General features: G+C 46.7%; 3 protein-coding genes across 5 annotated transcripts; 2 read left to right on the top strand and 1 right to left on the bottom strand.

The window, feature by feature from the left end:
* Positions 1 to 73,671: 73,671 nt before the first annotated feature.
* On the bottom strand, positions 73,672 to 154,539 carry LOC146829727 (uncharacterized). Its single transcript, XM_085608448.1, has 6 exons — positions 154,401 to 154,539; positions 113,654 to 114,217; positions 94,992 to 95,090; positions 82,175 to 82,245; positions 80,875 to 81,005; positions 73,672 to 75,527 (listed from the first exon to the last, which is right to left on the bottom strand). Exons 2-6 carry the CDS (start codon positions 113,997 to 113,999, stop codon positions 75,287 to 75,289), a joined length of 888 nt encoding a protein of 295 aa, XP_085464574.1. The 5' UTR covers positions 114,000 to 114,217; positions 154,401 to 154,539; the 3' UTR covers positions 73,672 to 75,286.
* A 90-nt stretch (positions 154,540 to 154,629) lies between these two features.
* Positions 154,630 to 379,549, top strand: LOC146829728 (mitochondrial ornithine transporter 1-like). Of its 3 annotated transcripts, XM_085608447.1 has the most exons (8): positions 154,651 to 154,769; positions 170,538 to 170,667; positions 251,834 to 252,092; positions 288,126 to 288,266; positions 295,764 to 295,936; positions 296,569 to 296,727; positions 319,129 to 319,226; positions 378,946 to 379,549. In XM_085608447.1, the coding sequence occupies exons 2-7, from the start codon at positions 170,601 to 170,603 to the stop codon at positions 319,215 to 319,217; spliced, it is 888 nt and encodes a 295-aa protein (XP_085464573.1). In that variant the 5' UTR covers positions 154,651 to 154,769; positions 170,538 to 170,600; the 3' UTR covers positions 319,218 to 319,226; positions 378,946 to 379,549. The 3 variants fall into 3 exon arrangements, with proteins under 3 accessions (XP_085464571.1, XP_085464573.1, XP_085464572.1); XM_085608445.1 differs by lacking the exon at positions 319,129 to 319,226 and having other exon boundaries at positions 154,630 to 154,769; XM_085608446.1 differs by lacking the exons at positions 154,651 to 154,769; positions 319,129 to 319,226 and adding an exon at positions 154,772 to 154,974.
* Positions 379,550 to 489,977: 110,428 nt separating this feature from the next.
* LOC146829729 (cysteine and histidine-rich domain-containing protein 1-like) lies at positions 489,978 to 572,170 on the top strand. The gene is made up of 11 exons (XM_085608450.1): positions 489,978 to 490,626; positions 510,825 to 510,874; positions 532,775 to 532,831; positions 535,932 to 536,095; positions 549,947 to 550,050; positions 551,451 to 551,509; positions 552,600 to 552,670; positions 554,267 to 554,366; positions 557,781 to 557,900; positions 560,424 to 560,486; positions 571,128 to 572,170. The coding sequence occupies exons 1-11, from the start codon at positions 490,563 to 490,565 to the stop codon at positions 571,407 to 571,409; spliced, it is 1,134 nt and encodes a 377-aa protein (XP_085464576.1). The 5' UTR covers positions 489,978 to 490,562; the 3' UTR covers positions 571,410 to 572,170.
* The last annotated feature ends 4,546 nt before the right edge of the window (positions 572,171 to 576,716 follow it).

The raw sequence follows: 576,716 nt of genomic DNA on the forward strand, positions 1-576,716 counted from the left end.
CCCCTTGGGCAAGGGTCATTTCCAGGAGGCTGATGCACTGTGTATGTTTTTTCTGCCACCGCCCCCCCCCCCCCCCCGGGGGTGGATCGGCCTGTTTCTTTTGGCCTTTCTGCCGCCAAGGTGGGGGGGGGGGGGCAGGAAACTCCACTTGGCAGCAGGGATTTTGTTTTGTGTGTAATGGAAGCGACATGGTTGCTTCCAAGGGGGTAACATTTTTCTGCCCTCCTGGGGACAGAGCTGTCCCTGTTTTTGGCCTTTCTGCCCTAGGCGGGAGGAGGGAGGCAGAAAACCCTAGTAGGCACCAGGGATTTATTTCTTATGCAATGAGGGCACATTTCTGTCTGCTGTTTTCTGCCCCACCTGGGGGACAGATCGGCCTGGAAGACAACCTCACCCGATCCTTTGGGCAAGATCACCCCCCATTTTTCTCAACCCTATTTGAAGGCCCATCTGGCAGATTGACCATTTGGGTAGTGACATAGCGTGTTATAATATTAATTGATTTATTTCTTGTGAATTGCAATTGTAATGCTTTATTTCTCCCCTTTTGTTCTAGTTCAAGGCTTTTGCTTTTTAGACTGTTCCAGGTTGCGGTTTCGTTACTGGTGGTTCTGCTGTTTGTGTAGTTGCATGTGTTTGGTAAGAGACATATTTTTTTTTACAATGTAAATGAGTTTTATTTCCCTGCATGAATATGTTTTTTACAAATAGTGTAATAATAGCAGGTTGTTTGTCTTCTGTTTTTTGAGTGTCAAAATATTTTTGCATTTGTGCTCGATGTGTATTTTGTTGTCTTGTGAGTAGTTGGTTTTCTGTTGGGATATCGTTGGTTTTTACTATGTCCCTGTAGAGTAGGTAGGTGCTGGTGAGTGTAGCTGTCTCTTGCAAGTGAATCGCATAGTTTTTGAGTATATAGATCTTTGTGATAGAAGCACACATTTTTTTACTTACTTATTTTGCACTGTTGGTTGTTGTTGACTTGTTTGTGCATTCTCCTTTCTTAGTAAGGATAATGGCTGGCCGCAGGATTACTGCTCAGCAGATTGTTGGATTGCTTTTTGAGTCTTCCTCTGACCATGGTTCAGAGACTGACTCTGCATCTGAGGAGAGGAGGGAGTGGAAGATTCTGGCAGCGAGTTTTCTGTCCAAGAAGAATCATCGGATGATGAAGCTACTCTCAGTGCGGATGAAGCTACTCTTAGAGCGGATGAAGTGCCTGTTTTAGAGGAGGACATTGATGTGCCGATAGTGCAGCAAGAGGAATCTGGGCTGCAACCTGGGGTTGCAAGGCTTCCCGTTGGAAGTGCTGACCTCTGGGTTGCCCAGGCATGGACCAGCCGGCATTGCTAGACTTTACTGGTGTTCCGGGGTGTAGAGTGAATACTGAAATCTTTTTGCCGATACATTTCTTTCAGTTGTTTACAATGTATTTTTGGCAGAGATTGTTGAGCGGTCTAATTTGTATGCCAAACAGTTTTTGAGGCACAACAGTGTCAGCCTTAGGCCGCACTCTAGAGCTAGTCGGTGGACTCCCACAAATCTGGAAGAGGTGAAGAAGTTTGTGAGTTTAACTTTTTGGATGGGCTTGCTAAGGAAGCCATCAATGTATTCATATTGGTCTACTAGTCCCTTGAGGGCAACGGCTATATTTCTGGCAGTCATGAGTCGTGATCAGTATTTGCTTCTGCTTCGGATGCTGCATTTTGTCGATAATGGTTTAGCGTTGCCACGAGATCACCCTGATTGTGACAGTCTTTTTAGGATTCGGCCTGTCACTGATAACTTTGTAGATTAATTTTCTGACATCTATGCTCCAGGGAAAGAAATAGCTGGATGAGTCTTTGGTCTTGTTCAAGGGACGCTTGGTTTTTAGGCAATACATTCCTAGTAAGAGGGCATGCTATGGAAATAAGATGTATATGCTGTGTGACAGTAGGACTGGATATGTCTCTAATTTCAGGGTGTACACCGGGAAGGATTCCAGGATCAACCCCCCTGGTTGTCCGTCCACTTTTGGAGTGACTGAGAAAATTGTGTGGGAACATGGTAGAGGACTTTTTAACAAAGATCACCATTTATATGTAGATAACTTCTACACTGGTGTGCAGTTGTTCAGGGAATTGGCCAAAGTGGACACTGTTGCTTGTGGCACAATCCGCTCTAACCGTAAAAGTTTCCCAAAAGAACTTGTTTGTCAAAAGCTTGTGCGGGGACAGTGCAGTGCGTTGCGTTACGAGGAACTTCTAGCTGTGAAGTTTTCAGACAGGAGAGATGTCTACATGCTGACTGCCATCCATGATTTTTCTTTTTTTAACAACATTTTTATTGTTTTACAATATATAATTGTACAGGCATCTCCAAACTATACATGCAAAAATATGCATTTATAATGAAAAATTAGCAGAGTAATCATGTCCTTACTGGTGACATAACTGACATATACTTACGCGTTTGTTTCATTATTCATAACAAGGGAAATATCTATTAGAAAAAATATTCATAGAACGCACATGTTATTGGCATCCGAGGTTCTAATAGAACCCCATTTGTCTAATAGAACCACATTTTCACAGTGAAAACTGACCTTTTTTTGCAAAGTGACTAGCTGTAGATTTGAACCCTAGCTCTGCCGGCACCTAGGGAAACCTAGCAAACCTATACATTTTTGAAAACTAGACACCCAGTGGAATCCAGGATGGGGTGACTTGACTGGCTCTCACCAGGTTCTGTTACCAAGAATCCCTTGCAAACCTAAAAATGTGTCAAGTGATACCTCACTTGTGTGGGTGTTCAATGCAGAATTGGCTAAAATTAAATTTTTCAAAAAATGTAGCGCTTAGAATTATCGGTGCTATACTCTTAATCCCTATGTTTTGGGCTCTTCCCAGTCACAGGCCTTTGGCCCACCCACACAAGTGAGGTATCATTTTACTCAGGAGATCAAGGGGAACGCTGGGTGGAAGGACATTTGTGCCGGCACGGTGACCCATGCGAAAATGTATGTAAAAAGTGATTATTTACATCTAAATTTGAGGTTTGCAGGGGATTCTGGATAGGGAAACATTAGGGGATCCCTGCAAGCCATACCTCATTGGACTCCCCAGGGTGTCTAGTTTTCAAAAAGGTGTGGGTTTGCTAGGTTTCCCTAGATTGCGGCGAGCCCGGGGCAAAAAAAACAGGTGCCCCCCGCCCAAAACCAGGTAGTTTTGTTATAGGTAATTTTGAAGTCTCCACAGTACGATTTGGGCCATTTCCTGTTGCAGCCACTATACCTACCCACACAAGTGAGGTACCATTTTTATCGGGAGACCCGGGGAAACGCTGGGTGGGAGGAAATTTGTGTCTGCCCGGTGATCCTACAACTTTCCCACACAAATGTGTGAAACATTTGATGTCTTTCAACAAAATTTGAGCTTTGCAGGGGATTCTGGGTAGGGAAATGTTGGGGGACCCATGCAAACCATACCTCGCTGGACTACCCGGGTGTCTAGTTTTCAGAAATGTGTGGGGTTGGTAGGTTTCCCGAGATGGCCATCGAGCCCGGGGCCAAAAACTCGTGGGACCCCCCTTGCAAAACCAGGTTGTTTTGAGATAGGTAATTTTGTTGTCGCCTCAATAGGTTTTAGGCCCTTGCCTGTCGCGGGTACTTGACCCACCCACGAATGAGGTACCATTTTTATCGGGAGACCTGGGGGAACGCTGGGTGGTAAGAAATTTGTGGATCCACGCAGATTCCAAAACTTTCCCACACAGAAATTTGAGAAAAAAAATGATTTTTTCAGCTAAATTTGAGGTTTGCAGGGGATTCTGGGTAGGAAAATGTTGGGGGACCCACGCAAGGCATACCTTGCTGGACTCCCCCGGGTGTCTAGTTTTCAGAAATATGTGGGGTTGGTAGGTTTCCCGAGATGGCCGCCGGGGCCAAAAACTCATGGGACACCCTTGCAAAACCAGGTTGTTTTGTGAAAGGTAATTTTGATGTCGCCTCAATAGGTTTTGGGCCCTTGCCTTTCATGGGTACTTGACCCACCCACGTGAGTGAGGTACCATTTTTATCGGGAGACCTGGGGGAACGCTGGGTGGGAGGACATTTGTGTCAGCCTGGTGATCCTACAACTTTTCCACACAGAAATTTGGAAAACAAGTGATCTTTTCAGCAAAATTTGAGGTTTACAGTGGTTTCTGGGTAGGGAAATGTTGGGGGTCCATGCACACCATACCTCATTAGACTCCCCAGGGTGTCTAGTTTACACAAATGTGTGGGTTTGGTAAGTTTACCAAGATGGCTGCCGAGCACGGGCCAAAAACTCAGGTCCTTTCAAAATAGGTAATTTTGATGTCTCCACAATACGTTTTGGGCCCTTCCCTGCCACGCGTACTTGGCCCACCCACACAAGTGAGGTACCATTTCTATTGGGATACTTGGAGAAATGTTGGGTGGTAGGAAATTTGTTGTTTCTTTCTGAGGCGTGAAAATGTTGGCACAATAATGCAAGGAAAATGTGACAGTCACATTTTGAGGTTTGCAGGACATTGTGGGTAAGATAACTTGTTGAGATCCACAAGAGAGACATGGCCATTGTACTCCCATGGGTGTTTAGTTTACGACAATATCTACAGTTTGTTAGATGGATTGTAAACCTTGGCGGAGTGACAAAAAAGACAAATATTACTGCACAGCCATCTATTCCTCAAGCACATACAGATACTGGGTGGATTTGGCAAGTTCAGTATATAAAATTGGTTCAGTATATAAAATTTTATTAACAAGAGATTTCACCAAAATGAAATGCACTGTCAATAATTGAAAGGACAAAAAACTGAACCAGTGACTCACAGCTCGTGAGCTGTAAAGCCGCGTCAAGGCCCAAACTGCTTTACAGGCCATTCACACACCTTTCATACGTGATACACGCAAGACCATTCACACCACCAGTCACGAAATCAACTCATTATAACATTCACAAAAAGGGACAAGGTACACCCTGCTTGAGAAAGATAGAAAAGACAAATATTTCTGCACAACCATCTATTCCTCAAGCACACATACATACCGGTTGGATTTGGCACGAGGGTGAGAGATGGTTCAGTATATACAATTGTATTAACAAGAGATTTCACAAAAATTAAATGCACTGTTAATAATTGAAAGGACGAGAAAGTGAACCATTGACTCAGCTTGTGAGCTGTAAAGCCTCGACAAGGCACCAATCTCTTTACAGGCCCTTCATACACCTTTCATACGTGTGACACATACAAAACCATTCACACCGCCATCCGCTGGCCCATCACATTACAACACTCACACCAGCAGAAAGTGCAATTCAAGGGCCCATCACTTTCACACGCCCACATTCCTGACACAGCAACCACACCAACTGACGGATTGCATGGAGTGGTTTTTGGCTACCATTGTGTGTAGTGACCAGCAGCAAGTCACTACTCACACACCGCCAGCCAAGCACCAGTCCACGCACACCACCAGCCAAGTGCCAGTCCACGCACACCACCAGCCAAGCGCAAGTCCACGCACACCGCCAGCCAAGCACCAGTCCATGCACACTGCAAGCCAAGTGCCAGTCCATGCACACCACCAGCCAAGCGCCAGTCCACGCAGACCGCCAGCCGAGCATCAGTCCACAAACACTGCCAGCCGAGTGCCAGTCCACACACAGCACCAACCAAGCGCCAGTCCACACACATCGCCAGCCAAGTGCCAGTTCATGAACACCGCCAGCCAAGCGCCAGCCTACACACACCGCCATCACATTTAGGGTTTTTTAATACAAAAAAGAAAACACAAACAAATTGAAAATAGATACAAATCTACTAACACAAAATCTGAAACTAAATGCATAGCACAAATGTCAACCTTGAACGTGAACAAAAAATATAAAACAATAGAGACCAGGCAGTTCACATAACCACTCATGGATGCTCCCAAAAATTATTTTGCGTGTGGTACATTCTAAAACAAGCAGGCACACACAGCGCAGGGTTAGAAGTACACTCGGGGCAGTATATACGAGTCTCCTTCCACGTACCTCTTCGCCAACAGACTCTACATCTCCTACTGGGAAAGTCTTTTGAGGGTGTGGGAGGAACAATCCTTGAACACAACAAAAGCATTAAAGGTTGCCAAGTGGAAAAGATGGATAGCCAACTTCATATACCAAATGTAAGCCTTACGAAGAGCAGTGTAAGGTTCCAACCTCTGATCTACTCTGTCAACACCACCCATGTGCCTATAATAGTCTAAAATGCACACAGGTGTGCGCGCTTCAGCAACCTGACCCCAAACAGTCACAGGTGAAGTGCTTTCATCATGGATGGCAGTCAGCAACGAGAAAGCAATGGAGGCAGCAAGGGCTTGGGAAACAGTGGTGGTCCTTTTGAAAATCCCGGATACTGAGGTAGCTGATGACTCCAGGGCGAATGCCCCTGCTTAACTGAACTGATACTTGCCCCCTGTCCACTATACAGCATGATAAACAGGATTACTGAACCTGTGCATTCCCCTACGCTTGACATGGATAGATTTCCCTATACTAAACATTGACTAGTGTTGGGGACCTCACCTGTAGTAATGCTAGATAATGAGATGACTAAAGCTATATGTGGCACGGCGAGGGGGGGTGGGATAGACGGGAGGGAAGGGAGGGTTGATTAAGTGGGTCAGACAAATGGGGTTCTATTAGAACCTCGGATGCCAATAACATGTGCGTTCTATGATTATTTTTTCTAATAGATATTTCCCTTGTTATGAATAATGAAACAAACGCGTAAGTATATGTCAGTTATGTCACCAGCAAGGACATGATTACGCTGCTAATTTTTCATTATAAATGCATATTTTTGCATGTATAGTTTGGAGATGTCTGTACAATTATATATTGTAAAACAATAAAAATGTTGTTAAAAAAAGAAAAATCATGGATGGTAGTCAGCATGTAGACATCTCTCCTGTCTGAAAACTTCACAGCTAGAAGTTCCTCGCAACGCAACGCACTGCACTGTCTCCGCACAAGCTTTTGACAAACAAGTTCTTTTGGGAAACCTTTAGAGCGGATTGTGCCACAAGCAACAGTGTCCACTTTGGCCAATTCCCTGAACAACTGCACACCAGTGTAGAAGTTATCTACATATAAATGGTGATCTTTGTTAAAAAGTCCTCTACCATGTTCCCACACAATTTTCTCAGTCACTCCAAAAGTGGACGGACAACCATGGGGGTTAATCCTGGAATCCTTCCCGGTGTACACCCTGAAATTAGAGACATATCCAGTCCTACTGTCACACAGCATATACATCTTATTTCCATAGCGTGCCCTCTTACTAGGAATGTATTGCCTAAAAACCAAGCGTCCCTTGAACAAGACCAAAGACTCATCCAGTGCTATTTCTTTCCCTGGAGCATAGATGCCAGAAAATCCATCTACAAAGTAATCAATGACAGGCCAAATCTTAAAAAGACTGTCACAATCAGGGTGATCTTGTGGCAACACTAAACCATTATCGACAAAATGCAGCATCCGAAGCAGAAGCAAATACTGATCACGACTCATGACTGCCAGAAATATAGCTGTTGCCCTCAAGGGACTAGTAGACCAATATGAAGACATTGATGGCTTCCTTAGTAAGCCCATCCAAAAAGTTAAACTCACAAACTTCTTCACCTCTTCCAGATTTGTGGGAGTCCACCGGCTAGCTCTAGAGTGCGGCCTAAGGCTGACACTGTTGTGCCTCAAAAACTGTTTGGCATACAAATTAGACTGCTCAACAATCTCTGCCAAAAATACATTGTAAACAACTGAAAGAAATGTATCGGCAAAAAGATTTCAGTATTCACTCTACACCCTGGAACACCAGTAAAGTCTGGCAATGCCGGCTGGTCCATGCCTGGGCAACCCAGAGGTCAGCACTTCCAACAGGAAGCCTTGCAGCCCCAGGCTGCAGCCCAGATGCCTCTTGCTGCACTATCGGCACATCAATGTCCTCCTCTAAAACAGGCACTTCATCCGCACTGGAATGGAATGGAAAAGCATTTATAAAGCGCATGGCTACCCGGAGGCATCCCAGCGCTAGTACCAACAGCAGGCGGGGAACCAGAAACTAGGGAAAGAGCAAGGTTTTCATGTGTTTCCGAAAGGACATATGATCAAGGGTGGCGCGTAGATAGAGAGGAAGGGCATTCCAGAGTTTAGAAGCATTGTAGGAAAAGAGCCCACCACCACTTCTAGATCTCTTAATCCTAGGAACCTCAGTCAGGTAAAGATCATCTGACCTGAGTTTATGCTTAGCTTTGTATGGGCGAATCATGGTGGAGATTGAAGACGGGCCAAGTCCCTGCCTTATTTTATGCACTAAGCATAGGGACTTGAATTTAATTCGTTCCTGAACCGGCAGCCAGTGAAGGGAACAGAGGGCCAGTTCTGCTGACAGTCTATTAGGGACCCCCAATAGAAGTCTCGCTGCACTGTTCTGAACAGATTGAAGTTTATTAATAGCTGAGGGGGGGGCGCCCAGGTACAGGGCGTTCCCATAGTCTAATCTCGAGAGAACTAATGACTGAATCATTGCTTTCTTAGCTATGGAAGAGAGAAGAGGTAGGACCTTACGGGCCATTCTGAGCACGCCATAGCAGAGGGTTGCTGTTTTCCTAGCTTGCGTTCTGAGGCTTAGGTCCTGGTCCAGCAATACCCCCAAGCTCTTAATCTCTGTTTTAGGAGTAGGGGCTGGGCCCATACATGTTGGCCATAGCTGGTTGGGATTATAGTGAAGGGAGTTACCCAGGATCATAATCTCGGCTTTACCTCCATTGAGTCTAAGTTGGGAATCATCCATCCAGTTTGAAATATCTTTCAGGCAAGAGTGGATGGTATGCAATTCTTCATTGGTTTGGCTAAGTCCAACCACTAGCTGGGTATCATCAGCGTAAGTGATAATTCTGATTCCATAGGGTTCTATTTTGGCAGCCAGAGGAGACATATACACGTTAAATAACGTAGGGCTAAGAGAGGAAAACTGAGGAACCCCGTTCGGCAAATGTGTGGATTTGGAGGCCGTGTTATCATTGAAGACCTGAAAAGTTCTATCCTCTAAAAAGGAGGATAGCCATTGAAGTGCCGTGCCCCTGATACCAATATTCCTGAGCCGCTGGATCAAAGTCAGGTGGTTCACCGTATCAAAGGCGGCACTCAGGTCAAGGAGTATGATGGATGCTGATCCTCCGCAGTCCAGGATCTTTCTGCTTTCCTCCATCACTGCCAGAAGCGCCGTCTCAGTGCCTTGGCGGGGACGGAAGCCAGTCTGGGAGGGGTGGAGGAGGCCATATTTCTCCAGAAACCCTGATAGAGTTCCATTAACGTGTTTCTCGGTGATCTTGCTAATGGCTGGGAGAAGAGATATGGGGCGATAGTTGCCTGGGTCAGTCGGATCCAAGTTAAGTTTCTTAAGGAGAGCCTTTACCCTTGCCTCTTTCCACCTAAGAGGGACTGTTCCAGTGGTAAGTGAGGAATTAATCAGGCTTATTATGTACGGAGCTATAATGGGAGTAACTTATTTCAATATATTCATAGGGGCTGGATCAGCTGGGGAGCCGCTTTTTAGCGTGGTCCACAGGGGGTTGAAGGTTTCCAGTGTCACTAGAGGGAAATCTTCCAAAATAGGGTCTGTTTGAGGATCCACATGGGTTTTAGGGGGGGGGGAGTCTTCCTCAGTCTTAATTGGGAGAGATTCAACAATAAGATGCACTTTATTACTGAAATATTTGGCGAGTTTATTACACTGTTCGCCCGAGATATCAGGAGCTGCTCTGGGGGAGGGGGCTTTAAGGAGATTTTTAATAATATTAAAAGTTTCTCTGGAGGAGTTAGGTGCTGCCAGAATTCTGTTTTCATAGTATGAAGCTTGGGCTTTCCTTAATTCTTTTTTGTAAGCAAGGATAGAAGATCTATATTCCTGTTTTTTTAATGGTAGGAAATTTTTCCTCCAGTGTCTTTCTCTTACTTTACATTGTTGTATCAGGACTAGAAGATCTGGTGTAAACCATGGTGCGTCTCGTGTCCCTGCTGATGTCCTTATCCTAGTTTTAGGAAGGACCTTGTTAAGTGATTCCTCTATCCAACAGATGAAGTCCTCATTGGCCTGACCAGGACATTGGGATATAATAGGTTTATCCCTTTCTAGTTCCAGAGACCATTTGTCCACGGAAAGCTTATTCCAGCGGCGGCCACATGTCCAGGATGGTTGCATCTTGGGCCTAATTGTCTGAGGAGACCAAAGAAGTTTTATAAGAAAGTGGTCTGTCCAAGGTAACGGGGTGGGTTCAATTGCCTTCAAGTCAAGTAGATTAGAGAACACTTGGTCAAGCAAGTGTCCTCCTATGTGTGTCGGTTTATCAATTTTAGGGGGTAATTTAAGGGAAGAAAGATCATTTGTGAGCTCAGAGGCATTGGAGGCCTGTGGCTCATCAAAGTGGAGATTGAGGTCACCTAGAATAGTGAAATTGCCTGAGGCACTTGCTAATTTAATAGTAGCCTCCAACAAGGAGCTATTAAAGGATCCTATAGGTCCTGGGGGACGGTAGATTAAAATGCCTGTGAAGACAAGAAGTGGAGAAAATTCTATTGAGAAAAGGACGTTCTCACAGTCTTTAAGTGGATTGCCCAAAAGGCGACATACAAGCTGTTCTTTATAGGCAATGGCTATTCCACCTCCTCGGCCAGTGATCCGATCGACTCTTTGAAGCGTATAGCCCCGAGGAAGGGATTGCACGATATCGGGCTCTGAGTTGGGGGTGAGCCATGTTTCAGTAAGAAAAATCACATCGGGGTCTTGATCTCTGAGGAGTATCCCTATCTCAGTGGTATGCTTGGGGAGGGATTTACAGTTAAGAAGAAGTATTCTAAATTCAATTCTTTCCTGAGGGTTGTCATGCCTGTGTGGTGTAAGGTTCTGGCTAAAACAAAGATCCTTCTTGACCGGAGCAGGTGCTAAAGGCGGCCCATCTATTAGTGTAGAGGGGACTATTGTTGGACCTTGATGTAATCTCAATGGAGAATCAAAGCTCACAGGCAGAGTAGATTTCTCAGAATGAGGTACTTTTCGCGTCCTTAACTCCTAAAGTAAGCCTTTTTAAGGAATTCTATTGTGCGGAGATTTCCTTGGCAAGAAGTTTGACCATTGAGAACAAAACATTATGGATTGAGATCTTCAAAGCTTACTGAAGGGTCACGCGTTTCAGGGCGAGAGATACTTGAGCTGTTTGAGACCGGTGAACCAATGTGAGGAACAGTAGAATTCATAGCCAGTGGACTACCAGAATGTGTAAAATCACAAGACAAAATGTACACATACTTTTCACTATGAGTGGATAACATCTACCGTGAACACAAACACATCACTGTCTACAGACTCCATCGTCAATATACACAAATACCCAGGAGCCAGAGCCTCTCATAATAAAATATATTTACAACACAGTGACTGATACTCACTAGTCACTCCAGAATAGATGGGTCGAAAGTAGGTGCCTCCAAAACTTCCCGCTTGCAGCACCTCCTTCGGCGTCATATTTGGACGAAAGTTCGGAAAATCTGAAAATACATTGAACAGTTAGTTACAAGGAGATAATTTGGTTTCTGTGGCTGTTGCCAATGGGTCCAGCAGTCATTTGCCAGAGGCAAGATCTTCCTGAATGTGGAAAAAAAATCATCCATCGACCGTGGAGTCATCAGTTATGGAAGTCTTGACATGGGGACTATCTGTTGGCAGGATCCTATTAAAGTCTCTTTATGCTAACCTTTTTTTTTTTTTTTTTTTTACAATTTGCTTTTTATCTCATTTAAGCAACCCGAGTCTGCTGCTGATACTGCTGCCTCTAGGAAGGAAGTTCTGTTTGCCTCTGGTGCGGCTTCCCAAGAGTAGTCTTGTTTGCCCCTTAGTGTGGCTGTGAGAGGCACTGGGAATGGTTTGGGAGTGGGCTTGCCCTGTGCTCTGGGGCTGCTTCACAAGAGTAGTCTTGTTTGCCCCTTAGTGTGGCTGTGGGAGGCGCTGGGAATGGTTTGGGAGTGGACATGCCCTGGTTTCTGGTGCTGCTTCACAGGGTAGTCTTGTTTGTCCCTTAGTCTGGCTGTGGTAGGTCCTGGGAATAGTTTGGGGTGTGCATGCCCTGTCCTCGCGCTGCTTCTTAAGCGTGGTCTTGTTTGTTCCTTAGTGTGGCAGTTGGAGGCGCTGGGAATGGTTTGGGGTGGGCATGCCCTGTGCTCTGGGGCTGCTTCCCAAGGGTGGTCTTGTTTGTTCCTTAGTGTGGCAGTTGGAGACGCTGGGAATGGTTTGGGGTGTGCATGCCCTGTCCTCCGGCGCTGCTTCTTAAGCGTGGTCTTGTTTGTTCCTTAGTGTGGCATTTGTAGACGCTGGGAATGGTTTAGGGTGGGGATGCCCAGTCCTCTGGTGCTGCCTCTCATGGGTGGTCTTGTTTGTCAGTTAGTGTGGCTGTGGGGAGCGATGGGAATGGTTTGGCGTGGACCTGCCCTGTCCTTTGGTGCTGCTTCTCAAGAGTGGTCTTGTACGTCACTTACTGTGGCAGGTGCTCGGAATGGTTTGGGGCAGACATGCCCTGTCCTCCAGTGCTGCTTCTCAAGGGTAGTCTTGCTTGTCCCATAGTGTGGCTGTGGGAGGCTCTAGGAATGGATCGGAGGTGGGCAAGCCCGGTCCTCTGGTGCTGCCTTTCATGGGTGGTCTTGTTTGTTCCTTAGGGTGGCTGTGGGGAGCACTGGGAATGGTTTGGGGTGGGCATGCCCTGTTCTCTGGTGTTGCTTCTCAAGGGTGGTCTTGTTTGTTCCTTAGGGTGGCTGTGAGAGGCGCTAGGAATGGTTTGGGGTGGGCATGCCCTGTCCTCCGGTGCTGCTTCCCAAGGGTGGGCTTGTTGGTCACTTAGTGTGGCTGTGGGAGGCGCTGGGAATGGTTTGGGAGTGGGCATGCCCTGGCTTCTGGTGCTGCTTCGCAAGGGTAGCTCTGTCAATATTAACTCGATTTTATGTAATCAATGAGGCAACTCATAGATTTAGAGGACTCTAGCTATATAAAAAATGGGGTTCTTTGGCACAATAATGATTCTCTTACTAACGGTGGTACCTTTGGCCTTGCCCCCTACTTGTGGTCATTATATAGCGTCATGGGTCCGTATTAAAATCAGTCAAACATTAGTCACCGCCCAGGTACCAACTAATAATGGTCTAAAACAAGGGTGCGTACTTGCCCCTTTACTTTTTAATCTGTAAATAGCTGACCTGGGGAAAGCGCTGGAGGGGGCATGTTTACTGCCTCCAAGACTGGGGAATACGCGGCTTCAAAAACTCCAGTATGCAGACGACATCGTAATAATGGACCACACGAGAACCGGTTTACAAAAGGCCCTAAAAGCTTTGCACGGATATAATCAACAGAACAAACTCCCGGTGAACCAGGAGAAGACAAGGATACTTTTATTCAGGAAGTACCCACGTAAGAAGACCATACATTGGCGACTTGGGGCCCTGCAAATTAAAACAAGTATGAGCTACAACGATTTGGGCTTCTGGTTATCGGAAGGGGCAAAACCTACAGCCCACCTGAAACATCTGAGAAGGAAAGTGGCAGGCATCATTTTTTCTTTAAAAAGCCTTAACCAGCGACTTCACAGTCCAACTGCTGAACCCATTTTGAAAGTTCTTAAGGCAAAACTAGTGCCCTCTCCTAGTTATGGCCATTTCGTTTTTCCCGGTGCCTTCAATAAGTTCCTCGTGAACCATCACATTTTGGCTTATAAAAATGTCCTAGCTCTCCCTAGATAGGCCAGGAGAGCAAGAGTAAGGCTGGAGCTGGGTCTCACCAGTCCGGACATTACTTGCTCAGGTGACTTAATAAAATACTATATCAGGACTACGCAAGCACCAGAATTGTCATTAAAAAGACAAATTAAAACGCTCTTCGAAAGGGAGGGTTCCCCATGGCAGGTGCTCTTGGCAGCAGGCACTAGATTATTGGACATTAACGTCCAAAATCTGCACAACCCTGACATCCCAATAATAGCCTGGAGGAAAACAGTGAATACTCAGGCCAAGAGAATATCTTTTGTAAGGGACCTGGAAAGCCTGCATCACCAATTCAATCTTTCCTCACTGGATTCCTCATACACCATGGGAAAACCGCAGCCCTACCTTGAGCAAGCTCTGACAGTCCTGGCTTGGGGAAGAATCACCTACATGAGACTTCTCGCTCTGCCCATCACCGATTTTAACTCAAAAGGGCCCGGCAGGACAATTCAGTGGCTTGCCGACTCTGCAACTACCACCGTGAATCCTGGCTCCACCTGTTGTGCTGCTGCCCAAAGTTAGTCAGTGAGCGGCAACGCCTGGTTCTCCCCATATGTAGGTTGCTTGGCCTACAAAGTTGCAGGGAAGTTTCCGACCTGTGCTCCTCCGCTAAAACACCTCAAATTGCGGCCCGACTAGGGAAATTCACAGACGCAATCCGAGCCGCACTGAAACTGAAAACTGAATCATAACAGCATTCAGTCTGCCATCAAGCAAGAGAGACTATGATAAAACTTTTCCACAAGTCCAATGTACAACACCTTACAGCTAGACAGGACAATATTTCTAGTAATAGTCCTTTTGACTATGTTTAATCTTTTAAATGTCTTTTCATTCTTAACTAACTGTGTGAGATTTTAAACAAGCCTTTGTTTTATTGATAGAATATTGTAACAATTTTAATTAATTGAACAATAAAGACTCATTCATTATAGCGTCACGTTATTCGGTAAAATAATGGAGACATTCACGTACTAGAGTAAATTAACCAGTTGACAATAGAAATAAAAATGATTATGCGGAAGTCTACTCCATTTAATCCCACACTAACAAATGAGGGGGCGAATAGTAATATTGAGATTACAAAAAAACCCCGGCACTCTTCATCAAATTGAAAACAATCACATTTGTTTGAAATTAATCATATGAGCTGCACGCACCAAGTAATATAGAGAGGAAACCAATTGGTATAGAGAATGTCATGAAACGTACAAATGTGTGCTGTGAATTCAGTTTTAATGATTGTCAGACACAAAGCACTTCTACTAGCGTGTAACATCACATGTCAGATAAGACATCAGACAAAGAAGATTTTTTTGTTGGTATACACATCTCAGTTCTTGCAGTTCTTGTAAATGCAAGGGTTGACACGTGGAGCGTTCTATCTGAAACAGCCAACGCGCGTTTCGTCACCACCGTGACTTCCTCAAGGCTGTAAGGTAATAGTAGAACAAACATTGAAGTGTTCTGACATAAGTGCACAAGATACTTTAAATGTCCATTTCTAAAAAGTTTGTTTAGATACTACTAGAAAGATATATATCGGTGACAGAAGACCGCTTAAAAACGATTTCTATGTTTTAATATCACCCTAGAATCACGAGCCAAGAATAAGTAAAAAGACATACAGAGATTGAAGTGATGTGGGATGCGTGAAAAGACTCCAAGCACAGTAGAGACAGTCAAACAAAAGAATTCAAAGATCTGGCCAACTAAACAGGTGTTCGTAGTTATGAAAAGAAAACTGAAAACCAGTGAAGAGGATCTATAGCTCAATGTCCACTCCCAAGATTTAGTGAGAAAAAAACAGCTCCATTAATCTGAGAAAAGGATAAAAGAGTATTTTAACGAGAAGTAAAGTGAATATGAAGTGGTCCCCCTGTTGACCCCAAATATACCGAGTCATAGTGAGGAAATATGAATTTTGTGATCAGTTATGTCCCCTATCGTAGACCCCAACGGCTCCATGTGCATGCTATAAGTACATGTATGTTCCCTCCAGTTCCAGTTTTGAAGACGCAAATATATGTGCGTCCACCGTCAACATGTCCTCTTTCAGATCCGCCATGAATGGGTCAGATATTCCATTCCTAAGTATGAAAGGCCACCGACTTTATGTGGTTCACTTTCCACATTTTACAGATTCAGGCGAGTAGGCCCAGAATTCTGTCATCAAGCCTTTTCCTACCTTCTGCCTCTGAAAGCTCCAGTCTGAGCCTGCATCTGTATCCATGAACTTTGTCCTACTCCCTGCGCGGCTAACGGTGCCTGATCCAGCCTGTTGCCTGCCAAAAACTGTATTTCACCTTCAAGATTATCTGCTTCGCTCCTCATCCGATGCATTCCTGTCTAGTAGTTTAGGTAAACATTCCTCCAGCTACCGTGCAAAGGGCCAGGCCTCGCTGTCCTCATGCAAGTAATTCATAGCCCCTGTTACCATGGAATATTCCTACCCCCTCGCATCTCATGTAGACACTTAGACGCTTGTACACGCACTAACAGTCAGTATAGAATAGATTCTATCCTAGAGACCTTTCCTTTTGGATAACACAGTTCTTTAAACATAGGATATTAGATATGATTTGGGATTAGGTTGACATGACCCCCAGACTTCTGTCTCCACATGTAGAGCTAAATGTCAAGTCCCCTTCACCCTCTAGTTGCACGTCAATCACACGTCATGCGGCTGCGCACGCATCTCTGCCAACTATTTCTGCTGACATTGCAGGATTCTCTTATGGATCCACCCACTTGTGACATCATGTATAATGACGTTATCTTAGTTACGCCCATATGTCCGCCTCTTTAGTTACGTATGCACATTTTATCTGTATTATCAGCTGTTACGCCTCTTGCATCTGTTTCACTGTAATGCATTTCCTATAAAACTGATTATCTGTCAATAATGTATGCCCTTCCTTCCTGAACTTTCGTGGTGATGGAATAGAAGCCTGCAATTCGAATTGTATTTCCTTTGTCAAGGAATAAAGCCTTTTAGAACCTCTAATACCACGGATTCTGCCTCTTATATTTTACTGAGTTATTCTTACTAGACTTTACCGCATAAAAAATAGTACCGGTAATGAAATATTTACCACATAAATTGGCGCCCGAACAGGGACACTTTCTCATCTCACGCGCCGGCGGTGCGTTGCAGGCCCGGTCTCCTGCCACAGCTGAACGGACAAAAACGCGTACCTGCAGGATTTCCTGTATCTCCCTCCGGCCAAGCGGGGGCAACTGAGGCTTGTCTCTGGGCAAGAACCAGTACACAAAGGCTACTCGCTTATTAAATGATGAGTAAGGGATGAGGATCTTTTTCCCCTCACATTCATACAACCGGTCTCCTGCCACAGCTGAACGGACAAAAACGCGTACCTGCAGGATTTCCTGTATCTCCCTCCGGCCAAGCGGGGGCAACTGAGGCTGCGATCAACACCCAGACGAGGCGGTGAGAAGTGCGAAGTATCCCGACCAGAGCCTAGCTGAGAGAGCAAGATCCGAGGTATACAGAGGCCCGCCAGGTTCCGAAGTTCCGAGCCCAGTCGAGTCGAGTCCAGTCCGGTCCAGTTTCAGTTCCGTTCCGAGGCCTTCCGTTCCGAGCTACCCGGTGAGTACCATTACCGGGGAGGCATTTAATGTGCACATAGTCTGTGCCGGTCAAGACGGGTTTGGGTACACAAATCCGGTCTGCACTGTTTCAGCAGTGTATCTGTACTGTTTAGCAGTATATCTAGTATGTCTTGCATATAAATCAGTATTATCTAGTGTCAGTATTATGTCATTAACTAGTTTTCTATTAGTTATCATCGTTCGTAAAACTGTTAAGTGTTAAATGTTTTAATACGTTCTATATATTGTGGTGTGAATGATTGTTCATTATTGTGTTTACTGTATAAAGTGTGTTCTAGCAACCATCTAAAAATGCCGCTCTTTTCGAAATTAAGACAGATCAAAACTAGAAAAGGGGTACTCGAAGAAGCTGTTCCCATCCCACCTAGGGACACTCCAGGATATTTTATGTATCATAAGCATGGCCTAGATGCCGTCTTATTTCTTGGTTTATGGGTGGACTACACCAAGGATTTGCCAGAAAGTCAGAGATGGCCCGCAACGGGGACCTGGGATGCAGACTGCATCATGAGAGTAGAAGAAGAATTATGGAAAAAGAAAGCCAGACAGTCACAGAAAGATGCCATTGAATTATGGCGTAAAGAATCATATAGACGTACAGAAAAAGCACTCAGACAGGAAGAGAAAGGTAGAGAGAATTCAAATAAAACTCGAGAAAATCTATTACTTGAGGAAGGTATCCGAGTAAAATCAGAACAAGTAGATAGACAAAGAAACACTCTTATGAATGGTATGTATCCTCTTCTGGCCGAAGGGTTACCTAAGGCTACCCCGGAAATACCAAAAGACTTGACTCCTCCACTGCTCCCGATAAAAGCACATCCCAAAACACATCCCAAAACAGCAAAGGACGTTTTCCTTTCCTCCTATTTAGATGACGTAGCTCCCGAGTATGCTAATGCCATACCACACACACCGCTTGCCGATGGTGTTCAACACCAAGAGCATCCATCTGTACCCCAGCAACAACAAACTCCTACGCAAGTCCCAACAGGTCCGTCCGTTTCTACAGTTTTTCCCGCATCTACAATCTCTATCCTACGTCCAACGAATCCTTTCTTGCCCAGCACCTCAGATGGTGCTACAGGAGGTACGACAGACATGTTTGCCACACCGCCGCGAAATAAACAGACCCTTAGAGATTTAGCACTCCAACGTACACCCCAACTAGCGACATCCGACATGTTTAAAGAACAGCTTGTAGATTGTAGATACGACCCAGTACCAGGTAAACAGGACAAATTGCTCATATCATCACTACGTATACGACGAGCTACATTATATTTAATGACGATACCAGGAATGGTTGAACACCTAGACGATATATATCGCTTTGTCCAAACAGGGCGAGTATTAACGAAGCTATGGAGTACCAGAAAGTGGATGTACAGAGACAACTACTCCGTTTTTTCATAAATTGCGTAATTAGGAATCAAGACAGGCCTGGGGCAGATCACGATACCATGCAAAGACTTGCCAAATGGGGTCAGAACATATCAGAAGAGAAACATGATAGACAGGCGTGTATAATCGCCATGTATCGAAAGATCCGCAAGGAAGTAGAACGAATACATAAAGAAAGACGAGAAGCAGACAGAGTTGAATCAGAGGAAGAGGAGGAGCAAGAATCAGAACAATTAGACACGATAGCTTATGTAGGTAGAGGAAGACCCCATAATAATACTAGAGGCTTTAATGATCCGATACGTCCGATACGTCCAGAATGCAATAGACATTTTTCCAAACCCTATGTTAAATGCAAGATCCCCGGAACACCTATTTCAAGCCGCTGATAAATCACTACGAGATCGAAGGGGGTACCACATGCTCGATTCCATGGACGAACAAGAATTAGCCAGGTCAGCAGTACAATGGGCTGACAGTCCCAGCGAATACAATGATGATGTACTTGCACACACGTTTCTGAATCTTGACCCATACGAACAGCGTTTAGCTAGTATATACATGATTCAACACCTCCTTATATTATATAAAAGCCAACACTCCGATCCAGGACCCTTACCTGACATATTGACAGAACTACTCACGAATAAATGGAGAGGGTCAGGTACTGATTTGATTAAAGAAATTCTAGAATTTCGAAACCAATATTTAACTTTCGTATGCCCAGAACACGTTCCAGTTCCCATCATGGGAAGAAAAATGTATCACATAGATAGACAGAACCCGTTACGCGAAGTACACCCAATCAGAGGTGACGGTAATAACTTTACACGCGTGTTTGTGTACACGCCTATAACTAAAATGGAATTATTAGAAATGAAGAAAGTAGTACCCAGCCATGACAAGGATCCAGCAGGTTTCCACCGTGAGATAAAAGACATGTTACTCATGGGAGAGTATACCTACCCCGACATCATGAAAATATTAAAAGTCCTATTACCCGCCGGTGTTTATGAGAAACTCAAAGAAAAGGAATGGGAGGTAGGAGACCAAAAGATAGATTGGACAGCATTAGAAAACGAAGAAAGGGCCCGAGCTGCAGGAGCAGGGCTTGGGGAAAAGACTACAGCACTACCAGGATTACTAGTGCAGGTACTGCCACGTTTATTAACTACGAAAAAGGAAGACTGGGGTGCAATATCAGCCTGTAAACAAAAGCCAGATGAAGACACTAGTGATTTCTATTCCCGATTTGAAAAATGTTTTGGTATAAATAGTGGCATAAAAGCCAGTAGTGAGTCATATCCACATCTGTTTGTGACAAAATTAGTTGAAAATTCTCTGCTGCAAGTCAAGAATAGAGTATTGAAATTCGAAAGTACCTGGCAAGGTAATACCCCATCACAGATGTTACAGATGTTACAATATCACCACAATAGAATTAGAGAAGAACAAGAACATGAACAAAGACGTATGAAAGATACAAAAATGAAAATGCTTGTTGCCCAGTCAGTTCCAGCCGATGGTCATCAAAAGGGTGATTCCGCAGGTCCAACGAAAGGGACATGCAACTATTGTAAACAACAAGGTCATTATATACACGATTGTCCAGTCCTGAAACATAATATTGCCACAGGTAGAACCCAGGAAAGACCACGTCCACCTAGACAGGATCAGAATCAACAACAAATCCCTCAGCATGCACAACCTAGGTTAGCTCCGCAACAATTAGCTCCGCAACAGGCAGCTCCACAACAGATCGTAGCACCACCACAAGCGCAGCCTATTGCTGCAACACAAGCAACGACGCAACAGATGTATCAGTATGCACAAGCAGATTATCCCGATTATCAGCGATACACATGAAATAGCCTAGAGAGGGAAGTTGGCTTACCCCTTATCGAGGTTCCTGTAGACCAAGAGGGACCTTATGTACATAGTGAACTATTAGGGGAAGACAGAAAGTTTTTACTTGATACAGGGGCGAGCAGAACAACTATAAGACGCAGTGAAGTTCCAGGGGCACCCCTCTCAGGCTCACAAAATATTTCCCTTGGATTCTCAGGAAAACCTATAATCAATGACGTAACACAACCTCTTCCACTTACGGTCGGTCCATTGACACGTACTACAGATTTATTGCTTACTAAATCATGTCCAGAAAACTTGTTAGGTATAAAAACATTGAAAGCTCTAGGAGCCATAATATGTTGTTCTCCGGAAGGAGTACGACTATTTTAACGTGACTTTAAAGGTCACTACGTGTCCAGAGACATGGATCACCGGCTGCAGAATTTACCTACACATTTATGGGCACAAGGCCCCACTGATGTTGGTTGCATGAATATTACACCATATCGTGTCACACTAAAAACAGGAGTAGTACTACCACGAATGCGACAATACAAGTTACCACCAGATGCTGTTGTGGCTTTGCTGCAAATCATTGACGAGCTCATTGCACAAGGAGTGGTTGTCGAAACCGACTCCAATGTATGTAATTCCCCGATAATTCCGATTCTTAAAAGAACGGATCCAAAAGCACCACCAGTATATCGATTAGTTATTGATCTGCGCGAATTAAATAAATGTATTGTACCACAATACCCTGTGGTCCCAGATATCTCTTCATTACTCACAGCTATTGACTCAGAAGCAACGTTCTTCACTGTAATTGATCTCAAGAATGCTTTCTTTAGCGTCCCAATAGATCCGGAAAGTCAATATCTGTTCGGATTCAGTTTAAATGGACGAAGTTTTAAATTCACACGCGCACCTCAAGAATTTACAGAAAGCCCCAGCATCTATAGCCAAGCACTGAAACGAGAACTTGACAGTATCCACATGCCAGTTAACACTGCCTTGCTTCAATATGTCGATGATCTGCTGATCACCGCCCGAATCGAACCTGAATGTGAAAAAGCGTCACTGACGGTTTTAAGATTTCTGGCCGACAAAGGGCACAAGGTGTCCCCTTCTAAGCTGCAATTCTGTGTCCAGCGAGTTGTTTACCTTGGGCACTCGCTGTCCAAGGAGGGAAGGCAGCTTACACCTGATCGCATCCAGTTAATTGCTAACATGCCACCACCCAAGACACAAAAGGAGGTGCGGGCTTTTATAGGCCTCACTTCATACTGTAGGCAGTGGATCCCTCAATATGCATTTCTAGCAAAACCACTCATCCAGTTGACAACACAGGAGGCAGCCACATCGACTGTCCTCCCTTGGACTCCAGAACATACACACGCCTTTGAAAGCTTAAAGAAAGCTTTATGCCAAGCACCTGTTTTAGCAACACCATGTTACAGTAAACAGTTTACACTCTTTGTTACAGAACGCGACGGTACTGCCTTGTCAGTACTCACTCAGGAACAAGCAGGATCACACAAACCATGTGCTTATTTCTCTAGTACATTAGATCCAGTAGCTCAGGCTCTTCCTGCGTGCCTGAAATCGGTGGCAGCAACAGCTTTAGCAATCAGACAAAGCGATGCCATAGTGTTAGGACATCAATTGACAGTACAAGTAGCACACGCAGTAGAGGTTCTCTTGAACCGCACACAAACACAACACTTGACTATAGCGAGACTCACGGGTTACGAATTAACATTGTTTCAGCCACACATAGAAATCAGACGTTGTAATACGTTAAATCCTGCCACACTGTTGCCAGTAGGCGGAACAGATCCATTGGCACATGATTGTGTCGAAGTCATTACTATCACGACGAAACCCAGACAAGACTTGACAGATATCCCTTTGTCAGATTCAGACTTGACATTGTATGTAGATGGTTCATGTATGAGAACAAGTACAGGAGAGTTAGTGGCTGCTTACGCAGTTACAAAAGACACTGAAGTCATTGAAACAAATTGTATTAACACTTTGTCAGCTCAAGCAGCAGAGCTCATCGCTCTGACACAAGCCTGTATTCAAGCCAAAAATAAGAAAGTCAACATATACACAGATTCACGTTATGCATTCGGAGTCGTCCATGACTTCGGCGTACTGTGGCGAGAGAGAGGTTATTTAACTTCTCACGGTGCCCACATCCAACACGGACCCCTCATTCAAGCCCTATTAGACGCGATTCATCTGCCTACTACAATATCGATTATGAAATGCAAAGCCCATACAAAAGTTACCGATATCATTTCTCAGGGTAATGACCTAGCTGACAGAACAGCTAAACAGACTGCTCAGAATCAGACTCATACAACTGACGCGACAAAGACAATAGTTCCGACACCAACACATTGCATGACAGTTAAGGATCCCGCCCTTGATGTAATTGACATACAGACACATGCTACACCAGAAGAAATAAAGAAATGGACTGAATTAGGAGGGATCCAAACGGATCAAGGATGGATGACGAAGGAAAAATCTATATGGTTTCTTCCCGACTCCATGGTTCAAGTCATCATTAACACGATACATAGTCCAGCGCACCTAGGAGAAAAAGCTATGCTAGACAGCATTCAACACATCTGGTTTAACAAACATTTACGAGCCGCAGCTAAACAGAAAGTACGTACCTGTATGATATGTTGTCAGTTTAATCCAGGTAAAAGCATCCCCGTAGAGCAGGGTGGATTTCAACCTCCCGATCATGCTTTTGAAGTCCTCCAGATGGATTATATCCAGATGGAACGATGTCGAGGATTCAAATATGTTCTCGTAGTTGTCTGTGCTCTTTCCCGTTGGACAGAAGCCTACCCGGTTTCAGATTACACTGCCCCGACTACTGCCAAACAGTTAGTTCGAGAATTCTTCCCACGGTACGGTTTACCACGTGTTGTCTACTCAGATAACGGCCAGCCGTTCTCATCCGAACTAATGAAACACGTTTCCCTTTTGTTAGGCTACCAATGGAAATTCCACTGTGTCCGACATCCCGAGGCAGCAGGTCTCGTGGAACGCCATAATCAAACTCTGAAAATTAGATTGTCCAAAATATGTAGGGAAAAAGGTGTCGATTGGATAGTAGCCTTACCAGTTGCGCTCTTTTACATGAGAATGGTAGCACATTCTCGAACAGGGCTATCCCCGTAGGAGGTGATCTTCGGTAGACCACCAAATATGTGGGGGACGCCTATACCTCGCAAAATCACTGATGTTGACTGTAATATGCTGACAGATTACCTGGCTTCCTTGATGTCTGCACTACAATCTTGTCGTTCACAGGTAGCTGCAGCTTTTCCCGATAATACTGAGGTGAAGCCCCATGACGTGGTTCCTGGCGACCTGGTTCTGGTCTGGAATTTTGACCGGAAGACCCAACTGGAGCCTAGATGGAAATCGCCAAAATTGGTTCTACTAACTACAAGGACAGCCGTGAAGATCGAGGGACGTAAAGGGTGGTTGCACTCGAGTCATATCAAGAAATTTTATGGACTACCATCTAGTGTGAACGCTCAGCCCTGCATTCCCTCACAGACAGACTCAAAGCTCCCCTTGGTTGAACTAACAAACACTGAACTTTATAAACTGAAGTTAAGGTCTAGCAAGTCAGACAATTTGATTGTTTAAGTCCTCTCCAAGGTGAATCGGTTGAATTTGTCTCTGACATGTATCCTCTAGACCGGAATAGAGAAAGAAATCAACAGATGCATCTTAAAAAGCATGCGTATTGTAAATCACTTCGTAGTCACTGCACAGTAACATTATTAATTTTGTTTTTTCTAAGTCTTCTGATCATCATTTCCAGCATACTATTGCACATGTATTACCCTATTCTTAAGCGTGCTTACAATGTAACTGCAGAACATTCTTTTAGCGAATTACCTCCGCATGAGTTGTCTTATAGATTTGCGCTGCGCAACAACACGTTCATTAGTATGTTACATCATTCCCATTAGACCAGCAATGCCACAAATTGTTGGATATGTGGCCGACTCCCTCCCTATCAGAACTATAAGGGAGTTTTGCCCCTCTTTCCATATCCGTTCACTCACAATGGCTCCTGTGGAGCATGGTTTAGTTTGATTAATTCCCTAGATTCAAATTCCGCAGTTTATCAAGACAACTGGGTATGGGGGAACCTGAACCTAGTTTTGCTTAAAGTCTGCTACCCTAACAAGGAGGGACTTCCCAAAAGAACAGGAACTGATCTAGAAAATGAAGTATATGGATTAGGTAACTTTACACTTAACCTCATGATCCTGAACGTTGAATCTGAAGCTACACCAATCTTGCCCGCTATGTCAGTATTCCCAGTAAAAGGGGAATTATGTGTAAGAAAGAATGGCTCCATACACATGGGCCATTGTAAATGCACCACTGTAATAAAATTCAGTGATCAAGGCAAGTCTACATTTAGAGCTTCCCGTCATTCCTACTTCATATGTGGCCAGACCGCATATATACGTCTACCTCTAGATTGGGATGGTACCTGTTCCATAGCATTCCTTCTGCCACCTGTTTTCCTAGCTCCTCCTGATTATCATAGAAATACCCATTTAGTACACAATAGACAGCAGAGAGATCTCCCAATTGTCGATTACACTGAAACGGCATGGGAGCAATACACAGATTTCAATAAAGGTTTCTTTCCCTATATAGGTACAGTCACTAATAGTAAGCTGATACGTAGATTAACCAGAACCCTTGAAGCAGTAGTGAACGAAACTACTTCCGCCTTAGGCAATTTAACAGAAGAGCAGTCTGCTATGCGGATTGTTGTGCTTCAAAATCGTCTTGTCCTTGACGTCATCCTGGCCGATAGGGGCGGAGCCTGTAGGGTCATCGGATCAAGTTGCTGTGTTTTCATACCAGAAAATTCGCCGTCAGTATATAAAGCCATAACTCGCCTTCATAAGATTGTGAGCCAGATACACCAGAGTCCAGGCACCTGGACTTGGTCCGATTGGTTTTGGAGCGTGTTGTCAGCCTGGGGATGGAGAATCCTATCCTTCCTAGGTATTGGCTTCCTCATACTATTCAGTTGCTGCTTATGTCTACAATGTGGGCCAGCGATTTGTGGTCTGTGTGCCACATCGTGTATCCCACATCCAAGTTTTCGTTCAAGATCTCGGAAGAAGAAAGAAGAACAAATGATGCTATATGAACAGATCGATGGATTGATGAAGATCGATATCTCCTGAGGGTCCGTAGGGGACAAGGAGGGAATGAGGAAATATGAATTTTGTGATCAGTTATGTCCCCTATCGTAGACCCCAACGGCTCCATGTGCATGCTATAAGTACATGTATGTTCCCTCCAGTTCCAGTTTTGAAGACGCAAATATATGTGCGTCCACCGTCAACATGTCCTCTTTCAGATCCGCCATGAATGGGTCAGATATTCCATTCCTAAGTATGAAAGGCCACCGACTTTATGTGGTTCACTTTCCACATTTTACAGATTCAGGCGAGTAGGCCCAGAATTCTGTCATCAAGCCTTTTCCTACCTTCTGCCTCTGAAAGCTCCAGTCTGAGCCTGCATCTGTATCCATGAACTTTGTCCTACTCCCTGCGCGGCTAACGGTGCCTGATCCAGCCTGTTGCCTGCCAAAAACTGTATTTCACCTTCAAGATTATCTGCTTCGCTCCTCATCCGATGCATTCCTGTCTAGTAGTTTAGGTAAACATTCCTCCAGCTACCGTGCAAAGGGCCAGGCCTCGCTGTCCTCATGCAAGTAATTCATAGCCCCTGTTACCATGGAATATTCCTACCCCCTCGCATCTCATGTAGACACTTAGACGCTTGTACACGCACTAACAGTCAGTATAGAATAGATTCTATCCTAGAGACCTTTCCTTTTGGATAACACAGTTCTTTAAACATAGGATATTAGATATGATTTGGGATTAGGTTGACATGACCCCCAGACTTCTGTCTCCACATGTAGAGCTAAATGTCAAGTCCCCTTCACCCTCTAGTTGCACGTCAATCACACGTCATGCGGCTGCGCACGCATCTCTGCCAACTATTTCTGCTGACATTGCAGGATTCTCTTATGGATCCACCCACTTGTGACATCATGTATAATGACGTTATCTTAGTTACGCCCATATGTCCGCCTCTTTAGTTACGTATGCACATTTTATCTGTATTATCAGCTGTTACGCCTCTTGCATCTGTTTCACTGTAATGCATTTCCTATAAAACTGATTATCTGTCAATAATGTATGCCCTTCCTTCCTGAACTTTCGTGGTGATGGAATAGAAGCCTGCAATTCGAATTGTATTTCCTTTGTCAAGGAATAAAGCCTTTTAGAACCTCTAATACCACGGATTCTGCCTCTTATATTTTACTGAGTTATTCTTACTAGACTTTACCGCATAAAAAATAGTACCGGTAATTAAATATTTACCACAATAGGATAAGAATTGAAAAGTGTATATGGAAAAATTATGTAGTCCACATTCATTTAATTCACCTTCAATTCTGGTGTTTGCGAAAGACTTAGGGATGGCTGTAGTAGGCCTGATCCCCTAGGTTTCTCCGGAATCCCTAGAACTATCACGAGGACTCCGGATATCCACTGTCTCGTAAGGTTAGGAATATACCAAAGCTGGAAAAGGAGAAAAAGCGAACCAGTCATAGCAACATTACATAATCTGTTTGAGCAAAATGGTCAGAATGTTTTTTTGAACTTTAGAACCATGGTGGATTGGGTTTTTGCACTCCCTTCCTCTTTCTCTTCCTCTGAAACTCGACTTCTTGGTGATATTCTACGTCTATGCTATTATGCCAACGTAAATAAATCTAACTGATCTCCTGCACTACATTTACTCCATTTCTTCTGTTTTACCTTTCCAGCATCTTACGACTTAGAATACCGTTTTTAGGTGTGATTTAAACACATAGCTTCGGAATGTTCTAATTGAACTTATCCCTTCTTTTCCCATTCCAATATGGCGCTCATACTGATGAGCAATAGTCCGTTTTCCAACTTGCTTGCTTACTCGTGACATTGCAGGGAACACTTCCGGGGCATAATTGTTTTTTTAAAGCAGACCTCGGGCGGGTCTAGTTGATGCAGGAAAGCCACGGACGGGAGGATTCTTAGGACGTTACAATTTGCAGACTGAAGGTAAATGCGGTGGATAGTGAAGTGTGTGACGGGAGGATCTTGCTGGTGGTTGGCAGTGCCTATACTCGTAATCGGAAATAAATTGCTGTAACTGCCACGACTGGACAACCTAGCAAAGACGATGGCCGAATGCTTAGGATTCACTTTTTGTGGTGGGGGGAAGATAAGAGTCAAAAGAAAGAGTGCCCTTGACTTGGAGAATTGATCAGAATACACTATGGAGATAGTGGAGCATTTTATATATTCATTTGCTCGTATCTCTCGGGTTGTCATATTCTATGCTCCTCCCCACGATACAACTGCAACCGATACCAATGGTTCGGCTACAAATTAAATCAAATTGAATTATTCAAACTTGTAGTAACTAGTTATATCTTGGGTTTGACGCATTAGTGATATTTATTTTTATACCCTTGAATTTTAGGACCTTATCATGGTGCCTTAGAAACTTGAACTCACGAGATATTTGACGAAAGCGGAGCATATATAGCTTGCTGGCGATCTCGTAAGTGCTATTGAGCTAGATATAATCAATTCTCTTATTTTAGCTTTATTATTAACATGAGAAATCCAATACTCCAATTGAATAACTCTTCCTACTATGTACTGAATCTGCACATCTTCATTCTTTCCATAGACTTTTATGTATTTGGATAGATTGACACGGATATCCATTACTTCTGGATGTAAGACCCTGTGTCCTTAGACTGTAACGTGCTTTACGTAAGTCACGCTCATTTCATGTTTTTCACAAATAACAAGGCCTTGTAATTCTGACTTTTTTTGGGCTGCTTGAGATGAGGCCTTAAATGTCAGAAATTTTTTGAAAAGAATTTAAAAAAATATTTTGTATCTTCATTTCTTTTTTGTCTTATATTTAGTTTTTGCCAAATCGCACCAAATTACTCTGTATTTACTGGACTCCAACACTCTCCAGGACTTTGGAGGTTGTAGACGATCCTAGTGTAGGATAACCCTTTCTTTCACCCAAAAGAAGCCGAATAAGGTGAATGTCTAGCTGTCCGGTTATATGTGCAGACAATATAATGTGTTGGCTTAGGTCCTAGAATTACCAATATTTGCTCAAACGGATTATGTAATGTTGCTATGACTGGTTCGCTTTTTCTCCTTTTCCAGCTTTGGTATATTCCTAACCTTACGGGACAGTGGATATCCGGAGTCCTCGTGATAGTTCTAGGGATTCCGGAGAAACCTAGGGGATCAGGCCTACTACAGCCATCCCTAAGTCTTTCGCAAACACCAGAATTGAAGGTGAATTAAATGAATGTGGACTACATAATTTTTCCATATACACTTTTCAATTCTTATCCTATGACTCGGTATATTTGGGGTCAACAGGGGGACCACTTCAGATTCACTTTACTTATCGTTAAAATACTCTTTTATCCTTTTCTCAGATTAATGGAGCTGTTTTTTTCTCACTAAATCTTGGGAGTGGACATTGATCTATAGATCCTCTTCACTGTTTTTCAGTTTTCTTTTCATAACTACGAACACCTGTTTAGTTGGCCAGATCTTTGAATTCTTTTGTGTGACTGTCTCTACTGTGCTTGGAGTCTTTTCACGCTTCCCACATCACTTCAATCTCTGTATGTCTTTTTACTTATTCTTGGCTCGTGATTCTAGGATGATATTAAAACATAGAAATCGTTTTTAAGCGGTCTTCTGTCACCGATATATATCTTTCTAGTAGTATCTAAACAAACTTTTTAGAAATGGACATTTAAAGTATCTTGTGCACTTATGTCAGAACACTTCAATGTTTGTTCTACTATTACCTTACAGCCTTGAGGAAGTCACGGTGGTGACGAAACACGCGTTGGCTGTTTCAGATAGAACGCTCCACGTGTCAACCCTTGCATTTACAAGAACTGCAAGAATTGAGATGTGTATACCAACAAAAAAATCTTCTTTGTCTGATGTCTTATCTGACATGTGATGTTACACGCTAGATGAAGTGCTTTGTGTCTGACAATCATTAAAACTGAGTTCACAGCACACATTTGTACGTTTCATGACATTCTCTATACCAATTGGTTTCCTCTCTATATTACTTGGTGCGTGCAGCTCATATGATTAATTTCAAACAAATGTGATTGTTTTCAATTTGATGAAGAGTGCCGGGGTTTTTTTGTATGTTCATATTACGGGCCATGTTTGACCTGTTTAACCGATTTCCTTGGTAGTGGGGTATCTGACCTCGAGTCGGCACCTTCTTTACATGTGTCTCACAGTTGATTATATATACTGTATCAAACTGCCCCATCATCTGATTTAAATTGTTTATGTGATTGTGCGACTCACTATCCACCACTACCTTGTGTACTGATTAGAAGTAATATTGAGATATATCCCGGCTTAGTAAAGCATTGATTTCGGGTATTTTTATCCATTGCTGACATCATAACCATGCGGCCGCGGGCTTTAACGTGATAGAAACAGACGCTGTATGTGGCCGCGTATTTCCATCTGAGGGATGGCGAGTGAAGACACCGGGATATGCGATTCCTGCGAGACTTACAAGGTAGGAAGAGCACCTGATAGTTTAAATAATAACATGGAGCGCCATAGGAGACATTATTTGTCACCTATGTCTTGGTTTGTTTCCATGCCTGAGCAGAAAAGTCCATATATATGCACATTCACAAAGAAAACCCTTCTCTCCAGCTACAGCAAAATGTTCCGGTTGCCCTGCGGGTTGATACCACAATGAGTATCAGTAAACATTTTATCTTTAATTAAATTGTAGGTGGCGAATCTAGCGACTGTAAATATATGTCCAAAATGTGTTTTGGAATCGCTGCAGACATTTTTCATCAAATGGTGCATTTTGTGTTTACAGTTCCGGAGGGAAGTTACGGTTTTTACCGATCCCTGAATTGATACAACAATTTGATTACAAGAAAAGGTGAAAGCCATAATTAGATTTAAAAGCATATTATGAACAAGAAAGGGAAATCTCCTAAAATTAAAGTGAGCCTTTTCCATCAACAGGGCGAGATATAATTACATATACATGGAATATTGAACATTTCATGTTGCTAAAAAGACCCACAGGTAAAAAGATATTTATTTTAAGGGTATAATCTATTTGTGGCTAAGATTGCCAAATCGAGTCGATTATAATTGTTTTTTGACTCTCATATTTTTTATATTCATTTATAATTTTTTCAGTATCAATATGGAAGCATATTTATGCATCACTTACCTGATCTGGCAGCGACATCCCACTGTGTGTTTTAACATCGGTGAGTGTGTTAGTGAGAATTGAAACGAGGTTGACTGAGATGATGGAATTTCGTTTTTTTCGCCTGTTGATGGATCAGAGAACTGTGAGTGGACCTTTTGGTTATATTAACTTATCATTATAACATGTATGTATGGGTTGCGTATAGGTGAACGATGTGGGAATGAAGACATGGTTGTTTTTTCCGCATCTGCGATTGTGTAGCCTATTTTGAGTGTGTTATTGGTGACATTTTCGACAATATTTCTAAGTAGGGATGTGTTAGCACTTGTACATCATTTAAAAAGGACGTGTTAATCACTTAGAACTTTTTTTAAAGGATGTATTAGAATCTTTCTTGCTTTCTTTGATCTTTATTTCGACTTCGTGAAGTCATAAAAGAAATACAATACAAATGAGACCAAAACTTTACACAATAATTAACATCTAAAAAATCAAAAGAAATACATCATCTACAAAAATATTTGCCAGAAGTAAGGGCTTCGTGTAATAGAAATAAAATTTCATTTTGTCAGAAAAGTTCTTCTAATATTCCACACAGCAGCTAAATACTTGCTAACAGCAAAAAAGGTTAGAGGGGATAAATCAGATTTCAACAATCGATAGGCATCCAAATGGTGCCTAAAACCCCAGTTTCTGCAAATGGGAATAATCCACTTTTTCCTGGATTTCACATAAGATGGACAAAAAAACAGTAGATGAACTTCATTCTCCAGCTCATCAGTAAAAGCTGGACAATTTTTAGGAGTAGGTGGGTGCCAGCTGCTAGTAAGGGCTCTAATTGGCAAAGCATTATGTCTCCATTGGAGAAATAATTTCCTAAGGCCAATGGGGTTAATGTCATCCAGGACTGTCTCCAACTTATAATAGTCCTTCATTGTTAAAAAAAGTAGTAGACATTAGCCCCAGTGTATCACTTGCTAAGGAAGCAGTCAAATTACGGTCATAATACAAAGTAACCAAATCTTTGCGGGATATAGTACCACAGGCCTCTTGCGGATTTGTCCACAGGGCCGATAGACCCAACCCAGATAGTTCATCCTTTATATATTTGAACCATGGAATTTTCCGTAAAGCTGTATGTTGATATAATTCCATAAATTCACACCGGTAACTCGAGAGTTCGGGGGTTACCCAAAGTCGCCTCCAGAAAGTTAGGGGCTTCACACCTAATTCCTCCTTTACTGATCTTAATCCCAGATCAAGCCTGAGGGGGAGAAGTGGTGAGCTCAATGGTAGAGCGGCCAAGTTCCGTAGGAACTTATTTTCCGTAATAAGAATTTCAGGGGCACAATTGTTGCCCCACAATTCACCACCATAAGTTACTGCCCCACGCGCCTGCATTTTATAAATTTCAAGTGGCGAACCAATGGGATGTGTCATGGATTTATTCCATAAATTTATGATACCCCCCACCTTTTGTGTTAACTTTAAATTTGATTTTATCTGGTGATGCGACCATGTCAGCTTTTCATTCAAAGTCAATCCCAGATACTCGAAAGTGTGGACTCTCTCAAGACTGATACCATGAATAACCGGGTTGGGACGAGATGACCTAGGGGTTTAAAGATCATAAATTTTGTTTTAGCCGTGTTGATCTCTAGCCCCCGATCAGCACAGAAAGAGACAAAACCATCCAGGACTCGTTGGACGCCCATGGGAGTCTTGGCGAGTAACAGGGTATCGTCAGCAAACATAATGGCTGAGATCCCTGTGCCAGCGAGTCTTGGAGCGTCTCTATTTGGTACCTCGTTCAGATGGGAGATGAGTCCATTTACATAGAGGCAAAACAGGGTCGGTGCCAAGACACACCCCTGCCTTACCCCCCTTTCAACGGAAAAACTAGATGATAAACCTCCTTCACTCCCACATCTGACCCTTGCAAAATTATTAGTATGAAGGCGCACTATAATCTGCAAAAGAGGTGCTGGGAGGCCTAATTGCTGCAACACAGTCCAAAGTTTCATGCGTGGGACCAGATCAAAGGCCGCACGCAGGTCAACGAAAACAGTATAGAGAGAACCCCCCTCCACCTTGACTGTTTTCCAGAAGAGCATACTCAATCTGAAGATCTGATCAATTGTTGAAACGCTCTTTCTGAATCCCGCCTGATAGTGACTCAGAATCTCAGATTCCTCCATCCAGTCCAGAAGACGGTCTAGGATTAACCTTGAAAAGAGTTTCTGAGCAACATCTATCAGACTGATAGGCCTATAATTACCAGGCAGCAAAGGCGACTCCTTTTTAAAGATAGGGACAACTTCTGCGCCCAGCCATGTGGAGGGAACTGGCATACCCCCGGCAATTGCATTAAACAATGTTGTAAGGTAAGGTGCCCAGACTCTGGGTTCATGTTTATACAAATCACCAGAAACCCCGTCCAGCCCAGGTGCTTTGCCCGCGGGAAGCATAGATATAGCGCGTTGAACCTCGCTTAGGGCAAAGTTAACCTGCTCTAGACCCGCAGCATCGCACAGGAAAAACTCAGACAAAGGGGGGTCCAAGCAGGGATAATCCCCCCTATAGAGAGTACTGAAGTGTTCTTCCCATATTTCAGGGGCAATATTTGGTTTAACTGCTGCGTCAGGTTCAGCTGTGCCAGTAGACACGATGAGCCAGAATCTCCGCGAATCTCTAGCCTGAAGGGCAGATGTTAGCCCAACCCAGTTTTCTGTAGCCCACTCAAGCTTGGCATAATGTATTAAGTCCCGATAAATTTGTCTCTTGTGTTGGATTACATCCCTGCTAGCTTTCTTTTTTAGTGCATCCAACAAGTCACTCTTAGCCGATCTACATGCCCTGTTATACCATTGGGACCGTCTACATGTCCTTTTCGTACAGGGGACGATTGGATTGAATATATCAGCTAGGCTGGTGAATAATTCTTTATTAACATCAGCCAATTTTCCATAGAAATCAGGGAAAGAATACTGCTCCATAAAAATAAGTACATCATCCAGGGCTGGGCCAACCCTAGCATATACTTGAGAAAGTTCCCCTTGATTACCAGCCAATTTAGCCCATTTGACTCTACGTTTGTTGTTGGTCAAAATGGCTCTATTCGATGCCTCAGATTTAGATGGTGGCAAGGAATCACCAGGGCACAGACCTAGTAAGGAAACATCCAATATCAGGGGATCATGGTCACTCTCCCCCCTGGGTAGCACCTCAAAGTCAGATACTCTGTTCCACTCCTTGTACTGGACAAAAATATAGTCGAGTCTAGCCTCCCTTCCTGGCTTATTATACGTACGCCTTGAGGGATTGTCCGAGATTGTTCGACCATTAGCAGGCCCTAATCGAATGGGCCATCGTTAGGGAGGTAATTTGAACGGCCAGGGGGGCCCAAGACCTAACCATTGGGCCAACCACCTGTGGAATATGCCATATTTCATCCTCCTCTTGATTTATTTGGTCCACCAGCCCCAGGAGTGGTTCAAAATGAGAATTAAGATCACCAGCTATAACAAACATTATGCCCTCAGGGATCTTCGTTAGAACATTTGATAAGACATCAATGACCCCAGATTCCACACATAAATTCACGGGTCTAGAATACACATTAATCACTGCAAGCTTAGTGCCTTTCCGCCAATCCAATAACAGGCAAAGAACATCCTCAGACCCAGTTTCTAAAATCGTGGCACTGCAACCCAAATGGGTAGCAACCCAGATGGTTAAACCTCCCGAGGGGCGACCTTTACCTCCCCACGTGGCCGGAATAGAAAAGGAAGCAAACCCCATACGATGGTATTCTTGCCGTGCCCATGTTTCTTGGAAGCAACATATGTGGTGGAGGTCTATAAAAGAGCCCCACACAGGGCAGGTGAGTTTATTAGCAAGACCAGCTATATTCCACGAAAGGATTTTATATATAGATAAAGGATTTGCGGTAACATCAGATTTTTTACACGCAAGGGGTTCACTAGAATTCATCAAAACAGTTGGGAAGATATGAGGGAGGGCGAAACAGGGAGACTGTGGTTTGGGAGAGAACATAACCTCAATAGGGGGATTGGAAATACCATCCTCTTGACTCAGTCAGTCAACCTCTTCCAGACAGGCATACCTATTGGTACACGAGTAATCACCTTGAGTGGGCACATCAAGGCGAATGTGCCTCTGTCTTCCTCTAATTGAACTGGATCCGACCCTAGTCCAGTTTTCAGCATTCTCGGACTGGGTAAAGATATTTGTCGGAGGATAGAAAAAGGACAGTGGGAGGGATTTAATAGAGGTAGCTCCAATATTGCCCAGCCAGTTACAAATGTATAATACAGTCTGTGGGTTACTAAAATTCACCAAAATACTATCGCCCTTAATTTTCTTGATAGTACTTCCCAACCATGGAACCCTCCTAACCATTAAAACCTCAGAACTTATATTTGGGGGGAGAGGCCTATACGTGTTTAGCCAACTAATCACTTTGTTTTTAAGAGAGGCATAGCTTTCTGAGGCAGGATTATCGAGCTCTGGAACACCACTTAAAATTAGAACATAGGGCGATGCTTCCGGAGGAAGATTAATTACATTTTTTCATCTTGTGCTAGCCACTTCTCTATGGATACGATCACCTGAATCCCTAGAGGTTTCCCCTGCTTCTATTTGAATTGGTTTGGATACTCGAATAAGACTCCTTGACGAAGTGAATAGTTGGCTTTGGGCTGGTAGAGGGATAGGGGTGATAGGAAGAGAAGAGTTAAGTGTAGATGGTAATAATCTAGATGGAATAGGGTCAGTTGTAGCAAGGAGGTTTGTCATAGCTGCAGGTTTAGAAGAAGAAGAAGGGAGTTGAGAATCTCCCGTGTTCTTCACGGGTACGTTATGGGTTTTGCCTCTACTCCCCAGGGGATTAGCTGTAGCTGCTATGGCCCTTTCTATTTCTTTTAGCCTTAAATCGATAGTATCAAACCTTGCCATCAAGGGGGTGAAAAATCCCTTAAGAACTTTATTTAAAGTATTTATAAGACAAACATTCCCCCATTCAGACCCTTCTCCCAAATTTAAGGCAGGCAACAGAGGCTTTGATTGGGAACAGATTATCACTAGAGATAAATTAGATGTCACCCTAGTATCTAAAGCTGGACCGGTAACCGTTGCAGGTAAAGTGTTTAAAACATTATTATGAGAGCAGTCCAATCTCGCTTTTTTCCCACGTTTAGATTTCCCCTCTCGTTTTCTTTTAGGGACTGCACCCTGATGTAACAGTTGAGCACGACTCATCCTGAGATTGCTCTTTGGGTCAGATGATATTTCAGGCGTAGGAGGGGGTATACACTCGGGGATAGGTTGGAGTGTATCTCTACGTGAGGAAGTGCTAGACCTGAGATCTTGGAGAACCAAATCAATTGTTTGGTCGATACTATCCATAAGAGCTATATGTGAATCATCCAAATTAGAAGGGGACCTAACAGATGCTAGTAAACCCAATGAAGTGCTAGTAATCCTGTCAGATAGGCGCCTTTCTAGCATATTCAGTTCGCTTTCTACAACGGAGTTTGCCCTCATAATAAAACTGTCCAGAGTACCAGCAACCATAGGTTGTGCTTTTGTAGGTTTGCTTTGGTTGTCCATGATGACAGGCGTCTCACGTCACGACAGCAGTAAAGTAAAAAAGGTGAAAAGCCAAGAGAGGGGGCCCGATCCGGTCTTGTTCGTGCTTGAACGGGCTTCGCCCCGGTCTGCGCCCCGCACGCGTCCCGCTCACGCGAGACTGGGTGTGGCTAAAGTAGAAAGAAGGAGGAGTCAGGAAGAGGAACCAGGTGCAACAGGTGAGTAATCTGCAAGGCGCCCTGGTCCTCGCAGTCCCAAGGATTAAAAAAGCAATTTAAAAGTGTTGTTTTCCTCCTTAGCAGCCGAACAGGTCCTCCGTGGCAGCCCCAGTAAATAAAGAACAATGTCAGAGCCTACGAGCGGCTCCCGCGAAGCGGGGGCCGCGATGCGTTAAGTACTTGGCAGGGGAGGAGTCGGGAAGAGGAACCAGGTGCAACAGGTGAGTAATCCGCAAGGCGCCCTGGTCCTCGCAGTCCCAAGGATTAAAAAAGCAATTTAAAAGTGTTGTTTTCCTCCTTAGCCGCCGAACAGGTCCTCCGTGGCAGCCCCAGTAAATAAAGAACAATGTCAGAGCCTACGAGCGGCACCCATTCTCTGAATAAATGAATGTGTTTATCAATTGGAATGGCACCCTTTTTTTCTTTATATGTGTATACCTATTGTTGTTTCTTTTATATTAGGAATGTAAAGATTGGAAAGGATTAAAGAAAGCTTTTGTCCTGAAGAAGGTGGCCAAAATTGTGAAACGCCCACCGAAACGCGTCGACGCTAGTGGCTTGTTAAATTTGTTTTTTTAAGGAACCAGCAATGACACAGAGACAGAGAATTTTATTCTTTGCTGGTTGTTGTTTATTTTATTCAATTTAACTGTCAGATGACAAATGCTATTGTCTTTTTCTGATTGTTTTCTTTCCAGGGAGTTAACACTTATTTTTTGTATTCATTGTGGATTTCTGTGATATATTTTTTATATCCTTAGCTTAGGGATTTTTTAATGCAACCATTGTATTTCATGTTTTTAACAATTTCTGAATAATTCATAAAATGTTGTACTAGTGCTCTCACATTCCGAGTATAGCATTGATTTATGGATGTATGTGTGTGTACGTATGACTACAGGTGGTATACGGTGATATTGTATATATGAGGATCTCCAAAGGGAAGATATATTTTTAACTTTCAACATAGAGTATCCATCAACTGGAAGGGCCAGCGTACTCCCACATTTAAGCAATGGTGTAGGGATGTACAGGAGTGGACGATGGCAGAGGAAGTGCACATGAAACTGAATAGGCACGATGGAAAATTGGTGGACAACCTCTAGGTATTGAGGGATGTGTGTGATGTGTTCTTAGACCCACAGGCAGATGCGGCGTCTGCTGAAGGTGATATTACAGACGCAAGTGTGGATGAGGACTCTGAGTCGGACGAGGGACGGCTATTACGAACCGCCATGTATTGTGTATAGTACTGCCCATTCTGCTGTGTATTGTGTAAAACTGAAAACATAAAGGTTTCAAAAAATACATTTAAAAAACGGCTTCTTAATCATACCTTTAGCACATTCAACAATGCCATTTGACTCGGCTTTAAACAGGTTGCTGAATTGCAGACAAACTCCCGGAGCAGACATTGTAAGCCATGGAGTGAAGGGACTGTTATCTGAATGAAATGAATGCACATCCCCAATCGTTATCAGACACTGCCGTTCCTTTACTACTGCTGAAGCACTCTCATTTCTCTGTTGCAAACCCCATAGCAATCGAGAACATGATTTGATTGCCACCAATATGTACTTATATCGGTTGACTGACTGAAGTGGACTGATGTGATCAAAATAAATCACCCGGAAGAGGATGTTAGAGGCTGAGGAGTTGTCAAGGGTCTTTTGACAGTGGAGGGTTTAATCCGATGACAAATGTTGCATTATGTTACTGTAGCATTGCTATGGTTGCATTGGCCCCTGCATGAGCAGACGCTAATCCCTCATAAACTTTTGTGATAAATCTAATCTGGACAGATTATTAGGTATTATCCTGTCTCCCAATCTTGGTAGTGTGACTACAGGAATGTTGTTTGAATTAAGTTTGTAGGAGTATCTGAGAGGAAAGCCTGCAGGAGGTTTCCCACCTACCTTGGTTGTATTTATGGCTTTTAGGATATCTGTGTCGATATTTGTTTGAAATGTGGTTAGGACTGAAACTCTAACAGTCGAAATTTCAGCATTAGCAACTAAGTTGGTTGCACAGTTCCTGTTGGTGTGAATACCATTACTCTGATGGTCCAAAGGGTGTCTCGCGTGGACCAGTGGAAGCTTGTATTGTAAAATAGATACCTTTCCCCAAAGCTGTTTATTCTTTAGAGATTTTCCCTTTGAATCCTTGAATCCGTTCAAATGTCAATGTTGCAAGTCAACAGTGTAACCTTGCACACAGAGGGATAAGTTGGACACAATGAGTGTGGGAACTGACGAGTCAGCCTTTTGTAATGCAAGTAGCAGGGCATGTAGTTGTGCATGCTGTACATTGCTGTCACCTAGGAATTTATTGTGTGTACACTGCTGATGAAATTCACCATCTTTCACTACACCCTGCACTGCAGCCCAGGCTGCGGAGTACTTGTATTTTGTTCCTACTGCTGGTTGGGCAGAGCCATCGGTACAGAATACTCTCTGGTAAAACTCAATGGGTAAAGTGGTTGGAGTTGGAGCAATGTATTGTTCCTATTGGAGAAAAGCTTGTGTAGGAGGAGTAGGATCATATTGACACTTTATATCCGTTGCACTCAAAGAAGAGACCCATTGCACCAAAATCAGGTGTCGGGCGTGAGTACTGGTAATGCTTGCCTTGCTAGCTGCCTCTAGTGCCGTAGAAGCAACAATGTTTTCCCTGTGCTAAAGGGTGCTCCTTCAGGGTAGCTCTTTGCACAGCTGCAAATAATTTTTCAATGGAAGCAAAATGTGCTTCGGTCAAGGAATACAAGTGAGACTCAGGAGCTGTCTGTCCGGTGTTGTAGGTCACATAGGCATAACCATAGGGACTTGGTATGACTCTGATAACTTGGTTTGTCTAATTGTCCCTAGTCTGTAAATACTTAGTCTTGAGCATGTCTGCTTGTAGAGCACGCAAGATGTCAGTGTGCGCGTTTGTCCATTGTTTTGCTGAAAACGCAGGAGAAATCGGGTTATACTAGGACTTCACTTGCTCAGCATAGTGCGGCAAGTAAGTACATCCAAAGTTGAGGCATCCCAGAAGGAATTGCAACTTTTCCAGTATAGTAAGAGGCTACAAGGTAGCACACTTCTGAAGGACGCCTGGAGCTAGACCTTTGCCCTCGCTGGATAACTTGTATTGTAAGAAGGTCACCGTCAGGTAGGCAATCTTCAAATTCTTAAAACTAATTTTGTAACCATTTGATGTTAATATAGTCATGACTCTGTCCACCCTTCTTAGGTGTAGATCTAAATCGTCATCAGTTAAATAGGTATCAATGTACGACAATACCTCGGGATATGGTTGTAAGATCTCCATGATGCGTGCTGAGAATAAGCCAGGACTGTTCTTATAGCCCAAAAATAAGCTTTGAAATGAGAACTGCACCTGTCAGAACTAAAGGCACTTCGAAACTCCCTTTTAAGCACTATATTTTGACTGATAAACCAATTGGAGATGTCTAGGGTCATTTTGTATGTTTCCTCACAAGGGTTGTCATTAAACCTGTGCTATGTGCATTTTGCACAATGGAGATTCGAGTATGAAAGTTTTTATTACTATAGTCTAAAACTATTCTACAGGAGCCGTTTGGTTCCGAGATGGGGGGGAAAAAGGATGTGTTCACTGGCTACAAAAAAGATGCTATTATGCCCTGGTATTTCAACTAACCTATTGCTGCTTTTATTCTAAGTTTTGCTTCTGGCTTTCAAGGGTAAGGAATGTGCTTGAGGTTTGCTGTGTAAGGGAATGGTATGTGGAATAGTGTTTATCCTTCCCCACTTGGTTTCTGTAAAAGGCCAGAGCCTGTCTTACAGTCCATTCACTGCTGTAAAGTTCCCTGATGTCTTCAGGTACTATAGGAGAAAAGGCTTCCCTTATAATTTGCTCTACCTTGGGCGCTCCCCTAATAAAGACTGGAGGCAAGTCCTCTTCAGCTAGGATGATGTCATAATCATCAGACAATTGTGGCAAAAAGACTGCTTTAGTGGTAAGTGGTATATCCCCTTCAATTTGTATGTTTAAATTACAAACCCTATCGGGAGGAATTAAATGTTTATCTGGAGACTCAATTGTATAAAGTCTTCAGTTAGATGCATCTAGAAACCCCAGAAGCGTCTGGTACACTTTTGTGACTTCTGCTGGGCCGTCTAGAAGCACTCTTGCCCAACTCCTGTTTCGCAGGAGGACTTGCAATTGTATTGGCATGTTTTTTGAGAAAGTCCTGCTACTTTCTTCTTTATAGGAGTATCCTCCCTCTTTATGCTGCTGATGTCAGTCGTGCATCCTACTTCACTTTTCCTACTGTACTTCTCCTTTCTTCAGTACATGGATCGAGTCCCCCTCTCTGTTGTTTACCGTCAGTGTCCTGAAAAGAATGTGAAGAGTGGCTATCAGAATACTGATACCATTTAGGTTTTTACTTTTTTACTTTTTTTTCCGGTCACTTAACTTGTAACCACCCCTACTAGATTCACAGGATACAGGTGATCCAATCTGTCTTTTTTTCTCCCTCTGTTTCCATTTTCCTTCTGCTTTAGGTTTCTGTTTAGCGTAGCCCTCAGTGTCACTTTTAGGTTTTAAATATGGCTTAACGGGTCATGTACCAAAAGTGTTAGGACCCACAGAGGTATAAACATTTGCGATTAGTTTTAGTAGTTCTCCTTCATGATTATGAACTGAAACCATTTCCAGTCAGACATGTAGCCAGAACAGAAACTTCTCCCTTAATATTGATTAGGATGATAGAGGAAACTGTAGAAAAGTTCCCCATTAACTTTACTTCTAAGTGCAGAGCTAGTGCAGCTCCATACTCAGTCTGTACCTTTTTAAGTACATGAGGGAAAACTGCCAATGAGGGCGTGCTATGTGTGCTGGTGTAAATGTATGCAAATATGTTTCCCCAGGTGTTGCAACCACTAGGTGTGGCACCATCGTAAAAGGAAGACATATAATAACTATTCTATGTTTGCCTCGGGGTGTAGTGTATGGATTCACTGCTTCTAACTGGTTGGTCTTGCGAGCAATCCAGAAGACCATTTAGTGACGGTTCGTGTGCTTTTTTCCCATCATAGCATTAAAAGCTTGCAGACTAATGGTTTGTACTTGTGTAGGAACAGCTGGTCCTGCTGCAAGAGCTGGTCTGTAGCTCAAAGTACATTATACAAGCTTTATGAGTCTCCTGTATGGTTTAAAAGCCCAGTCACCTCTGCAGGTGCTAGGTTGTTGAGGTAAGGAACAGAGGTGTAAACAGCGAAGACTGGCCACGTAGCCCCTTCATTGTCTGATGCAAAAGACGGCAATTTCTGTGCATTTGTGGCAGTTGTTCAGCAAACCAGTTCTGCTGTTCCAGGTATGTCAAAGGGATTTCCAAATCTTGGTAAGCCCTATAGTGTTCCGGCTGGTCTACTGCTGTGTTTGCATGAAACTGCCCTGAGGAAGCATTAGTAGGCTGGAACTCCACCTATGAGTAAAATGTCTCAAAGGCATATGCGGCATGTGTGGCTATTACAAAAGTAACTGACCCCTTTCTTCAGGGACACCTCTAGCTTTGAGATCTTGAGTGACTGCTTCATTTTAATTGGCCGATCGCAATAAGAGACGCCATGGTGAATGGATTCAATAAAAATTGGGATCACAGAATTAGAATGCCCATAGAATGGGGATTAACCTTTTAAAAGTCAAACTTTACCAACCCACAGAAATAGGTGCATCCATATCCCAAGTTGGAGGCAACCGTGATTACTATGGATGCCTCCTTAGTGACATAAAATGATTCATGTGTTTGTGAAGAGTGAAAGAACTACTTAAGGCGTAACCGTAGGATATGAGCCCCATGTTGGGCATCAACTGTTGCTTAAGTACAACTTTGGCATAGTTCTACAAGATTTGCTTTCCCACCCACGGGTGACACAGGTAAACAAGTTATTGTAGCCCTGCAGAACCCCACCCAATATATAGTCTGAATAGAGTTTTTGCTTTTGGGATACTAAAAATCCCTGCAATGGAATCAGGTGCACCATGGTAAAAAAAGAAAAAAGCTATTTCGTTATTCATAATATCACACACATATTGCACTAAGAAGAATAGACACTTAACTAAAAGCGTTTATTATAACAGGACAAACCTGTGTCTCAGCATATAAAAAAAAACTACACAGGATATCAAAAAACTGCAAGAAGGCATGTTGTTAAGAAGAAAATGAACATTTTTAACATGGTTAAAATGTCATCTAAAACCTAACACCCTAAACCTCTACGTCTATGCCCCACACTAGGAGAGTATGGTGAGTGGAACAACTTGCAGGCTAGAGTTTCTTGGGAAGAACCACAGCGACCCCAACTCCACTATCCTACGTGACAACCTCGCCAGCATTGGACTTAAACAACATGTCAACACACCGACCCACAGAGCAGGACACACCGTCGACCCCATCTTCGCGGCAGGAAACAGCATCCAATTCAGCCATACAACGCAGCCGCCATAGACCCATCACCCCTGCATACACTTCGCCATCAACAAACCCTAGGCACCCAAACCAGCCCCACGCCCACCACGAAGGAACTGGAGCAAGGTTACCGATGAGCAACTTAACTCCAACCACACCTGGGCACCCGACTCAAACGACGCAGCCAGAGAACTCCACACCTGGATCTCCAACTGCGCAGGCGTGCTCGCGCCTCTACGCAACCCCGACAGACAACGCCCCAGGAAAGCCGCCTGGTTCACCACTGCTCTCCAAGAAGCCAGACGCAGCTGCAGACGCCTGGAGAAGAACTGGAGAGACACCAAGATAACCGAAAACAGAACCACCTACAAGGACGCCATGACAGACTACCTGAACCAGATCAGAGCCACCAAGAGGAACTTAATCCACAACAAACTCCTGGCCAACTCCACCAACTCCAAGGAACTTTTCAGTGTCATTCAAGAATTCACCAACCCAAGCAGCGAAGCCACAGACATCACACCATCCCAAGACCTCTGCGACAAGCTTGGAACCTATTTCCACCTCAAGATCAAAAACCTCTACGACAACTTCATCGACCATCCACCAGGCACCACAGACGCCCCCTGCCCCCCAGAAACACCAGCCAGCCCACCATCTCCAACTGGACACCGATCACGGCCGAAGACACCGCCTCGACCATGAAAAGCATCCACTCGGGGGCCCCCACCGACCTCTTCCCCCACACATCTACCACAGAGCCGCAGCCGCCATCGCACCCGAACTACAATGCACCATCAACACCACCTTCGAAACAGGCACCTTCCCAGACAACTGGAAGCGCGCAGAAGTCCGACCACTGCTCAAGAAGCTCACAGCTGACCCCACCGACCTCAAGAACTATCGGCCCATCTCGCTCCTCCCCTTCGCAGCCAAAGTTGCAGAGAGAACAGTCAGCAGGAAGCTGACACGATTCATTGAAGAGAACGCCGTCCTCGACCCGTCCCAATCCGGATTCTGAAGCAACCACAGCACAGAGACCGCCCTACTTGCTGCCGCAGACGACATCTGCACCCTCCTGGACCAAGGCCTTTCCGCAGCCCTCATCCTACTTGACCTATAGGCAGCCTTCGACACCGTCTCTCACTGCACACTAGTCACCAGACTACACGACGCAGGCATACAAGGAACAGCCCTGGACTGGATCCGATCTACCACCCTTCCTCTCCGACCCCACGAAAATAACCTGCGGAATCCCACAGTTTTCATTCCTTAGCTCCACCCTCTTCAACATCTACATGGCCCCCCTCGCAGCCATCGTCCGACAACACGGCCTCAAAATTATATCCTACGCCGACGACACCCAGCTCATCCTCTCCCTCACCAAAGACCCCACCACTGCCAAACTCAACTTCCAGAAAGGAATGCAAGACGTCGCAGTCTGGATGACCAACAGCTGCCTGAAGCTCAACGCCGAGAAGAGAGAAGTCCTCGTCCTCGGTACCACCCCTTCTGCATGGGACAGCACCTGGTGGCCGACTGTCCTCGGAAGCCCACCTACCCCCTCAGACCACGCCAAGAACCTCAGCATCGTACTCGACTCAACACTCACCATGAACTGACAGGTCAACGCCGTCACCTCCAGCTGCTTCAACACCCTCCGCAAGACTTTCAAGTGGATCCCCTCTGAGTCAAGGAAGACAGTCACCCACGCACTCATCACCAGCAGACTGGACTATGGAAACGCACTCTACGCCGGCATCAACAAGTCCCTACTCCGCAAACTCCCGATAATACAGAACGCCGTCGCCAGACTCGTCCTCGGCATCCCCCGACACAAACACATCAGCCAACACCTACGAAGTCTCCACTGGCTCCCCGTGGAGAAATGAGTCACTTTCAAAATCCACACTCATGCCTACAAATGCCTACACAACAACGGACCCAAATACCTCAGCGACAGAATCAACTTCCAGATACCCAAAAGAAACCTCCGGTCTTCCAACCTCACACTGGCCGAAACCCCGCGCATCCACAGAGCCAGAGCAGGCGGAAGATACCTCTCTCACATTGCAGCCAAGACCTGGAACGAGCTACCGGCAGACATCAGATGCGCCCCCTCCCTTAACAACTTCAGGAAGACCCTCAAGAATCTGGCTCTTTGGCTAAATAGATCTGCAGACCACCCCCTCAGCGCCTTGAGACCCTCATGGGTGAGCAGCGCGCTTACAATTCCCTGATTGATTGATTAGAGAGCACCTGTGGTGCCCCCCTAAACATCCCTGCAGCATGGTGCCTGTCACACGGTGCAGGGATGTTTGAAAACGTAAATATTTCTATTGTAGCTTGTGCTGTGGCCCCTTTCCGGCTGCCGCACAAGCTGCAATAGAAAAATAAATGTTTCCTACCACCCATAGGGCGGTCGCATCCTAATACTGCGGGTGGAACCGCCGACTAATAGTCAGGTAGATTCCATCCTACAATGGTGTAGGTCCGACCAACATTGTAATAGGGCCCATAGATATTTCTAACATTGATATTAACAACAGATATTTCTGCAAACGATATTAACGTAGATATTTTTGACATCGATATTACTTACCTTAGAAAATCTATATTCTTGTCAACGATATTCCTGCATCAGGATATTCATGGATCACAATATTAAAAACTCAATATTTCTGCATCTCCATATTTTTTACTCGATATTTTGTCCGAATACCCCATGACCATCTGCCTTCGAAATACAAAAGATCCTCATTAAGAAGAACTTGGGTGTATTGTATGGTGTGGTTGTGAAACCTTCATTGTGTAATACACTACCAACCCCTTAATGGCCAGTCTTGTTTAGTTTGTAAAACCCTTAGCTCAATCCTGGGTAGCAGTGGCTTTGAGCAGTCAGGGTTCAACAAAGGAACAAGTGTAAAGCGGTAGAGAGGTGTGGCTCACTGGTTAGAGGCGGCAGACCCGCATGCAGAGAATCGGCCAGGGACCAGGGTTCAATTCCCGACGCGGCAGGGTCGTGGACCAGGGTCAAAACGGACTCGATAATTCTCGCCTCGGTACCTACTCTAACCAGGAACACACTCGGCAACTCTGGGCATTAAGCTTGCCTCATCTCTACAACGGCCCCCCACAGACGCCGGGGATGCCTGGTTTCACCTTGGAGATACCCAGATAGGGACCATCTCACAGGGAAAGCCAGGACGGGTTCCCCAGCGGTCTTCAGCGCCGGGACACTTCCGTTGGAGGTAGCTGCGCGCTTTACAAGCTTCCATAACATAACATAACATAAAGCAGTTAAACAGCACCAAAAGAGTTGAAAACGTAAGAAAAACAGAACATCCCAAAAATCTGACACCAATTTATAAAAATAAATTATGTTTATGAATTTATGGACGACAATCAAAAAAGATCCACATGAAGCTTCCAGAGATCTAGATTTTTCAAGGAACAATAAATCAAGAATTTATGAACAAGCATTGGAAGATAAATAATTTTACATGAACATTTTTCAACAAAGCTTTGGGCAAAGTGGAATGTGGTTACTTAGTTAACTTTGGGCAACCAAATCCAGACTAACTCCAGCAGGAAGCCAATCAAGGGGGTCGGCAAGGTCAGAAGTAGCAGTTACCTCAACAAGAAACACTGTCTCAAATCCAATGCCAGTGTCAGTGGTTCCTGGACATCCCCTTCTATGGAGTGATCCTGATGCAAGGGATACAGGATGCTGAAGGTGTGGTCGACGGGGGGTCTGCCTGGTGTTACTTCATGGTTCCGGTGGGGTAATTTTGGCCACAGGGGTCGATGTCCTTCAAAGTACCCTTGTGTTCAGCAAAAGTTTAGCTGTCACTGGACTACAGGTCCCTGAGCCCAACTAACTTTCCTTGATGTGGCGATAACTTTCCTTCTGGGTGACCAAGCAGTACTCAGACTCTCCTAGATCCAGTAGACTTGGGTGCAACTTTTGAGCGTCAGGTTGCGGTCTCCTGGGCTGCACAGTAGCTAGGAGAGGCAATCCTGGGATGTGGGCTACCAACTTGCCCCAACAGGCTTCTTCAGCTTTTCTGGCCGTTTGCTGCAAACAAGAAGGCAGGCAACAGACTCTTGGAGTCTCTGCTTCTGACTGGCCTTGAGGTACGACTTCTCCATGAGCAGGACACAGCAGGCACAGCCCTTTCCTTCGCAAGCCCAGGAAGCAGCAGGTTTAGTCCAACTTCGGTACAGCCTCTTCTTTGAAGGTTCCAGGGTCAGCAGGGCAGTGCTTCCGTCCGCTTTTCCAGTTGAGTGAGATCTGAGTTCTGGATGCCAGGGGTTCTTCTTTTTTGCCCAGAAAGCGACCTCAGGGGAGGTCGCGGCTGCTAGTTTACCTCTTACCTAATCACAATATCTATCTATTCAAGAGTGCTCTATGTGGCCAGCATTCAAGAGTTGGGGCCCCTCCTGGTGTGTGGAGCTCAGTAGCTCACCCTAGAGGTGTGGCTACATGTGGGCTGCACACCCATGAAAAATGTTGCCCCCTCTCTGTCCATGATGCAAACCTGTTTACTCGCACAAAATAGCAGCTCTTTTGTTATGTTATGTTATATGCTTTTATATAGCGCACGGATGCCGCAGCAAAGTGGCGTCCCGGCGCTTATGGAGAATAGTAAACACAACACGACAAAAGATAAAAGAGATGGACCTAAATTGTGGTGAAAAGAAAAGTTTTAAGAGCCTTTCTAAAAAGAAGCAACTCAGGGATGGAGCGCAAAGGGGCAGGCAGAGAATTCCAAAGAGTGGCCGCCAAAACTGAGAAAGAGCGTCCACCCATCCTAGATTTTTGGAAGCGTGGCACGATGGCCAAATTAGCTCCAGCAGAGCGGAGAGCTCTGGCAGGAACATAGTGCTGGATAGTCTGTGCAAGGATGGGTGGGGAGGCTGCTTTGAGAATCTTAAAAGTTAAGCAGAGAGCTTTAAACTTAATTCTCTGCCCCACCGGCAACCAATGAAGATCCTGAATAGTCCGACGGGCCGATACAAATTTGGGAAGGCCAACAAGCATCCTAGCTGCCGCATTCTGAACTCTCTGAAGGCGAGATAACTCGGCTTGATTCAGACCCAGGAACAGGGATGTTCCTCTGTGTTCATCTTTTGCCCTTCAAAGGCGGCTTACCCTTTGAAGCCAACACCCTCCGTGGCCTCCTGCCAGGAGGAGGTAACATCTCCTCCGCTGACAGGGCTCTGTTATTACTTATCCTGGGAGATGATGACATGTCCCCCCTGGTGACTAGAATTGTGGGGAACAGAATAACAAGTTTCTAAAAGTTGCATGTGACAACAAGTTACTTGAATTCCGACTTGGGCTTAATGTAACAAGTTGTTTGATACCTTGAAGTGCCAACCTTGGTTGTCCCTTTCAGAAGTTAGCACAGATGAGGTGTCAGCGTGTGACTCTGTACTTGCCAATGGGGCTATCAGTCTCTCTCCCAGTAAAAATGACAGTTGTGAGTTTTCACTGCCAGAACATGTTAAACGCATGATCTGCTTTTTAATATGCTGCACCATGCCTTTAGACTTGATAGGTCTGCTGTAAGAGTGACCTACACACACTATAAAAGGGAGTTTGGGCTTTGCTATGGCAGAGGAGCGTCGCCCCTGTAGTGCTAGAGGTACTCCTTTGGTTTGACACCACATGATGACCTTTGACTACCATCATTTTAATTGACTTTGGTGTTTCATTTTACCATAGCATGAATGTACATCCTTCATATGCCTTGTTTCCCTTAAAGATTTCTTTTGTGTAATCTCGTAGTTTTAAAGTGGGAGCTGTCACAGAGTAGAACAGCTTGCCAATAAGAGAACGTGTGGGATGTGCATTTGAAAGCATGAGAGAGAGAGGTGTGGAATTTACTTTTTGGTCCCAAAGTGCTGTGTTAGGAGCAGTAGTGCTCAAATGTGCATTATGTAGTACACTGAGAGATAAAGTGTGTGATGCTATAGGCAGTGGTGCACAAATGTGCATTGTGTTGTACATTGGGAAGTATTATCAAGTTCTTACTATTGGCTTTGACATGCCCTCATGTCATCTTGAATTCTGACTTTGTCTTGAGTTTTTTGCACGTACAGGCCGGCCCCCAGATTGCTCAAGTTGTTTGGGTTAATCACGTTTAAGGTTGCCTTCTTTTTGGAGAGGAGATTGTTGAGTTCACTGTCAGAGACTTTCGTAAGGTTCGTTAAGATAAAGGCTGGAACATGTGAGACTGCAGAGGGAACGTGGGAACTCCTTTTGCCTTTTGAAGCAGGTGTCTCTGATTTAGTACTTGAATGGCTTGGATCATTTCTAGCAGGTCGCTCATTTCGGGTCGCTACACCTCCATTTGAGTCTAAACCCCATTTCATCGAGCAGGGAGTGCCTCAGGGGTCGGCACTTAGCCCCACGTTGTTCAATCTGTATGTGCAGCCGCTAGCTGCGGTCGCCAAGCGGTGGGGCCTGACAATGGTTTCTTATGCTGACGATACGCAGCTGGCGGTTGCACTCAGTGGGGACTCCGACTTTGAGGCCCCTAGGTTCAGGGAGGGTTTGACAGCAGTGGCAGGCTGGATGACTGCTAACTGCCTACAGCTCAATGCCAAGAAAACGGAGGTCCTTATTGTTGGTAAGCATAGCAACCTCTGGAGTGCTCAGTGGTGGCCTCCAGAGCTGGGTTCAGCTCCCATCCCGGTACCCGAGGTTAAAAACTTGGGTGTCTGGTTAGACCCCGCCCTCAGTTTCTGCGGACACACTAAAAAAATGGCTGCTACTTGTTTTGGTATTCTGCGTGGGCTCAGGCCAATCCTGAAATTTTTTGACGCCCCCACTAGACAGTTGATAATTCAGGCAACCATACTCTCGCGGATTGATTATGCGAGCTCGCTCCTGTTGGGGGCCAATCAGGCGGAAGTTATCCGGATGCAGCGCGTACAGAATGCGGCGGCCAGAGCCCTGGTGGGCCTACCTAGGTTCTGCTCTGCGAAGGAAATCATCCGGAAACTCCATTGGCTGCCATGGCTCAAAGGATTGAGTTTAATACTCTATGTCTTTCCTACAAGATTCTTAAACTGTCCTCTCCCCTGATCCTAGAGCATCTTCTCACCCCCTATGTCCCCTCTCGTTCTTCGAGGTCATTGGGTCAAAATCTGGCTACAGTTCCACGGTTCAAACGCTGCAGAGCGGGAGGGCGTTCCTTCCGCTATCTAGCGGCTAGGCTTTGGAACTCATTACCAGCTCACATTCGCGCCCTAGATGATTTGCTTATGTTCAGGAGGGCTATTAAAACCTATCTTTTCCCCCCTGGACCTTAATATACTGCATGGACCTTAATACACTGCCCCGTTGCTACTTTTTTCTGGTTTTTCCTCTGTTTTGTATGTATATTCCTTCTGCCAGTCAAAGCGCCGGGATGCCCCTTTGCTGCGGCAGCTGTGCGCTATAGAAGATGAGATAACATAACATAACATAACATAACATTTTGAGTGTTTGCATGGAAGGTGGCCCATTCCAGTAAGTTTCCTTGGCGCAGAGGGAAGGTCTCTCGAACCTTCTAGTGTGTTTTGAAACTATAAAGCTGAGGTTTGTTGACTTAGAGACCGGGATTTGGAATCCGAATGGAGATGGACGCATCTACTTCGGCAGAGCAGAACCCGGTTTCCTGAGGCTCTTAACCCCGGCTGTGAATCCCCCAGTCTGGAGTGGGCTAAGATGCAGAGTTTGCAACCGGTGAGGTGATTTGTTTTTGAGTATTGACTTTGTGATGTTGAAGTGAGTCAGAGTGCACATCCAAAGTAATCATCTGATGGATTTGGTGTATATATATTTCTGATTTCTTGCAGGACATCCAGTTATTATTATCATCTGCTTTTGTTTATTATTATCCATGCATTTAACAGTTGCATTTGCCAAGTGTGTTATTATTGTTTGCATCTATCTATCTATCTATCTATCTATCTATCTATCTATCTATCTATCTATCTATCTTCATTAGAATGTTGTTCATTTGACATGTGGGAAAGCCTTTCTGTTAGAGAGCCTCTTCAAAACAAGGGGGTTTACCCATTTAACCCCTTCCATGCTCATGACGGAACGGTTCCGTCATGAGCCACGGTTGAGCTGTGCTCATGACGGAACCGTTCCGTCATGAGCCCGCCCGCGCTCGAACCCTTCAGCACCGCGGCGGAATTCGCCCAGCGCTGAAGGGGTTAACCCTCTGGCATCTGGGTAAATAGACAAGATTATAAAATAAATAATGCCTTGGGATCAATACAAAATACAATTAAATGAAGAGGTAGTTTAGTTATCTCTTCCTATACGTATTATTTTCGTAGAAAAATCTATACTTGTGTTTAAATCCAAAGTCAAAAGAAAATCCAGCAATAAATGTATACTGACTAATATGTGTCACAAAAACTTTTTTGCTATTTATTAAATATTTTACATAACATATTTCTTCTTTGTATATAGACAAATTATACATATTTATACTTCAAATTTACATTTTACACTTTTCTCCTTGCCCTACTATTCAATAAGGATGCTTTCAACACTTTTTCATACCCGCATTCCTTTAAAACGAAGATCACTCTTCTCTAGAAACTCAAAGGTCTATTTATTCCACCATATACTTATTGAGTATTCTTTTATCTATTTCATCATATTTAAATTCATATGAGTGTCTTCAAATTATCTGTCGACAATTTATTTTATAATCTTTTCTGTTAGAGAGCATCACATATATAAAACCCCAAGCCTTATTCTGAAAACCAGTCTTTGATGTGCTCCATTTTATAAAGGGAAATTCCTCTCCAGGGGGTGTAGTGTAATGTTCATTGCTTTGTCGTGTTTAGTATGAAGCAAGACTTTTGGGCGTCACTTGCAGGATTTACGAAAATTCTATTTTAAAAGGGGAGGATGCTTTCTAAAATGTCCATGTGTTCAGTTGCAGATTCCCAGATGCCAACTGAGTTATTTGGGAGGGAAGTTGCCTCTAATGCATGTTTAACAGATGATGGGCAAGCACAGATATTAAAAACTTGTTCTTTTGAAAAAGGAAAACAACTTGGTATTTCAGAGAGAAAAAGTGGTGTCCTTTTGCATGCATTGAGCAGCATGTAACTAAAATGTTTACAGTTAGAAATAGAGCGTAATGAAAAACAAAGGGAGTTAGTTAAAGGCAAGGAAAATTCAGAACTTTTAATATGTGAAAATAAATAACTGAAAAGAGAGTTGGAACTGTACCAAGCACCGTTTATTTTGCCAGGCTGTTTAGATAGTCAGAGTGAGTCGCTCGTGAAGAATGTGCAGGATAATTTACAGCGCTCACAGGAGGTTTTGATTAATTCTATTGAGGACTTCCCTCAGCCAGAAATGAATAATATTTTGGTTGAATTAGAAGCTTCCGTAGTAACGTTTTTATTTTTTTAAATCTTTTTATTGAATTAACATTCTTACCAACTTTTTCTCCTAAACATCTTACAGAATCACATGTTTGCACTGTTACAAGTAATCTAATTTCCAGAGTGGTCCACTTCCTCCCCAGCCCCCACTTGGACAATACACATTTCGAGTTATACACTTTTATCACCACCTTCTACTAGGGCCATTTTTGTTCAGTGTCCTCTGTATGCCTGCCAGGGACCCCAAATCTTGTCCCATTTCTTGGGGCAAGCCCTGGCCTTATATATTACTTTATCTGCCCCGGCGCACCAATCCACGTCTTTTTGCCATTCCCTGACCTCTGGCAGTCTATTTACCCCCCATTTCCTTGCAATATTCCTTTTCACCACCATTGCAGCTATTTTGAGCCAAATGACCATATACTTTGGCCATTTTAGGTTGCCCATAACACACAGTAAGAGCCATCGTGTTTCTGTCGGAATCTCTGAGTCCGTGACCTCTGACATTATCTGAGTTACCTCCTTCCAGAAATTATGTATAATGCTACATTCCCAAATAACGTGGAAGGATACAATTTCTTCACAGCCTCTAATCCAGTACCCAGAAACACCATGACCTATTCGTTGAAGTATACCCTGTGTAGTATGCGTAGTTGTATGAGGGGAAATCAGGCTCTTGTCGCCATCTCTCTTGGGCTTTGTATCGCCTCTTCCCAGTCGTTTTCTAAGGGCTCTGTGTCCCTTTCCCAAGCTCCCTTTAGTGAATCTATTGGGTTAGGTGAATTGTAGATTATTTTCCTGTATGTTAAAAGGCAGCCTTTGTTAACGTGGGGTCCATTAGTTATCTGTCTTCCAGTGATGAGTAATCAGGCAGTGCCTCCCCCTCTCTTATATGTTTCCGCAAGGCGTGACTCAATTGAAAATATCTAAATCTTTTAGAGTCTGCTAGGTTGTATTCCAATTTGAGATTGTCGAATGAAATCTGTTTCTGTCCTCTACATACGTCCCCCACCGTATCAAGTCCCAGCTAATCCCAGCTCTTGAACCCCTTCAGGGCTCGACCTCCTTTAAATGATCACTGTTCCATAGTGGTGTTTTCCCCGTCAGGACGTCCCTCCCAGTCAGTGTGTCTTGAGGCTTCCCGCCATATCCTCACCACCGTCTGTGTGGGTTTTGGGAGCTGGTGTTCTTTGCTTCTTCGATATAAACTAGCCACATATCCCCCCCAATACCACTGCCCTGTGATCAGTCCTAAAGGCGGGATTGCTACGATCTGTGAATCCCCAATCGTTTACCACTATCAGCTTTGATGCCCAATACTACTTCTGAATATCTGGGACTGCTAGTACTCCCTCATACACTCCCCGCTGCAACTTGCTCAGGGCAATTCTGGGGCTGCCACCGTCCCATAGGAGTTTTCTCAGTTCGCTATTTATTCCCTGAAACACTGTTTTGAGTATCTTATATGGGGTGTTTTGCAGCACGTACAGCAATCTGGGCAATGTCATCATCTTAAAGAGCGCCACTCTACCCATCAGGGAGACTGGCAGTTTACTCCAATGCTCTCCGTCTTTTTTAAGTTGCATTATTTAAGGCTTGAGATCGTCCTCAAGGAAGTCTTTCCAGGGGCGTAACAAACACCTCCGCAGCGCAGGGAGGCAGTCTTCAGTATATTAAGGGGGCCCCCTCAGCTCATCTTTAGAGAGCTGTGAGGCTTGCTCTAAAGCAGCTGCATGTGCAGTCTGCTCTGAGCTCCTCGCGCTGAAGAGAAACAAAGTAACAAGTTACATTGTTTCTCTTCAGTCAGAGCCACCGGAACAAGGATGGGGGCCCTCAGTGAGAGCATTCTCCACAGGGCACTGCTCCGGACCCTGACCAGGGTGGGGGCCCTCAGAGAAAGCCTTCTACACAGGGCACTGCTCAGGACCCTGACCAGGGTGGGGGCCCTCAGACAGAGCATTCTCCACCGGACACTACTCAGGACCCTGACAAGGGTCGGGCCCCAGAGAGAGCATTCTCCACAGGGCACTGCTCAGGACCCTGATAAGGGTGGGGGCCCTCAGAGAGAGCATTCTCCAATGGACACACTGCTCATGTGAGAAGAGACGAGGCAGCACAGAGTTGACTGGGGCAGGAGAAGGTTTGCAGCTCCAGGAACAGGATCTGCTGGGACGCATTGGGAGGTAAACAAGCATTTGCAATGCAATTGGTCTTGCATTTCTGAGAGTTAGAGCTATTGACGTTGTAAAGGCCAATGTATTTTACCTATGCGTTTTCTGTTTGGAGTGGAGTGAATGTGTGTGATGTCAAGTGGACATATATGGTTTGGATTGGAATTGTTAGTTGTGGAATTGTTTTGTGTGGATTGGATGTGTAGTGAAATAATGTGACGTGGTGTGCAGTGTAATTATGTGGATAGTAATTGTGTGTTATTGAGTGTACTGGAATTATGTGGAGTGGGATTGTGTGTCATGGAGTAGGATTATGTGTCTTGGATTGAGATTATCTGGAATGGTATTTTGTGTTGTGGAGTAATATGTAGTGGAGTTTACTTATGTAGTGAGCTGTTAAATATTGTAGCATGATGTGGAATTTTGTGGTGTAGATTGGATGTATGTGGTGTGTTGTGTAATTGTGTTGTTGGTTTGAATTATGTAGTTTGTTGTTGAATTATGTGGTGTGGAATAGAAATGTGTAGCTTGGTCCAAATAGTTGGGCTGGTGTTGTCAACGAAACTTGGATCCCGTCGGGACCGCCATTGTCCACATCCTGAACTTCTTAGCCTCTTCAGAGGGTTTGGCCTACAGAACAGTCAACACCTTTCGTTCTTCAATATCGACGGGTCACCCTCCAATCGATGGGCTTCTGGTAGGTCAACACCCTCTGACACGAAAGTTCCTTGGAAGAATATGCCCCTTTATTTCCCCAGAACCAAAATATTTGTGCCTTTGGGATGCAAGTACCTGTCTAGAAAGCAATTATCTGCCAAACTGGCATCCCTCCTTTGCCTGGTCTCTAGTAGGTGGGTTTCCGATGTCGGGGCTTTAGACATCACTGGCAGTGTTTTTATTCCAGAGGGAGTCGCTTTTCATGTTTCAACACTGACAAAGACTAATTCCAGGGTGATCTCATACCCGACATTGCCCCCAAATGATGTGTTGTCAGATGCATTAAGGCTTAGGGGGCTATGACGGAGGATCTCCGTCCCTGTGGAGAACAGCAACTTCTTATTGCCCTCACAAAGCCGCATAAAGCAGTTTCATCCCCTACCATCGCTAGCTGGGTCAGATGGGCCATGCGAGAGGCAGGCATCAACAAGCAGACATTCGAAGCTCACTCACCAGGGGAGCTATGGCATCAAAGGCCTTCTCCTTGAGAGTCCGGTTCGAGGATCTCATGAACGCGGCTGACTGACCCACAGACTCCGTTTTCAAAAGTTTTTATTTGAAGCCGCTTCACAGCATGCCATCCTTGGTGGATAAGCATTAAACTAGCATAATCCTTGCCTCCGCTTCTGACAGTGTATATCGAATTTCCTAGCTTTTGTAAAGGAAAGTTTCAATTCTAATAAGGGCATTGAAGCGAGGATTATCCCACCTCGTGGACCTACCATAGTACCCCCCCATCCCCTGGCTATAAGTAATGCTTTGTAATGAACAGGAGTAAATCTTCTTAGTTTTGTATGTTTGCATTGCAATTGAAATTGGTTTTAACTGCTCGGTACCGCTTTTAGACAAATAGTTCATGCGGTGATAAATGGCGTATTTTACTTTTCAGGATAGGAGCTCAACATTTTTCTCTATCACAGGAAGTGATTCTGAGAAGCAGGACCAACGGTTGATTCCAGCTTTTCGTCCGTCGAAGGAGTAAGAAAGGAAACTTTTGTGGTACTAAAATGGCCTGGTGGTATCCTGCTTGGTTGACCTCTGCTGAACTCCAATGAACTTGATCCCTAATGTTCATGGGACTTGTGGTTTTTCAAATGTTTTTTACATGGCTGCTGTTTAGCAAAGCAAAGAAAAGAAAGAATAATTCTCGCCTGTGTCCTTAATAGAATCTAAACTTTCCTTTACAAAAGGGTGCTAAATTTGATATTGATTGGCTATACTCGTTTCTGGCCCTGAAGTACTTTGGATTTGATCTCATCTACGGAGCCTGGCTAGATCTCCTAAATTCAGCCCCTATAGCTATGGGAAAAGCAAACAGGATGCTTCCCTTTACTTCAAGCTAAGGAGAGACACGCTGCGCAAGTGTGCCCACTCTCACACCTATTTACTTTGACAGTTGAGCCTAGTCATCTGGGTTAGATCTACATCCCTGGTTAGAAGGTTTGAAATTGGAGACAATAGACCTTTGCTCTATGCAAATACCAATATTCTATATGCAGCAGACCCTCTCCAGAAGATTCTGAAACCGATTTATGTGACTATTCCTGGTACTAGTTTAATTGAACCAAATACACTCTCCTGATGTTAGATGAGTGATACAAGGAGGCTCTCCACACACAGAGCATCCAAACAATCACAGATGGATTCAAACATCTGGGAACAGAGGTGGCCAGGGGACCAAGGCGACCAGGGACAGAGATGGCCAGGGACAGAGGCACGCTTGTAGCCTGCAACCTGGAGGTTCTGTTATTTAGCGTCAGACTGGGCACTGACGGTATCTGGTTTATTGACTGACTTGTTGATGTACAATGTTGAGCAGATGTTGTCTTTTTTTACTTCTCTCACCAAGGAACTGTCTTAGAGGCATCACCCTCTTTACATCAATATCTCCTGTTGTGCTGTACATTAACTGCTGCTCGGGTGCTGTTCAATTAAGTACATGTATTTGCTTTTCCACTGTACTAACCGCTCACTTTCACATAACCACATCCTGTCTAAGACTTTGAAAGATGCAGAACACTTGATCGTTCTCCGCATACCGCAGAAAGGACACATTTTGAATGTTTGGTGTTCAGACAACCCTTGGCTCAGCTGATAGCTCGGTTAGCCCTGTTCCCTGCATGGATGCACATTTAGTTGTGGTTCTAGGATGGTGTGGACTGTTTCCTTGAATAGATTTGTTTTCTCACAATACTTAGGTTTGGTGGTTTCAAGATCTAACACACTGCAGAGCCTCGTTAACGTTTGCTTTTTGAAAATAGCATGGACGTCTAACGTGGTGTGCCAGAAATTAGCCTGTAAGCAACCTGTGGAGCAGTAGAATATAGAAATACCTCCTTGACCGTAAGAAAGGAAAATGCTACTTACCAGTATGCATCTGTTCTTGGCATGTAGAGCTGCAGAGTTGTACACTGTGCATAGAGCGCCATCTGGTGTTGGGCTTGGATGCTTGCACTTTGTTGTTGTCTTGGGAGAGTCTTTTGTAGTCACGAGATAGGGGACTCCTCCCTTGGACGATAGTGCGCATTGGCATCGACTTCATCCTCAGATTGTTTTTCGCTATGATGGGAAATGATGGAGTTAGTAAGAAATAACGAGATGTCCATGTGAATGTATCTAATTAAGATAGTACCGGAACAGATACAGGTTCCGGGGAGACGGGTGGGCGTGTACAACTCTGCAGCTCTACATGCCAAGAACAGATGCATACTGGTAAGTAGCATTTTCCGTTCTAGGCATATGAGCTGCAGACCACACACTTAGGATAGACTATATAGCAGTGTCTCCCCTAGCGGTGGTCACCTGTATCAGTTGCAGCAGTTTGAAATAACGTTTCAAGGACAGCCTGACCCACAGAAGCTTGTTGCTTTGCTTGCACGTCAACACAATAGTGTTTAGTGAAGGTGTGTGTTGTAGACCATGTGGCTGCCTTACATATATCTTCTAAGGGAATGTTTCCTAAGAATGCCATGGAAGCCCCTATTTTGCGTGTGGAATGCTCTCTAGGGGGAACTGTTAGTGTGCGTTTAGCCTTGTGGTAGCATATTTGGATACATTTAACTATGCATCTAGCTATCCCAGATTTGGAAATGGGGTTGCCTTTATGTGGTGGAGAGAACGCAACAAACAATTGTTTTGCGGAATGATTTGGTTCTGTCAATGTAGTAAAGAAGGGCTCTTTTAACGTCTAAGGTATGAAGAGCTCTTTCAGCTACCGAGTCTGGATTTGGGAAAAACACTGGTAGCTCTACTGATTGGTTAAGATGGAATGGAGATATGACTTTTGGAAGCAATTTCGGATTTGTTCTAAGAACCACTTTGTTGCGGTGTAATTGTAAGAATGGTTCTTGTATGGTTAAAGCCTGGATTTCACTTACCCTTCTGAGGGATGTGATAGCGATAAGGAAGGCCACTTTCCATGTGAGGAACTGTAGTTCGCATTTATGCAGAGGTTCAAATGGGGGACCCATGAGCCTTGTAAGAACAATGTTTAGATTCCACCCTGGAGAGGGTGGTAATCTGGGCGGAATAATACTTTTAAGTTCTTCCATGAAGGCTTTGATAGCAGGTACTCTAAATAGTGACAAGTGTTGTCGATTTACTAAGTAGGCTGCTAATGCTGCTAGGTGGAGACATATGGATGAGTATGCCAAATTACATCTTTGCAAGTGCAGTAAGTAGCAAATGATGTCTTGGATGGATGCATCCAACGGGTTTATATGATTGTTAGTGCAGTAAATGGCAAATCTCTTCCATTTTGCGGCATAGCATGCTCTAGTGGTAGGTCTTCTGGGCTCCTTTATAATATTCATGCAGTCTGTGGTAGGTTTAGGTAACCGAACTCTAGGACTTCAGGAGCCAGATCGCTAGATTCAATTGACCTGGATCTGGGCGTCTGATTTCTCCATGGTTCTGGGTTAATAAGGACGGGGAGAGGTGCAGTTTTTGGTGTGGAACTAGCGAGAGTTCCAGTAGTGTTGTGAACCACGGCTGGCGTGCCCATGTGGGAGCTACTAGGATCAGTTTGAGAGACTGTTGCCTGAGCTTGCGTACCACTAATGGAATGAGTGGGAGAGGCGGAAAAGCGTACGCAAATCTGCCTGACCAGTTTTTCCATATCGCATTGCCCTTTGACTCCGGGTGGGGGAACCTGGCGGCGAAGGTTAGGCATTTTGCGTTTTCGTGTGCAGCGAACAGATCTATGTCTGGTTGGCCCCATTGTTGGAAAAAGGGCAGTAGGACTTGGGGATGTAGTTCCCATTCGTGGATCTGTTGCGTTTCTCGACTTAACAGATCGGCAATTTGATTGTGAACCCCTGGAAGGTGTTCTGCAAGTAGGTATATGTTCTGGGGAATAGCCCATCTCCAAATGTTCTGTGCGAGCTGGGACAGCTGGAGAGAATGTGTGCCTCCTTGTTTTTGTATGTAATACATGGCTGTCATGTTGTCCGTCCGGATGAGGAGTTTTGTTCTGGAGATGTAGTTGGAATGATTTTAGTGCTAGGAACACTGCTAGCAGTTCCAGGTAATTGATATGGAGCCCTTTCTGTTGAGTGGTCCATTTGCCCTGAGTGATGTGTCCGAGGAGATGGGCTCCCCATCCTGTGAGGGATGCGTCCGTTGTCAGCACAATCTGTGGGAGAGGCTCTAGGAACGGCCGCCCTTTGGACAGGTTTTTTATGTTCCACCATTTGAGAGAGCGATGTGTGCGGCTGCCCACCAACACCAGATCTGCAAGTTGTCCGTGAACCTGGTTCCACTGACGTGCTAGACATTCTTGCAAGGGACACATTTGAAGTCTTGCATAAGGCACAAGGAAGATGCATGACGCCATCATGCCTATGAGTTGCATGAACACTCTTGCTGGAAGAGAGTGTTGGGTTTGAAATCTTGCGATAAGAGCTTGTATATTGGCTAACCTGGCTGGGCTGGGATATGCTAGGGCTTTGGAGGTGTTTATGGTGGCTCCTAGATACTGATGTATGTGAGAGGGTTGGAGATGAGATTTGGGATAGTTTATTGTGAATCCCAAGTTGTGTAAGATTTGGATGGTTTGGTGAGTGTGTAGAACACATTTGTTGAATGACTTGGCTTTTATTAGCCAGCCGTCTAGATACGGGAAGACATGAATTTGTTGTCTTCTGAGATGTGCTGCTACTACTGCTAGACATTTGGTGAATACTCTGGGCGCGGTTGTTACAAACTGGTAGTGTTGTCCGTCCGCTACAAACCTTAGGTACTTCCTGTGAGCAGGATGTATGGGAATGTGGAAGTAGGCGTCCTTGAGATCTAGTGTGGCAATGAAATCGCCTTGTTGTAGTAGTTGGAGCACTTGTTGAAGAGTGATCATATGGAAATGATCTGAGTTTATATACAGATTTAGGGGTCTGAGGTCGAGTATTGGTCTTAGAGTCCCGTCCTTTTTGGCGATTAGGAAGTATAGTGAGTATACCCCTGATGTTGTAAGGGAACTGGTTCTATTGCGTGTTTTTGAAGCAATGAGAGAACCTCTTGTTTGAGGAGCGCAAGATGGTCTGGTGACATGGAACGCTGATTGGGTGGTATATGTGGGGGGGGTAGTTGTGAGTTCCAGGCAGTAACCATACTGGATCATTTGTCTTACCCACTTGTCTGTTGTGATGGAGTTCCAGACAGGTAGGAACTGTTTGAGTCTCCCCCCGACTGGAGTGGAATGGTCTGGGGGGAGTGGAGGAAAGTCACTGTTTTGTGACAGGGGAGGTGCGAGTGTTGGTATTGCCTCGACCTCATCCCTTGTTGTTGTTTCCTCTATATCCTCCTCTAAAATACCCTCTACTGGGTGATGTTTGTGGAGCGGGTTTGAACATAGAGGCGGTGTCCGCTCCCATATTGTTGGAGGCTCCTCTGTAGAAGGAGCGTCGAAAGGAGCCACGTGGTTGTGGAGACGGGGTCTTTAAATACCTCTGGGGCGTGTTTTATGACTCCTTTAATCATAGGTAAAATTTGTAGACTTCTGTGACTGCTCAAAAGTATCTAATAGGAAGTCTCCCTCAGGTGCGTCGGAGTGCATGGTGACGCCATGGTAAAGCGCTGCTCTATGTAATCATTGGGCAAACCCCAGGTGGTCATCTGGAGGCGATGGTTTGGAGGGATATGGTTGAGGGTCAGGCATGTCTGGTACAGGGAATGCCCAATCATCTAGTGGTGCGGCGGAATAAAACAATCTAAGGATGGAGTTGATGCCCATGCGCACTGTAGTCCAAGGGAGGAGTCACCTATCTCGTGACCAAAGACTTCTTTCGAAGACAACAACAACCTGCAAGCATCCGAGCCCAACACCAGATGGCGATCTACTATCCTAAGTGTGTGGTCTGCAGCTCATATGCCTCGAACAAGTGTTTTAAGAACAGCTTGGCCTACAGAAGCCTGTTGCTTAGCCTGCACGTCCTCACAATAGTGTTTTTTGAAGGTGTGTGGTGTAGACCATGTTGCTGCTTTGCAGATGTCATGTTCCCTAAGAATGCCATGGAAGCCCCTAGTTTGCGTGTTGAGTGCGCCCTAGGGGGAATTGTTAATGTGCGTTTAGCCTTTTGGCAGCATATTTGAATGCATTTGACTATCCACCTAGCGATCCCAGCTTTGGAGATGGGGTTACCTTTATGAGGTGGTGAGAAGGCTACAAACAGTTGTTTTGTCTTTCTAAAGGGCTTAGTCCTGTCAATGTAATAAAGTAGGGATCTTTTGATGGCGAGTGTGGAAGCGCTCTCCACAGCTCCACTGTGCCTCATGACGAGCTGGGCTCGTCACGAGCACAGCGCCACCGCCGCCGCCCCCCCGCGCGCCGCGGGAGAATTACCCCCGCGTGGAAGGGGTTAAGGTGAAAAGCAGAGATTACTTTGGGAAGGAATTTTGGATTTGTTCTAAGAACCACCTTGTTACGATGTATTTGTAAGAAAGGTTCTAGTATCATTAAAGCCTGGATCTCACTGACCCTCCTGAGAGAGGTAATTGCTACAAAGAAAGCTACTTAAAGCTTCTTTCCATGTGAGGAACTGCAGTTCACATTTGTGTAGAGGTTAAAATGGAGGACCCATGAGCCTGGTAAGAACAATGTTTAAACTCTACACCAGAGAGGGTGGCAGTCTGGGGGGGAATCATCCTTTTAAGGCCCTCCATAAAGGCTTTAATTGGAGGTACTCTAAATAATGACAAGTGTTGTCGGTTTTGTAAATAAGCAGCAAGTGCTGCTAAATGTCATCTTATGGATGAATATGCTAGATTACACCTCTGTAAGTGTAGCAGATAGCAAATGATGTCCTGGATTGAGGCATCCAGCGGATTGATTTTATTGTTATTACAGTAGATGACAAATCTTTTCCATTTTGCTGCATAGCAAGCTCTAGTAGTAGGGCAGCAGGTTTCTTTAATGATGTTCAGTCCGGTGGGAGGTTAAGGTAACCAAACTCTAAGACTTTAGGAGCCAGATCGCTAGATTCAGTTGTTCTGGATCGGGGTGCCTTATCTTTCCATGGTTCTGCGTTAGCAACGTTGGGGAGAGACATAGTTTTTGGTGTGGAACTACTGAAAGTTCCAGGAGTGTTGTGACACACGGTTGCCGTGCCCATGTGGGAGCTACTAGGATCATCTTGAGAGACTGTTGTTTGAGCTTGCGTACTACTAGGGGAATCAGTGGGGGTGGCGGAAAAGCCTAAGCAAATCTGCCTGACCAGTTCATCCATATCGCATTGCCTTTGGACAACAGGTGTGGAAACCTGGCGGCTAAGGTTGGGCATTTTACATTCCCCACATTGGGAAAAGTGGTTGAAGAACTTGGGGATGAAGTTCCCATTCGTGTATCTGCGGTGTCTGTTGACTTTGCAGATCCGCAATCTGATTGTAAACTCCTGGAAGGTGTTCTGCAAGAAGGGAATATGCTACTTACCAGTATGCATCTGTTCTTGGCATGTAGAGCTGCAGATCTATACACTGTGCATAGATCGCCATCTGGTGTTGGGCCCGGATGTTTGCAGTTTGTTTTTCTTCTTGGACAGTCTTTGGAAGTCACGAGTTCGGTGACTCCTCCTTCGGTCCGTACTGCGCATGGGCTTCGGCTCCATCCTCAGATTGTTTTTCGCCAGCAGGGAAATGATGGAGCGTAGTGATAATAGTAAGAAACCCATGTGTGTTGTATCTAAATAAGATAGACTGGAACGGATACAGGTAGCCGGGGAGGCGGGTGGGCCTGTATAGATCTGCAGCTCTACATGCCAAGAACAGATGCATACTGGTATGTAGCATATTCCGTTCGAGGCATATGAGCTGCAGATTATACACTGTGCATAGATTATATAGCAGTACCCAACCCTAGCGGCGACCACCGGTATCCGTTGCAGTGGTTTGAAACAGTGTCTTTAGTACAGCCTGGCCCACACTAGCTTGTTGTTTGGAGTGCACGTCTACACAGTAATGTTTTGTGAAGGTGTGCGGTGTTGACCATGTGGCTGCTTTGCAGATGTCATCTAAGGGTATGTTCCCTAGAAAAGCCATAGAAGCCCCTATCTTTCTTGTAGAGTGGGCTTTAGGTGGAACAGATAATGTTCTTTTTGCTTTGTGATCGCAAATTTGTATGCACTTTAAAATCCACCTAGCTATCCCTGATTTCGAGATGGGGTTGCCTTTATGCGGTGGAGAGAAGGAGACAAACAACTGTTTAGTCTTTCTAAAAGGTTGCGTTCTTTGTATGTAGTACAGTAAAGCCCTTTTAACATCAAATGTATGTAGAGCCCTTTCCGCAACAGATTGAGGTTGCGAGAAAAAAAACGGTAATTCCACCGATTGATTAAGAAGGAAGGGGGAAATGACCTTGGGCAGAAATTTGGGATTTGTGCGAAGTATCACCTTGCTGTGATGTATCTGTAAAAAGGGTTCTTGTATAGTGAACGCTTGTATCTCACTAACCCTTCTAAGGGAAGTGATAGCTACGAGGAAAGCTGTTTTCCAAGTAAGGAACTGTAGCTCACATTTATGCATTGGTTCGAAAGGCGGACCCATTAGCTTTGTAAGAACTACGTTTAGATTCCACACAGGTGAGGGTGGTGCCCTGGGTGGAATTACTCTTTTAAGGCCTTCCATGAAGGCTTTAATAGCAGGTACTCTGAAAAGTCATAAATGCTGTCTGTTTTGCAGGTAAGCAGCAATTGCTGCTTGGTGTAGGCGGATGGATGAGTACGCCAGGTTACACCTTTGAAGATGGAGCAGATAGCATATGATGTGCTGTATGGAGACATCTAAAGGGTTGATTGTATTGTTACGGCAGTAAACAACAAATCTCTTCCACTTTGCGGCATAGCATGCTCGAGTGGTAGGACGTCTGGCTTCCTTGATAATGTTCATGCAATCAGGGGGAAGATTAAGGTATCCAAATTCTAAGATTTCAGGAGCCAGATCGCAAGGTTGAGCTGAGCTGGGTCCGGGTGCCTGACTTCTCCATGGTTCTGGGTTAGGAGGCATGGGGACAGGTGCAGTTTTTGATGTGGTACCACCGAGAGCTGTAGTAGTGTGGTGTACCACGGCTGCCTGGCCCATGTTGGGGCTACCAGGATGAGTGTGAGGGAGTGCTGTTGTAGCTTCCTTACCACTAATGGAATTAGCGGGAGAGGTGGAAAGGTGTATGCAAATTTGCCTGACCAGTTCATCCATATCGCATTGCCTTTGGACAATGGGTGTGGGTATCTGGCGGCGAAGTTTGGGCATTTTTTGTTTTCGTGGGTGGCGAAGAGGTCTATCTGAGGATGCCCCCACTTGTGAAAGAATGGGTGAAGAACTTGTGGATGCAGTTCCCATTCGTGCATCTGCTGCGTTTGTCTGCTGAGCAGATCTGCCATGGTGTTTTGTATGCCTGGGACGTGTTGTGCCAGGAGAAAGATTTTTTGTGGGATTGCCCATCTCCATATGCTCTGTGCTAAGCGAGAGAGCTGGGGAGAGTGTGTCCCCCCCTGTTTTTGAATGTAATACATCGCAGTCATATTGTCTGTGCGAATGAGGACTGCCTTGGCTGAGATTTGTTTATGAAACGATGTCAGGGCTAGAAAGATCGCCAATAACTCCAGATGATTGATGTGGAGTAACCTCTGTTGTGGCGTCTATACACCTTGCACTGTGAGGTGTAGTAGGTGCGCTCCCCAGCCGGAGAGCGATGCGTCTGTTTTTAGAATCACCTGAGGAACCGGGTCCAGGATCGGTCGCCGTTTGGAAAGGTTTGTGGTGTTCCACCACTGCAGAGAGCGATGGGTGCGACCGTCCACCAACACCAGATCCGTCAGCTGTCCCTGGGCCTGGTTCCACTGTCGTGCTAGGCACTCTTGGAGTGGACGCATGTGGAGTCTTGCATGAGGCACTATGAAGATGCAAGATGCCATCATCCCTATTAGTTTCATGAACACTCTTGCTGGGAGAGAGTGCTGAAGAAGGAATCTTTGGCGCAAGGCTTGTATGCTTGCGATTCTGGCTGAGTTGGGATAGGCTATGGCTCTTGAGGTGTCTATAGTGGCACCGAGGTATTGTTTTGTGTGGGACGGTATCAAGTGGGACTTTTGGTGGTTCACCGTGAAGCCTAGCTGGTGGAGTAGTTGAATGGTAGTGTTTGTATGTTGCACGCACTGGTGGTAGGACGCGGCTTTTATGAGCCAGTCGTTCAGATAGGGGAAGACGTGAATGTTCTGTCTTCTGAGGTGTGCCGCCACTACTGCCAGGCATTTGGTAAACACCCGTGGTGCGGTTGTGACTCCGAAGGGGAGAACCTTGAACTGATAATGTTGGCCGTCCACCACAAATCGGAGGTACTTTCTGTGAGCAGGGTGTATTGGAATATGAAAGTATGCGTCTTTCAAGTCCAGTGTAGTGAGAAAGTCGCCCTGACAGAGGAGTGGGAGAACTTGTTGGAGAGTTACCATGTGAAAATGGTCTGAATGGATATATGCATTTAGAGGCCGGAGGTCTAGAATGGGCCGTAGGGTCTCGTCTTTCTTTGGTATTAGAAAGTACAGAGAGTAGACCCCTAAATTTTGCTGATTGACGGGGACCTGCTCTATAGCTTGTTTTTGCAGGAGGGAGAGTACCTCTTGTTTCAGAAGTGGGGTATGTTCTTGTGACATCGCACGGTGTCTGGGTGGAATATTCGGGGGGGTAGAAGTTAGTTCGAGACAGTACCCTGACCGAATAATTTGAGTCACCCATTTGTCTGATGTTATGGTCTCCCAGGTTTGAAGGAAGTCTTGTAGTCTGCCCCCAACCGGAGTGGAATGGTCTGGGGGGAGCGGGGGAAAGTCATTGTGTGGGCGGTGTGGCCGAACGGGCGGTGTTGGTTTTGCCCCTGCCTTTATTATTGTTTCCTCGATATCCACCTCTTTGATAGCCCTTTGTGAAGGTATTTTGAGGAGGGGACTTATAGGATGTGGAGTCGTTATCGGAAGAGTAGCCTCTGCCAGAGCCTCGAAAGGAGGGACGGCGAAAGGAGCGTCTAGGGGTGTGTGATTGTAGTGCTCCCATAGACTTCGCCGTATCCGTATCCTTCTTCATTTTTTCCAATGCTTCGTCTACTTTTGGGTCAAATAAGTGTTGTTGGTCAAAAGGGTGGTTTAGTATAGACGCTTGGACCTCTGGTTTAAAGCCTGAGATCCTGAGCCAGGCGTGGCGGTGAAGCAGAACACTGGTATTTATAGCCCTGAAAGCTGTGTCTGCTGCGTCAAGGGCACATTTAATAGAGGTGTTGGTAATAATCTTTCCCTCTTGTATTAATTCATTAGCCTTATTTTTATATTTCTCTGGGAGGTGTTGCATAAGAGCCTCCAGCTCATCATAGTGCGCTCTGTCGTACCGCGCCAGTAACACTTGCGTGTTGGCGATGCGCCACATATTGGCAGCTTGCGAGGCAGTGCGTTTGCCTGACACGTCTAGGAGCTTGGACTCCTTATCGGGTGGCGGAGCTTCACCAGATGACTGGGAATTGGAGCGCTTCCTAGCTGTGGATACCACTAATGAGTCTAGGGGCGCAGGTCCTTTAATATAGGCAGGATCTGTGGGGGCTGCCTTGTATTTCTTTTCTATTCTGGGGTTTAAGACCCTAGCTCTGAGGGGGTCTTTGAAAACCTCAGTCGCATGTTTGGTCACCCCCTTAAGCATGGGTAATATAGCGGTAGATTTGTCTGCTATGTCAAACGTGTCAAGTAGGAAGTCTTCCTCAACTGGATCACTGTGTAACTCCACCCCATGGTAATGTGCCGCCCATTGTAAGAGGTGGTGGAACCCCAAGGAGTCCTCTGGTGGAGATGGCCTGGATGGATAAAGATCAACCTGAGGCACATCTGGATTGTGATAATCCTCCCATGGGTCAGGTGTTCCTGGAGGAGTGGGGTCCTGCGGGGCATCTATTGGATCATAAAAAGGATCCCCTTGGTCATCAGGGTCTGGAGACGGGGTTGGAGAGCGATGAGGCAAGGGTGGAGAAGGTGGGGGCGGAGATGGAGGGAGTGGAGGAGGTGGAGGTGGTGGGGAGGGTACTCTGAATGGGGATGTGGCAGAGTCCTTCCGTTTTGGTGGTGGAGGAGGAGCTGGCTTATCTAAATGTCTTTTCTTGGAAGACAAAGTTAAATGTCCAGTCTTTGGATCCTTAGTTAAAGTCTTTTGAAGAGGATCTGGCGTGAAAAGCTCCTCCGGAACCGATTCCTCTATCGGTGCCGATGTTTTTGGAACCGACGGCTTAGTTGGTTTATCCGTGCCATGCTTTCTCGGGGCCTCCGATTTTTTGTTCGGCGCCGAGACAGGTTTCGACACGGAAGCATCGGTGCCGAGGGACTTATGTTTGGTCGGCACCGAGAGGCCAGGTTTCGACACCGATGGCTTCGGAACGGAGCTGGTTTTCTTCGGTGCCGAAGGGTGTTTTTCGGCGCCGCTAGGAGGCTGGCTCGAGCCCGAGCCGCCAGGAGACTTGTGATGCTTTTTCACCGGGCTCGAAGGTGGGGTGATGGAAGCGGTATGCTTGGTTTTCCCTAGGCCCGGAGGCGAAGGGGTAACCGGAGTCTCTTTCGGAAAGGGCGCGGGAGAGGGAGGGGGTAGAGTACTCACGACCCTCTGCGCCGGTGTGATCTCCTCCACGTCGGAGTCGTCGGCTTTGGAAGCGCTGACGACGTCGTCCTCCTGTTCGGTGTGCTGCTGACCCGAAGCCCCTGTGTCTTCTCCGAAGATGTCAGGTGGAGCCGAGGTCGATGAGTGCGCCATGGTGCGTCGAGCTCGTCGATCTCGAATAGTCTTTTTCGATCGAAAAGACTTGCAGGCGGGGCAGTCTCGGGCCTCGTGTTCGGGAGAGAGGAAGAGGTTGCACACCTGATGGAGATCGGTGTGGGGAAATTTAGACCCACATTTTGGGCACTTCTTGAAGGGAGTCCTTTCCATCGGCCGAGACCGGAGTCGAGGTAGGCCCGAAGGCCGCTGCCTGGAATCGAGGAAGTGCCGAAGAGAGAGATGAAGAAGCCGATTTTCGTCTGAAGAATCTCGATGGTCGAGGATTTTTCGTCGAAGGTCGAACTGGAAAGGTTCGAAGCCGGAGCACGAAGTATAACATCCGAGCCCGATGGCGGAAAAAAACAATCTGAGGATGGAGCCGAAGCCCATGCGCAGTACGGACCGAAGGAGGAGTCACCGAACTTGTGACTTCCAAAGACTGTCCAAGAAGAAAAACAAACTGCAAACATCCGGGCCCAACACCAGAAGGCGATCTATGCACAGTGTATAATCTGCAGCTCATATGCCTCGAACATATATGTTTTGTGGGATGGCCCATCTCCATATGCTTTGTGCCAGCCGAGACAGTTGCAAAGAATGTGTGCCTCCTTGTTTTTGTATGTAATACATGGCTGTCACATTGTCCGTTGGGACTAGGACAGTCGTTGATGTAGATGTACTTGTAATGATTTTAATGTTAGAAATATTGCCAGTAATTGTAGGTGATTGATGTGGGCCACTTTTTGTTGAGTGGTCCACTTGCCTTGAATTGTGTGGTTTAGTAGATGGGCTCCCCAGCCGGTGAGTGATGCATCTGCTGTTAGCACTATCTGTGGAACCAGCTCTAGGAACGGTCGCCCTTTGGAAAGGTTTTTGGTGTTCCACCACTGCAGAGAGTGATGTGTGCGGCTGTCCACCAACACCACATCTGTAAGTTGTCCTTGAGCCTGGTTCCACTGACGTGCTAGGCATTCTTGTAAGGTGCGCATCTGAAGTCTTGCGTGAGGTACGATAAAAATGCAAGAGGCCATCATTCCTATGAGTTGCATGAATACCCTTGCTGGGAGGAAATGCTGGGGCTGAAATTTGATGATTAGGGTTTGTATACTGGTTATCCTGGCTGGATTGGAATATGCCAGAGCTCTGGAGGGGTCTAATGTGGCCCCTAGATACTGATGTATGTGGGAGGGCTGAAGATGCGACTTGGTGTAGTTTACTGTGAATCCCAAGTTGGGTAGTAGCTGGATGGTTTGATGAGTGTGCTGAGCACACTGGTTGAATGACTTGGCTTTTATCAGCCAGTCGTCGAGGTATGGAAAGACATGGATTTGTTGTCTTCTCAAGTGTGCTGCTACTACTGCAAGGCACTTTGTGAACACCCTGGGTGCGGTGGTCACGCCGAATGAAAGGACTTTGAACCGATAGTGCTGTCCGTCCACTATGAATCTTAGATATTTCCTGTGAGCAGGGTGTAAGGGAATGTGGAAGTAGGCATCCTTGAGATCTAGTGTGGCAAGGAAGTCGCCTTGTTGAAGAAGTGGGAGGACCTGTTGAAGAGTGATCATGTGAAAATGATCTGACTGTATGTAGAGGTTGAGGGGGTCTGAGGTCGAGTATTGGCCTTAGGGTGCCGTCCTTGGTGGGGATTGAGAAATACAGCGAGTACACCCCTGTTCCTTGATGCTGTAAGGGAACTGGCTCTATTGCCTGCTTTTGAAGCAGTGAGAGAACCTCCTGTTTTAAGAGCATGAGATGTTCCATGGACATTGGCCGCTGTTTTGGTGGTATGGTGGGTGGGGTTGCTGTAAGTTTCAGGCAGTAACCATACTGGATAATTTGTGTTACCCACTTGTCAGTGGTGATGCAAGTCCAGACAGGTAGGAACTGTGATAGTCTCCCTCTGACTGGGGTGGAATGGTCTGGAGGGAGTGGAGGGAAGTCACTGCTTATTAGTGGGGGAGGTGCGAGTGTTGTGGTTACCTCGGCCTCTCCCTTTGTTATTTCCCCTGTATCCGACTCTAAAATATCCTCTGTTGGGGGATGTTTGCGTGGTGTTTTTGTAGGAAGAAGAGGCGGTGTCTGTTCCGAAGTTTTTGGATTCTCCTCTATAGAAGGAGCGACGAAAGGAACCACGGGTGGATGGAGACTGTAATGCTCCCATGGATTTAGCAGTCTCTGTGTCTTTTATCATTTTTTCGAGAGTGGTGTCTACAGCCGGTCCGAAAAGTTGTTCTTGATTGAACGGCTGATTGGGGATAGTTGTTTGTACCTCCTGTTTGAAGCCAGAGATGCGTAGCTAGGCATGTCGTCTGAGCAACACGCTAGTGTTAATGGACCTAGAGGCTGTCAGCTGCGTCAAGGGCACATTTGATCGAAGCTTTGGTTATTCATTTGTCCTCTTGAATTAAAAAATTTGCCTTGGTCTTATATTGATCAGGTAAATGTTGCAATAGGGTTTCTAGTTGGTCATAGTGAGCCTTATCGTACCTAGCAAGTAATGCCTGTGTTATGGCTATCCGCCAGTAATTAGCTGCTTGGAAAACAACTCTCTTGCCGGAAGCATTTAACAACTTAGATTCTTTATCCGGAGGTGGCGCATCACCAGAGGTCTGAGAGTTTGCACGTTTCCTAGCATTGGTGAATCTAAAGGCAGGTGACCTTTGAGGTAGGTGGGATCATTGGGAGCGGGTTTATATTTTTTGTCAATCCTAGGATTGAGAATTCTAGCACTAAGAGGGTCTTTGAATATGTCTGGGGCATGTTTAATGACACCCTTTAACATTGGCAGGGTGTGTACAGTTTTTTGTGACTGTTCAAAGGTGTCTAGAAGAAAGTCCTCGTCTGCTGGGTCAGAATGCATCTGAACACCATGGTAGAGAGCAGCTCTATTTACAAGCTGCCCAAAGCCAATATTGTCATCTGGGGGAGATGGCTTTGTTTGATATGCATGGGGATCAGGGAGGTGTGGAGGATCTATTGGGTCATCATAATCGCCCTGTGGTACGTCTGTGCCATCATCAGGGTCAGTGAAAGGGTCATTGTTGCCTCCCCCATCCCCTAAATCATCATCATTGTGTGGTGGTGGTGATGAGTTTGGTGGATGTATAGGAGAGTGTGGAGAAGAGACAGGCTTAGGAGGAAGAACAGGAGAAGATGGTCTTATAGGTGAAGTACCACAGTCTTTTATTTTCACAAGCACTACAGGAATGCCTGGTGTGTCCAGTTTCCTCTCCTTGTGTGGAACAGCTGCCAGATGTTCAGTTTTGGGGTCTATGTGGAGAGGTTTTTGTTTTGAAACGATAGGATCCGGCCGAAAAAGTTCTTCCTCTTCGGGAACTGCTTTCGGCTCCGTTTTTTTCCAGGTCCGAGTGAGGTTTGGATTTCTGCTCCGAGGCCTTGGGAGGTGGTTTGGGGTCCTTCGGCTTGGCTGTGGAGGCGGAAATCTTTTTCAGTTCCGAATGGTTTGGTTTCGGATCCGATGTCTTTTCTTTCGGTGTCGAGGTGCTCGGTGCCGATGTCTTTTTTGGAGTAGGCTGCACTCCCGGCTTCGATGCCGATGGTGCCTGCGGAATACTGAGATGCGGTTTGCTCGGTCCCGAGCTACCGGAAGGCTTGTCCCTTATCTTCGGAGTGATGTGGTCGTCTGAGTCATCTGCTTCGGACACGATTTCCAGGTCCTCATAATCCTTCTCCGGGACATCGGGGCCTTCATCGAAGATGTCTACCGGTACAGGAGCTGCTCCCTGCGCCATGATGTGTCGTCGGGCCCGGCGATCACGGATGGTCTTTATAGATCTAAAAGAGGTACAGGCTTGGCAGTTGTTCCTGTCGTGCTCGGGCAATAGACACAGGTTACAGAACTTGTGGTGGTCGCAGTGTGGAAATTTAGCTCCACACTGGGGGCATTTTTTAAATGGAGTCCTTTCCATGAGCTGTAGGCCCGAACGGCGTCGATAGGCCCAGTGGCCCCGATCGATGAATGGAATCGAATAGTTGAGGTGCGCGTCAAAGATCACGCGATCGAAAACAATACCTTAGAGTTTTGGATAGTGTGCGCGTCGAAAAGGTTTGGAGAATATGGTGCGGAACCGGAGCGCAGAAGTTACATCCGAACCCAATGGCGGAAAAAAAACAATCTGAGGATGGAGTCGATGCCCATGCGCACTATCGTTCAAGGGAGGAGTCAACTATCTTGTGACTACAAAAGACTCTCCCAAGACAACAACAAAGTGCAAGCATCCGAGCCCAACACCAGATGGCGATCTATGCACAGTGAATAATCTGCTGCTCATATGCCTCGAACATATAGGTTCTCTCGGAACAGGCTATGAAAACCCTAAATTGATTTATCCTCCCAATCAGTCTCAGTCGCCTTGGTTTTCACACCTCGAGACTAATTGCTGGTGTGGCCACATACAGCAAGACTGCTGTACCTGTCACTAGAGCATGTTAGGGTGTAATTTGAGAGCTTGTATCTGGTCCACATGGTTTATCATAGATCACATCTCATGTTCCAGAATCATTCGGAGATCATATAGTGGCAGATTAGTATCATGTTGGCTTTTCAAGGCTTAAGTGCATGAAGCTCCGTACTAACTCCTATGACCCTGCTCGCCATGTTGATTCCACAAGTCCGAGACCTCTTCATGAAACATTATGTGCTATAGGAAGAAGAAACACACATATACATAAATGTACATAGGTAGTTTGGCATCTTGAGAAGTTGTCCTTCTATGTAGGTCTTTTATTACAATATAAAAACATCAATTCATATATCAATTACAAGTTTTAAAAGATTTTATGAAAAATCAGGGTAAGTCTTTCGATGAGTTGCAAAGATCGATTGACACGGAGGTAGATAAAGAATTCTAGTCCAATCTTGAGTCCGCACCCCCCAGCTGTTGTCATAACATCTACTGTATTTACTCTTCAGCTATTACTTTGCTCACAGAGTATGTAGCCTCCGCTGAGCCTGCTAAAGGAAGGTAAGGGACAGGGGGGATGTGAGGTACAGAGTAAATTCATCCCTACTTCCTACCACTCCTAAATCCAGAAAGAAAAATGCTACTACTCTACAAGTATCTGTTCGGAGCCTAAAATGCTGTAAATTCACATGCTTTGCATACTACTGCCATCTAGTGCTGGGGTCAGACACTACAGTTGTTTTTCTCTGAAGAATCTTAGTCACAGGATGTTGTGTGACTCATCCCTTAGTGTCCTAATGCGCATAGGCACTAAGTCACCCTTAGATAGTTTTTTGCTCAGATGGTGAAAGTTTGAGAGCTGTGAATATTGAGGATGCCTTGTGCTTTGTGTTGAAGAAGCTATATGGCTTTGTCAAAAAATGTTTTCTACCTATTCCAATGTCTGCACTGGAGACTGTGGAGTTGGTGCCCAATCGAATTGGAATACTAAGAGAGACGTCACACAACATCCTGTGACTCGTAGCTTCTCTGAAGATAAATGACTTGTAATGTTTGAGCCCAACATTAGATAACAGCAGTATTCAAAGAGACACATGCTACACACGTAAATATTTCCACATGCCGAACCCTGCGTCAACTCTGAGCACATGGGAATTGCTCCCTATAAACAGACTAATGCATATTCTTTGGCTAGTACCAATGAGCAAACGAAATATGAAAGTTTCATAGGGTAACTAGCCTTTGCCAATCATACAGGCTACTCTTGCAAGGTCAAGTCATTTGCACATAGAAAGGTAGCTGATGGGAGATACTATTATACTGAAGAACTAAAAAGATTCTACAAAAGATGATGCAAGCGACAAAGTTGAAAGAGGGAAGTAGCCTTCAGCCCTGCATATTACCATTACCCCCTTGCAAAATGGAGGAACCAGATGTGTTCAGAAGACCCCAAGGAAGAACATCTTTTAGAAAAAAGCACATATATATATATATATCATGATTTCACTTAATGTCAACTGTTTAGTTCCTAACAAATGTGTAAGAAAAAGCCATTTTAGGTGACACTTTGCAGCCTTCTGAGGTAGATGTGTGTCAGAATGCTACAACACACTGCCTGAAGGGAACGTGTGGCCTCACTGTATAGATACACAGTTGTATCCCCATGTGCAAGCGGATGTCAGACAGAAACAGAGACATGCCCTTTCAAAGAGAGTTAGACGTTACTCTATATCTTTGGCAGGACACAGACAGAGTTTGTGGAGCTAAACAAGAGAAATAAAGCATAGAGTGCAGGCAAATTCTGTGTTACTGTAGGGAAACATCCCACCCCATGTTTGCTTAATATTCTGCCTTTTTACTCCTCTTACAAAAGGGACCGGGGTGATGACTCCCTCTATTTCATCCTCTTCCTAGCTTTTTTGGCCCCCTGCTCATAGTCCTCAGGAGTCAAGCGGTAGCCCCAATGCTGGAGAGTCTGACGGACCACAGGAGACACCGTCTTGTTATCATATGCACAGCCAGACTGAACGATTTTGGAGATCAGATTTCCTCTCCATCTCCCAGTCTTGCCTGTGCAGCGGTCCCAGCGGCCAATCTGTCGTTGGTCATCCAAGGTGCGACGTCCTTGATAAAACCTGTAATAAAACCAAGAGACCTTCAGTGTAAGGAACACTAGTTTTACAACTCTGCTTTTTGTAGAAAAGATCATTGACTCTTGACTAATCAGGAGTCAAGACACGTCCAGATCGAGAGGGATCTTTATTAAGAAACACACATTAAATTTTAGCAAGGAACACTCCACCATGCACAGCAACCAACCAACTCCGCCTCCCTCCGGCATTAAACCAACTGCAAGACCCCACAAACTATCACATACAGAACCTTCATCGGACCTAGCACGCACAAGCTAAGCAGAGCCCGAAAAGAAGCACAGACAAGGAGCAGTACAATCCATCTCTCTTCATTTAAGGTGGTTACAAAAAAAGGTTCCCAGATAACAGACTCTTAATTAATTCAGCACCCACGCTAAATCACAACTAAATCCACAGAAAACCATAAACTTTCTAGCACAAGATAGCCTACAACCCCCTAATGCCTGCGTGTTCCAAGCACAGTGCAATACTACCCCTTTCCATAAAGGTCAAAATACTTATATGGCTTCCAACCCAGGGCATAGGGAAAAAGTAAAACCACTGCTGTCCACCCAAGCACAAACACTACTCGTTATTATCTCTTCTTACTCAGTGCACCTGCTCTCCCCATTCAGGCCACGTGGCCAACACAACATATTCCCAACTAAGGCACTGTCTCACTTCCACCCAGATCTAAACATGGCACAGGGTAAATGGCACTCATCTCCTGCTCTCCCACCACATCACTGCCAACTTCTTCTCATCCCTGTAACACAGCCAGGGACCTCCTTCTCTTACACAGCCCAAAGAGACACCTTCAAAATAAGTATGTACGAGAATAGGTTGCTGGTCACCAAACGAAATTCTGCATTTGTATAGTTCGATATGCTGTGCTAAAACCCTGTATGGGAGTGAGGTATGGGGCTTCAGAAACACCTCTTTGATACAAACGGAGGAAAATAAGTTCCTCAGAAGGATTTTGCAAGTGCCCCAAAGCACGCCTGCTTATATCGTCCACGAGGAGTTAGGCCTCCCTTATATTAGTGATAGGTTAAGTATTAAATCAATCATGTGTTGGATCAAAATCTGGACCAACCCCGAGGCTAGCCTAAGTAGACAAATGCTCGAGGACTGTATTAACCGAGATAAAGGTTATCGGATACCCTGGATTAAATATGTAAAGGACACCCTGAAATGGTTGGGATTTGTAAACTATTTTGATGAGCCCTTGACACGGACGCCCCGAGTTAAGGGGGTCATAAAGTCCGAATGCCTTCGGCGTTTAGCTTGTGCAAGGGAAGACAGTGAATTATTGAAAGTTTCAGTGAGAGGCCACATGTTAACGAAGTCCTCATCGGGCTTAGAACCCTACCTGGCGTATATTTATAACAAAAATGATAGATTTTTAATGACTAGATTCAGATTGGATCTTTTGCACCATATTTTATCTGTTCCCGCAGGGTACACAACAGATGTTGAAACAAAGGGTCCTTGCGGCTGCGATCTTGGATCTCTACAGGATACCCTTCATTTTGTCTTTTTTTGCCCCTTCTACGAGTACCCGAGGGTATTATTTTTAAAAACCATTTTAAGAAAGAAAACATTTACCCAGGTTAGGGTGGCACTCTTGTTCTTGAAACTTTCTTCTGACCCTCTCACGTTGTTCTGTACTGTGAATTCTTTTAAGATTAGCCGCAAAATTAAGGAAGAATAGAAATGAGGTGTAGATACCTTTGTCTTAGAGGGTAGGGATGGTCGGGCCTCATAAATGTAGTTGTTTTTATGCAGTTTCTTTGGGTTTTTTTCTTAAAATTGACCTAGCCAAGGATTCACCCACATTATGTATGGACTGGCATATTGTTTTTAGGGCGTGTCATGATGTTTACAAAGATTTGGTCCATGTTGTAGCACTCTGTTTTAAATTTGCCAAAATCCTGCACTTTATAATATCATACTTTGCTGCTATTTTAGGGGTATTTGTCAACAAAGCGACCTACGTTTTTCATGTTTTAATGCTGTTGCTTTGGCCAATTTCTGTTGATATGAAATATTTTAAATGTTTTATCTATGTATAATTTGTTTTAATGATGAAATATTTGATCTTGTTAAATGTCATGTTCTTTTGTGGATATTTTTATACCCGAATAAAGATTAATTGACGAGTGAAGTATGCAATGGGGCGGGGGTACTAGAGAGCTAGAATACAAGATGGCTGCAAACTGAAGCGGCCGGACGCATAATCACACAGACTTTTCTGGGGAAATGTGACGAAGATGCAGAATCCCAATACATCTGTGTTCTGACACAAACAGCAGCAAAGGATTTTATTGATAGGCCTTGCGGTGCATGAACCGACCCTAATCAGGGATTGCGGCCTGTTGAGTAAAGCATACTACTGGGGCCTCTACCTTTCGCTACTGCGGCAGACCAGGGCAAGGCATGCGTGGGGAAGCAGGAGGCTGGGACTCTGGGGACTGGAGCAGAATGAGTGAGGGATCTGAACTGCACAGAGTTTGAGAGGTGGCCGCTGGCGAATAAGTGTGACTGCTACCCTTGTAGGTGGCATTGGATGGCCCAAGTAGAGTAGAAGCCGCAGAGACTTGGCGGTGATGAGTGGCGGCCGTGTGTTGCCCCAGCTTGCAGGTGGATGCATGCCACTGTGGTTGTTTACCCCAGCTTAGCTGAATGCTGAAAGGGCGGGAGCATCATATAAGCTACTAGTGTGATGCTTCAGAGAGAGTAAAACCACCATTGACAAACACCATGGGACCGGACTGTGCCTGAGGGAAAGGCGGTGGTGGCTGAGGATGTTGCTTGGCGAGCAATGGCAGACATAACAGACTGTCCATAATTGCTGTACCCTATTATAAGAGTGTAGGAACCACAGGACCACAATGCTATCACTGACCCAGTCAGCTCATCTCCTCAGTCTCCCTTCTAGTGACTTTCCTGGTATTGCTGGTCACAGGACCTGCCCTCAGTGTCCCATTCAAGAGTAGCATAGGTCATTTAGTAATTGCTATGTTTGCATTCTGTACAATATATTAATATTGTTAATTGTTCATTTTTTTGGTAATTTGTATTTTATGTATTAATGAAATATTGTTATTGCTAATACAATAGTTGTTATGAATCTTTTATGGCCAAATTGAGACAAATATAGAATTAATTGATTGAGTGGCAGAGGTGAACATAAGGGAGCCACAAGGTTAGTGCTCCAGGGCCAATGCTAGTTCAGAACCGGACTTCAATTTTCCCTATTTTCTATCTTTTTACAATTGGTGTTTGTTAAAGCTCTTCCTGTAACCCTTACAGTCGAAATAGCAGATAATAAGTATAGTGTGAAAAAAAGATTCCCGAGGCCAGAGGAGCAGTTGGTATTTCTCCTACCTGTCAGTCATCGTAAGGCATTCTTCCTCTGGAACTCATGCTAACCTTTCCGATCAATCTCTAGCTGCCTCTGGTATAGCAGCACCCCTATAGCGTGTTTAAGAACCTTTTACTGATCCGTGTGAACGCCCCTATGTTGAACCCGCTGAGTGCCTCCTGCTCTAGATCCATTCGACCCTACTCAGGTTATACAGAACCCAGGCAACACAAGTTTACACTGAGCATCTTACTTAGAACGACTAACAAAGGAACCAAAACAGAATCCCATCAATGTGTCTAATCAGTCCGCTCTCCTCAAGGCAGCAGTTCCTTACAACGGACCTCTCCGTAACCAAACATATCAACATCGGAAGAAAAACGAATCTCAACACCTTACCTAATCTATGCCTATCATTTCTCCCACCTCCCCTTTGTGCCATCCTCACCAGGCTTCAGAAAGTTCAGCCTGAAGGTCCTACATAATTTACACCCAGTCGTCTCATGTTCCAGCGGCAAACAGTGTACAAATCGCCAATGACTGTCATTGCTAGACAGCTTCCGCAAACAGAGCAGTATATAAAGAGGCTGCTCCACACAGTCACCCAATCCTTACCCAATCCACAACAAACCGTACTAAGATATGAAGTCTAATCTCTACTACAAATCAAACTCCACCACTTACCAGAGCACAGATCTGCAAACAGAGCAGTGTATAAAGAGGCTGCTCCACACAGTCACCCAATCCCTACCCAATCCACAACAAACCGTACAAAGATATGAAGTCTAATCTCTACTACAAATCACACTCCACCACTTACCAGAGCACAGATCTGCAAACAGAGCAGTGTATAAAGAGGCTGCTCCACACAGTCACCCAATCCTTACCCAATCCACAACAAACCGTACAACGATATGAAGTCTAATCTCTACTACAAATCAAACTCCACCACTTACCAGAGCACAGATCTGCAAACAGAGCAGTGTATAAAGAGGGTGCTCCACACAGTCACCCAATCCCTACCCAATCCACAACAAACCGTACAAAGATATGAAGTCTAATCTCTACTACAAATCAAACTCCACCACTTACCAGAGCACAGATCTGCAAACAGAGCAGTGTATAAAGAGGCTGCTCCACACAGTCACCCAATCCTTACCCAATCCCAACAAACCGTACGTACAAAGATATGAAGTCTAATCTCTACTACAAATCAAACTCCACCACTTACCAGAGCACAGATCTGCAAACAGAGCAGTGTATAAAGAGGCTGCTCCACACAGTCACCCAATCCTTACCCAATCCACAACAAACCGTACAAAGATATGAAGTCTAATCTCTACTACAAATCAAACTCCACCACTTACCAGAGCACAGATCTGCAAACAGAGCAGTGTATAAAGAGGCTGCTCCACACAGTCACCCAATCCTTACCCAATCCCAACAAACCGTACAAAGATATGAAGTCTAATCTCTACTACAAATCAAACTCCACCACTTACCAGAGCACAGATCTGCGAACAGAGCAGTGTATAAAGAGGCTGCTCCACACAGTCACCCAATCCTTACCCAATCCACAACAAACCGTACAAAGATATGAAGTCTAATCTCTACTACAAATCAAACTCCACCACTTACCAGAGCACAGATCTGCAAACAGAGCAGTGTATAAAGAGGCTGCTCCACACAGTCACCCAATCCTTACCCAATCCCAACAAACCGTACAAAGATATGAAGTCTAATCTCTACTACAAATCAAACTCCACCACTTACCAGAGCACAGATCTGCAAAAAGAATTACAGTAAAACACATCAGAAATGCATTTTAAAGAAAAATAAAATGCTACACAGGTTCATTCTGGTCCGTAGAGGAAGAAAACAAAAATAAGAGGAAGGTGGTCGGATCACAACTATTTCACAGACTATTCCAGATGTTTGCAAATTAAAGAAAAAAAAAATCATGATTTGGGCATCTCACATTACCTGCAGTACCACTGGAACCAGCCATAGGGGTCTTGAGGTGTGATCCAGCCGTGGCTCTCCCACATGTCTAAGCTGCCCCCACACTTCACCTTGTAGGTATTGACCTCTTCTCTGTACACTGTGGATGCCACCTTTAAGGGAGAGTAGAGTGAGGACACAAGAGAAGAGGGATGATAGGCTCCACTAGTTGTTTATTTTGACACCATTGCCTACACAAGGAGGGTGGAATTGTAACACTCAAGGAACTGAAAGCATGTTGTATCACTAGTTAAGGTGCACTCAGTACAGGACGGGGAAACAGCCTTTACAACGAGGTTTTTTAAACGTTGTTACTTAACCACACATTTTTAAGCACACGTCTTTATAACATGCATGTTTTTACAATAGATGCCTTTACCACACATTTAAGGTAAGTTGGGAAGTACGAGGGGGTCTACCTCCACAAACACATTGTTCTTAAATAAATAAACAATACGTGGTAATGGCGTCCGTTGTAAAAACATTCACGTTGTAAAACAATGCGTGATAAGAAAATGTGTGGTTAAGGCTTGTGACATTTGCCAGCGTTGTTCCGACGTGCAACCCAGGACGGGTATTGTTTTAGAGTTCTGGTTATTTTTTTCTGAGGTCACAGGGTTCACACAGAGGAATCACACCCATCACTCATAGTTCCTGCAGTCTTGTGGGATGGACTCGGCTCTGAAGAAGCTCACTGAATCAGAGTAGGGTAGAGAGTAGGAGTCCAGGTTACTCTTAGAGAACCCGTTGCTATTTTCTTTGGGTACACGGGCCTCTTTGACCAGAGGAGAAGTGTATAGGTGACGACAACATACTGATGCCTACTCCATCTCAACCTCCGCCTATCCAAGTATCCCTCTCTACTTCACCACACCCCTTTACTTCCCTCCTCTCGTCCTCTCCCCACCTTCTACTCTTGAACACCCTGTGCGCCACCTACCTTGGTCTCTCCCATTTGTGCTCTTTTTGCATCCTGTCTCCTGACACTCTCCCTTTCAATGCTCTCTCGACCTTTCATTTATTGTTAATTTTATTAATGAGTGCAATCTCACTAGCTAGTTCCTTCAACCTTCTTGTCTTCCTCCTACTGTTTCTCTGTCTTGCGTGCCCCATAACACTGATAATTAAGGGATATATATTTGATCACTGGTTCTCTTACACATAAATGCCCTCCTTCAGACTCATACCCGAGTCTCTTCACACTTCCCTAATAATTCCCTCATGTGCATAATATACCCCATACATACTCTGAAACACTCTCTCCCTTCCATACCCCTCTTACCTGTTTAGGGATATCCAATCCCTCCAGCCAGTCCTTTGGGAGATCCCGCCACACGTCCTTGTAGTTTTGTTCTGTGAACAGAGGAATTGTTAAAAATTGCGTAGCAGAGATTGTTAGACCTCGCTCCTCTTGCGAGCTAAGTAACCTCCCCCCAACTCCCTGCCGTAAGCAACTCCACCGTGTCAGTCAACTCACTGGGGCAGTATACCAATAAGACTGAAGATACTACATTGGTATGACAAGTACAAGAATTATTGCTCCATAATTACAGAAGGGTGGGTGTTTAGACTGACCACAGAACATCTCTTTATTGCCACAACGCCATCACATCAATAGAGTACTGCATCAACAAATCGGCTCGTGGAAGAACCATCACATTCACAGGAGCAACTTAGATTTAGAAAATATTTAAAGGAACGTAAAAAAAAAACTAAATTATCATTTTAAACTTTATCAAATTTACAATATTTCTTGAAACATGTACCATTAACTCTGATTGAAAAATTAATGTAAATTGACAATATTTGCTTTAAAATACAAATTAAAAGTACACTATTTAAAGATACCTCAATTAATCACTTTTTAAAAAGTAAGGTTCCCTTTTTAAAAAGAGATTTTATTTCATGTATTTTATTTAACATAACCAGTTTAATTCAATGTAATATTCGCTTGTTCGTTTATTAGCGTATACATCTGTGCTAACTTCGTTTAAAAACATAACTTCACAGCCCCATTGCTGGTGTGGCCTGCTTTCACCACTGGCACTGCCCACTGTTATTGGTACCAGCACCAGGCCCAACCTGATGCAGTACAGCCGTTGAACTGTTAAATACTAATATGCCAGCAAACAAAGCAAGACCGCCTATTTATTGGGTTTGAGAGTTCTTCATTGAGAAAAATTTAGAAAAGATGTTCCAAACGGTGAGATTTACAGCATATTTTCACTTGAATGAACACAAATTAATGAGGTTGCAAAGAGGAATTACTGAAATCCCCCAACACTTTTGTGGTATGACAGGCAAGCCATAAACAGGAAGTCTTCTTCTTTTTCTTCATTCTTCTGCATCTTCTCTATCCTACTGCATCTTCGTCATTCTTCTGCATTAGTCATTCTTCTGCATATTCTTCATTCTTCTGCCTCTGTCATTCTTCTGCATTATCTTCATTCTTCTTCATCTTGTGCCTCTTCTCTATCCTTCTTCATCTTCGTCATTCTTCTTCATCCTCTTCATTCTTCTTCACTCTTCTGCACCTTCTTTATTTTTCTACATCTTCTGCCTCTTCTTTATCGTTTTCACCTTCTTCCTTCTTCTGCAGCTTCTGTGTCTGAGGATTCCCTCACATTGATCTGCAAACGTGAAGCCGTCTGTCCTGCAGAATAAGACCAAGAATGTTTGGCTGATGAGCAGCACCTGCAAAACTGCGGACAAGCATCAGGATCACCCAGAGATATCTGCTGAGCGCTACTACTTTTCAACCTCTGCTTAGATCACCAGTGCCTACACTCCAGCCTGATAAAGGGGATCTAACTTTTCCGGGAGACATACCCTTAACACCCTTAAGAAAATCAAGCCTTTCTTCCGCCTGAAGACTTAAAGCCTGCAGTACAATCCCTGGTGATCTCACGACTTGAATATGGTCTGGTCACCCTTGCGGGGCTTCCTTAAGCCAGCTTGGGCCTGTCAGAGCCACACTCAACTGATCGGCCAGGCTCATCACAGGCTCAAAAAAACATGATCGCATCACGCCTGACCTTTTGCAGCTTACCTGGCTGTCTATTGAAGCGGGAATTTGGAACGCTCTTGCTACGGAGATTAGAGCCAATCCTTTCAAGAAACAGGCCAAATGGCTTTTCCTGAGTGAACATTAACTGCATCGTCCTGTACTCCTTTTCAAGTTCCCTTGTTGACAGATTTTACATTTATCCAGACATATCATTCTCTATTTATGTTACGATTGGTTGGTAAATTGTTATTTTACTCTGGTGCCTTTCCGGAACTATACTAGCTGGGTCGACTACAGATTTGTCATTTATTTTACTATGTTGTGACGAGCCACTCTAGGATTGTTTTGCTGAATGTTACAGGAAATCTTTTGCACTCTATGAGAAACTAGCGGGCCCACTACCCGGTCCCTGATCTTGACTGTTTACTCCTTGTTTTTTTACAGTGTTGACCTTTAATGTACTGAGTTTATTCCTGCTTCCGCCTCTGTGTACAGCGCTCCGATACCCACAAGGGTCATGTTTGCGCTTTATAAAACTTTTCAAATGCATATAAATAAATGCTAGTGCTATTTTCCATTCTCTTACCTGCCCGTTATTAATAATCAAAGGATAAATATGTGCGTTTTTTTTTTATTGTGGCCCAGACTAGTATACTGAATATGTGTCATCCCTGAGACTGTAAAAATTAAATTTTGGAATATCTTAATACCAAGTCCAGAAGGATTTATTTCAAGACATTTAGTTAAATACACTGCAAAATTCCCTTGCACTGGTTTGCCCCATTTTGAAATGTAATTTTTATCTAGTATATACTAGAAATCGCACAATGTACCTTTGGATGTGGGGCTCGATCTTAAAATGTTTCAATGGAATTGTGGTCATTTACAAGATTGTCTATGGGGTCAGGGCTTAGCAAATGCGCACACCCATATGAGCTCAGTACATATTCAGTTGTGGAATGAGATGTACTTTGGGACCAAGTGTGAGAATGAATAGTTTCTTACCTGTCGGTGTAGTTTTGCAGCTTGAAGATCTTTGTGGATTCACTATGCTGTGCATTATTCCGCGATCTTGTGGTTGGGTCCGGATTCGTAGACTTTCCTTTGTTTTTTTTTTGTTTTTTGTAGCCCAGGTGGGCGGCGACGACCCACCATTTGGTGCACCTCCCGTGACGTCGTCGTGCTTCCTGCGGAAGTCCCACCTTTGGGGCGCCATCTTCGGGTTCTTTTTTCCTTTCTTTTTTTAACCCTAGGCGATTGATTAATCCTTCATGTCCATTTTTCTGTACGTTTTCATTTCTTCTGATCTTTTCCATTTTACCCCCTCTTCCTCCAGCCTCATCTTCCTGGCGGAGGTGGGTGGGTTCGCTAGTGAATCCAGAAAGATCTTCAGGCTGCAAAACTACACCGACAGGTAAGAAACTATTTGTTTTGCAGCGTGAATCTTTCTGGATTCACTATGCTGCGCATAGACTTTGTAGCGGTTTTCCTAATTTTGTGGCGCCTGGGTGGTAGATGAGCGTTGGTCGTTGAAAATGTGTTGAAGCACCTTCTGTCCAACCTGTGCTTCCTTGTTCATCTGAATGTCCACGCAGTAGTGTTTCGTGAACGTGTGCACAGATGCCCAAGTTGCCGCTAGACATATGTCCTGAATGGGCGTGTTCGCCAGGAAGGCAACGGTGGCCCCCTTCTTCCTTGTGGAGTGAGCCTGAGGTCCCTCTGCTAGCTCCTGTCCAGCCTGTTTGTGGCAGAATTGAATAGTGAGGGCAATCCATCTAGCGATGGTGCCCTTAGTCACTGGTCTACCCATGAAGCTAGTAGCAAAGGACACAAACAACTGCTTTGATTTCCTGAGTTCCTTCGTTCTCTCAATGTAGTGCATCACCGCTCTTCTAGCGTCGAGGGTGTGCAGAGCCCTTTCTGCGTTTGAAGTCGGGTTTTGGAAGAAACTCGGTATCTGGATACTCTGGTTCATGTGGAACGCCGACACCACCTTGGGCATGAAGTGTGGGTCTGTTCTCAGGACTATCCTGTCCTTGTGAATCTGAATGTAGGGTTCCTGTAACGTTAGCGCTTGAAGCTCGCTCACCCTGCGTAGTGAGGTTATGGCCACCAGAAAGGCCGTTTTCATCGTCAACATTTGCAGTGTGGCCTTGTGAATGGGTTCAAACGGTGCCGTCAGTACCACGTTGAGATTCCATGCTGGCGGCGGCAACCGTTTAGGAGGGGCAATTCTTTTGGCTCCTTCCATGAATCTCCTCACAACCTGCGAAGTGAAGAAACTTCCACCCTTCTCACCTATGGTGTAGGCTACGATCGCCGCTAGGTGTACCCTTAGGGAGCTCGAGCAGAGGTTACTCTTTAGAAGGTGTGTGAGGTACCTCAGTACTGTTGAGTCTCTAGTCATTCTGTTTTGCAGGCCCTTCTTCCTGCACCACACAGTAAATCTCTGCCATTTGGCGCTGTAGCATTTTCGTGTAGTTGGTTTCCTTGCCTCCCGCAGCACCCGCATAGTGCTAGGAGGCAATTTAAGGTGAGCGAACTCTAGGTGTTCAGGAGCCATGCCGCCAGGTTGAGGCTCTCTGGCTCCGGATGCAGGACCTCTCCGTTTTGCATGGAGAGCAGGTCCCTTCTTCTCTCGAACCTGTGGGGATTGCCCTGTGCCATTTCTTGAATTTGTGAGAACCTTGTCTGCCTTGCCCACTGCGGAGCCACTAGGATCAGAGTCATGTTGCTGGTTCTGCACTTGTCGAGCACTCTGTGCAACAGGGGTATCGGTGGAAAGGCGTAGGCAAATGTCCTCGACCAGCTTATCCATAGGGCATTTCCTTGGGATTGCTGATCTGGTTGCCTGGACGCGAAGCTTTGGCATTTTGCATTTTGGCGTGTTGCAAACAGGTCTATTGTGGGAGTTCCCCATCCCTGGAAAAGCTTCTCCGTTTCCTGGCCATTGAGCTCCCACTCGTGTGATGCCGAGGTCTGCCTGCTTAGCCAGTCTGCCTCCACATTGTCCTTCCCTGGAAGGTGAATTGCCAGTAGATCTATCCTGAGAGGTATGGCCCATCTCCAAATCTCCTGTGCCAGAGAGGAGAGAGGGAACGACTGTGTCCACCCCTGCTTGTTGATGTAGAACATTGCCGTGGTGTTGTCTGTTTGAACCAACACCCTCTGGTTGTACAGGTACCTCTGGAATGCCTTCAGGGCTAGCAGGATGGTTTTCAATTCGAGGTAATTGATATGGTGTACCGCATCTGCTGGAGCCCACAGACCCCTCACTCTGAGGTTGTCCATGTGCGCTCCCCATCCCTTTTGCGATGCGTCCGTGGTAATGGTCATTGTTGGGTTTGGTGGTGTCAGGCTCTTCCCTGTTGTCATGTTGTCTCTGTTCCACCAAGTCATCTCCTCCTGCACTGCGTGCGTAACAACCACTAGATCTTCGCAACTGCCGCTTGCTTGTGACCATTGCTGTTGTAGCCATTCTTGGAATGGTCTCATGTGCAGGCGTACATTCGGCACCAGCTGGATACATGACGCCATCATCCCCATCATCTTGCTCACTGACCTCACTGTCAGAGCTCGCCCCTTCTGGTAGAGACACGTCTCCTTCAGTAGGGCCTCTGTTCTCCTGTCGCTGGGCACCACTGTGCTGTTCAGGGTGTTGATTTTTGCTCCCAGGAAAATCTTCACCTGCTCCGGTTCCATCGACGACTTCCCCCAGTGTATCGAGAACCCCAGGTTCGTCAGAGTATCTGTCACGCGTGTTGCGTGTCTCTCGCACTTCTCGCGTGTGTTTGCCTTGACCAGCCAGTCGTCTAGGTAGGGGTAGACATGGATCCCCTGCCTTCGTAGGTGGGCCGTGACCGCCGACAGGCATTTTGTAAAAACCCTTGGCGCCGATTTTAGCCCGAAGGCCAGGGTTGTGAACTGGTAGTGTTCCTGGTCGATGTTGAACCTTAGAAGGCCCTTGTGCCTTCTGTTTATTGGAATGTGTAGGTAGGCATCCTTGAGGTCCACGGTGACCATGAAGTCCCCGTCTCTTATTTGGGGAAGCACCTCCTGCAGTGAAGTCATTTTGAACTTCTGCGTTCTGATGAACTTGTTTAGGTATCTCAGGTCCAGGATGGGTCTGACGTTTCCGTCTACTTTCGGGACCACGAAATAGTTTGAGTAGACCCCCTTGTTGCGTTCTCTGAACGGCACTGCCTCTATGGCTCTTTTTTCTAGTAGTTTCAGGGTTTCTTCTCTGAGTAGGGCCAGTTCTTGGGCCGATCTCGGTCTTCCCCTTGGTCTTCTGTTTGGAGGTCTTCACTCCAAATCCACGCAGTATCCGTATTGCATGACGTTCAGTATCCACTTGTCTGTGGTTATACGCCGCCACTCCTGAAGGTAGAACCTCAGCCTTCCGCCTACTGGTGTTGGATGCTCGTAGGCTTTTGATTCTTCTCTCCCCCTTGATGTTACTGTATTGCGCCCCACCCTTGGGGGCATGTCGAGGGTAGGCGTCCTCCTGCGTGCTGAGTCACTTTGATGAGGGTTGTTCACTCCCTCTCCTCCTCTGGCCACGTCCGTTCCCTCTCCCGCGAAAAGACTGGCCCCGAGGCTGGTACTGCCAGTTTTGCTTCTGTTGACCGTGTTGTCCATGACTATCACCCTGCTGACCCTGCTGGAACGCCTGGTGCGACGCTCCCTGCTGGCTTCCTCCCCGACCGTAGGGTCTCCTAGAGGGATTGCCTCTCCTCATCCCCCTTAGCTGTAGGGCCCCCATGGACCTTGCCGTTTCGTTTTCTTTTTTCAGCTGGGTGAGCTTCTCGTCTACTGTTGCTCCGAACAGTGTCTCTCCGTTGAAGGGGGTGCTAAGGATGTTGTTCTGCACCTCCGGTTTGAATCCCGAGATTCTTAGCCATGCGTGTCTTCTCTCGGTGACCCCTATGGCCATTAGTCTTGCCGAAGTCTCTGCCCCGTCCAGCGCCGTCTTTATACAAGAGTTCGCGATGTTTTTACCTTCTTCCACCAGGTGGGAGGCTCTTTGGCGGTATTCTTCGGGGAGGTGCTTTACTAGCTCCCCCATCTCGTCCCAGTGCTGGTACTGGTGCCTATTGAGAAGTGCATTGGAATTCGCCATGCGCCAGTGCATTGCGGCGTTCCTCTCGACCTTTCTTCCCGTGAGGTCTATCCTCCTGCTTTCTTTATCTGGTGGTGGCCCCGAAGTTGCTGGCACGTTGGCCCTTCTCCTGGCCGTGGAAGCTATGATGGAGTCGGCCGTGATACTACCCTTGATGTAAGGGGGGGTCCAGAGAAGAGTGTTTATACTTCTTCTCCGTCCTGGGCGTGATTGAACGGCAGGTCGCTGGTTGTTTAAAGGCCTCTCTCCCCTGATTCATCACACTTTGTAGCATGGGAAGGAATTGGCTCCTCGTCTGGATGGGGAGCAGGGTCTCGAGGAGGAAATCTGCTTTCGGCCTCTCCTCGTCCAGCTTCACGCCGAAGGCCGTCGCTGCGCTCCTGACCACCATATTGTACACCCCGATGTCGTCGGGTGGAGAAGGCCTCGAAGGGTACGTGTCCACGGGCTCCTCTGGGTTCTCGGTGTCGAGATCCTGCCATTCGACGTCGTGGCTGGTTGATGGTGCCGAGCTGTAGAACGACTGCTGGTCTTCTTCCTCGGGTTCGCCTTCATAATAGGTCTCGTCTTCCTCTTCCAGATCTCTCGCCAGCCCCTCGGTGTCGAATTCGTCCTCGATTTCGACGACGTTCGTCAGTGGAGCAGTTGGAATTTTGTATTCCTTCATCTTGGCGTCGAACTCCTTCTTCCTGTGAAGGATGTTCTCCATTTCGGCCTCGAGCCGCCTCTTCTTCTTCTCCATCTCGGAGATGCTTTCGGCGTCGACCGCGGGCCTCTTCGACGGAACTTGCGTCGACGTCGACCTGTCCTTCTGCGTCTAGCGCCCCGTTTCATGGGTTGTCTTCGACGAACCTTGCCTTTCGACGTCTTTCGGCACCAGGGAGTCCTTCTTGAAGGATCCGCTCGGCCTCTTGTCCATGGTCCCGCCCTTGGTCGTCGAAGTTTTCGGCGCCGGGCCCCCTTCGTGGACTTTGACTCAGATTTTCTCGAGTCACCCTCGGGTTTTCGAGGCACTTTCGTGTGTTTTGAGCTCGACGATTCTCTTAACTCGTCTTCGTTTTTCTTGTCGGTCTCTACGACCGTGAAGTTTTCGGGTCCCTCGGCGACGTTGTCCTCATCGTCTGTGGAGAGGCCCAGATCGTAGAGCGACGGGGCCTTACCCTTGCCATCCATGCTCGTGTTGGCTCTTTGCTGACGTTCTCTCACCCGGAGCGTCTTCGGCGCGAAGGCTGAGCAGGCGTTGCAGTCCTTGCTCTGGTGGTCGACCGGTAGGCAGAGGTTGCAGACCGGATGCTGGTCCTTCTGCGCAAACTTGTGGTGGCAGTTAGGGCAGAACTTGAATGGCGTCTTGTCCATTGCGCTCAGGGCCTCTGAGTGCGCATTCTCCAAGGGCGTCGAAGAAAAAGGGTGGAACACTTCCGTCTTCGCGCTCCTGATGTGAAATATTCCTTTCCTGTGATATCTTCGTAGTTATTTATCGACGAAACTCGCTTTTCCTTCTTCTTCCTTCGATTGTATCTCTGGAGCTTCCCGATGACGATCCAGACCCAACGGCGGAAAAAAGAATCTGAAGATGGCGCCCCAAAGGTGGGACTTCCGCAGGAAGCACGACGACGTCACGGGAGGTGCACCAAATGGTGGGTCGTCGCCACCCACCTGGGCTACAAAAAAACAAAAAAAAACAAAGGAAAGACTACAAATCCGGACCCAACCACAAGATCGCGGAATAATGCACAGCATAGTGAATCCAGAAAGATTCACGCTGCAAAACATGGGCTCTCCCCCCTCACATGACCATTCATGGGAACAAGATTCACATTTAAGGCCTTGTTAAGTAGAAGTTGGCTTCTAATGTCAAAACGCTGTTACTAATAACTGGAGTTGGTAACTCTCAGATCACATCCACTTGCTTTAAGGGTGATTGAATATATAACGAAGTGGTGATGCGAGCATTAAGTTCACCTACAATGAGAGTAGCTACTGGTATTGAATTTTAATGTGGTTTTGTTATATAGTACAAACCTAGCTGTAAACCAACGGAGCGCTGTAAATTACATGAGGGGTTGGGAGACAATCATAGATTGTCTACATCACATGGGGATTACACAAATACATTTTACACACATTACAGTCCTTGTTTTGTATGTACAGGGAGATTAAGTGATTTTCCGAGATTTGAAGATGCTGAGTCTGCCACCGAGGCTGGGAGTCGAACCTGGGAACCCACATTCCAAAAGCGGCACCTCAAGATGGTATGCTTCATCTCTTCCCCAAGATAAATTAGGATAACGATTACTCATACCTGGGATGGCTGCATTGATGGTAGGCGTAGTGTCATCAAATGAACGAGAGGTAATGCGTCCCAGTTTTTAGCTGCCAAGTAGTCGAACGAACGAGGGCGCACCCATTCTGGCTATTTGGACTTTGGATACTTTTACCTAGTGGGCTCCGGTTGATGCAAGATGACGGGCTGGGTGATGGTGTTATTTGGCCCTTAGGGACATTGTCGACATTGCTAAGTTAGCATGAGCTTTGCTGCCATGATGCTACTTCTGCGCACGTTACTACATCACTTTATTTTTGCAAGACTCTGTTTATGCCTTTCACAGGAGAACTATCCGCTTATCACGTTCTCTCCCGAGTTCCTGGAGTTTAGTCTGAACACGTTGTACAAGGTCGATTAACAATGCTCCTTGTTATTCTGTTCTTGTCAGTCCCTAGCACCTAGAAATAACATGCTAAACACAGCTGCAATGCCGGAGACTCGTGCTTTGATATTACCGGATGCCTGTTGTTTTAACACACACTGGGGGCAAGCCTTTCCATGGAGGAGAGCTCCGCTGTTCCTATGATGTAAACTTTACATCCAGGCTTTAAGGTATGGGGTCTGCTGCCAAAGCCCAGAGATCTTACTTTATATAAATAAACTTCTTCCAGTCAAGGGGAGGGTGGTTAGGCCTTATAGTCCTTATTCCACTGTCTTTATAAAATGACTTTCCCTTTTGTACTCTATGGAATTGTAACAATGCTAATTGTTCAGAGTTTATGAATTTTGCTGCTGGTAGTGGCTCGTATACTGTATTGTAGAGCACGATAATTAAAATAAATGTTCTGAACTATTACAGTGACTGCCAACTCTTATTATGGACAAGTACGAGTGAGCGAGCGAAAGGGTATGTCTTGGTACAGCGATTCCTGAGAGAGTTGGGAGTGTTGTGTTCTGGGTTGTCCAATCATTTGTAGCTTCGTGATTTTTGGACGAATGAGACACTATAGCTGGTCGGTTTGGGGATTTGGGGTACTAAGGTGATAGGTTGGTACACCCCTATACACCGAGGTCCTGTTTTCCTGCGCATAGTTCTGTGTAGGTGCAGAATCCCCGCAACAATGGGGGATAAGGAGATGGTTGAGATAACTTGGGCCTTTGCCCTGCAGGCTCCGATGACAGTAACATAGGGCTTCAAAGAGAATTCTTTTTTTAACAGGTAGCCAGTGCCTAGGGCTTTTGAGGCAGAAGTTCTTCTAGGAAGGCTAAGGACCAGACATGTCGCTGCCTTCTGGATGAGTTGCAGCTTGTAGAGACATTTTTTTGCTGCTCCAATGTAAAGAATGTTTCCATAGTCTAGCTGGGAAATTAAAAGGGCATGAACCTGGGTTTTTCTGGCCAATATAGGGAGAATGTCCAAGACTCCTAACTTTACTACTCCTAAACTGAGAAAAATTCTAACAAAGGCTTTCAGTATTCACAGAAGGCATTTAGGAGTCCTAAAGTTAGGACTCCTAACTTCTGTGAATACCGAAATGAGTAAGTGCCTTCTGTGAATACCAAAATGAGTAAGTGCATTCTGTGAATACCAAAATGGTAGTAAGTTTAGGATTTTGTCTTAAGTTAGTTCTGTGAATCAAGCTCTAAGTGTGGAGTTTTGAAATCTAAAAATATTCTTTAAAAATCGCACAAATAACCAAATCGCATTTACTCACCTGTTTACAGGAAATGTCCCAGTGCTGAATACAGGCATCCAGCACTGAGTAAGAAAAGTAACGTACAAAGTAACTTAACTGCAATTTACTGAAAAAGCATATTCATTTCAATGCACTGTTTTTCTTCCAAAAAACGACTACGTGTGGAGTTTTGAAATCTAAAGATATTCTTCAAAAATCCTGCGAATAACCAAAATGCATTTACTTACCTGTTTCCAGGAAATTTCCCAGTGCTGAATCTAGGTATCCAGCACTGAGTTAGAAAAGTAACTTACCTGTAATTTACTGAAAAAGCCTATTCATTGCAATGTACTGTATTTGCTAAGTTTTGCAACCTACTGCATTCCATGTAAATCAAACAAAGTACAATTTCTATTGCATTTTCAAACTGTTCTATATCCTGTAACTTATTACTGAAAAGTATTTAATGCTTACCTGTGCCAGGCTTGCTTGGTTCTAAAAATAATACAACAGTATATATTTTTATACAAACACAATTGGCCTAGAGTTCAGTCTTTGAGTGTGTGAATTTATTTGCTGACTGAGTGTGTACATCAAATGCTTAACGGTGTCCTCTGATACTGACTTACTGCTCGACCAAGCTACCACAATTAGAGAGTAAGGTTCTATCTAACTTTAACCTCTGCCTACCTCTGGGGTCACTTGGACTCTATACACACTATACCTCATTTTGGTGTAGTATATATAGAGCTAGTTTCCTACATGGTGGGAAGAAACAGAAAAAAACTGAGAAACTCTGTGGAGGGGATATAAACATCCACCCCATCTACGCAAATCATCAATGTAATCCTAGATCATGGTGCAAACTGTAAGATAGGAAAATGCATCTTGAGCAAAATGTAGGTTCCAAGTGGAGGAGTCATGATCTAAAGGTTCTACAACAGCGATGTCTGATGACTTAATTAAAGTGAACGTAAGCATAAGATGAAATATTTACAATATATGAGCTCAATTCATTGGTGGAAAAGAGTGGTCATCAGGAAATCCATTTTCAAATAGAGTAGAGCATCGACCCATAAAAGAAGGGACCGTCGCTGTTCATCCCTCGCAGATATGAGACTGGCCATATCACCCTACTTGGTCCTTGAAGAATTGGTGACAGTTTGGGCAATGACAGAAAACACAATGGTGGAACACAAGAAGTTACTACTAGGTTGAGGCGAGATGACAGATTTTCAGAAAGACATGAATTTATTTGAACTTCCTACTCGTAAGCACGGGGGAAACTTACTTTGCGCAAGCCCTTTTTTCTGATTATTCTTTTTTGAGGCTGTTTGGGGTGCTTGGATGGAATACTGAAAGAGGAGCTTTTAGCATTAGCTGTAACCCTTTTTGCCTTACATTTGCCCTTCTTTGGTTTCAATGGACACTGGATGTTCCGGACTTTGAGAAGATACATTTTCCAAATTAACAATGTCGTCATTATCTCTAAAACAAAGATCCTTCTTGACCGGAGCAGGTGCTAAAGGCGGCCCATCTATTAGTGTAGAGGGGACTATTGTAGGACCTTGATGGAATCTTAATGGAGAATCAACGCTCACAGGCAGAGTAGATTTATCAGAATGAGGTACGTTTTGCGTACTTAGCTCCTAAAGTAAGCCTTTTTAAGGAATTCTATTGTGCTGAGATTTGCTTGGCAAGAAGTTTGACCATTTAGAACAAAACATTTTGGATTGAGATCTTCAGAGCTGGTACTGAAGGGTCACGCGTTTCAGGGTGAGACATATTTGAGTTGTTTGAGACCGGTGAACCTATGTGAGGAACAGTAGAATTCATAGCCAGTGGACTACCAGAATGTTTAAGATCACAAGACAAAATGTACACATACTTTTCACTATGAGTGGATAACATCTACCGTGAACACAAACACATCACTGTCTACAGACTCAGTCATCAATATACACAAATACCCAGGAGCCAGAGCCTCTCATAATAAAATATATTTACAACACAGTGACTGATACTCACTAGTCACTCCAGAATAGATGGGTCGAAAGTAGGTGCCTCCAAAACTTCCCGCTTGCAGCACCTCCTTCGGCGTCATATTTGGACGAAAGTTCGGAAAATCTGAAAATACATTGAACAGTTAGTTACAAGGAGATAATTTGGTTTCTGTGGCTGTTGCCAATGGGTCCAGCAGTCATTTGCCAGAGGCAAGATCTTCCTGAATGTGGAAGTAATTCCCCATCGACCGTGGAGTCATCAGTTATGGAAGTCTTGACAGGGGGGCGAAGAGCAGCAGAGAGAGCATGCTTATTGCACAGGAGGTGCTGAAACACGAGGTGCTGTGCATAGAGCATTACTGGAGGTGTAAGCTGTAGCTGAAACCATGACCAGAATACGAAGGGGCTATTACGGCTCAGTCATAGGTTTCGTGCTCTCGTCTGGGGAACTGGGGTAGGGGGGGGGGGGGGGAAGTGATATGCACACAGTGGCTGGTACTTCTAGTTTCCCTGGGGAGAGGCATGATGGTACGGGGACAGGCATGTCACGGGCAGGAGCTGCAGAGAGAAGGATTGGAACTCCCTGAAAAGCTGTGCTTTAGCCCTGTTCCCATTCCAAGATGGCGGACCCTATCCAAGGTGGCAGAGGTCATTCTTCCACCATTAAAGACTAGCTCACCTTCAGTTATTTTATTGTTCTTCTTATAAAAAGGCCTATGATCTCAGACACTGCAAACCCTATAGTCTACAGGTGGGTAGGAACTCCATTTGCTTTGGGATATTCCCACCTTACATATTTTTTCTGGATCACAACTGATGTTTAAGAATAACACAAACCCTGCCCATGAACTATTAATTTGAAGGATCAGCAAGTGTGTGTTCTTCTGAGGGCAGGGTCCTATTAAAGTCCCCCTCTCTAGACTATCTGTTGGCAGGATCCTATTAAAGTCTCTTTATGCTAACCTTTGTATTGCTTTTTATCTCATTTAAGCAACCCGAGTCTGCTGCTGATACTGCTGCCTCTAGGAAGGAGGTTATGTTTGCCTCCGGTGCTGCTTCCCAAGAGTAGTCTTGTTTGCCCCTTAGTGTGGCTGTGGGAGGCGCTGGGAATGGTTTGGGAGTGGGCATGCCCTGGTTTCTGGTGCTGCTTCACAAGTCCATAGTCAGCTGTGATAAGAAATGTTGGGAGCTTTACAGGGCAGAGGAGACCGGTAAAAGAGTTGTCTTGCCTTGTTAAAGTTTTTAACATGAGTAAACAAGATTGTTATTGGAGAGGTTCTACTCAATATGGAAAAACTCAGTGTATTTGAAAAATGAGGAAAGGCTGTGGAAGGGAGGGGGGAGGAGGCAGGGTCTGTCTTACTCTTGCAACTGTGAGTCTGAAGACCGTCTGGCTTCAAAGTATAGAGAGGGTCTGCTGTGCATCTCACCCGCCTGTCAGAGAAGGAATCGAAAGAGCTGCAGCGGCTTCTTCCAAAAGTATTTGGGTATACTATTGGATAAATTCTTGGACTCCTGTGGTCGTGCGGTCCAGTTGTGACACGTCAATAGCGCTACGATGTGAAAACACTGGAACGTCATGATATGTAGGTTTGTCAAGCTAGTGGTTTGTAAATCTGTTCCTCACATTAGGTGTGTAGCTAGTGAGTCAGATGGCCTGATATCCCAATAAAGTACTCATAACAGTCAGACCATTGAGAGGTGATCATAAAAGTGCGACAGGGTAGATGGTTTCACCTGCAAAGTTGGGATGATATTCCTACATTACATCGTTCCTCACAGTACACAGAATCATTAGCAGCTGGGTCCGCTGAACACAAGTAACAGGCGTACAGGCTTCTCGTCAGCAGAAGTACATTCCATGCTCCAGAGAAATAATAAGGGAACTGCCAAATGGTTGGAAGCTGCTACCCTAAAGAAACACATAGAAGTTAACAGTAAAGCAGCTGGGCTCATGCCCCAAATATAGGAGCATGCTTTAACAGTTTGGGGTTATCGAAAAAGTGTGCCAGGATAAACTGGGTCGATATCCCAACCTTACATTGTGCCATAACAACCGGGGCAATAATGTGATATAATAAAACCGAGTCAAAGTTCGTTGAATGATTTGCAATAAAATTTTAAACAAATTAGGAATTTATCAACATAGAGACTTGACACTGTGAGAGTTCAAGGAGTCAATAAAAGTTGTTAAAGAGAATAAGACATTGAAAAAGTAGCAATGTGTATAAAAGAAATGCCACACTGGGCATATTGTGCTCTGTCTGTAAAGCAGATGGATAGATAGCCTGCTCTATTGCGTCACAATGGCCCATCATACACGACAAGCTTTGTCCTGTTTGGACCAGTAAACAGGTAAGGGAATCGAGAACACAGTGTGCTGTATATTATTATAACGCGAGATAAGTAAATTGGATCGTTGACATTACTACTGAGAACAAAAGCTGGAAATTACATAGTTTGATGGCATTATGAGTTATGTACTCACAGAAATGATCTGAAATTACAGATGATAAAAATTATTGTTCAGAAAAAAATTATGTGAATTTTCGAAACTGTTACATGGCCTGGTCGAATTTGGTTCAAATGAAAAGTTAAACAAGCATTTACAATGCAATGGTCTCGGCATTGTCAAAGTTAGAGCTATTGGCATTGCTCATGACATTATTTTTGTTTATGTTTTTGTTTTTAAAACATTTAACCCCTTCGACGCTCATGACGGAACGGTTCCGTCATGAGCGTCGGTTGAGCTGTGCTCATGACGGAACCGTTCCGTCATGACCACGCCCGCGCAAGCAGCAGTCAGCACCGCGGGGGAATCAGCCCCGCATGGAAGGGGTTAAAGAAAATGCTTTGTTATTTAGAATGTCAATAGCTTAATCTCTCTCAAATGAGAGACCTATTGCATTTGCACCCACACACAGAGCCACACACACAAAGCCACCCACACACAGAGCCACCCACACACACAGCCACCCACACACAGAGCCACCTACACAGAGCTATTCACATAGAGCAACCCACACACAAATAGAGCCACCCACACAGAGCCACCTACACACACACACACACACACAGAGTTACCCACACACAGACAGAGCCACCCACGCATAGAGCCACCTACAAAAAAAGTGGGAGACGGGTGAGGGGGAGTGTAGGAGCCTGAGGGGGGCAGGAGGCGAGAGGGAGAGAGTGTTACGACTCGGAAGATAGGATGATCAAACGCACGCAGGGTTAACTTGGCCCCAACCTGCCAAGAGTCTGTAATTGATAATCAATCACGCTGCTGGGCAGTTAGAGAGAAAACCCCACAGCTCAGCGATCAAAGCCGGGGAGGGAGGAAGGCTGGCGAGGAGAGGGCGTGGAGAAGTGCAATTGAACCGGAAAACCAATATTTTGCACTCTGGTTTGCGCCAGAAATAACGCCAGCGGCGCAACCTCTGCTGCACGCTCTATGGTCTCGTCCGGAAACTTCCCTCCATCAATCGACAATCTGCTTTTTAAAACTGTTTTTGTTTTTCTTGAGCAGACGACTTATTGTGAGTAGCCATTATCTGGACAGAAACCTCACGTTCTCTGGGCGCGTAGATGGTGCCCTTCTCCCTCCACCGCAGCCCCCGCTCCATTACCGATTCTCCCACCAGTAATTATTCTTAAGACATTCTGGACGCCTTCTTTTTTGCACAAACTTCCCACGCTTTATAACTAACGAAAAGAGGTATTGTTAACAAACGTACGCCTGTGAAATCACGTCATGCATGTAACATGCAAGCCTCTGTCTGCCCTTCTTCATGGTGGCTGCAACTGAGGGGCTGCGTGCTCTGACAGACTGCAAAATGTGTTTATAAAGCAGCTAAACTCTGGATAAACTTCAGAAAAAAAGTTTGTGTCTCTGTCTGCCCTGTTGTTATTTTCCAGAAATCGGGATTACAGGAAATATTTTCCTTTAAAACTAACAAAGACCCTAAAAAAAAACGGTGGAAGGAGCGAGTGAAACATGGACACTTTGGGAAAGCGAGGAGGTTTTACTCAGCCTTTCACTTCTCCAAATTCGATTACTTGAGTACAGTTGAGTCGAGGTATTAATAAAACATATTATTGAAGTGCCAATACGCTGTTCAGATGGCGCAGAGCGCTTTATACACGACTAGTTTCAATAACAGAGGTTTAGAGGAGGGGAGATGGTCTCCAGGCATGCCAGACAGCCCGAACAGTTACTCATTTAATGGGAATTTTACAGCCTGGAGCACAGCTTCACTTGCTTGGTGTAAGTCTCATGTTATGGGACACAGTTGCCATTATGCGTATGCCTCACATACTGGAGCACGGGGCCACTCAAATGGCACAAATCTCACTCTTTCGTGCATATTTATATAGCGCGAACTCGACCCGAAGGATCAACAAGCTTAGCCTTCGGTAGCCGAGACCTAATGAACACGAGAACGTCCCTGTAAAATAAAAAATAAAAAACATGCCCACCAGTGTAAAAGGGGCGGGGCTTAAAAAAGAGAAAGAAGCAAAAAAACACCCCCCGAATCCGAAAAAGACGGGGCTTGTTTCGACAGACAAAGCTCTTCTCCAATGGCTGACCAGCATTTAAGAGGCCAGCCAATGGAGAAGAGGGGCGGGTTCAAGCCCCACTACTAGAAAATATTAAATCTCGCAAGCGAGACAGCGCAAGCGCAGCCTTCGCTAGCCGAGACCTAAAAAAGGGAGAATTGAGTACAAGATGTAATCTGTAAGATCATTAGCAGTTGCTTGTGTTTGAGGCAAGTCAGAATCAAGTCATATGTTCCACATAAGGGGCTAGAGCAACAGTTATCAAGCAATTATCATATGGAAATGTGAGTGTGCACTTCAACAAGATCGAGAACTTGACAAGGACGGCGGAAGAGCCCTTGCTTTCCTTTCAGGATTTCACTGCATGGTTCCTTGTTGGCAAGTACAACTGTATTTAGAGAGGATTACTCCGCAGACACTGCTGGGTCCTATATTACCCAGGAGCGAATCTCTGCTTCTTTACAGAGTCCTTGCTTCACTGTGTCAACACGTAATGACAGCCACTTGCTTTCCCACGGTCCTAGGTGGAATTCCTGGTCAGCATCCATTGAGTATTGCTTAATGTGGTCACCAGCTAAGAACTTGAAATCGCAGGAATGAGTATAATACAGACTTACGTGTTCTGACAACACTGTTAGTAATCAGCTAAGTGGATGCTTCTAAAATGGTCCTGCATTCTATCCTTTAAGGGTCGTGTTGTGCTGGCACTGGAATATAATAAGATAATTATTTTGGTTGCAATTGCAGTTGCATTACTAATGAATGCATGTTCACTAATCTATGAATGCTATTTTTGCCCCTCACCTCCCACCCCAATTTGCAAATGTTGTAGTTGTGGCATGTGCAGAATCCATGCAGTTCTGAAAGGAATGTTGTTGTGTTCCACCTGTGCTCTACGAATCCATACCTACATAGGAGGCTTTCTTTTAAGATTGCCCATCTTTTTGAATGATAGCTGTGGTTTCTTTTTCATTGATCTAGATACCACAGGGGGCTATTCACAAAGGTAAAATTACACTTGAGTAAATCTACACATGTAAGTTCACTTTACTACTTCTGAGTATACATTTTTACAAGTATAAATCTACAACATCTGAAACAAAGGGAGGGGCCAAATTTACGAGTGTAAACTTACTACTAGGCACAGATCTCCCTTTGCTCAAGTATAAGGAAAACTCAAAGCATTTATTAAACCTTTAAAAAAATGCTTTTATTAAATGTTAATTTAAATTAATTTATATATTTATTTTAAATGTACAAATCAAAAATTGCTATAGCGCTATCAACAAATTTGAAATATGTAGTTAATTTAAATGTATTAAATTAAAAATATTTTTAAAGATGCATTCAAAATTTTAGCATTCATTTATTGTGCATTAATGATTACTATATGTTATGTATAGAATTAAGGTAGATTGAATTCTTTTCTTTTTTTTTTTTTTTACAAAACCAAAGCTTCATTTATTTTTAAATTAAAAACTTTATTACACAATATTCAAAAATAAAACATGCATTTTAATGAATATATTCATTTTAACATTAAATATTTTTTTAAAGTAGATATTCATTTATTTATTTTTAACATTATTTCCTACGGGGTTCTATTTGAAGTTTTTATGTTATGTTATGTAATGGTTCTTGTTTAGCGCGTATATCACCCTAAGGTCTCAAAGACAGGCAGAAAACAGGAAAGGATGAAAGGATGAAAGGTGGGGGTGGGGGGGGGGGGTTGGAGGTGACAAACTGAAGGAAAGTAGTCTCAGAATAGCCAGGTTTTAAGAGATTTACGGAACTTCTTGTGGTCACTCTCTGAACGAAGATGCAGAGGCAAGGTGTTCCATAAAGTGGGAACAAGACTGGAAAATGATCTTCTGCCGTTCTTAACTGTGCAACTTTTTGGGATAGTTAGGAGGTTTTTATTGGCGGATCGGAGAGTTCTGGCGGGCTGATACCTTTTCAGTTTGTTAACCAGATAATGAGGGCCATGTCCACTAAGGGTTTTGTGTACTAGACAATTAATCTTAAAATGTATCCGCTTCCTGATTGGAAGCCTATGAAGGGCTTTCAGACTAGGTGCCGAGGGGTAACAGGGTGTAAGGTTTAGAACGAATCTAGCCCCTGTGTTCTGAAGGACCTGGAGCTTTGTTAGGTGTTCTTCGTTTATGGAGGCTAAAAGGGCGTTGCCAAAGTCCAGACAGCTGATTATTAATCCCTGGACCAGTGGCATACGAGATGACAGTGGGACCCATTTTAAGATTTTACAGTGGCTACACATTAGTCCATAACACATGCGAGCTACGTGGTTGACTTGGTCTGACATAGAAAGTTTATTCTCAAATCAACACTCCTAGGTTGCGGACTGCCGCCTTAGGTGAGGGGCATATGCCTAGAGTGGGGGGAACCAATCATTTGTCCACAACGTTTGCACGTTGCCAAAGAGGATGATTTTGGTTTTGCTAGCGTTGATTTGAAGAAGATTTTTTAACATCCAGCCGTGTATGTCCAACATACACTGCCTGAATCTAGGTTTGGTGTCGGTAGGATCTGGTTGGAAGGTGATTAACAACTGAGAGTCGTCAGGGTACGACACTGTATCAAAGCCATGGGATTTGATGACGTTGGCTAAAGGTGATACATACAAATTAAAAAGTGTAGGGCTCAGGATAGATCCCTGGGAACACCCTTGTCAATGAGTTGGCTGCTGGAGGTAAAAGCACCTTTTTGAACTTTGGAAGTACGATTGGTCAGATAGCTCCTGAGCCAGATCAGCGTGGCGACCCCGACAGCCAATTCCCGCAGACGATTCAAAAGAATGCTGTGGGAGATGGTGTCAAAGGAAGCCGACAGGTCGAGTAGGACCAAGATGGCAGATTGTCCGGCATCAAGGGAGAGCCTGGTATTATCGACCATTTCCAATAAGGCCTTTTCGGTGCTGTGAAAAGCCCGAAACCCAGATTGAGAGGAATCCAGCAAGTTACTGCTTTGTAAGTGATTGGTTAGTTGTTTGTTGACCAATGACTCTAAAACCTTCTCTAAGAGAGGAAGAAGAGAGATTGGCCGGTAGTTGTTGGGCTGCTTAGTGGGGTCTAAGGTAGGCTTCTTTAAAATAGGTCTGACCATGGCCTCTTTCCATCTTGAAGGCACAGTGGAGTGAGATAATGAAAGATTGAGGAGTTTGGTTAGGCCAGGAAGGAGGGCTGGTCCAATTTTGGACAGTGCATGGGCGAAGACCAGGTCTGTGGCTGAAACGTCTTCATGCATGAATTCAAAGAATTTTATGAGAAGAGTTGGAGGCGAGAGGCGATTGCAGGCAGGTCTCTGTTTTGATGGTTCGCTGGCTATATGGGGGAAAAGGCTATGGATGTTATTAATTTTATCTACGAAGAAAGATGAAAGGGTATCCACCCACTCTTGCGATGCGATCCGAGTTAGCTGACAAGAGGAGGGGTCAGTGAATTCTTTTAGTATCTTGAACAATTCTTTGTGGGAGTTTGAGACTTGATTAATTCTATCCCCTAAGTAGATATTTTTGGCCGTGGCAATGTGGTCAAGATACCACCTGTGTAAGGATTTGTAGTCCTGTCTATCTATGGCAATTTTTGAGTGTCTCCACTTTCCGGGAATTTTGCAGGGTTGAGGTTACCTGCATATGAAATTTTAATATATGATGGTCGGACCAGAGAACTGGAATTGGTGTTTCAACCTTAACGTGGGACGAGTTGGTGAATAAAAGGTCTAGCGTGTGGCCAGCTATGTGGGTAGGACCAGTCACCAGCTGGTTCAGACCTAAGGTGTTTAGGCTAGAAATGAGGTTGGTAGGGTGCGGGTCGCATAAGAGTTCAGCATGGTAATTAAAATCTCCCAATAAGAGAAAATTATCGGCAGCCAGAACATGTGGGAGGATGTTGCAGTACCAGTGGATAGCCATGTGTGATGCTGGACGTACTCCAGGTCTGATCTGGACTACCTTTATGGCGATTTTAGTGCCTCTTTGACGGCAGTAACTTTAGAACTTCCGTTTGTGGATAGGAATATGCCTACTCATTACTGGATGTGTGCATGCCCTAGCCTAAATCCCTCCTCAAGCCCCCTTTGTTAATGCCTCCTTACTCCTCAATAAACTCCTCCAATTCAGTCATAGGCACTCCCCATTTTCCAGCCACTCCCCGTCCCTCCTACGTCTACTACAAAATGGTGTGTGCACATGTGCAGAGACTCTACACTAGGGTGGAGATCTCCACACAGAAAAGACAAGCGAGGTAGACACCTCGACATGTCGGTTTATGAATAACATTTTGTAGTATGCTTGTAGTACTACTAGACGTCCTTCGAAATGCAGTTAGTGAATAGCCCTCATCAGTGTTTTTTCATTATTTTTCTGATAGGATTGTGTTCTTCATGATATCCATCAATAAATAAATATTACCTCCATCTGCAGATTTTTGTTTGCTTTCTGGGTAATGATATCTGGTCCATTTATTGAACTTTGTGAAATGTTTTATTTAAATTCTCACATTGATATCCATATTAAGTGATTAACGGCTTCCTCAACTTATGCTTGGAAGTGGCATCCTCAATGGCCACTTGAAGTTTGGAGGGTAGCACTGGCTGCTGTCTATTTTCTATGGAATTTTGTACAGATTTTTTCTCTTCCATGTGGATGGAAAGGTCCACAAAGTCTACTGTAGTTTTGAGAGATTGTCTAATGTTGAGGTAGTTCAGATTCATTTTTATCAAGTCCGAAGTCGTGTGTATTACATATGGTGCATAATACAAGAGTTTGTCATAGCTACTTCCTTGCCGCGTGACCCATGAAAATAACGGCATATAGATGTGTCAACTTGCCCCCATTGTGGTTCTCTTTAGACAGAGGAAAATACTGTTGTTGAACAAAAATAAACGGCTGCAAAATCAGAATCGCAATATCTGTATTAGCATGTGGTTTGTTCTCTGAAATCTCTCGATTAAAGTGTTTGCTTGGGGGAAGATCCTTCCTAAGGGATTGTAAATGTAGATCAATATACACTCCCTCAATCTGGAGCAGACTGAGCTAACAGACGAGATGATTAGTCATCCTTGTGGTGGGAAACCTCCCTGATCTGTTTTTGGTTAACCTCTGCTGTTTAACCTGGAGGTATTGTTTCTTGTCTGTAGTAACATGTCCTTTTAGTACCAAATGTCCATTTTGGCATTGAGTTTTTGTTGAACTCTCTTGTCTGGCTAACCGTTAAGTTTCCAAGAACACAAACAGTCTAAAAATGACCTGGAGGCTTCCTCTCGTCTGCTTCCTTTATTGCTTGGTGGTGGATTGTTTGGAAAAAACTGTATTTTTGGGGAAATCGTTTTTTGTGAGAAATTCAATTCAAGGTCTTGCATCATTGATGCGCAAAACATATTGTCTTGAAACAAAATACATTGACTTTAATTGCCTGCAGGCACTACTAGAGTAAATACATTTTAATTTGAGTGTACATTATTTGGAAAGTGAGATGTTAATTTCAAGTTCCACAACTATGGTTTCAATGTATGTGCCGGTGATTACATTATCCGTTATTGAAGTTACAGTATGGACAAACATCGGCCTAGTTAATGGTAGTCATTGTTATAGTTCTAGGCTGGGTAGCGATGCTTTTATCATTGTTTGTCCTTGAAGGAAGATATTAAGTTTAATTATACAAGGAATATTAAGTTTCTAATTAATATATAAAAAGACTGCAGAGTTCCAGGATGCCAAGATTACATTACAGTAGTGTCGCAATCAGTAATTGCAACGTTTACAATTTGGTTTTTTTCCAGAAAGGTTGCTCCCGTTTCCCTCTATATGTCCTGGTCTGGACCCCAAACGTGGATCCCGAAACTTTTCTGGCCCTTTGTGGTCTTGACTAAATGTCTGAGATGTACGCAGAATGTGCCTGTGTACTTCTTAAGAATTCACATGTATTTTTGAGGTGTATGCTTCCTCCATTGAATTGCCTGGTGACTCTGCACATGACGGGAGGGGAGAGGTTCTTGGTTGAGGATTAGGTCTGGATTTGGCTGTTTTATCTCTTGGAAAAGGTACACTATACACACACAGGACCTAGCTCTCAGCCGTAGAGGTCACAGCGGCGTTCCTTTTCTTTTAATTGTCTTCCTATTTGCTCAATGACTCTATTTAAGATTAAGGACTTTTTCTTCAGAATATCCCAACCAGCTGTTTTAAAAATTGGTTTTGGTTACGTTGTCTGCTGTTTCTTTGTATTTTTCAAATGCACTTTCTCCTACTTAAATTACATGGGGCATCACATTAATTGAGGCCAGTCGCAGGTTTTACTCACTATTCTTTCAAAATCTGCAGCACTAACTGGTAGACAGATAATAATCCTGGAATGTACATTTTGCTGAGGAGAAGTTTGTACGCCTAGATTTGATGGCATATTGTTAATGACTTGACTCCTATGGTACAATGTAGTGTTGGGACATCGACCTAATATTGCAAATGGGCCAGTATCTCCTGTCACACTTTAATAATAACACTACGTAGTGTGCTAACCATTTTGGTCCAAAACTATATTTGAATGTCGACCCATCTACTCAACTAACAAGCATTAAAAATGCAATAGGTCTTGCATTTCATTAAGTTAAAGCCATTAGCTTTGCTATACAATACCATTAGCAAAGCAAATGGCTTTAAATTAATCAAAGGCGAGACCTATTGCATTTTCAATGCTTGTTTTAAAGGTCACTTTAGTAAATTCTAAGTTCAATTACCTCGATTAGTGTAAAGGATACATATAATAGATTAAACTGCATTTAAAGGCACAAGTCACTGATATTAGTGTGGGGAGTTCCAACTAGAGGGAAATTGGGTAAGGTTTCACATCTTCGTAATGCAGTAGTTCCATTTAGTAGTGTTTTATTACGTCAGGCATGAGTGGAGGTTTACAACTGCGCCTGTAATGTTTCCCCCCCCCCTTTTTTTTTTAAACGTACAGTCATAGGAACTTCAAACATTCATTTTGCAGAGGTAAAAAAAAGTACATAAGAATGTGCGGTTTATACAGACTGTATGCAGTTGCTTTCTGTCATCTAACACAGCAAAGTGTGTACTCTGTCTTTGATGGACAACTGAGACATGACCAGCAAGGTGAAGGGTGTCGCACGCGACATGACTTCCTGGGATATTGTCCATGCTAATTAGTCCCAACACCATTTTTGGACTTGTTCTCTATTCTCCATCTTCGAGTGTGGATAAACTTAGAGTCTGGTGTTACAGAAAATTAATAAGTTACTTTGTTATTTGGCTTATTGCATTCCGTCAGTCATTTCTGACTGACGTGAGGCATACTGGTCAGGGCACCACACAGGCCGCATGCAACCTCTAGATTCACTGGACCTACTCATATGACATGAGCCCCACCAATAACCGGATAAAAATTGACAAACAAAGTTGTGGTCTTGGTTCAGTTCAATTTAACCAATTGGACGGACACACCCGACAACAATGCTTCCTAAAGAGAAAGCAGAGGACAGGAAAGTTTGCCGATTGACAAAATCGTTAAGTAAGCCCTTCCTGGCTTTTTGCGTCTGCTGCAACCAGCTCCATCAAGGTCACAAGACCAGTTCTTCCATTGTAGTGACCAGGCGTCCTGCATTTTAACCATTTTCTTTTTTTCCTGCATCTTTGATATTATAAAAATATGTGCCGATTTGTTTACATGGGTGCTGTTAATATATGTATAGGTATTTATGTAGCGCCGATCACCACTACGGGTATCTCAGCGCTGTACTCATACCGCTGAAGGAACCCTTCCTGGCTTTCCATGTGAGGTGTCCACTCCTGGGCACCCTCATGGTGAGGCCAGGCATCCCAGCGCTGTTGGGGTTGTTGTGGAGATTAAGCAAGCTATTGCCCAGAGTTGCAGCATGGGACCCATGATTAGAATAGGCACTGAGGCGAGAATATCCGGTCCGCGGAATTTATAGCCCGAGACCCTGCCACGACGGGAATCGAACCCTGGTCCCGGACCAGTGCTCTGCATCGAGGTCTGCCGCTCTAACCATTGAGCCACACTTCTCCACAATAAAATAGCAAGAAAAGGAATGTGTAATCCTCACCTCTGTGTCCTTAATAGAAATGAAAATTCCTGATCAGGAATGCTAAATTATGATTAGTTACCGACCTTAAAAAATATATTATAATTATCAAGGATAATACTTTGTTGGCGAGCACGGTCTTAAGTCATTTTGTGCCACTGGGTAAACTTGTAGTCCTACTTCTATGTTTGTGAAGCATCACTATTTGTGGTTTATTAAATCTCGGCATCCTACAATGTTGACATTTTAGTCTAAAGTAGCCTATAAGCTGCAATTATTTTGCCCTACAAATGGGTCAATGAATAGATCTAAAATAAATATTGAGAACGGCCTTGCCACTCTCTTTCCCGGGGACCTGACCGAGTTCTGTACATATACTTTGTAGCACTTTACAAGAAGTGTTAACTAAGTATCTCAGAATAAATGTGGGTGTAAAATGTGTTGTTTTCCTAACCAGCGCGGTTACTGAAGCTTGCTTCCGACTCTAGCTGTTTTTTCGGCTCCGCCCTTTTGCTGACAAGCTGTTTCCTGCGAGAGTTCAATGGCTGCCAAAAAAGCCCGGTGGGCGTCGATTTTCAAGAAAGCAATGCCTGGCCGTGTATGAAGCGAAAACATTTTATAACAAGAAATAAGTCGCCCGCACATGTCAGAGATACACTGGGCCTTAATTGAATATATATGACAATGCCCGTTTTTGCTTTTTAATGCAACAGCACTATGCATACAGGAGCTATTGAAAGTCCCAGAAAGCATTGTTGATAAAAAAAAAAGGACTCTAAAGCTACCTCAACATGTTACGCGACTGACATTTATACACCATTAAACACGTCTTTGTTATGGTTAGGAAACGTTCGTCATTGCATTTAATTTGAGGGTAAGATGTTTACTAGCGTTGGCTGCATACACAACTTTCTCACTAACCGTAAGAAGGAGCAATAGATTTAAAGGCATCTTGTCGAATGAAAATAGCAGCCTCGTGGCCAGATTTCTAATGGGGCACCTGCCAGCATATTTTTTACACCAAGACGTTGCCACTTTGCGACTAAAGATTAAAAGTATAGCGACAAACTACATGTCCCAAAATGCAGAGTGAAGTGGCTTAAGTGGGGTCCGGTAGGGGGTTTCACGTGGCACAACACATGAAATTAATATATAGAAAATAATATTTTATATGGGAGCCTTAACAGGAGAACATTTTGTAACTAAAAAAAATTAGATTTGGATTTGAGGTGTAAAGAGGGGGAAAGCAAAAATAGAATCTTTAGCGTTTGATAGTGTGCGTGTCACAAAGCATGGTGTCAAGTAGGAAAAAGTTAAATGTGTTGAGTAGTTGAATTACTCTAGTGTCACGAGTTCTAAAATGCTCTTCGACCCGTAAAGAAAGGCAAAAACGCCAAGACATTGAAATAATAATTATAATAGAACATAAGCAGTGATGCAATTCTTAAGCAGTCAGAAGGCAGGTGTGAGCAGTTAGCTAATTTCTGTTTTCTATGTTATGAATCTTGGTCTCGTCAGGATTTTCTCCGCTTTGGTACCTGTATTTTTTTTCTTAGAACTACAGGTACCAAAATGCAAATGGAATCAAATCAGACTGGCGCGCGGGGTAGGCACTATATACCTACTGGAAAAAGCGAGGTACATAAATAGCCTCTACGAATGTAAACACGGCGTATCACAAAGGGAGAGGGGATTAAACCCCACGGTTCTTTAAAAACTTTTCCAAAGCTTACTCTTGTGCTTGCCGCCTCCCCAGGACTGCTTGGCCAGGCTGTGGCTTCTGATAATAGCCCTGCCCGCAGACTTCAAGGCGTTCATAACTTTCTCAGGGAAGGCGAGATCTCAGCACAGAGAGCTAGCACTTATCAGCTCCCACAAACTTTTCCAGTCAAGAGTCGAAGACTTTTCGCGTAGGTGGGCCTGGGAGAAGGTATTTATGTAAATATGTGAGTCTCATGACCGCTAGCCCCGCCTCTCGTCCCTCCACACCGCGCGGTAAGTGAGGGGGCGGAGTTGATCCAGGGGCTGGAGCAGTACACGTTGAAAAGTAGCATAGGTGGTAAATTTCACAGGCAGGGCATTGCCGAGAACGGGAGTAGCGCTGGTAGTAAAGTGTACAAACGGGAGTAGCACACACAACTAGAGAACCACTTGAAACAGGGCGAGCGAGGGGCGCATGAGGGAACTGGCAGAGTCAGTGCAACTGCTGGGCTTCACAGGTTGGGCTGTGTGCAGGCAGCAACAATCGGTCGCCAGGCATCCGCTGTTTATTTTTACATTGCGCTTTCACTTTCACTTTAAAGTGAAAGCGAGATGCAAAAATAAACACGTGGCGCCATGTCTCCTTTTTTGTCCGACCCAAGGCAGCGTGACGAAGCTTCTGATAAGAAACTTCGTCACGACAGCCGTAATGCAGGCGAGCCAGTCCAGGTGGGCTGGAACAAAAAGCCAAAGGGAGGCAACTGAAAACCCTCCTTTTGAATGGGAAGCCAGCGTTTAACATAAACGGTGACGCTACCCACTGAAAATGAGGGGCGGGGCATCGAGTCCCCTTCTTGAAACGGACTTCATTACTATAGCTCTCGCAGGCGAGGAGCGCATGCGTGCTCCAACGCCAGACGAGACCTAATAAAACACCAAATATGGGGACCACATTTTACCCCAGCCAGACAAATGAACCTGACTCTACTGATGCACGACTACCAGACTTCACATTCTTTGGGGATGTCAATGCAAGAAGCCCCTGAGGGTCTTTTAATTTTTTCCTCTGGCAAATGGATCAGATACCCAGCAGCTTGTATCTATGTTTTTAGCCAGACAATTTGGACTCTTAATTATACGGGTAACACAAACCGGCCCTACTCCTACCTTGCACTACATTCCCTCGTATTTGCAACACTCTTTTTTATCAGTAAAGAGAAGTACAGCTCCAATTACAACAATTTAATTTACTTGTTTTAGCAAATATACGAAGTTTCAAGGAAACTCATTTTCATGCCACCTCTCCCAGGTACATCCACCAACCTGTCTTACCAAACAAGACTGTGGAGTAGACTCTCTCCATCTTTAATCACAGCGTTAGGCACTATTCTAAACATAACTTTACTTAAACTAAACGGCTCTATCGCTATTAAATATACTGCAACGATTGTTAAAAGCCAGATTCAAAAGCCATGAAAATGGCAGTCAAAACAAAATGAAACAAGCATTTGCAATGTAACAGGTCTCGCATTTATGCGAGTTTAAGCTATTGGCATTGTAAATGACAATGCCTTTTATTTATGTTTTAAAAATCAAAACATAAACCAAAGGCATTTACAATGCCAATGGATGAAACTCGCGTAAATGTGAGACCTAATGCATTGTTGATGCTTGTTTCTTATGGAAAGGTGGGAAGCCTAACTCATGCAACACAAGTATTTTTCGGGTTGCTTTCGTTGTTTAACTTTTAAGAAGGTAAAATTACAAAATAAGTCTTGGGAAGGCGCACCATTTTAAGCCCTCTGGAAATGACAGTATTTTTAAAGGAATTCATTTTATATGCGACATGAACGCAGGAAGAACATTTCTAAGACACGGATCTTTTGATGTTTACCTAATACTCGTAATATGGCCACATTATTTAAAAGTCATTCTGCAAACTTTCCCATGTTTGCTTCTGAGCACACAAACACAGCGGCCATATTACAATATGTGTTTATAACCATAATGGGTCAGTAGTAATATTGTAATGCACGCATATTTAGAATATTCAGCTAAACTTCTGCGTGATTCTGCTTCAGATGTTTATTATGTGTATTCTCTGTATAAAATATCCAAAGCACTCAGATAAAACAGTGATGTCTATGTTTTTTTTGTTTTTACTGGCATAAAACATTTTTTAATTCTTGAAGCGCTTTGATCCTCCTTTTATTCGCAAAATGTCCCTTGCCGATGGACCTGCTCTAGAAGTGCGCATATTCATGTGTAACCCCAGCATACCATGAGTTGGGCGTCTCTTCCCAGGAAGCAAACATCTGTTTCAGCAATAAGGGACTTTCACACGTGATATGGATGAAACTAAAGAGAGGCGAGTTGTCATTACGCATGGTAAAGTATACAGGCGAGTAATTTAATTGCACATTACCCATCTGATATCGTAGTTAGACCATAACATCGTGCAGAGTATTCAGGTACCTAACAAGGACAAAATAAAATAACATAAATGTGACCTTGGGTAATGTATCTGGTGCTCATGTACAGCGATCCTATACCTTCGGCGCGAGTTCGCGCTATATAAAATCGCACAAAACTATACGGGGGTGTTACTCTTTAAATGGATTTGCCACTTGAAAATACTTTGAGGCTTTTTTATGTTGAACAGTGCCCCTAAATAACAGTCTTTCTTTGTTTATGGTGCGTTCACTTTCAGCGAGATGGTGTCCACTCCACTGCTGGATGTGATGTTTTATTTGGAACGAAAAGTGTAGTCAAGTGTTTTATCGCAGGATACCCTGTTTATAAATAGCGTATGTAACATAATAATGCAGTGTATGGCAGTTCAAAATAATCAGTCTTTGGTGGCTGCCAGGATTGGGATTAAAAATCGGCCCGGGCAAGCAAAAAAAGTAGCCCACATTTGCATATTGCTTTTCCGCAGAACACTGCTTCGGCAAAATTGTATTAAAAAAAAGCGGGTAACACCTTATGTCAACAAACCACACCCACGCAATAATTAAAACAACGAAAGAATAGCGAATACTTAGGTGTTAAACGGCACGCAATAGAAACACACAGCCAACACGCACTCAATAGTAAAAAAAAAGTGCGGCCAGTTATTGTAAAACCCACCTTCTCGTGCCGTCAGTGAAAGATCCAATCCTGGTGGGCGTAGTCAAAAGAGGACAAGGCTGTAACCAGGAGGGACTGAAAAGCCTCCCATACAATGATCACACTCTGTTCGGCATAATTAATGACGATAAATGACGCATGCCAATGAGAATTAGGGACAGAGCAGAAACTGAACTTCTCAAACCGTATTGATTCCAAGAAGCCCTCGCATGGCGAGAGCAACACATGCGCACTGCTAACGCCAGGCGAGACCTAAAAAGCATTCTCTCGTCTTCCACAAGAAATGTTATACAAACCCTCATGTAATATCAAAACATCTAAACATCACATTTCAACATTTGTCTGTAAAAATATTCATGCACTGACCCTTGATATGATATCACCCTAACAACATTTTTTTAAATTGTCAATGTTATGTCTTTGAAATTGCATGAAAAAAAGTATTAACTGGCACCCTGCCACCCAACCCCACCAAGCTCTGCAGAGACAAGCTGGCAGTCGATCTGCGAGCTGCGTCGGCATGGCCTGGAATCGCCCCTTCAGCAATGGGTCTGTGCAAAAGCTGTGACTGGCAGGGAAGATGATGGATGTCTCCTGCAGACCACCACCCATGCTCCCCCATCTCCCTCCTGTCTGTGGAGACCATAGATAAGGAGGATCAGATGGAATACCCTCATCTGCCATTCCGGCACTTTCAAAGGTCTATGGAGACATGAGCTATGCAGGGAAACAAAGGAGAAGTGAGTGTTTCTCTTGAAGGCAACTTTGGTTGATTCAGAATCCAATATTCAAGTAAAAGCTCTAGAACCATACACTAAGTAATATCACTGCAAGTACCAGAATACACTGAAGTCTCACTTGAGGCCAACATCCGAATACTGCAAATGTTAAATCTGTCTCTACAAACATGTTTTGGTCAAGTGCTGAAGAAAGAATTCCAACCTCAGAGATGGACTTTCATGCAGTGATGCCAGGGCTAGACATTTCATCAGGCTTGTCTGGCTCCTAGTGGCTATGGGGGTGGGGGGGGGGTGGTCGTTATCCAGTCAAAGTGGATTTAAGTGTAGTCTGATACCATTTGATGGGGCACAGGCTGTAAGATGTATATGTGCTAGAGTGGAAACATACAAAGATTGTAAAAACAGAAATGAGAGGAGTACCCCCAGAGGACACACACACACACACACTTTCTTCCACCATGGCAGATTGGGATCTCATTACCTTCAAACACCAGTTCTCCTTTCTTATTGCGTAATGGAAGAGAAGCCTGGAATGTCATTGGGTTCCCTTCATTTGCTCTGACCTTCTTTCCAGAGCCCGACTCCTCTGGCATCCCTTCTGCTTTCCGTTTTGCAGCACTCTTCACCTTCACAGCTTTTTCCTTATTCATACTCGCGGCCATCTTCCTAACCTTGGCTGTCATGGTACCACCTTTCCCAACTTGCACCAAGACAGATGTGATCTTCTTTGGGGTCTCCTTTCCAATGCGTTTCTTTGCTGGGGTTCCCTTCTGCCGGACCGCTGGAGTCGCTTTGCCACTTATTGGCTTGGACGTTCTTGGTGCCATATCTGTTTTTCTTCGAGTTATTCAAAAATTGTTGCTTTGCTTCTATAGAAGCAATCAATGATGGTGTCCCACCAGGTGCAGGGTCTCTGTCACTGCAGGTATGATGTCGCACTGCTTGAGATTATGTGGGATACTGTGCGGGAGAGCATCACGCTGTGATGAATGCAAGCATCTTGGCCTCCGTAGAAGACTGGACATTGGGCACTCCAAAGCTTGGCCTAAAATCACAAACAGTCACATATTAAAGTGGAGAGGGCTTTAAGTCCATCACCTTTTTATAACCAATTTCCAGTGTCCACAGAGCATTTAAACAGCTACTTGGATGAACCACATCTAATCTGGTTCACAAGATAAATAAACCAAACAGATTAATAATACACAGAACTCGACCCAAGTTGCCACTGCCCTGCCCTTCACTAGTGATATGTCCAGACAGGGCACATCAGCTATGACATGCCGACAGACTGTGCTGCCTGATCTGAAGGAGGGTTTCATGTGACAAACATGGTCTCTCCTAACGTGAATTTCTAGCACTACATGACATTTTACGTTAATTATGTAAAATGAACACGATTTAAAACTGAAAATATATATTTCCTTTGTACTCCACTAAAACACCCCATCTGTGACGTGAACGTTTTTTTAAAGGCTCAAGAAATAATTTTAATCCGAGCTTTCTGAAATACTGTGTACAATGCTCCCACTCCAAACCTTTACCCAGAGACCGGGGTGCACGAATCCAGCACTACATGGCACACGTCTCCACAACTCCTTAGGCTAGGGACCCTGCCAACCGATTACCTGATTAGTAGCTGCAATGCAATCGCTCTTCAACACTGAGGTTGCAAAGCTTGACTATTAACCTGATCAACCTTCTTTCTGCTTTGTTATGTTGACGAATGTACAGTTTCAAGGCATCAAGTTAAAATAATACATACAAATAGTTAGATATAAACACATAACAAATCAATATAAGCATATAAATAAATACATATTTGAACTAAACCACTTGCAAACTGTTCCAGTCTAGTGTCTAAGTATGTTGATTTGTCTCGCAAATCTAGCCCCTGATATCCAATCCTTGAATATTGATTATTCTGCTATCACATCCTTCGCTGTTCGAGCGGACAAACTATGGAACGCATTACCCCCAAACGTAACATCCACAGATAACTATCTCACCTTCAGAACACTGCGCAAGCGTTGGCTTTTCCCCACATACCCACCATACTCAAACATAAATGTACAGTATTTCCCTCTGTATATAACATTTATTTTGAATATATATATGTATCTAGATATGTGTATTCCTTGTATAAATATCTATACTAAATATGTTTATAAATATATATTCTTTAGGTCTGTTTAACAAATTTACATATTAATTATGGTTGTATTATTTTATGCTTAACATGTATATAGGTCACTCCACAGTTTGCATATAAGTTATTTGATGAGATGCTTAAGGTTATCTGTATATTTCTCTATCACAATATGTAAATCTAATTAATAACTATGTATCTACAATTGCTTCACTATTGAATTAATGAAAGATAATAAAAAACATTTAGCTTAAAGTACAGCAACACTTGGAAGTCTGAGTTTATTAAATACAACTTAAATCCTGATATATTACCTCCCTTATACAGCTATATCTTCCATGTAGTTATGTATCTATATATTTACTACTTAACTCCTAAAGTAAAAATAAAATATATATATTAAATATATTTGAGACTCTTCAATGCACTACCCTGTATCTTATCCTATACCTCTCTTAACATATTCTCTACCTCCACTGTGACTGATCCCTAAGCTCGCTCTACTACTACTACTATCTCCAAAGTAACCCTTTCTAGACTCCTCTATTCTTCCTTGCACCAGCTCGAACCTCATTTTACTATTCAGATCTCCCAAGCAACCTTTTCTAAACCCTTCCAGCATGTATCCCTTCTTAGACTTATCCAAGACCTCTTTTTTTCCCTAATCCACTTCTAGAGACTCTTTGCCCCTCCATCTCTCCTTTACTCACCCTAAACTTCCTCCTACTACTATGATCTCCAAATTAACACTTTCTATGGCCTTCCCCCGTCTAGCCATTATCTTTTTCAATCCAACTAACAGACTAACATATCCAACTAATCCATATTTCACTATACTAATTCACCACTAATCCTTTTTGGGTTCTGGAGTTGCGTGCTACGAGCTGAGAAACAATTTGATGCCTCGGCTTGGGTAAGTAAGTAATTTTTTATATAATTACAATCATTGTATTCTTATATATGTGTCGCCCCACTCAGTCATCACAATTTGTCAATGGGGGGGGGTCGTAATCAAGCAACTTAGAATTCCCCCCTTACCTAGAGAATGGCACTTACTTACTCAGACAATGAGACAATTACCACAATCTTAAAAGAGCATCAGGTGTGAGTTTAATGAAGAGTACTTCACAACTAAGGCTTCCGATTTTCAGTTTTTACTGATTCGTACAGATAAATACAGACAGAAAGCAATGTATTTTCCGGTCTGTATTTATTTTTAACTGTGGATAAAAACGAAAATTGTATTCTTTTTTGAGAGATTTTATGGTTTAAATGTTTTTATTGATTTTGAAATTCACAAACAAAACCACGTACACATAGCTATCATCACATAGTGCTGTGGTATTACCACTGGTCCAAGTGACTCTAGGGCGCGACCTCAACAGTGTGCGCTTAGCTGGGTAATATCATGTACATGGAATAACAATTAGGCAAAAAAAAAGGAAAACCCCCGGGATCCCCCCTCCCCTTCCATCCGTCACCCCCCTCGTGCTCCACGTCCATCACCCAAGCTATGCTAAACTCCCCACCGACCCCTCAACAGTACGCCTGTCGTGCCTCTGTAAGGGACAGCAACCGGAGATATCGGGGGCATGTGACTTCTTGGAATTCGGTAGCTAATAGCGACAGAAATGGTTGCCACAACTCCTCATATTTGGCTCCCTCCCCCGCCATGGTAAGTGCCAATTTCTCCATACCAAGGACATGCCACAGACGGTGCAGCCAGCCTGTAAAAGTTGGGGTGTTGGGGTGTTAGGAGTGCGCCAATGTGTAAGTATGTTTTGTGTCGCCAACCCTAGTGCAATGGCCATCTGTCTGCCTCTGCGATATCTTAATGAGTAGGTCAGAGGATTGGGGAGACCCAGTAGTACATAGCCTGGAAAGCGTGTAATCTCAGTCTCAAAGTGCTTGTCCACTTCATCCAGCACCTGGGTCCAATAAGGTTGAATGTGTTCACACTCCCATAACAAATGTACTAGGTTGCCCACCTGGCCGCAGCCACGGCAGCACGTCGCCTCTCGGGAGCGGTCCATTGTATGCAAGCGTTCTGGAGTATAGTACCAATATGTCACAATCTTCGTAAGTGTCTCCGTAAGCCCCATGTGATACGCAGAATGCCTGGCCCTGTTATATATATTCCATCCCACTCTTTGTGGCTGAGTGTCCTTCCCAACTCCCGCTCCCACCGCTCTCTGCTAGGATTGTACGTGTACGTGCGTTTGATCTGCAACCTCTTGTAGAGATCGGAGATGAGTTTATCGGACGTGCGGGTGATGAGCCATCTTTCGTAAGGGAAAAGGCGTCTGTCTGCCTCGGAGCGGACCTGTGGTTGAAGCGCCCAATGCCTTACTTGTAGATATCTTAGTCGCTCTGTCTCCAGGAGCCGAAATTCCTGCTGCAACTGAGCGAACGAGGTAACCCCCTCAGCGCCATAGACATGATACAGAAAGCGGCAACCAGCCGACCTCCAACCTGCAAAAGTTACCTTATCCATACCAGGGTTGAAATCAGGGTTGTCGACCAACGGAGTAAGCGGAGATGGGAATGTTGTGAGTTCCTGCTTGATGTTGGTGGCATCCCACACCTCCAGGGGGACCCGTGTAATATACGAGGCATACAGATTAGGGGGCCTATGGGGCTTGCGCAGGAAGGGAATTTCCTGCAAGGGCCACGCCGCCACCGCCTGGTCCTGAAACAACCAGTGTTTCTCGGATTCCCATTTGCTCCATTCCACCAGGTATCGCAATTGAGCCGCCTGGAAGTAGAGCTGGAGATCAGGGACTCCAAGCCCTCCATCTTCCGGGGCAAGCGTCACTAGTGTCCGTCGCATTTGCGGTTTCCGACCGCTCCAGATAAACTGGGCTAGGTCGGATTGCGTCTGCCGATTCACCCGGCAGGCGGTCGGAGAGGTATGGTGCGAAAAATTAGAGGATCTGTGGTAGAATGGTCATTTTGCCTAGCCATGAGAGGGGGTAGTGTTTCCACTGGCCAAGCTCTCGGCGGATTTTCCCGCGCAGTATCGCATAATTAGTATTAACCACTGCAGGGAGGGAGGGAGCAAGCTGAATCCCCAGGTATGGGATTCTGTCCACCGCCCATTGGATGGGAAGCAGGGTTTGCACATATTCCCGGGTGAGACGTGACAACGTAAGGTCTAGGGCCATTGATTTATCTGCATTCACCTTGAATCCAGCAGCTCGAGCAAAGGCGTCCCGCTCTGCTAAGCAAGCCGGCAGTGCGCTCCTCGGGTCAGCAAGTGATATTAACACGTCATCCGCGTATAAGCTAATCGTATGGACATAGCCCCCAAATGTGATCCCCCTGATCTCCGGATTCTGCCGCATTCTCTGAGCTAGAGGCTCCATGTAGAGGGCGAAGAGAAGGGGCGACAGCGGGCACCCCTGTCTCGTGCCTCTTTTAATAGGGAATCAGGAGGATGTGTAGCCATTCACTCGGACCGTAGCTGTGGGAAACTTATAGCAGTTAAGTACATACGTGCGAAATTGTTCCCCCATCCCTTCTCATTCTAACACCTGCTCCAAATAGGGCCAGTGTACACGGTCGATTGCCTTTTCAGCATCGATGGCTAGCATCATGTATTCCCCCGGCACCCGGGTAGCCTTCTCGATAAGGTGTAAAATCCGTTTGGTATTATCTCATGTTTGGCGTTCAGGGATGAACCCTGCTTGGTCCGGGTCGATGAGGCTGGGCATATGGGGGCCAAGACGAGCGGCAAGAATCCCTGTGTACAATTTAAAATCTATATTAAGGAGGGATATTGGGCGATATGCTCCGCAGCGAGCTCTATCCTTCCCGGGTTTGGGGATCACCGCTATAGAGGCCTCTAAGAGATCACTCGGTATCGCCCCCTGGTCGGCAAATGAGTTAAACAGCCGGGTGAGAATTGGGGCGAGCAAGGTGCAGAACTTCTTGTAAAAGAAGCCGTCCGGACCGGGGGCTTTTCCCAGCTTGACACGAGATATAGCGGCTATGACCTCCTCCGTCTGAATGTATCTGTCAAGGTGGTCAGCCTGGGCCTTAGTCAGAGCTGGCAGGGTAACAGAATCCAGGAAGGCCGTCCCCTCAGAACTTTCTAACGAGGCCCCAGCGTAAAGAGTGGCATAAAAGTCACTAAATGTTTCCGCTATACGCCATCTTCCGACACGCATTTACCATCCGCTCGGGTGATCTCCTTGACCCCGTGTCGTTGACGGACCTCCCTCAACTTATAGGCGAGGGTGCGTCCGCACCTGTCCCCCCCGGCATAGTATGCATGCCTCAGTCGCAGCGCCGCAAATTCCGCTCTGTCTTGATCAAGCGCCGCTAATTGGTGGCGCGCGGCTTTAAGCTGTCGCTACACCCTCTGGGCATCTGCTCCAGCTCTCGGGTCTGTTGTGTGAGCTCATCCCTTTTGCGCCTGTGCTCCCTATTGTCAGCCACCGAGACCGCGATGAACTCCCCCCTAATGACTGCTTTCAATGCCGCCCATTGCGTAGCAAGTGTGGTGTCCTGGTTTGCGTTATGTGAAAGGTAGTCGCCGATGGAGTGTTGTATGCACTTAACAACTTCCTCTCGGTGTAAAAGAGTGTCCCTGAGATGCCATACCTTGGCCGGCCGCTGTATGGGTGGAAGGGTGAGAGTGGCGAGTACTGGAGCGTAATTCGACAGGGAGGCTACCCCTATGTCGACAGCGGTCGTGAGTACGCGCACTGGAGCAGATACTAAGAAATGGTCCAATCTAGCATAGGTCTTGTGTGCATTGGAGTAAAAGGAGTATTCCCTATCAAGAGGATGAAAGCTACGCCAGAGGTCGCATAGTCCCAGGTCATTTAAACGCGTAAGCCCCTCAGCTGAGAGTGCCCCTGATTGGTGAGTGCGCTGGCTGGATCTGTCCTTAATGTTATCGAAGACCAGGTTTAGGTCGCCCCCTAGAATGATATTGCGGTCTGATGTGGATGTGGCTTCGGTGAGAGCGGAGTGTAAGAACCGTTCCTGGCCTTCATTCGGGGCGTACAGGGAGCCAATAGTGAATGTCAGTCCGCCTAAGGCGAAGCGGAATGTCAAGAGCCTCCCCTTAATCTCAGCCACCTTATGTAGGACCTCCCCCCCAAAAAACTTCTGAGCCACCAAGATCGCCACCCTGGCTGTTTTCGTAGGGCCAGAGGAGAAGAGTTGAGTGGGAAATTTTCGGGACCGAAGACGGTAGCAGTCTCTTGCCAGAAGGTGGGTTTCTTGTAGAAAGCAGAGATCTGCTTGTGAGTTTTCTAGACATGACAGAACTGCCCTGCGATTCACTGGGTTATTGAGACCCCGTACATTGAGGGTTAGGATCCTAAGTGTGGTGGGAGGCATGTTTGGAGAAGTGGACGTGGAGCACCGAATTCCCCCCCAAAACATCCCCAAAGAAACCTGGAATAAAGAACAGTCTGCAGGAATAACTAAGCACACATAGTCCATCACTCATCGGTGATCGGTGAAAAGGCATTGGGGTAGGTCCACCAACGGTGAAGAAGAAGCCCCCCTCCCGCCAACGATCTGGACATTAGTAAAGCAGTCAATTGGCTACCAATAGCATCTTAAGTCATCCAGGTTTGGAGCTAGATAGTTCTGCGGAGACAGCCTCCAGAGCCGACCTCTGGCCTTTCGTGATTTCCGCAGCCGGGGTTTCCTGGGACGGCGCCTGCAGCCCTGCTGGCACCAGCGGGGCATGGCGTCATCAGCCTCTTCTTTGAGATCCTCTTCTCCACCCTCCACCTCCGAGAGGTCCACACCCAGTAGTTTGCAAGCCTTGGACAATGAGCGTAGTTGGTACAGTTTGTTATCTTTGCGAAACACCAATCTAAATGGATGGCCCCAGCTGTAGGGAATATTGTGCTGCTGGAGGTGCATAGTGATAGGCTTGAAGATTCGTCTTTTTTGAAGTGTGAGAGCGGATAAATCCTGATACAGCACCGGCGTCTGGTCACGAAACTTCAGGGGATGCATTTGACGCGCTTTTTGGAGAATAGCTTCTTTGGTGCGATAGTCCTGGACACAAACTAAAATGTCAGATGGAGGAGCCGTTGGTGCTCTAGGAGGGCCAACTCTATGCGCACGCAACTCTGCCTCCAGAGGCCTGCCCAGAATGTGGTTGAAGAGTTCCCTCGTGTAGGTGAAAAGGTCTTTCGAGGCGTCGTCCACTTTTACACCTCTGATCCGGATATTATGGCGACGGGAGCGGTTTTCCAGGTCTTCAAGGTGGGTTTGAAGGTCAACCTGTTGATCATGTAGCCTGAGGATCTCCTGCTGTAGTGCCGCTATCTCCATGTCCCTCCCGTCGCTCTTACCTTCCAGGTCAGCGACCCGTTCTCCAATGCAGTCCGTCGCGCCGGACCTCCCTTATCTCCAAAGTGAACTCCTGCTTGAGTGTGTAAATGTCTTCCCTCAACGCAACAAACATAGATTCGAGGAATGCCTTGGTGATGGGCTCCGCGCCCTCGTACCCCGCGTCTGTGTTGGAAGCCATTTGTCCAGCTGGTGCTTTAGAAAATGGGTCCTTAAGGGTCCTGTCCTGTCGTTTCCTGGAGGTGGACATAGCCCCCTCTGAATGGGCCCAAGGAACTGTGCAAGAGTCTCAGAGCCGCCGCATCCAACTCTCCTTCAGAGGATAGTGTTCACCAGTGCCCCAAGCACAGGGCGGGGGACGCAGGGCATCAGAGGGAGCCGGAAGGCTGCTATGTGCTGCGCAACCCTCGCTTCCAACAGTGCCTCCCGGGGTCTGCCACGTCGACAGGGTCAATGCCAGTTCCTCTGTGCTGATGCTGAAACACCTTTCCCCGTGACCGTCCTCTATGCTTCTCGTCTCCACCTCCAGGGAGCACCACCACTGCGAAATCGGCCCGAGCCAGCCCAGCGCCGACGCTAACGGCCTCAAATAGCGCCTCCGGCGGCGAGCCCCCCCCCACGGCATCCAACCAAGTGTAACACCTGTCCCGGCCAGGCCCGAAAGCGGGGCAACAAAAGGGTCCAGCGGCTTCTCCCCCGTCTCCACCTCACCGCAGTTCCACAGTCCTGTGTACTCCCGCCGCGGTTCCCGCCATACCAGGCGCGTCAAGGGGCCCTCAAGTGTCTCACCACCGGAGGGCGTCAGCTACACCGCCGGAACAATCACCTCGACGCGCGTGTCCAGCGCCGGTCAAGTCGCCGCCCCAAAGTGGTAGGCCCGGCTCCTTCTATCGTAGATCCTACCCGAGAACCCCGCTGGCGCGTCAGTCCTGCCCTCTCAGGTGGAAGCTACCTCTAGCGCTGTTCAAGCTGATATCTCGAAGTCCGGGCTAACAATCAGCCCCGTCGCTGTGTCCCTACAAGGACCACCACGCTGGCCCCCTACACTGTCCCGCAGCCGTTTAGTGATCCGGCCCCCTATCCAATCACTGCAGATAGCAAGCTGGCAGCCTAACCTCCATCAGTGGCAGCAGTGCGCACAGTCCGATGCTCTCCCCGCGCCTGGGTGTTGCAAGGCCCGGTCCCCTCCGGGTCCCCGCTGTCCGTCAAGCCCAGACCGGGGGACACAGGCCCCAGCCCAACCGCCGCCGTTTCTTGCGCTCAGCCGCTGCCCCTCTGCAGACCAGACAACCAAATCCCCCAACGAGGGCGTCGCCAGGCCTCTAGTGTATGTCCGGGGGGGGGGGGGGGCACATGGCTCACTCACCGGGCCCGCGGCCGCCCCTGCACAGGCCCCAGTTCCTTTGCTCCGCTCTCACAAAATGGCAGACCGCCTCTTTCCGTGGCGGACTGCCACAGCCGCCCTCTCGGTGGCTCCCATGGCAGTATATGGTCCTGTCTCCTGACGTGCCAGGCTCTCGCTGTCTCCCCTGTAGCTCCCGGGCACACCAGCGCGGCCCTGTCGCCTCCGCACGCCAGCCGCCCACCTTAAGGTCAGTAGTCAAACTGCGGCAGGCGCAGGCTCCGCCTCTGCCCCAGGCAGACTCCACTGGCACCGGGACCTCTCCAGCCTCCAGAAATGCGCCGCTCGTGCCTGTAACGGCCCGCAGACCGGTGCTATGCAGATCGTCGGCGGGAGCTCGAGAGCAGTACGTCTGCTCACTCCGCCATCGTGGCTCCTCCCCTCTTTTGAGAGATTTTAAATGCTGTCAGTCATGACTGCCAGGCCAATAGCTGTGCTGATGATTGAACGGTAAGGGGTTAAAAAAATATTAGAATTTTAATAAAGAGGCTTTGTTCTGTTTTGTAATGTACCCCAATATAGGCCTGGGTAGTCACCTAACCTTTCACCTACATTTTCCCTGCCGTTGTACTACATAACGATTTTTGGTATTGTCATTTTGCCTAGTTGAGGTGCTGCATATATGTTGTGTAGTTTTCCCAGAAAACTAGCCTCATTTATTATGCATTAGGATTCTCAGAATCACAGCAGGATTACAATCTTCTTCATAATAACCATGTATAAGGGTTATCCTCTTCGTCATCCACGGACGACATGACACAGCAAGGTAGAACCCCTGGGGGTACCTTCTTGGGTATACACACCATATCTGTGCTGAGGCAGGCAGAGGAGAAAGGCTTCCATGCTGACACGAGTAGCTGAGGTACCTGCATGCAGACACTCCAGCACACAGTGGCCCGACGTCCCTCGTGGGATGTCCATCTCGAGATCAAGATGGGCTCCTTTATTCTCTCACACCAGGTATGGGGGTTGGATTCAGCCTATGGGGATTCTTGGCTCTACACGTACATATATGCTAGGTACGCTTAGGTACATCTAGTTAGGGTTGCATTGTAGGAGTACGCATTATTATTGTCATGTATTTATATACCTGCCTATACTCCTTGTTTTAGCACTATGGTGGGAATCTACCATCCATTTACTCTGTTGGTGCTTATAATCATTTACATCTGTTTCTGTCTTATGGTTGTTTCAGCACACCTATTGCACACTAGAATGATGCTGGTTCAATAAATGCTTATTGAAAATGTTCCCACCGTTTATTCTCCGTATCTCTCTGAGACAAAGTGAGCACGAGTGACTGAGCGAAATGTACTGTACTGTTTCCACGATTCCGGATGGGACAGGGTTGTCATGCTCGATAGTTGCCAAGAACTATTCTCTCCTTGGTAAGAGGAGTATACAGTGGCACTGTGAGCTAGCTGTATACAGGCGAACATACCTGGTAGGGGTGTTTGGAATCAGTCTGGACACCAATCCCACAGTCTATGTTGTCTAAACGCGCAGATCCTATATAGATTTATAGGAACTACACGACAGCTTAAACAGCAGTAGATATGCACAACCTTGATACTAAAATGTTCATGTTTTCATATAAGTGCATTGATTTATCGCATGTGGGTGTTCATATCGTTGGGACCTATACGGCGTTTCAGCATGAATGCAGACTCGTATGTTTAATAAATGTGGAGATATATCAGTTTGAACTTCATTTCTTCATCAAATCCAAAAGAAATATGGCTAAATACAGATAACATTAGCAAACAATAACAAGTATTTGCAATGCAATAGGTCTCGCATTACTGAAAGTTTGAGCTATTGGTGTTGCAGTATTATGTGCTCTGAATAAGTATAGGGAGATATGAAATTAGTTTGAGCGGTGGACATGTGAGTTTGTTATTTGGATTGAAAAGGATAGTGGAGGGTTAGAAGAGGGACGGATTTGCATTTTTATAGCGCTTGCTACCTTTGATGAGGTGTTGAAGCGCTCTTAGGCGGGTAGCATGCTACTTCGGAACATTAGTAATTTGAGCGGTGGACATGTTAGTCTGTTAGTTGGATTGAAAAAGATAGTGGAGGGATAGAAAGGGAAGGTCTATAAAGATTGTTTGGGGGTTTGTAGTAGTAGTAGGTTTGGGATGAGTAAAGGAGGGGTGGGGAAGAGTCCGAGGGAAGGGTTTAGAAAGGTTTGTTTGGGAGATCTGAACATCAAAAGAGGTAGGAGATGATGCAAGGAGGGGTAGAAGAGAGAAGAGTCCAGAAAGGGTCATCCTTGGGACCACAGAAGCAGAATGAGACCTGAGATGAGCCAGAAAGTGGAGGCAGAGGAAACACAGAGAGAGACATAGAGAAAGACAGTTCCTAGACGCTGACGCGATCACCCGGCTTGAAAGTCTAGTTCCTAGACGCTGACGCGATCACCCGGCTTGAAAAACCGCCGATGACGCTTCCGCGCTTGGTGCCTTGTTCTCAATCAGAGTACTGTTCCTGAGAGAAAGGACCTGATTTTCCTTTACCGGATCTTTTTTAAAGTGTATTTTACTCATTGCTGTAGTGTGTGTGTTTTAACTCTGTTCGGGGATTCACGAGCTGTGTTCAATGCTCGAGGGGGGTATCCTGATTGCTCATTAGTTTAGGTCAGCGGTCTAGTTCCTAGACGCTGACGCGATCACCCGGCTTGAAAAACTGCCAATGACGCTTCCGCGCAACTGGCGCACCAAAGGCAAGCCTGTCTGCGCCCGTCCGCGTCAGACCGGGTCCAGGGGGCCAGGAACCATGCTGAATTTCCCTCAGCTAGCCACTATTACAACAGGGAACAACTTATCAAACTTAGAGGTAAGACTAAAAGCTCATGCTATGCTACCGGACAAAATGAGCTCTCCTTGCCCTCACTGTGTTTTTAAATTTTGTCCCACTTTTCCACCTTATGTAATTATGGACGACAATAAAAAGATCAAAATGCTACTCCTGAATTGCCGATCCCTGACTAAACACTCAACCGAGATACACTTACTTATAGAGGACAATAGCCCAGATGTCCCGTTTCTCACCAAAACTTGGTTAAATAAGGAGTCGGATCCTGCTATTGTCCGAGCTCTTCCTCCAAACTATGTCATTTTGAGGCAAGACCGTGATAGCGGCCGAGGTGGGGGCATTGTCATAATTTATAAAAATGTCTTTAGATGTAGGTCTACTAACAGCCCTTTACCTGACTGTGAGAGTCTAGCCTTCTCAATCAGCTTCTCACCTACCAGCACCCTTTCAGGAATTTTAATATACCGTCCCCCAGGCTTATCTACTCATTTTTGCAAGGATCTCCCAGACATTGTTGCCAATCTGGCTAGCCTCCTATCAACTTTTTCAATCTTGGGCGATTTTAATATACATTTTGATGAACTGTTTTCTAGCTCCACTCTTGATCTTATTAAAGGTCTGGATACATTTCAACTTAAGCAAAAAGTGAATGGCCCTGCTCATGATCAAGGCCATCTGCTTGCCCCCATTTTTACGAATTTACAGAATCTTACGGTGGCTGAGCCCATCCCGGTTCCCTGGTCAGACCATTTTTTACTTTCAATTATCTGGACACTCTCTGATCCCCTGCTGCCTTTTGCAAAAATAAAAAAATGTAGCCGCACATGGTCTAAATTATCTGTAAAAAATTGGATTACCGAGTTAAATAATTTACCTCCCAACACCTCATGCTAACCCCATTATTGCCAATAATAATTATAACTGGCTTGAATCCTCCTTAGACACAGTGCTCCCCAGGAAAGAATCCTTCCATCGAGTAGGAATCAACAAAAAAGCCTGGTATTCTCAGAAACTGAGGCAACTTAAACAAACATGCAAACAATGTGAAAGGAAATGGAGAATTGATTTTTCGGCAGTTAGTAAAGCCTAATACAGAGAGGCACTTAAAACTATAAAAAAGAAATAAAGGCTGCTCAAACGAGCTTTTACCATGATAAAATTGTCGGCGCGGCCAATTCCCCCCATGAAATTTTTAAAATCACAAAATCTCTCCTCATACCTCCTAGCCCTATCACTGCCTCTGATAGCTCCCAGCAGCGGTGTGATGAAATCATGGAGTATTTCTCGGCTACAGTCCAAATGATCTATAAGACTTTCTTACATCCCAATCCCATTAATGATTGTGTTACCCCGAAACAGTCAGCTCTGCTGGAAGAGTTTCCCCCTCTGTCCTTATCATCTACTTAGGAACTTCTCAGGCAATTGAAATCGGGCTCTCCCACCGACCCTGCTCCTCCGTCCATTCTAAATCTAGTTCCCGAAATAGTGTCCCCAGTCATGCGGGAGGTGATAAATTCCTCCCTCCTTAGTGGAGTGGTGCCCCCTCTTTGGTAACAGGCACGGGTTAAGGCACATTAAAAAAAGACAAATCTTGACCCTGAGGATTGGGCCAATTATCGGCCCATCTCCCTGTTGCCAGGAATCAGCAAGTTAGCTGAAAAACATGTTAATTTGGTACTGTCAGCATTTTTGGAAAAAAACAATTGTCTGCACCCCTCTCAGACAGGTTTTAGATGCCAACAGGGCACTGAAACTGCCCTTATTGTAATAGAGGAGGCCAGGAAAATTATGGACGGAGGCTGCACTGCTCTTATAGTGTTAGATCTCAGCGCAGCCTTCGACACTGTCAATCACCATCTTATGGTTCAAAGACTTGGGGAGGTGGGCGTGGCAGGAGTTGCGTTGAACTGGCTTCAGTCCTTCCTCGAAAATCGCTGCTTCTGTGTCTACGAAGATGATGCTGCCTCAGAGCAGATCCCCTTGCGGTGTGGAGTCCCCCCAAGGATCATCATTAAGCTCTACCATGTTTAACATCTACATGAGTTCCCTGGTTGAATTGGTGTATCCTTGGGGGATCCAGATCGTCACCTACGCTGACGATACGCAACTGGTGGTATCCCTTAGTCAGAAGGACAAATCTGAGCCTGGTCTCATATCATGCTTGGGGAAGATCTCTGAATGGATGGACAAGTCATTCCTAAAACTTAACGGAGCCAAGACAGAACTTATGCTCCTTGGGCACTCCGTCCCTGCTAGTATTGATGCACCCTGGCCCAGTTGTCTGGGCCCCCCACCTGTACCAAAGAACATATTAAGAGTCTGGGAGTATGGCTCGACTGCAAGTTGGATCTTAAAGAACAGGCTCGTAAAGTTGCAGCTAGTTGTTATGAACTTCTCAGGATGCTAAGGAAGATTCTCCTGCTTCTTCCTTTTGATGCCAGACGGGTGTTAGTTCAGGCGCTGATACTTTCGCGACTGGATTATGCAAATGCGGTGTATCTAGGAGCACCCCAGGGAACTACCAACAGACTGCAAATTGCTCAGAACGTTGCTGCCCGCCTATTAATGAACATCCCTAAACGCAGTTCAGCCAAACCAGCTCTTATTAGCCTGCACTGGCTTTCCATTCCGGCCAGAATTAGCTTTAAGGCGATGTGCATCGTTCACAAAGCCATTTCTGCAAAAGGCTCCCCATTGATCTAATCTATGGTGCAATAGGACGTTGAGATCGAACCATAAACGCTTACTCATAGTGCCCATGATTAAGCGAGTTCGCACAGGAGGCCGACGGTCTTCATACAACACAGCTAAGTTATGGAACCGAATTCCCGAGCATATTCGCCTAGAATCAAATTATTTCAATTTCAGGAAACAGATGAAAACCTTTCTCTTCCCTTGATTTGTGCTTTGATTGACTGAGGCGCCACATCAAGCGCCGGGATGTCCTCAGGTAGACATGCGCTATATAAATGCGTATTCATTCATTCATTCACATAGGGTGACACATAGGGCAGTGCATTGGAGATGCTAAATTAAAAGTAAAGTAATAAATATAAAGACACATAAGCACATGACCTTCAAGTGTTGCTGTACTTTTAGTTCATTTTGTGTGTGTGTGTGTGTGTGTGTATATATATATATATATTTGTAATTCAATACAGAAGCAATTGTAGATAAATAGTTATGATAAAAAAATCAACATCCATGGTGGGTATAAGACATTTTGCTATTCTTGGCCCCAAAAGGTCTTCATATTCACCGTAAGTTTCAAAACTAAGCAGCCTAGTGGTCGCCAACACTTAGAAGCAGCTCAATCTGTATAGCGCTATAAAATGGGAGTCCTCATTCTGAATATATGCCTTGACTTCTTTCGAAGAGTTTTGTCTGAGAATATTGGGTCATTTCTTACCTCCTCTAGGAGCAGAGACTTCGGACACCTTAAGAGATAGTGACACAGACAATGGAAATTCACATGAGGATTTTAACATGAGGGGAGATATTCGAGCAGAATGAGGGGCAGTTTTGAAAGGGGCAATAGTATAGTTTATTGGCAGATAGTGGGGGAGTAACATAAAACAAAGTGATGTGATGTTGCCATACAGGACCAGTAGGACAACTGTATACATTAAATATGGATGTTCTCTCATTTAACTGAATTTTAGGAATAGTCCTGCTTTTTGCGGCATAGTAAATATCTTTTGATTTGTCCAGTGAAAATCTAGTGATCTGAGGAGTCACAAAAAGTACTCAAGATACTATAGGCAGATATTGGTTCAGGCCGGGCACTTTAGACAAGGGTTTAAATGAAGCCTTGCTATTGATGCCCGAAGGGGTACCTGATGAAAATTCTGCAGCTGTGTGTCCAAAGAACAGAAAGGCATTTTGGCACCCGGAAGTAAATACTGCAGAAATTATCAATTTGTAATCAATGAAAATGTCAAATGATGCATTTCCCCATTCACACAGAAACCTGCAGCTCGTGGAATATTGAGGATTTACCCTGCTTGCGATCGAGAAAAAGAATATACCAAGGCTACACCAAGGTCAGTAACGAGATTCCATTTTTACATCCCCTTCAAAGCAAGAAGGCACTGAAATTCATCCAGAGACCAACGCAACTCAAACTACACGCCAGGTTGCGCGGTTGCAATAAGAATAATCAATAAGTCCTACACAATATAAAAGATAGTAAAACACATTCTACACCTGTGCCACATATAAGATTGTTTTCAGAAACCACAATTGATTCTGCTTCCAGTTAATTCCTGAAGGTGTAAAAACCTAGCATGTAAAATCCAAAATGTTAATTTACGAATGTAGGAAGCTGGCTCTGTATATACTATACCAAAGTAAGGTATAGTGTGCACAGAGTCCAGTGGAATCGCAAATGTAGGCAGAGGTAAAAGTGGATAATACCTTACTCTCTATTTGTGGAAGTGTGGGCGAGCAGTAAGGCTTTATCAGTGGATAGTGTTAAGCATTTGTTGTACACACTCAGGCAAGAAATTATGTCACTCAGACCAATTTGCTTGTATAAAAATATTATTTAGTTGTATTTTATTTCCTAGAACCAAGCCAGGTCTGGTAAAAGTTAAGTGTAATAATTATTTGCAAGAATATTGCAGTTAAATACAGTTTGAATGCAGTTGAATTAGTTACAGGTAAGTCACTTGTTCATCAAATAGTTGGAATTACTTTTCCGTTACTATTGCGATTAGTTTGTATGTTACATTTCAGATTACCTTTTAAGTTACTTTTTCTACTCTGTGTGATATGCCTAGATATCACACTGGGACATTTCCTAGATAAAAGGTAAGTAAATCAGTTTTTGACATATGCAGTTTCTTAAGGTTTCATACTAACCAACTCCCCACACAGAACAATTTTCACAAGAAAGCAGTCAATGCAGTCCTATGGGAGAACAACAGGTTATCAGTTTAACGGTAAGTGCTTAGGTTTGGGAGTTGATTTTATGGGGTTAGAACAAGGGTTCCCCCAGGACCAAGGATGCACTCTTAAAGCACCCTCAGCGGCACTAAGACGGCTGGGTGCAGAGTGCAGAGGCCCAATGTTATCCAATGGGGGATAGAGGGCCTCCGGTTGGTAGCTGCTCAAGAACAGTCCACAAGGTTGTGGGAGCAAAGCTCCTGGTGTTAGGCTCAGGGAAAAGAAGAATCCAATTTAGCACACAAGGTGCACCCAAAGCGGCACTGGGGCGGTCGGGTGCAGGGTGCTCTGTTGTTTTTAATGGCAATACTCCGGGCAAACAACTGATAAGCTGTGGGGCTTTATTTTTGTGTTTTAAAATGTATAAAATAACACGTTTACGCACAGCAAGCTTCTTTTAAATAAAGTAACAGTATTGATTGTTGTTTTGCTTTCAAATTAAAATTGTTCGTAAAAATGCATCCAAAGTAAAGTGGAGATGAAGGAAAACAAACAGAAGCAGGTCACTTTAAGCACCACGCACAAATATGCCCAGGATGGAAACAGAGAAAATACTGCACTTTAACCCACGCATTGCCATAAACATTGGAGAATGGGAAAAGTTTACATTCATGGGAGAAGTGAAGGTAAGACACAAAGAGCTGTCGCCACCACTAGGGGCGGCTCCTCCATTAGGGCGGAGGAGTGCTGCCTCGCTTCTTTCTCACAGTATGAGAAGCAGAAACATAAAATGGTATTCCAAATACCATTCATGTTCCTGCTTCTCGCGCTGTGAGAAAGCAGAAGGCAGGGGTATGCCTGGTTGGGGGTGGGCGGGAGGGTATGCCTGGTTGGGGGTGGGTCGGGGAAGCCTGCATGCAGCCTACGTGGAGAAAATGGTCTCCCTACAGGTGCCCGGCTGGGCGCTGTCCACGAATGGCCACCACCCCGCCCCACCTCTAGGTCCACACAGTCTGGCAGCCTCCAGTCCCTCGTATCCATGTCTGAGCAGTGGACCAATGCTGGGAGAATGGCAGCCGGCTTAAAATAAATTCTGAGAAGGGCCCTGCTTTTAAACTTTAACTACCTGGAGGAAGAGCCGGGTGGAAGCCTGTGGTGCAGCTCACAGTAGGGCCACGAACAGAGGAGCCTAAGGTGGGAATGGGGGGAGGAGGGGGGGGGGGGGAAGAGAGACAAGCGGCTTAGGAACAGCAATAAAAGCGCTGATAATGATTCAATGCTGCGATTAGCACCAGTGGACTTGTGCGCAGTGTCCCGCAGAGGAGGGAAACCACACCAAACAATTATTCCAAGCAGTCGCATCAGTTTCACAAGAAGCGTCCGCCATTGCTCAAGGGCAGCTTCCCGTGAGTGGTGTGTGCAGCCCCAGCCCCCAATGCTGATGTGCGAGGTGCCTAAAAAAAACACCTGATTATTTACAATCCGGTGGAGGGGAAGAGGAGAACCACGCCAAAGCACTGCTTTAAAGAGGCAGTGCTGTGTCCATTGGTAAAGCTGGCGTCCCACCAGTGCTCTGTAGATTAATTAAGCAAAGAGTTCTCCCGAAGAGCTAATGCAAGCTATACAGTAAGGACACAGTAAAAGGTCAAGTTCTGATGGGAGGTTACAAAAATAGACAGGGAGGTACTAAGGAGGGACTAGTAAACCTATTAACAAATAAAAAGCAACATTTACAAAGGAAAGTCACAGCAGCCAATTGAAAAGATGAGCGGAGAGTAGGCCTCGTTTCAAGTCCATCCCCGAATACAGCATGCCTCGCAGCGCACACGCTGCCAAGGCTCGACCTAAAAGCATTTATACATACAAGCGAAAAAATGCAGATTAGGAGATAGGCAAGCAGCCAGACGTATAAACAAGAAAGCTGGGCAAATGCACAATGCAGACTGCTACATAAATATTTAGAAAAGCATTACAATGTCTACCAACGAAATGCCTGTTTCGAGTACAGTTGAGTAGCCACAACACTCATGGAACTGGACAAGATTAGTGGGATTAATAAATCAGAAGTTTTACAAATTTAAATAAACAATTCTGAAATGCAACCATATACCAGAAGTAGACAGGAAAAACAGTTGTAATGATCTTCCAGAAATCAATATAGTTTTCGCACATACAAAGCTGCAGAGTCAAAGATGTGTAACAAAGGCCAGCCATGTAGTCGTTGACACTCAACTGCTTGCAGTCAGCATGTAATAACTCAGACATTTTAGATGTGCTCTTAAGACCATGGAGCTCAAAATTAATTGGGAGTCAAAATTGACAGAATGGAGGACAGATGGGCGGAGCTTAATGCCCATATCCTGAACACAGCATGTCTCGAAGAGACACCGCAAGCTCACTCTAGACGAGACCTAAAATGGATAAGTACAGACTGAAATGTAAAAAAAACACAAAACATAAAACTGGGAGCCCTAATGACAACTTGTGGCACAAAGGGTACTCCTCGTGGCTGGAGGCAGTTGTTTCTTGGTCAGCGAACCTGAAAGTCCACTCTTGTGAGAAAAGACCGCACAGGGAATAGAATATGGCTGGTTGTACAATGGTTATTCCCATTAAGCACTTCTCTGCTACTCCTGGGTGGATCTCTCAGGCGCACACTTTGGATTAGTGCGAAGAGTCGACTTGTATGGGGCGATTACGTAATGCTCATACCTATTGGATGCTCCTTTTCACTCCTATGTGTACTCCCAGATCATTCGCTGTGGAGAGCTCTAAGCGTAGCTCTGCGTCCTCTATGTGAATTCCTGGGGCATACATTTTAGTTTACTTGTGAGAAGTTGGCCTGATATATGCTGTTCACTATTTAAAGTGGACACCTTGCACCAGTACAATTTGACTCTTATGGTAGTAGGTTTAAGACAACCTTTTAAAGAAAGCTATCCTAGTGGTAGCTGTGGAGAGCAGCCTTCAGGCTAAGTCTTTAGAGGAATGTAAAGCAGCTTGTTTTACCTTATAATCTCTTGAATCACTAAATGAAAGGACACCACACAGGTATATATCAAATATATATGTATTTATTACTAACAACTCCAACAGGTAAGTGGAGCGCTTAATGCGTGCGCTGAACAGGGTTCTGCAGATCAGAGTTGACCAACAGATAGATGCAGAGTGTTGCCTGCACTGGTTTGACAGCAAGCTGGCAAACACCGCACAGTACCAGGAACTGTGCTCCGAGTGATATGCTAATGCGAAGACCTGCCAGAGACAACAGTTGCAAGGAACATCTCCAAGTTTAAACAAGTGGAGTTTGTGTGGGGTCAAACTGACAGCCAAGACTAGGTGGAGATGATGCAAGGTAGAGACCTTGCAATGCCCAGCCCCTGGCAAGAGTCGACAAGAGAGAGCAAGGGCGTGTGGAAACCACAAGAGCGCCTTTGCAAGTAGACACTGACACCCAAGTGACCATCACAGCCACCGATATTCTAAGAAAGGGGATTCGGGCAGCAGGAGCCAGAAGTATGGACTTAGCCTAATGCTGCACCCAATTAGAGACTGACAGACTATGTGTATTATGTACCCAGAAAAGAGTTCTGAAACGTATTCTGTTATAATAAAAGTTGGAAGGGATGTAGAGTTCCACTCAGCCTCTACTATAGCCGTATAGCCCGCCGTAGCGGACTCTACTGGCCATTAAAGGCATGCTCCAGAGTCAAAAGGCCTGAGCCAAAGGCGAAGACCTCTAACAAGGGAGCAGACCTTTAATGGCCGGTACCGCCTGCCTCGGAGGGCTCTATGGCTATTCGAAAATTCCGTCCCTAGAGGGCAGAATGTTCTAATTTGTAAAACACAGGCCTCACAGAGCCCGAGGCAACATTTGGGAACAATATAAATACCAAAGGAGGGAGTGGAGAGGGTGTCCTAACGAACACCAGGGGTGGATTCGACCTCCCCTAACAATTATTTATAAACAAATTGAATCAACCCACAGGAGATTTGCGATGGATGATGATTGACCATGGGTCAAGTGCGTTTCCTACATGGGTGGGAAGCACATTGTATTTCTTAAATACCCCTCACACACAAAAAGGGCCCTTGGTGTCATGCTTCATCATAGGGGTCTTCGCGTCCCTCTACGGAACGCGGCGGGCTACTAACCAGCGGATACGCGGGAGCACTGATGTTACCACTATGGGTAGTGTGAGAGAGGGTGAGTGGTAGGGTCAGGAGTGCATGATAAGTGAATGTTAAAAAATACCTAGCACCCGTGGAGTAGAAAAATTGAATATGCCTCGGTGCCGGTATTATTAAACAATGTGAGGTGGAGGTGTGTTATATTAATGTACAAAACCTCCTGCGTGTGTCAACATGTTTCGAAGCGTGCTGCTTCTTCTTCAGGACGGGTACACAAATCCCTACCCTACTCACATGAATAGTGTGATAACGTCTGTAAACAATGAATGCTATGTGTAGGTTTAATGAATAAACGTTGCAAAATATAACACAATGGTCACAACAGAACCAGAGCAGGTACTATCTTGTTGCAATTATCTAATTTGTACACCTCCCCTACATAATGCCTGAATCTGGCTTTGCATGTCTTTATTCACACTCCAAGTACACACGTTCATCCTGCTGGACTTTGACATGTCCTTGCCAACCTGTCCCTGCATCCACACAGTTGTTTGGCTACGACTTCTACTGCACCTACTCAGAAAGATATTATTTGCTTGTATGATGGAAGACCTAGTGTAAAATATTACTCTTGCAGCTCGAGGAACCATACATTACTCTGCTGTGTCTGATGCCAACGATGGAGGGTGAACGCCAGGCTCCAGAAAGTGGGTTAGAGATAGTTTCCCCTATAATTGAACGAGTGTACCGAAGTTTCCAAGGGAATAATCTGCCATTGTGGATTGTTTTAAATATATGCTTTCTTTGTCTGAAGATTTGAAAACAGATGGCACGAACAGTGTTATTAACAAGAACATTCTGTCTCCTGTTATAGGGGAGCCTTCAACATTGAACTCTCCCCCTGTCTGGCCCACAACAGAGAGAACTTTAGTGTAATGCTACTTTTGTGAGACATGTAATAATTGTAAGCACAAATTGCATTTGTGTTAGCCAAAGTGAACTATTCCTTAGCTACTGTACAGCATGATGAACAGTATACCACTGCTATGGATGCAGGACATTTTATATGTCGTTGACTATTACTCCGATCTGTAGTGAAGAGCATAGTGATTTGCAGATAAGAATTATACATTGGGGCCACCTAGCAGCTTCATACAGAGAGTCCTCAGAGTCTTTTTTGTAAAAGCATTGTGCTGTACCACGAAATGATTGCACAGTCTACCTGAATGAGCCCCCCACTAGAACAAGAATTAGCATAGCCAATAGGTCTCGCCTTTGGGACCATATAAGTGTTTAGCCATGCAAGGATATTGTGCTGCATAACTAAATACTTATAAGGTCCCTAAAGCGAGACCTATTGGCTATGCCAATGCTTGTTTGATTTGCGGGACTTGTAGTCTTGTTTGTTTCATTGTTAAACATGACTGCAAGTACCAGCAGCACTCCAGGAAAAACAATGGACGGGATGTAGTATGGGTGGATTACGAAATCCAATAAAAACCAATCCACAGAAGTTAAGTTGAAGTTTTAATAAGAGTAAGGACCCACGACCTTCTTCTCCAGTTTCCTAGTCCGTTCTGCCCACAGTCAAACACCACATTCTCACAATAACATTCCAACACTAGCATTTTAAGGCTGCTTATTTTTAAGCGTAGTGTCTGGCTATTTAGTTGCGGACTATATTTTTAAAATACCCGTTTTCTATTTGTGTTATGATTTGTTTGCTCATTCTTCCCTGCTTTTAATTGTCACTCTTACCTGCACGTTAAACCGGGCCCTCACCGCTGCTTAAGCGGGTTATCCCCAGCGCGTTAGGCGCCCGTTACTGTATTCTAGGCGCCATTTTGGATAGGGGAGGCTGGCAGGAACTCACGCGACGTAGCGCTCCAGCTCGTAGGTGGTCCCTGATTAGAGGCAATCACCGGGGGAAGCCTTTAAAAGGTGCCCTCTCAGGTTTGACAGCATTTTAAGGCTGCTTATTTTTAAGCGTAGTGTCTGGCTATTTAGTTGCGGACTATATTTTTAAAATACCCGTTTTCTATTTGTGTTATGATTTGTTTGCTCATTCTTCCCTGCTTTTAATTGTCACTCTTACCTGCACGTTAAACCGGGCCCTCACCGCTGCTTAAGCGGGTTATCCCCAGCGCGTTAGGCGCCCGTTACTGTATTCTAGGCGCCATTTTGGATAGGGGAGGCTGGCAGGAACTCACGCAACGTAGCGCTCCAGCTCGCAGGCGGTCCCTGATTAGAGCCCTATATATTTCTGTCATGCTGACGCGCAGCGTGTTCGCCGTACTCCCGCCGGAGTCACGCCAGAGTCCAGCCCGTCTGCGCCCGTCCGCGCTAAGGACGGGCTGGATGGTGCTAGGATAGATCACATCGTTCGGGAGAACACCAGGACAGTATATACGAGGCAGGATTTTATTGTCTTAAAACCGCCTAAACTCCCATGCCATCATGGGTACGTCCCAGCGGGATTTATGACTTCTCCCAACTGTCAATGCTTTCGCTCCTCTGTCCGGGGATCGACCCTTGCAGCTGCTGTTTCAAGGCCTAAATTCGATCCTAAGGTGAGGAGCAACACGGGTTTCCTCTTAAATGCGAGGTCCTTAATTAAAAATAACCTCGCTTTCAAGGATTTCGTACTGACTAGAGTCCCGGACTGGGTCTTTATAACTGAAACCTGGGCAAAGGATTCCTCAGGTCCCGATCTTGTGGAGGCAGTCCCGGAAGGCTACAATTTAGTGAGAATGGATAGAGTGGGTCGGATGGGGGGTGGGATTGGCATTCTTCACAGGGACCATTTGTCCTGCCATATTATTCCTTTAGAGGATCTCCAGGAGTCCTTTCAGGCTCTCCAATTCTCTATTAATGGTGCATATGGGGTGCCGTTTAAGGGCCTGCTTATCTACAGACCCCCAGGGACCAAAACTGATTTTTGCAGACAAATGCTTAAGATCTTAGAGTCACATTTTGGCTGTGACCATTTCACTGTCCTGGGGGATGTAAACTTTCCTTTGGAGAATGTGGATTCACCTGAAATTCAATCTCTTCTGGATACCTTCTCTGGGTGTGGGCTGATACAGTTAGTCAAAGGCCCCACCCACACGGCTGGCCATACGCTCGATGGGGTATTCTCCAACGACACTCGGTTGGCCACTGAAATGCCTTTTCCTCTCTCATGGTCCGACCACTATGCGATTCCCCTGGTTTTAACGACCTCCTCGTCCAGCAATAGGGGAAACAAGTCTAGTAAGTTTGAACGGAGACGCAATTTAAAAAACCTAACTAACAACGTACTCGCTCCTAAACTTACAGGGCTACTGATTACCCCTGGGGAGGACGTAACCTCGGCAGTGGAGAGGCTGGAGAATGGCTTTACAACAGCTCTTGATGAACTTGCACCGGCCACTCTGTGTTATTCTGCTAGAAGAACCCCCTCGGCCCCCTGGTTCTCTGAATCATTAAGACTGCTTAGGCAGGGATTACGGAGACAGGAACGTCTTTGGCGGTCTAGTTGGGATTTGCGTGAGAGGGATAGACACAAAATTCTTTTGAAGACATATAAGAAGGAGGTAATAAAAACTAAACAAGAATATTTCACCTCTCTTACCTCCTCTCTTTCTTCACCCAAAGACCTCTTTAAAATCGTTGACACGCTCATCTCACTAAAGATGCCAGACCCGGTGGTCAGCTCACAACAGCTATGTAATGATATTGCACAATTCTTTAATACCAAGATTGTGGATATTCACTCAGCGTTAGAGCTACAAAAGGCGACTTTATCCACCTCCACAGGTTCTTCCATCACCCTGTTACCTCTACCCGAGGAGGTGCCCCTTGGATGTCTGTCCAGTTTTCCATCCCTTTCCTTATTGGATCTTGAAGTCCTTCTGTCTAAGGTTAGGTCGGGGTCCCCTCTAGACCCTTGCCCTTTGAAACTTCTTAAACAGTGCAAGGACTGCCTTCTCCCGCCCTTATTGGGTGTGATGAACGGGGCAATGAAGGAAGGGACCTTCCCCCCTCAGTGGAAGAAAGCGGTGGTCAAACCTCTTTTAAAAAAATCCACACTTGATCCGGGTGTGCTTAAAAACTTTCGCCCCATCTCGCTGCTCCCAGCTCCCGCCAAGATGCTGGAAATTCATCTAAATAAGCATCTGGTCGACTTTCTGGAAACCCATGATCGGTTAGATCATTCGCAGCACGGATTTAGGAGAGAACACAGCACCGAATCTGCCCTTACTATCGTGCTTGATACCATTCGCACCAGGGTTGACAAGGGACTGACCACTCTCCTTATCCTGTTGGATCTCTCGGCTGCGTTCGATACCCTGTCTCCCTCAGTTCTAACACCAAGGCTGAGAGAGATAGGGGTGGAAGGAACGGCACTTAGTTTGCTGGCATCTTTCCTGAATCAGAGGGAACAGAGAGTAAAGCTGGGGGAGTTTTTGTCTCCATCCCTTCCTGTGCATTGTGGGGTCCCTCAGGGGTCGGCATTAAGCCCGACCCTTTTTAACATCTATGTTACCCCACTTGCCAGGCTTATTAGATCCTTTGGGATGGAGGTAATCTCTTATGCCGATGATAAACAGATACTGCTGTTTTTTGCCCAACCTGCCATCTTGGCTGCCTCTAATTTTAAAAACTGTATGAAGGCAGTCGCTCAATGGATGGTCTGTAATTCATTGAAGCTTAATGGAGAAAAGACAGAGATTCTGGTGTTTGGGGGAAAGGAGGATTTTTGGTCGGCTGATTGGTGGCCTTCCACTATGGGGGTGTGCCCCTCACCGACGACTCTGGCCAAAAACTTAGGGGTCTTGATCGACCCCCTCCTGAGGATGGACCAACAGGTAAAGAGGACCATCTCCACCTGCTGGGGCCTCATAAACATCCTACGGAAGATTAGGCACTATTTGTCTTTCCAGGCCAGGAAACAAATAGTATTGGCACTGATAGGTTCCAGACTCGACTATTGCAATGCTCTTTATTTAGGCATTAACAATGGCCTGGTAACCCGTCTCCAAATGGTGCAGAATGCTGCCGCTAAACTGGTTCTGGATCTGCCCAAACGGGCCTCTGCTCACACGGCAAGAAGGACCCTACACTGGCTTCCAATTGAGGCCAGGATATCCTTTAAGTCCTTGACTCTGATTTACAGAGCTCTGGCCACTAATCGGTCTGGAGGCTTGAAGGATTTGTTGGTCCCCTATACACCTTCTAGAACCCTCCGGTCGTCCAACAAGTTCTTGCTTTTAGTTCCCCGGATACGTAAAGCTAAGTGGGGAGGCAGAGCCTTTTCAACTCTCGCCCCTAAGCTGTGGAACACTCTGCCTTTGGAGATCAAATCTCTTCCCTCTGTGCAGGCTTTTAGGAAGGCACTCAAGACATGGTTATTCGCCAATGCCTACGCTTAGACATGATTTGCCTTTCTTTTGAATTGTTTTGGTTAGGCGCCTTGACGCCTTCGGGCTAAGTAGCGCGTTTACAAGTCTCCTTTCATTCATTCATTCATTCATTCATTCCTTAAAGCTACATCCCTGAAATTTACGTTCTACATTTTTAAGACAGGTCATGAAATAAATAATACATTTCCATATATTACACATCCCCTTTCCATAAATTAAATAAAATTAATAAATAGATAAAAGAACAAATATATATATATATATACAATTACATTAATAATATACATAGTCTCAATAATATACATAGTCTCTAGAGATAGGAGCAGATCTTATTCTCGCACTACTCCTGATAGAATTGTCTCCACTTCCTCCGGGGATAAAATCAGATGGTAAAGAAAAAGCAGCTGTATTTTCAACATCCACAACAAAATCACCTCTACTTAAAATTATCATCACTCGAATGAATCTGCGTACTTCCATTGTTCTCAGAAGGTAATGAAGTTTGCAAATCACCACTAAGATTGGCATGTGTATGGGCATCTAAATCAAACCAGTCCTGCTTTGCATTACCAAAATGTGCATTTATTCTTTGTGAAATGATACTAGCTTGCTTACGAGTTACCTTAACTACAGCATTGCAATTCCACCATCCTCTATTGTGTAATAAAACTGCTGTCCTATTGATTCTTACAACTTTTACAGGTTCTGAGAATTTTGACTGACCCTTGCTGACTCTATTTGTTTTTTTAATCAGAACCCAATCACCGATATTCAAAGATCCTTCCTTCACATGCATTCTGGAATCATAATTCTTTTTATAACAATTTTGTTTTTCCCGGACATGTTTTCTGAGACCTTGCAAATCTATCTTGTGAGAACGTTCAACTTTGTCCAATAACCACGTTGGACTAATAGAACTAATAGGTTTTCCCCCTCTTAACAAAACAAAAGGAGCTACATCAGTGGTACTCTGAGGAGTAATATTATAATTCCAGACCTTAAAATGTAAATAATCTTTCACATCAAGTTTGTTAGCAACTGCTGTTTGAACCCCTTCTTTAATAAACCTATTAGCTCTTTCAACTAAACCGTTAGAAGCTGGACTATATAACGGTACTCTTATGTGTTTCACGTCATTTTTATTAAGAAAATTGATGAACTGCTCAGAGACAAAATGGGAACCATTATCAGTAACAATTTCCTTAACTCTGCCTTCAATATAAAATAGATGTTTCAAAAATGATATCACAGAAGAAGAATCAGCACAACTCACAAAAGAAAAATACAACCACTTCGAATAGTAATCTATTGCCACTATCAAAAATCTTTTATCGCAACCAACAACATTAATGGGACCCATGAAATCTAACCCAATCTTTTCCCAAGCATTGTTAGGCAAACTAGCTGGACATAATGGAGCAGTTGAGGTCTTCCAATGTTTGTCCGAGCACAAACATTCAGTGCAAGTTTCCACATATCTTTTGACTGGACCATCAATACCTGGCCACCAATAGATCTGTTTAATTTTCTTTGCAGTAGCAAAAATTCTTAAATGTCCCTCCTGTGCTAAGGTAATGATCTTAGACCGTAGATTACTAGGAGGAACAAATAAATCTTGTCTAACCAAGATATCATTGACTACAGACAACTCTGAGGCAACTTGATGAAAGCACCTTACGTCCATGGACATACACCTATCACCTGGCCACCCACTAACTAGAAATGTCTTCCCTTGGACAATGCATTTTTATCGCAATTTTCTAACCATTCTTTCTCTGAAATCTTAAACTGTTCATTTATGTCACAAATTGTGAAAACATACTCCACATCTTCCCATTTTTTTGTTGTTGTCGTCGTCCTCAACACTATCACCTTCAACTGGTAAACGTGATAAGCAATCAGCTCTAACATTCTTTCCTCCAGGAATGTATCTTATGTAAAAGTTAAATTCCTGTAACCTTGCCAACAATCTTATTAATCTTGATGAGGCTTTATTTGAACAACTATCGCCTAACATGTATATTAGGGGTTTATGATCAGTATGTAATTCGAATTTTGTTCCCCAAATATACATTTTACATTTCTCTGAAGCCCATGAACAAGCTAGTGCTTCACGTTCAATTGTACTGTAGTTTTTCTCTGCCACATTCAATGTACGCGAAGCAAAGGCAATAGTCCACTCTTGACCTGCAATTATTTGGCTTAGGACTGCCCCTAAACCCTTGCCACTAGCATCTACAGTAATTATGCATTTCGCACCATATGTAAAGGGCTTAATGGCAGGGGCAGAAGTGATTAAGGGTTCTACTGATTCGAAAGCTTCCTGACAATCCTTGGACCATATAAACTTCTCATTTTTCTTTAAAAGATTCCTTAAAGGCTGCACAATAACCGCATAACCCTGAACAAAACGTGCATAGTATTCACTTAAGCCCCAAAAATGCCCTTAGAGAATCTTTGTCATTTGGAATGGCTGCTTCATTCAGACCCTCCAGGATTTCGCGATTTGCCGCGAAATCGGCACTTTTGTAAAAATGCCGCGATTTTTACAAAAGTGCCCGCGAAATCGGCACTTTTGTAAAAATGCCGCAATTTTTACAGAAGTACTACACTCGTCAAACGTTTATTGCTTACTCGGAAACACATGAGCACATCAAAGTATGTATTTCAGTGTCAGCACATTTCCAGTTCATGTGCTGTTTGAAAGAAATGCTTCATTCTACCGTCTGTGGCCTAAACCTTCAACCGCTGCTTAAATTAGAAGTCAGACGAGATCAATACAGTTTTGTTTCACTGCTCAAGAGAAACGCTTATAAACATAATAGCGCCTCACCTGCCAACTCCCCAGTGTCAGAACCCATCAGGCGGGAGAAGAAAACAAATGAAGCCTTCCCTGGCCAGACACCTCAGTGCCAGAGAAATGGTTGTCAAAGGCCTCGGAGAGCGCGAGGCGCCTCGAGATTTCCCCTCAGAGCAGCGCAAGGCACAAATGTTCCTAACCCTGCCTGATAATCAGTCAAAGGACATTTTCATTCCAGTGAATTCTAAATGGGTTAAAAATGGGAAACAATAATGTGTACTCAGCGTGGAAAAAAACCCTTCGAGAAAAACTATGAATATTTCCTTAGTCCGGCTCTTTGAGTCCGGTTATCTGTCGCCGCAGCTGCGTTTTTAATTTGGAGAATTTGAACATGTGGAAAAGGCCATGGTTGCCTATCTAGCGCTGCTGATGAATGTGACACCTTTGATCATTTTTAAAGGAAATTTACACCGTGTCTGTCAGATTTTCACAAAAAGGAAAAAAAAGCAGTAAAATGCAAAGGCTACAAAGAGCATGTTGAGAATATTGCACTCCGCTTGTTATTGGCTTTCTGGCATGCATTCGTTTTTCTGCACTCTCTTCTCACGTGCATCTCATTCCATTTGAAAACTGACAGAGCACTCGGCCTGCTTAACTTGAAAATGTATCTTTTCTGAATGAAAATTACAGTGAAAATTGCTCCATGCTCACCGAAGCACAACAAATTCTGTAACAATAATGAGCATTATGTCAATCGTAAAATTCATCCAGAAAAAAATACACAAGATACATGCCTATTTCAAAGTACTAGAATGTTGCTAAGCTTCTGAACATTTCTGATAAGCTATCATCATTTCGTTATTCGCATAGAGACATTGACATGGAATTTGGACAAAGACGCCATTTTAACTTAATCCGATCGCAGGATCGTGTCACCTGTAAGTGTGTAGGTTGCTTTCTTTTTGGGCACACGAGGCACGCGGCGGGCCCTGGGGGGCATAATTTTTTTTTTAATCACATATATGTAGCCTTGAAGCCAAACACAGTCTCTACATTGTAAATAAACCAAATCTACATCGCTTCATGTTGTTAAATACTTCAAAAAACGAAGATATCTGTGTTTGTTGTAGGAAAAACTGCAAACTAAAATGCAGCAAAATTGCTGCTAAATTTCCATATTTGTGCCGCTAAATTTCCATATTTGTGCCGCTAAATTTGCTAATCCATGCCGCTATATCCTGGGGGGTCTGTTCATTTATACCCTTTAGTAAGGATTCTTTGGGTTTAATATCATCCCCTGAAATGTTGTGTCCTATATAGTTGACTTGTTGTGATATAAATTTACATTTCTCAAAATTGACTGTCATACCCCAAGTACCTAATTTGCTAATGACCTCTTCCAACAGTGCAATGTGTTCATCTAAACTCTCAATGTGAACTAAGATGTCATCTTGAAAGGCTTGTACGCCCTCTAGGCCCCAAAAATGTGATCCATCAGACGTTGAAATACACTGGCAGCGGATGCAAATCCAAATGGCATACACTTGTACATATATACACCAAACGGCGTTACAAAAGTAGTCAGGTGTTGTGAATTTTTAGATAATGGTATCTGATGGTACGCAGAGCGAAAATCAATTGTTGAAAAATACTTGCTACCACCCAATCTGGCTAGCATTTCATGAATACGTGGGAGAGGATGACAATCAACCAGAACATTTCTATTGAGAATTCTAAGGTCAGCACATAGGCGTATATCCCCATTACTTTTTTGTGCGACAACTGCCGCAGAAACCCATTCTGATGATTCAACTTGTTTGATAATACCCTGGGAACACATGTCATCAAGCAATTTCTTAAGATCATTTGTGGCTGAAAGAGGAACTGGTCTGACTTTTTGTACAACAGGGATAGCATTGCTCTTCAATACAATATTATGTTCAAAATTCTTAATGACTCCAACCTTGTTAGAAAATACTTGAGGAAATTTAACTTGTAACCTCTTAGTAAAATTATCACAGATGTTCGTCTCTTCAATTGCTAAAATGGGCATATCACCCAGTGTGACTTGTTCATCATGACCAGGCCTTAAAATAATACCAAGCTTAGCTTGATCCTGCCAACCCAGAATGGGATTTTAGGGGGTACATCAGTGCGTTGGGAAGGCCCAGAAGAATGTAGGCTGGTAAGCGTGGCAACTCGGTTTTGCAGTGGAAGTCCACCGTGTCTAGCACCTCCCTCCAGTAAGCGTCTAGAAGAGGGCATTCCCATAAGATGTGGGTCAGCGTTCCTGCCTGTTCACACCCCCTCCAGCAAGTCGGCTCTTTGCTGCTGTCCATTGCATGTATGCGGTCCGGGGTGTAGTACCAGTATGTGGAGACTTTTGTGAGGGTTTCAGTAAGGCCTGTGTGATATGCAGAGTGTCTCGCCCTGTACGCAATATGGTCCCATTCTGTGTGACTGAGGGACCTGCCCAGTTCCGTCTCCCAGCGCGCCCGTCCCGGATGATAGAAGTGCGATGAGGGCCACTGGATGAGTTTATAAAGGTCACTTATAAGCTTCGTATCGGACGTACGCGTCAATAGCCAACGCTCGTACTGGGATAGTCTTCTATCTGCCGTCTCCCTCACCTGGGGGCTCGTCGCCCAGTGGCGGACCTGCAGGTATCGCATTCTCTCCGTTTTGGGAAGCGAATACTCCTGTCTAAAATTAGTGAAGGGAATAATCCCTTCTGAGGTGTAAAGAGGACACAGGGCTCTACATCCCGCCGCACGCCAGTGAGCGAACACACGTCTCTGCGCCCCCGGTGTGAAGTCCGGGTTATCCACCAGGGGCGTCAACGGGGAGGGGAACGTGGTCAATCCGTGTGCCAGACAGGTGGCGTCCCACACCCTCAGCGGGACTCTAGTGATGAAGGAGGCATAGAGATTAGCGGGGCGATGATTCCTACGCAGGAACGGCACTTCCTGCAATGGCCTACCCGCCACCGCCTGGTCATGAAAAAGCCAGTGTTTATCCGATTCCCACCAGCTCCATTCTACGAGGTAGCGTAGATGTGCTGCTTGAAAGTATTTGCGGAGGTCTGGGATGCCGAGGCCTCCCGCCTCTGGCGCCAGCATGGAGAGCGCCCTCCTCATTCTCGGTTTCTTACCCTGCCAGACAAAGCGCCTGAGCTCGGACTGTGTCTGCCGGATCCACCCCGCTGGCGGCGGCAGCGGAAGCGCCCGAAACAGATATAGCACCTGAGGCAGAATGGTCATTTTAACAGCCGCCACTCTACCCAGCAACGACAGGGAGCTGCGGTTCCATCTAGCCAATTCATCTCTTATCTTCCTGCCCAGGGCGGCGTAGTTAACTGCCGTCATGTCGGCCAGGGTGGGGGCCAGCTGGATCCCCAGGTACGGCACCGTGTCCGTCGACCAGACTATTGGGATTTGGCGCTGCAGGCGCGACCTGGTCGCCGGCTCGAGCGATAGATCCAGGGCGACCGACTTCCCCATATTCATCCTGAATCCCGATACGTCCGCGAATGTAGTTAGCTCCTCGATGCACGCCGGCAGGGCCCGGAGCGGTTCCTCCAGGGAGAAGATCACATCATCCGCATATAAGCTAACTGCGTGGTAAAACCCACCCATTTTCACTCCTTTTACCTCTGGGTTGTTCCGTATACGCTGTGCGAACGGCTCCATGTATAGAGCGAAGAGTATGGGCGACAGCGGGCATCCCTGCCTCGTGCCCCTCTCGATATTGAAGCTCCGGGAACTGCATCCATTAACCCTCACTACTGCGGTCGGTGATCGGTAACAGTTGAATATCATGTTGCGGAACTTGTCTCCTATCCCCACCTTCTCCAACACCCTCTCTAAGTAAGGCCAGTGCACTCGGTCGAATGCTTTTTCAGCGTCTACTGCCATCAGCATTCTCTCACCCTGTATCTGTGACGCCTTCTCTATAATATGTGTGATTCGTTTAGTGTTGTCTACCGTCTGCCTCCCCGGGACAAAGCCTGCCTGGTCTGGATCTATAATCCCCGACAAGAGGGGGGCTAGGCGAGCTGCTAGGATCCCCGTGTATAATTTAAGATCGACATTCAGGAGGGATATCGGTCTATAGGAGCCGCATTGCGATCTGTCCTTCCCCAGTTTAGGGATGACTGTCAGTGAAGCCCGCAACAGGTCTGGCGGCATGGCCCCTGGCTCCGCGAAGGTATTAAAGAGGCGTGTGAGTATCGGGGCGAGTGTAGTGCAGAAGGTTTTGTAGAAGAGGGTGGTATAGCCATTCGGTCCCGGGGATTTACCATACTTGAGTTTGGCAATGGCGGAGATCACCTCCTCCACTCGAATGTCCCTGTCTAGGCTCTCCGCTTGCAGAGATGTCAACAATGGCAGAGAGACCAAATCTAGGTACCTTTGCGCTGCTGGCGCGTCCGGTGGGTCCCCAGCATAGAGGTCTGCGTAGTACTGGCGGAAAAGCTCCGCGATAGCATCGTCCTCCGTGACTGTAGACCCAGTGGGGTCGACGATCTCCTTCACCAGGTGCTTCTGTCTCGCCACTCTGAGCCTGCTAGCCAACAATCGGCCGCACCTATCTCCCCCCGTGTAGTAGGCATGCTTGAGACGGATCGCTGCGTATTCCGCGCGGTCCATGTCTAGCGCCACCAGGGTCTTCCTCGCCCCCCTGGAGCTGCCGCCAGATCCGGGGCGCCCCCGTCCGGCGATTTATATGTTCCAGCTCCCTAACTTTCTGCGTGAGTTCCTCTCGTTTACTCCGTCTTTGTGCGTTATCCGCTGCCGATATCGCGATGAATTCCCCCCTTAACACTGCTTTCAGAGCCGCCCATTGAATCGCCCTGGAGGTATCCAGGTTCTCATTGTGGGTTTGATATTCCCGAATCGCGGTCGTCACTTGCTTGATTACGTCTCCTCTGTATAAGAGGGTGTCCCTCAGTCGCCACACTCGGGGAGCGCTGGAGACCGGCGGCAGCAAGAAAGTCCCCAATACAGGAGCGTGGTCCGACATGGAGATCACCCCTATGTCCACCGCCGTGGCGAGAGTGCGGGCCGGTCCAGTGACCAGGAAGTGGTCCAGCCGCGCGTTCGTTTTGTGTGCATGTGAGTAGTACGTATAGTCCCATTCTACGGGTGTAGGTGGCGCCACAGATCTTCCAGGCCCATGTCTACTAGTTGTGCCCTGCTTCCCGCTGAAAATTCCCCGGCCTGTGGTGAGCGTTGGGCGGATCTATCCACTGTCGAGTCAAAGACTAAGTTAAAGTCTCCCCCTAATATAATGTGCCGGTCGGGAGTAGCCGCGACTTCCCCCAGCGCCGCGTTGAGAAAGTGGTCTTGCCGATCATTCGGGCCGTATAGGGACCCTATTGTGAAGATTATGCCCGCCACCCGGAATCTATAGACCAATAGTCGGCCCCGCTGCTCCGCCTGCTTCTGGAGGACTTCTCCCCGGAAGCGTCGAGCCACAAGTATTGCCACCCCTGCAGTTTTGGTGTTATTGGAAGAAAAGAACTGTATGGGAAATTTGTGAGAGCGCAGCCTAGCGCAGTCCCTGGGTAGTAGGTGCGTTTCTTGAAGGAGACAGATGTCCGCCTGAGTTTCCTCTAGTAGGGAGAGCACCGCACGCCTTTTGGTCGGGTTGTTAAGGCCCCGCACATTGAGCGTAACTATTTTAAGACTTGTGGGTGTCATGTGGGATGACGATAGCGCCCGCTCTGTGTTCTTCGACTGTCGTGCACCCTGTCATTGAGGTCGCCTGCCCTACCGTACCTTTGGTCTCGCACTGGACGGAGTCCCCCCCCCTTCCCGCCTCCACCCCCCATAAAGTTCCCGCCCTCTCTTCCTCCTCCCGCCTGAACTGCAACAAAAACAACTCTTCCCTCCTCCTCCCCGCCCCCAATTTCTTCCCCAACCACCAACATTCAACATTAAGGTCTTCCCCCCCCAGCACCTCCCTCCCCAACCCCCGTTCCCCGGTCTTCACAGTCCAAGTCCGATCCCCGAGGGGACAAGTCTGTAGTAACACTCTCCAGTGGACGTTAAGCCACCTACCCTCCCCCCCCCGCCCCCCCCCAGCCCCAAACCTGTAAGCGTAAGTAAGCTGGTGCGATCTCCCCCCTGCTTCTATGCCGCCAGTGCAATGTCACTGGAGCCAGTGTTCTCTGCCACCTCGGATCCTGCGGTGTCTGTACTAGCCCGGATAGTGGGCGCGTCCGGCTGCGCCGATCGGTCCCGTGAGCGCTGCCTGGCCACCCGCCGCCAGCCTCCTCCTCCAGCGCGCCTCCGGCGCTGCAGAGGTGTGCCGTCCTCTTCAGCTATCAGTCCCAGGACTCCACAAGTTTCCTGCAGGGAGCGCAATTGGTGTAAAACTCCGTTCCATCTAAAGATGAGTCTGAAGGTGTGGCCCCAGGCGTAGGGTGTTCGATGTTCTCTCAGGAAGTCGGTGGCTTTCTTGAATGTCCTCCGTTTCTGGAGCGTGATTGCCAACAGGTCCTGGTATAAGGCCACTGGGTGCTCCCGGAAAGTCAGGGGCTGTCGCTTACGTGCCTCCGCCATTATGCGCTCTTTAAGTGTGTAGTCCGGGAGGTAGGCCAGGATGTCCGGGGGCGGCATCGACCCCCTCCTTTGCGTCCCCACTCTGTGCGCCCTATCTATTCGAATGGAGAACCCCTCTGGCTCCCCCAGGACCTCTCGAAACAGCTCTCTCAAGTAGCCTGCAATGTCCGTTCCCTCTTCTGCCGATGGGACTCCTCGAACCCTTATGTTGTTCCGCCGAGATCTGTTTTCTAGGTCTTCGGCATGCGCCTGGAGGTCAATCTGCTGGTCCCGGAGTCGTATCACCTCTTGTTGCAATTGTTCCAACTCCTCGTCCCTCCGCTGGCTAGATTCCTCCACCGTAGCCACCCGTTCACCCAATCCATCCACCTCTCGTCTGATTTCCCGCACTTCACTAGCCACTTCCTTCTTCAGGACTTGGAAATCCTCTCTAAGAGATCCGAAGAGGGACTCCATAAAGGAACTTGTATGCGGGGGCTCCTCACCATCTGTGTCAGGGGCACTGCCCGAGGCGCGGGGCGACCTCTGCCCCCTCTTTGCGATTGCCGGCCCAAGAGTTCGGGGAGGGTGCGCTCCCCCTTCCTCCCACCTTTGCTGCCTGCCATGACTGCAGGGCCGGGATGGTAGGCGAATCAGTCCCGCAGCTGGCCTATCGCGGGGCCGTCTCCTGGGCTTCGCGCACCACCTCCGCGCCGCCACTCCCTCGTCCTCCTGACCTTCACCTCCGTTTACTCCGGCGCCGCGCCTCCTGCAGCGCCCCCCGTCCGTTTGGGGTCGCTGCACTGCGCATCCAGCTGTAGCCCTCTACCACTCGGCTTCCGCCTCCTGGGCCGGCGCGCCGATTCTCCCGGTGTCCGCTGGGCCGGCCTCCCCGTTGCACGCCTCAGGGCCGTCCTGTCTCTCTGCGGGGCCGCTCCGGCCTCCAAGCCGCTTCCCCCACTGCTACGCCCGCGGCCCACAGGATGTGACTACTCCCGTTCGTCTACTGCCTCCCCAGCCGTGCCGTCGCTGTGTCCACTCGCGCGGCGCCTCTGGGAGCTGACCTCCGCTACCCCTTACGGCCCAGATTCACCTCCCCGGCCTCGGGCCCCGCTGCAGCGTCGGTACCTCATGTTCAGGCCTCTGCTTCCCGTGAGTTCCACTCTCGAGGCTAGCCCCACACAGGGAGTGCATTTCCAGGGGCCTGGTCACTCCCTCGCCCAGCCGCTCGCGGGGTCCCACTCCGCCTGGGTCGCTGCCGGCCCCTTCGCTCGGGCCCCGGTCCTCCGCCACGTGGGGCAGCTGGCCCCGTCCTGAGCCTGTTCTCCTCTCAGTCTCACGTCCGAGCTCGCCTCCCTGCTCACCGCTCAGTACTCCGCTGCTCCTCTGTGACCTCCTCCCCTGTGATCCGGGGGGCGTCGCCTGCTCGTCCGTGCTCTGTAGTGCCAGACACGGCCTCTCCTCATTCTCCGCTGCCTCCTCTGCACCGTCTCTTGTAAGGCCCGTGTGGGGGGGGGGGGAATGGGGAAAAGGCCCGCCACCAGTCCGGAGGCCCAGAGACCCGGTCACACTCCTCTACTGCTCCGGCTCTCCATCCCTTTCGCCGTCGCTGCCACTGGCGCCCTGCTTTAATCCCGCAGCCGGCTCGGGCAGTCCGTTCCCGCTTCCGACGTCTCCCGTCCCCCGGGGGCGTCTCAGGGCACCGTCGGTCACGGCACTCTCCACCTCCCTCCGCGGGCCGGACCTCTCCTCACCCAGCTCCGGGGTCTCCGCTGCTCCGCCCGAGCTCTCTCGTACACCCTCCTGCCGGCGTTCTTATCTCGCCGCCTCCCGCGACCAGGCCTCTCCAGCGAGCCCGGCCCTCGCGTACATCTCTGGCCGGGGCGTTCTCCTCCCCTCCGGCCCTTCTCCGCGTCTCCACTCCCGCGGCACACTGGTCGCCGCCCCGGCTCCCCAGAGGGTCCGTACCTCCTCTCAACTTTCCCCTGGGCTCTGCCGTCCCCGCTGCTGGTTATGGCTCTGTGTGGGGGGAGATTTCTGCTGTTTGACCGGGGTTAGGAGTCCAGCGGAGCGGGAGCCGGCAGGGAAAGCGTCTGCTTACTCCGCCATCTTGGCCACGCCCCATATTTCTCCCTTTAAACAAAATGCTATCCTCAAAATATCCTCTCATTATGATGTCATACTCCCCAAAAGCTTTGGGATTAATGGTTGTAGATTTCAATAGTTTCCCTGACCAGAACTTATAAAATGTGTTCTCAGCCAAAATTGTAATTGGAGATTCTGAATCCGCCATAACGTCTAAATCAATTACACCAATTTTTACGTCACATATGGGGCCTTTACACTGTTTCTCATTATCACCCAGTGCACTAATCTTCACTGATGAAAACGACACATTGCTAATAGCTTCTGACAATATATCATTTTCTACACCAAGCTGACTTACCCTGACCCTTGTTTTGTTAGCATGACAAACATTATAAAAATGTCCAATTGTTACACCTCTTGCCTTGAGCAGGACAATTCTGAAAATTACCTAAATGGAATTTCGAACCACATCTGTAACATGCTCCACTCACTCTCTTGTCACTGTGCCTTTTTCCTATATTCTTTTGTGATACCAAATGTATGTTTGTTTCATTACTACCTGGTGTGACTTCTACAGCAAAGACCATAGAAATGTCTGAAGATACATTAATACAAGATTCAGACAATATTTTTTACGAAACCACAGAACGTTCTATACTCCGAGCTATATCCATAACCTCATCTAGAGATGGATTCTTACATGTCAATATGCGTTCTTGAATTTTTTTGTTAAAGCAATTAAAAACCAATTGATCACGTAGAGCAGTGTCCAAATAATTGTCAAAAACACATTTAGATATTAAAACACGTAATACAGCTAAATAGTCTTCAATAGATTCCTCTGCAGACTGTTTACGTTTAAAGAATTTGTGTCTTTCAACCATTACTGAAGGTTCGTCAACATACTGTTTTCCAATGCGTGCCAACGCTTCTTTGTAGACATCCCATGAATCATTTCCAGAAGGTGCAGGAACCACAGGTAAGTTATATCGAAAACTTCCTGCCCAGAGTTGCCCAAATGGTTAAACAAAATGGCTTTTTTACTAGCTGCTGAATATTTGATACTGTCTATGGCTTCAAGATAGTTTTCAAAGATTCTTAACCATTTGTGCCATGGTTTCACTGGTTTTCCAGGTAGTTCAAGAAATGGAGGAGGTTGCATAACATAGGAGCTGCTACTAGAGGCCTTTATCTAACAATTTGTTAATCAAGTAGAAATAAATCATAAGAATTTAACCATAAACAAACAAATCAACTAAAATGTGAGAAAAGTATAAATGAATCAGTTAAATACCATTGTTCCAAGTTACTTTATATTGAACGAGTAAATAAACGCTTCACCAAAATATGTCCTTCGCGTTGAAATGCGCTTTGAATGATTGCTAAGCAACTGATGTTGACACTTGGCCAAAATGGAGGCACGCAGCGTAGAATTGCGCGATGACGCTTGAAGTACAACGTAGAGACAGCACGTCAGCTGTTCATTCAGTTACGCAGCACGAGAAGAGAATGCCGCTGCGTTGAACTGTTCGAGCTTTTCATAAGATGCCGACCCAACTTCAAACTCCGCTTCAACAGCGCGGATGTTAACTGCTCACACAAACGATGCAACACGGGACACAGAAAACGTAAGTGGGTCTTTCACAGCATCTAAATTAAAAGCAGTTCGATTCCAGCCACAGCGCAAACTGTCTGTGCGAGTTGAAAACCCAAACCTCCAGCGCCACAGTTCAACGAATGCGCTAGGTAAAGTCACACACTCTGCACAAAATCGATACAGTACATTACCAAATGCCTCCTCAGTGTTTTGCATCCAACACCTTCGAATGGTTCAAATTCCGTTCTGCTCGTATCATAAGTTATCTAGGAGATTGTTGAAATTCATGAGGTTTCAATTTTTTGTCAGTGGGTCCCCAAATATAATCGTCACCTTTAAATGTAGTATGTGTGGATTACGAAATCCAATAAAAACCACTCCACAGAAGTTAAGTTGAAGTTTTAATAAGAGTAAGGACCCACGACCACCTTCTCCAGGTTCCTAGTCCGTTCTGCCCACAATCAAACACCAACATTCCCACAATAACATTCCAACACTAGCATTCCTTAAAACTACATCCCTGAAATGTACATTCTACATTTTTAGGTCTCGCCTGACCCAGCGCATGCGCTGGTCTGGCGAGACTTATTGAGAGGGCTCCAAAAAGTGCTACCAGGCCAGCCTAGAGCTACAGTGCAAGTGCGCGGGCGCGCGTGCCGCGCTTGACCACGATTACTTTCACTTTCGCGGCCGCTTTGCATAGCCAATAGGTCTCGCTTTTGAGACCTTATAAGTATTTAGTTATACAACTGTTGCATAGCTAAACACTTATAATGTCCCAAAGGCGAGACCTATTGGCTATGCCAATGCTTGTTAAACATGTCATGAAATAAATAATACATTTCCATATATTACACGGGAGCACACATCAGGCACGGACCGGGGGGAATCAGCAGCTGCGGGCTGATCGCCCACCACCAGCTCGGGGGTCTGTCCCGCACCGGGGGCCTGCCCGATACCCCCCCCCCCCCCCCCACTCGGTCTGTCCTCTCCCCACGATTCTTCTGCTCACTATCTGGCTCGCCCCCACCTTCACCCTTTTGGAATTGGTACATTCTGACCACTTTTCGATCTCGGGCACCCCCGTACCTGTTGTTTTAATGGTCGCTCCCGGTTCTCTCGTAACGTGTGGTGCTCTCTGTTGTGTTGCTGCACGCGGCTATAAGGGGCGTGACTCGTCTCACCTCCGGCCCCGCCCTCGCGCTCTGATAGGCCCCGTGGATTGGCCCGACTAGCTGCAACTCCTGGCTCCGCCATCTCTATGTACCACACCTTACAAGCTTCCGCGTTGTCCCCGCCCTTTCTGCGATTGTTCCGCCCTCTAGACAGGTCACGTGGTGCTTGAAATGTTGGGTTATACAACGACTCCTGAATGCGCCGGTATGGATTGGCTGGAGCTGCCGGTGTCCGCGGCCAATCAGGTGTGCGCTGGTCGGGACGTCACGAGAGGCGGTGCCGGTGAGTGAGCGGGATCGGATGTCCTGATGGATGCTAGTGGGATGTGGAGCCTGAGGGGGCTGAAGTCTGCCCTCGCCGGCCTAACGACCCCCTAGTGAGCCCCACTGGAGCTCCCGCAGAGGCCCTCCGAAGAGTTTTGCAGCGCTGTTTACAAAACCAGGCCTGCGACGAACTGTTGAACATATGTTAGCGGCAAACATTTCCAGTAAGGCTCGGGCACCCCAGGCCCGTGAATGCTAGCACCGCGGTGCCTTGCACCAGTCCCCAGGGGCCGGTGGCAGCCCCATCTACCGCCTGCACACGTCTGACCCACCCCCATGGGAGGCCTGAGTTCACCCAGCACCCCCAGAGGTCGACTGTCTGCCTCATGTAGACAGGAGGTGCCCCAGACCTCGCCCCACAAACCCATGCCCCAATGTGAGCTGGGAAACATCTCGGGAGGTGTCCCGCCGGTGCCTCGCAGCTGTAGCCTTCTCTTCATGCCTAGGATCACCCCAGCCCAGAGCCCAACACTTGGAGGAGGCAGAGGATACAGTGCTCGAAGGACAGACAATTCCCATCACCTGGCACACCATGCTTCCCATGAGGATCAAACCAAAGCAGTAAACTGTGCCGCACCTCATCCTTTCAGATTGATGAGCTGCACATCACCCATCTGTTGAGAGAGCCTATTGGCTCTTCTCTTCCAGTGTTCAAGGTTTACATCCGATCCCAGATTTATTTATACAGTTTTATGTAGCGCTAGCTTGACCTGTGGGTATCAGAGCACTTTACATACACAAAACAAAAAGAAAATTTGCATTGCATGGCAGGATAAGAGTAAGCATAAAGATATAAGCAAAAAAATACTTATAAATACAGTGAAGGGGAGAAAACTGCAGGTGGTTGGAACAGTCAGAAAACCACCCATCCTTGCAGGTCAAGTGAGAGTAGAGTCCACTAGGTTATTGAAGCCTAGGTTAGTTGGCTTGGACGGTAAAGTAATTGTTGAGGAGATGGAGTTTCAGGTCCCTTTTGAAGCAGGAGAAGGAGGGGTTGCATCTGAGGTCTATAGGTACTGAGTTCCACACCCTGGGTACGTTACCAGAAAAGGCTCTGCACTGGGTCGTTTTCCTTTTGAATTTCGGAGGGATGAGAAGAAGTGACTTGGAGCTTCTCAGAGTTCTGAATTTTCCTGCTCTTACCAGTTTGCTGTTTAGGTAGTTGGGAGGGGGGGGTTCAATGTGCGTGAAGGTCCCAGATCTTATCTTGCGTTACCTTCTCTTTGCACTTACTACATGTCTCTAAAAATCATTGGATGTCCAGTGTAATATAATTTGGTCACTTCTTTCAGATATAGTCTTGGATGAGCTCCATCCAGCTGCTGCGCAATGCTGCTTGCATTGATGTAATATCATGCACGCAAGTCCAGCTAAAACCCTTTTTTTGGTAGCCCATAAACGCAAAAATGTCTGATTTTGACTTTACTACTCCTCTACGAGCAACAGAATGCCCTAGTAGCAAAGCTTGCACTGTAGCCGGTTTCTTGTATACAAAACGAGTATATGTTCCCATCAGTCTTTGATGGCAACTTCTAAATTTGCTGGTAACTTCTAAATTGCTTGTGTTGACATTTTTAAGCTTTTAACCGCTATCAAATATGCTGCCTAATAAGCTGCATGTGTTAAGTTCTCGGTACCACTTTAAATTAACTTTTGAGTGGTTCTTTATCCACCCTCATTTACCTTGACCTCTAAAGGGTTCCATGGTCTGGCGTCACATGCCTTCTGCTGATGGAAATGGCCATTTCCTCCTTGTAGACTCTGATATCTGGAACCTTACTTATTTGCAGAGGTTTTTCAAGTCTGCTTTAAGAAGCTACTCCTGCAACTTAATTTTTGATGGATGAATCAGCTTCGGCAGATTTCTTAGATGAACATTCTCCACAGTCGTAAGACTGCATCAGTAAATGATTGCAGCAGTAGTAAGTTAAACATGCCAGATGTTGCCGAGCAATGTTGTGTGTGTGTGTGTGTGTGTGTGTAGCACCAGGCCAGGCAGATGTAATTGCGATGGAATACATAAGTTGCCATTACTCATTTTTATTCTGTTCTACTTGACATATTTTAGTCCCTAGCACAGCTGCTAGAAGTGTTGGGGGAAGCAAGGATCTTGTTGAGGTTTGCTGGCCATGAGCTGTTCATGCTGGCTTCCCATTGAGTTTACAATGTGTTCTTTGGAGTTGCACATCTCTCCATGTTCACCTATGGCCTGTGCTAATTCTGCAAGCCAATATTCTTTTCAATGCCTTGTGTCTTTGAGACAGTTTGATAAGGTGTTGACATTTTTCACTTTACTGAATTCACAACCAGGACGTTTAAATTCTGATCTGAGCCATTTGAGCAGTGGCACATCCAAACCTGGCATCACCACTCCAGCAGCCGCTGCTTTAGCACTACGGTTACTTTGTCCGAGGTAGGTGTACTCGGACTGCCAGATCTCCCGCTGGGGGGCCAAAGGGCAAACAGGTGCCACTGGGCCTCAACTTTGGGTTTTGGTGCTGTTTGCCTCTGATGTATTATAATTGCATTTATTTAGCGAGGGTCTGTCCTCCTTTGAATCTATAAACTGGGCCAAGCACAACACCTTCAGCACTTGACAATGAGTGATAGCGATCGCAAGCAGTATCAAGTTTTCTCAGGAAACTTGTGTGGGACTATTCGAGCTCAGAACTCAACAATCACACTGCAGCCCGATAATTGATTGTCCAACCCAGTGTTGTACTTTTAAAAAGAAAAGTACTCCTAATACACATCAACACTAAATATTACAAATACAGTAATGGTCAGGTTCAATTTAGTGAACTTGGGCGCTGAGCGTCTCAGTCAACTATCCTGTTAGACCTGGCACCTTGGCGTGGGTCTCCCTTCCACTTTTTGTCGTCGTGCCTCATGTTTTTGCTGGTGTTAGCTGCTCAGAGCACTGTGCCACTACCAACCAGTGCCACAGTGCAAGTGCTCCCTGTTGTAAATTGCTGTATTGATTGGATTCCATGATTGGCTTATTTGGTTTACTGTCAGACCCTAGTACAGTGCACCAGGAGTGCCCAGGGCTTGTTAATCCAAATGCTGCTGGTGGGCTTGCAGCACTAGTTGTGCAACCCACAGAAGCAGCCTTGTAAAATATGTCTAAGGTCTGCCACGTGCAGTCTGGTACTGTCATGCTGACTGGGCAAGTGCACCCACTTGCCAGTCCCTAAACCTTCCCTTAACTTCATGTTAGTCACTCCTATGGTAGGCCCAAGGGCAGGGTGCACTGTAAGCATAAGGTAGGACAAGCCCTGATGTGTGTGGCATGTCCTAATAGTGAATTACAGCCCTTTTCGTTTTTCACTATTGCAAGGCTACCTGTTCTCCATAGGCCAGAATGGGCTGCTGGAATTATTACACACTATAATCCCAGCAGACTCAGAGAACATGGTAGAAATTCGAGTTTAGTATGCCTGAACTCAGAATAAGAAAATACATCTTTTAGTAAGGTTTATTTTAATATTCTGTGTTTGCAAATACCGCTTTTAGAAAGTTGGTCTTTGCTGCCTAACCATTTCAGCCCGCCTCTGCTAGGATTTGTATCTGCTGTTTGGTTTCTGTGAGTGACAGGGCTGGGGAATTCCAGGAGACAGGCTGGGCAGCCAGGTGGTGAATAGAGAGATTACATCCAGATGGGTGGGTGGAGTACACCTGGACTCTGAATAGGGCTGTACCTTTCCACTACAATGCTGGCTCCACCCCCTGAGGAGCGTCTAATGTCTCTGCCCTGCACACTGAAAAGAAAAGCCAGAATCCTGTAAACAAAGTACTCCTGAAGTGGGCAAAGGCCCCCTGACCTGAAAGGACAAAAGAATTACAGTATAAGTATTGGAACCCTGAGCCCAAGAAATTAGTTCCTGCTTTGACAAGAAGAAGCCTCTGCCCGATGAGAAGGAACTGGGAAAGCTGTAAGGAGGAATACTGTCCCTGACCTGGGGGATTGACCTGCAGTAGTTGCCTTGCTGCTGAAGGAGAGGAGAATGACTACAAAGACTTTATTTTACAACTTGTGCTTAAAGATATCCAAGGGCTTGTGAGTGAGCTTGCCCCCTGAACGAAGTCCCAGGGCCAGTGGACTTCACCCACCTTGAGAGGAGCTGCTGAAAAACGCCGTTCTCCCCGTAGCGCTGAAGCAGAGAGAAGAAATTAAGTACTGTCTAAAACATGATTATTTTATTCTCATGTTCTTAACCCCTTCGCCGCGGCAGGAATTCCGCTGGGGGGGTTTGGGGGCAGGTGCGGTGGCGCTGTGCTCGTGACGGAACCACTCCGTCACGAGCCACGGGTGAGCTGTGCTCATGACGGAGTGGTTCCGTCTCGTCTCCGCCCACTGCGCTAATCGCCCGCACAGGCGGGGAATAAGCGCCGCATGGGCGGAGCGGCCGCCAACAGCCGCAGCATGACGGAACCACTCCGTCATGAGCACACGGCACCCATGGCTCATGACGGAGTGGTTCCGTCATGAGCAGGGAAGGTGTTAAAAACATATCGTAAATGGTTCTCTGCCTCGAAGGATCTTGAATGGGCTGTACCCTGTGAGCGTGGGGGTTATGCGGTATGCTCATACAGTGTTTTTGAGTTCTGTTTACCAATTCTTGCCCACGTTGATGGCGGCTTGGACTGAGCCCATGATGACGCGGTTGAAACGTTCTGCTAGGCCGTTGCCCGCGGGTGATATACTGGGGTGTGCTGCATTTTGATCCTCTTCCTTCGAGTGAAGACGGTCCATTTGTCGGAGGTAAACTGGGGTCCATTATCACAGGTGATGACTCTTGGGATTCCTTCTCTCAAGAATGCGTTAGTGAGAAACACGAGGACTGCATCCATGTCCACCCTTTCACAGATCTCCACTTCAGGCCATTTTGAGTACCTGTCGACCGGAACGATCACATATTTGGGTACGCCCCACAAATCCATGATGGGTCCCAATATGTTGACCGACAGTACTTCCCAGGGGTTGGTGGGTGTGGCGAATTCCCCCATTGGGGGGCCGCAGCAGGGTGAGCGATTTGTCCGAATGGTGCAGTGTTGACACGCCCGTACATATTTTTCCCCGTATGAGTCGATGGTTGGCCACCAATAAGATTGCTTCAGTCTTCTTTTGGACTTTACGATCCCTAAGTGGCCTTCATGCACTATGCCGAGGATGCGATCCCATAACTACTTCGGGGGTACCACTCTGTCTCCACGGAGTAAAAAGATGGTGTAGTTGCTGAGGGATAGTTCATCCCGCACTTCCCAATACTTTCGGGTATCCTCTGCCACATGCTTCTTTTCGGGCCATCCCTGCGTGACGAATGATTTTACTCGGGTCAAAGTCGGGTCGTTGTCGTAAGCTGATGACCATTCTTGCGCACTGATAATGTTCTCATGATCCTCCGTGAATGCCACTTGGTACTCGTCCCAGTCACTGGGCTTGGGTGCTGTTTCCATGGCGGCGGAGCGGCTGAGGTAATCAGCAACTTTGTTCTTCTGGCCCGGTAAGTATTCCACGTCGTACACGAAGTCCAGGAGCTTGAGGGACATTTTCGCGATGCGCGGGGTGGCTGTCGCGTGGCCGCTCGCTGTCAGGAACTTTATCAGCGGTTTGTGGTTTGGAGGCTAAAGCGGAAACCCATAGGTACTGTCGAAACTTGTCCATGGACCAAATGGTGGCAAGCATCTCCTTTTTGATGACACAAAATTTACTGTAGAATTCTGCTAATCCTAAAACGGAGCGGACGTCTTCTTTGGTTCGAGGTTGCGGCGCAGCCCTGATTGCCTCCACATTGGCTTGCTTCTGGAAGATCCCCTTTTCACTGATCTCATGCCCCAGGTACGTGACTGAGCGCAGTCCGAACTTGCACTTCTCCAGTTCTGCCGTGAGGCCGTTGTCCAACAGTGTCCGTAACACTTCCCGGAGAGTGGTGTCGTGTTCCCTTTTTTGTCGTCCCCATTACAAGAATGTCGTCCTGGAAATACAGGACATTTTTGCTGTTCTTGAATAGCTTGTGCATGAGTTATTGGAACACTGATGCTGCGGACGCCAGCCAGAATGGTAAGCGTCGGAATCTGTAGCAACCAAACGGAGTAATGAAGGAGGTGAGTTTCCAACAGGAGGGGTGGAGCAGGATTTGGTGGTACGATGCTGTGAGGTCTGTCGTGGAGAACCACTTAATTCCCTTTGTCTGTGTCAACAGTTCATTAATACGTGGTAGTGGGAATTTGTCCACGAGAATGTTCTTGTTCAGTTCGCGAAGATAGATGCACAGCCGAACGTTCCCATTCGGTTTCCTTGCGACGACTAGGGGTGCCAGCCATTCGGCACTGTTGATGGGTTCTATTATGCCACCATCTTCAAGTTGTTGCAGTTCCAGATGAACGGCTTCCCTGCAGTTGAAAAGGGGTATTGCGCACTTTGTGCCTTACCGGTACGGCTCCGTCCTTCAGGACTATCTTGTGCATGAATTTTGAGAGTTGGCCGATAGTGCCACCAAAGACGTTCGGGAATTCTCTCCTCAAGTTGTCCATATCTGGCTTTGGCGATTCGTCTGTCATGAGTACTTGAATGTCTCCGCTGGGATGGAGTTGTATGCCCAATGCGCCTTGGTCAGCCCATCCACGGAGTGGGGGTCCTTTTTCTGCTACATACAGTTTTCCTGTTGTGACACGTTCTTTGAATTCGAAGGTGAGTTGTCTGTATAAGTAATAAATCCATATTTGTAAAGTGCAAACTACTCACCCTTACGGGTCTCAAGGCGCTGGGGTCCGGCGAGGAAATTAAGCGAGCTATTGCCCAGAGTCACATGGTGCTGAACTGAGCTGCCGCCGGAGACAAGGATCAAACCTTGAACCCAGTGCTCCGAAATCCGCTGCCCTGGCCACTGCACCACACCTCTCTGTATCCTACTATGGGGATTCTCTCACCTGTATATGTGACCGGGTGTACGTATGTAGGGTGTAAGTGGCTCCCTAAGGTGTTGGCAAAATCGTTATTCCAAATCTCCCTTTGTATGATCGTAAACGGGGATCCTGAGTCAGCTACCATAGAAATCTGGACCCCCCCCCAATGGACAATACACATGATGGTTTCTTTCTGGTATTGACCACCCCCCCCCCTCCCCACCACTGCTACTTCCTGGTGGTGTATACACCTCACGTCATCCCGGAGGTTCAAGATCCTACCACTAAGATACATGAATACAACAACGAGCCCCTTCTGATAACACGGAGCCAGGGAACAACAACCCACCCCTTTATTCAGATAAAATACGTAGATTAACATAACATCGAGTGGTTGTCTGTATACATGTATCCTGGGGCCAACCTTTGATTCAGGTCTAGTACTACGACCATACATTAAGTACCAATAAGTAGGATGCCCTGATAGCGGCTCAATTACCAAGATGACTCATTAATGCTTGTGACCACACCGGTAAACTGAATAATGAACTACACTCCTGACACACATTGTTAAGGGACTAGATCCCTCACTCAAGATGGCGACCGGATTTACCACCGGTCGCAATGGAGCAATACAATCTCTAGTGTCTTTTTCACTTCCGGGTCTGAATCTAACAAACGCTGCCTTCAAATACTGACACGAGACTCGGCATATCGCCACCCAGTCCTGGTAGAACGGGGTAGGTGTATACGAGACACGGACTCGGCGTGTCAGTAAGTAGACAAAATCTTTCTTGTTGACTCTTTACTTTCCTAAATTAAGTTGTGCATTGGGTGAATATATTTTTGAAACTGGGATCCGGCGTGTCAGTGAATAGATAGAAACCTCACATTGCTGAGCCCATGGTATGGTTCAGTTGTTACCTGAGGCGATACTCGCTGATTTACCGCGGCCCCTTCAAAGTTCATATATTTACTATATGGGTGATCTTCACTTCGAGTTTTAACATGAAATGAGTATAGTTTTGACTGTCAGAGCCAGTCTGCAATGTGATACCATTTAACGCTAACCTATTCAATGTTGTGTCTTGTTATATATTTGACAAACGTAATCACAGCACACAACTACTCTGACGAGCACTTGAGATGGCCACTCCTACATCTATTGAACGTGTTTATTTAGTAAGAGACTAGGGACAGCACCATCTTCAGATATAGGGGTACTGGTTACAGCCCTCACCGACTGTAGCTCTCTTCAGATCATGACCCAGTAATGCCTTAACAAAACCAGAGAAGGGATTGTTTTAACCCAGGAACAACGTGTTTCTAACCACATTTGCCTGTTTTATGTTGTAACTTCGGCAGTAAGAGAAGGGGTTATTACAACCCTGGAGTATGTTATTATTTTTAACCATCCCCGTTCCTCTAGCTTTCTCCCTATATAATTACAGAATGCGAGGAACTCCTTGCGTTTATCTACCAGGAACTGCAGTGGACTATCCTTAGGAATTCTTAGGGTAAGTCCCTTAATTAATTTAAATCTCCCCTACATCACTTATAGTATAAGTCACTTCACAGGGTTCAGATTCACCTAGTTTTTCACCACCCTTCACGTCTAGAGTGCACTTTCACCACATTTGCACTCAACTGTTCACGTGATATTCAATGTCAATACACAGTGACTGTACCATGCATTCTTTAACCTCCTTGGCCTTTATCCCCTTACAGGTAGACCGAGCTGCAGGTAACACTACAACTGTGACTTAGAATGCTCACTGTTTATTAAGATTTTATGTTGAATTTCAGATGTAGATAGAGAACATCTTTTGGTCCTGAGGAATCGCCAGAGTATTTCTCTAATGGAGCGAGAAACATGTCGACCTGACTGAGGCAGTGTATATAACCTAGTCTATAACCCTAAGTTAGCAACACTCAACCTCAGAGTTTTTTAATTAGGGGAGAAGGCTTCCTAATAAATTGGTTGAGTAAGCACTTCGACCCCTATTTTTAATAATCAATACACTTCATCTACATCACCCTAGAGCCCCACACACCCATGCAACTACCGGCTTCATTGGATAAAAAAGATCTCCATAAAAGTGCTCCTTAAGAAAGAGCCCGTCGGGTATTGCACCAGCCGACTCGACGCAGGAGCAGCCCGATGATGATGCGATACATCCGAGGGGGTACGTGAATCACGATACCCTTTAGTTTGTGTGAGGGCCTCAATATCCAATATTTCAATTGTCCGTGAACACAATTCCCTCCCTCTTCCTTTCCCTTCCACCTACAGGAACAGCTCTGTCATTTTTGTTGTACTTTCGGAGGGCACACATAGCTGGACCTTTTCTTTAAGCGCCTTTACGCCCCCCCTGTTCATTTTTTGGATATATTGCAATCAATGCCCCACACCTGTTCATCGATACACAAGATGCAGTCATCATCCCGTCCCCTGTTTCGGGTTCTGAGTCTTCCATGACACACTTCACGGAAACGTTGCTGGGTCTCCTTCTGCAGACTTTGCCGAAATATCCCACAACTCATTTGACTCTGTATGCTAGGTAACGCTTGTCATTGGCCATGTGTGTGTGTGGCTTCCACATCTGTAGCATGAACCTTTCTAGTCTGGAGGAGGTTTGGTGGGTCCAGTTTGGGTCCTCACGGGCCGTCTGCTATTTCTGTATCCTGAGGAGGCGGACGGCCTGTCTCGGAACTTTTGGATTCACTCATTTTCAGACAGTGGGCTTGGTCTCTGGGTCCTCTTTAGCTGCTACTGCGCACCATTTCGATAGTTCAGCCTTTTTGCCGATGGCTAGGATCTCATGCAGGGGCGCATCTCGACTCGCCCACAACTTGTCTTGAAGATTGGTGTTCATTGTGCATTATTATTTGGTCTCGCACCAAATCATTATGCAAATGGCCAAATTTGCAGTTGACCGCTAATTTCTTGAGTGCTGCCACGTAGTCTTCGACAGTCTCTCGCTTTGCTTCTGCTGAAAACAATTGTATCTATCTATGGACGTACATATGACTGGCTGGTAGTGGCTGTCCAGGTCCTCCAATGCGTGCTGGAACACGTCTTCGTCTGTCACGGCTCTCTGTTTCTTGCCCATATTTTTGTAGACCCTCAACCCTTCTGGTCCTAAGTTGTGTATATTTATGAGGGACAAGGGAACCCAAAAAGGTAATTGAGGACCTTGGGTAATAGTTCAGTACAAACAACAGTGATCCTCAAATGGTTAGGATAAGGTTTAGATAAATATAGTTCAGAATCGATACTATATTCTGGAAGTCCAGCCGGACAACCGATTTAATTTTGCAATAATTTTTTTTTTTTCACATATAGAAACAAAGTACTTGTGGGACACAGTCCTGTATCCAATTAGAACAATAACATTACAAAGCAAACAAAGGCATTTCAGGCAAGACAATAGGAGCTTTTTACATTATCCAATGTTGTAAACTTTTTCAAAACAGCAAATGCACTTTTTTAACACAATGGATTAATGTGCATGCTATTTTAGTAGGGGTCGACGACGTTTTGATCCTGTTACGAGGGTACTAGGATCATCATCAGGACATTAATGTGTACATGCCTGATTGTAACCGAAATTGCCTAGAGTCGTGAGAATACACGATCTGTCCGGTGCCTAGGGCAACAATGTTAGCCAGGTTAAGTGAAGGTTCACTAGATAAGTTGAGGAAGTATCCAACAGATAGCGGTCCAAGCGAAACTTCGAATAGTTGAGGCGGCGTGACAATGCACGGATCTGTGAAATTAAGAGTTTAAGGACACTTAGAGGATGACTACGAATGAACCCTTTTGGACTTAGAGGTGTCTAGGGCCAACACCCACGGGAGCACCGGAGTACTCAAGTTACCTCACCCACGGAAGCCGGGTGCGGAGGTGTCAAATGGTGTTGGGTCGTGCTGCTGTTTTCAATGGAAGCTGCTCAGAAAGTGCTGCTGCCGTGAAGAGAAGTGTCCGGAGAGAGCCAAGCCTGGATCTAGGATGGAAGGAACCTGAAAGCAGAGGGGACAGAGTCTGGGTCATTTACCAGTGACCAAGGGCACGATAGTCCAAAGCCCACTGATGTCGGGTGCTTTAGGTGAGTTGACGGGTGTCTTGACTCTTCAGCCACGAGGTCCAGGAGGCGTTGACGATGACCAGGAGCTGGATTCGAGCTGTCCCACGAAGTCTGTAGAGTGCTGCGGTGTGGCGACCAGATTGGACCCAACAAGCCTTGGCAACGGCAAGTCACTTGGAAACAGAGAAAGGACGTCGGTGCAGACCAGCAAGGTCTGGGGGACTCACCCAGCGAGGGTAAGTCGGGGCACGTCTGGAGCAACCAGGAAAGCCCAATCAGAAGAGGAGTCGCCTTCGTGGGGATCCACTAGCCAACGGGCTAGCGATTGCGAAGAAGCCTCGAGCGGTCGCACTGGAAACTGGCCCATGGGTCACTCGTGGAGTGGGGGCCAGAAATCTTCGGTGCAGGAGGGGCTCAAGGCTGGGGCTACTCTGAGCCCAAAGCACAACTTCGAGGAAGACCAGGAAGATGATGGATCAGCAAAAGATCACGGTGTCCAGGGTGTCACGGTTCCACATCACCCTCGATAGCCACGGGCCTCAGCTTTGCCTTGGACTCAGGGTAGCCTCGGGGAAGTCTGGAAATCCACCTCTGGGGATGCAGAGACTTTGGCGTCCGGCGGGAGCTTCAGAATTGCAGCCCGGACAGTTGCTTCTTTGGTGCCTGCCAAGCAGGGGAGTCACTCCTTGACCCCCCAAGGGAGATTTCTTCAGTCTTCTAGTCGAAATAGAACGTCGAAGGTCCAGGATATATGTTGCAGAGTTTCGTCCAGGGTAATCTAAAATCACATGGACTGGGTTTCCATACTTATACAAAGTTTGGGGGTTGGACATACTCGAGGTACCCACCTATGGGAGAGTTTGGAAAGAGGGGTGGTTACACCCATTTCCTTTGTCCAGTTTTGCGCCAGAGCAGGGGCAGGTAGACCCTGCAACCGGTTTGAACTGGACTATGCACAGGGACACCAAGTGTGCCCCCAGTGCAGTACTTTAAAGCACCAGTGCAGTACTTTAAAGCCCCAATACACATCTGCCTGTCTGGGGAGGTGGTTGCACCTCCCTGGGACAGGAAACCTATTGGCCAGGCCTCCCCTGCCAGAGTTTCGGTCAGCAGCAGGAGGCCAGACCAGTGTCTGTGGCAGTGGCATCCATTTTGTGATGCCCGGCCTTTAGAAAGTCTTCACAGGGCAGACCAGTGTGAACATGTCTCTCCCTCTAGAAGGGTGGAATGCTACCCCCGCCGCCAGAACTGGGGGGGGGGGGGGGTTAGTATTCCAAAGCGTTTGACACCAGACACGACATGTTTCCGTGCAGCCACTCCAAAGTTAGCATTTACAGCGAGGTTATAATGGTGTTAAGAGTATATGGTCAGGCTGCACCAAAAACAGCATCTGGGGAGGTACTCCGAACGCTGAAGAGGGGCTCTGCGCATGCAGGGGCATCCTCTCACATAAAAACCAAGCACTCTGCCTTCAGGATTGTTAAGGCCTGCCATAGGAGTGACTTATAGGTTTTATATATGTGTGTGCAATGGTAGTGATATAGGTAGACTATACCACAGTAAGGGGTGCAAGCACCACCTTACCCAGGCTGCAGTAGCAGACCTGTGGTGTCATTTTGGAGTGCTTCCCAGGGGTGGCATAATGCATGCTTCAGTCCCTGGTAGGCCTCTGAGATACCTATGGCCTAGGTACATAGTATACCATATACTAGGGGCTTATAAGGCACTCCAGAATCCAATTAGATATGTACTTAATGTACATGGAAACCATTTTAGAGAGGAAGCAGCTAGGCTGGGGTCCTGATTAGCAGGGCCACAGCCAGACTAAGGTCGAAAAACCGTGAAACACCAGCAAAAAGTGGGGGTACCCATGTGAAGCAGATCGTACTCTCCTACACAAGTCAGACAGGTAGTTGAGAAAGTAACCCTTCCAATCTGCCCACTTCATGGCCAGCTCACCCGGTTTTGGGAGGAAGGGTACCGGATTCATCAGGGAGAAGGTCTGGGCACACATTGTGGCGCAATTGGATCACTTGCTTGCTTTCAACCACACTCGAAACCTGTCCTGTCTCAGCTGCTGGCACCCTGGCTGTGCTGGAGGCGCAGCGTCAATGTGTGGCGCTGAGCTGCGCAGATCGACTTCTATTCTGTGGTGTCCGGTCGCTGGGCTGGTACCTTGGCAGCATAGCAAAACGTGGAGGATGACCACGTGTGGAAGACTGTGAGCCTGCGATTGTGAGAACGGCGCTGCGCCCCCTGTAAGGGTGGGCCGGTATGTGATTGGACCTCCGGTGGCTGGGTGACTTGTTAAGTGGGGCAGTTAGTGTGTTGCTGCACGGGCCCACGTGCGTGAAGTGGACCTGTGGTGAGGCGTTTTGCAGCTGGTGCTGGGATAACACCCTTATACCTCTGTAGGGTACAGCCAGGGCAGTGCAGACTTTAGGGAATGCAGTAGGTGTTTGCTGGGGCCCTGGCGCAGGGTGCTCACCTCTCCTGTGCTGGTAGGTCTGTTGCCGATGGAGATCTGGGGTGTGTTTCAGGGTGCACACAGGACCTCTGGTGGCAGGGCGCTGCACTCCCTCTCCCGCATGTCTACCACCGGGAACTTCGTGCACGCATCCGTGATGACCATCGTGTGCCGCCCATCCAGAAAACTGCCGAAATCGATGCTCACCTTCGTCCAGGGCGTGTCGCAGGGCTCCTCAGTGATCACCGGGCCAGGAACAGGGTCGGCCCCGGTTATTGCGCACGAGTGACAGGTCCGTACTTCATCATCGACTTGTCTATCCATGCCCGGGAACCATACTTTGGACCGGAGTCTCGCCTTCGTCTTCCCGGCACCTTGGTGGCCTTGATGCGCTATTGACACCAGACGCCTCTGGAGGCCATGCGGGACTACAATGTTCTGGCCCCTCAGCACTAGGCCAGATTCGCCTACGCCCAGCTCGTGCCGCACCTTCCACAGCTGTTTCCTTGCGTTCTGTTCCTCTTCTACCAGGCCTGCCACTCCGTCTAAGAACCTGTGCCAGCTACCCGTGGCAAGAGCGTCCTTAACTCGCTGGAGCGTGGTATCTTGCTCCGTGGCCTCGCACATCTCCGCCTTGGTGATTGCCAGCGGGCACGCGTCTTCTTCCACCATCTGCACGAAAGCCTCTGTCCGTAAGCTGTTGTCCGACGGGACTCGCTCGTCCCCGGGCGGGGGGTGTCTCGACAGGAAATCAGCCGGGTTGTTGGCCCCCGGGCGGTAGATCAGTTGGAATGAGTAGGCCTGCAACTGCACCGCCCACCTTTTGATCCTCGGGGGTGCCAACCTATTTGATCCGCTGAAGAGTGGCACCAGCGGTTTGTGGTCCGTGATGACTTTGAACGGGTGTCCGAATAGGTACAAGTGAAAGTGCTGGCAGGCCCAGCGAATGGCCAGGGCCTCGCGCTCTATCTGCGCGTACCGCGTCTCGGTTGGTGATAGCGCCCGACTGGCGTACGACACGGGCACGTACACTCCTGGCCTTGCTTCCTGTAGCAGCACCGCCCCAAGCCCCACCGGGCTGGCGTCCACCACCGACTCTGTGCTCCGTCCCGGGTGGAAATACGCCATCGTTGTTTGGTCCAGAAGGGCCTTCTTCACCTCTTGGAACGCTGTGTCCTCCCGTGGTGTCCAAGCCCATGGCTTCCCGGCCTTTGTCAGCTGTCTCAGCGGCTCTGCCAACGTGGCTAGGTTCGGCAGAAACCGGCCGCAGTAAGTAGCCATGCCTAGAAAGCTTCTTATTGAGGTAGGACTTTGTGGCACGGGTGCACTCCGGATTGCCGCTGCCTTCCGAGGGTCCACCTTCTGTCCCTCCCTGGAGAACACATACCCGAAGAAGTCGACCGAGCTCTGGTAGAATGCACGCTTCTTCTTGTGCAGCGTGAGGCCACAGTCTACCAACCGCTGCAGCATCGCCCGAAGCCTGGCGTGGTGTTCTTCCAGGCTCATGGAGTAGATGAGGATGTCGTCGCTCAGGTTGATCACTCCAACGAGTCCCGACAGGGTTTCCTGAATCACATTCTGAAAAACCTCTGCCGCCGCCGACACTCCGAAGCTGAGCCGGGTGTACCTCCTCAACCCCACGTGCGTCGAGAAGGTGGTAATGTATCTGCTCTCCGGGGCCAACTCTAGTTGGTGGTAGCCCGAATTGAGGTCCAATTTTGAAAACAATTGCGCCCCGTTCAGATCCGCAATGATGTCGTCCATCGTCGGGGTCACATGCCGCTCCCGTCTGATGGCTTGATTGGAAAGTCGCATGTCCACACACAGGCGAATCGCGCCTGGCTGTTTCGGTTTGGGCGCCACCACTAGGGGAGATACCCATGGTGTGGGCCCCGATACCTTTTCGATGACTCCCATGTCCTCCAGTGCTTGCAGCTCTTTCTCCACCAGCGGGCGAATGTGCAGCGGTATCCTTCTGTGCCGGAGCGCCCTTGGTTGTATGCTCCTGTATTACCCAGCGATGGGCTAGATCAAGCAATTTAGTGGTAATCGGGCTAGTCAGCCAGGGTTTGTTTTAACATTCTTTCCCAGCTCAGTTTCTACCAAATCTGTGAGTTTCGCTCTTTAGCTTATTGCTGTCTGTTTTTAATCAATACTGGAGTGTTAGTCCCCTTAAAACTGTTTTGCTTAATTTGACTGATTTCATTGTTTTCCCCCTTTCTTAATTTGACTGATTTAATTGTTTTCCCCCTTTCTTTCCCAGTTTTTTTTATAATGTTGCCAGCTGGGTTTGCCAATTAGGTTCTCTTCATGCCAACCACCTGCGATGACCTCTGAAAGACCTCTACACCCAGTGGTGCAAACGCTGATAAATCTTGCTGCTGGAGCCATGGGTATGTATGAAATGCCATTGAAAGAATTGACTACAGTGGTTTTGTTGCTTGATGTAGCTCAAGTAAGGGGTGAACAAACATTTTTCTGCACCTGTCTTTTATAGTCTCTCAATGCTGGAATGTGAATTGACTCACAGGCGTAATGTTCCTGGACATGGTTTTGTGGTATGCTAGATGTGCACCAATCCCTGGAAGTGGTGAGGGATTTCAGATTTCTTTTGTTTAGTTTCAGTAATGCAAGTATAGCAAAATCGTTTCTGGTCTCTGACAGTACTAGAAATACTAGAGGTAGTCCTACACATAACTAGCTGTAAAGGGTAATGTGGCGCTCTGTGCTTTAGAGTACGACTGAAGTACTTTCGGTTTCAGGGGACCCTCTTAAAGAGTCTCCTTTGTGAATTTATTAAGACATCCAACACTAGCATCAGTGAGGATTTTTTAAGACAAGATGTTTGATGCTCAACAACTTAGAAATCAGTGAAGCCATAATGGAGCTAGGAAACTCGTGTTGACAAATATCCAGCCCATTTACTCTTTATGGCTTCCCTGTTCACTTACAACATCACAGAGTGGTCTGGACATTGTAGGGGCATATCTGCTCCTGCTGATATGCCCACACATAGGGTATAGTGATGCCTGCCTTAGGGCTAAAGGCCTGCAGTAGGGGTGGCCTACCTATATCTTATGCAATGTATGGTTGCCATGGCACACAGGGCTGTGTGCCATGTCGACCCTTCGAATTTTCCTGCACCAAGACAGCCATCATGCAGTGGCAGAGTGCATAGCCTTTATGAGGGGGCCCTGGAGTGGCAAACCAGTGCTGCAGCCCCAGAGGACCCTCTTCAGTACCCATGCCATAGGTACCAGGGTTACAATTTACTAGGGACTTATAGGGGTAGCTGAAGTTGTACCAATTATGTTAGATTTTTTCGGGAAATAACACTGGTACTGGGAAAATAAATATATATATTATCTACTGGCGGTCGCCAGTAGATAGTTATAGTTAAATTCCCCCGTTATAGTTAGTTCAGATAACTATAACTCGCGCGACCGCCACTCTATCACAAGGATGATGTCATCAGTGATGTAATGAGTGATGCCACTGACCATGTCATGAGTGATGTAATATGTGACGTCATGAGCAGTGGATTACGGGCGCGCGAGTTATAGTTATCTGAACTAACTATAACGGAGGAATTTCATTGGTTTTTTACGAGTGAAATATCCACTTAACTATAACATGTGTGAAACCTATGGTTTTTTAAGTGAATATATATATATACACACACATATACGACCCGACGGTATCGGAGTGCTTTATATGAGCACCAGTTGCGTTGCAGACAGTCCACTGGTTTTTTTTTTACCTTAAATTGACCTAGTTAATATAATTCAATATTTGACATTGGTAGGGATTAGGTTGCATCCTTTCTGCTTTAGTAACTGATATTGGTATAACTAAGTATTTAATACTTGTAAAGCTTAGTTTTAGGGATATGGTTTCCTGTTTAATTGTATTCAAGATGAAAAATATAATAAATGTAATATTTGAATTTTCAATGTACTATTTAACGTAATACATGTTAAGGAAAGTGCGTAACATTTGTAAGAGTAGCTTAAAATCTAGGGGTTAGAGCTAGGGGGTGAGATAATGGTAGGCCATGGTACCGAAATAATTGTATATTGATGGAATGGTTGTTCAAGTAATACGTTCGCTTTTTAGAGACATTTTAAGGCATGGACAAAGTGTGCTCTAGCTTTGGGGGGCTCCACCTTCCAGAGGGCCCCCTAATAGTCTTCTACACTGTCTGCCAGAGTCTACTGTCTTATTATTCTATCAGTTCTGCCCTGATAACCTCGAGTTCTGCTTGAAACTGATTACTTTCAATAGAATGTCATTACATTAATTTCTTTATTGAGGGGTAGACTGGGTGGTGTGGGTGTCCATTACAGCTATGTCATTGAGCCATTTTGTACTTCTGTTTTTTATTCCTATGTGACACCCATAAAAATGCTAATTTGGGGTCAAACAGTTACCCTCATGAGTAAAGGGAAGGGGCTAAAACACTTTCCAATAACTCAAATGTTACTGTTTTGCTACTGGAACATGTATTCTGAATATTAGTTGTAAAAATATTTCAAACACAAGCTAGTGTGTGGTGCATTTCTAATGTTTTCTTTTGCTATTTACCATGTATTTCATGCTTCAGCACATTTAAACAATAATAAAATGGCACAAGGTGTCTTCCGCCAGAAGAGCTGCCTGGACAAAATTCAATACCAAGAGCACCTTTGTGTATAAATTACCTTTTTCTATAGCATAGGCCTACAAGGAAAGACCAACCCATTCAGCCCTCCTTCGGCCTGCAAGCGGGAGGGATGCATAGCTGTTCTGCTCAATTTGTTCAGCCTTTGTCACATTGCATGAAGAAAGCTTGCTTAATTCTGTCAGTGTACAGAACTAGCTCTGCATGTGAAGGTAGCTTTCAGTGTTACAGCCTGTGATTTCATCTGTGTGAGTGAGGTTTGCTTCTGCTGCTGGCTGCTGTGTGTGAGGATGTAAAGACATTTGGTGCATCTTCTGTGTGTGAGGAACACTTTCAGTGCTGCTGCCCATATTGCTATGAGGTGATGTGATAGGACCTTGCAGACTTGTTCTTTACTGTTTCACCAACTATGTATCTGAGAGAATTCTTCAGTGGTGATGGCTCCTCTGTGTCTGAAAGAAGTTCTCACAGTTACTTCCTGTTTTAAAAAAAAATTTGTCTCATGTGTACACTACTCTTTTTGGGGCTGGGGAGGCATGTTTGCTTTGCTGTTGCTTACAGTCTTCCTGTGCAGTTTGGGAAAGAAGATTACAAAGCTGCTATTTGTTTGTCTCCTTCATAAGAGGATAGTATCCAGTATCCCTTAGGTTGCTATATAAAGTCTGTAAGATCATGTAATACAATGAATTTGTGTGTGCAATGTGTTTTGATGACAAGATTAGAAAAGTCTCCCAACCCTTAGACATGTTCCAGCTCTTCTCTTTGTTCTCTGACTGCATTTTCTCCCTAAACTCTTAACTCAATTTATGTTTTTTGTATAAAGAGACTGTCTGTTCTTGCCTCATCCATCGAGTCTGGATCTCCATATGATCCTGCTCTTGCCTTATTTGTCTCGAAAGCTCCAAGCATAGTACCATAGTAGGCCGTTCATTACTGATCTTTGCTATCCTTCTGTGGATGTACCATAGTTCTTTACTGTTAGAGAGAGTTTTCATACTTCTTGAGTCTACGGCTTATCTCCAAATCCTGAGTAATTATGTACCTTCTATGTGTCGCCATATCTATCTGAAATCAAGTAAGGAAGACCATAAAACACTTTCAATCTTTGTTCGATCAAACCTTCTCCTTGAACATTCACAGGTTGAGTTCCTCCCCCTTCATCACAAAGGTACTACGCTAAAAGTGGATTATTTGTTGGGGTGGTTGTGAGACCAAGCAAAGCAATGTCACAAATCTGTATCCGGTCCAGTGAGGTTTATTAAGTTAAACTGCAGCTCAGTCTGGGAGGCTGTTGCACAGAGCAGTCAGTCTTGTTGCAGGGATTCTGCTCTTAGAAAAGAACTATGCTTGGAACCATAGAACATTAGCATGTAGGGACTGTACCACCTCAGCATCCATAGGTCAGAGAACAACCAGCTAAGTGCCACACTTGCCCTCCTAACCTACTGGATTCAAGCAAGCCTGGCTGAAATACCAGAAACCGGAAGCTTGTTTCCGGTCCAGGGAAGGCATGGCTTGGCAGTTCCCATGAGGCACAGGGTCAGACTGATTTGCATATGGCCATGTCTGAACTGGGGTGGCAGAGTGGGCTAAAGAACGGTGATGAATCAAACCCAGATCTGTTGACTGGGTGTGAGTGTTTGATTGGTTCTGAGGCTCCGTCCATCACCACCCCCTTTTGTACCGCTATCTAGTAATGTATGCAAAGGAAAATGAGACCTACAACGTGCACAGTTATGCTACCATAGGGAAAACCACAATGGACCACGCAGGAAACACAGGACAGGCTTAACTCGAAGGTAAACAGGTGTAAAGCATTCATCAGTACCAAAGTAGGTATTAAGTTAGAAACAAAATACAATAAAAATTACAATTTATGAAAATAAAGTATATTTATCTTTAATTTGACATTAATATAACAAAAATCGAATGAAGGTGGACAACTGGCCCTTGGAGTCCACTCACTGGTCCTTGCCATGATTGGGAGCAGGTCCAACCCTTGGGGTCTCTCCATGAGTTCAACAGCAGGAGCAGTTCTCTTCATTCTTAAGTCCTGTCTTGATCCAGTAGGTGCAGTCTTCCTTTGTACAGCTTTTCTTTCTGGGGTCCACAGGTTCAGCATGTGCAGTCCTTCTGTTCTCTCAGAGTCGAGTGGTATTTAGTGGCTTAAAGCCCGGCGTGCCACTTACATTTCAATTTTGAGTTGGTGGGAGGGAAGGACTCACTAGCTAATGAGACTGCATCTCCCACATGGCAAACCATACTCACTTTTACACAATTTCCTGTGAGGTTGGCACTTAACAATCGCACAGTGCATTTTTGTCCAAATCAAAGATATCGGGACCCTTCTTCCATGGGACAGAGCCATTGGCACTCCCCTGAGGTATGTCAAGTATAATGAGCCACTCCTCCCGGCAAACTGGTTCTGCAATAGGATTTCACCCCTCTGGAGGAGATGCCAGCCTGCCTACCTATACAAATGAGTTCTGCCCCCTCCCCTGTCCCGGTGTCCGGGGCAAATGTTAATGAAAGTGGTGGGCCCCTTGCAGCCCCTGGGACCACCACCTCCCTGGGGTTGTGTCCTGCAATTAAAGGCCGGGTCACTCAGCCCCCCTCCCAGAGTCACACTGTGGACTGCCACCCCACAGAGCTGGCTACTGTTCTGCTCTCCGGTGCCCACCCCTAGGACAAAGCTATCTGCCGTGGCTTAGTGGGAGCTTTACAGCTCCCGCCAAGCAATAACAAACGATCCTCTGCTTTGAGCAAACGAGAGCATTATGCTCTCACTTGCTCAAAGCAGAGCACAATTGCTTTTATGCACCGGGAGCTGCATGTTAGTAGCTCCATATCTGTAGAAGCGGCGCTGGCTCCCCTATGAGGTGGGGAGCCGATAGGGACTGCGGGACCTTCATGTTTGTCCCCCCCCGATTTACACATTAGAATGGCCTCAGCTGATTGCTCAAGGGAGATAGGCCCGAAATGGTCAGACTTACTGTCCATAGCGTTCGGTCTAGCAAGAGATAGGCCCTCCTGTAAAGCAGGAAGATTCTTTTGGATATTGACCAACTAAGGTTTTCACATGAACTTAATGTAAGTCTGTTCTCTCACCCTTGCTATAAATATATAGTTGGTCGCCATTTAAAAATTTCACGTGGCTGCTACTAAAACAATCCCTTTGTCCCCAGATTTATCAACTAACTCCGAGATAGAATCCATGAAACAATGGTAATTTCTTTTCAACTAGGTCAAATAACTATTAATTCGGTGTAAGGAATTCACTGCTCAATTATAATCTAATTGTTTCTGGATTTTCCAGAACTATTCCTGTCCAGTTCAATGTCCTGATGAGAATCCCGTGAATGGATATTGGGATTCGAAACGTGTCTGCGTTTACCTCACTACTGGGTTTTTTCAAAATGATAGCAATCCAAGAGTAGCATATTCATGTAAATAGGGATGCACATTGGATTCATGAATGTTCTTCCAGTGGTACAGCAACTGCAATATTATGGATCAAGTGATGTAAAGCCAATTGTTAATTTGGTTGTTGTTGTTTTCTGTCTAATTATTTGACTGGCTTTCATTTGTTTTGTTCTGTTGCACATATTTCATGTATGTCACATGTACTGTATTATAATTTCTGTTGACTTTTTGACACGTATTGAATTTGTGTTGTGTGTCTTTTAGACAGGCATTTTTGTAAATTTGTCATATCCTTGAAATGGTTGCATCAATGTAGTAATTAAATTACTCAGACCATTCGAAACAGATCAAGGTCAAAGTCTGTTTACTAATTGAAACAGCAGGTTACAAATAGCAGGTCAGGCTTGTTTTTCTGTTTAATAAATAGCGGATCACAAATGGCATTTTTCACCCAGAGATGGTGTAAGGTCACTTCAGAGATTGGAGTGAACCCTGATTAGACCTATTTGCCCATGAAGAGCGCACGCACTGTCAGCACTTCTGCACGCAGGAGTTTCCAAGGCACTCTCACTTTGAGAAGCTTTTCATCTAGAGTGGAAATTGGTACTCCTGTATGCCTTTCTGCCGATAATGCTGCTTCCCAGAGATCTCAGAAGAACGACCCAGCCCAAGCCATTCTTGCGGCTCATAATTGGGCCCAGAGAGTATGGTATCCTGAACTCCTTAGCATTGGTCCTCCGATCAGGCTACCTTTTTGGGAGGATCTCATTTTTGTAGCAACAGGGCAGGGTACTGAACTTGCGCAAGCTCTGCCCTAATGCATAGAGGTAAAGTGAGGCAGCTGACCGTTTTTGACCTCCCTACAGAAGTTTGCGATGTCATTCTGGAGGCCAGAAGTCCCACCAAGACAGAATGCGCTTGCTATTGGGTCAAATTTGTGGCTTGGTGCATTTCCAAGAAAGTAGATCTCTCTCTGCACCCTTATCTGAAGTTTTGTTGTTTGTTCTCTTATTGCTCTGTGGACAGTTAAAGGGTACATTTCGGCCATATTGGCATTCTGTGGTTGCCGGATTAGCCCTCTTTGTTGAAGTCATCTTTTGTGACCCAGTTCCTAAAAGGTCTGCCACATCGGTTCACTTTATCATGCCCCAGTGGAACCTGAACCTAGTTTTGACCTTTCTACAGTGTTGACCATTAAACCATTCTTTCTAGTGGCCATTACATAGGCCTGGAAGGTTAGTGAACTGCAGGGCTTTTCTGTGCATCCTCCTTGTACAACTTTGTTCACAGAGAAATTGTTTTTTAGAACACATGCCAAAAGTGGTAACACCTTTCATGTAGGCCAAACCATCGCACTGCCTGCCTTCTTTCCTCCGCCTCGCCCTTCCAAAGAGGGAGAGACTTCATTCCCTGGACTAAAAAAGAGCATTGTCGTTCCACATTGATCACGCCAGATAGTGCCAGGTGGATGATTATATCTTCATTGGTATATCCGGCTGAAGAAAGAAAAAGCAGTGTGGAAACTGATCATCTCAAAATCATTCTACTCTGTTTTAAAATCTGCTACGCAGTGGCCAAGAAGAAATCCCTGGAGGGATTGTGCGCTTATTTCACTAGAGCCAAGGCTGTGACGGCTGCGTTCGTTAACAGAGTCCCTGTCCGGGAGATCTGCCAGGCTGGAATGTGGGTGTTTCTGCACAAGTTTACCAAGCACTACTGCCTGGACAGTCGAGTCTGTCATGACAGGCACTTTGCCCATTTGGTGCACCAGGACTCCTGGTCTAATCTGTTAGCAGACCCACCTTTGGGGAGGTATTGCTTTGGTATCTATTCTAAGATGAGGAATGTGCTGCTAGAAGTCTCTATCACATAAACTAGTTACATACCTTTGGTAACACCATATCTGGTAGAGACTCCATGGAGGCGCTGATTCCTGACTGACCCTCCCATACTCCCTGCTCTGCGAATAAGAGCTATCTCGGGTGGATCCCAGAGGGCTACTCATTAAGTTCCCATAAATGTTATTTAATCCTGTTGGCTTCTCTCACGCCCTTTCACTTTTCTCTAATCTTATATGCCAATGACACGGAGATTAGTGCCTACTTTTTGATGATCTTGGTCAACTCCAGCATCACTTCTACAGCTGTGCCCCCTTGGATGCATGATAACTTACATAAACTCATATCGAGACAAAAACAAAGTTGTTATATTTGAAGGACCGCCTACACCATAGTCTTCGAACTAGTGGCCTTCTGAACGTGGGCTCCCACCTTCTCCTATTAATTCTGCTAGGGCTATGGGTATCCTCTTTGAACTGTTCAGCAAACGAAGATTGACATCAAACAAGTGTCATCCTCCTCCTTCTACTATATTAGAATCCTCGTTACATTTTTCCTGTTCTCCTGATTAATTGCAGAAAAATGGGGATCCATTCCATGATTTTTCTGTTATATTGATTATAGTATTTCACTGTATTGAGTTCTTTCTAATGGTCTCATCCAAAAGCTGCAGTGCACGCCAAACCTGGCAGCTAGGCTTTTATTAAGCCTCCTATCCTGATTGTCCGAAATCTGTTCACTCCGTGTCCTTCACTTGTGTACTGTTGCCAAACGTTTAGTCTTTAACCACTTTGTATCTGTCCTCGGGCTCAACATCAAATGGCCCATGGATTCACAAGTGGTTCATAATATTCCATCCCAGAGTCTTGCGGTCTGCCTCCGCCAGGCCTCTCTTTGCTTCTAAGATTAATTACAACAGATTTGATGGCAGATCATTTTCCAACCTTGCAGCTAAACCTTGGAATCCTCCCCCTGTTTTCTTCAGTTTTGAGCAGAATCACTTAACATGTTGAAGGGCCTTTAAGCCTGGCTTTTGCGCAGCATTGACACCTGTGGAAAATAGGCTTCTGTCCCTGCACCATGACACCCTTTTTTTTAGGGTATTAGCGTGTTTCAGAATTGCTCTCTATCATCTTCATCACCTTTTATAAGGTATGGTGCGAGTAATCAAGGCTGTAGGCCCTTTAAAGCGCACTACTGTGTACTTACCAATGGCCAGCTCAGAGTATTCACTCTGTGGCTATGACATGGTGCAAAGGGTACATTCTCTGAAAACTGCCACTTGGGTGAAGACACTGTGCCAACCTCTCTTTTTAACCCCTTCCCCGCTCATGACGGAACCGCTCCGTCATGAGCCACGGTTGCCGTGTGCTCATGACGGAACGGTTCCGTCATGACACAACCGTTGGCGGCCGCTCCGCCCACGCGGCGCTGTTTCCCCGCCTGTGCGGGGGGACAACGCAACTGGGCGGAGTCATGACGGAACCGTTCCGTCATGAGCACAGCTCAACTGTGGCTCATGACGGAGCGGCTCCGTCATGAGCACCGGGCTACCGCGCTGCCTCCCCGCACCCCCCAGCGCCGCGGCGGAATTCCCGCCGCGGCGAAGGGGTTAAAAAGTAATATATTTACTGTAATATAAGATATGGCTATGCTGGATTAAGCAGCTTTGCAATGGGGGTGTTACCTGCAGGTACTGACAAAATACAGTAGTTCCAGTTCTCACATGAGATTTCCAAAGTGCTAGATGGTTACTTTAGTGAAAACTGGGGCAGTGCCTCCACCAGGGCTATGGATTGGGACGCAATGAAGGCCGGACTGAGAGGGGAGTGCTTGAAGACAACATATGGGGTTAAACTGCAACTCACCAGAAGGTTAGATAGCCTTGAGAAGCAACTAGGTTTCCTAGAAAAGGAACTAATTGAGCAGCCGGTGGGAGCGGGTCAGCTGCCCGTGTTCGCGCCTGATTCGGATCTACCTCCTGCCAGGATTATTAAACGCGGCATATGACAGACGTGACCCCGGCTACAGCTACTTCTCCTTTCAACAAGTGCTGCCCGCAGGGCCTTGATTCCGAATTCCGTTTCAATTATAACTGCAACTTCAACACAAAGCAACTTGTGTCTGCAATTACCTGCCGCAGAAGGGAGAAGAAATACAGTGCATAAGAGGGCAGAACAGGAACCGCCTCAGATCCCGACAAATACGCATTCCAGCTGCGGACCTACCAGGCAGACCACCAAGCTACGGGACGCTGACGCTGTGTGTTCCCCTCGCCGCCACCTTCTATCGCTGGCCGCAGTCGGAGGGGGAACTACAGCTCCCGTCATCCTTTGCTGCCTACCTGCTTTCCTTCCGGCCAGTAGCGCGCCCGGAGGCGCCACATAAACAGCGGCTCCCTCGGTGGAGCGGGGGGCATTTCTTCTTCTTTTGGCCATATCTGCGGACCTACCAGGCAGACCACCAAGCTACGGGACGCTGACGCTGTGTGTTCCCCTCGCCGCCACCTTCTATCGCTGGCCGCAGTCGGGGGGAACTACAGCTCCCGTCATCCTTTGCTGCCTACCTGCTTTCCTTCCGGCCAGTAGCGCGCCCGGAGGCACCACATAAACAGCGGCTCCCTCCGCGTCGCGGGACGCGCGCGGGCGTCGCCAGGCTGAGCCCGGGCAGAGGTCAACAGTGGTCGGGCGGGCCAACCATCTAAGCTGTAGACAGGTGAGAGAGGCAACATGTCGTCCAGGGGGAAGCGCTCTGCTATCCAAATTGGTAAACCGGCTGTGTCACATTCGATTACACCGCTATCATTAGAAAGTATGCTGGACAATGCTTTCAACATGGTTGCCAATGAAATTGCGAGTACAGAGAGACGGATGTCATTGGAGCTCTTACGTGCACACCCTGAGCCCCGGGAGTCAAGTATAGAACATATTGTACCCTTATCCCCAACTGTTACAGTGTCTAAGTCCAATGTGCCCCACCCACCGCCTATCACCCTTGGGGAGGAAAGTGATACTATTATTCTTGACTCCCAGCTCGATACTACTGAATATGTCCCTATCCCCCATGTATCCCCGAAAGCTAAACCCGCTGGAGGAAAAAGGAAAAGAGGCCCTCCAAAATCGTCAACTAACAAAAGGAAACCAGCTATGCATAACAAGGGCCAACCCACACCACAGAGTATGTGGACTAGAGGGAAGCAAAAAATAACAGGGGGCAGTAGCGCGACGATCGAACAAGCGCAATTGGCCGAAGAACTTCTGGACATTACTCCTCCCAGAAACGGTATAAATTGCATATGCACACAGACTGAGCCTGTTAGTGAAAGTATCACAGCAACGAAATCAAATGTGAATTTTATGGAAACTATTGTAGATATCATTTTTAAACAGTTAGAATGTCAAATGATCAAACAGTTTAATAATATTTTTAAAAGACTAGACCGCATCAAAACCTTGATAAAGAATGAAGATGTTAAAAGGAAGGGGGCTATTAGTCTTGACCTAATAAGGGGTGAGCGCTTTTTGAAAGATTTAGAAACTGCTAATAAGGGCATTTTGAGTGAGGGGCAAAATGCTTCCAGAAAAGCAACTATTGCCAACACTGCATTGAAAGGCGCCAATGAAGGGAGAAATCACATTTTAAAAAACCCCCAGCACACCCTGACTGTAGTCACAGAACCAACATGCCCCATTACTATAGCCACTAATACGTTAAAGGATGCTCCCACCCTGCAAGCCACAGGGAGGAAGGTACCTATTAACACTGGATTAGATAAGGGCCAAACAACTACTACAAGGCCAACAATGCACTCAGGGCCTGTCCTCCATCTGCCCCCCGACGCCTGCCCTTATGTAATAATTTTGGCAGGCGTACCTCAATTAAGGGAGGGACAGAGCGAGTCATGGATGCAGCTAAATAATAAGTGTATAGACTGGCTATCCAAACACAAAGGGGTAGGACCTAATATGAGAGAAATTTTGACCACTCGACGGGTGAGCTGGGTTGGGCCATTACCTAAGAATATAGAAGGAGATTGCATTGTCATCAATTTTAGAAATCCCTCTACAGTTAAATTTATTCTTGGTAGTATCAATATGTGTTTTTCCCCCCCTACTGACCTAACCTCTCTGCCATTGGGCTACTTTTATAGACCCCATCATAGACCACCCAGCCCCATTTTTTCACCCTTCCCCTTACATAATAGGTACAGTGTACTGTCTGATCTGGGCACTTTGGACTGACCATCAACCATCTCGCCAGATTCAGTAATCAGGAATTACTCTAATACATTTGGCCTAGCAGGGGACTCACTTATTGATCCAACTACAGTGATTGCTAATGATGATCAGGTGCCTAAGGGCAATAGCTATGTTTTTACCCCGGTACCATCTACTAACAATCTGGCAATCCTGAGCTGGAATGTAGCAGGTTTAAATGCTAAAGTTACAAATGGGGACTGGGCGGACTGGGTTTCTAAAATTGATATCTTGATGTTTCAAGAAACTTGGTGCACTACTCCTCTACTTTTTGATGGTTTCAGTTGTTTTAACCAAATCGTTCTAATACCTGCTATGGGTAGACCTAGCGGGGGATTATCAATATGGGTTAAAATAGGTGCAGATGTCAAAATTGAACCACTGGAAACGCACGATAGGAACTTCCAGGCATTGCTTTATATTAGTAGTGTTAGAATATGTTTAATACATTTTTATAATAATGATTTTAAAACACATCCCAATATGAATTTTATAAGGCTGTTTAATTTTATTGACGATATTATAGAAGGACAAAAGTGTGGCAAACTTGATGGGATATGTGTTGGAGGTGATTTTAACGCACACATTCACCGTCAAACTCCTCCCTGTAAAAGAGGTGAAGAATTATCCAACCTTCTGGCCACAAGGGACCTAATTAACGTTATGGAAAAGGCAAATACTATGGAAAATAACTGTCCCGTGGCTACTTATATTGGGCATGGGAGTGCCTCCACAATTGATTATGTATTCATGACCTCTACGCTTGTGGACCTTTTATTAGAGGCCACAGTAGTTATGTCTGTATATAGCGACCATTACCCTATCCTATCCACCCTTAAACTTCCTTACAAAAAGATGAAGCGGATAGAAATAGGGGCAAAAAACCTAGTCGCGTCGACGGATAAGCTCAGGGTGGTCTGGAAGGGGATCGACAATAAGGGGGTGTTAGCCCGAGTTGTAAAATCCTATCCTGGATTAGTATTCACCTGCCTATCCTCCGACTGCCCTGACTATGAGATTGTGGAAGCATTCACGGAGCTGTGTAAGACCTTAAAAAAAGGAGATATCTAAGCCAGTTCTAATTAATACTAACACTAACCCTAGATGGTTTGATAACTCCTGCTCTAGAGCAAATAGAGATTTGAGAGCTGCCCTAAAAGTTGACCCACCCGATCAGTCTTTGGTGAGGTCCCTGAGGTCTAGTTACAAACGTACCTTAAGAACACGATCCGAAGAGCTTTTAAAAACTCATTGGGAATCACTCGTACGAACTGCAGCAACAAAGGATGTTGCTGGGTTTTGGAGCGAGGTCAAGACCCTGAAATCACTTGGCTCCAATATCACTCCCATAAATTGTAGCATACCAGGGGACGTATGGGTGAAGCACTTTACAAATATTTATATGGCATCGACTCCTCCCATTGAAAACTGCCAATCATTTAAGTTTCCACACATTTCAATAATGGAAGTAGAGGATGCAATTCTTCAAAGCACAGGAAACAAAGCGCCAGGGCCCGATGGAGTATCTATTGACTTAATAAAATCAGAGCCTGACCTATGGTCCCCACTCTTGTGCAATGTTTTTAATAACTTATCCACTACATCATTGCCCGATTCCTGGTCTAACAGCACCATCGTACCTATTTTTAAAAAAGGGAACAGACTTGACCCTGGCAGTTATCGCCCAATATCATTAATTGATAATACACTGAAGATTTTGGGCAGGGTCATTTTTAATAAGATCAGCACTTGGGCCGAAGAAAATAAAATTTTACACCCATGTCAGTTAGGTTTTAGAAGCAATGCAGGGACGGTTGAGCAGTGCTTGAACCTAAACTTAGTTTTAGATAAATATATTATAGCAAAAAAATCCGCACTTTACCTAGGTTTTATGGATCTAAGCTCTGCTTTTGATTTTGTCAACCGATCCCGCCTATGGACAGCCTTGCTGAGATATGGTTTGGATGAACCTTTGGTCCAATTCCTGGCTCATTTACACAGTGATTTAAAAGCCTGTGTTCGTATTAATAACGATGGTGAGGTTTCGGGCGAGATTTTAATCGGCAGGGGTGTAAGACAAGGTTGTGTCTTGGCTCCCCTGCTTTTTATCTTGTATATAAATGAATTCAGCACATCTTTGGATAAATTAACTACTGATGTCCCGCTCGTCAATGGCAATCCCCTCCCAGTACTTCTTTATGCCGACGATGCGGTACTTATAGGCCGTACACCTAATGCACTTCGCACTTTAATTTCAGGCTTTGTTTCCTATATGGCCGACCTTGACCTATGTACAAATTTAAAAAAATCTTATATAATGTCTTGTGGGCCAAAGAAACATAAAATCCGCCATATTACGTCAGGGAACAATGTTCTAAATAGCACCAGCACTTTCCCTTACTTAGGCCTGTTGTTTTCCGATTTCGGATCCTGGCAACCTCATGTCGCCAGAGGGAGGAACAAACTGGGCAAAGCCATTAACTCTATAATTACTTTACGCCAACCAAAGCATACTGAGGTCATTCTATCACTTCTACAAATTTATAAAACCCAGTGCGTCCCTACAGGAACCTACGGTGCCGAGGTGTGGGGATACTCGAGTTGCACCAACATTCAGATAGAAGAAAACAAATTCTGTAGGAAGGTCCTGGGGGGAGTTATTTCGGCACCATCATACGTGTGCCATAGAGAATTGAATCTCCCATATATAGAGGACTTCATAAAATCTAGACCCGCCTTGTTTTGGTTAAAAATCTGGCGTAACCCAGCTGCCTCACTGACTCGTGACATAATTTCAGATTGCCTAAAAAGTGAGCGGGCAAAATATATTCCATGGCTTAATGCGGTACAGATGAGCCTTCTAAGCGTAGAAATGGGGCATCTTTTCTCAGCACCCGAAACAATAGACTCATCACATAAGACTACAGTGAAAAGGGCCTTATTTGATTTGTATCGAGTGAACAGAGAAAAAATTGAATTTACAAAGCCAGCAATTCTTGGGTACATACCCTTACAAGTATCATGTACTAGGCCATCTAACATGCCCCAAGGCTATCTGCGCAAGAAACTGGGCAGATGGAATTGGAGTTTGCTGTTTAGATTTAGGGATGGGAGTGTGGTAAATTTACTCTGCTTCCCCTTAGGTTACACCCATAATTTGGGAAACTTATCCTGCCCATGTAATCAGGGTGGAAAGCAAAGTTTGCTGCATTTCACACTGTTTTGTGGCTTTTATGTAAAATATACCAAACACTTTCTAATTCCCTATTTTAGAGCCAATGCCTTTACGGATTTTAATGAGGCTTTTAGAATTTTACGGATGCAAAGTACTGACGACGTAATTTACAGAGTTAGTCACTTTCTTCAAATTGCTGTCCGTTCCCGTGCCTCAATGAATACGACCTGAAGTGTGTTCATTATTCTGCTCACTTAACATACTGTATTTTGCACAATGGTTGTTCATTTACCCCAATGAGTCTGGCTTGACAGTCTGTTCATTATTTGCACATTGTATTTTTGCACATTGGGTGTACTCTTAGATATGCTGTTTTATAAGATCTGTTTTTATTAATGTATCCGGTTGTTTTATCATTTGCACATTGCATATTTGCACATTGGATGTACTTTTAGACATGCTGTTTTATAAGATCTGTTTTATTGTTGGGATAACTTTTATATATTTTAAAGGACGCATCTTTTAGAGCTTTCTGATGCGAACAAAACGAACATGTTAGATTTAGAATTATCTTTGCACTATTTGCACATCAATATTTGCACTATTTGGCTGTGTATAGGAATGTTTGAAGTAACTTGTATGTACTTTTATGGATGTTTTAAATCTATCCGAATAAAGATCATTTGAATTGAATTGAGTAACCCCTCAATCTACAAGCCTGGCAAGATTGTAAGAAAAAACAGTAAGACATATCGGACAGGCTGGATAAGTTTGCGCGCTCCAATTACAGGTAGATTAGTATCCTCGCAACAAGCTATTTTGGAGGTGTTCACAGAACACTTTCAAGAAGTGTACACGGCTCCAGAACTCACTATCTCCCATGCAGTACAGTCATACCTAGACACGGTAAAAATGCCAGTGTTGTTGGGGGAGGAAAGGGATACCCTGGACTCTCCCATAACTAAGGATGAGATAATGGCGGCTATGAAAACACTGAAGAAGGCAAATTTTACCACACTAGACAGGGAGACCTGGCTGAGTGACTGTTGGAAGTCTATGAAGAGGAGTTTGCAGAACTTTGTGTCGAGTCGGCGGACCCGCCAAGGATGTCCCTGTCTCCATTGCTTTTCGCAATGGCCATGGAGCCACTAGCCTGCTGCCTCATTTCTGATGGATACTTCTGCCTGTGGAGTCCTCACCTTCTGAATACACCCTGCACCAGCATTCCGCGGAAATTCTTTCCTAGCTCTCACATGTCGATGAGGACGTCATAATAGCACGGCTCCGCTTGAGACTCCGTATGACGTCACAGGAGCCATAAGAGCACCCCGTCGGCGTGCTGACGTCCGCTCCCTTTTTTACACGCCGTCAACGTGTAACGGTTTTTCTTGGGACTCTCCATTTTCTAGAGAAAACTTTGTATCCTCGAGGATTTCCAATGGCTACTTCTAGGAAGCCCGGATTTAAACCCTGCAGGGAGTGTGGCGGTCACATGTCGATCACTGACCCGCATGATGATTGCCTTTGGTGTTTGTCTTCGGATCACGACATCGATGAATACCGAAGCTGCAGGAAGATGAGTCCAAAGGCTATTAAGGAGCGTGAGGCTAAGCTGTTTATAGTTGGAGCCAAAAATGAGAAGAGGGGTAGTAAACTAACAAAGTCGTCTTCTCACACTTCGAAGTCAAGTAAAATAAGAAGTCTAAGAAGAGACATGGCTCTCGATGCCGTTCGTCGAAGGTCAGGGCTTCGAGGTCGCCTTCTCCAGTTAAGCGACTTCGAAGGCAGGACTTTGTATCTCCTTCTCCATCTCCACAGGTGACGCCGTTTCCGGCTCCGAGGTCGCCGGCGTCGAAGGGCTCTTCGTCGCCTGAAGGTTCTCAGGCTCCTGGTATGTCTCCGACTCATAAAGAGTCGTCTCCAGGCCGTCTGGCTTCACCTATGCGGGCGCCATCTCCGGCTTCGCAGGTTTCAGCTCAGCCTCAGGTGGTTCCTGTTCAGGAAGGTACGGATCCATATCCTCCTTTTCCTGTTCCTGGATCAGACCCTACGCATTTTCTTAATGCGATGTTTGGCATGTTTGCCAGGGCCTCTACTCCCATCTGGTGCGCCTTCGGGCCTCGTGGGTCCTTTGGCCTTTAACTTGGGTGTGCCTCACCACTATGCTCAGGCACCCTCTGTGCCATTTTTGTCGTCGACTCCGGCTTGGCATTTTCCGGCACAGAGGTCTTCCACTCCGGCTCCTCGGACTCCTTCTACTGTCAAATCGGCACCGACTCGGATTTGATCGACGCCAAGATTTGAAGCTGAGGCTCCTCCATCGACGCCGTTGATGTACTTACCGGCGCCGCGGTTGGCGCCGCCGCCGATTCTTAAACAGCGCTCTAGGAGAGAGGCGCAGCGGCTCCTTGGAGAGGAGGAATATGCACAGGATCAGGAGGAAGTAGAGATTGTTGAGTCTGTGGACGAGTTTGAGGGCTTACAGGAGGCTAGTGGGTTGGATACCTCTCCTGAGTATGATCTCTCATTTCCAAAGGCTGGAGTATTGAAAGACATTGCTCCTTATCATGTGGTAATAAGGAAGGCAGCTGAGTTGCTTAATATGCACCTTCCTTCAGCGGAGGTAAAATCTAATATCCTGACTGAGGTTCTTAATACACCTTCTACATCCTCTGAACCCCTGCTACCCTTTAATGAGGCTTTGACGGAGCCTATTTTGGAGGTTTGGTCGAAGCCCTTGTCTGCTCCTGCAGTTTCTCGTTCCATTTCAAGAAGGTAAAGGCCTGCTCCTGGAGATCCGGCTTTTCTGTCTTCGCATCCGTCACCGGAAAGCTTGGTGGTCCAAGCTTCTTGTTTGAAGCAATCTTCTGGTTCTTTCCCTACCATACCCGGTGATGGGGATTCTGAAAAAAAATGGAGCAAGCGGCAAAGCAGGTATTTTCTTCTGCGAGTATGACTCTAATGTCCACTAATGCTACCTGTCTCCTTGGGAGGTATATCCATGCTCTGATGGGCTCAGAGGATCGGAATAATTTCTTGGAGGCCCTTTCTGTGGCAACAAGAAGACAAGCTTGGCTTAGATCATCTGGATTTTCTCCTGATGTTCAAGCGACTCTGCTGGATTTCCCCTTTGATGGGTCGAGACTGTTTGGAACTAAGGCTGACTCTGCCTTGCAGTGTTTTAAGGATAGCAGACCAACTGCAAGGTCTCCAGGCCTTCAGACGCAGTCTAGGGGATACGGCTACAAGCGGTATCGTGGTCTTGGAAGGGCTGCTTCTTCTCGTGGCCGCCAACAGTGTCAACAGAGCCAGCAACAGAATCCTTTGTGCAAATCGAACAGAGGGAAAAATAAAGGACATCTTAGGGGAGCCTCTCGGCAGCAAACCTCCTCCACTTCTCCTCCTGCCACCGTTGGTACTTCAGGAAAGCAGTTCTAGATCCCCCATATTAGAACATGTTGGTCCGGTAGGAGGTCGGGTGTCCCACTTTCTACAAGATTGGAAATAGATCACTTCAGATCGTTGGCTTTTAAATCTTGTAGAGAATGGGTACACCCTCCTCTTTTTTTTTTTTTTTTTTTTTCTTTTTTTTTTCTTTTTTTTTTTATAGAGTTTCCTCTTCCTTACCCTCCTCGCCAGGGTTGGTGCTCAAAGGACCACTTACTGCTTTTACAGCAGGAAGTTCTTCCCTTGTTACAGAAAGGTGCGATAGAGGTGGTCCGGAGCAGGAAAGGGGTCAGGGATGCTACTCCCAGTATTTCCTGATCCCCAAACCAAAAAGGAAGGTCGATTTAAGGCTGATCTTGGACCTCAAGATTTCGAATCTTTACCTCAGGCAGGAAAAGTTCAAAATGTTGACCTTGGCTCAGGTTCTTCTTGCGCTGCAACAGGAAGGCTGGATAGTGTCCATCGATCTGCAGGATGCGTATTTACATCTTCCCATCCTGAAGTCGCATCAGAAGTATCTCCGGTTCACGGTAGGATCGCAACACTATCAGTTTGCGGTTCTTCCGTTCGGTCTCACTTCCGCACCTCAAGTCTTTACGAAGGTGACGGCAGTGGTAGCAGCCCATCTCAGAAGGTTAGGGGTTCCTGTTTTCACCTCCCTGGACAACTGGCTGTTGAAAGCAGAGTCTCCGGAGTTAGTGATGTGCCAGTTGCAAGCAACAACGCAGCTGTTGTTCAAGTTGGGTTTTTCAATAAATGTACCCAAATCTCACCTGGTGCCTTCTCAGTGCTGCCTGTTCATAGGGGCAATACTGGACACTACTGTGTGTTGGGCATTTCCACCTCCGCAGAGGGTTCTCGACATTCAGGAGATGATTCCTTTGTTTCACGATGGAGCGATTGTTCCAGGCCTGAAGGTTCTACGCCTGCTCGGTCTGTTTGCTTCCTGCATACTGTTGGACAGTCAGGCGCGCTGCCACATGAGGGCACTCCAGTGGTGCCACCGCAGGCAGTGGTATCAACACAATGAAGATCTCGGAGAGAAGGTCAGAATCTCCAGAGAAGCTGCAGCGGAGTTGACTTGGTGGGGTGTGCAGGGCAACCTGTCTCAAGGAAAGCCCTTTCAGCTTCCTCCGGCGGTGGCCACAGTGATCACGGATGCCTCCACTCTAGGGTGGGGTGCTCATCTGGGGGATCTAGAGGTCAAAGGTCTTTGGTCTCCAGAGGAAAGGTTGATTCTTTTCAGCCTTTTGGAATTGCTAGCTATACGTTTGGCACTAAAGGCTTTCCTTCCTTCCCTTCGCAGTCAGTACAGGTCCTGATGGACAACCCAACGCGATGTGGTACATCAACAAACTGGGAGCTGTAGGGTCATATCGTCTGTCGAGAGGCTCTGCGACTCTGGTCCTGGGTTCAGAACCATCAGATTTGTGTGTTTGCAAGTCATCTAGCCGGTGTGCTGAATGTTCGTGCGGACAGTCTCAGTTGGCTTTACTCCGCTGATCACGAGTGGCTGCTTCATCCGGAGGTGGTCCATCACATCTTCCAGATGTGGGGGGTCTCCTCGGTTGGACCACCCACGAGAACGCGCACTGCCCGTGTGTTAGACCTGGCACCTTGGCGTGAGTCTCCCTTCCACTTTTTGTCTCGCTGTGCCTCATGTTTTTGCTGGTGTTAGCTGCTCAGAGCACTGTGCCACTGCCAACCAGTGCCACAGTGCAAGTGCTCCCTGTATAAAATGTATATGTTGGTTGGATTCCATGATTGGCTTATTTGGTTTATTGTCGGACCCCAGTAAAGTGCACCAGGAGTGACCAGGGCTTGTAAATATGAATGCTGCTGGTGGGCTTTCAGCACTGGTTGTGCCACCCACAGAAGCGGCCTGGTAAAATGTGTCTAAGGTCTGCCATTGCAGGACCTGCGTGCAGTCTGGTACTGTCATGCTGACTGGGCAAGTGCACCCACTTGCCAGTGCCTAAACCTTCCCTTAACTTCATATTAGTCACCCCTATGGTAGGCCCAAGGGCAGGGTGCATTGTAAGCATAAGGTAGGACAAGCCCTGATGTGTGTGGCATGTCCGAATAGTGAATTACAGCCAATTTCGTTTTTCACTATTGTAAGGCTACCTGTTCTCCATAGGCCAGAATGGACTGTTGGAATTGTTACATTCTATGATCCTAACAGACCCAGGGAACATGGTAGAAATTCGAGTTTAGTATGCCTGAACTCAGAATAATAAAATACATCTTTTAGTAAAGTTTATTTTAATATTCTGTGTTTGCAAATGCCACTTTTAGAAAGCTGGTATTTGCTTGCCTAACCATTTCAGCCCGCCTCTGCTAGGATGTGTATCTGCTGTCTGGTTTCTGTGAGTGACAGGGCTGGGGAATTCCAGGAGACAGTCTGGGGCAGCCTGGTGGTGAATAGAGAGATTTACATCCAGATGGGTGGGAGGAGTACACCTGGACTCTGAATAGGGCTGTGCTCTGCCACCACAATGCTGGCTCCACCTCCTGTGGAGCGGCTGATGTCTCTGCCCTACACTCTGAATTGAAAGTCAGAGACATGTCAACAAAGTGCTCAGGAACTGGTTTGGACTGGGCAAGGGCCCCTCATACCCCTGATTCCTTTGTTCCTCTGGGGTAAAGTATTGGGACCCTGCTCCCAAGAAATTAGATCCTGCTTGACAAGAAGAACCTCTGCCTGAGGAGAAGGAACTGGGAAAGCTGTAAGGAGGAGTACTGTCCCTGACCTGGGGGATTGGCCTGCAGTGGTTGCCTTGCTGCTGAAGGAGAGGAGAAAGACTTCAAAAGACTTTATTTCAACTTGTGCTTAAAAATATCTCCAAGGGCCTGAGTAGAGCTAGCCTCCTGTTAAGAAGTCCCAGGAACAAAAGGACTTCACCCCCAGCTTCCCCCTGACCTCTGCTGTGTGAGTTCTGCCCCTCCTAGAGTGCTGGAACCAGTTTTGGGTCCCTCGGAGCTGTGCCTGGTGTTGGGAAGCTGGCCAAGAAGAAATAAATCAAAGATCTCCACTTTTTCACGCACAGCCGGCTTAGCGACAAACTTTCCGTTGCACCGCTCGTTAGCGTGCAGAATTTTATCGCTGAGGACATCGTCGCAGAGCCTGCTGCCGCTGAGCCCGATCAGTGCTGGGAAAATCGTCGCCCCGCTCGTTAGCGGGCCGAATTTGATCGCTACCAGCCCCGATCCCCGCTTCGCCTGTTAGCGGGCAGAATTCTATCGCAGCGAACATCGTCGCAGAGCCTGCTGCCGCTGAGCCAGATTAGCGCTGGAAAAATCGTCGCCCCGCTCGTTAGCGGGCCGAATTTGATCGCTGCGGACATCGCTGCAGAGCCAGCCAAGATCCCCGCTCCGCCTGTTAGCGGGAAGAATTATATCGCTGCGAACTTCGTCGCAGAGCCTGCCGCTGCTGTGTGAAATCGTCGCAGAACCAGCCAAGATCATCCCACCGCTTGTTAGCGTGAGGAATTTTATCGCTGCGAATTTCGTCACAGACCCAACCAAGATAACCGCTGGTGAAATTGTCGCCCCGCTCGTTAGCGGGCCGAATTTTGTCGCATCGTGCCTTAGCGAGTAAATTTCTACCGAATAAGCTATGCCTTGTTTTTCAACGCTGGAGCGCCGCTAAAAACTTTTATCGCATCACCAGGTACTGTGGGTTAAAACTGACGCTAAGGTGAATGATTTTGTCGCTAACCTAAGAACTCTTTCTGAAATCATATTCTTGAACTGTGTATGTCATTTTTGTCGGTATTTGGTCTTGTGCTAAGTCTTTATATAAAAGATCACTATTTTTGATATAAATCTAGTGTGGTGTCCATTTGTGGTGTTGTCACTGAGTTACTGTATGTGGTCACAAATGCTTAACATATAACGCTTTGAGATCAGCCTTGTCTGCTCGCGCCAAGCTACCTAGAGGGTGAGCAGGGGTTGTTTTAGGAGTGTAACCCCTTACCCTGACTGGAGGAGAGGGTCCCTGCTTGTCACAAGTACCTACCTGTGCCAACCAGAGATCCACAATTCTAACACCGTTGTTCTGCAGTCTCCAGTTTCCGATGCAGGGAGCGCTGGGGGACGCATTTCAATTGGATTGGAGCTCACAACTCCTTTATGCGTTTCCTCCCCTACTCTTGATCCCTCTGCTTCTGAGGAAGATTCGCCAAGACCGGGCCCAAGTCCTATTGATCGCCCCGGATTGGCCAAGAAGGGTGTGGTACACAGATCTTCTTTGCCTCTCATCGCACCCTCCACTCCATCTCCCTCTCAGGGCAGATCTCCAGTCGCAGGGGCAGGTTCTACACCCCCCACCTCCTGAGCCTGCCCCGTCATGCTTGGAGATTGAACAGGGCAACCTGAGTTCCTTCTCTCTCCCACCGGATGTGGTGGATGTTATTTTATAGTCCAGGGGACACTCCACCAAGTCTGTTTACTCTTCCAGATGGTCTAGATTTGTTAAATGGTGTGGAGAGAGATCCATTGATCCTTTAAAAGGCCCACTTGTCGGATGTTCTTCAGTTTTCGCTGTTCCTGGCCCAGCAGGGTTGTGCTGTGGCCACTGTTAAGGGCTATTTGTCGGCTTTTCTATGTTTGCCAGACCAGCTGTCTTTATTTAAGTCCCCCATTGTCATGAGGTTCATTAAGGGCCTTGCAAATAAGTTTCCTCCCACTCCTTTCATTATGCCTCAGTGGATTTGAATCTCGTTCTTACCTTTTTAATGGGTTCTCCATTTGAGCCTCTTCATACTTGTCCTTTTGAGGCTTCTTTCTTTTAAAACAGTTTTCTTGATTGCCATTACCTCGGCTAGGAGGGTAAGTGAGCGTCAGGCTCTTAGTTCGAAGCCTCCATTCATGACCATTCATGCAGATAAGTTAGTTCTAAGGACCAGGGATGCTTTCCTTCCCAAGGTGGTTACTCCTTTCCATATGGGACAGTCCATTACTTTACCTACATTTTATCCTCCCAAGGAGGAGGAGAGACTTCATAGTTTGGACCCTAAGAGAGCTATCGGCTTTTATTTGGACAGGACAAGAGATCTGAGACTGGACGACCAGCTCTTTGTGGGCTACATTGGACGAATGAAAGAGCTGTGCACAAGCAGACACTTTCAAGGTGGATCATCTTGTGTATTAAGATCTGATACGCCTTGGCCAAGAAGGACCCTCTTAAAGGTATCGGAGCTCATTCCACCAGAGCTAAGTCTACTTCTTCTGCTTTGGCTAGAGGTGTTCCTGTTATTGATAGTTGTAAATCAGCAACGTGGGCCTCCCTCCACACCTTTGTAAAGCATTACTGCTTGGATTCGGAGGTTAGGATGGATGGCCATTTTGCTCGTTCTGTTTTGCAAGATTTTTTGGTCTAGTCAGGTGGACACCCTCCTCCGGGAGAGGTACGGCTTTTCGATTCTATTCAGAAGGTGAGGAATCCACAGGCAGAAGTATCCATCAGAAGAACAAGTTATTTACCTTCGGTAACCCTTTTTCTGGTGGATACAATACTTGCATGTGGATTCCTCACGGTCCCACCCGCCTCCCCGTTGTCCACCTGTTTCTACCAAAAAATGCCTTAACTGTTTGACATGAATGTTTTTAATATGTCTTAATCAAACTTATGTTTTAATAGTGAGAAATGCCTGGTCTGTTGCTATTTCTCCATGCCTTTATTGGTTATGTATTTGTGTGTGTGTGTGTGTGTGTGTGTGTGTATATAATTATATATATATATATATATATATATATATATATATTATACTAAGTATACATGTGGAAATGTGTCGGTCCGCCTGTTTGCCTCGGTGGCACAGAAAAAATGTGTGGAACTGACGGCAGCACGCCGACGAGGTCCTCTTATGGCTCCGGCGAGCGGAGCCTTGCTATTATGACGTCCTTGTCGATGTGGGAGAGCTAGGAAAGAATTTCCGCGGAATGCTGGCACAGGGGGTATTCAGAACGTGAGGAATCCACAGGAAGATATTGTATCCACCAGAAAAAGCGTTACCGAAGGTAATCAATCAATCAGAGTACTTGTAAAGCGCGCTACTTACCCGTGAGGGTCTCAAGGTGCTGAGGGGAGGGGGGTAGTGCCGCTACTGCTCCAAGAGCCAGGTCTTGAGGAGTCTTCTGAAGGCGAGTAGGCCCTGGGTCTGCCGTAGGTGGGTAGGGAGGGTGTTCCAGGTCTTGGCGGCGAGGTAGGCGAAAGATCTGGCGCCGGAGGTCGTTCGTTGGATGCGGGGGACAGCGGCGAGGGCGAGGCTGGCAGAGCGGAGCTGGCGGGTGGGGGTGTGGAAGTCTGCTGTTCAGGTTGGCTGGTCCGGCGTTGTGGAGTGCTTTGTGTGCGTGGGTGAGGAGCTTGAAGGTGATCCTCTTGTCGATGGTGAGCCAGTGTAGGTCTCTCAGGTGGGGGGTGATGTGGCTGCGGCGGGGGACGTTGACGATCAGTCGGGCGGAGGCGTTGTAGTCGTCGTGCGTGTTTGGCTGGGATTCCTGCGTAGAGTGCGTTGCCGTAGTCCATTCTGCTGCTGACGAGGGCCTGTGTCACCGTTCTTCTTGTTTCGGTCGGGATCCACTTGTAGATTCTGCGGAGCGTGCGGAGGGTGTAGTAGCAGCAGGAGGAGGAGACGGCGTTGACCTGTTTAGACATGGAGAGGGAGGAGTCGAGGATGAATCCCAGGTTGCATGCATGGTCGGTGGGTGTATGTGCTGTTCCCAGTGTGGTCGGCCACCAGGAGTCATACCAGGCTGAGGGGGTGGGTCCGAGGATGAGGACCTCCGTCTTATCCGAGTTCAGCTTCAGACGGCTGCTCCTCATCCAGTCGGCGACGGCCTTCATTCCCTTGTGGAGGTTGGTTTTGGCATTGTGTGAGTCCTTGGTGAGGGAGAGGATGAGCTGGGTGTTGTCAGCGTAGGAGATGATGTTGAGGTCGTGGTAGCGGGCCACTTGTGCGAGGGGGGGCCATGTAGACGTTGAACAGCGTCGGGCTGAGCCCTGGGGGATGCCACAGATGATGAGAGGTGGGAGGCGGACGCTCTGGGTTCTGCCGGAGAGGAAGGACGTGGTCCAGTCAAGGGCCTTCTCTTGGATTCTGGCTTCTTGGAGGCGTGTCTTTAGAGTGCGATGGCAGACCGTGTTGAAGGCGGCTGACAGGTCCAGGAGGATGAGGGCTGATGTTTCGCCGTTGTCTAGTTGGCACCTGATGTCGTCTGTGGCGGCGATGAGGGCTGTCTCGGTGCTGTGGTTTCGTCTGAATCCGGACTGGGACGGGTCCAAGATGTTGTTGTCTTCGAGGCGGCTAGTTGCATGTTGACGATTTTCTCGATGACCTTCGCTGGGAACGGGAGCAGGGAGATGGGACGAAAGTTCTTGGGGTCCGCCTTGGGCGTCTTGAGAAGGGCGTTGATTTCGGCATGCTTCCAGTCTTCCGGGAATGTCGCTGTATCGAAGGTGATGTTGATGACCTTCCGTAGTTGGGAGCGATGGCTGCGTCTGCTTTGTTGAATACGTGGTGTGGGCACGGGTCTGACGGAGATCCTGAGTAGATGGAGTTCATGACCTTGCATGTCTCGTCGTCGTTGACGTTGGACCAGGAGGTCAGGTGGTTGGTGCTGGTGGTGTTCGCAGGGGAGGTGGAGTCTGGCGTAGTCGGGGCGGTCGTGGTGTTGAAGCTGTCGTGGATGTCAGCGATCTTGCGGTGGAAGAAGATGGCTAGCGAGTTGCACAGTTCTTGTGAGGGCGGGATGTCGTTGGCGCTGGGGTTGTAGAGTTGTTTTACGATGCTGAAGAGCTCTTTGCTGTCGTGTGCGTTGTTATCCAGGCGGTCTTTGAAGGAGGATCTCTTGGCTAATCTGATAAGGTGGTGGTGTCTGCGGGTGGCGTCCTTGTGGGCTGCATGGTTGTCCGGTGCGCGTTCGTGGAGCCATATCTTCTCCAGTTTCCGGCATGCGCGTTTGGAGGTCTGAAGTTCGTCGGTGAACCGGGTGGCTCTCTTGCTGGCGTGGCTGTTGGAGGGTTTCTTGAGCCGGGTGAGGGTGTTGGCGCAGTCGACGATCCATTTTCTGAGGTTGCGGGCTCCGGCGTCTGGGCTGGTGGGGTCGGTGGGTGGGTTCTGGGCGAGGGAGGTAATCAGCTGGTCTTCGGTGACTTTGCTCCAGCTGCGGCGAGGCAGCTGTTGGGTGCGGTGGAGCGTGGTTGGTTTCTTGAAGGTGAAATGGATGCAGCGGTGGTCGGTCCAGTGGAGTTCGGTGGTGTGGTCGAAGGCGATGTGGGTGCCTGTGGAGAAGACCGGGTCCAGCGTGTGGCCGGCGGCGTGGGTGGGTGCAGTGACCGAGTTGTCTGAGGCCGAGGTTGGCGAGGTTGTCGATCAGGGTGGCGGAGTTGGCGTTGTTGTTGTTCTCGAGGTGGAAGTTCAGGTCCCCGAGGAGGATGTAGTCCGTAGATGCGAGTGCGTATTGCTGGCGAGGTCGGCGATGGAGTCGCTGAACTGAGCCTGAGGTCGGGGGGGGGGGGGGGTCTGTAGATGAGTGTTCCTCTGAGGGTGGTGTTGGGGTCGGTGTGGATCCGGAAGTGCAGTTGTTCGGCGGTGTTGAGGGTGTCGTCTGCGTGAGTGGCGACCTTGAGGGTGGACTTGTGGATGATGGCTATCCCGACTCCAATTCCGTTAGCGCGATCCCTGCGGGTGATCTTGTAGCCGTCCGGGATGGCTATGGCGATGTCTGGCACCGAGGAGTCGTTCCACCAGGTCTCGGTCAGGAAGGCTACGTCTGGGGCGGAGGTGTCGAGCAGATCCCAGAGCTCGATGGTGTGTTTGCTTGCAGAGCGGGTGTTGAGGAGTATGCAGCGGAGGTGGTTGGGTCCAGTCCTAGGAGGTTTGGTGGCTCTGTCGCAGGTGAAGCTGCAGGTGTGGCAAGAGAAGGGTCCGTAGGTCAGTTTCGGAGCGGCCTGGAAGCAGTTGTGGTTTTGGCCGGCGTTGAGTGCGTGGAGGGTGCTGGCGTCGTAGCAGAGTCTGGTGTTCGCGGGGGCCAGGGCTTCTGGCGCTGGGCGCGGTCCAGGCACGGATAAGCGCAGAAGGTAAGTAACTTGTTCAACGATGCTACAGGGGTGGGACATGCGGATAGGGAATGCCACCCATGTCGTGTCCCTTTATGCAGATGATGCATTGGTATATCTCCGGAGCCCCAGATACTCTGTCCCCATCATGCTGGCAAATTTGGCGAATACACTGGCTGCACGTCAGCCGTACCAAGCCCAAGATGTTTAACCTTGGGTGCACTAGTGGGAAGGTCTGAAATAGATCTATCGCCTCTTGCTCTACCCTGGGAGGCCAAAGTGGTTAGATTTTTGGGTATCCGAGTCAAGCACGGAGCACAGGACTTTGAGGAGACAAACATGGGCAGAATAGTAGATGGCTTGAAACGCAACATAAGATTCTGGAATACTCTTCGACTATCATTGATAGGTAAAATTGACCTAGTCAAGATGGTAATCCTTCCCAGGTGTTTGTACCTCTTCCAGGGAACCCTGTTTGCCATACATTGGCGGGTCTTCACAGATGTTATGTTAGCAAGATTTATAAAGCGCGCTGTTACCCTGAGGTGTCCTGGCGCTATGCGCTGTCTGCCAAAGCGAGCTGATTAAAACATTAGGAGGAAAAGGTTCTTCAAGAGAAAAGCCAAGTTTTCAAACCCTTTCTAAAAGGAAGAAGTCCAGTAGAGTTCCTAAGATGAAAAGGGAGACTATTCCACGCCTTAACGGCACAGTGACAGAAGCTCCTACCACCCCAACTGAGTTTGTGATAGCGGGGAAGAATAGCACGTTTAGACTGCAGCGATCGCAGGGTTCTCCCTGGCACATACCATTGAATAGAATGTTTTAAGAAGTTGGGGCCAATGCCATTGAGAGCTTTAAAGACTAGGCATAAAGCCTTGAACTGAATTCGAGCTGCCACCGGTAACCAGTGTAGAAATCTAAGTCCCGCCTTTACTGAGGAGAACCTGGGTGTACCGGTAAGTAATCTAGCTGCAGCGTTTTGCATGGTCTGGAGTCTAGACAGAGGTTTTTTATGAATATTAATATAGAGACTGTTACAATAGTCCAGCTGTGACAGGATAAGTGCCGTTACTGCAATTTTTAGACGGTTTTCTGGGAGAAAGGATCTAATTTTACGTAAAAGTGTAAGTGTAAAAGAGCAGGAAGAGACAACCCTGCTAACCTGATCCTCAAAGGACAATTTTGCATCTACAAGCACCCCAAGGTTTTTTGCCTTCTCCACTGGGACAGGAGGCCTTCCCATCGAAGTCGGCCACCAGTCTGATGTCCAGAGGTTGGCAGTGTTCCCAAAAAGTATGACCTCGGTCTTTTCAGTATTAAGCTTGAGGCAGTTTGCTGCCTTCCAGGCCGCTATTGCCTGCATACAGTTGTGAGACTTAGAGGCTGTTTCAGCCTCTGCCCCCTTGTTGATTGACAACACAATTTGTGTGTCATCGGCATATGATGACAGCTGGAATCCAAAATATTTAACCAGAGTGGCCAGCGGGGTAACATAGACATTAAACAGCGTCGGGCTGAGTGAAGACCCCTTTGGAACCCCACAGGGAAGGACATAGGGCTTAGAGCTGTTCCTGCTGAGATCCACCGTTTGTGATCTATTAGCTAGAAAGGATTTCAGGAGATCCCAGGCCCTACCTCTGACCCCGACCGCTGTTAAACGGTCCATCAAGACTTCATGATGGACCGTATCAAACGCGGCCGAAAGATCCAAAAGGATGAGAATGGAGGCACCACCCTGATCTAGGGCCCCCCTGATCTCATCCGTGGATTTTAATAGTGCCAGTTCGGTACTATGTTCGGCGCAAAACCCAAACTGCGTGGGGTCCAAGGATGAGTTCAGTTGCAGGAATTGGCTAAGTTGAAAATTCATGGTCCTCTCAACCATCTTACCTGGATAGGGAAGACGAGAGAAGGGCCTATAGTTGCTCGGGTCTTTTAAGTCTAGATTATATTTTTTTAATAATGGGAGAACTGAAGCAGTCTTCCATAGAACAGGGAAGCAGCCGGTCTTAAAAATGGAGCGAAACAATGGGGTAAGGGCTTCCCCAATGATATCCGGGACCAGCCTCAGAACTGAGGCTGGGCAAGGGTCCAGCGGAGAGCCGGAGCGAATCTCAGAGAGGAGCTTAGTAACTCCAGGCTGTTCTAAAGGTAAAACATGGTCAAGAGTAGGGAAAGGTCCGTTGTACTCTCGGCGCTCTGTTAGCACAACCTGGTTAAAAGGTGTAGGCGTAAATGTAAAGGACGAAAAGATATGTTCGACCTTTTGTAGAAAAAAGGCAGCCAGAGATTCACAAAGTTCTATAGTACTTTCAATTTTAGGACTAGTGAAGGAAGTTAACTGGGAGATAGTTCTAAACAGCTATTTAGAGGAGGAGTTAGCACCTTTAATCTGTTCCCCATAGTATAACTTTTTTGTATCAAATAGTAGTTTTTTTAGATTTGGCCAAGGCTGTCTTATGGGCCTCCCTGCTGATATCACTGTACTCTCGCCTCCATGCTCGTTCCAATTTTTTGCACTCTAACTTTTGTTTTTTTAGACTATCAGAGTACCAGGGCGCAGTAGGATGTACCCGCTTAGTGATGCACAGTTTATCTGGCACTAATTTCCTACAGGTCAGGTCCACCCAGTCTGTGTAGATAGTTGCTGCCTCTTCTATATCATTTACAGGAGCAGGTAGTGGGCCCTGCAAAAGATTGCTTGGAGCAAGGTGATCAATGTTTTTCCAGCACCTGGTTTTTAAAATGGCTCTGTCCAACGGTTTGTGATTTTTGGATAGAGTTTGTTTGAGTTCAAATAACACAGCTGCATGATCGGTCCAGGTGAGAAGTAAGGATTTTGAGTAAACAAGGTTGGGATAGTTGGAGAAAATACCATCCAGAGTATGGCCTGCGGAGTGAGTAGAATCTTCTACTAACTGTTTAAGTTCGCCTCTGCTAAATATTTGCTGCAGTTTTATGTTGTCGGGATCATTCAGATCTTCCAGGTGAAAATTTAAATCACCCATGACAGTAACGTTCTTATTACATAGTCCCTCCTCTAAAAAGGAACCCAAAGAGTCTAAAAACGCACCCCTGGGCCCAGGGCGACGGTAGAGGAGGACGCAATTAAAGGTCTTGTGATTTGAGATTTGAATGTTAATTAACAAAGCTTCACAGGTTGGATTGGAAGCATTAGTAAAACTAGGTCTAAGGGAATCATGATAAAGAACTGCCTATCCCCACCCCTCTTGGAGAGTCTGTCTTGAGTAAAGCAGAGAACCAGGGGGGGTAGCTTTAAGCAGGTCAGGCCCTGAAGCTTCGTGGGACCAAGATTCTGTTGTAAACCCTAATTTAATATTTTTTTCTTCCATGAATAATGCACATTCCACACTGTGTTTGATTAACGACCTGGCCTTTAGCAGAAAACATTTAATGGGTGGCAGAGCGGTTCGGGTGGTCTTTGTGTTAACATGAAGGGAACTGCGAATCTGAGAAATACTGGGCAGGTAAAAGGAACATGTAGTAAGGAATCCCTTAATACGTACATACATTGTTAAGTTAGCATAGCCACGTTAGATGTTAGAAAGCCATCTTGCTGCTTTTGCGCACGACACTGCGTCTACATGTTATTGTTTAAACAAACTGCTGACTCGCGCTTTGCCTCACACGAGAGCAATCTGTTGTTACCATCCCGAGCTCTGCGCAGCGACCTTGGTCTGTACATGGTGTAACAAACAGTCTGGGTTGTTAGACAATGCATGTTTTCCACTCTAGGTTGATCGACCCACTATTTAGCCATAACACACAGGCAGCTGCGAATACCTGAAAGCTGGTGCTTTTAATATTGCAGACATCATGTTTAATATTCAGACCGAAGACGAGCCTTCCTGCGAGAAGACTTCTGATGCTCCTGTGATGTAATTTCACTAAGCTGATCTGTGAGGTATGGGGTCCCCTGTTCAAGCCTAAGAGACCTTTTATTAGCATAATAATAACATTAGCTTCTTAGTTAAGGGAAGGTGGTAGTATCCACTGTCATTTATAGCATAATCACTCCCTTTATATTCTATGGTATTGTAACAATGCTGATGGTTTTGATTATAATCATTTGTCTGCTTGTATTAGCCAAAGTACTGCATCTTAGGACACGTGGTCTATAAAAATAAACTCTTTTTATTTTCACCGTGTCTCTTTTGATTCTTGTTGTGGACTGATGTGAGAATAATATACGAACAGGTATTTCCGATTCCCACCATTCCTGAGAGTACACTGAGTAGCTTGTTCTGGGTTGTCTTTTCATTGGGATCGCCGAGCCAAATCTCGGATAACAAATGGGACACTTATGCTAGCCGGATACTGGGTTCTGGGTTCTGAGGTGAGTTTCTGGTACACCACAACTCACTGAGGTCCTGGGGTTCTACGCATAGTTCTGTGTATAAGCAGAATCCCTGCAACAAACACTCGAGACAATATACATCCTGTGCCTCCTTCATCAAATGAGGGATAATTCTAGGGCAATGTGTCCTCGCACGCTCATGTGCCCATCCTAAAAGCTGCTCCCTTGAATAAGTTAAAGAATAGGGAGAGGGCGGACCAGGGGGAGATGCCCTAAGCCCGGGCCGAGCGCGGACGGACGCAAACGGGCTTGCCTTTGGGGCGCCTTCAGGACATATGATTTATAGCTCCTGGAGTGAAAAGCTAGACCGCTAACCGCCAAGATGGCGGTGCCCCGACAATTGTACCCCCAATGAGCAGCAGTGAGTGCGAAGTCAGCAGGAGGCAAACGGTAAGGTGCAAAGCAGCAAGTGAATTTAAAATTACACAGATAATCACAATCTAAAAGCAGGTTTTTTTTAAAAGCACAATAGCAATAAATCACCGACCTGTCGAGCGTTTAACACAGCTTCACCTCAGATCTGTATAAACTGAATGTAGAAATACTGGGAGGAAAAGAGTCCGCCTGGTAACGTTAAAGTGGACATGGTGGAGGGGTGGACTGGAAATACCATGCTTAGAACATTACTACTTAGCTGCGCAACTCCATCATGCGATACATTGCTCACGACAATTGGGAACGTAGACTGCTGCGGGGCATGTGTGGCAAGTACTCCTTACCTGAGGTCCTGATGATGGGGGTCGGGGGCACCGGCGTGTTTGCCACACACACTGCGAATGGTCTGCGGGGCATGGGAGCAGACCATCAAAACAGTACTGGAGAGGGCTCTGTTTGCGCCGGAGATCATTTTTTGGGCACTGCACCCATTAAAAAATATCGAAAGATCCATGTCCCTACATAAATGGCGCACGTGCGGCTGCGAGACACTGAAGGACCTCTACCCCAACAACCGGTTTATAACTCAGACGCCTCGGATGTGTTTTAACTCACGACCGGGCAATTTTTACAATTTGCAAATTGGCCGATATTCCCAGAGACACTACCTATTTCCCAGACACTGGAAATCCTACTGATAATGTCTGGGACAGGAGACTGATATTACACATTTATAGGGCTCTGAGGGAGGATGCCCCCACATCCACACTAACAGGGTAAATGGGAGGCATAACTTGAGGCGCCTCTTATAGCGAGTGCTTGGGAAACAATCCACAAGGGGGTTTAAACCTCCTTCACCAATGCACTATTCAAGCTACTTCAATATAATGTGATCTATCAGGTATATTTAACTCCAAGTAGGCTGCAGATCATGAACCCGGAGCAGTCGGCGGACTGCCATAAATGCAGGGGACAGTCTGCTATTTTCGTGCACATGCTCCGGTATTGCCGTGGTGTAGACTGATTCTGGCATGCGGTCATACTAAGGCTTAACTTGGTCACATGGTGGGGGATCCCTAGGGAGATAGCTGAGTGCATGTTGGGACACATCCCGTTCTGCATGAAGAGAAAACGGAGCAGGAAGTTCCTTATTCTGAGGTTGCTCATGGCTAAATGCAGGATTGTGATAGCAAAGTTGTCCCAGAGGCACCCAATGATTGAGGAGTGGCTGAATGGATAAATGATGAGGGGTGCTACATAAAAAGACGTGCAGGGATGAAAAACTGGAAGATGATATGAGGGCATGGGCGGCAATGCTCACAGAATTGACTCTGCCAGATGAGTTGCCTCCTTAGATCGAAGGGGCGGTGAAAACCTGATTCAGGTGATGCGGATATCGATTGATGCAGGGAGACTGACTCCGATAACCCATTCAGACCTTGTGTGATTATGGTCTAACCAGCCCTCTATTCATGACCCAAATGCAATGCTGTACGGAATTATTCTTCCCTCATATGTGGAGATCTGAACTAGGGGGGGGGGAGAGGGGGTAGACTCTATATTGTGTAAATACACGAATAAGTCGAGGTTTAGCAAAACGGCTCCCTGATGTTAATGTATGTTTTTGTCCTTGAAATGCGAATAAAAATGATGTACCAGAAGAAAACTACAGTAGTTCCAGTGCTACTTAACAACAACAAAACAACTTTCATATCGTGACTGCAGTCTCTTGTAGCTTTGGCCCCATTTGCTTACAGCCTTTTTTTCTAGCAATCGGTTTATTAAAGTTTCATAATGAAATAAGACGCCACATAGTTCCAGAGTCCATTCTACAACGTAACGTGTATTTGTAAAACGCACGTTCACCAAGAAGGGCCTCTTGGCACTGAATAACAGTTGTTTATTGTTACCCAACTTAATGGTAATCATTTTATTGACCTGTGAGCAAGAGGTCAAACACAGGCCCCTACAGTGGATGCATTAGTCCACTAAGCCTCCTAACAATGCTTGTACACAGCATCTCACAGTGATCATCGTAATAGGAATGCAACAATGTTGGAATAGGTACAGCTGGTGTGGAAAAGATCACTGGCATGGACAGCCAACACGTATACATGTCCTTGAACAATTAATAACAAAAATGAGGAAGTAACAAGTACAAGCCAAGTGTGCACCCACGGATGACTAATCTTACCACTCTCCACCTCTGGGACACGAGCAGAGTCTCCCTGAAGGTTGTGAAGTGAAGGAGTGCTTAATTCAGGAGAGATAATCAACGGCTGCCAGACGTGTGAACATTTTATCAGTGTAGGCTAATTTGTGAGATTACTCAATTGCTAATACAGTCTAGAGCCATATAAACCAGAGGTCTATGGAAGGGGCTGTAGACGTCTTCCATGCATGGGCTATGAACTGTTTTGTGGTGCCTAACATATGGCTAATTAGCCGCCAGTCCGTATGTGTCATAGCCTCAAGTGTAAGGGGACTTATGCCTAGTATAACGGCGAGATAGGATGCAGGGATTGAGACTTCTCAAAGGGTGTGAAAGCCCATGTGGCTCCGCATGCATTAGGGTGGGGTGAAGTGCCCAGTGTCTGAATTGGTGTTATTGCAGCCGGGATGTTTCAGGAATCCTGAAGTCTAGGGTTTGATAGTGCCCCCCTCAAAGCAGTCACACAGGGTTCATTTGCTGGCCCTCCCCAGTGGTAAAATGTGTGAGGTTGGAGGGCTGGGGTGAAGTCGAGGTTTCTCACAATTGGGGTGTTGGGAGATGGGAAGGTGGTAAAAACCCTCATAAGCGCTAGTTTATCCCAGATATCCAGGACCGTTCTGGTAGTTGTAGCACTGTATGTGCTTCTGTGCCGGGCGTGTTTAGGGAGCTTGGCTAGATCCCATAGGGGCCAACCGACCACTGCGCAGTCCATATGTAGCCAGTGTTTATTGCATTCGCGATCGACCCATTCAGAGATATATTGGAGATGGGCTGCCCAGTACTATTCCACAATATTCGGGCAGGCCAATTTCCCTCAGCCCCCCTCAGAGACAATTAGCAAAGAGTTGGTCAGAAATACAGGGTTGTTTACCTCCCCAGATGAAACTGCATATGTCTCGTTGTATACACTTTTAATGTCAGCCAGAGGAATTGCTGTAGGCAAGGTTTGTACGAGGCAAAGCATTCTGAGGAGAACATTCATTTTTATGACATTAGTTCGACCCAGCCCAAAAATGTGTTGTGGTTTCCAGCGACGGAGATCCTCTAAGATGCACCTCCGGTACTCTGGCCACTTAGTTTGAGTTTAGGAATGCAATGTGGGGGTTAGGGTAAGGCCCAAGTATCGTATGGAACGTTTCGCCCATTGGAAGAGGGCTGGAGTTTGTAAGAAGGACAAGTGTTGTCATGGTATGGTGAGATTCAATGCTTATCATCTTGTCATATTCACTTTAAAGCCCGACAGCGCTTCAATGGCAGCGAGGCAGTGTACTACCGCGGGTAAAGAGGTAGCAGGTTGGGTGAGAGTAAGGAGCAGGTCATCCGTGAAGTGACTGATTTTATAGGATTGCCCAACAAAAGGAATGCTCATGATAGCGGCACTGCTGAACATGGTAATGGCCAGGGGTTCGACTACCAGGGTAAAGAGCAGGGGTGATAGTGAGCATCCCTGGCGGGTGCCCTAGTGAGTGTGATGGGCTTCCTGGGCTGTTCGTTTAGACAATAGAGGCTGTCGGGTGACATTTGACGCCATGATTTTTGCTGTCATTCCTCGTCCGATGCCTGTCTTGCCCAAGACTGTGCAAAGAAAGGACCAGCTTATCCTGTCAAATGCCTTTTCTGTGTCAAGTAAAAAAAGGCAAGCCGAGATGTTGTGTCTTTTCAACCAGGTGGGCAATCCGGTGCACATTGTCTGCACCTTGCCGATTGCGAATGAAGCCAACCTGGTCTGGATCAGGGGTAGGTTGGTCCCTATGGGACCTAGCCTAGCTCCCCAAATATGCCCAGCTCAGAAGTGCATACATTGCTACACCGACCAGAACGGTCTTTGAGACCAGACTGGGAAGGTGCAAATTAAGCCTGTTAGCAAAGATTTTCATGAAGATTTTGGCATCTGGGTTTAGGAGTGATATGTGGCGATATGAGGAGCATAATGTGTGGTCCTTGTCCAGCTTGGGCATAAGGGCAATTTTGGCAGCGGGCATGGTGGGTGTGAGGCCAGTGTGCTGGTTGAATGAATTGAACAATGATAGCATGTGATCCTGTCGGGTGGCGAGAAATGCTCTATAAAAGAGAACAGGAGACCATCGGGGACCGGGGTCTTTTAAACGGGCAACTCCCTGAGTGCCCAGTGGAGCACTTAGAGCGTGATGGGGTGTTGAGGAGATCGCCATGACGAGGATCAATGGGAGCCCAATCACATTCGCCCAAGTAAGTGCCTATCAGAGCCTGGGGGAATCTCGTCCTGCATGTAGAGTTTGGGGATAGTTATGAAAAGCTGTTTGCCTTGCCCCTTCATGAGATGTGGGTTTTGGAGCATTGGTGGTGCAGTCTGTGTGCAAAAATAATGAGGCAACCTTGCCCACCCCCCCACCCCCCCCAAAATAATAATTTGTATTTGTGCTTTAGGGCTAGGGGAGCATGTTTCACTTTATTAGTTCTGTGTGCTTGCAATTGTCTGCGCAGGATCTCAAGCTGGCACCTGATGTGTTTTGTTATAGCAGCCTTGTCAAGTTGTTCTAGTGCTTTAATCCCTGCCGTGAGGCCTTTCTCCACCAATCTAGATTCCCTTGCTCTGGCATTGGAAATTGTTGAAATTACACCTTTGAGGCCTTGTACCCACCTCAGAGTGTATGGGGGATGTATCTGGAACGGAATTCAATTTGAAGTGTTCTACAATTGCATTCTGAAATTTTCACATTACAGGGTCCCTGAGAAGGTGTGGGGGGGGGAAGCGCCGAAAGTGCCAGCTTAAGGGGGAGGGGCCGCCGTGAAACTGTGTTACTGGCTCAGACCAGTTCCACATGGGCATGATCTGAGATTGAAATGTTAGAAATGGCCACATATACAAGGTCGAGGAGCAGGGAGTGCGTTAGGCAGATAAAATCTTTACTGGGGTAGGAAGTATGTACACAGGAGTAGATAGTTACCCCTGCAGTCAAGGTGTCTATAATGCCAGGTGTCTACCTGGCCCAGCTTCGTAAGCTCTTGTTTGAGTTGGGCAGACATTGCACCAGTGCCTTGGTACAAGTCTATGCTGTGACCTAAGTCTGGGTCCCATGCAAGGTTAAGCTTCCCACACATGAGAAGGTCACACTCTACAGTAGTCTGGTGTTTCCTAAGTGTATCCCATATGTAGGTATCCTGTGCGGGATTAGGAGCATAAATATTAAGCTGTGTAGAGTGCAAGTACCCTTCAGAATGTGCAATGCCAGGAAGCTCCCCTCTTTGTCCATGGTGACATTTTAGATCTTCGAGTAGAAACACGCTTTGCACATAATAGCTACTCCTAGGGACTTGGTAGGGGCACAAGCTCAAAAGCGGTGGGGATATTTGGGGTGGGCCACATGGTGACAATCCTCCCCCACGAAGTGTCTCTTGTAGTAAGATAATATTGGAATCTTGCTGAAGGTAACTCCAAACTTGTTTACACTCTGGCGGATTGAGGCCCCTATAATGAGGCATGGCAGTTCAGTGCATTCAGTGGTGCCCATAGGTGTCATTGAGAATAATGGTGGTTAATTTTTTGGGCTTACTGGGGCTAGTAAGTGGTGCGACACAATCAGAATAACCCATTAAGTGTACGTTGGTGCCCCGGACGGTAGGCGGGAAGGGGATGGAAGTAGCTGGGGGGAGTCTAATAGTGTGTCTGGTCGGTTCAGTAGTCGGGCATGTGGTGCAAAAATGTCTCTCATATGTTGGCACAAGTCTCAAAATGTGTTGCGAACAGGGGCTGCCCCCCACTCCCCCTCAGGAGCACATGGCTGGAACAAAACAGAGAATAAAGAAATATAACATATAACAATGAGCCAAGAGGACTCAACAGTGTAATCCAGCTCAAGCGGTTATATTCGTGAAAACGCTATTCCACTGGAGGTGTCGCCCTCCTTTATTGCGAATCATGGTGGGCGGGCATCAGAAGAGCAACCATCTCCTCTTTAGAAGACCTGTCCAGTGATGAGACACACATGCTGACAAAGTCCGGTAACAAGTGGTTCCCCAGTATCCCCATGAGCCTCTTGTGCCGGGGCCCAGGGCTTAGGCACAGTCTATAGCAAAATAAGATGGAGGGCTTCCTCTCGATATAAGGAAGTAGTGAGCCGGTGTAGATGTCCGCCACAAGTGGAAGTAGCCTCTGAGGATTCTTTCATGTTCTGGAGGCGAGCGATTGTCTTCTTTGGCCTCCCACAGGGCCTACTCCTTTGTCTGCTTTTCATAGTGGTCACTGAGAACCGTCTGCCAGGTCAAATGCTACTTGTCCTCTGCCATCATCTGAGGTTGAGATGATTACCTGCTAGGCATGTTGTCTGGAATATTAAACTTTTTTTGTTTGTTTTGTTGCTTCTGCTAGGGATGGTATAATACGTTGCTTCCCCTTCTGTTGGACCAGAAGGCCTAATGGATGGCCTGACTGATATCGAATGTCTAACGCCCTCAGCTTTTCAGAGACTGGTTTGAAGTCGGGCCTCTTGCGCAACGTGACCAATGAAGGATCTAGGAAGAGCTGCATAGCGTCGCTATGAAAAATAAGTCTTCTTCCTCCCACGATGCTCGCAGAATGGCCTCCTTTTCTGTGAAGAAGTGGACTAATGTGAGAATATCTGGCACTGTGGTCTGTAAGACCTATGATCAGGGACACTCGTTGAGCCCTGGCAAGGGTTGACAGGGAATCTCTGGCGTTGCCTTGGATCGTCTGGAGGAGTTCTGTTGTGAATATCATGATGCCTCCTTCAGCACCTAGTGGAAAGCACCAAATTCCGGATGTTTGGGTGGCTCCTGTTTTCTAGGTCCTCCTGCTTGGCCTGTAGTTCTACCTGTTGTTCTTCTAGCATCACCACTCTTTTCCACAGCATCTCCTGATCTTTCACTCTGGAATCAGCAGTTTGATCCGGGTCGTCCACCCGTGTCACTATTTCAGAGATGTCGTGGCCCAGATCTTAGAGACAGGGTTTAAAGTCTGCTTTGAGGGATACTATTTCTGAGCGGATGTCCTTAAGGAATTGCTGATCCATGTAGTCTTGAGAGATGGGCATAGGAGTCAAGCTTCCCGCCACCGCTGAGGGGCCTCTCTCCTTAGCATCCATGTCCAGTGTCGCTGCCTTGTGCCAAAATGCGGATACTTAGATTTCCTTGCTGGTTTTACATCGTGGCATACTGCGTTGGTCTGTGGGGGGAGGGGCATACTGCCAGGGCAGGTAGTAGCTCCTCTTTCCGAGCCAGTGTCCTGCACAAGGTGCCTATGAAATGGAAGCAAGTGATGGTCTCTGGGTAGTCCAGATGAGAGGGGACACAGTGATGGTTCAAGTTACAATATGCATGTGCCGAAGCGTAGGCCACTGTTTGTTGTCCGAATAGTCCCTGGGGCGCCTCTGCCAAGCACAGTATGTTCTTTAGTTACCTCCAGTAGGATCAGGCGCAAGGAGGCAGGCTTACTCCCCCCAACCAAGATCCCCACCCCCCAGGGCTCACCAGCTGTAGTGGGGGGATGTCAGCTGAGGCCAAATCGGCTCGCCATCGGACTGCCGCTTAGTTAGGTGAGGAGTTAGGGTTACTCCGATGGTGCAGCATAGAGGGCTGCCAGCTGGGGAGGGAGGGGTGGGGTACCACACAGTCCACAATTCAATGTCAGTGATGCCTTGTACTGGGTTCCGGCCAGAGGGGGTGTGGCATCAAAGGAGGGTCCGGGGGTCCGAACAGTCCCATTAATCAGAGGGGCACTTCATGGTGCTGGTGAGTGGGGACCTCGTGCTCAGTGGCCAGGAGCAGTCCAGGCCCTCAGTTGCTATCCACGGCCTACTCCCGGCTCAGCCCCAGGAAGTAAGTACTCTGTATGGTTCTCAACCCCAACATCAGTAATTGGCTACAGCTGTTGGGGCCCAGGGTCCTGAGTGTGCACTCCCCCTTCGTCAATCAATCAATCAATCAATCAATCAAAGACATTTATAGAGCGCACTACCTACCCGTAGGGTCTCGAGGCGCTTGGGGGGGGGGGGGGGGGGTGCCGCTACTGCTCGAACAGCCAGGTCTTGAGCTTCTTCCTGAAGGAGAGGTGGTCTTGGGTCAGGCGCAGGTCGGCCGGGAGGGAGTTCCAGGTCTTGGCGGCCAGGTACGAGAAGGACCTTCCTCCTGTAGTGGCTCTGCGGATGCGTGGGATGGCGGCGAGGGCGTGGCTGGCGGATCGGAGGTGGCGTTTGGGGGCGTAAAAGTTGATTCGGTTGTTGAGGTAGCTCGGGCCTTGGTCGTGGAGAGCTTTGTGTGCGTGGGTAAGGAGGCGGAAGGTGATTCTCTTGTTGACCGGGAGCCAGTGCAGGTCTCTTAGGTGTCCGGAGATGTGGCTGTGTCGTGGGATGTCGAGGATGAGTCTGGCTGAGGCGTTCTGGATGCGCTGGAGTCTCTTCTGGATCTTGGCGGTGGTTCCGGCATAGAGTGCGTTGCCGTAGTCCATTCGGCTGGTGACGAGGGCCTGGGTGACGGTCTTCCTGGTCTCTGTGGGGATCCACCAGAAGATCTTCCGAAGCATGCGCAGGATGTTGAAGCACGACGAGGAGACGGCGTTGACTTGCCTGGTCATGGAGAGGGAGGAGTCCAAGATGAAACCCAGGTTGCGTGCGTGGTCCGTCGGTTTGGGTGCGGTGCCCAGGGCGGGGGGCCACCAGGAGTCGTCCCAGGCGGAGGGCGAGGAGCCCAGGATGAGGACCTCCGTCTTATCTGTGTTCAGCTTCAGGCGGCTCGTCGTCATCCACTCGGCTACCTCTCTCATCCCTTCGTGCAGGTTGGCTCTGGCGGGGTCGTTGGTCAGGGAGAGGATCAGCTGGGTGTCGTCGGCGTAGGAGTTTATGTTGAGGTTGTGTTGGCGTGCGATGGCCGCGAGGGGGCTCATGTAGACGTTGAACAGAGTCGGGCTCAGTGAGGATCCTTGAGGGACGCCGCAGATGACTTTGGTGGCCTCTGACTTGTACGGTGGTAGGCGGACTCTTTGTGTTCTTCCGTCGAGAAAGGAGACGATCCATTCCAGCGCCTTCTCCTGGATTCCGACGTTGCTGAGGCGCTGCACTAGGGTGCGGTGGCAGACCGTGTCGAAAGCCGCGGAGAGGTCTAGGAGGATGAGGGCCGCTGTTTCCCCGTTGTCCATCAGGGTTCGGATGTCGTCAGTGGCGGCGATGAGGGCGGTCTCGGTGCTGTGGTTGGCCCGGAATCCGGACTGCGATGGGTCGAGGGATCCATTCGTCTCGAGGAAGGTGGCCAGCTGTTTGTTGACGGTCTTCTCGATGACTTTGGCTGGAAACGGGAGTAGAGAGATGGGGCGGTAATTCTTGAGTTCGGTGGGGTCTGCTGTAGGTTTCTTCAGTAGAGCGCTGAGTTCGGCGTGCTTCCAGCTCTCGGGGAAGGTGGCGGTGTCGAATGAGGTGTTGATGATGTCCCGCAGGTGGGGTGCGATGACCGCGTCGGCTTTGTTGAAGACGTGGTGAGGGCAGGGGTCGGTCGGAGATCCGGAGTGGATGGAGTTCATCGTGTGGACGGTTTCTTCGGTGTTGACCGGGGTCCAGGCGCGGAGGGTGGTGGTGGGTGGTGATGCTGCGGTCGTGGCGTGCGTCGGTTGAGTGCTGAAGCTGTAGTGTATGTCCGCGATCTTGTTGTGGAAGTAGGAGGCGAGGGAGTTGCAGAGGTCTTGCGAAGGGGTGATGTCGTTGTTTCCGGCGTTTGGGTTGGAGAGCTCTTTCACGATGTTGAAGAGTTCCTTGCAGTTGTGTGCGTTGTTGTCCAGTCGGTTTTTGAAAGCCGTTTTCTTGGCGATGCGGATCAGTTGGTGGTGTTTCCGGGTGGCGAGCTTGAGGGTGGTCCTGGTGTCCGGCGTGGGTTCCCTTCTCCAGGCTTTCTCGAGGGCTCGGCAGTTCTTCTTGGAGCTCTTGAGTTCGTCGGTGAACCATGGGGCTCTCTTGCTGCCGGGTCTGCTGGGCGGGGTCCTCAGTGGGGCGAGTTCGTCCGCGCAGTTGCTGATCCACTTCGTGAGGTTGTCGGCGGCCTGGCTGGGGTTCGCTGAGCTGGCCAGAGGGTGCTGGCTCAGGGAGGCGGCGAGCTGGTCGGCTGTGATCTTGTTCCAGCTTCTTCGGGCAACCTGTTGCTGGTGGTGGTGGGTCGTCGTTCTTCTGAAGGTGAAGTGGATGCATCTGTGATCTGTCCAGTGGAGTTCTGTGGCGTGGCTGAAGGCGATGTCTTTGCTGGATGAGAAGATGGCGTCGAGTGTGTGTCCGGCGAGGTGGGTGGGGGTGGACACCAGCTGCTTGAGTCCAAGGTTGGCGAGGTTGTCGAGCAGGGTGCTGGTGTTGCAGTCGTTGTTGTTCTCCAGGTGGAAGTTGAAGTCCCCCAGGAGGATGTAGTCAGCGGAGGGGAGGGCGTGCGGGCTGACGAAGTCGGCGATGTCCTCGCTGAATTGAGTGCGTGGTCCCGGAGGTCGGTAGATCAGGGTGCCTCTGAGGGTGGTCTTCGGGTCGGTGTGGATCTGGAAGTGCAGGTGTTCGGCGGAGGGTGGGGTGTTGTCGGTGCTGGTCGTGATGCGGATGGTGTTCTTGTGGATGATGGCGATGCCTCCTCCCACCTGGTTGGCGTTGCGGTCCTTCCGGGTGATCTTGTATCCTTCTGGGATGGCGATGGCTATGTCGGGCGCTGAGGAGGCGTTCATCCAGGTCTCCGTGAGGAAGGCGACGTCAGGGGCTGTGGTGTCTAGGAGGTTCCAGAGTTCGATGGCGTGTCTGTGGACGGAGCGGGTGTTGAGCAGGATGCACTTGAGGTGGTTGCTGCTGGTGTTCGGCTTGGCAGGTGCTGGTGCCGGGCAGGTCCGGATGCAGGTGAACTTGCAGACGTGGCAGCTGAAGGGTCCGTAGGTGTGCTTCGGAGTGGCTCGGTAGCATCCCTGGGTCCCGCCGGTGTTGAGTGCGATGAGTGTTGCGGCGTCGTAGGACTGTCGGGTCGTCTTCCGTCGGTGGGGTCCAGGGGTCCTGGCACTGGGCGCGGTCCAGGCGCGGACGGGCGTAGACGGGCTTGCCTTTGGCGCGCCTTCGGCGCACAATCGGCGCTCCCGCTGCGCGTGACCGCTGCGTGTTCGCGCGGTCGCCATATAAGGCGAAGTGCGCGGAGCAGCTGGGAGGCGGGAGCGGGGAGGGTACAGAAGAGAAAAAGGGGCGGGGTAATCGGCGGTGGCGGGAAGCGGGGAGGGAGAGCGGAGGGCGGCGAGGTAGGCGGGCAAACAGGAAGGAAAACGCTAACACGGGCACAAAGTACAGTAAAACAGGCACAAATGGAAGAAAAACAAGACCAAAACTAACAGAAGTTCAGGCAGCCGGCAGGCGAGCACGGACCACGCCGCTCGGAGGAGGGGGCGTGGTCAGCGGCAGCGAGGCAGGCAGCGAGGCAGTGGGCAAGGCAATGGGGCACACGCAGCAGCTGGTGGCCGTGCGGCGCGGGGGTGTCCCACAAGTGGGTCACACTCACCTGCGTCGCACGGTCGCCATATAAGGCCAAGTGCGCGGGTGGGCGGAGCAGCTGGGAGGCGGGAGCGGGGAGGGTACAGAAGAGAAAAAGGGGCGGGGTAATCGGCGGTGGCGGGAAGCGGGGAGGGAGAGCGGAGGGCGGCGAGGTAGGCGGGCAAACAGGAAGGAAAACGCTAACACGGGCACAAAGTACAGTAAAACAGGCACAAATGGAAGAAAAACAAGACCAAAACTAACAGAAGTTCAGGCAGCCGGCAGGCGAGCACGGACCACGCCGCTCGGAGGAGGGGGCGTGGTCAGCGGCAGCGAGGCAGGCAGCGAGGCAGTGGGCAAGGCAATGGGGCACACGCAGCAGCTGGTGGCCGTGCGGCGCGGGGTTGTCCCACAAGTGGTGCTATAGACTGCCTGACTCGCCAACTGCGGCACTGGGCACTCCAGGGTCCAGCTCCCCTGTCCTCCAGAGCGATTGCAGGGACACGGGAGGTCCAGGCCAACTGTTAAAGGGGCTTCCCAAGATGCTGACTGTCGAAGATGGTTGCACTGAGGCCGCACTAGATCCGGATGGCAGTGCCCAGCTAATTCCGGGGCTGGATAGTGAAGAGTATGGAGAGTCCCAGATTAACTCTGTGGCCTCGCTGAGTATTCAAGATGCCGGGCTGACTGAGTCCCCACCGCCTGCTAAGGGGGCCCGTGCCATCAGCAACAAGTTGGGGCAGCTGTTCCATGGCTGCACTGCGGCCGAAGTTGTTGGGTCGGTGGTTTAGGCCTCCAGTGGGAACAAGGAGAAAGGCACCATAATGCATAGTTTCACACCAGGCATCCAAGATGGTGGGCTGGTGGGTCCTCCCCTAATGAAGGGAGTTCTGTACCGCTTCGAATATGGAGAAGTTCAAACATTTGGGCCCGCAGCTGCCTCCGTGGGGCTCCCGGGTTCCTGTCCCGATGGGAGGAGGCGTTGCAGGTGGCCCCGATGCACATACACATGGTTTGAGGCCTGCGGGGATTCAGAGCTGAGATGTGGCACGTGTCACTTAACTCCCATCTTGCCCACGCCCCTCTTTACTACCTTATATTGGGAATGGTCTGAATGATGAAAATGCTGCACAGTCACAAGAGTATTTGGAAGTTTAGAAACAATTGGCTGATTTCAGAAACTATTCTTTTTTTATTTTATGTATTACAGTATTCAATACACCTAGTGCTGCCTATAACCAATAGCTACCATGGAAGCATATTATTATGGTAATTAACAAGCACTAGAAAAGCCCTTTACCCCCTCCTGGAATCCGCTCTTCCTAGTCAGTCGCAATTGTTCTGTTTTTGCTGGAGACAACCCTGTCCTAGTGTGACCACCTGTGCAAAGTTGTGTTGTTGCATATGACACTAACTGGGTGGTAACACTGCTGCATGGTCTGTCAGTCAGTGCCCCCACCACAGTTCCAATTGTCTGTGCTGATAGTCTGATATTTGGGGGATAAGACTTCTCTGAATTCAGTTGAATGGAGTGATGGACATGCCAGCATGTTTCAAACTCCTTACCTTGTTCTAGGGCCATGGTTGGTCTTTCCATTGCCAGGACCTACCCAACCCTGTATGTCTGTGGTCGCGTTCTTGATTCTCTCCCCCCCCCCCCCACCCCCATGCTGGTAGGTTGTTTAGCTGTGACTAGAAGCGCTGAGGCCATCCACTACTCTCAATCCTATATGTGTGGGTAATCTCAATTGTTTGGTTTCAGGCATAGCGTCAATGTAATCCAGTATCTCTGACCAGAATCTTGTGTGTTTTGTGCAGTGGCAGAGTTGGTATTCTCTCCTTTCTGAGTGCTTTCCTCTCAGAAATGGATACATCTCAGACAGTATGCATTAGTCGCCTTTTTTTAAAATAAATGATAGCCACCACTCAAAGGGTTTTTATTTTTTTTATTAACTTTGTTTATTGGTTTCAGTCATAGCGATACGTGTATGGTTTGGACAATATGTTCAAACCTTCACCAGATAGTCGGGTAGACGTACAATTCCTTCGTTCATATTAAACATTTCCTGTCGAACCCACCTGCTTATGCATTTCCATTTCGACAACCGGCGACACACATAGATCTCCCCGATATTTGTTCCAATGTGACCATTTCTTATCCCATTTCTTTGGACATCCTCTAGCTTTGAACACCTCGGTTTCTGCCAACGTACATCTGTCCATTTCTTTGGCCCATGTAGTGGCGCGTGGCAAGCCCACTCCCCCCCCCCCCCCCCCCCCCCCTCTAGCAAGTTCTCGTTTTACCAATGTAAAGCCCAGTGTGGTGAACTGCTGTTCAACTTCCGTCAGGTCGGTCTCTCCCCATATGTTCAACAATCCCAGTTGCGGTGTTAATTCTATGTCTTTCCCCAGCGACTTACACATGTGGCCTGAAGCGTCCTCCCACAGGGTGCATATCTGAGGGCATGTCCATAAGGTATGGTAAAATGTAGCCTGTCCCCCACATCCCTTAATACATCGGTCGTCGGGTTTGGCTTCTATTCTCGCCAGGATTGTCCCTGTGATATATGATCGATGGAGTATCCTAAATTGGATTAGCCTAAATCTCTGTGTGATTGCCGGCTCTCGGGGGGACATCAGTGCTGCCTGCCAGTCCTCATCATCCAGGGGGCCCATGTCAGCCTGCCACCTTTCTCTAAGCTTCGGGAAAGTGTCCGGCAAATTATTACTTAACTTTTTATAAGTTAAAGATATTGCTTTCGAGCTAAGGGGCCCGTCTAATAGGCGATCCTCCAATGGTGACGATTCCGGAATGTCTTTAAGAGAAGGAAACGCTGACCGGATCGCATGTCGAATCTGGAGATACCTGTACAATTCCCCTTGTGCCAGATGATACTGTTTCTGGAGGTCACCAAAAGTGAGAATTGCGCCCTTCTTAACCAGGTCCTTCACTACCGGTATCCCAATGAGGTCCCATTTATCGAATCCAGGCTGATAGTACAGCATACCTAGCTTACGGGTTACCCAAAATGGCGTGGCCTTTGAGAGGACACCCGCCCATCCCAGCCGGGAAGTGACCAGATGCCAAATATCTAATGTATGTTGGGTAGGGCCAAATTTTTTTTTTCCTGTTTCTCCTACCCGTAGTGTACAGGGCCCCCAGATATCCTGAGCGGTCCGTTTGGTACCGATCCAGGACATACGCTGGATCATCCGGAGGATGATATATCTAATGATTGACGGTCGCCAATTGCGCCGCCCAATAGTAGCGTTGTATGTCAGGGAGTGCTATGCCCCCGTCGTATCAGCCTTTCGTCAATTTTCGCTGTGCTATTCTGGTGGCCCTGCCATCCCACAGCAGCGCGCGGATCTCCCCCCTCAACCGCTTTGAAATACGAATCTGGGACTCTGTGGGGACAGTTTTGTAGTATATAAAGAAAACGAGGAAGGGCTAACATTTTAAAAAGGGCTGCCCTCCCCACCAACGTCAAAGGCAAATTCCTCCAGTGTTTTACATCTGCTCGTAACCGAGCCAAAGGTGGGGCCAGGTTGGAGTTGTAAAAACAGGCCTGATCCGATGTGACAAATATCCCTAAATATCGAAACCCCTCTTTTGCGACTGCAACAGCACACTACCAGTAAATGACGTGCTACCCCCGCAACATAAACAAGACTGACTTGCGCCAATTAATTGCGTATCCCGAATATTTACCGAAGTTTGTAAATATGTCTAGCACAACTCTAATCGATTTGTATGGGGACGCTAGATATAATTGTATATCATCCGCGTACAGGGAGATTCGATCTTCCACTCTCTCTTTCCAGTGCAATCCGCGTATCATCACATCTCTACGGACCCAATCCACGAGGGGCTCCAGCATGAGGGCGAATATCAACGGGGAAAGCGGGCATCCCTGTCTAGTACCTCTTCGCAACTCGAACATCCTAGATGTGGAGTAATTAACTCTCACCTGTCCCAGCACGCCATTATACAGGAGTTGTATCCAAGCTATACATTTGGGGCCCAGTCCCACCATTTTCAGGATCTCGAACATATATGGCCACTCAATGGAGTCAAATGCCATAGAGGCGTCGAGAGATAGCACCGCCGCGTCCTCTTCCATATATTGTCTACGAGCCATCACATTATGGAGCCGCCTTATATTAAGTGACGTATTTCTCCCTGGCATAAAGCCTGATTGGTCTGGGTGGACCAGGGATGTAATGACAGTCCCTAATCTATTCGCCAGGACTTTTGCCAACACCTTTGTGTCCGCGTTAATCAGCGAAATCGGCCTGTAGGAGCCACACTCATCTGACGGCTTGCCCTGTTTGTGAATGACCACGATAGTGGCCAGCCGCTGATCTACTGGTAAACTGGCCCTCTCTAGACTTTCTTCGTACATGGCTCTCAGGTGTGGGACTGTCAGGGAGGCCACGGCTTTCAAGAACTCGATCAGGATCCATCGCCTTACCGGATTTGATTTGCCCTAGGGCCTTGCTTATTTCATCGTTCGAAAGATCGGCCTCCAGGGTCTCTCGTTCCACCTCCTGAGAGGCTCGGTATCCGGCTATCGATTAGAAGCCTGCGAGAGTCCTCCGTCGTGTAGCCTGTGGAGGGGGCGTATACCTTTTCAAAATGATCAGCAAATTTCTCCGCTATGTCTTGTGGATGCAGCACCTCCTCGCCTCTCGGTGTCGTCAGTTTATGTACCCACCTATTTCCTTGTTCGCGCCTTTCCAACCACGCTAGTGTCCTGCCAGCCCTATCCCCAAGTTCATACAGTCTACATTGAGTGGAATTATGTTTAGCCACCATCTGCTCCCTTGTTTTTATCCTGTATTCATCTTGTTTCAGCTGGAGTCTGAGTTATGGTCGGGGAGGGGTCCCGTGAGTGCTCCTGCTCTAGTTCGGTGAGGTCGGACTCTACCTGGGCCAAGAGTTCACGCTTCTTGGTAGTATAGCCCGTCTTTAAAGACAGAGCTTGTCCCTTAAGAACCACTTTATATGCTTCCCAGAGTACTTGCGCGGAGTCGACTGATCCCACATTTTCAGTGAAATAGTTCTCCGTTTGCCTGCGGAGTTCCTCTCTGATGTCAGGTACGCATAAGAGCCAGGGATTAAGGACAATGGTAGAACGTGCTGTTCGTTCCCAATGTGTATATTCCGTCCAGACCGGGGAATGGTCCGAGATGCCCCTGGGTAGAACTTTGTATTGGGCAAAGTTACCTGTCGACGGCAGATAAGTGAGGAAATAGTCGATACATGATAGACTACGATGAACACTAGAGAAGTATGTAAATAAATTCCCCGTCGGGTGAAGTGCGTGACCCACGTCCACTAAACCCAATGCCTGCACAAAGTCAGCCAGGAGAGCATTAGCTTTTTCTCTTGACTTCGGTGGGTGGCGATCTACGGTGTCATCTAAGGTCATGTTGTAATCACCCCCCATAATAAGTGTGCCCTCTCGCAGTCCGGTCAACTTCCTCCCCAGCTCCGCCAGTGCCGGCCTGCCCAGAGCAGGAGGCAAGTACACCGAGATGATATTCATAGTCTTTCCCTCCCTTTGGGCCTCAGCTCCCACAAAACGTCGTCCTGTATCCGCCCATGTCTTATGCACTTATGTGGAGAGGTGTGGCTCACTGGTTAGAGGAAGCAGACCCAGAAGCAGAGGATGGCCTGGGACCAGGGTTCAATCCCCGACGCGGCAGGGTCGTGGACCAGGGCCAGCGGACTTGATAATTCTCGCTTCGGTGCCTACTCTAACCAGGGATCACACTCGGCGACTCTGGGCATTAGCTTGCCTCATCTCCACAACGGCCCCCCACATTCGCCGGGGATGCCTGGTTTCACCTTGGAGATACCCTGGAGGGACAATCTCACAGGGATAGCCAGGACGGGTTCCCCAGCGGTCTACAGCGCCAGGACGCCTCAGGGCAGCAGTGCGCTTTACAAGACACATACATTTACATTTACTATGAGGGGCGTGGTTTTTTTAACCAAAATGGCCATTCCCCTAGAGCCCGTGGTGTAGTCTGCGTGTATCAGAAGTTTGTAACTCCACCTAGTGAGGGCCTTAGTTTTTTGACCCACCAGATGGGTCTCTTGTAGCAGGACCACGTCTGGTGAATGTCTCTTAAGGTACTGTTGGACTATCCCTCGCTTGATCTCATCACCGACCCCATTAACATTCCATGACATTATCGACAGGGTTCGGTCTCTATCGGCCCCCATTGCTACATAGCACGTCGCTTCCCCATATTTGGATTATCACTAGGCAAGGAGAAGTTTGAGATCTCCCACTCACTTTCCGCCGTTGACCCCGTCCACTGCAACCTTTCGAAGCACTTCATCACTTTGCTGACCAATAACACATTTCAACATGAAAACACCATCCCAACTTCCTAACCCTCTGGAGCCCACCCTCCCCCTACCCACCCCCCCATCCCTAAGATAAGACCCGAGCAACCCCCCCACCTCCCAACCCTTCAACAGCTTCCCCCCTCCCTGCCCCCCTGCCCGTGGATTCAAAACTACCCACATCCGAACATGGCAGAGTGCCTCTCTCCCCCCCTGAAATGTTAGACATACACAGGGTGAACAACTCCCATCCCTGCCCGTTCACATCACGATGAACCTATAAATTCTCGCCATCCACCAAACATATTGTCTAGACTCAGTCACAGCACCTCAGATAACCCCAGGGAAGTAAAAAATTTGCAACCAGTTTACATCTTTGTAAGTTTCAGTCCCTTTGAATAGAACAACCCCCACCCGCTTCACCCCTACTTGCAGTTTCGCTTGAACTTCAGCTCTCTATCGCTGACGCCAAGGGTCCTCAGGCCTGTTCCCGCTGTGATCCTTCCTTCACTATCGGACCAGTCGTGGCAGCACCACCATCAAGAACACTGTGGTGGGTAGATCTGTCGGGACGCTCTCGCCTCTGGGCACCCATCGTAGTCCATCCTTCCATCCAGTCCCAAACTGCATCTGGTGAATCAAAAAACCACACTTTGCCATCCGACTCCACCCGCAGCTTTGCGGGGAATAGCATCGCATATTTCACCTCCCGATCTCGTAGTTCCCTCTTAACCGCTTGAAAGCTGCGTCTTTGGGCTTGGACCTTGGCCGTGAAGTCCGGAAAAAAGGTCACTTCGTAATTGTCTATTTTCAGCGGGGGACTCTATCTCGCTGTCTGAAGGATGGTGTCTCTGTCTCGGTAATTAAACACCCGAGCAATGAGGGGTCTCGGGGGCGCCTCCGGCTTTGGCCTTCCACCTGGCACTCTATGAGCTCTTTCAATAGAGAAATAACTGGACAGGGCCTTAGGCTTTAAATGTTTCGTAACTAGGTCTTCAACGTAGAGGTTCGCCGCCGGCCCCTCAGTTGTTTCCGGAATTCCTAAGATGCGGAGGTTATTGCGGCGGGCCCGGCCTTCATAGTCATCGAGCTGCTGTGCCATCCTTTCCTGCTTCTCCTTCAATTCGAGCATCTGGGCCTGTTGTTCCGATGTATCTGTCTGGAGGGCACTGGTGACCACCTTGAGCTCTTTCACTTTCTCGTCCATCTTCCGGAAATCCGCGCGGATGAGAGACACCTCCACTGTGACTGAGTCGCGCACACCGTTGATGGCCGCCATGACATCATGCAGAGTCGGCTTCGGTCCATGCTGAGAGGCCTTCGCCCCCCCCCCTCCTTCTCCGGCTGTGGCGAATCTTCCTTGCCTTCCCCTTTGGACCATGCGAATTTAGCAAGTTGCTTTTGGGCGTTCGCCTTAGCCCCTTTCCCTCCTGACGCCATGGAAGCACTGCAGTTAGAACCCCACTGGGTGAGGACACAGGCCAACCTCCACCAGTCCGGCACTGGTCGTTGAGCGTGGGTGACCACGCCCGTGCGGTCTGCTTCCAGGTGCCCCACACGAGTACCGGGCCTCAGACTCCGAAATAGCGCAGTCCGACCGGGCCTCTTCCCCTCCTCGCCCCCAAGTTCGATCAACGTGGCAGCCGTCGCCCCTCCACTTTCCGTCTAAGGCCCACAGTCACACTATCTCCATCAAGATTCAAGCGGCCAGTGGAGCCTCCCGGCGCCAGCACCGGGCCGAAGCCTCGTCCGAGTCCAATCAGGGCTGTCGTTCCTGTGGCGGCGGAAAACCTTTGCGGTCCCGTGCCGCCCCGCCGCACTGCTGGCGCACGCCGCCGCCCCCGCCTCCGAGATGGCGCAGCGAGGGAACCGGGCCCGGCCGAGCCTCCGCCGCTTTGGGTGAGTCTCCGGGGGGTGGGGCGTAGGGTGACCTGGTTTCCAACTTGTGGATGGCGGCGGATAGGACAGGATTGATTACGGGGATGCTGAAGCTCGTTCAGGCAGTGGCCATTCTTGTTGGCCGCTAGCCACGCCCCTCTCGCAAAGGGTTTTTGAACACACAGAGCGGCATCATACTGAAACTTTACATCCACAGCACTTAAAGAAGAGGCTCACTGCATCCTCCTTGGGTATAGTGTGCAAGCATTGGGAAACCTTGCCTTGAGGGCCGCTTTAGGTGCTGGCACCTAGCTCATGTACCACAGTTACTGGAAAGGGCGTCACCATGTATGGTAAAATATTAGAACCATACCGTAAGGGACGAGGTAGAAGTGGCGTGAGATGACGTTATTGTAGGCGCTTCTCATAGCCTAAAAATCATATAAAAGGGGAGCCCACACAATCCTCTGCGGACTACCTCGCTGTCTGTATGTAGGTAACAGGCTGTGCAGGTTTTTCCCCAAAAGCTAAGAGCTCTTGTCTTGTCTTGCTTGAAGTGTCTTGCTCTGCTTTGCTTAAAGTATTGTGTTCTATTTTACCTATATGAAATGTCCCGTTATGTTAACTATTGTCCTCTTCACTTTTGCATTTAAAATATTTTGTATTGTAATTGCAGGATTACTCACTCTTGGGTAAACGTGAATGTTCCTAGGTAAAAGTGTTGTACGTTCTGAGAACATTTTCCTTGATGTAACTTATGTTTCTCATAATGCATTTATAAACGTGCTCTTTAGATTTGGTCTCTCTCTCTCTCTCTGACAGTACAATAGTTTAGATACAGGAAATACCACCTAATCCATGTGATTATCTGGAATCTGTATTTCGTATTTTTATGCCTTTGTCTTGCAGTTTTTAAAGTTGTACCATCTTAATTAAACTGCTAGACCTCTCAGTATCAGTGTCCATGGCTCACATGTCTGTTTCCTTAATTTTTAGAGCAAGCGTTCCCAGACACCCCGGCTCAAATTAAGGTGCCCCTTTTGTCCCTAACTCGCTCACTCCGTGAAGGCTCCCGGGGGCTCTGTGCACAGCCCCCTGCCCTCTTGACCCTTAATAAATCTTCCCTCCAACATTTTGGTGCCGTGACTCGGATTGGCAGTACCAGCAGACCAGGCAGCAGAGACAGCTGGGACCGAGGGGACGCAGGCTGAGCACTCGTGACTCCTTTCTGACTGAAGCCTGAGTACAAACACTCGGGTAAGTCTATGCTGCCTGACGTGAGTTTCTTTTGGTAACGGTTTTTGAGAGGAGCGCTTGTGAGACCTCTGCGTTCTTTTTCCCTCTTTCAGTGTTTCTTCCCTGTCTGGCTGGTCTCGCTAAAGGACATTCTAAAAGCTGAGGAAGCTTGTGTGCGACATGGAATTCTGAGCTAGAGAGTGAAGTTAGGAAGTTAGCTGATTTGTGTTTTTCTTGTTATAAATAGACGTATGCTATTGTAGTGCTTCTCGTACAGCCAAGGGAAAGACTGCGTCTGGCGTCTTTCAAGGGCTCACTTTGCTTCATTGATGTTATAACTTTTTAAAGAAAATAGACAAAGAAAAATAATAGCCAAGGGAAAGACTGCGTCTGGCGTCTTTCAGTGGTGCTCATTTTATTATTATTGGTATAGCTTGCTATGGTGCCTCTCTGCATATAGTGGAATAGAGAGGGCCTCTGTACCAGGGGGTCAAGGGATCGCCTGACAGGGAAGGAAGGGTTGGATCTACAATCTTAATCTTTCAGTAATTATTCTGGTGCTCCTCTGATAATTCAGCGGAGACCCCTACTGCAGTACCAGTAGGGAAGAGACTGATTATTCGGGCCTGCGTAGCTAACAGGCTTACGGATATCTCCTGTTTAGTGTGGATTACAAGTGGTTTCCCCGGGATGATTTATTAGATATTATGTTTTCGCTAGCTTTAGCATTGTTTTTTTAGGGCTTACATTATGTTTTTTAACTATTATGGTGATGTATTTTGTGTAACGGAGATAGAGTTAACGCCTGTGCAGGAAGGCAAGGAGTTTGCATGATGCAAATCTCAGCTTTTTGCGGGCTCAGGAGCGGTTCCGAGTCCCAGATAAGATTTGCCACTCTACGTCTTGTGACTGGCACATGAGGATTTATGATAAGCAGTTATCAGACTTCCTCGGCTTTTGCGAGGGACTGTCAGTATATATTTTTATTTCCAAAGACAGTCACCATGAGTATTGTGTGATTATGGTTTGTGAACAGAACACCTTCCAATGTGGTTTTCTGTTCTCTTCCTGTGTTGAAATGATAACGTGAAGTGTAAAGACGTTTATTTTTTGCTTTGTTATTTTGAGACACTCTTCTGTACGCATTTAGGCCAGCAGAGGAGAATGTGCAAATAGCGCTGTGGATATATATATATATATATATATATATATATATATATAGACATGTACATAATATGCTTCACATTTGGTATAATTGAAGTGCGAATATTTTAGGGTCAAATGTCTTTTTAGCATGCATTGTGGTTGTCTTCTTAAGCATCTGTGCCTGGCGCACCGACCTTTCATGTATTTAGTAAGACCAATAATAACTAGGATTGTAACTGTTTTTATTATATTAGAGCTGTTGCCTTCTTGTGAATAAATAGTATTATGTAGTTACCCCTTGCCCCCCAGCCCCTGTCTGACCCATGTGGCTCAGCACCTCATTTAATTAGCACAAATCATTTTCAGATAACTGACCACGTAGTGCACAACAATATACCCCAAATTGTTTAACTTTTTCCTCACATTTATATTTTGAAGCATGTACTTGGTGACAGGAGGTTGTGTCTGGTGTCTCTCACTTTGTGCCACAAATACATGTTTATGGGACTGCATCTGGCAGCTCACATTTGTTTTGAATTTTGATCACTTATTTGGTGTAGATTGTATTGTTTGAACGCTTAGCAGTGTCCTTTTTTCAACTGCGAGCTTCCAAAAGGGGGGCTACTTTTCATCATCACATTGCATTTTGGTTTCCTATCTTAGGCCTGGCAGTAGCCAACGCCTTTCGACTTCTCTCTCCATATTGTAATGGGTGTCCTCTGTTCTTCTCCTTTTTCATCTACATGCGGTGTACTTTGATAGATATAATGTCTGTCACCTTCTCTCGATTTGCAATTTAGCGTCTCTCCCTCTCTTACCTGGCTTATAGGCCTTTTTCCCAGAAGTGACCACAAATGCGTTATGTCCTATATGTCGGACGCACCTGATAATGTTGTCCTTTTGTGGTCAATAGTTCATCATTAAAAGAGTATAAAAGTATGCTCCTTAATACACTAGACGGACTACCCTGCTGCAGTGACTTGGGTCACTGACGCCTGTGTGGTCTCCTTCAGCCCTCTATCTGAGCATCTTTGGCTGGAGCTCTAATTTCTTGTTGTACTTTGAAAGGGTATTTTTCTCTCTCCTCTGCATTGCCCTTGTTCTTAATCATTGTGCAAAGCACTAATGGTTGTCCCTCCTAAACTTAACATGTGCATTCCTATCATTGCAGTAAAGTGTAAGTTGCATTTTGAAAGTATTTCCATTGACTTTAAAATATATTTGCATTACATGAGTTTGTTCTTCACTCCAGAAATGTGTCTTTAAATGCCAAGACTTTGTAAAGACTTCCAGGCTATATATTGATTTTTTTTAAAAAGCTTTCATATAAATCAGACCGCTATTTTTCTCTATCGTTTACACGTCTATTTTGTCATACTTTTGCAGAAGCACCCCCTCAAATTAAGCTGCCTTGGTGCAGTGCCCCAGGACCATGAAATTTCACCCTTTCATTGCCTTTAAATGTATTTTGAAATTGTAAATTCTTGCACGATTCATTTTCTCATTTAAGGGTTTGCCTTCTAGATACTTGAGCGTCATGAACATCTATTCTTGTGTTACTATTTTTGGCGGATTACAATTGTAGTTTTGAATAGTCTTTCTGGAGCTAACAAACTGATGAATATATTCTCTGCTGGGTTAATGATTTGATGAATAAAGGTGTCACTTCAACGTAAGACCTTTGTTTTTAGAAGGGAAATACTTTCTCTTATTTTGCTTATGGGCCCTCATCTCTTTCTCTCACAGTGGTACCACAGGTGATGTTATATATAGGTGTACGTCTCTTGTGCACTACAGTAAGAAGTGATAAGCTGGATCATCTGTGTTCGTGCCAAGCGCACCCACTTTAACTGAGACAGGTTCAATTAGAGACCACGCAACTGGTGTGCGGTGCATCCAGTGAATACTGTGTCTAGCTTCCAAGTAGCTGCCTTTACGATTCTTAATTACGTCTTTTTGTGCACAGTTTTAAATAGGCTCCCCTATTGTAACTCATTACACACTAAATTAAGTATATTCTGTTCCTTGACCGTGACCCCTCACGTTTCTCATCCCACCTTTCTGGCGTGCTTGCACCCATAGTACAGGATCCTCCCACTTGAATATTCAGTAAAGTGGTAGTAAGAAGGGGAGGAAGGCTTTTGCATGCACTTCTCGCCACAACACACAGCACCTTTTTGCATTTTCTGGTTGCTTTACACCCTAGACTAGGCCCAGCATCAAATGATAGACCAGTCACACAAAAGAAAGAATGACCTAATAAGATGAGGTCAAGGACTGCCGTCCCTTACCGCCCAGAGCACAATGATAGAAGTTGTAATACCAGGTTAAATGGAGCTGTTCCTTTTGATATTTTTGGGTCATGGCCCACAATATTAAAAGGACTAAAAATGCCATCAATGTAGGTAATATAGTTTCCTGGCAGAAAAGGAGATACTTTTCAGTTTCAAGTGCATATTAAATCTCTCTATTTGGATGGCCAATTATAATTCACACTGAAGATTACACTCAGTGCTGTAGTGCTGAGCAACCAAGTACAGAATAATTTACTCCTACCTGCGTTCCAAATTCTGCAGCAGTTGAAGCAGGCACAAGCAATTGCCCATCATGCTAGGGCAGATCCAGTAAGTGCTGCCACAAAGAGCACACAGTTGGGGTTAGTTAATAGGGAAAATTTTGAAATTGTGTCTCATGGCCAAGAAAGTTAGTGACACTAGACTTAGAGCAACGTAAATGTCGGAGTAGATGGTGAACATTAGACAGAAGATTAGAATAAGCAAGTTAAGATTGGAGACTGTTCCCTTCCAATTTCTTGTGCACCGAAGTGCACAGAATAGGGGAGATAAAATGATGGAGTGGAGTGCACGCTAGATATACCCATGGTTTGACTTCATGGGCACATGTCATATGCTGCTAGGTCTCCTCAGCCTTTCATCTTTCCAAGTTGTATAAAATAAGTACCATTGAGTTAGGGGAACAGTAAAGATTTGCTATTTTGCGCCACAATACCATTCTGAGTAAACGTGGGCTTTACAAAAAAGCCATATTATTTTAAAATAAGCTATATTTTACGTACAATTAAAGACAACACGTGTCTGGATATTACATGGTGTTGAAGGGTTAACGGATTTTTGAGGCTGCTTTCAGAAGTAGCATTCCTGGCCGACCACAGATTCTGGGCATTGAGCCAGGCAGGAAGGGTGCTTCCTGTGTTTGGCAGCGAACATAGGATTTTGTAGAAAGAAAATGTATGTGTAGAAATATATTTGTGTTTGTGGAAGTGAAGAGGAATAGTTGCCTAGAATCACACATTTTGGTAACGGTGGAAGCCGAGATTGAATGCGGTGTTTCAGGTTTCACGTGGTGCAGTTCAGTGAAGGAATATGTATGTGTTTATGTACAGATGGGTGAGAGGAAGTAAGGAATAGGTTTTCGGATATGCACAGCTGTGTGCAGCCTTCAAAATATGAGACAACCAGAGATTCGTAGGAATAAGAATACCACAGGTAGCCACCACATGCCCCAGTACTAGGAAAATACAAAATAATAAATAATACGTGCAGATATAAAGTAGATTTCAATGTTAAAGGACGATATGCATAGAGTAAGCAATACCCAGTATCGCAGTGTTGTCAGAATAATAGGTGTGAATATAGAGAGGCCTTCTAAAATTAGAGTTGCAGATTTTAGAGGTGGTTGCATATATTTTGCAGTTCGACCTCTACAAGGTTTTTATCTCTCTTAAAAGTTTCTATTTTCTGTTTGGGTTCTTCTTTCGCTTTTTTAGTTAATGAATAATTAGAGGTTATTATTATTAGATTCTTCCCTGCGTCTCCAAGAAGTGTATTGGATTTCCTGTCTTCAGGATGTTTACTGACATGGGCTCAATGTTATTGTTTTTATCACCTTGTGTCTGGTTCGAAATAAAATACAAATAGGAAAATGTATCTTACCACAGGCTCAGGCCTACCACATTTTCCCACACGTTTGGATGACAGCTAGACCATGTGTCCATTTTGATATAAAAGCAGCAACAACTTTCAGCAATGCCTGAAAGGACTGTTTAAAGGTAATGAATTGAGAATTGAGAGAAAGCAAATGTAGTTTATTGCCCATGGATCACTCTGTTTTCACTCACAAATATTACAATGTTCTGACAACAACTTAACGCCCCATATACTTCTCCCTGATCAATTAATATATGTATAGGTCACATCAACTGGGCATCAAAGTGGCATTGAAATTATGTAAGAGGCATGTTTTTGTATAAATTAACACCCGCTGCGAAGTTTCTTCCTACTCCGGTATTTAGGCAGAAGGGGAAGGTCCCCCATCATCCCTGAGTCCAAAGAAGAAGACAGGTGATAAGCCACAACAGGAACACCGCCATCTTCACAAGCAGATGTTCTTCAGAGTTGGAGAGACTATGGGAAGAATAGATTACAGTGTAAGGTGGAATGTGCTAAAATGCATTCTCAATGCAGTACATTCGCCAGGGACACAGAGGATAGGAGTATAGAAAAGTAGTGATGTTGTGTTTAGGTATTGATCATTTGTAATCATGTGCTTCGTATTATAATGTTTCAAGGATACAATGTGTGCAGATTTGATGTGTGTTTTAATATATAGGTGCAATATTTCAGGGTGTTTGAAAATAGGTTTCAAGGTGTAGGGATTGGCACAAAGGGGTGTGGAATCTAATGAAATATCTACTTATTCATGGGGCAGGTTGCTTCTTAAATATACTTGTCCTGTAACAAAATACACTTGTCCCTTTTGTGGCATGTAATGCAGCGACAAATTATGGCAGCAATGTCATTATATAAGAGCTCTGAAGTAGCCTCTGATTATGTTAGGACTCCTTCCATAGTAGGCTTTGAATAGTAACAATTCACTTATGTTGCCACGTTTCCGCAGATCTACATACTGGGGCTGCAGGTAATGGTAAGCAACAGTCCTGGCTCACAAAAAAGGTGGCTGAAGGAAAAGTGAACTTGCAATAACTCAGATTTTTGCTGGAGCAATATAGTACACCTGCATATTTGCTCATGCTTAAATATAGTTCACACATCTTCTAGGAGTACTATTTCTTGGCCTACTTCTTTAGTATTGTGAATTTACAACAGTTGTATATCTGCACTTAATACAAGGACATGGGTGCACTTTATTTCATGATTTGACCCCTAATTAGGTCTGGCATTAACAATGACCTTTTATGTTTAGTAAAATGTTGTCTCTCCCTCCCTCTCTTGGCTAGCTTCACTGTGAGTGACTTTATTCTGTTCTTTCACAAGGAGCATATCGACACAGTTGTTTTATCCAGTGCCAGGAACTACTGTGCAATGTGTGATTTTTGAGACCACAACAATTTCTCCTTTTGCCAATGGTTGTTATAATGGTGAGGGCCCAGCAGCTCCCACACCAGTGAGGTTTCATGAAACTATTGCCAAAACAAGTTGTGCATTGCAAAACCAAAAGGCTGAACAACAGTTTCATTGGCTTTACCAATGCTTGTTTATTTTTATGTTGCAAAGAAATGGTACCTACCTTATTCCAGTAGTTTAGCTAAATGTTTTGTGTTCTTTTTGTGAACATTTCATTTTAAAAGCAAAGAATTATCAGTCTTGCTTTCAAGCTTCTGCAAATATTTGCATCTAATTGAAGAGCATTCTGAGAGCAGTATACATAGTCTCACATTCCTAAGAAGTGTGTACACATTCTCATACTCTAACGACTGTCAGGAGTGCAGTCTGAGCTTACAACAGTTACTAGGAGCGCTCACCCTGATAATGAAGCCTTTGCATCAATGAACATTCAGCATTAGCACATGGACACAGATATTGTCTTTTTTGCAGACTGTGCCTTTCCCAGATCCATAGTGTGGTACTGTAAACTGACAGCCAAAGGGATTGTAAAGGGATTGTGCTGTAGAGGGTTGAGCCTACTTGTCCCCAGAGACGAAATATGCATGAAGGCTTGTTGCCCTTGACCTCAAACGGATATGTCCTGGGCGTGGGGCTATAGGAATTACACATCCCTGGGCACAATTTGACAACTATGAGTGTTTTGATTACTAAAGGTGTTACTGTGACAGAGATTTTCATCTGGGTTTTCTGTTGGGTCAAGCTATGGTACAATGTTTTAATTCCTCTTTTGCTTTTGGAGATAATGAATTTCATTGTAAAGTCTTGTATAGGGATGCCAATATAATTTTTGGGTTCTTGTCTTCATTTGGAGTTCCCTCCTTACCTCAGCTGGACAACACATGCAGCGTGCACCATTAATAACTCAACTATTGCAAGGCCTGTTGCTTCCAGTTTCAATTGTAGAATGTGCTGCACACACACCTCCCCCAAGGACCGTGTATCAATTGGTAAAGAATTTATTGAGGCAGATGTACAAGAAAGAATAGCATATGACACTATAAATGTATTATTTAAAGGGCTGGGTGGAAGGAAAGGAAGGAGGAAACAGGGGAGGATGTATGCAAACAGAAAAGGGATATGAATAGGCCCAAATGGAAAGGAATGTTTACCAACCATAATGCTTGCTCCCATGGCCCGTCTTGTTTTCATGGTTCATCACTTGCACGATGTGATAGGAAGACCAGACTGCTTTCCTGAAGCTGTATTTCCACTGCCTCGGGCGACTTCATTTCCCCACATGAAATGGACTTCATCAACATACCCCCCTACTAAAACTACAAGTACGTGTTGGTTATTGTATGCATGATCAGCAAATGGACTAAGGCATGCCAATTCAAGAACAGCAATCCACAAACTATTGCCAAATGCCCCTTGAAAGAGTTCATACCGCGCTTTTGAGAACCTATGCTTTTGGGTTCTGAAAATGGACCGGCGTTCATCTCACCTGTGATTGAGGGGTTGTGCAAGGGGCAAGGAGCCACACAGACACTACATGTGTTCCACGGAAACTACTAAGTGGGAATGGTATACCAAGCTCATCCTGAAGGGCTGCACGTGCTAGACAGAAGAGAAAGGACGAGTGTGTAAGCGGGCCCCAAGGATACATCACCTAAAGAACGTCTGGAAACATCGACGCCCCAACCCCTCAGTCTACAAGTTGTGACAACGCGACATCTTTACCTTTTCTTCACTTTGTTTCTTCATATCGAATGTGCCTAAGTAATAAGGAGTGCTTGCAAACCTCTCAAATTACTTGAAGACAGGCACCAACGGTTACTTTTTTCTGTTTAAAGGTATCATCTCTGAGGCTCTACATTATTATTCAGCAGATTTTTTCTGGAACATAGCACAGACGCAGCAGAAGATAAGACATTCTTCCAACTAGTCACACTAGCCACACGTACCAACGATTGGAACAATGCCTCAAGACTTTCTCAAGACTTTCAGAACAATTAGAGAAAATTATCATGGGTGCTACTAGCAGCATTGATCCCCCATTGCTGCTATTATATTGACTTTTGTACCACATTGAATAAATTGCCATTTATAGAGACGGGACAGGGGGACAGTTGGCAGAGCATGTGTTTTAATGTCATACCGGTTTGTCCTAATGTACAATATCCTCTTCTGTAAACACACTGAGTACATAGCAGTTGCACCTCCTGAGAACTGCATAATTAGCAAAGGGAGAACAAGGATAGAACAAGGGAATGTGAATATCTTAGCACTTATAGAAGTTGTAGAAGTAACAATAGGACCACACTAAATGCGTCTACCATTACCAAATACCTCTAAGACCTGAAAGGTATGCTGTAAGGATTATGTTCACAATATGAACAAGAGGAGGGAATGAGAGAGGGTAGATTTTATATCATAGGGGGCCCCAGGCCCGTTCTGTCCACACCTGAAGTAGGAGACCCTTGTCCTTGCCCTGCCAGCCTCATTTGTAGGCCGTATTAAATTGACCAGCGGGTCCAGTGTTACTATATGACAAATACCCTGGGACATCCTTACCACTCAGCCAGCATAAAACCCCTGTGTAGGCCCTTCTGTTCCATATGTAGGCCTCTTTGTTAAATTGACCATAGTTCTGCCATTTTACTGTATAGCAGGCTGAAGGCAGGCCTGACCCAAATCATATCCAGCTCCTCTTTCTGTGAGGCCTCCAGCTCCAAACTAAGAGCCCCCACCCTACCCGTGTGCTAAGTTCAGTATCTCAAAGTTCAACATCCCCCTGGTCTTTCGACATACAATGGGCTGCATCCTGGACTGGTACATATTTTAAGGAAGTGGCCACCGCAGATGTGTCAAGCTAAAGAACACAGGAGATTTATACAAGCATATATAGAATTCCCTTACAATACCCATTTTTCTGCTTGCACATGCAATTTACGGCAGGCGCCTTGCCTGAGATATGAGATTTCACCTAGCTCATGTACCACAGTTACTAGAAAGGGCGTCACCATGTATGGTAAAATATTAGAACCATACCGTAAGTGACTAGGTAGAAGTGGCGTGAGATGACGTTATTGTAGGCGCTACTCATAGCCTAAAAATCCTATAAAAGGGGAGCCCACACAATCCTCTGCGGACTACCTCGCTGTCTGTATGTAGGTAACAGGCTGTGCAGGTTTTTCCCCAAGAGCTAAGAGCTCTTGTCTTGCTTGAAGTGTCTTGCTCTGCTTTGCTTAAAGTATCGTGTTCTATTTTACCTAAATGAAATGTCATGTTATGTTAACTATTGTTCTCTTCACTTTTGCATTTAAAATATTTTGTATTGTAGTTGCAGGATTGCTCACTCTTGGGTAAACGTGAATGTTCCTAGGTAAAAGTGTTGTACGTTCTGAGAACATTTTCCTTGATGTAACTTATGTTTCTCATAATGCATTTATAAATGTGCTCTTTAGATTTGGTCTCTCTCTCTCTGACAGTACAATAGTTTAGATACAGGAAATACCACCTAATCCATGTGACTATCGGGAATCTGTATTTCGTATTTTTATGCCTTTGTCTTGCAGTTTTTAAAGTTGTACCATCTTAATTAAACTGCTAGACCTCTCAGTATCAGTGTCCATGGCTCACATGTCTGTTTTCTTAATTTTTAGAGCAAGCGTTCCCAGACACCCCGGCTCAAATTAAGGTGCCCCTTTTGTCCCTAACTCACTCCCTCGCTCACTCCGTGAAGGCTCCCGAGGGCTCTGTGCACAGCCCCCTGCCCTCTTGACCCTTAATAAATTTTCCCTCCAACAACCATATGATGTTTATGCAGTCTCCACTCTGTCCACCGTAGTTGGGTGCAGATCTAGATCATAGTCATCCTCCTCGGTAAAATAGATATCCTTAATTTTTTACCACACCTCTGGATCTGGTTGTAAGATCTCTAGGATCCATGCAGAAAATAAACCTGGACTGTTCTTGTGGCCCATGGGCAAACGTCGAATGAGAACTATACCCAATCGAAACTTAAGTGGGGTAGTCACTTTCCGGCACTATATTTTGACTAACCAACCTATTGTAACTATGCAGGATGTTTTTTTTCTTTTCTGCACCAGGTTGGTCATTATACCAGTTCTAAATACACTTTGTACTGCATAGGTTAGCGTATGCGATTTCAGATTCCTATAGTCTTATACTATCTTATAGAAGCTGTCTGGTTTGGAGACGGGGACAAATGGGTGTGTTCATTGGTGAAAGACAAGGTGCTATTATGCCATGATATTGCAATTCATCTAATATTGCTTTTATACCACGTTTTGCTTCTGGCTTTAAAGAGTGTTTGTCCCACTGCACTTGTTTTCTGTATAAGGCCAGAGCCTGTCTTACAGCCTATTCAATTGTGTAACTTTCCCTTCTGTCTTGGGGTGCTGTATGAGAGAAACCTACCCTTATGACTTCCTCACAGACCCGAGTGCTTCCCTAATAAAGACTGGAGGCCATTCTTCTGCTAGGCTATCATAATCATCGGATATTGTGCCCTAAAGTTTACATGATCTATCCCCTTCAATTTGTATGTTTAAATTATAAATCATATAGGGAGGATTTAAGTGTGTGTCTGGAGTCTCGACTTGTATATATTCATCAGTTGGATTTGCAGCCAGAAACGTCTGAAGCGTCTGATGCACCATCGTGACTTCTGCAGCGCTATTTAGAAGTGCTCTCACCCAAGTTCTGTTTTGCAGGAGGATTCCAGCTTTACTGCTGCTTTCTTCTTTACTGGTGTTTTAGAGTCCAATACTTTTACCTCCCTTTTTACGCTGACGTCAGTCTTGCGTCCTGCTGCACTTTTCCTACTGTACTTCTCTTTTCTTTGGTACTTGGATCGGTTCCCCATTTCTATTCTTTTACCGTTGGTGTTTTGAAAAGAACAGAGTGGCTATCAGAATACTGATACCGCTCAGGTTTTTAAAAACATTTTCATTATCTCTTAAGTTATACCCACCCCTACTGGATCCCGGAGAAGTTCTCCAGTCTGTTTTTCTTTTGTCTCTCTGTTTCTTCTTCCTTTCCATTGCAGATTTCTCCTTAACAGAACCCTGGTGTACACCTTTGGGTTTTAAATGTGGTTTAACTGGTCGAGTATCTAAGGTTTCTCTCGCCACCGAGGTATAAATGTCTGCGATTATTTTTGGTATTTCACGTACTTGAACTGCTTCTAGTCTCTGGCAGATGATCAGAACCTAGCTTCTCCATTAATATTACTCAGAATGATAGAGAAACACTTCCCCAGTAGTTTAATTCCTAAATCCAGAACCTGTGCAACTCCGTACTCATTCTGTACCTGCCTAATTACATCATCGAGAACTGCTAATGTTGGTGTGCCATGCTTGCAAGTATAAATGCATGCAAAGATACTTTCCCGTTACATTCCTCGTTGTGGGTGCTTTTCCCATTATGGCGCCTATGAAGTCTGGGGACTAATAGTGTGTACTGGTGTAGGAGCAGTGGGTCCTGCTACAAAGGTAGGCCTGGGGTTCAAAGTACATTGTATGAATTGTACTGGTCTCGTGTATGAGGCAACGGCATAATTCAATACCCGGATCACCTCAGCAAGTGTTAGGTTGTCGTGACGAGGAACGGGCATGTAGCTAGCCAAGACCGGCCACACAGCCACTTCATTGCTCAGAAGCCCCAAGCAGACATTTCTGTGTGTGTGTGTGTGTGTGCGTGTGTGAGGAAATTGACCAGCAAACCAGTTCTGACGTTCCTGGTGGGTTAGAGGGATTTCCGAATCATACTAAGCCCTATAAAGTGCCGGCGGGTCTTCGTAGGTATGAAACTGCTCCGCGGGAGCATAGATCGGCTTGAACTCCACCCATGAGTAAAATGTTTTAAAGGCATTGCAGCTTTTACAAAAGGAAGTGCCTCCACCCTCTCCCCATCGGGGACACCTCAAGGGTTGAGATGTAATTGGCTCCTATCACAGTAGGTACTGCTATAGTGAATGGATTCAACTGAAAATGGAATCCAAGAATTATAAAAGATTTTTCCCCATCATGTGGGTTTTCGAAGTCAAGCTTGACAAACCTACAGAAATACGTGCTTGCTTATCCCCATTAGGCGGTAACCATGACTACTACTGGTGTCTCCGTAATAGTGTAGTAATAGTTCACATACATGTGAATAGTAAAAATAATAAACCAGGTTTAACTGTAAAATGGAGTCTAACGTTGGGCGCCAACTGTTGCGTAAACTACAACTTTGGCATAGTTCTAAAAGGTTTGCGTTCTCACCCATGGGTGACACAAGTGAACTCTGTTCAGTGCACCAGCTCTGAATGTGAAAGACAGGATGTGGTAGCCCTGCAGAACAATATCCAATACATTGTTAAAATAGTTATTGCATGTGGGTTACTAATAATCCCTGTAAAAGGATCAGGGGTACAGCGGTAACAGAAACAAACCTACTTCGTTATACACAGTATCTCACACACCCACCTACACTGTACTAAGAAGAATGGGCACTTTTAAGTAAAAGCTTTTATTACAACGGGAACAACCCATTTCTCATTGCTTCTAAAACAACTACACAGAATATCATAAAAATAACAAAAAGGTATGTTATGAGTAACGAGAATAAACTGAACATCTCTAACATGGTTAAAATGTCATGTAAAGCCTAACACCCTGAAAACCTACTTTATTGCTCTACACTAAGCATGGAAAGCAGAGCAGCTTGCAACCTAGAGTTTCTTGGGGAGAAGCAACGCATAGCAAACATTGTTGACAGCAACGGCTGTCCTTATCAGTGAAAGCATTGTTCCCTGCGAAGGGGCACACGTGCAGTGGTAGCGTCCTTCATCCGGGACTCTGCTTCATCAGCGCTGAGCAAGATGTAGCATCTTGGCCAGCAATAGAGGAGACCGTCCTGTAGCAGAATCTGGGGCGGTCATCTGGGTGAATGACGTCTCTATTAAGTGGTAAAGGATTTGAACTCCTAACATAGAAGAACGTCAATTCAGACTACACTATTTTGATTAGATGTCTAGACTTCTTCATGTTTGACCTAGACATAGTGATAAGTAGACACTTGACCCAGACATTTGTCGCAGCATTTTTCCTATCTAGTCCATCAGCCGGACAACATGACACTTCATCAGTTCTTAGAAAAATACGGTCTGACAACATTTGTGTGAAATGGGAGACATGATAATGATTTTGCATACAGGAAGAAAAATGGCGACCTCTATGATCTAAAATGACAATGGGACTTACCTAAAATAAAGTCAGATGAGTCCGACCTTATGGGCTGTACATCAATATCACCTCTTCCAGTGTAATTGGGTTCTCTAGTGTCTGAGCTTGGGAGTCTGTCAGCCTAGGGAGTGGTTCCCCCTTCTAGGAAGGAAGCAGTCTCCATTTCGGAAATGTTTGCTGTCATATATAGGTTTTCTTTCAAGTGTTTAAATGAGCGTTTGATATGCACTTCATCTGAAGATGACTTGCCTGTTTCTGTTTTAAAGGTCACAATGTCGCTCTGTGCCTCTCGCACTCTGAGTTTGAAGGCAGGAAGTTTCCCCGCTTTGTTTCCCTCTTGGTATTATTTTTGTTTCGTCTGTAGTAGAGCATACTCTGTATCCAGTGCTTTGAGCTGAACTGTTCATGTCATAAATCTACGCCAGATTTTATAGAATCCGGTCGGCTTGTGGGTTTTTTTTTCTCTTCTTTTTTTAAACCACTTTATTTGGGATTTTCGGGGGAAACAAGACACAAAGTTTCACTTTGGTCAGCAATTAATACCACACAATGCGTGATAGAACTGATGCACATTTTTAAATTCATACTAGCAGCAGAAACATGCCCCCACAACACAGTCCCATTATGAGCCCTTGACCCCCGTCCCATGAGACACATAGCAACCGTGACATTCAGTCCGAATGTGCAGCTTGTGGTGAGTCGCACTCTGCATCCGAGGAAGCCACTGCACATATCTCTGAAGCCCGCAAAGTCTTGGACATTGTCAAGTGTAACCCCTTTGTAATCTGCTGTCTCTGCATGTAGGAGTTAAAGGGTCGCCACACGGTGTCGAAATTTGCATCTCGATCTTAAACAATTGCAGTGAGATTTTGGTTGAGTGACTGTTAGACGAGTGTATCTACGAACCCTCGAGCTCTCCGCATTTAACAAAAAACCTCAACACAATTGAGCGGTACTCCCTCTAATGTGGCCATTTGAGGGTAATATGCCAGTAATTGACCTAGTTGTGAGTAGGATTTTAACTTTTCATCCCCTGATCTCTGGCTGCAACTCCAATATTACCCATGGGTCATCTCTTAAGGTGCCTGTGCCCTCTCCTTGAGAACCTTTTCTTGGTTCAATTAAAGTCTTTATTGCAGATTTCATCTCCTCTAGGTTACCTGAGAGTCTATGCCACCTCGTAATTGAAACAGTAGAGCCTACCGTTCCCCTGTCGATGTCTCCCTGGACGGCTTTGCTATACGTTGTCGTTCTGACCCATTTCTCTAGGTTTGTAGAACCTGGTTATGTGATCTGGGCTGCACCGTCCTGATTTCAATGGTTTAATCGCATGTCTGCGAGGTTGAGAATTGTGAAAAATTCTGCTTCTGATAGCATTTGATGTTGGATGCCTTTCTAGGTAAAGATGACGCAGAAGGGGTGTAAGGAATGTTCATTTGATCTCTTTGCTTCTTAGACAGTCTGAAACTACTTTAAACTCGCATCTGTTTTGTAGGGTGATAGTTGAGAAATATGGAATAGGGCCACTTTGGGCCCTTTAAAGGTGATCTGTTTAGCTTTCCTGGTTGCTACCTAGCCTCCTTCTGTTGAAATTAGTGTAGGAAACTCAGTATGACTTGTGCTTGATCTCCTCTGCCCCTTAATTTATTTTTGTGTAACAGTGAGTTACAATAGAGTACCATTTTTTTCTTCTCTGAGGTTTGGTACAATCTGTTGAAACAATCTTTTAACTTACACTTTAATGTTTCCAACCTTTGCTTTCCATGAGATGATTTTAACCTGATATTATGTCACCGGGAATGGTTTTCATAGTCCTTCAGAAGTTTGGAGTTTGCTACTTGACCTGAGAGTCCTTAGCACCTTAACTTGGGAGAGGATGTGGTCTGTCGGCTGCGCTGCCGCCTCTGGTGCAGGAAACCAGGGTTCGAGCATCGGTCGCGTCCACATCCTGTGATTCTGGGCAAATCTCTTAATCTCCCCGTGCCTGAATGTGTAATGTAAATATGGTGCTATGTAAAGCGCTCCAATACCTTCGGGTCGAGTTCGCGCTATATAAATATGCAACAAAAAAAAAAAAACTTCTTCTCAGACGTCTCTTGTGTTTTCAAAGGAAAATTCTCTGTCTCTGACGTCAAAAAGGTCTTGTTTAAGTGTTTGACCATCTTGTTGGGCCTCACTTTTAAGTGCCTGAAATTTGTTGCGCCGGCCCCTGAACAATTCCTTATTATTGGTGATTGACGATCCCTGGGGCTGCTATTTTCCAGCGGTGTCGAGTTACGTGGCGAATTGCTAGCTGCTTTAGCCATGCAGTGCTGTTTGTTTGACCCAGTGTGGAACCGCATGTCCTTTAATCTTAATTTATCTTCATCCTTCATCAATGTCCAGCAACTTGAATAGAGAGAACAAAACCCTTTTCTGTTTTCTATCCATGCGGCTGGACATTGACGAAGGACGTTGAAGAATAAATACCTTTTAACTTGAGGGCCCGCCTCTATCGATTTAAGTTATACTTGTGAATTACAGAATTGAGTAGCCCCCCCCTCACCAGGCATGAAAAATGTATCCTAATAAAGTGATTTGTTTAACAGTGATATTCGTGGGGGGAGGAGCCTAGCGCTTGACCAAGATGGCCGCGTGAGCTTAGAGCTCCCGAGACCCTCGCGCCCTCCGTCGACTATCCTGTCTCTAATCCTGTCTGCATGCATGGCATCGTGTAGATGATTGGTCAGGGAGGCGATTGATGCTACCCGCGGTCGGATCGCCCACCGGGAACCGGACTTACGCCTGGCGGAAGATTGCGGCCTATCTCCCGGGGAAGCCAGGGGCTAGAGTTGGCTGGATGCCCGACTCCTAGTTGAACAACAACGGCCAGGCGAGGTGTGAACTGTCGGACGGAGGTCCCCGCTCTTTCACTTTCGATTTCGCTCCCTTTGTCAGCCCTGCTACTGGAGAGCTCTGGGTGGCTTTATTACCCCGGGGACGCTCTGCAGGCTACTCTGGCGGTCCACGGTAGAACTGATCACTCCTTATTCCTCTCCTTGAGAGGGACCCGTCTTAACTGAACCGACCTGCTTGGAGTTAACCATGTCGGGCAAAGCAGAAGGGGATCGGCTGAAGCCTAAGTCTACCAGACGGGGAATCTATACCCAAGTCAGATATGCTCTGCAGAAGGGATCACCGAGTGGATCGAGCCGGGTGCCGGATGCCCAGAAGGAGGACTCGCCTGTGGCCCCGGAGCTCTCCCTGCAGGATGTCATGGGCGCGCTCGAAGGGATGCAGACTTCGATTGGGAGACAGTTTGAGGCCCTGGCGCATAAGGTGGATGCCATTTTGGTGGATGTCAACCTGATCCGTGCGGACTTGGGCAAAACGAATGAACGGGTTAAGAACTTGGACCTCAAGACCACGGGCCTCACTGTTGATGTTACGGAACTGCAGACCGAGGTTCGTAAGCTGAGGACCGAGAGTGATCTCGTCGCCCGCCGGCTGGAGGACTTTGAGAGCCGGGCCAGGCGCAACAATGTGCGCCTCATCGGGGTCCCGGAGTCCTCGGATGAGGCTTCGGTCGACCTGCTTGTTGAGGACTTGGTCCTTAATCATCTGAAGCCCAAGGGCCTTGGGAAGTTCTTTGCGGTGGAAAGGGCCCATAGAGTGCCGGGCGGGAGGCCTAAGGCGGGTGCCCCGCCGAGGCCGATCGTTGCCCAGCTCTTTCATTTTCGAGATCGGGACTCTATTCTGCAAGCATCGAGGGTGACGGGCCCGGTCCCCTTCCAGAACGCGTCTGTGAATTTCTATCCGGACTTCACCCAGCAGGTGCAGAGGCAGAGACAGGGCTTCCTGGGGGTGAAGCGGCGGCTCCGGGAAAGAGACCTGAAGTATGCCATGCTCTTCCCTGCCAGACTGCGGGTGGTGCACGACGATCGGACATTCTTTTTTGACTCTCCTGTTATGGCCGACGAATGGCTGGACGCTTTGCCCCGGCGACGGACGGGGGACGACACAGTGGCCGGGATGGGCAGGGCTGACATCTCGGAGCCGGTCTGACTTGATTTGACTATACTTGAAGACTTGCATAGAGTGCAGTAACTGTGGAGGGTTGCGGGAGGACGAGGGTTGCTCTTTTCCTCCCTTAGGGTACTTTTTGTAGACTTTTTGTTTTTGTAGGGCGACAGGCACACTGCAAGTTGGGGGGGCTTTGTAAGCTGCAGCAGGGGTGCAGGGTGGGGGGAGTTTCAGGGATTTTGGGTTTGTTGTTGGGGGGTTTATTTCTGCAAGGCATGATGCTTATTTCTAGGGCTGTTCCATGGTGGCTCCTCGGGTGTGGGGTGGGCCTCTTTCCGTTTGAGGATGGGGGGTAGGGGCTTAAGTGTTATAAGCTGGAATGTTAATGGTTTGGGGGATCGCATTAAGCGGGGGATTGTTTTGCAATTTTTGAAACGATCAATGCCGGATGTTGCCCTGCTGCAGGAGACGCATCTTATAGGTAATACGTGCTATGCCCTGAATAGGAAGGGGTATAAATTCATTGCACATTCAGGATTCTCATCTGGGTCCAGGGGTGTGGGCATCCTAGTTAGAGCTTCGTTGCCATTTGAGGTGGACTCCACCATTGTTGATGATAGGGGGAGGTTTGTGGCGGTGGCGGGGCGGTGGGAAGGACGGACTTTGGTTTTAGTTTCGGTTTATGTCCCGCCGGCCCTGCAGGCCTCCACGTTTGCAGATCTGGGTAGGGCCCTGCTGGATCTCCCGGGGGGAATGCTTGTGGTGGGAGGGGATTTCAACGCTATTGTCTCCGGCCTGCTGGATAGATACCCGCCCAGAGACACAGGGGGGGCTCAGAAATGGCTTCCAGACTTCCTAGACACGCTTGGTCTGATAGACTGCTGGCGGCTCCGGCACCCCACACAGAGCCAATACACGTTCCACTCCGGGGCACATGGTAGCCTTTCCAGGATTGATTACCTGCTCACTCTGGCCGCGCATGCCTCGTTGGTATCCGAGGCGAGGCACATGGCGCGCGGTATATCTGACCACTCGCCAGTGTGGATCCGGCTGGATCTAGGTCGGGAGGGAGGAGGAAGGGTGGCCCCTATCAACCCTTGGTATTTCCGAGATCCCAAGATGCGCAGCGCCCTGGTAAAGAAGGTAGAAAATTTTTTCAAGGACAATCAGGGAACCGTGGACTCGGCAGTGTCGCTGTGGGAAGCTTTTAAGACCGTGCTTCGGGGGGAAGCCCTCTCCCTAGTAGTGGCTGCCAAGAGGCGTAGAGATGGTGAGATTCTGCAGGTGGAGGAGGAGATCGCGGCTCTGGAGGGAGCGATGGAGGAGGAGGTTACAGAGTCCTCACTGCATGAGCTTTGTTTGAAGCAAACTGAGTATAAAGACCTGGTGACGAACGCCGCTAAGACCCTCAGTAGGGAACAGCAGGGCCGACTGTATGATGTTGGTGATAAGGCAGGGAAACTCCTGGCGTGGCTGGACAAAAAAGAACGGGTCAATAGAGTGGTGCCAGAGTTGACGGGAGAGAGGGGAGAGGCGATTGTGGAACCTGAGGGGATTGTAAAGAGTTTCTCGGACTATTTCTGTAAGGTTTATGCCTCTGCGTCGGATAGGCCGCCCGAGGACTCGTGTGACCTCCTCCGTGATATCGAGTTGCCCTGCCTCTCTGCTATAGATAGGGACGATCTAGATGGTGACATAACGGTCGACGAGGTGGCGGGGGCTATCCGCGCGTTAAACTCGGGTAAGGCCTCGGGAACGAACGGCTTGCCGATCGACCTGTACAAGCTGTTCCCGGATAGGGTCGCCCCTCACCTGCGCGCCATGTTTTTGGAGGCGCGGGGGGGTGGGGCCCTCCCGTTGGATCAGCGACTGGCGTCGATTGTGGTCATACACAAAGAGGGTAAGCCCCGCGATAAGTGCGCCTCATATCGGCCTATTTCACTTCTTAACGCGGAGCCGAAAATTCTGGCTAAACTCCTGGCGACCCGTTTGATTAGGGTACTTGGCGACTTAGTCCACCCGGATCAATCCGGCTTCATCCCGCACCGAAACACAGCGTTGAATCTTAGGCGTCTTCATGGCGTAATCGCCAGGGCGGGCACGTTGCGTGAACCGGCTATTGTGGCGTCTCTTGATGCCACGATGGCCTTTGACACGGTGGAGTGGGCATACTTGTGGGCCGTGCTGGCCAAGTTCGGCTTTGGCCGCGGTTTTGTGAGCTGGGTGAGGTTGCTGTACGAGGGGCCGCTAGCGAGTGTTGTGGTGAATGGTCGGGCGTCGACTCCGTTTCAGCTTGGGAGGGGTACTCGGCAGGGTTGCCCCCTGTCGCCTCTGTTGTTCGCCCTCGCCCTTGAGCCGCTGGCTGCGTGGATACGTTGGCACCCGGATATACGGGGCCTTCGGTGGTCGCCTGAACACGAGGACCGTATTTCGCTCTATGCCGATGATATCCTGTTGTATCTTGCCTCACCTAAGAAGTCACTTATAGTGGTCTGTGACGTACTCACATCTTTTGGTAGGAACTCGGGTCTCGTCATCAATTGGAGCAAATCGTACTTGTATGTTCTTAGTGGCGAGGTTCCACCGATCCCTAGAACATGTTCGATACAGATCGCCCAGCAGGGTTTCGTGTATTTGGGGATCTTTATCTCCATGGACTCTGCTGTGCGCTATGAGAAGAATCTGCTCCCCCCCCGGCACGCCTGAGGTGCGATGTTGAAGGTTGGCGGAGGCTGCCGCTCTCCCTCGTTGGGCGTGCGGCCCTGTTCAAAATGATGTCTCTCCCCCGCTTTCTCTACGCCTTACAGAATACCTTGGATTGGGTGCCGGCCAAATACTTTCGGGAGGTCGAAGGCCTCCAACGGACGTTGCTGTGGGATGGGCGGCCACGAATTGCTATTGCAAAGCTGACGCTTCCATGGTATGACGGGGGCATTGCGCTCCCAGACATCCGTCGGTACTATTGGGCCACACAGCTGAGCGCGATCAATCATGGGCTTTATGGCCCTGCCCTCAGCCCTGGGTATGCCATGGACAGGTGGTTGCTGCGTGGTGGTAACTATTACAGGGCGTTGTACTCGCGATCCCTAGACTCGTCCCTCACGGGGCCCACCGGTGTGGCAGTGCGGGTGTGGAAGATGGCAACTGACTCGCTGGGCTGGAAGGATAGGCTCACCCTCGCTACCCCGTTGTTTGAATCGGAGAGATTGGGAAGGCTTTGGCATTCAAAAGGCTTTGATAAGTGGGACCTGATTGGCATCTCCAGGGTGGGTGATGTGCTGCATAAGGGGAAGGTGAAGTCCTTTGAGGAGTTGCAGACTGAGTATGAGCTGGGGCCCTCCGAGTATTTCAGATATATTCAGATGCGCCACGCCCTCCGATCAGTCCTCGTGGAGGGTGAGAAGGTGCCGGAGTCCTCTCCCTTGGAGGACCGGGTCCTTGATGGCCATATGCCCGAGAGCACGATCTCGCTCATATATAAGAAACTGATAAACGTCCGGGCGGACATGCTTCTGGGGCTGAGGGACCAGTGGACTAGGGATGGCCTCGAGTTAGATGATGAGGATTGGCAGTCAGCTGTTTCTTCTCCTAAGGAGGTTGCGATCCCGTCGCGTCTGAGGCTGGTGCAGCTTAAAATACTGCACCGAGTGTATGTGACGGGGCCAAGGCTGGTCCACATGGGGTTCTCGGAGGACGGCCTGTGCAGGAGGGGGTGTGGTATGGTGGGTACTTTCCTGCACATCATTTGGGAGTGTGGTGTCATTGTGGAATTCTGGAGGGGAGTCCATGCAGTAATGGGGGAGGTGACAGGCATTGCTGTGCAGCCGGAGGCGCGGTGCTGTCTCCTGAATATCTGGGGGCCCACTGACCTCGATGAGGCGCGGACCCAATGGGTGACCCTGGGTAACATGGTCGCTAAGAGGGATATCGCGCGATTGTGGGGCTCCTCGGGGCCCCCCCACACTGACTGCGTGGAAAGAGAACATGGACTGGAGCATGTTTAGGGAGAAGACGGTCTATTGCTCTAGAGGCCGCCCCCGGAAGTGGCACGCCATCTGGGGGCGGTGGAATCAATACAGGGGGGGAATATGTCTTGCCCCTGATCTGGAACCGCCCGAGGAACAGCTTTCCCCCTGACCTTCTTTCCAGCACAGTCTGGTTTATGAACTATTTGGGCCTCTGCTGTCCCCCCTCTTCCTCCTTACACTATCTTGTAACTGGTAGATGAGTGGGGTTCGGCCTCCCCTGGGGGCTCTCACCATGGTTTTTATTGTTCTTGCCTTGCTGGGGTTTGCTGTGCTTTTTTGTGTTTGTTTAAAATTGAACCTTTGCACTTCTCTTTGTACTGTACTGGGGACGCATCACTGTTTCTAATTATCGATGCTGCCGAACCTCCGGGTTGTCGGCTGAATAGCTGTGTCCTGATTTTTAAATAAAGGTTTTTTAAAAAAAAAAAAAAAAAACAGTGATATTCGTGAAGGGGAGAATCCATTTTGTTTTAAGAATCTGAATTAATGCTTACTGTTCCTGGATTGATGCAGGTTTTCTTTCTTGCTTTCATACACAGTGGAGAGCTAATTTAATGGAGGACTAAATTTGCAATATGTGGAAGGTAATCTTGGTTCAGTCCAAGTAAAACAATGGAAAATCTACTATAGAAGGCAGATTTGTGTATCTCGACAGTTTTGATTCAATAATTTTTAAAGCAAGAAATATAAACATTAATTCATTGCCCTGAAGAAGGTAGTTTCTATAATATTATCCACTGAAACTCTTCAACGAATAAACGAGGTGCATCTTTGGCTACATTGTATTTTAGAAATCTACAGGCATATATATGGCTTTAATATCTGATGAGTGACCACGAATGCTAACAAAATCGGTACTTACGTTTTAATTTGATAGATTGTCTAATTGTATGCTGTGTACTTTACTGTATGTATAACATTTGTTTATTTCTTTGTTTAAATTTAATAAATGATATATTTTTCTTTCTCTGTTCATTGTGTAATGTTTCTGCATAGCTTACACTAAGTGTTTTATGTTGTGCTCAAAGAAAAACTAAGTACTGGCCACCACAAATGAGTGCCATTGGCTCCACCTGAACCACCCGCTCAAATTAAGCACTGCCTATTTCTGATAATATATACTCTAACGTTGGTGAGGCCTTTGTCAGGCGTTGCTCTAAGGTGACTACGGAGGATTTTGCCAATGTAATTTTCACAACTGCTCAAACCTCAACTAATATTGGGACTGCTTCCATCCTTTTTATGATTGGCTGTTTTCCAACTTTTTCTGAAACTGAAGAAAATGAATTTGCAGCAGAATTTTTTCGCCCCTGAATGCTTATTGGTTCACTAACACTCCTAAGCTTCTTAAACTGCCTGCAGACTTGCGGAATGTGTGTGGTGTTTTTCCTTCGGTCAACCTGCAAAAAGGAAGTGTATATTACTGATCGAAATCTTTATAACACAGACCTAAACAAAGCCAATTAACTTTTTTTTTTTAACCAGCTGAGACTCAACAACTCCTCTAATTATACCAGAAATATTTGCATTTGTCTTTAATGAATCTAGTAATCCATTGGCCATCTACTCCTTCCCCTCTTCCCCCAAATTGCCTTTCCTGTGTCCACCACTAGCCTACCTCCAGTGGCCACTCTGGTTCTATTACTCTCAATGCTTACAGTGGACTTTATGGTTTAGTGGCCCCTTGTGTTTCCCGGTAGCTACTTGTGCAGTAATAATATCCTCTGTGAGGTCCAAATAATTAACTAGCTTTGAATCAAACACATATAGGTCATTTGAACTTAAGTGTTTCAATTAAGCCGAAACACAGCACTAGATCAGGATGGACAAACCCATTGTGGTCTGTGTAGAGCGGTCTTGATTAAGCTTGAGTTCAACTTACATAAATTCTATGGCTGAAGGAAGAACAAAATACATTCCAACCATGAAATCCTCTCGGTCAAGAGTGCCTGTTTACAAAGCTACCATTATGGGCGCTACAAAGCATTTTGGATCATTCCTGAGTGATCACAACTTCATCCTTGGGCCCAGTCCTTTATATCTGGTGATAGTTCTACAGATTCCCTCTCTTGTTCTTACAGTCCAGTCTTAATGTATTGCTTTCTTGATAAGAGGGACAGCTGAGGGGTAAGAGTCCATCTGTCGACCCTGCATCCCCTGGGAGCGTCTATTGCACAGAGCATAGCTATAGTGTGGTTTGTCTATTGTGTCTCCATGAAACCTTGCTTTCTTTTACTGAACCAAAGTATACATGGTAGCGGATTTCCTTTCAGACATGCTGCTTAAGCTGTTCAGAAGAGAAGGGGCTGACACTGTTGTGGTCAGTCAGCAGCAATATGGCGCCTCCTGAATCTCAGTAGAGGCAGTGGTTTTGTAACAGCTACAAGCACCGGAGTTGCAGGTAAGCAATCCACTCGAGATCTCCTTCTAGTCGTCGAGGCTCGACCAGGTTCTGGGAGCGGTCTCGGCGTTGACTGTAGTTTCTTCGGCGTCAAATGTGTCAACGGCGAATGGCGCCTTGACGATGGTAGAATACTTCCTCGTCTCGACGTCGAGCGATGTGGACTCGACGGCAATGAAGGACTTCCTCTCCTCGATGCCGATCGTCGGTGGGATGACTACGGCGGAGGGCTGCTACATCGACACCGAGCGACGTTGAAAAGACGTCGGCGGAGGGCTTCTGGTCTTCGACGTCGAACGTCGCCGTGATGACGGCGGAGGACTTCTCGTTCTCGACGCCGATCGCCGCCTGGTCTGCGACGGCGGAGAATTCGCTCCCCTCTGCGTCGAACGTCGTCTATGTGACGGCGACGGAGGATTATCAGCTCTCGATGTCAAACGTCTAACCGACGTCAGAGGTCTGCTGGCTCACGACGCCGATCGTCGCCGGGTTGACGACGGCGGAGGGCTTTGGCTCTTCGAAGCCAATCAACGCCTTGATGCGGGTGGTGGACTGAAACTCCTCGACGCCGATCGTCGCCGGGTTGACGACGGTGGAGGCTGTCGGATTCTCGACGTCGATGACGTACCTTCATGCCTGCGTTCTCTCTGCAGTGAGCCCGCCGTCGACTGTCTTTTCTACGATGTATGCCCCTCCGGTGGTTGTTTTCTCAGCACCGAGCCCGACGCTGAGGGTCTAGAGGATCTGGGCCTCTTGGAGCATTTTCTTACTGGAGACCTGCCTCTGGAAGCCTTTTCTGCCAATCCATAAAGACGTATCCTCTCTCTGTCCTTTAAAGTTATTTTAGAGAGAGACTGGCAATGAGGGCAAGTCTTGGGGACATGATCTTTAGGCAGGCAAAGAATACAGACCGAGTGAGAGTCTGACCTGGCCTTCTTTTTTCCACAAGAAGGGCAGGGATCAAAAAGGGATGGCATTTTGAGTGGTAAAAATGCCAAAATTAGTCAGAAAAAGCCAACACCTTACTTGACTGGATGAAAGACGTTGAAGTAAGATAACATTTTTCTGAAAAAAGTAGATAATTTCTGAATAAAACCAGAGAAGAGTGGAGCTGTGTAACCAGGGTCCTGACTGAAGGACCCGGAAAGAACAACTGACCTAACTGTCACCCCTGAGGCATGATGGGAAGCTAGGGGTCATGGCTACCTTAAAGGCACGGTGCCAGGTTTTCTATGTTGCTAAGAGTTAGCTTTCTAGCCTTTCTAGGCTGTGGTTTTCTGCAATGCAGCCTGTGAGCTGACAATGCTTTCAGTCCTATCTGAGGTGTTTGTGCTAATGCAAAGCATTAAAACAGTGTTCAAACATGATTTGCTTTTTGTTTCTTCCCTGTTTTTTATGATATATTATTTATATTGGTTATATTATTGATTATACACAGGGGAGTCCTTACAGCATTATTCAGCTCTACTTATGAAAGGCTGCATTTGCTTTTTTTATTATATATATATATCTATCACTACCACTCGCCTTCACTCTTCCTTCGGTCGGAAAACAAACGAGCGCAGACCCAATCTTTTCGTGCAATATTATTTATTTAGCCATTCTCCGCCATTACGCGTTTCGGGCGATCCCGCCCTTGATCACATGACAACTCTTTGGCTGATGACCGCTCTTTTTAAAGTGCAAGTGCTAGTGAATCATTTAATGGACATAGAAAAAACACATGTAGTGCACCATTGCAGATAAATACCCTTCCAAACACAATAGCCACATAATGTCGATGTGTTATTTCAATAATCGTTTTTTACATCATGTAAAATAACTCTTAGGTATTTCCATAACATAACATATATATATATATATATATATATTCACTTAAAAAACCATAAGTTTCACACATGTTATAGTTACGAATTAGCATCTAAAAAACCTTGCAAATTCACTTAAAAAACCATAGGTTACACACATGTTATAGTTAGCTGGACACTTCACTCGTAAAAAACCAATGAAATTCCCCTGTTATAGTTACTGCAGGCAACTATAACTCACGCGACCGCAATCCTCTGCTGATGACATCAGATATTACATCACTGTATTTAGACACCTATTTACCCATGTCTTCTTCCATTAATCTTTAGCTATACATATATTACAAATATTTATTTTTCATAAAGACACATATGTCATCAGTGATGTAATATCTATAACATGTGTGAAACCTATGGTTTTTTAAGTGAATTTGCAAGGTTTTTTAAATGCTAATTCGTAACTATAACGTGTGTGAAACCTATAGTTTTTTCAGTGAATTTGTGCGGTTTTTTAAATGCGAAGTTATGTATTTATAAAAAAACATTTTTTTCAGGTCTTTCACCGTGCGCGCACCGTGAATTATTATTATTTTTTTTAAAAACGCGAGGTGCGCGCACCCTGCGCGCACGGTGCGCGCGCTGTGGGCGCTCAGTGCGCTTCGCGCACGCACGGTTCGCAGTGCGTGCCGTGCACGCAGGGTGCGCGCACCTCGCGATTTTTAATTAAAAAAAAAAATAGTTTTTTTCTCCCTTGGAGGTCATTCTGTGACCCCCTGACCAAGGTTAGGGGGTCAGGAACTGTCCACTCTGCCCCCTTTTCACGTTCTCCGCCTTTTTTTTCACCCCCTCAGACTGCGAGAGACAAAATGGCGGCCGACACTTCCTGGTTTCGACCGATTCGAATGTTTACCGACATCTAACAACCAATCAGAATTGCGCTCGCGCACGGCAGGGTGCGCACACGGTGCGCGCACGGTGCGCGCGTATAGATATTGATATGCTTTTAAATGCTATTTTCTCAGGAAATACTGAACAGATTTACACAAGACCTGCAAAAGGCACTTCCTTGACCTTATGGCTACCTCTCTGCCAAATTTCAAGTAATTCTGTTCAGCCGTTCGGGCTGTAGCTGTGTCTAAAGGTCCTATGGAAAAATGCATGGGAAAACGCGTATTGGGACCCCCCTTTTTTCTCGGCCCCCGCTTGACGAATCACCCCGAGACTTTCAGGGTAGGAGCTGAGCGGAGCGCCCCATTAGTTTTGAAAATTTCGTGAGGATTCGTCAACCGGCGCCAAAGTTATTCAAAATAAAATTTTGAGATTTCCTATGGAAACTAGGTTGTAACTATAACTATCTACTGGCGACCGCCAGTAGATAATAAATAAATATATATATATATATATATGAGAGATGCATATATGTTTATCACATATATGATTGTGTTTCCGGGGTCCCGCGCAAAGACGGGAATATTCTAGTGTTTATGACTTTGATGAGGATACCACTGGAAGAGAACTAGGATTACAGGTAAGTAACTAATCCATATTGACTAACGGGTGACTTTGGTCTCTGTAAGCATGTGCTTATTGCATCTAAGGCATCTTTCTGCAGTATTATGGAATTACTTTTCTGTCCTATCAATGTGGCTTGTGCGGCCTGACTCTGGTTCTTTTGTGTAAATATAGAACTGTGGTAAGTGGTGTAAAGTCAGTGTCCTATGTCTTAGTCAATACTTGGTGGTGTGATTAGTCAAGGCACAGTTGAATAACCGCTTCTGGCTTTGATTTTCAAAGGTGGCGTGGCTTGTGTGGTCAGTGGTCAGCCCTTTGACACAGTAAAGGTGAAGATGCAGACGTTTCCTACAATGTACCGCGGATTCATGGACTGTGCGTTCAGCACCTATAACCATGAGGGGATCCGAGGTCTCTATCAAGGCACCACACCAGCACTGTTGGCAAACGTGGCAGAGAATGCTGTCCTCTTTGCCTGCTATGGGTTCAGCCAGCAGCTTGTCACACATCTGTTTGACCTTCAGAGCGTTTCTGATCTCAGGTAAGGAATTGCTTTTAGGCAGATGGGGATTCCCACTTTGGTCTGTGATAACTAAAAATAACTTGATTCATCTGTAGATGTGGGCAAAATCAGTAATGTTGGGTTGTTGGTTGAGGGATGACAGAAGCGAAAAGCACACTACCTTCTAGATCTCTATAAAACCTACCCAGATAAACAGACTAAACTTCTGGTTTTTTCTGTGAATTGCTGACCCAGGGCCTGATGTCCATTGGCAGAGCATTCCAGACCAAAGGAGCCTGTACAGTATATAAGTTACCAACACAGATGAAGAAATTAAACTTCTGAATTTTTGGGAGGGTGTTGTATTTGTTCTGAAGATCATGGCTATGGAATTACGGCCTTGGGGTCAGTTATAAAGGGCCAGATGCTTTGGCATTTAAAGGAAGGACAAGTTATTTTAGTTTTGTTTGTTCTTTATTAATTTTCAGTAGGAAATACAATGCACATACACCTCTGCGAAGTGAGTGCAGTTCTCACCTCAAAGTCCATACCCCTAAATTGCAGCCCCCTCATTCCATGCCCCGTGCTGTCTACAGGCATTTTTTAAGTGAAAATAGCCTACTAGAGAACATTGTGCCACAGACGTGAATTCTTTTTCTAAGGCTTGTGATGGCTTTAACAGCTGTGTTTTGGGCTCCTTGAAGCTGCCTGGGAAGAACCCAAAGGGCCAGGCTGCCACATTTCACATTTGAGACCAAGAAAATGATATGCGGAGTCCCACAGGGATCATCACTCAGTGACACCCTTTCAACATATAAATGAAACCGCTCGCCAACATTATCCAATCACAAGACATCACTGTCCTCTCCGACGCCGATGACAGCCAACTCATCCTGTCCCTCACAGACAAAACAACCACCGCCAGAACCAACTGCATGATCATGGTAGCAGACTGGATGCGGACCAACTGCCTGAAGCTCAACTGTGACGAGATGGAAGTACTGGTCCTCTGCAACATGGAACTCCACCTGGTAGCTGTCAGAGCTAGGACCAACACCCACACCCATGGACCACGCAAGATATCTAGGTATCATCCTAGATGACAAGCTTAACATGACTGCTCAAGTCAATGCAGTGTGCACCTCCTGCTTCCGAACCCTGCACATTGTGTGAAATCTTCAAATGGTTGCCTCAGAACACCAGACACCAGCAGCTGGACTACGGCAACGCACTACGCCCAAATCTCCAGACAACTGTAACACAGACTCTAGACCATCCAGAACATCTCTGCAAGACTCATACTCTACCTTCCATGCAGCACCCACATCACACAGCATATCGCGAAGCTTCACTTCTTCCCCCTTCTCAAGCACAGCCAATTTAAACTTCTCACACACACACATACAAAGCCCTACATAAGAGGAGCAGAATATCTGAACAGCTGTATACACTTTCACCAACCCACCAGACACCTACAGAGCACAGGGGCCTCACTTACTTGCGCACATTCCCCTAATCCGCAAAAGCAAAACCGGATGTCTTTTATTCTCCTACATCGCACCCAGGACATGGATTGACCTCCCTCAACTCATCAGGCCTGCCTCCTCACTTCTTGAGTTCCGCAAGAAGCTAAAGACTGGTCTATTCATATAAGCACTTTGGGGACCACAAGTCCACACACCTGCCCAAGTTCCTGGATACCCTCTTGGGTGATTGGTGCGCTGTACAAATCAATATAACCTAACATTCCATAATATAAAGTGTTACAGTAGTCTTGACAAGAATTGAGACCAGTCTACTAATGCTCCTATTTAGAGAGCAATGGGAGGATAGTTCATAATTTTCAAAACTGCGAAAGCAGCTCATCAGTGCTTTGACTTGTGGTTCCAGGGAGGCATCAGCGATTTAATGTTCTTTTGGCTTTCCCTACAGGTTGATGGCTGAAAACGAACACAGCAAGTGTAGAGCATCGTCAAAGTACTTTAAGACCTATCTGCAGTTATGGTTAAAAAAACCTAATCTTTTTTTTTTCTTTTTCCCATGCTAGATTCCTCCACAGTAAATGCTGTACTATCACTGGTATGATGCTTTTGCTTGCACTCCAAGCTTAACAGCTGGGGGAATTATTTGTAGCAATGTGTATTGGGGGAGTCATGGTCTCTGTAATCCAATTTATTTGTCATATTGACTATTGCTCTCTGCAGTGAAGACTGTGCACCAGGCTTGCAGCTTTCAAGTTTGATAATTTTCTTACCGAAATATCCTCTTTCGAATAGCGTCTGTACATTTGCTTCTATTTTCTGCCTATAAGTACCAGCAACACTAGATTCACCTAAGGTGACCGCCCCCCAGCAACCACTAGTCAGAGATCTGTGGTCCAACAGGCCCTGCAACCCGAACCTGAGCCTACAGATTGACATGTTCTCTTCCAGGGGATCCTCATCAATAGTCATAAGCACTGAATATTCCCGCCCATGTGCGGGGACCCCGGAAATAATAAAATTATATGTGAAAAACTCATATATATACAGCTCTGTATATGTATAAACCTATATTATTTTTTCGAAGCCAATGCAGCCCCCATAGTAGGCTAGACAATGTAGATATAAATATCCAAAAACACACCATAGGTATAATAATACACCTAAATCTCTTTTTTTGTTTTTTAATGAGGTAAAAACTCATGAGAAAGAAAAGAAAACACTGTGCCAAACACAGATCCACAAAACATTGTTAGCCTGCAGGCTGCATTGCAATACAATACCATAGAGACTGAAAAGCCTTGTACAGGTAAAAACTGGCACCGTGCTTTTAAGGCAGCCATGATTCCAATATCCCATCATGCCTCAGGGGTGACAGTTGGGTCAGTTGTTCTTTCCGGCTCCTTCAGTCAGGACCCTGGAATTCAACTCTCTTCAGTTTTGACTTTCTAGTCAAGAATTGCTAGTTTTCTAGTGAATTTTTTGCTTCATCTTAACCCCTTCCATGCCCATGACGGAACGGTTCCGTCATGAGCATCGGTTGCGCTGTGCTCATGACGGAACCGTTCCGTCATGGCCCCGCCCGCGCTCGAACCCTTCAGCACCGCGGGGGAATTCCCGCCGCGCTGAAGGGGTTAATTATCTCCTTTTGGTGAAGCGTTTTTCCTGATTTGCTGACAGATTTCAAAACTTTTTTCAGTCAGAAAATGCCTTCCTTGTTCATGCCCTGTCCATCCTGTGGCAAAAAGAAGGCTTCTTCAGATACTCACGATGTGTGTATCCTCTGTCTACCGGACACTCATTCTCCTGCTTCCTGTCGACATTGTAAGGACCTTTCTAAGAGGACTTTGAAAGAAAGGGAGAGGATTAGGCTTTATGGCCTTTCTGAAATGCGGTCGACGTCGAAGCAGTTGATCCCTGTGTGTTCTCCATCGGCGTCGGGCTCGGCGTCGAAGACTCCAGCGGCGGGATCGTCGTTGAGAGGTGAGGAGGCCAGGGAGACTCATGCTTCCAAGAGAAAATCAACGTCGATGCAAGATCCGGCGGCGAAACGCATTCATTCGTCATCGAACACTTCGCCGTCGAGGAGATATCGTTCGACGTCGAAGTCAACATCTAGACGGAAGTCGACGTCGAAGGAAAGAAGGTCGACGTCGAAATCTACTTCGAGGCGAAGATCGTCGTCAAAAGAACACGGGCGATCATCGACGTCGAAACTTGGTTCGCCGTCGAGGGAGAAGCAATCGTCGTCGAAGACATTGCCGACGTCGAGACGAAGATCGTCGTCGGAGCATGAATCGACGTCGAGGCGGTCGCCTCCATCTGGATCGACGTCGAGGCAGGCGCCTCCGTCTGGATCGACGTCGAGGCAGGCGCCTCCGTCTGGATCGACGTCGAGGCAGGCGCCTCAGTCGTTAAAGATGTCCATGACGTCGGCGATGATACAGACGTCGAGGCGAAGTTCCCCGTTGGGATCTAAGCCTCCGTCCAGGAGAAGCCCTCCGTCGACCAGGCTCTCGACGTCGAGGCATGACTCATTGCTGGTTATCCACTCGGCGTCGAGGTCCAGTTCTCCGGCGATAGGCCTATCACCGTCGAGACAGTCCTCTGCTGTGGGGTATCAGGAAACGTCGAAACTTCAATCGACATCCAGGTCAGCGTCGAGACGCAAGTCTCCGCATAGTTAAGTATACACCGGATGTGGCATCGGAGCATGATTCAGCCTCTGGCTCACCGCCTATTTCTATTTCACCTTCAGCCTCAGCAGGATCAGGATCTCCTCCTTCAAGATCCAGATCACCTGAAGTGATAAATTCATCTCCAGCTCCTATTTCACCAATAGAGCATCCTGGGCCAACAAGTCCTCAATTGACAGCGTCACCGACACCAATAAGGCAGGAAGAGGATCATCCTCCGGGACAAAGCCCCACCAGAGTGCTGCCTCAGTCCAAACCACCACGTATGCCTTCCATGGTGCATGCAGTAAGCATTTCCTTAACCAGATTGAGGAATTTTACCCAGCCTAGGAGACCAGCAAGTTCCCACTCTCGGGAAAGAGAGTATGATCGGCGCTCACGTTCGCCCAGGAGAAGATCGAGGTCCAACTCTCGCAGAAGAGAGTCGGGGCGATCTGAGAGAAGACAGCGTAGGTCTCCTACATCCTCTTCTTCTTCAAGTCGTTCCTCCAAGAGAGATTACTCCCCCACACTTTCAGATACTCCTCCATCTCGAGTTTCCCCAGTGGATGACATCAGCACTTTTCAAGATGTTTTGTGCAGGGGAGCAGCAAAGTTGAACATTCCAATGCCTGTTCAAGAGACAACTTCCTCAGTCATCTTTGAGACCCTTCATGAAAGAACGGCGTCTCGTCCACTGTTGCCCCTGGTCCCTGGGTTGCTTAAACCAGTGATGGACGTCTTCCTCACGCCGGCTACCATCAAGTCAGCTCCGGCGCGAATACTTAAGAAATATCGTCCTGCTCCGGAGGATCCTCTGTTTCTCAAGGCGGACCCTCCACCTGACTCTGTGATCACTGCGGCCGCCAGGAAAACCCACTCGGTGGCTTTGTCATCCACAGTGCCGCCGGACAAGGAAAGCAAGACGCAAGACTCTTGGGGAAGAAGAGTATGCGGATCGGCTGCCTCCAGTTTGAAAGTTGCCAGTGCCTCAGCTCTCTTGGGGCGCTACGACAGATCACTTTGGGATTCTCTCCAAAGATTCATAGAGAAACTTCCGCAGGAGGATAGAAAGGACTTTGAGGAGATCTTGCAGGAGGGCAGTCTGGTCTCTAATCAAGTCATAAGTGCGGCAGCAGATGGAGCAACGCTGGCAGCTCACTCCTACGCCCATGGTATTTCAGCCACGTGCTGAGGTGATAGCTACCAAGAAGGCTGCTTTCCACGTAAGGTGCTGTAATGTAGCCTTATGTATGGGTTCGAAAGGTGGACTCATAAGCTTTGAAAGAACCAGGTTCAGCTCCCAAGGAGGCGAGGGAGGCCTCACTGGGGGGGTAAACCTTTTTGAGTCCCTGCAAAAAATCTTTTACCACTTGAATCTTAAAGAACGAATGCTGAGATGGAGAGCGCCTATAGGCCGTAATGGCCGCCAGGTGCACATTGATGGAGGAGAATGAAAAATTTCCTAGCTATCGTAACGGAAAGTTTCAATTCTATTAAGGACTCGGAGGCGAGGATTATGCCTTCTTTCTTCACTTTATTTGTACAGCAGCACAGAAAGAAGTAAATAAAGACTACGTTTCCTATGAACCATAGGGAAAAATGTAGTCATTTACACTGTGATAACAACCAATTAAACAAAAGCAACAACGTCCAATCAGGGCCTCTCCAGCTCCCTATAGTCCTTTGTCAGTGTCCTGATCTTCTCTTTCGGAGCGCGAAGACAGCCAAACCCTCAACTTCAGGAGTCCTGTTTGTGGGTATCCGAACCTGCAACAAACAAGGCAGTATTACCAGGGGAAAAAACCACCCTAGGTATTAAGTCGCGAGGGAAAGAAACAGAACCGATACACCGTTTTAACCATACATTGGAAAAAATCCAGCATAACATTTTGCAACACAGGTTCCAAAGGAAAAACTATACTTACTTCAGTACGGGGAGGGATGTCCTCTGAGAGCACAGGGCGGGATAATCCTCGCCTCCGAGTCCTTAATAGAATTGAAACTTTCCGTTACGATAGCTAGGAAATTTTTCATTCTATGTCAGGACTGGAGGCGAGGATTATGCTTGTTTAAAGCTTGCCCACAACCAGCTGAGCCATATTTAGAATAGGCTTGAAGTAAAACCGCTTGAAGGTGGAATCTGAGGACCAGTCTGCCGCATTGAGGATATCCTCCAAGCGGGCACCCAGGCCAAACGCCTTAGACGCCATGGCCCCTCTTGTAGAGTGCGCCCCAAAGAGCCTGAGGCTAATGCCTGCTTCTTGCATCACCCAACGAACCCATCTCGCGATGGTGGGTGAGGAAACCGCCGGGCTTCCGGAGCGCGATGAGAAGCTGACGCTCACCCGGAGGACGGTAGTCGCCCGTCATTTCCTCGTATGCCTTGAGACAACGGACCACACAAAGTTTTGGAGAATCTGAGAATTCCGGGTACGAGATGACTCTTGTGTGGCATTTTGTACGACGTGAAAGGGTAAATGTCACTCCATCCGGAGTGAACATCCGGCCCGAGATATCAAGAGCGCGCACATCCGACACTCGACGGCAAGACACCAGGCATAGGAGCATTGCAAGTTTTGCTGACCGCTCCTTACGAGATAGAAACCTATTAGGTTGCCATGACAAAAAAAGATTCAAGACTTGATTAACATCCCATAACGCCGAATACCGAGGCTCCGGTGGCAAGGAGAGTCGAATACCCCTTAAGAGTCTGCAAATCAAAGGATGCTCACCCACTGCCGAGCCACCAACCGGGACATGACCCGAAGAAATGGCGGACCTGAAAGTGTTAATAGAGCGATAGGCCAGGCCATTGGACGCCAAATGCGCCAGAAAGTTCACAACGTGGACCACATCTGCGACCACGGGATCGAGATCCCGTCGCAGACACCAACGGGACCATCTGCACCACGCAGATTTGTATCTTTTAACGGTGCTATCCGCCCAGGCTTTGGAGATGAGGTCTTCAGCTGTTTGCGAAAGGCCTGGGGCTTGCCATCTGCCCCGGAAATCCTCCACGCCATGAGCCACAGTGAGTTCGTGGACACTAGAGTGTGCGGAGCGCCGTACGGATCCTTGAGGATCCGGAATCCGGGGGAGTAGGATTGGAAAATCCCAAGAAAGTTCCAGTAGAACCGGAAAACACACTTGAGACCTCCACAGAGGGGTGACCAGAACCAGGTCTGCTAGCTGTCTGCGGACTTGGGCCGTTGTCCGGGTAATCATCGCAAAGGGAGGAAACGCATAGCCGCGATCCTTGCTCCAATCTTGGAGAAACGCATCCGTGGCTGCCGCCCGAGGATCGGGCCTCCAGCTGAAGAACCGTGGAAGCTGGTGATCCAAGCGGGACGCAAACAGGTCCACCGTGAAGGGACCCCAAAGCTCGCTGAGCGAGAGAAAAACCGTACGATCCAACTTCCAAAGACTGGAGTCCCGGAAGTGACGCGACTGGAAATCCGCCTCCACATTGTCCCGACCGGGCAGATACTCCGCCGTGACCGACACCTGAGCGTCTAGGCAATACTGCCAGAAGCTCGCCGCTAGATCTGAGACGGCTTTCGACTTGGTGCCTCCAAGATGGTTGATATAGCGGACGGCCGACACGTTGTCCATTTTCAAAAGCACACATGACTGTACGGAGTCTTTCGTCCAACACTTTACGGCAAACGAGCCGGCCAGAAGCTCGAGACAATTTATATGTAACTTCTGTTCGTCGGGAGACCACAAGCCCCCCGTGGAAAGATCTCCGCAGCGGGCGCCCCAACCCAGCCTGCTGGCGTCCGACTCGATAATCAAATCTGGCACGGAACCGAAGATCGCTCTTCCATTCCATGCCTCCATGTGCGTCAGCCACCATTGGATCTCGCTCCGAGCCTCGTCGGATAGGCGGATCTTGTGGGAGTACGAAAACCCCTTCCGGAGAAAGTACGCCTTGAGGCGCTGAAGGGCCCTGTAGTGGAGTGGACCTGGAAAAATTGCCTGAATCGAAGCTGAGAGAAGCCCCACCACCCGGGCCAGCTGGCGAAGCGACACCTTCTGATGCGCCAGAACTCGACGCAACTCGTGGCGAATTTTTGCACGTTTTTTGGCTGGCAGACTTAGAGTGGAGGCAATGGAGTCGATGACGAACCCCAAAAAGGTAACGGACTGCGCCGGCTGAAGAAGGGACTTTTTCTCGTTGATCACAAACCCAAGATCTTGGAGGAGTGTCACTGTCATCTGGAGATGATCCGATAACATACGGGGACAGGGAGCCATCAAAAGAAGATCGTCAAGATACACAATCAACCTGACCCCACGAGCTCTCAGGAATTCCACCACCGGCTTGAGCACCTTGGTGAAGCACCAGGGCGCGGAAGAGAGCCCGAAAGGGAGAGACGTGAACTCGTAGATCCGATGGCGCCAAGCGAACTGAAGAAACCGGCGATGTGGGTGGAAAATTGGGCCCACCAGATGCGCGTCCTTCAGATCTAGACGGACCATCCAGTTGTGAGGACGGAGAACATCGCGAAGGAGGTGGATACCCTCCATTTTGAAATGGCGATAGACCAGCCATCCGTTGAACTCGCTGAGATTGATGACCGGGCGCTTGCCCCCGTCGGATTTGTCCACCAAAAAGAGATTGCGGAGGAACCCCCTGCGGATGGAGCGTGGTGAGAGAGATGGCGCGTTTTCGAAGAAGGGAGGCCACCTCCTCGTCCACCAGACGTGCGTCCTGAAGTGAAAACTGAATGGGTCGCGGAGGAACCCGTTGCACTGGGTTTCCAAAATACTCTATGCGGAACCCTCTCACCGTCTGAAGAACCCAGGCATCGCGGGTGATAGAGAGCCATGCCCCGTAACAACTTGCCAGACGCCCCCCTATGTTTTGTGGGGAAAAAGGGAGAACACTCACCAGAGCCTGTGTTAGACGTTCCTCCCCTGTGTCCTCTGCCTTTGCCGCGGCGTCCTCTCGTGGGGTAGAAATTGCCAAACTTCGACTGGTCTTGGTACTGACCGGAGCCTCTCTGGGTGGTTTGATGATTTTGTCGACCGGCCCCTCGAAAAACCCGAGGGAACACTTTCTTAATGGTGGATTGTGCCCTGTCCAGTGACGTGAAGGTGTTCACGAATTTTCCTAACTCCTTGATGAAGGGCTCTCCAAATAGTCCCCCCTGGGCAATGGCCCCCGCCTCCGAATCTGCCAAGTCGCCAAGTTTGGGGTCAATCTTAATAAGGAGGGACCTCCGCCGCTCGGTGGAGAGAGCGCAGTTAGCGTTACCTAAAAATATCTCCACCCGTTGTGCCCAGCCTGACAACGTCTCGGGTGAAATCATAGACCCCGAAGCCTTGGCCTCTTCAGCCATATCCAGAATTTTTGTGGCGGGCCCCAGGACGTCCAAGAGCTTGTCTTGGCACGCCCTCCAAGACCGGTCAATGCCCTTTTTTGGGTCCCTAATAAACTTCTGAAGGAACGTCGCCATTCTGGGGTCGATCTCTGGGTAAGGGCAACCTTGCCCTCAAGGGAAGGGCGGGGACATTCCGCCCGGAGACAACTGCGAGCCTCCTTCTCAAGCGGGCGTCTTATATGTTCCGCAACATACGACGCAACTTTCTCGGCTGGGACCCAGTCAGAGGAGCGTGGGTGGACAATGTCGTTGGGGTCCAACATGTCTGAAGGAGTTGGGGGCGGTTGTAAGTCAGAGGACCCTGAAGGGATCTGAGGAACTTGCGAGGGCCGGGACGGGAGCCAAGACCTGTACGGGCTGGCGTTGGGATCCCCGGAGGGCAATCCTGGGGAGAGAGCCAAGTTAAGAGCGGGAGAATCCATAGAACTCTTACTAGGATGGCTATCAATGAAGGCTTGTTTGAGGCGCTCAAAAGCGTCCACATCTACCCCCTGAGCACAGGGACGTTTAAGAGGCGGTGGGCCCGGGAGTTCTTGGGAAGTAGAAGGGAGAGCTGATCTACGCTCTAGACGCAAGAACGCTTGTTCTATTTTCTGCGTCAGCCTATCCTCCAAAGGGGAAATGGCTTGATCCACTGCTCTATAAATAGAGGTATCCATAGCTTCATAAAAAGCGTCACCCCATGGCATATCCGCCAGAGGGTCTTCCTCCTCCTCGTGGTAATCCTCATAATACTCCATCACAGGAGAGGGAAGTGCAAGTGGGTGACTGGCCCTGAGGGGACAAAGCTGGCCAAGTACATTAAAATCGAGTAATTGCAGTTATCTGGGCTGGGACTGTCCCCAAAAGAAAGCCACAAGGCCGATACAGACCTCCCCAGGAGGCGTCGGCGCTCTTTTCACGAGCAAACACAGACTCGAATCCCTGATTGCCAACGTGAAGGGAACGAGCGTCTAATTACACAAAAAACGGCCCGCGAGCGGACCCAATACAGACCGTAGAAACGGCGTTACACCTCAGCCCAGAGCTCCGTGTAGAAGGCGCGCGCGTCTCTGGAAAATATTGACAAAAACCAGAGACTCGACGCGTCATGCCACAGCCTCACACGCCCCCATGCGGCGGGAGGAACGGAGCGCGCCAGCAGCGACCGCGTAGGAGCGAGAGGGAAACCTCTCGGTCCCGCGGTCAGAAAGAATAAATTCACGTGAAAAAACGCCGCAACGAAAATAAATAAACAAACGCGGCGACCGCGCGAATAACACGCGCTAAATCTAAAATAGTTGAAAAACACCACAAAGAAATGGTCACATAAGCATATCTGCCATAAACATTGCGCATACAAAGCGATTTAGAAGCAAATAAACCTTAAAGGCACACCATAAGTACAATAAAAGCCCCCCCAAACAGGAAAAGACTCTGAGGAGACTTAACTGGCTGCGCAGCAGCGAAGAAAGAGAGGATCAGGACACTGACAAAGGACTATAGGGAGCTGGAGAGGCCCTGATTGGACGTTGTTGCTTTTGTTTAATTGGTTATCACAGTGTAAATGACTACATTTTTCCCTATGGTTCATGGGAAACTTAGTCTTTATTTACTTCTTTCTGTGCTGCTGTACAAATAAAGTGAAGAAAGAAGGCATAATCCTCGCCTCCAGTCCTGACATAGAACTTCAACCCCACCCTGGCTAAGTGAAGCAGATAGGGTAATATCACTTCCTCTTGACATTTCGTAGGATTATACTGATTTTGAATACACCATAAACTCGCTCAAAAAGGCAGGCATGCTATAACCAACAGGCTGTCTACAGCGCGACAGATGTCATCCCTGCTAGGGGCCATGGCATCTTGCATATTCCTAGTGCCTAACGCCAGGTTGCGGATGCGTCCTCTCCAACAGGATCTAGAGGACAAATGGGACCAAAAGTCTTCTCTGTGGGAGGACAAAGTGTGCCTTTCGACAACGGCCAGGCAGTCGATCAAGTGGTGGTTGAAGTCGAGCAATCTGCAGGTGGGGATTCCTTTCCATCAGGAACCTCCATCGCAAACACTGTTCACCGACGCATCGCTACAAGGTTGGGGCGTGCATCTGGGGTCTCTACAGACTCGGGGGATGTGGTCCAGCAGCAAGCAGCTATATCACATCAACATGCTAGAGCTCAGGGCAGTACATCTCGCCCTCAAGACGTTCCTGCCCTCAATCAGCACGAGTTCCATTTTAGTACAAACGGACAACACCACCACGATGTACTACCTGAACAAGCAGGGGGGTACTCGTTCCAGGACACTCTCGCTGGAGGCTCAATCCCTGTGGCACTGGATCCTGGCAAGGAACATTTCCATAACGGCGGTGCACCTGCCAGGCGAGCTCAACGTTCAAGCGGACTCACTCAGTCGACACTTTCAAGACCCAGAGGACTGGGTCCTCCACAACGAGGTGCTAGAGAACATTTTCGAGGAGTGGGGCCGTCCGCAAGTAGATCTCTTCGCGGACTAAAACAACACAAAATGCCGAGGCTTCGCCTCAAGGTACTATCGACCAGGGTCTCTGGGGAATGCCCTTTTGATCGACTGGTCAATGACATTTGTGTACGCCTTTCCTCCTCTTCCGTTAATCCCGAAAGTGGTGACCAAGCTGCAACACTCGACCACCAAGATGATCCTAATAGCACCGGACTGGCCGAGGCAGTGGTGGTACCCAGATCTCCTTCACCTATCGATCCGGCCGCACAAGCGTCTGCCGTGCAGGCCGGACTTGCTAACCAAGATGCAGGGGAGGATTTACCATCCCAACCTTCCCTCGCTGAGCTTAACAGCATGGCTCCTGAAGTCCTCCAGTATGGCCATTTAAACCTTCCCCAGGAATGTATGACCATATGGAAGGAAGCTAGGAGGCCTTCTACGAGGCACTCATACTTGTGGAAGAGATTTTATTTATGGTGTATTCAAAATCAGTAAAATCCTACGAAATGTCAAGAGGAAGTGATATTACCCTATCTGCTTCACTTAGCCAGGGTGGGGTTGAAATTCTCCTCCATCAAAGTGCACCTGGTGGCCATTACGGCCTATAGGCGCTCTCCATCTCAACATTCGTTCTTTAAGATTCAAGTGGTAAAAGATTTTTTGCAGGGACTCAAAAAGGTTCACCCCCCAGTGAGTCCTCCCTCGCCTCCTTGGGAGCTGAACCTGGTTCTTTCAAAGCTTATGAGTCCACCTTTCGAACCCATACATAAGGCTACATTACAGCACCTTACGTGGAAAGCAGCCTTCTTGGTAGCTATCACCTCAGCACGTAGGGTGAGTGAAATACAGGCCCTCTGCTCAAAAGAACCCTACACGGTTTTTCACCTTAATAGGGTGGTGATGAGAACTCATCCTTCATTTTTACCTAAGGTGGTGTCCGACTTCCATGTGAATCAGTCTATCTCACTACCAACTTTCTTTCCCAACCCTTCCTCGCCAGCTGAGAGGGCGTTGCATTCTTTGGATATTAAACGAGTTCTCAAATTTTACCTAGATAGAACTAAGGCTGTCAGAAAGTCTGACCAATTGTTTGTAAACTATGGTGCTGTCCGTGCAGGTTTTGCAGCATCTAAACGTTCTATTGCCAGATGGATTGTGTCAAGCATTAAGTTAGCTTACCAACTAGCTCAGAAACCGTTGTGGCCTCTACCTAAGGCACATTCCACACGAGGGAAAGCGGCTACTGCTGCGTTTCTCAGTAATGTCCCACTCTCCGAGATCTGTAAAGCAGCTACTTGGAGATCTGTCCATACATTCACGAGACATTATTGTCTGGACTCGGACACCAGAGCAGACACTCAAGTAGGGCAAGCCTCCTTAAGGAACCTGTTCAACAACTGATTATTTCGGTTGTTATCTTCAATGTATAGTGCAGTTCTCATTTGCCTGCAGTGGAAGATGGTCTTGCTATTCTATTCAGTGCTTATGACTATTGATGAGGATCCCCTGGAAGAGAAGGATAAGTTACTTACCTGTAATCCTAGTTCTCTTCCAGGGGTATCCTCATCAAAGACATAAGCAACCCACCCGCCTCCCCAGGCAAATGAGAGGACTGTATTATTAAATATGGAAGAAGTATATCTTTGTGTTTAGGACTACGGGTCCCGCAAAGAACAACTGACCCAACTGTCACCCCTGAGTCATGATGGGATATTGGAATCAGGGCTGCCTTAAAGGCACGGTGCCAGTTTTTACCTGTACAAGGCTTTTCAGTCTCTATGGTATTGTATTGCAATGCAGCCTGCAGGCTAACAAGGTTTTTGGAGATGTGTTTGGCACAGTGTTTTTCTTTTCTTTCTCATGAGTTTTTACCTCATTTAAAAAAAAAAAAAAAAAAAAAAGCGAGATTTAGGTGTAATATTATACCTATAGTGTGTTATTTAAATCTACATTGTCTAGCCTACTATGGTGGCTGCATTGGCTTGAAAAAAAGAATATAGGTTTATACATATACAGAGCTGTATGTGTATATATATATATATATATATATATATATATATATATATATATATATTCACTGAAAAAACCATAGGTTTCACACACGTTATAGTTAGGAATTAGTATTTAAAAAACCTTGCAAATTCACTTAAAAAACCATAGGTTTCACACAAGTTATAGTTAGCTGTACATTTCACTCGTAAAAAACCAATGAAATTCCACGTTGTAGTTAGATCAGGTAACTATAACTTGCGCGACCGCAATGCACTGCTGATGACGTCACATATTACATCACTTATGACATGGTCAGTGACATCACTCATGACATCAATGATGACATCTGAAATGACACATTGTGCATTGCGGTCGTGCAAGTTATAGTTACCTGATCTAACTATAACGTGGAATTTCATTGGTTTTTTACGAGTGAAATGTACAGCGAACTATAACTTGTGTGAAACCTATGGTTTTTTAAGTGAATTTGCAAGGTTTTTTAAATGCTAATTCCTAACTATAACGTGTGTGAAACCTATGGTTTTTTCAGTGAATTTGTACGGTTTTTTAAATGCTAAGTTATGTATTTATTTTTAATTTTTGCGCGCACGGTGCGCTTCGCGCACCGTGCACGCGCTGTGGGCACTCGGTGCGCTTCGTGCACCGAGCGCCCACGTTGCACATTTCGTACCGTGCACGCCTCTCCATGTTTTACAAAATATCAATTGTTTTTTTCTCCCTTGGGGGTCCTTAGATTTATATATTAAATGTGATTGTTAATTCTATTTTTATTTTTTATTTTTTTTTTACCGTACGCGTACGGTAAGCTTACCGTACGCGCACTCCGCGATTTTTCTTAAAAATTATTAAATTTATTTTTCATACTTTTTGGTCCTTCGTGAACCCCCTGACGAACGCTAGGGGGTCTGCAACTCTCTTCGTTGCCCCCTTTTCATGTTATCAACCTTTGTTTTTCAGTGCGAGAGACAGAAAATGGCGGCCGATACTTTCTGATTTCGACCGATTCGAATGTTTACAGTCATGTAACCACCAATCAGAATTGAGCTCGCGCACGGCACCGTACGCGTACGGTAAGCTTACCGTAAGCGCACGGAGCGCGCTTACAGATATATATATTGATTTAAATGCTATTTTCTCAGGACCTACTGAACAGATTTACACCAGACCTGCAAAAGGCACATCCCTGACCTGAGGACTACCTCTCTGCCCAATTTCAAGTAATTCTGTTCAGCCGTTCGGGCTGTAGCTCGGACTAAAGGTCCTATGGGAAAATGCATGGGGAAAACGCGTTTTGGGACCCCCCTTTTTTCTCAGCCCCCGCTTGACGAATCCCCCCGAGACTTTCAGGGTAGGAGCGGAGCGTAGCGCCCCAGTAGTTTTGAAAAATTCGCGAGGATTCGTCAACCGGCGCCAAAGTTATTCCGAATAGAATGTTGCGGATTTCCTATGGAAACATGGTCCTAACTATAACTATCTACTGGCGACCGCCAGTAGATAATATATATATATATATATATGTATGTGTGTGTTTTTCATATATAATTTTATTATTTCCGGGGTCCCCGCACATGGGCGGGAATATTCAGTGCTTATGACTTTGATGAGGATACCCCTGGAAGAGAACTAGGATTACAGGTAAGTAACTTATCCTTACAGGTGGAGTCACACTGATCCCAAAGACAAACGCACACCAAGGGAAACCCCTGCTCGATTTCAGATGGGCATGTACACCACAAAGAGGTCTGAGAAAATCAGCCCCAATGAAACACGTTTGGTCAAAGGCGTGCGTTCCCAAAATACCACAAAGATAGATGCCACATAAAGTTAACAACACTCAGCCAGTCAGGACACCGCAGGTAGTGATCATACGCTCCCCATGCTGGACATCTGAACACACAAACACTGGCCCACACTAGCTCTCCACAAGGTAGATAGCCATTTGTGTCCCCTTATCAGATGATTGTACTTGTTGTTTATGACTAGGACAGTAATGCCAGATTGGTTTATTTTACCTCACAAACGGTCTAAATGGTCTGCCAAAATGTCTATAAAATGAGACATTCTTCAGGGTCTACTTTGTCCATACTCTCCTGGCCACTGCACTTAATTAAACAACTGGTTTGGTCAAACACCTCTTGTCTTAATTTCTTACGGTAAATTCATATCCCAGAAACATTTTGGCGAGCAAACTTTCCTGCTCGACTGCCGCCAAGGGACAAGGACCCCTGCCCGAAAATATTCACATCTGCGCAGTAAGATTGGTGAGCAGATGCCATCATTGATTAAAACTTGTGCTGAATCCACCGGACGGGGGTCTGTTTGGAGGCTGCCATCACAGGATAAGAGACTGCATCTGATCCTTAGTCCCAGCATGTGGCACGTAGATCACTTTTACTCTTTCTTTAGTCTGCATGCTAGAGAAGGTTAAGAGAGCTACAGTTGTTTTGCTTGAACCTTTGAGCGTAAAACAACTGGTACACCCTGAACACTTGGTGTGTTATATAGGGGCACTTATTTATTTCACTTGAACCGTTGAGCGTGACACAGCTTGTACACTTAGGCCCTTGGTGTGTTTTATAGGGACACCACCTTGATCTTATTTTTTAGTTAAAGGAGTTTTCTTAGGGACTGCTGGTTTCTTAACACAGGCAGTGTCAAAAAGTAGAGGTGGATTTTTTCACTTGGACCTCTGGGCGTCGGGCACATGGTATGCACGTCACCTTGGTGTGATAAACAGTATAAGTCGGACGTTAGGGAAATATTTGGCCCTTGGTAAATAAGGTGTAGCTTGTCTGACAAGAGGGATAATAATTGTCAGGGTATTCCCTTTTCTCTGCACAAATCCTTGCTATTTTTGTCCACGGAGCTGATTTTGTCATACTGTCGGGCTCGTTTAGCTCCGTCTATTACGCAGAGTATCTCCTCTCCTCAGTCTGTAGGCGCTAGGAGAGGGATAATGTTTTTTGTACAAAATACTTTTTATTTTTTTCTGGCGGCCTTTTCTCTTTTCGTATCTTTTAGATTTTCCATTTATGCATTGTTCATGTTGTGGTGATGTTAAAACTTTGCCGTTGTGCTTCATGTTTAAGTGTTATGTCGTGTTAGTGAGTTTGATTTTATGACGTACCTATTAATCCACAAATCAGAATTCCATATTTGCCATTTCAATGCTAAAAATCAACTTGTTCTGAACTAACCATTGCACTTTGTTACAGGTTATTTCATTGCATTTGTCTTTCTCAAATTGTTAAATGTTTTTTTTTTGTATCAATCTTTATAGAGCTCATAACCAGTAGATTATTCGCGGTACAATCCCGTGCACATAGTATTCCCACAATCAGAGCAGAATTTGCAATTATTCAAAAATCTTGAGACAATCAAAAGGTAGTAAAATCCTTAAACAAGTTCCCTAATCCATCATGGAGACTCCACTAGACCAAATACAAGCTAGGTTCGCCAAACAGGCTCGGAAACTAGAGAACCACTGCAGCGAATGACACTCCCATACCAAAGGGTACACATTCCCCTGGCCTGAGGGGGGGGGTACATTAAATACCAACATCATAGAAGAACTTGCATTCAGACCAGACATACGGTCTAAGAGAGGGTCATGAGATTAGCTCTGTTAAGACTATGGGCCAACCACAGAGAGGCCCCAAAACGCAACATACATGACTACAGAGCAAGCTCCTCAGAATCAAACAGCGAGGTGGAAAGCATAGGTCTAGGGCCTGCCAACCCAGGGGGAAGACAGGGAGTCCACGCCAAAGGCCACCGAGGTACTTTTAAATATGCACTCACCCCACTAATAGGTGAGACACCATACCACTTTCTGGTGGATATAAGGGTGGCAAGGTCATGCTTGCGGGAAGGATCATCCCCTATATCAAAGACTGAAAGAGGCTGACTCAGTATATGGTGTACACCTATTGGTGATATTCCTTTTATCGAGTCAAGGAAAACCTTAGTGATAGTGTAAGAGGTCCCTTATAACCAAAGCTGTCAAAGGGTAGCTGTGGATAGCAGCTAAGGCTTATCCAGGAGGGTGTAAAGTTGGTGCATTTACCATACAAGTCAGTCAGTGAGTCACACAGAAAAGAACCACACAAGTGTTAGAAAAATAGGTACTATTTATTACACCACCAGTCACTAAACTGCTTTGGTATATCTCCTATACACAACAAATATATCAGCAAAACTGGTAAGTAAACACAAACACATGGGCCCCTGTGGGGTTGGGGATGGCAAACCATATACTAAGTAGGTGGAATGCGGAAGGGGTACCTAACCATGACTACTACCCATGGACCTGTAGCCCAGGGTAAGGAGGGAACCACCAAAGGTAAGTAAATAGGAGTCCCTAGGCATCCGGGTGCAGAGGTGATACCCCGGGTCAGTGTCAATAGGATAACATGGGGAAGTTGTGGTTAGGATTTTCAGAATTCATGACCCTTCCCGGAGGACCTCGAGGAAACCCTTTGGAACCAGTGAGGTTGGAAAGCATCCCCACCAGTGGATACCCAGAGAAGCAGTACACCTATCCCAGGAAGCCTTGGTGTATAGGTGTGAAGTGGTGTTAGAACCACCCATTGAAGTAATTGGGAATCTTCAAATGTCCAGCTGCTATCGTGACCTTTGGACCAGGTTGGTGAAACCCAGATGTGGATTCCAGACGAGGAGCACCTGGGAGGAGACAGAGTCCAAGCCACCTGAGTCATCCAGGAGGTGCACGAGCACAATGCCCTCCCTTCTTGGGGGTACTTCACGGTAGGATGGCTGTCTTTAAGTTGCAGCTGTGGAGACCAGGCAATAATGGAGGCGCACAGGAGTTGTCCATGAGCTGTCCCAAGACAGTCAATGAACTGCAGGAGGGTCAGTGGCCAGCAGGACCACCAACAAGCCTTGGCAAATGCAGCAGACGCGTTGCAGGAGGAGTTACAGAAAGGAAGACCAGGGAACTCGCCTGCTGGACTTCAGCAAGCAGGAGAGCCAACAGGAATCGATGGAAGACCCCGAAGGGACCCTCTGGCAGCAGGCACAGGGATTTGCAGGGAGGCCTTAGCAGCACAGCAAAGATGGAGGCCCACGTCGCAGGAGATGCAGTGAGGGCGTTGCTTTTGCAGCAGAGTGATGCTTAAGGCTAGGCCTTCTTGGAGCTTGGAGACTTCTGGACTGGAAAACCATCAAGCCTTGGTAATGGCAAACTGACACAGTGCACAGGGCTTCGGTTCCAGCAGCTCCACGAGGAATTATGGTCTTCCAAATTGCACAAAAGATAGGTCAGGCCTCGGGAGAATCACTAAATCACAACCTGTCTTGTAGAACCTTGAAGAGTCTGTGGAACAGCAGGATCCACAATCCAGCCATCCAGGTGCCTGCGGCTGCAGGGGAGTGACTCCTTCACTCCAAGTAAGATTCTTTCCAGCTGTCCCTAATGCATACAGAGTCCTTGTGACTCTGGAGGATGCACTGATGTTGCAGGAGGGTTGCAAAGCATGGAGGTGAAGTTGCAGTAGGAGCCTTCCTACCAGAAGCAGTCTTGTCTTGACTCTGTCCTAGCCCAGTAGAAGAGTCTTGTGGAGGATCCTGAAGACGGGTCTTGCAGCAGAATCCTTATCCAGACTAATTGAGTCCCACTCTCAGGGGAGCACCTTAAGTAACCCAGGAAGAGGGTTGGACCGCTTCTGCGGTGACCCACCTTCCTGGGGAGTCAGGGACGCTACTCTGGTGGACTGACCAGTCAGTCCCCTGTCCTTTGTGTGGCATTCATGCCAGAGTGGGAGCCCAACGGCTCCTGGACTGGGACAAACTGTTTTATGGAAGGAGAGCACCAAATTTGCCCTTCAAAGCAGTGTGGAGGCACACAGAGCACACCCACCCTAGCCCAGAGAGACTGATTTCTAAAGGAGAGGTGGCTACAGGGAAACCTTTGTTCGGCATTCCCCTGCCTGAGTTAGGCTCATCAGCTGGAGGGCAGAACTATGTTTAGGGACGTCAGCAGCTCTGGCTTGCGCGCAGACCCTACAAGGCTACAGAGGTAGGCATGGGGTGGGTCCTTTAAGGAGCCCCCAGTACATGGTATCATGCAACTAACACTGGAATTGGTGTAGTTTTATGATTTCAACATGTTTGGTAGCAAACATGACTGTTCGGGGAAACAATTATGTAGTTTGACATCTTGTGTTGACCAGTGTTCACTACATACCTTAAGATGGCTTTCCCGTATTTACAAAGCCCAGAGCATGGAATCTGGGGTTTGTAGGGGTGCCTTTACTCATGCAGGGCACCCTCACAGTTAAAACCATGAACCCTGCCCTTGGGCTGAAGCGTCTACCCTACAGGTGACTTTTAGGGCTTAAGTGCGGTGACTGGGATATAGGGTAAACCTTATATATGTGGTGAAAGGTGCATGCACCCTTTTCACACAGGCTGCAGTCAGGCCTATAGATAGGTTGCATGGGCTCCCATGGGTGGCATAATACATGCTGCAGCCCATGGGAGACCCCTGGTGTACCACTGCCCTGGGTACCTTGGCACCATACACTAGGGACTTACAGGGGTACACCAGTATGCCAATTGTAGGGTGTACAAAGTACTTGCCAAACCAATTTAGGAGAGAGCGCACCAACACTGGGGTCCTGGTTTGCAGGATCCCAGTGTACTACAGTCTAAACCTCCTGACACCAGGCAAAAAGTGGGGCAACATGTTAGAAAGATCCTACTTTCCTATAAAGCCGACTGAGAAGATACAAGGAATCTCTGGTTCCGTGGCCCCCTCACAGAACTCCTCCAGCTGGACATGGGGGAGAATAGGATAAGGGAGCAATTATTGTACTATCCTTTCTCCCCGACCAATATTTTAGGACGGGACATACTGTTCAAGCTAAGAATGTCCATACAGTTCACCGAGAATGGGACTATAGCCTGCTCCCCCCCTTAGAGTACAAACCAGGAAACCTCTCCGATGCCAGTCAGGATGGTCCCGTTCTGTTGAGCCCCCTTTAAGAGTGTAGTCCAGGACTATACCGGAAGCCTCTTCGAGTTGTACAGAGTAGCCCGGCAGTGGAGAGGCTGCGCACAAAACCTCTTGGTAGAAACGACCAAAAGGATAACATGTAGGATACACAGAGAGCTGGAGACAGACTATCACGACACGCTCATGCCCACTGCATCTCCGAGGCTAAATGGGGAGATGGCCCAAGGCGTACAGGGACAATGGCAGTGGCAACCAGACCATGTGCGCCACTGGGGTTACCCGGTTCAGGCTCTGTCACCACCCTGGCACCTCCCTGACTGAGGAAGTGGCACAGACAAGGTTGCCCTGTGCTGGTTACCAAATGCGCTACCTGGACGAGTGACCTCTGGAGAAAACTCCGCAATCCCGACCTAGCAGAGCAACATCCCAAGGATATGTCCCCGCCTGCCACATGGGAAAACTCCCTGGGCCTAGAGTGGGCAGACTGTCGTCCACATCGTCAACACAGGGGACTGCTTGGAATGATCAAGAAGCAGGCGAGAGCGCCCCTGTAGGAGAGTAGGGTCTGCTTTCTATGTTCACCCCCACTTTTTGCTTTTGCTTTACTGGTTTTCGACTTAGATGTGGCTGTGGGCCTGCTAATCAGACCCACAGCCCTGCTGTTCTCTCTCTAAATTAATACTATGTACTTTAGGTGCATAACCCAATTGGATAGGATCACCTTATTGGCCCCTGTACAGTGTACCTTAGGTACCCAGGGCATAGGTGTACCCTAGGCCTACCAGGGGCTGCAGCATGTATTATGCCACCCCTGGACTGGCCTTCCATTATGACACAACTGGCTGATCACTCAGCTGGGTCAAGGTCGTGTAATCACCCCTTGCTTAGGTGTAGTATTCCTATACCAACCTTGTAGACACATGTGTACCTATCAGCCACTCCTATGGCAGGCCTTAACAATCCTGGAGGCAGAGTGCTTGGTAACATGTGAGATAGTGCTCTAGCATGAGATGAGCCTGTCTGCAGCTTTCGGAACCATGTCCTTATAGCTGTTCTATGATATAGCCTACCATATACTCTTAAAGTGCCTTATAATCTTAAACGGTTAGGTTAACTATGGTTTGGCTTTATCAAAACATGTTGTGTAAGGTGTCTAACACTTTGGAATAATACCCCCATCCCATTTCTGGTGATGAGGATATTATCCCTCCCTTCTAGAGGGAGAAGACATGTTGAAACCTACTTACCCGGTTAAAGTTAACCAGAGCCCCAGCATCACAAAATGGATGCTGCTGCCACGACACAAGTCTGACCTCCTGCTGCTGGGGGTGATCCCGGCACGGGAGGCTTGGACAATAGGTTTCCTGCCTTGGGAGGTGCGAGCACCACCCCAGACAGGCCTTGGTGTATTGGGGCAGGGAGGGATGAAAGAAACTAGACACTGCCTGGGGCACACAAGGTGTCCCATGCATAGTCCAGTTCAAACCGGTGCTGGGGCACTCCAGCCCCAGTCCTGGTGCGAAACTGGACAAAGGGAAGGGGGTGTAACCACCCCCCTCCCAGGTCCCACCCATAAGGCGTGACCTAGCAGGCAACCCAGCCCCCCAGATTAGTAGAAGTGTGGTAGCTGGGCCCCAGGAGATTAGATTATCCTGAACCTGCAACTTGAACAGAAACTCTGGACCTTCGACGAAAGAAGAAGACTGAATAATCTCCCTTGTGGCCAAGGAGTGGCCACCCTGTGCGAACAGGCACCATCAAGAGACTTACCCTTTGCTTTGCTGAAGTTCTACGAGGGACCGACTGCAGAGCCTGACCAGAGCCTTGACTTCCAGACTTCTCCGACCCTGATCCACATCCACAGCCGAGCTGAGATTCGTGGAGGCGACGAGAGACGTGGGACCGGCTACCTGGGAAAAGTGGCGAGTATCTTCCAGCGCAGCTTCTGAGGCACCCTCTAGGTTGTGCACCGGGGATTGAGAAGCCCCAACCCCAAGCACCATCTGCACCGAAGATCAGCCCCCCACACTCCACGAGTCCTGCGTGGGGCCCTTCTGCATTTTCCTGCTTGCCGCGTCTGTACGGTTGCTTGCCCGTTTGCTAGTAACCTTTGCGACGACACACCTTCAATTTTCCACTGCTGGTTTGGCTCCTCCAGACTGGCTCCCGCTCCTCTGTAAAAGAGAAGCACCCCAGACTTCCTGGTCTGCACCAGAAGCAAGTCCTCCATTCTTCGTGGGTTCCGCTTGGTGAGTCCTAGTTCGACTTCGCCGCCGCCGACAGCACGAGCCTTCGTGGGACAGCTCGCCTCCTGGTCCTGGTCGTCCTCGACGTCTCCTGGTACCCGTGGCTGCTGCGACAAGCTTCACCTCTTCACCTGCAATCTCCCGACATCGCCTGGTTCCTTCCTGGTTCCACGTGGTCACTGGCCAGTGACCCAGACTCTGTCCCTTCTGCTTGCAGGTATCCTTCCTTCTTGATCCCGGCCTTGGGATTCACCGGACACACTTCACTGACTGCCTGTCAGCATCTTTCCTTCAGGCATCCATAGGAGTCGACGACGAAACCCGACGCAAGTTCACACCTATGCACCCGCAGCCCGTGGGCTAGGTAACTTGGGTACTCCGGTGCTCATCAGGGTATTGACTATCCTAGTGTCTATTTCTCAAGTCTCGACTTCCTAGCTACTCCAGAAGTGTCCTAAATCTTATTAATTCTAAACTGTACTATTTCTATCGATTATACGCATTACGCGTGAGTGTTTCCACTCTGCACCTGAATCCCGTGGGCCTCCCACTTCCTAACCTTGGGTAGTATAGTGTAGCCCCAGCGATGGCCTAGGCCTATCCTATTTCCGTGACAGTGGTCCTTATACCACTCACTTAGTATATGGTTTGCGTGGCCCCTAGCGCCTAACTGTATTACTTACCTGTGTGACTTAATGTATGCTTAAATAAGACTGTGTTGTACTTACCTCGAATCTCATAAAGAGTGCTGAGGGTTTGACTAGAATAAATACACTTTATTTTATATATATATATATATATCTGTTGTGGTGTCCTTTCATTTGGTATTCAAGGGATTACATATGGTATAACAGTTTAGCCTAAGACTGCTCTTGTCCATGCTACCACTAGGATAGCTGGTCTATAATGTTGACTTTACAACCAATCACCATAAGGGTTGTTTGGACTGATTCAAGGTGTACACTAGAATTAGTGACATCATATATCAGGCCAACTTCTCACAGCCCCCATAGGGGCCGCGGCGACTACAAGCTTGCAAGTGGCGTCTGGCTGGAAGAAGACTCTGCCACGGAACCCCAGATGGATCCAACAGAGTGCGCGACCAGAGGACAAAAAGGCTGGCAACCTCCAAATTGTACAGAATGCCACTATTGTTACCGAAGAAAAGCACAGGCTCGGCCATTTTCGCCTAAAAATATATCGCAAGCAGAAAAGAATAGTCTCAGGACAACCCCCACAGAATACCCATCTACAAAATGCAGAGTATTAATGAGTACAAAATTAGTACACAGACTTAACTGTGGAGAATTCCCTTTTCAGAACGAAATCCCTCACACACCAAAGGTGACATGCTTCATCTTATGGGATTCTCTTCTCAAAGGAAAAACCTAGTTCCTTTGAGGGCTACAACCCCCTCTCTGAGAGGGCGGAGCTCTGGGATGTTTTGATTATCTACTTTGGGATATACTAAATCCACATGTGGTGAGCAGAATAGTGTGAGCAAGGGCGCAGCGCAAAAGAAATACAAAATGTGTGAGAAGTGTGAGTAAAACTAGCTAAATGGCGCGAAATGTCTATTTTTTTTCAAAAGAACCCTCTGCCAGGATTAAAAACAGTGCACCAGCGACATGGATTTAAGTTGCGTTGGTATGGTGGAAAGAAATGGTCGACGTGTTTCAGCCAAGACCGCCCCTGAGTCGGGCAAGGCTTTCTTCAGGACCTATACGGATGCTGCTGCTACAGTGCTTTAGTGAAAAGACAAAAAAGGATACAGGAACCAAATGCGTTCATAATCCGACTGCTCCGGAAGGTGAATTTAGCTAATGGAAACTGAATCATTGGTTCAAATCCAAGTGACCTGAGGGAAAACAATATAACTTAAGGCTTAACTCTACTGTAAGTGAACGAAAAACTCTCTTACCCGCTATCGCTGGGCAAAGAGTTCCACCTCAACCTGGCGACAGCTCAGGATGGGTGCACCGCTCTAGGAGGAAGAGTAATGATGAAGCAACTATTATTATTACAGTCTGTACTACTGCGCGTCTGTTGACAGAATACTTAAATCATACAGAATCTAATAGTCAGAAAATATTAAGGAGCAAACAAAAACAAAAAACCTAGTGGAATACACGAACGGACCAGGCATCTAGCATACATAGTCTCAATAAATAGTGAAACCCAGGTGGACTCAAGCATGTAGCTTATATAAAGTCTCAAGATATAATGGATTCCCAAGTGGGCTCAAAACTGTTGGGCAACACAAGGGAAGTGAGACATGTGCAACATCTTTAAAAGAAGAACACAAGAAAACCAGAAAATACATAGGCAGAATGATGAACTGCTCATGCCAAAAGACGAGTAACCATAGGGGAAACCACGTAGATTACCACTTATAACAATCAAGACCTTCAGAAGGCATAGCTATGTATGTAGGATCTTGCATGTGTTTCTTGTTTGATATTCTCCTGGGGATATAATCCTTTGCAGGTCTCTAAATTTCCCTAGGACCCTCCTGCTAGCAATTTGTTGTCGTTACCCATCTACAAAGCCAAGCCCAGATCAACCTGAGCACGCAGCACATTCAGACAAGAGGAAATCAGTTCGCAAACACACTACCATGACAAGGACCAGATGGCTGGCAACCGCAACAGACAGGGAGCGCATCCCAGGGAGCTCACAGCAAAGAGGGGTGACTGTCTGGGGTGGCAATGCCCTAACGCAATCACAGAGTACAATCAGGCAGTAAGTCCAAAACCATTCTGCAATGCAACTGTAACGTCCTGAACGTCTCAGGATCGTTTAACAGACACGACAATGAGGACGCAACCACTTGTGAAGGGTTAGTTCTTTTAATGAAGGCAAATAAAATACAAAGAACAAACAAAAGTTATAGTCACTGGAATCCTCCAGGCTAAGTACGTTACCAGCCCACAGCACGGATGGTCCTAACCGTCCTCTGCATATACGCCGATCCCGGCGTATGCCAACAGAGGGCAGAAATGAAATGGCCGACAATGCCAATCGGTAGGCTGTGAGGGGCACGAAGAGTGTTGGGGAGAATCGAGGAGTCAGGGAAACACCCAGCCGGGGTCTCTACCTGAAGGGAGCAGCCGCTCAACCTCTTCCTCAGACTGCACCGGGACGCGGAGTCACCTCCTGGTGATGCGTCACCGATACCCCAATCACAAGCAAGAAGACTGAACCGAGAGCAGCCGCTCGATCGATCCTGTGGACTTCCGAGTCTGTAACGCGGCAAACACCTCCTGGTGTGCGTTACAGCTGGCAGTCCCTGTGTCTCTGGTCGGGCTGGGAGTTACGACTCCAACCAGCAAAAGCGCCACTGCGCTTGGACTCAGCCGAGTCAAAAAGCGAAGCTCAATGGTTGACCGGTAGAGCTTCCGGGTCCTTCACAGGTGACGATGGGGCAAGACACGGCCCAGGGAGTAACGACTCGACCTACCTCCGTTCTTGCCTTACTGGAGCACCACTCCGGAACACTGCTCTTCACGAAGCAGGTACGTCGGTGTAAACACAATATCCGACAGCCTTGTACCTCCCGGTTCCTCCCTTTATAGGGCGTGTTTTCCTTGAGTTATGTAACAGCTCTCCTGTTTACATAAGGGCGTGTTTCCCTTGAGTTATGTAACAGCTCTCCTGTTTACATAAGGGCGTGTTTCCCTTGAGTTATGTAACAGCTCTCCTGTTTACATAAGGGCGTGTTTCCCTTGTATGACAGGAATTCTTGACAGCAACCTATCCCCATCACACCGCTCCCAGTTATTTCTTTACCTGCACTCGCAACCAACATCGGGGGGGGGGGGGGAAGTTTGCTATGTCTACCGGGAATTCATGCTAGAGGTCGCTGCTCAGATGCCCGAGGGGCCCTGGCCTCCCATTACGGTTAATCTCGTGGGGTGGGGTTGGCTGACCACTCTCCAAAGGGGAAGACAGTCTGAAGAGGGAGCTGGGCGGCCCCAACTGGTTCATAAAAGCAGGCGCCCAGGTCCCTTCGCTCAAGTCACTAGGGCGTGCCCCATATCGAAAAGACCCTATTCATTCTTCAACATTTTTCAGGCCTCCAGCAACGGCCCCCTTTTTGGTTCCAAAACAAGATAACGCTCCAGCACTGTAAGCTAGGTTGTCTTTGCACTTAGAGTGTTAAGGTCAGCTGCCTCAGTTCATTACTCACAGCACAAGTCCAAGCCGTGTACCGGTCTCCCATCGAAAGCAGGACATTCTGCCTCCTTCTGTCCCCTAATGCCTCGAAACACATCCAAAATCTGGTAATTGGATCATGTCGCTGGATAAAAAGCCCCTGATTCCTTCCGAGGGCGGCAGACCCAAAAGCATCCCAGATCGGAGGTAGCGGAGAACGTCAGGAGGGAAAGGGGTTCCATAGATGACAATTGCAGATCCCCGCACAAGGTGCATGGATAGGCTCACCACCTCAGCCCGCTTGTTCAGTAGAATACACAAGGCCTTATGAAACATCGTTCAAGGAAGCAATAGGTCAGATTTCAGTCATGGCCACATCCAAATCACTGGGGCCACAGAACAGCTTCCCAGTGACCATATGACGCCAGTCTATAGGGAGAAATCCATCAAGTCCATTGGCGTTACCCACATCGGGCTAAGTACACAAGTCCAAATGGCACAGCAGAACTCTCGGTGAAAACACAGGAAACAAGCATGATTCCAGCCATTCCCCTGTAGGACTGTATGGGGCCCACACTACCTCTGATATGCTGTTAGAAGCTGCATCACCCAGACCAAAGGTAAACACCCAACGGAACCTGCACAAATCAGCCCAAAATCCCCAAATCTTCCAGAATGAGGGCGTAACCCAACACCCCAATAGAGAAAATCTTATTACATGGCACATGTAGAGCCCCATGGGACGCGCATTTGTCAATGGAAACATCAACCTAAAAATCAAACATCCACTTCCCCTCGCAGTTTCACATAGCCCATGCAGGTCAAAAGATCCTCCCCCCCCCCCCCCCCCCCCCCCCCACCAGTTAAACATACCTTTAAATGGAGTAGCCCACAGAGGAAAATTACTGTCCCCACAATAGCAAGGAGAAGGGGAAACCAAAGTATAAATAGCACTAAACCAGTTAAAAACCACCATTCTCTAAAAATGCTAGCACCTCTTTCCAGTACCCCACTAGAAAATATCACTCACAGTGAAGCCATAGAGTGTATTGTAAAAAAGAAAACGCAGGAATTTTCCTGAAATACTGCCTAACCTACAACCCACAGCTCTTATCCTACAGTTCTGCGATTGAGCCACACGTTCACCAACATTGCCGCAGTCTGCTGCCCCTTCAATCAAAGCTTTCAAAAGGACTACAACAAGGCCAACCACTCAAGAACACAGACTACAAATTGACTTTACAACAACCTTTTTTTAAATATTTTTTATAAAGACTCTTTTTACACAGCACCCTGTGTGCCCAGACGCACAGCCTACAAATGTTTTTTAAAGTTATCTATTTATGTATTCTTGTATATGCTCTGTTTAGCCTGGGTGCTCTCGCGCACCTCTGGAGCCAGAAATGTGCCGAGTCTCATGAAATACACTTTGACATTTTTGCAATGCATGCGCAGAAACCCCTCACCTCACTTACACCTATGCTGAACCAAATTCTATCATTTTTCACGCACTACACAGTGTACTCTTACACAACACCTGGTATCGATATATGACCTCTGTGGACACACAAACCACGAGCAGGTATGTTACATATGTTCACAGGTACCCCACACTGTAGGCGCAGACTGGCTTTACTTATCCCAAGAGATGGCCCCCAAAAAAGCAAAATGCCTCCTCCACCTGTGCCTATGCAAGATCATGGGCAGAATTCAGCCCAATAGTGTAGAGCCCTTTAGAGCAATTGTAAACATAACCTGGTATGAGACCAACCCTCCAGCACTGTACCTTTTTTACCAGACCTAGCGACATCCAAACCCAGCCACACAGGATGCACAGAAGGGGCAGTATGGGGGAGGGGGAATGGGTTGGCACTCTGAATTTGTAGAAAAATGCTTCAATGCAATGCAAATATGTCTGCCCCGCCGCTCTGTGGTCCCTGGTTGCCCTTAACGTATTTGGCGCCAACTTTTCTTAATTACAAGTGGACCCTGAACATGGAATTACAGTGCAGGGGATGCTCACCTTGATCATGCTATGAGAAATGAGTCTCATGGGAGGGGGTCAAACGCCAGTAGAGACGCCCCGTGCCAGGACATTTTGGATAGTGAGATTAATAGGTACACATGGTTTGAGGGGAAAGAGGAAAACCCTAATTGTACAGAAACGTACACTGTATTCCTTGTGTTTCAGAGGCAAAGGAACCATACTGCTTGGCTATATAGATTACTGCATACACCGGACCTGCAGTGTGGCACCTCCACATTGAAGGATTTCTACTGGCAGTGTAGTGAGCTTGCTTACACCCAGCTAGTCCCTGGATGGCGGGGCCTCTGCACCCTTGTGATTATACACATCCCATTGCTGGTCATCTCTGGTGAAGATCAGTCTGAGTTGTCTCAACATCCGCTACAGAACAAAAGAACTTTGTTGCATCAGGCTTGAAGAACTGCTTATTATTTTGGCTAGGCTCCGTACACGGACATTTCGGAAGAGTGTGCACTGTTTTCAGAGACTCAAGTAAACGCAGGAGGGTCCATACCCTTCTTCACCATTCAAACGAAGGCGAATGCCTGCTGGTTACAAATAGCCAGAGGGGAGATGTTAAAAATGATTAACAACACTGAACTTGGCCTAAACTCTATCAAGGAAGAACTGAGAGCCATCCCCTCATGGTGATGCAACATCGGTACATTTTGAACTTGATGACTGCGATTGAAGGCGGGGTGTGTGCCAAGATTGGTGCTTCCTGTTGTACTTTTATTCCCGGAAATAATCTCGAGAATGGAACTCTTGCACTTGCCATCCAATCATTGCATCGTCTACAAGCGGACATAAAGGAGGAGGGAGTTGCTTCTGAGCAGGACTGGTTTCATAGTATATTTTTTTTCTTGGATCCCCTCTATGGTTGTCCAAATTATTCACATCACTATTTACAGTTTTCGTTGTTGTACTACTGTTGTGTGGTTTCCTACAAATGGGGGTTTTCTGCTGTAAAAATGCAATCCTCAAATTAGGTAACAGACACTACAGCAACACATACAGCCTCGAATAATGTAACTGTCATGACATATGGGGAGGATGAAGTAGTTGAAAATTCAGTGGGGTGGGGAATTTGTTAATATCCGTGAATATGATGTCGTTATACACCATGATATGTACAGACCTGCCCACGGCAATACCAATAATGACAATGTTGATTTATGACATAAAATGTGGTCTCATAACAATTTCGATCAGTAGAAAACAATATCAATGTATGCTATAATCTATGTGCGCATAACACTGTCGATACCAGTAGAAACAATGTCAATGTATGCCATAGTCTATGCACGCATTACAATGTTTATATCAGTTAAGACCATATCGATGTATTCTATGACAATTGTACTCACAATACTGAGGATGTCGGTAAAAATGATATCAATGACCGCCATGTTAATTGTAAACATTTTAACAAACTCATAGCATTGCTGTCTGATTCACCCAAGGTGACCTCCCCATAAACCCTGAGTCAGAGATACGTGGTTAAACAGGCCCTGCGACCCAAATTTGAGTCCACCGACTGACATGTCACAGGTGGGATTACACTAAGCCCATAGACAAATGCGCACCCAGGGAAAACCCTGATCGATCCTACGGATAGGAAGTTGCACTACTAGCAGTTTCGAGGAAATTGACCAAATAAACCTGTTTAGCCAAAGGTACGCATTTCAAAAATATCACAAGATAGATGCCACATAAAGTTGGGAAGACTCAGCCAATCAGGACACTGCATACACGCCATATGCAATGAACACACGCTCACCTGTCGGACATCTGGACACACACACACTGGTCCACACTAGCTCTCCCTGAGGTAGAGAGCCACCTGTGTCATCCTGATCAGATAGTTGTACTTGTTGTTAATGACTAGGCCAAGAATGCCAGATCGGTTTATTGTACCTCACAAGTGGTATAGTCGGCCAAAATGTCTGTACAATGAAAGACTTACTTCAGACGCTACGGTCAGTATTCTCCTGACCACTGTGTTTAATTAAACCAACTTGTTCCTGCTTTACCAAATGCCTGTTGTCTTTTGATTATTTTTTTTTTAGATTATTATTTTTTTTAAGGTAAATTCATATCCGTCCAACAGATTGATGCTGATGGCTGTCCCTCACAGTGGGGAAAAAAAACGTTGTTCTTCCACGTGGACTATAAGACCCAATGTCTCTAATTACAAGAGGAACAGTTACCTATCCGTTGGTCCCAGACCAACTATTCCTGGTGTGGTCGCACAATCAGTTTATTTGATCTCTCTGCCTTGCTGCTTCTTAAGCACGTCTTGGAGGATTGTAAATTTAGGCTCAATAGAAGCTGATGGTGTCTTCGTACATCACTGAGACTATAATGTGGTCCATGAACATTTCTCTCCAGGCGATACCTAGCATGGTTATAGTCTTCAGACTGAATAATGATCCCTAGAACAGTGTTCTCAACTTTCAGTTTGATGGGAAGTTCCTTTTTGAGCATAAAGTGGACGAGGTACCGCAGAAGAATGAAACAGACAGAGTAGCAGCCAAATTGCTGAGTTTGCCCAAGCGGAACAGATTTGATCACTGCTCTCCTTCAGATCACATTGGGGTTCCAGATTGTCAAGGCAAGAGACCATTTGTGCCCAGACCTCTTGACAGTGCCGTCTTCCTCAATCTTGCAGCTCAAGAGAAGATCGAAAGAAGTCAAAAACTAACCTTGTTGTCCTCCAAAAAAAGAAGTCTTAATAGGTACTTGTTTTGAAGCCCAAACACCCAGGGGATGTGATGAGGAGAACCCAGGCCTTCACAAGCTCCTGAGAGCTGTAAATGGTTAGAAATTGCTGTGTATTACGTTTTGCACAGCCGTGGTCATCAAACATCTCCTGCCTTATTCACTGATTATTGAAGTTTGAGAGGAGGCAGAGAAGCTCTTCTCATTTTGGACTCCACCTGTCCTGCTACTTCTCCACCTGTTTCCTGATCAGGAAGAAGAGATGTTGTCACTACTCCATACTGGGTTGGTAGGATCTGTATGTGATGTGCATTTTCCAATGCTACAGCAATAAGAAAGTACAGAATACCATTCCCAGATGGCCGCCTGCTGGCTATTAAATTTGATAATGCTTTTACTGCAGTTGAACAAGCCTTGGAAAAGCTAATCTCGACGAGTGGGAGACAGCCATATTTGAATTTCTTAAAAAATGGCGATGCTTGGCCGCCTTTTTTTTTTTTTTTTTTTTTCCTTTCAAGGTCAGAAGAACTCTCTAAATGCTACCTTCTGTGATCACAGGAGAGCAGCACAAACTAGTAATTTTCCTTTGGGTTGTCTTGGTACTTGTGGATATGTGGAGCCTGTCTGCTGCCATCCCTGTTGCTCTATCCCAGAGACTCTGTAGAAATGTGGTGTACAGTCCAGTCTACACCCACATCACAGTATTTGAGTCTATTTCCCCTAGTAGCTCCATTCCCCTTGCCTGTAGTGCCTTCCTGAATCCACATGCTGAACCATTAATAAATCCTTACCCTACAAAACCTAGGAGGAAATTGCTGGGAGATGAACTGTGCCCAGAATGGGGGAAAGTTTGCATTTTGGAGGAATAGGTCACTATGGATGACCCGTTGTCTTCTGACTGGACAGATAAATACTAACCTCCTCTAGCGCTTAACTGTACTTTGGCCCAACTACATGAGCTTTGTTTTCCTGCTTAGGGTGATGTTTACGCAACAGAGCTATGCATGTTGATAACTCAAGGAGGTAGGTTCCAGGCCTTGGACTCTAGACAAAATCCCTGTTGCTGCAATCTTTCATAAGTGATGAGGAATCTATACTGCATGCTGCGGAGAGGCACACAATGTGTATATCCCACCTGACTGATGCCGTTATCGAGTCAAAACACCGGACTGTCCAGCTGGCTAGAGCCCATGTAAGGACTCTAGGCACAAACAATAGTAGGCCCTATAGAGCATTCTAGTACCTGGAGTCTAGTGAAACTGCATTGTATTAGAATCCCTCACACCTCTCTGTCTATGTAAGTGTGTATACATCTACCAGTCATCCTCGGAGGGTTTTATTGTTCGTCCTAGATGTTACACTAGTACCCTGTTGGTTGTGATTGGCCAACCTGCTTCCATTCCGTTTTAAACTACCTAGTCGTTTTGATTCCAGAGAGATTGCAATTTGAACCACAAATCCTAGTTGATCACATGGGACCAAGTGGTATCCTCTTGCCTGTGACTCCTGCCAACCGAAAGCCTGACTACGAATAAACCGTTTTGTGGTACAGGCACAAGAAGTTTGGTATTTCCTTCCTACTTATGTAAAATTGTGTAGATTGATGTACTAGCCTATCTCCAGCACCAGTAAACCTATGCCTTTTAACAATATTTAGACAGGTTAGTCTTGGAAATGGTCTTCCCTGACCTGTGTTCATGGCAAGTACAGTCTGTCAGATCCTAGTTGCCCCAAGTGGACTCGCTTACTTTATCCATAGCCCTGTAGTCCCCTGAAAACATCATGTTCTTTCTGAGGGATGAGATTATGGGCGACTTGATTTTTGGCTATTTTTACGAATTCTCAGCAGCCTGGATGCAAACCCTTTGAGTTACTCCTCCTTCCATTCATGGCCCCAGAGAAGGTAGACACAGGATCATAGCAAGCCTGATGCATTGTAACATGCAGTCTGACACCTTCACCCGATACACATTTTTGATTCGTCCTTTATGTAAAAAAATAACAGTGATCTAAAAGTTATCCAAATGGTTTTCCCCATAGGATGGTATTCACATTGTAGCACCTTGCCTTACAGGGCTATAATTGTGTGTGTAAGCTCGTTTTTCACCCCCTGGAAGACGTTTGGATCTTCAGTTTTTTGTGGTGGTCTTGCTTAAACTTTGCTACATGCCCATTTATGAATGAAGCACCTATTCTTTTTAAAAGATGTGTGCTAACTGTTTGCTGAAGTTATTGTATGTAATCTCTGGTGTCATATGATGTCTGAATTCTACCACCTTCTAGAGTTAGACATGACTGCTTGCCCCTGTTACCCTTGGAGCATCAAGTCTACAGAGGGCAGCTTGGTTATCCAGTTAGAGTGTATGGGTCTCTACGCAGTGTCACCATTACTCACAGCGGATACTTCAAATACCCTCTCACTGCCCCAGCATCCAGGCACTCGAAACCAAGAGCACCTCTTCTTAAACAACGAACTTTATAAGTTACAACATCAAATTCCAGACACTGTAAAGGATACTTTTAATTTACTGTTTAGTAAACTCCTTGTACCAAATGCTTATTGGAGATAAGAGCCTTGGAAATGTTATATTTTGTAATGTTGTGAAAGGTTACTGTTGAGTGATTCAATTGTCCAAGGACGATGAAGCTTCTGTTTACCAAGGACAGTCTTAGAATGGTTGTACAGTCGCATGCGGTATCACACGTTGACTGGGCTGGTGCTATCTTGGCAGCTTGTCGTATATCCACTCTAACTGATGATATTGTTCTTCTGATTAGCTACTGTCCCTGGTGAGGGGAAGAAACTCTTATTGCACATCTGGTTCGCGCTGGACGGCTTTCTTTCACTCTTCATACATCACCTATAAGGGTCTTCACTTTGAGGAGATCACATCTTCACATCAAATTCCCCACCGATGGTGGCTTCCAATGTATGAGGAACTGAGATTGACGGATCCTGGAAGTTTCTCAAGCTAGAAAACTGAAAACTTTGATTTGAGACTTGACCTCTGTGGCCCCTATAAAGTGAAGCCCACACTGAGAAGACGTTATGAAACAGTTTTCAATCTTTTGGAAAACACTGAAAACGTATCTTTCCAAATATTATCTTTGTTGTGGTTAGCTACTTGGCATCTGGTTCTAATGCTGAATTGTTTGATGGTGTAATTACTTGTTCTAGTTCTTGATGCTATGTCATTCATAAATTTTTCTCTTTAAGGTGATATACAGCCAATGGAATTGTGTCTCCTTAAATATTTAAAATAAAGAGGTATGGTGGGGTGAAGGGAATTAGTTAATGATTTATGAAGACTAGATGGTTTTGTATTGTGATCTTAAAGCTTCATATAGCTATATTCCGTGAATAAATGCGTGTTCACTTGCCCATTTTGTTCTGTGTCATCGTAGAGAAATTCAGTTTTCTGCAGGTCGTTGAACTATGCAAAGAATACAAATATTTGAACCCTATCAACAAGAACTGTAGACACCTAATTTCCAATTAAGTACTGTCAGACGTGCAAGTATAGTGTATTCTGTATGCAATCATGTGTCCTATAGACAAACCTCATTGTATTTGTCAGACATATAAAGCGCTCCCGTAGGCCATATATGGTTTATGAATTCCATAATTCGAAATAATACAATTGTATACCTCATTGCATACAGAAATGTACTTCATACTACAGCCATTTGTGTTCATTGTATGCCAGACCTCTAGATATGTATCCTATACATAATTGTGTGTATTTGATATATAATTGAATATATGTGATCGTGACAATGTATATTATATACATTAACAACTGTTGTGTTTTTGGAGCTTGCTATGTGTCCGAAATTAGCTTGGGCTGTGGCCAGGGAATGGTCAGTTCAATGTTTGCACTCACATCTCATTTCATTGTGGCCAATCAGCTGTGTGCTTTTTCTCTTCAGTGACATGCACAATGCCACAGCTGGCTCCATTTCCTCCATCTTCTCCTCCATGGTGCTGTGTCCCACCGAGTTAGTGAAGTGCCGCCTGCAAGCCTTGCATGAGATGAAACTCTCAGGGAAGACGGAGATATCGTTTCAGAGGTGAGCTGTTCCTAGGGCTTTTGATGTGGGCGTAGTGGGGTGGATTTATTTTGTGTAATGTGTTGGAGAGAGTGCTTGGAGCTCTGATTGAAGGTGTGATAATAGGTGTATATGTTTAGGCCATTCGGCTAAAGCATGTGTAGGAATTGTGGGTGTTTCACAAATGAAAGTGACTTGACCTGCTTTAGTGAGGTTTACATAGCTCACTAATACCTTACAGGAGATGTAAAACATTTTTTATTAACAGGATACTTTATAGCCTTCTTCCACATCTTCAAATATCTTGGGTGGTTGCTTGCATGGCCCCCCTTGCTGCCATCGTAAGAGCACGGACTAAGCACAGTTTCCTACGACGTAGACACCCAGCTTGTCCTCTCCCTCACCAAGGACCCCATCACCACCAGACTCAACTTCCAGGAAGTAATGAAGGACGTCGCATCCAGGATTAGCAGCCTCTGTTTGAAACTCAACTCTGAGAAGACAGAGGTCCTTGTCCTCTGACCCTCACCCTCTGCATGGGACAACACCTGGTGGCCAACTGCCCTCCGCAACCCTCCCACCTCCACAGACCACACCCGAAACCTCAGCATCGTACTGGACTCCTCCCTCTCCATGACCCGACAGATCAACGCCGTTGCCTCCTGCTGCTTCAACACCCTCCGCATCCTCCGAAAGACCTTCAAATGGATCCCCCTCGAATCAAGAAACTGTCACCCACGCACTCATAATCAGCAGACTGGACTACGGCAATGTCCTCTACGCTGGGATCAACAAGTCTCTGCTCTGAAAACTCCAGACCATACAGAACACCGCAGCCAGACTAGTCCTCTGAGTCCATCGACACAAACATATCACCCCACACCTGCGGATCCTCCACTGGCTCCCCGTTGAGAAGTTACTTTCAAGATACTCACCCACGCCTACAAATGCCTCCACAACACCGGACCCCAATACCTCAACGAGAGAATCTCCTTCCACGTACCCAAGAGAAACCTCCGATCCACCAACCTCGCCCTGGTCGAAACCCAGCGCATCCGCAGAGCCAGAACAGGTGGAAGAGCATTCTCCTACATCGCGGCCAAGCCCATTAACGAGCTCCCTATTGACCCCCCCCCCCCCCCACCCCCCGAACATCTTCAGGAAGACACTCAAGACCTGGCTCTTTGATAGAACGGAGCTTCTTATCACCCCCTCACACCCCGCAATCCCCACAACCCCCCAGTGCCTTGAGACCCTCATAGGTGAGTAGCGTGCTTACAATTTCCTTGATTGATGGCTATGCTGGTGGTCTTTCGAATATTTCACATCATGCACTGATTGGCTCGAGGCATATGGCTTCTCCTATTTGCAGAAAGAGTATGAACACCAGAGGTGCGTTTTACTGTACAATCTTTTGGCTCTTCTGGTGAGGGCTGAGTAATCGCAGGTTAAGTTCCTGTTACTCCAGTATTGGAACTTTCATAGATTCCCATAGCTTGTATCCTTCCCCGTCGTCGGAATGGGAGTCTTGGTAAAATAAATACCATAGCAGTAGGTACAAAAGAGAAGAAAAGGCCTAGGCCTCTTCTCATTTTGTAGCTTATCCACCTCTTTTTGTAAAAGAGACCAAAATAATGCAACAACCAATCAGATCAGCCTCACCCCATAGAACCCTCCTCAGAGAACCTCTGAGCCTCAGATTTTCTACCGCACGTTGTGCAAGGTAGTCTCCACTGAGCTCTGCTCAGATTTCTCTTCAACTTCTGTGTTTCAACTGTTAATTTCAACTGCCATTCTTCAGGATGTCTGACAAGGAGAAGAAAGCTTTATTCAAAGCCTGTGCCACCTGTTCAAAAAAGAGGCTTTATGTGGAGGACAAACAAAGACTGCATTTATTGTTTGTACCCTGACCACAAGGCTACTGACTGTAAGTTCTGTGGAACCTTCTCTTCAAAGACCTTGAGAGACCGTGAGGGACGTCTACTCACCTGGTTGCAAAAGTAAAAGTCACGGAAAGACCCTGTTTCAAGTGACAGTGATGATGCCTCCTCTGCGACATCTTCGAGGAGATCTCAAAAACGGGGTAGGTCTTCACCTTCAACTTCTACTGACCCCCCCCAGCCAAGGCTTTAAAAAAGACCTCTGATAGGTCTGACAGCCTTAGTCCCATCAAATCTCCTCACCGAGGTGTAAAGGAGAGGGAAGGACTGGTTTCTGAGGTACCATCTGTTAAGAAAATGAGCCTGTGGCCTTCGGTTTCATCTCTACCCTCTGAGAAACCAAAACTATTAAAAAAAAACAGTTCCGTCCCACCTGAGGGGAAAGCTGACCGGAAAATCCGTCTGTCGACCGCGACATCAGGTCCGACGACGACAGCATCAAAAATTCAACCAGCGTCGACTTTGGCTCCGTTGACGAGCTTGTCGATGACAACTTCATCATCTCCATTGCCTTCGTCGACGACGGCTTAGTCGACGCTGCAGCCTGAGGTACCTGTTACTATGTCGTCGACGCTTATGATAACTACCTCTACGACGAGGATGACGACGATGTTGGTGTCGACGACGACGTCTATGGCTTCCAGTATGGTACTGATGACTGTCTCGACGACGGTCCCGTCGACGATTGCCCTTTCGTCGTCGACGGTCCAATCTTCGTCGGCGATGTCTCCGTCGACGATACGAAAAGTGGCAATTTCGATAACAAGATGCCGGATTACCCCGGAAATGACATCTCCTCGGAGAGTGACACCACTGCCTCCGGCGCTCCTTTTGAAGGAGGAATTTTCAGAGGAGGAGGACGCTCCTTACGGGGATGCCTATAGCCCATCCCAGTTACATGTAAAATATCAGGACTATTATATGGAGCAACAGCAATATCTGCCACAAACTAGGTGTCAGGAACAGTCGCAACAGTGCATGGTGGCCATGCCGTCTTCACTCATTGCTGATCTCCAATTCATGCTGTTGGATTACAGAAAGAGATTTCCAACTCCATATTCCGGCCAACAGTCAGTTCAAGTGTCTCAACCTCCGCCTCAATCTCCTGGTCCAGTTCTGGAGCCTCCGGAACCTCCACAAAATGTGGTCACAATTCAGGATGACTCATCAGATGATGACCAGGGCACAGTCTCAGTCCCAGATCCAGATAGGGAATGGGACGAGTACATTAATCCGGATCCCGCTTCTCCATCTCTCCGGATCCGGCGGACTCTCCTCCAGCAGATATTGGAGGTTTTCACAATTTAATGGAAAGAGCTTCCAAACGTTTCGATCTTCCCATTCCATCAATACAATCGGAATGTTTTCTTGATGATTTCAAAGAACCTTATAAAAAGTCTGTCCGTTTTATCCTAATTGTAGGCCATATCTGGGATGAGGGGATCAAAGTTATGAAGTCTCCAGCAACTGTCATGCCTGTTATTCCTCGACTGGAGAAAAAGTACAAAGCTCCAGAGGACAGCCCCGCTTGTCTGGTCAGCCAGCCAAAACCAGACTCTGATTTCTCAAGCAGCCCAAAGAAAGTCTAAGAATCCGTCGGCGCCCCTCACCACACCACCGGATAAGGAGGGTAGACGACTAGAATGTTGGGAAGAGGTTCTCTTCTATGTCCAACCTCCTGGTTAGGGCTGCTAATGCCTTGGCGATTCTTGGACGATATGATCGCCAGATGTGGTGCGACCTATCCCCGTATTTAGACCAACTACCAGTAGACTCTTAGGCTGACACCAAGAAAATCCTGGAGGAGGGAGAACGTTCCTCTTTGGAAATTATCGATTGCGCAATGGACATTGCTACTACAGCTTTCCGCTCTCTGGCAGGAGCGGCAGTCCTTAGACGGCAAGGCTGGCTTCGGGCCACCTGGTTTCGCTCGGAAGTCCAGAATAAAATCCTGGATTTGCCGTTCGATGGGGAGATGCTTTTTGGGAAGCATGTGGACGATGCGCTGCAGGATATATGTAGGAGAGTAGGATCTGCACTTATGTTGCCCCCACTTTTTTTCTGATGTTTACACTGGTTTCTGGCTATAGTCTGGCTGGGTCCCTGCTAATCAGGGCCCCAGCCTCTCTGTTCTCTCTAAACAACTTGGAGTGCATATTAGATGCACTAGTGATTGGATACTGTGGTACCTTATGAGCCCCTAGTATATGGTACCAAGGGCATAGGTACTTCACAGGCCTACCAGGGGCTGAAGCATGTATTATGCCACCCCTGGGAAGCAGACTCAATCTGACACCACAGGCCTGCTACTGCAGCCTGGGTGAGGTAGTGTTAGCACTCCTCACTGAGGTATAGGTTCCCTATATCTCACCTTACACACACATATAAACCTATCAGTCACCCCTAAGGCAGGCCCTATCAATCCTGAGGGCAGGGTGCTTGGTTTCCATGTGAGGGGGTGTATCTGCCTGAGCAGGGCCCCTCTGCAGCTCTCAGTCTATTCTCTGTAGCTGTTTGTGGATGCGGGTTAACCATATACTCTTAAGTGCATTATAACCTAGTGGTAAATGCTAACTTTGGGATGGCTGCATCAAAAAATGTCGTGTTTGGTGTCAAACAACTTGGAATCATACCCCCACACCAGTAACTGGTGTGGGAGTATGATCCCACCCTTCTAGAGGGATAGACATGTACCTACAGTGGATACACGGTAGAATCCTGAAGAGCCCTGGCATCACAAAATGGATGCCAACAGCACAGGCTCTGGTCTGCCCTCCTGCTGCTGACCGAAACTCGCAGCGGAGGAGGCCCAACAATAGGCATCCTGTCACAGGAAGGTGTGACCACCTCCCAGACAGGGTTTAGTGTATTGGGGCTGGGTGGGTGCACTCCTAGAGTTTGGCAGCGATCTCTAGATTTCGGAGAACATCTTCTGGCCCTTCCCTTTGGTCTGCAAGAATTGTGAAACAATTTTTAAAAGGACTTTTTAGGGTTTTTCCTCCAGTTAGACCTCCGCCACCCATGTGGCAGCTCAACTTAGTCATGGCTCAACTCCTGAGACCTCCTTTTGAGCCAATTCATAAGGCGGACCTTAAATTTCTCTCATGGAAGGTTGCCCTTCTTCTTGCTTTAACATCAGCCAGGAGGGTTGGAGAACTTCAGGCTCTCACTATTAAAGAACCGTTCTTAAATTTTAAAAAGGACACTCTCATTCTGAGGACAAATCCAAGATTCATCCCGAAGGTCCCTTCGGATTTTCATTTGAATGAACCAGTCATTCTGAAATCTTTTTTCCATCAACCGACGACTCCAGTGGAGCTGTCTCTTCATTCTTTGGATGTTCAAAGATGTTTGAAATTTTATCTTCAATGCACCAAGGACTTCAGGAGATCTACTCAGCTCTTTGTCACTTTCAGTGCACCTCGCAAAGGTTTTCCCCTTTCAAAGCAAGGGGTTGCACGATGGATTGCCAGCGCGATCCACTACTGTCACCAAGCGGATGGTAAGCCCCTAGTAGGGCTGGTCCGGGCGCACTCAACAAGATCAGTATCATCTTCAGCTGCACTGTTCGCTGGAGTACCGATCAAAGACATTTGCAGGGCAGCTGCATGGAGCAGTGCCCATACTTTCAGAAGACATTAGTACTTGGACTCTACTACGCGGAGTGATGCTGCAGTGGGACAGGCAGTGCTGAGGAATCTCTTCCAGTGAGCGGTGAGCTTTCCCTTCTAACCCTCCTTCCTGTTATTGGTTCGCACATTTGGTATCTGATGATGTTTACTGACTAATGTTTTGGTAACTTGTGTTTCTTATGATGTAATAGACTCACGGTTATTCTATGGTTTATTACACAGAAGGTGCGTTTTTTCTAACTGCTAGCTTTTCTGATACAAGCGGGTTCTATGGGGTGAGGCTGATCTGATTGGTTGTTGCATTATTTTGGTTTCTTTTACAAAAAGAGGAGGATAAGCTACAAAATGAGATAAGGCCTGGGCCTTTTCTTCTCTTTTGTACCTACTGCTATGGTATTTTTTATTTTACCGAGACTCCCATTCCGACGACGGGGAATGATACAAGCTATGGGAATCTATGAAAGTTCCAATACTGGAGAACCAAAGTTACAGGTAAGTAACTTGTTTTCTTCTTGTGAAAGGCAAGGGCTCTTGCTCTCCTCTCTTGTTAGGGGCTGACAAAGCCCAGCAGTTTATTTCTCATAGGGGCTTTATAAGATCCATAAACACCGACTAGTCCTATCCATGCACCAGCCCCGTAACACTTATAAAACAGATAGATCTCAACGTAAAGCAGAACAGAATGCATATGTAAAGACCGCATTTATTTTCTATCTTTTGCCTTAAAAAAATATATAGGAAAATTAGCATTTCTTCGAAGAAAACTGTAGAAGCGCAGAGCCCTGTCTTTTGGCATTCTTCTCACAGAGCCGGCAAAAGAAATGAGGTGCTGTTTCTGTGCTGCATGCTGAGATTGCAGAGGTCCCTGGGCAGCCCTCAAAATAGCACAGTTTTTTTTCTTTACACTAAATTACATGCCGTTAAGAACATTTCCCTTTTAATGGGGGAAAAGAGAAATAAAAGGATTTGTTGGACAATAAGACTGTTTTTGTTTCTTTTTTTAATGCCAAATTGTTTATTTTATAATGGATTTCTTAATATTGTTCGTATAGATTTGTTTTAAAAGATTACAAAGAGTGTTTTCTTCATTTGAAAAGTATTCTGTCATTCCTTAAATGGGCGGGACCATTAGTTATTTTTGATTGTCATAAAGATACTTCTGATTGAGAACTAATGTTACTGGTGAGAATCCTTTTCTTTACACTTTGAGGGAGAGAACATTAAAAAGCTTGCTTCCTTTTACTTAAAGGAACTTGTTCGCTTTTAACTGAACTACCCAGAAATTGCCACTTACTGAGCTTGATTGCATTGTAGGAGACATTAGTAGGCTTATCCAAAAAAGCAGTCCATGTAGTTTACGTCACTTGATTTCTCTGCATGCTTTCCATGCAGTAAACGTTAAAGAGCTTGCTGCGTTCCCTGAAAATACACAGAGCTTCATGCCGTTGTAGTGAAGGACATGGAGGCTGCTTCATATGTAGTGAAGGCAGCACAGCTTGACTCTCTAAACATGAAGGTGTTGTTGCCTGCCGTTCTAGCCCTAAATGTTGCTGAGCTAGCCTCTGCTAATGTAGTAGTTAGCCTCTCTTATATCAAATGTAGCAGGGCGTGCTTCTCTAGCAGTAAATTTGGCAGACTTTGTCTCCAAATAAGTGAAGTTGACCGAGCTTTCCTCCCTGGCAACCAAGGATTCCGACTTTGCCCCCAGTAGGGAAGGTCACACAATTAGCTTACCTGCCATCAAAGTTGTGGAAGTGTGCTTTTCCCCATGGCAGTGAAGCTGGTGGAACCTGCTTCACTGGCTGCAAAGGCAGCACACCTGTTATCCTGGTAGTGAATGTCACAGACCTTGCTTTGCAAGGTATACATATGTCCAAGCTCTTGTGTAACAAGCAGGGTAGCACAATGCCATGTTTTCGGTGATTCCCGACTCTTATTTCCTTTAGCTCCACATGGTCTGTTGTGAGTACAATATTCAAGACTGAAGGTTTGCCAGGCTTCTTCCAGGGAATGACCAGCACATGGCTGCGTGAGGTGCCTGGATATTTCTTCTTCTTTGGGGGCTACGAGTTGAGCAGAACTCTCTTCACCTATACCGGCCAAACTAAAGAAAATCTTGGTAAGTGTAGTTCGGTTAAGAGTGAGTGGAGAGAGAGAGACTATACGAGTCTCTTCTGTAGTATGCTTCCGGCAGGTCCCTGATGACATAAGCTATGGGGTTGGTTGATGAGTCACGAGGCCTCCTCCTCTTGGTGCTATGCAGAAGAATAGCCACTTGAGTGTTAAACTCACAAGGGGAACAGTCTTAGAAATATTGAATCCGTGTGTGGGTCCCGGGAGGTTTAGATCATGCGATCTGCTTATTCAGCTTATCCAGGAAATTTTCCTGCCCAGACCTCCTAAGCAGGACACCAAGAGCCAGGTTTCCCACTTGAGCATTTTCAGATTGCTTGTGCAGTAGAGAGAGACTCGATGTGAGCTTAGCTCTGTTGCTGGCCTGCTTCGGTCTCTATGTACATTCCTATTGAAGGTTGTTTCAACTGTCAAAGTAGAGTGTGTTTGAGAGTGCTACAATGGGCTTGAGAGGTGGCCATAGCATGAAAGACTGTTGAAAAAGGAAGAAAGGTTCATGTTGCGTTGTCCATCCCCCCGTTGCGGAGTATGCTTCTAAAATACAATCAGTAATGGGAGATGAATGCTGTTCTGGTGAGTTTCATGGTTTGGTGGCATCCTTATTCTCTTTCCTTGCAGGTGCTGTTCCGTTGACCGTGAGTGGTGGTATTGGTGGGGCCTGTTTTTGGCTTTCTGTGTATCCCATTGATTCAGTGAAGTCTCGTATCCAAGTTCTGTCCATGGCGGGAAAGCAGAAAGGCTTCTTCTACTCATTCCTACACATCCTCAGGAACGAAGGTAAGTGGGCTGTATGCTCAAAGACACAGGGCCTCATAGCAATAACAGCAAAGGTGTACATTTAACACCATTGCTGCTGTGCTAGGACCACTAGTATTTTATGAGCACTGCTACCTTCATCACGGCACCTACCTGCAGACCGCCAGCTTTTGATGGATACATCTGCCAGTGGATTCCTCACCTTGTGAATATCCCCTGCGCCAGCAACATTCGGAAACTTTTGTAGCAGTCCACGTCGATGAAGACGACGTTACAGAGGTGCGACTCCGCTGACGTCACTGGCTCCATAAGAAGACCTCGTCGGCATGATGACGTCAGTTCCCTTTTTTTCCGCGCCGTCGACGCCAACGGATTTCGGGAATCTCTATCTGTAGCTTCACTGTTACTTTGTATTTCTACTGGATTTCTCTGTCCTTTTTTTGTGAAAATGTCGACAAAGAAGCCTGGGTTCAAGCCCTGTCGCGAATGTGGAAAGCACATGTCCATCACGGATCCACATGACTGCGTATGGTGCCTATCTTCGGACCATGATGTGGATGGATGCTCTTGCTGTCGCAAGATGAGCACCAATGCACTAAAGGAGAGAGAATCAAAGCTTTTCATCGCGAGGATGAAAAAAGAGAACAGAGGTAGGAGAAAATCCAGGACGAGGTCAAGGTCGGCGTCTTGGCATCTACCGGCACCGAGGACGTCGACGCCGCTCCCTTCTTCACCTGCGCCGACTCGACCTCACTCGACGCCGGCTGCTCCTGTGGATCCACGTTCGGCACCGGTGCCGTCGGATTCGAACACGGCGCCGCTGACGCCGGTTGTAAGAATCCGGTCTAGGAGGGAGGCTCAAAGGGTGCTTGATGAGCAAAGGTACCTTTTGGAAGAGGCAGAAGGAGAGCTTGTGGAGTCTGATGACGTTTTTGAAGAGCTAAAGGAGGCTAGTGGTTTGGATTTATCTCCTGAATGGGAAATTACTCCACCTTCTGATGAACCCTCAAAGGATGCGGCGCCATATCATGCAGTCATAAGGAAGGCAGCTGAGCTGTTAGATCTGCAGTTGCCTTCTACTGAATTCAAGTCGAACATTTTGACAGAGGTGCTGCATTCTCCCACTACTGTTTTAGAACCCTTGTTGCCCTTTAATGAGGCCATCATAGATCCTGTAATGGAAGTGTGGTGTAAGCCTTTTTCTGCTCCCGCAGTTTCGAAAACAGTTGCCAGGAGGTATAGGGCAGCTCCGGGGGACCCTGAGTTTTTAACTTCTCATCCGTCGCCTGAGAGCCTGGTGGTTCAGGTTGCTTGTTCAGGGAAATCTAAAGGTGCTTTTCCCCAGGTTCCAAGTGACAGAGAGGCCAAGAAATTAGATCAATCGGCCAAAAAGGTTTTTTCATCAGCCAGTATGGCTCTTAAGTCTAAGAATGCCACTTGCCTTTTGGGACGCTTTATTCATGCGCTCATGGATTCTGCAAATAAATTATCTCCAAAACTATCAGAGGAGGATAGGGTTGGTTTTAATGAGGTCCTGGCGGATGCCCAGGCAGCAACACGTCAGGTGATACAGAGTGGACTGGACACAGCTGACTCAGTAGCAAGAGTCATGGGGTCTTCTGTTGCCACTAGGAGGAGTGCGTGGCTTAAATCTTCAGAGTTTTCCCCTGATGTACAATCAACGCTGTTGGACTTGCCTTTTGATGGCTCTGGTCTCTTTGGCAAAAGGCAGATGCTGCACTTGAACGTTTTAAAGAAAGCAAGGCTACGGCTAAGTCTTTGGGCCTTCAATCCCAGTCAAGGGGATCGTTTAAAAGATATAGGGGCTTCGGAAGGGCAACCTTTCGTTCCTACAGGCAGACCCAGCATCAACAACAGCAGAGCTCTCTGTATAAGGGGTACAGAGGCAGAATCAGGGGTCGCATACGTGGCCGACAGCTCTCCTCCTCTTCCTCAGCCCCTCCCACCACTGCAAAGCAGCCCTAGATCCGCCATTCTGGATCATGCTGGTCCTGTGGGGGGCCGGCTTACCCATTTTCTACAAGATTGGGAATCTGTTACTACAGATCTTTGGGTTCTAGATCTTGTAGAAAATGGGTACGCCCTTCCCTTTCGGGAATTCCCTCCAAATTGCCCTCCTTGTCAAGGGGCTTGCTCAGAGAACCACCGTCTTCTCCTACAGGAGGAAGTCCTGAAGTTACTACAGAAAGGTGCGATAGAGGTGATTCCAGAGCAGGAGGGGGGTCAGGGATGCTACTCCCGGTATTTCCTGATTCCGAAAAAGGACGGCAGATTGCGTCCGATATTGGACCTCAGGATCTTGAATCTTTATCTGAAGCAAGAGAAGTTCAAGATGCTCACCCTTGCGCAGGTTTTTCAGGCGCTGAAGCAGGAAGACTGGATGGTGTCGATCGACTTGCAGGATGCGTACTTCCCCATCCTGAAGTCGCACAGGAAGTATCTCCGGTTTACGGTAGGATCGCAACATTATCAGTTTGCGGTCCTTCCGTTTGGTCTTACTACTGCACCCCGAGTCTTCACGAAGGTGATGGCAGTGGTGGCAGCCCATCTCAGAAGGTCGCGGATTTCAGTTTTCCCCTATCTGGACGACTGGCTGATCAAAGCGGAGTCACCAGAGAAGGTGCTACATCATCTGCAGGTTACAACTCAGCTGTTGTACAAATTGGGTATCTCGATAAACGTGCCCAAATCTCACCTGGTGCCCTCTGAGCGCAACCTGTTCATAGGTGCGGTACTGGACACTACTGTGTGCCGAGCATTCCCTCCTCTTCAAATGATTCTCGACATACAGGAAATGATTCCTTTATTTTACAATGGAGCGGTCGTTCCAGTCCTGAAGGTCCTTCGCCTGCTCGGTCTGTTTGCTTCCTGCATTCTGTTGGTCAACCATGCATGCTGGCACATGAGGGCGCTCCAGTGGTGCCTCCGCAGGCAGTGGTATCAGCACAAAGGAGATCTCAGGGAGTCTGTGAGGATCTCCAGAGAAGCTGCGGCGGATCTGTCTTGGTGGAGCGTGGAGGGCAATCTGTCGCAAGGAAAGCCTTCCATGTACCTCCATCGGTGGCCACAGTAATAACGGATGCATCCACTCTAGGGTGGGGTGCGCATCTGGGGGATCTGGAGATCAAGAATCTTGGGCCTCCAGAGGAAAGGTTGCTTCACATCAACCTTCTGGAATTGCGGGCAATACGTTTGGCTCTCAAGGTCTTTCTCCCTTCACTTCGCGTCGGTTCAAGTCCTGACGGACAACACTACCGCGATGTGGTATGTCAACAAGCAGAGAGGAGTGGGGTCTCTTTGTCTTTGCAGAGAGGCTCTGCGTCTATGGTCCTGGGCTGGGGACCATCAGATTTGTCTGATGGCAAATCTGGCCGGGGTGCTGAACATACGTGCAGACAGTCTCAGTCGGCAGTTCTCCGCCGACCACGAGTGGAGGCTCCATCCGGAGGTGGTTCGTTACGTCTTTCGGATGTGGGGAACTCCTCGGGTGGACCTGTTTGCCACTCACGAGAACGCTCACTGCCCGTCATTCTGCAGTCTCCAGTATCCGATGCAGGGAGCATTGGGGGACGCGTTTCAGTTGAGTTGGAGCTCACAACTCCTTTACGCGTTTCCTCCCATACCCTTGATTCCTCGGGTTCTGAGGAAGATTCGTCAATACCGGGCCCAAGTCATATTGATCGCCCCGGATTGGCCATGAAGGGTGTGGTATTCAGATCTTCTCCACCTCAACGGGGCAACCTGAATTATTTTTCTCTCCCGCCTGATGTGGTAGATGTAATTTTGTCTGCCAGACGTCATTTCACCAAATCTATCTATTCCTATAGGTGGTCTAAATTTGTACTCTGGTGTGGAGAGAAGTCAATTGATCCTTTGAGGGCTCGTTTATCTGACATTCTGCAGTTTGCCCTTTCTCTTGCTCAGCAAGGATTTGCTGTGGCTACTGTTAAGGGATACTTATCGGCTTTGTCGGCTTTCCTTTGCTTGCCAGATCAGCTGTCATTGTTCAAATCACCTATTGTTCTACGATTTCTTAAGGGCCTTACAAACAGGTTTCCTCCTACTCCCTTTATTGTGCCTCAATGGGACTTAAACCTTGTTCTAACTTACCTTATGGGTTCTCCCTTCGAGCCCTTACACAAGTGTCCTTTGAGACTGTTGTCTTTTAAGACGGTTTTTCTCATTGCGATCACCTCGGCAAGGAGGGTAAGTGAGCTTCAAGCTCTAAGTTCAAAACCCCCGTTTTTGACCATTCATGCTGAAAGAATGGTACTCCGGACCAGGGCTGCATTTCTGCCTAAAGTGGTAATTCCCTTCCATCTGGGGCAGTCCATTACCCTTCCTACCTTCTATCCTCCCCCTCACCCTTCCAAGGAGGAGGAGAGACTTCACCGCTTGGACCCTAAGAGGGCGGTGAGCTTCTACATTGAGAGGACAAAAGACTTTCGAGTTGATGACCAGCTCTTCGTGGGCTTTGTTGGCTGCAGGAAAGGCAGAGCAGTGCACAAGCGCACCCTTTCCAGATGGATTGTCTTGTGCATCAAGATATGCTATCTTTGGCTTGTAAGGAACCTCCAGAGGGTTTAAGAGCCCATTCCACTAGAGCCAAGTCTTCCACTTCTGCTTTGTCTAGGGGTGTTCCTGTGGAGGACATTTGTAGGGCGGCAACTTGGGCCTCCCTCCACACTTTTGCAAAACATTATTTTTTAGACTCCGAGGTGAGGAGGGATGGACATTTTGCTCGTTCCGTCCTTCAGGACTTTCTGGTATAGAAGGGTGGACACCCTCCGGGAGTGGGGACTGCTGTGGGAATCTATTCACAAGGTGAGGAATCCACTGGCAGATGTATCTATCAGAAGAACAAGTTACTTACCTTCGGTAACGCTTTTTCTGGTGGCTACAGTATCTGCCTGTGGATTCTTCACTGACCCACCCTCCTCCCCGTTGTCCACCCTTGTATACCTTCAGTATATGATGGTGTTTCAAAATGTATTTGTTACTATCAAAGGCAGTGTGTTATTTCTTTTGCCTTTCTATTTATTCTCCACACTGTGTGTGTTGCATTGTATATTATGTACTGTGTATGCTGTGTATATATTGCTGTCAGTTCGTCTGTGTGCATCCAAGGCACGGAAAAAAGGGCGGAACTGACATCACGCCGACGAGGTCTTCTTATGGAGCCGGTGACGTCAGCGGAGTCGTGCCTCTGTGACGTAGTCTTCGACCTCATCGGCGTGGACTGCTACAAAAGTTTCCGAATGTTGCTGGCGCAGGGGATATTCACAAGGGGAGGAATCCACAGGCAGATACTGTATCCACCAGAAAAAGCATTACCGAAGGTAAGTAACTTGTTCTTCTGTGACAGCCCCCAGATAGCCTTTCAAGATACCCTGCTGTGATGATTCATTGCTAAATTGACCAATGCTAATACCTACAAGACCTTTGGATCTAGCAGATGTAGCATAAAGGTCACACACATAATGATGTAGGTGCAAAGAAACTACAATGTGAATTCCTCAGATTTTTCATTAGGTCTGCATCAGATCCCATAGACGTTTGGGAAGCTTTTAACTCGCTCCTACTGGAATAGGATATTTTCATGGGAGATTCTGTATGACCGCAATCTTAATTTGAATTGTCCATGTAAAGCTTATTTCCTAGGGCTGTGCAAAGCCTTGTGTATACGTGAATGAATGATTACTATAAAATAGTTCTAGTCACTACTTCTCCTACCCATAGAAAAAAACTTGTTAGTCAAAGGCACTCTCTTTAATCAGAATGGTGGTGCAGCATCCCTTCTGCAATGAGTTTCTCAAGTTGGAAGTTGGTTTTGTACTTTAGTTTCACCTCCACCGTACTTGTATTGCCCAAGACAGGCACATCAGAGATAGGGGTATTATTGAAAGAGTCTCTGGAAGAGGAATTTTGTCCAGGTGAAGAAGGGATAGTGTATTCAGATAGATTAGTTTTGACTATAGCCATATGAGAACCATTCCACCGCTGGTCATTCTCAAACAAGAGTGGTGCCCTTTCTCCTAATCACATGCAAAAGTTCACTTTACTTGATTTCAAGAGATTTGCTACATGCATACCTAATCTTACTTGGTTCCCTTCTTGAACACATGAATTCTTGACCGCATTGCTAGTATTGTAGTTTTAAAGCCTTTTCCCTTATCTCACTTCAATATTACTTTTAATACTATACTTTTTTTTACCCATCTCTCGCACAACTTGAACCAATAGGGTTGCAATTTAATGATGGCTAGTCTGCAGGTCGAATGGGTTTTTACCTGTGGTGTTGTGTGGTGTAGTGCTATATGACCATAATCGTGTCCTGAGTGCTGCAATTACACAGCCTCTTGATTTGTTTAGAAAACTGAATGGTTTCCCTAACAAGTTGATTGTCTCTTTCCACCGGTCAATTACTGTGAGGGTTGTAAAGGGGAGCGTTTACATGTTTTATGCTATTCATTTCAAGAAATGTGATCATTTCAAGGGAAGCAAATTGTACTCCATTATCGCTAATTCATGTGGAAATCCTTTGTGACAAAATATTTGTTTAGAGAGATCAACCATCTTTTTGGTCTTGAGCAGTGAAATAAACTTCATCTCCATCCATTTGCTAAAGTAGTTGATTAGTATTAATGCATAGCACATATTAAGAGGTAGAACCCATGGGTCTAAGGAAGTCCTTAGCCCGAAACCGGTTCCTTGTTTCCGGTCCAGGGAAGACATGGCTTGGCAGTTCGGGCTGGACTGTTCCTATGAGGCACAGGGTCAAGACTGATTTCCATATAGCTGTGTCTGAACTGGAGTGGCGAAGTGAGCTAAAGAACGATGATGGATTCAACCCAGATCTGTGACTGGGGGTGAGTGTCTGAAATGTTTCAGCGCTCCGTCCATCATCTACTTATGTTTGCTCCAATGAAGTCCTTGCCTAGTTTTGTCCATGGACCTTCTGGCCATGACACAGATGTCATAAGACATTTGCGTGTCTTTATAGTTTTGTTACCTACACTGTACTTGTATACCTCCCAACATGCATCCCCACATCAAGAGCCATAAATTGGCACCAAAAAGCCATGCAAAGTTTTTTTTGTTGTTGTTTTTTTTAAAGTACCCATCATTTTCGCATCTCTCTCATGAGCTAGGGTGATAAGTTGATCTCTGAGAGTTCTTGGGGGTACTAAGACCTCTCTTTGTAACAGCACTTCAACTTCTGTAAAGTTCCTCTTTCGCTTTCCAAAGAAGTTGGAGACTAGAGTCAAGAACGCTCTAATGGTTGGGCCACCCCCTTTACCACATTCTTTAAATTTTTGAGCACAGCTTCTTTCTCCATATTTTTAAGACCATGTTCTCGTGAGACAGTAAGTGCAGGCAGCGTCGCTCCTCTTGGTTGCAGAGTATCCTCAGGACTCCCAAAATTGTTCCCTAATTCTCCCTCCTCAATCTCCCATTCAGCTGGGAATACAAAGGTAGCAATTAAGGCGCATAGAAACATAATGGCACGTTGCGGCTTAATAGGTTTCCTGACAGCTTTTCCCACAAAGTAGCCATTCACTTTCTAAAGCTGTGTTTCCCACCCTTTTGGCCTAAAGGGAAACATTTTCACCTGTTTACTTTTGAAGGGCATCTTGGAGGCTCGCAGTTTTGCTTTTTGTTTTTTTTATTAGACTTGGAGACTGCCATTGTAGGCTATCTAGCCCTTCTGGTTTCTGCATCCTCTGTTAGCTCAAGCTAGCACCAATGCAGCTGGTTTCAGGGAGGCCAGACGTTTTAGGACAGCAAGTGATGTTGGTTTAGATCAGAAGCATCAAAGGGGAAAAGAGTGTTGCAGGCAGCCCACACCCTTTACCTTTTACCACACGATTGCTATTACCGGTGTTGAGGGAGGGGCTAAACCTAGCTCCTTGTGAGCCCAGGACCCTCTACAATTGTAATAAACAGCATAATGTATTCTGGTCATCTGCATATGAGGTTTATGTGTATATGTTTGTGTGTGTGTGTATGTGTGTATATATATATATATATGTGTGTGTGTGTGTGTGTGTGTATATGTATGTATGTGTGTATGTATATGTATAAGTGTCTGTGTATGTATACACATACACGTGTTTATTTGTGTGTATATTTGTATGTGTATGTATGTGTGTGTGTATATATATATGTGTGTATGTATATATATGTGTGTGTGTAGTAGTAGTAATTTACTTTATTCTGTTATTGCAGCCATCAAAGTTTACAGCAAAACATTAAAATATCAGTACACACAACACAAGTCATATTATTACCAAATAAACCATGATCATTGGGGGCTAGAAGCTGAAAGCGCCCAAGTACGAAAGAAATACAACTCTATTCAAATACCACTTTCAATATAAGATGTGCAATACTAATAAAAGCTAAACAATAAAAAGAGAAAACCTGGATAAAACTAGTATCCCTATGCAATGGTAGCAGCAATACTTAGTATCAGCCCTCATCAGGGACGTACCTGAGATTAAAGTGCCAAGTGCTCCAGAACTGATGTAACTGATAGTACCACAGTAAGTTTACAATAGTCAATAAAAAAACACTGTGAATTACGTCGATACAAGATAGAAACAACAATAAATATGTGTTAGAAAAACCCACTCCCACACCGGAAGGGTGGTGGTGGTGTTCTCCCAGACACGCTGTGGTAGCTTGGCTCGAGCGGTAAGGAAGGCACCGTGTTAAGCATACGCTATACCCATACAATAACCATGCGTGCATCCGTTCCAAAAACGACACTACACCTTAAAAATTTATGAAAATATCTCTGTGTTTATCTTCTTTTCTCTTAGTTACTGATTAAACAAACAATAACACAATCACAGTACACAAGGCTTCTCCTTAAAAAGTGCAGGTCAAATAAATAGTAACACTTTACAGGTGCAATAAATAGGATCAGGTCAAATAAATACTGTGAGGGAATAAATACTGTACAGGAATAAGTTAGCTCAGGACAATAAATACATTACAGGAATAACTTAGATAAATACAATAAATACAGTACCCTCAATAAATAATATCAGCCAACAATGACATTTGTAAAATCAGATCACATTTAAAATACTATGGGCTGATTTGGCCCAGTCACAGCTCGTGGTTAGGTGGATGGCCTGAGGGTGTCTCACCTAGCTTGGGTAAGGCTGAGGCTAAAACTGAGGTAGATCAAGGGTAATCTAGGAATCTGGCTCTCCCAAACTACACAACCCCTCACACAGGTCACTGTATCAGTCTCAGTCCACCCCTGGCACTCCCAGGCTGGTTCTAACACCTCTTTATCCCTTAGGATGGTCTCTTAGAGCTCCACAGGGCCTTAGGCGCCCTCTATTCCACTTACTCAATCAATCAATCAATCACGGAACTTATATCGCGCACTACTCACCCGTAAGGGTCTCAAGGCGCTTGGGGAAGGGGGTCTGCTACTGCTCGAACAGCCAGGTCTTGAGCTGTTTCCTGAAGGCCAGGTGGTCCTGTGTCATCCGCAGGTGGACGGGTAGGGAGTTCCAAGTCTTAGCTGCCAGGTAGGAGAATGACCTTCCTCCAGCGGTGGCTCTCTGGATGCGAGGGACAACGGCGAGGGCGAGGTTAGCGGAACGTAGCTGGCGGGTGGGCGTGTAGAAGGTGAGGCGGCTGTTGAGGTACCCTGGGCCTAGGTCGTGGAGGGACTTGTGTGCGTGGGTGAGGAGTCTGAACGTGATCCTCTTGTTGACAGGGAGCCAGTGCAGGTCTCTCAGGTGGCACGAGATGTGGCTGCGTCGGGGGACGTCCAGGATGAGTCGGGCGGAGGCGTTCTGGATACGCTGAAGTCTTTTCTGAAGCTTGGCTGTAGTATCGGCGTAGAGGGTGTTTCCGTAGTCTAGTCTGCTGGTGATGAGAGCCTGGGTGACCGTCTTCCTGGTCTCGGTCGGGATCCATCGGAAGATCTTTCGGAGCATGCGGAGGTTGTGGAAGCAAGCTGAGGAGACGGCGTTGACTTGTCTGGTCATCGATAGGGAGGAGTCCAGTATGACGCCCAAGTTGCGTGCGTGGTCCGTCGGTTCAGGTGCGGTGCCTAGTGCCGGGGGCCACCAGGAGTTGTCCCATGCGGAGGGTGATGGTCCCAGGATGAGGACTTACTGCCCTTTTTATGAAGCTCCGACGCCGCTGGAGTCGTGTCGACGCCGTGAGGCGGTTCCGGTTCGATGTCGGCGGCCTCGGCTCGATGACAGTTCTTGACGACGCCGGTAGGCGGTTCCGGTTCGATGTCGGCGGCCTCGGCTCGATGACAGTTCTTGACGACGCCGGTAGGCGGTTCCGGTTCGATGTCGGCGGCCTCGGCTCGATGTCGACCTCCGGTTCGATGACGTCTGGCAGTCTTGGCTCGATTGTCGACTTCGGGCGGCTCCGGTTCGATGACGTCGGCCGGCCTTGGCTCGATGTCGACTTCCGTCGGCTCCGGAGTGCGATCTCCACTCCCGACCTCCGGTGCTCCTCTCCTCGGGTTCCGGCGACTCCGGAGTGCGACCTCCACTCCCGACCTCCGGCACGATTCTCTTCAGGTTCCGGCGACTCCGGAGGGCGGACTTCACTCCCCCGTCGACGCCGCACACTCGACCTCAGGTGACTTCCTCCTCGACCTCTGGTACTCTCTACGACCTCCGTCGGCGCCCTCTCTCGACCTCTGGCGGCTCCGGGTACGACGTCTGCTTTCCAGTCAGCGCCGCTTCTCCACCTCGGGCTCCAGGTCTCCAGGCTTCTCGACGTCGGACTTCAGGTAGTTACCAGTAACCAGGTCAGGAACTTGCTGTTCTTTGCTTGTAAGGCCTGTTCCTGCTGTCCAGGTCCTCAAGATGGTTTTTCTTGCTTTCTCCCACACAGGGCTCCAGGCTGGGCTCAGTCAGTAGGGACTAGTGTCAAGGGTGGGTTTATGGACCCCACTCCAGGCACAAGTTTCCACCCCTGCTGCCTCACTCCTTCCTCCTTCAGGTTTCTGCTGCTCTCTCTTCACCAGTCAGGTGCCAACTGCCAGCTCCAACTGTCAACTCTGGCTTATCTTCCCAACCTTCCAAACCGCCTCCAACTGTCACAGGGTTCCAGAATGTTGCAGAAGGTTCTAGTAGATTCCAGTGGGTTCTGATGATGTCACAGGTGGCCACCATTTTGTGCTCCAGGCCCTCAGACAGAAGTTCCAGGGGTAGATAAAATGGCTCCCTGAATCTGCATCAATACTAAAAAGTCTGGTGGTTCCCAAAAAGGAAAAATACTAACAGGGTTTGAGGCAAAAGTGGGACAAAATAAATAATGATGAGGAGGGACCACCCAAAGGGCTGACAGGTCTAACACGCGTCCCCCCCAGCTGAAAGTGGGGAGAGCTACCCAACCCCTTGGGAGTTCTCATCACTAAGGCGGAAATACCTTGAGAGACCGTCTGCATTGGCGTGGTCCACTCCAGGCCAATGTTCCACCTGAAAGTCCATTCCCTGTAGGGAAATAGACCACCTCAACAACTTGGGATTCTCCCCCTTCATCTGCATCAGCCAACGAAGGGGTCTGTGGTCGGTCTGAACTAGGAAGTGCGAGCCAAACAGGTATGGTCGCAACTTCTTCAGAGCCCATACCACTGCAAAGGCTTCACGCTCTATTGCACTCCACTTCTGTTCCCTGGGAAGTAGTCTCCGGGATAGGAAGACCACGAGTTGATCCAGACCCTCTTCATTGAGTTGCGATAACACTGCCCCAATGCCATGTTCTGATGCATCCGTCTTGGCAATGAACTCCTTGGAAAAGTCTGGGGCCCTTAAGACTGGGGCCTCGCACATGGCTTTCTTCAGTCTCACAAAGGCCTGCTGACAAGCCTCCGTCCAGACTACCCGTCGAGGTTGTTTCTTGGATGTGAGCTCCGTGAGGGGGGCTACAATGGTACCGTACCCCTTCACGAAGCGGCGGTAATATCCGGTGAGGCCCAGAAAAGCTCGGACCTCAGTCTGTGTCTTGGGGGGTTCCCAGGCCATGATGGCCTCGATCTTCGCCTGGAGGGGTTGCACTGCTCCCCTACCCACCAAGTGTCCAAGGTACACTACCGACTCCTGCCGGATCTGGCACTTGCTGGCCTTGATCGTTAATCCAGCTTGTCTCAGGGCCTGGAGAACAGCTTGCAGGTGACGCAAGTGATCCTCCCAGCTGTTACTGAAGACGGCTATGTCATCCAGATAAGCAGCAGAGAAACTCTCCATTCCGGTGAGGATCTGGTTTACCAGGCGCTGAAACGTAGCAGGTGCGTTCTTGAGCCCAAAGGGCATCACACAGAACTGGTAGTGGCCATTGGGCGTGGAGAAGGCTGACCTTTCCCTTGCTCCATCAGTCAAAGAGATCTGCCAGTACCCAGAGGTAAGGTCAAAGGTACTTAGATATTGGGCAGCTCCCAGCCGGTCAATTAATTCATCCGCCCTAGGGATCGGATGAGCATCAGTTTTGGTTACTGAATTCAGTCCCCAGTAGTCCACACAGAACCTCCGTTCCGGTTGGGCACCCGGTGGTGCAGCTTTTGGTACTAACACCACCGGACTGGACCAGGGGATGCTAGAAGGTTCGATCACTCCTAGCTCCTGCATCTTAGTGACTTCACTGTGAATGCTGGCCTTCACCTTGTCTGACATCCGGTAGATCTTGGACTTCACAGGTGGGCTGTCTCCTGTGTCCACGTCATGGATGCACAGGTGAGTCCTACCCGGGACAAGGGAGAACAACGAAGAGTACTGCCCCAGGACCTGGCGGCAGTCCTCCTGTTGTTTAGGAGTTAGAGATGGGGAGAGAATCACTCCCTCCACCGACCCATCTTTCTCTCGCGACGCAAACAAATCGGGGAGAGGCTCGCTTTCCACGTCCTCTGCTCCGTCAGTCACCATCATCAAGATGACTTTGGGCCTCTCGTGGTGGGGTTTGAGGCGGTTGGCATGCAGCACCCGTAGGGGCTGACGAGGGGTTTTAAGATCCACCAAGTAGGTAGCCTTACCCTTCTTCTCCAACACCTCAAAGGGTCCTGACCAGCGATCCTGGAGGGCGCTAAGCTCTCCTGGTTCGATCACCCACACCTTCTGGCCAGGCTCCAACTCCACCGGGTGAGCGTTGTGGTCATACCACGCCTTCATCACTGCTTGGCTGGCTTCCAAGTTGTCAGAAACTTGCTTCCACAACTTAGCCATTTGGCTCCGTAAGGCCAGCATGTAGCTCACCACATCCTGGGGAAGCTTTCTGGGAGTTCTTTCCCAGCCGTCTCTCACCAGGTTGAGAGGTCCACGTACCGGGTGCCCATACAGAAGCTCGAAGGGGCTGAAGCCCACTCCCTTCTGTGGCACTTCCCTGTAAGAAAAGAGTACAGGGTAGGAGGACGTCCCACTTCCTCCGCAGGCTTTCAGGCAGACTTCTGATCATGCCTTTCAAGGTTTTGTTAAACCTCTCCACCAGACCATTGGTCTGGGGGTGGTAAGGAGTGGTGAACCGGTATGTCACCCCACACTCCTTCCACATCGCCCGCATGTACGCTGACATGAAGTTGGTCCCCCTGTCGGACACAACTTCCTTGGGAAAACCCACTCGGGTAAAGATTCCCATCAGGGCCCTAGCCACAACAGGTGCTGTTATGGTCCTCAGAGGTATTGCCTCTGGGTACCGTGTGGCATGATCCACCAGGACCAGGATAAACCTGTGACCGGCTGACGTTGGCGGATCTAACGGACCCACAATGTCGATGCCCACCCTTTCAAAGGGGGTGCTAACGACAGGAAGTGGTTCCAGGGGAGCTTTCAGCTTCACCCCTGTTTTCCCACTGGCTTGGCAAGACACACATGTCCGGCAGTAGGTATCGGACGACACTTTCATTTGAGGCCAATAAAAGTGTGGGACAAGACGGGCGAAGGTCTTGTCTTGCCCCAGGTGTCCTGCCAATGGGATCTCGTGAGCCAACTCCAGAAGGAAGGCTCGATAACGTTGAGGGACTACCAAGGCTCGTGACGATCCATGTAGGGGTGCCTTGGGTTCACTGTAGAGGAGGCCATCCTCCCAGTAAACACTGTAGTTCCCTTCAACGTTCCCTGCTGCCTGGGCTTGGGCCTGACGCCTTAGCCCCTCAAGGGTAGGGCACTCGCTCTGGCCCTGGCAGAATTCCTCCCTGGACGGGCCTCCCTCCACGTGCCACTCGGCCGGGATGGGTAGGTCCTCCAGTTTGGTAACATCCCCCACCGCAGACTCCTGGTCCACCACCTCCGGTGGCCTATCCGTCCTACGGGGTGTGGACGCCGAGGCAGGCTCCTCCTGTCCTCGGTTCTTCCCTTGACTGGCAGCTGGCTGGGCCTTTGTTCCAGGCTCCAGCCTGAACGAACTCCCTCTCCGGGTAGTCGCGGACCCTGTGCTGACACAGGCCCAGTCAGGTGTACCCAGCATCTCAGTACGAGTCCGGTATTCCACCTCCTTCCAAGCATTGTGCTCCATGTCATTCCCCAGTAGACAATCAACCGGCACGGCAGGGCTTACGGCAACTCGAAGTGAACCTGCAACCCCCTCCCATTCAATGGGAACCTCGGCCACTGGATAGTGGCCTGTTCTGCCGTCAGCCATCGCGGCTGGGTGGAGTACATCAGGAATTACCTGCTCTGGAGACACCAGTTGGCTACGTACCATAGTCATACTGGCTCCTGTGTCTCTCAGAGCCTCCCCTCTTTGGCCGTTGATGGTGACCCACTGCCCATACTTTACGGTATTTGCGGGCACCTGGATCTTAGGAACCATCTCCCGTTCTCCCAGGGACACTAAAGTGACACCCGCCCACTCCCTTCCCTTAGTTAAGGGCATCTCCTCCCCGAGCACTGCACTAGCTACTCCGGGGGTCTTTCCTCCAATGGGAGGGGGTGGTCGTTTCGGGCAGTTCGCATCTCCCTTATAGTGTCCAACGCCACCGCACTCGTAGCAATGGACAACCCTGGGCTGCTGACTCTGGCCAGGATTAGGGTTTCTGGGTGGGTTAGCCCTAGGGGTGAATCCTATTCCCTTTCCTTGGAAATTATTTTGGGGGCCTTTGGAGAACTCCTTTTTCTTTTCCCCTCCCTCTTTCTTCTGGGGGGCGCCCTGTCCGGCCTTTTGAGTATCCCCTCCAGTCCCCCTTGTGGACACCCGGGTACTAGCCCAAATGTCCGCCTCCTCAGCAAGCTTCCGGGGATTGGTCAGCTTGCTATCCACCAGGTGTTGACGCAGTTCAGGGAAACATTTTTCAAGCAGGTGTTCCTTCAGTACTAAATCAAACAACCCCTCGTAGTTCCTCACTTCACTGCCCTGAATCCAACCCTCTAGTGCCTTCTTTGCATAGTCCAGGAAGTCCACCCAATTCTGTGTACCCAGTTTGTGACTACCCCGGAACTTCTGTCTGTACTTTTCGGGTGTTAGTCCAAACTTTCTTATGAGCGCCAGTTTCATGGTGGGGTAGTGGGTCTGCTCATCCTCCTCTAGGGCCAATAATGCATCCCTACCAGCTGGAGGCATGTACTTGTACAATCCCCCTCCCCAGTACTTCTCTGGAACCCCATGGGCCCTTAACGAGACCTCATAGGCCGCTAGCCACTTGGCGATATCGTCACCCGCCCCATAGCTAGCTACTATGTCCTTCGGCAAGTAGGGTTTGGGTTCCCTAGTGAACTCTTGGTCTTTGCTGCCACCATTAGGAACAGTTTGTGCCCCGACTCTTAGGATCTGAAGATCTATCTCTTTCAGCCTTAACTCATGAGCCATCCTCTGTTCCTCCTTCTCTTTCTCCAGCCTTGCTAAGTCCCATGTGAGCTGTCTTTTCTCCCTCCGGTCAGTTAACTCCACTTCAGATAAGCCACCGCTAGAGACAGTGCTGCCCTTCCTGGAAATGGTTCTGGGCCCCGCTACTAGGTTCCCCACCTCAGGTTGGTACAAACCAGCTCCCTCACTGTCGGGCTCTCTATCCCTGTCCTCCTCCTCAGCCTTGCTTTCTCGTCGTGCCTCCCCCCAAGCCCTTAAGCTGGTTTGGAGTTCAGCCTTCTTGGCACCTGGGGGACAGTACACTCCCTCTCTCTGACAGAACTCTCTGAGTTGGGCCACAGTATAACTTTCCACATTTTCTAAGACAAATTCCATTTTGCCCACTCAGAACAGAAGACCGGTTTTGACAGAAGCAATGCAGGGGGGTACCTTATATAATACCTCCTCCCACCACCAGAGCAAATTTGGAAAAACAAAACTCACAATTAGGAAGGCCACTTTGAGAAAACTCCAGGTGTAGGCCTATGGACTACCCACAGTTATTGTCGAGTATACGTAGGCACAGCTCAATCCCGCCGCTGAACACCAATCATGTTAGAAAAACCCACTCCCACACCGGAAGGGTGGTGGTGGTGTTCTCCCAGACACGCTGTGGTAGCTTGGCTCGAGCAGTAAGGAAGGCACCGTGTTAAGCATACGCTATACCCATACAATAACCATGCGTGCATCCGTTCCAAAAACGACACTACACCTTAAAAATTTATGAAAATATCTCTGTGTTTATCTTCTTTTCTCTTAGTTACTGATTAAACAAACAATAACACAATCACAGTACACACGGCTTCTCCTTAAAAAGTGCAGGTCAAATAAATAGTAACACTTTACAGGTGCAATAAATAGGATCAGGTCAAATAAATACTGTGAGGGAATAAATACTGTACAGGAATAAGTTAGCTCAGGACAATAAATACATTACAGGAATAACTTAGATAAATACAATAAATACAGTACCCTCAATAAATAATATCAGCCAACAATGACATTTGTAAAATCAGATCACATTTAAAATACTATGGGCTGATTTGGCCCAGTCACAGCTCGTGGTTAGGTGGATGGCCTGAGGGTGTCTCACCTAGCTTGGGTAAGGCTGAGGCTAAAACTGAGGTAGATCAAGGGTAATCTAGGAATCTGGCTCTCCCAAACTACACAACCCCTCACACAGGTCACTGTATCAGTCTCAGTCCACCCCTGGCACTCCCAGGCTGGTTCTAACACCTCTTTATCCCTTAGGATGGTCTCTTAGAGCTCCACAGGGCCTTAGGCGCCCTCTATTCCACTTACTGCCCTTTTTATGAAGCTCCGACGCCGCTGGAGTCGTGTCGACGCCGTGAGGCGGTTCCGGTTCGATGTCGGCGGCCTCGGCTCGATGACAGTTCTTGACGACGCCGGTAGGCGGTTCCGGTTCGATGTCGGCGGCCTCGGCTCGATGACAGTTCTTGACGACGCCGGTAGGCGGTTCCGGTTCGATGTCGGCGGCCTCGGCTCGATGTCGACCTCCGGTTCGATGACGTCGGGCAGTCTTGGCTCGATTGTCGACTTCGGGCGGCTCCGGTTCGATGACGTCGGCCGGCCTTGGCTCGATGTCGACTTCCGTCGGCTCCGGAGTGCGATCTCCACTCCCGACCTCCGGTGCTCCTCTCCTCTGGTTCCGGCGACTCCGGAGTGCGACCTCCACTCCCGACCTCCGGCACGATTCTCTTCAGGTTCCGGCGACTCCGGAGTGCGATCTCCACTCCCGACCTCCGGCACGCTTCACCTCGGTCTCCGGCGACTCCGGAGGGCGGACTTCACTCCCCCGTCGACGCCGCACACTCGACCTCAGGTGACTTCCTCCTTGACCTCTGGTACTCTCTACGACCTCCGTCGGCGCCCTCTCTCGACCTCTGGCGGCTCCGGGTACGACGTCTGCTTTCCAGTCAGCGCCGCTTCTCCACCTCGGGCTCCAGGTCTCCAGGCTTCTCGACGTCGGACTTCAGGTAGTTACCAGTAACCAGGTCAGGAACTTGCTGTTCTTTGCTTGTAAGGCCTGTTCCTGCTGTCCAGGTCCTCAAGATGGTTTTTCTTGCTTTCTCCCACACAGGGCTCCAGGCTGGGCTCAGTCAGTAGGGACTAGTATCAAGGGTGGGTTTATGGACCCCACTCCAGGCACAAGTTTCCACCCCTGCTGCCTCACTCCTTCCTCCTTCAGGTTTCTGCTGCTCTCTCTTCACCAGTCAGGTGCCAACTGCCAGCTCCAACTATCAACTCTGGCTTATCTTCCCAACATTCCAAACCGCCTCCAACTGTCACAGGGTTCCAGAATGTTGCAGAAGGTTCTAGTAGGTTCCAGTGGGTTCTGATGATGTCACAGGTGGCCACCATTTTGTGCTCCAGGCCCTCAGACAGAAGTTCCAGGGGTAGATAAAATGGCTCCCTGAATCTGCATCAATACTAAAAAGTCTGGTGGTTCCCAAAAAGGAAAAATACTAACAGGGTTTGAGGCAAAAGTGGGACAAAATAAATAATGATGAGGAGGGACCACCCAAAGGGCTGACAGGTCTAACAATATGTATAAATAATATCCGGCAAAAACGCCATAAGATCAATGCATAAAAAGACAATTTATTATTACAAGGGAGAGGTAGGATAGAGCCCATAATCATTACACTGGTTTCTATGTAAAAATGACATTGCGTTTGTGCCAAACTGCCTCTAGGAATTTGCTCACGGCTAAAACAGTTCTGGAAGATAGATCGACCTTTAATATCCTTAAGGCTACTTGATAATATGGAACTCCCAGTTCCTGACAAATGGGAATGATCCACCTACTGCGAAGGGACGAATGCTCTGGGCAGAAAGAGTAGGTGTGATTCGTTTTCGTCACCCTGGTTGCACATGGGACAGGTCAATGGTGCCTGTGCTTTGTTCCGTTTATGGGTAAATGATCTTACAGGGAGTGTCCCAGGCACTTAGGAAAAGTGCTTGTATATATATATATATATATATGTGTGTGTGTGTGTGTGTGTGTGTGTGTGTGTGTGTGTGTGTGTGTGTTTGTGTTACTATCCTTGTGGGGACTTGGGTGTGATAACACACTCACGCTGTGGGGACTTGATTGCACTGTGGGGACCTGAACCCAAGTCCCCACAAGGCAATGTCCTTTAAATGACAAAAAATGGCTTCAGGAACATCTGTGTCAATTTTTACAACTTTTAAAAAAATTGCCTTGTGGGGACCTGTGTTTCATAAAGTGTGTTTATATTTTTGCTCAGCTCTGCCCCTGTAGACAGGAGGCGGTACTGCAGTCTTAAACACACTTTGCATTTAAACACACTTTGTTCACCAGGAACACAAGTTAGCAGCAGAAAGCACAGATATTTCAAAGGAAAAGCTGCAAAACCCTGTGTTAAAAAATATTTTTACTGCAAAGTAACATTTTCCCCATTTAATAAAGAGAAACTTTATTTACATGAACATTTTAAATTCAGAATATTTGAGTTTAAAAATTGTTAGTGGTTTTATAAACATTGCTAAAAGCAATTTGGGGACGTTTTGAATCCCAGATTACGTCACTATTGCCATTTGATCCTTATCTGCGATTAAAGAATGATGGTGCATTAAAACATGATAGAATATAAACTGATCTGATCGTTTTTTACAAATTTGATTACATATTAATATGCACTTTGGAATACGTTCTTATGATGATAGCACAATGCAACTCTAGGCACTCACTCATCTAGCTAACAGCTATGCTCTCTTAAATGCCGAACTGCAGTAATGTCATGCCCACACCATGGGTAAGTTTAATTTTAACAGAAAAAGCATGTTCTTAGAACATTATTGACGTTCGTAGAAAATATTTTCAAATATTGCCGTAAGATGACATCACATGTAAATCCTTTGTATTGCTTAATTTCCAAACTGTTCCCAATGCTTTACAAATTAAAGCAGCGTCATTCCCATAGATGGGTGAAGAACAGTCATATAACAAGCATTGGCAAAGCCAACAGGTGTCACCTATGAGACAGCTACTGGCTTTGACAGAGTTTTTTTGCCCTGTTGTACAGCAGCGTTCCTGCTCTGCCGCATGGATGAAATTGAAATTAAAAGTTTTAAAAAGCAATATGATGCAGCCAAAACAGACCACATCATGACACTTATTTTTATTGCTGGCAAGAGGGTGAGGGCATGTGAGGGGTCAACACTATCAATGGAGGGGGTGGGGAAAAGAAAAATCACTGACGCTGCCACTACTGATCACAGTATATAAAGTTGTCAGAGCCTCCTTGGCCTTATTCAATTATAAAATGCCGACTTTGATATATATCAACCTTAGTGAAGTAGGTGCAGAGGCACAGGGTCCTGGTTCACCTTAATTAGTGGCTATGTTTTAAAAGACGAAAAAGGGGAGGTGAATGGGCGACCAAATCTCTATATTGCATTAGGGCTCACAGTGCCCTTACTACTGCATTGGTACCCACACGTATTACAGTTTGGACTTAGTGCTTCAGCTAAGGTGCAAAGTTCTGCTGTAAAAATTGGCCACCTCATGTTGGTGTCCACTTCAATTTGCCCTTCCTGTGTATTTAAATATAGTTTGCCTTCCAAGATCCTACCAGTTTAACTACAACATACTGCAGTAGCATAGGCTGTGCTCAACCACCTACCTTATTAGTGAGAAGGTCTTCAAGCCGGAAGTGTGAAAAGGATGTGGCGTTATGCTAGAGCTACAAACTTGGAACTCAATTCTTGATGTTGGCTCGACATTGTGTGATTCTGGTCAAATCACTTAATCACCCCGTGCCTAAAGAAATTGTACGCGACTTAACTGGTGCACATGTAAAGTGCTTCAAAGTGGAGTGACCCAAGCACATCACTAGTGGGAATGAGGCATTTACAGAAGTATGTGAGAAGTGGCTTCTGTTGCTTCACCATGAGAACTTTTGTGTGGGTCAAGTCTACTAATGCTACCACAGCCATAGGCAGGGATGAGATAGACTACTGCTCAGGTCTCAAGATCTGCCATGAGGTAGCTGCAGCCTGTCCCACATCAGTACTAGACGTCCTTCAATTGGGAAAGTTAATATCTGCCTTGAGAAGAAACTCAGTCAGGTCATCAGGGCAATGACCCTCGCACATAACAAATTTCCCATTAACAAGAGAATAGGCCGGTACACCTGAACATCCTCAAGTTGATTCCACTCCCACAGTGGGAGATGGGCCCTGCTGGTAAGAGCACACCTTTGAAAGAGAAGCAGAAAGGGCTGTGCCTGACCTAAGACCTTGAAAGCAACTAGGCAGAGAATGAAGCATCTAAAAGGCCTCACCGATCAAAAACATTTGCTCACGGCATAACATACATCAATATCAAAATGTCCGGAGCACATATTTGCTGTACACAGCTGAAATATTTTAGCTACTACTCAAAGCCCCTACTATGACTATACACTTATTCTGTATAAAAAACGACTCAATCCTGGAGAGCCTCATACTCCACCCAAGAGAAGAAGGGCTTTCACCGCAGACAGAGTGCATAAAGAATGGACCAGTATATCACACTTAGGGGTTGAAAAATGTCTTGTTTAGAAGTGAAATATTCCTTTGGCCTAATATGTTGTTTATGATCATATTGGTCAGCAGTTGGGAGCAGAGATTGTGGGATTCGCTTAACTGCAGACTATTAAGAGTGTTTATAAGTTTTGAAGACCTACCTTTAGCAAGGAATCTACCATACGTGTATTGGAATTGAAGCATGAATGTTGCTGTAATTAGACTGTCATTTAAGGAGGGCAGTACTTTTTAAAATGAGGCACTACACTTAATATTTTGGGTAAGCTTAGAAAACTATTGGTATACATCTAAGAAGAAAGAGCCATAGCAGAAAACAGTAGATGTGTGTCTGTTTTGGAATGTAATTGCACTACATTACCTACAGCTCATACCCTAGCATGGAAATAGTCTTAAGTTAGTGGCTAAGCTGGAGACAGTATATTATATAAATACAGCCATGATTTACTCACATTTTGATCATGTACTCGTGTGGCAATTAGGGGAATTCAACTTTGCCACACAAAATGCTTTTTGTGTCAAACGTTGATGTGAGTGCAGCACCAAATTCTCTGCTCTATGGTGCACAACCCACTATCAGGGTGGGAACAGTTCAAAGACAACTATAATCCACACAAAGCCAGATCTACTTAACTAATGTGTCCTGCCTTTGCATGAAGTTATACCACCAAATGAAACCAGGAGCAAGCAATGGGTATATGGAAAAGCCTAGGATATTTCCTGACGTAATTTCTTCAAAATTATCCACTGGACACAGCTTACCCTTAGCCTCTTGACATTGTGTGTAGAAGTTTGTACTGGAGAGCTTCATCGTATATAAAATTCACAAAAGACACTACTAGCTTGGCTTAGCACTGTCGTGCAATGCTTAGAATCACACAAAAAGGCATCATTGCCATGCAACTCTTTGAAAATATGGTGCTGTACTATTTTTACTATTTGCCCAAGGGAGTGCAATGGAATATTACAAATGTTTATATAGCACTGTCCCATGTTTAATGTATTTAGATCACAGGGTGGCACCACAGCTCCATGTTTCTGAACAAGAAAGTCGCCAGAAAATGAACATACTCCCCGATTTTGAACTAAAGCTCTGATGGCACCAAGTAAGTGAGCCCAATCCGCCCTAGAAGAGCTCCCTTGTCTCTTCCATCCAGGCATCATTTCACCCTATCTGTTGATATCCACTTTTTCACCTTTACATTGTATCAGTCATTTATTCTTTCATCCGTCATTCATTCTTCACCATTACATCCATCAAGCCATCCGTCTATCCAGCCTGCCATCCATCCATCCACTTTGTCATTCATCCACTCTGCCATGCATCCATCCATCCTTCCACCCACTCTGTCATCCCTCTCTCCATTCTGCCATTCATCCATCATCCACCTTGCCATCCATCTGTTATCCAATCTAGCATCCATCATTCACTCTTCCATTTATCCTCTCTTCCACCCACCATCCACTCAGCCATCCATCATCATCCATCCATCCACTGTGTCATTTATCTACCCACTCAGCCTTCCATCTAGCCATCCATCCACTCTGCCATCCATCCACTTTGCCATCCATTCAGCAATCCATCTACTCTGTCATCCATTTACTCATTCATCCAGTCTGCCATATATCAACTCATTTCATCCACTCATCCATCACTTTAATCTGACATCCTTCTACCCGCCCATCCACATATCCATTCATTAATTCATTCATACATACAGCAATACCTTTACTCTGCCATCATTTCACCTTTCTATCCAGCTTTACTCTGCCATCTATCCAAGTCTTACCTCTGCCACCCTTTCACATGTTCATCCACCTATTCATTCCCTCTCTCATCCATCCAGCCATTTTCTCTGCCATCCTTTCACCTGTACATCCAACTATCCATTCATTTCATGCATCCTTGCACCCACTCATCCGTCCACCCACCCACCTACTCATACACCCATCTTCCTTTCTTTCACCCATCCTTCCTTTAAATATTCCTTCTTTCTTTCCTTTTTCTCTTTACCCATGTTTTGTTCTTCCTTTTTCCTGTTTGCTTTTCTATTGAGGCAGTATTCCTTTATTGCATTAATTACGACATTTTGTCCGCCCAGGTGAAGACAGAATAGGAACACAAAGAACTATAGCCCCCCTGTAGCTGCTGAAGCAACACGACACCCCTGTTTCTGAGCTGTGCTAGCTCCAGTTTATTCACTAACTTGTACTTCAAGTTATTTCATGCCCACATAGGCATTCTGGGTTAATTCAAAACAGGTACACTGCTCCCTTCAGCATGGCATGCCTTCCAGACTCTTTAAGCATGTAACTTGAGTAAGAAGAGTCTTAGACTGCCCACTGAACTGTGATCATCCACAACAGGTGTGTTTGTGGATTTGCAGCCAGCCAGGGAAGACTTCTCAAGAGTGGCTGAACATCCCAATAACTACACAGTATCTCTGTTGGGACTTGAACATGTTAGTAACCACACATTATTTATGGAGAGATTTTAACATTAAATTCACACACTATCTTTGTGGGGACTTGAATAAGATTAATTACACACACATTCTGTGTGAGCTCTTGAAAAGTCCTATCATCACACACTATTTGTGTGGGCACTTGAACATCATATTCTTCACACACAATTGTTGAGGTGACTCGAACATGACTGCCTTCACACGCAATCTCTTTGAGATCTTAAACATTCCTATAATCACACTATCTCGGTGGGTACCTGAACATCATTTACTTCACACACAATCTTTTTAAGACTTGAACATTCCTATAATCTTCATTATGAGGTCGTTCGGAAAGCATCTGGCCGGCAGTTGGATTCCCCTAGACCGTGTTGGAACCCATCCGCCCGACTCAGTCAGAAACAATTCCGACTGACCGATTATGATGCTCACGGTCGGAAGGTGAATTCCAAATCGGAACTGATTCGTACAGCTCAACTGTCAGCATTTCTGCCTGCCTGATTATGATGTCGGATTCCAACAGCCTTTCTGACTTGGTCTGTCTGACACGAAAAGGCTGTTGGAAACTGACTATGGGGCCCCTAGAAGGCCCCCCTTCATCCTGAGTCCTCTGGTTTGGGCTCAGGGGAATATCTAGGGGACCCCCCTTGTGTAACCATGCACAGTGTGGCAGGCACCATGGGGAGCCAACAACAGGGAGCAAGGTTTTCTGCAGCTACCCATTTTTCCAATAGGAGCCTGTGTTATCGGTCGGAACAGAGGCTCCTATTGAAGTCAATGGGAGTCCTTCCGAACGGTGTTTGGAAGCATCGTTATTGGTCAGGCAAGAACCACCGGCCACAAGTCAGTCAGAACCGAATCCGACAAGGAGTCGGGCGGTGTAGTTTCTGACCAACATCGTAATGAGGCCCTAAGTATGTGCAGGGTTGAACATGCCTATAATGCATGTTTGAACGTGAACAATTGTACGTTCACATGCTATCTGTGTATGGACATGATGATCATCTTTAAAAACTGTCACTGTAGGGACTTGAAGACTACAATAGTTGCACACTATCTCTGAGGGGACTTGAACATTATAATTAACACACACTATCTTTGTGGCTGCTTGAACACCCCAGCAACCACCTACTATGTCTGTGGGGAGATTTGACTATTATTTTCACACACTATCTTTGTGGGGACTTGAACATGATTAACTTCACACACAATCTGTGGGAGGTCTTGAACATTCCCATAATCACAAATTTCCTGGTTCACAGGTAAACTTACACTTCTGTGTATGCGGAGTCTCTGCCACGGGTTTAGAGGCTCTGCAGCCATAAAGTTACTACTCGTAAAATGCCTTTGTGAATTGCAAAAATTTGTAAGCTTAAACAAAAGTTTACCTTTATGAATCAGGACCACAGTGTCTCCGTGACACTAGAACAGCATTTTTGTGAAGACTTTAGCATGATCATCAACCACTATATTTGTGGTGACTTGATTACCTTCACACACACAAAGGCTGTGAGGTCTTGAACTTTCCTGTAATCGTTTCATTTCTTTGGGGACTTAAACATCATTATCTACACACAGTGTCTTTGTGGAGCCTTGAACATCATCTTCATGCTCTATCTTTGTGGGAACTTGATCAATCATTATCTTCTCACACCATCTAATTGAGGTCTTGATCATACCTAAAGACACACACAATCTTTGGAAAACTTGAACATCCCTATAATCACACACTATTTATATGCAGATTTAAACATGCCTATATTCAGATAGTATTCCTTTTTAAATGTGAACATCATTACCTTCTCACACTATCTGTGAGGAGACTTAAAGATCATATTTAAACTCTACCACTATACAGACTTAGGGCCTGATTTAGATTTCAGCAGACGGTTACTCCATCACAACAGTGATGGATATCCCGTCCACTAAAATATAAATCTCATAATATCCTATGGGATTTATATTTTGGCGGACGCGATACCTGTCACTGTTGTGACAGAGTAACCCTTCCACTGAAATCTAAATCAGGCCCTTAAACACTATTATCTTTGCACACTATCTTTGTGGGGACTTGAACACCCTAATAAACACACACTATCTTTGTGGTAGCTTGAACATCCCATTAACCATACACTATCACTGCTGTGACTTGAGCATCCCTGTAACCACACACTATCTTTGTGGGGACTTGAAAATCCTAATAAACATACACTCTCTTTGTGGGAGCTTAAACATCCCAGTAACCACACACTATCACAGTTGGGACTTGAGCATCCCTGTAACTACACACTATCTTTGTGGGGACTTGAACATGTTAATAATCACACAATTTTTATGGGGAGATTTGAACATAATATTCACACACTATCTTTGTGGGGACTTGAACAAGATTAATTTCACACACAATCTGTGTGAGTTCTAGAACAGTCCTACAATCATGCACTATTTGTGTGGGGACCTGAACATCATTTACTACACACGCAATCTTTTTGAAACTTGAACATCACTATAATAACGCTATGTATGTGCAGGGTTGACCATGCCTATAATCCCTGTTTGAATGTGAACAATCTTACTTTTATATACTATCTGTGTAAGGACATGAATATTATTTAAACACTATCACTGTTGGGACTTGAACACTACTATAGTTGCACACTATCTCTAGGGGTACTTGAACATCATAATAAACACACACTATCTTTGTGGCAGCTTGAACATCCTAATAACCACATGCTGTCTCTGTGGGGACTCAAACTCATCACTAACCACACACTATCTGTAGGGATATTTGACCAATATATTCACACACTATGTTTGTGGGGACTTGAATATGATCAACTTCACACACTATCTGTGAAAGGACTTGAAAATTACCATTATCACACGGGGCCTGATTCACAAAGGTGAACTTAAATATTTGTGTACGTTTATGACATTTTGCAATTCACAAATCAATTTCACGAGCGATATTTTTACGACTCTATATCTTTTTATGTGTGGAGTCTCTGCCCTGATTGCAGAGACGCATCAGTCAAAGATACTACTCATAAAATGCCTTTGCGAATTGCAAAAAATTCATTTTACCTTTGTGAATCAGGACCACAGTATCTCTGTGATATTAGAACAGCATTTTTATCACACACTAGCTTTGTGGAGACTTGAACATGATCATCAACCACCATCTTTGTGGTGGCTTGAACATGATCACCTTCACATACAATCGTTGTGAGGTCTTGAACTTTCCTGTAATCGCTTCATTTCTTTGGGGACTTAAACATCATTATCTACACACACTATACTTGTGAAGAGTTGAACATCGTCTTTATGCTCTATCTTTGTGGGAACTTGATCATCATTACCTTCTCACACCATCTCTGTGAGGCCTTTATTGCACCTAAAAACACACACAATCTTGGGAGAACTTGAACATCCCTATAATCACACACTATGTATATGCAGATTGGAACATGTCTATAATCATATATTATCTCTGTTTAAATGTGAACATCATTACCTTCACACACTATCTGTGTGGGGACTTAAAGATTATATTTAAACACTACAATTGCAGGGACTTAGGGCCTGATCTAGATTTCGGTAGATGGGTTATTCTGTCAAAACAGTGACAAGTATTCTGTCCACCAAAATATAAATCCCATAATATCCTATGGGATTTATATTTCGGCAGGTGGGATATTTGTCACTGATGTTGACAGAGTAATTCTTCTGCCGAAATCTAGATCAGGCCCTTGAACATTATTATCTTTGCACACTATCTTTGTGGGGACATGAACAGCCTGATAAACACACTCTATCTTTGTGGCAGCTTGAACGTCTCAGTAACCACACACTATCACTGCGGGGACTTGAGCATCCCTGTAACTACACACTATGTTTGTGAGGACTTGAAAATCCTAATAAACATACACTCTATTTGTGGCAGCTTAAACATCCCAGTAACCACACACATCACTGTTGGGACTTTAGCATCCCTGTAACCACACACTATCTTTGTGGGGACTTGAACATGTTAATAGTCACGCACTTTTTATGGGGAGATTTCAACATCATATTCACACACTATCTTTGTGGGGACTTGAACAAGATTAATTTCACACACAATCTGTGTGAGTTCTAGAACAGTCCTACAATTATGCACTGTGTGGGGACCTGAACATCATTTACTACACACGCAATCTTTTTGAAACTTGAACATCACTATAATAACGCTATGTATGTGCAGGGTTGACCATGCCTATAATCCCTGTTTGAATGTGAACAATCTTACTTTTATATACTATCTGTGTACGGACATGAATATTATTTAAACACTATCACTGTTGGGACGTGAACACTACTATAGTTGCACACTATCTCGAGGGGTACTTGAACATCATAATAAACACACACTATCTTTGTGGCAGCTTGAACATCCTAATAACCACATGCTGTCTCTGTGGGGACTCAAACTCATCACTAACCACACACTATCTGTAGGGATATTTGACCAATATATTCACACACTATGTTTGTGGGGACTTGAATATGATCAACTTCACACACTATCTGTGAAAGGACTTGAAAATTACCATTATCACAAGGGGCCTGATTCACAAAGGTGAACTTAAATATTTGTGTACGTTTATGACATTTTGCAATTCACAAATCAATTTCATGAGCGATATTTTAACGACTCTATAACTTTTTATGTGTGGAGTCTCTGCCCCGATTGCAGAGACGCATCAGTCATAAAGATACTACTCATAAAATGCCTTTGCGAATTGCAAAAAATTCATTTTACCTTTGTGAATCAGGACCACAGTATCTCTGTGATATTAGAACAGCATTTTAATCACACACTAGCTTTGTGGAGACTTGAACATGATCATCAACCACTATCTTTGTGGTGGCTTGAACATGATCACCTTCACATACAATCGTTGTGAGGTCTTGAACTTTCCTGTAATCGCTTCATTTCTTTGGGGACTTAAACATCATTATCTACACACACTATACTTGTGAAGAGTTGAACATCATCTTTATGCTCTATCTTTGTGGGAACTTGATCATCATTACCTTCTCACACCATCTCTGTGAGGCCTTTATTGCACCTAAAAACACACACAATCTTGGGAGAACTTGAACATCCCTATAATCACACACTATGTATATGCAGATTGGAACATGTCTATAATCATATACTATCTCTGTTTAAATGTGAACATCATTACCTTCACACACCATCTGTGTGGGGACTTAAAGATTATATTTAAACACTACAATTGCAGGGACTTAGGGCCTGATCTAGATTTCGGTAGATGGGTTATTCTGTCAAAACAGTGACAAGTATTCTGTCCACCAAAATATAAATTCCATAATATCCTATGGGATTTATATTTCGGCAGGTGGGATATTTGTCACTGAAATCTAGATCAGGCCCTTGAACATTATTATCTTTGCACACTATCTTTGTGGGGACATCAACAGCCTGAAAAACACACTATCTTTGTGGCAGCTTGAACATCTCAGTAACCACACACTATCACTGCGGGGACTTGAGCATCCCTGTAACTACACACTATGTTTGTGAGGACTTGAAAATCCTAATAAACTCAGGGCCCGATTCACAGAACTAACTTAAGACAAAATCCTAAACTTACTACTGTTGGTATTCACAGAAGTTAGGATTTTGTCTTAAGCCTGTCTTAAGCCTGTCTTAAGCCTGTCTTAAGCCTGTCTTAAGTCTGTCTTAAGTCTGTCTTAAGTCTGTCTTAAGTCTGTCTTAAGTCTGTCTTAAGTCTGTCTTAAGTCTGTCTTAAGTCTGTCTTAAGTCTGTCTTAAGTCTGTCTTAAGTCTGTCTTAAGTCTGTCTTAAGTCTGTCTTAAGACAAACTTAAGACAAAATCCTAAATTCTGTGAATACCAAAAGTAGTAAGTTTAGGATTTTGTCTTAAGTTAGTTCTATGAATCGGCCCCATACACTCTATTTGTGGCAACTTAAACATCCCAGTAACCACACACTATCACTGTTGGGACTTTAGCATCCCTGTAACCACACACTATCTTTGTGGGGACTTGAACATGTTAATAGTCACACAATTTTTATGGGGAGATTTCAACATCATATTCACACACAATCTTTGTGGGGACTTGAACAAGATCAATTTCACACATAATCTGTGTGAATTCTAGAACAGTCCTATAATCGTGCACTATCTGTGTGGGGACCTGAACATCATTTACTTCACACGCAATCTTTTTGAAACTTGAACATCACTATAATAACGCTATGTATGTGCAGGGTTAAACGTGTCTGTAATGCCTGTTTGGATGTGAACAATCCTACCTTTACATGCTATCTGTGTAAGAACATGAAGATTATTTAAACACTATCACTGTTGGGACTTGAACACTACTATATCTTAAAACCTGGCTTTTTAAAAACTAATCCTTCTCTGCAGTATGTGGTCCGCAGTGCGCCTAGACACCTACGGGTAGTAGTGCGCAATATAAATGGTTATAACATAACATAGTTGCATACTATCTCTGGGGGTATTTGAACATCATAATAAACACATACTATCTTTGTGGCAGCTTGAACATCCTAATAACCAAACGCTGTCTCAGTTGCGACTCAAACTGATCACTAACCACACACTATCTGTGGGGAGATTTGACTATTATATTCACACACTGTCTTTGTGGGGACTTGAATATGATTAACTTCGCACATATTCTGTGGAAGGTCTTGAACATTCCCATAATCACACAGGGCCTGATTCACAAAGGTAAACTTAAACATTTGTGTAAGTTTATGATATTTCGCAATTCACAAAGCAATTTTATGAGCGCTATTTGTAAGACTCCCTACCTTTTTATGAGTGGAGTCTCTGCCCCAAGTGCAGAGACTCCCCAGTCATAAAGATACTACTCTTAAAATTCCATGGGAAATTCAAAAAATCGTAAACAAGTGTAAGTTTACCTTTGTGAATCAGCACCACAGTATGTCTCTGATACTAAAACAGCATTACAGTCACACACTCTGTAAGGAGACTTGTACATTATTATCAACCACTATATTGAAATGGAAAGGCACTATTCTACTGCAGCTTTGAAAGCTGATCATGCTGTAAAACAATTGTGTAACCACACTCCAGTCGCACCCTACATGAGATTACACCTGTTCTGACCATTGCAGTTGCTTTCAGAAGCACAGACAAATTACATCATTTGAAATTTGCCAGACCATGTTTGACTATGGAAACCCTTATTGCAACTTAGATTTGCAAACCATCTCTTTTTTTATTTTAAACAGTACCATATTATGTGATCTCTCTGTAAACACAAAAATCACTGAACTCTGTAGTGCCTGCCCCGCCTGTAACCGGCAACACTGCTGGAAAAATGCTGCCTTGGGCTGACGCTGTTCTAGTAGTTTGTTAGCTGGGATGTGGTGTTCTAAGTATACAATTTCAGTGATGGAATCATCCACGCCTTCCCTTTACAACAATATTTTAACTCTGCACCTATATACTTATTTCTTCAAAATTACCATTTTACTTGAAGCTGTTTATTTAATGTTAATTGGCGAGAAAGCAACGTCTGATGCGAACCTGTTAACTACCTCGACTGCACAGTGCGAGCACCACATAAATGCAAGAAGCCACACAGCGCCTCGAAGTCCACCTTTCAATTTCATTAGTAGAATAGAAGCAGTGATTAATCCAGTGGACTACAGATTGGGCAATAATCGGCACACTGAAGCCCAACAAGAGCCCAGAGTACAGAGAGTGATTGCACTTACTCACTTCTTCCTGTCCTATGTTTTCCATCACACTCCAAGTGCACGCACACAGGGACATCTTAAAGATTTCGGGGGCCCTGAGCAAAATGTAATTTGGGGGGCCCCGTTAGGAACAGCTTTGGGATCATGATCTAATTTCAGCTCTTTTCTGCTCTCGTTGACCAGGTCACTCAAAGTGCACAGGCTCACTGGTCCATATTCCATGTGTGTTTACATTTGATACTCAAGGATGGTGACCTGTTTTCAATATTAGAATGTACAGCGCCAGCTCACTAATATTATTGCAAATAGTCTTTGTAACTCCCAGTTTTGGCCCTGTTTTGATCTAAAAGATTTTTTATGGATATAGCTATTGTTGAGAAACAAACATTTCCCTGAAATATGACTGTAATAACACACATTGCCCACATTAAAATGAAATTAAAGGAAAACAGTGTTTAAAACAATCTAAAATTTACCAAGGTCATCATGGCAACACTGCAGAACAACGGTGGCTATATCAAGGAGGGGGGGCCCCCTGAAAGGCTGGGGCCCTTGGCCAGGGCCCACTTTGCCTATGCCTTATGCCTTAAAAAGTCTCTGCGTGTATGCACATACTCTTTCTATTGGTATTTTAATTTGAGCATGAAATGGCCCCATCTGACTCTCTGACAGAAAAGGAAAGAGGAGGAAGGGTTTTGTACAGTAAGCTGTAGGGAACAAATGCTGTTGACCGCTGCTCTGCTCAGGGCTGCTCAGACAGTACAGTGCTCCAGTCAGTCGAGCAGCCCGGAGACCTCAGTGCTTTGACTGGGGACAGATCAGGCAGATGTTCCCAGAAGTAGACGTTGCGGTGAGTGACCTAACCGTGGAATGGTTAGTTGGACTGAGCTTTACCTTTAAAGACAGCACTCACCGTGACAAGTTGATCTGATTCAGAGCCTTGTCTGGAATCACACGATGTCTTCCTGGAGGCGCGACAGAACAGTTCTTAAAAACATCCTGCCTGGTGCAAGTGAGGCATGCCAGCCTCCTAAACTACGTCATCACCAGCTCTGAGGCTGACTCACACTACCCCACGTGGACCAGAGGGACACTGAGCAATGCAACAAGGAGAAGCAAAGCTCCTGCCCGTCGCCTCAATTACTCCAATACAATGTTGTATTTTTAATGTGGTGACATGGGGCTGTGATGGGGCAAATGATACCTAGAGCAACCCGGCTGCCTGAATGGTAGCTTGATCAATGCAGCCCCCAGGCTGCAGTATCACCATCAGTGATGTAGCTGCCATGGCCATCAAATTTGCCAATATACTCAGAGTACAGTCTATGCAGCATCATTCTCAGACAGCAGAAAGTGTTCATTCTTCCAGATGCGCACTTGCGCCGCTGCTAATGCAGCACCTCTCATGGTAAGGCTCACACAGTGCTGTTGGTGTCAGCGAAGCGCTATAAAAATGCATGACTAACCTATTTTAGTGTGGTGATGTGAACACCACATTAAAATGCAGAAGTCTACCGCCTGATGCATGGTACTTGGCAGAACTGACATGCTATCCCTCTTTGAATGTGAACATCGTTACTTTCACACACTTTCTTAGCTGGCTGTGGTGAGACGGACGGAGTTCTTGTGTACGATGTGGAGTCCTCCTCCCAGGTGGTTGAGGCAGTCCTTCCTCTGAATCTTGTATTTGTTGGGGATGGCGGTTGCGATGTTTGGTGCGGAGGTGGCGTTGGTCAAGGTTTCTGTGAGGAAGGTGACGTCTAGTGACAGGGTGTCGAGGAGGTCCCAGATTTCAACTGCTTGTCTGTGCAGGGAGCATACATTGAGGAGGATGCAGCTCAGGGGTTTGTGTGCGATGGTTACCGGTGGGTTGGTGGTAGCTTTCAGGGCCCGGAGATGGGTGAAGGTGTGGCGGCAGTGTCGGCAGGAGAACGTTAACAGCTGGCCGTTGTTTCTTTCAGAGTTTAGTGCATAGAGGGCAGCTGAGTCATAGCGGTGGGAGCTCGAGAACCAGGGTAGGATCGTAAATATGCAAGTTCAAAGATTTCAGTGGCAATATAGCATCAAAAAGTACAAAGACAACTGTGATTTTTTGATCGAGTTGGACCTATATTGGAGGCCTAGGTCAGAGCTCCCAATTTTCCCAGTTTCAAACTAGTGTAGCTCACTCAGGTAAGATTATTTCCTTTTCAATCTTGGAGTTGCTTTCGGTAATCATGTTTATACCATTAGGCAAAAGCAGTGACAGATAAGGACAGAAATGGAGGCCCTGCAACACTGCACTCCACATTAAGTAGAATCGCCTGCATCCAGATATAACTTGGCTGTGATATCTGGATTGGATCTACATTACATTTCAAACCGGGGATCATGTTAAAGAGTGCGATTACACAGATCTGGTCCCCGTAGTAATCCATTTAAGTGAGAAGGGGGGGGGAAATGGAATTGCTTTGGGATCTGCAGCAAGGGTCCCTGATGTGAGCATGCCCTCCAGAATGCAGGCATTGGCACAGGGGCTCAGGGTTGCTTGTGTTTGAGCTGCACTTTTCCCACTGGAACAGAGTCACGACTGATTAGCATATGTCTGGGTCCCAAATGAGGTGGCATGATATGGGCAAAATAACGATGGACTTAGTATGTTAACAGAGTAGCTAAGGGTTATCTGTGTCATCAGTATGGTGACTTCTGTACTTTATATGTTTTATGAGTGTGGTCATCTGTTAACAGAAAGATAGAGGCTGGATGTGAAGTAATGGGCCATGTGTTTGAAATGGGACATTTACTGAATTTGAGTAGGTGTGTGAAGGATTCAGAGTTCAGAAAGGTAACTTTGTATGTTTTCCAGTCTCATTACAACAGCATGGCTCATATGGACGGTGTTCCTAGCTCAGCTTCCGACTCCAAGAATTCTTGAAGAACAGGTGCCTTTTCTTCAGGGAGGCTATGCAATATCCATGTTGTACAAAACATTACAAAAAGTCAGGCCTAAACACAGATGACTGATAAGAGAGACTGGATATTGAATGAATGAACAACTTACAAAAGGAGAGCGGCATTGGATGTGTCAATGTGTTTATTCTGTATATGGAAATACAAGATTCAAATTGACATAATTTAAAGTCTTACATAGAATGTGCCTCTCACCTGAAGTGTTGCACATAATTTATCCCTGCTGAACAGACACTTACCACAGGTGCAGGGACAGAACTGTGAGATTTATACATACAACATTAAATTGTTGGATCATTGCTATATGTTGGATAATTGTAGTTGAAAATCTGAACAGATGGGTTAGACCTAATGCAAGGTGTACTGTTAAGCATTGCTTGTTGGGAATCTATGCAGTGTCCCGGTAAGGCAAAATACAGCATAGGTTTGCAGTTCTAGGTTTATTAGCTAGAGGGAGTAATGATAAAAGCTGCTGTTATCAACACATGACATTACCTCCATATTAGGCGAGCTATTTCACAGTAAAGATGGACAATAACAGCTGGTAACCTTCTTTAAAACAAACTTTATTGGTTTTGGAAATCAATACAGTACATTTGGTTACTTCATCAATGGACAGTGTTCAATCGTACAGTACTTGTACCTTATACTCAGTGGCGACTCCTCTAGGGAGTGCTGCGGGGCGGGGGGGAGGGGCCGGGTGGATGGTAGTAAACTCAAGCATCCGGCCGAACGGAGTTAAGTAAATAAATTAATAAAACAATTTACATTGCGTGCGCTGCATCGCCGAGTTGGCGTTGCAGCGTGCGCAATGTAAATTGTTTTATTTATGTACTTAACCCCGTTCGGCCGTATGCCGGAGTCTACTACCCCCCCACCATGCCCCTCCCCCACCCAGCCCACCACCCTGCAGCACTCCCTCGAGGAGCCGCCACTGCTTATACTGCATCTATATGTAGTTTAACAGAGGGCATCATAATCATTGAGTAATGTGTCATGTCATGAGTAGCATTTGATAATATTGTCTGTCTTAAAACCCCATAAATTGGTGAACTTCTAAACTCCGTCCCCCCTTCCCACCTACTGATTCCGTCATGAATTAGATCAGAAAAGAGAGCATGTGCTGCTTTGAAAACAAATTTTTTGATAATACAACAAGCATAGTTATACATGCCATAAGATCTTGGGGAACCAGGTCATGTGTTAGAGTTATCATGGCTGTCCTCTTTCGGTACACCTGCAAACAGTGCACAGACACTACCAATTTCAGCAATAGGCTATACCCCTCATGTGGTAACAGCGTTGTAACCTTGCAGGGAGTTACAAGTTGCGGCAATCAAACAATAGACAAGTCCAGGGCTTTAAAGGACTCTAGTACCCAATCCCAGTCCATGGCTGCTGGCCTCTTCCGTAACCCACAGTGCTCTTCCCTGTGGAGCCCTCCACTCTCCACCATTCCCCATCTCTCCATATCCCCCCTCTACCACAAGACAGCAAGGGGGAGATGCCTCTTTGTCATTAGACAAGTTGCTAGGAGAAGAGTCCGATCTGCAAATCTCACTTTTACCTCATAACCTTTTGGATGTGGGTATAGACCCAGAAGACAGCTCTTAGTTGTTCGCCAGTTATTACCAGTTAAAACACGCAAGCTAAAAATCTGTGTTTAGCACAGTGTGCTGCCCAACTTGTATTTTGCTGTTCCTGTCATTGCATCCAGATATATGATACAACAAGTCACATCATACCTAAAAGTCAGGACTATTGGCTTTGTCAGTGGTTGCTAATTGCACAAGATAAATTAGCAGCAACTATGGTGTGTATATAATATTGAAAAAACTTCCACTCTAAGCCCTGGTGACACCACGACAATGTTGCTGCTCCTGAGTTTCAAAAAGAGAAGGGAAATCCAGAGAGAAAATGACTCTCTTTAAAGGATTTCCCTTCCTCTACAACACTTAACACAAGCACATCAATGTGCCTGCTGTCACTGCAGTCTGGGAAAAAATTGGACCGCATGTGCCAGGGCACAAAACAGAGCCCGATAGGGCCGGTGGTCAGACCCGGTGAGACCCGGGCCACTTAAAGCCCTGCATACATACATACATGTATACACACATAGACACATACATACAAATACATACATGCATAGATACATACAAACATACATACAGTTATCAAGTTATTATTCATTCAGCACTTGACCCATCTGCTTTTCTCATTGTGGTGCTGGTAGTACTATATCTCAGGGTAAAAATAAAACTACAAGTATCAGAAAGCACAAAATAAAACAATGAATACAATGCTGAGAACCAATGCCAACACCACATAATAAAAAAATATTCATAAACATTGGACCTATAAAATTGATAATACGGAAAAAGCACACACTAGTTCACGTTTCAAAAATTCCCTCTCACTAATACCTATAGACAAAGTATTATTCTAAATGAGATTCGAAATTAAACTTATTACATTTACTAGGAGTGTGAATATAGTTTAGCGATTTGAATTTCATAGTATTCTTAAAAGCACCTTAGAGTTACTACTGGATTCCCAAGTCAAAATATCAAAGCTCCAATGCACGCTTTTAAGAACCAGGAAATGAAAGTTCCCGTGCCCCTGTCCCTGCCCTTTCTGCTGACTAGAGAACACACAATGTGTATGAATCATGACTGAGGAGGACAGGCGCGTTAATCTGATGTACTCTGTTGCTAAACTCGCCCTCCTTCCGAAGTGCCCCATCCTTTGTGGAACCCTCCCCCACAGACAGGTTGATGCAGGGGCGAGAGCCTCTTCTGTCTGCCTGCGTTGTCATGACTATGGCCGTGAATCAGGTGTGAATGGGCGCTCTCCCAGGTTCAGCATAACAAAGGGCTGGAAACTTGACGCTCTCAGCTTCATTCTGACCTGGCCATCTCACACCCTGAGCCAGGGCGTGCACAGCAGCAAGACATCCCGGGGCACCTTGCATCCCAGACTGTAGTCGTGTGGGAGGGGATTCAATGGGCTCAACATAAACACCCAAGCTGAAAAATGAACTTTACACGCATCTCTCTAACTTTTCAACCTTCCATTGTGGGAACGTATACTTCGGAGGCAGCTGTCCAACATAAGGTTATCAAGTGCATCTTCTTATATATGCTAAGACTATTTTCTGTCTCATGACAAAAAATATATTTCTCAGGCTAGGACCTTTTTCGCTACATGTGAAATGCTGCCATGCTGCTGCTAGCTAGCATCATTTTTATTTTACACTAACTGATTTTAAATTGTAAAATACTTGAGGACCCTAATAAATTGTGACAGGAATGTTTATATTGCTATTTTTTTTTGCTTCTGGAAACATGGATTCTATTCGTGAATTCTGCACAAGGCAAAAAGATTTTTCAGTTTTGCGCAGTTCCTTTATCTCCCTTCTTAACTGCTCTGCTACTCTCCAAGTCCCTATCACATCATGGTTTCTATAATAAAACGTTACTGATAATGCAGATATATTTTGTGCAAACAGCATCTCGTTTTAAAATAAACTAATACAATAGATTCATTCTTTATACACCTTAACACTATTCGTTGAATTATATGTCCGAGCTTCAGCAAATGCAAAACATTACATGGCAACAGGATAAGGGGAAAGGAAAGTATATGGAGATTGGAGGTGGAGTTAGAGATCTCGGCATCGGCTCAACATCTCTTGATTCTGGGCAAATAACCTAATCTTCCCGTGCCTGAAAAGTGAACGTGACCTTGTGTAATGTAATTGGGGCTCAAATAATGCACTTAAATACATTTGGGTATAGATTGTGCTATATGCAACTACAAATTTAAAAAAGGCAACAGAACTTCATTTCGCTGATTAGTTCAATTCAAACCCTGGAAAAAAAAAACATGAGTCATGGCAAGGAGATGATGGAAGGTTGAAATGGAGAGACATATGTGGGAAAACAAAGACAACACAAACCAAGCATTGGCAAAGCCAATAGACCTCGCCTATGCAAGAGTCATTGGTTTTGCCAATGTGTTTTAACCATGTTGTACACCAGCGTGGCTGCTGTTCAGCATGGCTAAAAGTTAGTGGTGTAGAGGAGAGCAGAGTGAAGTGTCAGAGTCGAATGGTGAAGAGTGGAGAAGAGTGTTGTGACATAGAGTGTCATGTATTGGAGCGGCGGAGTGGAGTCACATAGAGTCTCGTTCACTGGAGGATTGTAGCGTAGAGTGAGCTGGTGTGGAATGCATTGGCATAGAGTGTTGCAGAGTATAGCGGCATAGAGTGCAGTGGCATAGAGTACAGAGGCATGGAATTCAGCAGCATTCAACACAGTGTTGTATAATGAAGTGGCATAGATTAGAGTGTTGAACTGTAGAGTGCAGTAGTGCAGGGTGAAGTGGTGCAGATTAGAGTGGTGTAGAGTGCAGTGGTGCAGGTTAGAATAGAGTCGCAGAGCGTAGTGGCATAGAGTGGTGCAGAATAGAGTGGCATAGAGTGGCGCACAATAGAATACAGGGCTGTAGTGTGCAGTGGCATAGAGTGCAGTGGCATAGAGTGAAGTGCTGCAGAGTGCAGTAGCGTAGAGTGGAGTAGAATGGAGTGGCCAGGTCTGGTGACTTAGTGGACTGATGCGTCTACTGTAGGGGCCTGTGTTTGACAACATGGTCACATGTTCAAATAGTGGTTTAGAGTGCAGTGGCATAGAGTGCAGTGGCATAGAGAGGAAAGGCGCAGAGTGGAATAAAATGACATATATTGCAGTGGCATAGATTGCAGTGGCATAGAGTAGATTGTTTCAGAGTAGAGTGAAGTGACAGAGTGGAGTGGTGCAGGGTAGAGTGTCAGAGTGCAGTGGTGTAGAGTGGCATAGAGTAGAATGGCAACGGGTACAATGGGGCAGAGTAGAGTGCATTGGCATAGAGTGCAGTTGTTTTGAGTAGAGTGACAGAGTGCAGTGGCGCCAAGTGGATAGAGTGATATAGAGTGCAGTGGCATAGAGTAAAGTGACGTAAACTAGATTGTTTCAGAGTAAAGTGAAGTGCCATATAGTGTAGTGGCACAGAGTGTCGTTGGGTGGCATAGAGTGCAGTTGCATATAGTGCAGTGGCGTGGAGTAAAGTGTTTCAGAGCAGAGTGAAGTGATGTAGAGTGGAGTTGTTTAGGTAGAGTGCAGTGGCATAGAGTGCGACAGCATACAATTCAGCGGCGTGCAATGCTGTGTCATAGGATGCAGTGGCGTAGATTACAGTGGTGCATAGTAGAGCAGTGGTGCGGAGTGCAGTGTGCTGAGTAGAGTGGCATAGAGTGCAGTGGCATAGAATGCAGTGGTGTAGAGTAGAGTGGCAGAGAGTGCAGTCGCATAGAGTGGTGCAGAGTGGAATGGTGCAGAGTGCAGTGGCATAGAGTGGAGTGATGCAGATTGCTGTCATGCAAAGTAAAGTGTCATAGAGTTCATTGGCATAGAGTGCAGTAGTGCAGAGCAGAGTGTCGTAGAGTGCAGTGGTGTAGTGTGGTGTAGAGTGCATTGGTGTAAAGTACAGTGGCATGGAGTACAGTGGTGCAGAGTGGCATGCATTGGCATAGAGTGCATTGGCATTTAGTGCAGTGGTGTAGAGTGCAATGGTTTTGGGTAGAGTGGCATGGAGTGGAGTAGAGTAATAGAGTGCAGTGGCATAGAATAGATTGTTTCAGAGAAAAGAGAAGTTGCGTAGAGTGGAGTGGATTGGTGTAGAATGAATAGGGCAAAGAGTTGAGTGTTACAGAGTAAAATGCATTGGCATGAAGTCTATTAGCATTATGTGCAGTGGTGCAGAGTGGTGTAGAGTGGAGTGGCATAGAGTGGAGTTGTTCAGAGTAGATTGGCGTGAGCTAGATTGGAGTGATGTAGAGGGCAGTGGTGAAGAGAGTAGTGTTGTAGAGCAGAGTGGCATACAGTTCATTTGTATAGAGTGGAGTGCTGCAGAATAGAGTAGAGAAGCGTAGAGTGAAGTGGCATAGAGTGTAGTTGGGTGGAGTGCAGTGGCATACATTGATGGGGTGCAGAGTGGAGTAGAGTGCAGTGGCATGGAGTGGTGTAAAGTGGAGTGCATTGAAATGGAATGGTGAAGAGCAGAGTGGAGTATGCATGGTATGGTAGGACACTGCCATTACAGACAACACATTTTCAATTGAAATGTCCATTACATTTGCACAGAGATACCATTTTACAAATAAAGCTATACAGTACACAAACAATATTGTGTGGAAATTCCATCACCTAGTGTATTGATTTGTTTTGATCATATTAAAGAATTTGTTTCCAAAACACTTCAGAGTTAACAAAAAATGTGCTTCACCTGTATGTTGCTATTTTACAATATTCAGAAATACTTGCACAGTTATTTTAAATGTTGTATGCTAGAAAAAAACCTTTCTTACATCTAGTATCCAGCAAGAGTGTCACATAATTCTTCTCACTTTTATGTCGGAAAAAGAAAAGTAAACACCAAGCTCACTCAGAAGACAGAGCTTGACATTTGACCTCTGTCTTTGAACGCAGAGCAAATGTGACGAGATACAACAAGATGTGCCGTAAGTTTGCCTAGACATTCTCTGATGACATTTTATTCAGGAGATGTTCATTCGCAATTGTTTGATTTGCCTTTTGATGAGCAAAGATTGTTCAGCAAGTTTAGACTCATCTCCTATCTTTTTGGTACCTGGACATCCCTATAATTAGACAGCTGTCTTTGTGGGGTCCTGGCATCTCTATAATCACACACTATCTCTGGAGGGATCTGGGCATCCCTATAATCCCATACTATCTCTGTGAGACCTGGTGTAGGAGAGTAGGGTTTGCTATCCTATGGTCACCCCAAATTTTTGCTTTTTGCTTCACTGGTTTTTGACATATTGAGGCTGTGGGCCTGCCAATCAGACCCCAGCCTGCTGTTCTCTCTACTAAATTAAAACTATGCACCCTAGGTGCATAACCAATTGGAAGTGGATCACCCTGTCAGCCCCTGTACCAGTGTACACTAGGTACCCAGGGCATTGGTGTATCTAAGGCCTGCCCGGGGCTGAAGCATGTATTATGCCACCCCAGGCTTGGCCTAACAAATTTGACACAACTGGCTGATCACTCAGCTGGGGTAAGTTGGTGTAACCACCTCTTACTTAGGTGTAGTATACCTATACCTAACCTTAAATGGGACACCTGGTAACCTATAAGTCACTCCTATGGCAGGTCTTAACAATCCTGAAGGCAGAGTGCTTGGTTCCATGTGAGATGGTGCTCTGGCATGAGCTGAGCCTGTCTGCAGTGGTCGGAACAACTTCCTTCCACTGTTTCCAGATATCGTCATACCATATACTCTTAAGTGCATTATGAACCTCGCGGTTAAATGCTATCTTTGGTTTGGCTTTAATAACACACCATCTTTGTAGGGACTTGACCAACACTGTAATAACACACTATCTTTGCGGGGACTTCAACATCACTATAATAACACACCATCTCTGTGGGAACTTGATCATCACTATGATAACACACTATCTCTGTGGGGACTTGAACACCGCTATGATAACACACTATCTCTGTGTAGACATCATTGTGTTCACACTCTTTATAATGGGATTTAAGCTTTGAATGTACACACTATTTCTATGGAGACTTAAACACAATCTTCACCCACTATCTCTGTGGGGACCTGAACATCTATTTTGGCAAAAACGTAAGCAGGTAATCAAGCTTTGGGTTCCACTTGACCATATTCCTTGGTTCCATATGTTAATTTCTTTGTGTTAGTTCCCTTATCTCCTAAGATTTTAAGCACTAATAAATAGGTTAAATACAGCTTAAGTCTCTTTCTTTAACCATTATATGATATTTTCTGGCACATTAACATAATCTGTCTTTAATGTATACAGCAATTCATTTATGAATAGATTATAATGCCGTTTGTGTACACTGTTGATAAAATAAACATTTAGCCATGTGCCTTCGACTGAATTCAATCACAAATAGTGTTACGGACTAGGTCCCCACAAGGATGGTAGCACGTGTTCAAGTCCCCACAAGGATGGTGCTGTGCGTACGATTAAATAACAATATATTTGCAAATTTGAAGCAGGATCCTGTATCATGAATTTTTTCTTAACATTTTTCTGTTATTAGTCTGTTGTAAAAACATTCGGAAAGGTTAGTCCCCACAAGGCAGGTATTCACACATAGTCCCCACAAGGATGGTAACACGTGTGTGTGTGTGTGTGTGTGTGTGTGTGTGTGTGTGTGTGTGTGTGTGTGTGTGTGTGTGTGTGTGTGTGTGTGTGTGTGTGTGTGTGTGTGTGTGTGTGTGTGTGTGTGTGTGTGTGTGTGTGTGTGTGTGTGTGTGTGTGTGTGTGTGTGTGTGTGTGTGTGTGTGTGTGTGTGTGTGTGTGTGTGTGTGTGTTATGAAAGCAATACCAATAATTTACACAATAAATTGGCATAAACTACGTACCTGAGACCGATCTCCCGAAATTATTCACAACTAAAAATGTACAGATTAAAATCAACGAGAACATTTATAGATTTGAATTTCTTTGGGTTACAATTTCTACATATCTCTAGCCAATACCGCAGTGCTGATAATGACTGAGTGTTTGTCCTACTCACACACAGTATTTTAAACATCAACTCTATGGCTGCTTAATTGTTGAATCCTTACATTTTTAGAAATGGGCCACACACGTAAGGACATTGATGATTACATACTGGAATATACAAAATGTGAAGCTGTTTCCCTTAAAGGGATGAAAATGTTCACCTGCAAGTCATTCGAACAACTGGTGACATTGAAAACAGGGCAGCGGATACTATCAAAGCTCACCTGAGGAATAAAACCCATGAGAGACTTTCTTCTCCAGTCGTAAAGGACAGTACGGAGCAAATGACCATGGAGCAATGCACAACTCATGCAGGCAAAAATATTGAAGATTCTGCGGATATCCCACACACGGTTGTGAAAGCTCTATGTGAAGGTGGTGTTCCACTCACCAGACTGATGGATTAAATGGAGAGCGGATTACCCTGCTGTACCCTGCAGCAAGGACCATGTGCAAATCCAGACAAATGTATGAGAAATATCTTCCCAAAGTGTTTGAAGCACTGCTTGGAAATTATATGCAAGGCTGTAGCAAATGTCCCCATCTCTTTATCAATTGACAAAACCACAGAGGTGCATGGCGACCCAGTCACTCAAACATTGGTCATATATTACACTGATGATGAAGAAAAGGGTCGCCGCTCAGCCTTAGTTGACATCACTGTGTCTGAGTGTAATTCTGCCACAGTTGCCTTAATTGTAAATAACGTGCTTCAGAAGTTGGGTAAATCATGGCATGACCTTGCTGCTATGTTTGATTGTGCATCCTTCACGATAAAGGTAGTAAATGATTTGCACGATGCTCAAAGGGTTAATGTCATTTATGTAAAAGATCAATGTCATCTTATCCATGCTGCAGTTTCCTATGCTCTTCCTCAAACTGAAAATCAGGACCTCTATGATTTTGTAATAAAAGCTGGAGCAGTATTTAAGTATGCTCAAAACTTAAAATGCATTTATTCTCAAGGAAAAGAAGACGAGAGAATGAAATATCCAAGACTGGTTGTTGTGATCGATTGTTCAGCTGGTACGAGGGAGCGTTAAGAAGTTTGGAAATATGCCACTACTTCCTTGCTTTTGTAAACCATGAAGAAGCCACTGGATCCTGAATGGATAACCTACGAAAATTACATGGCCCAAATAGTAGAAACCGCCAATCTCTCTACGTGAAGTTACATTTAATTGTTGAAACTCTCTTATTGGTACCATCAAAATTAAGAAAAAGCTTGAGTCAAAAACAAATGTTCACCAAATATATTCAGCCATAGATGTTGACATGGCTTTGACATAGGAGCAAGACAGTACGCAAGACTAAATGCTCACCTCCTATTGCAAATGTTACCGCAAAAAAAGCAAATGCCCTAATATAAATGCAAATGCCCTAATAAAATAGATGATTACTTTTCAAGAAACACTGAAAAGCAAGTGGGATGCTGTCCTAGCTAGGAAAATAACCGGGCAAATAAGATGCAGCTCTTTTTGGAAACTGTTTTCAATCCTGGATCCATTCAAGAAAGTTCAGTAACGTCAGGATTGTAATGATTGCAAAGATGTATTCGTTGGTTGCAGCTTCTGATGACATAATGAACGTTGTTGAAGAAGAATTATAAAAATATTTAATGTACAATATTCCACAAAAAGATCAGTGCAATGGCATACTGGCATTCTCAGAAGCAAGAATGGCCAACACTATGTCATTTTTCCTCGAATCTTATGGCCATTCCAGTATCATCGGCAAATATTGTATGGGTTTTCAGTGGTCTTCCTTTCATTAATAAATCAAAGACCCTGAATGTCCTCAAAGTCTTTTGAAATGCACACGTGCTTCTACAATGGCAAATTTTTCGCATGAATGTATTGTTTACTTAGGCATATAAATACATCAAAACCTATAACAACTGACTATAAGTGTGCATTGTCTGTTTAAATAAATGTGAAAAATACTAGATGCATAGTCTTCCTTTGCTTGCGACCAAAAAAAGTGGATAAGTAGATACAATTACCTCAAAAAAGATACAAAAAATAAATACCATAAAACCGGGAGCCCTACTTTTATGTAATAAAAGGGAAGGTTTGGGTCTGGCAAGTAGTTTAACTTGTCAAGTTAAAATGGCAGTTTGAAATTGCACCCACAGGCTCTGCAATGGCAGGCCTAAGCAATGTTTATCCATTATCCATCATTCCCTCCCCGTTCTACAAAGCGACTGCTACAATTACCATCTATAACAATGGGATCATCCTCATGCAGGCATCAGACCGTAACCTTAATATACTGGATAACATCAAAGCGAAGGCTGCAAGACCCTATCCCACCTCACCAACAAACCACTCTCCCAGCGCTCTGAATGACTCCCCACCTTACCCCCCATCTAGACACTCTCCCTCCGTATCCCATAGTGCAAATACACCCACCCCAGGCTTAACCGACACCCCATTATATGACTTTTATCTCCACAATCCCGACTCCTCCCCCAGCACCACTATCATTTCTACTATACCCACCTCGGCTCACACTTGCATCACCTCGCCCCCAGACTTCCCATACGCCCCCTCGCCCTCCACTACCATTCCCCATCTCCACAAACCCTTCATGACTTGATCTTGCAACAACCCAAGCCACAAGCGAATCTCACTCATCGGCCATGCACTAGCCCCCCGCCTCAGTTGCTCCCCAGATGGAAAACAGTACCTTACCCCAATGCTTCATCTCGTCTGATCAGGTTGAAAATCCCCCTATCAGCAAAAGATCTTACTTCCCTACTTCATTCCTACGAGCTCCCTTCCCCACCCCCTGAACCTTTGCACATGGATAACACGCAGAAACTGTCCTTAATCCAACCCATCCACTCCAATGCCTCTAGAGTTACAAGACACACTACCAGAGGTATTGTTGAAAATAACCTCAAGAGAGTACCCCTCTTTCACAACCACAACACTACTCCCACCAAGGCCCAGCTTAAATGTATACTACTAAATTGTAGATCGGCAGCACGTCATGCCGCTGATATAACAGTGAACCTTTACCTTATAATTTTAACGGAAGCTTGGCTAAACTAATCCTTCATTCCCATCTTAAACATACTAGTTCCCCCTAACTACTACATCACAAGACTAGATAGACTTGATAAGCCAGGGGGTGGTATTGCCTGCATCCGTAGGAACAACCTCTCTGTGAACCGCTCCAACTCCCTGGCTCTCTCTTCCTGTGAATACCTATGCCTAGACATCATGAGCAATAACAAGCCAATATGCTCACTACACTCATTCTACCATCCTCCTGGAAACTACCCTATCTTCATCGAACACGTAATGGATATCCTAGCCACAAATGTCAGACAACAGAATACTCCGATCTTCCTGGGGGGACTTCAACCGCCACTGGAACGATGCTGACGACCCAGAGGTCAATAGCCTCAAAGCTTTCCTGTCCGACCTTAACTTGTCCCAAATATGTGACAGCCCCACCCACAAAAAAGGTTCAATCCTCGATCTAGTAATCTCCAAAGCAGACTCTACCCTGCTGGAATTGATCCTCCCCTGCGACTGGTCCGACCATCACATAATCACCTTCCATATCAAGCAAGTAGTTAAATTACTCTCTCTCCAACCTAAGAGAATAAAAATCTGGAAGAGGAACCTAGAAAACGTCAATCCTCCCTCCCTCACTCGCAACCGCTGGACACATCCTCATACCCCCACCGGATGGATTAAATGATGTACATGATCTGACCAATCACTACTTTTACTCTATGAACATGGTACTAGACAACCTAGCTCCCCTACAATTGACAAGAGTCACCACAAAAGACTCGAACCCCTGGTATGATGGTAGGTTAAATGAAGACAGAAGATCACTGAGAGGAATTGAGAGAAAATGGAGAGCAGATCCATCCGCTGCCCACCTTAAATTACTAAGAAGCACGAGAAATTCCTATTACAAAAAGATTAGACGCTCAAAAGCTGACTTCATATGTAAACAATTAGACCAAGCCAAGAATCGTCCCAAAATACTATTCGAAATTATCAAAGCTCAATCTAAGGGTGCCTCCCACTCTCCCCAAGCTAATCCTGAAACACTCCCCAGTTGCGTAGAACTTGCCTCCTTTCTCCCAACAAAGATTGAAAACTTAAAAACAGACCTACTTAACGATCTATTATCCCATACAAACCCACACATGAACTCCTCACTGACCACACCGGGGACCCTGCTTAACTGCTCTGCAAAGCTTGACCTCCAGAACAACGCCTCCTGGACCGCCTTCAACCTCTACAGCGAAAAAACGATCTAAAAAATGCTCACGGCTCTGAATCCCTCCAATCACTTCACAGACCCTCTCCAAGCAACCCACTTAAAAGCCTTCACGCCCCTGCTAGTGTCCCTATGGACTAAGATTATAAATACATCTCTTCTGCAAGGAAACATCCCAGACATCCTCAAAGCTGGTCAGGTATCCCCCATCTTATAGAAACCATCGGCGGACCCGTCAGACCTGAATAACTATCGCCCAATTTCCAACATCTCGACCCTGGCCAAACTACTAGAAAATGTGTCCACACGAAGCTTAGTAACCACATAGACCACTTTAACCTGCTCGATCAATTCCAATCCGGCTTTCGATCAGGACACAGTACCGAATCAGCCATGAACCACATAATAGATGACTCATTACAAATATTGGACCAAAACAAAGCCTGTCTGCTAATCCTGCTTGATCTATCCTCAGTCTTCGATACAGTCAAACACGACAACCTACTAGACCTCTTGAAACATAGAATGGGTCTATCTAGCATGGTGTTCGACTGGTTCACATCCTTCATCCAAAACAGAACACAAAGATTCAAGATCAACCAATCTCTATCTAACTCCTCTCCAGTCACTTTGGGAGTACCCCAGGGATCCTCCCTCTCCCCAACTCTCCCCAACTCTCTTCAATCTGTTTATGGAACCACTCACTGAGCTCCTCAACTCCTCAAATATCCAATATCACATGTACGCCGACGACAAACAACTCTACATTAAGGTCCACTCACTTGAAGACATCAAGTCCCTGAATTCAATGCTCCAAAAACACAGACTTGGCTTGCAAAGAACCATTTAAAACTAAACACCCTAAAAACAGAATTTCTCTTAATCGCTCCCCCCAACCAAACAACCATCATCCGCGAGTGGATTAAGCACCTAACAGCACTCGATGGTCAACCTCTCATCATTGATTCCGCTAAATTACTAGGAATAACCCTGGGCAATAAGCTAAATATGCAGAAGCACATCAGCGCTGCAACTAAAGGAGCAAACTTTCAGATGAACACCTGAGGTAGAGCTGTGCCGGGCTGAAATGAAGCACCGCACTCGATCCCCTAGCTGTTCCAGGGATTAACAGATACGCTCTTGTAACTTTGAGCGCTAGTACTGGCCATAGGGTGCAGTGAGTTGGTTTTATGTCACTGAGACCTCGGGGAGAACAGTGGGCAAGCCAGCAAGCCATTGGATTCACAGTCCCCCCTCACTGCAGAAGTAGCAGTGGCGCCCGGCACGGATTGAGGGGAGGGAGGGGAGTACGCGTGAGGTGGGGGGGGAGGATGCGGGGAAAAGACTATTTTTTTTAAATTAATAACATACCTTTTTGCCATGTCTCTCCTCTTTAGTCCTCTCTCACTCGGCCACAGGAAGCACACCCAGGCTCCCAGTCAGCCAGAGTGCCGTGTTTCGTTGCTCAGACGCTGACTGGCAGCCTGGGCATGTTCTCCACGTAGACTGTAAAGCAGCCTGCATGGAGAACATGCGAAGTGCGCAAGACTGTTTTCAAGCAGTTAATGCACACTTTAGGAGGGTGCTACCATGCCTCCTCATGCAAAGCTGTTGGCGGAAGTAGGAGAAAATAAAGTGATCATAATGCAAGTTATTATAATTTTATTTTCTCTGTTTCACTGCAAAAAAGCAGTGGGGCGACGCTCCTCGCCTTAGTGGAAGAACCACCACTCGTCAGCAGGCCAACACAGCAGAGCACAATGAAAAGTGGCAGTCCATCCTGGCAGCACAGCAGTCATCATGCAGCAGGCCAACACAGCAAAGCAAGTGGCAGTCTCTCCTGGCACCATAGCTTCTCTTGGTTGCAGAGTCTTCTCAGGACTCCAAAGTTTACTAAATTGGGGGTGTCAGAGGTCCAGTACTTATACCAAAATGTGTCTTTGGATTGGAGAATACATCAAAAGAGGCGTTTGAACCTCACAAGGTCCCTGCCTTTCCTTCCCTGGCTTCAGATACACTCCAGAAGAGTATGCAGCTCTTTGTGTGGGAACAGGCATAGCCCTATTCAGATGCAAGTGTCAGCCCCTCCTTCCCAATCTACCTAAGGTAGGCCCATCAGCCCGGCGATGGGCCATCAGGATGTAGATATCACACCCCAGCCCCCTTTGTGTGACAGTCTAGAATGAATGGAGAAGGCCTAGCTGTCACCCTGACCCATGTTTAGAGTACAGAGCATAAGCACTTTAGCACTAGTTAGCAATGGTAAAGTGCCCAGAATCCTAAAGATAACAAAAATGAGGTTAGCAAAAAGGGACGAGGAAGGCACAACGTTTGGGGATGACCCTGCAGAAAGTGCCACGTCCAACAGTGCTGCCTTTACTCAACTTTTAATTGGAAGAGGGGAGTCAGAAGTAAGCTGGTTCTCTCCACTTCCACCATACATCAAACACATATCACAGGAGATTGGACTCGTAGATATATCGCTCTTATATTGTGTCCCTAATCAGTAAGGTCAGATGGGGTTCCCCAGTTTTTGTATAAGAACCCTCCCCCAACAGTAATACTAGTTTATTTATTTTATTTATTTGAAAAGTTTTATAGAGCACGAACAAGACCCAAAGGGGAATCGGAGCGCTGTACATCGTTGTCGTCAGCAATTATACAGAACATAAAGAAGGTAAGTGAAATTAAACCTGTGGGAAAACATTCACGAATAAAGAGTAGGGTGTATCAGAGGTGCCATAGAGCGCTCCAAGTAAAACTTCATACAATAGAAAGAACCAAGATGTGCATCAAGGAATATTAACAAAAAGGGAACGAGCAAAAATCTACAGTTGATGCAGTTAAAGGAGCTATCGAGGACTGGAACAAAAAGAAGGTAAAAACATATTCTAGAACATCAGTGAAAATACTTCAAGATTTTGGTTAGTAACACACGAGTATGATCAACGCATTAACGTTCGTTCATTAGTAGACTTTTGACCAGTTTTTTAAAGGAAGTAGTGAAGGATTTGATCTGATCTCGGATGGCAAGGAGTTCCAGATTCTTGGAGCAAGACCGGTGGCATGCTTCATCATTGGGTTCCCACCCGGCCTAGCTAATGTATCTGGTTATGCTTCGATGCTTAAATTATAGCGTACCTGGATGTTATTGAGGGATCCATTGCAAGTTAAAACTGCCTGCAAGTATCCCTGCTTAATTTGAAGTTTTATTGGGGGGCACCTTTGGTAATGTTAAAAGCGGAAAAGGTTTTTGATGTGCCTGGAGTAATTATGAGCTCCCAAAGCAAGGGTCTGCATGTTTCAGCCATGTAATCGTGCTATTTTGGGTCAGGTGACCACCTTCAACCAGTTTTTTTTAAGATCCCTATCCTTAAGTTATGTCTGCTAAGAACACAATTTGTGCACCTGTGACGCATATCAAACTGCATTACATCATGCTACTTTAATGTCTTATGGTTCTCTTTCTCTTATTACAAGATAAAGAATCTTATTTGATGATTTATCTCCCTTTAGTCTTAGTTATGCAGACCCTATTTTCACTTTCGTCAAGGTGTCACTCCCACGCAGACCCTAAAGAGCTCTGCATATGCAATGGGGACCTAATGAAGAAGCATGCCACTAGTATTATCAATGGGTTCTTTCACAAAAACTAGGAAACCCCATCTGTGCCTTTTCTCATTAATCAAATTTTAGTTTCGTTTTACCTTTTGTTCTTAATGAATGTACAATATTTGTTTACCAACACCCCATTAGTACTACTCCTCCAGCTCCATCGGTACCTACAGACATTGTCCTTTTACAACATCACTGGTGTCTTCATTTGAAGAAAAGGTGGAACCACCTGATGATCTGGCTGTTTTTGACAAGCGATATGTTGAAAACTATTTGCCAATGTTCTTGAAGAGCAGAGTTGGCCAAGATCATGTGCATTCTGTCCTTGTAACCTTGACACCTAGGGCAATCTAGATATGCTGAAGATAGCCACTGTGCAAATAGCTGCACTTTTCTGAGTACACACCTCTTAAAGCCTTGTGATTATGTTTGCATGCTTCTATGCAGTTCGCTAGATCGGTGTCTAAACCAGTGCAGTCCTTCCTTTTTTCTAAAACTCTATTCAAGAGGCAGGCATTGTTTCATAAAAAATTTCTTTTGTGTTTAGGCCACTGGCTAATCCTCTCATAGCAAATATGTGAATCAAAGATTTCTGCTCTGGGCCTAGATTACCTTGTCTTGCTAGGAATAAAGTTACAGATAGAACTCCTAATTTGACAATAGGTAAATTTAAAGCAATGAATTTGGCTTTATATATTCTGTCAAACATATTCCTGTGTGATTATTTTCAAAAACAAAACAATCCCCAATTTTCCCAAAACCAAGATTCTTTCCTCTATCGTGTATGTATAATTGCAATTTTTGCATAAGTAGTAGTTGGCATCAATCATCGTAATGTATATTTGTCTACATAACTGACTTTGATAGGTAGTGTATGATTTTAAAGTATAATAATGAATCAATTTGGTATTGCTTAGTACTTGCCATTTAGGATGTAGCTGCGTACTTTTTCTTCTGTCATCAAATCAAACAAATTGTGAAACTGTGAAAAGCATTCATTATTTAATCTAGTACTAGTCAATTAATGGGGTGATTACTGATAGGCATGGAAGTCCAGGAAGGCCAGACATAACAAAGATTACTTTTATGCTCGTTTTTGGCTGGCAACATGAGGGGGTACTCCTCAATAGTCATAAGCACTGAATAGTCCCGCCCACGTGTGGGGACCCCGGAGCAATAACAAATTATATGCATATACCTATATATTAGAATACCCCATATAAAGGCAATATGCATATATAAACATATGGAGCCTGAAAAACATATTACTAGGCTCAAATATGCCCAAAATTGCATTGTAAATTTGTTTACATTTGAAACAATAAAGAAACATACACCATGAAATTTTGATGATCTAGAGAAGAAAATTGCTCTCAGATTGCTTTGAAATCATAGCCTTTATTTTCAAAGGTAAAAAAGGCAAGATCACAGAGGCAGATTAGCCTAGAGAGGCTGCATAGAGAAACAGTTGGAAAAAACTGGCGCCGTGCCTTTAAGACCTCCTGGCGCCCATTATGCCCCACAGGTGAACGTTAGGTCAGTTCTTTTTTCTGGCTCCTTCTGTGAGGATCCTGGAGCATTGAGCTCATCAGTTAGTGAGTTTTTCTCACTAATTCTTGGTCTAAAGTGAATTTTTTGATTTTTCCCTCAGTCTTTAGTACTTGGGGTACTAAATCTTGCTGTTTTTCTGAATTTGGTCAATTTATTCCTGTCAAAATGCCGGCCTTATTTAATAAGTGCCCGGCCTGTGGAATAAAGATGGCTAAATCAGACCCACACTCAGTCTGTATTGCTTGTTTACCTTCATCTAACAGACCAGGGGAGTGCTACCATTGCAAAAGATTTTCTAGAAGAACCCTTAGAGAAAGGGAGAAAATCAAACTGCATGCCATGCAGGAGAGAGGAAAGGAGTCCGGAAGTGGCCGAGAAGAACATCTCTCGAACAAGCCCTCCTCTCAAAAAAGGTTGGAGTGCAAAGACAAAGGTGAAAAGAGGAAACACCGGTCCCATTCACCTTCGGGGGACAGATTGGCATCAAAAGTACCCTTGTGCTCCCCTTCAGCGTTGATGTCGAGGCACCATATGCCCGAGAAGCGAACGACTTCAGGTATGAAGTCCCATCACAGGCCAACGTCGACACCCTCTCGTAAGTAGTCCAGTTCTGGCTCATGTACGACGGCGGGAGGCAGTCGCTCGATGCCGACATATCAACGTTGATAGAACAGCCTGCTTCCGAGAGGACCTGCGACGACGTCAAAGACACCGCTGACGTCAAGAGTGCCATAAGCATCGACGTCGAGCTATACACAGAGGGACTCGACGCAGGTAAGACGCAGTCATTCTCCAACTGAGCGTCATAGTAGGCGATCGCCGTCGAGAAGGTCGACGTCACGTACGAGGAAGTCGCCACAGAGGCACTCGGCGTCGAAGCAGTTGTCACAGAGAAGGTCGACGTCGAAGCATATCACCGAGGAGGTCGACGTCGAAGCATCCGTCACCGAGGAGGTCGACGTCGAAGCATCCGTCACCGAGGAGGCCGACGTCGAAGCATCCGTCACCGAGAAGGTCGACGTTGAGACCACGCGGATCGCCCTTGGGGCCTAGACGTTCACTGCGGAGAACATCGCGATCCAGATCAACGTCGAGGAAGTCGCAGTCCAGTCACGGGTCTCCTCCTGCCAAGAGACCTAGGGCGATGTCGAGGGAGAAATCAACGCCACAGGATGTCCAGGTAGTAACCTCCAGGAGTGTTTCTTCTTCCCCGGATCTCCGGATAGTGCAAGTTACTCCTGAAACCTCGCCAACGACTGCAGCTCCTCCAATTAATATCTCTCTGAGATGGCTGGGGACCATAAGAGAGTGGAAGATTCTGAGAATTTCCAGGCCGGATCATACTCCTAGCAGGGCCAGGTCTCCGATCATGCAATCCGTACATTCGTCTGTGGGACACGAGCGGCGTTCCACGCCTCAAAGGTCGCCAACTTCGAGAAGGCGTACATCAACATCGCCTAGGAGTCGGTCTTCAAGAACTCGCCACCGCTCTCCTAGAAGGCAAAGCCACAGATCTTCTTCGTGGTACTCAGACTCCAGACCTTCAAAAGTCCAGCGTCCAGACTCCAGCGTCGGTGGGAGCAGCTCCGTCGCGGATCACCAAGAAGTACAAGGCTCCTGAGCAGGACCCACTCTTTCTGAGAGCTGACCCTCCTCCTGACTCGGTCATCGTATCAGCAGCACGGAAGAACCAGACGAGGGCAGCATAATCTACGCACCTCCAGATAGACAGTAAGGCCATGGACTCCATCGGCAAGCGGATGTGTAATACATCAGCATCCTATATGAAAGTGGCCAGCCCCTCAGCATTACTGGGTCATTATGACCGTGCTCAGTGGGACACTCTCTCACGCTTCACAGAGAACCTCCCGAAGGAAGACAGACTGGACTTCCAGGAGATCCTTCAAGAGGGGGGGGGTCTGGTGACCAATCCAATCATCAGTGCGGCAGCGGATGCCTCTGATCTCGCTACCTATAGATATTCACATGGGATCTGTGCCTGCCACTCTTCCTGGCTGAGACTGACGGGTTTGAAGCCAGAGGCTCAACGCCGGATCCTCAGTCTCCTCTTCAATGGGACATCGCTCTTCGGCGCTCACGCTGACGACGAAATGTCTAGAATGAAGACTGAACTAGACACTGTTAAGGCGGTTGGTCTGGAAAAGACTTCAGACGGAGCAATCGTCCCTACGACAATACCACTAGAGGGTTCAAACCCCTCAGTGGTCTTCCCAGCAACATCAGGGAAGATCCCATTCAAACCAGCGTTGTCGTGGTAGAGGGCGAGGAGGAATCTCCAGACAATCCACACCTGCTGCAAAGCCACAACAGAAGCAGCAAGTGCTTGCTTCCCCTAGCTCCGTTACCCACTCCGGTGGGGGGGAGGGGCAGGGGGGGGGGGGGGGGGGAGTATCCGTTTTTATTTCGAAGAGTGGACTAAAATAACACTAGACCAGTGGGTGCTCAATATTTGAAGGAATGGGTACTCCCATCAGGTTCAAGTCCCTTCCATCTTCTATTCCTCCTCGAAAAACTATCATCCATCGCATAAATCTTCTGAGGGAAGAGGTTTCCGCTCTACTCCTAAAGGAGGCCATAGAGGAGGTCCCATGGCATCAACGTCAACAGGGAATCTATTCCCGATACTTCTTGGTCCCAAAGAAAGGTCCAAACAAGGAGTTCAGGCCTCTACTAGATCTCAGCCTTCTCAACAAGTTCATTCTGAGAGAGCGGTTCAGAATGCTGGCATTTTATCAAATAATCTCGCACTTACATCAAGGGTTTGGATGTGCTCTATAGATCTTAGGGATGCCTATTTCCACATCCCAATCTCTTGAAGGCATCGGACGTTTCTAAGATTTCAGATTCAATCAGACAACTTCCAGTTCACCGTCCTGCCTTTCGGGCTGAAGTCAGCCCCTTGTGCATTCTCAAAGTGCATGGCAGTAGTAGCTGCGTTCTTAAGGAGGAAACAAATCTTTGTCTACCCTTACCTAGACGTTCTCAAGAGTGCGTCTCCAACTCTTCTGCAGAAACGCCTCGCTTGCTGCATTTAGCTTCTGCATCAGTTAAGTCTGCACATCAATTAAAAAACATCCATCCTCAATCCAACTCAGAGGATACATTACCTGGGAGCAACTTTGGATACAATAAACGCAAGAGCGTATCCTTCGGAGGAGAGACTATCATCCATTCTCCACAAGTGTCAGACCCTCCTGAAGATACCTCATCCCACGGCCAGGCAGATTTCATCTCTACTGGGTTCGATGGCCTTTTGCATTTTTCTAGTCTCAAACGCCAGACTTCACATGAGACCTCTGCAGCAGACTCTGGAGGATCAATGGTCTCCAATCGCTGGGAGGACACTGTAACCCTGCCTCTATCTGTCCGTCTCTCCATCAGATGGTGGATGTGACGGCCTCATCTTCTGATAGGAGTCCCCTTTCGCAAGGATTTTCCCAAGCAGACTCTGGTGACGGACGCGTCCCTTCAGGGATGGGGCGCTCACATGGCGTCCCTACAGATACAAGGAATGTGGTCAGAAAGAGAACAGCTATTCGACATAAACATGCTGGTGCTCAGACCGTTGCATCCGGCTCTCAATGCGTTTTTTCCTTCCATCAAGTCGACTGCTTTACTTGTTCAGATGGACAATCCAAAAACATTGTATTACCTGAATAAGGCACCAGGTCCAGACCCCTGTCTCTGGAAGCGCAAGCAATTTGCAAGTGGCTTCTAGCACGAGACATGAGGATCCCTGCAATTCATCTACCAGGCGTCCTCAACATCCAAGCGGACGGCCTAAGCAGGCACTTTGCAGAAGCGCACTACTGGGTGCTAAAACAAGAAGTTACCCAAGACATTTTTCGCAGCTGGGGAACACCAGGCATTGATCTCTTCGCGGACGCAGAAAACGCAAAATGCCGCGTCTTCGCCTCCAGATACCAGCAAACAGGTTCCAAGGGGAATGCTCTGTTGATAGACTGGTCAGAGACATTACTCTACACTTTTCCACCAGTCCCCCTTATTCCCCTGGTGATCAGGAAACTGTACAAATCCAAAACTGAGATGATCCTGGTTGCGCCAGAGTGGCCTCACCAATGGTGGTACCCGGACCGTCTTCATCCCTTCAAAGTACCACACAGGAGGTTACCATGTCATCCGGATCTGCTGACCAAGGCGGTGGCAAGGTGTTCCATCCCTGAGGTTAGCAGCATGGCTCCGGAGTTCATCCAATATGGACATTTACGTCTCTCTCAAGACTGCATGCAGATCTTGAAGGAGGCACAGAGACCTTCTACGAGAGTCTTACGCTTTTAAGTGGATGCGTTTTTACATATGGTGTACTGCTGAGGGTCATGACCGTATTCGAGGTCAGGAACAGGTGCTGTTACCCTACTTACTGTATTTGGCCAAAGCAGGTTTGCAACATTCCTCCATAAAGGTTCACCTGGCAGCTATTACAGCATATAGAAAGTCCCCCCCTCCTTCTTTCTTTCTGTCAGATGCCAGTGTTAAGGACTTCCTAGAGGGTCTAAAAAAGGTCTACCCACTAGTTAAGTCTCCATCTCCTTCCTGGGAGCTTAATGTGGTCCTCTCTAAGTTAATGGGTCCCCCATTCGAACCTATCCACAAAGCCTCCCTGCAACATCTTTCTTGGAAGACTGCATTTCTCATGGCAATCACAGCTGCTCGCAGGGTGAGCGAGATACAAGCCTTGTGCTCTTCAGAACCTTATCTCGTTATCCACGTGAACAGAGTGGTGCTTAGAACTTACCCGAGGTTCCTTCCTAAGGTGGTCTCGGAGTTTCACATCAACCAGTCAATCTTCCTACTTTCTTTGCGAACCCCGTCACTCCTGCTGAGAGAGCTTTGCACTCTCTAGATAAAACAAAGAGTGTATGAAAGGCGGACAGTCTTTTTGTTAATTATGGTCCATTGAACACTGGTTTTCCTGCCTCTAAAAGGTCCATTGCTAGATAGTGTCATGTCTCATGTTATCCTATCAGCTGGCACACAAGCAGCTCCCGGGCAAGCCGAGAGCTCATTCTACAAGGGGCGAAGCCGCTACGATAGCGATGCTTAGTAATGTACCTATTCAGGAAATATGTAAAGCGGGCACATGGCGTTCGGTGCACACTTTCGCACGCCATTATTGCCTTGATTCTGACACTCAAGCATATGGTCGGTTTGGACAAGCATCCTTGAGAAACCTGTTTGGGTAATATAGGTCTTGTTATGATATGTTGGTATTTGTCTGCAGGGTATGGGGATGAGCTTGCTACTCTATTCAGTGCTTATGACTATTGATAGAGTATCCCCTGGAAGAGAAGGATAAGTTACTTACCTGTAATTCTAATTCTCTTCTAGGGGTATACTCCTCAAAGTCATAAGCAACTCTCCCTCCTCCCCGGACGAATACCAGGCCCATAAATATGTATCTGTTACCCATGCTGTGTTTACACTGTTATACGCCGTCCAAAAGAACTGACCTTACTGTCACCTGTGGGGCATGATGGGAGCCTGGAGGTTCATGGAGGTCTTAAAGGCACGGCGCCAGTTTTTTCCAACTGTTTCTATATGCAGCCTCTCTAGGCTACTCTGCCTCTGTGATCTTGCCTTTTTTACCTTTGAAAATAAAGGCTATGATTTCAAAGCAATCAGAGCAGTTTTCTTCTCTATATCATGAAAATGTCATGGTGTATGTTTCTTTATTATTTCAAATGTAAATAAATTTACAATGCAATCTTGGGCATATTTGAGCCTAGTAATATGTTTTTTAGGCTGCATATGTTTATATATGCATATTACCTTTAATGTTTATATATGCATATAATGTGTTATTGCTCCATGGTCCCTGCATGTGGACGGGACTATTCAGTGCTTATGACTTTGATGAGCATACCCCCTCTGGAAGAGAACTAGGATTACAGGTAAGTAACTTATCCTTACCACTATCCCCCCCCCCCCCTTTTTTTTTTGCCTGGTGCGAAGCTGTTATTGACTAGTCTGACTGGGATCCTGCTGATCAGGACCCCAATCTATCTGCTTTCTCCATAAATTGTTATGGTCAGTGCTTGGGTACATCCCAGATTGGGTACTCTGGTGCCCTTATAAGCCCCTAGTATATGGTACTAAGGTACCCAGGGCATAGGTACCCCAGGGGTCTCTTATGGGCTGAAGCATGTATTATGCCACCCATGGGAGATAATTCAGAATGGAACTCCAGGCCTGCCATTGCAGCCTGTGTAAGCTGGTGCTAGCACCACTTACTAAAGATATAGGTTTCTCATATCTAGGGTCACTGCACTTAAAACCTATGTCCACCCTATAGCAGGCCATTGCAATCCTGAAGCCAGGGTGCTTGGTTCTAAGTGAGAGGGTGCCCCTGCATGAACAGGACACCCCTACAGCCCACGGAGTCCATTCTCCCGGGTTGTCAGTGAAGCAGCCATATACCATATAGAGGGGCACAGCGTAATTATGCGATGACTATCTCGAAACTGGCTAAAACGAATCCTATCACGTTTGATATCAAACATGTTTGAATCATACCCCCACGATTCCAAGCACTGGAAGAGCCCTCCGTTAGGCTCTCCATGTCCCTGGTACCAGTTTTCCAGACCCGTACAGCACAAAATTGTTGCTGCCGACCAGAGACACGATTCTGCCCTCCTGCTGCTGAGCCAAGCTCAGCAGGGGAAGGCAGAACAATAGGCATTCTGTCACAGGGAGGTGTGACCACTTCCCAGACAGGATTTAGTGTATTGGGGCAGAGTGGGTGCACTTGCCAACGCTGCTCAGTCTGCATGTGGGGCACATTTGGTGTTCCCATGCATAGTCTAGTTCAAACCAGTCCTGGGAGCCGTTGGCTCCTGCTTTGGTGCAAAACTGGACAGAGGACATGGGAGTAACCTCCCCACTGTCCAGACCCTCCCCTGGGAGGGTACCCTGAATTGTCCCAACCCTTTCCTAAGGGTACATAAAAGCTTACCTGTGGGTGGGTGCCTAGATTCGTTGTGGCAGAACATTCAGATCAGCCACCACTTCATCTTCTACCATCTGGCCACGCTGGACTTAGCTGGACTTTGTTTGGGCTCGACTTCATCTCCCTTCAAGTCTGCTGCATCGTCTATGCCTGTGCACCTTACAGGAACCTTCTAAAGCCTGTGGGCATCAAAGACACCTGAAGGAATCTCCCTTGGAGTGAAGGAGTCGCTCCTCTGCATTCGTAGGCACCGCAACTAAGTCGACCGGTCTGCTGATCCTGAGCTCCTCCGGACTCCGAAAGGTTCTGCAATTCAGATGGGGGTTTTCCACATCTCCCACGGCCTGGTCTGCCCTGCCCTCTCACCAAGTTTGAGGCCAATATACCTCGTGGGGGTTGCAAAAACTGAACCCCTGTGCACTGCGTTAACTTGCAGTTGCAAAGGCTTGTTGGCTTCCTCCAAGAAGATCTTCGGGTTCCAAATAGCCCCAACCTTGAGCATCTCCTGTGACCAGAGTCTTCGGCCGCACCAATTCGTGGCCTACATCTTTTGGTGAGCTGCTAGAGGTCCTCTCGCGACTCCAGTGCCACCGGCCTGTGGGTCCATTTGAGGGTCACCTTTTCTTCTCTTGGGCTTCCCTGGTTGCTTGGAGCCTGCCCTGACTCCCCTGCTTGTGGTGAGTCCCCTTGACCTTGCTGGTCCCGACGACGTTCTTTCTTCAGCTCCTGCGTTGTTTGCCAAGGCTTGTTGGTGCTCCTGCCAGACACCGTCCCGTCAGCAATAGACATCCTTTGTGGACAGCTCGTGCACAGCTCCTGGTCTTCCTCTGCGTCGCCTGGTCCTCACAGCTGCAGAGTCAAGGTCCTCATTAACTCTCCAGCAACTCCCGACATTGGTGGGCATGCGTCTTCCAGATCTTTTGGTCACTCCTGAGTGACATAGACTCTGACCACTCTGCTTGCAGGTACCTCTCAACAAGAACCCACCTTCAGATTCCAATGGACACTTTCTCTTCCTTCAGCAGCGGTACTTTCCTGAAGTCTTCCATTGGGTTCGACTGCGGTTTCTGACACCACTTTGCACCCAGCTTCCCTGGTTAAGATAATGAGGGTACCAGGGTATCCACGGGTGGGCTGGCTCTCCAACCTTCTGTCTTCCACGGGGTTTCTTCAGGGTCCACTGGGAAGGGGCCTTAATCTTTAGAAATCCAACTGCTACTTACACGTAGACTTGTACGGAGCACGCGGTCGTGTTCTCACACGGCACACGCTCTCCATGGGGTTCCTAGTCGCTCACCTTGGGTTGTTCCTTGGGTCCCCAGCACTTCTACGACCTCTTGACATTGTCTTGACCAGAGTCGTGTTTCTGATACCACTTTCATAGTATATGGTTCGGTCCCCACCCGGGGCCCACTGTGTATTACGTGCTATTTACTGTGTTTCTTTGCAAATTGTGTGCTTTGTGCATATCTCCAGGTAGGAGATATTTGTATGTTTTAAAGAGTAATACATAAATAATACCTTGTGCGGTTATTTTTTACTTAATCTATAGTATAAGATTGCATTCTGGTGAAACATGCTGCTTTACACTCCTTCTGGACTAAGCCTGAAGGCTGCTCTCTACAGCTACCACTTAGAGAGCTTTCTAAGGTTGTCTAATACCTCTTAAATCACCATAAGGGTGTCTGGACTGGGGCAGGGTGTCCACGTACATAAGTCTACATCATATACCAGGCCAGCTTCTCACAGCAAACATGTAAACTTGGGCATGTGACCCCCAGCTCATGCTTCGGAGTCCATGTCCTAAGTTTCATAGTACTCCATCCACAGCCCCCAAACACGCTTGTATTTCTTTACCCAAGTGATGGAATCTCAGCCTTTTTGTATACTTCAGTTGGTTGCCTTAAGTGGGACGGGTATGCCCAGGCATGGGTCCTGTGCAAACTGTATCACTGGAACCAAATTGTACCATGATGATTGGCCCATAACTAGGATGGAACCGGTCCTGAGTTGCTCGTGTTCCGGTTCATGGAGGACCTGGCTTGGCAGTTTGGGGTGGACTGTTCCAGTTGGAGGAGGGTAAAGTCTGATTTACATCCAAAGTGAGGTGGCATGGTGGACAAAATAATGGACTGGGATACAGCCAGAGTAATTATCAGTGGCTGAGATTAATGCAAGCATTCCATCCATCACTTTTTTTTGTATACTTTACTGAATAATGCTAACCCTCGTCAGGGTGAACCCTTTAAGATACTAAATTAGCCTGAGCTCAATTGCGTGGTAGCTATAGCCCAGAGTAAATAGGCTTAACATATGGGAATGTGTAGCCAATCGGGAGTATGAAGAATGGATCTCTCGCTCTCTTGAGACCATCCTTCCCCTCAAAAAAATCACCACCAAACGTTTGCAAAAATCCGCCCCCTGATTCTCTGGGGAACTCAGGGAAAAAAGAGGGACTGTAGGAAAATTGAGAGACGATGGCGACTTGATTTTCTTTCAAGTGAGAAAATACGGTATAGAAAGGCTATTAGAGCTTATAAAAATGAGGTTAAACTCGCTCAAGCTACCTATTTCTCCGCTCAAATTCTGCAGGCCAAATCTAAATCTAAGGAAATTTTTAAAGTAGTAAAAAGCCTCATCAAACCTCCCCCGCCACCCATATTACTGGATAACACTCTACTACACTGTAACAACTTAGCAACGTTCTTCCATCAAAAAGTTCTTCAAATATATTCCTCCTTTTCTGCTGCTGACGCATATCAGACCTCTCAAACTCAGCCCTGCCATGTGGAATCTCCCCCCCCAACCCATGGCTAACTTGGAATGTTTCCCCATATTGGAGCAGGACGCTGTTGAGTCACTAGCACGGCAGGTGAAATCTGGATCTCCTTGCGACCCTGCCCCTCCTAAGGCCATGATGTCGGTCATCCAGACGGTCCTTCCCACCATCAAGGAACTTCTCAACGCCTCTCTCACGGCAGGCGTTGTCCCAGCACCTTGGAAGCAGGCCATGGTCCGTGCCTTGCTTAAAAAGCCCAATCTGGCCCCTGACGATTTCAGTAATTATCGTCCCATCTCCCTGCTCCCATGGATAAGTAAAATCTTGGAGAAGCACATCAACATCCACCTTATGGCTTTCCTGGAGTCTAATCAGCTGCTAGACATCACCCAGACTGGCTTCCGACCAAAACATGGGACGGAGACTGCCTTACTGGCGGTAACCGAAGAAGCCAGGAGGATGATGGATCAGGGAGGATCAGTGGCAGTGATCCTCCTTGATCTAAGCGCAGCTTTCGACACAGTTAGTCATGATGTGCTTCTCTGCCGTCTCTCTGAAATAGGAATCTCGGGCAAGGCTCTAAGTTGGCTCACATCCTTCCTAAGCAACAGATCCTTCCGGGTCTTTGAGGGAGACACTGTCTCCACTAGTAAACCTCTCACCTGTGGGGTCCCGCAGGGCTCATCGCTGAGCCCTGCACTGTTCAACGTTTACATGCGACCGCTGGCTGAGATCGTCCGCCCATTTGGCATCAAAATAGTTTCTTACGCGGACGATACTCAACTAGTGGTATCCCTTGCACAGGAGAACAATGGCCCCATGCAAAGAGGACTAAGGGATTGCCTGGAGGCTGTGAAAGTGTGGATGACAAGATCTTTCCTCAAACTCAATGGGAGCAAAACAGAGCTGATGTTTCTGGGGCCTGCTGCCCCCACTTCCTTCGACCCTTTTTGGCCCCCCTGCCTTGGCATCCCGCCTGTCCCTAAGGACAATATAAAAAGTCTGGGCATTTGGCTGGATAAGGCCCTAACACTTAACATCCAGGCCACAAAGTTGTCTGCAACCTGTTTCGGCCTACTCAGGATGCTTAGGAAAGTGCTCCCATTACTACCCATGGAGGCCAGGCAAGTCGCTGTACAGGGTTTGATACAGTCTCGACTTGACTTCAGTAACTCTCTATACCTAGGCGCCCCCGAATACACCCTCCGCAAGCTGCAGACAGTGCAAAATTGTGCTGCCCGCACACTACTTCAATTGCCCCGGAAAATATCAGCAAAACCCGGACTGAGGAAACTGCACTGCCTCCCGGTCCGTCAAAGAATTTTCTTTAAAGCGCTGTGCATTGCTCATCAGGCCTTCTGGGATACAGGCCCGGCAATCTGCCGGAACCTTATGACTCATTATCATCCCACAAAGCATCTCCGCTCCAGTCAGGCCTTCTTAGCAATTGTACCAAGAGTTAGAAGAATGCGGTCCGGTGGCAGGATGTTTTCATTTAATGCCGCCAAACTATGGAACCTCCTGCCCCCTCAACTCAGATCCAACTCCAATCTCTCTTCATTCCGTAAACACTTGAAGACTTTTCTTTTTACTTTCCAAAATTAACTTCCCGAAGTGTCCAGGCTAGCCCTCACTCTATTCTTCAAGTAGCGCTTGGACGCCTTCTGGCAGCAATTGCGCTTTACAAATCCACTTTCATTTCATTTCATTTCATGTGTAAAGTATTTATGCAGTACCAAAACAGTAATAAAGTCAAAATGGAGAACAATAAAAATGCCAAACAGAATTAAAAAACAGAATAAACAAAATGGCACATAAATGACAAAATCCAATAAAGGTAAACTAAGATATTATGTTTTAAGTAGAAATGGTGCCAATAATAGGCAATGGTAGAAGGGACCTAGATGCATTTTGATGTTCACTGCAATAGAGTGTGGGTAGAATATACTAGCCAGTTTTGACCTAGTCAAAGATTTAACCTTCTGACTTAGTGTCTTCAGTCCCAATCAGCCACAATAGTACACTTCTAAAGTCCCCAGGATCTCGGAGGAACCACTTAGAGACATGCAGGGTCCAGTACAGGTCCAGTTGCCACCGGTAAGCTGGGTACTTCCAGGAAAAGGCCTCTTGCAGTTTCTTGTCTCCTTGCAGCCACACAGGTCAGCCAGCTGGCCCTTCCAGTCCATTTCTTTGTTCTGTGTACAAGACGGAGCAATTGCAGTGAGTTCTTCAGGGCTCTTCTCTGCTCCACAACAGAAGGTCCAGTATTTTGATCTACTGCAAGTCCAGGGCACATTCTGAAGCGGGGGCCTGTAGGTGTCCCATTTATGTGTTGCACTAGCTTGTGGGTGGGGGTGACTCATATTATCCCCTACCTAACCAAAGGGGTAAAAATTATTGGGACCAACCCTTCCCACTTTTTCAGTAGTTCATGTTTGCCTTACTGCAAACAGGCCCAATATGCCTTGTCAGGGCATTATTCGACCACACTAAACTTGGGATCTGAGGTTTGAGGGGGCATATAGGGAGAGTTATGGGAATCCTATTGTCCTCCAACATCTAACACTAAAGTCCAATTTGGAGCAGGGGCAGTACCCACAACCAACCCACAGAAGGAAGTCTGGTAGGACAAAAGCAGGGTCCTTCAGCAACCAGACAGTGGATATATAAGACATGGCTTGGCATTCTGTCCGCTCCCTTTCAAGTGTGTTCCAAGTGTTTTATGTAAACCCAGCAGACCTGTCAAGCAAGTTGTGATATTGCTGTCAAAAGATGGCATACAATCCCCACCCTGCATAGTCTGCTGAAAGTCCTCTCTGCCCATTCGGGGCAGTCTATTGTTTGCTCCTGGGAGGCATTTCAACCCTGTTAAAGGCTAAGCACTGTCTGGGAGAAGCTGGAGAGCCAAAGCAAAATTAGCCTTCAGGAACTTCAGGCAGGAAAGTCTTTCTAAGAGTTGTTTTTCCTTAATTAAATATTAGACTTCACCATTAAATTGGATTTTTGATAACTACTAGAAATAGCTGTTGAATTATTTTTCTTTCTTTTCTTATTCCTCAGATACTATATTAGTATTTTAATCTGCAGTTTGGTTTTTCTGCGTAGGATAGCTTGACCTGCCACATTAAAAATAGCTTTTTTAACCTAGTCACTCTAGGGACATAGTAATATTAAGTTTCCACACTTCCAAATTGCCCTCTTTAACCCATTCTATGCGTCGGACGTGCGGTAGCCGTCCAACGCATTAGTGTTCATGTGCGTCGGACGGCTCCCGCGCATGTGACTCCATGACACAGGGGATCCCCCTGGTGCGGGCTCCAGAGGGATTCCCTTTTCTCCCCAACAGCATCGGGAGCTGTGGAAGAGCTTCCCCAGCTCTCGAAGCTGTATTTTAGGTTTCCTCGAAATGACTATCAGCGCGCACATCGCGCTGACGTCATGTCAGTGAAACCAAAACTGAAATGAGCCTAGAGGCTTATTGCAGTTTCGTTTTCTACGTGCTCAGGGGGTTTATCCCTGCCCCCTGAGCATCTAGAAAGTCAGCAGAGGTATCGTTGAAAAGGGGAGAATCTCCCCTTTCCAATGGTACCCCTCCCTAGTGAATCCCTGCTTAGGGATCGCCGCAGGAGTGCGACCCACAAGCAGGGATCCACCCACTAGGCACCAGGGAGGGGGGAGCTCCCCCATATAATTTGGGTGAATTAAGTCTCTGCCTCCCCGGGGGCAGAAAGCCCACCAGAAACCATGGATTAATTTTCCTATGAAAATTAGAGGTGGGCGCTGCCCAATATGAGTATGCTAATGCCCCCACCCCCGCCGCAAAATTAGTCTTTCTGCCTCCTTGGAGGCCAGATGGGAGCAGTAAACCCCAACATGCCCCCCGAGGTGGGGGGGGGCAGAAAGCCTACTAGAGGCCAGGTTTTCCCCCTGTTGAATTTAGGTGTGGGGCTGCCCAAGATGGGCATACCAATGCCCCCACCCCTACAAAATTCAGGTCTTTCTGCCCCCCGGGAGGCAGAAAGCCCACTAGGGGTGGAGACTGCCCAAATTGGGCATGCCAAAGCCCCCCCCTCACAAAATCCCACACTTTCTGGGGGGATACGGGGGAGAGTGGGATTCTGTGGATCCACGCAGATTTCAGAACTTTCCCTCATAGAAATGTGAGGAAAATGTGTTTTTTCTTTTTTACAAAGTTTGAGGTTTGCAGGGGATTCTGGGTAACAGAACCTGGTGAGAGCCCCTCCTGGATTCCCCTGGGTGTTTAGTTTTCAAAATGTATAGGTTTCTAGGTTTCCCTAGGTGCCGGCTGAGCTAGGGTTCAAAATCCACAGCTGGGCACTGTGCAAAAAAAGGTCAGTTTTCACTATAAAAATGTGGTGTGTCCACTTTTTTGTTTTGGGCCGTTTGCTTTCTCGGGCACTAGGCCTACCCACACAAGTGAGGTACCATTTTTACCGGGAGACTTAGGGGAACTCAGAATTGTAGAGCAACTCTTATTACCGAATGACTTTTCTATGCATTTCTGCCTTCCTATTGTAAGACAATGTGAAGTCACTTTGAAAAATGTCCTACTATTCACAAGCTAGCATGGGTAACCAAAATTTCAGAGATGTGCAAATAGCTACTGTTTCTAAACTCTATATTTTTTTCCCATTTCGGAAATACATAGGTGTCTTTGATAACCATTTTTCACTCTTTATATTTTACAAAATTAATTGCTATATACCCGGTACACAATGAAAAAGCACCGCAAGAGACTGGTCAGTTATTGGCTCTGGGTTCCTCGGGTTGTTGGTGAACCTACTAGTCCTATATATCCCTACAACCAGAAGAGTCCAGCGTATGTAAGAGTATATTGCCTCCAAACATTTGTCTTACTTAGAAGTTGTTACAGTTGAAAACGTCGACACAAATGGCTGTTTTTTTTGGTGCTCCTTTTCAATTTTTCTTATTTTCAACTGTTAGTTTCTATTAAAAAATCCTTGAAGTATCTACACAAATGACCCCTTGCTGAATTCAAAATGTTGTCTACTTTTCAGAAAAGTATAGCTTTACGGGATCCATTATTGAATTTGAATTTTATTTCAAAGCATCTTTATTCGATTCACAGAATCATAAAAGCATCAATAAATACAAAAAAATAAAAGGGAAAAGTAGATATACATGTGCAATACATTGATCCTCGCATTAATAATTTACAATACAGTGGATAACACCTGGTTCTATTAATAGCAGCAACATAATTAATTCCGTAGAATTCAAAGTGCATAGTGCAGGATACTTTATCGTTCGGAATACTTTGTCGTGTGGATTACTCCGTAGTGCTTCAAAACTAAATTTTGCAATTAACAATAAAACTAGTTATTCCCATAAAGTGCAAAATGCAGGGTATTATGCCTTTTGCATGACATGATGTAAGCATTTTCCTCTTAAGTGTAATTATATGCTGTCATCAACTATCAATAAATCCGCATTTTCAATTTTCATGTAGGTCTCATACAATTAAAACATATTATTAAAACTCATGAGATTAAAATTGAAGCCCTTTCTTCATCCTTATAAAATTTACAGCCAATAAGAATCTACTAATACTAAATACAATAAGCTTGGAACTGTCAGTTTTTAGAATGCGCAACATTTCATTGAATTTCCTAATACATAATATCCTGCCCAAAGGTTTTACCATTTATTTCTGTGGTATCTATATGCAGGGCAGAAAAATAAAACATGCGCAATATCCTCATTAGTTTCTAAATGGCACTGGGTGCACCTGCAGTCATTTCCCCCTTTCTGCGTTGTCCCCCACTTGGATGTAAAAGACTTTATTTGGAGAGTGCCGTACCTACATTTTAGATACAGTACCTTAGCAAGTAGGGGTTCAATCTCATCTAGAAATAGTTCGAAATAGGGGGTTATTTTAAACATTTCAAAATTGGGTTGTAAGTGTGCCAAATCCACAATTTAAAGTGATGCTGTGCCTAATAAAATTCCAATAGATGGTCTTAATTTCCTGCTTTGAGTCGGGAGTCAGCGTGCTCGGCTGTTCCCAGAGTCTGCTCAAGCCCAGATCCGAAATCCATTTACGGATATGAACCAACCACGGGAAAGTGACATGAGTGTCAAGGGCCAATAGTTCACTCAATGCTTGTCTATAGGTATAAAGTTCCTCAGTGGTCCATATTCTTATCCAGTATGACAAGGTCATCCAAACAGCCCTATGTCCAATTCGTTTTATGCCCAAATCAAGCATTAGGGGGATCACGGGTGTGTTTTGGGGAAGGGCAACTAACTTTCTCAATATCGTATTTTCCTCCATTATTGCATTCACACCCATTTCTACCACTAACTGGAAAGAGGTTGAAAGCACAAAAAGTAGCAAAAATAGACTATGTCCCAGTAAAATGCAAAAACTGTGGTTTTCCGACACAAGTCTGCTTGTCCCTAAAAACTGGGAAGATGATGATTTCAGCACCACAAGCCCTTTTTTGATACCATTTGCAGGGGGAAAACCAGACTCTTTCTTCTGCAGCACTTTTTCCACATTTTACCCCCAAAAACTAACTTTTGCTGTATTTTGGCTAATTTCTGGGAACCCTCCAAGGGAGTCAACAAAGCCTGGGTACTTTTAAAATCCCCATGATGTTGAAAGAAAAGGATGCTGATTTGGCGTGAATAGCCAATGTGGTCAAAAAGATACAGGGGACTAAGCGCAAACTACCCCAAATAGCCAAGGAAAGGTTTTCGCAGGGGGGGGTGGGGGGCGGTGGGGAGCGGGGGGGGAGATGCCTAGCAGCGAAATGTTTGATATGATTTTACCACGTTATGGATTCCCTGGCGACGTCGTTCCTATGGCATAAATCCAGGCCAAGACTAGCACTATGCAAATACCAGCAGGCACCATTCGACGGGTGACTGTGTATTGCGAACCTCTATCTGTACTACCTGGGGTCTCACACCCTTGTCATAAATGATTGCTTTAATGGGGGTTAGTCAGGTCTGACATACAAGGTGGAGCTAACCTCGTTGGGCTTTGATGCCGTGATGGGGATGCTCTATGGCGCCGATTCCTCAGACACTTCCCGAGGTGACCAGGATGGCTTTTCTCAGCTCGGTCGGGCAACCCTTCGCTACATAGCTTAGGACTCCAAACTCACATTGTAAACTGCCTTATGGAGGGAGAAATGGCTGCGCGAGACGACTGGCCTGGAGGTGTGATGACAGAATATCGAATTGGTATTGTCGTGATTCAGAAATTTAAACCGCAAGAATATAGTGTTCAAGAATATCGAATTTAAGGTAAGAAATATTGTTCAAAATTTTGTAGAAGTCATTAATATAGTTTGCAAAAATAGTTGTTAAAAATATAGATTTTTTTTTTGAATTAGTGTTATTTATTTTAGTTCATATTTTAAATCTGTGATGTATGTTTTTTTTGTATTAGTATTGTTTGTTTTTTAATGTGTTACATTTTTAGTAGTTATCAATTTCATTTTAATTACATTTTAGATTTTTTAGTTCTGCAGCGGGTTGTAGGTTAATAGGGGAATAGGGTGGGAAGTAATTTAATTATAGTAATGTAATGATTATTTTTTTATAGATTTAATTTAGATTTTATAGTGTTAATTGTGGGAAGTAATTTATTTGTTATGAATTATTAATTGGTTGTTAATTGATAATGATTGTAATTGTGTAATTTTTGTTTAGGTGTGGTTTGTGGGGTTAATAGGGGTGAAGGGTGGAAAGTAATTTATTTTTGATTAATTATTAATTGTTAATTTATATTAATTAATTGATAATTATGGTAATTGTGTGGTTTTTTTTGTAGGTGTGGGTCGAGGGGTTTATAGGGGAAAGGGTGGGAAGTTATTTTTAATTAGTTCTTAATTAATATTGATTAATGGAAAATTAAATATGGAATTTGTGTAATTAATTTTAGGTGTGGGTTATGGGGTTTAGAGGGAAAAAGGGTGGGAAGTAATTTGTTTAATTAATAATTGGTTGATCATTAATATTAATTAATTGATATTTAATCAGGGTAGTTTAGGGGAGCATGGGGGAATCTGCAAGACGCACAGGTGATGGCAGAGGCATTTTTCCCTCCTATTTCGACAAAATATACGCATCCGGTACTACAACCTCCGCTCTTGACTCCCGAGACCCACTGGCTACCACCCCGGAACCACTCCTCGCTCCTGAAGAGTGAGAATCTCTAGAGGAAGACCTAACAGAAGAAGAGCTACAAGTTGCAGTACAGGGTTTACGCTCCGGAAAGGCTATGGGACCCAGTGGGCTTCCAATGGAACTCTTCAAACTAACGGCCTCCAAATTAACCCCCTTCCTCCGGAACATGTATTTGGATAGCTGTCAGACAGGTGCCCTTCCAAGCGAGATTAGACAGGCCTTGATAGTGGTGATACACAAACAAGGCAAACCAACGGAAGACTTAGTTCATACCAACATATCTCACTGCTCAACGCAAAGGCAAAAATCCATGCTAAAGCACTGGCAAACAGGCTTTACCCTATAATTGACAAAATAGTACATCCCGACCAACCAGGCTTTATGCTGGGTTGAAATGCTGCCCTCAATCTCCGTCATCTGCATGGAGTGTTTGGGAGGACGGTAACGATCCATGAGGACGCTGCTCCACTGTCACTCGAAGCCAGGATGGCATTCAACACCATCGAATGGTCCTACCTGTTTGCAGTTTTAGAATGCATGGGTTTCGGCCCTAACTACGTCAAATGGATTAAACTCCTCTATAGAGACCCAAAAGCACAAATAGTAGTCAATTGCCACACGTCCTGACAAATCCATCTGGTTAGGAGGACCTGTCAGGGTTGTCCCTTGTCGCCCCTTATCTTTGCTCTGGTTTTGGAACCGTTGGCAGCATGGGTGAGGGGGGACCCCCTTATCCGTGGGTTAAAATGGATAGAACACCACGAAGACATAATTTCTCTCTATGTGGATGATAGCAGCCCCAACCACATCAATCCATCGGATCCTTCATATATGCCGGATTTTTGGTAACCACTCTGGATATACCATAAACGGGACTGAGTGCATATTATTTCTAATCCACGGACCTATGCCAAAACCTCCACCAGGCTCCGAGGTCCACGTGGCAACTGAGGGATTCAGATACTTTGGTATTTATGTGACCCCTGACCCATTGCTCTTCTGTAACACCAATCTGCGGGACCCCTTGACCCACCTTCACGCCGATGTACGCCTTCTGGGAAGGGCGGCCCTTTTCAAAATGCTGGCGCTGCCTCGTTTCCTGTACGCCTTTCAAAATACCCCCTTTAAGGTCCCAGACTCCTTTTTTTATTATTGTTGAGAGCGCAGTGCGTATTTTGTTATGGAACGGAAAGACGCATCGCACTACAGAAACTGGTGAGTGGATGGTATGATGAGGTGATTGCCCTGCCTGATCTTAAACTATATTACCGGGTGTCTCAACTGATGGTAGTCAATCGGTGGGTCCACGGCCCACAAACCGAACCAAGCTGTCAAACGGATAGATGGCTAATGGGACAGGGTGGATACGGTAGAGCCCTCTATTCCACCCTCAAGCACCAACACCTCACAGGCAGTGGCGGCTGGTGAGTTTTGAATGTGGTGAGACGTAAAATGATTGTCATACTGCACCGTAGCAAGCGCGTGTAGCGAGCGTGCCCGAACAACCTAAGAGGGGTTCGGGGTGGAGGGGGGGTTCTCCCCGAGAAAATTTTGAAAAAAAAGTGGACAAATGGTGCATTTTCAAGCAAATTTGAGAAAGCAGGAAGGTTAATAAAGCAATTGTGAAAGTGCAGTTATTACATTAATAAAGAGATGTCTTCTACTCTAAATCCTTTTTACTCTTTAAACCTACTTATTCAGCGTGCTACAGTTATGGACATTCTGGCATCTACATGCCCTGCTGTACACCCACCGGAACTCAAGTATTGATACTTGACCACTGTTCACAGTCGCTTAATGCTGCTGCTACCTTTAAATTACATGTATACTTTTTTTTTGACAACCAATTTTATTGAGTTTTGTAGGTAATAACAAACCGCACCATTCAGAGCCACATATGCATCATCAGAATAGGGAGAAAAACACATCTCAGTGACATCAAGGTTACAGAAGGAAATCACTAAAAGCATATCCACGTGTGCCTGACGAGAGGACCACACCATCTCAATCATAGAGTACCCCGACCCATTTGCCCCACCTACGGCGAAATTTCTCAGGACATCCCCTAGCCACATATAGAGGCCGCTCCTGCGCAGCGCACCAATCCACCCCCCGGCGCCAGCGCCCTAGAGTGGGAGGAGCAGTGTTCAACCGATGCGCAGCAATGTCCCTCTTGGCGACCACCAGTGCTGTGTTAAGGAAAAGCTTCTCCGCCCTAGAGCCGTCCAATCCGTCAGTGACACCCAACAGAACATGTATAGGCTCGAGAGGCACCTCCCACCCCAGGACCCCCGTCAGGTCTTAGGTTAACAATTCCCAATATCTCTGGATCGCAGAGCACGACCAAACCATATGGTAGAAATCGGCGTGGGGGTGGGCACAACGGGGGCAGTGGGCGTCAGGCTGATTCCCAGCACGGTGAAGACTCAGAGGTGTAAGGTAGGCGGCATGTAGAAAATAGATTTGGACCAGGTAAAGCCTCCCCGATACCGACAGGCGCTGGTGGTGTCAATCCCGAAACCAGGCAGGGACCCCACTGACATGGTCAGTTACCGCCCGCTATCATTGTTAACGACGGAGTATAAAATACTTGGTAAAGTGCTGGCTAATAGACTCCTGCCGAATTTGCATAAACTGATCCATATTGATCAGACCGTTTTTTTACCTGCGGGAAGTACATCATTGAACACGAGGAAATTGCACCATCTGCTTGCGGAAGCCCCGAATCACTATGATTGCGGGTTGTATTTCACTTGATATGCGACAAGCGTTCGACTCTGTTAAATGGGACTACATATTCAAGGCCCTAGGAAGATTCGGATTGCCAGAAGAGTACGTCCGGTGGATCCACCTCCTTTACAACGCCCCTACGGCTAGAGCGCGAACGGGAGGGCACATATCGGCAGAATATCAGATACGTAGGGGAACGAGACAGGGGTGCCCCCTGTCGCCGCTTATTTTTATATTAGCACTAGAGCCTATGGCATTGAAGATTAGGGCGGAATTAGGGGATATGGGGATCAGGGTGGGACGTACCATGCACTTGATATCGGCGTATGCAGATGACATTGTATTATACTTGCGCGACCTCCGTACCCCTGTGGACGCCATGGCAGCGATGTTTCTGCACTTTGAGCAGTTGTCGGGGCTAGCTATCAACCCAACGAAATCGACGGTATTTTACTTCAAGGAACAGGCGCCCTTACGGAACTTCTTGTTTGGTACGCTACAGTTCAAGGTGGCACCTCACACGTTTAAGTATCTAGGCATCCAAGTTTATTGGTCCCAGGCAGACATGATAGAGGGCAACCTGAACAGAGCCCTTAGAGCCTTACGATCTAGCATTACCTTTTGGACTGCTCTGCCACTGTCAGTTGCAGGCAGGGCGGCAATAGCAACAAGCATTGGCATAGCCAATAGGTCTCGCCTTTGGGACCATAAGTGTTTAGCCATGCAACAGTTGCATAACTAAATACTTATAAGGTCCCAAAAGCGAGACCTATTGGCTATGCCAAGCGGCCGTGCCGCCGCGAAAGTGATCGCGATCAAACATCAAAGCGGCCGTGCCGCCGCGAAAGTGAAAGTAATCGCGGTAAAAGCGGCGCACACGCCCGAGCACATGCACTGTAGCTCTAGGCTGGCCTGGTAGCACTTTTTGGAGCCCTCTAAATAAGTCTCGCCAGACCAGCGCATGCGCTGGGTCAGGCGAGACCTAAAAATGGTGGTCCTCCCGAGGCTGCTTTATTATTTTACAAACATACCACTTATGCTCCCGGGCACCACTTTTAAATTGATGAATACACTACTAATTGACCTTATTTGGGGGACAGGTAGGCGAAGAATTAGCCTTAAGAAGTTACAACGCAGCACCTCTGGAGGCGGCCTGGGAGTGCCTGATCTCAGAGCTTATTTCTATGCCTGTCAATTGCAGTGGCTGGCCTTCTGGACAGCAGGGCGTAACCTACAGGAAATAGGGATGACTGAACAGGATGTTGAAAGAGGGGCTCTACACGCCCTCTTGCTACCGCACAGTAGGATCCCGCGGGATCTCCCCTCCCCTTTTGCGCACGGCGTTGCGCTGTTGGAGGGCAGCCCTGCAGTACACTGGAGCATCCCCTGCGTACGCCGGGAACATACCTGTGCTCAGTATACCTTTACAAGATGGATGCTTGACGTCGCGCAGGCTGGTGCCTTGGTTGGATGTGGCGATCAGCACGGTGGCGGACCTTTTCGGAGAGGGGGTATTAATGGACCACGATAATTTCGTGCGAGAAACCGGAGCTCCGGACCACCTACATCTCTTACACGCAGCACTATTGCAATACGTCCGAACACATTGGACCCCACAAAGACAAGAGCCATCCACGAATGATATGGTTAAAACACTGTACTATATGGCATGGGGTCGGTACCTCATTAAATGGCTATATGTAGGGCTGCGCTCCCATACACAAATAGACCTAACGCCGCTGCGCACAGCATGGGAGGGTGACATAGGCAGAGCCTTAGAGGACAAGGAATGGGAGAGGGTAGTGGAACACCCGAAGAAGGTATCAAGGAATGCGAGGTTCAAGTACATCCAAACCATGATCTTACACAGGGCATATCTTACACCGCACAGATTAGACAAGATGTACCCAACTACACAACATCATTGCCCCAGATGTCTATTAGAGGGAGCAGACCTTATACATACGATATGGTCCTGCCAAAGAATTGGAGGGTATTGGGACTCGATCAGACGCCATACGGCGGAGATTACACGCAGGGAGATACCTGCTACAATTGAGAGCTGTATACTGGGATTAAGGAAGGGAACTTCCAAATATAAAGTACAGAACAGGTTTGTGAACTTAGCACTTCTATTGGCAGTGTGAGCGATCACCATGAGATGGAAATCAAAAACGCCGCCCACAATCTATGCATGGCATACTGAAGTGGTGAGATGGGGGGGGAGCAGAGAGTGCAGCACTGAGACGGGAGGAAGCGAGAGGGTTACGGAGGACTCCTATTGCGATGGAGTGGGATGCCATGTTGGAAGCGGGTCGAGCCTTGGACGTAGACTTTACTACCACTAATAACAACACGCAGGGTAGTGTATGAGGCCGGGATACGGGCAGACACGTACAAAGCAGTAAGAAATTTGCAAAGTGTATGGTGTGTGAAGCAATTATGTACATGCCGAAAATGACAGCGGGAGATGTGTATGAACCCAGGAAGAAGGGGAGGGGGGAGGGAACGCTATTGTTGTGGGTTATATATTATTTGTTGAGATGAGCACTATGGTAAGCAATTGCAGGAGTAGGGAACAGCTGCGGAAATCAGACATGATGTTATTTCATACTACAAGTCCTATGATAGAGTTACTATGCAATGTCACGCCACTGTATGAAACGTGCAACTTTTGAAAACCAATAAAATTGTTTAAAAAAAAAAAAGTCTATGGGGGATCACACGATACACTAGGGTGGTATTTAAATATTCACTGCAACACATTTCCGCAAGTGATCAAGGCTGTTTCGGCGGCCAAAACGCGTAATGACTGGCTCCATGTGAGAAATAAACATTGATTTCGCCTACCTGCAGAGGAGTTTGTGCTTTCTTCATCGCCATGCGGAGGTTGGGGACGGCATGCTCATAGAGTTGAATTTATATATATATATATATATATATTTTGTACAACTATATTTTTAACATCAACATTTTTCCCCGATATTTTTGTACTTACCTGCTAAGGTATAGGGAGTCCGTTTTTGTGCATTCTTTATTTTTTACATCTTTATTTTTTGACATCGATATTTTGTCAGTGTACCGCCTGGAGGAATTTACCCAATGGGACAGGATTGGCATCTCCTTTCTGTGGTATGTCTGGTCCGATACCTATATTCACTCCTTTCAGGAGCTTCAGTCGAACTACACTCTAGCATCAACACAATTTCACAAGTAACTGCAGCTGTGACACACTTTAAGAGCCCATGTCTCCCCTGACACGGAACTCCCTGAACATAGCACGCTAGAAGCGAAACTCCTGATGCATGCGTTGTGTAAAGGGGGAATCTCCCAAATCTGCCTCTCACTAACCTTTAATGCACCTGACACATTTGCGCCGCTGCAAACCCAATGGGAGGACTGGGTGGAAGATGACTGGCAGGATGCCAAAATGGCCCTCGCTCCATTGCAATCCCCTCTAGGTTGCGGCTTGTGCAGATGTACTACCTCCACTACGCGTCTCTCTCCCAGTCGTCTACATGGGGCACACCTCCTCCCTACTACTGTGTGCTTCCGGTGTCATCACTCCCCAGCTGTTTTCTATCACATGGTGTGTATGCGTTACTTTATTAGCAGTTACTGGGGTGTGGTGATCCTGAATGAGGTGCTGGGGTGGGAGGTGGAGCTCTCGACAAAAATTATTCTTTTTGGGATTTTTGAGGGGATGGGGGGCACTAGGCCCGACGGGCACTGATTCGAGCAGCCACTGTGGTCGCCTGCAAGTGTAAGTTACCCAGCCCACCCTCACTGTCTCTATGACGTTGGGGAGTGGACTGGTGTCCACAACAGGAAAAGACATTATAGGAGGCCCAGGGCTGACCTAAAAACATGGCGAGATTTGGAGTAAATGGTAAGAATATTTCAGGCTTAACTGTTAACTGTAAATACTTAAATGTGACTATTACTGTTGATTTCATGCTGAAGACTATACACTGAAGCTTTCCTACTGTATTTATGGTGGTGGCCAGAAGTTGGTGGTTGCGTTGTTTCTTCGAGTTAAAACAATATAAAACTTGTTTATAAAAAAAAAAAAATACACACTACCCACTTTTAAATACCATGCACCTTACTTTGTGGGCTACAAGGCTTACATAGGGGGACTTACTAATATTTAAAAGGGAGGTTTTTTCCTCTCAAGAAGTGCTAATTTGGAAGGACGGGTTGCTGGTTTGCACTGCAACAGTCTGGCTACACAGGGTAGGTGTAAAGCCATCCATATTTGCATTGCCACTAGTAGCATTAAACTTCTAGGGCCTGGGCACACTTTGTGCACCCTTTAATGGGGACTTCTAGGCAAGTTAAATATACAAATTAGGAATATGCCAATTTAACCATGTTTAAAGGGGGAGCACAGGCACTTTGCACCTGCTAAGTAGCAGTAGAGTTCTAAAGCCAGCAAACAAAACTGAGGTCTAGCAAAGGTTAAAAGGGAAAATAAAGGGTGACCATGCTGAAAAGGTCGGTGTCCTACACCAGAGTTTTAGGATTTCTTTGGAGAGCACAAAGAAAATAGCCAAAGTATACCTACATTTCCTTTACAGTACCAAGGTCCTCCGCACTAAATAGGTTAAACTAATTGCCGCATGAGCCGAGAACCAGTTTGATATGTAATTAAGAGATTTTACTCAAGGATTTAGACACCAGAAAAATGTCTATTCTAACGGCAGTTTGATGTTTTGTAAAATAGTGAAATGTTTAGCAGTGGTATTTTGGATTTATCAAGAGTTTAGAACTAATTCTGCTTTAAGAGCAACTATTGCCGTACTAAATCTTCGCTTCTCTGGTTTTGTTCGATTTTGAAGAATCCAGAGAGAGGGCCCGATTCACAGAACTAACATAAGACAAAATCCTAAACTTACTACCATTTTGGAATTCACAGAAGGCACTTACTCATTTTGGTATTCACAGAAGGCACTTACTCATTTCGGTATTCACAGAAGTTAGAGTCCTAACTTTAGGACTCCTAATGCCTTCTGTGAATACAGAAAGTCTTAACGTTAGGATTTTCTCAGTTTAGGAGTAGTAAAGTTAGGAGTCCTAAAGTTAGTTGTTTAAATTCCTATATTATAAATAGGTTTTTGAAAGGTTTGCAACACGTTTCCATCCTCACCCTTCATCTCGCCTCAGTGGGACTTTAATCTAGTGCTCACTTTTCTGATATGCACTCCTTTTGAGCCATTATAAGGCAATGGGGTAACCCAGTTATATGCAGAACCTGGGGATTTGTACATTAAGGGAATAGTGGTTCTGCCACCTATTTGCTTCAAACAGCATGCAAACTTTAATCAATTTTGTCCCTCTTTTAAGATGAGACTAGCATTTACTGAAAAATATATACATATCCTAATTCTGTCCAAACCAGAAATAAAGGAGAGGGAAAACTCATATACTCCTGTATCAAAATATATTTTTATAGTGCATTAATATGTCCTGTGATATGATTTTTTTTCATGTGAGATTTTTAAACAAATATAAACAAATATTGTATGATGGTGTGGGGATATGACAGTGGAAGGGGGCTGCGGGAGTGGGGGGCCACATGCGTTGGCGATCTCTCCTAATTGACATTAGTTGTCACTGTAGAATGACAGAAACTAGACACACTGTAATGCTTTGATGTATTAATGCAAATATTGTATACATATCTGCACTGTGGATGCTACCTGAGTAATATGTGACACGATTGTTGATGATGATATGGTTCGAAAAACTAATAAAAAGAAGTTTAAAAAAAAAAATATAAACTAATATATACGCACACAGATCAACACTATACAATTCCACTTGGATTTGTTGACGTGAAGTGAACACAAAACAATATATTTACATGTCACAACATATTATATACACAACACATGAACATTTACTGAGAAAGCACATTTAGAGATAGCGTGAGGTGTTTGAAAATATGTATCAACCCAATAGGTAATTTATTCTGTTATTTGCAATTGGTCTGGGTGATCATTTACACTTGGTTTAAAGCGTCGACGTTTCGACCTCTGGTTATATTAGCGATACAGTAATAGTCTGTGTGGGGTCTTCTTCAGGACTAAACTGTGAATCTGTGTGTGGCCTTAAAGAAGTTTCCATTATTTATGCAACTTGTGCTCATTTAGATTCTTGACCTGATCGTGACGAATATCTCCAGGTCAATCGGCAAAAATAGTCACTGGCACAGCGTGCCTGTATTCCTCTGGCTTCCCGCGCTCGAGGTTCCAAAGATTAATCACCCTTTCCTTGTAAAGAAGCTTAGCGGGACCTTCTGCCTCCAAGTACAATTTAATAACAGTATCCAAGGCTGGTTAATCGCCTTTGAATACGCTGTGGACTTTCATCGCTCTTATCTGGAACCCGGGGATCAGATAGAGCGATGAAAGGGTGATTCATCAATCTAAATGAGCACAACTTGCAAAAATAATTTCAGCCATCACCCCATTGTAGGAATACAGGCACGCTGTGCCAGTGACTAGTTTTACCGATTGACCTGGAGAGATACAACACGATCAGGTCAACCATCTAATAGAGCATGATTTGCAGTGCCGTCATATGAATTCATGGTGGAACCTTCTTTAAGGCCACACACAGATTCACAGTTTAGTCCTGAAGAAGACCCCACACAGATGATTACAATATCGCTAAAATAACCAAGGGCAATACAATACCACCCACTCCAAAAAATCCACCCCAATCAGTGCCACCTCACCCAATGCCACTCCACTTCATGCCACACAATGCCACTCTACACAGTGCTACTTCACTCAATGCCACTTAACTCGGTGGCACTCCACTCAATTGTAATTGGAGATATATATAGTACTTACTACCCCTGGCAAGGCATTGAAGTGGTTTGGGGCATGCCTCTCCACTCAATGCCTCTTCACGCTACGCAATGCCATGGCACACAGTGGTACTCCACTCAATACTACTCTACGCTATACAAAATCACTCTATTCCATGCAGTGCCACACCACACAGTATAATTCCACTGCACGCCTTACAATGCCACTGCACCCCTCGCCACATAACGCCACACAGACACTCCATTCCACTCCACCAAAGCTAACAGACCGCACCTAGGCAGGAACTATTGCCCTTGCTTGTTTTTCTTCAGTTGCTGTTGAAGCTTTGGCTTGTTTTAGTACTGACAGTGGATACTTTTGAGGTTTGTCAGACATTTGCATTTTAACGGGTTTCTTCCTTATAAATGCATCTCTTTATGTGCATCTGACGGTCTCATATTTGCAGGATTGGATTATTGGGCTTCACTAGTGTCCATTAGGAGGTGACTACTCACTGTGCTCACTTGTGTATTTGCATGGACCAGGTGTGTAAGGGGTAATAATGCACACATATTTACCTGTTGTGTATCTTATCTCCCATTTGGGGAGGGGGGGCATTTGTATAAATCAAGTGCCAACATGCATACATGCCGCAGCGCAATTGTTATTGTCCTCGGGCTGTTTTTTGCTTCAGTGATTATGCCTGGTTCTAAATGACTGGCTAAAGCTCTGAATACCTGCTCTGAAGCCAGGGCTGGCCACCAGTATGAAGGCAGCTCGCCAATATATTATATATATATTATATGTATCGTGTCACAGTTCCGGAGTCATTCCAAACGCGGACTTAAACGTCAAAGTATGACCGGGTCATCTCAGTCCTTATCCGAGATTTGTGGTGTGACCCCCTTAAGGTTAGTGGTGTTGGAGAGCCCCTGCAGGGCCTGCAGCAGTAGCTTTACTAGAATGAGGTCAGGACTTTGACTTTCCTCTTTCAAAACACTGATTCTTTTCCAGCCCTTCGGTCGTAGATTCTGTTTTGTCATTACCCTGAATGGTGAGCCACTGTTCTCTGTTGGCCAGTTGGTATCACAGTTTCCTCTAGAGTGTCCGGCTATAGGGAGGAATTACTGGTGGCATGACGGATTGTGAGACGTGCAGCACCTCCCAGCCTCCAATCCTAACCGCTGGGCTTGATGGTTGCTATTGGGCTCTTGTGGTGATATGCAATGTTTGGTTTTTGGTAGGCATGTTTGTGTGCATTGCTAGTTAACCGGTCATTGGTATCCTCTGTCCAGAGCCCATTGTGCTGAATTACTGTGGTTCATTCGGGTGGACTTGGTAGACATTAGCTGTGTAGCAGTGGTTTTGGAGGGAGCAGGGTTTCTTTTGCCTACACTCCCCGAAAAGCCCTACTTGTTCATTCTTTTCGCTAATGGTGGAATCGTGATTCCAACCTCTGAAAGCGTGGCATGATCCGATCTTGGGGTATAGTTGCTGGCATCCCTTATCCTGTGTACTTTCTTGATTTCTAAATCGTTATCCCTGCCGAGTACTGTACTTCATTTTGTTTAGAAATGGCTTCATAAGCTTTACAAGATTGATGGCAGAAACATTCTTTTCTCCCAGAGGCATGGCGTGTTACCACAAACCTGAATGCTCCACAGCAATCTGGCACAGTTTCTGATTTATGTACAGGTGGTAGCGCTTCCTCATAAGTACTCTTGGGCGGTTTAGCAGCACCGCATTTTATTTCCTTGTTAACTGATGTATACGCTGTAAGGGTGCACTTTTCATTCAAGGCTATTGAATGTTCCCTCATTTTTTTATTTAATAAGTAATGACAAAGGGAAGTGTGTGCGTATTTTTCACATGAGCTTAGATTCATCCACATATAGGACTTGGTTAGAACAAGGTGATGGTCACATGGTTTCTCATGTAAAACCGATGAATCTTACCAGTATTTAGTTTAATTTTCACATTGCTTTATGTCTTAGATATTTAAGACTGTCTGAAAACATTCCTATGTAAAGGCCATTTGAAGTGATCCTTATAAGATCTGCTGATACTACTTTGCTTAACCTTGTTTCACATTTCTATTGCAGGTTTCCTTGCCCTGTACTCTGGGCTGACGCCGACCGTGATCCGAGCGTTTCCTTCTAACGGTGCTCTGTTTCTGGCCTATGAAATGACCAGAAAAGCATTAATGAATCAAGCCTCTAACACCAGTTGAGGTCGGAAGGCTGTGGGAACCAACGTGCAAGAAATAAAGCCTTTTAAAAGAGCTAGAAGCGGTTTACCACAGACTGTGGGGCATAGCTGATATCTGAACTCTGGCTAGATCAGAGCTGCCATCTTAAGCGCCTGTTCCACACCAGTATGGAGAGCCGGGGGAGTTTCTGAGCACCAGGGGCTCAATAGTCATTGTACCACCACCTCTTAATTAAGAGCATTGGTTGTTTGCACATTAATACCAGAGGATGGTACAACGAGACTTTGGCAGAGCCCAGCAGAAGAGCTTTCCTAGGATTTCTTGGAGACTTTTGGCCTACGAGGAACCTATGCGTTTTCTGACTGAAGCATATGATGGCGAAAAGGCAGATCTACTCTGCAGAAGAATGTCCATTTGTCCCTCAGAGCTATTGGAGCGAAGCAGAGGCTCCTTCTTATGGTGGTCCTGCTGTCCTATCATTAAACATGTTGAAACTCAAAAGTCGATGAAGGGTTTATGTTTTTGAGGGGTTTGATGCATTAATTGACTTGCCAAAGAATGAGTATGCACAAGCTATGTATAAAATAGACAGCATCTCTGTGCCTCCCCATCTCTTACTTTCTAAATGACCTCACATAGATAGAAAAATACCCCTTTAACTCTGAGTGTACCTCTGAGCCAGGTAACGTAACAAGCTGGGAGTCCCTGGTTGCTGGCAACCCCTACGTCTAGTGGCAGTAGCCCAGTGAGACTTTAAAGAGGGAAAGACTTGAAGACCCTGGCTCTGAGAGACCCCTTCAAACACTTCTGACTTTCCTGCTGGAGCTACGCGTGGAGAGTAGGCATGTTTCCAGTTCTCCATTCCCAAAATATACAGACTGACTGCTTTGCCTTAATAATCTCAGGTACAACTCCTGATATGCATTATTGTGAGGGGCACCAACTGTCAGACAATTCTGGATTTCTCCAAAGTTTGATTCTGGTGAACATCAGCTGTGCTGCAGCCCTAAAAGGGGGCGGAGGGGGGGCATTCTCTATCATTGATCTCTATCAATATGCATGTGTCTAAATAGGTGAAAGACCATATTATTTTTGTTCCTGCTCAGTCCATATTCAGATCTCATCATAGTACTGAATCAGCATTATTGGCAGTTAAAATGAGCTCGGTGATCCTTGACTAGGGCGGGCCTGCCGCCTTGGTCTTATTGAATCTCTCTGTGGATTTTGTTACCGCCTCATACCACATTACTGGATAGACTAATTGAATTTGAAATAATAGAAACTGCTTAAATTTGTTAAATCGTCTTAAAAAGAGTCAAATGTGTAGCATGGCCTCCCTATAAATAACCCCCCCCCCCCCCTTTTCCTTCTCTTGCGGGTTACTACAGGGTTTATCACTCAGCCCTGCTCTCTTTTAGAATGTATATAGCTCCATGTATATAGCTACATTAGTCAATCTAGTTACAGCTTATGTCTGGTGTTGTATGGAGATGACACCCAAATTGTGGTATCGGTATCCGAAAATGAAGAGGATGCTTAGAAAACAATTCACTGCTTGCACTGCTTGCATGATCGAGATGGCTAGTTGGATGTAGCAAAACTGATTGAAACTCAAGAGGGGGAAAATGAGATTCTGTTGCTTGATAATCGATTGCCGTCTTGGTCTTCATTATGGTGGCCAGAACAACTTTGAAAAACTCAAATAACATATGCCAGAGATCTGGGAATTCTTTTGGACAAGCAGCTATCTTTTACCACACATAGCCATAAAGGCGTATCCACCTTTCACTTAATTTGACACGTTATATGAAATATTTCCCCTGCTCCCAACTACTTCTAAGAAGACTGTAGCACAAGCCTAGATTACCTCCAGGTTGGATTACAGTAATGTCCTATTTAGATCCGTCTTAATGTCTTTTACTGCAGCTCCAAATAATTCGAAATGTGACTGCAGGAATGATCTCATGCCTGCGAAAGATCACATTGGTATCCACCCATTTGAAAACACCTCACTGGATTTCAGTGCAATTAAGAATATGGTTTAATACGTTAAGATTTACTCACAAAGAGTAACATAATCTAGCACCAAGATATTTTAGTTGCAAAATTCAGAAATACATCCCCAGGAGATGCCTCCACTCAGCAAATAAATGCTTAGCTGAGATACCAAAGGTGAAATACACCAGTCAGGGTGGTGGATCCTTTTCCTTTATGGCACCCGGTCTCTGGAAAGCACTTCCGTTTGCTCTTCGAGACAATTATAGTCTTAACTCTTTTCAGAACCCACTCGAGACATGGCTTTTTTAAAGTAACTTATTCTGTTCAGTGTTCAGATTTCTTGTTTCAGAAGAGTCCTAGTGCCGGGAAATTCTAGGGCAGCTGCCACGCTTTAAAAGTCTCATTTAATTCATGGGATTTTCATTAATATTTTAAACTCGTATCCACACCACATGCAGCATCCTGCAACACTTTTACTGAAGAAGGAAAATCTCTTCAATTAAAATAACAATGTGTAGCCTTTTCTTTTTCATACTTTTTTTAAAATAAGTGTCTATAACAAATACTAGCAACCCATTAGACTATCACTAAAGGTTTGAAAACAAATCTAGCTTTTCTGATTAATCTCTCTAAACTTTTTCTAAGTTTAAATCATATGAAATGACATTGTTTCCAAAAGTGTGCCCCTTCATGTAAAGTATAAACAGCACTCTCTCTTTTAGTCGACCATGATTCGCTGCAAGCCATGCAACGTGCACAGTCACACTTAGCCCAGTTCTAGTTTGTGGCTATGTGATCAAAAACCCTGAACAAGGACTTTTCACCATTTTTTTTTTGTTTCAAAAAATTATTTCGGGATTTATTTGGGGGGGGTTTCTTCACTCAGCATGCCTCAACTTTCTAATTCCTAATGCTTTATTTTCTTTGGGCTGTATGTCCCCCTCACCCCCACACACACAGTCAATGTACCTGTAAAAAAAAAAAAAGTAAAATTAGAAAAGTTTTTTTTTTTTATAAATGTTTAAAAAAAAAAAATTTTTTATTGATGTATGCTCACAACAATGCTGATAACATGACAGTTACACATCTTGTGATATACTTATTACAAGGTAGCGTGTCAGGTGATACATGGTACAGATGTGCTTTACCCCTTGACTCGTCAGACACAATTTTCACAATCCCGGATCCCCAGCTGCTCAAGTGGCTCTGTGATAGTTTGTGTGTGTTAATCGCGTAGATCTGGGTCGGATTCTTCAGGCGGGGGGGGTGCAAATATTACCTCGGAATGAGTTACACTTGCCCCATACCCGCACCCACTTTTGGGGACAACCTCTGTGTATGAATACTGCCTTTTCTGCCACCATTGCCCTGTCAAGCTCGTGACACCAGTGATGATGCAGGGGGGCAGTTAGCGCTCCCCAGCGCTGTGCGATATTCCGCTTAGCCAGTGTAATCCCAAGGGTCGCCCAGACCTGTGCTGCATGGTTGAGGTCAGATGGCTCCCAAATATTAAGAGGCACCTCCGTGGTTGAGGTCAGATGGCTCCCAAATATTAAGAGGCACCTCCGTGGTTCTGGGGGGACCTCGAAGCCGCAGACCCGGGTGATTGTAGCCATGACTGTCTCACAGTATTGTGCTATGGTGGGACAGTCCCACAACATGTGATAAAATGTGCCCATCCGCCCACACCCCCGTAAACACAAAGGTGTTTCAGTCCGTCTGATCCTGTGAAGTGTCGTCCTAGTGTAGTATTTTCTGTGCAGTATTTTTAGTTGCAAGAGTTGTAGTCGGGATGGAATTGCCACCTCCCGCGGGGACGCCAGTGCCTCCTGCCAGTCCTGGTTGTCCATGTCTCCCAGCTCAGTCTGCCACTTCTCTCTCAAGGTATGCGTGTGATCTTCCTGAATATTTATTAGTTTGCGATATGTAAGAGAGATTGCTTTTTTGGTGAGATGGTCTGTCAGGAGGCGGTCTTCGAGTGATGATGACTCAAGGAGGTCCGCACCTCGGGGTATGGCTTTGGTAAGTGCGTGTTTAATTTGCAGGTATCGGAACTGCTCCGAGTCAGCCATTTGGTATGTCGTGCGTAACTGGGCAAATGTCACAATCTCTCCTTTCTCCCGCAGGTCCCCAACCCTAGAAATGCCAATAAGGTCCCATTGAGTGAAACCTTTACTATTGCGGAGCATACCCAGTTTTGGGTGTCCCAAAGTGGTGTGTGTTGTGTGATTACTCCCACCCAGCCGAGCGTTCGCTGCGCCGTGAACCAAGTGTGTACTGTATATGCAGTGGGGCCGATCAGCGTGTTTTTCTTGGCCTTGTTGTATAGTGAGCCCAAGAGTCTGTCTGTACCAAGGGTGTGTCTGTCGAGTCGTAGGGCCGGTTCCCCCTGTGGGGCGTGAAGCCATTGTTTCACTACTATAAGTTGAGAGGCCCAATAGTATAGTTGCACGTTGGGCAGGGCGATTCCTCCATCGTACCAGCTCCTAGTGAGTTTGGACATTGCTATACGGGGGGGGGGGGGCTTTCCATCCCAGAGGAGTAGGCCCACCTCTGCCTCGATGGATTTGAAATAGGAGTTGGGGACTATAAATCTGTTTTAGTTTTAAGAAGCTTTAATATCAAGCACATCTGTGTTATACAGCACGTTTGTCACATAAGAATAAAACAGGACAGTATAGACACTCCCCACAGGAATCAACAAGTTTACGTTTATGCCAATCAGAAGTGTCTACTGTTACGGTACACAACATCTATAGCATCTAGCTAAGGACCCCATATTCTGGCATGCTTCAGATGAGCAAACTATTTATGAAAAGTCTTCTAGTCTTAATGGGTTCTTTACCATAGCTGCCTGGTCTAGTAACTAATCTCCTTAACATATTTTTGTGCTTGAATTTGTAATAATATCTATGTCCGTATAAAACGAGTCAAAGAACATTTCTTCTGATTCACCACCTACAGTCATTGCATCTTTTGGGAACAAGCTGTTCCTTTAGTTTGTAATATTTAATTGCATTCATTTTTCATGTCTCACCTATTCCTCTTATATTAATTTCAGAATGTTTTATTAGTTTTAGAAAAGTAAACAAGTCATTCATATAAGAAACCTCTGCATTCAAAACATCCAGATATTGATATTGCAGTTAGTTAAACAGTGATATACGCAAATAGAAAGTTGACTGAAGGAACAAATTATAGGAAAATAGTAGGCAAGGGGAGTTGAAAGACCGGAAACAGATGTTTCTGTATATTGATCTTGAGCATTATCCAAACTACAAGATTAATGATGTGACCAATGTTCACGGAGGTTTGACTTGGTCAAGGTAAGAGTCTAGTTTTTTCCATGTGGGTCTGTTGCTGTGTCCTCAAGAGAATTGTTGCAGAGTGATGTTATCTGCTCCGCTTGTGTTCTTTTCAGGCTTGGAAGGAGATCTTGTTTGAACTCTTCCAGTTGCTGGATATAATTTTACATCTAGTTGTTAGAATGAGGTCGAGAAGATATCAGTCATTGAGATTTGTTAGTTATATATCATGAGGACCAAGAAAGAGGTACGAGAAAGTGGTAGTTTTGATTTGCAAGAAATCTTCAATAAACCTAAAGATTTTAACCCAAATTGTCTAAGTGGATGACAATGAACATGTGTGCAAGATCTCTAGTTTTGACATTACAATTTCAGCATAACGGGTCACTTTTATACGTTGTAGTGTCCAAAGATTTCTATGTAGAAAATTAAAATTGGTTTGAGATCAGGAGGGCATGATTTTGAATTCAAAGCTAGAATTCTAAATCTCTTGCAAGTTAAAAGGAGTGTTTGTAATAGTGTCACATTCCCATGTGGACTGGATCGATGTTACCTTAGAGGAGGGAGAAGGGGGTCTTGAGTTTAGAAATTATCAATTTAAGAAATCAGTAAAATTACATAGTATGTAATTGATATTTAGATTGTAAATTTACAAATGTCTCTGGAGAGTGCTGTAAATTTACAAACGTCTCTGGAGAGTGCTGTGTGCCAAGCCAGTCCAGAGTAAATATACCAGCTAAGGTCGAATTTGGCCAATTGATACATGAGCCATTTAGTCTGATTTATTGTTCCAGATTGAAACCAATTTAGAATTTATAAATATCCTTACTGAATTTGAGTCAGTTGATAGTATTACTTTCTTGATTTGTAAAATATGTCTGTAGAGTGTGGGAGATGACCATTAGAAGTTAAAAAATAAATTAGTTGGTGTTTTGCAAAATCTTACATTTGACCTCCAACTATATTGGTCTGGTTAGGGTAGCCATTTAGAACTCTATTTATAGAGAAAGGCTTTATGATCGGATTAGAAGTCAGCTAATCTGACTCCTCTCATTCTTTCTGGTAATCTCAAGTTTTCAAAGAGATTCATGGTCTTTTGTTCCAAAGAATTTTGTTAAAAAGATCGTCCAATTTGCAAATTAAATCTTTTCAGAGTAAGATCGGAATCATTGACATCAAATAGTGAATCATAGAACTGATAATCTTTTAAGATTTTCAACTCTTCCCCCAACTAGAGGAATTTTGGGGACCAGCTTTCTAGGATCTTCAATAGTATGTTTAGAGGATTAGTTCAAGTCATACCGAAGTACTTCATAAATTTATTTTGCCAATATAAGCCGGAGGTGCCTATGACTTCTCTACTCCCTATCTTGTTCAAAGCCACCACTTTAGAGTGGTCTTTGTTTAATGTGTATTTTGATACCCAAGAATAGGTTTCAATTGTTTCCGGCAAGGCTTGGATGGGCAATTCAGCGTGTTCAGTAAAAATGAATATATCGTCTGCATATGCAGCGGCTTTAATCATAAGGATACCAAAATGCACACCTGCAGCTATCATTATCTCTTATGACTTGTAGTAAGAGTTAAATTCTATAAGATAAGGTGATGGTGAAAGCAGACAGCCTGGTCTCGTTCCCTGTTTTTGGTCAAAATAATCGGAAAGGATGCCTTTAAGTCAATTTCTTGCTTTAGGGTGTGTGTAGAAGGCTGAAATCATTTTGATGAAATCTATTCTTAAGCCAGGTTTGTAAGAACTGTTTTGAGAAAGGGCCAGGATACTTTGTCAAATGCCATTTTGCCATTGCTACCGTGTGGGAGGTTAGCAGATCATTTCTCAATAACGTGACAAAATAGTCTAGTATTATTGCTAGATAATCTATTTTTAACGAAGCCTACCTGAGTGGGGTGATTTAAGTTTGGCATTAGTTTCTCTAAACGTGTGTCAAGAACTTTAGTGTAGATTTTACATTCGTCAGCTCCGGTCCGCTCCTATCCTGAAAGTCTCACGGTGATTCGTCAAGCAGCGGCCGAGAAAAAAGGGGCGTCCCAAAACGCGTTCCCCATGCAATTTCCCATAGGACCTTTAGCCGCAGCTACAGCTCGAACTGCTGAACGCAATTACACCAAATTTGGCAAAGAGGTAGTCCTTAGTTCAGACTCGTGCCTTCTGCTTAAATGGTGTAAATCCGTTCAGTAGTTCCAGAGAAAATGACAGTTAAAAGTACATATATATCTATGGCCTCATAGGGTCCGCGCACCCTCTCGATCATGAGCTGAATTTTAATTGGCTGCCAACACTCTGAATCAGGAAGTGTTGGCAGCCATCTTGTGCCTCGGTAGAACTGAGGCGCAAGAAACCCCCCAAAAAAGTCGCAAAACGCGAAAAGGGGGCAGGGTAGAAACACCCTGACCCCCTAGGCCTGCTCAGGGTGTCCCACAAGGACCCCCAAGGCCCAAAAAATATATATATTTTTAAAAACGGGAAGATGCATGCTGGATGTGCGCATCCTGCCGATAGAAAAAAAAATCAGCGCTAAATATGCTAATTTGCCCGGGGTGGGGGGGGGGGGGGGGAGGTTTCAAATCCCATATTAAATGTGATAAACAGCGATACCTGTGTTTTATATAGGATCAAGCTGTGCGTCCGATACAGGAGCGGAACACCGCTCCAGCTATTTTGATACGTTGTTTGCTCTCCCCCACGCCCCAGTGACACACTCAGGAGTGAGACCCTCAGTAATGACACACCCAGTAATGACACACCCGGTAGTGATACATCCAGGAGTGATAACCTCAGGAGAGACACACAGGACTGACAAACTTAAGAGTGACACGCCCAGGAGTGACACGCTCTGGAGTGTAAGTACAGGGGAGCCTGTCCCTGCAGGCTAGACTCAATAAGATGTGGCCTAAACGGCTAGAGCGTACGACCTCGAAGCTTGGTAACCAGGTTTGAGTCTCTGCGGCTCAACCTCTTGTGGTTCTGGGCAAATCACTTCATCTCCCCACGCCTAACAAATCATGGATTTGCCCGTCTGGAACAGCTGGTGCTCGTGTAAAGCGCCCTGATACCTCCGGGTTGAGTTCGAGCTATATAAACCTACAAGACAAAAAACACGACTGCGGATCTCACAAGCCCTCACACGTGCACTCACTGTCACGGGCCTCAGAGATGCTCTCGTGCTCATGGGGGATGCACTCTCCCCCTCCATATGTAGCCCTCACTCCGAGAAGATTCACGCACTTCCTGCTGGTGGGTGAAGAGTGAGACACAAGCTCTCACGTGACAAAGTCGGGGTATAGCGCCCACCAAGCGCATCTCGGGTTTAAACAAGCAACGTCATACAAATAGAACACGGTGACCAGTACGGGGTTGTTTGCTCTACCCCACGCCCCAGTGACACACTCAGGAGAGACACCCTCAGTAATGACACACCCAGTAATGATACATCCATGAGTGATAACCTCAGGAGAGACACACAGGACTGACAAACTTAAGAGTGACACACTCTGGAGTGTAAGTACATGGGCCCCTGTCCCTGCATGCTGGACTCATTAAGATGTGGCCTAACGGTTAGAGCGTACAACCTCGAAGCTGGGTAACCAGGTTCAAGTCTCTGCGGCTCAACCTCTTGTGATTCTGGGCAAATCACTTCATCTCCCCACGCCTAAAAAAACATGGATGTGCCCATCTGGAACATCTGGTGCTCATGTAAAGTGCCATGATACCTCCGGGTCGAGTTCAAGCTGTATAAAACTGCAAGACAAACACGGCTCTGCGGATCTTACACGCCCTCACACATGCACTCACTGTCACGTGCCTCAGAGGTACTCTCGTGCTCGTGGGGGATGCACTTTCTCCCCTCCATAAGTGCCTCTCTCTCCCAGAAGATTCACGCACTTCCTGCTGGTTGGCGAAGAGTGAGACACAAGCTCTCACGTGACAAGGTTGGGGTATAGCGCCCACCAACGCCTCTCGGGTTTAAACAAGCATCGGCATACAAATAGAACATGGTGACCAGTACGGGGTTGTTTGCTCTCCCCCACGCCCCAGTGACACACTCAGGAGTGACACCCTCAGTAATGACACACCCAGTAGTGATACATCCAGGAGTGATAACCTCAAGAGAGACACACAGGACTGACCAACTTAAGAGTGACACGCCCATGTGTGCAATGCAAAAAAAAAAATTGGCACAGGAGGGGGGCAAGGCAGCTCCCCTCCAAAATATATATATATTTTTTTAAACGGGCCATGCCCCGGGGAATGGGGGTCCCCAGGGCAAATTATGGCCTCGGGAGGGGGGCCATGCAGCCCCCTTCCCGATTATTTATTTATTTTTAAGCAAATTGGGAGCAGGCCCTGGGGGGTGGGGTCCCCAGGGCCAATAAATTAGAAAAAGAAGGGGGCTACACAGCCCCCCTTCAAAATAAATAAATAAATAAATAAAACAGGATCGGGCCGGAGGCCACGCCCCCTCCTTGCACCACTCTGCAAACAGGCCCCTTGGCGCGTTTGCAGAGGGGGAACTAATTGCCCTTGAATACTGGGAGTCCCTGGTGGCCAACTAGCCCACCACGAACCTCCAGTATGCGCCAGGGGGCTGCGTTGCAGAGATGTGTAATGAGGCCATGCCCCTTTTTACACCTCTCTGCGTATTAAGTAGGGGAATTCTTTCCTCTTCAATCCAGAGGTCCCCTAGGGGCCAACTAGCCCACCAGGTGCCTCCACTAAGCGCCACAGAGCTGCGTTGCAGAGTGTTGTAAAAAGGGGTGTGGCCTCTGAACACCTCTCTGCAACGCAGCTCCTTGGCACATACTGGAGGTACCTGGTGGGTTAGTTGGCCGCCAGGGGACCTCAGGATTCAAGGGGACTTAATCCCCCAACTTAAAACACGCCACGGGGCTCGTTTGCACAGTGGTGAAGGTAGGGGGCAGGGCCTGAGGTGATATGCGTGCAAACACCCCTGTGGCGCGTTTTAAGTAGGGGAATTCTTTCCTCTTCAATCCAGAGGTCCCCTAGGGGCCAACTAACCCACCAGGTACCTCTAGTAAGCGCCACGGAGCTGCGTTGCAGAGTGTTGTAAAAGGGGCGTAGCCTCTGAACATCTCTCTGCAATGCAGCTCCCTGGCGCATACTAGAGGTACCTGGTGGGCTAGTTGCCCCCAGGGGACCGCAGCATTGAAGAGGAATTAATTCCCCAACTTAAAACGCGCCACAGGGCGTGTTTGCACATGTCACCTCAGGCCCCGCCCCCTTCCTTCCCCATTGTACAAATGTTCCTCTAAAATCATCCGAACTACGAATTCCGATTTACTCACCTGTTATCAGGAGAGTACCCAGTGCTGCATCTTTTAGCCCAGCACTGACCCTGAAAAGTAATTCTAAGCGTACTTACCAGTAACTTGTATTTCCTTCCATAGGAATCCATTGTGTGGTTTTCAGCAGAAAAGTTTCTAAGTGTCTATTTTCACATACTAAAATTATTCCTAAAAAATCGTCGGTATGCATTAAACACATTCTTTCAACTGTTTACAGGAGATGCACCAGAGCTGGATCCAGGATCCACCACTGAGTAAGAAAAACTAACGATAACACTACTTACTTGCTAAGTGAATTTTCTGCCATAGGATAACATTGGTGATTGTATGTGAAAAAATGTCTGTGTCAACTTTTAAAATACAATAATATTCCTTAAAAATTACTGCTTTAACCAAAACGCTTTTACTCACCTGTTTATAGGAGATGTCCAAGGACTGAATCTAGGATCCAGTCCTGTGGTTAGAAAAGTAATCCATAAAGTAACTAATTGCATTTGACTAGAAATTCACATTGAGCTCAATGTTGCATTGTGTTTGAAATTGTGTTGCCCATTGCAACAACTGTAACTACTGTACTTAAATTTCTATTGCCTATTTGCAAAGTATTTAAACTAAAGTAATTAATTCTGAAAAGTAGATTTTGAATTTTAATGTATAATGTAATTAAAAAAATAAAATATCTAAAAATAGTTTAAAAAATGTAGTAAATCAATATCAGAAAAATCAGTATAACAATTAATACATTAAAAATTGTAATTTACAAAACCTTTGAAATTTACTGAAAAAACCATAGGTTTCAGGCCTGATATAGTTAGGAATTAGCATTTAAAAAAACCTTTGAAATTCACTGAAAAAAACCATAGGTTTCAGGCTTGATATAGTTAGGAATTAGTATTTAAAAAACCTTTGAAATTCACTGAAAAAACCATAGGTTTCAGGCCTGATATAGTTAGGAATTAGCATTTAAAAAACCTTAGAAATTCACTGGAAAAAAACATAGGTTTTAGGGGTGTTATAGTTAGCTGGACATTTTACTCGTACTAAACCATTGCAATTCCTCCGACATAGTTAGTTGTACTAACTACATCTCGCGCGCCCGGAATCCACTGCTGATGATGTCACATATTACATCATTCATGACATGGTCAGTGACATCACTGATGACATCTCAAATGACATCACTGATGACATCATCCACGTGATAATCAGATACACCTCATCATACCCTAGTATAACCTTTCATCACTCACTGTAAAATACAGAGTGACTTATTTGAAACCATTAACACACCAATACAAGTTTCTAAACACCCACTCTGGTATTCCTAGATCTAAACACATATCTAATCACTTACCTAAAGATTCACTCATACATGCTGTCAATGATCAGTAGAACACTATCAAAAATACTTACACACCTATATCGACATTGCACACCAGCACACATCCTATTCACTTATGAAGTCATCCTACTCACTTATGCAAACAATGGATCATACTTACTTTTACTTAGCTACACACTTATACAAACACCACTTCATCTATTCATATAGATAGTAACTCATACCTAGTGTGTTATAAATCACTATTACAAGTATACAGTTATCCATACAGTCACTCATACAATCACTGAGTCTTATGTATACTTATTTATATACAACTGACACACACACTGGCTTTTATTTTTCTAGTTTGTTGGATATGTACCATTGAGACATATATTTGCTCATCACCACACCCATAAAGATATTCACTCACCCAAACAACTGTTATAACATGTAGTTTTAACTTCATATACCCACTGAATCAACTATTCACACATCTTTGGGCTGTCGCACACCCCCCACCGAACCACAGACACATTCACTCTCCCATACAAATACTCAGTTAACTAATCAATAACTAATATAGATTTTCACGTAGCTAGCAACCAACTGGTGCAGCAGTTTAAACAACAACTGACAAAGTGATACAGATATTCACACAGTTTAGTCACTTTCCAATATATTTAGTGAGACACTATAAATTAGTTAAGTAAACATAAACAGTCAATCACACTGCTACTAAATCCTCCATCCAGATATTTATATATCCACTCATTCTTCAATGCAATTTGCTATATGTATATAATACATATTTAAATAACGAACCAAACCACATTCACTGGATGATGTCATCAGTGATGTCACTGACCATGTCATGAATGATGTAATATGTGACATCAGCAGTGGATTGCGGGCGCGCGAGATGTAGTTAGTACAACTAACTATATCGGAGGAATTTCAATGGTTTTGTGCGAGTAAAATGTCCAGCTAACTAAAACACTCCTAATAGCTATGGTTTTTTCAGTGAATTTCTAAGGTTTTTTAAATGCTAATTCCTAACTATATCAGGCCTGAAACCTATGGTTTTTTCAGTGAATATAAGATATATATATATATATATATATATATATATATATATATTCACTTAAAAAACCATAGGTTTCACACATGTTATAGTTAGGTGGATGTTTCACTCGTAAAAAACCAATGAAATTCCCCCGTTATAGTTAGTTCAGATAACTATAACTCGCCCGCAATCCACTGCTCATGACGTCACATATTACATCACTCATGACATGGTCAGTGGCATCACTCATGACTTCACTGATGACATCATCCTTGTGATAGAGTGGCGGTCGCGCGAGTTATAGTTATCTGAACTAACTATAACGGGGGAATTTCATTGGTTTTTTACGAGTGAAATATCCACCTAACTATAACGTGTGAAACCTATGGTTTTTTAAGTGAATTTGCAAGGTTTTTTAAATGCTAATTCCTAACTATAACGTGTGTGAAACCTATGGTTTTTTCAGTGAATTTGTACGGTTTTTTAAATGCTAATTTATTTATGTATTTTTTTTATATATTTATTTTACAATAAACTACGTATTCAAATTTATTTATTTTTTTTTTTGGTTTTTCACCGTGCGCGCTCGGTGCGCGCACCCCCGCGATGTAAAAAAAATAAAATAAAAAAAAAATGTTCTGCCTTCGGGGTCCTTCAGGGACCCCCTGACAAAGGCTAGGGGGTCAGGAACTCTCTACCCTGCCCCCTTTTCACGTTCGCCACCTTCCGTTTTCACTCTCGCACTGAAAACAAACAAAATGGTGGCCGACACTTCCTGATTTCGAACGTTGACTAACATGTAACCACCAATCAGAATTACGCTTGCGCACGTTAGGAACTACTGAACAGATTGACACCAGACCTGCAAAAGGCACTTCCCTGACCTGAGGACTACCTCTCTGCCAAATTTCACGTAATTCTGTTCAGCCGTTCGGGCTGTACCGTCGACTAAAGGTCCTATGGAAAAATGCATGGGGAAAACGCGTTTTGGGACCCCCCTTTTTTCTCTGCCCCCGCTTGACGAATCACCCCGAAACTTTCAGGGTAGGAGCTGAACGGAGCGCCCCATTAGTTTTGAAAGTTTCGCGAGGATTCGTCAACCGGCGCCAAAGTTATTCAAAATAGAATTTTCAGATTTCCTATGGAAACTCGGTCCTAACTATAACTATCTACTGGTGACCGCCAGTAGATTATATATATATATATATATATATATATACACACACACACACATATATGCAGCCTAAAAAATAAGTCTGGCTCAAACATGCCAATATTGCATTGTATTTTCTCATTTACATTAAAACATATATTGCAATATTTCTATGACATGGAGAAATGTACTCTTACCTTGTTTGAACATAGCCTTTATTTTCGATGAAAAAGGCAAGGTAATAGCAAGCAGGTTAGCCCAGAAGGCTGCATATGGAACACTCATCAAACAACTGGTGCCGTGTCTTTAAGACGTTCAAGACCTCCAGGCTCCCATTATGCCCCACAGGTGACAGTTAGGTCAGTTCTTTTTTCCGGCTCCTTCTGTGAGGATCCTGGAGCATTGAGCTCGTCAGTTAGTGATTTCTTTTCGTCATTAATCGCTTTGGAGAAGTTGAATTTTTTTACTTCAGTTGACATCCTTTAGTACAATCAGGACTATTCTTTCATTTTTTCTGACTTTCCTGTTGTTGTTTAGTCAGAAATGCCAGCCTTGTTTAGTAAGTGTCCTTCATGTGGGAAGAAAATGGCTAAATCTGACCCATACTCGGTCTATATTGTGTGCCTACTATCCTCACACAGACCGGACAAGTGTTCCTACTGCCAACAGTTCTCCAGAAGGACCCTTCGAGACAGGGAAAAGATCAGACTGCATGCAATGCAGGTGAGCGGAAAAGAATCCACAAGTAGCCTGGAAAGACATCCTTCTAAAGAGCCCTCCTCTCAAGTAAGATCTGAGCATAAAAAAGGAGACATCGGTTCGGGTTGACGGAGAAAAGATCAGCGTCGAAGATACCCCTATGCTCAACTTCGGCTACCATGTCGTCGACTGGAAGACCTTTGCAGCAGTTGACATCGAAAGTTCAATCGCTGTCAACGGCCGATGCCAGGCAGGTCGAAGCCAAGTAAGTCTAAGTCTAGACAAGCATCCACTGCTCACTGACTGACGTCGACTGCTCTTCATCGATGGTTTAGGTCCGCTTCACCTTGTGGGAAACGCAGACCCTCGACGTCAAAGTCACACTGCCAACACCGATATAGGTTGTCGCCTATGCTGATGTCTAACACACCACCGACATTTAGGTCACTACAGAGGTTTAAGGCGCCAACAATGTCAAAAACACCTCAGACGTCAAAGATTCCGCCGACAAAGTCATGGTCAAAGATGGTCGGCTTCACCATCGCCGACGTCAGGGCGAGTACGATCGGCGTTGAAGATCGACGTTGAGACGGTAGACATCGAGACCGCTGTCCTCTCACGTGTCTCTGCCAGCAAAGAGGCAGAGATTCTCGTTCACCTGCACCGACATTGAGGGATCCTTCGATGTCAAGGGATATTCAAGTGGTGGAATCTCAGGAACAGACGTCTAGCCGGTCGACGTTGAGGAGCATATCATCCTCTCCGGACCTGAGAATTGACCAGATTGCGCTGGAAGTTTCCTTGGCTCGAACAACATGCACCTCCGATCAATGTATCTCCATGATGGCTGAAGAATGTGAAGGAGTGGAGAGTGCCAAGATGTAGTCCAGGGTCTGACTACTTTCAGATATATTTCCCCTCTCGAACACCTGGTAGAGAGGTACGTCCACCAACACTAGCCACAAGGTCTCCTCTGAGATCTCCACGACTACACTCTCCAGCTGCAAGGAAATGTTTATCATGGGCAACTTAGGCACTCCCAGCCTAGATCTCAACACTCCTATTCCTCAAGACCTCGGGAGCTTAGACACAGGTCTTAATCATGGTCTACCAATGCTTCCAGATCCTCTGTGGAAGACTATTCCCCTACCTTGTTGGCCACTCCTACCACCAGAGTATCACCAGTGGATGACCTAACTTTCAACGAGGTCCTATGTAGGGGAGCTGCGAAACTCAAAATGGAAATGCCATCCACAACCACGTCGACATGGCATCTTCGAAACCCTACATCACAGGTCATCCTCTAGACCTATGCTCCCTTTGGTACCTGGGCTTCTAGAACCGGTACTTCATGCCTTTCTCACCCCCTGCATCAATAGGAGCAGCACGACCGCGCATAATCAAAAAGTACAGAGCCCCATCTAGGATCCACTGTTCCTGAGGTCCAACCCTCCACCGGACTCTCATGGTGTAAACTGCAAGGAAAGCGCACACAGTCCCTCCTGATAAAGACAGCAAATCAATGGACTCTATTGGCAAGAGAATGTGTAGCACATCGGCCTCTTAGATGAAGGTTGCTCGTGCCTCTGCACTCTTGGGGCGATATGACCGTTCCCTATGGGACTCGCTCTCAAGGTTCATTGACAAACTACCAACAGAGGACCGGCAGGATTTTTAAGAGATCCTACATGAAGGAGTGCTCATAGCGAACCAGGTCATAAGTGCAGCTGCCGATGCATCAGATCTAGTGGCTCATGGCTATTCGCATGGCATCTGCGCCAGACACTCCTCCTGGCTGAGACTCGCGGGCCTATCATGCAGACGATGAGATGTCCAGAGTGAAGTCCGTACTTGACACCCTGAAGGCAGTAGGTCTGGAAAAACATAAGGACTTCAGACGACGATACCGTCCTTATGACCACTGCCAATACCAACAGATGGTTCGAACCCCTCACTGGTCATCGCAACAACATCATGCCAGATCACACTATCACCAGCGCCGACGTGGACGAGGGGTTCCCAGGCAAACAAACCCCTCTGCTAAACAGCATCCTAAACAGTGAGAGCTTGCTTCCCCATCTCTGTTAGCTACTCCGGTGGGGGGGGGGGGAAGTATAATGTTTCATTTAGATGAGTGGCACAAAATCCCAAAGGACGTTTGGGTGCTCATTTTTTTGCGGAGTGGGTACTCAATCAGATTCAAATCCCGGCCACCTGCGATACCTGCTCGGAGATCTTCAGTACTTCAGCTAAAGCTACTTCGAGTGGAGGTCTCAACCTTGTTAAACACGCCATTGAAAAAGTTCTCGGGCTACAACATCAACGGGATTTATTCCAGTTGCTTCTTGGTTCCAAAGAAAGGTCCAACCAAGGAGTGCACGCCTATACTTGATCTAAGACTTTCAAACAAATTTGTTCTCAAGGAAAGATTCAAGGTTGTAGCACAAATTGTTCCACAAATCCATCAGGTGACTGGATGTGCTCCATAGACCTTTAGGACGCTTATTTTCACATCCCAATTTCCCAAAAGCACTGGAAATTTCTCGGATTCAAGGCTGTCCGAGCACTTCTAGTACAAAGTCCTCCCCTTCGGATTCAAATAAGCCCCTCACACGTTTTCAAAATGCAAGTCAGTTGTAGCGTCTTTCCTACTAAAGCAGAAGATTTTCGACTTCTCCCAGTCTTCTGCAAGAACACCTGCAATACTGCATTCAAGTCCTAAATCAGTTGGTTCTGTGCGTCAACTACAAGAAGTCTATTCTCAATCCAACTCAGAGAATCGACTACTTGGGCACAACTCTAGACTCCGCTAGCACGTGTCCTTCGGATGAGAGGCTATCCTCAATTATCCACAAATGTCGCACTCTCCTCCGCACGCTTCATCCTTCGGCCAGACAGGTATCCTCTCTGCTGGGTTATTTGGCATCTTGCATAATCAGTGTCCCCAATGCCAGACTACAGATGAGACCGTTACAGCAGGCATTACAGGATCAGTGGTCTCAAGTCTCCAACCGCTAGGAGGACACGATTACTCTCCCTCACGCAGTCAAAGTCTCCCTAAGATGGTGGATGCAGAGTCATCATTTGTTGACAGGAGTCCCGTTCCACCAGGAACTCCCCAAACAAACACTTGTCACAGACGCGTCCCTTCAAGGCTGGGGCGCTCACATGGGACCTCTTCAGATCCAAGGGATGTGGTCAAAGAAGGAGAAAACCTACCACATCAATATGTTGGAACTAAGAGCTGTACATCTGGCGCTCAAAGCACTCTTTCCCTCCATAAAGACACTTTACCTGTTGATTCAGACGGACAATACCTAAACTATGTACTACCTGAACAAACTAAGAGGGACCAGTTCCAGACCTCTATCTCTGGAGGCTCAAACGATTTGGAAGTGACTGCTGGCGAGGAACATGTCTATATCAGCAATTCACCTCCCAGGTACTCTCAACATGCGTGCAGACGCGCTAAGTCATAACTTCGTCGAATTGTACGACTCGGTGCTAAAATACGAGTTAGCACATGACATTCTTCAAAAATTGGGGTACCCAGACATCTATCTATTTGCGGATGTGGCAAATGCAAAATGCTGTGTCTTCTCATCCAGGTACCCTCAACCAGGCTCCAGAGGGACTGCACTTTTGATTGATTGGTCAAAGACATTACGCCTTTACACTGGAGATTACCATGCCATCCGAATCTTTTAACCAAGTTTGGAGGGAAGGTTTTTCATCCCAAACTTCCATCACTGAGATTGACCGCATGGCGCCTGAGTTCCTCCAATATGGTCATCTAGGCCTATCGCGGGACTGTATGCAGATTTTGAAGAAGCGAGAAGGCCTTCTACGAGGAGCTCATACGCTTTCAAATGGAAGCGTTTCTTTTTATGGTGTGCAACTAATGGACATAATCCCATTCTGGACCACGAACAGGTTATCCTCCCATACCTTTTGGACTTGGCTAAATCAGGCCTACAGTACTTCTATTAAAGTACACTTGGCAGCAATTACAGCTTATAGAAAGTCACCTCCTCAGGCCTCTTTCTTTCAGATGCCAGTAGTTAAGGACTTCCTCGAAGGTCTATCCACCAATTGGATCACCTTTCCCTCCCTTGGAACTTAATGTAATCCTCTTTAAATTAATGGGTCCACCCTTTGATCCCATTCACAAAGCCTCATTGCAGCACCTCTCTTGGAAGACCGCCTTCCTGGTGGACATTACCTCTGCTCGCAGATTAAGGGAGTTTCAGGCCCTATGTTGCATGGGGCCTTATCTTGTTTTCCATGCTAACAGAGTGGTCCTGAGAACACATCGGACTTTCCTGCCTAAGGTGATCTTGGATTTTCATATCAATCAGTCTGTCACTCTCCCCACATTCTTTCCAAATCCTACCACCCCCCCTCTGAGAGGGTGTTCTATTCACTTAATTTAAAAAGGGTTCTAAAATTCTACCTGGAAAAACTAAGAACATAGTCGTATCGTCTCTTTGTGAACTATGGTCCGAAGCGTAATGGTTTCCCTTCCTCAAAACAGTCCATCTCTAGATGGATAGTATCTTGTATCATTTTATCAGTTAGCTAATAAACAGCTCCCTAGTGGAACGAAGCATTACTGCACAAGAGGCAAAGCCGCCACTATTGTCCTTCTCAGGAATGTGCCCATACAAGAGATATGTAAGACAGCTACATGGCCATCAGTACACATCTTTGCAAGCCATTACTGCTTCGATTCTGATACTCTGGTGGATGCCCAGTTTAAACAAGCTTCCTTGAGGAATTTGTTTGGTTAAAATATTGTTTAGTGTGTGTTGGCTTTACTGGTGTTCGTCTACAGAATTCGGGGGGTGGGCTTGCTACTCTATTCAGTGCTTATGACTATTGATGAATATCCTCGAGTCTATATCAATGCACACAAGTGCCTATGAAGTGACAGTCTAATGTCTCACCCAATCCCCACTTGGGAGGGATCCCTTTCAGGACGAATACCCTCACCCACCGTAGGTGGCATGCTTCATCATATGGGTATCTCCTCTTAGTGGGAAGACCTAGTCTCACTAAGGGCTACAACTTCTTCTCTGAGAAGAAGGAGCTCAGGTATGTTTTAGGATGTTACTACACTATCAAGGATACTAAATCCCACAGATGAGTAAAGGTGTGGTGAGGACGCAGTGGTGAGGACGCAGCGCGCTTGCTCCTACTGATAGGATTAAAAAGACAGTGCAAAAAGCAGTATGGATTTAAACTGCTTAATTTGAAAAGACAGTGTACATGTTTCAGCCAAGTCGCTCTAAACACAGTATCAAGGCTTTCATCAGGACCTAAAGGCATTGCTGCTGCCAAAAGAGAAAGAAAAATGTGTGTATGATATCAAACCAGTAATATTTTCATTTCTTTTTTTCTGGATTTTCCGGATTGTACCTGTAAGAGTGAGACAAAACAGGAAAACAAAATAAAGAAACCTTTTACAACCCGTCATTCATAGGTTAATGTGTGCCCAAATGAGAGGGGAGCAATGTTGCCTTCCCATCTCCATCACGCAATTATGCGTAAGTATTAGCACTCACCCAATATTCTTGGACAAGCGGCCACACCTCAACCTGGCGACAGCTCAGGGAAGGGGGCCCGCCTCTGAATAAAAATGGATCATGTTTCAAGCATACCCATCATTATGCTGACACTCCTTGTTGAATTTGAAAATTGTGTAAAGGTTAAAAACACATACAGAACCAAGCAAACATAGGAATAGTAGGTGTAAAGTAATTATAATAAAAACAAACACTGTCCAATATTTATGTGTAACAGTGTATGCTACATGTGTCCGATCATGGGTCATAGAAGAGTAAGGGCACAGAGTGAGGTATGGACTACAGACACACTGTGTGAATTCCGAGACATATCGCCATGGTAAACATTATGCCCCCAAGATTGAGACTGTGAAGGTAAAATGAAGTGGAATATTGCCCATGCCAACAATTGTGTCAACTAGAAATAGGTCAGTCACAGCCATATGATCAGAACTCCCTGAATAAGAACGGCAGGGCTCTAGAGCCATAAGGAAATGACTGCCGCATATGTGGGGAGCGTGTGTGTTTGTGTTCATGAATCCATGACTCTTAACATAAATGGAGAATGCCCCTACTTGTTTATAAAGAAACCCCGCATTTCCTTCCAAGCATTTCAAATACCAGACAAAATGTGTTTATTAAAAACACGGAGGAAATGCCCTTAATAATTTGTCAAAAGGCCAAAGAAATACGCGTTGGCAATACACATAAAGAAAGTGTTGCAATGTTAAATAGTAACTCCAGAAGTCGAATGTGCCTGCTAAAAAAGAGGTAAATGCCCTTTCAGCTTAGCAGTACAACTCTAGATATTTGAAATACCCGTAGCCTGTCGGCCATCTTAACTGTCCGTCGGTACCCCAGCACGGTACTTGAACTGCGGAGGTCCTGATGGCAGGTCTGAGTCTTGCTATAAGTAGCATTCCAAATCCTGCGCTGCACGATTAATCAAATGGCCGCAGCGGCATCATCATAGGGGGCCCATGTCTGTGTCAAGGGAACTCTGACAAGGCTATGACGTTGCGTATGATATGCGCATGCGCGTCATAAAGACGCAAAGCATTTTTTCATTTTTGTTGTGTGTAAAACTTTACTGTGCGCTGCCAGAAGCCACAAAGCACGGCAGAAAAGCCAGAAGCATGCTGCCTTATGTTCACTTCATTGTCATTAGTTTGACCTACGTGCTAATGACATTTCTGTCAATATGTTTTATCAGTATATTAGACCATAATAAATCTATGCGATTGCTTTTTAAAACCTACATTATCATGGGTCTGTCGGGTATATTTATACTCTATAATGCACACAGAGTGGTAAATGTGTGCCCTAGTCCCCAGTTCTGTACAGTATGTTACATGCAGTTTGCTAGTTATCTGTCATAGAACCCAGTTAAAAATGCACTCACAGTTGCGTTTCTTATGGGATACTGTTGAGATGAACCATTAGTAATTAACATCCGCCTATGACACCAAGAATGTTTAAGAGGATCTTTGAAACTTCAAAAATAGCTTTCTTCAAGTCTCCATCATATCACAGGGCTAGCCACGGAATCTCCTCGTTGAGCCCGGTACTGTCACTCTTGAGTCTGTGCACCCACCGTTGCTCACGCCTAAACAGGAATTTCGATATGTCTATAATGTGCGGTGGAATCCATGGTTGTTCAAGGACAGTCCAGTATAGATCCTCTGGAGCATGATCCATGTCTAAGAAGTGATTAGTCAATTTCGTAGACGGCTTCATACACCGAATGGTGCTCTTGTGCTACATTATCCTAGTTTTAATTTTTCGCGTCGTCATACCCACGTAGCGCAAGCCACATGGGCATATAATCAGATAAATCAACTTTTCGCTGTTACAGTTGGTATGTCTGGACAAAGTCCATGGCTTATATGTGCCACTGTCAATCACAGTAGTCTGTTTCATTTGAGGACACACAGTGCATGAACCACACGGGTAGTGCCCCTTAACAGGTGGTAAGGCTCACAATGTCTCTTGGTTAGGTGGTTTCTTCTGTCAGAGCTGGGTATGTACAAGCTGGTCTTTGATATTAGTGCTCCTCTTGAATGCAAATAATGGCTGTGGCAGCAGTTTGTTCCCAATGTTTCGGATCTTCCAATGTTTAAGAATACTTTTTTTAATTTGGTTGGAATAGCTACAGAATGTATTGACGCATGTCAATCGTGGTTGTTCTTTTGGAGGAGCTACATTGATCAGTGCCTCTCTATTATTGTTGGCTGCTCTCTTCTTAGCTCTCCGTAAGGTGCTCGATGGATATTTCCTATCTCTCAATTGGGAAGACAGGTTGTTGACATGTTTTATGTACTTTTCTTTAGTAGAACAATTCCTCCTTATCCGTAGGAATTGTCCATACGGTAGATTCTCGCGGAGGGATTTTGGATGGTAGCTCTGATACGAAAGTAAGGAATCCCTGGCCATAGGTTTTCTGTACAATTCTGTACCTAAACCGGCACCTTCAGGAAAGATGCGAATATCCAGAAATGGCAAACTGCTGTTGGTAAATTCACAGGTGAATTTTAGCTACTCATTCCTGGTGTTAAGCCACTGATGGAACGCCGTGATTGTCTCTGATGTGCCTCTCCATATGAAGAACACATCGTCAATACAGCGTTTCCAAACACGAATGTGTTCTCTGTATGGATTATGCTCTTGCAAAATCTCGGTTTGTTTAAATTGGTGTTCGTAGAGATTTGCCAAGCTGGGGGCAAAAGCACTGCCCATAGATGTCCCTGACGTCTGTAGATAGAGAGTTTCTTCAAACTTAAAAAAAGATTTCTTTCATGGCTAGACGTGCACAGGTCATAAAGGAAATGTACTGGGGTGGTGGTATCCTTGATGTTAGTGTGCAGTAGAGCCTCTATCGTAGTCAGTGTCTCATCCTGAGGTATACAAGTATACAGCGACTCCACATCGAAGGAAACAAAGTCTTGGTTCACATTAAAAGTAGTCTCTGCAGTCGCAGTGTAGAAACAACGCTAACACAGGTGAAATTTTGGCACAATGCCAGTCTGTGTAAATGCTTGAAGATAAAGAAAGCGACATTGAAAGTCTACATGTCTGTGACCAGGAACTGAATGAAATAGCCACAAACAAATTGTATTGCGCAAATGAATGCCATATTCTATATGGAGTAAGAACGCTAAAGGCGGATGCATCCAGGTTACAAAAGCAGTGGACAGCAATACTTCAGTACAAATCGGATTGAAATTCATGTTGTACGAAGCAGAGATTAACCAGGTGTTTGTGAAGAAACATTTAAGCACAAGGGCGACCTAATATCAGAACGTTATCTGCTTTTATGGACTAATGGAATTCAAGGATTATCTGCTTACCAAAACCATCACTGAAATTCCATACGACAACGTATTGCAGAGTGACTCCAGAAGGAGGGTGGGGGTGGTACTTGTGGAGCTGCTACATCGAAGAAGCCACACCACCTCCAAAATTGCCCCATAAGGGCCCAGAACCACTCCTTAGACTGCCACAATATAAAGAGCTCCTATGGAGAGCCAGGGTGAGATGCAAGCTACACAAATTCTTAAGGCTGACCCCGAAGCCACCACGTCAAAGGGCGCTAGCGAGGCTCTCCCAAATCAAGTTCCACAAGAAGCGCCTGAGATATCCCTACTGTCCACCAATGTGTAAATGGCTGCTGCATTCTTAAGAACATGTACTGCATTTGAAACTGCCGAAAACACAATATTGGCAATAGATGGATGCCATGGATCACTTGAAGACTTCATAAATGCGATAGATAAAAAAGATGATAAAAGGACTATAAAGTATCTCAGGAAGATAGCTGGTGAAGGAGTGAACGAAGCTGTAAAAAAAGGGCCACAAGAAGAAGCGACGTATGATCAAATCAAAACAGCCTTGAATGTCAAATTGAATCCAGTGTGGATTATGAAAGATACATATTCAGTCCACAGCACCAAAGACCAGATGAGACTATCGATGAGTTTGTGGGGAAACTGGATGTTCTGGTGAAACACTGTAAATTCAATTAATTTAATGAGGAAGCTACCTGCCTCAGAGTAATCAACGGATGTCAAATTCATTTCAAGGAAGAATGCAGAAGGAAACTCTTGAGTTTAGATTAGAACAAGTCCTCAAGGCTGCTCGCACTGAAAGGCGTGCTGATTGTCAAGCGAATGACATGAAGGGCAAAGTCACCCAAAAGTGCGTCAGTCATGAGCATGAAGAGAAAGCCAAGGTACAAGGCTGAGGGACACATGGTGATGTCACCACAGAAAAAGAGAATGTGTTACAGATGTGGATTGTCATTTCCACACAAAGGTAATTGTCCCACCATTGGACAAACGCACCTCGGCCAACGTAAAGCGAGCTTTTTTAGTGACGACTTGCAGGGCGAAGAGAAATGTAAGTGCATTACAGCGTCAAGACAAAATCGCTGACCCAACGCTACATTTGACGTTTTCCCACAAGGTCCAGCGGTCACACCAAGGGAGGCAAATAAACACCAAACGAAGTTGATTGTCTAAATCATCTACAGAGTTTCTCAGTGAAAGTGACAATGATAATTGTGCGATGTCGATGTTTACCTCAGGAAGGCATGCACATGGTGGACTGTTCAAATGTGAGGAAAATACTCAAAGTGAAGAAAAATTGACATGAAGAAGCACTAAACATTCAAATATTGTCCAAAGATAGCTATAAAAATAAATGCTCAATACCATTCATAATTGAAAGTGGTGCCTCGATAAATATCATGCCTGAGTGGAAGTCTCAAGAGCTGCCTCCGTTACCGCAACTTACTTGGTCAAAAACAAAAGTATACACATGGGCTGCTTCAATGCCCTTAAAGAATCAAGGATCCTTTGTAGCCACGAGGAAATACAAGAAAAATGTGGTACAAGCACCTATTCAGGTACTTCAAGGAATAGCTTCAAGTGCCTGGTTGGTGAGTTTTAATACTGCTGCTGACATGGGACTGAAATAAGTGAAATAACATCTGAATTCTCATCATAAAATTGTTTGTCAATTTCCTTAATTAATTCATCGACTAGGAAGATGCAAAACAATGAAAGTAAGGTTACACATAAATGAGGCTGTTCGTCCTGTTGCTCAAAGACCCAGACGAATTGCGTTTCACTTGCAAGATGCTGTTGAAAAGGAGCTTAAATTCATTACTTAAACATGATATAATTGAATGCTGCACTGGTCTGACACCATGGGGTTTCTCCCATTGTAGTAGTGCCTAAAAGAGACAGTGAAGGAGCTGTACGCCTATGCGTTAACATGCATCTGACCAGCAAGGGAATTGAGAGAGACAGACAACGTGGCCCGCACTGTGCCTCCTTCAGTTGAGTTATCATATCAGCAAAGTTCTTCTTTGGACTCAACTTAAATAAAGGATATCACCGATTAGAACTTGAAGAAAAATTGAGGTACATTGCAACCTTTTCTACGCATATAGATCTGTTTCGCTATAAGCGATTGAGTTTGGGTGTATCCACTGCTGCTGAACTTTTCCAAGACGTCAATCAGTGTATCATACAGCCTGTAGTAAATTAATTTAACTATAATGATGATATATTAGTTTTCGGAGCCACACAGAAAATATAGGACAAAACTCTCATGCTAGTCTGTTTACTGACCAATGCAGGCTTAACTCTGAATGCCTACAAATGTGAATTCTTTAAGAAAAGCTTAAAATTCTTTGGCCATGTCTTTTCTGATGGGGGTATGAAACCTGATCCAGCAAGACATTCCTATGTTACGATCCTTTATTGGACTGGCCAGTTACTGCGTACTAGGTACATACGAGACTTTGCTTCAATCAGTGAACCGTTACAAGAACAAACGAAAAATAACTTATCTTTTCATTGGCTACATGAGTATGAGAAGAGCTTCCAACACATCCAGCAAGCCATTGAGAGTGCCACTGTCTATATATTGTTTATTGTGCAGTTAGTTAAAACCATTACAATTGTTAAAAACACATGCAATGTACAAACAGTCTTAAATAATGGAAAGAGAGCACCACAGGTTAAAACCATCATCATAAACTAAAACGGTCTCATTGATATTTTTCAATATAACCATAATAACACAAAGTACTGGTGCAAAAGAGCCGGAATAGTCGGCAACAACACATAAAAAGTCATCCTAATAGCTAAAAGGGTCACACTGATGTTCCGTGTTAACATAGGAAAAAAAGTGCTAGTGCAGAGGCACCCAAAAAGGTCATTAAACTTTGCCTCGCACCTGGGCTGTTTAACACTTTTTTTAAAAAAATTTATAAAACACACTAGGATGAGATAGGATAAAATAGTGGAAACCTTTCTCCTGATGTTAGAACTATCTCGCAAAGTGCAAGTGCAGTGATTATTAGCAGCAGGTTATTTGTTAAAAGGGTACCATCTAACATGCATAATAGTAAGCACCTGGATTCCTGATGTAAAACACAATAAATAGCAGCAAATAATTTATTAAAAAGGGCTAGCTGACCAATTTGCATAATAGTAAACTCCGAACACCTGTTGAGCAACGCACAGAGTTTGATAAAAAGAAATCAGCCATGCTGCAAGTGGGAAGAACCCTCTGATAACAGTAGACAGTGATGGGAATGAATTGTCATTTGGGAGTACCATCAGACTAGATTTGTTGCAGAGGGAGCTGCTGGGTCCACATTCACTGGGTTTCCACCCAGCTGTGCGAAGCCAGCTAAGGACGAACCTGGGGTAGGAGCAGAATTCCCCCAGTAACACCCCTGGGTGACTGAGCCGGTTAGGTGAAAGGGCAATTAATTTGGTCAGCAGGATGTTTAAGGAGGTGATGTCTGGGTTAAGAGAGGCAATGGTGGCCTACCGACACAAATGGACTCTCGGAAAGTTCCACTCTCGCCTTAGCCTGGATTTACGCACGTCCAACACACAAAATGTTCAAAGGATTCCTCACACTGGCCACAACCCCTGCATATTGTTCCTTCCTGGGGTCGACAGCAACGGGCAAAATGTTTCAGAAACGACCACTCACTTAGCCTTAGGGCCATAAATCTTTCCTTCAGGCAGTTAGAGTACGTACAGGCAAGAGTAGTTGCCGGGGATGGTGGCTGTTTGGACATTTTACTCCGACAGCCTTTATAGCCCAGCGTAAGCATGCCTGGGCAGTTAACACTTGAGATGGACAACTGTTTTAATTCCCAGTTTGAAGGCATATTGGCTAAGGTTGGAGTCCCAGAGTTCCTTCACAGTCTAAAGGTGTTGACAGTCTGCAAGATACTGAAAGTACACTTGACTTGGGCTAAAGGTGTTGATTTCAGCCCATAATAATACCTCTCAGCAGCCATCCCTAGCCGCCCGTAGTTTGTGGCTCAGGTTGATGTAGGCACCAGCACAACCTGCCCCCTGGTCGGGGAGGCCCAGTTCCAGCCTAATCTTGGCGGCAGATGAAAACCTTCACAGACGAAGAACACTTTTGTATATCATTGTTGTACGTTTATTTAATAGGCTGCAGTTTCTGCCTAGGAGGATTTTGCTGCCATAGGACAATGTGGGTGAAACTTCAGCCTTCAGAACTGCAGCAGAGCCACTGAAATGGCCTACTTTGATCCCAAACTACATACAGAGGTTGTAGTTGACGCCAGCCCTGTTGGGTTAGTCACAATTCTTGAACCACACAGCGGACAGCCAAATGCTCAGAGACTGATCGTGGCATACGCCAGTAAGAGCATGTCACAAACAGAACATGCCTACTCTCAACCTCAGAAAGAAAGTATGGTGGTGGTTGGGTATTGTAAATATTTCCATGTTTTCATGTACGGAAAGCGTTTCACTATAATGACTGATCATCAAGCACTATTAATGATATTTAATCCCAAAATGCCTCCTCGAATTGAACGTTGGGGCTTGATGCTGCAAGAATACAACTGTATGATGATTCATTGTCCAGAGAAAGATCAGATTCAGGCTGATTATTTTTCAAGAGTGCCATTACAATGCCCTGGCACCCCATCCAAGACCGCAGAGGCCTACATCAATTCCATTGTGAAATCGAGCACATCCGCTGCCATGACTTTAGAACACGTTGTCACTGCCACAAGCCAAGATAGTGACATGTTAAGATTAAAAGACATTGCCACCAATGGTGGAATCAGCACTCCAGACCTTTAACTAATGACAATGAGTATTTGAAGTTAAAAAATGTGGGAGATGAACTTTCAGTGACTCAAGAAGGCCTTATTCTGTGAGGTATACAAATTGTTATTCCTGAGAGTCTATGACAACAAGCGATCAATGTCATCCATGAGGGATATCAAGGAATAGTTGCCACTAAGCGAGCTCTCCGTGACCAAGTCTGTTTGCTGTATCTCGAAGAAAGGGTTGAAAAATAATTAAAGACTTGTCATGTATGCAACTGTCATTCAGCACCCTGGGAACATGTCAGAATTGCCGGATCATGCGCGGCAGAGAATAACTATTGATTTCTTTTGACGTCTTGAGAATGAATGTCATCTTATAATCATTGTTGATGAATACTCCCTTTTTCCATTGGTGGAAGAGATTTAATCTAGTACACATGAAAAGGTCATTCAGCAACTAGATGGCATCTTTGCGCAACATGAGGTGTACCTGTAGTATTAAAGTCGGACAAGGGCACACCTTTCAATAGTTGAGAATTTAAAGACTTTCTAAATCACCTCAATATAGAGCATCAAAAAGCACTCCTCTTTAGCCCCAGCCCAATGGCCTGGTAGAACGGTTCATGATACTCTAAAGAAAGCTGTTCAGTGTGCTGCATTGGAGAAGTTCGACCTCAAAGCTTGAGCTTACCGTTTGACCCCTCACTCAACAGTAGGGGAAAGCCCTGCAACTCTCATGTTTGGAAAGCTCAGATCTAAGAATGAGGAAGACATTCAGACCACAGGCTTTGGTCGCAAACAGAAGATGAAAATAAATGTTGACCAACGACGTCCTGCAAAGGACATCCCTTTTACAAGATGAGATCAAGTGCTTATTACACAATACAGAAGAAGGAAATCTGATGCACCTTTTGAGGTTAAATCCACTGTCACCAACACCAAAGTCACCATGGTGACTGCCCAGCGTCCTGTTAAGTCCCATACAAGAGATTCTCTCAATTTCAACATGTGGCCCATCACTCACTTAACATCGATGTCAATGCAGAGCAGGAGTACAGACTGTTGACGACTTTGTCTGCTGATAATTCCACCTCACCTGTGCAGATCACTGACACATCGACTACCAGTTCCTAGGTTCCAGTAACCCTTTTGGTTTACATTATATACCGTAGGCCTGTGACGTAAGTGTTGGAGAGCTGAGTTGAAGGATGGCTTAGAACGTGGAGATCTGACTTGCATGCAGCGGAATAAAGATGTTTAAAATTACTATGTGTGTGTGGTGTACTTATTGGCGAGTGCCTAGGCTGACAGAAGGCTACAGGTAGGAAATCGTAGGCCAAACGGGATGGTAGTATCCCAAAGGATTCAGAGGACCGCAGATTGGGCTATATTAGTAGTATTTCTGCATAGTGCCTTAAAAACATACAAGACAGAGCTTCAACCGCTGGTGGTGAGTCAATTCTGTGAGCCTCAGAGCCAAGCGTGATGAGGTTGTAGTAGGCAAGCGCTTCAATTTGCATGCTGTAGGTTACATAGCCCAAAAATGCACCAAAAGTACCCCAATTATGAAACGGGTGCAAATGACCAAGGAATGTCCTCTTTTCCATCAAGAACAGCAGGAAATGCATGAGAGTAAGCCCTCTGACTCTTTAAAGCAAACGTCACTCATCTCAACGTGATTTGCCATAGTATGCTGTTTAATAGGTTAAGTAGTCCACAAATAGCCCAAATTTAAACAGCTGCAAAAGTACAATAAATTGGTCTCTTGCCTCAAAACTGTAGAAACAATAAATAGGTAAGCATGTTATGGCCCTCGGCTGTAAGGATCACTTATCCTCATAACATGCAGTCGACTGTCTTCATGTCGGAGGTGTTCCGATTTAACAGCCTGTGAGTGTAGGATCTTATTTGTTGCTCCAGGCAGGACAAAGCCTGCTTTAGGTGCTACTTCGGGACATAGAAGCTATTCCTTGGGTGTTCCGCCATTGCTTTCACGCTGTTTGGGGTTTCCAAGGCATCATTTAGGTGTTCTGGACCACCGCATCTCCCGTGTTGGATTGGAGCTGCCGAGTTATGCAGCCACCTTGCTCTGTGACTTGGCCATGCCCCTTTCTATTAATCTATTTTACTTCTCCTTCACCACATGACGAAACAGTCATAGCGCCGATATCGGCAACCCCCCGCGTAGCAGTAATTAGTCGTGCTGCGCAAAATAATACAGTCCACACAAGTTTTTGTTGGAAAACAGTTTGCTGCAGGTTTAATACATACAAGGATTATGCCAATTTGGTGGGTTAACTTATGGGTGATCCAAGGGCAGGCAGCGATGACTCAACTAAGCGACCCTGCCCACCTGATAAGCCAACTGCACCGTGGCCAATCCAATAGGTGCTACCATTTTTGTGGGGGTTATCCCCCATACATATCATGGACCACCAGTCCATACCTTTTACTCACACCTTTTTAGGGGCGGAGCGTAACCAGGCAAGCCCCTGGTTGCTCAGGGTTACAACCGCTCGAGGGACTAGCGGGGCGCCGTCGTTTTCAACTAGGGTCCTGCTGTAAAGACTCCTGAAAATCATTGTCAAAAGCGGAGTAATGTCTGGGACCACTGGAAACTGAAGAACCAATATTTTGTTAATTTCACACATATCTATCACAAAACCATGAACATCTTCATTAACATCAGGGTACCCTGAGGCTTTCCGTATAAGAATTGAAAGAATGGGACTATCACAAATAATGACAGATGTCTCCTCAACCACTCCCTTCTTAATCAAATCCTGAATAATTTGCAATAAGGCTCGCTCTCCTGCCTGTGGTATTTTATACTGAGGAATACGAGGCAGAATAGCATCCACAAATGTGGATTAATTTATTATTATTATTAACTTTTATCGAAACCATATGCAGCAGTCCCACATCTGTATCACCAGTCGCCCACAAATTGGGTGGCACATCAGCAAATTCAACAGGAAACTGCACATCCTTGGACAAACACCGTTTAACGCCTACTACATCTGGGCCCATCGTCATATAGACACCTGCCGGGGAACAATAAATCATAGCATGCAATTTTTACAACAAATCCAAACCCATCAAATTCTCACCACAATTCGTTGTCAGCAGAAATGGCAAATCCACAGTGAATGGATCAATAGTCAATGCCAGGGGTCTTGAAATGGGGCTCACTACTGGTACACCAGAAAAACCTACCGAAACATTATTATGGCCAGACAGAGCTGTCCCAGGGACCATATTTCGAGAAACAAAACTTTTTGTCACACCTGTGTCCACCAAAAATTCCTCAGTTGAACCTTGCTGTTCTGCTGTTATATAAGGACCACGCTGGCCTACAGGTATCGGAACTGGTCCCCCACTCTGCCCCTGGCTGCCCTAGCTGTAAGACATTCCTGTCACTTCTTCCATATCATAATCATCATGATAGTATTATCCATCACGAGGGTTGTCGAAGTAATTATTATCAGAACAAGCCTGTGAGGCTGCAGCGTTCTGAGCACTATCAGCCTCACCAGCTCCACAACCCCGTCCACGAGAACCTTGTGCTCTAGGGATCGCCACCTTCTGCAAAAGCACGGGACACTCACTACGCCAGTGACCCTCCTCCTTACAAAATGCACACTGATTCGGCTCCAGAGGCATCGTTATTTGGCTGCCTACTAGTACATGGAAGCTATCGGGCAGTACCACCACGTCCTCTGCCATTCCCTCTCAAAGCTTGCTGCAACAACACCTTCGTTTGTGAATCTTAATGCTTTTTCTCTGTCCTTTCTTTCTCCTCATTGTCTCAATGTTCATAATATTGAGCCATATTCAAAATAACAGAAGGGGAAAAGGTGGACCAGGTACTTTCAGAAGCCTGCAATGAGTCACAATTTCAGGAAGCAAATTAGAGACGGATCTGTTAACAAACAACCGAACACCTCCCTCAATAGACAAATCCTGCCGACTATAATCCAAGAATGTATCCTCAAACCGAGTGACAAAATCAGACACACTCATCTTTATTCTGTTGACAAGCCGACAATTTATCCCAATCTACTTTTCTTGGCGGAATAAGAGAATGCATATATGTAATAATGCGGCCTGGCAACGCCAACATTTCCGCTCGGGGCTTATCACCTGGTTTTCTCTCCTGGTCCCATGCTTCTTTAATTTGATCCCAAGTACCACCCAACTCCAGGACATGATCTTGAGTGTGGTCATGCCTCCAAATATCAACTGGAACAAAAGAAAACAAAAAACATTTCAATATCAGTGAGAGTCATTACCGTCGAGAAAGCAGCTTCAGTCAATTCTTTATGATAAGCAGTAGGATTTTTCCTACGATTAGAAAAAACCTCACTTCTTTTCCACGGAGTATAAACCCATTGTTCTTTAAACCTGGCCGCCACTGCCGCTCGAGTAACATTACCATGCTGGTCCGTTAACTCTGGTATCTCGGGATGATATATACGGGATGAACCTCTCTCATCGGAAACTGAGACACTGTAGTAGGACTCTTATCATGCAACCTGCCCCTATAGGCAACCAATGTGGTAATGTTACTAAAAACTTGACCTGGGTCTAAACCGTTAGTATACACATGATCTTTAATATCAAATAAAATTTGAAGTGCAGCATTCCCAAAGTGTTGCTCCCAAAGACCAATTAATGTAGAAGACATATGCTTAAGAGCATGCTGCTGTATAAAAGGCTCATAATCTTTCATCACATCTTAGACATCCTCCACACTGTAAATGGAATTACGACCCCACTGCGTGGCCTGATTAGCCACAACCATCTTCTCCTCATCTCCCACCGCAGACCATACAAAAGGGCCCATACGCTCATGAAATTTTGGTAAGTCTCTATCCTCTACCCACGAACTGGTGTCTCAGTGCTTACAAATATCGGGGGATGAAGAACCATAGAAGAAGAAGCAACAGAAGTAACCGGGACAAATATCGCTGGCAGTTGTGTCGCAGGAGTAAGAGCTGGGGACAGGGATGCTGAGACAATAGGTGTGGCAGGAGTAATAACAGTCACTGTGTCCACAGACAGCGATGACACAGAAGGAGAAGGAGGAGCCGTAGCCACGGCCGTTGTAACGACAGCAGTAGACACAGGAACAGAGTGGGCAGCTGTAACAGGTGGCTGTGATGGCACTGTAACAGTAGGATAGTTCCTTTGCGGAGCATATGGAGGCGGGGGCCGAGTATCTAATAGTTCTCCCACAAAGGTATCCGTTTCCTCCTGAGCCAAATAAGATTTATCAATATGCAATTGAAACCTCCTATCTTCACGTTCAACTCCCTTTTCCTGTTTTTCTCTGTCATATGATACAACTTTGTCAGTGTCTGCATTTTCCCTTTCCGGGCCTCTTTCTCTGACTTCAGTTGTCTCTGCGTAGCTGCCTTCTTCCACGGTTTGAGAGATTCAAACATAGACTGTCTACTTCCCCTTTTAAATAACTGTTCCTGTAAATACCCAATCTTTTGTTCATCGAAAGTGCCCATTAACGGCCATTGCTACTCAGCATTGTCCCTTGTATATTTGTTTCATAATGTACTTGTTAGACCTGGCACCTTAGCGTGGGTCTCCCTTCCATTTTTTGCTGTTGGCTCGTGTTTTTGCTGGTTATAGATGCTTTGGGCACTGTGCCACTGCTGTTCAGTGCCACAGTGCAAGTGCTCCCTATGGTAAGTTGATGTATGGATTAGTGATTCCATGATTGGTTGGTTTGGTTTACTACAGTGCACCGAGTGTGCCCAGGGCTGGTAAACCAAATGCTGCTGGTGGGCTGGCAGCACTGGTTGTGCCACCCACAGAAGCAGCCTGTAAAAGTGTGTCTCAGGTCTGCCATTGGAGAGCCTGTGTGCAGTCTGGTACTGCCATGGTGACAGGCCAAATGCACCCACTTGCCAGTCCCTAAACCTTCCCTTTTCTTCATATCAGACACCCCTATGGTAGGCCCAATGACAGGGTGCATTGTAAGTATAAGGTAGGACGTGCCCTGGTGTGTGTGTCATGTCCTGATAGTGAACTACAGCCATTTTCGTTTTTCACTATTGCAAGGCTACCTATTCCCCATAGGCCAGAATGGGCAGTTTGATTATTACATCTTATAATCCTAACTGACTCAGGGAACTAGATAGAAATTTGAATTTAGTATGCCCTAAGAATGATAAAATGCATCTTTTAGTGAAGTTGGTTTTAACATTCTGTGTTTGAAAATACCACTTTTAGAAAGTAGGTATTTTCTTGCATAACTATCCAAGCCTGCCTCTGCTAGGTTGTGTATTCCTTGTCTGAAGTTTGAGTGACAGGGGCTGGGGGATTCCAGGAGACCGGGTGAGTCAGCACAGGGCTGAACAGAGAGATCTGCATGTAGATGGGTGGGAGGAGTTGCACCTGGGACGTGAATAGGGCTGTGCCTTCCCTCCACAATGCTGGCTCCACCTCCTGTGGTGCGTCTGATGTCCCTGGCCTACCCTGTGAAAGGAAAGAAGGAGTCTTGTCAACAAAGTGCTCCAGAACTGACTAGAACTGGTTTGGACTAGGCAAAGGCCTCTCTGCCTTCAGAGAACAAAGAGAAAATAAGTATAAAAGAGGGGACCCAAACCCCAGAATTTTAGACCACTTTGGAGACAAGAAGAACCTTTGCTGAGGAGAGGAACCAGAGAAACTGAGGAAGAGACTATCCGTAGCGGAGTGCTGTTTGTGGGATTGGCCTGCAGTGGTTGTCTGACTGCCAAAGAAATGAGAAAGGACTTTGTGCTACTTTCAAATCAACTTGTGAAGGATCTCCAAGGGCTTGAGATTGAGCTTGCCTCCTGCTGAAGTCTCCGGGACAACAGACTTCACCAACCAGCTCCCCAAGAGTTCTTTTGAAGTGCCTGCTGTTGTGCGGGGCCTTCTGAGGGACTGCGTGTCGCAAGGAGCTGAAAGCGCGGCTCACGAAGAAGAACCGTGTTGCCGCTGCAGCCGATGTCGTTGCATCACTGGAGTGGATGTCGCCGCTGTCGCTTCGCCTCGCAGAAGCGCCTCGCATCGCCGGAGAAGGGTGTCTCCGTCGCATCAGACACTGTTGCATCATCCGGGAACCGTGTCGCAGCCGCTGTTGTTGCATCACTGAAGAAGGGTGTCGCCGCTGCAGCTGTCGCATTGCCGAAGCGTCTTGCATCACCGGAGAAGAGTGTCACCGTAGCATCAGACGCCGTCGCATCACCGGAGAAGCATGTCACAGGGCCTGTAGCGGCTCAGAAGAATCGTTGTCGCCGCACGGCCACGGGCGTGCACGCATCGTGTCGCAACAAGACGCCTTTTTGTTTCATTGCACCGCATCTTCATCGCTTCACGGCGCTGCTGGTCGCATCGCCACGGAAGTGCAGTAAGAAACCGACGCATCACTTCCCCATGCCGAGAAGAACTGACTCATCCCCTACGCATCAGTAGAGACCCGACGCATCACCGTTCTTGCGTGTAAGGAACCGGCGCATCACCTTCCCTGCAACACTTTCGTTGTATAGCGTTATGCATCCAAAGGTACATTGAACTTAAAGTGTCGCATTTACCATCTTAAGAGAACTAAGCTATTGCTACCATTTTTAAAGTACAGTATTGTGGATTATTGTCGTTTGTGGTCTTGTGATAAGTCTATATAAAGAATACTTATTTTTTTTTTTTAATATAAAACCTGTGTGGTGTCCATCTGTAGTGTTGTCACTGGGTTACTGTATGTGTTCACAAATGCTTTACACACTGCCTCTGAGATAAGCCTTTCTGCTTGTGCCAAGCTACCAAGGGGATGAGCAGGCGTTATTTTAGGAGTGTACCCCCTTACCCTGACTAGAAGCAAGGGTCCCTATTTGGTCAAAGGTACCTACCTCTGCCAACTAGAGACCCCCCAGTTCTAGCATTGGTGGGCAGCGGTGAGGATTCTGGACTTGAATTTGCGACTCATATACAGTGATTGGTGAACACTACTAGTGAGTGCAGACCAAACGTGACCACATACTTTTGGTAGATTGTTTTTCCTGGGATTTTTTATTTTTGCCAAGAACTGCCAAGTTTAACCACCATGACTAAAGCAGCATCCATAGCATCTGTTGATTTTGATTGAGAAGAGGAGAAACTGGAATGCTACAATGTGAGACAGCTAAAGCACTTCTGCAGGAAATTTGAAGTTGCAATGACCAGTCTCACCAAGAAGGATGAGTTCCAAAAGGCGCTGAGGGCCTAGGTCGAAGCAAGGAATACCCCTGAGAATGAGGAGGGGGCTAAGGATGCAGAGGAGCACCTGGATGTGCCATTGGGTCCAGAGGGGAGGAGAGCACATTCCCCATGAGGTAGCAGTGTTTCTGACAAGAGCTTGTCCCAAGAAGAGTTGGAGGACAGGGACAAAAGTAGGATGCACGAAATGGAGCTGCCCAAGCTCAGGTTGGGTGGGCAGTTGGAGAATAGGAAATTGGCTTTAGAGGAAAAGAGGATGCAATTGGATCATGAGAGGAATTTGAGGGAGTTGGAGTTAAAAGCTAGGAGCTTAGAGATTACTCCCTCTGGTGGCAGCACACCGTCAATGCCTGTTGAAGCTAGTGTGTACATACCTAAGGATGTGGTTAGAGAGTTTTATAAGAATGATGACATAGGGCAGTGGTTCAAGGCCTATGAGGTAGCCATGTCCTCCCATCGGGTCCTGAGAAGGTTTGGGGAGTGGGGTTGTGGGGACGGTTCCTTAGTGAGGGGCGGGATACATTGTTAGACTTGCTCTCTGAAGTCCATAATTATTAAAGCCACATGAAAGAAGCATTGATGTCCAGGTATGGGTTGACTCCTGAATTGTATAGACTGAGGTTTAGAAATTGCAAGAAAATGGAGGCAAGCACATGGGTAGGATATGTAACTTTATTTTGCAGAGCTTTGGATGGTTGGGTGAAGGGTAACAAGGTGAATGATATTGAGGGGCTCTTTGATTTACATGCATGGAAGCACTTGTCAAGTAATTGTTTTCCAAAGCTACGCCAGCAACTGATTGATAGCAGGCTGACTAACCCTAGGAAGCTTGCTGAGGAGGCGGACCGCTGAGTGAGCACCCGGGTCCACATGGGTCATGTGGGAGACTCCACCAAGAGTGGGCAGTGTCCCCAGCAGAAGAGTGGGGAGACAAAGGTAAACAGAGAGAGTTCCAGAAAGGACCCCAAAGTAATCCCCATGGGAATCAAGGGAAAGGTTCCCAGCCTCCTCCTAAGAAGAAGCCCCGGTCCCCGATAGGTAAACCTGTTCCTAGGGAACCCCTAAGGTGCTACAAGTGTGGTGAAGTGGGCCATAAGTATATTCATCCCCGGTGCCCACAGTTTGGAAAGACAGCACACACTGGTGCACCACCCCGGCAGGTGCCGAGTGTAGCCCTGGGGAGGAGATGGGTGCCCAAGGTGGGTGTGGTCCCGCAAAGATGTTACTTGTCTCTTTAGGAGACTGTGAGGTGGTCCCCAGGACCCAACTGCCTTAAAACACTAAAAAGTACAGGCAATAGGTGACCATCAATGGCCATAGAGTGGAGGCTTTGTGAGACACAGGAGCCAGAGTGACAGCTGTCTAGTGTCACCTGGTGTCTGAAGAGCAGGTTGTCCCCAATGCATTTACCCAGTTTTTGCCGCTGACAACACAGAGAGCCACTGCAAGATGGCTCAGGTTCTCTTTGAGTGGGGGGGGGGGGTCTTTGGTACTCTTCAAGTAGCTTTGAGGCCAGCCATGCCCGTTGACTGTTTGTTGGGGAACGATTTGGAGAGCTCCCCTTGGGCTAAGGTGAAGCGAAGTGCTCATTTGGAGAAGTTGGGTCTGCCTGACTGGGCGTGTGTGACCAAACAGTCCATGGCAGCCAGTAAGGGTGTTCAAGAGGACCTGGAGCCTGAGAGGGAGGCCCAGGTACCTGCCTTAAAGAGAAGAGGCAGGGGGCGTGGGAAACCGACCCCCGAAGTTCCCACGGTCCAGGAGGAGGCAGACCTTGAGGGGGATTCCCTGGAGCCTACAGGGGAACAGGTAGCTGAACTGGGGGACCTGCCTGAGCTGACCCATTGCAACAGGAAGGAGGACCCTCCAGGGAAGAGTTCTGTGAGGAGCAGAAGAAGTGGCCTTCTCTTGTGGGTTTGCGGCAGCACGCTGCAAAGCAGGCAGCAGGTGATCAGTCTGGATCACATTGGATTTACTGGGAGAATGGTCTCCTGTATAGTGAGCCTAAGGTTGCTAAGCCTGGGTCAGCCCGTGTGCTGGTGGTACCCCAGTGCTTCAGAGCCTTCCTACTGGGGCTGGCTCAGATGTGCCTTTAGCAGGACATATGGGGCAGGACAAGACCTTTGAGAGGCTTGTCACCCACTTTTATTGGCCCCAAATGCGCAAGAGTTCAGGCACTCATTGCAGGCCCTGTCAGACTTTCCAGGCAAATGGAAAGAGTGGAAGGAAGCAAAAGGCTCCTCTCCAGCCATTCCCTCTGGTCAGCACCCCCTTTGAACGGATTGGTATTGACATTGTGGGGCCACTGGACCCCAATACAGCCATGGGCAACAGGTTCATATTGGTCTTGGTGGACCATGCCACCCGTTACCCGGAAGCCATACCTCTCAGGACAGTGACGGCCCCCGTGGTGGGAATTTTCTCCTGTGTGGGGTTCCCTAGAGATGTGGTGTCTGACCGAGGTACAAACTTCATTTCCAAGTATATGAGGTCCCTGTGACAGGAGTGTGGGGTAACTTATAAGTTCACCACTCCTTACCACCCCCAAGGAAATGGGTTGGTTGAGAGATTCAACCGGACCCTAAAAGGCATGATTATGGGTCTTGAGGAACCTATGAGGCATAAGTGGGATGTCCTCTTGCCATGCCTGCTCTTTGCATACCGTGAGGTGCCACAGAAATCTCTAGGGTTCAGCCCCTTTGAGCTTCTCTATGGTCATCCAGTGAGAGGCCCGCTGAGTCTGGTCAAGGAAGGCTGGGAGCAATCTCCCAGGAAACCTTCCCAGGATGTATATATCTACATGCTGGCCTTCAGGAACCAGACTAGGCATTTCAGGCAACTCGCTGAGGCGAATCTGGAAGCCAGCCAGGAGGAGATGAAGTGGTGGTACGACCAGAATGCCACTCTGGTGGAGCTTCAGCCTGGTCCGAAAGTGCGGGTCATGGCCCCCGTGGAGCCCTGCCCGCTCCCGGATAAGTGGACCGGACCATTTGAGGTGGTGGAGTGCAAAAGTCCTGTTACCTACCTTGGTGGACTTGCTGTCTCCCAGGAACCCCTTGCGGGTCCTGCATGTCAACCGCCTGAAGCCCCACTTGGAGAGGTCCGAAGTGGGCATGCTCTTAGCGACAGATGCTGAAATGGAGGAGGAGACTGAGCCTCTTCCTGACCTCCTGTTGGCGACAGAGCGAGATGGGTCAGTGGATGGGGTAAACCTCTCTTCCACCCTGACCCCTGAGCAACAGAATGACTGTCAACAGTTGCTGGGACAGTTTTCTGTTCTGTTCTCCCTGATTCCCAGTGTCACTGATTGGTGCGTCCATGATGTGGACACTGGAGATAGTCCTCCTGTGAAGCACAACACTTACAGGGTGACTGACCGGGTAAGAGCTTGCATCAAGGAGGACGTCTCCAAGATGCGTGCATTAGGGGTGATTGAGTCCTCTAACAGTCCTTGGGCCAGCCCAGTGGTCTTGGTCCCAAAGGCTGCCGCACAGGGTGCCATGCCAGAACTCCGGTTCTGTGTGGACTACCGAGGACTCAATTCAGTCACGAGGACTGACGCGCACCCCATCCCCAGAGCTGATGAGCTCATCGATCGGTTAGGGGCTGCCCGGTACCACAGCATGTTTGAATTAACGTCTGGGCACTGGCAGATCGCCTTGACTGATGGGCCAAGAGAGAGGTCAGCATTCTCCACACCAGATGGGCACTACCAGTTCCGGGTTATGCCCTTTGGGATAAAGAATGCCCCTGCCACCTTTCAGAGGTTGGTCAACCAGGTGTTGGCTGGACTGGAAGAGTTCAGTGCCGCCTACCTGGATGACATTGCAGTGTTCAGCGCCAGTTGGGAAGAACATCTGCGCCACCTCTGGGAAGTGCTGATGGCGCTGCGGAGAGCAGGCCTCACGATCAAGGCAAGTAAGTGCCATATCGGGCAGGGTTCCGTGGTGTACTTCGGACACCAGGTTGGGAGCGGCCAGGTGGCGCCCCTACGGCCCAAGATTGAGACCATCCTGGCTTGGGAACCCCCCAAAACCCAGACATTGGTGAGAGCCTTTTTAGGATTCACTGGGTATTGCAGGAGGTTTGTCAAGGGGTATGGCAGCATCGTTTCCCCCTTGACAGAGCTGACTTCCAGGAAGCAGCCCAAGAGAGTGATTTGGACTGACACTTATGAGAAAGCTTTTGAGGCCCTGAAAACTGCCATGTGCACAGCCCCCGTGCTCCTGGCACCCAACTTCTCAAAGGAGTTTATCGTTCAAACAGACGCTTCAGAGCATGGTGTGGGGGCTGTTTTGTCACAGATAAATGAGGAGGGCCTAGATCAACCCGTAGCCTCCATCAGTAGGAGGTTACTTCAACGTGAACATAGGAGGATTGCTATTGAAGGTGAGGCATTTGCTGTGGTCTGGTACTGAAGAAGCTGAGACTATACCTGTTTGGGACTCACTTCCGGGTTCAGACAGACCATAGGCACCTCAGATGGTTGATGCAGATGAGGGGTGAGAATCCAAAGCTGTTGAGGTGGTCCATTTCCCTACAGTGGATGGATTTCACGGTGGAACACCGCCCTGGTACAGAGCACGCCAATGCTGATGGTCTGTCCAGATTTTTCCGCCTTAGTGATGAGGTAGGGTAGTTCTCCCCACATTTCAGCTGGAGGGGACACGTGTTAGACCTGGCACCTTGGCGTGGGTCTTACTTCCGCTTTTTGCTGTTGCCTCATGTGTTTTTGCTGGTTATAGATGCTTTGGGCACTGTGTCGCTGCTGTTCAGTGCCACAGTGCAAGTGCTCCCTATGGTAAATTAATGTATGGATTAGTGATTCCATGATTGGTTGGTTTGGTTTACTTGTCAGACCCTAGTACAGTACACTGAGTGTGCCCAGGGCTGGTAAACCAAATTCTGCTGGTGGGCTTGCTGCACTGGTTGTGCCACCCACAGAAGCAGCCTGTAAAAGTGTGTCTCAGGTCTGCCATTGCAGAGCCTGTGTGCAGTTCGGTACTGCCATGCTGACTGGCCAAGTGCCCCCACTTGCCAGTCCCTAAACCTTCATATCAGACACCCCTATGGTAGGCCCAAGGGCAGGGTGCATTGTAAGTATAAGGTAGGACATGCCCTGGTGTGTGTGGCATGTCCTGATAGTGAATTACAGCCATTTTCGTTTTTCACTATTGCAAGGCTACCTGTTCTCAATAGGCCAGAATGGGCAGTTTGATTATTACATCTTATAATCCTAACTGACTCAGGGAACTAGGTAGAAATTTCAGGTTAGTATGCCTGAACTCAGAATGATAAAATACATATTTTAGTGAAGTTGGTTTTGACATTCTGTGTTTGAAAATACCACTTTTAAAAAGTAGGTATTCTCTTGCCTAACTAGCCAAGCCTGTCTCTGCTAGGTTGTGTATTCCTTGTCTGGAGTTTGAGTGACAGGGGCTGGGGGATTCCAGGAGACAGGGTGAGTCAGCACAGGGCTGAATAGAGAGATCTGCATGTAGATGGGTGGGAGGAGTTGCACCTGGGACGTGAATAGGGCTGTGCCTTCCCTCCACAATGCTGGCTCCACCTCCTGTGGTGCGTCTGGTGTCCCTGGCCTACCCTGTGAAAGCCAAGAGGGAGTCTTGCCAACAAAGTGCTCCAGGACTGACCAGAACTGGTTTGGACTAGGCAAAGGCCTCTCTGCCTTCAGAGAACAAAGAGAAAATGAGTAAAAAAGAGGGGACCCAAACCCCAGAATTTTAGATCACTTTGGGAAACAAGAAGACCCTTTTCTGAGGAGAGGAACCAGAGAAACTGAGGAAGAGACTATCCCTAGCTGAGTGCTGTTTGGGGGATTGGCCTGCAGTGGTTGCCTGACTGCCAAAGAAAGTAGAAAGGTCTTTGCGCTACTTTCAAATCAACTTGTGAAGGATCTCCAAGGGCTTGAGATAGAGCTTGCCTCCTGCTGAAGTCTCAGGGACAACAGACTTCACCAACCAGCTCCCCAAGAGTTCTTTTGAAGTGCCTGCTGTTGTGCGGGGCCTTCTGAGGGACTGCGTGTCGCAAGGAGCTGGAAGCGCGACTCACGAAGAAGAAGGGTGTCGCCGCCGCAGCTGCTGTCGTTGCATCACTGGAGAAGTGTTGCTTCGCCTCGCAGAAGCGCCTAGCATCGTTGGAGAAGAGTGTCGCCGTCACATCAGACGCCATTGCATCATCGGAGAAGCGTGTCACTGCCGCAGCCGCTGTCGTCGCATCACTGAAGAAGGGTGTCACTGTTGCAGCGTGGAACATCAAGTTCCCCCTTTGTCACAGACCAAATACTTCAACAGCAAATTCACTCAAATACATTCATTGGTGGGGCCCATGACACCAATACTCACACTCCGTTGATCTACTTCCCTAGAGGAATAAGCTTCCAAACGCTGACATGAAAGGAATACCTTTACCTTACTCTAAATACGTTGACTTTCAATCCTAAGATATTCCCCTCATAAGGCAATGAATCATTTAGTTGTTTGTAGGTTTAGTGTCACAATCATTTATCTACTCTTCATATACTAAACTAAATTCTCTTCTTTAAATAATCAACACAACGCATTTGTCAATTAATCAAATATTCTTTATCTAAGAAATATTGCAAAATCGTTAGAAATCATCATCAGCATTGCAGAACATCATATTTACCTAATCTGGCTAAAAATTGTCCTCTAAGTCAGTCAGGTCGGGGAAAAATCTTTATTCATCAAAATTTAGGCCGCAATTCAGTCTCTCAAAGATTCAGGATAATAGCTGTCCAGCAGTGTCACCGTCCTCTCCGTCAGCATAATGTCAGGAAATCGAGTTCGTCAAAGAAGAGCGAGTTTTTTTAGTTCAATTCCCTACCTACTTTTATAATGAAAATAATATCAAAAAGTATCAAGATCGGGGTTTAGAAAGTCCTGATTGGTCGACTTGGGGTTGCGGGGTAAAGTTCTCATGGTGTCTGTGTAATGAACTCATCGCACTTGCTGGTTCCGGTTTTTAAATTGTCCATTGTCTTGTAGCTGGCGAAGTTCCTGGAGAGACCTTGAAGGGTACATGTTCGCCCGGGGTCAGGTCCAGGCCACTGCTGCTGGCGGTGACGCCTTCGCTCCTCACCGAGAACCTCGTGTTGTCAGAGGCAGTCACGTTCAGCATCTCGTTCAGCCATCTTGTCTAGGCCGAAATGGGCAACTTAAGCAAAAGAAACACAAAAACGTAATTAAAACATAGAAATGGCTAATAAAATGTTAACCCCTCGCTAATACCCATATGTGTGAGTAATTATCTAGCAGAAAGCAACACTCAAAGCGGTTTATACTCACTTAATAAAGCACAAATCACAAATACATCACCACAGCAACATATATCATGCAATATTCTAATTTTCTACCATTAGTATACGTACACAAGTTAGTTTACAATTAATATAGCCATGCAAAGTGCAATTCCCACGTGTAATTCTTTTGTTAATATGATAGATAAGTATTTCACTGTAAACCAATTAATAGGATTACTATTAGTTAATTATTCAGTTTAATATAAACATGAAGAATGGGGGGTATACAAAATGTTGTACTACCTGCTCCAGCAATCCCCCCCTTTGGTGATTATATCACCACACCAACCAAAAATGTTGTAGCCCTTTTATGGAATTTTAAATTGATTTCTTGTTTCATTAATATTTCAGTTTCCCTGTTTCTTCTCTTTTTGCTGTTTTATACCTGCTTTCTTATATCTAGTTCTATTTCTTCAAATTCTCTTTCTTGTTTCTTATCCCTTCTCCTTAATTTTTCTCTTTTTATTCTTTCCTGGTTTTTATTCTTTCTACAACAAATACAACCTAATCTAATTATTAATACTAAGGAAATCACACGTTAATGGAAATAATATCTCACCTATAAATGTACTACCTAATTTTACTACAAAGTCTTTAATAGCTGATATTTTCTTACCAATCTTCTCCCAGACACCTTCAACCTCCAGTGGTACAATTTTGTCATGCAATTCTGTAATATTCTTAATATACATTTTCAAATCTCTACTTTCGTCAGGAATGTAAGTACAACAATGTTGAACTTTCAGCATTCCACAGACTCCACCCTCTTTTGCCAATAAAATATCAAGGGCAAGTCGATTTTGCATTACCATAGCACGCATGGCAACCATTTCTGTATTTACCAATAGGAATCCTTCAGCGGTGCTTGTTGACAAGCGATCCACTACTGTTGAAAGTTTTCTAATTTTGTTTGCATTCAGAGATATTCCCGCTGCGGGTATCAGTGCTCCAAAAATGTCACCCACAATTTCAGTCCAAGATTCTCTCTTACTACGTGCTAAATAACTACCTAAGCTATGTACACCATCTTCTCCTCTGTCCATATGAAAGATCTTTGGAAAAACCAGGCCAACATAACATGTGCCATACCAATGGTCTGGCAAACGATAATATGCCCTGTTCCCACAAATGAAATACAGTCCTGGAAAGACTGGATCTCTTCCACCTTTAAATCCCCATCCTCCCATGATTCGGTATGTATCATGGCACTCACTATTCCCTAGAAAAGAATTGTCATACACCATTTGATTCCTTCTTATACACAATTTCCCTTTCTGAGGCCAATCTAAAGCCATAGTTGGACTCGTTTCTCCTTTCAAGTGTTTCTCCATTTCTACATCCCATGCTGTTTTCTCCACTTTCCCTTCTGAAGCCTTTCTTTGCATTTTCAATCTCCTTTCCTCAACCATATCCAAAAATGTCTTCTCTTCTTTCTTTAAACTGCAAGTCAAGTTATTTCTAAATGTATATTCTAATGTTAGTTCTTTAGTCTCTAAGAAAAATTTACCTAATACCTTTGCAGATTTTACCTTGTTTGTTAATTGCTGGTACTTGTGAAAATATAGTATCTACATCTGAGAAATAATATTCTAACTTACATGTTTGATAAAATAAACTAGCTATCACATTACATGTTATTCCATATGTTACTGGAAGGTGATGATAAGTCACTCCTTCAGATGCAGGTAATTGCATACAAACGTAGCAATCCCTTACGACCATTGTTTTTACATATTCATACAATAATTTTGAAAACACATTGTTAGAAAAATCTGTTATTGACCTGTCTTTATGTAAATAGTTTCTATCTATTCTAGTTGGAACTACCTTTTGAACTTTCCCTATATTAGTTATGTTATCACTATGTCCTTCTAATGTATCTACAGTAACTTTAAATGAAATTAGTAGAGCGAGAATACTCCAAAGAAGCATTAATAATCCTGTACAACAACAACACATTTTGCACCACCTTCTAAGGAAGGTACATCTACTTTTGCTACTCTATATGTTTGCCATCTTTTCTAAAATGAGCCGTGTCTTTTGACTTAGCCTCTTCTACTTCACAACTAGTTTCTAACCCAAGGCTTCTAAGCACCTACGTGGTTCTACCAGTTTTTGTCTTTTTCAGTATTTTATTGTCTTTCCATCAGTAATTTCTTGTCCCATTCAGTTTGGCATCTCATCATCTTTCACTTTCCCTTTGTTTTTAACATACATGTTGTCCTGAACATCCGCTTCTTCTCCAATATCGGACAAGATAACTCTCAGGCTTTCCGATTCTTCGTCTTCCTCAACCACTTCCGGTACAACCACCTCTGGATTTCCTTGGCTATCCGCCTCTTCTTTCACTTCAGGCAGGGCCACATATGTCCATTCCAGTGATTTATACTTCTGGTTAGGTTTCCTTGTTCTTTTGCTTTTTTAACTACTGTTGGTTCTTCTCCTTTCGATTTTTCCTGACTCGTCACTTCATTCACCTGTTCAGCCCTTGGCGAATTTACACGTGTCAGTCGATATCTCAGTCTCTTTATTTTGTTTGGCCACACCTCGCCCTTTGCCGCTCTTTTCAATTTACTCCCTTTATCATTCTTTTCAGTTCTCCAAGCTTTCTTTCTCAGAACTCGGCCTTCTGGTATTTCATCTTCGCTTTCCTCAGACTCTGTTTCAACTTGCTTTTTACCTTCAACGATTTCTTTTTCCACCACTTCTTTTGTTTTCAGTACTTCTGTCCCTCCTCGAATCTCCGACACGCAATCTTCCTGCTGACTACTTGTCCCTGCTTCTAACTGGATGTTGGAGTTCCCTACACCTTCTCAGGGGCCTTCCGCAGTAATCTCTCCCTCTTTCTCTGTATCTGGCACCTGTCCATCTAAAGGTGTTGTTTCAGGTGGAATTTCTCTCAATCTTTCATCTGGCACTTCCTTGTCATGGATTTCTTTTATTGTCTCTCCACTGTCCTTTTCTTTGTTCCTCCCTTGTTCTTTCTTGGAAGAGCGTGCTCTTTGTTCTGTCTCTGAGTCTGAACTGGTATCAGAAATCTGTAACCTTCTCCTCAGGGAATTACTTCTGGGGACCAAAGTTAAACTTGGCTCTGTTTCCCCCCTTTCAGGGTTTTCTTTTTCTTTGTCTTTTGGCTCTCCGTCATCCGACTCAGTACTGGATTCTGATTCGTCAAAATACTCCTTTTCTTTACAGTCAACTGGATTTGGAATTCTCAAAGTATGACTTGCATGGATCCAGTTCTTCAATCCAGCACACTTCACAGCTGTTGTTGTGGTCAAGATGACTTGCCTTGGTTTTCCCCACCTGGGAACCAAACAGTTTCTTCTTCTGTGTACTTTTATCCTTACCCAGTCCCCTGGGCTTAGATCATGGGCTGGCTTCTTTTCAAGAGTGGTGGCATCCGTTCCAACCTGATGAAACAGAATGAACTGCGTCAGCCAGGCTTTTACAGTATTCCAATGCCATGTCATCAGTTATAGTCATCAGCTTGTTGACTGGTATAAACACATGGCGCATGGCACGTCCCATGATGATCTCATGCGGACTCAAACCAGTTGTTCTGTTTCTGTCTGGAATTGATCTAATAGTCATGAGTACTAGAGGCAAGATATCGGGCCATTTCCTACCTGTGGCATTTTCCCGATTCTGTTTTTGATAGTACCATTCATTTGTTCTACTACACCAGAAGCCTCTGGTCGGTAGGCACAATGCAGTTTTTGTCGTACATTCAATGCTTCACAAATCAGTTTTATAATCTCATTATGAAAATGTCCTCCTCTGTCTGATTCAATTGTTACTGGGAACCCACATCTAGGTATAAATTCCCTCAACAGTAATTTTGCCACTGTCAATCCTTCATTTCTTCTTGTTGGAAACGCCTCTACCCACCTGGAGAATAGGCATACCATCACCAAAACATACCTCAACCTGTTACAAGGAGGCATCTCAATGAAATCCACTTGCATTCTGGTAAAAGGCCCTCCCTCTCGACCTATTGTTCCTAGAATCACAACTGTCTTTCTTCCTGGATTGTATTGCTGACAAATTAGACATCTTTGACAAATACTTTCTGCTACAAGCCTGAACTTGGCATTATACCAAGTTTGCTTAAAAGACCTCTCCCTATATGTCCCTGCCCATGATACATCCGTGCCATGGCAGACATCATGCTATCAGGCATAACTGGTCTTCCTTCTCGATAGACCCACACATGGTCTTTTTCTCTTGGTGCACATCCTGCTTTTACCCACTGTTTTACTTCTTCCTCTCCTGCTTCTTCCTGCAATTGTCTTACCTCTTCCCATGTTCCCACAGTGTTAGTAAACATTGGGAAACAAGAAATCAATTCCTTTTCCTTTGCGCGATTGATTGAATTCTGATTTCGTGCACAATATTGCACCATATCATTAGCGAATTTGTTTCCAGTGGCAATGTAATCACCACTGCGACTATGGGCAGCACATTTCACCACAGTCAATTGCCTAGGCAGCTGTATCACCTCAAGCAACTTTCCAACCACTTCAGCATTCTTAATGGGAGTTCCACTTGAGGTTAGGAAACCTCTATGCAGCCAAATTTGGCCAAAATCATGGACCACCCCATAGCCATACTGGCTATCAGTTATCACAGTCACTCTCACACTTTTCCCAATCTTACAAGCTCTGGTCAGGGCAACAAGTTCAGCTACTTGGGCCGACCTTACTCCTTTCAAATAGGATGCTTCCGTCACTGCTGCAACTGTACATACCGCATATGCTGCACTTAGCACTCCATCATCTGTTCTCAAACAAGATCCATCAACAAACCTGACATAATCACTTTCTGGCAAAGGTTCATCTTTTATGTCAGGTCTTGGTTTTGTACAGAAATCAAGTACATCCAAACAGTCATGATTTGCTTCATCTCTTACCTCCACATGCTCTACGTCTAGCAACAGCGTTGAAGGATTCACATTCACACATCTCACAAGACTCACATTTGTTGCACCCAAAATGACCTTTTCATACTTAGTCAGTCGGCTGTGCGTCATATACTGAGTACGACTCCTTGTTAAAAGAATCGCCACATCATGAGGTACAAACACTTTCACAGGATATCCCATCACAATTCCCTCACTCTGTTCCAAACTTCGACATGTAGCAGCTACTGCTTTCAGACACCCAGGAAGGGCTACAGCTACTGGGTCCAACATGGATGAAAAATACGCAATTGGTTTCCTCAGTTGTCCATGCTTCTGTACTAGAACAGAGAGTGCACATCAATTTCTCTCGCTGCAATACAACTTAAACTCCTTGTCATAGTCAGGCATTCCTAATGCAGGTGCTTCACACAATCCTTCTCTCAATCTTTTGAAAGCTGCCAACTCCTCTTTGTTCAAATCAATTGGATCTCTCACATCACTCCTTGTCAATCGTACCATAGGTTTTGCAATTAATAAATGAATCCAACCATTCCCAGAAACATTCTCACTTCTCTTTGGGTCATTGGTGGACTCATTCTTTTTATGATCCTGATTCTGTCTATGGTTATTTTCCTGTGTCCTTTCTCAATGCTATGTTCCAAATATTGGACTTCTTTCTTACAAAATTGTAATTTCGATGGTGACACTTTTAGTCCTCCATCTGCCAAATGATTCAGCAAAGCTACTGTGTCTACCTCACAAGCTTCACGAGTTTTCGATGCCACAAGCAGGTCATCGATATATTGCACTAGTACTGAGTTTTCAGGCATTTCTAGACTTTCCAAAGACTTCTTCAATAACTGATTAAATATTGAGAGGCTTTCTGTATACCCATGTGGAATTCGGCACCATGCCAAAATACGCTCACCGAAACGAAATGCAAAAGTTTGCTGACTGTCATGGTGCAATGGGATGGAAAAGAAAGCATGGCACAGATCAATCACTGTATACCATTCTGCGTCATGAGGGATCTGATATAGAATCACAGATGGATTCGGTACAATGGGACAACATGGTACAACAATTTTGTTTATCTTTCTCAGATCTTGTACTATCCTGAACTTCCCACTAGGCTTTTTCAGTCCCATTATTGGTGAATTACATGGGCTACTCATTATTTCTCTCAAAATTCCTTGTTTTATCATTTTCTCAATCACAGGAGTAACTCCTTCGATTATTTCAGGTGTCAATTTATATTGTGGGACATTTGGATAACATACTCCTTCTTTTACAGTTATTTTTACTGGATCTACATTCCTCATCAATCCTACATCTTTTCCTGTGAAGTCCCAAACTTCTGCTTTTACAGATTGTTTTAATTATTTTGGTAATTCGTCAGGGTTAAATACAACATAGGTTCCTGTAACCTCTTTCTCTCTGTTTGCCATTGTCATTTTATACAGCACATTATCATTTGGTGTTTCAAAGGCTATTCCATCTGGAGTACAAAATATGGTGCAGTTCATCTTGCACAATAAATCTCTACCTAACAAGTTCACAGGACTGGTATCGCACTCTACGAATCGGTGCATTTCAGAAAATTTCCCCATACTAACTTTCACTGGTTCTGTAAGGTAAGTTTTAGTCTGTCTGTTGGATACACCAACTACTTGGATCGTTTCATCCGAGAGAGGAAGATTCTTGACATCAGCTGATCTAACAGTTGATCGAGTAGCACCAGTATCAACTAGGAAAGTAATATTTTCATTATTAACTTTTCCAAATGGGCCTGTCTGGTCTACTTCTAGAGTTGCGCCAAGCACGGACTCTTCTTCCTCCCTTCGGCACCGTCAATAACCCTCTTCTGAATCGCTTTCATCGCGTTGCAGCCAATACTGCGAAGCAGCGCTAGCGTGTTGCGGCTTATTTACCTGTTCTTCGTTGTAGAATCCATTCTCCTTACTATAATTCTGGCAATTTTTGTTCTGTGGAAAAGGTGGTTTTGTGTTACACCCTGCTGTTGTCGTTGCTGTTGACCACTCACCTCATTCTGCACCTGTGGATTCAATGATGGATTTTCATCGTTAGTACTTGGAGGAAATTTACACTCGGATTTCCAATGCCCTATCCTACCGCAATTATGACAAGGAAATTTCTTTTTAGCTTCCTTAATATTCCCTTTATTTTTTCCAGGATGAAATTTTTGTCTTGACCCACCTTGTTCTGCTAATTGTGCTTCCTGTCTTTCTGCTACTTTTACCTGTGCCCACATAGCCTTCTCTTTCAGTTTTCGCTGTTTTGCTTCAATTTCATCACTAAAATATTTAGCATGTCTCAATACTTCGTCTATTTTCTTATTTTGCCAATCTACCATATGCTGTTTTATCATTTCACTAATTTCTGGATGAAGTCCATATACAAATCTGTATACGAAATGACTCAGATCCTTGTCACTTAAATTTTCATCTCCACTAAATTGTTTAAAGGCTAAAATTAACCTCTCATAATAGGCATGTACTGACTCTTTGCTTTCCTGATGTGTTCTGTTAATTTTTACCCAATCTGTCTCTTTAGGGGGTACCTTGTTCTTCAAAAATGCCATAACCTGTTCATATTTCTTCATTACCTCGGGGTCTGGAGCTCCTATCTTTGGATCCCTTGGGCATTCCTGTGTCGGCCAATCTATTACTATTTTACATTCTGTCCATAGATCTGCTGGTACTATCATGTCAAACAAGCTATTCAGATCAATCCACAACACTTTGGATAATTTCACAAATCTGTCCACCTGTCTATACCACTCAACGGGTTTTTCACCCAGTCAAGGGAAGTCATTCGTAAATGACCAAATATCCTGTCTAGTCCATGGGACATGTACATATCCTCCTCCTGGAATCTCTCTCATAGGGCATTCTGTCACAACCTTCTCTTTTTCTCTCGCAGGGTAAGCTGAAAACGTTTTGTCTGAAACTTCGTCTCGTTTACGATACCATCTGCTTTTCCATTTGTCCACATCTCCCCATTTTCTCAACAAAATAATTATTTCTTTAATCTGACCTATTCGTCCTGTAGTATTCAAGTTTTCAATGTCTTTTTCGGTGAAATCTACTCGATAGGGTTTCTGTAGTGCTTTTACCTTTTCAATATCAATACCCATTTCATTTGCCACTTCTTCTAATCTTTCATGAAGACTTTTTGCTCTCCATGTTATGCTTTTACACAGAAATAACAACTCCTCATCTTGATAAGTTTTTAACTTTTCTGTCGGGATAGTTCAGTTTCTACTATTAATTAATTCGTAATTTGGCCACATCTATTGACTGGGATTCCTTGTCTTTCTTCTCTAAGCTTCTCAACCATTCACTCAATTCCTCTGTAGATGGTCCTACTGGCTTTTCTACATTTCCTTGTCCAAAATCTTTTTGCGTTTGAGACATTGTTTCTATTATCGTCATATGCTTTTCTGCACAGTTTCGACCTAAAAACGGGTTATTTGAAAAATTCGGTTCAATCATACTCATAGTCTGTCTCCATGGATTCTCACTCTGACTCCTTCTTGGTTGTTCAACCGGTTTACTACTTTTATAAGGGACCGTCAAACAATGTACGCTAGCTTTCTGTTTATCAAAAATAGGCATTACTGGACCTATTGTTACTGGAACAGTTACCGCTTCTAGATTCGTAGTCAATTCTCTTATTTTCTCGGTTAATTCTAGGGTCGTTTTTGCTACTTCTGCTGAATTTTCTCCATCTAATTTTCCTCCGGACTTCTTTTCTACCTCTCTAATGGAATTGTTTCTTCCCAAATCTTGGAACACTGGTTCCGATTTTATGATTCGTATTGTTTATTTCAATAAGGCACTTGGGGTTAATATTTCTGGTTCTGGTCGATATGGAGGTGGATTCTTATAGAACATATCATCAAGTACATCATCCTCTGATTCATTCACTCCATACCCTCTCGATTCCACATTATGCCTCTTTTCTACACACTTTCTTCCTTCATTCTCTCCTGCAGTTCTTACGGGAAACAGACCCTCAGTCATACTCGCATTCCGCCACCTTCTCATTCGGTCATCATGCGTCTCATGTCCGTATGATCTGCCAAACAGGTACCTATATCCTCTACCGTTTCTCTGTCTTTCTCGGTCATGCATCTCGTCTTCCCACTCCATCAAAGCCTCAAATTGTGTCGGTCTAGGTCTTGGTTCTAAATTCATCATTTTCTCTCTCAAATTTCTCAAAACAGCCAAATTAAATGAACCATGTTCTGGAAAAGCCAACACTCTGTCCTTTTCGGTATACTTGACCCAATTTTCTAACCAAATACAAGTGTGATATCCATATTTCGCAACCATAAAGGATGCAGGGGTTTTCGGTGGAGGAAGTAACTGTCCTTCCCTAGTTACAATCGCTTTGTCTTTCTTAAACCACTTCTTAATTCTACCAAACCATGACTTTTTCTCTTTTTCTGGTGGATCGTAATACATATTTCCCTTCTTTCGTGTCTCAATAGTCTTTTTCACAACTGTACTGCTTTTCTGTCCAATCGTAGCGCGACTCACACTAACGCACCAATCCGGAGCGTTTATGTCACTTTTACAATTCTCCAATCCCAGCGTGACTCTCACTAACGCACCAATATGGAGCGTTAGTCCTTCTGACGTCAGCAGCCGCTGCGGCAGCTCCTGCTCCTGTCTACCCCTCCTTCACAAATCCGCTCAGTAAGTTTTTGTTTCAATTTCTACAATTCTGTTAGTAACAACATAAAAACGCCACCATTGTCCGCTTCGCTAACCAAGGAATAGCAATAGACCTTTCTCACGAGAATTCCGTCTTTCCCGAGAGCAGCGCTTACCTCTGCCCTACTACGGAATCGTTACTTCCGTTGATAAAGTAGCACATCCCTCTACCTTACCCTTCTAACAAGCATTAGCTAACCGTTTCTCCAGAATTAAGACACATAGTTGGAGAACCAATGCTCCTGAGAAATAAAACTAGAGTTTCACAATTAACCCGAATGCCTTTACATTCACGCACTTTCACACCAGAAAAAGTAGTACATTCACACAGAATCCTGTCTTTCCCGAGAACAGTGAACAGTCTGTCCTACTACAGAATTATGACATACGTTAACAAAGCAGCGCTTCACTCTCCTTTGTCCTTCTAACAAGCTCAGAGAATACCTATTACCTTTCAAGTGATAGGCGTGAAACCCTCCTGAAAAAACTTTCCTGTGGCCGGGCTTTGTTCCGTTGTTAACCCCCCTGTGTTCCCCTGTTGCTGGGCTGTGTTATCTCCCAGCGAGTGTCTCCTTGTGGCCGGGCTTTGCTCTGCCGATCGCTGACACCGGACTTCATTTCCCAGTAGCCCCGCTGCTACCGAGGACGCCGACGACGCTGGTAACGAGCGCCAGGAGGCGAATAAAGATACGGGCGGAACCTCGTCCCGCGGGACGCGTGCGGGACACGCCGGGAGAAGCCCGGGACAAGGGCGGGACCGTCTGTGGCCGTCAGAGGCCAGAGGAGGCCAGGCTGGGCCAGCCCCTTGACATTTCTAGTAGGACTGAGGACATAAAACCATCGCTAAGTGAGCCTTATTAAATTTATATATTCGACTAGTTGTCTAGTGATTTCATTGCTGCAACTAAAGTGTGACTATAGTGTGGTAGGACATTTGTCTGTGTGATAGTAACTATTTAGCTGCTACATGGCCAAATCCATTGTTAATCCCAAAGGGGGGGGTGGGGCTGGAGGGGCTGGGACCTTGGACGCCTATCTTAAATGGGCAGAAACAGCTGTGGCCAAGGAGATAGAACTTGTAGAGAGGAGGTTATCACTTGATCCATTTGGTCACAACCCGATCCACATATCAACAATAGAATCAATAGGAGGTAACCAGGCTCCCATTGAATCCCTACAAAGTCCAATTACACTGTCCAATGATGTTTTAACACCTGTGACACGCACAACAAATATTTCTTGTCCACTTATTCCTAGTCTCCCCCCCTTCCCCTCCCAACACACGCACTAGGCAGTCACGGGTTGAGCTCGACACCAGAGCCAAAGATCTGCTGGGGAAGCGGAAGGCAAATAGTGCCGCAAAGGGTAGTGGGCTAAATGCAAAACAAGCTAGGAAAAAGAATTCCACACTTGGCCTGGGTTGCCAAACAGAAAGCCAAACGACTCAGGTAAATCACCCCAAGACCTATGAAGGGGGTAACACAACAACATCTGTAACAGATAACCTCATGGAGGGTAACAAATTGTCAGAATTTATAGGGAATTTTAGGAGCGCCTTAAGGCACTCATTAACCCTATGATGGAAAAACTTGATTCAATTGATTGTAGATTAAAAGCCCTAGAAAGACACGTATCAAACCAACAGGGGCCCACGATTGGGATCAAACAGATAGAAGCATGTTCTGCTAGTGCCCCCACTCGTATACCAACAGCCACTAGCTTAGCTATTGGCTCGAGTGAACCTAGAGAACCTGCAGCTGCCCAGACGACACAATTATCAAACATCTTAACTTCAGCCAATGGAGTTAAGCTTGGTTGTGGAGGCTCCAGGGGTAGCTTACCATATTCCCCAAAAAGAAACAAGACTCCATGTTCCCCCAGAGGCGTGCCCATATTCCATTATTTTGGCTAACGTCCCTAAAACATTGGATGGTAAAGAGGAACACTGGTCTACACTTAAAAATAAAGCACTCCACTTTTTGAACAACAGAACAGTGTTAGGTGAACATCTCTTTAACAATTTTAAGATGGTAAAAAGGGTGGACTGGGTGGGAAAGACCAGGAAGGGTATGGAGGGAGATTATGTTGTTGTGAACTTTGCCTCCCCCCAATTGGTAGATCACATTCTGAGGCAGGCAGGATCACTGAGGATACATCAAGATCGTATCAATATACTACCATTGGGGTATTTTTATCCACCCAGCATAACTGCCGCCACTAGAAGGAGACCATGCCCTTCGGGTTGACCTTTATATTAGTTTTACACCAGTAAGTAACAGATTCGAGGCTTTGAGTTCACTAGACATTAACGACTGACTCTCACACGGACAAGATCAGGACCCACGAGAAACCAATATGGTTAACCCCTATAGAGCGAGTCTTGCTTCTGGAATAGGTCCACACGAAATAATTCCCCCTGCATTAATAGACACAGCCCAGACAAGTGGACCAACCAATATCAATAGTCCTGTGCAAGAGGTTTTTCAACTAAGGGGAAAAGCCAGCGGAGGCCTACAGGATGTTGAATTACATGGTACCCAAAATCGGGATCATGGTACTGTTTTCTCATCATTAGTCTCCTGGAATGTGGCAGGGTTCAGAAACAAGGCAGTGTCATCAGACTGGTCAAATTTTCTTGATAGGATATCATACTATTCCAGGAAACTTGGTTGAATGCTTTAGAATATAGACCAGGTTACCTTAGTTTTTTTGATGTTCCTGCTATTCCTAGCCTCCGTGGAAGAGCAAAGGGGGGACTTTTAACATGGGTCAGACAAGATAGTAGGTATAACTTAACTCAACTGGACTCAAAAAGTAATGATATACTACTAATTCAAGTTCAGTATCCTGGATCAAAGGACCTTTTTGTTTTTAATGTTTATGCCAGAGGGATGCCGTGGGGTAAACCCTCAAACACTGTTGAGGAACTAGATGTACTCCTCGACACATATTGTAAAAAAGGTAATATCATAGTAGCGGGTGATTTTAACTGCTGCTTTGAACCTCTAGACAGCAATGATATTGATCTTACCTTAGAAGAAGATTGCACATGGAATATTCCCCAGCTGACACTTCTGCCTATAAAAAAATGGACAGAGGCCGCACTTCAGCTAAAGGTTCTTTGCATCGGACAAGGGCTACGTGCAATTAATGGCAGATCTGCTTCTGATAAACACGGGGCTTTTACGTTTAACAACGGGTTACGAAAAAGCTGTATCAACTATATACTTATTAATAAAGAGTATTGGCCCAGTATCAAGGATATGGTAGTAGTGGAAAGGGTTGACAGTGATCATGACCCCTTACTTCTATCGTTTAAATTATTCAAATCTTACCGTCAGGAGGTTTCTCCCGTGAAGGTCGATATTGTCCAATCAAATGATACTAGGCGTATCAAATGGGCAAACTGTATAAGGAATGAGAGACAGATTTTAACTATAAGGAACTTGACCACTACGGCGACAATCGCCCTACAAAACTGCATCACTCAAGAGGAGGTTATTGCAAATGTAAATACAATCCACACAAATTTTTTTAACCAACTCAGGGTTTTCTTTACGAAACAGACTCCTATTAAATCTAATAGGCCACCTAGAAAGGAGGAACAATGGTATGGGAAATCATGTAGGGCTGCATACCAGGCCTTGACTAAGGCAGTAAAAACAAAAGATAGAGATCATGTCAAGACTGCCCGTGTTGCTTATAAAAAAGCCCAATATAATGCTATACGCGCCTGGGACCAAGATTATTCGAGGGACCTTCACTCTGCTAGTAAAGAACGATCAATGTGTACCTTCTGGGATATGGTTAAGTGGGGCAGGGGGATAAAAAAGGGAGGAACCAATAAACTACGTCCTGCCTAACCTCTGGGTTTCACACTACGCGTCCCAGTTTGCATCTCCTGAAATTGACGGCGGGACAAGTAAAGATTCTACCCCCCTTATTAAGGATATAATTCCCCTAAAGTTTGAGCTAACTGAGGTGCGAAAGGCACTGAATTCCATTCCCAGAGGTAGAGCACCAGGTCTGGACTCGGTCCCAGCGGACCTGTTTACGCATGATAAGGAACTTTGGGCACCATACATTCAATGTCTAGCCAATGGTATCGCCAATGGATCACCTATGCCAAACACCTGGAAGGGCGCCCAGATCATACCGATCTATAAAAAGGGAGAGCGCTCAGATCCAGGAAATTATAGGCCCATAAGCTTGATAGACTGCATACAGAAGGTGGTCGCTAGGCTTGTCCTGCAGAGAATTCAAGGGTGGATTGAGGAGGAGGAAGTACTGTCACCACTCCAGGCAGGATTTCGCAGTCACACAAGCACCATAGACCAAGTTTTTAGGTTCCTGTTAATATATTGGCGGGTGGTTTTGTTGGGGGAGGTTATGTTATTTGCGGCTTTTGTTGATCTAAAATCAGCGTTTGATTTGGTTCCACGAGCAAAAGTGTGGGCTGATTTTAAAGATCAAGGTATGCCAATTGACATCCTGACCTTTTTAATGAAACTTCATGAGGATAACTTTGCCCAAGTTAGATGGAACCAATCGGGTAGTGTCACAGATAAATTCCCAATTGCCAGGGGAGTGCGCCAAGGGTGCGTACTAGCCCCGACCCTTTTCTCTTTATACATCAACAGAGTGATCAACTATTTTAAGGAACATCCTACCGACGCTCCTAAGCTGGATGGCAAGTTGATCCCTCTGTTGATGTTTGCAGAAGACACTCTATTAATCTCAAAGACTCAACAGGGTTTACAAAAAGCCATTGACGTGTTTGAGGTTTTCTGCAAAGACCACAGGCTTATAGTAAATGTAAGCAAGACGAAGTTCATGGTTTTACATAAGTCTAAACACATAAGAGGAAATGTGCAAATGAATGGGGTCAAACTAGAGCAGACTAAGGTTTTTTCGTACCTGGGTATAACCCTTGCATCAAAGCTAGATTGGAAACCGCACACTACCCAGTTGATTATAAAGAATGCACAGTTAACTGGTGCATTAACAAAAGAGCTTCATTCCTCATATACCAGGCCAATGATACCAGCACTAAAAATATATGACGTAAAGATAGGATCGGCAATTCTCTACGGGGCAGAATTGTGGGGATTTAGTAACCTCACCCCGATGACTAGGGCCCAAAATAAGTTTTTACGTGTAATTACAGGTCTTCCCGTATCTACTCCGCTGATTCCCCTCTTTTATGACCAAGGTGTCCAACGTCTAGAGGATATTGCCCGATATAGACCTGTGGCATACTGGAGGAGACTCTGGGTTACCCCAGAACTCTCACAGTATGCTCGGGCTTTTCTGGACGTCAGAGGAGCTGATAAGGCGCAAAAAATTTCATGGATGCGGGAGGTCAAGGTACTTTACTCTGCTATGGGTCTAGCCAGTTTATGGGAAGACCCAACAGCACATATTTTTCCCCTCTAGGAAAATCTTAAAAGATCTATACTGGCGTGTGGTCTCAGCAAAAAGATTTGGTTCATGCATTGGTCCGTCACTAACGGCGGATTTTATGGAACTTAAAGACTCGCCTGTGTTTGAAAGCTACTGGGACTGTGTTACAGTTGTGGAGGACAGAAAGAGATACCACCAATTTAGGGTAGGCACACTTCCTATTAACTCCTTTGTTGCTAAATGGAGAGAAGGCCTTGACCCTGGCTGTCCCTTCTCTCCTACACAACGGGAAAGTATTGCGCATATCTTATTTATCTCTCCGGAGTATAAAGTTCCCAGGCGGTCTTGGCTTAAACCTATTTGTCTACAATTGGGCTTCCGGACAGGTGGTGAGGCCTTGCGGTGCCTTAAAACTAATACCTCCCAACCTGTGATTATCGCTGTTGCAAAATGTCTCCATTGGATGTGGTTAATTCGTGCATGTAAATTACGTCTCTCGTGAATACCTCAGTCACTTTTGTATAAACTCCTTTTATATTATAAGCTTTTTAAATATTTTATATGTTTTATTAACAATGAGCTGTGTATTTATAACTGTAGTAGATATGTACGTTACATTCTACGATGGATCCAAATTTTTTCTCTCTTTTTAAAATTGTTATAATATTTTAATGATGTTTTTTATGATTGAAAATCGAAATAAAGACTTGAAATTGATAGGCGTTATCGGAATGCCATTTGGATCCCTGGTACCTAAGACCAAAATTTCACAGGTAACCTTCGCTATCATACACACTTCTCTCACACAGAAAATGTCTCTAATGGCAACACACGGCGATGTCACCCAATCGAACCCAGACAATGCGTCGTGCAACTTCAATCGTCACACGTTTCTCCCTGTGTACCTACAGGGCAACAACAATTCCGTCTTTCCCGAGAGCAGCGCTTACCTCTGCTCTACTACGGAACCGTTACAAACTTCCGACTTCCTACATCCCAGAAGCTGTGCAAACAACATAAAAACTCAACACGACTCACATAGAATGTTAGTACATAAACCAATATCAATAATCAATAAGCTATTTACAAGCAATAATCACCAAGCCAAAACAATAAAAACCATAACTCTGCTACCAGAAAAACTGTTGCAGTGCGGAACATCAAATTCCCCCTTCGTCACAGACCAAATACTTCAACAGCAAATTCACTCAAATACATTCATTGGTGGGGCCCATGACACCAATACTCACACTCCGTTGATCTGCTTCCCTAGAGGAATAAGCTTCCAAACGCTGACATGAAAGGAATACCTTTACCTTACTCTAAATACGTTGACTTTCAATCCTAAGATATTCCCCTCATAAGGCAATGAATTATTTAGTTGTTTGTAGGTTTAGTGTCACAATCATTTATCTACTCTTCATATACTAAACTAAATTCTCTTCTTTAAATAATCAACACAACGCATTTGTCAATTAATCAAATATTCTTTATCTAAGAAATATTGCAAAATCGTTAGAAATCATAATTAGCATTGCAGAACATCATATTTACCTAATCTGGCTAAAAGTCGTCCTCTAAGTCAGTCAGGTCGGGGAAAAATCTTTATTCAGCAAAATTTAGGCAACAATTCAGTCTCGCAAAGATTCAGGATAACAGCTGTCCAGCAGTGTCCCCGTCCTCTCCGTCAACATAACGTCAGGAAATCGAGTTCGTCAAAGAAGAGCGAGTTTTTTTAGTTCAATTCCCTACCTACTTTTATAATGAAAATAATATCAAAAAGTATCAAGATCGGGGTTTAGAAAGTCCTGATTGGTCGACTTGGGGTTGCGGGGTAAAGTTCTCATGGTGTCTGTGTAATGAACTCATCGCACTTGCTGGTTCCGGTTTTTAAATTGTCCATTGTCTTGTTGCTGGCGAAGTTCCCGGAGAGACCTTGAAGGGTACATGTTTTCCCGGGGTCAGGTCCAGGCCACTGCTGCTGGCGGTGACGCCTGCGCACTTCACCGAGAACCTCGTGTTGTCAGAGGCAGTCACGTTCAATGTCTCGTTCAGCCATCTTGTCTAGGCCGAAATGGGCAACTTAAGCAAAAGAAACACAAACGTAATTAATACATAGAAATTGCTAATAAAATGTTAACCCCTCGCTAATACCCATATGTGTGAGTAATTATCTAGCAGAAAGCAACACTCAAAGCGGTTTATACTCACTAAATAAAGCACAAATCACAAATACATCACCACAGCAACATATATCATGCAATATTCTAATTTTCTACCATTAGTATACGTACACAAGTTAGTTTACAATTAATATAGCCATGCAAAGTGCAATTCCCACGTGTAATTCTTTTGTTAATATGATTGATAAGTATTTCACTGTAAACCAATTAATAGGATTACTATTAGTTAATTATTCAGATTAATATAAACATGCAGAATGGGGGGTATACAAAATTGTGTACTACCCGCTCCAGCATCACCGCTGCAGCTGACGTATCACATCGCCAAAGTGTCTCGCATCACCAGAGAAGGGTGTCGCCGTTGCATCAGACGCCGTCGCTTCACCAGAGAAGTGTGTCACAGGGCCTGTCGCGGCTCAGAAGAATCGTTGAGTCGCCACACGGCCACCGGGCGTGCACGCATCGTGTCGCAACAAGAAGAAGACGCCATTTTTGTTTCATTGCACCGGATCTTCATTGCATCACGGCGCTGCTGGTCGCATCGCCACGGAAGCGCAGTAAGAAACCGATGTATCACCTCCCCACGCCCAGAAGAACCGTCACATCCCCTACGCAGACCCGATGCACCTCCGTTCTTGCTTCTAAGAAAGCGGCGCATCACCTTCCCTGCAACACTTTCGTTGTATAGTGTTACGCATCCAAAGGTACATTGAACTTAAAGTGTCGCATTTACCATCTTAAGAGAACTAAGCTATTTTTACCATTTTTAAAGTACAGTATTGTAGATTTTTTGTCGTTTGTGGTCTTGTGATAAGTCTATATAAAGAATACTTATTTTTTATATTAAACCTGTGTGGTGTCCATCTGTAGTGTTGTCACTGGGTTACTGTATGTGTTCACAAATGCTTTACACACTGACTCTGAGATAAGCCTGTCTGCTCGTGCCAAGCAACCAAGGGGGTGACCAGGGGTTATTTTAGGAGTGTACCCCCTTACCCTGCCTAGAAGCAAGGGTCCCTATTTGGTCAAAGGTACCTACCTCTGCCAACTAGAGACCCCCAGTTCTAACAGTACTAAACATAATAGGGCCAAGACCATGCTTCACATACTTATCAAAATTTGGAGGGCCTTCTGGAGGCGCCGGCTGAGCGTCTTCCAATCGAGCATCCGCAGAACAACAACGATAGCACAAAGAAATCCGTTTGCTAACTCCAGGCATTTTCAAAAGAAAACAAGTTCACTATTTATGGCTGGCAAAGCAATTGCAAATGCTTTTATCTCAAAGACGGTCTTCAGATCGTCCCAAATGCAAACCAAAATGGTACCAGATCCACCAAAAGCCAAAAAAACCTCACCTGATATATGCAGGTCAAAACGAATTAATTCTCCACTGCCGACTCTTCAGACCAAACTGTCAGATCCAAGGGTCCCGCCGTTTAGGACTTCAGTCAGGATGACCGCTGGGCGAGGCACTGTACGGTAGGACGGAAGGGGCAGCTGCGAACAATCAATGCTCCTCATGCAGAGATCTCTGAACCGTCAGTCCGACATGAAGATGGCCTTGACCTCACCCTGTCTGCGGAAAGGACTGGGTCACTCACCCAAAGGAGTCCCTGTTTGGTGCCAACTGAAGGAAGTGGCCCAATTAGGGTCACTCACGACCACCTCTCAGCCTTCGATACCAAATGAAGAGTCGGTCAGATAGTAGAGAATACAAGCCAATATCTATTTATTCAAATGCACTCAGAGCGGAACCATGTCTGCCCAGTCGGTTAGGAGTGCTGCAGAGGGACTGACATCAGCAAGCATAGAAATACATTATGTACATTTTAAAACCAATAAGGGCACGCCCACAATGGAATTTTCCAAGCAGGTGCAGCAAAACATTGAAATACAAAAAATAAGTTTTGATTCTGCGGCCGGGCACTCACTATCTACCAGTCAAGGTCATTCTGCCCGTGTTCGCCACTAGACAAGTGGGAGAAGGCCTCTATCTAGAGGGAAAGGTATGAGCTAATAAGAACAGTCTATTCATTAGTGAAGCAAAACCTAACCTTGGAGAAGCAAAACCTAACAGGGGCTTTTTCTCCGAAATAGTAGGGCATATGTTTCAATTATAACACAAAATGGCGCTGACAAAAGGAAATGACACCGTGAATGCTAACATACATAGTATAATGCGTAAACATGATTTTTCTATTCTAACAAGCCTGCCTGACAATAACTGTCCTTTCTTTGGAATGTAGATTTTTCCTGTAGTGCGCCTCCCTGAAATTTCCAAAACAGTCCAAAATGATCCAAGAAATTGATCCTATGCCCAGTATAACTGCCTGGGGAGGCAGTGGGTGCAGACAGCTCCCTGTTGGGCCAGTTGTTATCAAACACATTCTTACTTAAAATAGGAAACCAGGCACTTACATCTTTAAATAACAACACGTTTTTCATCAATGTTAAGAATGCACAAGGGAAAACTCTTGCTCTTTTTGGGTTTGAATACTTTGTCATCAATACTGAGAGCCAAATTGGGATCATTCCAACATCCAGATGTAGCATTTTCATCTTCTGTAACAACATGTACTTTCTTGCTGTCTGCATTCTTAGGCACTCTACTGATATGCCCCTTTTTCTTACATTTAGCACACATTTTCTTTAAAGCTGGACAATTTGGAAAAATTCCTGTGTGTTAGGCTACCCCTTGTATAAAAAAAATAGATCTGATTTCATCTTTCTCCTCCCATGAGCTGTTTTTAAAATTTTTATTTTCTTTAACTTGCTCCAAATTTTCTTTGAAACAATATTAACTTAGACTTTGGCTCACCTCTGATTTCCTGAACTAAATGTTCAGAATGTTCAATCCCTTTAGCTATTTCTACAGCAGTGTTAGGTGTCATGTCAGCTGTTACCCATAAGTTTTCTTGCACCTTTTGGTTATTGGTTTTCATCAAGATTTGATCACGTAATACTTGCTCATTATTAATATGTTGCGCAAGTAGATGCATGTGACCTTAAAACGGAGACAGAGTCTTCTAGGAGCCTTCATTGCCCTGTTTACGAGAATGAAGTTTATATCATTCCATGAGTGCATTGGTTTTCTTCCCATAGCGTATTAACATCTTTTTGGACACATGTCATTGTAAAGATGAGACGTCAGAAGGTTAACTTGTAAGTAGTTTATTACGCTACAGGACGACACACTCAACCGGAGGCTAAGTGCATAACCAACATCTGACAATACTTTCAACTGTCCAAACTGTCACCCTGGAACGTACAGCTGTCAACATTCCAGCTGGTGGCTGCCACGCGCAGGAGGGAGGGGCGCGCGGTGGGAGGAGGCTAGCCTGATGCAAATGCCACTGAGTAATCAACATAACAGTCATACGCATATTACCTGGCGCAACCAAAGGAGAGAGGTTCATATATTCCTTTAACTCATAACCACCTAAACAATGTTTTAACAAGATAGCTTCCTATCAGCAACACAGACATTACCTTCTAAAACCTGCACATACGCAAACAAACACATCTTCCCAAATTTACCAATTCATCATCAGTTCACCTGGAGAGGGTAAAAACGATGGTGGTGGTGCAATGCTAGACATTTCGAACAAATTGATTCACTGTTGTGCAATAAAATCGTGAATTATCCAAAAAGATAGCGGCCACCGAAGTCAATTGGAAAATCAAAGAGAGTAAACCCCATTGTCAGCTGTTGAAAACAGTGGACCCTTAGAATAGAAGACTTCTACTGTGATAAAAACAACAAAGCACTTCAAAAACACAGTGTGCCCTGTCACAGAAGTGTTAATTGGCTTATAATGAATAGTGCTGCGGAATTTGTTTTTTGAAGGGTGCCAATCAATCACTGCTGCCACATGTTTTCAAACTACTTCCAGGACATATGCAGCAGGAGGCGCTGTGCACTTAGAAATACCCAGCAAACCGAAGGCCGTAGAAAGCGAGGCGACAGGTGTCCTGGGGCACTCAATGTTCAAGTATAGTCCAGAGGCGGGAGCATCGTTTGAAGTCAGCGGCAGCGCACGAGGACGCCATGGACAAGGCGCACGCGCCAGCGCACTGCTGTGCGCGCGTGAGGACGCCACGGACAAGGCGCACGCGCCAGCGCACTGCTGTGCGCGCGTGAGGACGCTATGGACAAGGCGCATGCGCCAGAGCACTGCTGTGCGCGCGTGAGGACGCCACGGACAAGGCGCACGCGCCAGCGCACTGCTGTGCGCGCGCCAGTGTAGGCTCAATCATGACAACATTGCAATACCTCGACATATTGCCAAAAGCATTCGGCCGCTAGAACAGGACGCGGAGACGACGGCTGGTCTCTTTCTGTTCCAAGGAAGAGAAACTTCCGAGTGCTGCCAGTTAAGGGAAATCAAGAAATCTCGAAAGAAAACCTGTTTGTCTCTGCCTTCCACAGTCGGTGCCAGTATGGAGTACGCAGAATGACAGCTCTCATCAACATAGGAGCACAGAAGAGGCACTGGGAACATAAATAAAATGTAACTTCTTAAAACCAGCATCATACCTGGTAGTTAAATTGCTTACTTATAACAACTGCTAACTAGCACAGCTTTACAACACCCAATCACTGCTCCTCACTGGTTTCAGTCGACCCCCTCTAAAAACAGGGACATGAGTTATGCTAGGGCGGGGTTGTGACTTACATTCCTGTGTCCCTGTGAGAATTGTTTATGCATTCTCGTACCACCTGTGCTGTCACCAGCTGTCGACTGGCCACTTGGACAGTTGACAGTGATGGAGCAGGTAAAACAAAATGTTGTATACCTCCTCTATTTTTGCATGAGATTAATTACGTAATCATTCTAAAATTACCTCATACTAATTAGGTTGGAGTGAAATATTACTAACCAAGATTCACACCTTGATAAACACAAGATACACGTGGGACTAAAATGCTAATTGCATGGCAGAACAACTAATTAATTAACTATGGTATGCAAACTAACTTTAGATTGTGATGAAATAGAAAATTGCATGATTTTATGTTGCTTTGTGATGGTTTGTGCTTCCAGTACTGCAGAATGGTGAGTATTATTGCTTTAAATGTTGCTACAAGCTAGGTAAATACTAATATACATTGGGATTAGAGTGGGGTTAAATATTAGAATCTTCAATTCTATATTTTAATTATTGTTATGTCTGTTTTTGTTTAAGTTGCCTGCTAGGCCGCAGTACTTAAAATGGAGGTCCTATGAAGCCGCCGTCATGTGAGCGCGATGACTTCTGCGCAGAATCGGATGGCTCTGGAGATCTCCAAGTGACCCCAGCTCTGTGACACCGTGTTCCTTGTCAAGGATATGAGCATGGAGAGTTGCCAAATGATGGATGGTGTGAACCACTTGCACTCCGCCTTCAAGGAGCCTATGTCGGTGAATTTATTAAAGAACTTGCTTGAGCAAAATCTACATGTCTGCAGAGAGTTCTTTACAATTTGGCGACGATCACCAACACGAGAACCCACCGTGTACACATCTTCAGAAAAAAAGAAGATTACGCTACGCCGTGAATGTATAAAAAAAAGAATTTTACATGAAGTCTTCAAGGATACGCAACTTCAACTGAGGCAATCTAAGAAAAATCTACAAACTTACAAATGAAATAAATTACAAGGAGGAACAAAGGTCAGTCAGCTTGAACGCATTGCGTGCAATCTGTGCTTAAAGGACTGCGTTATTTAACGTATAGCCAGTAAAGTGTGCACTGTGCTTGAATCTGGGACAATCTTGTGTCTGATTGATTACAACGCAGAAGTCTTGACTCAACAAAAAATAACAACCGGAGCGATTGTGAGACTGAATTAACAGCATTTGATACGCTGTGCACTAAATATACGAAAATCCCAGTGTATAGTTAAAAGCTCCTTTTACAAGCGACGTTTAACATTTCCGTCAGCTTACTTCAAAGCCAAGCTCAACACAGCACTCTATTACACCAATGGTTCTTCAAGAGTGTTGGTTAAATGGATTACAATACCTTCAACGGTTGCAACCAACCGTTAGCTGTTAAATGGTAGCGGCAGTTTCAATCGATAACCTTTCAAGTATTTGCCCGGCGGTAATCGCCTCTCATACCACTCGATAATTTACCAATGAAAGAGGCAGGCGCCGGAGACTGGAAGGCAGGAAACAAAGTTTTATTCCGTCGGAGCAGAACACATCAGATCAGACAGCAAGGTATCGTCACGAGGTGCTCTAACTGCATCTCTGAGACCTGGTCTCTTATACACAGGTTTATTGCTTTATTACATATGGTACATTCTTGTTGAGGCTTTGATGTACGGGAAGACATTCCTTGGAACCCCCACTTCAAGCTCGTTCCCACACATATCTACAGTAGAAGTCCCCACCCCACCCACAGTAGGAGATGGCTATCACGCAGCTGGATATTCCGCCAATTCCCGGGGGTGTGTGCAACCGGCCGGGTCTCAGGGGGTAGGGGCTTTTGATCCACCGTAATCCCTTTGATGTGGGGTGTTTCCCTTACAGTAGGAGCAATAAACTGCATCCGCAGGGCTAGGTGATGGCCTGGGATCGGTTCGGACAATGGGGCGCAGAGGAAGGGGGGGTTTATCAAAGAGAGGCATGACCATGTATGGGATGTCGGTCAGGTGTGGGATGTGGTTCCATGGCAGGGTCGTGCTGAATGAGAGGGTTTATGGCCCGTGTATGAGAGAGCGGGGGCGGCCGGCGCGCGGGGGATGCTCGCAGCGCCAGGGGAAAGCGCTGGCGATCGAGAATGAGCGGGGAGAGAGTGGGGTGCTTAAAATGGCGGCCGTGCATTCGCTGTGCGTGGCGCTGGGGAGTGGCAAGATGGCGCAGATAATGTTCAGTTTGCAAGCTAAATTTCCACATAGCTGCCTCTGTCGTCATCATCAGCTGAAGCATCAGGTAGCATAGACAACGTAACCACGCCAACGTGCCAGCAGCCATTTTGAAGGAAAAAATTCAACAGTCTAGCTTATTGGTGACGTGACACGCACGTTTACGCAGCGCCATCTTGGGAACAGGGCATAGTTTTACTTCACTTCTGGAAATGACCGAGGATGATCATCAATACAAAATTTTTCCGAGTGCCCTGCATGCCGCAACTTAACAACATATAAGGTACTGTGTCACACGCTGCATAAATTATTCCCGCTACATCCAAACAGCAAAAAAAAAAATGGGAAGCTCATAAAAACGTGCACTAAAACAAGCATATTTGTCAAAACAAAGCACATTAATATACGCTCCTAGATAAACATCAGACAGCATAAGTTACCATTAAGCATTGGTAGAGTACTTCCACATCAAACAAATACTGGCATTAAGCTTATCCACACTGGTTTACATTTAACAATTTCAAGCATACTTCTCACTTGTCATGGTGTCAGGGTATGTGTGGAACCTTTCACCTCCTGAAACATTCTTGCGAGCTGGGGTCGAACCCTGACTCAAATGGGAGGAGTGGAGAGAGTACTTTATGAATTACATTTCCACATCGTTGGACGATGAGGAGTTAAAAGCAGAAAAAAACTACAAAATGCTTATGCATTGTCTCAGCGCAGGCGGAATAAAGGTGTATAATACAATAAACAAGAAAGGGAGAGCTGAAAATGAAGGTGATGTATTTCTAAATGCTATAGATGACCTCAACACATTTACAAACCCACAGTCTGCGTAGGTGTAGATAGGTATAAATTCTTCCACAGAAAACAGGGAAAGGAAGAATCTATCGATGACTATGTATCTGCTCCAAAAACCTTGCCCTCAATTGCCGTTTTGGAGGTTTACACAACAAGTTTATAAGAGACCAGATATATTTTTTATTTTTTTATTTATTTTATTGGTTTTCTTAAAATGTTCAACTACAAGACACAGCAAGGCAGTATAACATTACACTCAGTTCCCTTTGTTGACAGGTGATCATTGGCATCAGTTCCCAGCGGGGCAGACAATTATTAAACACAAATAGTAGACCAGGGTATCCCAGGTGACATCAGACATTAGTTAAGACCATAGTTATACAAGTCCTCTGAGATGTAGCACACTGGAATGTATGACATACGCACACTAAACAGAAGTACTGTAATCAACGGATCAGCCGTTGGGCGCAGCGCGTCCCTGGTCCAGGGTCATCTCGTCAGCAACAGAAGCAGTTTGCGGGTTGGTAGTGTATAATTCCCAAAAATTCGTTGGCCTGTTACGTGGGGGGAGTAATCGCAGTACAGTTCTGTCTGCGTACTACAATATGTCATGTCCCCTTTTCACTGAGAGATCGTGGGCAAGGGTCCATGAGACCAATTGATCGCCACCCTGCATCTAGCCATCAGCAGACCCATATCTACCAAACGTTGCACGCCTTTGGGAAATGGCTTGGCGTAGCCCAATAATGCTAGTGCTGGGTCAGGTTCAAGGGCTAGCTTCGTAATATGACTTAATTCCTTAAATACAGCCACCCAGAACGTCGAAATGCCTGGACAAGTCCAGGCTAAGTGAAGGAAATCGGCTATTTGCGCCTGGCAGCAGTCGCATGCCCCGCTATCCCTTAGTCCATAACTATGCAGCCTATCAGGGGTAAAATATACCCTGTTTAAGTATTTAAAGTGCACCAGTTGGTGTCTACCGTTAAGGGAGATACGTTTGGTACTTGTGCAGCAATAGGTCCACATGCCATCCTCTATACCTATCGTCAGATCTCGCTGCCATGCCAAGCGGGTCTTAGTGTACTGGTGCGCTCTGTGTGCCATGGATATGCTGTAGAGTTTTGCGACCACGCATCTCGGGGATGTTGCGCGAATAATGTGCGTAAAGGCCAGTATCTCCGGGGGCTCAAGATATTCGTCCCCAAGCAATTCTCTCAGCGCTGCTCGGGTTCTGTGGAATTGGAATTGTGTCAAGGTGGAGGGGGAAGGGTCAATATTGCTAAAGTCATCCTATACCTTGCAGGCCCCCCCACGAACAAGTCCCCCACTGTGTGTACTCCCAGAGTATTGAATGCTCGTGTGACTCCTTTTTCTGTACAAGGTGCCAGCCAGGTGCACCAGTCTAGAATGGCTGAGTATAATATAGCGCCCGCTTGCAGCTGCAAGAGATGGTGCCAGGCGTGTGTAGTGGAGTTTAGTCTAATATGCCGCGCCTCTTGTACCTTCATTGTGAAATCTGGGAACAAGGCGAGCACCGATTACTCATAGTGCAGAGTCTGCTTCTCCCTAGCGACTCTCAGCGCTGCATCTCGGTAATTAAGTAATTTTGCAATGATAGGCCGCGGTGAAGCGTCTGGTGCTGGCCGTGGACCTAAGTATCGATGTGCCCTCTTGATCACGAACATGGGTGAGAAAGTGTCGCTGCCCAGCAGCGTGACCAGCAATTTCTCCACCAACTGTTCCATATTTCCAGTGGGTGTTGACTCCGGCAGGCCCGTGATGCGTAGATTGCTCCTCCGAGACCTCGCTTCTAAGTCTTCGGCCTTGTCCTGCAGTGTCTGTAGCATCTTTTCCATATGTTTACGGCTTGAATCCACATCCGTCTACGCTTCCTCCACTTCAGTGATACGGCGTTCAGCCATATCGATGCGTTCCGCATGCTGGTCTACTCTTTCAGACAGCTATCCATGCAGTAGGAGAGGGAGTCAATCTTCGTGCCCAGTACTGTTAGCGAGTTTTGGAGTCCCTTTTCCATCGAGGTCAGCATGGCCTTGATGTCGCCGTTTTGCAGCTCCATGGCCCTCTCTTCACTCACACCACGATCGCCTGCCGAAAGCGCGCGATCCCTGGGCCTGCGCTGGTCAAAGGGCAGTTTCTGCTGTGTTTTATCTGTCCTGCCCATAGTAGCTGTCAGCAGCAGCTCACCCCCAGGCCTCGAGGGTCCACCTCAGGCCAGCCAATATTGTCTCGGGTTGCAGCAGGGAAAGGCGTGTGCAGGGGGTGCTATCGGCTATCTCTGCCTGTCGCGATACCTCTAGTGTTTGTAGCTCAGTTTAGGCTGACACCCCCCAAAGGTCCAACTCTGCCAGCCAAAGTATCGTTATGGAGCTGGGCTCCCCCCGAGCCGGCCGACGCAGCCCAAGCATAGAATATTACCCTCCCAGTGGCTGTGTGCGATGGCGGTCGGGCAGTCTGGACGGCACAGCTCCAAGTGGACTTGAGATGTCGAGAAGGGGCATACATCAGCCGGGGCCCTTGCCAGGAACGGTCTCGCAGAGATGGCCCGCACCAAAGCGCTTGTGTCCCAAAGGGTACGTGGAAGGGTCAGGAGCAGCAGAGTCACTCCGTGCGTCTAGCGCTGGAGGGCTATGTCAGGGCTCTGCCCTTGGAACGAGGATCGTGCCCCACACACTTTCATCCCCACAGGCCCCAGCAGTGTGTCCTCGAGGAGTGGGCCGAAGGGGGGTCGGTAGATCGCGTGGTAGAGTTCGCCAAACCTGAGATTCCTGCCGAATGTCGTCCCCAGGCAGCACTCGCTTCGCCGTCCAGGTGCTGCCTTTAGCAGGACACCGCAGCAGTGCGCTCAGTCCTTACGCTGCTCCTCCAGACCCACACGCCGCCAATACCTGCCGCAATCTGGATCCAGGGGGCAGACAGTCACACTCCACTCTGCAGGGCCGATAGTATGTGCTTGAGCACCTTCGTGCCGTTTCCACGCTTCGGATGGCGCGTCCGGGTGCGCGCACCCAGCCAGCGCCAACCTCCGGTTGGCTTGTGATGTATCCGAGGCCGGGGATGCACGGCCCAGCTCGCGCGTCGCACCGACTCAGCCGCCGCGTCCCTTGCACACCACACAGGAAGGAGCTGCAGGGCTCTGCGAGCGTCGGGTCCATTCTACAATGCAGGGCTGCTTACAGCGGAGTCAATTGATCACGCCAATGCGGGATAGATGCAGGATCGTTAGTAGTTAGCGCGGAGCCCTTCTTTTAGCCGCCCCCAAGAGACCAGATAGTTATGCAAGGGTCAAATTCCAACATCCAGGACAGTCTTTGGTCCAAGGGCGAATACCCCTACAAAATATCATAGACATTGCGAGAAAAGCTAAGCTCACTGGCCGATGTGCAAAGGCAGTCGTGACAGAGAATAAAGAGAAGAAAAAGGGGGACACTGTTAGTAAGGTGACAGAGCACAAACAGAATCCAAAACAAACCTGGATCCTAGATCAAAAAAAGTGCGTAGCCTACATACAATAAATCTCAGTCTAGCAACAAGGGGCGTTGCTACAGGTGTGGGAGCATGTCCCATATGGCAGATGACTTGAAGTGTCCAGCACGCTGAGTAAGGTGTTCATATTGTGGAGTCATTGGGCATTTCCTCAAAGCATGCCGAAAACGAAACACACGTTCAGTCAAAATATTGGATGAAGTGAAGCAATTTACCAAGACATGTCTGAAGAAGACGACATCAATATGTTTGTGTTGACCATAGATGACGAGCAAGTGGATAGAGTCGATGGAACTAGTACCACCAAGACAAAGAAACCGGTATGCAACATGACCATTGGGGGCGTTGACATCAGTATCGTTGCTGACTCTGGTTCTCCATATACAATCGTAAATAGAAAAGTCTGGGAAGAGAAGTTCAAACCCAGCATAGGTGAACGACTTGACAAGGCTGACATCACCATCAGGTCATTCACAGGTGACCCCATAGATGTATGTGGTTTCAGAGAGCTAAGCTTTGCATTCAAGGGGAGAAAGTCTACTGGAAAATGATATGTGTCTAAAGTGGGTCCCTCTGTACTTGGGTCGATGGACCAGGGCAATCTTAGAATAATTCTCGACCCAAGTAAAACTGACCCCGTGTTAGTTGTTTCATGCAACGTTGACTATGCCAAATCCTTATTGAGTAAATACCCTAGAGTATTTAGTGGGGAGGTGGGTGCTCTTAAAGGGTACCAACAAAGGATCAAAGTTAAGCCGTTTGCCAATCCTGTGGTACATAAAGTGAGAAACCTCCCATTTTCCATAAAAGATGAGATGAAGGCACAACTGGACCAACTTCTAGAGGACGGCATCATCGAAAAGGTTGAAGCTTCGGAGTGGGTCGCGCCCTTAGTTGTCGCCAAACGACCTAATGGAAAATTGAGGTTATGTGTGGACCTGCGAGAGCTCAACGACAATATAGTTGTTGAACAGTTTCCTCTCCCCAAAATTAGCGAAATGTTGTCTGCTACTAAGGGAGTTAAATGGTTCTCTACAAATTGACTTGAAGTCGGCCTGCCACCAGGCGCCCCTACATCGTGACAGTAAGAAGCTAATCACCTTCATCACGCCATGTGGGTGTTTCCGGTTTACCAGGGTACCCTTTGGCCTGGCTTCTGCTGCTGCAATGTTTCAGAGACTTATGCATAATGTCTTTGAGGGAGTTTATGGCATACTATTGTTTCAGGATGATATCCTGGTGATAGGCAAAACTACAAAAGAACACGACAGTTAGGTCAACCAAGTGTTAGCAATCCTGGATGAAAATGGTTTGACTGCAGAGCACTTGAAATGCAAATTCGCTTGCAATTCAGACAGCTATCTCTGGCATGAGATCACTGGGGATGGTATCAGCCCGAAAAGAGAACTCCTGCAAGCCATTAAAAATGCCCCGGTGCCTAATAAGAAGGATGACCTGCGATCCTTCCTGGGACTTGTAGAATTCTATGCTAAGTTTATCAAAAACTTTTCGCATAAGACTTATGTGTTGCAGCAACTTCTCAAACTTAAAAAACAAGTTTGAATGGACAGATGAGTGTCAGCAGGCCTTCAAGTCCCTCAAAAAGGATTTGTGCACAATTTTACCCCTAAAAGGCTTCGACCCCTTGCTGGAAAACTTTGTTACTACAGACGCCAGTTCAAAGGGTTTGGGTGCTGTACTTACCCAGAGAGATGCCAAAGGTATGAATTATACCATAGCTTTTGCTTCACGCTCGTTGACCCCTGCTGAGGAAACATTCTCAGTCATAGAGCGTGAATCACTACTGTGTGTGTGGGCCTTGGAACATTTTAGACAATTTGTTTAGGGCAACAGAGTCCCCTTATGCACGGATCACAAGCCTCTAACGAAAGTATTCACTACAAAGTGCTTTATGCAGCTTCACCCAGATTAGCTAGGCTATCTGTGCACTGGTTTGATTATATGTACAACATTCAATATGTGCCAGGGGTGAAAAATGTGGTGGCAGACTTTTTGAGCAGGATGCCTGTTGAACCAACTGACAGTGACCAAATGACCGAGATTGAAGAGTCATGCATAGCCAACGTGCTTGAAAAATGTAACGGCATCTCATTCTCATGAGAGGAATGGCTCACTGAGCAGGGCAAGGACATTGTTTTATGCCAGGTCCTAAAAATGTTAACCGAAGGGTGGTCATGCAAGAACAAATTAACAGAACCATTACTAGACTTTTGGGAGGTCAAAAATGAGCTATCCCACGAAAATGGATTGTTATTAAGGGGAGGAAGAGTGGTACCACCCAGCAGCCTTAGGATGAGGATACTTAATGTGTGTCACGAGGGCCATTTAGGCATAGGAAAGACAAAAAACAGGATCAAAAACAACTACTGGTGGCCCGGCATAAGTATAGCAGTAGAGAGGATGGTCAGGGATTGCACTATTTGTCTCAATTATGATAAAACTCAGGTCACGTTCAGACCTCCACTGCACCCCATTCCTTGCCCATCCATGCCATGGGAGAGGATTGATGTGGATATCCTGGGTCCCAAATCAGAACACTTGGTGCAGTGGTACGTTATAGTGCTCATCAACCATTTTACCAAGTGGCCCGAGCTTAAATTTGTCAATAAACCTCATGCCTTGAGCATAGTCAAGTTTCTTGACGATGTATTCACATGAGAGGGCCTTCCCAAACAGATAGTCAGTGACAACGGGGCACAATTCATGTCCGATATTTTCAAAATGTACATACAAAGAAGATTGAGCGTAAAACCACTTCATTTTACCACCCAGTGGGCAACAGTGCCACTGAACGCTTTAACAGAGTCATCAAAGGCATAGTCTAGTTGGCCAGCAGCAACAAACTTTGCTGGAAACAAGACATACTAAAAACACTTTGGGCGTATCGCATTACACCCAGTGACACCACAGGTCACAGCCCATTTGAACTTATGCAGTGCAGGACTCCATTGTCCAAGGACAATGTGGGTTGGTTCAAAGCTGCCAAAAAAGTACACTGGTCAGCTGACCGTGTCAGAGAAAGGTTAGTGTAGTGATGAAGGTCCACACAGGAAGGATGTAATTCAGTAGGATTTATTCAAGTACTTCAGTTGTAAATCAAGATACTACAGTTAGTTCTAGCACAGTCTAGTTGCAAGGCCAGGTACGACCTCAAGCATGGGTGTAAACCAGTGGAGCTCAAGGTAGGGGACACAGTCAAGGTCAAAAGAAGTGGGCACATAAGTAAGGGGCAGGACAGATTCGCTCCACCCCTATCTGTGCGCAAGGTGTACTGCAATTCCACTCTGTTGAGTGATGGAAGGGTTTGGCATTTCTCCGCCCTCTCCACCTGCAGACACACCACAAAGAACCCCGACGAAATCTTACCCTCTGGTCACTCAAGAGAGTTTCCCTCAAGCAACAAACACAGCAATGCACGCCATTGTGTATCAGACTATGATTCTGACTATGAGCTTCCCACTCCCAACACAACGGCTCACAGCACCATCATGCAGCCCATTTCTGCACCCGTGCGCGCTTTACCTAATCGCGACACTTCAGAAAGAGTCAGAAGACAGTTGCCATCTACACCGACGAACTCAAGAGCTCCAAGAAGAACTGCCGAGCCCTCGAGAAAGCCTGGAGAAGAGACCCAACGCCGGACAACATGACTACCCTCAAGCTCGCCACCCGAATGCACCATCAACTGATCCACGCCACCAAGAAAACAGCATTCAAGGACCGGCTGGACAACAACGCACACAACAGCAAGGAACTCTTCAACATCGTCAGAGAGCTCTCCAACCCCAACGCCGGAACCAACGACTTCACCCCATCGCAAGACCTCTGCAACTCCCTCGCCTCCTACTTCCACAACAAGATCGCTGACATACACAACAGCTTCAGAACACAACCAACGCTCCCTACGACCAAACCAACGCCCCCCACCACCACCCTCAACGCCTGGACACCGATCAACCTCGAAGACACCATCAGCACGATGAACTCCATCCACTCCGGATCCCCAACCGACCCCTGCCCTCACCACATCTTCAACAAGGCCGACGCTGTCATCGCACCCCACCTGCGGGACATCATCAACACCTCCCTCGACACCGCTACCTTCCCTGAGAGCTGGAAGCACGCCGAACTCAACGCTCTACTAAAGAAACCAACGGCGGACCCCACCGAACTCAAGAACTACCGCCCCATCTCGCTCCTCCCGTTTCCAGCCAAAGTCATCGAGAAGACCATCAACAAGCAACTGGCAGCCTTCCTCGAGACGACCGGTTCCCTCGACCCTTCCCAGTCAGGCTTCCGGGCCAACCACAGCACCGAGACCGCCCTCATCGCTGCCACCGACGACATCCGAACCCTGCTGGACAACGGAGAAACAGCGGCCCTCATCCTCCTAGACCTCTCCGCGGCATTCGACACTGTCTGCCACCGCACCCTAGTGCAGCGCCTCAACAACGTCGGAATCCAGGAGAAGGCACTGGATTGGATCATCTCCTTCCTCACCGGAAGGACACAGAGAGTCCGCCTGCCCCCGTTCAGATCAGAAGCCACGGAAGTCATCTGCGGCGTCCCTCAGGGCTCCTCGCTCAGCCCCACCCTCTTCAATGTCAACATGAGCCCCCTCGCGGCCATCGCACGCCAACACAACCTGAACATCATCTCCTACGCCGATGACACCCAGCTGATCCTCTCCCTGACCAACGACCCCGCCACCGCCAGAGCCAACCTACACGAAGGGATGAAAAACGTGGCCGAGTGGATGACGACCAGCCGCCTGAAACTGAACACAGACAAGACGGAAGTCCTCATCCTGGGCTCCTCACCCTCCGCCTGGGACGACTCCTGGTGGCCCCCCGCCCTGGGCAACGCACCCAAACCGACAGACCACGCACGCAACCTGGGCTTCATCCTGGACTCCTCCCTCTCCATGACCAGACAAGTCAACGCCGTCTCCTCGTCCTGTTTCAACATCCTGCGCATGCTACGTAAGATCTTCCGGTGGATCCCCACCGAGACCAGGAAGACGGTCACCCAGGCCCTCGTCACCAGTCGATTGGACTACGGCAACGCCCTCTACGCCGGTACCACCGCCAAGCTCCAGAAGAGACTCCAGCGGATCCAGAACGCCTCGGCGAGACTCATCCTCGACGTCCCCAGACGAACTCACATCTCCAGACACCTGAGAGACCTGCACTGGCTCCCGATCAACAAAAGAATCACCTTCCGGCTCCTCACCCACGCACACAAAGCCCTACACAACCAAGGCCCGACCTACCTCAACAGCCGCCTCAACTTCTACGCTCCCAAACGCCACCTCCGCTCGACCAGTCACGCCCTCGCAGCCGTCCCCCGCATCCACAGAGCGACAACAGGAGGAAGATCCTTCTCCCACCTGGCCGCCAAGACTTGGAACGCCCTCCCGACCGACCTACGCCTGACCCAAGACCACCTCTCCTTCAGGAAGAAGCTCAAGACCTGGTTGTTCGAGCAGTAGCGGACCCCCCCCCCCCTAGCGCCTTGAGACCCTCCGGGTGAGTAGTGCGCTTTATAAATGCCTATGATTGATTGATTGATTGACACCCTAGCATGACACTCCTCTGCCCATCAGCATGAGCAGGGCAGGTAGAAGGTTGTTGCCACAGGTTAAACTTTCAGATTACATTTGTGAGTAGCCTATCACGTTTGTTCTTAGTCTACCGCTTTTTATTCTCCAGGGTTTTCAGTCTTTCTCTCTTTCTTTCCATCTTTTCTTCTTTCTTTCTTGCTTTCTATCTATCCATCTTTCTCTATCTCTCTCTCGCTCTCTCTCTCCCTTCTCCTCTATTCTTGTGTCTCTGCACGGACACCGTGCCACCTGTGCTGTCACCAGCTATCAACTGGCCACTTGGACAGTTGACAGCTGATGACTCACGGAGCAGCCCGGCACCTTGCGCTCCGCATTCAAGGAGCCTGTGTTGGTGAATTTATTAAAGAACTTGCTTGAACAAAATCGACATGTCTGGCGAGAGTTCTTTTCAGGCGGTCGAGCTCAAATCTGGGGAACAGGGTTCGTTGGAGTCTCGTTAATGACAATCAACATCCTGTGATTCTGGGCAAATCACGTCATCTCCCTGTGCCTAACACAAATAAATGTGTGCTTGTTGTGCTCGTGTCAAGCGTTCGGATACCTGGTACCTTCGGGTCAAGTTGGCGATATGTAAAACTCAGAGAAAAAACATAATTGAGTCAAAATTGTCATCTGCCGGGACAGCTCGTGAAAACCCGGGACTATCCTGGCAAATCCGGGATGCCTAGTAACCCTAGTTCAGAGGTCTTCAAACTGTGGTGCACGCCCCCCAGTTGGCCGTGCCATGCTCCCAGCGGGGGAGGGGGCGTACATTCTTCTAAATACTTGTAAAGGAAGATGTCCTGGAAGGCAGACTTTGATTATTTGTCCCCTTTACAGAACATCTTCATTTACATACAGTATTTCACCTGCACAAAACACGCATGGCAATTGTAATCAAGAACTCTAAGGTGGAGGGGGTCAAAGAGGTCGCTAAAATTAAGAAAATATTCTAAAGTACTCTGTTGGTATTTTCACCTGTAGACAACAAAAAATATATAGAATGGTCGCACTCCAGAGTGTATCCTATGTACTCAAAAGTAGTTTCAAAAATGATTTTACTTAGGTGCTAGTGAGTACCACCTCCTGATCCTTGGAGGTATAGATAATAATCTTCAAGTGGAAACGCCCTCCTACCAGGAAAGGACGAACTCACTGTAGCACTCTATGAATAGCGTTGAATACGCGTCAAGTATGTAAATTAAAGAGCTCAAAAAATTCAAACAATTATGTCTATATGAATTTATATTTGAAATTTTAATAAATTAATATTCATTCTCAATATTGCTCCATCATATGATGCTCCTCATATGGTAAGACACTTCGTCATCATGAAGTAATCAGAATACCGAATCACATTGACTCCCCGATGCATTTCGGGTCTAAGCCCTTTGTCAGGGGGAATTCCCTAGAAAGAACAAGAACATATTTTGTCCCAGGAGCTTAAGGATGCATCACTACATACAATAATCAGAAATCGTACGTGAAAAAAACATTGAATCTCATGTGTAAAAAGTGTTATGCTACTAGTGAAATGGATAAATCAAGGTATTAAAATTCCTAAGCAATCATGCATACTCAATAAACTCAAGTAAGTGACAAACTGCGTGTGTATATCCAAAAAAGAAGTGTCCTGAGGCTACATTCTGAATAAAGTAACAAGGAAATCTTAAGTGATGAGGTAAATCAACACCCAAAGGCGCGAAGGTGTGTAAACGCAAAAGTGGTGAATTACAATTGTGAGTGAAGTCGGTAAGCTTCATACCGTGTCCAGCGTTATCAAGCGTTTAGCGTGCAATAGATACGAGTGGAGCCGGTCAAAAATAAAACGTGAAAGTTCAAAATAAGACTTGTGAAAGAAGCATACCTGGTTCGGTTACCGTCCTAGCGCGTAAATCATGAATGTGAACGCGTACGTAAACCCGAAGCAGAAAATATGTTGGTGATGCAGAAGTCACTCTCCCGTGATGTTAGTCCAAACGCGAGTGAAATGCAAGAAATGAAAGAAATACGTTACTAGAGTGTGACCGTGAAGGTTACTAGAAACCAATTATAAAATGCCCAAAAAATAAGGGATAATACCATAGAGATTGTGGAAGGATATGTGTAAAAAAAGAAAATGAGAAATAAGAAAAAGAAGTGACCAATTAGAAAATCACATGCTTGTAACAAATACAGGCCTTAAAATGACGACAGTGGGTAGTAAATGCAGGATAATAAATTATAAAAAACAGCTAAATTCCACACAATCATTTAACCCCTTTGGGTGTACTGAATCGAGTTTATTGATCCAAAATAATTCACGTTGCAGTAGGAAATTGTTATTGTCTCTACCTGCTTTGTCAACTATTTGTTCTAACACCATGAATCTTAATTGGCTGATGTTATGGTTAGCCTCAAGAAAGTGTACCGCTATGGTGGACTTAGTATTTTTGGTCCGGATATTACTCGTATGTTCCGTGAGACGGACCTTAATTTTACGTACTGTTTTTCCTACATATGGTAAGCCACACGGGCACTTCAAAAGGTAAACCAGATTGATGGAATCACAAGTAGCGTTAACTCGTAGTTGAATGGGTGATCCCGTTGAAGGATGCAACACGCTAGTACCCCTAATGATGTTATTACAGCTGCCACAATTATGACAAGGAACTGTACCTTTGTAAATTGGTGTTTGCGCAGGGGTGCTCTTGTTGAGTAATTGTAGTAAGTTATTAGTTCTTTGATAAGCAAAAATGGGAGGTAGATGGAAAATGCCTTTAAAGTCAGGCTCAGATTGAATTAATGGCCAATATTTTTTAATAATTTGTTTAATTTTGTGACTGTGAGAAGAGAATTTGGACACGAACACCATACGATTGTCAGTAGTTTCACATTTTGTCAGTTGCAAAAGCTCAGATCTACTTTTAGCTTCAGCACGGTCAATAGCAACCTGCAGAATAGTTTCAGGATATGCTCTCTGTCTAAATTTGTTAATCAAAAGTTGACTGTTTTCATGATACAATTCATCAGTAAATGAAATGTGTTTTATACGTAAGAGTTGTGAATAAGGTAAATGCTGCTTGAGAGATTTTTGATGAAAACTGGAGAAATGTAAAAAGTTATTGCGATCAGTGGGCTTGGAGTATACAGAAGTAGTCAATTGGTTATTTTGTAAGATAATGTTAACATCCAAATATGAAATACTATTAGAGCTGATATTGTAGGTAAACTGCAATCGTTCATCAATAGTATTCAAACGTAAAATGTTAGAAAGCAATTCAGATTCATGTCCCTTCCAAATCAGAAAAATATCATCTATGTATCTATAGAAAACAATCAAACCCTTCAACCAGTGATCTTGTGACAAAATATGATCCAACTCAAATCTGTGCATAAACAAATTAGCATACGAAGGTGCTGCACAATTGCCCATAGATGTACCTGAGAGTTGTGTATAATACTGATTGTTCCAAATAAAATAACTATGATACAAGGTGAAGTGCATTAATTCAAGCAAAAAGATTTTTAGGTCCTCATTTTTATGGCTATTGATCACAAATGACTCTAAAGCCTGTAGCCCTAGGTCATGGGGAATAGAAGTATAGAGTGCCTTGACGTCTATGGTACACAAGATATGATGGGTTTGTTCATCTATCACAATGGTACTTAATTTAGTGAGAAAATCAGTTGTATCCTTTAGATAAGTGGTCATACTATGTACTAAAGGTTGTAAATGCCTGTCAATATACTTTCCAATGGGCTCGTGTATAGAATTCCTATTGGCCTGAAGGGTGGTTTGTCAGCACATTTGTGGATTTTAGGGATCGTATACAAATATGGTACACTGGGTTTTTCCTTGATTAAGTACTTTATGTCACGTTCACTTATGGTTCCTCTCTCTAAAGCTTTACTGCAAATAGACTTCAAAACATTAACAAATTCTCTTATTGGATCAGAAGTTAATTTCATATATACATGTCCATCAGAGACATGAGCTGTAACATTTTCTAAATAAAAACTAGTGTCCAAAACAACAAGAGTACCTCCTTTGTCAGCTTTACAGAACATAATGTCCTGGTCAGATGATAGTTGAACAATAGTGTTACGTTCCTTAATGGTGAGGTTAGATTTGAGATGTTCCTTAGATCGAAATAAGTCTTTAATGTCTTTTGCTACAATGGATTGAAAATAGTCCAAAATTTTATGACTGAGTGGTGCCATAAATTTACTTTTGGGTCGAAGATCCAATAGAGTTCCTCCCTCTTGGTTAACAGGAGATTCAACAATGTTAGTAAAGAAATGTTTCAATCATAATTGACCCATAAATTTGAAAAGGCTCACTTGAGATTCCAATTCATTTGTTCTGTAAGTGGGTACAAAAGATGTCCCCTTTTGTAACGTTTGGATTTGAAACGGTGTTAATTCTTTTTGAGAGATGTTAATCACTAGTTGGTCTGACTTCTCGTTGATTTTGCTATGGGTAGATCTTTTATTCTTGCTTCTTGACCTCCTGGTTCGACGTGTATTCCCTGGCCTCTCCCTAAAAAAGGAGCTGGCTCGATGTTGGTTGCACTAGAAGTAGAAGGACCCGATTCTCTACGAGGTTGTGAAATAACATTCTTGGATGGTGGTTTCCTGGGTTGTGAATCATCAGAAGATGTCGTATCCCCATCTGTAGATCTGTAAAATGGACGTTGTTGTCTACGGGAGGCATATATCTCTGCCCATGTACATACCTCTCCGAGTTTATAATCAACAGTATCTCTCTTGAACTTGCGCAATTTTCTCTCAGTGATTTCCTTTTGATATTTGTCAAGTTGTAAATTGACCTCCTCAAGTGTTTTGGCCAATTCATCAGCGCTTAGTTTTTCACTCACATCCGATTTAAGCTGTGTCACTTCTTTACTGAGTTCATCTAACAAGATTGATAATTCCTCTACAATTAACAAGATAAGGTCAAGTGAACATTTGTTCAAAATTGCATACCAACGTTCTGTGAATCGCGCATCGTTCTTACACAAAGTAGATTTGAGTGGAATGCGTAACCCTCTGGGTATCCGTTGTACTTTGTGATAGCGGATGAGGGTACTGGCGTGCAATCGTTGGTTAATTTCACGTTTGGCGATAAATAAAAGTTGTCTAATGGTAGCCTGTACTGAAGTAGTACTAGAAGTGATGCATTCTGGTTCCTGGATTAAAGCATAAATTCTGTTGGTTGCTTCCACATTGAATCCAAAAGTGTCGGCTCGATTTCCTGTCAGGTTTGCAATTTCGTCATACGACGACATCTTGAAATTAATGCTGGGTGCTGACCATGAAGATCAGAAAGTTCAAAGACACAAAAAATATATAGAATGGTCGCACTCCGGAGTCTATCCTATGTACTCAAAAGTAGTTTCAAAAATGATTTTACTTAGGTGCTAGTGAGTACCACCTCCTGATCCTTGGAGGTGTAGATAATAATCTTCAAGTGGAAACGCCCTCCTACCGGGAAAGGACAAACTCACTGTAGCACTCTATGAATAGCGTTGAATACGCATCAAGTATGTAAATTAAAGAGCTTAAAAAATTCAAACAATTATGTCCATATGAATTTATATTTGAAATTTTAGTAAATTTATATTCATTCTCAATATTGCTCCATCATATGATGCTCCTCCTACTGATGAATTGTATCATGAAAACAGTTAACTTTTGATTAACAAATTTAGATAGAGAGCATATCCTGAAACTATTCTGCAGGTTGCTATTGACCGTGCTGAAGCTAAAAGTAGATCTGAGCTTTTGTAACTTAGGACAAGAGGTGAAACTACTGACAATCGTATGGTGTTCGTGTCCAAATTCTCTTCTCACAGTCACAAAATTAAATAAATTATTAAAAAATATTGGCCATTAATTCAATCTGAGCCTGACTTTTAAGGCATTTTCCATCTACCTCCCATTTTTGCTTATCAAAGAACTAATAACTTACTACAATTACTCAACAAGAGCACCCAACTCGATTCAGTACACCCAAAGGGGTTAAATGATCGTTTGGAATTTAGCTATTTTTTATAATTTATTATCCTGCATTTAGTACCCACTGTCGTCATTTTAAGGCCTGTATTTGTTACAAGCATGTGATTTTCTTATTTGTCACATCTTTTTCTTATTTCTCATTTTCTTTTTTTACACATATCAAGTCAAGTCAAGAAAGCTTTATTCGACGATTGTCATAAAAGCATAGAAAATTTTTATATATACAGAATACACAAAACATGTTTATAAAAAGTTTAAGACAATAAATAGGGGTATTTAATAAAAGATTGAGATTTCAAGGACTAGGAGGATTTACCCAGACAACATTTTACTCCTGATCACCCATGCCCTGTCAAGGAACTTAGCAACAGAAATGTAAACAAGTGGGATTTCAGCAGAGCGCATAATACGTACTGCCACCTTGGTGTTTCTGGTACCCAACTGTCGACACATTGGTTTTAGCCAGGTCCGGCGGGGAATTACATAGGAAGGACATTGAAACAAGAAATGATTAACAGATTCAATAAGTGCAGTACAGCCAGGACAGTTGAGCACATTAGTCACGGCCCATCTAGAAGAAAACTCTCTTATTAGGAAACTGCCAACTCTGAATTGAAAATAGAGCTTCCTGTCCAGAGGATTAGTAATGTCATCCCAGAAAGGTGCCAAGGAGATGGTATCCTTAAAATCAAGAAAAATACCAGATAGTGAGAGTGGAGCTGTAGATCTGAAAACACGGGTAGCTACCATTTCCCAGTACAAAGCCTTCAGTACTTGCTTAGACGGGAAACTTGCGTTTAGAGGATCCTCCCACAAGATTTTTAAGCCCAGATCCTGAAGCGACTCTTGAATCCTGCGGAGCCACTTGATCTTACGAAAGGTGTCCAATTTAATAATATCCATGAGGCCAAGAGCAAAGAGCCTAAGTTCAGGGGTGACCCATAAGCGTCGCCAGTATAATATAGGCCGAATTAAGGCAATTAATGCTATTGGTCTCATGCCAAGGTCATAAAACAGCGGGCAAAGGGGGGTACTCTGTGGTAGTTTAGTAAGGTTTTGTAAAAATCTATTTTCAGAGGTAGATAATTTGTGCACGTTGTCAAAACCCCACAGCTCGACTCCATAAAGTGCGGCACCAACCACTTTGCCATCATACACCCGAAGTGCAGGGTCAATGGGTTTGGTCAAAGATTTGGTGTGTTCTTTGCTTAACGCACCAGAGAGTTGAGAGTGTTTGAGGGATGCCAAATCTACTTGCTTTTTCCACCCCAAATCATGTTGAATGCAAATACCTAGGTAAGTAAAATCTTGAACCTGGTCCAATAGCATGTTATTCATGATTATTTTGCTTTTGAAAGATTTGGACTGGTTAAAAGACATAAATTTAGATTTTAAAACATTGATTTCAAGTCCGCGGGCTGAGCAGAAGTCCTCGAATATACCTAAGGACCTCTGTAAGCCACTCGGGGTTTTAGAAATAATAAGACAATCATCGGCGAACATTAAAATAGGAATTTTTGCACCTGCCAATGAGGGGGCATCAACATTCGCGTTTGTTAACAATTTGGCCACATCATTAATATACAAAGAAAATAAAGTTGGGGCAAGAACGCAGCCCTGCCTGACCCCCTTTTGAATAGGAAACTGCCTGGTCATTTGGCCAACACCACCCCATCTAATTTGTGCAAAATTATCTACATGGAGTCTAGCGATTAGGGAAACTAAAACAGCTGGCATCCCCATCTTGTCTAAGACAGCCCATAGGGATGCCCGAGGGACAAGATCAAAGGCTGCCCTAAGATCAATAAAGGCAGCATATAGGCTGCCACCCCCCAGATAAACCACCTTCCAGTAGAGCATAGCAAAATACAGCACCTGATCAATGGTGCTTATTCTGGCTCTAAAACCAGCTTGTAGATGAGAGAGGATTGCATTATCTAAAGCCCAATCCAACACTTTGTTCAGGATCAGCCTGCCTAACATCTTTTGTGTGGTGTCAATCAGGCTGATTGGACAATAGTTCGCAGGGAGGGACTTATCCCCTTTCTTGAACACTGGAATGATTTCAGCTCCTTTCCAGGAAGTGGGAATCGGGGCGCCTCTGGCAATAAGGTTGGCTAAAATTAAAATATAGTTTCCCCAAGATTCGCTATTACACAAAAAAATATCAGCAGGGACTCCATCCATCACGGGGGTCCTTCCAGGAACCAGCGACTTAAGGGCAGTAACAACATCGCCCAGGGTAAAAGCGTCTTCCTTATAAAAGGTAAGTTGATAATTAGAAGGGGGACACATGTCTTCTTCAGCAGCATATAGAGATTCAAAATGCTTGACCCAAGCATCTTGCGAGACCCAGTTTTGGGGTTTATCAGGGTTACTCCCAGTCCCCCATCTAAAAACAGACCAAAAACGTCTCATATCCTTTTGGGCACCTGCTTCACTAAGTTCCTGCCATCTTTGAAGATCCCACGCTCTCTTAGATTTAAAGATAGCTTGCTTATAAGCATATCTTGCAGAGCGAACTTTAAGACTATCACCAGATTTCAGTGCGGTGCTCAGATTCACGCGAGCATCTCTACATTCGGTAGAATACCATCGTGGTGAAGGATCATACTTGGGCTTAGATAATTTGCAGGGCCTTACAAAAATATCTTTAAGTTCTAAGAAAAAAGAATCATGAATCGACATTCCAGGTATACAATGTGATAGCAGAAGACACTGGTTATATGCAGCCTCTAAATCCTTAGTGGCAAGCTCTAAACTATTAAAAATACGAGTTAGACATTCTTGACTTTGAACAACCTTAGCCCACTTGACGTGGCGCAGATCATTAGCAATGACTACATCTTGATGGTGCTGTGGAGAAGAATCACTATGGGCAATGGGGGTCGCCCAAAACAGGGTAGATAGAGAGAGAGGATTGTGATCACTCTCCAATCTATCTATAACCACCATGCCCCTAAGGGTATCCCATAGATCTAGAGATAGCAGAATATAATCAATCCTACTAGTACGGCAACCACTCTTAAAGGTCATGGACCCTGATTTATCTTGTTCGGTCCTGCCATTTGTAGCACGAAGCCCCTTGTTCAAACAAAGGGCATTGATCTGGAGTGCCAATTCTGACCAACGGGTAACAGGTTCAAGATCTAAACTTGGAACACCCCATAAGCCATCCTCTACCTCAGAGATACTCCAATCAACACCACAAAGGGGTTCAAAGGTTGTATTAAAATCTCCACCTAAAATTACATGGGAGTGCTGGGAATAAAGAAGCATAAGTTCATCCAGGCGGACTAGAGTGTCAGACTTCTTTCCGCCAGTACTTCTGGCATAGACATTATAAACATCCAGGGATTTTCCATCTTTGAACTTGAGGCTAAGTAGTTGGATATCTGGGTGCGAAGTAGGAAGCTCCTTAATAGCAATACCAAGGTCCTGCCTAATCCAAATGGTAATACCACCGGAGGGGCGCCCCTTTCTACACTTAACAGCCAGAACATTAAAATTCAGAAAACCCAATAAAAACTGGGCCTCCAGTATCCAGGTCTCCTGGAATAAGCAGATATCATAAGAATTAATAAACGAAACCCAGTTTGGATCTTTCAACTTGGATTTTAATCCTGCAATATTCCAGGACAGGAAAGAACCAAACTCTGAATGGATTGCACTATCATCCTTAGTAATCTCCGCAATACTATTCAATTGATTTATCCTTGTTGGATCTACGGAGAGGCCATGGATTTCCATACTGGTTGGAATACCTAGCTCGGCATTGAAAACTTTATTGGGCAGAAAAGAACAAACAAGAGAAACTGCTTGACTACCCTCTTTACACAGTCAGTCATTTTGTTCTAAACATGACTCTCCCAAGGGCAGTCTGGAAACACCATCCGGGCAAGAAGACCAGATAGGAGTAGACTTCATTTGGATTGTAGAATAATCCGGGGAACAGCTTCTGAACTCAAGGTTTTAAGTTCTCTGCTATAATAGGATCGTAAAGGGTAACCTCAATATAATCCATCCCACTGCCAGCCTGAGAGGTCCTATTTGCTCCAGCTATATCAGCTCTAATTACAGAGCGGCAACCCCTTACGTGTCTAATCCAGTGGATAACTTTGTTGATCAGGGATTCACTGGTTTCATGGACGAACCCAGAGGACAAGCTAGGGACATTTATCATATAAATTTTCCGTGAGTGGGGAATACGAATATGTGACCCATGGATTTGAGTTTGGTGATAAGAGTTGCCTCTAGGGTTAGTACCAGAACTTTCATTTACAGAAGAGGGTCCTCCAACACATGTGGAAATCTGACGCTTACCAGGGGGGGCTCTAGTAGGATATCTATCATGAGATGGAATACAGGCAGGGGGATAGTCGTCCCTTGATGAGGCCAGGAAACAAGACTGGTTGCTCTGGGAGTGAGAAACAGGGGGCAGGATCTTACCACGTACATTAGGTGACACACGTAACCTATCTGCCACCTCTGAAGGGGGCTTGATCAGAACCTCCTCTGAGATGTCAGGACCCAATTTAGATTCTTCTAACTTCTTGACAGCAACTGTTAGTATTTCAATCTTAGTTTGCATAGTTTCAATCAAGGAGCAAAGGTTTTTCACTACCACCAATAAAGATTTCATATCGTGATTACTAGAGTCAGACCCTAGTGGACCCTCGAATAAGTTAGTGGTAGAACTATCCTCAGATGTAGAGGCACCCAAATTAGCGTCCAAAGATACAGTGGTAGGCAGGGTGGGACTGCAAGTATCGATATCGATTTCACTCAGTATAGAAAACCTATTGCTACACACAATAACAGGTGAATGGTTAGAGACAGGAAGAGGCTTAACAGAATGATCTTGTCCCTCAACCGATGATACTATAGGGGTAATGGAAACAGATCCTTTGCCCCTATCCCCATTTGTTGGATCGTCCCCACCCTTTTTCAAAAGAAACATATCCGGAACTGTGACAACACCTTTAGTGATCTCCCTCCTCCCATCTATAGCAGTCAAGGGGGTGGCGTTAAATAGTTCCCCGCATTCATCGATGATACCATCGATGCGGTCCATTACGCAATTGCTACCCGCGTGCTGGCGACTTTTCTTTGGTTTAGTCTTTCTCAGCTTGGATTTCACAGGCACAGATTTAGATGAGTCGGACTCACCCTCCGGGTTTTTCCTCTTGCCCATGGCTATGGAAATAGTCAACAACAGACAGTACCTTACAAATCCGGCTACGCGTTGTCAGAGTGTAGGCCGACCCGACCCCGGACGGCCACAGACGGTCCCGCCCTTGTCCCGGGCTTCTCCCGGCGCTACCCGCGCGCGGTCCCGCGCCGCGGGAGCGGCGGCGGTGATTTAAGCGCCTCCTGGCGCGCAACTATGGGTCAGCTGATGTATGTCCGCTAGGGCTGCTGGGGCGTGTAGTCCCGTCTCCCCACCACATATCCTTTCACAATCTCTATGGTATTATCCCTTATTTTGGGGCATTTTATAATTGGTTTCTAGTAACCTTCACGATCACACTCTAATAACGTATTTCTTTCATTTCTTGCATTTCACTTGCGTTTGGACTAACGAGAGCGGCTTCGGCATCGCCAACATATTTTTTGCTTCCAGGTTTACGTACGCGTTCACATTCGTGATTTACGCGCTAGGACGGTAACCGAACCAGGTATGCTTCTTTCACAAGTCTTATTTTAAACTTTCACGTTTTATTTTTGACCTGCTCCACTCGTATCTATTGCACGCTAAACGCTTGATAACGCTGGACACGATATGTAGCTTACCGACTTCACTCACGATTGTAATTCACCACTTTTGCGTTTACACACCTTCGCGCCTTTGGGTGTTGATTTACTTCATCACTTAAGATTTCCTTGTTACTTTATTCAGAATGTAGCCTCAGGACACTTCTTTTTTGGATATACACACGCAGTTTGTCACTTATTTGAGTTTAATGAGTATGCATGATTGCTGAGGAATTTTAATACCTTGATTTATCCATTTCACTAGTAGCATAACACTATTTACACATGAGATTCAATGTTTTCACCTACGATTGCTGATTATTGTATGTAGTGATGCATCCTTAAGCTCCTGGGCCAAAATATGTTCTTGTTCTTTCTAGGGAATTCCCCCTGACGAAGGGCTTAGACCCGAAATACATTGGGGAGTCAATGTGCCTCGATATTCTGTTTACTTCATGATGACGATGTGTCTTACCATATGAAGAGCATTATATGATGGAGCAATATTGAGAATGAATATTAATGTATTAAAATTTCAAATATAAATTCATTTGGACATAATTGTTTGAATTTTTTGAGCTCTTTAATTTACATACTTGACGCGTATTCAACGCTATTCATAGAGTGCTACAGTGAGTTCGTCCTTTCCCGGTAGGAGGGCGTTTGCACCTGTAGACAACGGCATATAAAATAACGCACAGATGTTTAATTGAAAAATAAATGAAATGTATGTCCTGTGTATTACTACCTGAATTTCTCTTAATAAACTTATTTTTGGACCTTAAAATGGGAGAGGCACTATTATGTAATGAAATCTCAGTTGGTTAATGTGATCACTTCAAATGTTTGTCTGTGAGACCATATAGTCACAGAATTGAATTCTAGTTGGCACAGTTTGGAACAGTGAATTGTGTATAAACAGTGCTCAGAAGTCCCAACAGATAACGGCTGTGAGAAGTTGGCCTGGTATATGCTGTCAACTAGTTATAGTGGGCACCGTGTACCAGTCCAAACAACCCCTTATTGGTTATAGGTTAAAGACAACCTTTATTGAAAGCTATCCTAGTGGTAGCTGTGGAGCGCAGCATTCAGGATAAGTCTTGAAGGAATGTAAAGCAGCTTGTTTTACCAGTCTATAATCTCTTGAATGGCTAAATGAAAGACAACCACACTAGGTATGTATATAAAATATATGTATTTATTTCTAAACACACCCTCCTAGTCTCTTTATGAGGCTAGAGGTCAAAACACATAAGTTACACTTCAAAATATGACAGTAATAAGCACAGATACATGTCAGGCCCTAGGGGCGAGCCAAACGATATACTAAAATAGTGGTATAAGAACCATGACTTGACTAGACACAAGGCATAGAGCCTGTAGAATCACTGGTGCCCCAAGGAACCACCCAAGGTAGTGACACAGGGGACCCACGGGGGCCGTGCACAGTGTAAGAACACATCCGCTAGCTTCCGTCAGCTTCTACGGGGAAAGTCGAGGTTAGATTCTTAAAGATTAGGGACACTTAGAAGTGAACTAGGACCAAACCCTTTGGGACTTAGGAAGTTCTAGGGCCAACATCCACGGAAGCACTGGAATACTCGTGTTACCTCACCCAGGGAAGCCGGGTGCATAGGTGTCAAATGGTGTCGGGTTGCGTCGTCGATTTCAATGGGAGCTGGCAAAGAAGTGCTGCTGCCGGGAAGATGAGAAGTGTCCGAAGAGATCCAAGCCTGGATCAAAGATGAGAAGAACTTGAAAGCAGAGGGGACAGACTCTGGGTCACTAGCCAGTGACCAGGAAGGCGATAGGCAGATGCCCACCGATGGGTGATTTCAGGTGAAGAAGGTGAAGCTTGACTCTTCAGCCACAAGGACCAGGAGGTGTCGAGGATGACCAGAAGCTGGATTCTAGCTGTCCCAATAAGGATGTCGAGTGCTGCAGCTTCGGTGCCCAGATTGGACACAACAAGCCTTGGCAACAGCAACCCACGCAGAAACGAGAAAGATGCTTCAGTGCAGACCAGCAAGGTCTGTCGGACTCACCACTTGATTGGGAGTCAGGGCATGTCTGAAGCAACCAGGAAAGCCCAAGGAAAAGCAAAGTTACCCCCTCAGGGACCCACCAGTGAACAGACCAGGGATCGCAAAGGGACCTCGAGAGGAAAGACAAAATGGTGGCCCACGGGTCACTCGGGGTGACTAGGCCAACAATCTTCAGTGGATCTGCTGCTCGAGGTAGGGGCTACCAGCAACCCCAAGCACGACTTCAAGAGACGTCGAGAAGTCAATGCACTTGCAAAAGTGCCCAGTAACCAGGAGTTCCGGTCCCACACTACTCACGAGGGCTGTGGGTCTCAGGTTTGCTGGAGACTCGGGTCGGGAGATGTCTGGAAATCCTCTTCCTGGGCTGCAAATACTTTGGAGTATGGCGGGAGCTTCAGAAATGCAGACCGGCAAATTGCTTCGGTGGTGCCTGCCAAGCAGGGGAGTCACTCCTTGACCCCAAGGGAGATTTCTTTAGTCCTCTGGTCTTTAGCCGAGCGTTGAAGTTCCAGGATTCAGCTTCAGAGTTTCGTCCAGGGATATCTAAAGTTCTGGTTACAGACGTTCTTTACTTATACCTAAGGAAGGGGTTGTACTAGCTCTAGGGACCCACCTATCGGAGGGTTTGGAAAGAGGGGTGTCTACACCCATTTCCTTTGTCCAGTTTCGCACCAGAGCAGGGGCTGGAAGCCCTTGAACCGGTTTGAGCTGGACTATGCACAGGGACACCAAATGTGCCCCCTGTGCAGGACTTCAAAGCACTCAGAGAGCGCTCCCACCCAGCCCCAATACACATAACCCTGTCTGGGAGGTGGTTAGACCTCCCTGTGACGGGAAACCTATTGTCCAGGCCTCCCCTGCCGGAGTTTTGGTCAGCAGCAGGAGGCCAGACTCGTGCTTGTGGCTGCAGCATCCATTTTGTGATGTCAGGGCTCTATTAGATTTCTACTGGGTATACCAGTACTGCCATGTCTCTCCCTCTAGAAGGGTGGGATCATATCCTCACATCAAGAACTGATGTGGGGGAATGATTCCAAGGTGTTTGACACCAAACACGACATGTTTCCGGGCAGCCAGTCCAAAGTTAGCATTAACCGTTTAAGATATAATGCACTTAAGAGTACATGGTCAGGCTGCACCACTGACAACCCCGGAGAAGAGATTCCAAAGGCTGCAGAGGGGCTCACCTCATGCCTGGGCACCCTCTCACATATAACCAAGCACCCTGCCTTCAGGATTGATAAGGCTTGCCATAGGGGTGACTGATAGGTTACTATGTGCAGTGATAGGTGATGTATGGTGAACCTAAACATCAGTAAGGGGTGCGTGCACCACCTTTTCCCAGGCTGCAGTAGCAGACCTGTGGTGTCATTTTGGGTGACTTTCTAGGGGGGCATAATACATGCTTCAGTCCCTGGTAGGCCTCTGGGGTACCCATGCCCTGGGTACATAGTATACCATATACTAGGGACTCACAAGGGTACCTCAGGATCCAATCTGTGGTGTACCTAAAGTACATGCAATCAATTTAGAGAGGAAGCAGCTAGGCTGGGGCCCTGAATAGCAGGGTCCCAGCCAAACTAAAGTCGAAAAACAGTGAAACACCAGCAAGAAGTAGGGGTAAACATGTGAAACAGATCCTACTTTCCTACAATGTCAAGCACTGTGATTATAAAATTCATTATTTAAAATTGTATTAAGCACAGTATAAGCAGAGCTACTGGAATTATGTGGCAGGGGAGGACCAAATTATGCTGCAGGGTTGACGGAATTAAACAGCAAGAAAAGGCAAATTATGCGGCAAATGCGGCAAATTTTGTGATAGTATTATTTTATTTGTTTTGTAATTTTTACACATTGTAGCCTGCCTGGGCAAATATGTTTCCTGATTAACACCAGTTAAACACCCAAATAAAGTAATATGCAATTGGAAGATGACCAGTCAACCTTTGCGACGGGCTTTCCACTGCACAAGGACACACGCTGCCATGTTTTTGTAACTTCTGTTCCATTTGAGCTGAAATGCCAGGAGAGCCTTACCCTTCTGAAAGAATTCTGCTCCAGCCAGCATAACCACAGCTAAAGCCACTGACTACAAGACCATCATCATGATCAAACACTCTCTCCGAAACAAACCTCTCTGATACTCTAACACACTCAAGCCACCGCCTACAAACATAATGCGCACCTCTCCCCCATCACCAAGCCTCTGTAAGGAAAAGCCCTCGCACCCCTTCTCCACATTGTCAGTGCCGAGCTCACCCAGGGCACCTGCCCGAGAGCCTCCACACTGCCCATAACGCCCAGACTAGATCCAACTGATCTTGGCAGCTTCTGTTCCTTAATCCACCTCCCATTGAGAAGGTGTTTGCCATCCAGAAGCGGGCGGCACATCCGCAAGAAAAATATAGGACTATCGACTGGGGTTCAGAGCATGCTGCAGGATTGATCCTTTCGGGGTCCAGCTGGTTAACAACGCCCTCTTCCTCAGTGACAATAACAACATACATGGAGGATGGGTGCTCGGCTTCTATCTTTCCTGCATCTTATTACAGCGCATCTTTCCAAACTTGAGTTGTGTTTCAGGCTTCATGAATGCCCAATCTTTTCAATACCAAGAATATTTCATGGAAGTTGTATCATGAAATAGCAGGACATTCATATCCAACATTTTGTGTGATGTAGAGCTTAGACCTGAGCCATCTCCACAGAGATCAAGAGGGTTGAGAGCTAAACTAACTTCCTATCATGCTAAGATTATAAAAGTACCATGTGCGGGCGCATCCATTACTACAGAACTATAGTCAAAGAACGGCGCTTAAACCTCCCTACGCCCTACAATTTCTCAAAACTTCCTTTTGGGGGGATGATGCTCAAATATCTTGCTAAAGTTGTTTTTTCTGTCCTTTTAAGTTGCTGCAACTGACTTAGTGTGTTTGGAATCGGCTACTCCTCATGGACAGACCCAAACAGTAGAATCTAATATTCCACATCACACCAGATTGATTGGTCCAATGTAAGATAACACGCGTTTGTAATTCATTGTTCTAAAATTTTAGATTGAAAACTCCCCAAAAGCACCGAATATGATAAATACTCTTATGGTGTGAACAATATTGCTGGCATAGTTTACTTTTGAATTCACCAAGTCACCACATGTAGTTCAAAAGAACTAATACACATTGCAACTGAACATAAAACGCAGACACCACAAAACTAATTTTAAAATGGCTGAAATTCTCTGCCCACTCGTTTGACTTGCTAGCCCACCCTCTCCCCAGACTGTCAGGTGTGATCTGGGTCACTGGTGAATGGCTCTGTGGAGGGGTGACATGGCCTGGTGCTTGGACGGCTGTTCTGGTGTCAGCTTCAGGGTTAAAATACTTCACTTCATGCACCAGGATGAATTCGTATCAGGTGGTGGAACCCTGCCTACCCTCCTCCCCGACAAAAAAGAGAAAGAGTGGAAATAAAATATTTTCAAACAAAGAGGGGATAAACAGGGTAAAGAAAAAGACACAAAGCTACTCCTCAAAGAAAAAGAACTGAATTTTAATAAAGGAAAAAGTAAAAAGGCGTGAAGTAGAAAGGTGTATAGGGCAAAACTCAAATTGATAAGAAAGGAACACAAAGGAATTACTAAGAGGGTTAAAAAAACTAAAAACAATTGAGAATAGATGTCAAGTTACGATGTACATTACTGAAATACACCATGTAGTGTTCAGTAATGCCCTGCACAGTTTGAGTTTCTTTTAATTATGCCGTGTTAACGGATTAGAGGTTCGTAGCAGCACACAGTGGCGTACAGCGACGGTGGCAGTGGGCTGTCCCTGCCCAGGGGTGTGAGATACCTCTAATACTGCACCATGAAGACGCCATGTTTGGGGTACAGTGGGTCCTAAGCTCACTCCGTGAGGTTTAGGGATGCCAGCTGTGAGACAGCACAGCGCATATGTTATATCCTGATAATGCATTCATGCATCTCCCCTGTTACCTTGGGTCCTGGCTGCTCCGCCAGTGTGAGTGTTCTGCATGGGATATTGGTGTGGTGATGATGGATGGAATGCTTGGGTGCCCGTGTGGTGAGGGGTGACAGGTGAAGTATGGGCTGAGCAGCAGCAGGCTGCTCCGCCAGTGTGAGTGTTCTGCGTGGGATGTTGGTGTGGTGATAATGGATGGAATGCTTGGGTGCCCGTGTGGTGAGGGGTGACAGGTGAAGTATGGGCTGAGCAGCAGCCGGCTGCTCTGCCAGTGTGAGTGTTCTGCCTGGGATGTTGGTGTGGTGATGATGGATGGAATGCTTGTGTGCCTGTGTGGTGAGGGGTGACAGGTGAAGTATGGGCTGAGCAGCAGCAGGCTGCTCCGCCAGTGTGAGTGTTCTGTGTGGGATGTTGGTGTGGTGATGATGGATGGAATGCTTGGGTGCCTGTGTGGTGAGGGGTGACAGGTGAAGTATGGGCTGAGCAGCAGCAGGCTGCTCCGCCAGTGTGAGTGTTCTGTGTGGGATGTTGGTGTGGTGATGATGGATGGAATGCTTGGGTCCCTGTGTGGTGAGGGGTGACAGGTGGAGTATGGGCTGAGCAGCAGCAGGCTGCTCTGCCAGTGTGAGTGTTCTGCCTGGGATGTTGGTGTGGTGATGATGGATGGAATGCTTGTGTGCCTGTGTGGTGAGGGGTGACAGGTGAAGTATGGGCTGAGCAGCAGCAGGCTGCTCCGCCAGTGTGAGTGTTCTGTGTGGGATGTTGGTGCGGTGATGATGGATGGAATGCTTGGGTGCCCGTGTGGTGAGGGGTGACAGGTGAAGTATGGGCTGAGCAGCAGCAGGCTGCTCTGCCAGTGTGAGTGTTCTGCGTGGGATGTTGGTGTGGTGATGATGGATGGAATGCTTGGGTCCCTGTGTGGAGAGGGGTGACAGGTGAAGTATGGGCTGAGCAGCAGCAGGCTGCTCCGCCAGTGTGAGTGTTCTGCGTGGGATGTTGGTGTGGTGATGATGGATGGAATACTTGGGTCCCTGTGTGGTGAGGGGTGACAGGTGAAGTATGGGCTGAGCAGCAGCAGGCTGCTCCGCCAGTGTGAGTGTTCTGCGTGGGATGTTGTTGTGGTGATGATGGATGGAATGCTTGGGTGCCCATATGGTGAGGGGTGACAGGTGAAGTATGGGCTGAGCAGCAGCAGGCTGCTCCACCAGTGTGAGTGTTCTGCGTGTGATGTTGGTGTGGTGATGATGGATGGAATGCTTGGGTGCCTGTGTGGTGAGGGGTGACAGGGGGAGTATGGGCTGAGCAGCAGCAGGCTGCTCCGCCAGTGTGAGTGTTCTGCGTTGGATGTTGGTGTGGTGATGATGGATGGAATGCTTGGGTGCCTGTGTGGTGAGGGGTGACAGGTGAAGTATGGGCTGAGCAGCAGCAGGCTGCTCCGCCAGTGTGAGTGTTCTGCGTGGGATGTTGGTGCGGTGATGATGGATGGAATGCTTGGTTCCCTGTGTGGTGAGGGGTGACAGGTGAAGTATGGGCTGAGCAGCAGCAGGCTGCTCCGCCAGTGTGAGTGTTCTGCGTGGGATGTTGTTGTGGTGATGATGGATGGAATGCTTGGGTGCCTGTGTGGTGAGGGGTGACAGGTGAAGTATGGGCTGAGCAGCAGCAGGCTGCTCTGCCAGTGTGAGTGTTCTGCGTGGGATGTTGGTGTGGTGATGATGGATGGAATGCTTGGGTGCCCGTGTGGTGAGGGTTGACAGGTGGAGTATGGGCTGAGCAGCAGGCAGGCTGCTCTGCCAGTGTGAGTGTTCTGCGTGGGATGTTGGTGTGGTGATGATGGATGGAATGCTTGGGTCCCTGTGTGGTGAGGGGTGACAGGTGAAGTATGGGCTGAGCAGCAGCAGGCTGCTCTGCCAGTGTGAGTGTTCTGCGTGGGATGTTGGTGTGGTGATGATGGATGGAATGTTTGGGTGCCCATGTGGTGAGGGGTGACAGGTGAAGTATGGGCTGAGCAGCAGCAGGCTGCTCCACCAGTGTGAGTGTTCTGCGTGTGATGTTGGTGTGGTGATGATGGATGGAATGCTTGGGTGCCTGTGTGGTGAGGGGTGACAGGGGGAGTATGGGCTGAGCAGCAGCATGCTGCTCCGCCAGTGTGAGTGTTCTGCGTGGGATGTTGGTGTGGTGATGATGGATGGAATGCTTGGGTGCCCGTGTGGTGAGGGGTGACAGGTAAAGTATGGCTGAGCAGCAGCAGGCTGCTACACCAGTGTGAGTGTTCTGCATGGGATGTTGGTGTGGTGATGATGGATGGAATGCTTGGGTCCCCATGTGGTGAGGGGTGACAGGTGAAGTATGGGCTGAGCAGCAGCAGGCTGCTCCGCCAGTGTGAGTGTTCTGCGTGGGATGTTGGTGTGGTGATGATGGATGGAATGCTTGGGTGCCTGTGTGGTGAGGGGTGACAGGTGAAGTATGGGCTGAGCAGCAGCAGGCTGCTCCGCCAGTGTGAGTGTTCTGCGTGGGATGTTGATGTGGTGATGATGGATAGAATGCTTGGTTCCCTGTGTGGTGAGGGGTGACAGGTGAAGTATGGGCTGAGCAGCAGCAGGCTGCTCCGCCAGTGTGAGTGTTCTGCGTGGGATGTTGGTGCGGTGATGATGGATGGAATGCTTGGTTCCCTGTGTGGTGAGGGGTGACAGGTGAAGTATGGGCTGAGCAGCAGCAGGCTGCTCCGCAAGTGTGAGTGTTCTGCATGGGATGTTGGTGTGGTGATGATGGATGGAATGCTTGGGTGCCCGTGTGGTGAGGGGTGACAGGTGGAGTATGGGCTGAGCAGCAGCATGCTGCTCCGCCAGTGTGAGTGTTCTGCATGGGATGTTGGTGTGGTGATGATGGATGGAATGCTTGGGTGCCCGTGTGGTGAGGGGTGACAGGTGAAGTATGGGCTGAGCAGCAGCAGGCTGCTCCGCCAGTGTGAGTGTTCTGCGTGGGATGTTGGAGTGGTGATGATGGATGGAATGCTTGGATGCCCGTGTGGTGAGGGGTGACAGGTAGAGTATGGGCTGAGCAGCAGCAGGTTGCTCCTGGTGGGGCTGCTGTACTTGGACACCAGCCTGCAACTAAGATGAATAAATAATCTCCAAAAGTACACTTCGGCCACTAGCTTTTCATCATAACATATTTGGCAATGATCTGGAGACAGACCCATGCGTTACAACTAGGTCTACAGAATCTGACATTTTAAAGTACATTGGAAGCAGAGGCACAACTAGAGACAAATTACGGGGGGGGGGGGCTATGAAAACATTTCGGGGTTGGGGGGCTAATTCTTCCAACAATAGGAAGAGTGGAGATGCAGGGGCTCTAAGATGGGATGAAAAATAACAAAGCCTCATTAACAAGCAAATGGTCTTTTAAAGACCTGTGAAATACTGGGGTGCGGCTGTGTTGGTGCCTGGGGAGCTGTCTCAGCCCGGGCTGCCACGGGGGGTGGAGGGGTGGGGGCTGAAGCCCTGTGAGCCCAATGGGTGTTGCACGCCTGATTGGAAGACTGAAGATATTCACAGAAACTAAAAGAGTCTACAAGGATGCTGAGAAACTGAAGCACTACTCCTGGCAGCCCCACCAGTGTTCTCGGCCTCGGACGGCCCCAGTCAGGGTGTGTTTCTGTGATTGAAGAGAGCTTCCAGTACACTGAGCTTTTCCACCAACCTGGACTTGTCACAGTAGGAGTCGAAAATACCTGCAGAGTTTGTTTGACTGAGGTTGGTGGTGTTTACAAGTGGAATAATGCTCCCAGCTACTCAGCTCTTTGGTGGAGCTGTACAGTCATGACTGTATGTGCTCTGGATGGGTCAGTCCACTGCATATGAAGTTCACATGTTGTGTTTTCAATGATTCCGTCAGCGCTTGGTTCGATGAAAGCGACAGCTGACATGTCGGCCCATTGCTCACAATGTTTCAGTGTGGTGCGCTCTACATTACGGGTACAAGAAGATTTGGGGGCCCACACATTATTTTTTTATTTTTGAGCTATTGTACTGCCACCCGGAGGGGGCGGTCACAATGGAAAGAAACACAGTGGGGAGATTTTTTAATTCTTTGCTTCAAGTGAGATCGGTCAAACTGTTATGTTGCAGTTTAAAAACTAGAAGCAAGGGCCGGCCACAGCCCATGCCCCTTACCATTACCACGGGGTGGCGTGGAGGTGCTGCAGGGACTCCTGCGATATCTCTGTTGCCACGCAGTAATGCGAGCTGCCCAAGGACGCTTTCTAGCACACACACGCCTGGAGCCACATGGCACCCTTCACTATGGCATGCCGCCATCTTTGTTTTGAAGAGAGGACGCTAGTCCCCTGGCTGCGCTGAAGTCCGCACTGCGCATCCTATTTTCATGTTTAACGTGGTTGTAGTTGTCTTCCTTGCACACTTGCAATGCCATGCATTACAGTTCTCACAGCGCCACAATTATTCTAACACTCTTTTAACACGTCAGCCGAATGCCATGCTACTTTCACAGTGGGTTCCAGTAACTGTAGTGCGGCGGGGCCCGGGATGACAGGGCCTAAACAGCGCTCTAATTATGACACACCACACAAGTAAGTCTTAGTCTGGCGGGAAGACCCAGAGCGTTCTCTCACCGTTTATTCATCTCCTGAGTGCATGCGGGATACATTGTAGAGGAGAGCCCGGGTGGCTCTCTACATCCCTCCTTTCCATTAATGTCTGTTCACCACAGTCCGAATGCCTAGGGGCATGTGCACATGAAGTCCTTCAACCTTTGGCTGGGTGCAGGGTTCGGCCGGAGACCATACTTCTGGCTCCGGGACCTGGAGCTGGCCACTGCATCTGCCTGGGTGTTTGGGGGGGTTCAGTCACAATATCTTTGCTGGGCCTTTGAGTCTCAGTCACAGCTTGTCCGCTTCCTGCCTGCGGGTGTCCTGGTGGGGAGTTCGCAGGCCCCGGCGAGCTGATGGGAGTGTGACGCGGAGCCTCTCCCAGATCCTCTGTCTCATCTGAGTCGGTGTTCGACCCCCTGGGCCCTCTTGAAACATGATACATTCCGGGTGACCACTTGCTGTCCTCTCTGCGCTGTGACCATGGTCCCTTGCACCTTGACAATGGTCCACACCTCTAGTATGTACGGCGTTCTGAATTTCCAGCCGGGGTGTCTGTCTTTAACCAGGATGCTGTCTCCCACTTTCAGCTGTCGTTCTTTTACTCCTTTGGTGGCGCTGGCCTTCTGGTTGGTCACAGTCCTCCTAGCTTGTGTGGCTACGTTGTCCCTCTCCGTAGGTTTTCATGCTGAATCGGCTGGAATGCTGTCCCGTTGGGCTCTTTTGAAGAGCATATGGGATGGGGCACACCGGGTGGTGCTGTGGGGCACTTGCCGGTATGCATTTAGAAATTGGTTGAGTGCCGACTCAACATCTTCCCCTTGATCCACGGCGATGCGCAGAACCTGGTTGAGGGTTCGCATGAAGCGTTCCACCTCCCCGTTAGCTTGGGGCCACAGAGGGGTGATGTTTCTATGGCAAATCGCCTTGCTCTCAAGATAATCTTGGAACTTGTGCCCTTGAAACGGAGGTCCGTTGTCTGAGCGGATTTCATCCATCAGGCCAAGGCGGGCGAAGGTCTTGTCCAGGATTTTCTTGACGTGCATGAACGCCATTGATGCTATCACTTCTACAACTGGGAACTTTGAGAATGAGTCAACGAGCACCAGCATGTGGTGGCCATCGGGGAAGCTCCCAAAGTCGATGCTGACCTTAGACTATGGGAGCTCGCTTGGCTCTTCGGTGATGACTCGCACCAGTGCCGGGTCGCCACATGTGATGGTGCACAAGTGACATTGCCACACCATGTCCTCTACTCTGGTGTCCATCGCCGGGAACCAGACCTTGTTTCACAGCCGAGCTTTGGTTTCCGCCATCTCTTGATGCCCCACATGCGCCAGCTGGATGATGCGGTCTTACAGCGCCTTAGGGATCACAATAACATGCCCTCTCAGGACTACTCCCTGCTCTCCTTCACTCAGCTCATGTCGGATCTGCCAGAACTGTGGCCGAGCATGGCTGTCTTGCGCCTGGAGTGACTGGGCCCCGTCCAGGAAGTGGGTCCACCCGTTGTTCTGTAAGGTGCCTTTCACCCTGGCTAGTGTCTCGTCTTTGGCTGTTGCTTGGCCAATCTCCTCCAACGTCATGGCTTTAGGGCATGCCTCGTACGAGACCATCTTCATGAGTGACTGCGTGTACTCCTCCTGAGGCGGAAGCCGGGAGGCTGTGTGCTTTGCTCTTGCTGTGTACTTTTACCTGCTGCTATAGCGATTAATTGCACTATTAGCCGATTTGGCGTTTTAACCTTTGCTGGCATCAAGCTTAATTTTGCACTAGGCAGACCTCCTTACCTTCTGGGTCTTCCCGTTTCCCGTTGCCCTGCGCCCACTCGCAGCTGATTAGCGACGCTGTGGAGTCGGTCCCGGGGCTCAGAAGCGTGTTGGCCATCTTGGGGGTGGATCGGACCCTGAGCGCTCTAGTTGCGCATAAAGGGGGCCCAGATCCCTCGCGCCCTTCTGTGTGACTGCGTGTACTCCTCCTGAGGCGGAAGCCGGGAGGCTGTGTGCTTTGCTCTTGCTGTGTACTTTTACCTGCTGCTATAGCGATTATTTGCACTATTAGCCGATTTGGCGTTTTAACCTTTGCTGGCATCAAGCTTAATTTTGCCCTAGGCAGACCTCCTTACCTTCTGTGTCTTCCCGTTTCCCGTTGCCCTGCGCCCACTCGCAGCTGATTAGCAACGCTGTGGAGTCGGTCCCGGGGCTCAGAAGCGTGGCGGCCATCTTGGGGGTGGATCGGACCCTGAGCGCTCTAGTTGCGCATAAAGGGGGAAGGTCATGACTTCGCGCAGCGAACGCGCTCAGCGGGCGCGCCTGACTCGCGCCGGAGTCGTGCCAGAGTCCTGCCCGTCTGCGCCCGTCCGCGTCTCGGACGCGGCTGCGCCATGCCCTATCCCTTCGCCGCCGGAGCTCGTCAGCTCCATCTCCTACAACAGGGAAACCTTATTACGCCTCAATTCAAACTCCTGTTCTTGGACACAGGCACTCCAAGCACTGCTCAATGATTCGACATCCCGTGTTTTCAAACCTTGCTGCGTATGGCATACAGATAATTTTTCCCACCCTACTTGCCATTTTCGTCAGCCCGTACACCGTCAACCCTTGATTGGTAGGAACACCACCATTAAAGCCGGATTAATTAATTGTCGCTCACTGGTAAAACATTCTTTAGACATAGCCCAATCGCTCGAGGACAATAGGTGGGACATCCTTTTTCTTACTGAAACCTGGTTGGGAGCTGACACCAATCCTGCCCTCTGTCTTGCTATACAACCTGACTACAAAATCTTGTGTGCTAACAGACAGAATTCCCACCCCGGTGGAGGAGTGGCCATTATATATAGATCTATCTGGTCAATCTCCTCCTTCCCATATCCTCAAATAGAGTGTATTGAGGCACTACCTTTCTGTATTAAACTTGCCGCTAACTTCACCTATTCAGGCTTATTAGTCTACCGTCCCACCAAGTCTAAAATTTCTTATCTCCCGGCCCTTATTGACTTTGCTTTACAAGCATCCTTCCGTTATGCCAATTTCACCCTCTTGGGGGATTTTAATCTTCACGCTGATAACATCAATGAACCTACTGCCTCCAATTTTTTGTCAACCTTATCTGACGGCGGTCTAAAGCAAATTGTCTCCAGCCCTACACATAAGGGTGGACACACTCTGGATTTGATCTGTACTAATCTTATTGACACTATTTTAGGCAAGCCTACCCCTGTTATCTGGTCCGATCATTTTGTGATCCCTTTCTCCATTTCCTCTCGTCTGGTGGATCGCTCCAGACCCCCGTCCAACACTAAGGGGCGGAATTGGAGGAGGATCTCTCCCGAGAGTTTAGGCCCTCATCTCTCCGTGACCTTCCCAGTGGAGGCTAACGATCTGGACTCTCGAGTGGCCAGTTTCAATCATTGGGTCACTTCGGCTCTGGATCTTCTAGCTCCTATGAGATCCATCAAATCCCTTCGCGCTACTCCCTCTGCACCTTGGTATTCTGAGGAACTCCGGATTCACAAATCAATCTGCAAGCGGCTGGAGAGAAATTGGAGACGGTCTTACTCTCCTGATAGTAGATCCAAATACAAAACCTCCCTTAAGGAGTATAGAAAGAAAATCATTGATCATAAAAGATCCCACCTTGAGGAGAAAATCACTCGGTCTAAGGGATCTTCTAGAGCCATTTTTGACACGGTCAGAGCCTTTACTGATCCTATGGCCCTCAAGCGCCAACCGCTGGTCTCCCAGGCCCTTTGCGACAATCTTTCAAGCTATTTTGAAGACAAGATTGCTGTCATTCAGAACTCTTTCCCCTGTAACATCATCCCCTCCCATCTGAAATCATGTCCAGTCAGCTCCAATCCTGATAAGGACTTTTCTAAATTTGAGGTGATCTCCTTAGAACAGTCACTGGCAGAATTACTCAAATGCAAATCTGGTTCCCCCCTTGACCCGTGGCCAGCGAAGCAGTACAAATCCCTTGCTCCCCTGCTTAATCCTTTATTGAACAAAATCTGGAATGACTCCCTTCAGACAGGTATCTTTCCAGACTCCTGGAAACACGCTAGACTGGTTCCCATCATTAAAAAGGCAACCGCAGACCCCTCTGAACCAGCTAATTATCGCCCCATCTCCCTGCTCCCTGCCCCAGCCAAAGTACTGGAGAAACTTGTACACGGTCAACTGGCTGGTTTCTTGGAGATGAGTGGCGCCTTCCACATCTCCCAGCATGGCTTCAGGTCGGGTCATAGCACCGAATCTGCCCTTTTGGAGATGGCTGACGCTATCAGATGGAAACTTGACGAGGGCTCTAGAGCGGTGTTGGTGCTGCTAGACTTGTCGGCAGCATTCGACACCGTCTCTCACCCTGTCCTTCTTGATCGATTACAGGCAAAAGGCATTCAGGGCAAGGCCTTGGAATGGCTTGCCTCCTTTCTGTCCAATCGGACTCAGGCTGTATTCACTCCCCCTTTTACTTCAAGCAGTCGTCCCCTTAAGTGGGGCGTCCCTCAGGGCTCCTCACTAAGCCCTCTTTTGTTTAATGTATATTTCTCCCCGCTGGCCGAGATCATCTCCCTATCTGGAATACAGGCCACATCTTATGCGGATGATATACAGCTTCTTTTTTCATATGATTCCCCTTCTCAGTCTACCTTTGACCCACTAAAAAATTGCCTTCGGAACATCGCCAGCTGGATGAATAACAACTGCCTCCGGCTTAACGCTGGCAAAACCGAAGTTATATTTTTTCACCAGCCCTCTCCATTGGACCCTACTTTGTGGTGGCCTCTCGATTTGAGTGCCCCCCCTCTGCCTAAAGATTCTGTCAAAAACTTAGGAGTCATTTGGGATAGTGATCTTTCTTTTCAGAAGCAAATTTAGTCTGTATCTGTGGCCTGCTTCTCCAAAATGAGGATGATGAAAAAATTCATCAACTTCCTCCCTAACCAAACCAGAAAAACGATCGTGCAGGCCTTAATCACTTCCCATCTTGACTATGCTAATGGCCTGTATCTGGGGTTATCCAGAGGTCTTCAGCGGCGTCTCCAAACAGTTCAAAACGCCGCTGTCCGTCTGGTCTGTGGTCTCCCCCTCAGGGAACATATCACCCCCCACCGACTCAGGCTGCATTGGCTCCCAGTTCATAAAAGGGCGGAATTTAAGGCTCTCACCCTCGCCCACCGTGCGATCAATGGGAAGGGTTCTGCTCACCTATCCTCATGCCTTCGTCCTTACAGAAACATTCGTTCACTCCGGTCGAGCTCTCAACATCTTCTCTTTACCCCCAGGGTTAAAAAGGCTCGATCTGGGGGGAAAACGTTCCAAGTCTGTGCTGCCTCCCACTGGAACAACTTACCCTTGTACATTAGGATCATTCGGGACGAACTTCCCTTTCGGAGAGCCCTGAAAACCTTTCTTTTCTGCTAATTTTCACTCAATAGCTAGCACTGCATCCGCTCTCACACAAGCGCCGGGACACCCCGTTGGGGTATCTGTGCGCTATACAAGATAAATAAATAATAAATAATGCCTCAGAGTATGCTACATCCGGAGGTGGAGCTCGAGCGACCGACGGCTAGGGGTGCCGTGAGAGGTAGTCCGCTGAGTTATGTGCTCCTGGACGGAACACGACCTTGAAGTTTTACGCCTGCAACTGAACGGCCCACCTTTCGATTCTGGGAGGTGCTAGTCTTGATGACACTGCAAAGAGTGGGAGCTGTGGCTTGTGATCTGTCACTACCTAGAACTCCTGCCCATACAGATAGAGATGAAAACGCTGACACGTCCATTTTATTGCTAGGGCTTCCCTCTCGATCTGGGTGTATCTGGTCTCGGTGTCCGATAGCGCCCGGCTGGTGTAGGCGACTGGTTTCCATGTTTTCCGGTCATGTTTGTGTAGGAGGACTACTCCTAGGCCTACTGGGCTGGCATCTACAACCAACTCTGTGCATCGCCACGAGTGAAAATAGGCCATCATCGTCTTGTCCATGAGGGCTGTTTCGATGGTATTGAATGCTGTGTTGGCAGCTACGGTCCTTTCCCACTGACGGTCACTATGAGTAAGGGCACAGAGTGGCTCCGATAGAGAGGCCAGGTTCAGAATGAACCTGCCACAGTAAGTGGCCATGCCGAGGAAACTGCGGACTTCAGTGGGAGTCTTCAGGGTGCTTGCCGCCCGGATGGCCATTGCTTTATTGGGATCCACCCTTAACCCGTCTCTGGTAAAGGTGTACCCGAATATGTCGACTGATTCCTGGTAAAAGGAACACTTGGCCCTATGGAGGGTCAGTCCTCAGTCTTCCAGTCGCTGGAGGGTGGCCCAGAGGCGGGTGTGGTGCTCTTTCAAGGTGTTCAAGAACACCAAGATGTCGTTGCTCAGATTGATGATGCCCTGCAGGACGGGCAGTGCCTCCTGGATGCCATTCTGGAAGACCTCGGCTGCAGACGACACCCCGAAGCTCAGTCTCTAGTTCATCCTGAGGCCGATGTGGGTAGAGAACGTGGTGATGTACCTACTCTCAGGCTAAAGTTCCAGTTGGTTGTACCCAGCATTCAGGTCCAGCTTGGAGAACCATTTGGCTCTGTTCATGTCCGCCACAATGTTATCCATGGTGGGGGTAAGATGACGTTCCATTTTGACTGCTAGGTTTGGGAGCCTCATGTCCACACAAAGCCGTATGGCTCCCAGCTGTTTTGACTTTGGGGCCACGACCAACGGAGGCACCCACGGGATGGGGCCTGACACCTTTTCGATGACGTTGAGGTCTTTGAGTTTCTTCAATTACACCTCTACTTGCGGGCGGAGGTTGAACAGCATCCTCCGGTGTCTCAGGGCAGTAGGTCTCACGGTGGGGTCAATGTGAGGCTTGATCTGCTTCCCTTTCAGCTTGCCAAGCCCTGTAAACAGTGCCGGGAATTCGTGCAAGATGGCGTCAGCGTGGGAGTCGTGGATCTGATGAGCGAAAAAGAACAACCCGAGGTCTTCTGCGGGGTGGCAACTGAGAAGGGTGCCTTTCCTCCCTTCCGTGATGTGGAATCGGGCCCTCGTGTCATGTTTGTCGCTGGTGACTTCAGCCAGGGTGCGTACCTCCATAGGTGTAGATCCGGGCCTTGGTAGGTGCGAGAGGGGGTCGTGGTGACAGCCGCTCATATTGCTCTGAGTCCATGACATTGACCGATGCTCCCATATCAATGAGCGCCTGGACTGCGGACCCTCCTACCAGAACAGAGCACATCGGCAGCGGTCTTCGGTGTTTGTCCGACCTGCTGACGAAGCATATGACAAACACCTCATTGTCATCTTCTTCGAGCAGGAGGCAGCGCCCACGCGTCGAGTCGTCATCCTGTAATTGTGTGTCATCGAGTGAAACCTGGCGTAGACGTTGCGTCATTCCTCGAAGCCTGGTGTAGGTCTGTCGAGACCGGTCGCTTTTACACACCTTGGTGAAATGATTCACCTTCCCGCAGCGGGAGCACGTCTTCCCTTTTGCTCCGCACACTGCTGTTGGCGGGTGTTCCATGCCATAGTTGCCGCACGCCCCACTCGTAGATGGTCGCGGTGCTGGGTGAGCTGTACTTGGGCGCCGTTGTATGGCCTTGACTGTTTCTTCCTTAATGGGTGCGTACATCAGTGCCTGTGGCGCCGTGGCGGTTCTATGCAGGGCGGCTTCCATTTCATCCGCCCGTGCATCTGAGAGCTCGTGGGACCTGCCCAGGATGAGGATTTTGTCAAGAGAGATCCCTGGTTGCCAAAGGATCAGTTTCCGTAGCAGCGCTGAGCGGCATCCCTGGATGACTTAGACGTGTATTTCTTCCCTCTGGTCTGTAAATGCGCACGTGCCTGCCAGCCTGCGCAGCCGTGCATAAAACATGTCCACGGACTCTCTGTCCGACTGTGACGCCTGCCTGAACTTGAAACGCTCGAAATCAGGGTGCAGCTGGAGGTCGAAGTGCCTGTTGAGCGCGGCAACCACAGCTTCATAGTCGTCATCATTCCCTGTGTTGGGCAATTTCTCAAAAAGGTCATAGATCTCAGTGCTGCCGTAGTATATGAGTAGCGACCTTTTCACAGCACCGTCCGTTTCCCTGGTACCCCTAAAGTAATGGTTCAAGCGTCCGATCCACGCTTTCCACCATGGGGCCACCGTTGCAGGGTCAGCGGTCTCGCTGAAAGGCGGTAGTGGAGAGACGATTGCGTGGCTGTGACCTGGGGCGGGGCATTCTCCCCTCTGTGTGATCCACCCGCTCCGACTTGCTGGCCATCTGTGCCTGCGGTGGACGGTGGGCTCATAGCGTAGGCGCACTCGGGTGCAGTGTCGGCGGCGCAGTGTCTCCGCTAGGGGTCCTGGATACCTTGTGTGGGTTGGCGTGCAGCCACGTGTCTGGCAGGCCTGAGGAGGTGCAATGCGATGGGCCTTCTTCCCTGGATGAGGTGGCTCTATACCACTATAGGCTTTGTGGCCAATGAGATGCTCCCTGTGTGGTCTGGCTTCTGGGTCGTGGTGGCACTCAGCCCGTGTGGGTCTTGTAGGGTCTGCTTGGCCCGGAGGGCTTCCTCTGATAGAGGCTGATGGTGTGATGTGCAACTATGACCACTTGAGGCCTGCTGGGTGTGACTGGCTACCTGCGCTGCAGATAGGGAGGCACAGGCCACCTGCGACTCTCTCCCTGCTCTTGTCTGCCACTTAAGGCCTCCTGCACCACTGCGTGCCACTATGGTAGCTCCTCCTGGGCCATGGGACTCACTGGTGTGCTGGCATGACGCGTCAGTCCCCAGCACGCACCCCCGACTTGAGCACGCTCCCGTGGACTCCGACCATTACAGAAGGTATGTCTATATGGGTTATAGTCCCATTTCTACTGTTTACATTACAGACCCTTACAGAAGGGATGTCTATATGAGTTATAGTCCCATTTCTACAGGATACGTTATAGGCCCTTACAGGAGGGATGTCTATATGGGTTATAGTCCCATTTCTACAGGATACGTTATAGGCCCTTACAGGAGGGATGTCTATACGGGTTATAGTCCCATTTCTACAGGATACGTTATAGGCCCTTACAGAAGGGATGTCTATACGGGTTATAGTCCCATTTCTACAGGGTACATTAAAGACCCTTTCAGGGGGGATGTCTATACGGGTTATAGTCCCATTTCTACAGGATACAGTATAGACCCTTATATGAGGGATGTCTATATGGGTTATAGTAAAACACACAAGATGATGGACGGAATGTTGCACATTGGCAAAACATTCACCCCCAGTCACAGATCTGGTTTTAATCCATCGTTATTTTGCTCACCACGCCACCCCAGTTCAGACATGGCCATATGCAAATCAGTCTTGACCCTGTGCCTCACGGGAATAGTCCAGCTCAAACTGCCAAGCCATGTCTTCCCTGGACCGGAATCAAGCATCCTAGGACCGGTTTCGGGGTTTCACCCCTCTTCAGCCAGGATAGCTTGACTCCAGTGGCGTAGTGAGCACGGGACCCACGTCTGGGCATACCCTTCCCACATAGGGCGAACAGCAAAACACACAAGATGATGGACGGAATGTTGCACATTGGTAGAACATTCACCCCCAGTCACAGATCTGGGTTTAATCCATCGTTATTTTGCCCACCACGCCACCCCAGTTCAGACATGGCCATATGCAAATCAGTCTTGACCCTGGCAGTTCGGGCTGGACTGTTCCCAGGAGACCGACCAATCATCTTCAAAACTACACTTCGGCCACTTGTCTTTCATCCTAACGGCGTCGCGGTGAACGCCATCTGCTGATGCTCTACAAAGTGAGAGTGTGAGGCTCTGTAGCACTGGCTACCGAACAATGTGTTTTACACCCTCTGGTACCCACCGGGGCTGTCCTGTCTGGGGTTCAGGGGTGTCCAAGGTCACACCGTGAGGTTAGAGTGAGCAGAGGTGATGCTCGCCGTGAGCTGTCCTTTCCTAGAAGAGCTGTGGAGTACACCAGTACTGCTCTTCACAATGTCTACATCCCACATAGAAGTCCTTTCTGGGGTTCAGAGGTGTCCAAGGTCACACAGTGACGTTAGAGTGAGGAGCAGTGATGCTCGCTGTGAGCTGTCCTTGCCCAGAGGGGGTGTGGAGTACACCAGTTCTGTCCAGTACTGCTCTTCACAGTGTCTACATCCCACGGAGATGGCCTGTCCGCGGTTCACGCGCCCCCAAGATCACACGTTGAGTTTAGAGCAGCGCTGATCTCAGCTGAGCTGTGAACCGCCTCGACTACCGTACTGCTCTTTAACCATGTGTGCCCCAGGGTGGCCCTGCCCCTCCTACTGTCGGAGTGCCCACCTGTCACCAGCTGCTGACTCTCTGCAGAGCCTTGCATTCCCCTGCCCTAGGCTAAAGATAGCGCCTCTCCGCCCCACCCCCACTCCGGAGCCTCCATGAACCTTCCAGACTACGGACTGGGAGCTATTTCATTCATACTGGGCCTGGGGTCTGCCAGTGTGCGCTAGACCGGCCAAGGAGCTGTATCAGGGCTCTGCCTACCGACGCTGTGCCCTAGGAGAAGGAGCTGTGTCCTAGGAGAAGGAGCTGTGTCCTCGGGAGAAGGAGCTACATCAGGGCTCTGCCTACCGACGCTGTGCCCCCAGGAGAAGGAGCTGTGTCAGGGCCCGGAGCGTGCGGTCCTGTCCTCACCCGACGTGACTGAGCTGTGCAGCTCTAGGGTGACGCCGGAGTTGTGCCCCGTAGTGAGGGAGCTGTAACCTCAGGGTAGATAAGCTGTGGCATACCTTCGGAGTAAAGGAGCTGTGTCCTCAGAGTGAAGAAGGTAACGAGACCTACAGTGTGCCCTCGTGGTGAAGGAGCTATACCAGACCCCAGACTGAAGGAGATATACCAGACCCCAGAGTGAAGGAGCTATACCAGACCCACAGAAGTGAAGGAGCTATACCCTCGGGGTGAAGGAATTACCCAGGACTCTCTTGCGCCCCCACCTCTCTGCCCCCCAGAATGTCTCTGCAGTGCTATAACAAGGGCTGCGGGCAGAGGTTCGACCCGGAGCAGAACTCGGAGGGTGAGTGACGGCTGGACAGGCCCGGGGTAGGTGCTGCGGTGCTGCCCGGGGGGCCAGGGGGTGGGGGTGAGTTCAACATACCCAGTGGAGGACATTGGCGTAGGCGGGGCTCGCGGAGAGCCATGGGTTCTTCCGGGGTCTAGTCAGCGTGCTCTCGTTGGGAGGAGCTGTGTGTGTGTTGGTGGGGAGGGGGCGGGGAGATGGGGGGGGGGGGAGCTCAGCCTAACTAGGGCTCACAGAGTATCTCTTGGAGTTTAGGGTGGTCAGCTAGGGTTCAACCCCCCAAAACTCTTGGGTTTCATTACGCAGGTCAGCTGTTATGCTAAAATAAATGTTAATATGTTCTGAACTAATGTCAAAGATGCACAAGGTCACAAAGAGAGGCATTGTTGGGGTGCATAGAGATGCCGCTTAGAGCCCTTGTGGGGGTCCCTATAGCACTCTCTCTTCGGGTGCTCGTAGTCTTGTTGGGGCTTCTTAGTCTGCCCATTGGTTTCTAGTGGTCTTGAATGACTTAATCAAGTGGTCCTAGCATGGCATGTCAGGGGCTCATAGAATGGCATGTCGGAGGCTCACAGCATGGCATGTCGGAGGCTCTTAGTATGGCTTGTTGGAGGCTCATAGAATGGCATCTCGGGGGCTCTTAGTATGGCTTGTTGAAGGCTCACAGCATGGCATATCAGAGGCTCGTAGCATGGCATGTCGGAGGCTCATAGCATGGCATGTCGGAAGGCTCATAGCATGGCATGTCGGAGGCTCATAGCATGGCATGTTGGAGGCTCACAGCATGGCATATCAGAGGCTCGTAGCATGGCATGTCGGAGGCTCATAGCATGGCATGTCAGAGGCTCATAGCATGGTATGTTAAGGCTCACAGCATGGCATATTGGAGGCTCATAGCATGGCATGTTGGAGGCTCATAGCATAGCATGTCGGAGGCTCATAGCATGGCATGTCGGAGGCTCACAGCATGGCATGCCAGAGGCTCATGACATGGCATGTTGGAGGCTCATAGCATGGCATTTCGAGGATCTTAGCATGGCTTGTCGAAGGCCCATAGCATAGCATGTTGGAGGATCTTAGCATGGCATGTCGGAGGCTCATAGCATGACATGTCGGAGCCTCATAGCATGGCATGTCGGAGCCTCATAGCACAGCAGAATATGGCTGTTTACAATAGATTAGATTGCATGCCATTACAACGCAGTCGTTACAACGACCGCGTTGTTAGTACGCTACCATTGCATCGCAAGTCATTACAACAACTTGTTGTAGGGGTGCGCTTGACTTAGGAATAGTATTATTTACTATTCCTACTCCAGTTTGCGCAACAGCAGGGAAAGAGTTTGATTGTAAATCCTAAACCATTGCACCCCCTACAGCAAGTCATTCTAATGACTTACGATGTAATGGTATTCGCACTTACAACGCGGTCGTTGTAACGACCACGTTGTCATGGCATGCGTTGTGGGGAAAGCGTTGTAAACCCTGTTTTCCAGCATTGCATGTCGGAGGCTCATAGCATGGCATGTTGGAGGCTCTTAGTATGGCAAGTCCGAGGCTTATAGCATGGCATGTTGGCAGATCTTAGCATTGCATGTTGGAGGTTCATAGCATGGCATGTTGTAGGCGCATAGCATGGCATGTCGGAGGCTCTTAGCATGGCATATTGGAGGCTCATAGCATGGCATGTCGGAGGCTCATAGCATGGTCTAGTCTGAGGCTCGCAGCATGGTCTTGTCCGAGGCTCGCAGCATGGTCTTGTCTGAGGTTCCCAGCATGGTCTTGCACGAGGTTCGCAGCGCGGTCATGTCTGAGACTCACAGCATGTTCTTGTTCGAGGCTCACAGCATGGTCTTGTCCGAGGCACTCAGCATGATCTTGCCCGAGGCTCACTGCATGGTCTTGTCCAAGGCTCACTGCATGGTCTTGTCTGAGGCTCACAGCATGGTCTAGTCCGAGGCTCACAGCAAGGTCTTGTCAGAGGCTCACTCCATGGTCTTGTCCGAGGCACTCAGCATGGTCTTGCCCGAGGTTCGCAGTGCGGTCATGTCCGAGACTCACAGCATGGTCTTGTCCGAGGCTCACAGCATGGTCTTGTCCGAGGCTCACAGCAAGGTCTTGTTCGAGGCTCACAGCATGGTCTTGTCCGAGGCTCGCAGCATGGTCTTATCCGAGGCACGCAGCATGGTCTTATCCGAGGCTCACAGCAAGGTCTTGTCAGAGGCTCACTGCATGGTCTTGTCCGAGACTCACATAATGGTCTAGTCCAAGGCTCACAGCAATGTCTTGTCAGAGGCTCGCAGCATGGTCTTGTCCAAGGCACTCAGCAAGGTCTTGCCCGAGGTTCGCAGCACGGTCATGTCCAAGACTCACAGCATGATCTTGTCCGAGGCTCACAGCATGGTCTTGTCCGAGGCACTCAGCATGGTCTTGCCCGAGGCTCACTGCATGGTCTTGTCCAAGGCTCACTGCATGGTCTTGTCTGAGGCTCACAGCATGGTCTAGTCCGAGGCTCACAGCAAGGTCTTGTCAGAGGCTCACTGCATGGTCTTGTCCGAGACTCACAGAATGGTCTAGTCCGAGGCTCACAGCAAGGTCTTGTCAGAGGCTCGCATTATGGTCTTGTCCGAGGCACTCAGCATAGTCTTGCCCGAGGTTCGCAGCACGGTCATGTCCGAGACTCACAGCATGGTCTTGTCTGAGGCTCACAGCATGGTCTTGTCCGAGGCTCACAGCATGGTCTTGTCTGAGGCTCACAGCATGGTCTTGTTCGAGGCTCACAGCATGGTCTTGTCCGAGGCTCACAGCATGGTCTTGTCCGAGGCTCACAGCAAGGTCTTGTTCGAGGCTCTCAGCATGGTCTTGTCCGAGGCTCGCAGCACGGTCTTATCCGAGGCTCGCAGCATGGTCTTATCGGAGGCTCTCAGCATGGTCTTGTCCGAGGCTCACAGCATGGTCTTGTCCGAGGCACTCAGCATGGTCTTGCCCGAGGCTCACTGCATGGTCTTGTCCAAGGCTCACTGCATGGTCTTGTCTGAGGCTCACAGTATGGTCTAGTCCGAGGCTCACAGCAAGGTCTTGTCAGAGGCTCACTGCATGGTCTTGTCTGAGACTCACAGAATGGTCTAGTCTGAGGCTCACAGCAAGGTCTTGTCAGAGGCTCGCAGCATGGTCTTGTCCGAGGCACTCAGCATGGTCTTGCCCGAGGTTCGCAGCGCGGTCATGTCCGAGACTCACAACATGGTCTTGTCTGAGGCTCACAGCATGGTCTTATCCGAGGCTCACAGCAAGGTCTTGTTCGAGGCCCACAGCATGATCTTGTCCGAGGCTCACAGCATGGTCTTGTCCGAGGCTCACATCAAGGTCTTGTTCGAGGCTCACAGCATGGTCTTGTCCGAGGCTCGCAGCACAGTCTTATCCGAGGTTCGCAGCATGGTCTTATCAGAGGCTCTCAGCAAGGTCTTGTTCGAGGCTCACAGCATGGTCTTGTCCGAGGCTCGCAGCATGGTCTTATCCGAGGCTCGCAGCATGGTCTTATCCGAGGCTCACAGCAAGGTCTTGTTCGAGGCTCACAGCATGGTCTTGTCCGAGGCTCACAGCAAGGTCTTGTTCGAAGCTCACAACGTGGTCTTGTCCGAGGCTCACAGCATGGTCTAGTCCGAGGCTCACCGCAAGGTCTTGTCAGAGGCTCGCAGCATGGTCTTGTCCGAGGTACTCAGCATGGTCTTGCCCGAGGCTTGCAGCGCAGTCATGTCCGAGACTCACAGCATGGTCTTGTCCAAGGCTCGCAGCGAGGTCTTGTCCGAGGCTCACAGCAAGGTCTTGTTCGAGGCTCACAGCATAGTCTTGCCCGAGGCTCGCAGTGCGGTCATGTCGGAGACTCACAGCATGGTCTTGTCTGAGGCTCACAGCATGGTCTTGTCCGAGGCTCACAGCAAGGTCTTGTCCGAGGCTCGCTGCAAGGTCTTATCTGAGGCTCGCAGCATGGTCTTATCCGAGGCTCACAGCAAGGTCTTGTTCGAGGCTCACAGCAAGGTCTTGTTCGTGGCTCACAGCATGGTCTTGTCTGAGGCTCACAGCAAGGTCTTGTTCGAGGCTCACAGCAAGGTCTTGTTAGAGGCTCACAGCATGGTCTTGTCTGAGGCTCACAGCATGGTCTAGTCCGAGGTTGACAGCATGGTCTTGTCCAAGGCACTCAGCATGGTCTTATCCGAGGCTCACTGCATGGTCTTGTCCGTGGCTCGCAGCGCGGTCATGTCTGAGACTCGCAGCATGGTCTTGTCCGAGACTCACAGCATGGTCTTGTCCGAGGTGTGAGAAGTTGGCCTGATATGTAGTGCTCACTATTCTAGTGATCACTGTGTATCATTCCAAACGACCCTTATTGATGATTGGTTGTAAGTCAACCTTTTAGACCAGCTATCCTAGTAGCGTGGATACGAGCAGTCTTAGGCTAAACTCTAGAGGGCGTGTTAGGCCAGCTGTTTACCATCACATATACCCCTTGAACACCAAGTGAAAGGACACCACACAAGTTGTTATGAAAATAAAAGGATATTTATTTATAACAGGACTACCCTGGCTCTTTATGAGTCAGGGAGCTAAGCACACTACAAAACTCTTAGGAAAATACTTCAGTTGCACAATTTACACAAATGCCCGAGGGGCACGAGAAACCATCTACACTAACAGTGAAATGCGAATGGTTAGAGTCTGGAGATACTGATTCCGGAGTGATCCGATCAGTGGGACTAAACGAAAAAGGAACTGGACACTTGTAGAGCGAACCTGCGATGGAGCACCGAGATGCTCGAGTTACCTAGCCCGGAGGCTGCGGCTGCGTGAAGTTCGTCAAGATGTCGGGAGTCCTCGTGTAGTCTCAGGAGCCTGAAAGAAGAAGTTGCTGGCAGGCGACCAGTGACGATGTTCAGAGCGATCCAAGCCTGGATCGGTGGTGAAGGAAAACCTGAAAGCAGAGGGGACTCAGTTCTCAACCGCTAGCCAGCGATCGTGTGGGTACCAGGAGGGTACCGGCTGAAGTCACCTCGACCAGGTGAGTGGGTGACGTCGGACTCGGCTGTTCCTCGGACCAGGAGGCGCGGCGGCGACCAGGATGGAGGGCGAGCTGTCCCACGAAGGTGTCTGCTGTCGATGATGCTGGGCCCAGGAAGGGGCAGCGGATCTTGGCAGTGGCCACCCAAGCGGGGGAGTCAAGATGGCGTCGGGAGTGGACCAGGAGGGTCCGGGGTACTCCTCTGTTGAAGGGGAGCAAGAGCCAGTCTGGAGCAACCAGACTAGTGATGAAACAAAACGTGGTGCGTCGTGAAGCGGGCCACAAGCCGGTCGGCAAGTGGTCGGACAACGCGGTGAACAGCAAGGAGCGGAAGGGCCCCCCACGCAGATCTCGTGGATGCTGGGGAGACAGACTTCGATGCTGGAGCTGCTCAGGGTTTAGGGTTTCTCAAACCCTAGGCGCACTCACTCGAGGGTCCCTCGGTGGGCGTGCTAGATAAGCGTCGTGCAGGTCCTGAAGATAGCCGGTCCCGCAGGTCTCGTCACACCTACGACTCTCAGCTGAGCTGATGAGGGAGGTAAAAGGTCAGAGATGGCAGGGAACTCGGGTCTCGTCGAGCTGGGCAGTCTTGATCCGTAGGAGAGACTTACAGCAAACCGCAAGCGCTTAGGTGGTGCCTGCTGGTGCAGGGTGGCTACTCCTTAGCCACAAGGGAGAGTCTTCAGAAATAGTCAAGAGTTCCTTTCGTGGAAAGTGGTTCGTGATTCGGAGGTATCCGATTATCTGATTATCCAATTTGGGAAGGGGACTCGCTCCTACCTTTATTCTAAGAAAAAGGGGCTGGCCCGTGACTAGGTTCTACCTATGGGTGGAGCCAGGAGGGGGGTGGTTACACCCCTATCCTTTGTCCGGCTTCGCGCCAGCTCAGGGGCTGGTGTGCCCCCGAAACTGGTTTGAGCCGGGCTATGCACAGTGAGCACCGGGGTGCCACTTGCAATCACCTTCCTTTCAGCCCTGCCTACCTGGGATACACAAACCCTGTCTGGGACGGTGCTAACACCGCCCTCGACAGGAAACCCTTTGTCCAAGCTCCCCTTGCTGGAAGGTCCCCCAGCAGCAGGAGGTCAGACTTGTGTCTGGTGGCAGCATCCATTTTGTGATGCTGAGGCTTGAGTCAACTTTAACCGGGGTTCAAGGTTACTTCCATGTCGTGTCCCTCTAAAAGGGGGGAATGCTAACCCCGTCACCAGGACTGGCGAGGGGTTCGTATTCCCATTCGTATGACACCTTACTCGACATGTATAGGTGATGCGATGCCAAAGTTAGCAAATAACCGCAAGGATTATAATGCCTTAAAAGTAGTTGGCCCGCGTCACCATGGAACGGCTATTAGGGCTTGGTTCCGCAAGCCGTCGACGGGCACAGCTCGCGCCAGAGCACCGTCCCACATGATTCCCTGCACTCTGCCTTCAGGATTGATAAGGCCTGCTATAGGAGTGACTGATAGGAATCCATGTGTCCATTTTAGGGTTTAGGTGTAGGAATACTACACCTACAGCAACGGGTGATTACACCACGTGGCCCCAGCTGTCGTGCAGCCAGTTGTGTCAGATTTGGGCGGCCATTCCAGGGGTGGCATAATACATGCTTCAGCCCCTGGTAGGCCCTGGGTACACCGATGCCCTGGATACCTGTGGTATGCTGAGACAGGGACTGACAAGGTGGCCCAGTTCCAATTAGTGGATGCACCTAACGTACATGTGTGTTAATTTCGAGAGAGAACAGCTAGGCTGTGGGTCTGATTGGCAGGCCCACAGCCGGAGAAAGTCGTAAACCAATGAAGCAAAAGCAAAAAATCTGGGTGATCATAGGATTGCAGACCCTACTCTCCTACATGACCCCCCCCCAAACTTTGGGACAATAAGCTAACCTTGACCAGGTGAGTCTTCTTGCTCTAAGTGGAAATACCTGGAGAGCCCATCTGCATTGCCATGATCAGTGCCAGGTCTATGCTCCACTGTGAAGTCCATACCCTGTAGGGAAATGGACCACCTAAGTAGTTTGGGGTTTTCACCCTTCATTTGATTTAGCCACAAGAGGGGCTTATGGTCGGTCTGAATCTTGAAGTGAGTGCCAAACAAGTATGGCCTCAACTTCTTCAGGGCCCAAACCACAGCAAAGGCCTCCCTCTCAATAGCTGACCAATTCTTCTCTCTGGGGGTCAGCCTCCTGCTAATAAAAGCTATGGGCTGGTCATGACCATCAAAATTCAGTTGCGATAGAACAGCTCCCACACCCAGCTCCGAAGCGTCTGTTTGGACAATGAATGGTTTGGAGTAGTCTGGACTCTTTAGGATAGGTGCTGTGCACATGGCCCGCTTTAGGTCATCGAACGCCTTCTGACAGCTTGCTGTCCACTGAACTTTTTTTGGCATCTTTTTACTTGTCAGGTCGTTTAGCGGGGTCACAATGGTTCCATAATTTCTGACAAATTTCCGGTAATAACCAGTCAGGCCCAAGAAAGCTCGAACCTGAGTCTGGGTGGTTGGAGGAGCCCAGTCCTGGATGGCCTGTATTTTGCTCTCCAACGGTTGAACCTGGCCTCCACCTACAAGGTGGCCCAGGTATACAACCTGTGTCTGCCCTATCTGGCACTTGGTGGCCTTGATAGTGAGGCCTGCCTTCTGCAGGGCCTCTAACACTTTCCTCAGGTGGACCAGGTGATCCTCCCAGGTGGAGCTAAAGACAGCGATATCGTCCAGATACGCCGCACAGAAGTCGTCCAACCCAGTGAGAACTCGATTCACCAGCCTTTGGAAGGTGGCAGGTGCATTTTTCAAACCAAAGGGCATTACCACGAACTGATAATGCCCACCCGGGGTAGAAAATGCTGTTTTGGGCTTGGCCTCCTCAGCTAACCTGATTTGCCAATACCCAGCTGTCAGGTCAAACGTACTTAAGTAGTTGGCCGAGGCCAACCGGTCGATAAGTTCGTCTGCTCTTGGTATCGGGTGGGCGTCGGTCTTAGTGACCGCATTGAGACCTCTGTAGTCCACGCAAAACCTCATCTCTTTCTTACCGCCCTGGGTGTGAGGTTTCGGCACGAGCACTACGGGACTAGCCCAGGGGCTGTCCGAGGGTTCAATGACTCCCAGCTCCAACATTTTCTGCACCTCTGTCTTGATGCAGTCTCTGACATGATCAGGTTGCCGATAGATTTTACTCTTTACGGGCAGACTGTCCCCAGTGTCGACCTCGTGGGTACACCACTTGGTCTGACTGGGTGTCAGAGAGAACATATGTCGAAAGGATTGAAGAACCTGTTTACAATCCTCTTGTTGATGTCCAGAGAGGCTGCCACAAAAGACAACACCATCTACTGATCCATCGTCAGGGTTCTGAGAGAGCAGGTCTGGGAGAGGGTCACTCTCCTCCTCCTGTCCCTCATCTGTGGCCATGAGCAAGCCCATGCCCTCCCTGTCGACATATGCCTTGAGCCTGTTTACATGGAGCACCCTGTGGGGGCTCCGGGGAGTTCCCAGGTCTACCAAGTAGGTGACCTCTCCCTTTTGCTCAATGATCGTGTGGGGCCCAGACCATTTGTCTTTGAGTGCTGCTGGGGCCACTGGCTCCAGCACCCACACCTTCTGTCCAGGCTGGTACACAGTCAGGACAGCCTTTTGGTCGTGCCAAGCTTTCTGTAATTCTTGGCTCGCCTCAAGGTTTTTAGACGCCTTTTCCATGTACTCCGCCATCCGCGAGCGGAGACCGAGCACATAGTCCACAATGTTTGATGCCGGCTTTCTGAGAGGTCTCTCCCATCCTTCCTTTACCAAACAAAGGGGTCCCCTTACAGGATGTCCGAACAGAAGCTCAAAAGGGCTGTAGCCAACCCCCTTCTGCGGGACCTCTCTGTAGGCGAACAAGAGGCAGGGTATCAGGACATCCCATCTCCGCCGAAGCTTTTCAGGTAGTCCGTGAATCATCCCTTTTAGGGTCCGGTTGAATCTCTCAACCAGCCCATTGCATTGTGGGTGATAGGGTGTGGTGAACTTGTAGTTGACACCACATTCCTTCCACATAGCAGTCAGATATCCCGACATGAAGTTTGCACCTCTGTCTGAGACGACCTCCTTAGGGAAGCCCACTCTGGAGAACACTCCAAGTAGGGCCCGTGCCACCACAGGTGCCGTAGTGGTCCTAAGGGGAATAGCTTCAGGATACCTGGTGGCGTGGTCCACCACCACCAGTATAAACTTGTGCCCTGATGCTGTCTGGGGTTCCATTGGTCCGACAATGTCGATCCCCACTCGTTCAAAGGGTACCCCCACCACTGGTAGTGGTATGAGGGGGGCCTTTGTCGTGCCACCTGACTTACCACTGGCTTGGCAAGTGACACAGGAGCGGCAAAACTCCTTCGTATCTTCGGACATGTGGGGCCAGTGAAAGTGTGGAACAATTCTGTCCCAAGTCTTATTCTGGCCTAAGTGACCTGCAAGGGGAATCTCGTGGGCCAAGGTGAGAAGGAAACCTCTCAGAGACAAGGGGATGACCAGCCTCCTGGTCGCACCAGGTTTGGGGTCTCAGAGTACAGGAGTCCGTCATCCCAGTACACTTTGTGGGTACCTGTGGCGTTCCCTGCAGCCTCAGCAGCGGCCTGCTGTCTGAGGGGTTCAAGTGAGGGGCAGTCTAACTGTGCCTTCCCCAGGTCTTCCCTGGAGGGTCCCCCTGAGCCCAGAAACTCAACCTGACCAGGTTCAAGCTCTTGCGGCTCAGTTTCCCTCAGTTCTGTAAGGTCAGCCTCCTCGGAGACTTGATCCACGACCTGGGGCAAGGGGGAAGGCGAAGCCTTACCCTTACTGCTCCTTTTCTTGGAAGGTGTCTGGTCCGTTCTTCCAGGATCCAGCACCTGTTCAGTGGGGCATCTTTTGGCCTGTGACCTGGTCACAGCAAGGACATGTGCTGGCAAACCTAACATTTCCATGTGAGTCCTCTGCTCCACTTCTGACCATTGTGACGTTTCCAAATCATTGCCCAACAGACATTCTACGGGGAGGTCTGAACTAACCACAACCTTTTTCGGGCCACTTACCCCTCCCCAGGAGAAATCAACAACTGCCATACTGTGATTGGTAGTGACGTTGCTGGCATTGGTCACTAGGTAACTGGTACCTAGCATGATCTGTCCAGGGTCCACGAAGTTAGGCGTCACCATGGTGACACTGGCACACGTGTCCCTGTAGGCCTGAGCCACTCTTCCATTTATCAAAGGTGTCTGTCTGTATTTGCCCAAAGTATTGGGACTGGCGTCAGGGGACATATCCATATCCCCTGTACAGACAAGGACGGCCTGAGTGAGCGTGCCGACTAAGTCGTCACTCCCCTCGGTTCCCAAGGTTAACCCAACTAATGCCTTGGGAGGCGCACTACCACTGCTGACTGTACTAGGGGGCGCAGGTGCCTTAGGGGCTGCAGTGGCAGGGGTTTGCCCTCCTTTCTTGGTGCACTCACTAAACCAGTGAGTCTTACTTTTGCAGTATTGGCACCACCTTTTTGACTGGCCTTCTTGAGTCTTCTTCTTCTGCGAAGCCTGACCCCCACCCTCTTTGGTTTGTTGGGGACCTGTCGAAGACTTCTGGTCATTTTGTTCGTTCTTGTTACCCTTCTGGTCTGCTTTCTTCTGACCACCCTGGTTCTGATTCTGGTTCTGCTTGACCCTTGTTCTGACCCATCTGTCCGCCTTCTTTCCCAATTCTTGGGGAGAGGTCAGATCCGAGTCGACAAGGTGCTGATGCAACAATTGGTTCTGACAGTTGTTTAAAATCTGTTCTCGCATGATAAGATTGTACAATCCTGTGTAATCAGTAACCTTGCTACCCAGCAACCAGCCTTCCAAAGCCTTAGTGGCACAATCGACAAAGTCAGCCCAATCCTGAGACTGAATTTTCTGGGTGTCCCGGAACAGCACCCGGTACTGTTCCGTGGTTAAGCCAAACCCATCAATCAGTGTGTTCTTCAGGACCTGGTAGTTGTTAGCATCCTCAGCTCTTGTAGTGAGGAGCTTGTCCCTTCCTTTACCTTCAAAGGAAAGCCACAGTATAGCTGCCCACTGACTTGGGGGGACGCACTGGACAGTGCAGGCCCTCTCCAAGGCAGTTATCCACTTGTGGATGTCGTCCCCTTGTTTAAAGGGGGGCACGATTTTACTCAGGTGTCTAGTGTCTATACCCCTGTCTTTCTCTCTATTGAGAATGCTGCCACCAGTGGGATCTAACCCACTTAATTTCTGCTCTCGGGCTAAGGCAAGTCTTTCTTTGGCGAGGGCAAGTTCTTCCCGCTCGATCCTCAGATTGACCTCCCGCATCTTCGCTTCATGCTCCCTCCTCTGAGGGGAAGTCATTCCTCTCTGAGAAGGTGCCTGAGAGACATGTGTATGAACCGATCTGCCAGAGCCTCTGGAGAGAGACCTAGCTCGTCCGTTCCCAAGGTTAAGCCTGCTTGAGCGTGGGCCCGGGGCTCCCCCAGTTCCATTCTCATGCCTGCTTAAGTTGGTCCTTGTAAGCCTGCCGACTACCACTGGACCTTTGTCTGCCTCGTCTCCCGATAACTCGTCCTCGTCCTCCTCCTCTGTGTGGAGGTCGAGGTCTGGGTCACCGAGGGTTCCCTCTAAGGGAGGCATGTTCCCATCTGCACTGGGGGGACCTGGGTTAGAGGACCTCCTAGCATCGTACGCCTCTAAGAGACCTATCAGTATTGCGATGGTAGGGTTAGAACCCTGGTTTAGCTTCCTGGAGGCACACAGTTGTCTCATCTCCTTGAAGCTAAGAGTTGCATATCGTGACACGACCTGTGGAGGGTCACTGACGTGGTGCGTCGTGAAGCGGGCCACAAGCCGGTCGGCAAGTGGTCGGACAACGCGGTGAACAGCAAGGAGCGGAAGGGCCCCCCACGCAGATCTCGTGGATGCTGGGGAGACAGACTTCGATGCTGGAGCTGCTCAGGGTTTAGGGTTTCTCAAACCCTAGGCGCACTCACTCGAGGGTCCCTCGGTGGGCGTGCTAGATAAGCGTCGTGCAGGTCCTGAAGATAGCCGGTCCCGCAGGTCTCGTCACACCTACGACTCTCAGCTGAGCTGATGAGGGAGGTAAAAGGTCAGAGATGGCAGGGAACTCGGGTCTCGTCGAGCTGGGCAGTCTTGATCCGTAGGAGAGACTTACAGCAAACCGCAAGCGCTTAGGTGGTGCCTGCTGGTGCAGGGTGGCTACTCCTTAGCCACAAGGGAGAGTCTTCAGAAATAGTCAAGAGTTCCTTTCGTGGAAAGTGGTTCGTGATTCGGAGGTATCCGATTATCTGATTATCCAATTTGGGAAGGGGACTCGCTCCTACCTTTATTCTAAGAAAAAGGGGCTGGCCCGTGACTAGGTTCTACCTATGGGTGGAGCCAGGAGGGGGGTGGTTACACCCCTATCCTTTGTCCGGCTTCGCGCCAGCTCAGGGGCTGGTGTGCCCCCGAAACTGGTTTGAGCCGGGCTATGCACAGTGAGCACCGGGGTGCCACTTGCAATCACCTTCCTTTCAGCCCTGCCTACCTGGGATACACAAACCCTGTCTGGGACGGTGCTAACACCGCCCTCGACAGGAAACCCTTTGTCCAAGCTCCCCTTGCTGGAAGGTCCCCCAGCAGCAGGAGGTCAGACTTGTGTCTGGTGGCAGCATCCATTTTGTGATGCTGAGGCTTGAGTCAACTTTAACCGGGGTTCAAGGTTACTTCCATGTCGTGTCCCTCTAAAAGGGGGGAATGCTAACCCCGTCACCAGGACTGGCGAGGGGTTCGTATTCCCATTCGTATGACACCTTACTCGACATGTATAGGTGATGCGATGCCAAAGTTAGCAAATAACCGCAAGGATTATAATGCCTTAAAAGTAGTTGGCCCGCGTCACCATGGAACGGCTATTAGGGCTTGGTTCCGCAAGCCGTCGACGGGCTCAGCTCGCGCCAGAGCACCGTCCCACATGATTCCCTGCACTCTGCCTTCAGGATTGATAAGGCCTGCTATAGGAGTGACTGATAGGAATCCATGTGTCCATTTTAGGGTTTAGGTGTAGGAATACTACACCTACAGCAACGGGTGATTACACCACGTGGCCCCAGCTGTCGTGCAGCCAGTTGTGTCAGATTTGGGCGGCCATTCCAGGGGTGGCATAATACATGCTTCAGCCCCTGGTAGGCCCTGGGTACACCGATGCCCTGGATACCTGTGGTATGCTGAGACAGGGACTGACAAGGTGGCCCAGTTCCAATTAGTGGATGCACCTAACGTACATGTGTGTTAATTTCGAGAGAGAACAGCTAGGCTGTGGGTCTGATTGGCAGGCCCACAGCCGGAGAAAGTCGTAAACCAATGAAGCAAAAGCAAAAAATCTGGGTGATCATAGGATTGCAGACCCTACTCTCCTACACGAGGCACTCAGCATGGTCTTGTCCGAGGCTCGCAGCGCGGTCATGTCCGAGACTCACAGCATGGTCTTGTCCGAGGCTCACAGCGCTGTCTTGTCTGAGGCTCACAGCATGGTCTTGTCCAAAGCTTACAGCATGGTCTTGGTTGAGGCTCACTGCATGGTCTTGTCCAAGGCTCACTGCTTGGTCTTGTCCGAGGCTCACAGCATGTGTCAAGAATTCCTGTCATACAAGGGAAACACGCCCTTATGTAAACAGGAGAGCTGTTACATAACTCAAGGGAAACACGCCCTTATGTAAACAGGAGAGCTGTTACATAACTCAAGGGAAACACGCCCTTATGTAAACAGGAGAGCTGTTACATAACTCAAGGGAAACACGCCCTTATGTAAACAGGAGAGCTGTTACATAACTCAAGGAAAACACGCCCTATAAAGGGAGGAACCGGGAGGTACAAGGCTGTCGGATATTGTGTTTACACCGACGTACCTGCTTCGTGAAGAGCAGTGTTCAGGAGTGGTGCTCCAGTAAGGCAAGAACGGAGGTAGGTCGAGTCGTTACTCCCTGGGCCGTGTCTTGCCCCATCGTCACCTGTGAAGGACCCGGAAGCTCTACCGGTCAACCATTGAGCTTCGCTTTTTGACTCGGCTGAGTCCAAGCGCAGTGGCGCTTTTGCTGGTTGGAGTCGTAACTCCCAGCCCGACCAGAGACACAGGGACTGCCAGCTGTAACGCACACCAGGAGGTGTTTGCCGCGTTACAGACTCGGAAGTCCACAGGATCGATCGAGCGGCTGCTCTCGGTTCAGTCTTCTTGCTTGTGATTGGGGTATCGGTTACGCATCACCAGGAGGTGACTCCGCGTCCCGGTGCAGTCTGAGGAAGAGGTTGAGCGGCTGCTCCCTTCAGGTAGAGACCCCGGCTGGGTGTTTCCCTGACTCCTCGATTCTCCCCAACACTCTTCGTGCCCCTCACAGCCTACCGATTGGCATTGTCGGCCATTTCATTTCTGCCCTCTGTTGGCATACGCCGGGATCGGCGTATATGCAGAGGACGGTTAGGACCATCCGTGCTGTGGGCTGGTAACGTACTTAGCCTGGAGGATTCCAGTGACTATAACTTTTGTTTGTTCTTTGTATTTTATTTGCCTTCATTAAAAGAACTAACCCTTCACAAGTGGTTGCGTCCTCATTGTCGTGTCTGTTAAACGATCCTGAGACGTTCAGGGCGTTACAGCATGATCTTGTCCGAGGCTCGCAGCGCGGTCTTGTCCGCGGCTCATAGTATGGTCTTGTTCGAGGCTCAAAGCCTGGTCTTGTGAGAGGCTCACAGCAAGGTCTTGTCAGAGGCTCACTGCATGGTCTTGCCCGAGGCTCCCAGCTAGGTCATGTCCGAGACTCACAGCATGGTCTTGTCAGAGGCTCACAGCATGGTCTTGTCCAAGGCTTATAGCATTGTCTTGTCCGAGGCTCACTGCATGGTCTTGTCCGAGGCTCACTGCATGGTCTTGTCCGAGGCTCACTGCATGGTCTTGTTCGAGGCTCAAAGCCTGGTCTTGTCGGTGGCTCACAGCAAGGTCTTGTCCGAGGCTCACTGCATGGTCTTGTCTGAGGATCGCAGCGCGGTCTTGTCAGAGGCTCACAACATGGTCTTCTCCGAGGCTCACTGCGTGGTCTTGTCCGGAGGCTCACAGCATGGTCTTGTCTGAGGCTCGTAGCGCGGTCTTGTCTGAGGCTCGCAGAGTGGTCTTGTCTGAGGCTCACAGCATGGTCTTGTTCGAGGCTCAAAGCCTGGTCTTGTCAGAGGCTCACTGTATGGTCTTGTCTGAGGCTCACAGCATGGTCTTGTCCGAGGCTCACAGCATGGTCTTCTCTGGAAGTCCTGGAGTGATTTTGATGGCAGGTTGTGAAGGGCTCTGGGGGATTACAGAACAGTCAGTTGTTCAACTGAGCTCTGGCTGGCCATTCGTAGTCCTTTGCTGGGGGTTGGACAGTATCGTGACAGCGCAGAGCTCTCCGGGGTTCATCGCTCGCTCTTGGGCCTTCACAGAGCGGCCTTTGAAGGGGTTCCTGGAGTAGTGTCACTTGTTGAGGGATTGTACAGTAGTCAGGTGGGGGACGGTATAGGGATCTTTCCACGGATGTTACACAGGGGTCTTGAAGTTTCCGACCACGTTACTTTCCGGGACTCTTACAGAAGCTCTTTTGGGGTTCATTGATTAGTCATGTGGGCCATAAAACGTTTTTTCTGGGTACCTATACTGGAGTTGTTGGTATTTCATACAGAACTTTGGCGGGGGGTTTGAAAGTGAGTTTTGGGGTGATTTGTAGACCAGCCTTGTTGAGGTAGCATGCTTCAATTGGGGTTAGTAAGGTTCTCTTGTAGTTCATTCAGTGTTCGCGTTCGGGATCCATAATCTTCAGGGTTCCAGTTTATAGCTGATGGATTGGTCTTCTAAATCAATTCATACAAGGCTGTTGTTGAGGTGCATTCACTGCTCTTCTTGGGGGGCATCCAATGCTCTTCTTGGGGTGCATTTAGAGCTCTTGCGGGTTCTTTGGGGCCACAGCTCAGAGTTCCTCAATTGGTTTTTTTGGTTGGTCCATTGAGGGCTGTTTTTGGGGTGCATTTGGCGCTCTTCGTACGGATCATGTAACGGTTTTGTGGGTCCCCATTGGATTCGATAGCCTTGCATTGATACACCAGTTCAGACACGTCACCGAGCACCTTACAAGCACCCCACTTCGCTCCCCGCCCTCCTAAGGGGCAGGAACACAGGGTGTCAGAGACACGGCAGCTGGAAGACCAGAAACACTAAGGGGTCTACTAGTATGTTGGATGGATCGCTACCGCCCGCATGGCTGTGGCGATCCGCCCAACATTACACACCGCCCGCATCCCATTTCCCCACCGCCATATTACGATGGTGGGGGGGACCCCGGCGGACAGAAAGACCATCTGCCGGTTTTCCGCCGGTCGATGAGTTGACCGGGCGGCCGCAAAAGGGGCTGTAAATGGTGGTGGTGTCTGCAAGACACCGCCATCCATATTACAATGCAGGCGGGAAAGTGGCAAAAGTCATGCGGTTCCTGACTGGGGGGCCCGTTGCGGGCCCCCAGGGTGTTGGGGGGGTCGGTGTGCACATGGGGGGTACCTATGATACCCCCATAGGTACCCCCCTGCATTTGCAGGCGCAACGTGGCAAGCACAATGCGGTGCCTGCCACGTTGTGCATGCAAATGCACAAGGTGCATCCACAGCATTGTGGTCGGCGGTGCTGTGAGCACCGCCCGCCACAATGTTGTGGATGGGGGATGCCACCGCCACCCTGTGGCGGTGGCATCCTAATTGCTGGTGCAGGACCGCCACACCACTGGCGGCCGGTCCCAGCACCGCTAGGGTGCGCCCGCCATCCTAATAGGCCCCAAAGTGTTGGCCAGGATCTTTGAAGGTTGTGTGGATGAAATGCCACCCCAAAGCCTCACCGGCCACAGGTGCTGTCACGGAGAACTTCCTCGGGGTGGAGGGGGGCATCTGGAGAGTTCCCCCCTGAGAATATTTTTAAAGAAATGGAAACATAGTTCCCTCTACAGCAGAAGTTTCGCACACACTTGTTTACACCATTGGTTCTGAACATTTCTCATAGCTTTGTTGGTGTGCCAAGCAAGCCTCGCCACTCCCCCACTCACCCCTGTACTTTGGGGGTTCATCTGCTGAAAGTATATGTTGGAAGCATCAGTAATACTCTGTGAGACCCTAGTCTGTAAGACTGGTGTGACCCAGTTGTAATCTGAACCTTCCGGGCTTTGTGACCAGCAGCAGAGCTGTAAGCGCCCAGAAACCCTGCAGGCGCTGCCCTCCTCCTGCCCCAGAAGGGGCATTTGAGTAATTCTGCTTCATCACCCCGCCCTTCCAAGGACAGCCTCAGTCATGTGTCTGATGAAGGAACTATAGATAGACGTTATCGCTTCCCTGTCAATTTCAGCATTAAATTGTAGATTAACATTAATCACATTGATCATGGCCATAAATTTCTCTTGAGCCATTCCACATGATAAAAGTATCATCAATAAAGCGCATCCAGCTAACTACATGGCTGTCAAATATCTCCTTGTGTGCCACCTGAAGGACCTGCTCTTCCCATAGCACCACGTGTGAACACGCGTAGCTCGGGGAGAAGCAGGCCCCCATAGCTACACCTCTTAGTTGTTGGTACACTTCATTGTTGAACATGAAATAGTTGTTATGAAGACAGAAACTAATCATTTCTAAAATCATTATATTATGTTTATGGCAATGGATGGGTCGTTTGCTGACATAGTGCTCCACGGCTCTAAGTCCATCGACATGATGAATACTAGTGTATAATGATGAAATATCTAATGAAATCAGTAAAAATTCATCTGACCAGGGAACCTTTTCCAATTTGCTCCAAAAGTGGCTAGAATCGCGTATGGAAGAAGGCAATGTTCGTACAAAGTCTTGCAGATAGTGGTCAACATATTGCGATACTTGTTCCAACAGTCCTCCTCTGGCTGAAATGATAGGTCTGCCTGGAATAGGAGTGACTTTTTTATGGATTTTGGGGATGAAATATATAACAGGGGTGATAGAAAAATCATTATGCAAGAATAAAAGTTCTTCAATGGACATGAGCCCGTCCCTCTTCCATTTCATTAAATGTTTTCCAAAAGCCTCTTTGATTTTTTTCAGTTGTAACATTTTGTCTTTTTATAACACTCTGAATCATCCAAATGTCCATGAGCTTATAGTGCATATTAATTCTTTGGCCACAGAACTACGTTCCCACCTTTGTCCGATTTCTTAATGATAACATCGTTGTTTTTGGTAGTTTCTTGATTAGTTCCTGATATTTCTTGTCTTTGTATTCCATGTGCCTTACTTTTCTCTGGGTTTGCACTTCCAGTTTTGTGAGTGCTCCTGTAACAACATCATGGAAGATATCAATAGCATCTCGTGGCATGTTAGGAATGAATGTTGACTCAGGCTTAAAAGGACTTGAGGTCACTATGGATGGAGCAATGCCCACTTCGACAAGAAGGCTCTGGGTGGAAGGTGTCGGATCTTCTTCTGTGATAGTGTTGGCCAAGGCATTCAAAGTTCTGAGTGCAGGTATATCAGATACCGCTAAATTGGCTTGATTGGATGCAAGAACTCGTGATTTAGATGGCTGTGTTTCTGCTGATTTCTTAATAGCACAGCATTTCGTTAATTTTAATTTCCTGATAAATTTGAACACGTCCACTCGAGTTCGCACATAATCGAAATTACTTTCGGGGCAAAATGATAGCCCCAAAGAGAGTAATTGTGTCTCTGCCGCTTCATTGATGGTGTTGGTGCATTACTTTGCGCTGGCTGATGTGATTTTCATGCGGTCATCAGGAGTTGTATTTTCTTCCATTTTGTTTGCTGTCGGCAGGCGGATCTTTTATTGTCAGCGAGGTCTTTGGAGTGCAAGGTTGCGGCAGGCTTTGGCTTGCACTTGTGTGCTTCAATCACGGTCTGGATGTTCACATAGCTTTCCCAAAAAGTGTTGAAGTTGCTTAAACAAACGCTGGTGTCAATATTGCGATATGGAGTCGATTGGGTGAGAGAAAAAATTCAAGCATTGGGTTGTCTCTGGAGAATTATTTGAAGGACCTGAAGGTCTGGTCTAGTTTTCTGAGAGGACCTTGGCTTGTTGTTAGGATAATGAGAAGGGAGACGGGGATGGCGAGGTGACGGGTCTCGTCAAGGGAGGTTAGCATTGGATTGTTGGTGATGTTGCGCAGCCGAGATCAAGGATGTCACCTTTGGAGTGTGTTGGTTGTGAGACATAGTGACCCATGCTGAGTGTGTCAATGAGGTTGAGGAGGGTGTTTCTTGCTTTTCTTGACCTAGTGTTGTCTGGGAGGTTGAAGTCACCCAAGAGGGTGGTGTGTGCATGCCAGATGGATGGGTGGTGAGGAGATCTGAGAATTCATCAATGAAGTCCTTGTTCTGCCCGGGAAGCCCGTAGATGAGATAGAAGGTGACTGTCTGAGTGACAAACAGTGGGAAATGGCATGTCGGCAGCTCTATGGAGTTGGGTGGTACTTCCTTACCAGGATGCAGGACCAGGCGGACTTATGAATGACAGCGAGGCCTCTCCCCTTCTTATGTATCCGGTCCAAACGATGGATGCTAAAGTGTTCATGGTAGCTGGTTCACTTTGTTGGGTTCGTATGGGAGGCAGGGAAAGACTTGAACTGGCATATTCAAGGTTGGTAATAAATTTGGCAACATTGAAGATCTAGGGCTTTCATTTAGCAAGTTATTGCATTCTGGGAGTTGTGGTCTTTGCTTGGTTCAATTGAACCAATTAGAGTACCATACCCGATAGCAATGATTTCTAAAAGGAGAACCCCTCACACAAGGTATGTTGGGCAGGGGGAAAACTATCCCATTTACAGCAGCTGGCACTAATAAACATGTGGCACACCGATGCCACTCACATGAGGTGTGAGGAACTGGCGTATGCACATCCATGACACTAATGAACACATGGCACATAGATGACACTCAGAGGTCTGTGGGGTAGAGGGTATTCAAGCATATCTTGGCTGCTGGCACTAATGCACACATGGCACACTGATGCCGCTCTCATGAGGTCTGTGGGGCAGGGTGGATAGAAGCCCATCTTTAGTTGCTGGCACTAACCACTGCCTCTCTTTACTCCTCTAGATTCCTGCCTCTTTCACCCAGGGACGCCGATATTCCACGATGCGCTGAAGGTGAGTGAGTAGCAGGCGTTGTGCTGTGAGTGTGCGAACTACATCGGCTGCTTATTGACACCTATGTGATGGGCTGTGTGGTGGGCATACCTGGCAGGAGCACACGCCAGGGATGTACAGATACACCGCTTCCAATTTGCCTGTCTTGGAAAAGTGCACAATTTTCTAAAACGAAGGGTATTCATCTGTGGAGACTCCTCAGAGCTGAGACCATGAGATACTAGTACCGGGAGAGGTGAGACCAGGGTAGTGTTGGCTGTACGAGAACTGGGCATGGGCTGCAGCTCTCCAGTGAGTCAAGGTGTGCTCAACAGCATTCTGCTTCCTGGTTGCTGTGCAGGGGGTCGGATGTCCATGTGGCATCATTGACGGCCCAGTCGTACGTCCTGTGCCAAGAGAGAAAGGTTCCTCATCGTGCGCCCTGAGCTCTTTCCTGGACGCTATGCCTTTTACAGGTCAGCTTTCTCTCTCTGCCCCTCTTCCTTTGGCAAGGAGGTTCTGTGTAGCCATGTTTTTGTGAGGCTTGTGGCATCAGGGCCATTGCTGTCAACCAGAGTGTGCAGAATGCCTGCTCTGGCTGGAGAATAGCCCTATTCGCCTTGCTCTTGGCTGTGAAATGTCATCCGGTTGTGCCCAAGCTCCTCCCTTTGTCATCAGTCTTGATTCTCAATCCTTTTTGTCACAGCAGCTAGTAGAAGGAAGAACTTCCTGTCTATGTGCTTTGGGTTTTAGGGTCTCTGGGTGGGCGATGGTTTCATGGCCTCAATCTGCAGGAAAGAAGCTTTGGACCCTACGCTCCTGAGTCCAACCTCCCGCTACTTCGACAACCTACGATGCACAGGCTAGTAGCGTGGAGATACTCTTTGGGACAGAAAAACCTAAGACCTGAAGGCTCAGTCTTCTGTGGATGACCTCAGTGATTCTGGGGGTGGGGGGACTTCACAATCCACGACAGAGCGTGGAGCTTTCAGCAACTTCTCTTCTTCTCGACTTGCTATCAGGCTACTACGCGGCCTGTTTGGCGATTTCACCATCCTCTACTGTGAAGCCTTGTAAACAAGACAAGATGTATGATTCATAAACATACCTTGGGGTGTAGTATTCAACACTGGTCAGAGCTCAGAAACAGAGATGTTAGAGGCTCTTCAGGAAGAGGGAGAAAGCATACATGCCAACATTTTAGAAGAGTAAATAATCTGAAGAATGTATTTTCCCCCATTGACTTTTATTGAAACAGAGCCAAAATAAAGCCATTTTTTGGCTTACAAAATCAGGGGTCTCCTGCCTGAATCGTGTCTATGTATGAGAAAGCCTCCAATAAAACCGGTTGGATCCAGCTGTGACGCGCCCCTCTGCTGGAGCTGAGGTCTCAAACCTTCACCCATGTCCATCCTTTCCAGGACAGACGCCGTAGCTCTCCTCCCCGGGTACCAGCCTAGCGCAAACCTCAGGTGTACCAATAGAAGGATCCAGAAATGTCACAGGGAAGTTCTGAAATGTTGGGACCCTTGATCTAAACGTGATCAGTCCCTGATGCTTCCACTTACTCTAAACTACAACCTTTAATCTATTCCAGTGAGGCTTTTAAGGTGCACTTTTCCAACTATAAAAAGACGTCATTGCGTCTTTATGGCAACTTCATCGAGATGCGCCCCAGAGGCTCGCTGCAAGAGCAGAGAAGGTGCAGTGGACAGAGTGCCCCCGTGGTTCGGCCTCCCCTCCCCAAAGGGAGGAGGGACGTGGCTGGACCGGGGGTCTTAGTGGAGGCCACCCCCGGGAGCATAGCCCGGACTGGACTGGGCAGGGGTAAGGAGAGGGGTGAAAAGCAGGGAAGGTACTGGGCAAGTGGATTAGGACACTGGGTTCAGCCCAGTCGTAAATTTAACCTTCGGAATTTGGTCTGGGGTGGTGGGTATTTAACAGCGGGCGTCTAGCAGGGGGCCCTGGTGGGGTACAGGTGACCAGGTCACCTTTGCAAGGTTGGGTGGGGACATTCACCCATGATATCAATTCATTCAGGGGATGGAAGCATGCTTGCCCTGAATGAATTGAATACTACACTGGAAGTGAATGGTCACACGGTAGGCTGGAAGCAGATGTGTAGGAAGCTGTCTCTGTATAAACTATACCAAAGTAAAGTATCGTGTGCACAGAGTCCAGGGAGTCCCCAGAGGTAAAATAGGCAAGTACTAGCAGCTCTCTTTGTGGTAGTGTGGGTGAGCAGTTAGGCTTATCCAGAGGGCGTGTTAAGCTATCGTAATCACTCAATCAAGGACTGATGCACACACTCAGTCAGAATCCAGACCAATTAGGCAAGTATAAAAAAGGTATACTTATTTTTTTGTAAGAACCAAGCAGGACTTGGCACAGGTGAGTAAAATATACTTTCAAATGCAAGACTGTTCAAGCAAATGTAGTTGTGCTTGAAATTACAATTCTTACAGGTTTGCATCACTTGTAAATGCAGTTTGTATCGTTCAGTAAATACCTTTAGATTACTTTTGAGCTACTTTGAGTTACTTTGAGAACTGGGGGTCGATGGCTAGATACCACACCCTAAGAGTTCTACATACAAGGTGAGTACAACTTTTTATGCTTTGTAATTTAATTCACTTTTCTCCATACATTAGCAGTTCCACACTTAGAACAATTTTAGACCCAAAATCCTACAACATGGGTTCCTATAGGAGATAAATGGTTATCGTTTTTGGAGGTAAGCACTCAACTCCCAAGGGTGACCTTAGGACCAAGGTTCCCCAAGGTCTAGGAGGGCACTCAAGTTGTACCACCAGCGGCACTGGGGCGACTGGGTGTAGAGTGCAGGGGCTCAACGTTAGCCAATAGGGCTAAGGGGTCCTTTGGTTAGGGTCTGCAGATGAGCAGACAACTCTCTTGTGGGAGCCAAGCTCCTGGAGTTAAGGTCAGCACAGCAGGAGGCAACGACCAGCACAGGAGCTGCACCAACAGCAGCACTTAGGTGGCTGGGTGTAAAACGGACGTCGGGGTGCTTTCCAATGGAGACCTTCGGTTTTGAAAAGATGCTCCAGGCTAAGGCATGGAGACTTCCTGAAGGTGACCACTGGCTGGAGAAATAAGTTGGGATCTTGGGGGATGCCTGGACACCATTGGTTGGGCCACCCAAGGCTGCGTGGCTTCGGGTGCAGGGGTGTCTTCTGGGGTCAGTTTTACTTTACCAGCTCCGTTTGCGGTCGGGGGGGGGGAGGTCCCTTCAGGTTGAGGCTGCAGGCATCGTCGGGAGTCTTGAGGGAGGTCGTGGATCACCAGATCCCAGGTCAGGATCACTGGAGAGACCTTCTTGGGGGGTTGGGCCACTCGAACTCGGGCCGTGGGCGTTGGGTGCAGAGTGGTGCAGAATCGCGGAGTCAATGGAATCCGGATTCTGGAGGTGAGTCTTTGGTTGAGCAAATCCGGTGCTCACTGGAGACAGAGTCTGTGGAAAGGTTGCAGGGCAGGTCCTCTGGGATCTGGGGGTTGATGGCTGCTGGACTCGTCCGGGTTCTTGCTATAGGCAGGCTGTAGACTGGGCACGCCGGTAGAGCTATGGCTAAGGCAGTTGGTGTCCTCTTCTTCCTGGGTCAGCACGGCTCTTCAGTCCTTTTTCTTTCTTCCTCAAATCTGGGGAGACAAGGTTCAGGGTCACCCCTAAATACTAGATTTAGGGGTGTTAAAGGGGTGTGCAGGTCGAGACCAATGGGTCCCTTCCTTGGGGTAGGTACACCCCCTATTATGCCACACTCTAGTGGGAGGGAGCATGGCCCTCTTCCTCATTGGCGTACCCTAATCTTCAAGATGGAGGGGACTGAGATATGTGCTTCACCTCGCCTATCCCACCTGAGGGGTGGGGTTGTAATAGGTGGGCACACCTCTCTTCCTAGCTTGGCTTTCCTGTTGATTCTCTAGCCCAAAGTGGGGGTCAGAACCAGTGGGAGCCAGTTGCTGGGGGCAGCAAGAGACAGGGACAGCTTCCAAAGGTGGCAGGCCATTGAAGCTTCCCCTTCATGAACCCAGCCCATCCTGGGGGAGGAGGCATGACACCTCTGCCCAGGATGTGCTTTGTTTCTGGATCCAGAGAGCTGGTTCTCTCTACCCAGTGGTCCAGAAACCTGTCTGGTGGTGGCATATGGCGGGAAGCCATTCAGGAACCACACCAGGGCTGGTCGATTGTTTTCAGGGGGCATCTCTAAGATGTCCTTTGAGTGCTTTTTACATTAAATACCACACTGGCATCAGTGTGGGTTTAATGTGCTGAGAAGTTTGCTACTTAACATCCCAGTTTTTAGTAAAGCTATTATGGTTTTGTGGAGTTCGTAGTGACCAACTCCCATACCATATATTCTTTATGGCTTTATGTTGTACCTGCTACTCAGTTAGTGTGAGTGTGGTGTGGATGATACTGCGGAATGTTGGATGAGTGAGGCTGTCAGTTGGAGTATCGGCTGAGCAGCAGGAAGGCTGCCCCTGGTGGGGCTCTTTGTACATTTTACCTTGAACGTACTACTTGAATAAATACCACCTTAAGTTACCCTGGAATTGAAACTTCGTTTCATCACAACATTTAACTCCACTTATAATGTCTATGAATGTACTTAGACAATGTAGGGGTACAGGGCTCATGCCACTGTACCCTCACCTTAGGACTTGTGTAAGCTGCTAGAGGGATGACTTACCTAGGCCTTGGGTAGTGGATTGCAGGCATGGCACGGAGGGGTGTGTGCCACGTCGACTCTTCACTTTTCTCTGCACCAAAACACGCAGCCTGCAAAGGCAGTGTGTGGGTGTTAAGGTGCAGGGCCTCTAAGGGTGGCATAATAGTTTCTGCAGCTCTTAGAGGTCTTCCCTGGTCACAGTGCCCTTGGTACCCATGGTACTTTTACAAGGGACTAACGTGGCCAGAGAGTGGCAATTGTGCGTACAAAGGTACAGTCTTGGGAAATAACGCAGGCCTTGGGAACCTGATAGGCAGGGACCCAGGCTACATCCAGTCAGGTTGCAATCGATGTCGGGCAAAAAGTGGGGGGGAACCATGCAAAAAGGGGCACTTTCCTATAAGATGCTAAGAAAAGGTTTGGTGACGCTGAAAGCGAAAGGTCACCCAGTCGGGCTGGAAGCAGACGTTTGCCCAGAATGAAAGTGAATGGTGATAGGTCACTTGGGCTGACTGGCCGCTACTGAATGTAGGGCACAGTGCTGGCTGCTATAGTAGGAAGGAAACAGGCTCACTCAATAAAGTTAAATGGGGTTTGATGGATTGGTTGTTAGCTAAAAATATCTACTAACTTGTGGCCTCAATTCTTCCATAAATATGAAATTGGTGTGGTCTGAGTTTGTGGGTTCCGGTTGGGGCAGTTAGGTGGCGGGAGCCGCAGCTAAGGAAACCTGTGTTCCAGACTGAAAGTGCTAGTTCACAGGCTTCAGCTGTCACACCTGTAACCCGGAAGTACTTCCAATAGAGAGAGGATGTGGTCTAACGGCTAGACTGCTGACTTTGGAGCTGGGAAACAAGGGTTCGAGCCTCGGGGCTGCGCCCACATCCTGTGATTCTGGGCAAATCACTTAATCTCCTCGTGCTTTCCAAAAAAACAAGCATTTACAATGCAACGGTCTCGGCAATATTATAGGTAGAGCTATTGGTATTGCTCATTATTTTTTTTATCATTTTTGTATCCCTAAATAAATGGCATTGTCATTTCTATTGGCATTAGCTTTTTTTTTTGCATATGTGATACCTATTGCATTAGCAGAGAGAGAGTGAGGTAGTGAGATAGAGAGAGAGAGTGAGGTATTGAAATAGAGAGTGAGGTAGTGAGAGAGAGTGAGGTAGTGAGAGAGAGTGAGGTAGATAGAGAGTGAGGTAGTGAGATAGAGAGTGAGGTAGTGAGATAGAGAGCCGCCAGTGCTGTACCTGTTATTTAGGTTAAGGAAGCTTGCACTGATGCTGTGGGTGTGTGTGTGTGTGTGTGTGTGTGTGTGTGTCCCGCCTGCGCCCCCCCCCCCGCACCCCCCTCCCCTGGTCTGGTAGAGCTGCTGTACTATTCTCTATGTGAGGGAAGCTTGCACTGCTGCTGACTATAGTGTCTGTTCTGTCTGAGAGGGAAGCTTGCGGTGCTGTGCCTGCGCTGTATATATAACGTGGCGATGGAAGCTTGCACTGCCTACTCTCCACCTCTTTGTACTCACATCGAAGCACTGTTCTTGTTCTTTTTGCTTCTGCCAGGTCTAAAGTACAGAGTACAGTCGGGCCCCCACCACTTCAAGCTCCTCCTCCATGCTCCCCAAGATGTGAGGTGTCAGAGCTCCTGGCCTCATTACTGGCGACTTCAAAGCTCTCCCCAAGAAAATAGAAAACAAGCAAGAGATACCAACCCTGTTAATTAGACGAGATAGAAAATTCCGACATTTTGCTAAATATTGTTTTCTGCGTGTTTGAAGTACATATGTCCAGACTTGATGTCTGGATAGACAGACTTGGGGGAGGGGGACATGCCCCCCTCTCAGGCGCCTTACATCCTTCACCCTTTAACAGAGAGAGGGCTTTTGCATATGTACCCTGATTCCAAAGGAGTGTGTGTGTGTGGGGGGGGGGGGGTGCTCTGGCTCATGACCGGGGTCTCTGTTCATCTCATTCCCAACACACGTTTAACAGACAGCCCTCCGTCGTTTGCTGGGGGATACGCCCCCTGTGCAGAGCATTCTATGCGGGGTATGGGGCTATGCTCCAAGTGAACAAAGATACATAACAAGTTATCAAGCACCATTTTAAATAAAACCTTGTTTACATGTATGTAGCAATAAGGATGAAAATGCCCCCGTTTCTGTTATTTTAACGTTTGTAAATAAAAAAGAATTCTCTCAACCATTTCAAATGGAATTTTGCGCCGCACGTCTGGATTACCTCTTCAGCTGGGGCATGGGTAGGTGTTACTTTTTGCAGGTCGTTTCCCTGCAAGAACTGTTTGTTTCCCAGCTGCTGTGAGTATGCAGATCGGCTGCTTTCCCTCAAGCAGGGAGAGTGAAAAAAGCTGCTTTTCTTCTCAGAGCCAGGCCGGGCAATGTCAGTGAGAGCCGTTGAGCATGAGATGGCATGACCCAGCCATCACGTCGATGCTGCTCCTTTGTCTTTAGTCGGGTCTGTTCTGGGGAGCAGAAAGGGGGGCCATGCCAGTGGCAAGGGTTGGAATGCAGGGAGCTGATCACGTGTGACGGAAGCAGTTCAGTCCCACGTAAGACAAGCGCAGGCACGATGATTAACAAGTAAAGTTGTAAAGAAAGAGAGAACGGAGTCAAGGTGAGAAAGACGGCAAGAGTAGGAGATGAATTAGGTCACCTATTGGAAAGAAGAAAATAATGAAGAGGGGAGTTTGAGAGAGATTCGTTTAAGAGAGTGAGGGCGAGAAAGAAACAACCGGACGTGGGTAGATACCGAAGAAACGAAGAGGGGAGAGACAGAGTCCTGCGCACTCCTCCCCTGCCGCTAGGAGGGAGGGAGGAAGGAACACCCACAGCCCGTTGCCAGCAGCCGCACGGCTAAACCGGGAGAGCCCGGGGCGAAATAGGGAGGACTATTCAATGCTGCACCTTGTACGAGATGCATGCAGGGGGGGGAGGGGGTCTTTGGTGCCCAAAAGAAACTACACTCACCGCAAACAAAAGGCACGGTGTGAAAACCCGGTGTGCAGGGCAGCGAGGAGGACGCAGCGCTGGGGCGACACACGAGTAGTAGATGGAAATGTGAAACGTGGTTACTAATTAAGATACAGGGCCTAACTAGGCGGGCAGCGCGAGAGAGCAACAGCAAGAAGATCCTCACGGCCAGACGATCCGTGAAAAAATGGCAGATGAGAGCTTCCAAACGTTTTCGGATTCGGGGGCGTGTTCCTGCTGTTCTAAAAGGGCGTGGCTAAAAAGTGGAAAGAACAGCAAGGAACACGCCCCCGAATCTGAAAAAGACGGAGCCTATTTGGAGGGACGGCTCTCTCCTCCAATGGCGGGCCTCCGTTTAGGAAGCCAGCCAATGGAGGAGAAGCAAAAAGAGCGGCGGGCTAAATAGCCACTCTAGAAAACATAAAATCTCCGACTTCCGGTTCTGCCTTCGGCAGACCGGTAGTCCTCGACCTAAAAATGAATATGTCCTTGTGTAAGGTAACTGGTGCTCATGTAAAGCACTCCAATACCTTCGATTTAAGTTCTGAAAAAATAAGAGAAATAGAGCAGAGCCTGGCTCTGCCAGGGCTTGAATATTCTAGTCCTGCTCGCATGCATTGCTGGGCTTTGCCAATGGTCACCCCCACAGAGGTTTACTCTGAATGCATACTGGGCAGCCTTTGAGAAGAGCAAAGAGGGAAATGTGGAAGAAAAAACCGTGGGACTTAATGTTCCCCTCTGACTTACACTGAAGTGAAGGCAATTTTAGGTGGCAGGCAGCTAAAATAAAGCACTTTTTTGATAGTCTTTGCCGGAAGCGGCTGTGTTGGCATGCATGTGAAGGGTTTGAGCTAGCCGGTGAATTCAGCAAGTTAACACAATCCCCTGGGGCACCTTGTGAGGGGCTACTAGGACACGTTTGCCTGCACTTAGTGTCTGGTGGAGCCAGGCGCGCAACACCCATTGGGCTCACCGGGCTTCAGCCCCACCCGTCGTGTGTCACAGCCCGGCTGAGAAAGCCTCGTGGGCTGGCGTCCGTCTAATTGCAGCCGCACCCGAGTGCTTCACACGTCTTTAAAATACATTTACTCGTTAATGAGGCTTTTGTTGTGTTTTCACCCCTTCTTACAGCCACTCTGCCTATGGCTGGAAGACTTAGCCCCCCCCCCCCAAAATCTTTTTCAGCCCCCCCCCCCCCCCGAAATTTGGCTCTAGTTGCCCGCCTGGGTGGAGCTGCAGCCTTCTCACATCAATGTTGGGCAAGGAGGGGTAATCCGCTGTCCTGGCCGGCTGTGCCACTCATGGCCTCCGACCTTCACGCCTGTGGCAGCGCCGTGCTGCTGGCGTGCCTGGCCCCACCCATGCCGGACCTTCAGGGTGTGAGCTCCATAGTTTCAAACAATCACGCTGGCATAGAGTTTTAAAACACATTATACGACAAGCAGGGCTCAAGGGAGGGGCTAAAGGGGCAATGGAAAGGGAAAGGAATGCAGATCGCAAGAGAAAAAAGTACAATATTTTGTAAAAGAAACAACATTTTGAAAATTTCAAAACAGAGAACGAGAGTGTTGTGTGCATTTTTGTCTGGTTGTATGAAAAAATTCCTGGTTAAATCTGACAGCCACTTCACAAGACCCGACTGTAAACCCCTGCACCCTACTAGTTATCAGAAAATACATTTATTGGAGGGGGGGGGGGGGGGTTAACACCCGAAACACCACCCAGAAGCCACGCCTCTGCGGACCTTATCAGGTGGGTGCAGTGCTCCGAGCGAGGCCTCACCCCATGCGCAACCAGCAACCAGTCCCTTCAGCGGCAGTGAGGCTCGTCGCTGGCCACACACTACCCTGCTGGACACGCCACATGTCGGCACCTGCTTCTGCGACAGAGTGGGCGCCCCAGCTCTCGCGATCTCATCAAAAATGTAAGGCTCCCATAGTACTGCTGTCCAGACAGAAACCACTATATGCTCCAGGTGTGGTCGGACCGCTGGGGAGTCTGCAGAATCCATTTTCCTGAAGTCCCACTTGCCGTGGCTTCAGCGAGGGGTAAGATAGCAGGGGGTCAGCAGCAAGTGCGTGCACCAGGTCTGCCTTTTAGTTTGCCTTGCCTCGATCGCCTCTGTGAGACTCCCACAAAGCAATGATGGTAGCGCTGTGGCACGCCTCGCTGTGGCACGCCTCGCTGTGGCATGCCTCGCTGTGGCACGCCTCGCTGTGGCACGCCGCGCTGTGGCACGCCTCGCTGTGGCACGCCTTGCTGTGGCACGCCGCGCTGTGGCACGCCTCGCTGTGGCATGCCGCGCTGTGGCTAGAGCTTTCACATTAACTCACTAGGTGGTGGAGTTCAAGGAAGCGAAAGAGCTACACAAAATCACTCATCCCAATCATAACTCATAGGCAGAATCCTAAAACGTCTGTGAAACACAGAAGCTACCACGGTAGCCCTTGCGGTCAACATGCCATCAGTCCCAGCCATGGGTTCGTTCATCATCTCGCGTCACCGTCTGCCTAAACACCCAAGTGGAAGTCATGGGTTGAAAAACCACAACTGTATTTTGATGCCAGAGCGGTAGTTGAAAACCCGAGTTGATCTCTACTGCTACCACTCGCTGGCGAAAAAATTTACAAACTCTCCCAGAAGTGGGCAAAAGTAGGCCTATCATTCACTAATGTATTTAATGACCACTTCGCGCTGATAGCAAACCCTAACTGCGAGAAGCTCTGCCAAGCACAGCAGTGCCCAGAATAATCAGTTGAAACCTTTTACAGCCGTCTAAAAGAGCTAGCAAGCACATGTCCACTTCATGATAAGGTGAAGGATATCCAGGGCCAGCTTATACAGGGGTGTGCTCCCGCAAAGCTGAGGGAGCAGATAGTCCCGGTATCCATAAAGTCACTATGGATTCCTTGACTCTGGGCTATTTGTTAAAACTTTCACAAGTTTGGGCCTCCAACATGGAAGCCGGCCTCGAGAAACTCATCAGATGACAACCAGTGAATCAGGAGACAAGGCATCTGGCTCGACCAAGGTTGCCGCTTGATAGGAAGCACATCGCCCTTGCAAGCACTGCAGCGGGCCATCTCCACGCCCCTTAGACTGTCGGGCCAACCGGAAAAAATAACAATTTCATTACATGTCCCATCAGCAGAAGCCCGCTCAGAAGAAATTAATTAATGCCGCACCCCTCTCTGTGTACCCATCAGAGGATGACATGGGTGACAACAAAGAAGCAGAAGCGACTGTGCATGTGGTCTATGCAATTGAACGGTTCCACAACCACACACGATCTCCACCAGAGTGTGAAGTCTTCACCGGCAATAGACCTATGATTCCCATCACCTATAGGTGCCTCTCTCAACATCATGGCAAAGGAAACATATTCTACACTTTTCCTCTCGGATGAGAATATAGTCCAGGAAAACTTTAGTATTTGTGTATGTTGGCTCTGGTAGGAACGTTTACCAGCAGCATCACTCATGTGGACACTACAGTACACTACAGTGCAAGCCAAAGTCTTCGTCATCCAAGCAGGGGTGGGCCTGCTCCTGAGTTGTCACACTGCTGAAAAGATTTGTCTGATGCAGTGTGCATATGGGATGCTTGTTACAGAACTCAACCGCATCCCAATAAGTTCAAAGACCTATTCCACAACATTGGATGCCTAAAAGGAGAGATGATGCAGCTCCATATCGATCAGTCATTATAGCCTTTCACACTGAGGCATTGCATTGTGGCCTTCGAGTTCTGGCCAAAAGTAGAGACGGCGATATGCAAACTTGAGGAGGTCGATATTGTCAAATGACTCAAAGGCCCGCGCTCTGGGTATCGCCTATTGTACTTACCTGAAAACCTGAGCAATCAGTAGAAGTAAGACTGTGCATGGATATACACATTCAAATCTGGTGTCAGCTCACTATGATGGTGGATTGCCTAGTGAGTGGCCCAAGTAGTTGCCCCAGACCCAGCGACACAACAGTACATTAAATCAGCAAAAATCCGATTGGCCGCACTCTGCTAGTCCTACCACCGTGTTACCCCAAAGAATTGTGGTCCATGAAGTAGCGTACATTAAATCAGCCCCTTCTCCATCTTCCATCACTGAAGTGAGGTGCTTTCTTGGCATGGCCAACTACTGTGGAAGTTTCCAAAAAAATCTGACTTCCCTCACCGGACCATTATTAGAACTGATGAAGGCATCCACAATCTTGGCTTGGAATGACATGCATCAGACTACCTTCCAATACCAAAGATGCCGAAACCACCCCATTATTCTTTGGTCCTGCCAAACCTCTGAACTTGCAGTGGATGCCAGCCCAAGGGAGGTTGGAGCGGTGCTGTCTCCTGTGGCACTTGCAAGCAGAGCTCACATCTCAGGCCATCCCTATCCATTGTGGGTGAGATACTTACATTTTAATTGTAATGTATATGGGCACCCGCTCATTGTACTCACTGACCACAAACCCCTGATTACACGCTTTCAGGGGTCCTCATTGAAACCTGAACCAAAGGATTGAAAAATAGTTTCTGCAGCTGCAAGAATACTTACTCTCAGTCAAATAGAAATCCCCCTGCCTAAACCCAGCTATTGTTCCTTGCATCCGCGAGCAGTCACTCTCGGGGAAGGCGATAGTGTCCAGAATACGATAACCTGGCAGTTGAACAATCTCGACTGTAGCCCATGTGTCCGGACAAAAATCCAACAAGCTACTGAATGCAATGAATGCTTGCATGTAGCTTTTCAGGCAGTACAATGGGGGGATGGGGCTGCAATGAAAACACATTCATCCCTGTGAACACTGAAGGGCCAACACATTTTAGCATCTTTGTACAATGTTAGACACAAATATCTGCAGAAAGATGCCTTTTCAGGGTTCATTGGCTGGGGATATCAAAACCACTTTCCTTGTGAGTAGTGACTCTCGCTCATGCAGACCTCCAAGGCATAGACAAAATCAAAAGTTGACTTAGGAACAAGATGCGTTTTTCTCATCTGGAGAGAGTTGTGAAAGAATGTTTGGGTCAAGCTTCAGGGAGTGCAGACATACTAGCCCCCCCCCCCATAATCACCAAGGACATTCCGAAAGTTCCTTGGACCCAAGTCAGCAGTGATTTTGTGAGCCTGCTGGATAGGTGAAATTATCAGTAGTGATAAACAACTATTCACAATATCTGCAGATTGAGCTGTTGCACTGTACATCAGCCGATGAGCTAATTCCAAAAGTGGAGAAAATAATGGCCACTCACAGGATAATCTAAGAGCTTCGAACAGACAATGGATCCCCATCTCAACGGGAACAATGGACGTACTACCTGAAGTCTCCCCGTATCATAGAAGTAACACCCAGGACCGCACGCTCCAATGCAGAGGCTGAAAGGTTCAGGAGGTCTCCGATGAAGGTGATTCGCAGTCTTGAGGCAGATCACCAGCACATCGAGTGGGCACTTCACTCACTCGGTAGGGAGTACAGACAGACACCTAACATAGCCGCAGGGAGATCGATGAGCCTAATGTGGATCAGCTGATTGCTGGTGGAAGTGATTCTGCGTCATCTGAGCTGGATCCCGATTTCGGTGGATGATGGCTCTCTGTCAGGAAGAGAAAGGAGACAAAACGAGGCCATCAGCAGCAAACTGTCCAGTCTGCAGGTTGACAATTTGGTGCTGGTTAAAGATCCACACCAGGTAGCAAATTTAGACTCTCTTTTGAACTAACCCACCAAATAATCACCAGAGTACATGGCACCATGTTGATCGCTCACAGGGGAGGTGATGATCTGACCAGAAATGTATTCTTCTTCCGGTGACTCCAAAAATGTGAAGATACGCTTGCCTAGCTGGAGAAGAGCCAGGAGAACAGCAGTGTGAGGGTGTGGTGGAAATCACCCATGGTTGGTCAGGAAAGAGAACAGCAGTGTGAGGGTGTGGTGGAAATCACCCATGGTTGGTCAGGCAAGAGAACAGCAGTGTGAGTGTGTGGTGGAAACCAGCCATGGTTGGTCAGGCAAGAGAACAGCAGTGTGAGTGTGTGGTGGAAACAAGCCATGGTTGGTCAGGCAAGAGAACAGTAGTGTGAGTGTGTGGTGGAAACCAGCCATGGTTGGTCAGGCAAGAGAACAGCAGTGTGAGTGTGAGGTGGACATCAGCCATGGTTGGTCAGCCTCATCTTACTCACTGAAAAATGTGGAGGAGGTTACACCTCCACTTCTCCCGGGGTCTCTAGAGACAGAACTGAATATACTCCCAGTTTCAGATTCCCCGCCACCAAGGAAACCATCCCAGAAATCATTTTCACACCAATCCCGGAGCCATCTCAGAAGCATTGAGATTATGAACAGTAATGAGAGGGCTTTATGCTTCTCAACTTGGGTGAATTTTATTATCTTCTAGGAGGAATGTAGGAGTGCACTTGCACAGCAGAGCAGGTACTCGGAAATGGTTTCCCTGGAGTAACTCACTCGAGCAGTTTAGATTGAAAGTTTGTGCTGGTTGGTAACATCAGCAAGCTAATAAACATTGCCGGGACGCCATGCGGAGGTTCTTTTAGGACACGTTTACCTGCACTTAGCATCAGGTGTGCTCATTGGAGCTGCAGCCTGCTCGACACACAGATGTTTCACGAATCAATGGCCATGCACAGTCAAGTGGCAGCTTATTCTGTGTTAATGTCATCAAGTCACAACTATTTTGATCCTCTCCGGCTCCATTGCTATAAGAAACATGTATGGGGGTCTCTTCTTACCACCCTATGCAGAGCAGATACCTTCTGGTCCTCCCATTGTAAGCAGCTCAGAGATGACACCTGCAGCCCCAGGGCTGCTGCCCCCTCTCCGTCTTCTCCATTTGTGACCATCTTCAGCGTGCGCACTTCGCAGCGCTAGAACTCAGTTGTCAGGGCACAGCATCACAAATCCCCTCAGACCGAACTAGTCCCATGACAACAGCAACGAAGACTCCAGAGAGGTGTGGCCCTCCCTTGGGTAATAGGTGAAACCTTCATAGTGGCCTGTGGTAGTTGAATGCGGGGCACCCAGCATGGGCGGTGCAGAGCGCATTAGAAGAGTCTTCCAGCTGTGGCAGATGTGTACAGCAAGCCACTGATGTCAATAAGAGACCTTGAGTGTACTCACAGGTATATGTAGAGCACAAACCCATCTAAAGAGCTATGGAGCGCTGAACTTTGTGGCACTAATGGCGGTTGCAATGTGGGAATGGAAAGGTTGGCCTTTAAGGGAGCTTAGTGAGGCTGAAGATGGCCCCAGTTGTGAACCATATCCTGATCATGTACAGCTGTGGGGATGCAGACAATAGTTTAGAAGAAAGGCGCGGGTAACGGAGTGTTGATTAAGATGCCGCTGTTCAGTACAATGTACTGATCATGTACAGCTTTTGTCATGCAGAAGATACTGTGGCCTCTCTGCATTAATAAAAATAACAAAGGGCCAATTGGATGCAACTGGGTCATGTGAGTCCCAAACAACGAGGGACCAAGGCAAATTAAGAAAACCTGCACAACACAAGATTCAATCTCCTAACCGTTAGAGGTTAATTAAGAATCATTACAGAAAGCAAAAAGAGTAGTTAGTCATATGCAAATCAGCATCAATCAGAGAACAATCTACTCACATGGACATACTCAGTAAAATCTCGAAATATTTTAAGTACCGAGTCAAGACGAGGACAGACATAGAGTCTGCCTTCAAAGAATGAGCAAAAAACTCTCATAAATTCTCTAAGTACAAAATCAAATACCAGACTGTCATAGAGTCTGCTCGGTATGAAACTAACAAAAGGGGTGGCACCCCTCCAAAAAGAACGTTTTTTATAGATGTTAGTGAAAGACGCTCTCTTGAAAGTGTGACTTGAAGTAATGAACAAACAATACATTTTCATAAACACATGATACATTAACTGCAGCACTATTAGAAATGCCTTCAGAATGAATAATTAATGCTAACACTTAAACTAAAAACAAGAAAATGACATAGCATATTTGCAAATATTCAATACATTGGTATCTTCGGAATCATCCACAGAAACAGGAAAAGTCCTTTATTTGTTGCAAGAGTAAATACAGTTAGAACAAAAACACATCTTCCCCCTAAGCTATGAATAAGTAACATTTAATTTCAGTATAGCACCACCAAACAAAGCCTATTTCTACTATTTTTCTGTCAATGGAAAAGTACACCAGCAAGCCTTTTAAACACGAAAAGTAAAACAGCATTTTCTTTTGTATTTACAAAAGAGCATGGCAGCACATAAATCTGATGCCCAGTCATGTCAGCTTGGGCCTGGTTATGCTAACTTACAACAACAATGAAAGAATCATTATTCTAAATGAATAAATCTGCTCTGTAAGTAGTTTAGAAGAAAGACTGGGAGCTGAGTGATGCTTACGCTGGCCATTGTGCTCTACAATATGATCATGCACAGCTGTGGTGATGGAGAGGTTTGTCTGGTAGAAGACGATGGAGCCGGGTGATACTGAAGGTGGTCGCTTTTTTGTACCCTGCACTGATACTGTGCAGCTGTGGTGATGGAGAGGTTTGTCTGGTAGAAGACGATGGAGCTGGGTGATACTGAAGGTGGTCGCTTTTTTGTACCCTGCACTGATACTGTGCAGCTGTGGTGATGGAGAGGTTTGTCTGGTAGAAGACGATGGAGCCGGGCGATGCTGAAGGTGGTCGCTTTTTTGTGTCCTACAGTGATACTGTGCAGCTGTGGTGATGCTGAAGTTGGGCTGGTAGAAGACGATGGAGCCGGGTGATGCTGAAGGTGGTCGCTTTTTTGTGCCCTGCACTGATACTGTGCAGCTGTGGTGATGGAGAGGTTTGTCTGGTAGAAGACGATGGAGCCGGGTGATGCTGAAGGTGGTCGCTTTTTTGTACCCTGCACTGATACTGTACAGCTGTGGTGATGGAGAGGTTTGTCTGGTAGAAGACGATGGAGCTGGGTGATACTGAAGGTGGTCGCTTTTTTGTACCCTGCACTGATACTGTGCAGCTGTGGTGATGGAGAGGTTTGTCTGGTAGAAGACGATGGAGCTGGGTGATACTGAAGGTGGTCGCTTTTTTGTACCCTGCACTGATACTGTGCAGCTGTGGTGATGGAGAGGTTTGTCTGGTAGAAGACGATGGAGCCGGGCGATGCTGAAGGTGGTCGCTTTTTTGTGTCCTACACTGATACTGTGCAGCTGTGGTGATGCTGAAGTTGGGCTGGTAGAAGACGATGGAGCCGGGTGATGCTGAAGGTGGTCGCTTTTTTGTACCCTGCACTGATACTGTGCAGCTGTGGTGATGGAGAGGTTTGTCTGGTAGAAAACGATGGAGCCGGGTGATGCTGAAGGTGGTCGCTTTTTTGTACCCTGCACTGATACTGTGCAGCTGTGGTGATGCTGAATTTGGGCTGGAAGAAGACGATGGAGCCGGGTGATGCTGAAGGTGGTCGCTTTTTTGTACCCTGCACTGATACTGTGCAGCTGTGGTGATGGAGACGTTTGTCTGGTAGAAGACGATGGAGCCGGGTGATGCTGAAGGTGGTCGCTTTTTTGTACCCTGCACTGATACTGTGCAGCTGTGGTGATGCTGAAGTTGGTCTGGAAGAAGACGATGGAGCCGGGTGATGCTGAAGGTGGTCGCTTTTTTCTGCCCTGCACTGATACTGTGCAGCTGTGGTGATGCTGAAGTTGGTCTGGAAGAAGGCGATGGAGCCGGGTGATGCTGAAGGTGGTCGCTTTTTTGTACCCTGCACTGATACTGTGCAGCTGTGGTGATGCTGAAGTTGGTCTGGAAGAAGGCGCTGGAGCCGGGTGATGCTGAAGGTGGTCGCTTTTTTGTGCCCTGCACTGATACTGTGCAGCTGTGGTGATGCTGAAGTTGGTCTGGAAGAAGGCGATGGAGCCGGGTGATGCTGAAGGTGGTCGCTTTTTTGTACCCTGCACTGATACTGTGCAGCTGTGGTGATGATGAAGTTGGTCTGGAAGAAGACGATGGAGCTGGGTGATGCTGAAGGTGGTCGCTTTTTTGTGCCCTGCACTGATACTGTGCAGCTGTGGTGATGGAGACGTTGGTCTGGAAGAAGACGATGGGGCCGGGTGATGCTGAAGGTGGTCGCTTTTTTGTACCCTGCACTGATACTGTGCAGCTGTGGTGATGATGAAGTTGGTCTGGAAGAAGGCGATGGAGCCGGGTGATGCTGAAGGTGGTCGCTTTTTTGTACCCTGCACTGATACTGTGCAGCTGTGGTGATGATGAAGTTGGTCTGGAAGAAGGCGATGGAGCCGGGTGATGCTGAAGGTGGTCGCTTTTTTGTGCCCTGCAATGATACTGTGCAGCTGTGGTGATGCTGAAGTTGGTCTGGAAGAAGGCGATTTAGCCGGGTGATGCTGAAGGTGGTCGATTTTTTGTACCCTGCACTGATACTGTGCAGCTGTGGTGATGGAGAGGTTTGTCTGGTAGAAGACGATGGAGCTGGGTGATGCTGAAGGTGGTCGCTTTTTTGTACCCTGCACTGATACTGTGCAGCTGTGGTGATGGAGACGTTTGTCCGGTAGAAGACGATGGAGCCGGGTGATGCTGAAGGTGGTCGCTTTTTTGTACCCTGCACTGATACTGTGCAGCTGTGGTGATGCTGAAGTTGGTCTGGAAGAAGACGATGGAGCCGGGTGATGCTGAAGGTGGTCGCTTTTTTCTGCCCTGCACTGATACTGTGCAGCTGTGGTGATGCTGAAGTTGGTCTGGAAGAAGGCGATGGAGCCGGGTGATGCTGAAGGTGGTCGCTTTTTTGTACCCTGCACTGATACTGTGCAGCTGTGGTGATGCTGAAGTTGGTCTGGAAGAAGGCGATGGAGCCGGGTGATGCTGAAGGTGGTCGCTTTTTTGTGCCCCGCACTGATACTGTGCAGCTGTGGTGATGCTGAAGTTGGTCTGGAAGAAGGCGATGGAGCCGGGTGATGCTGAAGGTGGTCGCTTTTTTGTACCCTGCACTGATACTGTGCAGCTGTGGTGATGATGAAGTTGGTCTGGAAGAAGACGATGGAGCTGGGTGATGCTGAAGGTGGTCGCTTTTTTGTGCCCTGCACTGATACTGTGCAGCTGTGGTGATGGAGACGTTGGTCTGGAAGAAGACGATGGAGCCGGGTGATGCTGAAGGTGGTCGCTTTTTTGTACCCTGCACTGATACTGTGCAGCTGTGGTGATGATGAAGTTGGTCTGGAAGAAGGCGATGGAGCCGGGTGATGCTGAAGGTGGTCGCTTTTTTGTGCCCTGCAATGATACTGTGCAGCTGTGGTGATGCTGAAGTTGGTCTGGAAGAAGGCGATTTAGCCGGGTGATGCTGAAGGTGGTCGCTTTCTTGTACCCTGCACTGATACTGTGCAGCTGTGTTGATGCTGATGTTGGTCTGGAAGAAGACGATGGAGCTGAGGGATGCTTCGGAGAGCCTCTCTTTTGTCCAGTGTATTGATCATATGTGGTACATTTGAGAGGATGAGCAGGGCCTGTTCCTCATCAGGGCTCAGACACCACCTCTGTCAAACACTTCCAGGTCATGCCCTGGAGAAGGTGAGGAGACCGTGTACTCTCACCGCAGTGGACACTCGCTGCCTCTGAGCTGGTACCGGGGGCTCCTTGCTGGCTCTGTGCAGCTGTGTACAGAGCTAGAGTTTAGGCTGGAGGAAGACGGCCTTACGGAAAAGATTCAAAGATTCCTTTAGTATTTAGTTCAGAGTCTTGGCTGGCCGGCGGCTGCCACTCATTCAGAACCTACCCTCTCCTCCACTGAGGCATTACAGGCTCACGGTCTCTTCCTCCACAATACCAGTCCTGTGGACTTCGGTTGTGGTCTGGAATACTGAGTATAGAATATTGAAAGGCCACACTATTGTTACTAAAATAACAAAAATCTAAATATTGCGGAATTAGGTACATATGTATGGGAGTAAAGATTCACTATTCTTAGCTCCACATCTAGATACCTTGAAGATATATATACATTGTGGCGGTCCGGTGTGAGGCGTTAAACATGTTTACATACCCGGCTGTCGATCCTCGATAGTTTGGTCACGACATTGTGGCTCCTTGATGTTCTGCACCTGGTATTTCAAATCTGTTCCAGTGGGATCCAGACCCCCTTGGTCCATGTGTAGGGTCTGAGGGCCTCTCTTGTACAATGTGTTGAAGTTTACAGTTTAACAAGCATTGGCAAAACCAAACAGGGCATGTCTTAGAGACCTATTGTCTCTGCTGATGTCTTTTCTTCATGATGTACAGCATATCTCTCGCTCCTTCCAAGAAGGTTTGGTCCCCGCGAAATGGAAACAAGCTATTGTTAAACCTTTGAAAAAGAATCCTCAAATGAAGCATACAGTACTAGAAAACCTACGCCCGATTTCTCTATTACCTTTTGTAGCAAAGATTGCGTAGAAAATAAACAACAAACAATTAGTTGATCACATAAATAAACACGATCTACTACACCCTTCACAGTCAGGTTTTAGAAGCGCTCACTCAACCGAATCGGCATTACTCCATGCCACGGAAGCACTGAGGAAACATGCCGACGAAGGTGATACTGCTGCGCTGATCCTTCTTGACCTCAGTGCCGCTTTTGACACCGTATCACATCAGCTGCTCCTACAAAGACTGGAAGCATGTGGCATTAGGAATAAGGCCTTGAGCTGGCTGGTGTCCTTCCTCTCTGGCCAAAGTTTTAGAGTGGCTCAAAATACCTACCTATCTAAGAGTATGTCTCTTACTCAGGGGGTTCCTCAGGGCTCTATACTGAGTCCTACTCTTTTTAATCTATATGTAAGTCCCTTAGCTGAGCATGTGGAACAACATAACATATCGATTGTTTCATATGCTGATGATACGCAGCTAATTGTTCTGCTATCACAAAATGAGGAGCAAGCAGCCACCCGCTTCTCCAAATGCCTATCAGAAGTTGCTAACTGGATGTCCAACCACTGCCTCAAACTAAATGGAAACAAAACAGAGGTAATGGTTGTGGGCAGATCGCCAACCATCTGGTCATCTGCATGGTGGCCAGAATCTTTAGGCCAACTGCCCAACCCGAAAACCGAAGTTAAAAATTTAGGAATCTACTTCGACTCCGAGCTGAACTTCACTAACCAGATTCATAGGGTTGCGGGCAAATGCTATGGAGCGATAAAAATCTTGCGAAAGATCTTGGATCTTCTGCCGTCAAGTGCCAGGAAAACAATTGTCCACGCGACAATAACCTCGCAACTGGATTATGGCAATGTTCTATATCTCGGAGCCACTAAAGGGGTACTAGCCAAACTACAGCGGGTACAAAATGCCGCTGCCCGACTGGTACTCGGCCTACCTAGAAGAGCAAACTCGAAGAATACCCTGAAAGAGCTACACTGGTTGCCAGTTGAAAAAAGGGTCATCTTTAAGGCATTGTGCTACGGCCATCGAATCCTCAGGAAGTCCGGCCCCAAATACCTTCATACTCTCCTAATGGAATACACACCTGGTCGGAATCTGCGATCCTCAGGTAAGGCCTTGGTAAAGGTACCAAGGATATACAAAGCCAGACTAGGAGCCCGCTCCTTCAGGTATCTGGCGGCAAAAACTTGGAACACTCTGCCGATAGCCCTAAGAACAGAGACATCCGAAAAATAATTCCGCAAACAACTAAAGAAATGGCTATATGGCAGGAGCGTAGTCTCATAGATATATAGCTAGCGCCTCTCTTTTCCTGTAACTGCTCTCTCTCTCTTGTGTCTTAGCGCGGGGACACACCGTTAGGTGTAACCATGTGCTCTATAAATGTATAAACTAACTAACTAACTATCATAAAGGAAAGAAAAAAAGATTAAAAAATAAGAACTATATGCGGTTTTTGGCCCGTGCCATTTTGTGGGACCATGCATGCATTAAAAAATAGCTTTCAAATATTTACGTTTTTAAAAGCTATGCAAACCTTTTGTAACTTCACATTTTTAGAGATTGTTAGAAAGTTGATAAAGCTTTTTTCAGATAATATTTCGCCTGAGGCAGAACTTTCTTGAGCCTTGTCTCCTGCAGAATACTGTGGGAGCCAGGGCAACAGAAATTGTGCCTTTGACGTTGTCTGCCGAGGCGTTTGCATCCACAGAGGCTAAATGCTGGATACATTAACGCCTGTGTGCCTGATGTTGAAATGTGCCTTGCTAGTGGCGCTTACACATCTCGACTCCATCTCTGCCTCTTCTGGTCTTCCTCCCAGGGCTGGTCTTGCTGCCGGAAACGAACCACAGATTTCTCCGAATTCCTCTCCATAAAGGTAAGAAAGATGCCACGGACTCGTGTAAATGAGCCGCCCCTTGTTCTGCCTCTCTCTTTTTGTTGTTATCTCCCTTCCTCCTTATCTAACTCTCCCTCTCCACCCCTCTGTCTTACCCCTTCCCTCTTGCTTTGTTCCTTCTCTCCTGTCTCTTTCACCCATTGCTGCCATTTTTTTCTGTCTCCATCTCCTTCTCGTTCTCTCATCCTTCTCCCTCTCTCTCAGCAGCAGCCGGTGCACCAAAGCGCGGCAGGGAGGGGCGGGGAGGGGAGCAATGTCGACAGACGATGGAACAAGGAAAGATAAATAAATAAATTAATCCTATTCCGTCGTTTGTCGACATCCCCCCACCCCGCCGCATTTACCTGCACCTGCCGCTGCTGCTCTCTCTCTTTTCTTTTTATATCCTTCTGTTACACTCTTTCTCCCTGTCTCTCACTGTCTCTCCCTATTTCCTTCTCTCTCTCTCTCTCTCTCTCTCCCACTATTCCAATCTCTCTTTCTCCTTTCCCCCTTTCTCTCCCTGACTTCTTCACTCTCCCTTTTCTCTCTAGCTCCCTAAATTTCAGTCTCCTTCTTTCTCTCTTATGCCCTCTCTCTCTCATGTTTTTTTTCTGGCTCCCTCTCTCTTTCTTTCTCTTACCCTTTTCTCCTCTTCCTCCTCTCCTCTCTTCCCTTCCATTTCTCTCTTTCTTTGTCAATCCTCTTTCTCTTTCTCTCCCTCGTTCTCATATTCTTTATTTTGAACCTTTTCTTACCTTCTCTCGGTTTCTTTATCTCTTACTTTCTTTTTTCTCTATTCATCTTCTTCTCTTTTCTCTTTACTTCTCCATCTTTTGTCCTCTTACCTCCACTGTCACTATACTTATCTCTCTCTTTCTCTCTTTCTTCCAGCTTCCCATTCTTCTCTTCTTCTCTTTTGTCTGTGATTCACCCTCTCCCCCCTTGACTCTACCTCTTACTATCCATTTGCTTTTAGGCCTGTCCTACCAGACATATTTTAGCGGTCTGGTTGCAAAAGACCTTTTGTGTGCTGTACACAGATCTTGCAGCCCTCCCACTGCTTCCAGTAGTTAGCTTTGTTGTCACTGTCATTTGCTTGCTTCTTATTCTATGGCTGTACTTCCTCTTCTTGTGTTTGGCCCAACCCCTGAAACCTAATACCCTCTTCACCATCCTTTGGATTGGCTGTCTTGTATCCTTCCACTCCTCACTTTGAGGTAACTACTTTTTAGGTCTCGCCTAGGCTTCGAATGCTCTGTCTCTTTGAGACATGCTGTAAAACCTCCACCCATGTCTCTATCAAATGGGCAATATTGACCTTGCAAACACCTTAAGTGTTTATCGGAGGATGAAACACAAGCGCTACTACTATCGACACCCAATTTATCCAGTCTCCCCATCAAGAGAGATGAAAATAAAATTAAATCGGTCACAATCAACGCTATAAGGAATATCCATGCCCAAGAATTGAAAGTTAAACATTCATAATTTGCAGAGAGTATCTTTAACCACTGTTAATCATGACACAAACCCAGGTAACTCTTTGAAACCACTATTAGTCCTACTACCCAACTGCCGTTCAGCAGTGAAGCATGCCTCTGACGTCTTCAACCTCATCTTGAGCCAAGAAGCTGTCATGGCGATCCTCCATGAACCATGGCGTACCGAATCATCTTCGCCATGCATGGATCCATTGGTTCCTCCAAACGACAGCATCGTGAGACTAGACAGACTAAAGAAAATGGGGGAGGTATCGCTTTCATTCATCGCTCTGATCTCTCGGTTGCTCAACTATACTCTAATCTGTTTGACTCCTGCAAATGTCTTGCACTTTCCATAAGAAATCCAGATAATCAACTATGCAAACTACACACTTTCTACCATTCCCCAGGTAAGAACGACTCTTTTATTGACCACCTAATGGAAATCAATACAGCAAACTCTTCCCCTCACTCCAATGACATATTCCTAGGGGACTTCGATCTTCATTGAGATTAAAGATTTCCTAGCAGACCAAACCCTTATTCAAGCGTGCACTCTCCTAACTCGCAAAAAAGGCTCTACACTAGACTGGATCATCTCCAAAGAAAAGACTGTCAAAATAATCTTGATTGCTCCTTGTGATTGGTCAGATCACCACATTAAAACCTTCCAAATACCTGGCGTAATAAAAAAAGAGCTATGCAATTAGTCAAACCTAAACAATGGGTACAGGATACAAAAGGGTTAGAAAATGAGAAACTAGCAGCACGTTGTGAGAAGGATCTTCTCCCACCTACTGATATAACAAACGTTAGCGAACATACGTGCGGATCACTATAACTCAATGATGTCAGATATAATCGATTAATTAGCTCCTTTAAAACTGAGAAGAATCCCGGATAAAGACAGAAATCTATAACGGATCCCTAAACGAAGAAAGGTGAAATCTGAGACTAACCGTACAGAAATGGAGACAAAACCCATCACCCCCCCAGCTAAAACTGCTAAGAAAGCCCAGAAACGCTTATAACAAAAGTATTCTCAAATAAATAAAAAAAGAGTTATTTAAAGTTGAACTGGAGAACGCCAAAAACAGACCATGTAAACTACTGAAATGGTGAAACAACAATCAAATAAAATGTCCAAATCTGCAAAAGAAGAAACAGAATCCAAAATAATCTGTGAGGAATTCTGTCTGTCTGTCTGTCTGTCTGTCTGTCTGTCTGTCTGTCTCTCTATCTATCTATCTATCTATCTATCTATCTATCTATCTATCTATCTATCTATCTATCTATCTATCTATCTATCTATCTATCTATCTATCTATCTATCTATCTATCTATCTATCTATCTATCTATCTATCTCTCTATATATATAAAACATTTCTTAGCGGAACAGGGGAGGAGAATGCCATAGATGACCCAGAGGTGTTGGACAAACGAAGGGTCCTAGGCGACCATGTAATTCTCTGCAGTGGGAACACATCAGTAATGCATGGGCTGGTTCATTCCCTAACGCATAAAAGCTAAATATCCTGGTGAAAAGGCCCATGGGGCAGAACCAAGATGGCTTCCAATTCTGTCCTGCACATTCACTCTCCCCTCTTCTCCTCAGGGCTGCACAAAAGGAAGCCACAGCAAAGAAAAGCCAGTTGAGGCGTTGGTGCCTGAAGTGACAGGCAGCAAAGATGTGTCTGACCAGAGCGGGCAGCAGCATGGCCCGGAGCGCATCGTGCAAGGCCCCAAGTCCGCTGAGAAGATGAAGCGTGAGCGACCTAGGTATGTTGGGTGTGTGGGACAGCTGGGCATATTGCTTCAAGTCAGAGGAGTAGGAGCAGACTCAATGTGTCAGGAGGCTTGGATGGCTGGGCGTACTGCTTCATGTGAGAGGAGAAGAAGCAGCTGAGGGGTGTCAGCTGCAGCACTGCTTCAAGTGAAAGGAGCAGGAACACCCGAGGTGTATCAGGAGGCTGGGAAGCCTGGATGCACTGTTTCATGTGTGAAGAGCAGCTAGGGTGTGTCAGGAGCTTGTATGACTGAGCATAATTTAAGGCATCAGGTCCACGATTAAAGGGAGTGAAGGATCTGGATGCCTTGATATTGTTGTAGTTGTGAAAGCTTCCTTTAATTCGGAAAATGCTCTCGGCCCCATGCAAAAGGAACTCCTTTCTTGAATAATTGAGTGAGCTGGAGGGCTTTGAATGACAAATTTTGAATAATCTGTCAATAAATGTTAGCAAAACCGAAGACTATCTATATCTTCTTTACAGTTCGAGGAGCAGACAATTTGTGTAGAGATTTAACTTTTTCTGAATAAGTTTTTGCTCTAGGATAGCTGAGAAAGAAGCCCATAAAAATGACAGTGGTAACCTCAAATAAGCACTTCTCTGATTTTGCATTGAGGGAATGGGCTCTCTTTCTCTGCAAGAGTTCTTTAATATGCGGTCAATGTTCTTCTTTGGTCCTGGAGAAGATTAGAATATCACTTAGATATAGTCTGACAAAAAAGTCTAGCAGATCCCCAAGAATGTTGTTAATGAAGTGCTGGAAAACAGAAAGGAGCAATGCAGAGGCCGAATGGCATTATGACATTGCTAGATATTCTTAGTGACCATAACGGGTTTTGAAGGCTGTCTTCCATTCATCACCTACCTGGAAACTCACTATATTATATGCACCCTTTAGATCCAGCTTTGTATAGATCTAACTGCAAAAATGAGAGTTAATGGATAGTGCTTGCGGATGGTAATTTGGTATAATTTGTAGTAATCCACACATGCGCACAACTCCCCTAATTGATACTTCTAATAAGTTCCTGTTGTTTTGTACTGTTTTTTTGGAATTTGTACTTTTTCCTGAAAGGTCTGGTCCATAAAATACATCCTGAGGCTTTGGAATCAATATGAGCTAAAACTGAAGGTGGGTATGAAGGAGTGAACAATTCGACCCGCGATACTAAAGTTCCTTAGCAAAGTTAAATTATTTTGCTGCAAGTCTTCTCGATCTGGGTTCTCCCTCAAAATTGAGCATTGGCTTTTCCTGGCTGACCTGAACAGTTTTTCAGTAAATGTCCACGACACAGGGCTTCTCTCCTTCTTTTGATATTTTTCCTGTGCTCTAAGGTCTTTTTGTAATTGCCAAACCTGCATAGGGTCTCTCGACCCTTCTGTAGATTTTAATTCTCTTGCTGGAACCAGAGGTATGCTTCAAGCTATTTCCCTTTTTTCCACCTGTGTTGTTTTTGCTGGGAGTCTATTTGTAGTGCTACGTCTATGAGACTGTTAGAAATAGTGGGTCGTTTACCACTAATTATATGGTATCTTACAATTATTCACGTAAACATTTGCAGAAAGCAGCAGCTGACACTTCATCCATTCATCTGATTCAAGACCAATTGATTACAGTGACTTATATAGTTAATAAGATCTCTTGGCCATTGTCTGATAGTAAGGAGCCCCATATGGGCATCTTGTTTAGTTTGGAGTTTACCAAAGATCGTTTTGAAATGTTCAATACAGCTTACTACCGCAAAAGTAAAAAGATTTAAACTAGAGATGGGCACCCCATCAAATTAATAGGGAGAACTGAACCTTGGTGGAGCCAGAGCTGGGCCAGAGGCCAGGGTTGGTTTCAAGAGCAAGAGAACATGCCAAGCCAGGAGTCAGGGTTGGCTCTTAGAGTCAGAGCATGACCCAGAGACGAACCAGGGCTCAGGGGTCAGAATTGAGTCTAAGATCCAGGGCACAATTCGAGACAGGATTCAGAAGTCAGGTTTGGGCCTAAGAGCCAGCACAGAAGCAGGAAAAGAGCTAGAGGTCAGGGGTCAGACTTGTGTCCAAGAGCCAGAGCCCAAGTTGAGCCAGGGTTCAGAAGTCAGGTTTGGGCCTAAGAGCCAGCACAGAAGCAGGAAAAGAGCTAGAGGTCAGGGGTCAGACTTGTGTCCAAGAGCCAGAGCCCAAGTTGAGCTAGGGTTCAGAAGTCAGGTTTGGGCCTAAGAGCCAGCACAGAAGCAGGAACATGGCTAGAGGTCAGGGGTCAGACTTGTGCCCAAGAGCCAGAGCCCAAGTTGAGCCAGGGTTCAGAAGTCAGGTTTGGGTCTTTGAGCCAGAGCTGAGCTAGAAATCTGGCCTGGCTCTAAGAGCCAGAGCATGAGCCGAGCCAGGGCAGAGTCAGGGGTTAGATTTGGCTCTAAAAGCCAAACAGCAAGCCGAACCTTTAAATGTTTGACATGTAAATCGTGCAGAAAATGTCCTGTAGAAATACAATAAAGACTCTTAAGAATTCAAAAAGTATATTTGTTGACCATGTGGAAGTACTTCACTTTAGTATATTTAACATCATTGCACTGACTGCCATTTATTGAAAATTATAGTTTCTATACATAAACTGCCCCACCCCTGCCCCTTCCCCTGACAAGTCCGCATGAGTAAAACAATGGGCAGATCAGTTGTTTAGTGGTCACACCCTCTAGCTGTGGTCTTTATTTTTATCATGGATGGAGCAGCGCACAGTAAAATACCATTATCAGGGAGGCACAATGAAGTATCTTCATTGTCTAGGATCACACAATTTGTTCAAGAGAGACGCCGGGATTGAAATCAGGATTTCCAGATATGCACTGTGTGATTCAGCCAATGGACAGATATCTTCCCCTTTTAACGCCAAAGGGGAGAGATAAGTCAGTAAACTCTTTTATAAGTTTACCGCTCATTGAATCACGTTGACCCAAGATGTTCGAAGTGGAAAAAAGTTGCAAAGTTAAGAGAAGGCGGGACACCTTACTTTTAGGCTGATATCACATTGCGTCTTCATATCAACACCTAAAGATAACAGAATTCTACTTGCTTCCTTGTAGAATTGAAACGATTTAGAACAGATTTGTTTCTTAAACCATATCCCCTTTTTATCACCAATTCTGATTGTGTTGGCATCTTTGATCACTATTTTGGCAAGAGGAGGCTCTAGGAATCAGGGTTGAGTCCACCAACCACCAAGACACTTCTGTTCAGACACCTCAGGAGACCGGAAGTGGGATCTGCCGATTCAGACAGGGGCTCCCAGTGCGACAGCAGGTCACATTCCATGGGCCTCATATGGAGATGTGACCGGGGGGCTACTCCACTGTGGCTGACATGAAGCCTTGGATCCGAAGCCAGCCATTAGCCAGGGTCCCCCTCGTGGCCAGAGCAGCTAACTGGGGGCGGGGGGTGTATTACCCCATAGAAGATACGCCCTCCCCAGATCTTTGCGGAACCTGGCCCCTATGAAAGCACAGTCCTGAGCTGGAATCAAATGGGATTTCACCCAATTCAGTGTTTATCCGAAGCCCTGAAGGGTCTGACTGACTGTGATGTACCTTCCTGAACCTTATGACAGCATAGATGAATCTCTCATCCAGAGAAGGAAACAACTGATCATCCTCTGCTAGCTAAAGAGCTGCCAATGGAGCCCGCCTCTCTGTGAAGATTCTTAGAGAGGGGGATAACCTGAAGGCAACACTGAAGTGGGGACAGTGCTCAGGGAGGGCGGATGAATTGGTACCTGAGGGAAGGGCTCTTGCAAGACTAGAGTTGACGTAGCGATCCTTAGAATCAGTCAATCAATCAGTCAAGGGCTTATAAAGAATGGCTACTCACCCGTGAGGGTCTCAAGGCGCTGGGTGACTAAACGAATAATCACCTACAGAGAGACCATCCTGAAAGTTACCGTCGGAATGTACTTGTTTAGCCATTTCAGGTCTACGATAGGATGTTCGTTGCCTGGCGTCATTATAACCCCAAAAATGGTGCAATAGATTCCTTTACCATGTTGAATATGTGGTACTGGATCACCACTTCCTTTGCTAGAAGAGGAGAAACCCCTTCGATCATGCATGCTGCTGTCTTTGCTCTCGCTGGTCCGGTGTTTGGTTGGGATCACACCTCTGCATATGTGGTTCAGAACTTGATCTGGTCTCCTGAGTTCCCTTCCTGTATGTCCAACTGATCCGGCGTGTGAGCCTTCTAGAAGTATCAGAGTGTTGGAGGAAACCCCACAGGCCATTGCTGATGCGAGTGTCAGGGGTGTCGACCTGAAGAAGGCCTTGACAGTATCAGCTGGCAGTGCTCATACGCTTGGGGATGTGGGAAACATGATACTCCAATCCAACACCAAGATTGGGAACAATGATCATTGGCGACAAACTCCTTCTCACAGCGACCATGGTCAGCCTTACAGTTTGTGGATTGAAAAGAAGGCTGACCTGGTTAGGGAGCGCGATGATGAGGAATGGAGGAAGAATCTTCAGTACCTTTACAGGGTTCCCATGAACGCCACATGTAAACACACTCAATTTCACTATCTCCCTAGGACATCCTTGAAACACAAAAAAATCAGTAAGCTGTTGGCTGTAACACAACAAGAGACCCTACTTGTAGGTTTTTGAATAATAAAGCACAACACGTCGGGGAGCCCTCCACTCTAACATGCATTCAACGCACAAACAGCCGGCAGTCCTGCAAATACATAATAAAATAACAATTTCCATTTCAACTGACCAGAGATCTCACTAGAGAAGGGTCAGTTTGAGCCTAATGCTAAATTATACAACATTGAGGACAGCATATATATATTCTCTCTTGATACAAGTCTGTGGAACCTAATCATGTTACAGAAACTTGGGAGCAGATTGACAAGCCCCTTGCGTCACTTTTGCGTCACTTCTAACATGGGAAAAGTGACGCAAAAGTGGCGCAAGGAGCATGTAAATCTGCCCCTTGGTACTTTCAGCAAAACCTTATCTAATGATCAGGTGGCAGGATCTCCTTCTTGAGAAAGTGCAAGACTTTCTTGTGCAGCAAATATCAGCCATGAATGCAGTACTGAGGGGCATATTTATAAGAAGTTAACGCCGCCTTAGCATCAATTTTTTGACATTACTACGGCTATTTTTGTATCGCCTTATTTACAAGTTGCCGCTAACCTGAGTTAGCAGCATTTTTCGGCGAAAGCGTGAATTTTAAAGATCGCCACTTCTGTTAGCGAGAGTTAACGAAAATGATATACAAGGTGGGTGTTCCTGTGAAAAAACTGCCGCTAACACCGCTTCACAATATTTACAAGGAATTCCCTGTATGGTGCAAACCCCCAAAAAGTGCCTGTAAGTTCAGTTAGAGGCTGTTTTTTAAGACCGGAAAAGCTGGTCTTAAAATTGGTGCAATCACTTGGGGCCTAATTTCGGAGGTTTTGGTGCTGGACAGCGCAGCAAAGAATGTTGCTGCGCTGCCCTGCGCCAAAACAAAAGCTCAGGAATGCGCCCCGCAATAAGACAGAGCGCAGTCCTGGGCCTCATTCATGAAAAGTGTTGCATTGCTGCAAAAAAACAGCGTTGGCACACTTTTCACAGCGCCCTCCTTACGACACCGTGGAAGCACCCTATTTACTGTACGGAGCTCCATGTCGCAAGGATTTACAAATATATGTCAGTATTCCTGATGTATCTGTTGGCACTAAAGTAACGCATTGCAGCAATTTTTTCGCAAGCGTGACACAACTCCAGCAATGAATGGGGCAGTCCTATCCCTATGGCACCGCATCACCCTTGACGCAGTGGTGTCCTAGAATTGTGGCAGTAAAATCTCATTGATTTCACTGCGCCACTCCTACGAGGCTTTGTTGCGTGGGCACTCCCACCCTGCATACATCCTACCAGACGCAGGTATAATGTGGCATAGGGGTTCACAAGGTCACGCATATGCCTAGATGCGGCCCTTTGTACAGAGTCTAGTTTGGCATCCAGGGTGTCTGCTGTCACCTTCCCCGGCTGCCACTGACCCCCCAGATGCTCAGTCCACTGACACAGAGGAGATGCCAGGGTGTCGGCGTAGTTGGAGCTCCATCGGTGGAGTTTGCGCACTGCGGTGTTGGCATCTAGAAGCGTTGGCAGAGTGGTGGTGCTGAGCGAGTTGCCATAAAGTTCTTGGATGGCCTTGATCAGCTGTGGCTGGGGTGGCGATGATGGCGGTGGTGTACGGTGGGCATGGTGAAGGAGTGATGTATACTATGGTGGTTGGTCATGGAAAGTTTGGTGGTTTGGCTGCAGTTGAAGTTCCCGCCGGCAGAGAAGACGGGGTCGAGCGTGTGTCCAGCTTTGTGGTTTGGTGCGGTGACTAGCTGCTTGAGTCCGATGTTGGCGAGGTTCGCCAGGAGTGTGGTGGTTTTCTGGTCACTGGGGTTGTCCAGGTGGAAGTTTAGGTCTCCGAGTAGGATGTAGTCGGTGGATGGGAGAGCCTGGGTTGCAATGAGGTCTACAATGGCATCGGTGAATGGGGGTTCATGGGCTCGGGGGCCTGTAAATGAGGGTGGCGCGGAGGGTGGGTTGTCTGGATCTGGAAGTGAAGGTGTTCCATTATAGCCGTCGGGTCATTGAGTGCGTGGTCAGACAGAGTGTGCTGTTTTAGACAATGGCAATGCCTCCTCCTGGGTGCTTGTGGCGGTCCGTGTGGGTGAATTTGTAGCCGTCGTGGATGGTGATGGCGATGTCCGGTCCGCAGCAGAGGTTGGTCCAGGTTTCAGTGCACAAGGCGATGTCTGAAGAGTGGCGTCGAGGAGGTCCCAGATTTCTATTGTGTGTTAGTGGTAGGACCGCACGTTGAGGAGGATGCAGTTGAGCCGGTCGGCTGCACTGTTGGTTGGCTGGGAGGCAGGAGGTGCGTGTGCAGTTTAGGCAGGCGCAGGGTGCAAGCGAATTCTACAGTGATGCTAGATGACAGGCGGTGTGGCGTCCAGGGCTGATGGCGAGGAGTGTGCTGTCGTGGTAGCGGCAGAGTGTCGTAGAGGAAGGGTCTTTGGTGCTAGGCATGGTCCAGGGGCGGATGGACGCAGACAGGCTTGCCTTTGGCGCACCAGTGGCACACCCACTGCTCATGGCCGCACAACGGCCGCCATTAAGTAGTGCTGTGGGGGGGACTGGACAGCTGGGAGGCGGGAAGCTCAGGAAGGACACTGGAGGGTGTAGGGACGTGGGGGGGAACCGGGGGTTGTATATATATTTAGAACAAAATATTACCTCTGGGCTGGGTCCCGTGTCTTCTGTGCTCCTGCTCTCCGGAGTCTGCTTCCAGGAACAGGAAGCAGGCAGCCAGGCTCCCTCCCGTAAGCCAATCACAATGCTGCAATGCGGCGTTGTGATTGTTCTTGAGCACCGTGACAAGGCGTTCAGCCAGGGGCTTGGGTGGTGGGCATGTTCTCTATACAGGCTGTGATGCAGCCTGAATTGCGAACAGGGAAGTGCTCATGACGGCTTTGGGTGGCCTGAGAGGGCCGACCAAACAGTCATTGCACACTTGAATGGGCATACCACTCTGCCCCTGCCCTGCTCCATGAGTAGAGCAGCCCCACCCATCCTCCCGCCCACAAAGGAAACCTTGAATGAGAATATCATAAAGTTATCATCATGTTATGTTTCCTCTTCTTGCACGGCTTGAAAGCATTGGGGCAACGCTCTTCCGCCATAGTGGAGGAGCCGCCACTGGGGATGCGTCACCCACAGGTGCTAGGCCTGGGCCTGACTCGAACCCCGGGCATCGTCCACTACGCGTCCCACCTTCTCCTCACCTGGACATTGACACCGTGCCACAATCCGCTGCACCCTCTCCAAAGCTAGACGGGATTTCACAAGCCTGGGTACAGCAGTCGCCAACAAGTCCTCTGGGGAACCTCCCGATGCAAGTGATGCAACAGGGCCCCCTTATGCGTGAAGTTGCAGTGCTCCCACCACAAAAGTTCGGCGCAGCTCAGGGGCCTCACCCTCCGCAGCGTCCGGTCAGCGCAACATCCTCCGGCCTGTGATGCAGAGAGGCGTGGGCCACCGTTGGTAATCCCCTCCATGCACCCTGGTGTAGTGGTGGCGTGTGATATGTGATGCAGACCTCCCTACGTTGGTGCGCAGGAGCGCCTCTACCATTCACAGCTCCAAGGGGCACCAGGAGGTCTTCTAACACAGGTCAGCAATGTGTCCATGCGACCTGCCAGACTTCACCACCAGGTAAGGATGTTTGCCGCCACCTCAATGTCTACCGCCACGGTGCAGTAACTCCACAGCACCTCCGCATCCCACTCCGGGTCCCAGATGCAGGCACAGCAAGGCCTCCGGACCTGTCCGCGCTTTGAAGGTCTTGGCTGCCATGTTGTTACAAGGAGGGCGCTATGTGAAGTGATGCATCACAGGTTTTTCCCAGCGATGCGCCTCTTTTCATATATTTAGCCCTGATTCTGCATTTTTACTTCTCGTGAGATTCCGGCTGGTCATCCTGGCTGTTGGGGGGTTTGGGGAGGTTGTTGATCTGTGCTGCACTTGTCCCTGGCTGCTCCATTCTGCATTCCATTCTTTTTTGTTGTTTTTTTTCAATGGAGGTGGAGTTATTGCCTATTTTTGCCTCTAGAGGCGAAAAAGGTGAAGTTCTGCTGACTCAGTTTTCGCCTGCTAACGTCAGAATTTGTATCGCCTTCATGCTAGTGTTAGAGGCAGTTTTCACTGCGGCTACCTGAAACTATCACCATGTAGCAACGTATTGTAAATACATCGCTAACAGGGTGATAGTTTTCGGCAGTAGGCCGCGTTAAGAAAACTGCCGCTAACTAACGCTAATGCTAGTTAGCGGCAGTTCTTGTAAATTTAACCCTGAGTTCATTATTCTCCCAAAATCCTGCTTCCAGTTGCCAATACTGAAAACGAGGTTACACCGTGCAGAAATTAATATATTGCTTCTGGGCATACTACAGTCATGAAACGTATCAAGTATGATCAAGGCAAAAGCACACTTCAGATCTATTAAAAATGACATCCATATTTGTTTATAAAATAAACTGGTACGCACAGTGATATGCAGATACCTATAAAAACATTAATGTGGAAGTACATTGGTATAAATGATAATGTTTTCACAAGGGACGACAACGCTGTTTTTTCACATGGTGTGGGGCAGCGCTGTAGTACATCATTTCTGGAGAGAGGTTACTGAACACCTGGCAGGGTCTTTGGACCAGGTGGGACTTTGCACCCTCGATAGCTGCTTACTGGGGCTCTTTTCCTCACCCATAACAGGACGAAGCTGTCATCAGAGTTCTAGACTTAGGCCCTCATTATGAATTTGGGGCAAAGTTCCGATCCCTGTGTCAACTTGTGTTGGCACTGGGATTGTGTAAGGATTGTGATGTTTTATATGGTATGGTTGTGCGACCACACCATGTAATACACCTGCACAACTGTTTGGGTCCAGTCAGCTTGTTTGTGACACCTTCAGCTCGACCCTGGTAGCTGCGCCTTCAAGCAGTAAGGCTTAAACTAAGGGCCCCGTGTAAAGCACAGCACCGAGAAGCACCAAACAGCCAAATAAGAAAGGCATACAACACAAAAGAAATCTGAGACCAACTTATAAAAATAGATTATAATTTGTATGAATTTTAGACACCTGGATGAGCAACATCCACCAGAGGGTTCCAGAGATATAGATTTTCAATAAAACTTAAATCTCAGCTTTTTAATCCAAAGCGCAAACAAGCATTTGGTAACTGTAAAGTTTAGAAACTTTTGAAAAGTTTCAAAACATTGTGTTCGGCTTCTCCGGCTCGACCATATCTGTCAGGGAGAAGGTCAGGGGGCCACTACGGAGTTTTTGAACAGTTACCTGGTCACCCAAGCCATGTAAAGTCCAGTTCCACACTTTACATCAAGACCGCCATAGGCTTCAATGAAGTGGTCCTGATGCTGAGGATGCTGAAAGATGCTTTGGGTGCTGTGCGGTCGATGGAAATGGCCTTGTGGTCATTCCGCAGTCCACGGGCAAACTGGGGCAACTTGGCACAGGAGCCGATATCCCTCAAAGTCCTCTTTGAGTCAGTATATGGCGAGCTGTGGCTGAGCTACCAATCTCCGTACACAATGGGCCCAGTGGTATTCTTTAGTGAAGGCTGATGTGCCTCTTTGGTTCCCAATATGAACTCAGAGGAACCTCCTGGGATGAGCTTCTTTTGGTCTGCGAGCATTGGTCACTTCGTTCGCCCAGTGGTGTTCAGCATCGATTTGCAGAATGTGGCCTCCGACTTGCCGGTGTGGGCTTCTTCTGCTTCATCTTTGATGGCCATGGTTCCGGGGGAGTTCAGCCAAGGGACTCTACAGTCACTTCTTTGTTCTTGGGCTTGGAAGTATCTTTTCCATGAGCCAGGAGCCACAGGCACAGTTCTATCATCCCTAGCCCAAGATGTGACAGGTGCAGTCAAACAGGCCATGTACCCTCTCTTGCCAGGTCCAGGGATCAGCAGGGCAGTCCTTCTTTGGTACTTCCTTGAATGTTAGGACCTTGGTAGCTCACCCTAAAGTTGTGGCAACTGGCGGGTCCTCTTTGTTCCCACCGCCAGCCTGTCTATTTGAACAAAGGGGCAATTCTTCAGGAGTGAAGACTCCCGCCAAAGACTCGCCTTTTGGGCCAACACCCTGAGTGGCTCCCTGAAGGTTGAGGTAACTCCTCTCCCTGTAGCAGGCATCTATTGTTCCTGAGCTTGAGAATCATTCACACTCCTCCCCGGGAGGGCAGAAGGCTGTCTGGTGGCCAGCAACTGTGCAAGGCCACTGGACAAACTGTGCAAAAGAGTGGCAACTTTCTAAAACTTACATTTCCTTAACAGTGACATTAAATTCGACTTGGGCATCAAGGTAGGGTTTTATGCTACTATTAATTTGATACCTTGAAGTACTCGTTTTAGTAGTACCATTCAGAAGTTAGCCGTCTGAGAGGTCAACCGGTAACTCTGTGTTAGCCAATAGGGCTACTAACGTTTCCACAGCAAAAACAACAATTTGGAAGTTTTGTTGTTCGGAATTATTTAAAGTATATCTCCTACTTAATATATAGCTCCCTGCCTTAGAGCTTTGTAGGCCTTCCTTAGTGGAGACATATATATCGTTAAGGGAATTGTGGAGTTTGCCATTGGTTTAAATTGCAAAGTTGAACTAGCAGTTTAAAAGTGCTTTTCCGGGCTGCAGTGGCAGGCTTCGAGCCATTTTGTACATTGTCCCACACAGGGTGGTACTGTCAGTGCTGTAGCCCTGGGGGGACACTCTCTTTCCCCCTCACAAATTCTGGTAGGTCAAACCTGCTCAAATATATTGGGGGGGAGGGGTTGGACTGGGAAAAAAGGCAAGACATGCAGAATTCAGTGTGTAAACATGTGAGTCTGCATGTTATGCCAGATCGTCTGATTAAAAAGTCAGAATAGGAAGTATTTACCTCACATGATAAATACCTCACCCTCGGGTAATGTTATTTACCACATGTGGTAAATACCCTACCCTAATCCGACACATTTGTAATGACTGCCTGGGAGTTTGTGTTGGCAGAAACAGCTATATCAACGGAGTGGGGATCAGTGGAGGCCCCCAAGGAGCAAGTGGTAGAAAGAGGTGGAGGAACGAGAAGGTGAGAGCCTCGCGCGGCTCAGGGCGGAGAGACGCGACATTCGGAGGCGTCCAATGGCGCATCTCTGAGGTGAAGCGCTGCTGTCGTTTGTGAGGTGAAGAATGGACAGGGTCCGATAAGATGGGGTGCGGTGGATAGAGCAGAGGGGTTTGAGTCTTGGAATTCCTCTACATCCAGACACGAGCTCTAAAGGAAGAGACTGACCAGTGCTGCTCCCTCCTGGGCTCCCAGGCTCCAGGTGTGGACCAAATAAATCTCATTAACAGGAGATGAAAAATGGGACCTTTTCACCGCATCTAAATTCCGAAGACGCAACTGCGGTGGTCGCCACCTGAAGGTACAGAGGTCCTTTACTAAAAGTCTCACACCTTTAGATCCATCCTGCCTATAGGACTCCTGCGCTCCTCTGTTTGCTGCACTCACACAGAGCCTCAAACTCTCTTTTGATGGACTCTGATGCACAAGCTGGGTGTGTGGTGGTTCATAAATCCCTATTAAAGGCTGCACGGGCTCTTTTTAACGCGTCTTCCACCTTTACGTCCACAGCACCCTAGGGCAGGCGATCTCCTGTCATCAGATCTGAGCACACACTAGCAAGTAAGGATTTTACTCTAACAGACTGTGGAAATTCTGCATCAAATCTCTCCAAAGGATATCTTTTGGATCTCAGACATTCCGAGTCTTGACTGTCTTTCCATTCTTGCTTGAGACTGGCCCGAGAGCCCTAGGCCGAGGGAGAGGTCACAGACTGCTGGGCTGTGTGTCTTGAAGAAGTCATCAGGGCTTTCACAGCAGCTGGTCTCTCACAGTCCAATGTCTCCCTCATTTGTTGTACCACCTCCTGGCCTGAAATGTCCCTTAAAGGTGGTGGGTAATGCAGCCAGAGTTACATATGTGTTGCTGCCAGGATCCTCCCAGGTACCTGCCCCAGTGTCAGTGGTCTCCATGATGGCTCGTCCCTTGGTGCTCATTTGCATCTGTGGGGACACGTGTGTGCACCTATCCAATATGACCAATGGAAAGCGACAGGGCATCTTGAGGGTTATTTTCACTGTCGGTCAAGGATGATGGGTATTTCCTCTTCCTGAAGGATGCACACGTGCGCTGTCCGGCCCCCACATCCCTCCCCTTGCATCTCATACCTCGGGTCCTGCAGACTAGTAATAATTGAACTTACCACATGCGCCCCTTCATAGCACAGGATGAGTAGTGTGTGGCAGTGGTGGCAGAGATCATCACCAGTTATGTTTGTGCCCACAGATGGCTGTGCAAGAGCTGTGTGTCCCAATTGTAATTCGAAGGCTAAAGAGGTTGGTAGGTGAGGCAGAGGGGTGCGAGGGAGTGAGAGAACGAACGAGTCTGTCTGTGTGTGTACATGTGACTTTGTATGCACCTGTGTGTGCGTTTACATGTGACGTTGTGCACATCTGTGTGTGTGTGTATGTAACTTTGCGTACACTTTTGTGTGTGTGTACATGTGACTTTGCGTGCACCTGTGTGTGTGGACATGTGACTTTGCGTGCACCTTTGTGTGAACATGTGACTTTGCGTGCACCTTTGTGTGAACATGTGACTTTGCATGCACCTGTGTGTGTGTGTGGAAGCTGATGACATCTTTTCCCATGGGGCAAGTTTAAGTTGGCTCCTCAGTTCCCACTGGGCATGTGGAGCTGGGCAGTACCAATTACTGGCACGCGGAACTGACAAGCAGAACATGCCTGATGCTGGACAGTGCACACTGGAAATCCTAAAACACTGGCTCTTCACTGTTGATGTTCTGCATTTGGGGGAGGGTCTTCCCAAGCCTCCACCAATGTCTTCAAATGCTATCCTGTTTTGCCCAGAGGCGCTGGCCCAGTGCACTAGTAAATGGAGCGTTGACTACTAATCCTGCTTTGGAATCTCCTTTACAACCACCACTAACAGACAAAGACGGTTCATGGATGGTTGGAGGCCCCAGTGGCATTAAAGTGTTCTTTGGGAGTTTGGGTAGATGTGTAAGACTGAGCAAGTGTGAAACTCAGGGATACAAGGATGAAAGTTTGGCAGGTCACCAGGGGGGCTTTTGGGGAGTCTAAAATCCTTCCACAGCCCAGCTCTGGAAGCTCCTGAGAATGGTAGGTCTGCACTCAGTACCAGCACTCACCTCTACTGAATATTTCCACTTTGGTTCCAGATCCGATGAGCCGAAGCAGAACCTGTCGATGAAAGTGTCCAAGTCCCTGGAGCAGAGTCTGCAGAAGCTGGACCTGGGCGCCGAGAAGCAGGCAGTGAACCCCGGTAAGAGCTGACCTGCTGGATAGAGGGTTTGTTTGTTAAGTGAGATCAGTGCTGGTGAATGAGAACCCATCTAGAGAGATCAGTGCAGGGATAGGAGAAGGGCTTCTCTCAATAGCTCACTCAGGAGCAGTGGGGCACCTCGGTACAAAGAGGTCAGTGTTGGGAGTTAGCTGGAAAAAACATAGAGCAATGTCAGTCATCTACCTGTGACAGGTAGAGGGCCTACTGGGAGTTAGAGTATAGAGACACAAATTATATCACACACATGGAGCTGTGTGCAGAGTTTAGTTATCTATGTTGTGGAGCTTAGCAACACCCTCGGCTGATACAATGGAATAGCCCCTAGGCTTTAACTGCTGGTTTGTATCCGATTCTTAAATGTGAGTTAGAACCATTATCTGTATCAAACTGGTGAATTAAGTGAACTGTAGGGAACTGTAAGAATTAGAATATATAATTATACATTTCAAAACAAATTACTTCAATGTATTTATATATGGAGCAGTATTTGTATAATGTGAACCAAACTGGGAACAAATGAGCGGCGAGTCAGAGTTTGTCACTCGATAGTCTACGCAAACTCTTGTTGGTCCATCAGATGTCAGAACTACCATCATGGGACATGCCATAAATGGATCTGACAATCCCACCTGCTGTGTGATCACTTTACAAGAACCATGAGTCCACAGTGTGATCATGATACTCACCATCTTTGATCATATCAGGACAGCTAGAGAAAGTGTTGCTAAAACTGCTAACTATCCACCACAGCTCCTTTACCCGGGTTGTATTAATTCTTCAGCGAATATCAAATGAGCCGCAGTGGATCATCTGAAGCCTGGTGCAGTGGATCCAAAATGGTGTCTTCTTCCGGCTGCACACAACACGCTCATCAATAATGCGGCATCAATGTGTCCACATCACATGCGTGTGTGAATCCTTGCATCTCTAGGAGAACCAGTTCAGGTGGTTCTGGTACGAACCGCAGGAGCCACTCATATCCACATTGGCAATGAACTTGGGTATCTTCCCCCATTAGTGCCGGTGTCTCAACGCCGGCACCAACGACAGTCAACCACATGGATTCCGGCGCTTTATAGTTCCCATACATACATACATGGTGGTGCTGCCTGTCTAATTTTGAGATGAGCACCACAGCAGTGTTTAATTATTCAATATACATTAAAAATGAATAATACTTACTGTCCTTGCCATTTTTATAGCTTTGGTTGACCTGCAATAGTTGTAGAAGTTGTGTTGCTACTGTCACTGTCAGCACTGGCAGGGCAATGGGTCGTGCATGCCTCAGTTGTCTCCTTAGAAGGGCCCTGGCACTTCCGTTTTTACAAATTCAGCACTACAGAGACGTAATAAGTAATGACCGCTTCCTTTCCTTGCAGCGGACTCCTGCACCACTGTAGTGGTTGGTACCACGTGTAAGAACTCCGGGTGCCGAGAGGTGAGTTACTAGCCCATCACAGGCCTGCAGTGATACAACCAGGCATGTAGAAATGTACAGGTATGTGCAGGCACACACTCCAGATAGGGATTTAGCAAAATCCAGGTATAATACAGGTTCACACACACAGGCAGGCACTATAGTGTGTGGGCAACCGGCCAAGCAGCTGCCACCTCTGTACCTGTATGACATAAGTGCACTCACCACTACTTGCAGCAAAAAGATGGGCACCGGAAGTGGAGCGACAGCAAAGAAAGCTGAGAGACAGTCACAGGAAGTGGGGAGACAGCAAGGGGAATAGAGCGACAATCATAGGAAGTGGGGAGAGAGCAAAGGAAGCTGAGAGGCAGTCACAGGAAGTGGGGAAACAGCAAAGGAAGCTGAGAGACAGTCACAGGAAGTGGGGAGACAGTAATGGAAGCTGAGAGACAGTCACAGGAAATGGGAAGAGAGCAGAGGAAGGTGAGAGACAGTCACGGGAAGTGGATAGATAGCAATCAGAGCTGAGAGACAGTCACAGGAAGTGTAGAAACAGCAAAGGAGACTGAGAAACAGTCACAGAAAGTGGGGAGACAGTAATGGAAGCTGAGAGACAGTCACAGGAAATGGGAAGAGAGCAGAGGAAGCTGAGAGACAGTCACAGGAAGTGGATAGACAGCAATCAGAGCTGAGAGACAGTCACAGGAAGTGAGGAAACAGCAAAGGAAGCTGGGACGAACTTATAGGAATGCAGAGGAAGCAAAGGAAGCCGGGAGACAGTCAGGAATGGTGACACAACAAAGGAAGCTGCGAGACAGTCGCAGGAATGATGACACAGCAAAGGAAGCTGAGAGACAGTCACAGTAAAAGGGGGGATAGCAAAGAAAGCTCAGAGGCAGTCACTTGAAATGAGGAGACAGCAAAGGAAGCTGCGAGACAGTCACAGAAATTTACAGGCAGCAAAACAAGCCAAGAGACAGTCACAGGAAGCAGAGAGACAACAAAGGAAATCGAGAGACAGTCACAGGAATCGAAGAGGTAGTCATGGGACCCACAGGGGTAGGAGAGGTACTCGATCATCACACTGTTTGTAAGAGTGTCTCTTTGTCAGTCCTATCAAGGTGCTGAGAGTGACGTGGAAGTCTGTATCCACCACCCCGGGGTGCCCGTCTTCCATGAGGGGTAAGTGCCTGAACCTGTCTTTTCCTCCTCTTTTCACCTTTGCACCCTCACCCTTCTCCGTCACTTCCTTCTTCCCCCATCACATTCCTCCTTCCACCGTTCCTGCCCCCTTGTCCCATCATGGTCATCCGTCACTCTTGGACTTCATAGCGCCCACTGACACCACCTTAGGTGCAAAGTGAGCTAAAGAATGATGATGGATTCAACTCAAATCTGTGACTGGGGGTGAGTGTCTGAAAAGTTTCAGCACTCCGTCCATCATCTCCTTGTGTTTGCTTTGCTCACCCTAAGTTGGCATTGTATGCCATTGGGTGGGTCCCTTGCTCACTCTACCCCTGGATTCAAGCTAGTCTAGCTGATATGGGGTGTTACCCTGAAACCAGTCCCAGGATGCTTGTTTCTGGTATAGGGAAAACCTGGCTTGGTAGTTCGGGCTGGACTGTTCCCATAAGGCACAGGAGCAAGACTGATTTGCATATGGCTGGGACTAAACTGGGTGGCAAAGTGAGCTAAAGAACGATGATGGATGCAACTTAGATCTGTGACTGGGGGTGAGTGTCTGAAAATTTTCAGTGCTCCCTCCATCATCTCCTTGTGTTTTCTTTGTTCGCTGTAAGTTGGCAGGGTATGCCCAGACGTGGGTCCCTTGCTCACTTTGCCACTGGATTCAAGCTAGCCTGGCCAATGAGTGGTGTTATCCCAAAACTGGTCCCAGGATGCTTGTTTCTGGTCCAGGGAAAACCTGACTTGGCCGTTCGGGCTGGACTCTACCCTTAAGGCACAGGGTCAAGACTGATTTGCATATGGCTGGGTCTAAACTGGGGAAGCAAAAGGAGCTAAAGAACGATGATGGAATCAACCCAGATCAGTGACTGGGGGTGAGTGTCTGAAAAGTTTCAGCGCTCCCTCCATCATCTCCTTGTGTTTGCTCAGTTCAGACATACCCAGCTGGGGTACCATCCTGTCCCAAACTCTGACGTACTTGTGTCAAGCATCTTGTCAACCACCTTAACGTGCCTTTTGAAGGTCATGATGTTAAGATAAACTTCATGGGTGAGATCAGTAGTTTAGTTTCTTAGTGTTTTGGGAGTAACCAGGTGGAGGCTCCTGAGAAGAGGCCTCACAGTCTCCTTGGAAGGGATGAACACCTTCGGTTCCTTGAGGCAGCAGTGGCCTTGTGTTCTCCTGGTCCTTTCCAGATCTCACCACTATTGATTATTGATGAGCTAGGACACAGCCCAAAGCAAGGCCAGAGGCTCTGATGATGGCTGTGCATTCTCTATCTCATTACTCAACCCTAGAACCTTATATCTTTTTAACCATGATGGTCCCACACTTCTAAAAGCCAAATCTATCAATGTTATCAACTGAGCCTTTCAGAAAGAAATGGGTTAGTTGACACCACCACCTCAGTTCACCCACCCCAGTGACAGCCCCCATGAAATAGATGGAAAAGGGGTACATCTCACGCACACAGACACACACATTTTTAGCCCATCTCCGCATCTTGACCCACATGCTACCCTTCTTGTAGCCCATATCTCCCATTCATGCCTGTTTGTCTCCCATGTCACCCCTGTTTCTGTGTCTCCTCAGCATGAAATACTGGAGCTGCTGCTGCATCAAGACCACAGACTTCAATGAATTTCTGGAGCAAAAAGGGTGCACGAATGGGCATCACACCTGGACCAAGAAGGTAAGGAGCTTCCCAGAGAGCCACCATAACACAAGGGGAGCTACACCTTGACCAGGAAGGCTTGTGTCCGTCCCTCAGATGTATGTGGTGGTATATGTATCTGTCTGCCTTTGTAGGTGGGAGCACCTGCTGCGTGTACTCCTGTGACCTCGGGTTTGGTGTCATTCTGTGCTTGAATGGGTGCACGACACACAGTTTCCTCCAGCCTGTGGCAGGCTGCAATCTTTTGGTGTGGGACACTTGCAGGTAGTCTTACCCATGTATGTCACTCGCAGTCTTCGTTGGTGGGGGTGGGTGTAAGGAAACGGGCCCCTAATTGTGTGTCTTGTACAAGTAATGGGTCCACATTCACCCCATCACTAGGAACTTAGCAGCCCATTGTAGTGCTTGACTCTCTCAGGGTAGCGAAACAGAGCAGTCCACGGCCTACTCAGGGGAGGTAGTCAGGCTCGGAATCACTATTCACCGATACGCAATAATAACACTCAATAAATGATTGTCCAGTCGGTGCTTTTTCTTTAAAAAAAGGAAAAGTACATTTAATACACACACACACACGCACACTCGTACATGCACATGCACACACACTCACACACCTACCTACCTTAATACTATGCAGTAATTTACAAATATACATATGGCTGGTGGAAATACATTTGGCAACATTACATTCGACCCCTAAAGTGTCATGGCCCCTCAAAGTACAGTACCCCCCTGTCTGTACAAAATAGCACATAACCATATAGGAGAGTGCCAGTTCAAATCATGTCAGTGTTACCAGATTCAAAGACCAGGATAACATGTCATAATAGATCATTCCATCACTGACTAAAGTCACCATAATCCATCTGCAGTCATTATAAGTAATGAAGCTTTGTAACCTTGTGCACACATTATAATTAATAGATCATTGCAGCCCATCGGGACAAATCCCTACTGTCAACAACACACCTTCAAATAAAGCATTGTAAACAACACTGTTAAATTATACATGGTACAAACATGACAAATACAACCATAGATCTAGCCATTAGAGGGCACTGCACTTCCAGCTATAGAGCAAAAGTTCCAGCCATGAGAATGCTGTTAAATGAAGGAAAATCCTAGAGTGGCCATCCTTTCTTTGACCCTGTCAACTTAGGGTCAGTACTTTTAAAAACGTTCCTTGGGGGTGGGGGGATCTGCTGCACTCCTGCAGCCCCCCCACACTCTTTCAATCATGGGTGGTGGCCCTGATGTCCTAGGGCCACCACCAGCAGTAGAAAGACTTTGGTAAACTGCAGACCTGCAGGGCATTATGGGGCCCTCCCTGGCAGGAGAATGAATTTTTAATGAGCGTCTGAAACCTCATTCCTTTTGTTGTTGCCAGAGATGGGGTCCCGGGCCCCCTTTCTCACTACTTGTGGGGTGCAATGGCATGCCCCAATTCCTCTTGCAGCAGTGGCTCAGGTATAGGGTCCTTTTGCCTACGAACGTAAACTGGTCTCAGGGTTGGGACCCACAAGACTCAGGAGCTCTGTGGAGGGGCCCCACACACGCTCCCTCCCAGGGTTCTTAAATCACAATTATCCTTGTGTCGATCCTGGGGGATTCTTGACCTTGAGCAGTAGAGCTCCCCGTGCTCTATGTCCGCACTCCTTCTTTCCTGCATATTCCTGCATTTCCTGCACGTCCAATTGGTCTGATCTGAGTGATCTTGGGCTCATTTTGCTCCTGGTGATGAGCCCTAGCTGCCAGGAGTCTCTTGGTCCTTAAGGCAGCACACTGTGCAGGGAGCCTGTTCCACTGGTGCCCTGAACTAGCTTTTCTACTTTGGCTTATCCTCTAGGACTTCTTTCCTCCTGGGTAAAGAAGTCCAGTTCTGCCCCCAACTGGTCTGTAGCGGCATAAGGAGACCAGCTTCGCTGGTCCTGGAGAGAGACCCACTGTTCTTGGGGTCAACTGTAGTCAGAGTCCTTAGTCCAAGAGAGCATCAGGGGGTTCCTTCTTACAGCTGTCCGTGGCTGCCACTCTCCAGTCCCAGTGCCCAGCTTTAACAAAAAGCACTCTATCCCCCTTGTGCAAGATGCTTTAATTGGGGATGAAAAGTACTAGAAGCTAGGCACCCCTGGCCAATTCTAGGGTTCCAAATTACCTCTCTGCCCCTATCCCAACCCTCCTGCACAGCATGCTCGGAGAAATCAAAATGGTGCCATCCAGGAGTCACTGGTCACTTCTCCTCTGGGGACTCAGTTCCACCCCTAACTGACATCACTGCCAGGGCCTTTCCCACCAAAATTTCAAAGGGGAGCCCACTCCTGTGTTGGCTCCTGAGGTTGGGCTCCCTCCTTGGTTTATTGGGCCTGGGCTGTGCCAACCCTGGTACAGTGTGACAGTTTATTAACGGATGCAGATTTTCTTGCGCACTCCTTTATCTTTAGGTTCTGACTGTTAATTGCTCCCTTTGTGTGGGGAGGTCTTTGTTCCTGCTGTTGGAAAGGAATGTTATTAACTTGGCCCAGCAGAGCGACAAAAGACTTGGGATCTGATACTGAGCTGAGCCGCAGAAATATGACAATTCTGGATGGTCCAGAAGATGTACATAATAGTTTCTTGAGACTTGCATAATTCATCTTGGTGCACATGTTTCACCCCATGCTGTTATGTTAGTGGACTTGGTATGCCTAAGGGAAGCAAAACTGCACTCTAAGGCAGATTTCTCCCTATGTATATAATGAAGTGTCACTGCAGACAAGACAGTAAACCACACTGACTTTCCCTGTGAGTGTCCACTGGTATTATAAGGCCTACCTAAGGTCAATATCTAACCCTGGAGAGTCTCCTCTGTGCCAGGCTACCTGTGCACAGTTACTGGGCTGCGCACAATGGTAATCTTACACGTGCAGCCCACACATGTGTGCAAACATGTGTGCACACTTTTTCTTGTGTTACCAGCCAAGTGCCCCTTACTCTTGCTGTGTCGGAGTGGCCGTATCTTAAAAGGTAGACACTGGCGGTAAACATGTGCAGTCCATTTACCGCGTGTTTACCGTGGCCGAGTCACCAGTTATGAGGCTCACTCACAGTAAAAAGTCCAAAACCAGACGGTCCAAAAGCGAAAAATCCGGGCAAGTTAAATGGGCAGAACCCATTTTGTTACAGTGGGTTAAATGCAGTCTCCCCTATATATGCATGTCACTGTCTTTGTTTGTTGTTGAGGGATGTCACTCTCTCTGTTTGCTGGTGAGAGAGGGAAGTACTATAATCTCCTCGGGTACATGCGTCTCTCTGCGTTTGTTGGTGGGGGGTGCGTGCCTTGGTTCTCTGAATTCTGTGCCTCACCAGTTCACCTCCATATGTTCACACTTTTACATGCTCTTCCAAGAGCCAATCCCTGGATCAAGTACATGTCAGTAACAGCTGTCTCCTCTGCAGGACCAGAAGGTGGTTTCCTGTCGCCAGGACTGGCATCAAACCAGCACTCACGTGGTGGTCACGGTGTATGCCAAGAACCCCATCCCAGAGCAGAGCAGCATCCAGGCCAACCGCACTGTGGTAAGAATTATGCACTGTGGTAGAGCTGGGGTAGAGTCAGTTACATATCAGGCACACATCTGAAAGTCCAGTGAGACGGGAGATGGGCACATCTTTCTGAAAGCTGCATCCACAGCCTTTCAGTCATTTATGTTCAACAAGATGAAAGCTTTCCTCTGGGACTAGGGCAGTCAGCCGGTTGGGAACATGCACGCAGGGTCTGTTTAGGATGATGCATTCAGTTCAGGGAATTGCAGCTTATTTGGATAGATGTTAAGGGTCACTGAGAGGTTGGATTACTCCGCCTTTCTTTCCAAGAAGAAACATTGAGATACACATTTTGATGATGTAAGAAGTCACTGCGACCCTGGTCTCCTTTCCAAGGAAAAGACCTTTTGCAATAATTGTGCACTCTTCACTAATAATCCTGAGTGCGGATTTTAAGGAGGAAGTACGTATATATATATACATGTGTATGTGAGGTTTGTATAGTGTGAATGTAGGCACAAGGCAGTGGAGCAGGGAACATGGTCAAAGACAAGTATAAAGTCAACAATTGACGGAAGAGGGAGCTGGTTTCGAGGCAGGTAATGGACTGTGATGTAGTGTACTTTAAAGAGGTGAGTCTTAAACTCTTTTCTAAATTGGAGCAGTGCTGGGCACTCCCAATGGATTAGGAACTGTTGTTGTTCCAGATCTTGGGCACATGGGTGGAAAGGCCCTGCTGTCTTGTTCTACATTTGTCAGTCTGCAGTCTGATGGTGTCCTGGTTGAGGGTGTGCCGAGAGCCACCAGAGATGGTGAGCTTGTCTGCAGGAAAAGCGGGGATGCTGGTCGTGATGGCTTTGTAAATGATGCATCTGGTTTAGGAGATGCTGTAAAGGGAGCCAGGAGCCTTCAGGCCCTGAATGAGACACACTGCAGCGTGTAGGATGCCCATAAGGGATGCCAGTGTGGAGTCTGGGAGGCCATTGAGTAGGAAGTTACCACCATCTAGATGTGAAAGTTTGGCTACTTGACCAGCAGTTCGAAAGACGCTTCTTGGACGAAATGGTTTCACTTTCTTTAAAAGAGAGAGTTGGAACCAGGTCATCTGTTTTTTGGCAATGTGTTCCTTGAGGGTGAGACTGATGTCCAGGGTGAAGCTAGGTGACTTGGCAATGGGTGAAACTTTGGGTTCAAAGCCACCAAGAGTCATACCATTGAGCCAGGCTTGTGTTAGTGGTGGGCACTGGACACCCACACCAAGGGCGATGGGCCATGTTAAAGGACTCCAGGGCCTCTGGAGCATTCTGGGATGTACAGCTGCTTCCCCTCAGGCGTGTTCATTTGTAGCAAGTGTCCTGTGGGTGTGATTCGCGAGGTATCGGTGAAAACGAATAACTCACTTTAGTAACTCAACGTCATCCTTCAGTGGGCCCAGAGCCATCCCTTCTGCTGTGGTTGTGTGCACACCTGCCAGCTCTGTAGGATGGACATGTGCACAGGTCTCCTCTGTAGCACTGAGCCACGTGCTCTGGTTTAGCTACACTGATGGAGGACCCCCCCCCAAACCCACCAGGGGTGTGAAGGCAGGGGGCCTAAGGGATGAGATCACTACAGTGAGGGACTTATTCTGTCCCACAGGACAGTATGTCCTTAGGTGGGGCTCGGCCCCCCAAGGGTGTGAAGGCAGGGGTGAGATTACCGCAGTGAGGCATTCATTCTGTCCCACAGGACAGCGCGTCCATTGGTGGGGCTCGGCCCCCCCAGGGGTGTGAAGGCAGGGGGGCCTGACGGATGAGATCACTGCAGTGAGGCATTTATTCTGTCCCACAGGACAGTGCGTCCATTGGTGGGGCTCGGACCCCCAGGGGTGTGAAAGCAGAGGGGGCCTGAGGGATGAGATCACTGCAGTGAGGCATTTATTCTGTCCCACAGGACAGTGCGTCCATTGGTGGGGCTCGGACCCCCAGGGGTGTGAAAGCAGAGGGGGCCTGAGGGATGAGATCACTGCAGTGAGAGACTGATGCAATTACTGCCGCCAGTAACCGATTCATTCGCATAGGACAGTGTCTCCGAAGGTGGGACAGTGTCTCCAAAGGTGGGACAATGTCTCTGAAGGTGGGACAGCGTCTCCGAAGGTGGGACAGTGTCTCCAAAGGTGGGACAATGTCTCTGAAGGCGGGACAGTGTCTCTGAAGGTGGGACAGTATCTCCAAAGGTGGGACAGTGTCTCCAATGGTGGGACAGTGTTGTCAGATACCGGCCTCCCTACCTCATGGGTGTGAATGCAGAGGGCCCCAAGGAATAGGATTACTGCAGTCGGTAACTGATTCATTCTCATAGGACAGTGTCTCCAAAGGTAGAACAGTGTCTCCGAAGGTGGGACAGTGTCTCCAAAGATGAGGCCTCAGTCAGATTGTGGAGGGACCCCCCAGCCAGGAGCTGCCCTCAGTGACTTCTTGATAGGGGGGTGCTGCACGTGCACGTGGTGTGCAGAGAAATGTTTATTGACTCATGCCTGACCCCCCCCCCCCCCACTCCTGTCCTCTCTCTCCACAGCTCGACATCCACATACCCTTTGAGGGAACCAAAGTCTTCCACAAGGAGCTGGATCTCTGGGGGGTAAGTGTGTGTGTGTTTATTTACATGTTCTTTTTCAGACCACCGCCTTTAGCCTTTTACACGTCAGTTCAACCACCACCAAAGCCAGGTTCCAGCCCCCTCAGTGCCCATCCCAGGGGCGCATGTTTCCAGCCCCCTCAAAGCCCACCCCAGGGGTGTGTGTTTCTAACTCCTTCTAAGCCCACCGCAGGGGCACATGTTTCCAGGTCCCTCATAGCCTACCCCAGGTGCACATGTTTCCAGGTCCCTCAGAGCCCACCCCAGGGGTGCATGTTTCCAGCCCTCCTCAGGGCCCACCCCAAGGGTACGTGTTTCCAGCCCCCTCACAGCCCACCACAGGAGCTTATGTTTCCAGGCCCTTCACAGCCCACCCCAGGGCAGCATGTTTCCAGCCCTCTCAGCACCCATCCTAGGGGCACCTGTTTCCAGCCTCCCTCAGAGCCCAACCAGAGGGGCATGTGTTTCCAGCCCAAACAGAGCCCACCCCAGGGGGTGTGTTTCTAGCCTCCCTCAGACCCACCTCAGGGGCACATGTTTCCAGCCCCCTCAGAGCTCATCCCAGGGGTGTGTATTTCGAGCCCACCCATGTGAGCGTGTTTCTAGCTCCTTCTGAGCCCACCCCAGGGGGTGTGTTTCCAGCCTCCCTCAGACCCACCTCAGGGGCATGTGTTTCCAGCCTCCCTCAGAGCCCACCCAAGGGGGGTGTGTTCTCGGCACAGCCAGGAGTTGTACTTTAAGTCCCAGACTTCCCTTCCGAATGGAGTCCTCATGTCACTAATGTGCAGACGGCTGCACATGTGCATTCCTCGTTACATTTGGTGACAAAGCCAGCCCTCTGGCGACCATTCTTGATGCATCCATCTGTGTGTGTGGGCGTGTGTACACGTGTGCGTCCGTGTGTCTGTTCCTCTCGTTCTATGAATGCCTGTAAGGGTTCCTGTACGCGTGTCACCTGTGAGCAGGTATGAGACATGTCTGCCTGTGAGGAGGTATGAGGTATGTCGCCTATGAGCAGGTATCAGGTGTGTCTGCCTGTGAACAGGTATCAGTTTGTCTGCCTATTAGCAGGTATCAGGCATGTCTGCCTGCGGGCAGGTATCAGACGTGTCTGCCTGTGAGGAGGGATCAGGCGTGTCTGCCTGTGGGCAGGTATCAGGCATGTCTGCCTGTGAGCAGGTATCAGGCGTGTCTGCCTGTGAGCAGGTATGAGGTATGTCTGCCTGTGAGCAGGTAGCAGGTGTTTCTGCCTGTGGGCAGGTATAAGGTGTGTCTGCCTGTAAGCAGGCATCAGGCGTGTCTGCCTTTGGGCAGTTATCAGGCGTTTCTGCCTGTGAGCAGGTATCAGGCGTGTCTGTCTGTGGGCCGGTATCAGGCGTGTCTGCCTGTGAACAGGTATCAGGCGAGTCTACCTGTTAGCAGGTATCAGGTGTGTCTGCCTGTGGGTTGGTATCAGGCGTGTCTGCCTGTCAGCAGGTATCAGGGGTGTCTGCTTGTAAGCAGGTATCAGGTGTGTCTGCGTGTGGGCAGGTATCAGACATGTGTGCCTGTGTGCAGGTATCAGGCGTGTCTGCCTGTGGGCAGGTATCAGGCGTGTCTGCCTGTGAGCAGGTAACAGGGGTGTGCCTGTGAGCAGGTATCAGATGTGTCTGCCTGTGAGCAGGTATCAGGCGTGTCTGCCTGTGAGCAGGTATCAGATGTGTCTGCTTGGGAGCAACCATCAGGCGTGTCTGGTTGTGGGCAGGTATCAGGCGGGTCTGCCATTGGGCAGGTATCAGGCGGGTCTGCCTTTGGGCAGGTATCAGGCATGTCTGCCTGTGAGCAGGTATCAGACGTGTCTGCTTGTGAGCCGCTATCAGGCGTGTCTGCTTCTGCAGGTATCAGGCTTGTCTGCCTGTGGGCAGGTATCAGGCGTGTCTGCCTGTGAGCAGGTATCAGGCGTGTCTGCCTGTGAGCAGGTATCAGACATGTCTGCTTGTGAGCAGCTATCAGGCGTGTCTGCTTGTGGGCAGGTATCAGCGTGTCTGCCTTTGGGCAGGTATCAGGCGCATCTGGCTGTGAGCAGGTATCAGGCGTGTCTGCTTGTGAGCAGGTATCAGACGTGTCTGCTTATGAGCAGCTTTCAGGTGTGTCTGCTTGTGGGATTGTATCAGGCGGGTCTGCCTTTGGGCAGGTATCAGTTGAGTCTGGCTGTGAGCAGGTATCCGAATTGTCTGCCTGTGAGCAGGTATCAGGTGTGTCACCTGTGAGCAGGTATGAGACATGTCTGCCTGTGAGCAGGTATGAGGCATGTCTGCCTGTTAGCAGGTATGAGGCATGTCACCCTTCGAGCAGGTATGAGGTGTGTCTGCCTGTGAGCAGGTATCAGGCGTGCCTGTGAGCAAGTATCAGGTTATTTTGCCTGTAAGCAGTTATGAGGCATGCCTCTCTGTGAGCAGTTATGAGGCATGCCTGCCTGTGAGCAGGTATCAGGTGTGTCTGCCTGTGAGCAGGTACCAGACGTGTCTGCCTGTGGGCAGGTATCCGACATGCCTGCCTATAAGCAGGTATCAGGCCTGTCTGCCTGTAGGTAGGTATCAGGCATGTCTCCCTGTGAGCAGGTATCAGGTGTGTGCCTGTAAGCAGGTATCAGTTGTGTTTGCCTGTGAGCAGGTATAAGACGTGTCTGGTTGTGGGCAGGTATCAGGCGGGTCTGCCATTGGGCAGGTATCAGGCAGGTCTGCCTTCAGGCAGGTATCAGGCGTGTCTGCCTGTGAGCAGGTATCAGACGTGTCTGCTTGTGAGCAGCTATCAGGCGTGTCTGCTTCTGCAGGTATCAGGCGTGTCTGCCTGTGGCCAGGTATCAGGCGTGTCTGCCTGTGAGCAGGTATCAGGCATGTCTGCCTGTGAGCAGGTATCAGACATGTCTGCTTGTGAGCAGCTATCAGGCGTGTCTGCTTGTGGGCAGGTATCAGCGGGTCTGCCTTTGGGCAGGTATCAGGCAGATCTGGCTGTGAGCAGGTATCACGTATGTCTGCCTGTGAGCAGGTATCAGACGTTTCTGCTTGTGAGCAGCTTTCAGGCGTTTCTGCTTGTGGGATGGTATCAGGCGGGTCTGCCTTTGGGCAGGTATCAGGTGAGTCTGCCTGTGAGCAGGTATGAGGCATGTCTGCCTGTTAGCAGGTATGAGGCATGTCTGCCTGTCAGCAGGTATCAGGTGTGTCTACCTGTGAGCAGGTATCAGGTGTGTCTGCCTGTGAGCAGGTATCAGGCATGCCTGTGAGCAAGTATCAGGTGATTATGCCTGTAAGCAATTATGAGGCATGCCTGTCTGTGAGCAGTATGAGGCATGTCTGCCTGTGAGCAGGTATCAGGTGTGTCTGCCTGTGAGCAGGTACCAGACGTGTCTGCCTGTGGGCAGGTATCAGACATGCCTGCCTATAAGCAGGTATCAGGCGTGTCTGCTTGTAGGTAGGTATCAGGCATGTCTGCCTGTGAGCAGGTAGCAGGTGTGTGCCTGTGAGCAGGTATCATGTGTTTACCTGTGAGCAGGTATCATGTGTTTACCTGTGAGCAGGTATCAGACGTGCCTGCCTGTGAGCAGGTATGAGGCAAATCTGCCTGTGAGCAGGTATGAAGTGTCTGCCTGTGAGCAGGTATCAGGCGTGTCTGCTTATGGGCAGATGTCAGGCATGTCTGCCTGTCAGCAGGTATCAGGTCTGTCTGCCTGTGAGCAGGTATCAGGTGTGTCTTCCTGTGAGCAAGTATCAGGTGATTCTGCTTGTAAGCAGGTATAAGGCGTGCCTGCCTGTGAGCAGGTTTCAGGTGTGTCTGCCTATCATCAGGTATCATCCGTGTCTGCCTGTGGGCAGGTATCAAACGTATCTGCCTGTGAGGAGGAATCAGGCTGTCTGCCTGTGGGCAGGTATCAGGCATGTCTGCCTGTGATCAGGTATCAGGCGTGTTTGCCTGTGAGCAGGTATCAGGCGTTTCTGCCTGTGGGCAGGTATCAGGCATGTCTGCCTGTAGGCAGGTATCAGGCGTGTCTTCCTGTGGGCAGTTATCAGGCGTTTCTGCCTGTGAGAAGGTAGCGTGTCTGCCTGTGGGCAGGTATCAGGAGTGTCTGCCTTTGAGCCGGTATCAGGCATGTCTGCGTGTGGGCAGGTCTCAGGCATGTCTGCCTGTGATCAGGTATCAGGCGTGTCTGCCTGTGGGCAGTTATCAGGCGTTTCTGCCTGTGAGCAGGTAGCGTGTCTGCCTGTGGGCAGGTATCAGGCGTGTCTGCGTGTGGGCAGGTATCAGGCATGTCTGCCTGTGGGCAGGTATCAGGTGTGTCTGCCTGTGGGCAGGTATCAGGCGTGTGTGCCTGTGGGCAGGTAGCAGGTGTGTGCCTGTGAGCAGGTATCATGTGTTTACCTGTGAGCAGGTATCATGTGTTTACCTGTGAGCAGGTATCAGACGTGCCTGCCTGTGAGCAGGTATGAGGCAAATCTGCCTGTGAGCAGGTATGAAGTGTCTGCCTGTGAGCAGGTATCAGGCGTGTCTGCTTATGGGCAGATGTCAGGCATGTCTGCCTGTCAGCAGGTATCAGGTCTGTCTGCCTGTGAGCAGGTATCAGGTGTGTCTTCCTGTGAGCAAGTATCAGGTGATTCTGCTTGTAAGCAGGTATAAGGCGTGCCTGCCTGTGAGCAGGTTTCAGGTGTGTCTGCCTATCATCAGGTATCATCCGTGTCTGCCTGTGGGCAGGTATCAAACGTGTCTGCCTGTGAGGAGGAATCAGGCTGTCTGCCTGTGGGCAGGTATCAGGCATGTCTGCCTGTGATCAGGTATCAGGCGTGTTTGCCTGTGAGCAGGTATCAGGCGTTTCTGCCTGTGGGCAGGTATCAGGCATGTCTCCCTGTAGGCAGGTATCAGGCGTGTCTTCCTGTGGGCAGTTATCAGGCGTTTCTGCCTGTGAGAAGGTAGTGTGTCTGCCTGTGGGCAGGTATCAGGAGTGTCTGCCTGTGAGAAGGTATCAGGCATGTCTGCGTGTGGGCAGGTCTCAGGCATGTCTGCCTGTGATCAGGTATCAGGCGTGTCTGCCTGTGGGCAGTTATCAGGCGTTTCTGCCTGTGAGCAGGTAGCGTGTCTGCCTGTGGGCAGGCATCAGGCGTGTCTGCGTGTGGGCAGGCATCAGGCGTGTCTGCGTGTGGGCAGGTATCAGGCATGTCTGCCTGTGGGCAGGTATCAGGTGTGTCTGCCTGTGGGCAGGTATCAGGCATGTGTGCCTGTGGGCAGGTATCAAGTGTGTCTGCCTGTGAACAGGTAGCGTGTCTGCCTGTGGGCAGGTATCAGGCATGTCTGCCTGTGAACAGATGTCAGGGGGGTCTGCCTGTGAGCAGGTATCAGGCGTGTCTGCGTGTGGGCAGGTATCAGGCATTTCTGCATGTGAGCAGGTATTAGGCGTATCTGCCTGTGAGCAGGTATCAGGCGTTTCTGCCTGTGGGCAGGTACCAGGCGTGTCTGCCTGTAGGCAGGTATCAGGCGTGTCTGCCTGTGGGCAGTTATCAGGCGTTTCTGCCTGTGAGCAGGTAGCGTGTCTGCCTGTGGGCAGGTATCAGGCGTGTCTGGGCGTGGGCAGGTATCAGGCATGTCTGCCTGTGGGCAGGTATCAGGCGTGTCTGCCTGTGGGCAGGTATCAGGCGTGTCTGCCTGTGGGCAGGTATCAAGTGTGTCTGCCTGTGAGCAGGTAGCGTGTCTGCCTGTGGGCAGGTATCAGGCATGTCTGCCTGTGAGCAGATATCAGGGGGGTCTGCCTGTGAGCAGGTATCAGGCGTGTCTGCCTTTGAGCAGGTATCAGATGTGTCTGCTTGCGAGCAGCCATAAGGCATGTCTGCTTGTGGGCAGGTATCAGGCATGTCTGCTTGTGGCAGGTATGAGGCGTGTCTGCCCTTGGGCAGGTATCAGGTGTGTCTGCCTGTGAGCAGGTATCAGGCGTGTCTGCTTGTGGGCAGGTATAAGGCGGGTCTGCCATTGGGCAGGTATCAGGGGGGTCTGCCTTTGGGCAGGCATCGGGTGTGTCTCCCTGTGAGCAGGTATCAGGCGAGTCTGCCTGTGAGCAGGTATCAGACGTGTGTGCTTGGGTTCAGTGACTAAATATCGAGGGACATAATATAGAATGCCCAAAATATCGATGCCAAAATATAGAAGGACAGAATATCGACTCCCTATCTACAAACAGGTAAGTACTAAAATATCGATAGCTAAAATATCGAATTTTTTAAATGTATTAAAAATAATATGAAAGTAATTAAATATTAAAAACAATTAAATAAAACATACATAATATAATATAAAAAAGTTTAAAATGTAAACATAATAAAAGTAATGTAAAAAAAGTTGAGATTTTGTTGGATAGTGAGAGCGTAAAAATTACTATTCCCACTCCAGTGAGTGCAACAGTAGGGAAAGCGTTGGATAGTGGGAAGGTAAAAATTATTATTCCCACTCCAGAGAATGTAACAGAGGGAAAGCATTGGATAGCGGGAAGGAAAAAATTACTATTCCCACTCCAGTGAGTACAACAGTAGGGAAAGCGTTGGCTAGTGTAGGGGTAAAAATTACTATTCCCACTCCAGTGAGTGCAACAGTAGGGAAAACGTTGGATAGCGTATGGGTAAAAATTACTATTCCCACTCCAAAGAGTGCAACAGTAGGGAAAGCATTGGATAGCGGGAGAGTAAAAATTACTATTCCCACTCCAGAGAGTGCAACAGTAGGGAAATCATTGGATAGCGGGAGGATAACATTTACTATTCCCACTCCAGAGAGTACAACAGTAGGGAAAGCGTTGGATAGCGTAGGGGTAAACATTACTATTCCCACTCCAGAGAGTGCAACAGTACAGAAAGCATTGGATAGCAGGAAGAGAAAAATTACTATTCCCACTCCAATGAGTGCAACAGTAGGGAAAGCGTTGGATAGCGTAGGGGTAAAAATTACTATTCCCACTCCAGTGAGTGCAACAGTAGGGAAAACGTTGGATAGCTTAGGGGTAAAAATTACTATTCCCACTCCAAAGAGTGCAACAGTAGGGAAAGCGTTGGATAGCGGGAGGATAACATTTACTATTCCCACTCCAGAGAGTGCAACAGTAGGGAAAGCGTTGGATAGCGGGAAGGGAAAAATTACTATTCCCACTCCAGTGAGTGCAACAGTAGGGAAAGCGTTAGATAGCGTAGGGGTAAAAATTACTATTCCGACTCCAGTGAATGCAACAGTAGGGAAAACGCTGGATAGTGTAGGGGTAAAAATTACTATTCCCACTCCAAAGAGTGTAACAGTAGGGAAAGCGTTGGATAGCAGGAGGGTAAAAATTACTATTCCCACTCCAGTGAGTGCAGCAGTAGGGAAAGAGTTGGATAGCGGGAGGGTAAAAAATACTATTCCCACTCCTGAGAGTGCAAAAGTAGGGAAAGTAATGATTTAATTTTAAAATAAGATTACATTAATTATCAATACCAATAAAAAGTTAAATAAAAATAATTACCAATTAATAAAAATTAGTTACCATTGAAAAAATTAATTACCAATTAATAAAAATTAATTGCCAATTAATAATTAATTATGAATTAAATATCAATACATATACATAAACATTATTTACTTTTTTACAATTAATTTACTTCTCACCCAATTCCCCTATAAACCCACAACCCACTCCCAATAATAAAAAATACAATTAACATTATCAATTAATCAATTAATAAAAATTATTTAGCAATTAATAAAAATGAATTACCAATTCATGCTAATTAATTACCAATTAATACTAATTAATTACCAATTAATAATTATCAATTATCAATGCACATAAATAAAAAAATAATATTGACTTTATTACAATTAATTTACTTCCCACTCAATTCCCCTATAAACCCACAACCCACTCCCAATAATAAAAAATACAATTAACATTATCAATTAATCAATTAATAAAAAATATTTAGCAATTAATAAAGATTCATTAGCAATTCATACAAATCAATTGCCCATTAATACAAATTAATTACCAATTAATATTTAATTATCAATTAATTATCAATACACATAAATACAAAAAATCATATTTACTTTATTACAATTAAATTACTTCCCACCCAATTCCCCTATAAACCCACAACCCGCTCCGAATAATAAAAAATACAATTAACATAGTTATCAATTAATCACTTAATATAAATTAATTACCAATTAATACAAATTAACTATCAATTAATAATTAATTATCAATCAAACATATCAATATAATTAATATTTAATTAACCATAATTAAATTACTTCCCACCCTTTTCCCCTATAAACCCACAACCTGCTACGGAATTAAATTACGTAAAAATTAAATTACATAACATTCATTAGTTTAAAAAAATGAAACATACATTACAAAAATAATACATAATTTTAACACATATACTACCATACATAACACTAAAAAAAAATCTATATTATAGATATCTATATTTTAAAATTCAATATTATGGTAATCTATATTTTAAAATTCGATATTATGGAATTCTATATTTTTAAATTCTATATTATGGAAATCGATATTTCATACTCCAATTTCGATATTCTAACCTATCTATATTTTGATAATTCGATATTCTGTCCTATCTATATTTTAGAATCGATATTCTGTCCTGTCTATATTTTGGATTCTATATTTTGGTCGTTCACCGTGTGCTTGTGAGCAGCTTTTAGGCTTGTCTGCTTGTGGGCAGGTATCAGGCGGGTCTGCCTTTGAGCAGGTATCAAGTGTGTCTGCCTGTGAGCAGGTAGCGTGTCTGCCTGTGGGCAGCTATCAGGCGTGTCTGCCTGTGAGCAGATATCAGGGGGGTCTGCCTGTGAGCAGGTATCATGCGTGTCTGCGTGTGAGCAGGTATCAGGCATGTCTGCCTGTGAGCAGATATCAGGCGTGTCTGTCTGTGGGCAGGTATCAGGCGGGTCTGCCTTTGAGCAGGTATCAAGTGTGTCTGCCTGTGAGCAGGTAGCGTGTCTTCCTGTGGGCAGGTATCAGGCGTGTCTGCCTGTGAGCAGGTATCAGGTGTGTGCCTGTGAGCAGGTATCAGATGTGTCTGCCTGTGAGCAGGTATCAAGCGTGTATCTGTCTGTGAGCAGGTATCAGATGTGTCTGCTTGTGAGCAGCCATTAGGCGTGTCTGCTTGTGGGCAGGTATCAGGCGTGTCTGCTTGTGGCAGGTATGAGGCGTGTCAGCCCTTGGGCAGGTATCAGGTGTGTCTGCCAGTGAGCAGGTATCAGGCGTGTCTGCTTGTGAGTAGGTATCAGAGATGTCTGCTTGTGAGCAGCTATCAGGCGTGTCTGCTATTGGGCGGGTATTAGGCATGTCTGCCTTTGGGCAGGTATCAGGCGTGTCTCCTTGTGAGCAGGTATCAGGCGTTTCTGTCTGTTAGCAGGTATCAGACGTGTCTGCTTGTGAGCAGCTTTCAGGCGTGTCTGCTTTTGGGCAGGTATCAGGCGGGTCTTCCTTTGAGCAGGTATCAGGTGTGTCTGCCTGTGAGCAGGTATCAGGCTTGTGTGCCTGTGAGCAGGTATCAAGCGTGTCTGCCTGTGAGCAGGTATCAGGTTTGTGCCTGTGAGCAGTTATCAGGCCTCTCTGCCTGTGAGCAGGTATCAGGTGTTTGCCTGTGAGCAGGTATCAGACCTGTCTCCCTGTAAACAGGTATCAGACGTGTCTGCCTGTGGGCAAGTACCAGGCATGCCTGCTGTGGGCAGGGACCAGGCATGCCTGCGGTGGGCAGGTACCATACATGGTGGCTGTGATCACACCATCTGTACCACCCTGGCGTGAGTCGCTGAGGTTCTGGCGGGGGCTCTCGTGGATCGCCCTCCCCGTCCCAGGCTACTTTCTGTTCATCCCATTGATTTTTTCATTCTGCTCTGTGGACAACTTCTCAGTCTCCCATCTCTAGCTGAGTGACCTTATGATTATTAACTGAGTAAAATAATTCTTTTGGTTTCTCTCCTTTCTACCCATTCACCTCCAGCCTGTATCTTTGCTGGTTCCAGCTGTCAGAGAGCTACGAGTCGAACCACTTCCTGTCCTCCAAATGTTTGTTTACTTTCCTATGCCAAGTTGGCGACTCTTTGTGTCCCTGCCCGTGCTCAGCTTTTGCATCGTATTTGTTCTCCATTATGGCAGCTGCAATGTATGCCTAGGCCTCAGGGAGCGGAGGGGTGGGTTCCCTTCCAAACCCAAGATGGCCACAAACCCAAGATTGCTGCAAACCCAAGATGGCCGCAAACCTAAGATGGCCGCAAACCCGAGATGGCCACAAACCCAAGATGGCCGTAAACCCAAGATGGCCACAAACCCAAGATGCCTGCTAGCTTACACTAGGCCCCTGGGAAGAAAGAGGTTGTGTTAGTAAAGGGCTCTGGCACAAAGTCTCTCATTGTATCCCGTGCCCTGCTATGTACACCTTACACCTGGCTGTGCAAGAGATGAATCTCTAGTGAGCACTTTCTGTGCTCAGGGCTTGAGTGGGAAGCTGGGGTGCCTGACTGCCCTGTGGTACTGGTGCCACTGTGATCTGTGTTTGGTATACTTTTTTCCCCATGTGGGATACTACTGGAAAGTTGACTGTCCTTTCTCTATGTCTGCAGGTGATCGATATTGATCAGAGCTTTATCAACATGGTGCCATCCAAGGTGGAGATCACGTTGAGGAAGGCCGACCCTGTGACATGGGGCCGGCTGGAGCACCCCCAGAGCCGCACAGCACGCGTGGGCCCTACCGCGATGATGGAGGAAGGCTTTGTAGACCCCACTACGACACTGGAGACACCACGCGAGGAGTGGGAAGACTCTGATGACAGCCTGAGCTGGTCGGAGGATGAGGAGGAGGAAGGCAGTAGAAAGGCAGACTGGGGCAATTCTGAGAAGTGAACTGGGCAACAGGCCAGCATCAGACCCACTGCCTTCGGAGTGCGGAATATAAGAGACTAAAGTGAGGGGCGTGGCTGGAAGGGCTCATTCTTTCAATCAGCAAGGGTGAAGGGGGTATGTGTGTGTGTGTGTGTGTGTGCTAGTGCTAAATGGAGACCATTGTTCATCTCAGCATACCTGCCTTGTTTCATTATCTAGCAATGTCAAGGGTGAAAATCCTCATTTTCTATGCAAGAGGGCTGTGGCTGCTGCTCCCACCTTCACTGAGGAACCATTCATGGAAAGAGCATCTGTTGGTTCGAGGGTAAGGAGCCTCTGTGCAGCCAACAAACTGGGCATCAAATCACAGCTTCTCTGATTCTTCAAAATGGTGTGATCCCGGACAAAATCACTGACTACCAATGCTTCACTTCCCTTCTCTGCCATCGCTGGCAGTGTTTAGAAACAAGCAAACACCAGTATTGAAACTTCAATAAAAAATCTTTGTATTTACTGTAGAAAGCCGATTACTCATTGGAGCTAATCCTCCCACTATCTTGCCAACCTAGCTCCTGGCCTGGTAGGCAAAGTTTCTCTAAGGCAGCCACTTTTACCCCCTCGTTGCGCCGGACCGGGATGGAAGGCAACTTCTGACAATGTGACTTAAGGATCAGCCATTTCAGCACAACACTTGAATCAACAATCCTGTAAAGCTCTCAGAACGATTTAGTAAAATTAAGACAGAGGTTGTGAATAAAAGAAGGCCAAAAGTTCAAAAATGTAATTAGTCAATGCAATGATTTGTAGTTTAAAAGTAACCGTCCATTCTACACTTCATCTGCCTGGACAGACAGCGGAAGTCCATGTAAATTACTCACATGTGGCTACTGGAGGCTTCATCACACTTCAAGAGCACAGCATGACTCCCAGCTCCAGTCTGTCTCTTGCCTTCAGTCTGGCCGGAGGGGGTGAGAGCAAGTCAGGGTTTTTTTTTACAGAGTTTTATATAGCTCGAACTTGACCCCGAAGGTATCGGGTATCAGAGCGCTTTACACAAGTACCAGTTGCGTTACATGAGGACACATTCATTTTTGTTAGGCACGGGGAGATTAAGTGATTTGCGCAGAATTACAGGATGTTGTGCATCCTTGCCGAGACTCGAACCTGGTTTCCCTAGATTTGATGTCGACCACCCTGGCCGTTAGGCCAACTCCTCTTCCCAGGTTGAGCAGGTGGGGCCAGTCACAGCTTCCAAACTTTACAAAGTCCCTGGGGGTGTCCCTGGTGTGTGTCCCCAGACGGCTCAGTTGACTGCCAGAGGTACCGACGGAGAGAGCGATGCCTCTCTTTGCCCTGAGCCGCAGCCAGGTGAGGTGAGGTATTCTCCTCATGCATTTTGGATGCCATCGGCATTACGGGATTTGCAGAGGAAGTGTTGTACATTCCTGATTACAGGTGATTCGGTTGTATCTGTTCCAACCGCTTCATGTGTACTCTTATTCATCATTATTGTTATTTTTCTCACATTTGCAGTAGCAATATATTAGTGGTCCTGAAGAAGGCATGTGACAAAGGTTTGCCTTATATGCTGAAACATGTTGACCCTTTTCACACAATAGACAGTTATTTGTTACAAACTGTCGTTTGCACTGTTTTTAGGTTGGTCTGTGAGAGATATTAATAAAGATTGGTTCTCTCACAGGTCAATTTTAATTCACTTATCACTATATCATAGTGCACTGCATTCTTGTCCCACACAATTCAACTGCTCACATTTGGACGTCTAACTAGGAGGGCAATATTGAGTGTTTCACTGATAACCCTTAACAAAACATCCTCGGGCTCCCCTTTCCTTCTGAGAGGGTTGTAGCCCATAGTGCCCCTAGTGTGACACTTAGAGGAGACTCAAATGATGAAGCATGTCACCATAGGTGAGTGATGGGAATCCGTCCTTTTAATAGGATTTTCTATGTTAGTGGCCTTAATCAAGGAAGTTGGCGCATATTTTTTGTCCTAGATCTCTTGTTGTTCAATTGCTAATTTCAGACCTGTGGATACATTTGTTGTATAAGTGTCATTTATTGGGGCAGTTTATCCACGATAGGTCTTTAAAAATTCCCTCAGACCCTGTCTAAATTGTTTTTTTAGTCCTGGGAGTGTCCCTGGTTTGGGGCACCATAGAAGTCCCTCTGAGGGGTTGTCCCTGGTGTGTGTCACCATGGAAGTCCCTGTGGGGTGTCCCTGGTTTGTGTCACCATGGAAGTCCCTGTGGGGGTGTCCCTGGTGTGTGTCACCATGAATGTCCCTGGAGGGGTTGTCCCTGGTCTGTGTCACCATGGAAGTCCCTGCGGGGTGTTCCTGTTTGTGTCACCATGGAAGTCCCTGTAGGGGGTTGTCCCTGGTGTGTGTCACAATGGAAGTCCCTGTGGGGGTGTCCCTGGTGTGTGTCACCATGGAGGTCCCTGTGGGGGTGTCCCTGGTGTGTGTCACCATGGAAGTCCCTGTGGGGGTGTACCTGGTGTGTGTCACCATGGAAGTCGCTGTGGAGTTGCCCCTGATGTGTGTCAACATGGAAGTCCCTGGAGGGGTTGTCCCTGGTGTGTGTCACCATGGAAGTCCCTGTGGGGGTTCTCCCTGGTGTGTGTCACAATGGAAGTACCTGTGGGGTTGCCCCTGATGTGTGTCATCATGGAAGTCCCTGTGGGGGTTGTCGCTGGTGTGTGGCACCATGGAAGTCCCTGGGGGGTTGTCCCTGGTCTGTGACCCCATGGAGGTCCCTGTTGGGTTCCCCCTGATGTGTGTCACCATGGAAGTCCCTGCGGGGTGTCCCTGGTTTGTGGCACCATGGAAGTCCCTGGAGGGGCTGTCCATGGTTTGTGTCACCATGGAAGTCCCTGTGGGGGTGTCCCCGGTGTGTGTCACCATGGAAGTCCCTGTGGGGGTGTCCCTGGTGTGTGTCACACTGGAAGTACCTGTCGGGGTTGTCCCTGGTTTGTTTCACAATGGAAGTCCCTGTGGGGGGTTCTACCTGGTTTGTGTCACCATGGAAGTCCCTCTGAGGGGTTGTCCCTGGTGTGTGTCACCATGAAAGTCCCTGTGGGGGTTGTCCCTGGTGTGTGTCACCATGGAAGTCCCTGGGGGGTTGTCCCTGGTCTGTAGCCCCATGGAAGTCCCTGGGGGGTTGTCCCTGGTCTGTGACACCATGGACGTCCCTGTGGGGGTTTCCCTGGTGTGTGTCACCATAAAAGTCCCTGGAGGGGTTGTCCCTGGTCTGTGTCACCATGGAAGTTGCTGTGGAGTTGCCCCTGATGTGTGTCAACAGGGAAGTCCCTGGAGGGGTTGTCCCTGGTTTGTGTCACCATGGAAGTCCCTGTGGGGGGTTCCCCTGGTGTGTGTCACAATGGAAGTACCTATGGGGTTGCCCCTGATGTGTGTCACCATGGAAGTCCCTGTGGGGTTGTCCCTGGTGTGTGGCACCATGGAAGTCCCTGGAGGGTTGTCCCTGGTCTGTGACACCATGGAGGTCCCTGTTGGGTTCCCCCTGATGTGTGTCACCATGGAAGTCCCTGCCGGGTGTCCCTGGTTTGTGGCACCATGGAAGTCCCTGGAGGGGTTGTCCATGGTTTGTGTCACCATGGACGTCCCTGTGGGGGTGTCCCTGGTGTGTGTCACACTGGAAGTACCTGTGGGGGTTGTCCCTGGTTTGTGCCACCATGGAAGTCCCTGTGGGGGGTTCTCCCTGGTTTGTGTCACCATGGAAGTCCCTCTGAGGGGTTGTCCCTGGTATGTGTCACCATGAAAGTCCCTGTGGGGGGTTGTCCCTGGTGTGTGTCACCATGGAAGTCCCTGTGGGGGGGTTCTCCCTGGTGTGTGTCACAATGGAAGTACCTGTGGGGTTGCCCCTGATGTGTGTCACCATGGAAGTCCCTGTGGGGGTTGTCCCTGGTGTGTGGCACCATGGAAGTCCCTGGGGGGTTGCCCCTGGTCTGTGACACCATGGAGCTCCCTGGTGGGTTGCCCCTGATGTGTGTCACCATGGAAGTCCCTGGAGGGGTTGTCCCTGGTGTGTGTCACCATGGAAGTCCCTGTGAGGTGTCCCTGGTTTGTGTCACCATGGAATTCCCTGTAGGGGATTGTCCCTGGTGTGTGTCACAATGGAAGTCCTTGTGGGGGTGTCCCTAGTGTGTGACACCATGGAGGTCCCTGTGGGGGGTTCCTCCTGGGGTGTGTCACCATGGAAGTCCCTGTGGGGTTGCCCCTGATGTGTGTCACCATGGAAGTCCCTGGAGGGGTTGTCCCTGGTGTGTGTCACCATGGAAGTCCCTGCGGGGGCTCTCCCTGGTGTGTGTCACAATGGAAGTACCTGTGGGGTTGCCCCTGATGTGTGTCACCATGGAAGTCCCTGTGGGGGTTGTCCCTGGTGTGTGGCACCATGAAAGTACCTGGAGGGTTGTCCCTGGTCTGTGACACCATGGAGGTCCCTGTGGGGGGGTTCTCCCTGGTGTGTGTCACCATGGAAATCCCTGTGGTGTTCCAGGCTTATTCTTGGTCTGATTTAGATCTCGGCAGATGGGTTACTTCATCACAACAGTGACGAATATCCCATCCGTGGAAATATAAATACCATTATATCCTAAGGGATTTATATTTCGACGTGCAGGAGATCTGACACTGTTGTGACGGAGTAACTCATCTGCCGAGATCTAAATCAGGCCCTCTGTCTTTTGAGGTCCCATACAAATCTTGGCTCCGGTGCTGATGTTCCAAACACATCTCCAACTCTTTCCTTCTGGTTGGAGCCTGTGTCTAGTTCTTGTCCTGGACCCAGCAGGATATCATGCTTGACCACATGTGACCAGTGCAAGTGTACTCCAAAGCTTCAGTCGCACAGAGTTAGATTTAGTAGCCCTAACAGAGGTGACGGACATCCTCACCCTAAACCTTTACCATCGGCCATTCCCCAGTTTACTACAGTTATGGCTCAAACTCTGCAAAGTGATAGGTCAGTTTGCAGCTTTCCAACATATCACCACTCTTAACATTAAGAGAGAGATTCCCCTAAAAAAGGCCCTATACATTGGTTTCCTCACATGGTAAACACAGCTTCTCCTCCATGTGACTTCATTGTCCATTAATCCAGCCCTTGAGACAAAGATGGGCCTGAACTGTACACCCTGCCTCCTCCATCTCCCATTCCGGTCCCCTGTGCATGAATCCAGCCCCTGGGACAAAGATGGGCCTGGACTGTACACCCTGCCTTCTCCATCTCTCATTCTGGGCCACTGTCCATGAACCCAGGCCTTGGGACAAAGATGGGCCTGGACTGTA

The sequence above is a fragment of the Triturus cristatus genome, chromosome 5_2 (assembly GCF_964204655.1).
Source record: "Triturus cristatus chromosome 5_2, aTriCri1.1, whole genome shotgun sequence".
In the NCBI taxonomy this organism is placed as follows: Eukaryota; Metazoa; Chordata; class Amphibia; order Caudata; family Salamandridae; genus Triturus; species Triturus cristatus.

What these genes read in the sequence shown, in the direction of transcription:
- LOC146829727 (XM_085608448.1), bottom strand. Translation starts at nt 113,999, where the DNA reads ATGGCACCAAGAACGTCCAAGCCAATAAGTGGCAAAGCGACTCCAGCG. An exon ending in CATCTATTCTGGAGTGACTA is followed by an intron (nt 82,246 to 94,991) that starts GTGAGTATCAGT and finishes CTCTGTTCACAG; the next exon opens with AACAAAACTACAAGGACGTG. An exon ending in GATTGGATATCCCTAAACAG is followed by an intron (nt 81,006 to 82,174) that starts GTAAGAGGGGTA and finishes TCTCCCTTAAAG; the next exon opens with GTGGCATCCACAGTGTACAG.
- LOC146829728 (XM_085608445.1), top strand. Translation starts at nt 170,601, where the DNA reads ATGACCTCTGAAAGACCTCTACACCCAGTGGTGCAAACGCTGATAAAT. An exon ending in TCTTGCTGCTGGAGCCATGG is followed by an intron (nt 170,668 to 251,833) that starts GTATGTATGAAA and finishes TGATTTTCAAAG; the next exon opens with GTGGCGTGGCTTGTGTGGTC. An exon ending in CCAAACTAAAGAAAATCTTG is followed by an intron (nt 295,937 to 296,568) that starts GTAAGTGTAGTT and finishes CTTTCCTTGCAG; the next exon opens with GTGCTGTTCCGTTGACCGTG.
- LOC146829729 (XM_085608450.1), top strand. Translation starts at nt 490,563, where the DNA reads ATGTCTCTGCAGTGCTATAACAAGGGCTGCGGGCAGAGGTTCGACCCG. An exon ending in ATGAAGCGTGAGCGACCTAG is followed by an intron (nt 536,096 to 549,946) that starts GTATGTTGGGTG and finishes CTTTGGTTCCAG; the next exon opens with ATCCGATGAGCCGAAGCAGA. An exon ending in GTGCCCGTCTTCCATGAGGG is followed by an intron (nt 552,671 to 554,266) that starts GTAAGTGCCTGA and finishes GTGTCTCCTCAG; the next exon opens with CATGAAATACTGGAGCTGCT.